The sequence below is a fragment of the Homo sapiens genome, chromosome 11, assembly GCF_000001405.40.
Source record: "Homo sapiens chromosome 11, GRCh38.p14 Primary Assembly".
Lineage (NCBI taxonomy): Eukaryota > Metazoa > Chordata > Mammalia > Primates > Hominidae > Homo > Homo sapiens.
The window spans coordinates 3,671,917-4,239,993 of NC_000011.10; the positions used below are offsets into that span (position 1 = coordinate 3,671,917).

At 43.1% G+C, this 568,077-nt stretch overlaps 7 protein-coding genes, 4 long non-coding RNA genes, 2 other non-coding genes and 7 pseudogenes across 113 annotated transcripts, besides 58 other annotated features; 10 read left to right on the forward strand and 10 right to left on the reverse strand.

Annotated features, from left to right (window-relative positions):
• Positions 1-3,093: 3,093 nt before the first annotated feature.
• On the reverse strand, positions 3,094-125,638 carry NUP98 (nucleoporin 98 and 96 precursor). 12 transcript variants are annotated; one of them, NM_001365125.2, is made up of 34 exons: positions 125,484-125,638; positions 110,126-110,229; positions 107,240-107,341; positions 106,957-107,133; positions 103,966-104,105; positions 101,716-101,823; positions 99,832-100,012; positions 96,665-96,828; positions 90,986-91,123; positions 88,623-88,710; positions 81,400-81,492; positions 72,593-72,733; positions 63,275-63,408; positions 59,475-59,662; positions 53,187-53,303; positions 51,241-51,539; positions 48,796-48,909; positions 47,496-47,634; positions 41,902-42,079; positions 40,648-40,812; positions 34,529-34,711; positions 33,284-33,440; positions 32,830-32,922; positions 30,547-30,976; positions 28,694-28,923; positions 27,166-27,432; positions 23,533-23,690; positions 21,316-21,459; positions 19,431-19,573; positions 14,057-14,278; positions 11,284-11,525; positions 7,638-7,792; positions 4,593-4,704; positions 3,103-4,460 (listed from the first exon to the last, which is right to left on the reverse strand). In NM_001365125.2, the coding sequence occupies exons 2-34, from the start codon at positions 110,199-110,201 to the stop codon at positions 4,243-4,245; spliced, it is 5,496 nt and encodes a 1,831-aa protein (NP_001352054.1). In that variant the 5' UTR covers positions 110,202-110,229; positions 125,484-125,638; the 3' UTR covers positions 3,103-4,242. The 12 variants fall into 12 exon arrangements, 9 of the variants coding, with proteins under 9 accessions (NP_001352054.1, NP_001352057.1, NP_001352056.1 ...); NM_001365128.2 differs by lacking the exon at positions 32,830-32,922 and having other exon boundaries at positions 88,647-88,710; positions 99,859-100,012; NM_001365127.2 differs by lacking the exon at positions 32,830-32,922 and having other exon boundaries at positions 88,647-88,710.
• LOC124902832 (small nucleolar RNA U13) lies at positions 20,127-20,229 on the forward strand. The gene has a single exon (XR_007063017.1). It is a non-coding gene; the product is annotated as a small nucleolar RNA U13 (small nucleolar RNA).
• Positions 24,519-24,739: a silencer, noted in NCBI's record as "fragment chr11:3717665-3717885 (GRCh37/hg19 assembly coordinates)". NCBI's record gives its function as "represses an EF-1alpha promoter that drives an FKBP-Casp9 reporter gene in an ReSE screen in phorbol 12-myristate 13-acetate-treated (for megakaryocytic differentiation) K562 erythroleukemia cells {active_cell/tissue: K562(+PMA)}" and the evidence as "EXISTENCE:reporter gene assay evidence [ECO:0000049][PMID:32094911]".
• Positions 30,165-30,664: an enhancer, noted in NCBI's record as "H3K27ac hESC enhancer chr11:3723311-3723810 (GRCh37/hg19 assembly coordinates)". NCBI's record gives its function as "activates a minimal SCP1, AML or CMV promoter by ChIP-STARR-seq in primed H9 embryonic stem cells {active_cell/tissue: H9 hESC(primed)}" and the evidence as "EXISTENCE:reporter gene assay evidence [ECO:0000049][PMID:30033119]".
• Positions 42,856-42,959, reverse strand: RNU6-1143P (RNA, U6 small nuclear 1143, pseudogene; annotated as a pseudogene).
• Positions 59,771-59,772: a mitotic recombination region, noted in NCBI's record as "NUP98 intron 13 (HHEX) recombination sub-region within the nucleoporin 98kDa recombination region recombines with the NUP98-HHEX recombination region". NCBI's record gives the evidence for it as "EXISTENCE:nucleotide sequencing assay evidence [ECO:0000219][PMID:18388181]".
• Positions 59,771-81,399: a biological region, named in NCBI's record as "nucleoporin 98kDa recombination region". NCBI's record gives its function as "recombination_partner: LOC106865368 | LOC106992256 | LOC107105350 | LOC107126281 | LOC107126288 | LOC107126359 | LOC107133509 | LOC107133517 | LOC107133518 | LOC107195252 | LOC107197952".
• Positions 59,814-61,634: a mitotic recombination region, noted in NCBI's record as "NUP98 intron 13 (TOP1) recombination sub-region within the nucleoporin 98kDa recombination region recombines with the NUP98-TOP1 recombination region". NCBI's record gives the evidence for it as "EXISTENCE:nucleotide sequencing assay evidence [ECO:0000219][PMID:12874791, PMID:10959088, PMID:11979559]".
• Positions 60,616-60,620: a mitotic recombination region, noted in NCBI's record as "NUP98 intron 13 (IQCG) recombination sub-region within the nucleoporin 98kDa recombination region recombines with the NUP98-IQCG recombination region". NCBI's record gives the evidence for it as "EXISTENCE:nucleotide sequencing assay evidence [ECO:0000219][PMID:18084320]".
• Positions 62,077-62,078: a mitotic recombination region, noted in NCBI's record as "NUP98 intron 13 (TOP2B) recombination sub-region within the nucleoporin 98kDa recombination region recombines with the NUP98-TOP2B recombination region". NCBI's record gives the evidence for it as "EXISTENCE:nucleotide sequencing assay evidence [ECO:0000219][PMID:16166424]".
• Positions 63,950-64,150: a silencer, noted in NCBI's record as "peak1178 fragment used in MPRA reporter construct". NCBI's record gives its function as "represses an SCP1 promoter by STARR-seq MPRAs in K562 erythroleukemia cells {active_cell/tissue: K562}" and the evidence as "EXISTENCE:reporter gene assay evidence [ECO:0000049][PMID:32103011]".
• Positions 67,938-72,264: a mitotic recombination region, noted in NCBI's record as "NUP98 intron 12 (HOXC11 exon) recombination sub-region within the nucleoporin 98kDa recombination region recombines with the HOXC11 exon 1 recombination sub-region within the NUP98-HOXC11 recombination region". NCBI's record gives the evidence for it as "EXISTENCE:nucleotide sequencing assay evidence [ECO:0000219][PMID:12183408]".
• Positions 67,938-72,592: a mitotic recombination region, noted in NCBI's record as "NUP98 intron 12 (HOXC11 intron) recombination sub-region within the nucleoporin 98kDa recombination region recombines with the HOXC11 intron 1 recombination sub-region within the NUP98-HOXC11 recombination region". NCBI's record gives the evidence for it as "EXISTENCE:Southern hybridization evidence [ECO:0000078][PMID:12970787]".
• Positions 69,396-71,933: a mitotic recombination region, noted in NCBI's record as "NUP98 intron 12 (HOXA11 intron) recombination sub-region within the nucleoporin 98kDa recombination region recombines with the NUP98-HOXA11 recombination region". NCBI's record gives the evidence for it as "EXISTENCE:Southern hybridization evidence [ECO:0000078][PMID:11830496]".
• Positions 69,732-69,783: a mitotic recombination region, noted in NCBI's record as "NUP98 intron 12 (HOXD13) recombination sub-region within the nucleoporin 98kDa recombination region recombines with the NUP98-HOXD13 recombination region". NCBI's record gives the evidence for it as "EXISTENCE:nucleotide sequencing assay evidence [ECO:0000219][PMID:10995009]".
• Positions 70,505-72,592: a mitotic recombination region, noted in NCBI's record as "NUP98 intron 12 (HOXA9 and DDX10) recombination sub-region within the nucleoporin 98kDa recombination region recombines with the NUP98-HOXA9 and NUP98-DDX10 recombination regions". NCBI's record gives the evidence for it as "EXISTENCE:Southern hybridization evidence [ECO:0000078][PMID:8563753]".
• Positions 71,929-81,399: a mitotic recombination region, noted in NCBI's record as "NUP98 (NSD3) recombination sub-region within the nucleoporin 98kDa recombination region recombines with the NUP98-NSD3 recombination region". NCBI's record gives the evidence for it as "EXISTENCE:nucleotide sequencing assay evidence [ECO:0000219][PMID:11986249]" and "EXISTENCE:Southern hybridization evidence [ECO:0000078][PMID:19380029]".
• Positions 73,330-73,530: a silencer, noted in NCBI's record as "peak1179 fragment used in MPRA reporter construct". NCBI's record gives its function as "represses an SCP1 promoter by STARR-seq MPRAs in K562 erythroleukemia cells {active_cell/tissue: K562}" and the evidence as "EXISTENCE:reporter gene assay evidence [ECO:0000049][PMID:32103011]".
• RNU7-50P (RNA, U7 small nuclear 50 pseudogene) lies at positions 109,480-109,535 on the forward strand (annotated as a pseudogene).
• Positions 118,575-119,494: an enhancer, noted in NCBI's record as "H3K4me1 hESC enhancer chr11:3811721-3812640 (GRCh37/hg19 assembly coordinates)". NCBI's record gives its function as "activates a minimal SCP1, AML or CMV promoter by ChIP-STARR-seq in naive H9 embryonic stem cells {active_cell/tissue: H9 hESC(naive)}" and the evidence as "EXISTENCE:reporter gene assay evidence [ECO:0000049][PMID:30033119]".
• Positions 119,495-120,412: an enhancer, noted in NCBI's record as "H3K4me1 hESC enhancer chr11:3812641-3813558 (GRCh37/hg19 assembly coordinates)". NCBI's record gives its function as "activates a minimal SCP1, AML or CMV promoter by ChIP-STARR-seq in naive H9 embryonic stem cells {active_cell/tissue: H9 hESC(naive)}" and the evidence as "EXISTENCE:reporter gene assay evidence [ECO:0000049][PMID:30033119]".
• Positions 125,315-125,404: a silencer, noted in NCBI's record as "silent region_3082". NCBI's record gives its function as "represses an Ori minimal core promoter by ATAC-STARR-seq in GM12878 lymphoblastoid cells {active_cell/tissue: GM12878}" and the evidence as "EXISTENCE:reporter gene assay evidence [ECO:0000049][PMID:35858748]".
• Positions 125,485-125,654: a silencer, noted in NCBI's record as "silent region_3083". NCBI's record gives its function as "represses an Ori minimal core promoter by ATAC-STARR-seq in GM12878 lymphoblastoid cells {active_cell/tissue: GM12878}" and the evidence as "EXISTENCE:reporter gene assay evidence [ECO:0000049][PMID:35858748]".
• PGAP2 (post-GPI attachment to proteins 2) lies at positions 125,804-154,455 on the forward strand. 65 transcript variants are annotated; one of them, XM_011519992.2, is made up of 9 exons: positions 125,903-126,066; positions 136,378-136,399; positions 139,334-139,508; positions 145,389-145,619; positions 150,993-151,077; positions 151,967-152,219; positions 152,354-152,460; positions 153,104-153,212; positions 153,412-154,455. In XM_011519992.2, the coding sequence occupies exons 1-9, from the start codon at positions 126,064-126,066 to the stop codon at positions 153,540-153,542; spliced, it is 1,116 nt and encodes a 371-aa protein (XP_011518294.1). In that variant the 5' UTR covers positions 125,903-126,063; the 3' UTR covers positions 153,543-154,455. The 65 variants fall into 65 exon arrangements, 50 of the variants coding, with proteins under 50 accessions (NP_001243164.1, XP_011518294.1, XP_047282734.1 ...); XM_047426778.1 differs by having other exon boundaries at positions 152,354-152,448; XM_011519996.2 differs by having other exon boundaries at positions 145,437-145,619.
• Positions 136,565-136,894: a silencer, noted in NCBI's record as "silent region_3084". NCBI's record gives its function as "represses an Ori minimal core promoter by ATAC-STARR-seq in GM12878 lymphoblastoid cells {active_cell/tissue: GM12878}" and the evidence as "EXISTENCE:reporter gene assay evidence [ECO:0000049][PMID:35858748]".
• On the reverse strand, positions 139,249-145,486 carry LOC124902618 (uncharacterized). The gene is made up of 3 exons (XR_007062559.1): positions 145,404-145,486; positions 143,269-143,345; positions 139,249-139,640 (listed from the first exon to the last, which is right to left on the reverse strand). It is a non-coding gene; the product is annotated as an uncharacterized LOC124902618 (long non-coding RNA).
• Positions 148,043-148,234: a silencer, noted in NCBI's record as "fragment chr11:3841189-3841380 (GRCh37/hg19 assembly coordinates)". NCBI's record gives its function as "represses an EF-1alpha promoter that drives an FKBP-Casp9 reporter gene in an ReSE screen in phorbol 12-myristate 13-acetate-treated (for megakaryocytic differentiation) K562 erythroleukemia cells {active_cell/tissue: K562(+PMA)}" and the evidence as "EXISTENCE:reporter gene assay evidence [ECO:0000049][PMID:32094911]".
• On the reverse strand, positions 155,062-169,043 carry RHOG (ras homolog family member G). Of its 2 annotated transcripts, none has more exons than NM_001665.4 (2): positions 168,978-169,043; positions 155,062-156,290 (listed from the first exon to the last, which is right to left on the reverse strand). In NM_001665.4, the coding sequence occupies exon 2, from the start codon at positions 156,220-156,222 to the stop codon at positions 155,647-155,649; it is 576 nt and encodes a 191-aa protein (NP_001656.2). In that variant the 5' UTR covers positions 156,223-156,290; positions 168,978-169,043; the 3' UTR covers positions 155,062-155,646. The 2 variants fall into 2 exon arrangements, with proteins under 2 accessions (NP_001656.2, XP_005252973.1); XM_005252916.3 differs by having other exon boundaries at positions 168,652-169,043.
• On the forward strand, positions 165,361-166,359 carry LOC124902619 (uncharacterized). The gene is made up of 2 exons (XR_007062560.1): positions 165,361-165,776; positions 166,151-166,359. It is a non-coding gene; the product is annotated as an uncharacterized LOC124902619 (long non-coding RNA).
• Positions 167,184-167,383: an enhancer, noted in NCBI's record as "active region_4310". NCBI's record gives its function as "activates an Ori minimal core promoter by ATAC-STARR-seq in GM12878 lymphoblastoid cells {active_cell/tissue: GM12878}" and the evidence as "EXISTENCE:reporter gene assay evidence [ECO:0000049][PMID:35858748]".
• Positions 168,784-169,173: a silencer, noted in NCBI's record as "silent region_3085". NCBI's record gives its function as "represses an Ori minimal core promoter by ATAC-STARR-seq in GM12878 lymphoblastoid cells {active_cell/tissue: GM12878}" and the evidence as "EXISTENCE:reporter gene assay evidence [ECO:0000049][PMID:35858748]".
• Positions 169,224-169,273: a silencer, noted in NCBI's record as "silent region_3086". NCBI's record gives its function as "represses an Ori minimal core promoter by ATAC-STARR-seq in GM12878 lymphoblastoid cells {active_cell/tissue: GM12878}" and the evidence as "EXISTENCE:reporter gene assay evidence [ECO:0000049][PMID:35858748]".
• Positions 169,624-169,893: a silencer, noted in NCBI's record as "silent region_3087". NCBI's record gives its function as "represses an Ori minimal core promoter by ATAC-STARR-seq in GM12878 lymphoblastoid cells {active_cell/tissue: GM12878}" and the evidence as "EXISTENCE:reporter gene assay evidence [ECO:0000049][PMID:35858748]".
• Positions 169,934-169,983: a silencer, noted in NCBI's record as "silent region_3088". NCBI's record gives its function as "represses an Ori minimal core promoter by ATAC-STARR-seq in GM12878 lymphoblastoid cells {active_cell/tissue: GM12878}" and the evidence as "EXISTENCE:reporter gene assay evidence [ECO:0000049][PMID:35858748]".
• On the reverse strand, positions 182,407-183,662 carry STIM1-AS1 (STIM1 antisense RNA 1). The gene is made up of 2 exons (NR_183662.1): positions 183,441-183,662; positions 182,407-182,742 (listed from the first exon to the last, which is right to left on the reverse strand). It is a non-coding gene; the product is annotated as an STIM1 antisense RNA 1 (long non-coding RNA).
• On the forward strand, positions 182,688-421,294 carry STIM1 (stromal interaction molecule 1). 22 transcript variants are annotated; one of them, NM_001382578.1, is made up of 13 exons: positions 182,688-182,820; positions 295,636-295,766; positions 351,957-352,071; positions 383,610-383,721; positions 387,365-387,480; positions 398,110-398,287; positions 402,586-402,763; positions 410,268-410,435; positions 410,966-411,066; positions 411,347-411,582; positions 414,561-414,627; positions 416,786-416,822; positions 419,366-421,292. In NM_001382578.1, the coding sequence occupies exons 2-13, from the start codon at positions 295,719-295,721 to the stop codon at positions 419,408-419,410; spliced, it is 1,401 nt and encodes a 466-aa protein (NP_001369507.1). In that variant the 5' UTR covers positions 182,688-182,820; positions 295,636-295,718; the 3' UTR covers positions 419,411-421,292. The 22 variants fall into 22 exon arrangements, 19 of the variants coding, with proteins under 19 accessions (NP_001369507.1, NP_001369504.1, NP_001369509.1 ...); NM_001382579.1 differs by lacking the exon at positions 182,688-182,820 and adding an exon at positions 183,247-183,500; NM_001382567.1 differs by lacking the exons at positions 182,688-182,820; positions 416,786-416,822 and adding exons at positions 183,748-184,493; positions 412,757-412,849.
• Positions 182,724-182,793: an enhancer, noted in NCBI's record as "active region_4311". NCBI's record gives its function as "activates an Ori minimal core promoter by ATAC-STARR-seq in GM12878 lymphoblastoid cells {active_cell/tissue: GM12878}" and the evidence as "EXISTENCE:reporter gene assay evidence [ECO:0000049][PMID:35858748]".
• Positions 183,003-183,948: an enhancer, noted in NCBI's record as "H3K27ac-H3K4me1 hESC enhancer chr11:3876149-3877094 (GRCh37/hg19 assembly coordinates)". NCBI's record gives its function as "activates a minimal SCP1, AML or CMV promoter by ChIP-STARR-seq in primed H9 embryonic stem cells {active_cell/tissue: H9 hESC(primed)}" and the evidence as "EXISTENCE:reporter gene assay evidence [ECO:0000049][PMID:30033119]".
• Positions 183,134-183,183: a silencer, noted in NCBI's record as "silent region_3089". NCBI's record gives its function as "represses an Ori minimal core promoter by ATAC-STARR-seq in GM12878 lymphoblastoid cells {active_cell/tissue: GM12878}" and the evidence as "EXISTENCE:reporter gene assay evidence [ECO:0000049][PMID:35858748]".
• Positions 183,664-183,723: a silencer, noted in NCBI's record as "silent region_3090". NCBI's record gives its function as "represses an Ori minimal core promoter by ATAC-STARR-seq in GM12878 lymphoblastoid cells {active_cell/tissue: GM12878}" and the evidence as "EXISTENCE:reporter gene assay evidence [ECO:0000049][PMID:35858748]".
• Positions 183,784-183,943: a silencer, noted in NCBI's record as "silent region_3091". NCBI's record gives its function as "represses an Ori minimal core promoter by ATAC-STARR-seq in GM12878 lymphoblastoid cells {active_cell/tissue: GM12878}" and the evidence as "EXISTENCE:reporter gene assay evidence [ECO:0000049][PMID:35858748]".
• Positions 184,146-184,225, forward strand: MIR4687 (microRNA 4687). The gene has a single exon (NR_039835.1). It is a non-coding gene; the product is annotated as a microRNA 4687 (primary transcript).
• Positions 184,164-184,373: an enhancer, noted in NCBI's record as "active region_4312". NCBI's record gives its function as "activates an Ori minimal core promoter by ATAC-STARR-seq in GM12878 lymphoblastoid cells {active_cell/tissue: GM12878}" and the evidence as "EXISTENCE:reporter gene assay evidence [ECO:0000049][PMID:35858748]".
• Positions 184,524-184,603: an enhancer, noted in NCBI's record as "active region_4313". NCBI's record gives its function as "activates an Ori minimal core promoter by ATAC-STARR-seq in GM12878 lymphoblastoid cells {active_cell/tissue: GM12878}" and the evidence as "EXISTENCE:reporter gene assay evidence [ECO:0000049][PMID:35858748]".
• Positions 184,614-184,663: an enhancer, noted in NCBI's record as "active region_4314". NCBI's record gives its function as "activates an Ori minimal core promoter by ATAC-STARR-seq in GM12878 lymphoblastoid cells {active_cell/tissue: GM12878}" and the evidence as "EXISTENCE:reporter gene assay evidence [ECO:0000049][PMID:35858748]".
• Positions 187,450-187,629: an enhancer, noted in NCBI's record as "active region_4315". NCBI's record gives its function as "activates an Ori minimal core promoter by ATAC-STARR-seq in GM12878 lymphoblastoid cells {active_cell/tissue: GM12878}" and the evidence as "EXISTENCE:reporter gene assay evidence [ECO:0000049][PMID:35858748]".
• Positions 187,663-187,957: an enhancer, noted in NCBI's record as "tiled region #4669; HepG2 Activating non-DNase unmatched - State 2:TssF, and K562 Activating DNase matched - State 5:Enh". NCBI's record gives its function as "activates a minimal TATA promoter and a strong SV40 promoter by Sharpr-MPRA in HepG2 and K562 cells {active_cell/tissue: HepG2 | K562}" and the evidence as "EXISTENCE:reporter gene assay evidence [ECO:0000049][PMID:27701403]".
• Positions 187,663-187,969: a biological region, named in NCBI's record as "Sharpr-MPRA regulatory region 4669".
• Positions 187,780-187,969: a silencer, noted in NCBI's record as "silent region_3092". NCBI's record gives its function as "represses an Ori minimal core promoter by ATAC-STARR-seq in GM12878 lymphoblastoid cells {active_cell/tissue: GM12878}" and the evidence as "EXISTENCE:reporter gene assay evidence [ECO:0000049][PMID:35858748]".
• Positions 199,300-199,359: an enhancer, noted in NCBI's record as "active region_4316". NCBI's record gives its function as "activates an Ori minimal core promoter by ATAC-STARR-seq in GM12878 lymphoblastoid cells {active_cell/tissue: GM12878}" and the evidence as "EXISTENCE:reporter gene assay evidence [ECO:0000049][PMID:35858748]".
• Positions 199,580-199,669: a silencer, noted in NCBI's record as "silent region_3093". NCBI's record gives its function as "represses an Ori minimal core promoter by ATAC-STARR-seq in GM12878 lymphoblastoid cells {active_cell/tissue: GM12878}" and the evidence as "EXISTENCE:reporter gene assay evidence [ECO:0000049][PMID:35858748]".
• On the reverse strand, positions 220,450-221,638 carry PPIAP40 (peptidylprolyl isomerase A pseudogene 40). Its single transcript, XM_047428002.1, has 2 exons — positions 221,569-221,638; positions 220,450-221,006 (listed from the first exon to the last, which is right to left on the reverse strand). The coding sequence occupies exons 1-2, from the start codon at positions 221,636-221,638 to the stop codon at positions 220,450-220,452; spliced, it is 627 nt and encodes a 208-aa protein (XP_047283958.1).
• Positions 221,660-221,819: an enhancer, noted in NCBI's record as "active region_4317". NCBI's record gives its function as "activates an Ori minimal core promoter by ATAC-STARR-seq in GM12878 lymphoblastoid cells {active_cell/tissue: GM12878}" and the evidence as "EXISTENCE:reporter gene assay evidence [ECO:0000049][PMID:35858748]".
• Positions 222,066-222,282: a silencer, noted in NCBI's record as "fragment chr11:3915212-3915428 (GRCh37/hg19 assembly coordinates)". NCBI's record gives its function as "represses an EF-1alpha promoter that drives an FKBP-Casp9 reporter gene in an ReSE screen in HepG2 liver carcinoma cells {active_cell/tissue: HepG2}" and the evidence as "EXISTENCE:reporter gene assay evidence [ECO:0000049][PMID:32094911]".
• Positions 222,660-222,899: an enhancer, noted in NCBI's record as "active region_4318". NCBI's record gives its function as "activates an Ori minimal core promoter by ATAC-STARR-seq in GM12878 lymphoblastoid cells {active_cell/tissue: GM12878}" and the evidence as "EXISTENCE:reporter gene assay evidence [ECO:0000049][PMID:35858748]".
• Positions 231,663-231,957: an enhancer, noted in NCBI's record as "tiled region #4967; K562 Activating DNase matched - State 8:EnhW". NCBI's record gives its function as "activates a minimal TATA promoter and a strong SV40 promoter by Sharpr-MPRA in K562 cells {active_cell/tissue: K562}" and the evidence as "EXISTENCE:reporter gene assay evidence [ECO:0000049][PMID:27701403]".
• Positions 231,663-231,957: a silencer, noted in NCBI's record as "tiled region #4967; HepG2 Repressive non-DNase unmatched - State 6:EnhF". NCBI's record gives its function as "represses a minimal TATA promoter and a strong SV40 promoter by Sharpr-MPRA in HepG2 cells {active_cell/tissue: HepG2}" and the evidence as "EXISTENCE:reporter gene assay evidence [ECO:0000049][PMID:27701403]".
• Positions 271,015-271,144: an enhancer, noted in NCBI's record as "active region_4319". NCBI's record gives its function as "activates an Ori minimal core promoter by ATAC-STARR-seq in GM12878 lymphoblastoid cells {active_cell/tissue: GM12878}" and the evidence as "EXISTENCE:reporter gene assay evidence [ECO:0000049][PMID:35858748]".
• Positions 287,063-287,357: a silencer, noted in NCBI's record as "tiled region #12872; HepG2 Repressive non-DNase unmatched - State 8:EnhW, and K562 Repressive DNase matched - State 8:EnhW". NCBI's record gives its function as "represses a minimal TATA promoter and a strong SV40 promoter by Sharpr-MPRA in HepG2 and K562 cells {active_cell/tissue: HepG2 | K562}" and the evidence as "EXISTENCE:reporter gene assay evidence [ECO:0000049][PMID:27701403]".
• HNRNPA1P76 (heterogeneous nuclear ribonucleoprotein A1 pseudogene 76) lies at positions 300,783-302,377 on the reverse strand (annotated as a pseudogene).
• On the reverse strand, positions 316,438-317,687 carry HMGN1P21 (high mobility group nucleosome binding domain 1 pseudogene 21; annotated as a pseudogene).
• On the forward strand, positions 347,032-347,202 carry RPS29P20 (ribosomal protein S29 pseudogene 20; annotated as a pseudogene).
• Positions 400,803-401,097: an enhancer, noted in NCBI's record as "tiled region #1570; HepG2 Activating DNase unmatched - State 12:CtcfO". NCBI's record gives its function as "activates a minimal TATA promoter and a strong SV40 promoter by Sharpr-MPRA in HepG2 cells {active_cell/tissue: HepG2}" and the evidence as "EXISTENCE:reporter gene assay evidence [ECO:0000049][PMID:27701403]".
• Positions 419,543-419,837: a silencer, noted in NCBI's record as "tiled region #9588; K562 Repressive non-DNase unmatched - State 7:EnhWF". NCBI's record gives its function as "represses a minimal TATA promoter and a strong SV40 promoter by Sharpr-MPRA in K562 cells {active_cell/tissue: K562}" and the evidence as "EXISTENCE:reporter gene assay evidence [ECO:0000049][PMID:27701403]".
• Positions 422,513-422,582: an enhancer, noted in NCBI's record as "active region_4320". NCBI's record gives its function as "activates an Ori minimal core promoter by ATAC-STARR-seq in GM12878 lymphoblastoid cells {active_cell/tissue: GM12878}" and the evidence as "EXISTENCE:reporter gene assay evidence [ECO:0000049][PMID:35858748]".
• Positions 422,643-423,112: an enhancer, noted in NCBI's record as "active region_4321". NCBI's record gives its function as "activates an Ori minimal core promoter by ATAC-STARR-seq in GM12878 lymphoblastoid cells {active_cell/tissue: GM12878}" and the evidence as "EXISTENCE:reporter gene assay evidence [ECO:0000049][PMID:35858748]".
• RRM1 (ribonucleotide reductase catalytic subunit M1) lies at positions 422,769-467,016 on the forward strand. Of its 4 annotated transcripts, NM_001033.5 has the most exons (19): positions 422,883-423,115; positions 430,077-430,165; positions 434,130-434,307; positions 435,519-435,619; positions 437,728-437,787; positions 439,685-439,724; positions 439,984-440,146; positions 446,404-446,545; positions 447,929-448,012; positions 449,688-449,849; positions 450,225-450,304; positions 451,267-451,468; positions 454,768-454,917; positions 455,119-455,340; positions 457,158-457,234; positions 460,370-460,505; positions 461,647-461,742; positions 463,166-463,354; positions 466,279-467,016. In NM_001033.5, exons 1-19 carry the CDS (start codon positions 423,097-423,099, stop codon positions 466,465-466,467), a joined length of 2,379 nt encoding a protein of 792 aa, NP_001024.1. In that variant the 5' UTR covers positions 422,883-423,096; the 3' UTR covers positions 466,468-467,016. The 4 variants fall into 4 exon arrangements, with proteins under 4 accessions (NP_001304993.1, NP_001024.1, NP_001304994.1 ...); NM_001318064.1 differs by lacking the exon at positions 434,130-434,307 and having other exon boundaries at positions 422,769-423,115; positions 466,279-467,009; NM_001318065.1 differs by lacking the exons at positions 422,883-423,115; positions 430,077-430,165; positions 434,130-434,307; ... (2 more) ...; positions 439,685-439,724; positions 439,984-440,146 and adding an exon at positions 444,162-444,444 and having other exon boundaries at positions 447,929-448,054; positions 466,279-467,009.
• OR55B1P (olfactory receptor family 55 subfamily B member 1 pseudogene) lies at positions 474,399-475,378 on the reverse strand (annotated as a pseudogene).
• Positions 506,824-507,351: an enhancer, noted in NCBI's record as "H3K4me1 hESC enhancer chr11:4199970-4200497 (GRCh37/hg19 assembly coordinates)". NCBI's record gives its function as "activates a minimal SCP1, AML or CMV promoter by ChIP-STARR-seq in primed H9 embryonic stem cells {active_cell/tissue: H9 hESC(primed)}" and the evidence as "EXISTENCE:reporter gene assay evidence [ECO:0000049][PMID:30033119]".
• Positions 507,352-507,878: an enhancer, noted in NCBI's record as "H3K4me1 hESC enhancer chr11:4200498-4201024 (GRCh37/hg19 assembly coordinates)". NCBI's record gives its function as "activates a minimal SCP1, AML or CMV promoter by ChIP-STARR-seq in primed H9 embryonic stem cells {active_cell/tissue: H9 hESC(primed)}" and the evidence as "EXISTENCE:reporter gene assay evidence [ECO:0000049][PMID:30033119]".
• On the forward strand, positions 515,236-530,737 carry LINC02749 (long intergenic non-protein coding RNA 2749). Its single transcript, NR_047550.1, has 2 exons — positions 515,236-515,288; positions 530,343-530,737. It is a non-coding gene; the product is annotated as a long intergenic non-protein coding RNA 2749 (long non-coding RNA).
• Positions 515,731-515,920: a silencer, noted in NCBI's record as "silent region_3094". NCBI's record gives its function as "represses an Ori minimal core promoter by ATAC-STARR-seq in GM12878 lymphoblastoid cells {active_cell/tissue: GM12878}" and the evidence as "EXISTENCE:reporter gene assay evidence [ECO:0000049][PMID:35858748]".
• Positions 517,548-517,773: a silencer, noted in NCBI's record as "fragment chr11:4210694-4210919 (GRCh37/hg19 assembly coordinates)". NCBI's record gives its function as "represses an EF-1alpha promoter that drives an FKBP-Casp9 reporter gene in an ReSE screen in HepG2 liver carcinoma cells {active_cell/tissue: HepG2}" and the evidence as "EXISTENCE:reporter gene assay evidence [ECO:0000049][PMID:32094911]".
• Positions 521,638-522,138: an enhancer, noted in NCBI's record as "H3K4me1 hESC enhancer chr11:4214784-4215284 (GRCh37/hg19 assembly coordinates)". NCBI's record gives its function as "activates a minimal SCP1, AML or CMV promoter by ChIP-STARR-seq in primed H9 embryonic stem cells {active_cell/tissue: H9 hESC(primed)}" and the evidence as "EXISTENCE:reporter gene assay evidence [ECO:0000049][PMID:30033119]".
• Positions 522,139-522,639: an enhancer, noted in NCBI's record as "H3K4me1 hESC enhancer chr11:4215285-4215785 (GRCh37/hg19 assembly coordinates)". NCBI's record gives its function as "activates a minimal SCP1, AML or CMV promoter by ChIP-STARR-seq in primed H9 embryonic stem cells {active_cell/tissue: H9 hESC(primed)}" and the evidence as "EXISTENCE:reporter gene assay evidence [ECO:0000049][PMID:30033119]".
• Positions 531,927-532,428: an enhancer, noted in NCBI's record as "H3K27ac hESC enhancer chr11:4225073-4225574 (GRCh37/hg19 assembly coordinates)". NCBI's record gives its function as "activates a minimal SCP1, AML or CMV promoter by ChIP-STARR-seq in primed H9 embryonic stem cells {active_cell/tissue: H9 hESC(primed)}" and the evidence as "EXISTENCE:reporter gene assay evidence [ECO:0000049][PMID:30033119]".
• On the reverse strand, positions 538,374-540,385 carry RDXP1 (RDX pseudogene 1; annotated as a pseudogene).
• On the forward strand, positions 561,301-562,371 carry SSU72L5 (SSU72 like 5). Its single transcript, NM_001414002.2, has one exon. It carries the CDS (start codon positions 561,372-561,374, stop codon positions 561,954-561,956), a length of 585 nt encoding a protein of 194 aa, NP_001400931.1. The 5' UTR covers positions 561,301-561,371; the 3' UTR covers positions 561,957-562,371.
• Positions 562,372-568,077: the final 5,706 nt, after the last annotated feature.

The window sequence follows — 568,077 nt, forward strand, 5'->3', positions numbered from 1 at the left end:
AACAGAGCAACGGAAACTGATACCTCGGGCCTCTGGGGCTTGAATTATTCAAACTCTGTAAAGCAGCACACAGACTCAGCTCAGGCCCATCCTCGGGTGTTGGAGAGTACAGGTATGCTGGGTCAGGGTATGTGGAAGACCAGGGCTTAAGAGTGTGAGGGGCCAGGGTCAGTGGATGGATAACTGTCCTCTCATCTTAGCCACCATTGCCTGAATTCTGGAGGTGGAGGTTTGCCTTAGACCTGCAGCTCTCCTTGCAGTGCGGGACTAGACACTCCAGGCTAGGCACTTTGGGTCAAGCAAGCCCTTCCCTCCTGGTGGGAGTAGTGCTGAGCCTCAGGCCACTCCAGATGACCCAGTGGAGCAGAAGATGGAGCCCACATCCTCTCCTCAGACTCCCTGCAGTCATTCCCATCTGAGCCTGTTTTTTCACCTTGCCCAAACACTGTGGGCAGTGTGGGAGAAGAGGGCAAGCATTCAGTCACTTTCGGCCCTGTCTTATGAGCGCTCTCACTTGGGTAAGATATTTAAACTCTCTGGGTTTCTGTTCTCTCAATCTGGTAATGGGATTAACAGTACTCATCTTGAAAACTGCAAGGATTTAAATGAGATAACCTGATAGTGCAAGGCACTGTCTAGCACGGTGCCTAAGGTACAGCAGGTCATCAACAATATTTACACTGTGGTCCCAGTAAGGTAGCCAGGCTATCCTCAGGTCACAGGTATTTATCATGCACAGAGTTTTGATTATTTTTGTTCAAGCTGACCAGTTGCCTGACCAACAGCAGCACATACTTCCCTGGCAATCACATCCATAGCCATGACTTTGGGCATCGTGGATATGCCAGTGATTCCCTGCACTTTCTCCACCCGTCCCCTCTCCCAGGTACTCTGCTTATCTCCAACCACCTTCCTAACACACAAGCGTTTCACATCATTTCAAATTGAAATCCAACATTCACTTATTCAAGCTAGTAGAGGGGAACTGTCCTTAACTTGTTAAAGAACAACTACCAAAATACCCTACAGCCATCCTGCCACCTCAGCCTCCTGAATAGCTGGAACTAAAGGTGCACACCACCCAGCTAATTTTTGTTCATTTTTTAAGAGACAAGGTCTCCCTATGTTGCCTAGGCTGGTCTTAAACTCCTGGGCTCAAGGGATTCTCCCTCCTCAGCCTCCCGAGGTGCTGGGATTACAGGCGTGAGCCATCGTGCCCAACCAATACAAGGTTTAACAAATCCTTAGGAAAGCCTAAGAAATGAACATTTAAAGCAGAAATTAAGATTATACAGAACTCCAGTAAAATTGATTAATACGTCTAAGGACTGGTTATTTGAATAACAAAAAATCTGGAACAATTTTCTGGAAATACAAATTAACAAAACTGAGCTAAAGATGAAACATCTAAAAAGAGCAGATACTCTGCAGGCCTTTGCTTAATTATTCCAATATTTAATTCTCCAGACCTCTGTTAACTTTGGGTTCTGTTGAGAAAATAAGTTATTTGAATGTTGTAGATTCCACAGATCTATCGAATGTTGAGGTAACTGGTTCCTGTTTTATGTTTTTGAGAATTTTTTTTGAAATTAAAACATTTTTTACTATTTCAACGGGATTTTGGGATGTGGAAGAGATTGTTCAGGCCTGGCGCGGTGGCTCACGTCTGTAATCCCAGCACTTTGGGAGGCCAAGGCAGGCTTATCACGAGGTCAGGAGATCGAGACCATCCTGGCTAACACGGTGAAACCCCGTCTCTACTGAAAATACAAAAAAAAATTAGTCGGGCATGGTGGCGGGTGCCTGTGGTCCTAGCTACTTGGGAGGCTGAGGAAGGAGAATGGCATGAACCCGGGAGGTGGAGCTTGCAGATCGTGCCCCACTGCACTCCAGCCTGGGGGACAGAGCGAGACTCTGTCTCAAAAAAAAAAAAAAAAAAGAAGAGATTGTTCATCACCCTTATCTTGAACTGGAAGTTGATATTCTCTTTTATGCACAACATGGCTTCTATGATAAACCTTTGATTGAGAACCTTTTTTTTCTTGCTCTGTTGCCCAGGCTGGAGTGCAGTGGCACAATCATGGCTCGCTGCAGCCTTCAGCTCCTAGGCTCAAGCGATCCTCTTGCTTAGGCCTCTTGAGTAGCTGGGACTATGCACACACACCACCATGCCCAACTAATTTTATTTTTTTTTAGAGACAGAGTCTTGTCATGTAGCCTGGGGTGGTCTTGAACTCCTGGCCTCAAACGATCCTCCCACCTTGGTCTCCCAAAGTGCTGGGATTACAGGTGTGAGCCACCACTCCTGGCCCACAATTCCGAACACTGCTAAGAGCTAACCATTTCTATAGCATACTCACTTTCTGAAACATTCCTCTGGTAAGGAAACCAGGTCAGGTGTTCTTTGCTGGAAGTCCAACTATGTTTTGTGACTCACTCAGGTTCACATAGTGAGTCAGTAGTGGAGGGGATTCCAGCTGAGTAACCCCTATCCTGAGGCATCTAAGTTAAATGGAAGTTCCAGACAACAGAGCTGACCCACTCTGCTTTCTCATCCCTGAATTCCTGAAAGTCTCAGAAGTCTTTGGTCTAATCTTAATTGGAATTTGCTCACATCTTCAGCTTGACAGATCAAAATAAGATCTGGAATAGTACTCATGCTACTCAATTGATTCCTCTTGAAAATAGCCCTGTGTGAAGTAACATCAGCAATCATTATCCCCTTTACAAAAGGGAATCTGATTTAGAAAGGTGAAGCGTCACTCAGGGTTTAAAAACAAAACCACTATAGTAGAAGAGCGAGGAGGCTTTGAATGGTATATTCTATTGGGCAATTTGAGACCCGGGAATCTATGTGCATAAATATATGTACAGCAATCAGTATTAATCAATAATCAACTCCCTTGCCCCTAAATTTCCCCTTATAAATCTAGCCTTTGGGCTAATCTATCTTTCAGTTTAGCACCCAATTGTTCTCTTTAGCCCATGGCCTGTCTCCATTTAGAAGGCAAATTCAAAAACAGGCTAAATCAAACAAGGCCACCATAAAGATCCTCAGGGTAAGAAGGCTCAAAAATACAAAGGGAAAGCCAATACCAGGAATGCTATAAACATTTTATTTATTTTTTAAGAAAGTAGCTTCAGAAAAAGAGGAAAATATCTAGATCATTTATTTATACATATATATATTTTTTAATAAAAACCTTTACATTATCTTCATGCATAAAGACCCAGGTGTGGCCATATTGCCTGAGATAGCCCTAACACCAGCTATCTCATGCCATTACCTGGGGCTCCCTATAGCTGTCAGCAGTGTAGCAAAGGCCCTCTGCCTGCCCCTAACGCCCAACTCCATGCCTGCCTCAGTCATGGTTTGTTTTTGCTTCTGGAAGGGGTAGATGGAGGGTGGGAAATGCTTTGGAGCTAACATGGGATGAACAGGGAGGGTTACCCAACCTGCCATTTTTTATCCAAACTCTGCAGGCAAATCCAGACAGAGTCTCAGCAAGACTGAAAACCAGGGACCAAACCAAACTCTGGGAGCTTCCCACAGACATGTCACATGTGACCAAGGGTTCCTGCACATAGTAGTAGCAAAGGTATGGTGTTCATGGAACTCTAAAGGCAGGAACAAAAACAGCCCTGAAGATCAATCCCTCCGTGACAGGCATTCACTTCTGCCCTAAGTGTGTCAGAAAGATCCCATTTTGTTTCCTAACTCAGGCCAACCCTCCTTTGCCTCCAAAATTCAGTGTTAACTAACCAATTACTTAAGAGACGGATCCCTCTTCCTTCTGTGGATAGTTCATCTGTTAAGGATCCATTATCACCTGTCTCACTCCTCCTAAGGAGTCCTAGTATAAAAGGGCCAGGGTAGGAGTAGGGAAGCTGGTTGGCATGGAGGGTCACAAGATCCAGAATGGCTAGGGATGGAAAAAGAATACCCTGGTTCTTTGGGGGATTCTGCCAAAGGAGCTTTATTGACCATTTTTTTAAAGGAAAAACACTGAATGATCTTGAGGATGGTAAACTGTCTCCTCTTCTGGGTTCCAGAAGCCCTTATGCTACGTTCAGTATTAAGAAAAGCCCTGAACAAGTGGAGGATGCTGCTTCTGGCAGCAGGGAGGGAGGGTAGATGCCACAGCCAACCCAGAGAATGGCAAACAGTGCCAATCCAAACAAGGCAGGGAACCTCTGTGTGGTGTGAATGGGCATGTGACTGTGATGCAAAGTGCCTGGGGCTCACAGGCTCCCAACAGCCAGTTCTCGCAGATAGGACTGGGTAAGGCTGCGCAGTTCGTCCATGGCATAGTCCTCAGGCATGGGAAGCCGGCCAATGTGGGGAGCCAAGAGGCGCAAAGGGACTCGCTGAGGGTCTGGTGTTGAGTCGGAGGTTCTATCAGGAGGATGATGCAGACTCAGCACCACGCGCAGCAGGTTGGCTACACGTTTGGCCATGTCTAGAGAGAAAAACTAGAGTCAAGCACTGAGCATGGGGTCTGGAGAAGGGTGGTAGGCACTGAGGGTGGGGTGTAATAATCATAAAAACAGGAAGCAAGAAGGCAGAAAGAGTGAGGAGGTTAGAGGCTTACCTGACTGAGCCAGGCGATCTTTAGCACTGTAACACTGAATCTGCTCTATCCGACTGCACAGTGAAGTCACTTTGATGTGTAACTGCTCCAGGTCATTACCTGAGCAATCCACCTACAAAGAAGCAGAGAAGCCAATTAATCCAAGGGGAGTTCCTATCACTCCAATCCCACCTATAGACTCTACACAAAACCTTGAAACAACAGTGAGGTGAGGGAGGGGAAAATCCAAGATGATGACACAGGGCCAAGCCACCACCATCTAGTGGAGGACAAGGCACTAATTATGCAGTAATAGCCAAGAGGAAGGTAACACAGTTACCTAGCCTTGGACTAGGAAAAGTCTTGAGATCCCGAACTATACAGCAAGCTTTAATAACACAGCACCAAAAATCAAGATAAATTGGGTTCAGAGAGATGGTATGACTTCTAAAGAGCACACAAGGAAGTAAAAAATGCAGCCAGAACCAACATTTAATTTAGGTCCCCTGACTCCAAGTTTATAGCCTTTTCTAAAACACCAAAAAAGCTGTGTGCAGGGGGCAGGAGGATCAAGAGCAAGACAGGTTATTTGCTCTCATGAAACTGATAGAAAATAAATAAGAAAACACAAAACAGTAATAAATCCTGAAAAATCACAAGCCATGTAGATAATTTAAACAGGTGGATGTGGCAGAGAGAAACTGGATAGCTACTTGAGACTGGAGGACCAAGAGAGGCTTCTTTAAGGAGGTCATATTTAAATTGAGACCTGAATAACAAGGAGAGAGCTCAGCTTTCCAGGCAAAGAGAAGACAGCTAAAACCCCCAAAGGTGGGAATTCAAAGGAGATTTACATGGTGACATGTAGGGTAAGGAGAAGAAGCAGAACAAGATAATACTAGAGAGTTTTTATGTAACATAGGTTTTTTTTTTTTTTTTTTGGGAGAAGGGGGGTCTCGTTATGTTGCTCAGGCTGGTCTCAAGCAATCCTCCTGCCTCAGCCTCCCAAAGTACTAGGATTACAGTCATGCACCACCACATCCAGCTATGTGCTGGCACATTGATAGTACCCTTTGCTTAATCCCTATACTTATCAAGCTATAGTAATTGCTGCTTTACTTGTATGTATCTCCCCCACAAAATCATTATTTTGGTAAGGGCAGAACACATACTGTTTACCTTTATATTCCCCAAACCCACTACAGTGCTTGGCATACAGTGAGTTCTCCATAATAGGTTGTGTGAATGAATTACTCAATATTCAATGAGAAAGTGGTTTCTTCAAGTGATTATTTAGAAATGATGTTCTTGATTCATACTAAAAGTACAGCAAACATTGAATTATGTCTATTATGTGCCAGGCACTGTACTAGGAGTTGGAACTTTGATGAGGATAATAATAGATAACAATTATTAAGCATTTAGTAGAGGCCGAGGTCAGGAGTTTGAGACCAGCCTGGCCAACATGGTGAAACCCCGTCTCTACTAAAATACACACACACACACACAAAGCTGGGTGTGGTGGCACACGCCTGTAATCCCAGCTACTGGGGAGGCTGAGGCAGGAGAATTGTTTGAAGCTGGGAGATGCAGTGAGCTGAGATTGTGCCACTGCCCTCCAGCCTGGGTGACAGAGTAAAACTCTGCCTAAAAAAAAAAAAAAAAAGGCATTTAGTACATGAAAGGTACTATGTAAAACACTTCATGTAGATTTTGTTTAATCTTTGTGAAAATCTGTCAATATGAACTATAATCTGTACTACTGTCTACCCCACCCACCTTTTTCTTTCAGACGAGAGAGGTAGTTAACTTGCTCAAGATTACATAGCCAGTGAATTTGGAAGCCACAAATTGAATCTATAAGTCTGCTTCCAGAACTTGAGCTGTTAACCTCTACACTCTATTGCCTGTAACCGTAAAAGACCTTCCCAAAAGGGGCTTATAGCAACCTGAAAATATGAATAAGTAACTACAATATGGTCTGACAGGTGCACTAGTAGAATAATGTACTAAGTATCTTGGTAGTAAGAAAGTGCAATTAATTATCTCTGGGGAAAAGCAGAGAGAAGTAGGGGTAACAGCAACCTAGATCTTAAAAGGATGAGTTTAAGTGTGCTAGGTAGTGTGGAACATAATATGGTTTGTTAGAAACACCAGAAGTAATTTAGTGTGAGTACAGCAGGCTAGCAAGGCTGGAACGTGGAATAAGAGTGGTAGGAGTAAGGCAGGAAAGGTAAAAGCCTCTAAAAGGACTTGAATCCTATATTTATTATAATGAGTTTGGTTTTTGCACCATAAGCAAGCAGTGGAGACTCATTTTACGACTACAAAGACTGACCTTAAGGCTGCGTGCAGGCGTGCGGTAAGCTCATGCCTGTAATCCCAGCAATTTGGGAGGCCAAGGTGGGCCGATCACTTGAGGCCAGGAATTCAAGACCAGCCTGGCCAATGTGGTGAAACACTATCTCTACTAAAAATACAAAAGTTAGCTGCGTGTGGTGGCACACACCCTATACTCCCAGCTACTTGGGAGGCTGGGGCATGAGACTCACTTAAGACTGGGAGGCAGAGGTTGCAGTGAGCCACGATCACACCACTGCACTCCAGCCTGGATGACAGAGCAAGACTCTGTTCCAAAAAAAAAAAAAAAAAAAAAACTGACCGAAGACATTGACTTTAAAACCCATATTTGCAATTTTAAAACATGCCAAATGATGTGTAAAACAGCTATCCTCACCCTCACCAAATCTCCATTCTTATTTTATCTCTCATCTTTGGGCTTCTCACTCAAACTAGGACTGAACAAGGGGAAGAGACTGTCTATGGACAAGCCTCAGGAATGTCTATTGCACATACTAGTTGGTAATCAACATAAAATAGCATTTTTAAGTTTCGATATAGCTGTCAGAAACGGTTATATCAAATGAGCCTCAGCAAGATGCCTGCTTTGACAGTGCTATCTCTGTCAGTGCATTCTCAAGTGTATACTAAGGCCTTGTGAGGTATCTGAAGATTTAAGGGCCTGAGAAAAGGAAAATCAGGCAGCAGTTTCAGGATCTCAGGTACCTGCTGTATATGGCGGAGCATTTCAATGACTCTAATATAGTCCAGGTAAACAAGCCCAGATGTTTCCCAATCCTGAATTAGGCTGCTGCGCTCTGGAGGTGCCAGGTCTTCCAAGAACCCCTTCAGGTAGTCATAGTTCTCATTAATGATGGCATCTGAAGAAACAAAGTATTGAGCACAATGTCTGCACAAGTGCATAGTTTCCAAAAGTACAGAAGACATGGCAGGAAGACAGAAAGGAAGGAGAAATAATGTTGGCTGGACTTCAGAAGTAAAAGCACATACAGGCATACCTCAAAGATACTGTGGGTTTCATTTCAGACCACCACAATAAAGCAGGTATCACAATAAAATCACAAATTTTTTGGTTTTCCAGTGGATATAAAAGTTATGTTTACACTATACCACTGTCACTTATTAAGTGTGCAACAGCATTATGTCTAAAAAACCAATATACATACCTTAATTTAAAAATATTTTATTGCTAAAAATGTTAATCACTTGAGCCTTCAGCAAGTCATCTTTCTGGTGGTGGAGGGTCTTTCCTTGATGCTGATGGCTGCTGACTGATCAGGGTGTTGCCTGCTGAAGGTTGTGATGGCTATGCTAATTTCTTAAAATAAGATAACTGAAGTCAGTTCTCTCAAACCCAGCTGCTGCTTTATCAACTAAGCTTAAGTAATATTCCATATCCTTTGCTGGCATTTCAACAATGTTCACAGCATCTTCACCAGGAGTAGATTCCATCTCAAGAAACTGCTTTCTTTGCTTGTCTATAAAGCAAACTCCTCATGAGTGACACCAGTTCAGTCACATCTTCAGGCTCCATTTCTAATTCTAGTTATCTTGCTGTTTCCATCACATCTGCAAGTACTTCCCCCACTAAAGTCTTGAACCCTTCAAACTCATCCATGAGGGCTGGATTCAATGCCTTCCATACTCCTGTTATTTAATGTTGATATTTTGACCTCCTTCCATGAATCACAAATGTTTTTTGTGTATTTTTTTGTTGGGGTCTCACTCTCTCACTCAGGCTGGAGCACAGTGGCACGATCTTGGCTCACTGCAACCTCTGCCTCGCAGGCTCAAGTGATCCTCCCTCCAACCTCAGCCTCCCGAATAGCTGCGACCACAGGTGTGTGCCACCAGGCCCGACTAATTTTTTTGTACTTTTGGTACAGATGGGGTTTCACCATGTTGCCCAACCTAATCTCGAACTACTGAGCTCAAGAGATCCACTCATCTTGGCCCCCCAAAGTGCTGGGATTACAGGTGTAAGCCACCATGCCCGGACCCAAATGTTCTTTTTTGTTTTTCTTTTCTTTAAGACAGGATCTCCCTCTGTCACCCAGGCTGGAGTGCAGTGGTGTGATCATGGCTCACTGCAGCCTCAACCTCCTGGGCTCATGCAGTACTCCTGCCTCAGCCTCCTGAGTAGCTGAAATTACAGGAACATAACACCATGCCTGGCCAATCACAAATGTTCCTCTCCCACCATCCGCCCCAGACAGGGTCTCACGGTGTTGCCCAGGAAGGAGTTCACTGGCATGGTCGTGGCTCACTACAGCCTCAACCTCCCTAGGCTCAGGTGATCCGCCAATCTCAGCCTCCCAAATAGCTGGGAATATAGGCACGCACCACCATGCTCAGCTAATTTTTGTATTTTTTGTAGAGATTGGGTTTCACCATGTTGCCCAGGCTGGTCTCGAACTCCTGGGGCTCAAGCAATCTGCCGCTTTGGCCTCCCAAAGTACTGGGATTACAGGTACGAGCCACCGTGCCTGGCCTACAAATACATCTACAATGGTGAATCCTTTCCAGAAGGTTTTCATTTACTTTCCCAGATCCATCAGAGGAATCGCTATCTATATGGCAGCTATAGTCTTATGAAATGTATTTCTTAAATAATAAGGCTTGAAAGCTGAATTACTCCTTTGCCCATGGGTTGCAGAGTAGATGTGTTAGCAGGCATAAAAACATTAACCTCCTTATACGTCTTCATCAGAACTCTTGGCTGACTAGGTGCATCATCAATGAGCAGTAATATTTTGAAAGAAATTTTTTTTTTTTCTGAGCAGGTTTCAACAGTGGGCTTAAAGTATTCAGTAAACTGAGCTATAAACAGATATGCTGTCATCCAGGCTTTGTTTTTCCGTTTACAGAGCACAGGCAGAGTAGATTCAGCATAATTCTTAAGGGCCCTAGGATTTTTAGAATGGTAAATGAGCTTCTGCTTACCATCACCAGCTGAATTAGCCCTAAAGGGAGAGTTAACTTGTCCTTTGCAGCTTTGAAGCCAGGCATTGACTTCTCTTCTCTAGCTATGAAAGTCCTTGGTGGCATCTTCTTTCAATAGAAGGCAGTTTCATCTACACTGAAAATCTGTTGTTTAGTGTAACCATCTTCATCAATGATCTTAGCTAGATCTTCTGGGTAACTTGCTGTACCTTCTCCATCAGCACTTCCTGCTTCACCTTGCACTTTAATGGAATGGAAAGACAGCTTCTTTCCTTAAACTTCATGAAGCAACTTCTGCTAGCTTCAAACGTTTCTTCTGTAGCTTCCTCACCTCTCTCAGCCTTCACAGAACTGAAGGGAGGTTAGGCTTTTGCTTAAGGGAATGTTGTGGCTGGTTTCATCTATCCAGATCACAAAAACTTTCTCCGCATCAGCCAGAAAGCTGTTTCACTTTCATATCATTTATATGTTCACTGGAGTAGCACTTTAAATTTCCTTCAAGAACTTTCCTTTAACACAACTTGGCTGTTTGGCAAAGAGGCTTATCTTTTGTCCTATCTTGGCTTTCAACATGCTTCTCTCTGTACACCTAATCACTTCAAGCTTTTGTTTAAAGTTAGAGTTGTGCTACCCTTCCTTTCACTTGAACATATTTAGAGGCCATTGTAGGGTTATTAACTGGCCTAATTTCGTGATTATTGGGTCTTAGGAAATAGGAAGGCCCAAAGAGAGGGAAAGAGATGGGGATGACCAGTTGATGGAGCAGCCAGAATATGCACATTTATCAACTGACCATCTTATATGGATGCAGTTGGTGGCACCCCAAAACAAAACAGCAACATCAAAGATTGCTACTCACAGATCACCATAACAGATATAGTAATGAAAAAGTCTGAAATAATGTGAGAACCACCAAAATGTGAAACAGAGACAGACATGAAGTAAACATATGTTGGAAAAATGGTGCTAATATACTTGCTCTGTGCAGTTTTCCAAACCTTTAATTTGTAAAAAATGTAGTACCTGCAAAGTACAACAAAATGAGGTATGCCTGTATTCTGAAATTCTCCAATGGAAAATGTGAAGAATTTCTAGTTTCAGGCCTTAAGGAGATTATTTCTGGTGTTGCTGGAGAAAATTCCCATAAGTAAACAAATTAAAATAATAATAATATTAGCACACATCAAGAATATTTCTGGGAAATGATAACAATATTGCTATCTACCCCTGCTCCTCTAGCGCCTCATCCTGGCTAAGCCTCTTCTGCAGAGAGCTTTTGCAAAGTATGATTTGATTCAAGATGGCCATGTCCTACGTTGAGTCTTATTTCCAGTCTGACCCCATCATGGAGGTTCAGAGGTTGGAGGAATTTGGGGTGATTCCAGGAGATGTGGAACCCAGCACTCACCAGAAGCTAAGTGTCGGATGATGAGCTTGTGGCAGCGGTTCCAGTGCTCAGCCTTAAATAAGCAAAGGGCCTCTAAGTGCTTGTCAGATTCCATGTGTGCTCGCACAGCTTTGGCCTCGTGGATCCATTTGGCAGGTACACGGAGCTTCTGGGTAAGGAAAGTCTCTTTAGCCCAAGATTCAGGGGTCTCCAACAGCTGGCAGTGCCGGGTAAGCAGCTCTCGAACAGCCTTCTCACGTATGCTACAGGGAGAGATAAGCTAGAATAAATCCCATCCTCATTCATGGAGAAGGCTGCCCCAGGCAGCTTAGAGTGGCCCTTGGGGCAGTCTCTTAAACTGCAGGTCTTTTTTTTTTTTGATGGAGTTTCACTCTTGTTGCCCAGGCTGGAGTGCAATGGTGTCATCTTGGCTCACGGCAAATTCCACCTCCCAGGTTCAAGTGATTCTCCTGCCTCAGCCTCACAAGTAGCTGGGATTACAGGCATGTGCCACCACACCCCGCTAATTTTGTAATTTTAGTAGAGGCAGGGTTTCTCCATGTTGGTTGGGCTGGTCTGGAACTCCCAACCTCAGGTGATCCACCCGCCTCAGCTTCCCAAAGTGCCAGGATTACAGGCGTGAGCCACCACACCTGGCCTAAACTATGGGTCTTGATCACTTTAAGCTTCACTAAAAAAATCAAAGGTGATCTCACACCGGTATTAATTTTTAAAAATGACAGCACTGGCCAGGCACAGTGCCTCACGCCTGTAATCCCAGCACTTTGGGAGGTCAAGGTGGGTGGATCACATGAGGTCAGGAGTTCAAGACCAGCCTGGCCAACATGGTGAAACCCCGTCTCTGCAAAAAATAATTAAAAAAATTAGCTGGGTGTGGTGGCAGGCGTCTGTAATCCCAGCTACTCAAGAAGCTGAGGCAGGAGAATTGCTTGAACCCGGGAGGCAGAAATTGCAGTGAGCCGAGATCACGCCATTGCACTCCAGCCTGGGCGACAAGACCGAAACTCCATCTCAAAAACAAAACAAAACAAAACAAACACATAGCATTAATTTTTAAAAATAAAATAAAGTATTTTCATGTTCAAAAAGTTGGGGCTTGGCTCGGCGCAGTGGCTCACGCCTGTAATCCCAGCACTTTGGCAGGCCGAGGCGGACAGATCACGAGGTCAAGTCATTTACTTTCAGATCAAAACTATTCTCATTATGGACTCTTTTCTGAATTCCTAAGCTTTTCAATGACTTCCACTGTCATCACAACTGCCTCCTTTTTTATATTCTTTTTCAGGAAACAAGATCTGCTTCTCCATAGTCAACTCCGAAACATTAGCCATCCTATCAAGCCAGTCTTTTACCATGTGAAATCCTTTATGACTGTGTTTAAATAAACTTAAAAAAATAGCCTGGGGTCATTTCATTCCCTGTTAAAGGGGAAGAAGAAAGAGAAACTGCTTAAAGAAAGAGAAATTGCTTAAGTCTTAATAAGACTATGCTAGATGCTTTATACTTTTACTCTTTTTAATTTCACAATCACCTTTAAATAGAAACTAATGTTATGCTTTCACAGGCCAAAAAAAAAAAAAAAAAAAAAAAAAAAAAAAAGGCTTAGGCTTAGAGAGTTAAGAGAGTATCTTTATCCAAAGTCAAAAGTAAGCTTTACCCTAGGTCAAAGTGAGTACGTGGTAGATCTAGAATTTAGACCCTATTTCCTTCCATACCATGCAACACAACAGTGCAGCATAATGATAAGAGCACAGACTCTGGACGAAAGTTGGAAACCTCACTCTGCCATTTACTAGCTGTGTGACCTTGGACAAAAGTTAAGCTCTGTGTCTTGGGTTACTGACCTGTAAAACAGAGATAATAACAGTGTCTATCTCACAGGTCATAATGAACATAAAACAGTTAATATATATGGTATACAATATAAACATGTGTAAAAGCACTTCAAGTACTACATAAATGTTCATTTTGTGTAATTACTGAAATACCATACTGCTATCATTAACAAAAATCTCCGGCCTTATCTTGTTCAAACCGCAGTGAAAAGGCATTTCTCCAGTTCTCTTTAAGGACAGAGAATCAAGACACATATACCTAAGCACAAGGCTGTGTTAATAAATACAATACTATCAAGCTTAAGGAATGGGTCGGTGACAAGGGATGACCAGAGAAAAAGCAAGCCAGTGGACACAGAAAAAGCAGGGACCTTTTTGCTAACCCATTACTTCCCTGCCGTGGAGTCACTGAGGCAGCTCAGACAGCACTATTTCTGTGTAATTCCTAAACATGCCACATTCACCTGAATCTGGGATTCAGAAAAGAGCCCACTATGAGGAGAATAGTTCTGATCTGAAATTAAATGACTAGTTTTTTGGCCCAGGCATAATGCTATTGTCCCATCTGGGCATATTCTCTCATTTCCACTTCATTATTTCCTATTCCAATTTTACAGGTTCTTCGACTCTTACCTCTATGAAGAATTTCTCTGATCAATGCAGTTCACAGAGATCTTTTTTTCTCAGACTGCTGAGAGACTTTGTGATAAATATTATAATTTGGCACTTAATCAAAGGAAGTCTCAGTTTTAACTGGTTTACATGAATACAGAAACAGTCTAGGCTAAGGGTTTAACTATCTTGAGGTTTATCACAACGCTGGATCTAACACACATTCTACACAATTACTTGCTAAACTGAACCCTGAAAGACTGATTCCTTTGGAATTGCCCTGTAGTGCTAGATGTACCCAGTGGGTTCAACGGCTTCTCACTCACCCTGAGTTGTCAATGTGCAGGAGGACAAAGATGGCCCACTCCCAGAGCCCCTCACTTTCAAGCTGGCCAGCGTAACTGGCCTGTAGCACACCTTCACACTGCGCTGAGAGATGGGTGTAGTTAAGAGCCCTCAGCACTTCCCACAAGTGCCAGCTTAGGCGGTAGTCCAAAGGATCTGCTGTTATGCTTCGAGGCTCCAGCAGCTGGTTGAGATCATAATGTCTGCAAAGAACGTGTTGAGAGTCAACATACACAGCCAGGAGACGGCCTGGACTGATATGTCAACTGTTCTGCTTATGTCTAAGACAATAAAAGAACCTGAGAGTGAAAGCATTATAGGCCTTCTCTCCCTCTGAGCCTATGTTTTATCAATCTATCTCTGGGTTCAGCCAGACTTTAGATCCTACAAAGAAACAAGGCACCTTCTCTTCTAAGGTTGTGTGATCTAACAGGTTTGCTGGTAATGGTTTGGCGTATGTATTTTACCATCCTGATACAGGGAGTCTTCACAGTTCTCACCCTTCCATTCCTTCATTATAATGTCATTACTTTTTTCTTTTTTTTGAGACAGAGTCTCGCTCTGTTGCCCATTTCTGGTATTTTGAAGTATCCTTTTCTTTCTTTCTCTGACATATTTAAAACTGCACGTATCTAGAGTACACAATTTTAATGAGCTTTAACATATGTAGACACCTGTAAAACCACCATCACGATCAAGAAAATAAATAGAGCAAGGCGCGGTGGCTCACGCCTGTAATCCCAACACATTGGAAGGCTGAGGTGGGCGGATCACTTGAGGTCAGGAGAGTTTGAGACCAGCCTGGCCAAGATGGTGAAACTCTTGCCTCTACTAAAAATACAAAAATTAGCCAGGTGTGGTAGTGCATGCCTGTATTCCCGGCTACTCAGGAGGCTGTGGCACAAGAACTGCTGGAACCCAGGAGGCGGAGGTTGTGGTGAGGTGAGATCATACCACTGCACTCTGACAGGGTGAGACTCCAACTCAAAATAATAATAATAATGATGACTCAATTGTAACCTCAACCTCCTGGGCTCATGCGATCCTCTCACTTCAGCCTCCTAAGTAGCTGGGACTACAGATGCATGCCACCATGCCCACCCAATTTAAGAAATTTATTTTTGTAGAGATGGGGTCTCATTATATTGCCCAGGTTGGTCTTGAGCTCCTGGGTTCAAGTGATCGTCCCACTTCAGCGTCACAAACTGCTGGGATTATAGGCATGACGCACCATACCTGGCCTGTTTTCTTATTACTGAATTTTCAGAGTTCTTGATGTATTCCTGGATACAAGTTCTCTATCAGATCTACGAATTGCAAGTATTTTCTCCCAATCTATGGTTTACCTTTTCATTCTCTTAACAGTCTTTCTATGAGCAGTAGTTTTGAAATTTTGTTGAAGTCCAATTTACCAATTTTTTTCTCTTATGAATTGTGTTATTTAGTGTCCACCTAAGAAATCTTCTGCCTAACCTACAGTTGCAAAAATTTTCTGCTTTGTTTTCTTCTAGAAGGTTTATAGTTAAGTTGAAATTTAGGTTTGTAATCCATTATGAGCTGGATAAACAATAGACACAACTAATGAGGCCAGAAGGTGGTTCTTTGAAAAGGTCAATATGATTGCTAAACTCTAGGTACACCAACCAAGAAAAAAAGAGGACGCAATTATTGAACACAAATGACCAGTATCAAAAAGAAAGAGACGTTGTTAAAGATCCTACAGATATTTAAAATGGTTAATAAGGAAATGTTATTAATAACTTGATGCTAATAAATTTTGTGACTTTAGGCCGGGTGCGGTGGCTCACGCCTGTAATCCCAGCACTTTGGGAAGCCAAGGCGGGTGGATCACGAGGTCAGGAGATCGAGACTATCTTGGCTAACAAAACAAGGCTGGGTGCAGTGACTCATGCCTGTAATAGACATTTTAGCAAAGATGTACAGATGGTAAATAAGCACATGACAAAGTGCTCAACATCATTAGACATTAGGGAAATGCAAATGAAACAATGAGAATTTCCAGTATGGGAAGATGAAAAAGTTCTGGAGAGGGTGGTGATGATTGTATAGCAATGTGAATGGACTTAATGCCACTGAACAGTATGCTTAAAATGGTTAAAACAGTAAATTTGGCCGGGCACGGTGGCTCACGCCTGTAATCCCAGCACTCTGGGAGGCTGAGGTGAGCGGATCACGAGGTCAGGAGATCCAGACCATCCTGGCTAACATGGTGAAACCATGGTGAAACCCCGTCTCTACTAAAAATTAGCCGGGCGTGGTGGTGGGTGCCTGTAGTCCCAGCTACTCGGGAAGCTGAGGCAGGAGAATGGTGTGAACCCAGGAGGCAGAGCTTGCAGTGAGCCTAGTTCGCGCCACTGCACTCCAGCCTGGGCGACAGAGCGAGACTCCATCTCAAAAAATAATAATAATAATAAAATAAATAAATAAAAACCAGTAAATTTTAGTTACATTTTACTACAATAAAAAGCTACATTCTATATAATTAATATAGTTAAATACTGGCCAGGCACAGTGGCTCACACCTATAATCCCAGCACTTTGGGAGGCCGAGGCAGGAGGATTACTTGAGGTCAGGAGTTCGAGACCAGCCTGGCCAACGTGGCAAAACCCCATTTCTACTAAAAATACAAAAATTAGCTGGGCTTTGTGGCGCATGCCTGTAACCCCAGCTACTCAGGAGGCTGAGGCAGGAGAATCGCTTGAACCTGGAAGGCAGAGGTTGCAGTGAGGCAAGATCACGCCACTGCACTCTAGACTGGGCGACAGAGAGAGACTGTCTCGAAAATATATATATGTATTTAAATATACATATATATATATATATATATATTTATAAGAAATCACCTTGAAGATTTGAAATGAGATGAGCTATTTGTGTGACTAGAGAAAAAAAAAACAAAAACTGTAAGTATTTCTAAGGTAATGTAAGAAGACTTCTCTGCTGCGTGCAGTGGCTGACACCTGTAATCCCAGTACTTTAGGAGGCCAGCGCAAGTGGATCACTTGAGCTCAGGAGCTTGAGAACAGCCTGGGCAATGTGGCAAAATCTTGTCTACAAAAAATACAAGAATTAGCTGAGTATGGTGGTGCACTCCTGCAGCGCTCAGCTACTCAGGAGGCTGAGGTGAAAGGATCGCCTGAACCCGGGTGGTTGAGACTGCAATGAGCCATGATCATTCCACTGCACACCAGCCCGGGTGACAGAGCAAAACCCTGTCTAAAAACAAAACAAGGCTAGGTGCAGTGGCTCGCGCCTGTAATCCCAGCACTTTGGGAGGCTGAGGTGGGCAGATCACGAGGTCAGGAGATCGAGACCATCTTGGCTAACACGGTGAAACCCTGTCTCTACTAAAAATACAAAAAAATTAGCTGGGCGTGGTGGTGGGTGCCTCTAGTCCCAGCTACTTGGGAGGCTGAGGCAGGAGAATGGCGTGAACCTGGAAGGCAGAGCTTGCAGTGAGCTGAGATTGCACCACTGCACTCCAGCCTGGGCAACTGAGCAAGAGAGTCTGTCTCAAAAAAAAAACCAAAAAACAAAACACCAACACTGAGATAGTTCTAATTACATGGTTAGAAATAATAGCATGTGTTAATATATTATTGTTGGACACCTAAACCACTCTGCATTTCTTTCTTTTTTGGAGACAGGGTCTCTCTCACTCCTATTGCCCAGGCTGGAGTACAGTGATGCAATCATGTCTCACTGCAGGCTCGACTTCCCAGGCTCAGGTGATCCTCCACCCTCAGCCTCCTGAGTAGCTGGGACTACACACTACCACACATGGCTAATTTTTTTTTACTTTTAGTAGAAACAGGGTTTTGCCATATTGCCCAGGCTGGCCTCGAACTCCTGGGCTCAAGTGATCTGCTGGCCTTGGCCTTCCAAAGTGTTGGGATTACAGGTGTGAGCCACCATGGCTGGCCTGCATTTTTTTTTTTTTTTTTTTTTTTTTTTGAGACAAAGAGTCTTGTTTCATCACCCAGGCTGGACTGCAGTGGCACAATCTTGGCTCACTGCAACCTCCAACTCCCAGGTTCAAGTGATTCTCCTGCCTCAGTTTCCTAGGTAACTGAGATTACAGGTGCCTACCACAACACCCAGCTAATTTTCGTATTTTTAGTAGAGATGGGGTTTCACCATGTTGGCCAGGCTGGTCTCAAACTCCCTGACATCAAGTGATCCACCCACCTCAGCCTCCCAAAGTGCTGGGATTACAGGTGTGAGCCACCGCGCCTGGCTGTCTGCATTTTTTTTTTTTATTTTTGAGACAGAGTCTTGCTGTGTCGCCCAGGCTGGAGTGCAGTGGCATGATCTCTGCTCACTGCAAGCTCTGCCTCCCGGGTTCACGCCATTCCCCTGCCTCAGCCTCCTGAGTAGCTGGGACTACGGGCGCCCGCCACCACGTCCAGATAATTTTTTTGTATTTTTAGTAGAGACAGGGTTTCACTGTGTTAGCCAGGATGGTCTCGATCTCCTGACCTCGTGATCCGCACACCTTGGCCTCCAAAAATGCTGGGATTACAGGCGTGAGCCACCGCACCCGGCCGCCTGCATTTTTTAATAAACATGTACACACAGATTCACATATACACACACAAACCAAGATACTACATGCCCAATAAAATGGTAAAATTTAAACAACTAATAATACCAAATTTTAAAGAGGATTTGGAGCAACTAGAGATATTACACATTATTGGTGGGAATATAAAAATGATATAATCACTTCTGGATATGTTCATAGCAGATTTATCAATAATGGCCAAAAATAAGAAAACCTAACTGTCCATCAACAAATGAATAGATACATAAACCATGTACCCCCGCTAAAAAAAACCCAAAACTAACTTTTGATACATATAAACATGAAAAAAAATCTCACAATTATTATGCAGAATCAAAAAAGCTAGGCACAAGGAACATACAGTATGATCTCCACATAAAATTCTAGACCAGCAAAACTAACTTATAGTAACAAAAAACTAGTCAATAGGTATCTGACTGATTGCAAAGGGGCACACAGGCATTTTTCAATGGTAGTGGAAATATCAGCTTAGCTGTAATGGTAGTTACAATGCGATAGTTACTATAAAACTTATCACACTGCATACTTTATTATATGTAAACTATACTCATTAAAGTTGATTAAAATAATTTTTAGACTTCTAATTCTAGTTCTAATGCTCTTTCCATTCAACTACTTTAAGTTATATTTGGTAGTTTATATGGACTTACAGCAATCTGGGGACATATAAAAGGGAAAGGACGCAGCAAAGGACTCCCCTGGGGCTCATGGAGCACTCAAGTGACAATAAAGCCTGGCTCTCATTTACCTGTCACTGTAGAGTTTTAGAAGGTGAAAGCAGACATCTCGAAGTGGTGTCTGTGAGTTTTGCTCCTCCGCTATCACACAGCCAGAACCCTCCAGATACGAAGGAAGTGGGGAGCAGGCATATCTGTCACTGTCAGAGGTATTCTGAAGGAATAATTTGATAAAACAATACATTAGCTCCTAATCAGTTTTACTAGATGCCATTATGTTTCTTCTTTTTTTTTTTGAGAGGCAGTCTCACTCTGTCACCCAGGCTGGAGTGCAGTGGGACAATCTCGGCTCACTGCAACCTCCGCTTCCCAGATTCAAACAATTCTCCTGCCTCAGCCTCCCAAGTAGCTGGGATTACAGCTGCACACCACCACACCCGGCTAATTTTTGTATTTTTAGTAGTGACAGTGTTTTGCCATGTTGGCCAGGCTGGTCTTGAACTCCTGACATCAGGTGATACGCCTGCCTTAGCCTCCCAAAGTGCTGGGATTAGAGGTGTGAATGACCGCACCCGGCCTAGATGCCATTATGTTTCAAATTCTTAAGACACCTGTATTAAGAATGAATAGACAGCCATGTGCAGTGGCTTGAGCCTATAATCCCAGCACTTTGAAAGTGGGAGGAGGACTGCTTGAGCCAAGTAGTTCAAGACCTGCCAGGGCAACAAAGCAAGATCCCATCTCTACAAATAAAAAAATAAAATTATATAGTTTGTAGTTCATGAGCATGATGATTGGGTGTTCATGCATGCGTGTGAGATGTGCCACCCTCGAACCTTGTGAAGATATTGGCATATTACCCGTCTGACATAAAAAGATAAGAAAAAAAAATTTTTTTTTTAAATTAGCCAGGCATGGTGGTATGCACCTGTGGTCCCAGCTACTCAGGAGGCTGGGGCCCAGGAGGTCAAGGCTGCAGTGAGCTATAATTGCCCCACTGCATGCCACTCAAGTTTTGGGTGACAGACTGAGACCTGATCTCGATTGAAAAAAAAAAAACAAAAAAAAACACCTGGGCACGGTGGCTCATGCCTGTAATCCTAGCACTTAGGGAGGCCGAGGCAGGCAGATCATGAGGTCAGGAGATCGAGACCATCCTGGCTAACATGGTGAAACCGCGTCTCTACTAAAAATACAAAAAATTAGCCAGGCGTAGTGGCACATGCCTGTAGTCCCAGCTACCCGGGAGGCAGAGGTTGCAGTGAGCCGAGATCGCGCTACTGCACTCCAGCCTGGGCTACACAGCGAGACTCCATCTCAAAAAAAAAAAAAGTAAACAGACAACCCAAAGGATCTATCAGGGATTTTAAACATTTTTTGGTCAATGATGTATTTCATCTGTCTTCAATGGACTGGTAAAGATTTCAGGTAGCTATCACTAACCCCCCATACTTATCTTGCCACAATTCTTAATATACTCAAGTTTCAAGTGTTCTCTTACTCCTGACAAATAATTCTGAGAGAACAATATGAAAGACAAGTATAAAATATGAACAGTAAGATAATTCAAGAACTGATGGCATAAAAGTAACAATACATTAACCTCAAAACTGACAAGGAATATAAAATATTATATTTAGAGGCAAATTTCAGAACTAAGTTTGAAGATAAACCAAATCTGAGGTCAGGCTGTATAACAGGGAATTCCCAAAGAAGTAAGACAGCATTAGAAATGAAGAAGAACCCTCTGATTTAGAGGCAGGAAAACAGCAGTGAGAAAGTCAACTGTGGAATCTCATGATATTTAATAAAATAAAAACAGACACTTGGGGAAGTAGCCTTGTCCAGAGGAAGGAGTAAAGGATAGTTTCCCATCAGATTTCCTGGCTCCGCTTCAATTTGACAATACTTTAACACCCAGCAAGATTTTTGCTTGGCTCTATTGGCCACATATACCTGAAATGCTTCTTCATACATGCTGAGCGCCCTAGAAATGGAGGCTGTTGGTGGAAGCAAATACCAAAGATGGATAGCCAGGGAGCGTTTCCAATCCAACTGGGAGCACACGTTTATTTGCTTCTTTTCTGAGAGCTGCCACACCTGTGCGAAACAAAATCATCACCATGGCTATATTCTACCTTGTTATTACCTGTGTGTGCAATAACACTGAAGTGAATATTCACTTATTCAAGGAACATTTTAAATGATTCAGATATAAAATATACAAATATAATAAAATCTCACAGCTAGTGAGAGGGAATATTATTTACTTGTTTTTATTGACCAACTGATTGATCGATTGATACAGAGTTGCACTGTGTGGCCCAGGCTGGTCTTGAATTCCTGGTGTCAAGCAATCCTCCCTCCTCAGCCTCCCAAAGCATTGTGATTACAGGAATCAGACACTGTGCCTGGTCCCAGGATTTAATCAATCAATCAGTACTCAAATGAGATGAGAGCCATTGAGAGCAGAGAGATCTTCTCACTGTCTATGGTTGTCAATGTATAAAGCTTTAAAATGAGCATAAGTGCTGACCAGCTACATTTTTATTTCTGAAAATACTTTAAGATAATAATATAAGAGGTAGGCAGTGATAAGAGAAATGGCTTAAAATAATTATAACCCAACAGCCATAAAATGGAACATAAGTGGCTATAAAAAAGAATAATGCCAGCCAGGCACTGTGGCTCACACCTGTAATCCCAGCACTTTGGGAGGCCGAGGTGGTCGGATTACCTGAGGTCAGGAGTTCCAGACCAGCCTGGCCAACATGGTGAAACCCCGTTTCTATTAAAAATACAAAAAAAAAAAAAGGCCGGGTGCAGTGGATCATGCCTGTAATACCAGCACTTTGGGAGGCCGAGGTGGGTGGATCACCTGAGGTCGGGAGTTTGGGACTGGCCTGGCCAACATGGGGAAACCCGTCTCTACTAAAAATACAAAAATTAGCCAGGCGTGGTGGCAGGCGCCTGTAATCCCAGCTACTTGGGAGGCTGAGGCAGGAGAATCGCCTGATCCTGGGACACAGAGGTTGCAGTGAGCCAAGATTGTGCCACTCACTCCAGCCTGGACAATAAGAGCGAAACTCTATCTCAAAAAACAACAACAACAACAAAAATAACGCTTCATGACATGAAAAAATATTCACATACAGTAGGTTTAAAAAAAAAAAAGCTGCAGGGGGCCGGGCGCGGTGGCTCACGCTTGTAATCCCAGCACTTCAGGAGGCTGAGGCAGGCAGATCATGAGGTCAGGAGACCGAGACCATCCTGGCTAACATGGTGAAACCCTGTCTCTACTTAAAATACAAAAAATTAGCCCAGCGTGGTGGCAGGTGCCTGTAGTCTCAGCTACTCAGGAGGCTGAGGCAGAAGAATGAGGTGAACTTGGGAGGCGGAGCTTGCAGTAAGCCCAGATCGTGCCACTGCACTCCAACCTGGGCAACAGAGCGAGACTCTGTCTCAAGAGAAAAAAAAAAAAAAATGCTGCAGGGCTGATGCAGTGGCTCATGCCTGTAATCTCAACACTTTGGGAGACCTATAGGTGACAGGATCCCTTTAGGCCAGGAGTTCAAGACAAGCCTAGGCAACATACTGAGACCCTATTGCTATAAATTCTTTTTTAAATGAACAAAATATAAATAAAAAAAATCACAGAACTCCTATGTATAATTTATTTCATTTGTATATACAAACATGTAAATAGGAACAACATATATGTGGATGTAGACTTAAAAACTAGCTGTGTATGGTAGCGTGTGCCTGTAGTCCCAGCTACTTGGGAGGCTCAGGTGAGAGGATCACTTGAACTTAGGAGATGGAGGATGCAGTGAGCCAAGATCACCCCACTGTACTCCTGCCTAGGCAACAGAGCCAGACCCTATCTCAAAAAAATTAATTAACTAAACTAGAATATTTCTGTGAAGATAAAATTATTTATATTGTTTACCACTATATGATATGGGATATGATACATTTTAACATTTTAATTTCTATACAACTAGATTTTTAAAAGTGTGCATGCCTGCCTTTATAATTTGAAAATTGTCCAATGTGTAAAACATTTTGTGTAACTGTGCACAATTTACAAAGATCACTCCTTGCCTCAACCTCAAACCAGCTTCAATTTATGAAAAAACCAATGTGAGATATTATGGTAAAAGTAGAAGATACCGGTTTTCCAGCCAACAGAGCAAAGATGCGCAGTCTCTCATCCTGGATGAAGGAGTCTGCTTGGAGCTGATGCCAGTCCACCAACTGCATGGTGAGCAGCTCCCGGACTGACTGGCTACCCACAAACTGAGATAAAAGAAGAGCAAGACGATGATCCCCTATAAGAGAAATGGAAGTTTTTTGGTTATTACTAAGGGTTTATGGACTTCGTCAAACACTTGGGGGCATTATCTTCATTTCTTCCAGCCTTCAGAAGGGAGGATTTAACATTGTTAACTGCTTTCTGCAGTAGTGCCAAAATATTGATCAAAAACTTACCATTTTCTGCTTGGATAGAAAATTTGCAAAGTAGTTTAACCTAAATTACCTATAGACTGAATAGCATATAGACATCAACAACAGATCTACCACTACTTCTGTGATACTAGGCAAGACACCTCAGCTACAAAATGGAGGAAAACAGCCCGGCATGGTGGCTAATGCCTGTAATCCCAGCACTCTGGCAGGCCAAGGGAGGTGGATTACTTGAAGTCACGAGTTCGAGACCAGCCTGACCAACATGGTGAAACCCCGTCCCTACTAAAAATACAAAAATCACCGGGCGTGCTGGTGCACACCTGTAATTCCAGCTACTTGGAAGGCTAAGGCAGGAAAATCACTTGAACCCATGAGTTGGAGGTTGCAGTGAGCCAAGATCGCACCATTGCACTCCAGCCTGGGCAACAAGAGCGAGACTCTATCTTAAACATAAAAAGGAAAAATGGAGGAAAACACTGGGCACGGTGGCTCACACCTGTAATCCCAGTGCTCTGGGAAGCCAAGGCGGGCAAATCACTTGGGGTCAGGAGTTCGAGACCAACCTCGCCAACATGATGAAACTTTGTCTCTACTAAAAATACAAAAATTAGCCTGGCGTGGTGGCACGTGACTGGAGTCCCAGCTACTCAAGAGGCTGAGACACGAGAACCACTTGAACCCAGAAGGCAGAAGTTGCAGTAAACAGAGATTGCACTACTGCACTCCAGCCTGGGTGACAGACCAAGACTCTGTCTTGGTGCAGGGGGGAGGGAAAAAAAAAGGCCGGAGGCAGTGGTTCACGCCTGTAATCCCAGCACTTTGGAAGGCTGAGGCAGGCGGATCACCTGAGGTCAGGAGTTCGAGACCAGCCTGGCCAACATGACGAAACGGCATCTCTACTAAATATACAAAAGTTAGCCGAGTGTGGTGGCACGTTACCTGTAATCCCAGCTACTCAGGAGGCTGAGGCAGGAGAATCGCTTGAACCCAGGAGGCAAACGTTGTAGTGAGCCAAGATTATGCCACTGCACTCCATCCTGGGGTACAGAGCGAGACTGTCTCGAAAACAAAAACAAAAACAAAACAAAAAACAAAAAAAAAGGGGGGGAGTAGTAAAGCAAAAGCTTTTAGTAACCTAAAAGGCAGTACCTTTACCAGAGGTTTAGCCTTACAGTCAAAATAAACAGGAAGAAAGTGGAGTTTATGAATCAACAGCCCTAAGAATCTGACTCTGGCATGCCTTAAGATCCTCTCCTACTACATGTTGGTGTCCTGGTGAGCATAACCTTTTTTTAATGATTCATAATAAGTTCATACAAGATCAATCCCAAAGATAAATTCTCACTGTACAAATGCACAAAGACCATAAATAGTACCAGACGGAGGCTGGATGTGGTGGCTCACGCCTCTAATCCCAGCACTTTGGGAGGCTGAGGCAGGAGGGCTGCTTGACGCCAGGAGTTTGAGACCAGCCTGGTCAACATACAGACCCCATCTCTATTTAAAAAATAAAAAGAAAAGAAAACAGGAAGCTACCAGGCTAAATGTGTAGTGACAGTGGAATGCAACAAGCCCTTTATATAGCTTACTGATTCTGGCTTTTCCTGTGATTTGTTCCTTATAATCCCAAAAGTGGCAAAACTCTTCAAAATAAATCCAGTCGATGGCTCCAATTAGTTGGCTTTGGATAAATTAGGTTCCAACAATCAAGGTTTGAATAAGGATCTGATCATATTAGATTAAGCTGAACTATGCCATCCTGTATTCTTATCAAGACTTTATGGCCAGGCACGGTGGCTCATGCCTGTAATCCCAGCACTTGGGAGGCCAAAGTGGGTGGATCACTGGAAGTCACGAGTTTGAGACCACCCTGGCCAACATGGCGAAACCCTGTCTCTACTAAAAATAAAAAAAAAGACAACTAGCTGGGCATGGTGGCAGGCACCTGTAATCCCAGCTACTCAGGAGGCTGAGGCAGGAGAATCGCTTGAACCCAGGAAGTAAAGGTTGCAGTGAGCTGAGATCGTTCCACTGCACTCCAGCAGTCTGGTAAACACACAGACAGACTCTGTCTTAAAAAAAAAAAAAAAAAAAAAAAAAGATTTATATCTAGGCAGTCATTAAGTACTTGCTGAATTGCCTCATTAGTGAAAGGGAACTTAAAGAAGTAAATATATGCATATAAATTCCTTTTAAAAAGCCAGTGAGTACCTCAACCCAGAAATTCAACTTCTATATATTTATTTGAATGAATTGATATAGAACATATTTTATAGCAATTCAGAGTACTGTTTATAGTTTTAAAAAAAGTCTCAATGTGAAGGAAGAAATTTACTACTATGGTACATTTATACATAAAAGAATGCTAAGAAGTATTTGATAATTATCTGTATTACAGGGCATTTGTAATGTGCCACATGAAAAGAACAGAATATAATACACAGCAGGATATCACCTTTGAAAAGTTCACAAGCATATGTCACAGTGTCTGGACATATTTGTATGTATTACAAAGTAAAGAATTAAGTACAAATTGCACATTAAAATGTTTGCAGTGAGTAGTAGTCACAGGATTTGGGTGATTTTGATTGATAGCTTATCTATGCTTTCTAGTTTTATTACAAATGTAATATAAAATTTAAATTTTAATCAAGTAAACAATGTTTAAGGTCCTAAAAAAAGAATTAGAAGACATAGTTCGGCTGGGTGCAGTGGCTCACACCTGTAATTCCAGCACTTTGGGAGGCCAAGGTGGGTGGATCACCTGAGGTCAGGAGTTCGAGACCAGCCTGACCAACATGGTGAAACCCTGTCTCTACTAAAATACAAAAATTAGCCAGGTGTGGTAGCAGGCACCTGTAATCTCAGCTACTTGGGAGGCTGAGGCAAGAGAATCGCTTGAACCCAGGAGGAGGAGGTTGCAGTGAGCCGAGATCGCACCATTGTACTCCAGCCTGGGCAACAAGAGTGAAACTGTCTCAAAAAAAAAAAAAAAAAAAAAAAAAAGTCATGGTTCCTATTCTATAGGAATAGGTGGGTGTGATCTACCCACCTTGGCCTCCCACAGTGCTGGAATTACAGGCATGAGCCACTGAGCCCAGCCGCACTATGTCTTCTAATTCTCTGTTTAGGACCTTAAACATTGTTTACTTGATTAAAAGTTAAATTTTATGTTATATTACATATTCCACGGGAACCAGCAATCTTTCTGGGAAGTCCGCAATTAATACTCATAGGCTAGAAGCCAAAGGGAAATGCACAATTAGCGGGGAGCGGTAGGAGGCAGTGAGTAGGAAGGCGACAGAGGCGCAGAGAAGGACCATATGCCTTCCCCACCTGACTGCTGGGCCAGAGAGCAGGCCTCACTGATCCTTTTGCCTGTGAGGTAGCTGAATACAGCCTCCACAGGGCTGTTTTTTTGGGTTAAGGAGACTTCCTCTTCAATCTGAGGTGTGGCAGTACAGGATAGCCAGCGGGAGAAAGCTCTTCTTCGCTCCAGAATTTGAATGTATTCACGGGGTTCATTTAGCTGGCTGTCAAGCTCCTTCAGGTGGCCCCATAGGGCTTCACATAGTGTCCATGTCAGGCTCCAGTGCTTCACAACTAAGGCAGGAAGAGAAAAACAATGTTACGAGACAAAGTCTTACAACAACTTCACAGAGGGCATCCTTCTAACTGTGATGTTAAAAATACATAAATTAATAGACATCTCAAACAACCACTCAAGCTGATTACCCTGAATCTGTCTCTACCTCACTCAACTTCGTCTTACAATTTCCAGAAGTACATAGTATAAATAAATGCTTGCTCATATCATGTTTCTGTGGTACTTACATAACAAATGTAACCGTTAAACAGGTTCCCCAAGCCTAATTATGGCTAGTGTCATCTCAGATGATATCTACTTTGATCAAATTCTGTCTATAAAAATCAATCTACAAAAGTACTGTTTATCATTTAAGCCACTTACAAGTATGCACTGGTAAAATAACTTACACATTTGAAAAGACAATGAGACGATTAAGTAAATACAAAGAACTGAAGGAACATAAACAAATCTCAAAACGTGTGGCATAGGACATTCTAAAACAGCCCATTTTTCAATAAACGTGATTTGCTAAACAAAATGATTTTTCTACTGTTTGAAATATTAATAAATTAGATAACCCCTTTATCAAAGTATTGATTCAGAAAAACATGGTCATGATAGATGAGAAAGGTAATCTTGAAAGAAGCCAGGAAGAGGAATTACAACAAAGCTGTTGAGAAGACCAACAGTACTTGAGCTGGATATGGAAGAATGGATAGGATTTAGAAAAGCAAGAAGGGGCCGGGCTCGATGGCTCACGCCTGTAATCCCAGCACTTTGGAAAGTCGAGGCAGGCAGATCACGAGGTCAAGAGATCGAGACAATCCTGGCCAATATGGTGAAACCCTGTCTCTACTAAGAATACAAAAATTAGCTGGGTGTGGTGGCGCGCGCCTATACTCCCAGCTACAGTGACAGAGTGAGACTCCGTCTCAAAAAAAAAAAAAAAAAAAAAGTAAAGCAAGAAGGAATGTATTTCTCTCCCTATGTTCTCTGGATTAGGTAAGAAATTCAATTTTATAAATCCAAGGATTTGACTTGCTACAGTTCTTTGTGGAAGAATTTGTACATTAATGGGTAAAAGAACAAAGTGACAAGAACATAGTGACAATTTCTTCTTGCTTGGGAATCTGCTTAGTTAAACTCAACCTCAGAAAATGACAAGCACAGGCATTTACCTACTAGACTGGTGCCAGGAAATTCATCCTCCCGTGAACATACGCTACCACCACTATTATTGGGACATCAAACATTAGAAACATAGTGTGTACTCACTTTGTGCTTCTGGTAAGTCTCCTGATGCTTCTTTAACCCAATCTGCATAGTCATGAATGACAGCAACTCCCAGATTGGGGACAATGAGAGGACACAGTTCATCCACATGGACAGTGCTGTGTTTTAATTTGAGCTCCAGAGGTGTCTGATATAATTTCATGTCTTCATCTGGCTTTCTTTGTCTCAAACTGAGTTTTTCTAAGTGAACTTTGAATGGGGACTCAGTTAGGCTACAAGAGCAAATGAGGAATAGAATAGAAAATGAACCTAAGACAGAAGCTAGGATTTTTACTTCAACCAAACCACTGTTTCTTTTTATGATTACAAACGGAATGCAAACATTTCACTGTAGTTTTAAAGAAATTTTGTTTCTTAAACTATACTGAACTTATCTGCTATATACTGGGGAAAAAAAATCATCTGATCAGTGCATTCAGAACACAAAGGCTTCTTAGGCCAGGTTATAACAAGCATGAGAATCCTAACAGATTTAGAACTGGCTAAAACTCAAGGGCCAAAAGCTATTGTGGGATACCTGTTTCTCAAATTATACTTGGGTATCAAAAGTCATGAGGCTAAGCTTCTAGATACTAAAGAACTGATTCTAAATTACAATGAGCATATAGCTAAGCTAGGCTTGTTCCAATTTTTTTTTTTTTTTTTTTTTTGAGATGGAGTTTCACACTGTCGCTGAGGTTGGAATGCAGTAGCGTGATCTTGGCTTACTGCAACCTCTGCCTCCTGGGTTCAAGGGCGATTCTCCTGCCTCAGTCTCCTGAGTAGCTGGGATTACAAACATGCACCACCACCCTGGGCTAATTTTTGTAATTTTAGTAGAGACAGGGTTTTACCATGTTGGCCAGGCTGGTCTCGAACTCCTGACCTCAAGTGATCCTCCCAAAGTGCTGGGATGACAGGTGTGAGCCACCGTACCCGGCCCCTTGATCTAATTTTTAAGATTGATATTAATAACCTTCAAAATTCACAAGATAATGCTTAACCTAGAATAACTAAGTTTAGGATCAGTATTCTTAATTGTGAGGTTCAAGAGACATTGTTGTTTTTTCTTTTTCTTTTCTCTCTTTTTTTTTTTTGAGACTGAGTCTCATTCAGTTGCCCAGGCTAGAGTGCAATGGCGCGATCTCAGCTCACTGCAAGCTCCGCCTCCCGGGTTCACACCATTCTCCTGCCTCAGCCTCCTGACTAGCTGGGTCTACAGGCGCCTGCCACAACGCCCAGCTAATTTTTTTTGTATTTTTAGTAGAGACAGAGTTTCACCGTGTTAGCCAGGATGGTCTCAATCTCCTGACCTCGTGATCCGCCCATCTTGGCCTCCCAAAGTGCTGGGATTACAGGTTGTTTTTTATTTTTTCAAAGTCAACTTTAAAAATGAAGGATAGGCTGGGCAAGGTGGCTCATGACTGTAATCCCAGCACTTTGGGAGGCCAAGGTAGGACAATCACTTGAGCTCAGGAAACATTAGCTGGGTGTGGTGGCGTGTGCATGTAATCCCAGCTTATCAGGAGGCTGAGGCAGGAGAAGAGCCTCAGACTGAGAGGCAGAGGTTGCAGCAAGCTGAGATCGTGCCACCGCACCCCAGCCTGGGAAACAGAGCAAAACTGAGACTCAAAAACACACACACACACACCGGGGAAACAGAGCAAAACTGAGACACACACACACACACACACACACACACACACACTCTCTCTCTCTCTCTCTCTCTCTCTCTCTCTCTCTCTCTCTCTCTCTCTCTCTCTAGAAAGATGACAAAGCAGGGCCCTATCCTCCTGATTAGTTTTTTTCACCTATCATGTTGCCTTTCTCAAAAAGCATCAAGAAATGTGACTCACGGTTTAACAGCTACTGGATTGGGCAGGAATCCAAACTCCATGGAATCGGCAATCTGATGATTTTCTAGTTCATGAGAGCCATTCAGCTGTTCTCCACTATTAGCAAGAGTCCAGTTGGGGCCCCAACCAACACGAAATGAGCGTCCCATGAATAGGGCCATGTCCATCAAGAGTTTTCCCTTGCCATAGGTGACAGACTTTTCACGAGGGACTAGGCCTAGTTGCCTACGTGTACCCACTGTTTTCAACGGAACCTCAGGGGCTGGGCTGGGCATTGTGAACACAGAAGTCAGGGGTGGAGGGACAGACCAAGAGGATGTGGATGGGATATTCATTAAAGATGCTGCTCTGGGAGTACGACATTCTTGCACAGAGACACTTGGTGAAAGAAAAGCTCCACTTGTAAATTTTGATTGTAGTAACCCACCAACTGAAATGAAGCGGGAATGAAGGGGAGAAAGACTATTACAAAACACAAGCTATTGTTTCTTGAACAATAACAAAAATCAGTAAGGCTGAAATCATTCAATGTTTAATCAAACTACTTATATCAGATGTGGATGACCAGAAGCAGGCTAAGTCAGATTTTGCAGAAATTACTCTTTGAACTAGGAAATCAGGACAAGATTCTAATGATGATGATGATATCTACAACAATAATAAAAGCAACAACACTATTAATATTATTTAAAAATATGCAGCAGGCTCTGTATAAGTCATTTGTATATGTTATTTCATTTCACTCTTCAAAAACTTTTTTTTTTTTTTTTTGGAGACAGAGTCTCGCCCTGTAGCCCAGGCTAGAGTGCAGTGGCATGATCTTGGCTCACTGCAACCTCTGCCTCCTGGGTTCAAGCAATTCTCTGCCTCAGCCTCCCGAGTAGCTGGGATTACAGGTGCCCGCCACCATGCCTGGCTAACTTTTCTGTATTTTTAGTAGAGACAGAGTTTCACCATGTTGGCCAGGCTGGTCTTGAACTCCTGACCTCGTGATCCACCTGCCTCAGCCTCCTAGAGTGCTGCAATTACAGGCATGAGCCACTGCACTTGGCCTCAAAAACTTTTAAATGATTAGCATTATTATCATTCCTATTGTATATATGAGAAAACTGAGCTCAGATAAGTGACTTGTCCAAATCTACAAAGTGACAGGACCAGGAGACAAGCCAAGGTTAAGTCTGGCACCACTCCTCATGCCCTTATCAGAATCCTAAAGGTAACGATTTCTTAGCACATATAAAAGTAAGATCAAAACTCAAATTCCTACTCTACTCTAAACAATGCTACAGTCAACGAAATAAAAACACACTAGGTATCTTACAATTGTACATGTGACCTTCTGAAGGACAGTTCTTTAAAAAAAAATTTTTTTAACATTTAAATTTTTATCTAGCTAGCTAGCTATTATAGGGATGGAGTCTTGCTATGTTGCCCAGGCTGCTCTCCAAATCCTAGCCTCAAGCCATCCTCCTTCCTCAGTCTCCTAAAGTGCTATGATTATAGGCATGAGCCACTGTGCCCGGCTGAAGGACAGTTCTTATTACCAGTGCCTGTTTCCCAATTTTACGTGGCTTTTGTCTAAAGCATGGAGTTAAATATTATTGAAGTACCAGATTTTCATGTAGTATCCATTACGGAAAAGGTTATTAAGAATGTTTAACTGATACTTTTTTGGTTAATATATTTTCTTTCTTTCCTCTATACCAAAGGGAAGTTAAAAATATTTTTAAAAAGCAAAGTTGATAATAAGGGAACTCAAAAGAATTGAAAAATATTTAGTTTTTAAAGCAATATAAACAAATGTCTCTCTGCCAGTTCCTCTGGCTTTCAAAATATGTTGAAACTACATCTGCTTAAGTTCTTTGCTGATATTAAAACTTTATTTCCAATCCCACATAGTTACAAGCCCACTAGAAAAGAGAAAACTTTAAAATCAAATATGTAATCACTTCCCTGGGAATTTAAAAAGGTTTAGTGAAAAGTAGAAATCTGATGTGCTCTGTGCATTACGAGAAGCAATACTTGTCCCTAGAAGACAATAAGACAGTGCTGTAAGGACTGCACAAAACAAGTATAGTGCAGGACAACTTGCTGAACTAAGTAATGTTATAAAAATTGGGAAGTCAGAGCTTACTATCTAATCCACATTCATAAGCAAACAAAAACATGAACCTAAACAAAGCACAAATGCTTTTTTTCTCCATACACTTCTGCATCTGCACAAACAGAGGTAATTCTAGTTCTTAAAAACCGGCCACTCCTGCCAGGTGCAATGACGCATACCTGTAATCTCAGCACTTTGGGAAGCTGAGGCAGGATGATCAGTTGAGGCCAGAAGTTCAAGACCAGCCTGGGGCAAGATAGCAAGATCCATCTCTATAAACATTTAAAAAAATAATTAGTTGAGTAGTGGGTATATGCCCATAGTCCTAGCTACTCAGGAGGCTGAGACAGGAGGACTGCTTGAGCCCAAGAGTTCAAGGCTGTAGTAAGTGCGACTGCATAACTGCACTCCAGTCTGTGCAACAGAGAGAGACCCTGTCTCTAAAAACAAAAAACCTGGCTACTCTTAATGAATACTTATAAGTACAATTTCTCTTAGCACCCTTATGTCACAGGTATAGTTGTTTGGCAGATACTTGCTAGAGAAGTCCACTTGGGTTAGAAGAAGAAAAGTGAAAAGCAGGACTTGATGACTGTACAGCTTTCTTGTAAAATAGCATCTTTTATACTGTACCTAGTGAACGAGTTTTCGACGAGTGGGATGCTGAAATGGGGAGTCTGGGAGAACAGATTTCTTGAGAAGTATCTGCTTTGGAAGGCAGGCGACTGAAGCGTTGATCCAGTGCCATATCTACATCTTCTTCATCAGTAAGCAATGATGCTTTCATGATCTAAAAAGGCAATATCTATAGAATGAATGTGCTTCCCAGAATCAAAAGGCCATACCAAAAAAAAATGCAGTTTACAACAACCAAAAATATTGTTCCTCCTCAAGGCTGTGTACAGAGCTAGTATATTTGTGTGATGGATGGACCCCATTACACTGTGTGTGCCTGAAAGGCAGAATTCATATAATACTTCTCTTCTTTGTATCTATAGCGTCTCACCAGAGCCTGGCACACAGCAGTTGCTATGTTTGCTGATAAAATAATTTTAAAGTCAAACATAAGCCAAAGGTTAAACACATAACACACCAAAAGGCACTGGGATAAAGGGAAGTAAAGACATAGCTTAAAGAAACCTGTGCTACTAGGTACTAAAATTTTTAAATTTTGTGGAGCACATACAGAGTCTTAAAAGTACCCTGTGATGTAGACAAAGTAATATTTTATAGAGAAAAATCAGTACTCACAGCTATTATATGACTTGCACAAAGTAATAAAGTTACAAAATTGGGATTGGGGCCGGGCTCAGTGGCTCATGCCTATAATCCTAGCACTCTGGAAGGCCAACGCGGGCAGATCACCTGAGGTCAGGAGTTCGAGACCAGACTGACCAACATGGAGAAACCCCTTTCTCTACTAAAAATACAAAAAAAAAAAAAAAAAAAAGTAGCCAGGTGTGGTGGTGGTACACGCCTGTAATCTCACCTACACAGGAGGTTGGGGCAGGGGAATCACTTGAACCCAGGAGGTGGAGGTTGCAGTGAACCAAGATCACACCACTCCACTCCAGCCTGGGCGACAGAGCAAAGAAACTCTGCCTCAAAAACAAAACACAACAAAATTGGGATTGGAACTAGGACTCTGGATTCTAATGCAGTTAAAACCAGAAACCCTATCTACTAGTTCTCAATATAGCCTTATCTCCTTGAATAAGAGAATGAGGCCCAGACATTGGCCATATTCTTGTATTTTTTTTCCCCATTACAGTGAGCACTCAATGATCTTAATAACCAAGGAAGAGACCTGATCCTATGCAATGGAGATAAAATATTAGTTTGGCTTTCTGTTACAAAAAAGGTGGGTTAGAACTTCACCTGTAAGACATGTGGATTAATTCCCAGTGAAGATGCAATATGTGTTGAGGCAGACACAGGTTCCTGATCCTCAGGCATGCTCTCTTCTAACATGGTATCCAAAACTGGCTCCTGGGTGATATCTACCATGTCACTGTCCAGTTCCACAACCCTCCCTAACTGCTCCACCTCTGGGCTCTGGCTCTGTAGACAGCAGAAAGATCAGGAAAGCAGCATTAAATTATACCAAACAGAAATAGATTCTAAATCAGATTTACTTTATTCAGAATATGATACAACAATTATTAGATTCAGCCCATTCTATGGTGAGGTAAGGTAGCAGATTTGCTAGAGTGATTTAAAATCAATTACCCCAAGATAAACCAGTACTTTGATCCAAATAAGGATTCATGTAGTCATCCCATTCTAATATTACGACCTGGTGTCTGGGACCTAAACCAGCACCCATGGTGAAACAAATGGTGGTCTTCAGAGACAAAGATTATGCTTTACTTGATCTAGCTAGCAACTACAATTTTCTGATTTACACAGGGTCACCTTTTCCTAACACTGCCAGAAGACATTGGAAAAAAAGAACAAAAGGTACAAATATCAAAGTCTCCAGTAACTTTGCTTTTTCTTAAAAACATTTAGAAATAAATTTCTAGTCAACACAATCTTGGGTCTGGAATTTAACTTTTGGGTTACTGAATCCTAAGGTTAGCTGGTCTCTACTTGTGCAGTACCACGTAAGATACGAGCACTATCTACTCTTCCAAAAAACAAAGTAATAATATTAGGAACAATTTTAATCTGGGAAGAATCCCTTTATGTTTAAAAATGTCAAGAGTTATATTTACATTTATTAAGCAGTTTTAAAGACAACTATGACTAACAGTCTATGATTTAAAAGGGTAAACACTCAAAGCTGAAACACACTGTAAATTAATTGGTACAGTACAAATTCAATTACCTATATCCTAAAATGTTAGCAAATGACTAAGCCAATATTTGAAATATTTTCAAACCAAAAAAAATTCTAGACTGGGTTTGATGGCTCAAGCTTGTAATCTCAGCACTTTGGGAGGCCGAGGTGGGCAGATCACTTGAGGTCAGGAGTTCAAGACTAGTCTGGCCAACATGGTGGTGAAACTGTCTCTACTAAAAATATAAAAATTAGCCGATGTAGTGGCATGTGCCTGGGATTACAGGCACATGCCTATAATCCCAGCTACTCGGGAGGCAATGGAGGTTGTAGTGAGCCAAGACTGGGCCACTGCATTCCAGCATGGGCAACAGAATGAGACTCTGTCTCAAAAAAAAAAAAAAAATCCTGAAGGAGGAAAAAGCCCTGGTAATGACACCCAGGGCTCCCACTTAAATTTTAAGAACAGTGGCTGGTCATGGTGGCTCACACCCATAATCCCAGCACTTTGGGAGACTGAGGTGAGTGGATCACCTGAGGTCAGGAGTTCGAGACCAGCCTGGTCAACATGAAGAAACCCTGTCTCTACTAAAAATACAAAAATTAGCCAGGTGTGGTGGCGTGTGCCTGTACTCCCAGTTACTTAGGAGGCTGAGGCAGGAAAATTGCTTGAACCTGAGAGGTGGAGGCTGCAGTGAGCCAAGATTGTGCCACTGCACTCCAGCCTGGGTGAGAGTTAAACTCCCATCTCAAAAAGAAAAATAAATAAAATAGGCCAGGTCGTGAAGGCTTGATAAAATGGTTTATGGCTGTTTTCTGTGTCTAGCACATCACTAAGTTCAACACTTATTTATTTCGTTATTTCTATTACCTAATGCAGTGCTTGACACATGGTAGAGAAAGCAGTAAACTATAAAAAGATAAGGAGAGTGAGTGGGAGGAAAGAAAAAATGGGGAGGGGGAGAGTGGTTCCAATTTACTATACTACTCAACAAAGGAACACTGCTAATAGCAAGAGATGCTTACCTTGAACACTGTTTCAGATAACATGAGAGGATTTCGTTAAATAACCAGATTAGAGACCTAAGGGACTCGTCGTATGTTTACGAAGAATGCTAAGGATCAAGGTTTTATTTATTCTATTCACACAAACAGACTTCAAACCTGTAAGATATCATCTAATAAGTGGACAAGGGGGAAGGGAATTACTATGAAACTATGGTTAAGTGCCTAGAATGCCCTATATGTAAATTTTGTTGAAGTATATCTAAGTAACTGCAACATACTCCCCAAAGCTGTCTGTGTACTTATTTTCCTGGATATCTTGGCAGATCAGGTACCCTTTTTAGGCCAGTCCTGAAAAAAAAGGTGTACTTAAAAAAAAAAAAAAAAAGATGGCTCAGAAGTAACTGAGGAAAGGGAAGAGAAAGCCTACTGGGAGGTCGATGGAAAAGAACGGCACGTATAGGAAGAAGCAGCCAACGAGGACACCATTTTAACTCTCCCTTTCCTACAGTATAATCTCTTGAAGGCAGCATCATATTTATTTCCAAATAATGGCATGGCCCATTACAAATACTAACTACACAGATTATATCTGTAAAATGATTGTCTAAATATATGGAGGGTAACGTTTCACAACTGAAACCTTCAATGACTTGAGATCTCTCAAAAGACTGTTCCTCATTGAAACAAGGCTGCCAATACCTAACGATACAGCATTGCTTAATTCAGTAGGAAAAGTAAGATATATCAAGACACCCTCATTCAACAGAGTGAATGACAAGTCCAAGGTCAAACAGATATTTAAATAATTCATACTGTCCTCTCAGGCAAACAGTTTGATCCAATATAACTACTATTATTGCCTGTCTCAAAAAGAACTAGTTTTCTAACTGTAAAGAATGTTTTTGGCTGGACGTGGTGGCTTATACCTGTAATTCCAGCACTTTGGGAGGCTGAGGCGGATCACTTGAGCCTAGAAGTTCGAGACCAGCATGGGCAACATACTGAGGCCCCATCTCCACAAAAAATAATCACTTTTTTCCTTTAAAAAAGTTTAAAACTTATTTAGGCAGGGCGCTGTGGCTCCTGGCCTATAATCCCAGCACATTGGGAGGCCAAGGCAGGATACTCATTCGGCCAAGAATCTGAGACCAGCCTGGGCAACACAGCAAGATCCTGTCTCTAAAACAATAAATAAATAAATTAGCTGGCATGATGGCATGCACCTGCAGTCCCAGTTACTTGGGAGGTTGAGGTGGGAAGGATTGCTTGGTCCCAAGAGTTCAACCAGCCTGAGGAACATAGGAAAACTTTGCCTCAGAAAAAAAAAAAAAGTCATTAACTTAAATTCACTTAGTGAACAATGCTAAGTTTCTGAGCAAGCCAATTAGCCTGCCTTGATGTTACTGAACACAAGTTACACTTCAGTTATAAGGCTGAGGTACACTCTGGGGACTGTTGTGGGGTGGGGGGAGGGGGGAGGGGGGAGGGTATAGCTTTAGGAGATATACCTAATGCTAAATGACGAGTTAATGGGTGCAGCACAGCAGCATGGCACATGTATACATATGTAACTAACCTGCACACTGTGCACATGTACCCTAAAACTTAAAGTACAATAATAATTTAAAAAAAAAAAGTTTACAAAAAAAAAAAAAAAGGCTGAGGTAAAAACCTACACGTATCTCTACCTGAGTGCCAAAGGCCTGAGGTCTTTCAACATAGTTTTGAAACCTGATTGCACATTTCAACCACCTGGGGAGAAGCATTAAAATATAAATATGCCTGAGCCCCATGCCAAATCTGTGGAATCTAAGTCAAGCTTACCAGGGCATTGATGCAGCCAGCTGGAAATTGGATCCCAGACCAGGATTTTGAAACTAATGTTCTAACCACAGAACAAAATACTCTGCAACTACCTTAATTCATCTCTGTGACTAAGGTTTATCTGCCAACCAACATTTTCTCTAACCTAAAAGGTACAGGAGAGAAGATCACATGAAAATTTAGTTACCTTTATGTTTTCTGGTTGCTTAGATTTACTTGCTTTTTTTAAGAGCAAAAGCGAGGCTTAAGAACCAACTGGAAACAGGGGACTGACGATATTATATAAAAGGTAATGGAACAAATGTGACCATTAAAGAAAAATACACATCTTCCTAAATACCTAAAGAAACAGGCCTCTCTCCCCCAAGAAAAAAAGAAGCTGAAGTTTTGCAATCAACCTCTTTAAGGGGTGAGGTGATGGTATGCAGTCATCTTGACACAGAGATGAGAAGACTGCTATTTCCAGTATACTCAAACGGCACAAGTAGTTTCCCCATGCAAAGTAAAATGTAGGGTCTTTGGTGCTAATAACAAACCACTGGCATTTCCCATCAGCTTCACTTGGGTCAGTGAGCAATAAATATGAAAGAATTCTCTAGAGTCCTACATTTCTGCTCCAACATACCAAGCTCAAGGCCTTAGAAAATAATGCAAGTAAACAAAACCTAAAGTCTGGACATTTAAATACCTCTATCCATTTCTCTCATTTCTGCTCTTCCCAACCAAAAGGTCAAAGACCATTTCCACTTCCTCAGTCAAAGCTACTTGCCCATTTTAGGCTAGCCATGGTGACTCACGCCTGTAGTCCCAGCACTTTGGGAGGCCAAGGTGGGAGGATCACTTGAGGCCAGGAGTTCAAGACAACATGAGTTGAGGCCAACATGGCAAAATCCCCTCTCTACTAAAAATACAAAAAATTAGATGAGTGTGGTGGTATGCCCTGTAGTCCCAGCTGCTTGGGAGGCTGAGGAATGAGGCTGCTTGAACCTGGGAGGCAGAGGCCACAGAGAGCCGAGACTGCACCAGTGCACTACAGCCTGGGCGACAACTCTTTCTCAAGGAAAAAAAAAGCTACTTGCCCATTTTAAATCCTTACTACCTCTTTTTGCTAGAACCTTGATCTGAAATTTTTGGGTGCTCAATTTTTCAAAGAGCTCTCACAAACACAAGTGTCAATATAGGAGTTTATAGTTATTTTTCTACTATTTCTATTCTGGCAATTAAAGAACCTAGAAACTACTGTCAACATTACAAACATTTTCCTGTCTGTCCATAAATGAAGCTTTTCTTTTTCAGCTGGGCCAACTGGAAAGAGGTTATCTTTAAGATCCTACATATTACTTTTGTTACAGAAAATAAGGCCATCTGACTCTTTCCCTCAGAAATACATATATTTATAATAAATATATATATAAGGTTATAAAAAATTAGGAAAGAAGGAGATGATACAAAGCATATGACAGACAAAATGAATATGGATAACTGGAAAACCAAGTCTATAGCATTTCATTTGTCAATGGAGATTTCTTAGGGGCATTCTAAATGCTACCAAGATTATAAACATAAAAGTCAATATATTTCCAGTTTCCCACATTTATCATACCCTCCCCTCCCCTGTACGCGCAAACATGTATATACACACATTCTCCAGAAATGCCTCCTAAGAGATTATTTAATAAATCATAAAAACCACACATTTCAGCAGCCATAAGAATTATAGCATGGAAAATACCAAAGGTCTAGCTTTCAGCAGCTGAGAGGTAGAGGATGCTTTACAAAGAAATCCCGTATCAATGATACAAGTAATTGCGATAAACAATGTAGGCCCTAATCTCCCCAAGCCAAATAATAATTCATTTACATTCCCAAACTATTTTTCATAAAGATTATGTACTATTAAAATACAAATATCAAGGTTACCCGAAGTATAAGCAAACAACTTTAAAAAAATGGAGATTAAAAACCCTTTCAGAAAGCTAATTTAACTTTTAAAAAACCATGGAGGTAAAGAAAAAGATTAAACTGCACATCAGGTAGTCAATAAAGGCAGAATTTACTGTGCATGAACCCACATGAGCAAATCTTAAGTTAATCACTGAGCAGAGAATTCAGCAAGTCCAAATGAGAGAGAACAAAGGGTTTAAAAATGACAATCTGTAGAGGAATAATCCAAACAGCAAGAGAATTCTTTAAATCTCTCCAGTAAAAAGACAGATGCCTGCAAGACCTCACGCCCTCCCTTGCACTTGTTTCAACGTGATTGCCAATGTTTGTACTCTTCAAAGTTCCAAGGGTCATAAAACAGCTTTGTATTAGCTGAATGACTTGCTTTCAACTTCGGTATCACGGATTCCATTCAAATTCACTGTCCTTTTTTCTCTACCTGAGGTGGAGGTGCAGGTTTGCCATTAAGAGCCATCTGCAAGGGCGTAGTCTGGCTTGCAGGAGGCAAAGGAGCAGTCTTCAACTTCTTTGTACTAGTTTTAGACGGATGCTCCTCCTCCTCTTCATCAGAATCCTGAAGGCCATACTTAGAAAAATGGGAGACCTAAGGAAGAGAAGAACCCCACAAAACAACTTAAACATTATGCTTTCCCAATACCTGCCTTTGCAATCTTGCAGCATTACCTTAAGAAAAAAGAAAGAAAAGGGGAGAAATATCTAAGTATTTAAAGCAAAATATATCACCTATCACACTTTTATCTAAGATTTAGAAGACGTTTGATGTATGCTCTAGTTGCTCATACTAGTAAATTAATAAAGATTACATAATATACATTAAAATGTCATTTAAACTGTAATCATTAATATAGGAAACTTAATCCAAAGACTTGTTATTATTTTCACAGACATATATTGCCTGTTATCCTCTATCTACCCAAGGGCCTTTAACAAGTTAAATAATTCAACCAGCCTAGAATGGGAGGAAATCATTGGATTAAACTATTACGGACAGTCAACCTCTTCATCTCCAAAAATCTTTAAAAGTAAGAATGACAATTACATAGGAAGAGTTGATCCAATAGACACCTGCCTGATGAATTACTGAAGTCCCTAATGATGACAAACATTAGAAAAACTACACCTTAGAAATGTATTTATAAATCCTCATAGGAGTTGGGTAGAGGACTTGAATCACGAGCCCACAGTTTGTAAGAACTCATTACTGCTGAATTTTAACTAGGTTTGTAGTTTGGAGTGAATCATAATGTATCTGTACATCTCTCTCCAAATTTCTAAAAATAAAGAGAATTTGGCTGGGTATAGTGGCTTACACCTGTAATCACAGTACTTTTGGGAGGCCAAGGAGGGAAGACTGCTTGATCCCAGGAGTTGGAGACCAGCCTGGTCAACACTGAGAAACTCGATCTTTACAAACATTTTAAAAAGTAGCCAGGCATGGTAGTGCATGCCTATAATCCCAGCTACTTGGGAGGCGGAGGCAGAAGGATTGCTTGAGCCCAGGAATTTGAGGCTGCAGGGAGCTATGATCCCACCATTGTACTCCAGCCTGAGCAACAGAGCAAGAACCCCATCAATCAATCAATAGAATTTAGCAAAGGATCCCTTCCAACATAAACGTTATGTGACTCCAAATATAGTTTATAAAAGTCTGAACTGGGTTAAATGACTATACCTTAAACACCCAAGAACCAGTTTCAGGCCGGTATTCTTTGAATTGAGCTCCCTGTTTCCTTGAAACTGCTTCCAATCTTCCTTCATAGTTGATATCAGCAAGGCGATCTGGGCTCTTTATTAAACAACGAGATGTTTTATCTGTTGGCCAAACTCCATCCAATGTAACTTCAGCCTTCCTGTAAAACATAACCAATTAAAGTAACCAATTAAAGTAAAAGCGCTTCATATATAAGACCAGAAAGCCACCTAACACATAAATAGTGAATAATGGTAACTATGCTGCCTTGGAATTATTCTGCATGTGTCATAAACTTGAGTTTTGCCCCATAAGCTTAAGAGCAAGGAGTCACTCCTACATTGACAACTCAATATCTGGTTCTAGAGTCAGACTGCATTTATTTAAATTACCATGGTACATCAATTATTTCCAATCTCATTTTCACACTTAAGCTAGGAATCACTAACTTATTTAAGTTACAGTCCAGTGGTACGAACCAAGTCTTATGCAGGTCTTAAAGGGCTACCGTACTAAATAATAATAAAAAACAGCTACTACCCATTTACTAAAAACAAATGCTTAGAAAATGAAGTATCAGGAATATCGGTATGAAGATGACTACAAGAGTGGTGGTGTACCACTTCTAATATTAATACCAGAGTTCAAGTGTTGTATCCTATTCATTTTGTATGCCTTACATCTAAACACAGTGACTACTAGGATGTAATAGGTAGATGCTGCTCTCCATTTCCTGCTTCCCGGAGCCCCTGGCAAATACTACTCTACTTTGTTTCTATAAAGTTGACTTATCCCAGATACATCACAATATAGTACTTGTCTTTTTGTGACTGGCTTACTTCACTTAGCATGTCCTCAAGGTTCATCCATGTTATAGCATATATCAGAATTTTCTTCCTGAGGCTGAATAACATATATTTTTTAATTTTTAAAATAAAAAATATGGAATGCTTCATGTATTTGTGTGTTATCCTTGTGAGGGACCATGCTAATCTTCTCTGTAGGCTGAATAGTGTTTTATTGCATGTATATACCACATTTTGTGTACCCATTCACTTATCAATGAACATTTGGGTGACTTTTACCTACTGGCTGTTGTGAATAGTGTTGCTATGAACATGGGTATACAAATGCTTGAGATCCTGCTTTCAATTTTGTATATATACCCAGAAGTGGAGCTGCTGGATCAGACAGTAATTCTATTTTTAACTCTTCCGGGAACCACCATACTGTCTTCCACAGTGGCTGCACTGTTACACATTCCCACCAATGGTGCACAAAGGTTCCAATTTCTCCACATTGGCAGACACATGGCAATTTGTTTCTTATTAGACTGAGTCTCGCTCTGTCACCCAGGCTGGAGTGCAGTGGCACATTCTTAGCTCACTTCACCCTCTGCCTACCGGGTTCAAGTGAGTCTCGAACCTCAGCCTCCCAAGTAGCTGAGAGTACAGGTGCCCGCCACAACACCCAGCTAATTTTTGTACTTTTAGTAGAGACGGGGTTTTGCCATGTTGGTCAGACTGGGCTCAAGCTATCCACCTGCCTCGGCCTCCCAAAGTGTTGGGATTATAGGCGTGAGCCACCACGCCCGGCCATTTTTTTTTTTTCTAGTAACCATCCTAATGGGTATGGTATCTCATTGTAGTTTGATTTGCATTTCTCTAATGATTAGTGATGTTGGGCATCTTTTCATGTACTCCTTGGTCATTTGTATATCTTTGGAGAAATGTCGATTCAAGTCCTTTGCCAATATTTTCTTCTTTTTTGAGAGACAGGGTCTCCCTCTCCCGCTCAGGCAGGAGAGAAGTGGCATGATCACAGCTCACTGTAACCTCTGTTCGAGACCAACCTGGCCAACATGGTGAAACTCCTGAGTTCAGCTGAACCTCCTGCCTCAGCCTCCTGAGCAGCTAGGACTACAGGTGTGTGCAACCATGCTTGACTACTTAAAATTTTTTTTTGTAGATACAGGGTCTTCCTATTTTCTTGAACTCCTGGCCTCAAGCAATCCTCACTTCTCTGCCTCCCAAAGTGCTGGGATTACAGGCATAAGCCACTGCACCCATCTTCTTTGCTCATTTTTTAAATGGGTTATTATTTTTGTTGTTGCTGTTGAATTGCAGGATTCTTTATATTCTGGCTATGAACCCCTTATCAAATATGATTGGCATATATTTTCTCCTATTCTTATAGGTTGCCTTTTCACTTGTCTTTTGCTGTGCAGAAGGTTTTCAGTTTGATATAGTGTCATTTGTCTATTTTTGCTTTTGGTGCTTATACTTTTTGATGTTATATCTGAGAAATCATTGCCAAAACCAATGTTATGAAGCTTTTCCTCTGTGTTTTCTTCTAAGAGTTGTAAATTTTTGGATCTCACACTTAGGTATTTTATCCATTTTGGGTTAATCTTTGTATATGGCATAACTTCACTCTTTTGTATGTGGATATCCAGTTTGCCAGCATCCTTTGTTGAAGAGACTGTCTTCTCCCGATCAAATAATTTTTTTTTTTTTTAGTTTTTTTTATGTGTGCTCCACACCACCCTGCCCCCGAGTAATTTTTATACCTTACTGAAAATCATTTAAGACTGGGCGTGGTGGTTTACACCTATAATCCCAACACTTTGGGAGGCCAAGGCAGGCCAAACACTTCACCTCAGGAGTTTGAGACCGGCTGGGCAGGCAACAAGGCAAAACCTCATCTCTACAAAAAATACAAAAATTAGCCGGGCGTGGTGGTGCATCTCTGTGGTCCCAGCTATTTAGGAGGCTGAGGCAGGAGAATAGCTTGAACCTGGGGGCAGAGGTTGCAGAGAGTCATGATCACACCACTACACTCAAGCCTGGGTGACACAGCAAGACCCTATCTCAAAAATCATTCGACTATATAGATGAAGTTTTATTTCTGGGCTCTCTATTACATTCCATTGGTATTTATGTCTGTATGCCACTACCATACTGTTTTGATTATTATAGATTTATAATAAGTTTTGAAATTTGGACATGTGAGACCTCCAAATTGTTCTTTTTTGAGAGTGTTTGGCTATTTGGAGATTTCTGAAATTCTATATGGATTTTTCTATTTCTACAAATCATGCCGCTGGGATTTTGATAGGGACTGCATTAAATTTATGCTTCACTGTAGGCAGTACTGACATTTTAACAATATTAAGTTTTTTTCTTTGACACGTGGTCTCGCTTTGTCACACAGGCTGGAGTGCAGTGGTGTAATCTGCAACCTCCGCCTCCCAGGTTCAAGCCATTCTCTAGCCTCAGCCTCCGGAGTAGCTGGGATTACAGGTATGCGCCACCACGTCTGGCGAATTTTTGTATTTTTAGTAGAGGTGGGGTTTCACCATGTTGGCCAGGCTCACTTGTCTCAACTCCTGACCTCAAGTGATCTGCCCGCCTAGGCCTCCCGAAGTGCTGGGATTACAGGCACGAGCCACTGCACCTAGCTGAACAATATGAAGTTTTCTAACTCATGAGTATGGTCTGTCTTCCATTTATCTGTGTCTGGTGTACTTTCTTTCAACCATGTTTTGCAGTTTTGTATAAACAAGTCATTTACCTCCCTGGTTAAGTTTATTTGTGTATATTTTATTCTTTTTGATGCTACTATATATATGAAATGTTTTCTTAATTTTTGTTGTTAGTGTATAGCAGTGCAACTGATTTTTCCATGTTGATTCTGTATCCTGTAACTTTGTTGAATTTGTTTATAACTAGTAAGTTTTTTTGTGTGGCATCTTTAGGGATTTCTACACAAGATGTCATCAAAGAACAGAGATAATTTTACTACTTTTCAAAACTGTATTAACTTTTATTTTTCTTGCCTAATTGCTCTGACCAGGACTTGCAGTAGTATATTTGGGAAAAGTGGCAAAAGCAGGCATCCTTGTGTTGCCTTGTCTCACAGGAAAAGCCTTCTGTATTTGAGTGCCTTTATTATGAAAGAGTGTTGGATTTTGGTAAATACTTTTTCTGTATTATGATGATGATGATGATGTGGTATATTCCTTTATCTTGTTAAAGTGGTATGTTTCACTGACTTTTGTATGTTAAGCCATCCATGCATTCCAGAATAAATCTTTTGGCCATGATGTGTAATCCTTTCAATACGCTGTTAAATTCTGCTTCCTAGGGCTCTGTTGATGACTTTTTCATCAATATACTCATCAAGTGGTCTGTAGTTTTCTTTCCTTGCAGTGTCTTTGGTTACTGAATAAGGTAACGCTTGCCTCATAGAATGAGTGTGAAAGTATTCCCTTCTCTTCAATTTTTTGGAAGAGTCTGAGTAGGACTGGTGTTATTTCTTTAAACGCTTAGTAGAATTCACCAATGAGGCCATCTGATTCTAGGTTTTTCTTTTTTGACAAGTTTGTGATTACTGAGTCAATCTCTTTACTAATTATTGGCCCGGCACAGTGGCTCATGCTTGTAATCCCAGCACTTTGGGAGGGCGAAGTGGGCAGATCACCTGAGGTCAGGAGTTCAAGACCAGCCTGGTCAACATGGCAAAACCCTGTCTCTACTAAAAATACAAAAATTAGCTGAGCATGGTGGCGGGCACCTATAATCCCAGCTACTCTGGAGGCTGAGGCAGGAGAATCGCTTGAACCCAGGGGGCAGAGGTTGCAGTAAGCTGAGACTATACCACTGCACTCCAGCTTGGGCAAAGGAGTGAAACTCTGTCTCAAAAGAAGAAAGAAAGAAAAGAAAGAAAGAAGAGAAAGGGAAAAGAAAAGAAGCGGAAGGGGAAAGGAAAGGAAAGGATCGATTGATCTGCTCAGATTTTCTATTTCTTCCTGATTCAGGGTTGGTAGGTTATGAAGATAAATAATTTTCACTACAGCCCTTTCACTTGACTAAGATATTAGAAGCTAGGATCTCACACTAAAATAGAGAGTTAAGTATAGCCACAGCAGAAACAGGAATAAAGCAAAATACTATTAAAAAGAGTTTTTGAAATTAGCAGTTGGACCCAATAAAATCAGGGAGGCTGGGCAGCGTGGCTCACACCTGTAATCCCAGCACTTTGGGAGGCTGAGGTGGGAGGATCACTTGAAATCAGGAGCTCAAGACCAGCCTGGCCAACATGGTGAAACTCTGTCTCTACTAAAAATACAAAAATTAGCCAGGCATGGTGGCGGGCGCCTACAATCCCAGCTACTTGGGAGGCTGAGGCAGGAGAATCGCTTGAACCCGGGAGTCGGAGGTTGCAGTGAACTGACATCATTCCACTGCGCTCCAGCCTGGGCAACAAGAGCAAAACTCCATCTCAAAAAAAAAAAATAATAATAGTAAAATGAAATGAAATGAAATAAAATAGAATAGAATCGAATCCAAGGAATGTAAAAAAATGAATTAAAAAATAAAATCAGGGAAAAGGAGTTCAAAATCACAGTATAGCATTTCTTTGCCATTTATACTTTTAAATCAAAGTAGAGACAATAAATGTACTCTATAGTAAGGAAAGCAAGCTACAGAAGCATACATCTAAACACATTTATGTTTACAGAAAAAAAAATTGTGATTTAGCTGATAATTTTCTGTATGTACATAAACTCTTACCTATTTAGCCCTTCACCCACAGGTGGTTTTTGGTTATCATCTAAGTAGACAACTACTTCTTTCCTCCGGATATGCACAATATCATCCAAATTTAGATTTGTCAAATTCACATCTCCTTCAAAATAGATTGAACCATAACCTATAAATCAGAGCAAATAGTTAAAAATTCATTCTGTATGAAGGCAAATACCTACTTTACAACTATAGTGATTAAACAATCACAAGGAGAAAGCAGTTTTAAGTATTAGTATTTTAAATAATTCAGCAATTCCTAGACTGGTAAGAATGGGGACTTAGGGAGAGTAACTTCAATTACACTGTTATCTGATTTAAAATCTGCATTTTTCTTTTCTTTTCTTTTCTTTTTTTTTTTGGCAAGGTCTTGTTCTGTTGACCAGACTGAAGTGCAGTGGTCCTGTCTCACTGCAGCCTGAACCTCCTAAACTGAAACAATCCTCCCACCTCACCCTCCCAAGTAGCTGAGACTACAAGCACATATCATCAGGCCTGGCTCATTTTCTTTACTTTTGGTAAAGGTGAGGTCTCACTATGTTGCCCAGGCTGGTCTAGAACTCCTGAGCTCAAGTGATCCTCTCACCTCAGCCTCCCAAAGCGCTAGAATTACAGGTGTGAGTCACTGCGACAGGCCTAACATCTGCATTTTTATAAAACTCCCATTAGCCTCAAAACAACCTTCTTAAATCTCTTCCCATTTATCTATAATGACGCTATATAAACAAACCTTCGCACTTGGCCTGGCATATGGGTTAAAATGCCTGAGCTCTTTTTAATACAATATAGCACAGTGGCATTTCCCACAAGAAAATTATCAGTAATAATAACATGAAGTTCATGCTAAGTGTTATACATCTCTTGCCTATTATTCAATTTTCTCAGAAGTTCTTGGTATTTCCAGTATTTTCTTTAATTACAGAAAATTAAAATGACCCAAATAGTTACTAGCACCAAACAGGTATACCTAAGCCCAAAGAATATTATATGGTTCTGTGCTTCTCAGGAGGCTGAGGCAGGAGAAATGCTTGACCCCAGGAGTTGAGATCTGCCAGGCAATGTAGCAAGACCCCATCTCAACAGAAAAAATAAAATAAATAAAAATAAAAAAATTTACATGGTTCCAGTCTTTCTTGTTTTGTTACTTATCAATCAAAGTATTTAAGATTCAGGCCAAGGTGGGCCCAAATGTAGGAAAATGAAGATTCAGCTATCAAAAGCTTCCCCTAATTACAAAAATAAGGTGCAACTCTCTGGCTTAATCACTAAGTGCTAAACTCACACTTACCTTTCCGACCAATAGTGAAATCAGAGACAATGCACTCTCCTTTTTCATTGGTAATTTTAGCAAGGTCATCCATAGATGGAATAGTATAGTAACCAACCTTAGTGAGAATAATACCTGTGACAAAAAAAAAAAAAAAAACAGAAAAAAAAATAACCTGAAATAATCAGCAACTAAATCATCATATAAAGAGAAAATATATCAGAATGAAGAATTTTCCAAACTACTTTTCTACCAAACATGATTCCTAGGAGAAGGGGTGTGTGAGTGTGTGTGTGTGTGTGTGTGTGTGTGTGTGTGAAAAGCTTCATGGTCAAATAGGTTTGAAGAACATACATATGATACATCAAAGAGTCTAAAACTTACAGTAAATAGCCTATTAAACTCTGCTTAACCTCGTGTTTTTCCAGATTTAACCACAGAACATTATTTTCAAAGGACACCCATTAACATCCCGGACTATAAAAGGTATCTCATAAAATACTCTGAGAAAAGCTTAATCAGCTTTTTATTTTATTTTACACACAAGGATACCAAAACCTACAGTGGAAATAACTTGTGTTGGCTTATACTGTAATTTAACAATAGAAGTAGATATAAAACTCCAAACCCAATTCTTCTTGTTTCATTGCCTGTTTTGCATAAACCTCTTTTATTTTTCAAATTTACACTCCCAAATAAAGAGCTAAAAGAAAGATGAAAAATCCAGCCAGGCAAGGTGGCTCATGCCTGTAATCCAAGGACTTTGGGAGGCCGGGGTGAGTAAATCACTTGAGGCCAGGAGTCCAAGACAAGCCTGGCTAACATGGCAAAAATCCATTATCTACCAAAAATACAAAAATTAGCTGGGCATGGTGGCGGGTGCTTGTAATCCCAGCTACTCGGGAGGTTGAGGAAGGAGAATCGCTTGAACCTGGGAGGCAGAGGATGCAGTGAGCTGAGATCACACCACTGCACTCCAGCCTGGGCAACCAAGAGTGAAACTCGGAAGGAAGGGAGGGAGGGAGGAAGGAAGAAAAGAAGAAAGAAAGAATAAATTAAAATAGAAAAAAAAATACCAAAATAAAAAAAGCAGAGCGCTGAAAAACTCAAGGAAAGTAGTGGAACGCTGGTGTGCTTGCTTGCTCTATTCACTCCTTGTCCTACTTGTAGTCAGATATAAGGCTAACTTGCTCTCTGAGAGAAAAGTATTTCAGGCCAACATCAGACCAAACTCCAGCCTCCAGCAACACCCACTTGTATACTTGCTTCTTGGGAAGGGAACTCTAAATTGGGTGGCAGCAAACAAGGTAAATGAAAAAACTAGAATATAAAACTTCCTATTAAAAAGATATATAGTAGCATAATAAATTCATGTAGAGATACATACACAAATACAGATTAAGCACCTGGAATTCTTTTTTTTTTTTTTTTTTTTTTTAGGAGACAGGATCTTGGTCTGTCAACCCAGGCTGGAGTTCAGTGGCATAATCATAGCTCACTGCAACCTTGAATCCTGGGTTCAAGTGATCCTCCCACCTCAGCTTCCGTAGTAGCTGCAACTACAGGTACATGCCACCACACCTGGCTAATTACTTTTAAGTTTATTGTAGATATCAGGTCTTGCTATGTTGCCCAGACTGATTTCAAACTTCTGGGTTCAAACGATCCTCCCACCTAAGCCTGCCAAAGTGCTGAGCCACCACACCCAGGCTACCTGGGATTCTTACTGTCAAAGTATAAACTTCTTTCCTTATGATACTAAGTAACCAAATATATATATATATATAATGGCAATAAGAAAACTAAATATAAATTTTGGAGACACTTCAAGAATACCACAAAACACCCAAAATGGGCTGGGCATGGTGGCTCATGCCTGTAATCCTAGCACTTTGGGAGGCCAAGATAGGAGGATCACTTGAGCCCAGGATTTTGAGACCAGCCCAGGAAACATGGCAAAACAAAAGATGCAAAACTTAACGGGGTGTGGTATCATGTGCCTGTAGTGCCAGCTACTCGGGTGGCTGAGATGAGAGGTCCTGATCCCTGGAGGTTGAGGTTGCAGTGAGCCAAGACTGCGACACTGCACTCCAGCCTGGGCGACAGAGCGACACTGTCTCAAGAAAAAACAAACAAACAAACAAAAAACAATAAGCAATCTATCCGAGTTTACAAAGCCAGGGAAAATATCAGGATAGTCTCTTTGGCTATAAAATTTGGGTTCTTTAGACTACACCAGGATAATTAAAGATGTATCAATTTTCATACTCTAAGGTCCAAAGAGTATGTGAACTCTGAATCAACTAAAGCATAAAACTGTTTAAATATTAAGCTCTCCTATGTGGGATCACATAAAATAATACTTAAAATGCCAAACAGCTGACTTCCATATGTTGAATATCTGCAACAAGCAAGTCATCTCGAATGACTGGTAAGAGATTAAACATGCACCAATCTGAACCTGACCTGCTGGGTGCATATGGTAAGAATTATTTTCTATTTCTTCTCGGTCATCCTGAAGTGACTCATCATGAAAAGACGTTTCTTCACTGCTTCCTTCCAGCCCATTTCGCAAAGCAGCACGCATGTTTAATGCAACAATGGTATCATCCACACTGTTGCTGTTGCTGTGTTTATTTCCAGCACTTTCTGGGGTTTGAGGAATAGGTTTGGCAATAGGGTTAGTATAAAAATGTGAAACAAGGGAATCTTCATCTCCATCCTGCTGGTGATTCTCATCAACAGGTTTGCTTAGGAAACTAAATCTGCAAAGGAAAAGAAATAATACCTTAGCCTCTTGTAGTAGTAATAACAATGATAATAGCTAACTAATACCGAGCCTTTACTAAGTGCCTGGCACTGTTCTGGATAGTTCCATGTATTAAAAATTCACTTAATACTTACTACAGCAGTACTGTGAAACAGATAATTACTATCTCTATTGTATACTCTCCTATATGGAATCAAATAATTGGTTAATTTTAAGATTAAAAACTGAAAAAAATGTTAGATTTTTAAGATTACAATCAACAAAATGTTAAAAAATGCTTTATAAATAATAATAATAATAAAAAACACTAGAATTTTATCCAAAAGAAAAAAAAAACAGGAGTACAAAGGTGTCTATACAAAGGGTTTCTTTTTTTTTTTTTCTTTTTCGTGATACAGCCCTCAGGAGGCCCTGAGAACTTGTGCCAGTATATAAGGATTTTTACTGAAGCACTGTTTTGAGTACAGGAATACCGGATAATCTAAATGTCCACTAACAAGGAACTGGTCAAGTTATCTTACATTCACAATAATGACTTATGCAATCATTAAAAAAGAAAAGACAAATATATTCATACAGATAATGGAAAGGCATTTCTAATAAAATAAATGGAAATAAGCAGGTTACAGAATATATCATTCGTGCATAATCTTTATATAATAAAATATATTTATAAAGAAAGAAATTTCGGCTGGGTGTGGTGGATAACGCTTGTAATCCCAGCACTTTGTGAGGCCGAGGCGGGTGGATCGCTTGAGGTCAGGAGTTCAAGACCAGCTTGACCAACATGGCGAAACCCTGTTTCTACTAAAAATACAAAAAAAATTAGCTGGGCGTGGAGGTGCATGCCTGTAATCCCAGCTACTCAGGAGGCTGAGGCAGGAGAATTGCTTGAACAATTCACATCAGAGGATACAGTGGGCCGAGATCGTGCCACTGCACTCCAGCCTGGGTAATAAGAGCAAAACTCCATCTCAAAAAAAAAAAATAAATAAATAAATTTCTGATATGAAAGAATATATACCTAACTATTAAGAATCACTGTACAAGGCTGGGCACGGTGGCTCACGCATGTAATACCAACGTTTTAGGAGGCCAAGGCGGGCAGATCACTTGAGGTCAGGAGCTCGAGACCATCCTTGGCTAACAAGGTGAAACGCCGTCTCTACTAAAAATACAAAAATTAATCAGGCATGGTGGCGGGTGCCTGTATTCCCAGCTACATGGGAGGGTGAGGCAGGAGAATCGCTTGAGCATGGGAGGCGATCTTGGCTCATGCCACTGCACTCCAGCCTGGGCGACAGAGTGAGACTCTGTCTCAAAAAAAAAAAAGAAAGAAAATCATCACAGACAAAATATCCCTTAAAGGGCTAAAGGGTGTCAAATACATGCTAACCCTGTCCAAAACAAGATACACAAATACCAAAATAGTTCTGAAGCACTAAATCAGAACTCCAATAATTTTAAGGTTTAATGAATTCAAAAGACAAAAATATGATTTGATTTCTAGGCGCTCATAAGCTTGTAATACTTCTATGTAATATTCATCAAACTTCATAAATTTTCATAAATTCCTAAGAATGTCTTAAAAATGAGACTATAACTCTCTACTAAGAAGAACTCAAAACAGAATTCAGTGTACCTCTCTCCATTTTCTGGATATTCAGATGGTGAAGCTAGATTTTCTGAATCACGATTAACAGGAGAAAAGAGATTGCTATTATTAAGGTTCTTCAAAACCAACTTCTTAATGCTCTTCCTATAAACAAGAAACCAAAAGAAGAAGAAAAAAATTACTCAGGCATACAGATATGTCCCAGACATTATCTTAAAAACTGGAGTCCAATGGTGCACTTCTGCTCAACTCTTGTACACCTAAGAATAACCTAACAAGTTTCATTTATAAACGCTTCCTAGGATTGTATAGCCAAAACACAAGGTGTCAAATACATTGTACTATGGTGTTTGGAAGAATAAAGCTGAACACCTTCAAGTCAAAGTGGAAAATCCCCTTGAAAACTGTCCTCCTCCCAGCTCTGAGCACTTTATCCAGACACTTCGTTCACTCATCACACTATGTTTGTATTTCAATCATCTGTATACTCTCCAAATGCTTTCTCTCTCTTTTGGCAGTACAAACGTATGGCTGTCTCACCATAGAACTCATAGTGCTGTCTTGAATGAAAAAGGTAAACAGACATTTGCTGACTAAAAAGTTTTTTCTTTTTACTTTCTTTGGTTTGCCCAAAGAGAGAGAATTTTTTAAAAACATGACAAGAAAGTATTGAAGTAAAAAATCCTGTTATCAAATAATGCAAATGATCGATCACAAATACCTAAAAAGTTCAGGTTTTTCTCTTTTTTCTTTAGACAGAGTCTCACTGTGTCACCCACGCTGGTGTGTAGTGGTACAATCGCTGATCATGGCTCACTACAGCCTTGACTTACCTCCCAGACTCAGGCTATTCTCCCACCTCAGCTTCCCGAGTAGCTGGGACGATAGGCACCCACCACCATGCCTGGCCACTGTTTTGTTGAAACAAGGTTTCGCCAGGTTGCCCAGGCTGGTCTAACTTAGCCTAATGTAAGAGCACTGTACTCATTCACTACAGAGTACACACTCTTTTCAAGTACACATGGAACATTTATAAACTAACAGTATACTGGGCCATTAAAGGAACTCTCAAATTTCTAAGAATTGCTATTGCTATCGCCTTTTACTTTTCATCTAGAAGTTAATAACAAAAACATAAAAAAAAAGAGTTGAACTAAAAGGAAAATTTACATATTTAAATGCATATATTTGAAAGAAGGAAAGCTGAAAATCAAAGGGGAGAGGAGAAAGGAACAAGATAATAATTAAATATTAATAAGATATAATAAATTAAAAACTGATGAAATAGGAAACAATCACAGGAGCGAGAACATCAATAATGCCATAAGTTAGTTCTTTGAAGTTACCAGTAATACTGGGAGATCCCTGGTCAAACAGAAAAAGAGAAGGCACAATAAAAGTCAATGTTGGGAATGAAAAAGTAGGTGTCCCTATAGACGCCACTGACATTAAAAAAAAAAAAAAAGACAAGGGTATTTTTAAACAACTTTATGCCAATAAATTTGAAATTTTAGTTATTGAAATGAATACATATTACAAAAATATAACATCAAAAGTCACTCAAAATATAAAATAAAAAGCTGAATAATCCTCTAACTCTTAAATACTTTTTCCCCCAAACAGTCTTATAAATACTACTTCAGACCCATCTATCATTACCAGTACCAAACATCTGATGTTACCATCAGATTAGATTACCAACTTTTCTTTCTTTTTTTTTTTTTGAGACAGGCTGGAGTACAGTGGTGGTATCATAGCTCACTGCAACCTTGAATTCCTGGGCTCCTGTGATGCTCCCACCTCAGCCTCCCAAATAGCTGGGACTATCGGCATGTGCCATCATGTCTGGCTAATTAAAAAAAAATTTTTTTTTAGAGACAAGGTCTCATTTTGTTGCCAAGGTTGGTCTCACTGGCCTCTCTAGTGATCCTCCTGCTTTGGTCTCTCAAAGTGCTGAGATTACAGATGTGAGCCATTGTACTCAGTTAGAAATTATTACCTTATACAAACTTTTCTAGAAAATAGAAAGAGGAAATACTCTCCAGTTTGTTCATGAGGTCAGCATAATCTTTATACCCAAACTGGGTAGGGACGCTGTAAGAAAAAAACGTTAGCTGAACACAGTTGTGCACACACACCTATAGTCCCACGTACTTGAGAGGCTGAGCAGGATCACTTAAGGCCAGCCCGGGCAACACAGGAAGACCTCATCTCAAAACAAAAACAAAAACAAAAACAAAAAACCCAGGTGAGGGTGGGGGGCAGTGTGTGGAATTTAATTAATGAACACAGAGGGCAGAACTCCTGAACAAAATTTTACAAAGTTAATCCTACAAGCAAGAAAGTTACCAAGCACTACTGAGGCATGTGGAAAGGACTTATGAGCCAATCTGAAAGGGCTCCTTGCTGCCCAAATATGAGACAATTTGAACATCACAGAAAACAATAACTGCATTGGACTGAAACATAGCAACTGGGGTTGGGGGTAGAAAGAGAGAGTAAATAAAGGTGGCATGGTGGGTTTCGCTGTAATTTCAGCACTTCAGGAGGCCAAGGTGGGGGGATTGCTTGAGCCCAGGAGTTCAAGACAAGCCTGAGTAACACAGTGAAACACCATCTCTACTATAAAGTAGGAACACGACTCTACAGAAAATTTTTTAAATATCAGCCAGGGACAATGGCGTGCACTTATAGTCCCAGCTACTTAGGAAACTGAGGTGGCAGGATCACTTGAAGCTAGGAGTTTGAGACCAGCCTGGGCAACACAGCAAGATCCTGTCTCTACAAAATAAAAAAAATTAGCCAGGTGTGGTGGCACGCACCTGTAGTCCCAGCTACTCGGGAGGCCAAGTCAGAATAATCCCGAGCCCAGGAATTCAAGGGTGCAGTGAGCTATGACAGCGCCACCGCACTCCAGCCTGGGTGACAGAGTAAGACCCCGTCTCAAAAACAAAAAAATAAACCAAAAATAGTGTCGCAAGAGTAGTCTTCATTGATGTGACATGTGAGTACAGAGCGTCAGGGTTAACTATATGGATATATGAGGAGAAGTGTTTCAAAGGGAACAATTGGGGCAAAGGCCCAAATAAATAGCATGCCTATCGTGTCCTAACAGGAGCAAGGAACAGTAAGTTTAGAGTGGAGTAAGCAATGGAGAGAATCGTAGATGTGTTCAGAGCAGTAATGGGAAATCCTACCTTTGAGGACTTTATATGCCAATGTAAGCACTTTGGTCCTTACTCTGAGTAAAAAAATGTGAACTACCTTAGGGTTTTGAGGAGAAAAGGGAAATGATCTGACTTATGCTTCAAAATGACCACTGTGATAGCAATGTTTAGAATCAGATGCAAAAGAGTAAGAGTAAAAACAGAAGAGTGGGGCTGGGTGCGGCGGCTCACGCCTGTAATCCCAGCACTTTGGAAGGCCGAGGCAGGCAGATCTTGAGGTCAGGAGATCAAGACCATCCTGGCTAACACAGTGAAACCCTGTCTCTACTAAAAAAAATACAAAAAAATTAGCTGGGCGTGGTGGTGGGCGCCTGTAGTCCCAGCTACTTGGGAGTCTGAAGCAGGAGAGTGGAGTGAACCCAGGAGGCAGAGCTTGCAGTGAGCCGAGATGGGGCCACTGCACTCCAGCCTGGGCAACACAGCAAGACTCCATCTCAAAATAAATAAATAAATAAAAATAAAAACAATAAGAACTGAAGAGTATATTGTGGTAATTCAGGCAAGAGATAGTGGTGGCTTGCACTAGGGTAATAGCAATGAATGTGGTGAGAACTATACAGATTCTAAGTAATTTACAGGGTAGAACCAAGAGGATTTGCTGATAACTTAGATGAGGAATGTGTGACAAAGTCAAGGAAGATTCCAAAATTTCTGACCGGAGCAACTAGAATGATAGTAATGCAATCATCTGAGACAGGTTTTGGGTAGAACAGGTTTGAGAAAGAAAACATGGACATGTTAATTTTAAATCAATTTCTTTTAGACATCGAAGTGAAGATGTAGAGTAGGGTAAGATACAAGAATCTTTAGTTTGGTAAAGAGGTCTGGGTTGGAGATAAAAATTTGGGAATCATCAGACTACAGATGATATTTAAAGCCATGAGAATAAATTGAAGCACTTTGGAAATAAGCATAGATAAAATGTGATCAACAACTGAGCCAAGGGCATTCTAATTTACAGACGGTGGAATGAAGAGGAACCAGTAAAGGGGACTGAGAAGCAGCAACCAGCAAGGCAGGAAGAAAACTAGGAAATTGTGGGGTCCTGGAAGACAATTATGAAAGTGAATCAAGGAGGAGGGACAAGATCAACTGCGTAAAATGCTTCTGTTACATTAAGACGGTTGATAGGTAGCTGGGCGTGGTAGCTCATGCCTGTAATCCTAACACCTTGGGAGGCTGAGGCTTGAGCCCAGGAGTTCGAGACCACCGTGGGCAACACAGAAAGACCCTGTATCTCCAAAAAAAAAAAAAAAAAAAAAAAAATTACTGGGCATGGTGGTGTGGGCCTGTGGTCTCAGCTACTTGGGAACTGAGGTGGGAGGATCACCTGAGCCCAGGGGTCGAAGGTGCAGTGATGTATGATTGCACCACTGCACTCCAGCCTGGGCAATGGCATAAGACTCTTGCCTCAAAAAAAAAAAAAAAAAAAAAAAAAAGGATGACGTTTGACAGCAACACCACAGAAGTGAGGCCAAGGAGGTCAGATGGTATTAACAACAAAATGTATGTCCTCCCACTCTAATCCTTTCTACTTGTATATTTGAAAATCCTAAGCCCTGGTGAAGCTGATCTCGAGCTACTGACCTGATGACTGGACTACTGTAAACCTTTTTACCTACTCTGCGCAAAAACAGTATATAAAATGCTAGGACAAGGCGGGGCACAGTGGCTCACACCAGTAATCCCAGCACTTTGGGAGTCTGAGGCAGGTGAATTATCTGAGGTCAGCAGTTCAAGACCAGCCTGGCCAACATGGCGAAACCCCATCTCTACACAAAAATTAGCCAGGCATGGTGGCACGTGCCTGTAGTCCCAGCTACTTGGGAAGCTGAGGAAGAAGAATCGCTTGAACCTAGGAGATGGAGGTTGCAGTGAGCCGAGATCGTGCCACTGCACTCCAGCCTGGGTAACAGAGCGACTGTATCAAAAAAATAAATAAATAAAATGCTAGGACAGACATAAATAATACACAGTCCCTGTCTTCAAAATAATTTACTGATATTCTAAGAAACACATAAAATTAGACTTTCCATCTTTGGTGAAGCAGTTACATTTTCTTTTTTTTTTTGGAGGCCGAGTCTCACTCTGTCACCCAGGCTGGAGTACAGTGGTGGGATCCCAGCTCACTGCAACCTCTGCCTCCCCAGTTCAAGAGATTCTCCTGCCTCAGCCTCCCAAGCAGCTGGGATTACAGAATTACAGACGCACGCAGCCATGCCCAGCTAATTTTGTATATTCAGTAAAGACGGGGTTTCACCATGTTAGCCAGGCTGATCTCAAACTCCTGACCTCCAGTGATCCACCCACCTCGGCCAGCCAAAGTGCTGGGATTACAGGTGTGAGCCACCATGCCCGGCCGGATTACTGTATTTTTAGGGAAAGAAAGTTGTGTGTAATGTTTTTAACGTATCACTTGAGCTGCGGAGGTTGAGGTTGCAGTGAGCAGTAATTGCACCACTGCATTCCAGCCTGGGTGACAGAGTGAGACCTGAACTTTTAAAAGCAACAACAAAAAAACCTAATTATTCAAAAACAAAACAAAATCATGCATATGTAAAATAAGAGGCATATTTATCAAAATATTTTTATGCTAACTATGAGTTATCCCTGGGAGTGATCGGGTGACTTTTATTCTTCTTTGTGATGTTCTGTATTTTTCAAATTATAAAAAAGTGGACTGGCTGGGCACAGCGGCTCACACCTGTAATCCCAGCACTTTGGGAGGCCAGGCGGCAGATCATATGCAGTCAGGGGTTCAAGACCAGCCTGGCCAACATTGTGAAACCCCATTTCTACTAAAAATACAAAATTAGCTGGGCGTGATGGCACACGCCTGTAATCCCAGCTACTCAGGAGGCTGAAGCAAGAGAATCGTTTGAACCTGGGAGGCAAAGGTTGCAGTGAGCAAAGATCATGCCATTGCACTCCAGCCTGGGTGACAGAGTAAGACTCTGTCTCAAAAACAAAAACAAAAACAAAGTGGACTGTATCACATCTATAATATATTTAAATAATTGTATATTATTTCATATTTAGTTTATATCAGTATTTTACACTTAATTTCTGTTAACAAAAATAAACTCACTTGGGCATGAATGCTCCATTGGCTAGGGATGGTTCATCGTCATCCAGCCCATCAAAGAGATGTGACTTGGCTGTGCCTGTTGTTTGTAAAGCCTTTGGCCGGACTCTAGTGGCAGGGCGGGGTGTCAGTTTATAATGAGTAGGTGTAGTAAGAGCCTTCTGGGCTGCTGGATTTGTTGGTTTCAATCTCTGAAAAACAAAAGCATCAAGGAAATTTTTGGTTTACTTTAAATGTACTGCACTGGCCTTAAAAATCACAAGACCAGATTTCAATCCTCATCTTTGTCATTCACCTGCTAGATACCTGTTGAAGTCTCTGTTCCCATAAAACAAGGATGTTAACACCCAACTTTGTACATGTTGAGTATCCCTCATCCAAAATGCTTGGGTCCAGAAGTATTTTGGATTTTTTTGTATTTTGAAATATTTGCATTATACTTACCAGTTGAGTATCCCAAATGTGAAAATCCAAAATCCAAAATGTCCCAATGAGCATTTCTTTTGAATGTCATGTCAGTGCAAAGTTTTGGATTTTGGAGCATTTTGGATTTTCAATTTTTGGATTTGGGAGGCATTATCTGTGTGTATGTGTGAATACTAACCGAACTGTCTTTATTGTTCTAGAACTGATTTTTACTCATCTTTCCAGCCCCCATTTAAAATTATTTGTCTGACATCTTTTAAAATGTAATCAAGATAATGAATCTGTTAGCTGGACAGTGGAAGCGTGCACCTGTAATCCCAGCTACTGGGGAGGCTAAGGCATGGGAATCGCTTGAACCCAGGAGGCGGAGGTTGCAGTAAGCCGAGATCGCACCACTGCACTCCAGCCTGGGTGACAGAGCGAGACTCTTTCCCCAAAAAAATCCAAAGATGATGAATCTGAAAAAAGTTCTGTAAATTAAAATGTACTAACACAACATATTAATATATCTTGTCCATTCTCTTCATCCTATGAGAGTTTAGCTTGCAATCATTCTGCTTTGAAAAACAGTATTTATGTTCATTTGATGAAAACATGATACCAAAAAAATCCTAAGCCATAGACATTACTTTTCAATTAAACCCAAAATCTTATACTTCAAGAAAAACTGAGATTCTGTCATGAATTAATATTCAACTTCTATGTAATGCAAGTTGCTCTGGGGAAAAAAAAGGCAGATACTAGCTTGTATTTATCCATCTTTTAGTAAACATTAATAATTAAACATTAAGTCAAACTCTGGGTACCAGAAATAAAGTTACTTCCTCTGATTACTGAGAAAACTACAAGTTAGTGGAGGACACACAACTAAATTTCAGGGTGCTTCAGATGGCACCTCTACAACATCCTGAGGATGTTCTATATTTGTTTTCCTAACAGCATAAATGAGATTACATAACCACTTCAAATAACAATGTCTAGCATATCTAGTCTGTCAGAATTTATTCTTCTCTTCCCAGTGCAAGCTGTTTACACTTAACAATGAATCTTTGTTATTCCCAGATTGTTGTGATCTTTCACAATTCTTTGGCTGGAATGCTTGACCTAGACTCGCCAAGCCCTACATATCCATACAAAAAAGTTAAATGTTCCTCTTCTGAAAACAAAGCCTTATCAAATTCATCCAAGCATCTATGATCTTTTCACTAGTATATTTTAAATTTTGTATTAAGATAAACCTCATGTGACATAGAATTCACCGTTTTAACGCATCTACTTCAATAGTTTTTAGTATATTTACAAGGTTGTGCAACCATCACCACTATCTGATTCCTGAAAACTTTGATGACTTCAAAAAGAAACTCAGTTCCTCTCAATTTCTTCCCTCTTCCCTTTGCAACTATGAAGCTGCTTTCTTTCTTATGATTTGCCTATTCTGGGTATATCATACAAATGAAATCATGTGACTTTTTGTGTCTGGCTCCTTTCACTTAACGTTTTCTTTCTTTTTGTTTTGAGACGGAGTTTCGCTCTTGTCATCTGGGCTGGAGTGCAATGGTGCGATCTCAGCTCACTGCAATCTCCACCTCCCAGGTTCAAGTGATTCGCCTGCCTCAGCCTCACGAATAGCTGGGATTATGGGCACGCACCACCATGCCTGGCTAATTTTTTTTTATTTAGTATAGATGGGGTTTCACCATGTTGGTCAGGCTGGTCTTGAACTCCTGAACTCAGGTGATCTCCCCACCTCGGCCTCCCAAAGTGCTGGGATTAAAGGCATGAGCCACCATGCCCACTGTGCCCGGCCTTCACTTATGTTTTCAAGGTTTCATCTATGTTATAGCATGTATCAGTACTTTACTCCTATTTATGGCTAAATGATATTCCATTATAGACTTATAAAACATTTTGTTTATCCATTCGTCATTGATAGACACTCTTCTATTACCACATACACTCTACTGAACCAGTGTAAACTTAAGTGCTTGTATGTCTGATGTTTGTCACTGGATAGCAACCTTAATAAATTCTTGTTTATTTTCATTTTGTATCCTCAGCACTTAACAACACAATGCCTTGCACATATTCAGCTACCTAAAATTAGGCTGCATAAATAATTGTCTAATCATTTACACATCACTTTAAAAGGTACTTTCATATTCATATCTTGCTTCTAGTATCTAGTTTACAGGATTAAATTTAAGAACATAGTAAGATCCCATTTCTCTTTTTTTTTTTTGAGACGAAGTTTCGCTCTTGTTGCCCAGGCTGGAGTGCAATGGCGCAATCTCGGCTCACTGCAACCTCTGCCTCCCAGGTACAAGCAATTCTCCTGCCTCAGCCTCCCAAGTAGCTGTGATTACAGGTGCCCACCACCATGCCCAGCTAATTTTTGTATATTTCATAGAGACGGGGTTTCACCGTGTTGACCAGGCTGGTCGTGAACTGAACTCAGGTGATCCACCCGCCTCGGACTCCCAGAGTGCTAGGATTACAGGCCTGAGCCACTGCGCCGGGCAGATCCCATTTCTTAAAACAACAAAACAAAACAACAAAATAAAAAGCTGAGGGATACATGTAATCACATAAGTGACTGAATAGTAGTTTCTGTATATTGAGCAATTTACTATGATCCTGGTATGCATGATCTCATTTAGCCCTCAACATTGAACACTATTACTCTTCCCATTTTACAGAAGAAACAAATTTAGGGAGGCAAAATGACTTTCTCATTTTCCAATGTCTCACAGATTATAAGCGGTAAAACAAGGATCAAACAGACCAAAGACTACACTTTTAACACCATGTGAGTAAAAGATCATGTTTTTACACTAGAGTTATAAGAGATTAAAGACAAAGCTATGTAAAAATCAAGAGGTTAAGATTTTGGTTATGCCACTTAAGAGCATTATGATTTGAGGAAAGTCAGCCTCTCTAAGCCTTAGTTTGCTTAATTATAAAATGAGAATAGGGCTGGGCATGGTGGCTTACACCTGTAATCCCAGCACGTTGGGAGACCGAGGCGGGAGGATTCCTTCCAGGAGTTCGATACTAGCAAGACATCATCTCAAAAAGAAAAGAAAAAAACTTAAAAAAAGTTGTTTTAATTAAAAATGAGAACATTAATATCTGCCTTATTTCAGGACTGTTGAAAACCCTCAGCATTGATCTTCAGTGTAGTGGTCATTTCACTGTCCCAACACCTTCCAGATACAGCAAAAATAATTTACTCCCGGCTGAGTGAAATAATATCTTAAAAAATTAATTACACCTAGCTTTGCTTAATCCCTTAATATATACAGGCAAAAAATTACATTCTGCACATTCAGTTTCTCTTTCTTTGATATGATATTTTACAGAAGTATCCTTAAATTTACCTCTTCCTTCTTCTTAGGGTCTGACATCGGATTCCGGAAGAGAGGAGAGTCTCCAAAAGGTGAGTATGTTAGACTATTGATGTGCTGCTGGAGAACAGCCTGCTGGGCAGCAGAAGCATTTGGATCTGTCAAAGCTTTTAAAAAAAAAAAAAGAAAACAAAATATATATATATATATAAATGCAAGGATACAATGCATTTGTAACACAGAGCTCGGTATTCTTTTTGAAGAAGTGGTCTTCAAAATGCTCAGATCAATGGTATCATTGGGGCAGAATGTGTGTAGAGCAAACTGTAAAGAAAATCAAGAATCAAATAAGCTAATAGGTCAAATTTAGGAAGAGACATTTCATAAGATACAATACTCATATAAATTCACTTACACAGTGTTCACTGTCACTACTAATCAAAGAAAGGAAAATTTAAACAACCCTGATGAAATATTTTATGCATACCTATCACTGAAATAGCTGCATAAAAAGCCATAGTCTTTGACTTCTAGAAACATTATAGACTGGTTTGTCTAAAGGAAATAATACGACAGTATACAGGGCAAGTAGTGTGTGTGTGTGTGTGTGTGTGTGTGTGTGTGTGTGTGTGTAATTGTCTAAAGGAAATAATATGACAGTATACAGGGCAAATACTGTGTGTGTGTGTGTGCGTGCGTGTATGTAATTGTCCAAAGGAAATAATATGACAATATACAACAGGACAAGTACTGTGTGTTTGTGCGTGTACACACACACACACACACCCAGGCTGGAGTGTAGTGGCATGATCTTGGCTTGCTGCAACCTCTGCCTCCAGGCTCAAGTGATCCTCTAACCTCAGACTCCCAAGTAGCTGGGACTACAGGGGTGAGTCACCACACCAACAACAGCTAATTTTGTGTGTGTGTGTGTGTGTGTGTTTTGTTTTTTTTTTCAGAGATGGGGTTTCGCCATGTTGCCCAGGCTGGTCTTGAACTCCTGAAATTGAACTATCTGCCCACCTTGGCCTCCCAAAATGCCAGGATTACAGGAGTCAGCCACCATGCCTGGCCTCTATTTTTTAACCTCATAATTTTAATCATGAAAATTTAACTCGAACTAGAAAGAAAATAAATTCCTAAGCATTCACTGCATAGTATATATACAGTCAAGATATGGAAACAACCTACGTGTCCAATATTAAGTTAATAGTTGTAGGCGGGGTGCAGTGGCTCATGCCTGTAATCCCAGCACTGGGAGGTCGTGGCGAGCAGATCACTTGAGGTGAGGAGTTTGAGACCAACCTGGCCAATACAGTGAAACCCCACCTCTACTAAAAATACAAAAAATTAGCTGGGCGTGGGGGCGCACACCTATAACCCCAGCTGGAACCCAGGAAGTGGAGGTTTCAGTGAGCCGAGATCGCGCCACTGCACTCCAGCCTGGGTGAAAGAGCGAGACTCTGCCTCAAACAAACAAACAAAAAAGTTGTAAACATCATGACACATCAACATAGGTTATGTAGTTATTAAAAATAATAATTTGTTTCATTGTGGAAATATGAAATTATCTTTAAGTAAAATTTCCAGAATAAAAATATTATGTACATTAAGGCTACAGAGGAAGGCAGCATACAAACAAAAATGTGGTTTTTTCTTTTCCCCCAAATCCAGGTGTCTTCCTGAAGAAAATGCTTAGGCTATCCTTATAAGTTTATTATTTACATTTATTTAACATTCACATAATATAAACTGAAAGAAAAAAGAAATCACTAAGCCTAATTTTTTCTCAAAGTGTAAGAACATCTGTTATCAATTGCAGAGAATTTAGGGAACAGACATAAGTAACAATGAAGACTATTCATGATCTACCATTGTACCAAGTAAAACATTAAGAAAAAAGCAAAACCACTACAGTATACCCTGACTGAAGAAGAAACCTCTTTGCAAGATAAAATCTCTTTCCAAAAATACTGATCAAAACCCAAAACATAATAAAGTCATTTTACAGACAAAAATACTACCTTTTTCCCTTATAAACATTTACAAATAAAGTTACTGCCAAAATATAATACAATAATCCACAGTAAAGGAGTGACATAAAACTTTCTGAAAAGTCTCACAATGTTGTGGGGAGTGGGTGGAGAACAAAAGCAGTAATAACAAAAAAAAAAAAAAAAAAAAGAGGCTGGGCGTGGTGGCTCATGCCTGTAATCCCAGCACTTTGGGAGGCCGAGGCAGGCGGATCACAAGGTCAGGAGATCGAGACTATCCTGGCTAACATGGTGAAACCCTGTCTCTACTAACAAAATAGAAAAAATTAGCCAGGCATGGTGGTGGGCACCTGTAGTCCCAGCTACTCCGGAGGCTGAGGCAGGAGAATGGCGTGAACCCAGGATACAGAGCTGGCAGTGAGCCAAGGTCGTGCCACTTCACTCTAGCCTAGGCGACAGAGCGAGATTCCGTCTCAAAAACAAACAAACAAACAAAAACAGAACAGGCTGCTATAGCTAAATTAATGAAAAAGAAGAGTCAAAGGTTTCTTAAAATCGATGTATTCAATAAATACTAAAACACCGTACATTCATGTTGATATTTAACTAGACAGGACAAGTTTGCTCAGGATCTCAAACCAAGAGATGTCAATTTTAAGAGCACAGAGTAAATCATCTGTATTCAGAAAGTTCCTAAATCCAATTTAAGAGCAAAAAATAAAGAAAAGTTTTTTTTTTTTTGGTACACAGTACTACAGATTAACAGCATACTGCTATTTTGGGGACTATGCAAGGAGACTCAAGAAAAACTTTAGAGAACTCCAAACCTCACTGGTCATTTTGTTACTGGACAGGCAATTACTCATTTAGAAAACTGACCTGTCTTAGTTGATCCCATCGTTTAACAAGTACAAATCATTCTACCTGGGCGTTCTCAAAAAAAAAAAAAAAAAAAACCAAAGACTTCCTTTCACAAATCCAAACACAAGAAAGTGCATGAGCATGATTTTATATCTGTATGAATAAATATAAACTTTGTGTTAACTGTAGTATTTAAAGACACAGGTAAGAGAGTATCTTGATAGATTAGCAAAAACAAGAAAACAAACAAGCACTAGTTAAGCAACTACTGGTATTACATTCAATCTTGGTCAAAATAATTTGAAAACTTTCCAAAGAACAAATTCCAAAGAAATTTCAAAATAAAAGATTCCAAAAAACTAAATCATAACCAAATGATTAAAGGGATAGGGAAAAGTACAAAAACCAAGTCTTCTGATGAAACACAAGAATCTGATGATACTTTATCCAGAAGAAAGTCAGTGGGTTACCACAAATATACTACAGCAAGGCATGGTGGCTCATGCCAGTAATCCCAGCACTTTGGGAAGCTGAGCAAGCAGATTACTTCAGGTCAGGACTTCAAGAATAGCCTGGCCAAAATGGTGAACCTCTATCTCTACTAAAAAATACAAGAATTAGCCGGGCATGGTGACACATACCTGTAGTCCCAGCTACGCAGGAGGCTGAGACAGGAGAATTGTCTGAACCCAGAGGCAGAGGCTGCAGTGAGCCAAGATGGTGCCACAGCACTCCAGCCTGGGTGACAGAGTAAGACTCCTCTCAAAAAAAAAAAAAAAAAAAAAAGGAAAGAAAGAAAAGAAACCATACATACTAGACTGGTTTTGCTTAGCTTTAGGAAATAAAAGTAGAACCACTGGGTGGAAACTCTATGGAGGAAGGATTTGGTTTCCACACAACCAGAACAGAAGAACAGACTGTACTGCCTGTAAGGAAGCCACCATACCTGAGGTTTTTTTAAGACAAGGCACACTCACATAGTTCTAAAGTACCTTCAACTAAGATTCCGTGGTATAAAGATGTACATTCTAAAAGTAAATACAATTACCTTTAAATGGGCAGTAATGTTAAGGCACACAAATTTAATATTAACTAAATTCTTGTGTCAGGAACTTTGGAAAAAGAGATGGATTATTAAAAACCAGTCAAAAAGCTATACAAGTAAAAATGGCATATTACAATAATTTATGCTACCACCTTCTACTAAAACCAATAAAAAATGAGAAAAAAATAAAATTAAAACAATTTTTTTTTTGAGACAGAGTCTTGCTGTGTCACTCAGGCTGGAGCGCAGTAGCGCGATCTCGGCTCACTGCAACCTCTGCCTCCCAGACTAGGCAATCCTCCTGCCTCGGCCTTGCGAGTAGGTGGGATTACAGGTGCCTGCCGCCACGCCCGGCTAATTTTTGTATTTTTAGTAGAGACGGGGTTTCACCATGTTGGCCAGGATGGTCGAACTCCTGACCTCAGGTGATCCACCCGCCTCGGCCTCCCAAAGTGCTGAGATTACAGGCGTGAGGCACCGCACCAGGCCTATTTTTAATGATAAAGCTAAGTATAAAATCCGCACAGAGATCAATGAAAACTCGAATTCACCTCCGCTCTCTCCAAGACCTTATTAAATCTTTGGCTAAAAAATATTAACATTTATATATATAAACCCACAATGACAAACAATGGGAAGGTGGCAAATGAACACATGAGAAAATCTAACAAATTTCTAGGGGAAAGATGTGGACAGAGGACTGATCAAGCAGGATACAGAAAACTATAGCTTAGAGTACACTCAAAAGCAGTTACAGCTGACCTTTGAACAACACAAGTTTGAACTGTGTGGATCCACTTATGTGTGGATTTCCTCCTCTGCCACCCCTGAGAGAGCAAGACCAACACCTTCCTCCACCTTATGATTTTCCTAATAATACATTCTTTTCTTTAGCTTACTTTATAGTAAGAATATAGTACGTACTACATATAATATACGTAATTTGTACTGTTTATGTTGTCAGTAAAGCTTGGGAATCAAAGATTATTTGCAAATTATCAACTGTGTGGGGGTCAGCACCCCTAACCCTCATGTTGTCCAAGGGTCTACTAGTATGATCAAATGACGCGTATCTACCTTGGAGAATCCCAGAAGTCTAGGGACTTCAGAATACCAGGTTTGATGAAGTAGAATTGAAAACAGGAAGAGGAAAGAATTAATGGAAAGTCTAAGCCAGGCGCGGTGGCTCACACCTGTAACCCCAGCACTTTGGGAGGCCGAAGCGAGAGGATTGCTTGAGGTCAGGAGTTCGTGACCAGCCTAGCCAATATGGTGAAACCCAATACCTACTAAAAATACAAAAATTAGCCGGGCGTGGTGACATGGGCCTGCAATCCCAGCTACTCAAGAGGCTGAGGAAAGAGAATCACTTGAACCTGGGAGGCGAAGGTTGCAGTGAGCCAAGATCAAGATCACACCACTACACTCCAGTCTTGGGGAGAGAGCAAGACTCTGTCTCAAAAAAAAAAAAAGAAATGAAGTTTATATAGAAAACTACATATTGCCATTCTCCTAATCACTGATGCTCAATACACAGGTCAAAGTATGCCTTTCTCTAAGTAAACACATAAAAAGGAGAAGGGCAACTACTGTGGTTACTGCAATCATCCCAGAGCTAAGAATCTGACATTCTAACATTTAGAGGACCCTCTGATAATAGCCGGTTTCTAGATTACTTACTCTAAAGTAAAACATACTGGGAAACAAGCCCTACTCACGTACAAAGAGTTGCCAGTGAGCTTTTAAATATAAATATATATATATATATTTTTTTTTTTGGAGACAGAGTCTCGCACTTTCGCCCAGGCTGGAGTGTAGCGGCGTGACGTCGGCTCGGTGCAACTTCCGCCTCCCAGGTTCAAGCGATTCTCCCGCCTCAGCCTCCAGAGTAGCTGGGATTACAGGCATGTGCCACCATACCTGGCTAGTTTTTCTATTTGTGGTAGACATCATGGGGTTTTGCCATGTTGGCCAGGCTGGTCTCGAACGCTTGACCTCAAGCAATCCGCCTGCCTCAGCCTCCCAAAGTGCTGGGATTACAGTCATGAGCCACCATGCCCAGCCTATTTTTAATCTTAAATGGGAATGAAAAGGACCACCAAGCACTAAAGTACTATCAAAACAAAAATCATCCTGAAAATCCAAGGAACAGAAGAACGCTAAAAAAATTTTATCCCAACTGAGTTTTAAGCAAAAAAACTGTATCTAAGAAACAGGTGTTGTGGTTAAAAAAAAACTTTCAGAGAACAAGAATGAATTCTTCCAAATTAAAAACAAAAATCTGGCAGGAGCGGTGGCTCATGCCTGTAATCCCAGCACTTTGGGAGGCTGAGGCAGGTGGATCACCTGAGGTCAGGAGTTCGAGACCAGCCTGGCCAACATGGTGAAACCCCATCTCTACTTAAACTACAAAAATTAGCTGGGCGTGTGGCAGGCACCTGTAATCCCAGCTATTTATGAGACTGAGGAAGGAGAATCGCTTCAATCCAGGAGGCGGATATAGAAGTGAGCCGAGATCGCGCCACTGCACTCCAGCTTGGGTGACAGTGCGAAACTCCGTCTCAAAAAAAAAGGAAATCCAAAAAGACTGAGAAGACAACAAAAAAATCTCCCAGAAAGCAGAAACACAGGTCAAAGACACAACTGTTAAGATAGAAAGGATCTAAGCAAAATGTAGTAAAATGTCAGGACAAAAGGACAATCCTAAATGCTTTTGAGGATAGAGGGCACAGGTCACAAGAAGCACAAGAGCATTAGACCATCAGTAATGGTTACTGCAAGAAGGAAGACAGTCGATGTTCTGAGAATAAATTATTTTCACACAAGTCCCTAATATTAAATTGTGTGGAATGAATGAAGGTATTTTCAGACCTCTAAGTAGTCAAAGGTTAGCCTTCATATTACACTTCACTTGAAGACACATTCCAGAAAATTCAGAAAATAAATAAAGAGAAAAACCCTATATGCAGGACATAGCAGTTCTCACTGAGCAGACTTGACGAGAATATCTTGAAGCAATGCTGAAGGCCTAGAGAATAATCAGAGTCCACACTGCTGCAGGAGGACAGAGGTAGCAGAGAATGAAGTAACTGGGGTAAATGAAATGTTCTGATACCATCCTTCAGAATTTGGAACAGTTCTATGGAAGTCAGTAAGCGGTGGTAATACCAGGGAAAATAGGAATCAGAAACTCCAAGGGGAAAAAATCTGGGCAGCACTACTTTCGTAAGTTGTAACAGAATCATTTGCAACAGTTCATTTGCAACTATTAAATTATTCTTCAAAGAACAGAAGACAGAAGACAGTAACAGTTACAGGACAGAAAATATTATCAATTTTATCAATATAAAAATAAAGATGGGGCCAGGTGCGGTGGCTCACACCTGTAATCTCAGAACTTTGGGAGGCCAAGGTAGATGGATCACCTGAGGTCAGGAGTTCGAGACCAGCCTGGCCAACATGGTAAAACCCCATCTGTACTAAAATTACAAAAATTATATGCGTGGTGGCAGGCACCTGTAATCCCAGCTACTCAGGAAGCTGAGGCAGCAGAATTGCTTGAACCTGGGAGGCAGAGGTTGCAGTGAGCCGAGATTACATCACTGCACTCCAGCCTAGGAGATAGAGCAAGACTCTGTCTCCAAAAAAAAAAAAAAAAAAAAGATGAGAAAAGAAATAAGGGTAATAAAAACATAGGGAAAGGTACTAATATCCTCATCTGACAAAGAAGACTCAAGAAATATTATCACCTTGTTGACAGAATAAGAAAAATATGTAAGTACGCAGCTTAAATTTGCAAAGGTTTCTCAAAACCTGACACATGTATCATGATAGTATGGGAGATTAATTTAGTGGTACAGAAAGATCTGACTATTCATTCTATTTATCTCAGTTACTCTGTTTATGCCAGGTGATAACCCGTTTTTCACTTCCTGTGGAATATAATTTTCTTTTCTTTTACTTTTTTCTTTTTTTTGTTGAGACGGACTCCCACTCTGTCACCCAGGTTGGAATGTAGTGGCGCGATCTCGGCTCACTGTAACCTCCACCTACCGGGTCCAAGCGATTCTCCTGCCTCAGCCTCCTGAGTACCTAGGATTACATGCACATGCCATCATGCCCAGCTAATTTTTGCATTTTTAATAGAGATGGGGTTTCACCGTGTTGGCCAGGCTGGTCTCAAACTCCTGACCTCGTGATCCACCCGCCTCGGCCTCCCAAAGTACTGGGATTATAGGCGTGGGCCACCAGGTCCAGCCCATAATTTTCTTTAAAAAGCTATTTAAATTAAAAAGTAAGTTAATTTCGGCCTGGCGTGGTGGCTCACGCCTCTAATCCCAGCACTTTGGGAGGCCGAGGCGGGCGGATCACGAGGTCAGGAGATCGAGACCATCCTGGCTAACATGGTGAAACCCCGTCTCTACTGAAAATACAAAAAAATTAGCTGGGCATGGTGGCGGGCACCTGTAGTCCCAGCTACTCAAGAGGCTGAGGCGGGAGAATGGCGTGAATCTGGGAGGTAGAGCTTGCAGTAAGCCAAGATCGCACCACTGTACTCCAGCCTGGGCAACAGAGTGAAACTCCATCTCAAAAAAAAAAAAAAAAAAAAGTAAGTTAATTTCCTTAAGTTCAAAATACATAATAAAGTGGTAGGTGGACCCTGGCAAAGTCTGGAAGGTGGTATTCAAATGAATGAAGTATGAAAAACACCTCAGGCTGTGCGTGGTGGCTTACACCTGTAATCCTTGCACTTTGGGAGGCCGAGGTGGGCGGATCACGAGGTCAGGAATTCGAGATCAGCCTGGCGAACATGGTGAAACCCTGTCTCTGCTCAAGATACCAAAAAAAAAAATTAGCTGGGTGTGGTGGCATGCACCTGTAATCCCAGCTACTCAGGAAGCTGAGGCAGAAGAATCACTTGAACCCAGGAGGTGGAGGTTGCAGTGAGCTGAGATCACATCACTGCACTCCAGCTTGGGCAACAGCGCGAGACTCCTTTTCAAAAAAATAAAATAAAGAAAAACACTTCAATAGATAAAACTAAATTTAGGAAATACAGTAAATTTAGTAAACATAATTATATTGGAAGAAGTAAATAAAGTAGAGGTGATACATGAGCTAAATTCTCATCTACCATAACAGGTTACATTTACTTAGATTTAATAAACCAAAACACAGTAATATAAGCACATTTAGCGATATGAACTAAATTATATATCAGATGAATTAAAAATAGTAACAAAAGTGGTTTCTTTGACAGAGGAGGCCTAGGAGCTGGGAAAGCAGAGTAGGCCAGGATCTATTAATAAGCCCTTCTTTACTACCCAATTGTTTAATGACATGCATGTATGCAATGCCTTGGTAGGAATGGGACAGGTGTAGGATGGAAAATCAGGTCAGCAAGTATTAGCAAAAAATTAAGAAAAGCCTTCTAAAGTGACTGACACTTACCTACTGGGGCCTGGGGGGCTCCAAAGCCCAAAGTGGCTGTCGTAGTATTAAATCCAGGGGCCCCAAAGGCTCCTGTACCAAGAGGCCCTCCAATCTTAGGTTGGTTGTTCCCAAACAAAGATGCCTGTCCAGCACCAAGAGCTACGGAGACAAGAGGAAAGAAAAAAGCACCACAGAAGATCCTTTCAATGTTGTGCCAGAGGTCAGTTACTTAAAAATATAATACATTTGGAAACTTCATAGTGACCACTCATTTCAACAAAGGGGTGAATACGGTAAGTGTTACTGCAGGTCAAGTACTGCGCTCAGTACATTATACACATCATAGGTAAAATACTTAAATCTCTCTGTGCTTCAGTTTCCTCAATTATAACATGAAGTAACACATAGCTTAGATAGTAATCCTAAAATTAAAATGGATAAACATTCATAAAGCATTTAGAAGACATCGGGAACATACTACATGCTCATCAAAATGTCTGGTGTAGAAACTATTATTCCCTTTTAACAGAGGAGAAAACTTAGGGTTTAGTAATTAGCACGATGTCACAATGTTATAAATGATAGAAATGGGGTTCAAACCTAGGTGTATTTGACAACCAGGGCTCTTAACTGCCTGCCACCTATAATAAAACAGGTTTCCAAAGAATTTTTAAAAATTAATTATTCTTAAAATTCAATACTTGCAAATCAAAATACTCAACTAACACAATCATGTCATCTTTCTTACAGACAACTATAGGAAAACTAAATCCAACATATCGTCTTTCACTAACACAACACTTTCAATTATACCATCTCATGAAAACTGGTTTATCTAGACAAACTTGTTTTACAAAAAGCTCAACGTCTTCTGGTGAGGTTACTAAACAGACTCAAATTTCAGCACGAACCAGAGTGGTTGGACTAAGAACTCATTTTCACCAGAGGAAAACCCATTGTAGAAACTGGTATTGTTGAATTTTGCTTAGGGACCTTGTTGCCGGTGGTGATTTTAGAAGTGTAAAACGGGGAAGAATATGGTGAATACAAGTTATTGGCATTATTAAAAAAAATTCCATTCAATTTCCCACCATATTTCCCCAAAATTATTGGCAATTGATAAGATTTAAAGTTCCATTAAAAAAAGAGAGAGAGAGACAGGATCTCATTATGTTACCCAGGCTGAGTCCTGGGCGAAAGTAATCCTCCCACCTTAGCCTCTGAGTAGCTGGAACTACAGGCATGCATCACCATGCATGGCTTCTGAAGTTCTTTTTAACATATCAACTGCATCTTGAAACAAATACCGTTTACCAGGAAAATCACTTCAAAGATATAATACTTGCAGGTCAAAAATATTGTATGGGAACTGCTTTGAGATCACAATCAAAAAAGAACAGAAAGTTTATACCAAGACAACCCACACAATATAAATCAGTAAGGATGACTACTGAACAAATTACTGACTGTCCAACCTCATTAAAAATAAGACAACAGGGCCGGGCACGGTGCCTCACGCCTGTAATCCCAGCACTTTGGGAGGTCGAGGCGGGTGGATCACCTAAAGTTAGGAGTTCAAGACCAGCCTGACCAACATGGAGAAACCCTGTCTCTACTAAAAATACAAAAATTAGCTGGGTGTGGTGGCACATGCCTGTAACCCAGCTACTCGGGAGGCTGAGGCAGGAGAATCGCTTGAACCCGGGAGGTGGAGGTTGCGGTGAGCCAAGATCACGCCATTGCACTCCAGCCTGGGCAACAAGAGCAAAACTTTATCTCAAAAAAAAAAAAAAAAAAAAAAAAAGACAGCTTTGGGACAAAGAATAAGACTTCTTTTAAAGTTCTAAACCATTAGTAATTAACGCAAGCTCCAAGAAATACTAAAATTATATTACTTCATCAAAGGAAATAGTTTACAGCACAAACTACAGAATTGTTTATTTTCTGGTAGTCTAATACCTCCTTGCCTCCAAACAAAAACTTAGGTGAAACTCAAATATATAAAATAGATGAAAAATTCTACTCTAAATGTGTATTGCCCTCACCTTTACAGCATCCCTGGACGATGACCCATGAATCATTCTAAAATCACTGTACTGTATTTCAGTAATCCACAGAAGAATTAAAAAAAGGTACTGTGGGCTGGGCGCGGTGGCTCACGCCTGTAATCCTAGCACTGTGGGAAGCCGAGGAGGGCAGATCACCTGAGGTCAGGAGTTCGAGACCAGCCTGACAAACATGGAGAAACCCTGTCTCCACTAAAAATACAAAATTAGCTGGTCGTGGTGGCACATGCCTGTAATCCCAGCTACTCGGGAAGGCTGAAGCAGGAGAATCGCTTGAGCCCGGGAGGCGGAGGTTGCAGTGAGCCGAGATCATGCCATTGCACTCCAGCCTGGGCAAGAAGAGCAAAACGCAGTCTCAAAAAAAAAAAAAAAAAGTACTGTGAGGTTTGAGTTGTCTGTAAAGGGATTATCATAAAATGACTTGACTACTGACTATTGCAATGGAAAAATAGGTATTTTTATCCAGATCTGCCTTGTTTTATGCACAAATGGCTTTTTATGTTTAATGAAAGAAGTAATGGTCCACAATTTGAGAGACATTCTGAGTGTGATGTTGTGTGATACAATAAAGTTCTGGTAATTTGTCAAGATAGGAAAAATGTGCTATATTTATGATTAGCTGTAGCAGTTATAAAGAAGCTATATGGGGGGCAAAATGGTAATAGTGGCCTTAGAAACTCCAAAGAAAATCAAGAAAAAATTGAAAATGGTTATTTTCCTTTTGAGATATTCCAAAATTGTTAGAATTTAAATTTATCTGAGGCATCTATTAGCACCAGAAAGATTTTTCTATGTCTCTCTTAGTATTACAATCAACCTTCCTATATGTAGCCATTACTTCAAGGAAAACCTGTAGAACAAAGGTTTATTATTATTACTAAATAACCAAGGCAGTGGTGTGCAATTGATAGTGCTAATGATGTTAATATCACTATAAAACAAGAAATTGTTATGTCCATGAGTTAATGAATGTTTCTTAGTCTCAACACATGGGGCGGGAGAAAATCACATGCCAAGGGTCAGTATAAAACCTTTTATACTAAGATTGGTTTCTTACATCGAAGCATACAAAAATATCTTATGTATCTGTACATTTAATATTTGTGTAACAACTACTCATTAAGTACCCAAACGCCCACATTACAGGAGGCTTGAGTTTGAATCACCATCACTGAAAATAAGAAGCTGCAGAGAAACACCCACTTAGCTATTGCCTCCCAAAAATACAGCCTGAAGCTATAGTGCTAGTCTACCTGTTAAACCATGAAATGCAGAGTTCAGGAACGTGGGTGTTTATATGCAAGTCTCAGGAAATGTTCCTCCCAAACCCAAGGGCCTGCTTCAGCAGATGTGATCATCAGGGAATTGCAACAGTGTGTGTGCTTGCTGACTCACAATTCTCATTTCCCTACATGATATGCTGCTGCTAAGGTTGGGGGTGTAAAATTCTTAATTGATTGTATTCATCTTTTAGTTTATAGGAGAGGCATGTATAAGGAATATACAACAGCAACACAATGCAGTTTGTTTATTGTGAGAGAGAACTGTTGAAGAAAAACAGAATATATTAAAATAAAATGTTAGGATATTACATTATTGTGGAATGAGAGACAAAAGCATCAGAAAAAGAATTATAGAGTCTTGGAATATGGGGGAAGACATTGCTAATCATAACCTACAAGATCCAGGAGCCAAAGTAATTCTGATCACATAAAAATAAAACTTGTGGCTGGGCGCAGTGGCTCATGCCTGTAATCCCAGTACTTTGGAAGGCCGAGGCAGGAGGATCACGAGGTCAGGAGTTCCAGACTAGCCTGGCCAAAATGGTGAAACCCCATTTCTACTAAAAATACAAAAATTAGGTTGAGGCACAAGAATTGCTTGAGCCTGGGAGGCAGAGGTTGCAGTGAGCCGAGATCACACCACTACACTCCAGCCTGGGCAACAGAGCAAGAGTCCATCTTGGAAAAAAATAAAACTTGTGGCCCAGCACAGTGGCTTATGCCGGGAGGCTGAGGCAGGCAGATCACCTGAGGTCAGTCGTCCAAGACCAGCCTGGCCAACATGGTGAAACCCCATCTCTATTAAAATTACAAAAATTATTAACAACAAAAAAAGAAAAGCCTTCCTTAATTTGAATTTGAGCAAAAGAAAAAAAAGAAAAGAAAAGCCTTCCTTAATTTGCCCGTACCAAAGCTATTTTTTCCTACAGGGTTGGAAGAAACCATTATTTGATTTCAGATGATATATTCTGAATATGTTTAGGGATCACACTGTACAACAAAATGAGAGCTTTTGTTTTTATTTCTTGCAAAATTTATGTGGTAGAAGTTGGATAAGTTGAAAAGCTCAAATGAAATGCTTTCTGGGGTATAATGAGGAATTTTCATTAAAAAAAAAAAAACAATTATATAACCAAAAAGAGTTAATATCCACAATACACAAAGAATCCTTAAAAATAAATTAAGAGGGCCGGGCGCGGTGGCTCACGCCTGTAATCCCAGCACTTTGGGAGGCCGAGGCGGGTGGATCATGAGGTCAGGAGATCGAGACCATCCTGGCTAACAAGGTGAAACCCCGTCTCTACTAAAAATACAAAAAATTAGCCGGGCGCGGTGGCGGGCGCCTATAGTCCCAGCTACTCGGGAGGCTGAGGCAGGAGAATGGCGTGAACCCGGGAAGCGGAGCTTGCAGTGAGCCGAGATTGCACCACTGCAGTCCGCAGTCCGGCCTGGGCGACAGAGCGAGACTCCGTCTCAAAAAAAAAATAAATAAATAAATTAAGAGGCCGGGCACAGAGGCTCACGCCTGTAATCCCAGCACTTTGGGAGGCCGAGGCTGGTGGATCACTTGAGGTCAGGAGTTCGACACCAGCCTGGCCAACATGGTGAAACCCCATCTCTAACTAAAAAAATACAGTTAGCCGGGTGCAGTGGCACATGCCTGCAATCCCAGCTACATGGGAGGCTGAGGCAGGAGAATCACTTGAACCCAGGAGGCGGAGGTTGCCATGAGCTGAGATCACACCATTGTACTCCAGCCTGGCAACGAGAGAAACTCGGTCTCTAAATAAATAAATAAATAAAATATAAATTAACAAGAATCTCAAGTTAGTGGTAGGTGCAGAAAAAAAGAAACAATAATCCAACACTATGAACAGAGAACTGACTTAAATGGCAAATAAAAAAAAAAACAAAGATATTCACCTTTGCCAGTAATCAGTGAGGTGCAAACTGGAATGTACCAATTTCTACTGTCATGTATGAAAAGACAAAAAAGCCCAGTATGGAAAATACAGAAAAATGGGCATTGTATATAATGTGAGCAACACAAACTGGTATTTTTGAAAGGCAAATTAGCAAATTCAACCAAAATCTGAAATATGCGTATATTCCAACACTGCAATTCCAATTTGATGTATCAATCCTACAATAAACTAACACCTGCAAAATTATGTAACAAAAAATGTTCACTGAGGGTTTTGCCAACATCATCAAATAAATGTCCATCAATAGGTGAAATGTTAAATAATGGTATATGTATGATGTGTGTAAATTGTGTGTACTTAATGGAATACTAAATAATTTTTTTTAGGAATGAGACTTTTCTCTGGAGTGCAGCGGAATGATCACCGCTCACTGCAGTCTCAACTTCCAAAGCTCAGGTGATTCTCCCACCTCAGCCTCCCGAGTAGCTTGGACTACAGGCACATGCCACCAAGCCCAGCTAACTTTTTGCATTTTTAGTACAGAGAGGGTCTCCCTACATTGCCCAAGTAATCCGCCCACCTCAGCCTCCCAAAGACCTGGCATTACAGGCATGAGCCACCTCATCCAGCTCTAAATAGCGTTTTTCAAAATGAGATTGATATGTATGTACTGACCAAAAGAAAAACTGGTATTATGTGAAATGAAAATACAAGTCACAGAACACTATGTAAGACAGTGCTTTCAAACATTTTCAACTACAGCACATGCAATGAAAATCACTGAGATCCGAAACACATAAACACAAACACAACTGAGACAAAGTTTCATAAAAGGATACTAACCTTAACATTTTAAATGTTTTTTTTTTGTTTTTTGTTTTAGGACAGCGTCTCATTCTGTTACCCAGGCTGGAGTGCAGTGGTACTATCGTAACCCACTGCAGCATCTACCTCCCAGGCTGAAGCGATCCTCCCACAGCACATCTCATTCAGCTGCTTGAGTAGCTAGGACTACAGGCACATGCCACCATGCATATCTATTTTATTTTATTTTTTTGATAGCATCTTACTATGTTGCTCAAGATGATGTTAAACTCCTGACGTCAAGCAATCCTCCTGCCTAGGCCTCCCAAAGTGCTGGGATTAGAAGCATAACCCATTAGGCCCAGCCTACTGATTTTTAATTCTACTTCATTTTCTTCAAATGCTGATTGCAGGCAACTATATTAATTATAACCAACTAATGCACCTCAGTCTCTGGCTTAAAAGTCACTCATACAGGGTGTAGTTTCCATTTAAAAATATAATCCCAGGCCGGGCACGATGGCTCACACCTGTAATCCCAGCACTTTGGGAGGCCGAGGCGGGCAGATCACCTGAGGTCAGGGGTTTGAGACCAGCCTGACCAACATGGAGAAACCCCGTCTCTCCTAAAAATACAAAATTAGCTGGGCATGTGGGCACATGCCAGTAATCCCAGCTACTCGGGAGGCTGAGGCAGGAGAATAGCTTGAAACCAGGAGGCGGAGGCTGCGGTGAGCCGAGATTGTGCCATTGCACTCCAGCCTGGGTAACAAGAGCAAAACTCCGACTCAAAAAACAAACAAGAATATAATCCTAAACCCTAAATATAAAAGACATGTATGTACAGACGTGTGTGTGTGTAAACATGTCCGAAAAATGCACAGAAACGGGTCTGACAAGATACATGCCAAACAACCCTAATCATTTCACAGCTGAAAAAGACTGGACTTTTCATGAAATTTCTGAATTGTTAAAAACTTTTTACCAGCACTTACATCTTTTATCTTAAGCAGAGAGCACTGACTCATGCCTATATTCCCAGCACTTTAAGAGCTCAAGGCAGGAGGATGGCTTCAGCCCAGGGGTTCGAGACCAGCCTGGGCAAAACAGGTCGACCTCATCTCTCCAAAATATTAAAAAACTAGCCAAGCATGGTGGCTTGCACCTGTTGTCCCAGTTACTAGGGAGGCTGAGGTGGGAGGATGGTTTGAGCCTGGGAGGTAGAGGTTGCAGTGAGCTGTGATCATGCCAATGCACTCCACCCTGGGTAACAGAGCAAGAACCTGTCTCAAAATAAAACACCTTTTATCTTAAAAAGAAGACTGAAGGCTGGGCGCGGTGGCTCATGTCTGTAATCCCAGCACTTAGGGAGGTTGAGGTGGGAGGATCACGACGTCAGGAGTTCGAGACCAGCCTGGCCAACATGGGGAAACCCTGTCTCTACTAAAAATACAAAAATTAGCTGGGTACGGTGGCGTGCGACTGTAGTCCCAGCTACTCGGGAAGTGGAGGTTGCAGTGAGCCGAGATTATGCCACTGCACTCCAGCCTGGGGGACGGAGCAAGACTCCATCTCAAAAAAAAAAAAGGGAAATTGAAAAAAATAAAAATAAAAACCACAAAAGCAGATCATAGTACAAAATGAGGTTCCATTAAGAAGGAAATGACAGCCAGGCACGGTGGCTCACACCTGTAATCCCAGCACTTTGGAGGCCAAGGAGGGAGGATCACCTGAGGTCAGGAGTTCAAGACCAGCCTGACCAACATAGTGACACCCCATCTCTACTAAAAATACAATAATTAGCCAAGGATGGTGATACACACCTGTAATCCCAGCTACTAGGAAGGCTGAGGGAGGAGAATTGCTTCAACCTGGGAGGCAGAGATTGCAGTGAGCTGAGACTGCACCACTGCACTCCAGCCTGAACGACAGAGTGAGACTCCATCTCCAAAATAAATAAATAAATAAATAAATAAATAAAAAAGAAGGAAATGACAGATGAATGCTCAGATGATAGAAGGGGAAAAAAAAAACAGATTAACTGGACAGTGGAAGCAGACTATGGAAATGGTTTGCAACTAAATGACCACACCTGCAGTCAAACGAATTGAAAAAGTAGGCAAAACTCTATGTTTAACTAAACAACCTAGTTTTACTGTACATGCTAAAACACTTATATATTTTATGACCATCATCACGCTCCAGCTGTTTAAAAACAGCTGGGCAGGTAGAAGGGTCAGTATCTTCAAAGGCACTGAAAAATAGTTGTTAACAGTAGGAATCAGGGAAAAGGGGTGACACTGGTCTATATGACAATGGAACTAAATGAAATTCTCCTTGCAAAGGAGAATTACATCAGCATGTGCTCTTATTGCTCTGCCTTTCTATTAGGGCTTACTTTGATGAACAGTTTAAGGTCTCAAATCCCTGTTACAAAAGTAACATGGGGAAACTGAAAGTTAATGTCCTCATGACAATTCTCACATTAAATACTAAAAATCCCAAAAAGACCAGGACTATCAGAGGACATTTTGTAGAAAAGGGAGCATACAGCTTCTAACACAAACATGCCAATATTTTAAAGCCTGGTAAAGCATAACTGCTGGGAATGTCTTATAAACGCAACTGGAAAAACGAAAAGGTAGACTTCTTAATTCCAGTAACATAATCAAACAGATCTCTCAAGTTCCAGAAACTAGAAAGTCAAGCTGTGTCACTTCCTAGATCTCATGGTAGCAGTTTCTTACCTGTTCCAAATCCTGCACCAAGCCCAGTTCCAAGAGTCCCAGGTGCTGGTTTACTTCCAAAAATACTATTCCCACTGGTATTTGTGCCAAAACCTAGGAAGACAAAAGAATGAGTGGATTGTACTTTTAATATAACTCTCAATTTCCTCTATAAGGGAGTTTAACACAAAGCAGTCTGACTTTAAGTTGTGAACCTTTCAGTTAATATTTAGGACTCCTAACTTGTAGGATAACTTAAAAAAAAAATTTCACATATGCAAACAAGTCTTCATATTTACTTAATTACATTTCAGCCTTGAAATATCAATTCAAAGGCCATGCGCGGTGGCTCACGCCTGTAATCCCAGCACTTTGGGAGGCCGAGGCTGACAGATCACCTGAAGTCAGGAGTTCAAAACAAGCCTGGCCAAGATGGTGAAACCCCGTCTCTATAAAAATACAAAAAAAAAAAAAAAAAAAAAAAAAAAAAAAAAAAAGGCCAGGTATGACGGTGCGTGCCTGTAATCCCAGCTACTCGGGAGGCTAAGGTGGGAAAATCGTTTCAACCCAGGAGGCAAAGGTTGCAGTGAGCCTAGATTGCGCCACTGCACTCCAGCCTGGGCAACAGAGCAGGACTCTGTCTCGAAAACAAATAAAAATAAATAAATAAATAAAATAAAATAAAGAAATATCAATTCAATATAGGATAATATCAATATTCAAGCAAAGTGAACACACTTGAGCTTTGGGAACATTGCCTTTGTAAGGCCCAAAGCTTTCAATGCAAGTTTCAAGTTTATTTAGAAGAGAAATTAATTCCCCCTAACTTGTACTAAAAAAAATGAAACAACTGGCCAGGTGTGGTGGCTTACGCCTGTAATCCCAACACTTTGGGAGGCCAAGGTGGGCGGATCATGAGGTCAAGAGTTCGAGAACAGCCTGGGGAACATGGTGAAACTCTGTCTCTACAAAATATACAAAATTAGCCGGGCATGATGGCGCATGCCTATAAACCCAGCTACTTGGGAGGCTGAGGCAGGAGTATCACTTGAACCCGGGAGACGGGGGTTGCAGTGAGCCAAGATCGTGCCACTGCACTCTAGCATGGATAGAGTGAGACTCTGTTTCAAAAAAAATACAAAATAAAATAAAAATAAAACAATCAACAAAGACACTTTAACTGAACCTAAAGGTCCTTGCTAAGAAAAAAATTACTTACAAAACTTTCCACAGTAGCTTTTATTTTGAATAGATGAACCTAGCCAGGATAGTAACGTGTAGCTGATTACACGTGAGAAGTCTTCTTCACTATGACCCACCATTTAAACAAAATCCTATAATTTCCCTTTAAAATCCACAGGTATCAGCCAGGCACGGTGGCTCACAACTGTAATCCCAGCACTCTGGGAGGCCAAGGTGGGCAGGTCACTGGAGTTCACAAGTTCAACGCCAGTCTGGCCAACATGGAGAAACCCCACCTCTACTAAAAATACACAAATTAGCTGGGTGTGGTGGTGCACACCCAGAATCCCAACCACTTGGGAGGCTGAAGCAGGAGAATTGCTTAAACCCGGGAGGCAGAGGCTGCAGTAAGTCGAGATCGCACCACTGCACTCCAGCCTAGACGACATAGCGAGACACTATCTCAAAAAAAAAAAAAAAAAAAAAAATCCATAGGTATCAAACAAAGATCCTATTCTGTACTGCTGCCATTACTTTTCTTTTCTTCATCTATGCCCACAGTTTCATTATTCTTTTTGTAAATAAATATCAACAAAACAATTAATGAATATGTCATTAATTTCTCATGAGAGAAAAGAAATCATTAGCCAGAAAACCCTGTTTGCAGAACATATGAAGTCATTTAAAAGTCATAAAGCACTGGGCATGATGGCTCACGCCTGTAATCCCAACACATTGGGAGGCAGAGGCAGGTGGATCACTTGAGGAAAGGAGTTTAAGACTAGCCTGGCCAACATGTGAAACCTCTTCTCTACTACCACGAAAAAAAAAAAAAAAATTAGCTGGCTGTGGTGGTGCACGCTTGGAATCCCAGCAATTTGGGAGGCTGACGCAGGAAGATCGCTTGAACCAAGGAGGCAGAGGGTTACAGTGAGCTGAGATCACACCACTGCACTCCAGCCTGGGCAACAGAGCAAGACTCCGTCTCCAAAAGAAAAAAAAAATCATGGAGGAAAAAGTAGCCCAAAAAGATAACAAACAGAATAAAGAGACTATTTTAGAACAGATGAAAGTATCACTAATATTATACTTTGTTGTGCCAGTATTTGGATTATTATCTCAATGAAAAAAATCAAGAAGAAAGCTGAAGAATATAAAAGTTTAAAAACAATCGTATTTCATGTCATTTTAAAATTCAAGCAAGCAGGCCGGGCGCAGTGGCTCACGCCTGTAATCCCGCCACTTTGGGAGGCCAAGGCAGGTGGATCACAAGGTCAGGTGTTCAAGACCAGCCTGGCCAAGATGGTGAAACCCCATATCTACCAAAAAATACAAAAATTAGCCGGGTGTGGTGGCAGGCGCCTATAATCCCAACTACTTGGGAGGCTGAGGCAGAGAGCTGCTTGAACCTGGGAGGCGAAGGTTGCAGTGAGCCAAAATCACGCCACTGCACTCCAGCCTGGGTGACAGAGAAAGACTCCATCTCGAAAAAAATAAATACATGAAATAAAATCCAATCAAGTAACCTGACTTAATCGCAATATATTTGACTTAGACATTCATTGAATCTCTTCTTTAATTCTTCTAATAGCTATGCCACAAAAATGGGGTGCTGCCTACTCAAGCATCATCAATTTTCCTTGATGAAAACACAAAAAATGTACTTGGAGATATTCTTTTCCTTTTTGAATAAAAATTTAATCAAAAGGGATCTTACAGTCCCATAAGCAGCAGAAAACAAGACACTCGTGAACTATCTCAAACCCACAGAAGGGAAATAAATCCCAACTTACACTGTTTATACCACACATTTCCTCCGATTCTCACTGACAAGTTTATCGACTTGTAAAATTCAATTTTACAAATTACAATTAAAAAGACAATTCAAATTCGGCACACAAGTTGGTGAGACAACTCAGATAAAGATGACACCTTTCATTTTCATATCACTGAAGATGACTGTAAATATATTCGCACACCAAAAAAAAACCTCTAAGCAAATCAGAAATCTGCAACCATCACTGCAACTTCTGCCTCCTGGGTTCAAGTGATTCTTCTGCCTCAGCCTCCCGAGTAGCTGGGATTACAGGCATGCACCACCATGCCCAGCTAATTTTTGTGTTTTTAGTAGAAATGGGGTTTTACCATGCTGGCCAGTCTATCTCGAACTCCTGACCTCAGGTGATCTGCCAGCCTCGGTCTCCCAAAGTGCTGGGATTACAGGCGTGAATCACCACACTCGGCTTGTTTTTGTTTTTTGGGGAGACATCATATATATCTTAATATACATCACATATAACATCAAATATATCTTTAAAAAAATTTTGTCGGCTGGGCGCAGTGGCTCACGCCTGTAATCCCAACCTTTTGGGAGGCCGAGGTGAGCGGATCACGAGGTCAGGAGATCGAGACCATCCCGGCTAACATGGTGAAACCCCGTCTCTATTAAGAATACAAAAAAATTAGCCAGACGTGGCAGCATGCGCCTACAGTCCCAGCTACTTGGGAGGCTGAGGCAGTAGAATGGTGTGAACCCGGGAAGCGGAGCTTGCAGCAAACCGAGATCGTGCCGCTGCACTCCAGCCCGGGCGACAGAGCGAGACTCCATCTCAAAAAAAAAATATATATATATATCTATATATCTATATCTATATCTATATGTGTATATATATATATTTTATCAAGTGTAGCCTATACAAACACCCTTATAGTGTTCAGATAAAAATAACGGGCTGGGCGCAGTGGCTCATGCCTGTAATCCCAGCACTTTGGGAAGCCAAGACAGGCAGATCACCTGAGCTCAGGAGTTCGAGGCCAGCCTGGGTGACATGGCAAACCCTGTCTCTACAAAAACACAAAAATTAGCCAGGTGTGGTGGTGCATGCCTGTAGTCCCAGCTACTCAGGAGGCTGAGGTGGGAGGATCACTTGAGCCCAGGAGGCGGAGGTTGCAGTGAGCTGAGATCACACCACTACACTCGAGCCTGGGAGACAGAGATCCTGTCTCCCCAAAAAACAAACAAAACAAAACAAAACAAAAATGCCGAGCGTGGTGGTTCACACCTGTAATCCCAGCACTTTGGGAGACCGAGGCTGGCAGATCACCTGAGGTCAGGAGTTCCAGACTAGACTGGCCAACATGGTAAAACCCTGTTTCTACTAAAAATACAAAAATTAGCTGGGCGTGGTGGTGCATGCCTGTAATCCCAGCTACTTGGGAGGCTGAGGCAGAAGAATCGCTTGAACCCAGGAGGCAGAGGTTGCAGTGAGCTGAAATCGCGCCACTGTACTCCAGCCTGGGTGACAAGAGCGAAACTCCGTCTCAAAAAGAAAGAAAAGAAATAATATTTAATTTTGAACATGAAGCATGCTACAAAAAAAAGAGCTTTATTAAAAACACACATTTTCAAAGGGAGTGGAAATTGGTTCTTGAGGGACTAAAATATCACAGATTATGATAGTTTGTGGCCCTCCAGAGAGTCACACAACATAAGCAGATACACAGTATATGCGTGGTATGAAAATCTCAGGGGAAGGGAGATGATGATTAAGAAAAAACAGGCCAGGCGTGGTGGCTCACGCCTGTAATCCCAGCACTTTGGGAGGCCAATGCCGGCAGACCATGAGGTCACAACATCGAGACCATCCTGGCTAACATGGAGAAACCCCGTCTCTACTAAAAATACAAAGAAAAAATTAGCCGGGGGTGGTGGTGGGTGCCCGTAGTCCCAGCTACTCGGGAGGCTGAGGCAGGAGAATGGCGTGAACCCAGGAGGCAGGGCTTGCAGTGAGCCCATATCTGGCCACTGCACTCCCGCCTGGGAGACAGAGCGAGACTCCGTCTCAAAAAAAAAAAAAGAAAGAAAAAAGAAAAAACAGTCCCATTACAGCAGGTACAACTTAAAAATGAAAAAATAGTCTACAAACGGTCCATGGGGAAGGGTAAGTGATAATAGAAAAGGTTGAGAAACGCTAACTGACCCTTAACTATCTTTCCATTTTAATTTTATAGGAAAGAAATAAGTAGGGATGGGTGCAGTGGCTCACGCCTGTAATCCCAGCACTTTGGGAGGCCGAGGAGGGCAGATCGCCTGAGGTCAGGAGTTCAAAACCAGCCTCGCCAACACGGTGAAACCCCATCTCTACTTTAAATACAAAAATTAGCTGGGCATGGTGGCAGGCGCCTGTAATCCCACCTACTCAGGAGGCCGAGACAGGAAAATCACTCCAACCAGGGAGGTGGAGGTTGCAGTGAGCCAAGATTGTGCCATTGCACTCCAGCCTGGGAGGGAGGGGAGAGAGACAGAGAGAGACAGAGAGACAGAGACAGAGACAGAGAGAGACAGACACCAAGTATCTTACCCATGGTAACCAAGTCCACTGCCTCAAAACGGTTGTTTCAAACAGAGTTTATAGGAACTATAATCATTTCTGGCAGTGAATGAGCAAAATGACTAAAAGGGATTATAAAAATCAAACCAAACACATCAATTTAGGAATTGGTACCTATCAATGAACTATCTACCTTCTTCCTGTAGTTGATAAACATATTAATCTTCCAATAGATGTTTAATATGATCTCTTTCTCCAGTACAGGATCGTTCAAAAGCTCATTAAAAAACTGTTAACTGCTGACCTACACCAAATAACCATGTCTTTGTACTCAACTCCTAAAAAGAATCTATCAGTGCCTAGTGATGTATCTGGCACACAAAATCCTCAAGAAATACTTGAACCACTATTTCCCTCGACAAACAGAATAAACTTCCCATATCTGATCTGACAGATGCTGAATTTTGAAAACATAATTAGGTAGTTATAAGATATATTGAAAATATTGACTGGGTGTGGTGGCTCATGCCTATAATCCCAGCACTTTGGGAGGCCGAGGCAGGCAGATCATTTGAGCTCAGGAGTTCAAGACGAGCCTGGCCTACATGGTGAAACCTTGTCTCTACTAAAAACACAAAAATTAGCCAGGCACAGTGGTGCGTGCCTGTATTCCCAGCGACTCGGGAGGCTGAGGCAGGAGAATCGCTTGAACCCGGGAGGCAGAGTTTGCAGTGAGCCAAGATCGAGATCATGCCACTGCACTCCAGCCTGGGTGACAGAGACTACACCTCAAAAATAAATAAATAAATAAATAAAATAATATCATCATGTTCCATAAAACTGGTTTACATTTTTCCCAGTAGGTTAAGGTTTTGAAAATTATTGTTCAATCTTTTCTGTATTTTCCAGATTTTCAACAATGAATATACATACTATGAACATGCATTCAAAATTTTTGAAACCGTAAAAAATAAACTACTGAATAATCCCCCAAATCAGAAAGGTTTCAACTTTCTTCTATTATTTTTCTTATTTTATTATTTTTTTTAGAGACCTACTTTCACTATGTTGCCTAGGCTGGAATGCAGTGGCAATTCACAAGTGTGATCATAGCACACTGCAGCCTTGAACTCCTAAGTGATACTCCTGACTCAGCCTCCATAATGGCTGGGACTACAGGTGCTCACCATGATGCCTGGCATATTTTGACTTTCACTAAGAATAACCAGGCCAGGTGCAATGGCTCACACCTGTAATCTCAGCACTTTGGGAGGCTAAGGCGATATAAAGACCCTGTTCTCCACCAAAAAAAAAAAAAAAAACAAAAACAAAACAACACAACAAACCAACAACGACAAAAATAAGAATAACCAATTATCTTCTGTATGCTACCACAGGTTTGAAACCTGGCCTCATACAATGTGTTACTTAACCAAATGTGTTTCCTTTATGGTTTCTCAGCTATTGCTGAAGTAATCCAAAGTAAATGAAAGGCAATTTACATGCCTACTAATTATCTCAAGCCATATCCAGGACTTTAAACCTTTCCCTCTGGTACTTCACATCAAGCTACCGCTTACCTGAGAACTTTTAAATATTTCCAATCATACGAATCAGGAGAATAACGTGTGGTATAGTCAGTGTAACTTTAAGAGAGCCAAACCTGCTTTTTATATGTACCAAAATTAGAAGTGTTTGTATTGGTTCCTAAAGTCAGGGTTGGTTTGTTACCAAAGAGCCCGCCACTGGTTGTACCAAATGAAGGTGCACTGGTTGTGCTGCTTCCAAATGTAGTAAGCTTGTTATTGCCAAACAGGGTCTAAAAAGAATAGAATACAGGAAAATTTAAAATAATATTAAGACACACACCAAACTAAATACAGGTTACCTCAGGTATACTGGGTTGGGTATGGGGTGGGAGAAAGATGTCCTAACATTCATAAAAAAGGTAGAAAAAAGATGAATAAAGGCTATCAAAAAATAATCTGGGCAAGATTAACTTTATAAACACGGAATGCTTCTGGCCTGAAAAGTTAATGGTAACCCCTAAGGATTACGACTGAAACACAATGAATCCAATGAAACCAGATTTCAGTGAGGCAAAGAAAAAAATAACAAGGCCATCAAATATCTTTTTACCTGTTAAGAGAAATGTAGCAAATACTTGCTTTGCCAGAAGAAATCACTACAAGAAAAACTTTGAACATGCTACATGGATGTTCCTTGAAAATGCTATGCTAAGTGAAAGACATCAATCACAAAAGACCACATATTATGATTCCATTTACATGAAGTGTTCAAAATGGTCAAATCCATAGAGAGAAAGTAGGCTTAAGATGATTACAGGAAAATCAGGAGTGACTGCCAATGACTATGGCATTTCTTTTTGGCATAATGAGTATGTTCTAAAATTAAATATGGTGATAGTTGCACACTTTGTTGATATACTAAAAATCACCTAGCTATACACTTTAAAGAGACAAATTGTATGGCATGTGGACTATACATCAATAAATCTGTCACTAGAAAGTACTAGAAGCCGGGCACAGTAGCTCACGCCTGTAATCCCAGCATTCTGAAAGGCCAAGGCGGAAGGATCCTTGAGGCCAGGAGTTACCAGCCTAGCCAACGTGGCAAAATCCCACCTCTACTAAAAAATACAAAAATTAAGGCCAGGAGTGGTGGCTCACGTCTGTAATCCCAGCACTTTCGGAGTCCAAGGCAGGTGGATCACGAGGTCAGGAGTTCGAGACCAGCCTGGCCACCATGGTGAAACCCCATTCTCTACTAAAAATACAAAAATCAGCTGGGCGCAGTGGCGGGCGCCTGTAATCCCAGCTACTCGGGAGGCTGAGGCAGAGAACTGCTTGAACCCGGGAGGCAGAGGTTGCAGTGAGCCGAGATCGCACGCCACTGTACTCCAGCCTGGGCAACAGGCGAGACTCCGTCTCAAAAAAACAAAACAAAACAAAACAAAAAACAAAACAAAAGCCTGGCATGGTGTCACACGCCTGTAATCCCAGCTACTTGGGAGGCTGAGGCACGAGAATCGCTTGAGCCTGGGAGGGAGAGGTTGCAGTGAGCCGAGATCATGCCACTGCAGTACAGCCTGGACAACAGAACGAGACTCGGTTTCAAAAACAACAACAACAACAACAACAACAACAGAAGTACTAGAATGTCTTGAAGCATTATATAATTTTCTCAATTTCTTACCTCAATTATCTGTCCAAAGTTTAAAAAAAGAAAAGAGAAATTTCAATCTCCATGAAAACAGGACCATATGTTTTAGGGACTTTGTGTTCCTTTTTTATTTTTTAAGACAGAGTTTTGCTCTTGTTGCCCAGGCTAGAGTGCAATAGCGCGATCTCGGGTCACTGCAACCTCCACTTCCTGGGTTCAAGTGATTCTCTTGCCTCAGCATCTCAAGTAGCTGGTATTACAGGCACCCACCACCACACCCAGCTAGTGGTTTTTTTTTTTTTTGTATTTTTAGGAGAGACGGGGTTTCACCATGTTGGCCAGATTGGTCTCGAATTCCTGACCTCAGGTGATCCACCCACCTCGGCCTCCCAGAGTGCTGGGATTACAGGCGTGAGCCACCGCGCCTGGCTCTTTTTTAATTTTTTTAACCTACTCACAATAGCAAGTTCAAAGTTTCTTCCATGAGTACCTCAACAATTTCAACAATTTGATCAACCCCAAAAACATTTCATTCCCAAACATCATACCAATTTATCACCTACAAAAGAGGGAAGAACTAGGAGTTAAAAATTATCTGATTCAAATAAAGCAAAAGAATTTCAATTTAGACTCAACAATTTAACCAATGCTATCAGAAGTATGATGCACATAAGCACTGAGGCAAAGAAATTTTAAAAGGGAAAGAATTTACTAATTGAAAACAAACCTGAAGTTAACCTGAAATTTCATTTTATATCAAATAATTTTTTGTTCTCAGAATCAAATCATATTAGGCTGGTGCAATAATACACCCAATAAAAATACCTGCAAAACAGTCAAATCCTTAGAAGAAAATTCCTTTTAACAAATTTACACACATCTTCAAATTACAGTCAACTGCAGAAACCTACCGAACCAACAGCACCAAATCCAGTATTGGTCTGCCCAAAGAGACCTGTTCCTGTTCCAAATGCTGTCCCAGTGCTGGTGTTTGTAGCTGTCCCAAAAAGACCTCCAGGCTGTGAGGCTTGGGTTACTCCAAATAATCCCTGCAAAGAAGTTTATATAGATTAAAAGATATCCTGTAATAGTTTCCGTAACGAATCTCAGAGTAATAAAAAAAAAGTTACCATTTTTTCAAGCTTATATGACAGATATTAGGCTAAATAACTTATATAGATTATTTCCTTCAAAACAACCCTGAAAAGCAGGGAGTATATTTTTCAAAAAGCTCAGAGCATTTTAAAACTTGCCCAAGGTGCCACAGCTCCTGAATGGTAGGAACAGAAGTTCAAACCTATATTTAAGCCCCTGTTCTTCCCAGGATGATGAACTCCAAGGTCTTAGGCGTCTATTAAATAATAAGACTTTAACTCTTGTGCTCTAAGAGATGTCAGGGTTGCAACACTGAGAAGCAAAATAGTATGTCTAGGTCCTTCATTTTCAACGATTTAGGTGAAAAGAACTAATCAGTATCAAGCTGGGGAGTGAACTTAGAATCAAGTAACCAAAAATAATCAGCGAAAATAAATCAACACGGACCGAGGTACGAGTGTTATGTTAAAGAGCCTTAATTCCTTTTTTTGATACGGAGTTTCGTTCTGTTGCCCAGGCTGAAGTACAGTGGCACAATCTCGGCTCACTGCAGCCTCTGTTCAAGTGATTCTCTCGCCTCAGCCTCCCAAGTAGCTGGGACTACAAGGGCACGCCACCAGGCCTGGCTAATTTTTGCATTTTTAGTAGAGATGGGGTTTCACAATGTGCCCAGGCTGGTCACGAACTCCTGACCTCAGGGGATCCACCTGCCTCAGCCTCCCAAAATGCTGGCGTGAGCCACTGCACCCAGCCAAAAGCCTTAATTCTAAATGAGAAACTATACTCATTTCCAATGAGCAGTCTGCATCATCCTATGTTTAACAATGTATTTTACTTATGCATTAATAAAGGAAAAATATTGTGCTAATAGACTTGCTGAATAGGGAATTCACTTTTTAAAGTTTTATTGAGACACAATTCAAACATCATAAAATTCACTCATTTACAGTGGACTATTCCGTGATGTTCTGCAACCATCCCTACTATCTAAATTCTTACACCCCCCAAAGAAATCCCAGACCCATCAGTGATTACTCCCCATCCCTAGGGAACCATTCATCTTTTTCTATGGATTTTTTTTTTATTCTGAACATTTAATGTGAATGGAGTCATAAAAAATGTGGTCTTTGGTGACGGGCTTCTTTCAGTTAGCACATTTTCAAGGTTCATCTGTGTTGTAGCATATATTAGTACTTCATTCCAATTTATGGTTGAACAATATTCCATTGTATGCATATACCACAATTGGTTACCCATTCATTGTTAATAGATCTTTAGGTTATTTCTACATTTTAGTCATTATGAATAATGCTGTTATGTTCACTTGTGTACAAGTCTATGTCTTATTTTTCTTCGGTAAATCCCAAGATGTGCAATTGCTGGGTCATATCGTAACTCTGTTTAACATTTTGAGGAACCACCAAACTGTTTTCTAAAGGGGCTGTACCAGCAATGTATGAGGGTTCCAACTTCTCCAGGTTCAATACTTACTACTGTATTTTTTTGTTGTTTTTGTTGAGTCTCACACTGTCACCCAGGCTGGAGTGCAGTAGCACAATCTCGGCTCACCACAACCTCCGCCTCCCGGGTTCAAGAGATTCTCCTGCCTCAGCCCCCTGAGTAGCTGGAACTACAGGTGGGCACCACCATGCCCGGCTAATTTTTTGTATTTTTAGTAGAGACGGGGTTTCACCATGTTGTCCAGGCTAATCTCGAACTCCTGACCTCGTGATCTGCCTGCCTCGGCTTCCCAAAGTGCTGGGATTAAAGGCGTGAGCCACCGCGCCCAGCCTGTTAGTCTTTTTTTATTGTATCTTTCAAATAGGTATAAAGTGGTTATCTCATTTTGGTTTTCATTTGCCTTTCCCTGATGACTTATGATGTTAAGCATATTATCACACCACTTACATATCTTCTCTGGAGAAATGTCAATTCAAATCCTTGGCCCTTTTTAAATGAGTTATTGTCTTACTACTGAATTATAAGAGTTATTTATACATCCTGGATACAAGTCCTATATCACATGTATGATTTTCAAGTATTTTCTTCCACTTACAGGTCTTTTCACTTTGATGATATCCCTTTGATATATAAATGTTTTTCTGCCATCTTTGTTTGTTTAGAGATAGGGTCTCATTATGTCGCTCAGGCTAGAGTGCAGTGGCCTATTCATAGCCACGATCATAGTGCACCACAGCTTCTAACTCATGACCTCAATGATTCCCCGACCTCAGCCTCCTGAGTAGCTGGGATGACAAGCATGTACTAAAAGGCCTGGCTAAAAGGTTTTAATTTTGAAAAAGCCCAACTTATCTATTTTTTCTTTTCTGCTTTTGCTTTTGGTGTCCTATCTAAGATATTACTGTCTAACTAGGTTTCTTCTAACAGTTTTATAATTTTAGGTCTTGCACTTAGAAATCTGATCAATTTGTGGCCAGGCATAGTGGCTCACACCTGTAATCCCAGCACTTTGAGAGGCTGAGGCAGTCGGATCATTTGAGGTCAGGTGTTCAAGATCAGCCTGCCTAACATGGTGAAACCCTGTCTCCACTAAAATATAAAAAAATTAGCCGGGCACGGTGGCGCACACCTGTAATCCCAGTTACTCAGGAGACCAAGGCAGGAGAATCGCTTGAACCCAGGAGGCAGAGGTTGCAGTGAGCCAAGATCGTGCCACTGCACTCCAGCCTGGGCAATTAGAACAAGACTCTGTCTCAAAAAAAAAAAAAAAAAAATTGATCAATTTTAACTTTTGCAGTTAAAAAATGCTGTGAAGAATCCAACCTCATTATTTTGCATGTGAATAACCAGTTGTCCCAGCACCATATGTTGAAAAGACTATTCTTTCCTCACTGAATTGTTTTGGTATCCTTGTTGAAAATCAATTGTCTACAAATGTGAGGGTTTATTTCTGGACTCTCACTTCTATTCAATTGGTCTATGTCTCTCCTTGTGCCAGTAACACAATTACTATTGCTTTATAGTAAGTTTTAAAATTGAGAAGTAAAGCCAGGTACAGCTGCTCACACCTGTAATCTCAGCACTTTGGGAGTCCAAGGAGAGCAGATTGTTCGAGCCCAGAAGCTCGAGACCAGCCTGGATAACTCGATGAAAACCCATCTCTACAAAAACTACAAAAATTAGCTGGACATGGTGGTGCACGCCTGTAGTCCCAGCTACTTGGGAGGTGAGGTGAGAGGATCGCTTAGCCCAGGAGGCGGAGGACGCAGTGAACTGAGATCATGCCACTGCACTCCAGCCTGGGTGACTGCAGCGAGGCCTGTCTCAAAAAAATTAATAAAATAAAATTGAGAAACATGAAGGCCAGGCGCAGTGGCTCATGCCTGTAAACCCAGCACTTTGTGAGGCAGAGGTGGGTGGATCACCTGAGGTCAGGAGTTTGAGACCAGCCTGACCAACATAGTGAAACCCCGGCTCTACTAAAAATACAAAATTAGCTGGGTATGGTGGTGCATGCCTGCAATCCCAGCTATGTGGGAGGCTAACGCCGGAGAATCCCTTGAACCCAGGAGGCAGAGGCTGCAGTGAGCTGAGATCGTGCCATTACACTCCAGCCTGGGCGACAACAGTGAAACTCCGTCTCAAAAAAAAAAAAAAAAAAAAAGAGAGAAGCCTGAGGGTCCTCCAACTTGTTGTTTTTCAAGATTGTTTTGGCTATTCCGGGTTCCTTCTTATTCTTTCTTCAGTGTTTTTATCATGAAAAAGTGTCAAATGTTTTTTCTGTATTTACAAAGGTGATCATGTGGTTTTCTGTTGTTTAAATTATATTACCACAGTGTATTACAATGATTAATGATCATATGTTGAACCAACCTTCCTCGGATAAATCCCACTTAGTCATGGATTATGATCCTTTTTTGTTTGTTTGTTTGTTTTGAGACAGAGTCCCGCTCTGTCACCTAGGCTGGAGTGCAGTGGCAAAATCTCGGCTCACCGCAACTTCTGCCTCCTGGGTTTAAGCAATTCTCCTGCCTCAGCCTCCTGCGTAGCTTGGATTAGTCACCCGCCACCCAGCCCAGCTAATTTTTGTATTTTTGGTAGAGACGGGGTTTCACCATGTTTGCCAGGCTGGTCTCGAACTCCTGACCTCATGATCCGCCCACCTCAGCCTCCCAAAGTGCTGGGATTACAGGCAGGAGCCAGCATGCCCGGCTGATCCTTTTCATATGTTACTGAAATCAGTCATCTAGTATTTTGAAGACATGGCGGTACAAGCATACTTTTTTTTTTATTTTTTTTGGGATGAAGTCTCTCTTCGTCGCCCAGGTTGGAGTGCCATGGAGCAATCTCAGCTCACTGCAACCTCTGCCTCCCCCTGGGTTCAAGGCTATTCTTGTGCCTCAGCCTCCCAAGTAGTCAGGATTACAGGCACCAACCACTGTGCCTGGCTAAGTTTTGTATTTTTAGCAGAGACGGGGTTTCACCATGTTGGCCAGGCTAGTCTCAAACTCCTGATCTCACACCTTGGCCTCCCAAAGTGCTGGGATTACAGGCATAAGCTACTGTGCCCAGCCCATACTTGTTTTTTAATCAGTAAAAGTATCTCTAATTTTAAGACGAGGTAAATTCCAAGTCCTGATCAATTACTCATACATCACTTCCTTCTTTAATTTCATACTTCCCTAAAAAATGTCCCTAGAAATAAACTAGTAATGACCATGAGGACCTTTTCTTTGGACACAGTATGGCTCTAAGTCGTAGGTCTCCCTTTAAAAAAAAAAAACAAAAAAACTTCTTTGTATGATTCCCAAGGGAACTAGGTGAACGTTCCCTTAGTTCCTGTTGTTGGCTATATTCTGAAATATAGTCAGTAATGAATAAGTATTTTCTCCTATACCCTATAGAATGGCTGTAGTCAATTTTCCAAGGTATAGCTTTAAGAGGGCCAAGTCCAGCCCACTAAGTAGTTCCTACTTAGTAATGAGAAAAATACTTTCAGAAAGGATAAGTGATCGCCTCAATAGCATCTCAACAAGTAAAGAGTAGAGCCCAGGCTAGAATCTAGGTCTTAATTATTCTAAGACTTTGTTCTTGGCCGGGCACGGTGGCTCATGCCTATAATCCCAGCACTTTGGGAGGCCGAGGTGGGCGGATCACGAGGTCAGGAGATCGAGACCATCCTGGCAAACACGGTGAAACCCCATCTGTACTAAAAACACAAAAAATTAGCTGGACATGGTGGTGGACACCTGTAGTCCCAGCTACTCGGGAGGCTGAGGCAGGAGAATGGCATGAACCTGGGAGGCGGAGCTTGCAGTGAGCTGAGACTGGGCCACTGCACTACAGCCTGGGTGACAGAGCGAGACTCCATCTCAAAAAAAAAAAAAAAAACTTTGTTCTCTTCCCTTCATTAAATACCCTCAACTCTTAAGATTTGCAGTACAGGTAGAATTTGCTAGTTTGACATGATTAGAATCCTCATTACTTAACTCTAAAAATAAGACATGGAGGTAAGTAAGGGTCTGTTTCCTTACCATGGTGTTGGTGCTTGGCTGTCCTATGGTGCTGGTATTACCAAAGGAAAAGCCAGTGTTCTGGGTGGTTGTAGCCTGGCCAAATGGTTTGCTGAAGAGGCTGGTAGTCTGCTGATTCTGTTGGCCAAAGAGACCACCTGGATTTGTTCCAAATCCAGTTGTACCTTTTAGGAAAAAGAAAAAAAAAAGAAAAAAGAAATAATAAAAAAAATGTAAACACCCAAAAATACAAAACCTTCCATTATCCAGTTGTTGTAATAGTCTTTATGTTATCTACTACCCTTCATTCACTACTTGATCATCTTTTCGTTTTCCATCCTTCACTTAACTCTAGATTTAAACTTTAACTTCTGTAATAACATCCTTACCCCAAGAAGCTTAACTAGGCTAAATGATCTTCCCTTGTAAGTCCACAGCTTCCTTCTGTTTTACAAGATAATACACTAGAAGTCAGCATGTGTATTTTAACCTTGCTAGTCTAGGTTAATGAGAACAAAGGCTTCTTCTTTACATGAATATATCCAGCCCAGAGTCTGATATGTAATATTCAATAATGAATATGGGCCAGGCACAGTGGCTCACACCTGTAATAACAACATTTTGGGAGGCCAAGGCAGGAGGATCACTTGAGGACAGGAGTTCCTGAACAGCCTAGGCAACACAATGGGACCCCATCTCTACAAAAAAATTTTAAAAATTAGTCAGGCTAATGGCACTTGCCTGTGGTCTTAGCTACTTGGGAGACCGAGGTGGGTATATGGCTTGAGCCTGGGAGTTTGAGGCAGCGGGGAGCTGTGATGGAGCCACTGCACGACAGCCTGGGTGACAGAGCTAGACAGTGTCCTCCAACCCCCACCAAAAAAACAGAAAAAATTATGAAACATTAGCCAGGCAGAATGGTGGGAATATTACTTGGGCCCAAGAGTTCAAGGCTGCAGTGAGCTATGATTGCTCCACTGCACTCCAGCCTGGTCAACAAAGTGGGATTCTGTCTCAAAAAAAAAAAAAAAAAAAAAAGCATACTAAACTAAATCATGGAATATCAAGATTGAAAAGTACGTTAGGCTGGACATGGTGGTTCACACTGGGAGGCTGAGACGGGTGATCACCTGAGATCAGGAGTTCGAGACCAGCATGGCCAATATGGTGAAACCCCGTCCCTGCTAAAAATTAGGGCTGGACGGCCAGCCATGGTGGCTCATGCCTGTAATCCCAGCACTTTGAGAGGCCGAGGCGGGTGGATCATAAGGTCTGGAGTTCAGATCAGCCTGGCCAAGACGGTAAAACCCCATCTGTACTAAAAATACAAAAAAATCAGCCAGGCATGGTGGTGGGCATCTGTAATCCCAGCTACTTCAGATGCTGAGGCAGAGAATCGCTTGAACCCAGGAGGTGGAGGATGCAGTGAGCCGAGATCACACCACTGCACTCCAGCCTGGGTGACAGAGCGAAACTCCATCTCAAAAAAAAAAAAAACAATTAGGGCTGGCACCATGGCTCACGCCTATAATCCCAGCGCTTTGGGAGGCCGAGGCTGGTTAATCGCCTGAGGTCAGGGGTTCGAGACCAGCCTGGCCAACATGGTGAAACCCCAACTCTATTAAAAATATAAAAAATTGGCCAGGCATGGTGGCGGGTGCCTGTAATCCCAACTCCTTGGGAGGCTGAGGCAGAAGAATCGCTTGAACCTGGGAATTGGAGGTTGCACTGCACTCCAGCTTGGGCAACAGTGAGACTCCGTCTCAAAAAAATAAAATAAAATTAGTCGGGTGTGGTGGCACATGCCTGTAGGGTGGCTGAGGTAGGAGAATCACCTGAGCCCAGGAAATCAGGGCTGTAGTGAGCCCTGATCACATCACTGCACTCCAGCATGAGTGACGGGAGTAAGACCCTAAAACCCTGTCTCAAGAAAAGAAAAGAAAAGAAAAGAAAAAGTAGGTTAAATATAACTTAGATAAATACGTATTTGTGTGTGTGTGTGTGTGTGTGTGTGTATGTACATCTCTTTAGAAGGCTATGAAAAGCTATAATTTTTGCTTTTCTCTACAGAGGCAAACTGGTGGCTGGGGAAAGTGTATAAGGCAAGTATATAACCTCTGGTTATTTAGTTTTCTGTATTTTGTGAACTTTGTATCACATATGTGCATTACTTTTGCAAAAGTAGTATTTTTGTCAAGTAATCATCATCTTTAACTCCTCTTTCACATCCCACATTAAACCAATGCATCGGCAAATTCCATCAGTTCTATAATCAAACTGGGTCCAGAACCTCATCTTTTTTCTTTTCCGTCCTTTTTATTTAGAGATGGAGTCTTGCTGTCACCCAGGCTGGAGTGCAATGGTGTGATCTCAGATCACTGCAACCTCTGCCTCCCAGGTTCAAGCGATTCTCCTGCCTCAGCCTCCCAAGTAGTTGGGATTACAGGTGCTTGTCACCACGCCTGGCTAATTTTCATATTTTTAGTAGAGGCAGGGTTTTACCATGTTGGCCAGGCTAGTCTTGAACTCCTGACCTCAAGCAACCCACCTGCCTTGGCCTCCCAAAGTGCTAGGACTGCAGGCGTGAGCCACCACACTTGGCCTCTTTTCCATCCTTGTCCAAGACACTAACACCTCTTATGTTGATAATAGCTTTCTAAGTAATTTGTTTCTACTCTTACAATCTACTGTCAATATAGGAGACTTCAGAATCATCCTTCACTCACAATCACATGACTTCTCTTTCAAAACAACTTTCAGGATTTCCTAAATCAAATAAAAATTCAAGTCTTGATATTGGCCTACAAAGTCGTATAAAATATGGCCCCTATATCCCCCAGTATTTTCCCTTGCCCTCTCTTCAAATGGCAAAAACTCAGAGTTTTTAGACTCAGTTTCCACTAGCTGGAATGTTCTTCCCCCAGAAATCTGTACAACTTGCTCCTTCATCTTCTTCAGATACGTCACTGCTCAAACATCACCTTCTCCTCTGAAGCATTCCTTAGTCGTCTTCATCTTAAACTGTCTTTCTCCCTTTCCCCACATACATCCAGGCATTCCTCCCTATTCCTATGGTATCCCTGAATTATTATTTTTCTCCATAGCACTTATCCCAAAATGGCAATTATGTTTTAGTTTTAGTTATCTGTCTCTCCTCAGTATAATCTAACATGATATCAAGTGCTTACTAGTTCCAAAGGCAGTTTTGTTCTGACCATATGCAAAGCCTGAATTAGTGGTGGAGGAGCTGAAGAGTCCTGTTGCGCTGGAAGTGGCTGGAGAAGACCCAAACAAGCCAGTTGTGGTACCTGCTCCCACCTGGTTCTGTGGGCCCTTCCTGTTAGCCTGATAATCCTCTAAACGAAGTTCCTGAAGGGAGGGAAAACATATTTCTAATCTTAACATGCAGCTAAAAATAATTATTTAGGAGGCTAAATACTTGAATTTAGTATTCAAGTTCTATGTTCACATAGGAACCATAACTAAAAAAGAGAAAACTAAGGAATGACATTATATCATTACAGAAAAACATTTCCAATAGACACTAAAATCCATACCATAATTATCATAAAACTACAAGCCAAAGAGTCAATATCTTAATCTCAGTTTTCTTTCACAAACAATACACTCTTTTGGTAAAATGTCATAAAATAATCCTAACTCTCCCCAGCCCTAAAATATAAAAATAAAATAAAAATAAAAATTATAGTGAATTAACATATGTAGATTCTGTGGGGCAAAAAATTTAGAAAATAAAGTTTATCAATTTTGTCTCAAGTCCGGATGTTCCTGGCACAGCCCAATAAAGTAAGCATAGTTTGGTATGTAGAAAGAAGCAATCACTATAATCATGAATGACTATCAAAATGTACAACAACCTACTACATAAGCAATAAGAATGAACAAACTAACTTCATGCAACAACATGGATGACTATCTCAATGTTCAAAGACAGCCATTAAAAAGTACATAATGTGCCTGGGTGCTGCAGCTCATGCCTGTAATCCCAGCACTTTGGGAGGCTGAGGTGGACGGATCACAAGGCCAGGGTTCAAGAACAGCCCGGCCAACGTAGCAAAATCCCATCTCTACTAAAAATACAAAAATTAGCTGGGCATAGTGGCGTGCAGCTGCAATCCCAGCTACTCAGGAGGCTGAGGCAGGAGACTGCTTAAATCCAGGAGGCAGAGATTGTAGTGAGCTGAGATCACGCCACTGCACTCCAGCCTAGGCAACAGAGCAAGACTCGTCTCAAAAAAAAAAAAAAAATTAGCTGTGTGTGGTGGCCCACACCTGTAATCCAAGCTACTAGGGAGGCTGAGGCACGAGAATTGCTTGAACCTAGGAGGTGGAGGTTGTAGTGAGCCAAGATGTGCCACTGCACACCAGACTGGGTGACGGAGTGAGATGCTGTCTCAAAAACAAACAAACAAAAAAAACAAAAAAAAACCAACTTTTATTAAGCTGTACTTTGCATAATTTTACTAAAAACACCTTCATATGCATGCATACACATTGCCCAGTGTAACAGAAGCAACATCCAATCAGAACAGATGATTAGACTGGGCTCAGTGGCTCATGCCTGTTATCCCAGCACATTGGGAGGCTGAGGAAGAAAAATCGCTTGAGCTCAGGAGTCTGAGACCGGCCTGAGCAACATAGTGAGACCTCACCTCTACAAAAAAATTTTTAAAAATTAGCTGGGCGTGGGGCACATGCCAGTGGTCCCACCTACTTCGGAGGCTAAGGACATGAAGCCTGGGAAGCTGAGACTGCAGTGAGCTGTGATTGTGTCACTGCATTCCAGCCTGGGCAAAAAAGCCCATCTCAAAAAAAAAAAAAGACCATTAGGGGTGCTAGACCTTCACATACCCCTGAATATTATCCCTGCCTAAACAAGTAGATATCTATAAATAATACTTGATTTTTAAAAATAATTTGGTTAATGTTAATTTTTTACATAAACCCAAACTGAACCACTCTATCCTAAAGAAAATCAAAACCATTTTTAAAAGCTGCATTCCAATAAAATCAAAAGGTTAGACTGACATTCTGTATTGTATTTTACTGACCTCTAGTGACTTGCTTTCATATTCTTTCATAGCAGTAATACACTGGTGCTTGGTACTTATGTTAGTGCTAACTCCAGCTTTGACCATAGTATCTGTACCAGTTGGAGGCTGCAAAGTTAAATAAAGGCAAATTTGTAGGTCCAAGTTTTACATTCCTACTCTCTCAGATACAATTTCTCAACCACTGAACTCTAAAACTAGTCCCCCCAGGTCTTTTATACTGAGATGGTTTCAAGGGTGCTTGATTAAATATACTGCCATTTCTGATCTCTCCCTACATCAAGGTTATCTGAATAAATCGATCTTAGTAACAAAGTAATCACAAACGCAGGGATTAATCCCATAACCCAAGCCATCCAATTACATGGTAAAATACATGTAATATTATGCATAAAGAAAGCTTTACCCAATATATACCTTTAAACCTCTATATCTAAGTTCTCCTTTCTACTCCGCCCTGTAATGCTGCATTAAAAAAATACGGAGGGCCAGGAGCGGTGGCTCACGCCTGTAATCCTAGCACTCTGGGAGGCCGAGGCGGGTGGATCATGAGGTCAGGAGTTCGAGACCAGCCTGGCTAATATGGTGAAACCCCGTCTCTACTAAAAAATAAAAAAATAAAAAATAAAAATGAGCCAGGCGTGGTAGCGTGCACCTGTAGTCCCAGCTACTCAGGAGGCTGAGGCAGGAGAATCGCTTGAATCCGAGAAGCGGAGGTTGCAGTGAGCCAAGACCGTGCCACTGCACTCTGGCCTGGGCGACAGAGTGAGACTCCATCTCAAAAAACAGCAACAACAAAAAAACAGAAACTGGCCAGGCGCAGTGGCTCACACCTGCAGTCCCAGCACTTTGGGAGGCCGAGGCGGGTGGATCACTTGAGGTCAGGAGTTGAAGACCAGCCTGGCCAACATGGTGAAACCCCATCTCTACTAAAAATACAAAAATTAGCTTGGGTGGGTGCCTGTAATCCCAGCTACTTGGGAGGCTGAGGCAGCAGAATCGCTTGAACCAGGAGGCAGAGGTTGCAGTGAGCCAAGATTGCACCACTGCGCTCCCGTCTGGCTGACTCTGTCTCCAAAAAAAAAAAAGAAATATGGAAACCTGTTTTTCCCCGATAACATTACAAGGAAAAAGGCACAATAAGTAAAACTAACGATTCCTGCTGGTATTGCCAGTTTTCTCAACTACTGCACTTTCCAAAGGGCATCACACAGTATTCTTCACTATCATTTTATGTTTTAACTTCAAATTCGGGGTTGTAAATTTAGTACTATGAATTAACCAATTTACCTGACAAATTCTTCATTTTCTGGAGTATATTTTAACAAGTTTTATTTCTGCCAAAGATTTCCATTAGGCTAACTGCACCTCCAGCATACCCTAAGAATCCCCCAAACATTTACATCAAGTGGCATTCCACATGTTTCTGTAAACAAAATCCTCCACTCTAGCCCTCCACCCAATCCCTCTCAAAAAAAGAACACATACACAATAAACTTTACAGCCCCATTTAGCCATTTCATCAACAAAACCTGTATTTTTCAGTGGGTACAGAATGCTGATGAGTTACTCTTATTTGCCCCCTATTCTTTATTCCCATAAAGATTAGTTGACCAGGCCGGGCATGGTGGCTCATGCCTGTAATCCCAACACTTTGGGAGGCAGAGGTGGGCAGATCACCTGAGGTCAGCAGTTCGAGACCAGCCTGGCCACCATGGTGAAACGCCATCTCTACTACAAAAAACTACAAAAAAATTAGCTGGGTATGGTGGTGGACTCTTGTAATCACAGCTACTCAGGAGGCGGAGGCAGGAGAATCACTTGAACCCAGGAGGTAGAGGTTGCAGTGAGCTGAGATTGCACCACCACACTCCAGCCTGGGCAACAAGAGCGAAACTCCATCTTAAAAAAACAAAATAACAAAAAAAAAAAAGAAAATTGAACAGTTGACCATTCAGAAGCAAATTCTTAACACAGTAAATTCAAATTCTACCTTACACCAGATTATAATAAAGTTTTATGAATACAAATTTTATTGGGATGAGCCTAATTCAAATATACATCGTAATCTAGATTTACATTTCACAAGTGTTCCTGTCTACTATACAACTATTTATAGATTTTGTTTTTAACACATCGTTCAGGCAGTGTCAAGCTAAGCTGGAAAGAGAAGCAATTTTACAATTCATCCTGCAAAGAAATATACATGCGGGAAAAAACATTCCACAAAGATTGGAAGAAAATACATACGTTAAATTTAATAGTAGTCCCAGTAGGAGCAGCTGTAAAACTACTTGGCCCAAAGAGGGAGCCAGATGTGCTGCCAAAAGGATTAGAGGTGGTATTTGTGGTTCCAAAGAGTCCTCCACTGCTAGTACTGGTTCCAAAATCTAAAAATAAGAAAGAAAAATGAGACGATAACAGTAAGAAATTTAAGAATGTATAAGATGCATTGGAATTGGGCTATGGCACTAGCATCACAGTACTTCATTTTTTTTTTTTTTTTTTGAGACAGGGTCTTGCTCTGTCTCCTAGGATGGAGTGCAGTGGTGCAATCACAGCTCACTGCAGCCTTGACCTCACAGGCTCAAGCAATACTCCTGCCTCAGCCTCCCAAGTAGCTGGGACCACAGGCATGCGCCACCACACCCAGCTAATTTTTTTTTTAATTTTTGTAGAGACTGCCTTTTGCCATGTTGCTCGGGCTAGTCTCAAACTCCTGGGCTCAAGCAATCCTCCTACCTCGAAATCCTAAAGTGTTGGGATTACAGGTGTGAGCCACTGCACCTGATCTCATATCCTGAAATTTTTCACCTTTCAAGTCTCCCAAGCAAATATATTCAAATAGAAATTTCTTTTTTTTTTTTTTTGAGACGGAGTCTCGCTGTGTAGCCCAGGCTGGAGTGCAGTGGCGTGATCTCAGCTCACTGCAACCTCCACCTCCCAGGTTGACGCCATTTCTCCTGCCTCAGCCTCCTGAGTAGCTGGGACTACAGGTGCCCGCCACCAAACCCGGCTAATTTTTTGTATTTTTTTTTTTTAAGTAGAGATGGGGTTTCACTGTGTTAGCCAGGATGGTCTCGATCTCTTGACCTCATGATCCATCCACCTATGCCTCCCAAAGTGCTGGGATTACAGGTGTGAGCCACAGTGCCCGGCCCAAATAGAAATTCATACAGAAAGATACGTACTTCCAGGCTCACAACTTTCAAGTGAAACAAAGTCTGAATCCTTTGGTCAGCTAAGTGTCCATAAAGCCCTAAGGTCACACTTGGAAGACAACTTAAAAGAAATACTTTGTTTCATCATAAATTTTATCTCATTTCTCCCTTTCTCATTTAACTACATGCTGAATGAACTTGTCTTTCTGAAAACATCTTGTCACAGACTTCAAGAGTGGTCACAGTACATTTTATTTACATACATTATAACATATACCTACACATAACCAAAAACTTTAGAATATACAAGTGGTCCTATTAGAGAAATCAAATATAGGTTAATGTAAAATTTCACCCCCCAAAATTTCAGAAAAATTAGCAGCCACTGTCAATTACTTTACAGAAACTAATAAAGAAATAGCAAATCCTTGGATTACTTTACTTTTCCAAAAAGCTGAGTTTAAAAAAAAATTACACATAAATGAATTTAATTGTTGCTAAGGAATATATTGCTGAAAGTATGAGAGACACTACTTCTAAAGAAGTTATGCCAGGTGCGGTGGCTCACGCCTGTAATCCCAGCACTTTGGGAGGCCAAGGCGGGTGGATCACAAGGTCAGGAGTTCGAGACCAGCCTGGCCAATATGGTGAAACCCCATCTCTACTAAAAATACAAAAATTAGCCAGGCGTGATGGCGGGCGCCTGTAGGCCCAACTACTCGGGAGGCTGAGGCAGGAGACTCGCTTAAACTGGGGAGGCGGAGGTTGCAGTGAGCAGAGATTGCGCCACTGCACTCCAGCCCGGGTAACAGATCAAGACTCCGTCTCAAAAAAAAAAAAAAAAAAAAAGAAGTTATACATATGGTGCCAGAAATGTCACTAAGCAAAGAAATTTATATGCCAATATTTAGAATTAGTAACATCCTAATTACCAGGTTAAAGAGTACTATGATTTATCACTGGCAAACTGCTATTACTTCTTTCTAAAACATGTCTTAATATATAGTTTAAAGCAAACAGGCACATTTCTTTTGAATTAGTACTTCAGACTGCATTATATACTGTTATGGCTAAATATTTCAATGTTATACAAACAACTTTCCCTCTGGAAAATACTGATGGCAGGCCAGGCGCGGTGGCTCACACCTGTAATCCTAGCACTTTGGGAGGCCGAGGCAGATGGAACACGAGGTCAGGAGATCGAGACCATCCTGGCTAACATGGTGAAACCCCGTCTCTACAAAAAATACAAAAAAATTAGCCGGGCATGGTGGCAGGCGCCTGTAGTCCCAGCTACTCGGGAGGCTGAGGCAGGAGAATGGCATGAACCCAGGAGGCACAGCTCGCAATGAGCCGAGATTGCGCCACTACACTCCAGCCTGGGTGACAGAGCGAGACTCCATCTCAAAAAAAAAAAAAAAAAAAAAAGAAAGAAAGAAAATACTGATGGCTGGCTATTCATTCTTCCATACTCTTGTGCCAGGAATGGAATCACTTGATAAAGCATACCTGATGAACTAGCAGTGGTTGGCTCAAAGTACAGTGCTGTGTGGAGAAGTATCCCCAAGTCATGTTTGGACTTAAAGTGAAAAAAGTCATCAACTAAAAACATCTGCCATGGACAAAGAATGGAGGAGTAACCATGTCACGTCCATTATGTCATTCCTGCTCTAGTCTCTTCATACCAAATATAAAACAGAGACAAGAAGAAGGTGCCTCTGCAGCACAATATGGCTGACTGTAACACACTCCTCCTTGAAATTCTCCCATCTTAACATGAACTACACTACTCTGACCTGGCTTTTCATCCTTTCTCTAGCCATTTTGCATCAGGAAGCTCTTCCTCTGCATATCCCTTAAATAACAGTGCTTCAAATTTCTATCCTTATAGAAATGTACATACTCTCTTCCTTTCCAGCCTATTAACCTTTTCAGTACATATTGAAGTTTTCCTCTTCCCTTGTTTTTGCCATTTAGTAGGAAAAGAAGGTAGATGAACACAGAAAAACGGAGAAAAGACAACACATTCAATAAGCAAACCAAATTATTAGATGCAGAACTCCAGTGATGTCCCACTTACTGCCAAAGCCAGTTGGTTTATTTTGTGCAAAGGCATTGTTTTGGGATGAGAAGAGACTGGTCCCTGTGCTTGCAGTTCCAAACAAGGTATTTGCTGTTCCTGTTGACGTACCAAACCCAAAGCCAGTGCTTGTGGAGGTAGCTGGCTGGCTAAATGAACTGGTTCCAAACAATCCTCCTGAGGAGATGGAGAAGGAGGGAAAAAGTTAAGTACATCAGAGCCACTAAGTCAATTCCTATACTAGCTACAAACAAACCAGTTATATCACAAATAAAGCCCCTACCTGGTTTAGTCTGTGAATTTCCAAAGAGGCCTCCAGTATTGTTGCTAGAACCAAATGCAGATGTTCCAAATGCCCCTCCACTAGTAGTGCCAAAGCCAGTATCTGAAAAAGCAAAATCCAGAGTAAATTAGAATTTAGAATAAAATCTACGTAAGATGACCAAATGAAAAGGCATTTTAATATTTCTTAAAATTCTGCATTTGAGGCTGTGCATGGTGGCTCACGCCTGTAATCCCAGCACTTTGGGAGGCCGAGGCGGGCGGATCACCTGAGGTCGGGAGTTCAAGACCAGCCTGACCAACATGGAGAAACCCCGTTTCTACTAAAAATACAAAATTAGAAGGGCGTGGTGGCACATGCCTATAATCCCAGCTACTAGGGAGGCTGAGGCAGGAGAACTGCTTGAATCTGGGAGGCAGAGGTTTCGGTGAGCCAAGATCGTGCCACTGCACTCCAGCCGGGGCAACAAGTGTGAAACGCCGTCTCAAAAAAAAAAAAAAAATTCTGCATTTGAACTACTAGTCTAATTAAAAACATTTTTTCAAAATCCCATCAGAGTATGAATTACAGAGTAAAAACCAAGCCACAGACATTTTATTCATCGCCCCAGGGGAAGTATGAAAATTTAAAGTCAAAAGGAGTGACTTTTCAATAAAAGTTACAGATGTTCATAGGTTAAAAAAAAGTGCTGGCCGGGCACGGTGGCTCACACCTGTAATCCCAGCACTTTGGGAGGCCGAGGTGGGCGAATCATTTGAGGTCAGGAGTTCAAGACCAGCCTAACCAACATGGTGAAATCCCGCCTCTACTAAAAATTCAGAAAAATTAGTGACACTCCGTAGTCACTGAGATAAATGGTCTTTCATTAGCGGAACACATCAGAACAACCTGGGAAGCTTTTTCAAAATATACATGTTCAGGTTTCAACTCCAGAGATTCTAATTCCATAGTTTTTGATGAGAGATACATATTTTGAATAAAAACTTCCAAAGGTGACTGTGATGGGCACTTTTAGTTAAAAACCACAGACATGGACGTAGAATTCTTTAAAAAGGAGATCAGGAGCCACTTAAGAAAACTTCCCTGCCAGGTGCGGGGAAGTTACAGGCTCACGCCTGTAACCCCAGCACTTTGGGAGGCCGAGGCAAGCAGATCATGAGGTCAGGAGATCAAGACCATCCTGGCTAACACGGTGAAACCCTGTCTCCACTTAAAATAAAAAAAAAAAAAAAAAAAATTAGCCGGGCCTGGTGGAGGGTGCCTGTAGTCCCAGCTACCGGGGAGGCTGAGGCAGGAGAATTGCTTAAACCCAGGAGGCGGAAGTCGCCGTGAGCTGAGATCGCACCACCGCACTCCATCCTGGGTGACAGAGCGAGACTCCATCTCAAAAAAAAAAAAAAAAAAAAAGAAAAAGAAAAAGAAAAAGAAAAACTTCCTCTATTATTAATTTTATTAGGTATGATAGAGGTTTGTTAGTCATGCTTCTTAAAGAATCCTTAGCCCAGTGCCGTGGCTTATGCTTGTAATCCCCTCGCTTTGGCAGGCTTAGGTGGGAGAACTGCTTGAGCTCTGGAGATGGAGACTAGCCTGGGCAACACGGCAAGATCTCACCTCTACAAAAAATTTTAAACATGAGCCAGGAGGCCAGGCGCAGTGGCTCACACCTGTAATCCCAGCACTTTGGGAGGCCGAGGCGGGCAGATTGCTTGAGGTCAGGAGTTTGAGACCACCCTGGCCAACATGGTGAAACCCCATCCCTATTAAAAATATAAAAATTAGCCGGGCATGGTGCCATACACCTGTCATCCCAGCTACTCGGGGGGCTGAGGCAGGAGAACTGCTTGAACCCAGGAGGCAGAAGTTACAGCGAGCTGAGAAAAATGAGCCAGGCGTGGTGGTGTGCAACTGTGGTCCTAGCTACTTAGGAGGCTGAGGTATGAGGAGTGCTTGGGTCTGGGAGGTTGAGGCTGTAGTGAACCATAATAGAGCCAATGCACTCCAGCCTCGGTGACAGTGCAGGATCCTATCTCAAAAAAAAAAAAAAAAAAAAAAAATTTTCATCAATTAGAGAAAAGTTTCTGGGATTTAATTTATTCTGTTAAGATGCTCTCCTCCTCCTGGAAAGAAAGAGATAAAAACAAGTCTGGGAAAATGCTGATTGTTAAAGTTGGGATATAAGTACATGAGAGTTCATTATACCATTCTTTCCAGACTTGGATGAGTATAAACATTTTTAACAAAGTGTCACAGCTCTTTTAGAATTTGTCTAGCAGGGTTTCTGGTTTTCACCAGGAAACAAAATTTTTTTTTTGCAGAGGGGGTGGACTTTCTGGTTTTAAAAAAAAAAAAAAAAAAAAAAAAACCCCTCCACAAAAATTTTTAACAAAAAGTTTAAATGTAAATAAGGATTGCTTCAGGCAATTAGTCATACACGATACTGGGTAGGAAGGGAGGTAGATCTCCGGAGGGTTGATGGGAATTAGACACTTCCACATTTTAACATTTCTGTGACATGAATGTCACATCATGTTCACAGGGTAAATTCCAGGGCAGTTATTTCATAACTGCATTTTAGACTTCAACATTAAGAGAATTATTTTCTGGTCTGAAAATTAGTAACAAATTATAACTTTCTGTCAACCAAAATAATATAAATATTTTAAGTATCTTCTACTGACAATCAGAAGAAGGCCATGAAAACTTAGAATTTATTTCTACTTTCTTAAAAACTGTTAAAGAGATCTTATCCTAATTATTTTTTCAAGACGACTTTGTTATAAATATGAAAGTAAAAATAAAATTCCCACCTAAAGCTTATCAGAGTGGATTTGTTCTTAGTAAGGGAGATTAAGGTTTCTCCCTCTTTTGTCCTTTTTAAAAACTTACTCTGTCCAAATGTTGAAGTTGTGCCAAAGCCACCTGTGCCACCCCCAAAGGGTGTTCCAAATGATTTGTTAAACATCTTCAAAATGAGTCTTTGTTTCAGAAAGCTGGGAAAAAGAAAACATTATCACTCTCTTAAAGACCACAAAATGGAATATAATTGTTTTAGAAAATCTATCATTCCACAAACTTAGGCCTATTCGAACTATAGTATATACTCTCATTCAAAATCCTCAAACTGTATGATAAAATAAACCTTGTAAAATGATCTTTATAATCTACAATGTTCCTGAGCTGAACAGTAAGGTTAAACTTCATAATGTGAGGTTAAACTTCAGATCCCAACATTAACCATCCATTTAAAACAATGTTTTCAATCTTTTTTTTTTTTTAACCTAAGTCCCCTTTTTAATCAATAAATATTTCAGGTCTACAAGGCAAGATGTTTATATGATCCTCATAGGAGGTTATGAATCATATCCATCAAAAATTAAAACACAGTCTGCTAACCCAACCACCTAAAAAGCTAACATTTTTTTTTTTTTTTTTTTTTTGAGACAGAAGGACGTGCAGTGGCTCACTGCAACCTCCTCCTCCTTGGTTCAAGTTATTCTCCTGCCTCAGTCTCAAAGTACCTGGGATTACAAGCGTGTGTCACCATGCCTGTCTAATTATTTGTATTTTTAGGAGAGACAGGGTTTCACCATGTTGGCCAGGCTGGTCTTAAAAAAACTCCTGATCGAGTGATCCACCCACCTGGGTGCTGAGATTACACCACCAAAGTGCTGGGATTACAGGCGCAAACCACCGCACCCGGCCAAGGCTTTATTTTCCATAGTTTGCATTATAAAGTTTCTTTCTCCCCTACCTTCGAGGGATATAAAACATGGTAATAGTAAATGTTTTTCAAATTATGCATGCCCCGCCTTCTATCTCTAAATCCCAGAGATTCTGGTGCCCTGACATTCTCTTTGAGATTACGTTTTAAGACTATTCTCTATGGTCCCCTACTTATCTATCTTCTACTTCTAAGATTACAGAAAAACCTTTGATGAAAATCCCTCACCTCTGGCCAGGCACAGTGGGCTCACACCTCTAATCCTGACAGCTTGGGAGGCTGAAGCGGGCTGATTGCTTGAGCCCAGGAGTTCGAGACCAGCCTGGGCAACATGGTGAAACCCTGTCTACAAAAAATCAAAGTTGGACTGGTGTGGTGACACGGGACTGTAGTCCCAGCTACTCTGTTGGCTGAGGTGGGAGGAGCGCTTGAGCCCAGAAGGTGGAGGTTGCTGTGAGCCATTATCATGCCACTTCCCTCCAGCAAAGGTGATAGGGTGAGACAATGTCTCAAAAACAAATAAAAAAAACTGCTCACCTTGGCTGGGCGCGGTGGCTCACGCCTGTAATCCCAGCACTTTGGGAGGCCAAGGCGGGTGGATCACCTGAGCTCAGGAGTTCAAGACCAGCCTGGTCAACATGGTGAAACCCTGTCTCTACTAAAAATACAAAAATTAGCCAGGCGTGGTGGTGCATGCCTGTAATCTCAGCTATTTGGGAGGCTGAGGCAGGAGAACTGCTTGAACCTGGGAGGCAGAGGTTGCAGTGAGCTGAGATCGCACCATTGTACTCCAGCATGGGTGACAAGAATGAAACTCTGTCTCAAAAACAAAAACAAAAACAAAAACGCTCACCTCACATAAATTATTTTACTCCTGTATCCAAACTATGCACCCGGTCATTTAAGGAACTGAACCAAACTGTTCCAAGAACGCCTACACAGAAAAGTTTGGTTCCCCCTGTCTGAATAAGAATAGCTTCATAGTGAAACACCCAAGAATGATCAATTAAAAAAAAATAAATAAAATAAAAATAAAAAATAGCTTCATAGTTTACTCAGAGCTTTCCCCCTCCACAAATTTTCCTTAAATTTAGATGCCTGCTACCTCTTTTCTGCTAGCAGACAATAAATTAATAAGTAAACTACTTTCAGCATAAAAACTCTGAAAACAGTCAATCATGCTCATCTGGATTCTGTGACAGAGATGATGATTTTTCTATTATAGCCACACAATGTATGTAAAGAGTAGTCTTTTCTTCTAGGAAACTCAGGCCGTGTTCATATAATAGAATTAAATATTGCATTTTGAGGTCTTCCCCAAATTCTAGTATCCCACTAACACTTCCAGTCATTCTAATAACCAAACATTTTGTGCAACACTGAAAAAGATAAGGCTGTCCCTTAAATAAATGCTTTACAGAAATATTCTCTCTCCTGAAATTTCCTAGGAAAAAAAATCAAATACTTAAGTTCTTTATCTCAATATCCAAAAACTGAGTAACTCCTTTGATTAAACAAAGCTCACTAAAACCAGTGGTTCTAGAGGGCCACATCAGAATTAGGTGGCAAGCTTTTCAAAATACAAACTCTGGCTGGTTACACTGGCTCACATCTGTAGATCCCAATGCTTTGGGAAGCTGAGGCAGGATGATCTGCTTAAAGCCAGACAAGCTTGGACAACACAGCAAGACTCTGTCTCTATTAAAAACAAAAAAAAAACAAAAAAAAACAAAAAACATGGTGCACACCTGTACGAAGCTCCAGCTACTAGTGAGGTTGAAGCTAGAGAATCACTTTAGCCCAGGAGTTCAGGCCTGCAGCAAGGTACAATGGTGCCACTGCACTCCAGCAAGCAAGCAAACAAACAAAAATACAAACCCCCAGGCTCCATTCTAGAAATATTGAACAAAAATGTCTAGGGCTGGGGTACAGACATTTGCATTCAGAAAAAGTTCAAGTTACTCTAAAGCACACCCTTGGCCGGGCGCGGTGGCTCACACCTGTAATTCCAACACTTTGGGAGGCAGAGGCGGGCAGATCACCTGAGACCAGGAGTTCGAGACCAGCCTGGCCAACATGGTGAAACCCCCGTCTCTACTAAAAATACAAAAATTAGCCAGGTGTGGTGGCAGGCGCCTGCCGTCCCAGCTACTCAGGAGGCTGAGACAGGAGAATTGCTTGAACCCCAGAGGTGGAGCCTGCAGTGAGCTGAGATCGTGCCACTGCACTCCAGCCTGGGCAACACAGCGAGACTCTGTCTCAAAAAATATAAATGAATAAAAAAAAAAAATACAGTTATGGCAAAAACAAACAAAAAAAAACAACCAAAAAACCAACGGATTTTTGGCTTCTCATGAAGAACCTGATAATTAACCAAACCATGACTGTAATCACTTCACGGCAATGACAGGCTGAAGCTTAGTAGCAATTCCCTCTATCTATCTCTCTTCTGTGAGAGCATGCACTCTCCAAAGTGCCACAATACCCACCATCACTCATTTACATCAACTGTCTGGTTCCTGTGGGTTTTCAGTTTGTGACTACTGACATAATCAGAGAAAGAACATGTAACACTTTACTTCCTCTATTAACAATAACAAGGCTGGATGCGGTGGCTCATGCCTGTAATCCCAGCACTTTGGGAGGCCAAGGTGGGCAGATCACTTGAGGCCAAGAGTTTGAGACCAGCTTGGCCAACATGGCAAAACCCCGCCTCTACTAAAAAAACACAAATCAGCTGATAGCGGTGGTGCACACCTGTGATTCCAGCTACTCGGGTGGCTAAGGCAGGAGAATCACTTGAACTCAGGAAGCAGACGTTGCAGTTAGTTGAGATCGTGCCACTGCACTCCAGTCTGGGCAACACAGTGAGACTCTGTCTCAACAAACAAATAACAAAAGATCTAGATAATACAGATATTTGCATTAACTATTTTCCATTCCATTTGGATTTTACTCCAAAAATGTAGTAAAATCCATTAAAAAAAAAAAGTAATCCTAGAGACAGAAATAAACCCATTAAAGTTTAAAGGCATATCACACTTGAGCCTTTATCCTTTCAAATATGTTAAACTGGCCCAAGCTGAAACCCCCACCAAGAATACAAGATAACATTTGAGTTTTTACTATGTCCCAGGCACTGTTCTAATGCTGCTTATGAATTATCTCATGTAAACCTCCCAAGAATCCAACGATGTAGGTATTTTTATCTCTATTTTACAAGGAAGAAATTAAGGCACAAGAATCTATTTGCCCAAGACAAAGCTATCGTTGACCCCAGCGGCCAATGCTTCTAGAGTCTAGAGCCTAGAGCTCCTAGAGAAAGAACATTGCCAATTAAAGGAAAATGACCTTGCATTCACTATAAATGGGGAACCTACAAAACCAACAATTGGTACTACAGATCCAGCACTATCAGGGAAAGACACTTCTCTGGCAAATATGGGAGTTCTAGTCATCAGAAATAATCTCTTTTATGGAGTAAGGATAATTTATAAGGTATACCCATGGCAAAGATGAAATTTACAACAAAGATTAACCTTTCTCCTTTTTTTCTTTATGAATGGACTTATTTATACCCACTGCAGGTTTTTCTTTTTGATATATTTAAAAAGAAAAATGAAATAGTGTTATATAGAAAAGAAACCTTTAACTTTATCCTTAATTTTACTCTGTCCTCTATGCTCAAAAATCTCCTAATTAATAATTCAGATTCTCAGATACAAGAAGTAGCCTTATAATACACCCAGTAGTCCAATCAATGGACAGACATATATTCTGACACTGTCCAAACTGAAGTTCTATACACTGATATACTGTTTTACATATCTTAACTTTTGTGATCTCTGTGAACTCTGGGTACAATGACAAAACTTAGTTTTCTACCCAGAAAAGTAGTGGATATCCTGAAATGTGGTCAAAACGTTTACAACTCCAGGCAACTGTCAACTTTAAGACTATCTGAAAGACTATGCAAGCTTCCCAAGACATTTCCAATTTGCTGCTAACTCCAGACGTAAATGGGAAGTAGTTTTTTCCTTTCCACTTCATTAAACTCCTTTGTATCAAAGCCAGCAAACAGCAAAAACAATAAATATTTGTTAGATGAATGGACTGTATAGTACTTCCTACTTTACAAAGCATTTTTTCATACATCCTCTCATCTAACCTTCACAAAAATACTAGAAGAGCCAGGGATTATCACACACAGTTAAACTGAATGAAAATTTTTGCCCTAGATAAGAAAAGAGGGCTGGGAAACGAGGCTGGGTGGAATTCCAGGAAGAAGAGATTCATTAGCCTAGTGTAACCTAATAACATATCCCAACAAAACTATCTGGAACCTTCTGTTTTACAGTATCCTCCCTAGGATAGATCTTTGATCAAGCCATTCCCTTGGTTAGAACATCATATCCTCTCTAAGGCCGGGCACGGTGGCTCAAGGTCTGTAATCCCGGCACTTTGGAAGGCCAAGGTGGGCAGATCAACTAAGGTCAGGAGTTCGAGACCAGACTGGCCAATAGGGTGAAACCCCCGTCTCTAATAAAAATACAAACATTAGCCAGAAGCGGTGGCGCATGCCTGTAATCCCAGCTACTCGAGAGACTGAGGCAGGAGAGTCGCTCGAACCCGGAAGGCAGAGGTTGCAGTGAGCCAAGATCATTCCAGCCTGGGTAACAGAGCAAGACGCTGTCTCAAACAAAAAAAAAGAACATCATACCCTCTCTAAAAATCGTATCTCCTTTTCTTCCTAAAAATTGTTGCTCAAGCCTCACCTGCTTTCACAAGACTGCCGCACACCCTTAAACTCTTTATTAGTATAAAAACACTTTAAAGGCCGGGCACGGTGGCTCATGTCTGTAATCCCAGCACTCCGGGAAGCAGAGGCGGGCAGATCACGAGGTCAAGAGATCGAGACCATCCTGGCCAACATGGTGAAACCCCGTCTCTACTGAAAATACAAAAATTAGCTGGGCATGGTGGTGTGTGCCTCTAGTCCCAGCTACTTGGGAGGCTGAGGCAGGAGAATCACTTGAATCCAGGAGGCGGAGGTTGCAGTGAGCCGAGATCGGGCCACTGCACTCCAGCCTGGCGACGGAGCCAGAGTCCATCTCAAAAAAAATAAAACACTTTACTTCCCCTCTTCCTTTCCAACCCCGATTACGTAAACTAGTGTCTCTCAGCTGCTTTTAGTTATGCAATATATTTGTTATTATACCTGCCACCTGAGTGTTTTACCTGTCTGCTGCTCTGGGTAAAAAAAATGTCTTGACTTTGCTCACTGGGTGTAAATTAATTTTAAATAGTCCATAGCATCTTACATAAGCTCCTTCCTAATAGCACTGAGCAGCATTTTTTTCATCCCCTTAACATAACCCTAATCATTTTAGAGTGAAGAGTATATTAGCTTTGGTGTGAGACATCTGTATTTAAAACTGTCACTCGGCTAGGCGCGGTGGCTCACACCTGCAATCCCAACACTTTGGGAGGCCAAGGCTGGTGGATCACCTGAGCTCAGGAGTTCGAGCCCAGCCTGGCCTACATGGTGAAACCCCCTGTCTCTACTAATACAAAAATTAGCCTACATGCCTGTAATCCCAGCTACTCAGGAGGCTGAGGCAGGAGAACTGCTTGAACCTGGGAGGTGGAGGTTGCTGTGAGCCCAGATTGCGCCACTGCACTACAGCCTGGGTGACAAGAGTGAAATTCTGTCTCCAAAAATAAATAAATAAATAAATTTCTAAAAGTGAAAGGATATATACCTAACTATTAAGAATCACTGTATAAGGCTGGGCACGGTGGCTCACGCATGTAATCGCACCATTTTGGGAGGCCCAAAGTGGGCGGATCACCTGAGGTCGGGAGTTCAAGACCAGCCTGAGAAGCAAGGAGAAACCCCGTCTCTACTAAAAAATACATAATTAGCCAGTTGTCGTGACGCATGCCTGTCATCCCAGCTATTCGGGAGGCTGAGGCAGGAGAATCGCTTGAACCCAGGAGGCAGAGATTGCAGTGAGCCGAGATCGTGCCACTGCACTCCAGCCTGGATAACAACAGTGAAACTCCATCTCAAAAAAACAACCAAAAAAAAACCTGTCAGTTACCATCATTGACTCTTAAAATCTAAAGTTAATTCAAAATAAAAAGTTAAAAAAATAAAAAATTCCTCTGCCACTTGCTACTGTAAGTCATAATATTCAATCTCTCAGACCTCAATTTCTACATCTGAACAATAGGGATTGTACAGCCTACACCAAAAGACTGGTAGGAGGACAAAGCTGCCTCAAACTAGAGCTCCTCAAAAGCAGCATTTTGTTTATTTTTCAACAGGTATTTTACAGGTATTTATAATTTAAAAAGCATAATAAATGTCCCCTCACTCTAAACTTTGGTTCAATGGCTAGCTAGAATGCCATAATTTCTTATTTCTCAATGCTTAAGTGTCATCCACTGATCACTCAGCACAAGCATAAAGCACCACTGCAAACAAAAACAAATCCCATCCCTGCACAAACACAATATATTGAGATTACTATGATCATTCAACCTCTTCCATCTATCTCACATCTCTGTCTTTATTCCCAACTATCCATCTTTTTAATTTACAAATTCATTTACCTATTTCTTTTTTTTTTTTTTTTTTTTGGTTTTTGTTTTGAGACAAGGTCTCACTCTGTTGCCCAGGCTGGAATGCAGTGGCATGATCATGGCTCACTGCAGCCTGGACCTCCTGGGTTCAACTGATCCTCCCACTTTAGCCTCCCAAAAAGCTGAGACCACAGGCATGTGCCACTATGTTGCCCAGGCTGGTCTCTAACTCCTGGACTCAAGCCATCTTCCTGCTTTGGCCTCCTAAAGTGCAGGGATTATAGGTGAGCCCCTGTGCCAGGCCCATTTACTTATTTTTTATTTATTTATTTTTTTGAGACAGTCTTGCTCTGTTGCCAGGCTGGAGTGCAGTGCAGTGGCATGATCTCAGCTCACTGCAACCTCTGCCTCCTGGGTTCAAGCGATTTCCCTGCCTCAGCCTCTCGAGAAGATGGGACTACAGGCACCCACCACTATACCGGGTTAATTTTTTGTATTTTAGTAGACATGGGGTTTCACCAAGTTGGCCAGGATGGTCTCGATCTTCCGACCTCGTGATCCGCCCACCTCAGCCTCCCAAAGTGCTAGCATTACAGGCGTGAGCCACGGCACACAGCCCCATTTACCTATCAAGAAGGTTGAGTGTGCAAATACTAGTAAGCTCTGTGTCAAACGAAGTAAAATTAAAGATGTGAAGTGATGAGTGACTGTAACATTTACTGAGGATGAACTGTTCCCTTCACGAACAGACCAGCCCTAATTCAGGTGCTCAATTCTTTTCCCCTTGACTAATGATTTTCAAATATTTTTTAGCCATGAAACCCGACATATAAAACAGACATAAGCAGAAGCTGCTCTGGCTGAAGTGAAGAGGGAGTAGGTACAGTAGAACCCCACCAGCTCTGCCCTATGAAGCAGCTTAGGGCTCTATGAACCAATGTGAAATATTGTTCTAGATTAGTGGTTCTCAAAGTGTGACCCAAAGACCCCTAAAAGTCCCCAACACTTCTTCCAGGGGTTCAATGAAATCAAAACCATTTTCACAATAAAACTAAGACACTTTGCCCTTTTTCTTTACTGTTCTGACCTCTGTGCTGATGTGCAAAATCAATGGTGTGCAAAAATGCTGGGAACTCAGCATGAATCAAAGCAACAACCCCAAATGGTGCTGAACTAACACTCACTGAATTCTTCACTGTCACCCATTTACAATATAAAAAATTCCACTTTCACTTAAAAGGGTCCTTAATGAAGCAGCAAAAATTATTAGTTGTATTATTTCTCAACACTACAGCACAATTCTTTTTAATTCAGTATTGGGAAATACTCAAAAACTTCTGCTTACTGAAATACAAAGGATATCAAGGGGCAAACCACCTGTAATTACTTTTGAAAGCTAAATGTAGTTGTTTTTCTCATGGAACACCATTTTAATTTTTTTTTTTTTTTGAGACAGAGTCTGGCTCTGTTGCCCAGGCTGGAGTGAAGTGACGCAATCTCGGCTGACTGCAAGCTCTGCCTCCCAGGTTCACGACATTCTCCTGCGTCAGCCTTCCGAGTAACTGGGATTACAGGCGCCCGCCACCACGCCCAGCTAATTTTTTGTATTTTTAGTAGAGACGGGTTTTCACCGTGTTAGCCAGGATGGTCTCGATCTCCTGACCTTGTGATCCGCCCCCCTCAGCCTCCCAAAGTGCTGGGATTACAGGCGTGAGCCACTGCGCCCCGCCCACCATTTTAATTTCAAAGAATGATTGACAAACTATGGTTATTAAGATTTGGTACTGGCTGGGCATGGTGGCTCACACCTGTAATCCTAGCAGTTTGGGAGGCCGAGGCAGGTGGATCACTTGAAGTCAGCAGTTCAAAACCAGCCTGGCCAACATGGTGAAACCTCATCTCTACTAAAAATACAAAAAATTAGCCAGGCATGGTGGTGGACGCCTGTAATCCCAGCTACTTGGGAGGCGGAGACAGGAGAATCAGTGGAACCCAGAAGGCGGAGGTTGCAGTGAGTTGAGATCCCACCATTGTACTCCAGCCTGGGGGAAAGACCGAGACCTCGTCTCAAAAAAAAAAAAAAAAAAAAAAAAAGAAAGGCTGGGCATGGTGGCTCATGCCTATAATCCCAGCATTTCGGGAGACCGAGGCAGACAGATCACGAGGTCAGGAGTTGAAGACCAGCCTGACCAACATGATGAAACCCTGTCTCTGCTAAAAATACAAAAATTAGCCATGTGTGGTGGCACCTGCCTGTAATCCCAGCTACTCAGGAGGCTGAGGCAGGAGAATTGCTTGAACCCAGGAGGCGAGGTTACAGTGAGCCGAGATCACGACACTGCACTCCAGCCTAGGCGACAGAGTGAGACTACATCTAAAAAAAAAAAAAAAAAAATTTTGATACAAAAATTACAACTACAAAAACATGCATTCGGCTGGGCGCAGCGGCTCATGCCTGTAATCCCAGGACTTTGGGAGGCGGAGGTGAGCGGATCACGAGGTCAGGAGATCGAGACCTTCCTGGCTAACACGGTGAAACCCCATCTCTACTAAAAATACAAAAAATTAGCCGGGCATGGTGGCACGCCCCTGTATTCCCAGCTACTCGGGAGGATGAGGCAGGAGAATGGCGTGAACCCGGGAAGTGGAGCTTGCAATAAGCCGAGATCGTGCCACTGCACTCCAGCCCAGGTGACAGAGTGAAACTCCATCTCAAAAAAAAAAAAAAAAAAAAAAAAAAAAAAACATGTATTCACCACTATCAGGTCATAAGCTTCTCAATTCTTAAAAAGACTTATCTGATGAGATGGGTGGAAACAGAAACAACTGTATAATTAAATTTGTCAACATCTGGAATATCTGGGCCAGGCCTATGGGGCTCATGCCTGTAATGCCAGCTCTTTAGGAGGCCGAGACGGGAAGATCACTTGATGTCAGGAGTTCCAGACCAGCCATGGTCAACATGTTGAAACCCCGTCTCTACAAAAAATACAAAAATTAGCCAGATGTGGTGGTACACACCTGTAGTCCCAGCTACTCAGGAGGCTGAGGCATGAGAATCACCTGAACCCGGAATGCAGAGGTTACAGTGAGCCAAGATTGTGCCACAACACTCCAGCCTGGGTGACAAAGCAAGACTCTGTCTCAAAAACAAAGAAACAAACAAACAAAAAAACAACAAAAAAAGAAGATCTGCATAACTCAGTAAATCAATAATTTCAAAATCAACATGCATCATGTTATAAAATCACAGAAGTGTAAAGGTCTATTCAAAGTACAACACAGACCAATGGTTTTTAATACAACAGAATACAAAAGTTCAATGACACAGTTTCAGATTCCATACTGTAATGAACCTTTAAAAAGGTTTGAGGCCGGGCACGGTGGCTCACGTCTGAAATCCCAGCACTTTGGGAGGCCAAGGCAGGCGGATCACTTGAGGCCAGGAGTTCAAACCCAACATGGCGAAACCCCGTCTCTACTAAAAATACAAAAAATTAGCCCAGCGTGGTGATGTGCACCTGTAGTCCCAGCAACTCAGGAGGCTGAGGCAGGAGAATTGCTTGAACCTGGGAGGCGGAGGTTGGAGTACGCTGAGATAGCGCCACTGCACTCCGACTTGGGCGACAGAGCACGACTCCGTCTCAAAAAAACAAACAAATAAAAAGGTTTGACTGTAGTGTCAAAGAGCAGTTAGAATTATCTGAAAAGGCCATTAAAATACTCCTCTCTTTTCCAACTATGTATCTGTATGAGGCTAGATTTTCTTCACATACTTCAAACAAAACAACATAATATATGTCAGAATGCAAAGACTGGTACATTTAGAGGTCTTCTTTTTATGATATGGAGTCTTGCTCTGTCACCCAGGATGAAGCACAGTGGTGCAATCTGCGCTCACTGCAACCTCTGCCTCCTGGGTTCAAGCGATTCTCTGCCTCAGCCTCCCAGTAGCTGGGACTACAGGTGCGTGTCACTGTGCCCAACTAATTTTTCTATTTTTAGTAGATTCAGGGTTTCACCATATTAGCCAGGATGGTCTCAAACTCCTAACCTTGTGATCCACCCGCTTCAGCCTCCCAAAGTGCTGGATTACAGGTGTGAGCCACCACACCCGGCCAGCTACCACTATATTTTTAAGAATTTTTCTTTCCTTACTAAAAAAAACTGCAAGTATTTCCCATTACACTGAATTAAGTACAAATTCCTCAATGTGGTAATTATGGCTGGGCATGGTGGCTCACGCCTGTAATCCCAGCACTTTGGGAGGCCAAAGCGGGTGGATTGCTTGAGGTCACGAGTTCCAGATCAGCCTGGCCAACATGGTGAAAGCCTGTCTCTACTAAAAATACAAAATTAGCTGGGTGTGGTGGCACGCACCTGTAATCCAGCTACTCGGGAGGCTGAGGCAAGAGAATTGCTTGAACCCACGAGGCGGAGGTTGCGGTGAGCCAAGATCACATCATTGCACTCCAGCCGGGGCAACAAGAGCGAAACTCTGTCTCAAAAAATAAATAAATAAATAAATACATGTGAAATATTTTCACTAAAGTAGTAGTCTCAATCAAGGGCAATTCTGACAATTTCTTCAGACATTCCTGATCGTTACAACCTGCAGAGGATGTGTTATGGGTATCTAATGGGTAGAGGTAGGAATGTTGCTAAATATCCTACAATATACAACAGAGCCCCCACGATAATTATCTGGCCCAAAGTCTCAAAGTTCCAAAGCTGAGAAACCTTTCTCTAGAGCCATACTGTGCCAAATACTTACGGTCAATTTCAAACAAAAAGAATGCACCAAGTTCTCAGGAAATGTTTACCTACCTTGCCTCTAATACATACTGTTTTGTTTTGTTTCTTTTCTTTTTTTCTTGAGTCAGAGTCTCGCTGTCGCCCAGGCTGGAGTGCAGTGGCACAATCTTGGCTCACTGCAACCTCCGCCTCCCGAGTTCAAGCAATTCTCCTCCCTCAGCCTCCCGAGTAGCTGGGGCAATGGGCGCATGCTGCCACGCCCAGCTAATTTTTCATATTTTTTTTTAAGTACAGATGGGGTTTCACCATGTTGCCCAGGCTGGTCTCAAACTCCTGAGCTCAGGCAATCCACCCGCCTCGGCCTCCCAAAGTGCTAGGATTACAGGCGTGAACCACCACACCACGCCTTTGTTTTAAGACAGGGCCTCACGCAGTTTCCCAGGCTGGAAAGCAGTGGTGCAATCACAGCACTGCAGTCTCAATCTTCCAGGCTCTGATGTTTCTTTGATTTCAGCCTCCTAAGTAGCTGGAGTACAGGTGCATGCCACCATACCTGCCTAATTTTTGTATTTTTCGTAGAGACAGGGTTTCCCCATGTTGCCCAGGCTAGTCTTGAACTTCTGGGCTCAGGAAATCCACCTGCCTTGACCTTTGAAGTGCTGGGATTACAGTAGTCAGTCACCATGCTCAGCCAATACTTATCCTTAAATCTCTGAGTTTCTTAGTTCCCTAACCTTTCAACAAATTACATAACTGCATAGTCTCATTATTGGAAATTAAACATTAGTACCATCATTCTTTACTTTCCAGGTTAACTACCACCACATAAATCATATTACAAGAAAATAATATAATTTTTTCAAAGCCGTAAATTTAGTTCCTTAAAAATTCTACTTGCTCTTAGTTATCTAGGACCTAGTAGACATAAAGTCAGGTACTGGCTGGGCACAGTGGCTCATACCTGTAATCCCAGCACTTTGGGAGGCCGAGGTGGGGGATGGCTTGAGCCCAGGAATTCGATACCAGCCTGGGCAACATAGCGAAACCCTGTCTCTACCCAAAATATACAAAAAAATATTAGCTGGGTATGGTGGTGCACACCTGTGGTCTCAGCTACTTGGGAGGCTGAGGTGGGAAGATTGCTTGAGCCCAGGAGGTAGAGGCTACTGTGAACCGAGATTGCGCCACTGCACTCTAGCCTGGGTGATGGAGTGAGACCCTATCTCATAAATAAATAAACAAATAAATGTCAGGGACCAAAGTATCACATAACATATAAACAGCAGGAACTATCTTATCTGGGCCCCATATTTCAGGAGCCTCTCTATTGACTACTGTTAGGTATAACTCCTCCATATTTGTCTATTCATTCAAGTAAACACACTTACTGAGGGCCTACTATGTGGCAAGCAACTGGACAACAAAGATAAGATGAAAATATTTTACCAGCCTAATTAAAAAAACAGCTAAAATAAAAATGATATGTGCTATAAATAGAAATATCAAATAAGTGTTATGGAAGCTTGCAGAGAAGAGAATGCCAAGAAAAGCTTCCCAGAAGAGGGTGATGCCTGAACTGAGAAAATGTCACGGAAAACATACCCTGTTCACGCTTTACTATTTAGACTACGGTTCTCTTCTGCACTACTAGTTCTGAGTTTATGCTTTGTCATCTATACAAGAACAAAGTAACAATCTTACTGATGTGTACAGAACCAAGTGTCAACTAATTCAATTTCATCAAATCTGAAGAGTCAAAAAGAATAATTTTACCCAAGTATTTCCCAGTACCTTTATCCTGTCCAACCTCTAGTTTTGGTTTTTAAATACCCTAACTTCCTCCACCAGGTAAACATACTGTAACCCAGTTAACTCGAGTTTCTTTTCGAATTTGTAAGACCGTCACAGGGAATGATCACTGCTCTCTTTTTGCTCTTTATTCCAGTTAGCTTCTTCCTCCAAAACGGAGTTTTATTTCCTCACCTTATTCTACTATAATACTTCACTTTGAATTCTGTACCTGAAAGGAGCCATGAGTTCCGAGGTACAACTACTACAAACGGACTCCTACCTGGCTTTCTAAGTCTTATCAATATTTCCTGCTTTCTATTCCAGTACTGTTATAAATCCCTAACTGACTCCGAGTCCTCATCAGCTGACACAAGTCAAAAAATTCAGATTTAGAAAGGGAAACAATGGCTTGTAGTTTTACCGATTTGTTTCCGATACATAACAACGCTGACGTTCTTTAACCATCTTCTAAGTTTAGTTCTCAAGCTCTAGGTTAGGGTACCACTAACGAAGCTTCCACCTTACCCGTGAACAGAGCTGGTAGCAACTAAACGGAAAACGCTGTGAAGACTACATCTACGTTTAGCTACCTAATGTCCATGCCGCACCGACCTCCTAAAGGGAATTCTTAATAATGGGAGACTGAAATATCCAGGGAGGGTGAGGTAGTAGAAAACTGTTTAGACTGTCAAAAATCTGGCATTGGCTAATCCTGCCTGTTACTCCGGGCCTCGGTTTCCCCATCTACAAAACTGATGTAAGGTAGGGGGATTGACTTAAACAATTTCTAAAGTCCTTATGGCTATAGTAATCCAGAAACTCAATCTGTCTCCTCATCTGGCTTTACACTGAACACGTGGGAAAATAGAAAAGAACCTTTTGCTCCACCGAACCGACTCCTATTCTCAGATATTATCTTAAAAATCTCCCAAACTTCGGACTCACCCTAATCCTCGGGGTGCCCACTTCCCTTATGGAGAAGCCAAGGCAAATAAAGCCCAGTCCCACATGACGGTCAAGGAAGTGCGGGGCAGACCGTATTCAGGGTTTCAAGGCGCTGACCCCGGAAAGGCCAGCCCACCGTGGGGTCCTTACACCACTGAATGAATGAGTACAACCAGACAGACACCCACTCGCGTGGGCAGCAACTGGAGACCTCCAGGCCTAGACCCCACTGATGTCCATTCTCTCCCAGGGCCTCCAAAGCCGGGCCTCCCGGGCTCCGGGCCCCCGGGTCCTCAGCACCGCCCCTCTCTCAGGCCAGAAGGTGCGCGCAGCGGCGCTAGACTTCGAAGCGGAGAGGCCCTGAGACGCCCCGCGCGTCCGCCCGCCCGGAAGGGGGGAGAAACCTGCCGGTCTCGGCCGCTGCAGCTCGGGCTCCCGACTTACCGCGGTTCGGTGGGGAAGGGGAAGTGTCAGGAGTCCCCTGCTGCCACCCGCCGCTCACAGAGCAGCGCGCGGCCCCCACGAAACCGTCGCCGCCGCCGCTACCACCCCTGCCACCGACCGCCGCTTCGGGCGCAGCGCGCAGAGGGCCCGACTGCGTCACACGCCGCCCGGCGTCAGAGGCTCGTTGCGGACGCTCCGCCCTCGCCGTCCGCGAATTGGTGGACGCGGCCGCCACTCTGGGTCGACCCTGTTATTCATTGGGCAACGCGTCTTTTGAAACCGAACTGAAGGGGGAAGGGGCGAGAGGGAAGAGGAGGGGCAGAAGGAGTTCGGGGAGGCACAGGGTAGGAGCGGTGAGAGGGCCGTGGAGTCCCGCCCCTCGCCGCCGCGGTTGGCGGGAGCGTGTCGTGACGTCACACAGGGCCTCTCGAAGTGGGCTTGTGAATGGCTAGATTGGGAAGCACCGGCGGGGTGTCGGGAAGGGTGGTGACGCAACATAGAGACTCCGCCCCCTTCCTTGGAGCGCCGCGACTCGGGCTGAGGGAGCTCGGGCCAATCAGAGGGACGGCCCCAGAATGGCATGGTAACTATTCGACCCTTTCCTTGCCCCGGTCCGCCGGCGCTGCTGGGAAGGCTTCCTAGTCTCTCTGCCCGCACTTCCCGCCCAGACCACGTGCGGAGCCTGAGGGCCCTCTTGGAAGGTCTGTCTGTCCAAAGAGTTTGCCCGAGGCTTCTTCAGGGCCCTAAATCCTGACCCTATTCTCTCCTGACCCATGCTCGCCCCAGCACTTTCTTTCCCTCCCTGAATTTCTAGGATGGACATTAGGAGCATTAGAGATGCCCTAAGGGACTGGCCCACCAAAGGGCCTGGTACAAATGAGGATTGTTGGAACGTCTTTCCCAGCTGCACGTGGAGAACCCCTAATTCTTTTTTTTTCTTTTTCTTTTGAGATGAAGTCTCGCGTTGTCGCCTAGGGTGGAGTGCATTGGCGCAATCTCGGCTCACTGCAACCTCTGCCTCCCGGGTTCAAGCGATTCTCCCGCCTTAGCCTCCCAAGTAGCTGGGATTACAGGCGTCCGCCACCAGGCCCAGCTAATTTTTGTATTTATAGTAGAGACGGGGATTTCACTGTGTTGGTCAGGCTGGTCTCGAACTCCTGATCTCAAGTGATCCACCCGCCTCGGCCTCCCAAAGTGCTGGGATTACAGACGTGAGCCACCTCGCCCATGAACTAATTTTTTTTTTTTTTTTTGAGATGGAGTCTTGCTCTGTCTCCTCTTTCTCCCAGGCTGGAGTGCAGTGGCACGATCTCGGCTCACTGCAATCTCCGCCTCCCAGGTACAAGAGAGTCTCCTGTCGTAGCCTCCCGAGTAGCTGGGATTACAGGCACTCGCCGCCGCGCCCAGCTGATTTTGTATTTTTAGTAGAGATGGGGTTTCACCATGTTGGCCAGGCTGGTCTCGAACTCCGGAACTCAGGTGATCCGCCCGCCTCGGCCTCCCACAGTGCTGGCCTTACAGGCGTGAGCCACCGCGCCCAGCCGAACCCCTACTTATTCTTAAAGGACGGGTATTTCAAATGTTCCCATCTTCTCAGTGATACATTTGCCAAGCTTTCACAGCGAGTTGAGCTAATGCTTGGGCAGGCCTCTGTTAAAGCCTTGTCACTTTGTATCCTATTATTTACCCTCGGTTTTCTGTGCCTTGGGCTCTTCTTGGAAGTCCTTCTGGGGCCTAGCCCATTAGCAGAAAACTGATATTACAAGAGTGAAAGGTGGGCATTTTCTAGAAACTAGACCTGTTTAGTGACTGAGAGTCTCATAGCAGGAACTGTGCGCAGAAAGCAAAGCGTATACTGGCCGGGCTGGTGGCTCATGCCTGTAATCCCAGCACTTTGGGATGCTGAGGCGGGCAGATTATTTGAGGCCAGGAGTTCGAGACCAGCCTGGCCAACATGATGAAACCCTGTCTCTACTAAGAATACAAAAATTGGTCAAGCATGGTGGTGGGCACCTATAATCCCAGCTGCTTCTCGGTTTGCTGAGGCACGAGAATGGCTTGAACCAGGGAGGCGGAGATTACAGTGAGTGGAGATCCTGCCACTGCGCTCCAGAGTGATCTCAAAAAAAATTTTTAAAAAACCTCCACCACTACTCCTTTGTGAGACATGAATGCAAAATTGAACTGGGCTTTTACCTAAAATGTAAATGAGTTTAAAGCCATCTGGGTTTTCGGTGATGGCAAGGGATTAGAGATAATTGATTTATTTGTTTGTTTAAAAAATGGGAGACTGGGAGTGGTGGCTCACGCCTGTAATCCCAGCACTGGGGAGTTCAAGGTAGGAGGATCACTTGAACCCAGGAGTTCGAGACCAGCTCGGGCAACATAGTGAGTCCCCACCTATACAAAAAATTAACCAAGGCCAGGTGTGGTGGCAAGCGCCTGTGGTCCCAGCTACTAGGGAGGCTGAAGTAGGAGGATCGTTTGAGCCCAAGAGGTTAAAGCTACAGTGAGCTGTGATTACAGTCATGCCACTCCCGCCTGGGCAACAGACGGAGCCTCCGACTGGGGGAAAAAAAAGGTGGTGGGTTGTAAAGATGGAATAAGATAGTGGATGGAAGAAACACGGTACATTGTAGGTGCTCAGTAGATACTTGAAGGAAGAAGAAAATCAATATATGGTTGGCCAAATAGTAAAGTTACTTTAAACAACTGACTGCAGCCATCTTCCCCCAACTCCTCCATCCAAAACACCCCTACTTTACAACCACACTCCCTTGCCTTTGCTGGACTTTAGAAAGTCATTAACTCTCCCTAGATAGTTACAGTAGCTTCATAACTGCCCTCTGGAACATTTGATTTCTTGCCCTTTAATCTCCAAGCCCAATTATTTTTAAGGCTCTCTTCTACTGACTTATTTTGGTGTCCCTAAGGCAGGGCACATAGTAGGTACACATTAGATATTTGATGCACGAATGAGTGAATTATTTTCTTCAGTGGGGGATTAGTAGAGGTGTTGGACTTTGAGTCAGAGAACCCTGGTTTAAATTTGGATGCAGATTTAATTTAATTCAGTTTAAATTTATTTATTAATTTAATTTAATTCAGTTTAATTTAATTAAGAAATTTGGGCCAGGCGGGATGGCTCACGCCTGTAATCCCAGCACTTTGGGAGGCCGAGGTGGGCGGATCACGAGGTCAGGAGATCGAGACCAGCCTGGCTAACAGAAGGAAACCCCATCTCTACTGAAAATACAAAAAAATTAGCCGGGCGTGGTGGCACATACCTGTAGTCCCAGCTACTTGGGAGGCTGAGGCAGGAGAATTGCTTGAACCTGGGAGGCGGAGGTTGCAGTGAGCTGAGATCGAGCCACTGCACTCGATCCTGGGCCACAGAGTGAGACTCCGTCTCAAAAAAAAAAAAAAAAAAAAGAAATTTAGGCAAATTTCCTGCCGGGAATGGTGGCTCACGCCTATAATCCCAGCACTTTTGGAGGCTGAAGCAGGTGGATCACCTGAGGTCAGGAGTTCGAAACCCGCCTGGCCAACATGGTGAAACCCTGTCTCTACTAAATATACAAAAAATTAGCCGGGTGTGGTGGCTCATGCCTGTAATCCCAGCTACTTGGGAGGCTGAGGCAGGAGAATTGCTTGAACCGGGGAGGCAGAGGTTGCAGTGAGCTGAGATGGCACCATTGCACTCCAGCGTGGGCAACAAGAGTGAAAGTCTGTCTTCAAAAAAAAAAGAAAAGAAAGGAAAGAAAAAGAAATTTGGGCAAATTTCCTAATCCCTCTGAACCTCAATTTTCTTTTGTATAAAATGGGGATAACAACCACATTTGCCTTACAGGGTCGTAGTGAGCATTAAAAGAGAGAATACATTTAAAGCACTTAGCATAGTACCTGGCACAGATAAGGCCTCAATAAATGGTATTGTTTGCATTATTTAAAAATGTATCCCAGCCGGGCATGGTGGCTCAAGCCTGTAATCCCAGCACTTTGGGAGGCCGAGGCGGGCGGATCACAAGGTCAGGAGATCGAGACCATCCTGGCTAACATGGTGAAACCCCGTCTGTACTAAAAATACAAAAAATTAGCCGGGCGCGGTGGCAGGCGCCTGTAGTCCCAGCTATTCGGGAGGCTGAGGCAGGAGAATGGTGTGAACCCAGGAGGCGGAGCTTGCAGTGAGCAGAGATCGCGCCACTGCACTCCAGCCTGGGTGACAGAGCAAGACTCCATCTCAAAAAAAAAAAAAAAAAAAGTTTCCGGGCACGGGGGCTCACTCCTGTAATCCCAGCACTTTGGGAGGCTGAGGCGGGCAGATCACCTGAGATCAGGAGTTCAAGACCAGCCTGGCCAACACGGCGAAACCTCATCTCTACTAAAAATAAAAAAATTAGCCAGGCATAGTTGCCCACGCCTGTAATCCCAGCTAGTCGGGAGGCTGAGGCAGGAGAATCACTTGAACCCGGGAGGTGGAGGTTGCAGTGAGCCAAGATTGCACCACCATACTCCAGCCTCAGCCTGTGTGACAGAGGGAGATTCTGTCTCTAAATAAATAAATAAATAAATAAATAAAAATGTTGAGTTCCCATTCTAAATATTCTAAGACATTGATTCTGACACTGAAAGAGGACTCAGAAATGTCTTTTTTTCTTTTATTTCTTTTCCTTTTCCTTTTTTTTTTTTTTGCTATAAAATGGTTCTGAAAGAAATGTCTTGAATGAGTAAGCAAATGAGTACATTCAGTCCAAAGTACAAGTAGATGTGCAGGGAAATAGTGCATACTTGTGGAAAGACTGGAGGAATACGTACTGGATGAGGAATACTCCAAGGAAGAATTTCCTGTGACTTTGGTGATTTCTAAAGATACGTTGTTGGGTACTTTGGTAGGCAAGTAGCCCATGGCTCATCATTCCCAGAATTCCTGGCTGGGGAAGGACATCTTTGTGAAGCCAGGGGTTCCTTCCCACACTCCTACTCTGTCTAAATTCTGATAACACCTCTTTTAGGTATCATCATCTTCCTTCTTCCGTTCTAAAGACAAGGAGTTTGATGCTTACAAACCCTTTTGGAGCCAAGCCCTGTCCTGGACATCAAGAGCCCAGAGATGTCCACAGCTCAACACTATTCTGGCCAAGGAAAGTCCAGCTTTGTCCTAGGAGCCCCAGTATCATACACATGGCTTGAGAACTCACTGTATGCAGCTGTGAAGGATTGGTGGTTAGGGAGGAGACAGATCTGTAAGGACTGCAGAATTGTGGAAGGATGAGACTTCTTTCCAGAGAAGCAGCAGAATTGGAGTCAGAGCTAAGTTCAAGTTGTAGATCTGCTACTTTTTATATCTCGCCTAAGTTATTTAACCCTTCTCTGCCCCAATTCCTTGTCTATGACATGGGCAGAATACTTTGTATTTTGTTTTGTTTCTTTTTTTTTTTTTTTTTTGAGATGGAGACTGGCTCTTTTGCCTAGGCTGGAGTGCAGTGGCACCATCTCGGCTCACTGCAAGCTCCGCCTCCCGGGTTCACGCCATTCTCCTGCCTCAGCCTCCCGAGTAGCTGGGACTACAGGCGCCTGCCACCACACCCGGCTAATTTTTTTTTTTTCTTTTGGAGACAGAGTCTCACTCTGTCACCCAGGCTGGAGTGCAGTGGTGTGATCCCAGCTCACTGCAACCTCCGCCTCCTGGGTTCAAGCGATTCTCCTGCCTCAGCCTCCCGAGTAGCTGGGACTGCAGGCATGCGCCACCATGCCCAGTTAATTTTGTGTATTTAGTAGAGACAGGGTTTCACCATGTTAGCCAGGCTGATCTTGAACTCCTGACCTCAGATGATCCGCCCACCTCGGCCTCCCAAAGTGCTGGGATTACAGGCGTGAGCCACCACACCCGGCCCTGTTTTTTTTTTTTTAGTAGAGACGGGGTTTCACCATGTTAGCCAGGATGGTCTCGATCTCCTGACCTCATGATCCACCTGCCTCGGCCTCCCAAAGTGCTGGGATCACAGGCGTGAGCCACCGCACCCGGCCATTTTTGTTTTGTTTTTTTGAGATGGAGTCTCACTCTGTCACCCAGGCTGGAGTGCAGCGGTGCAGTCTCGGCTCACTGCAACCTCCGCCTCCTGGGTTCAAGCAATTCTCGTTCCTCAGCCTCCCAAGTAGCTGGGATTACAGGCTTCCACCACCACACCAGGCTAATTTTTATATTTTTGGTAGAGATGAGGTTTCACCATGTGGGCCAGGCTGGTCTCAAGCTCCTGACATTAAATGTTCCACCTGCCTTGGCCTCCCAAAGTGTTGGGATTATGGGCCTGAGCCACCGTGCCCAGCCAATACTTTGGCTTTTAACCAGAACATTTAGTCTAATGCATTTAACGAATTTACTGCTATATATATATATATTTTTTTTTTTGAGACACAGTCTCATTGTGTCGCCCAGGCTGGAGTGCAGTGGTGCGATCATGACTCACTGCAGCCTCTGCCTCCCAGGTTCAAGTGATTCTCGTGCCTCAGCCTTCCTAGTAGCTGGGACTTCAGGCGCGTGCCACCACGCCTGGCTAATTTTTGCATTTTTAGTAGAAAGAAGATTTTATCATGTTGGCCAGACTCGACTCAAACTCCAGACCTCAGGCGATCCGCCTGCCTCAGCCTACCAAAGTGCTGGGATTACAGGCATGAGCCACCATGCCCAGCCCATTTTTCCCACTATACTAGTTTGAAAGTTAAATTCTCTTTTCCTATTAGTATTATTTTAGTGATCTCCCTAGAAATTACCACATGCATTCTTAACTTACCAAAGTGTCATGCTCATAAATACCTTTACGGAAGGATAGAGTTTCCTGAGATGGAGGCAGGAAGAGAGAACATTCCAAGCTAGATGAACAGGGAAGCAAGCAGATGAACAGGGGAAGATTTAATTGCTATCTGAGTCAGAGTGAGGCTAGAGCAAGATGAGTGAGCTGGGGGTGGGTGGTTTAAAGCCATCCAGGAAGGATGTCTTGGTCATGAAAAAGATCTTTGAGAAGAACAAGAATAACTCCTCCTCAACCCAGGAAGGACACTGATTTTCCTGAGGCTTCCCAGGAGGCAGTGGCAGAGCTTGGTCTAAAGCTGGATGTCTTTAGCAGTCTATGTCCCTGCCTCTATACCTACCCCAGCCATGCTCACTGTGTCCCCTTTCTAGCAATTCCTCAATCTCTGCTTACCTGTCTAAATACTGCCCATTCTTCAAAACCCAGTTCCATTAAATCAACCCAACAAATATTTTCTTTTTATTTTTGTATTTTGTATTTTTATTTTTAATTTGTATTTATTTATTTTTTTGAGGTGGAGTCTCGCTCTCTCACCCAGGCTGGAGTGCAGTGGCGCAATGTTGGCTCACTGCAACCTCCGCCTCCTGGGTTCAAGCAATTCTCCTGCTTTAGCCTCCCAAGTAGCTGGGATTACAGGCGCCCGCCACCAGGCCTGGCTAATTTTTGTATTTTTAGTAGAGATGTGGTTTTGTCACGTTGGCCAGACTGGTCTCGAACTCGTGACCTCAGGTGATCTGCTCACATCAGCCTTCCAAAGTGCTGGGATTACAGGCGTGAGCCACCGCACCCGGCCCAAGAACTCTTTTTATTTCTTTTATCTTCCCTCACATAAATCAAGGTAGGCGAGGTCTTTCAAACTGATAGTGAAATAAAGAGATTTCAGAAAGGGTCGGTGACAGCCAAGGTCAGACAATACAAAAAAAGTTCAGGACGAGTTCACACTGTGGCTGACATGTCTAATCATAATGACCATCATGTACTGAGTACCTCCCACATGGCTGGCACACTGCTACATTACCTCTAATACAACAACCCTATGATGTGGATATTCTTTTTTTTTTTTTTTTTTTTGAGACTGGGTCTTGCTCTGTCACTCAGGCTGTTGTGGAGTGGTATGATCTCAGTTGACTGCAACCTCTGCCTCCAGGGTTCAAGCAATCCTCCCACCTCAGCCTCCTGAGTAGCTGGGAATACAAGTGTGTGCCACCACACCCAGCTAGTTTTCTGTATTTTTTGGTACAGATGCTGTTGCCATGTTGCCTAGGCTGGTCTTGAACTCCTGGGCTCAAGTGATCCTCCTGCCTTGGCCTCCCAAAGTGCTGGGATTACAGGTGTAAGCCACCACACCCAGTGTGGATATTCCTAAATCAATTTTACAGGCTGGGCACGGTGGCTCATGCCTGTAATCCCAGCACTTTGGGAGGCCAAGGAAGGAGGATCGCTTGAGCCTAGGAGTTCAAGACCAGCCTGGGCAAGACAGTGAGACCTTTTTTTTTTGAGACACGGTCTTGCTCTGTCTTCAGGCTGGAGTGCAGTGGCGCGATCTCGGCTCACTGCAACCTCTGCCTCCCAGGTTCAGGTGATTCTCCTGCCTCAGCCTCCCAAGTAGCTGGGACTACAGGTGCGCGCCATCACGCCTAGCTAATTTTTGTATTTTTAGTAGAGACAGGGTTTCACCATGTTGGCTAGGATTGTCTCGATCTCTTGACCTTGTGATCCGCCCACCTTGGCCTCCCAAAGTGCTGGGATTACAGATGTGAGCCACCACGCCCCCGCGAGACCTTGTTTTAAATAAATAAATAAAACCATTTTATAGACGAGGAAACAGAGGCTCAGGGCTATATGGAGAATTGCCCATATTTCCCAAATCACCAGAGAATTAAAGAATTAATCTAAATTAGAGCACCTCAAGGTTTGGGCATTGGGGGTAGTCTAGAGGCAGGGAGAGGGGACCCAGCCTCAGGGAATGGTACTTAGGGCCAAGAGAACAGACAAGGTGTCAAGATAGGGAACAATAGCCAGGAGCAGACACCCCTGGTTGGAGCTAGACAAAGAGGATGACATGAAGCCCCAAGGCAGAAAACCTGAATCTAGTTGCCAAATTTGGAGAGAGGTAGTTCTTTTTGTAAAGTTTTGCTAGTCCATTTGTCCTGGGACCTTAAAGAACAGGATAGGGGAGAACTCAAAATCAAGAAAAGTAGTTTTTAGAACAAGACACTCTGAGTGCGCACCTTCTCCAGACTTCGGAGCCCCTCAGAGTGCGTCTGAGGTATCTCTGGGTCCTCCACCATTGCTCCACATGAGGCCTGTCAAAGAGAGGGCCTAGACTGGGTGAATGAACAAAAGTGAACACATGAAAAAGAGCTCTGGCAAATTAATCAACAAATGCTAAGTGGCATTAACAGCATATAGTGGATTATGTGAATTATCTCAGGTACCAGACTTGAGTCCTGGTTCTGGCATGTATTAGCTGTGTAAGTAGGTAACTTGGTTTCCCTGTTTTCCATTGTAAAATGAGGATATTAAATAGTATCTACTGGCGGAGGCTCATGCCTGTAATCCCAGCACTTTGGGAGGCCAAGGCAGGTGGATCACCTGAGGTCAGGAATTCGAGACCAGCCTGACCAATATGGCGAAACCCCATCTCTACTAAAAGTACAAAAATTAGCCGGGCATGGTGGTGCCGCCTGTATTCCCAGCTACCCGGGAGGCTGAGATAGGAGAATTGCTTGAACCCGGGAGGTGGAGGTTGCAGTGAGCCGAGATCGTGGCACTGCACTCTAGCCTGGGTGACAGAGTGAGACTCTGTCTCCAAAAAAAAAGAGAGAAAGAAAGAAAAAAAAAAGGCCAGGCGCGGTGGCTTACACCTGTAATCCCAGCTCTTTGGGAAGCCAAGGCGGGGGCAGATCACGAGGTCAGGAGTTTGACACCAGCCTGGCCAAAATGGCAAAACCTCGCCTCTACTAAAAACTACAAAAATTAGCTGGGCGCAGTAGCGGGCGCCTGTTAATTCCAGCTACTCGGGAGGCTGAGGCAGGAGAATCGCTTGAACCCTGGAAGCGGAGGTTGCAGTGAGCCGAGATCGTATCTATTTTCACAGGTTTTTTTTTTTTTTTTTAATGGAGTTTCGCTCTTGTCGCCCATGCTTGAGTGCAGTGGTACGATCTCAGCTCACTGCAACCTCTGCCTCCCGGGTTCAAGCGATTCTCCTGCCTCAGCCTCCCAAGTAGCTGGGATTACGGGCGCCCGCCACCGTGCCCGGCTAATTTTTGTATTTTTAGTAGAGACGGGGTTTCGCCATGTTGGCCAGGCTGGTGTCAAACTCCTGACCTCAGGTGATCCGCCCGCCTCGGCCTCCTAAAGTGCTGGGATTACAGGCGTGAGCTACCGCGCCTGGCCCTCACAGGGTTTTTATGAGGATTAAATAAATGAGATAAGAAGTAAGAGTGCCTGGGATATACTGGGTGTTCAGAATGTGTTATTGCTGTGAGGATTTAAGTGGAAAAGTGCGATGTTAGGTATGGCTAACTTAGAGGTCCTCCACCCGCTGCAGATGCTCTGACTACCCACCAGTGTGCTTGCAGGAGGAATTCTTGGTCCCTTCACCCTCCTTCCCTGTTGGGCTGGGATGGTCTTTGCAAAGGGAGCCAGGGGTCCCCCTCAAGTTCTTTCATGGGTCAGTCATGGTCAGGGTAGGGAGGGAACTCTGGCAGCTGGTTTTGGGGGATCAATCCTCTCATTGTGGGGAGACCCAAGGCTGGTGGCTGGAAATCCTTTCTGCGCTACGTAGGACAGGGCGCCCTCTCCTGAACAAAGGCGGGAACAGCTCTAGGCCAGAGTTTCTGGGATGTGCCTCACCGGGTCTCACTGCCTGCAAAGGTGCTCTTCCCATTGCTGAAATGTCCCCAACCGCCCTGACGAGCAAAGTTTGGGGGAGGGGCGCCAGGGCTGGGAGGAAACTGGCTTAATGTTTCAGAAGGGCGAGGCTGGATAGTTCGGTTAGAATGGAGGTGCGAGGCAGGAGAGACGGGCGGATGAGAAAGAAATCCGGCCCCTGTTGAATTAATTTTGTGTTCTTTCAACAGGTAGATGGAACGCAGCTGAGAGGTAAGGCGACAAGGTGGCTTATCCAACATGCTCAAACTCAGGTATCCAGAGCTCTTCCGGCTGCCCTCACGCAGCCGAAATTAGTGGGGGCAGACCCGGGCTGTAAAGCATGGTTTGAGGACACGCCAGATTGAGGAGGAGAGCCAGGGGTCGGGGTCTCCAGAAGCGGGGAGGAGCCAGCGGAGGATCTGGGCGCAGTTTCCTCTCTAAGTTCCGCCCCGAGAGCGCCGGCCCCGCCCCCGCCGTTCGCGCTCTGACCAGCCCGCAGAGCCAGCCCCCGACCCCGGGCCACCTGGGCCCCCGGGTTCCGCCGGCACTCTCGCCACCACCGCGTGGGTGAGTATGGGCATGGATGTGCTGGGCTGCCGGGCAGCCCCACTCGGGAGCTTGGCCGCGCGGTCTGGCCTCTGCAGGGCCGGGCCCCACGCTGTGGGAGTCCTGGTACCTGCCGTCCTATCGCACACACTCTGTTTCCCAGGAACTGCTGCTCTCTGGACTTGCCGAGCTGGCCCCCTTCTTCTCCCTCCCCAGCGTGGGGCCGGGTGTGCAGGGGTTGAGCTCTCCCTTTATTCCGCGGGGCCTCCTGGTCAGGAGTCCTAGGTGGGGAGGATGGGGCCCCGGGGTTGGAACCCCATAGAGTAGTTTTGAATGGCAGCTGTGCCATTTATTAGCCTTGGCCTTGAGTAAGTGTTTTGAACCTCCCTGAGCCTCAGTTTCCTCATCTGTAAAATGGAAATATACAGGCTGTAGCACCTACCTCATAGAATTATGGTGAGATTAAAAGAGACAATGTATATCAAGTACAGAGCAGGGGGCCTAGTATTCCGTAGGCACTCAGTAAATGTGGGTTCAGACTCGAGGCTGAGGAGATCTCTAGGGACTTTGGAGCTGAGGTAGCTCCAAAGAAAGCAATTTTCAGCTAAGTAGTACCTGTGAGGAATGTAGAACTATCTGCAGGCTGAACAATTGCCCTTCAGCTCCACCCTGAGGTGTGGAGTAGAATGACCAAGTTGGAAGGACCTTAGAGGTAATCTAAACCATGTGATTCCCATGTTGCAGAACTGTGGAAACAGATCTAGAGTGCTTAAGTGGCTTGCCAAAGGTCACACAGCTAAATGGGAGGCCAGGCATACCTCCAAGAATTGGAATGGATTATCCCTTGAACCTCCTCATCAACTCCTGATTTGGGCAGTGCCTCTTCATTCCCTGAAGATCTAGTCTTCAATTTGGGAATCCTAGTGGTTCCTCAGGGATCTAGAGCTGCAGCCTTCAGGGAGGGATACTGGGAGGGAAGACTAGTGCTACTGCAACTGCAGAGTCTAGGTTTGGGCTGGGTGAGGAAAATGTTCCCCATCTAGGGCCCTAAGGGACTTAGAGTCCATTTAGGGATGATCCAGGGAATGTGTTTTTTTTCTGGGAGGGTCACCAGAGCCACTTCCAGCTCCCTGGGATCCCTGATGCTCCTAAAAGGGAGAGAGGAACTTGAGCAATTGGAGCAGGCTGCCTGATCAGGTCTGGCAGCTGGGGGAAAATGGGTGAGAATGTGGAGGCGTAGCCACCTGGCTTGTTCTGGAATGCCAGGATGGCAACCTAACTGAGATCAGGGTTCTTTTTGAGGGTGGGACTAAAGGGAGAGTCTTGTGGGTGGGGTCAGGAAGAGTTGGGACTTGATTTGACAAGGTCTTTGAGCCCAGAAGGGTATATTCTTTATGTGTCTGGAGCCAGCCCTAGCTTGGCAACAACAAGCCAACGTTCCAGGGATGGCTTTCCCTTCAGCTCAGCACAGGGCTTTGAGGAAGAGCCAGCCCTTCTCTCTCTCTGAGTGTCTTGGTTTCTCTATCTTTACAATGGGAATAGGGCTAACTGCCTCATCTATGTAGATTTTGGTTTTTCCTTTTCTTCCTCCTGTGAACAGGTGCCTCTTCTGCCTCTCTCACTCCAGTCCTAACCTGACCTTTCTCAAGTTCAGACACAGAGAGGAAGGGGTCAAGGAAGGCCAGAGTTGCAGTGTGTAACTCTTCGTGGGTCCCACATGTATCTCTTTGTTATGTGATCCTGAGCAGATTCCTGCTCCAACTTTCCCTTCTGTATACTGTGCGGAGCTGGGCTAGGATTGTTGGTATACACTTATTTGTTATAGTTCCTGACCTTAGCTACCCTTATCTAAGGGGGAAATCACAGCCCCCAGGAACCCTCATCTGTTCACAGGAGGGTGATGTGGACAGCCCCCTGGGCACTGGGAAGCCTCCAGAAGCTGACCAAGCAGCTCTCTCCAGCAAACAGCAATCCCAGGCTAGCACCAGGCCTGATTCTGCAAAGCCTTTCACCCTGGGGGCACGTGAGGGAGCAGGCTGGGACAAGCAGGGGGCTTGGGGTTCTGTCAGCTTCCATGGAATCCCTGCCACTGTGGACTGCGGTGCAGGCACACAGAGCCTGGGAAGGGACTGAAGGTGCAGGAGGGCCCTGGGCCAGTGGGGAAGCAAATGAGAGCTGATGAGAGGCCTTGAAGCCTGGAGGCTGGGCCGAGGCTCAAAGGCCTGGGGGAGGAGATGGGCCATGCCATCCACTGGTAGGTTTTAGGGTTGGTTCTTGAAATAAAGAGAGACACTTATTTAAAGCAGCTTCTCTAGTCCTAGGCCTGTCAAGCTAGGCAGAGAGGAGTGAGGAGAAGCTCTCCCAGTCCATTCAAGCTTTATCCTAGCACAGATTTGGTTCATTGTCTTCCCTCTGAAATTGAGGTGGAATGTTGTCTTGGGATTCTGAGTCAGTCTTCCTCATCCAGGGCAAGAGCTATCCAAGTTTAGGTGCCTTCCTCCTCAGACTCCCCACCCCACAGCACACAGCTAATTTTAGGACTGAGCACAAGGGCTGACTTTATCACTGAGTGCCAGCCTGGCTGCCTGGGGCCCTGACAGCATGCCACTCCATCCCCAGGTCTGACAAGATGTACCAGGTCCCACTACCACTGGATCGGGATGGGACCCTGGTACGGCTCCGCTTCACCATGGTGGCCCTGGTCACGGTCTGCTGTCCACTTGTCGCCTTCCTCTTCTGCATCCTCTGGTCCCTGCTCTTCCACTTCAAGGAGACAACGGCCACACACTGTGGGGTAGGGCATGGGGACACTGATACCTCATATTCAGGCCGATCTGGATCTTCTTTAGATCTTGAATATCTTTTAACAAGATTAGCCAGCTCTCCACTGGGGCCCATCAAACATACGGGGCTGCTGGGGGGATGCCTGCAAATTGAAATCTCAAGGGTTAGTCTCCCTCTGCCTTCTGTGAGGTTCTGGAGGCTGGAGTCACTGAAGTGTAATATAGAGTCAGTAAATGAATTACAAGTATAACAGAGTTTGACACATGTCCCACCCCATTTACTTTGATATCCTAGAGAAAGTGGTCTTACATCTTTCTTCCTGGCCCCGCGCCCCATATCCCTGTCCAGAGGGCAGACCTAGAGCCAAATCCTTACTTCATAGAAGAGCAGATTCTGGAACCCCAGGGTTTCTGGGAAGTGGAGAGAGAACAGGATTGGGCTAGAGGGTATTTTGGGCCTCTTAATGTAGCACTATGGGCTTGTGCCTGTCTCTGTAGGAATGTGACTCAGTATATGTGTGTGTGATTGTGAGGGTCATGACTGTATATAATGGGTTTGAGTGGGTCGTGTGTGAGAGAGACTATATCTGTGCCTGTCTGTATGGAGATCTGATTATGTACGTGTGTATGTGTCCTGGGGTGAGTCCCGTGGCCTCTAAGATTCCATAGATGTCTGTGTACCCTCTGGACAGGGATATGGGGTGCGGGGCCAGGAAGAAAGATGTAAGACCACTTTCTCTAGGATATCAAAGTAAGTGGGGTGGGACATATGTCAAACTCTGTTATACTTGTAATTCATTTACTGACTCTATATTACCTGAGACAGAGACCCAGCCTCAGTTTCCTCATGTCTGAAATAGAATTGATTAGCTGGGCATGGGGGTATGCACCTGTAGTCCTAGCTCCTCAGGAGCCTGAGGTGGGAGGATTGCTTGAGCCTAGAAGTCTGAGGCTGGAGTGAGCTATGGTTTTCTCACTGTACTTCAGCCTGATGACATAGTGAGACCCCCATTTCTAAAAAATAAAATAGGGTTGATAATTCCTGTCCTGCTCCTTCCCAGGGCTAGTGTAGAGCTCTAGGTAGAAGAAGGATAGGAAGGTAGTTTAGGGAGGATGATGAAATGTGAGGAGCAGAAGGAGGAGGAGGAAGAGACTGTCAGGTTGGAAGGCAGGGCAGGAAATGAACTTAACCTAGGGGCTTTAGGTGGAGAAGAGGCAGATTCTGCGCATGGACCATTGGGGTCCCTCAGAGTTCTGAAGGCCCCAGCCAGCTGGATCCCCACTTCATGTAAAGAGCATCTGCTTCAGAGAAATGGCTAGGATTAGCAGTGGGGTCTAGCTGTGAGTATGGGGTGGAGCCCCACTTCTTTACTTCATGTGACTGGAGTTTCCTCTCCTCCTGATTTGTCAGTGGGTAGACATGGGTGTTGAGGTATGGACACCCAATCTGATGAGACCTGGGGCTGGGAGCTATTAGAAAGAACTGGACGAAAAGGGCGAACAGGCGATCTGAAGGGAAGGAGTACCCTTTTGTGACCTAGTACATGACCTAGTACCTATTATCTCAGATAATGCATCAGATATTCCTGTTACGCTAGCCACTCCTGATCATCCCGCAAAACCCTGCCCCGCTAGCTCTAAAATGTCTTCCCTATCCTCCTTGGGGCTAATGTAATCACTCCCTCCTCTGGGTGCCCACAGTTCCCTGTGTTATCTATCACATCATATTTGTGTCTGTCTTCCCAACCAGATGGGGATCTCCTTGAAGGCAGGCACTGCATTTGAGTGAGAAAGTATTTGGGTTTTTTTATTTGTTTTAGAGGCAGGGTCTCATTTCCGTCACCCAGGCCAGAGTGTAGTGGCATGATCATAGCTCACTGCAGCCTCAAACTCCTGGGATCAAGCAGTCTTCCTAACCTCAGACTCCTGAGTAGTTAGGACTACAGATGTGAGCCACTACACCCAGCTTAATTAAAAAAAAAATTGTGGAGATGGGGTCTCGCCATGTTGCCTAGGCTGGAGTGCAGTGGCATGATCATAGCTCACTGCAGCCTCAACCACCAGGGCACAAGTAATCCTCCTGCCTCAGCCTCCTGAGTAGCTAGGACAATAGGTATGCACAACCATGCCCAGCTAATTTTTGTGTATGTGTGTGGAGACGGGGTCTCACACTGTTGCCCAGGCTGGTCTTGAACTCCTGACCTCAAGTGATCCTCCCACCTCGACTCCCAAAGCACTGGGATTATAGGCGTGAGCCACTGTGCCTGGCCAGAAAGTGTTGGTTGAATAAATGATTAAGACTCCCTAGCCCAGTGCCCTGGGGAAAGGAAGGCATGGTATAAGTCAATCATAGTCCAAGCAAAATTATAATATTTGTATAGTATATGGAGTTAAACAGACTAGGCTGTTTGCTCTGCCCCTTATGGCTGACCCCAAGGGCTGATGGCATCAATACCCTATTAGCTAGGTTATTGCATACCTTGCATACCTATTACCTGTTCTGGGCATACCAGTTAGGGAATTAAGATATAGATAGTTGCTGGAGTACTTGGTCCCTCTGGAGCAGTACTAGGTCTGTGACCCTGAGGGTATGTTGTCCCCACTGCCTGAGCCTACGGTGTTGGTTCCACCTTGGAATTTTTATATTTGCTCTGAATTTCCCACTCAGAGTATCCCAGAAATGGCCAGCCCTAGGAATAAAAGAAGCAAGCTAGTCCATCATATCTGTAATTGATTACTTTGCCTCTGCTCGCATATCCCCAGTGATGGGGAGCTTCCTTCCTCCCCAGGTAGCCTGTTCTAAGGAAGCTTAATAACTAATAATTAGCCTTTTTCTTTTATTTTCTTTCTTTATTTTTATTTAGATGTAGTCTCACTCTGTCGCCTAGGCTGGAGTGCAGTGTTGTGATCTCAGCTCACTGCAACCTCCGCCTCTTGGGTTCAAGCAATTCTCCTGCCTCAGCCTCCTGAGTAGCTGGGATTACAGGTGCCCGCCACCACACCTGGCTAATTTTTGTATTTTTGGTATTGACGGGGTTTCGTCATGTTGGCCAGGCTCGTCTCGAACTCCTGACCTCAGGTGATCCACCTGCCTTGGCCTCCCAAAGTGCTAGGATTAAAGGCGTGAGCCACCATGCCCAGCCTCTTTTTTTTTTCTTTCTTCTTCTTTTTTTTCTTTTAACAGAGATAGTTTCTCACTATGTTGCCCAGGCTGGTCTTCAACTCCTGAGCTCAAGTGATCCTCCTGCCTCAGCCTTCCAGAGTGCTAGGATTACAGGCTTGAGCCACTGTGCCTAGCCCAAGCTTTTTCTTTCCTTCTTTCCTTCTTTCCTTCTTTTCTTTCTTTCTTTCTTTCTTTCTTTCTTTCTTTCTTTCTTTCTTTCTTTCTTTCTTTCTTTCTCTTTCTTTCTTTTTTTCTTTTTTTCCTTCTTTCTTTCCTTCTTTCTTTCTTTTCTTTCTTTTCTTCCTTTCCTTCCCTTTCCCTTTCCCTTGCCCTTTCCCTTTCCCTTTCCCTTTCCTTTCCTTTCTTTTCTTTTCTTTTTGAGGCAGGGTCTTGCTCTGTTGCCCAGGCTGGAGTGCAGTGGCACAATCTTGGCTCACTGCGACCTCTGCCTCCTGGGTTCAAGCCATTCTTATGCCTCAGCCTCCCGAGTAGCTGAGATTACAGGCATGCACCACCGTGCCTGGCTCATTTTTTGTATTTTTAGGAGAGATGGGGTTTCACTATGCTGGCCAGGCTGAAGCTTTTACTTATAGTGAGTATGTACTTACTTTCCGGTGAGTCTCTGCCTTGGCCCTGGCTCTGCTTTGCCGTAGAACTATTCTCTCCTCGTGGCTTCAGGTCAGCCCTGTAGAGACAAGAAGACAGTAATGAGGGGCCTTGAGTCTGTCTTCTTCTTTTTTTTTTTTTCTTGAGATGGAATCTCGCTTTGTCACCCAGGCTGGAGTGCAATGGCACGATCTCGGCTTACTGCAACCTCCGCCTCCCAGGTTCAAGCGATTCTCCTGTCTCAGCCTCCCGAGTAGCTGGGATTACAGGCACACCGCCACCATGACTGGCTAACTTTTTGTATTTTAGTAGTGACGGGGTTTCACTGTGTTACCCAGGCTGGTCTCGAACTCCTGACCTCAGGCAATCCAGTTCCTTCAGGCAACCTTCCAAGGAAATGGTTTCCAGGCTCTTCCCTATCCTGAATGTACCGTTGAACTTGGCCCAGTTTGTCACTGTTCTCTGCTGGGCCTTGATTTGGGTATAGAACTCCAGGTGGCCTGGGCAGTACAGGCAAAAGCAGGACTATTCATTCTTATTCCTGGCTGTTAGACCTCTGTTGAGGCAGCCTGAGCTGCTATTAGCTGTTTCTGCACAGGTACAGGCTGAACATCGATATCTCATATTCAGGCTTGTTGAGATCTCTTTTGTATCCTGCTTCTGTCATCATAGGATTTAGCCATTTCTCCAGTGAGGCCCAACAAGCCCTCTCAGTCCTGCTCTAACAAAAAACGGCCAGACCCCTTTTTGCTTTCTCTCTTTCCCTTATTGGAAACCTGCCTATGACCCTGGATACAACTCTCAGGAAGGTCCCTGCCCCCATCACTGGCAAAGAAGCTACTGCCAGCTGACCTCAGCCACTATCACTTCTTCCCTTTGCAGAGTGTTCTAGGATTTATGACATATGCTTGTTGATCCTGGGAAGGATGTGTGCCTGGGCAGGCGTGGAGAATTGGGTACTGTGGGCGGGAGGGCAGGCCCTGAGGAGCAGGGGGTGGGATCCTCCAGTCTTAGAATAGTCCCAGTCTGGCTACAACCTTCAACCCAAGACCCGGATTCTTCAGCACCGAGTGTGAGTGTTCCTTCATGAGGCCCCCACCCCATTCCTGGGTCTCCTTAGTGGAGGGAAGTATGAGTGCCGAGGGGAGATTGGGTCCTAGGCCTTTTAATATCAAGCCATCTCTGTCTGCCTCAGCTTGATCCAGAGGGAAGCCCAGCTTGAGGGGTCAAGGTGTTTGGGCAGTGGGGTTGTGAGGGGGAGTTGTCGGCCAGGAGGGAGAAGAGATTGGAAGAAGCTCAGTTCCCTGGGTCTGGGTCTGACCTGGACAGAGATCTCCTGGGTCTGGCCCAGGACAGCAGGCTCAAGCTCAGTGGAGAAGGTTTCCATGACCCTCAGATTCCCCCAAACCTTGGATTGGGTGACATTGCATCTCCTCAGAGAGGGAGGAGATGTAGGTCTGGGCTTCCACAGGGACCTGGTATTTTAGGATCAGGGTACCGCTGGCCTGAGGCTTGGATCATTCAGAGCCTGGGGGTGGAATGGCTGGCAGCCTGTGGCCCCATTGAAATAGGCTCTGGGGCACTCCCTCTGTTCCTAGTTGAACTTGGGTAAGGAACAGGAATGTGGTCAGACAGGGTCAGTGGGAGGGCTTTGGCCATTCTGAGCCAACGGTCCTTTGTTAGTTGGCCTGAAAGAAGCCATGACTTAGAACCTGAAGCTGTCAGGTGGCAAGAGGCCTTAGTCCTGGTGTTTGATCCTGGCATAGTTCTGGGCCTCAGTCTCCCCTTCTGTGAAATGGGAATAATAACCTTTCTACCTCTGACCCTTCTCCTGAGTGGCTATGAGGGTTGTGAGAGTGAGGTGGGCCACCAGAGCTCCCTGTCCAAGCCACCGGGAGCCTCTCTTCTGTAGGCTCTTCAAGAGGTGGACCTAGAGTATCACTGTGCCAGGGGGATTCCTAAGCTCTGACCCTGCCTGTCTCTGCTGCTCCTGCCCCATCTCCCTCTGATCCTTCTCCTCTGCACTGTCTTCCTTTTCCCCTTATGCCTTTTCTACCCTTTCTGCTCTGGCTTTTCCTTATACTCTGAGGAGCCATCTCTGGAAAAGGCCCCACTTTCCCAGACCCAGGTGTCCTACCAGGCCCCAAGTTGTATCCCTCGTGCTGCTTAGGCCACGCCCTGCAGGATGTTCTCTGCGGCCTCCCAGCCTTTGGACCCCGATGGGACCTTGTTCCGGCTTCGCTTCACAGCCATGGTCTGGTGGGCCATCACTTTTCCTGTGTTCGGCTTCTTCTTCTGCATCATCTGGTCCCTGGTGTTCCACTTTGAGTACACGGTGGCCACTGACTGTGGGGTGAGTGCCAGCTCCCCAGCCCCTGGGTCAGGGCCAGGTCAGGAGGTGGCAGTTAGGGTAGAATTAGATAGTGGAGAGGAAGTGGAGGATCAGAGAGAGGGAAAGGGACAAGGGGATGGGGGAAGGGTAGGTAAGTCAGAGTCAGAGATAATTCATGGGGGGAGACTCAGAGAGAATAGAATCACAGTCCTCCCTGAGTTGGAAGATGATGATAGAAATGCAAGGGAGATGACGGGCGCAGTGGCTCATACCTGTAATCTCAGCACCTCGGGAGGGCGAAGCCAGTGGATCACTCGAGTTCAGTTCGAGACCAGCCTGGGCAACATGGTGAAACCCCGTCTGTACAAAAAATGCAAAAAAATTAGCTGGGTGCCCTGGCATGCCCCTGTAGTCCCAGCTACTTGGGAGGCTAAGGCAGGAGAATTGCTTGAGGCTGGGAGGTGGACATTTCAGTGAGCTGAGTTCACACCATTATACTCCAGCCTGGGTGACAGGAGTAAAACCCTGTCTCAAAAACAAAACAAAATAAAAAAAAAAAAACAGCAGGCTGTGCACTGTGGCTCATGCCTGTAATCCCAGCACTTTGAGAGGCCGAGGTGGGAGGATCACCTGAGGTCAGGAGTTTGAGACCAGCCTGGCCAACATGGTAAAACCCTGTCTCTACTAAAAAATACAAAAAAATTAGCTGGGCATGGTGATGTGTGCCTGTAATCCCAGCTACTCAGGAGGCTTGAGGCAAGAGAATTGCTTGAACCCGGGAGGCAGAGGTTGCAGTGAGCCAAGATCGTGCCAAAAAAAAAAAAAAAAACAATAACAGTGCAAGGGAGTTGGGGGTTAGAGGGAGGTGATAGGGGAAGAGAAGGGATTGGAATGGGCAGGAGAGATCATGAGAGGAAGGAGGCAGATTGGAAAGGAAGCCAGGACTGAGGAGGTAAAATGAGGCCAGAAGATGGGAGATGTAACAAGTGGCTTTGGCCCAGACTCGGGGACTGACCTTGGAGGATCCATCCTCAGCTCTGATCTGGATCCTCAAGCTTTGTTTCTCCTACTGGCAGCCCCAGGCCCCACCACCTGTATCCACTCAGGGATCTGCCAGCCAGAAACCTGGATGGACTTCTGTCTCCCACAATCAGTCCACTAGGCCTTTCCTGGGGGCCCAGGGATAAAGGTTCTGTTGTGCTAGGGGCATGGAATTAGATATGGACTTGCCCTTAACATCTCAATGTTACAAGAATCAATCCTTAGACACAGACTGTCACAACACAGTGGTCTGGGGTTCCTATTATGATTAAAAAAAGAGTACAGTGACTGTGGGGCTCAGAGGAGGCACTTCACGCAGCTTGGACATTGGGGATCACTTTCTTCTTGGAGGAGGGGACATTGTTGCTCTGTGGTAAAGAAGGCTCTTTGTGAATGCCAGGCCGGCAACTTTTGATATTATCCAGAGGGCAATTTTTATCAAGAGCTTTGGAAAGATTTTAGGCAGGAAAGGGACATGATCAGATTTGTGCTTTACATATTTATTTATTTAGAGACAGGATCTCACTCTGTCTCCCAGGCGGGAGTACAGTGACCTGATCTTGGCTCATTGCAGCCTTGACCTCCTGGGCTCAGGTGATTCCTCGCCTCAGCCTCAGCCTTGGGTAGCTGGGACTACAGGTGCATGCCACCATGCCTGGCTAATTCTTATATTTTTTTTGTAGAGATGGGGTTTTGCCATGTTGTGTAGGCTGGAGATTTGTGCTTCAGAAGACCACTCTAGCTTCTGAGTGGAGAACAGCTTTAAGGTCAGGGGCAAGAGTAGGGTATAAGGAGGCTGGTGCAGTAGCTCATGCTCCTGGGGGAACCAGAGCCAAGATGCGGACTGTGAGCGTAGAGAGGAGGGATGGAGTCTAGAGAGGTGTAGAAAGTGGGATTGACAGCAAATGGAGTTTTTGTGCAGTTGGCATGGGGCGGGGGACAGTACGGTAGCTAGAGAAGGCATCTATAATGTGGGGGGACTTTTACCTGAGGCCAAAGGAATGAATCTTATGGTGAAATCTGAGGTGCCGTGCAAGGGGATTTTGGGGAACCCTGCTTTATACCATATGAGTTTCTGATCTACTGTCCTATCAGAAAGGGCTTATCCTCCCGTCTCTCAGTACTCTTAGCTCTGGGCACATGGGGAAGTTTGGGGTGAGCTGTGTACCCAGTTTCTCATAGCTCCTGATGTTGCTTGTTGCTGGTGCAGTCGATGAGTGGGGAACTTGTGTGCTGGAATGGGGCTGGCGGTAGGAGTACATGTACCTGATTGTGTGTATGTGTCTGTGTGTATATGTGCGTGTGTGTGTACATGATGGAAGAGACAGTCCCTGCTCTTAGAATCCCACCCCCATCCCTAATCTGAGAGAAGCTCATGAAGACAGGACCAGCAGCCACAATGCCCTAACTCTCTCTTCCTCCTGAGGCCTTCCCCAAACTCTGTATCATTTCTCCCCAGTACCTGTTCCCAACAGTGGTCAGGGTTCAGGGCCCTTGAATCCTTTAGGCTCTCCCAGTCAAGCTTTAGATGGTGGTCCTGTTTTCCTTAAAGTAGCTGAGACTGGGGAGTAGTTTTCAGATTGAATATTCCAGGAAGCAGAGGCAATGCTCTGACTAACTCAACTCAGAGTAACAGCAAGGCAGAAAAATCAAGTAAGGAGACTTGGAGGTTCCTGCGTCTCTCCCATAAGCAGACCTTCCCATGCTCTGTGGCCATGTAGCTCACAGCGTTTTTGCATTCTTTACAGGAAATTTTGTCTTCTGAAAGCCATCACTTATTGTACTTAACTGCATGCCAGATACTGCAGATGTTTTATACACGTTATATTTAGAATTCATATGGCTTGGCATGTTGGCTCACGCCTGTAATCCCAGCACTTTGGCAGGTGAATCACTTAAGGTCAGGAGTTCAAGACCAGCCTGGCCAACATGGTGAAACCCCATCTCTACTAAAAATACAAAAATTAGAGGCCAGGCGTCTGTAATCCCAGCTACTCGGGAGACTGAGGCAGGAGAATTGCTTGAACCTGGGAGGTGGAGTTTGCAATGAGTTGAGACCGCACCATTGCACTCCAGCCTAGGCAACAAGAGTGAAACTCCATCTCAAAAAAAAAAAGAAAAATTAGCTGCGTGTGGTGGCACCTCTAGTCCCAGCTACTCAGCAGGCTGAAGCACGAGAATCACTTGAACCTGGGAGGCGGAGGTTGCAATGAGCCAAGATTATGCCACTGTACTCCAGCCTGGGTGACAGAGCGAGACCCTGTCTCAAATAAATAAATAAATAAAGAGAATTCATAAACACCCTGCAAGGTAGGTGGTGTTATACCCATTTTACCAATGAGGAAATTGGAGCTCAGAGAGGTGAAGTGACTTGCTCAAGGTCACCCAGCTAATAAAGGCAGAGCTGGGATGCAGACTCAGCTTTGTGCAGTTCCTGAGCCTCTATGCTGCCCCTTCACATTACTCAGAGTGCATGTCTGAGCCTGGTCTCAAGCTATGATATCTCAAGCTATGGTATCTCAAGCTATGGCTTTGAGACCAGCATCTTCTCTCCCAGAGCTCTACATTTAGCTTCCTCTGACAGTGCAGAAGGGAATCCATCTCCTTTTTTGTGGAGGCTGTGAAGCCCCATGGCTAGTCTTGCCCCAGGCCTACCTGTGGGCTGCCCTATGAGCCGCCTGCAGCATTGCTCACCTTCTCAGCAGTCTGGCATCTCATTGAAAGAAAGGAATGATGGTCCTTAAGAACTCCACTTCCGAAGACTGTCCCTCCATAGTTAGAGCAAATTCATTCCCTTGCTGGGTTGCTGGGCTCTGGCACTGCGCTGGCCCTCGTTGGAGGTCTGCAGAAGTGCACAGAAAGTGTGGGCAATGGACTGGCCATTTCCACAGTTTTGGAAACTTTTAAAAATCCATATTCTTGCTGGGGGTGGTGGCTCACGCCTGTAATCCCAGCACTTTGGGAGGCCGAGGCAGGCAGATCACCAGAGGTCAGGAGTTCTGAGACGAGCCTGCCCAACATGGTGAAACCCCATCTCTACTAAAAATACAAAATTAGCTGGGCGTGGCAGCAGGCGCCTGTAATCCCAGTTACTTGGGAGGCTGAGGCAGGAGAATTGCTTGACCGCAGGAAGCGGAGGTTGCAGTGAGCCAAAATTGCGCCACTGCACTCCAACCTGAGCAACACAGCGAGACTCCATCTCAAAAAAAAAAAAATGCATATTCTGGCTTGGCGTGGTGGCTTATGCCTGTAATCCCAGCAGTTTGAGAGGCCGAGGGGGGTGGATTGTTTGAGTCCAGGAGTTTTAGACCAGCCTGGGCAACATGGCAAAACCCTGTTGCTACTAAAAAAAAAAAAAAATCCAAAAAATTAGCCAGGCATGGTGGTGGCTACTTGGGAGGCTAAGGTGGGAGAATCACCTGAGCCCAGAAAGTAGAGGCTGCAGTGAGCCGAGATCGGGCTATGGCACTCCAGCCTGGGCAACCGAAGTGAGACCCTGTCTCCAAAAACAAAAGCAAAAACAAAACGGCCGGGCGCAGTGGCTCACGTCTGTAATTCCAGCACTTTGGGAGGCCGAGGTGGGCGGATCACGAGGTCAGGAGATTGAGACCATCCTGGCTAACACGGTGAAACCCCGTCTCTACTAAAAATACAAAAAATTAGCCGGGCGTGGTGACGGGCGCCTGTAGTCCCAGCTACTCGGGAGGCTGAGGCAGGAGAATGGCGTGAACCCGGGAGGCGGAGCTTGCAGTGAGCCAAGATCGCGCCACTGCACTCCAGCCTAGGCGACAGTGTGAGACTCCGTCTCAAAAAGAGAAAAAAAAGCAGATTCTGGCCAAGCGAGGTGGCTCATGCCTGTAGTGCCAGCACTTTGGGAGGCCAAGGCAGATGGATAGCTTAAACCCAGGAGTTTGAGACCAGCATGGGACACATGACGAAACCCTGTCTCTACAAAAATTAGCCTGCTACTCAGGAGGCTGAAGTGAGAGGATCACCTGAGCCCAGGAGGTCAAGGCTGCAGTGAGTCATGATCATGCTATTGCACTCCAGCCTAGGCGACAGAGTGAGACCCTGTCTCAAAAAGGGGGAAAACAAAATTAAAAAATTAAAAAATGCAGATCCTCAGGTTCCAAGCCTTCTGCATTTTCAAACAATTCCCCCAGTGAGTTGTATGGGTAATTAAAGTTTGTGAAGCACTGCTCTAGGCCCTGGAGTCTAAGAGAGCCTCTTCCCATCTTTGGCTTTCCTGTCCCCATCTAAACCCTTGTTCAGTCATCCCCCATCCTTTCACCTCTCAAACAAGCAAGACACCAGTCCCTGCAGCTGTGTATTATCTTCTCCTTTTTCCTTAAGGACTGAAGCTTCAATAGGAGTTCCAGGCATTAAGATGGATGGTGGAGATGCACAAGAACATGGTCATTTCCTTAGACTACCCCAGGTTAGGAGCACCCACTTTCTTTTTTCTTTTCTTTTTTTTTTTTTTTTTTTTTTTTTTTTTTGAGACAGAGTCTCACTCTGTTGCCCAAGCTGGAGTGCAGTGGCACAATCTCGGCTCACTGCAAGCTCCGCTTCCCAGGTTCACACAGTTCTTCTGATCAGCCTCCTGAGTAGCTGGGACTACGGGCGCTGGCCACCACGCCTGGCTAATTTTTTTTTTTTAAGTAGGGACAGAGTTTTGCCATGTTGGCCAGGCTGGTCTTTAACTCCTGACCTCGGGTGATCCACCCACCTCGGCCTCCCAAAGTGCTGGGATTACAGATGTGAGCCATCGTGCCCAGCCCACCCACTTTGTTAATCATGATCAGAGCAGGGGTGCCATTCTACCACCTTGGCACACCTGCCTAGAGGAGTGAGTGGCGCTGGGAGCAGACTGAGGAACATCTTAGCTGAGCAGTGAATCCAGCACTGTTCTAAGGAAGCTCAGATGGTCTGTGACTCATCCCTGTCCTCTGGACTGAATCTGAGGCCTTGGAACTCACCCAGGGTCTTAGTGGAGGCACAGCTCTGAGCTATGGGTGTAGAGCATCTGAACCCATCTACACATTGACCAAACACAGGCAGGTTCCAGTCTGCGGGGGAGATGGAGAAGGTGCCACCATGCTGCTGCACAAATCCCAGGATAGCTGGGGAATGAGAATCCAGCACTTTGGGCCTAGGACCTGGAAGGAGAGGTCTTTTGGGAGAGGTATGGGGACATCTGAAGGAGGACTTCTTGGAAGGGGAGGGGCTGGAGCAGAGGCAAGAGTGATTTTGTCAGATGGAGAGAAGGTTCTCCACATGGGCGGGGCTGGCAGAGGCAGATGCCCAGACAGGTCACAACTCTCTAGGTGCCCAATTACCTGCCCTCGGTGAGCTCAGCCATCGGCGGGGAGGTGCCCCAGCGCTACGTGTGGCGTTTCTGCATCGGCCTGCACTCGGCGCCTCGCTTCTTGGTGGCCTTCGCCTACTGGAACCACTACCTCAGCTGCACCTCCCCGTGTTCCTGCTATCGCCCGCTCTGCCGCCTCAACTTCGGCCTCAATGTCGTGGAGAACCTCGCGTTGCTAGTGCTCACTTATGTCTCCTCCTCCGAGGACTTCAGTGGGTGCCTGGATGAGGGAGGAGTGGGGAAGTGTTCCCTGAGGGGACGGGCCTGCCCCTACCACATTCGGACCTTCCTACTTCGTGGTGTGGGCACTCCCTGCAATGTGGCTCCCAATCCTCTTTCCCTCCAGCCATCCACGAAAATGCTTTCATTGTGTTCATTGCCTCATCCCTCGGGCACATGCTCCTCACCTGCATTCTCTGGCGGTTGACCAAGAAGCACACAGTAAGTCAGGAGGTACGGTCTATCCCTAGCGGGGGCTCCAAGGCAGCCCAGAAGAAAATCAAGGACATCTGTCCTCAGGATTCGGGTAATGGTGAGGTGGGAACTGAGTTCTAATGGGAACCCTGGCAGAGGGGTGCTGGGGTTGGGGCTGGGGCTTGGGAACAAACTGAGGGTGGTTGGTCAGAATCTAGGACTATAGCACTGTGTTTGGGTAGTGTGGGAGACTGGAGAATAGAAGAGATGGAGGCTGCAAATGGGGATAGAATGAGGAGTCGCATCTAGGCGGCAGTGAGTTAGGAACAGTGTCAGAGGACTGGTCTGTCATAATTCCAGCGCCCCACCCATGTACATGGGTTTCTTTTCCCCCACAGTATTTGGAGGTGGGGTTGGTGGGTGACTCCATGTAACTTTCATACTCCATCCCCCTGAAGTGGAAGCGGCAGGAATACCACTGCTCCTCGGCCCATCACTCCCCCAGAGGCAGGGACGTGAACACATAGTCGTCATTCTTGCTGCCCCTGCCTGTGCTCCCTTCCATGACCGCTAGTGGGAGCCAAGGGAGATAAGGCCCAGCCCTTAGGAGTTAGGGCTGAGAGGGGAGCCCACGCTCTCATACCCAGCAAGCTGCAGAGTGATCAGACAGCCCATTCCCTAGGATCGCAAGTCCTACAGCTGGAAACAGCGGCTCTTCATCATCAACTTCATCTCCTTCTTCTCGGCGCTGGCTGTCTACTTTCGGCACAACATGTATTGTGAGGCTGGAGGTGAGGCCAGGATAGGATCCACAGGCGGTCATGAGTGGCTGCGGGGCAGCAATGATGTTTTTGATAATGGGCAATGGTCTTGGGGACTGGCTGCCATTGTGTTCTCTGTGGCAGACCAATGGTGGTGTGATTTATCAAGAGGCCTCTGAGCGGGTAGCTGGAAGTTCACCATGTCCTGTTCCTTGTGTCCTCACAACAGTGTACACCATCTTTGCCATCCTGGAGTACACTGTTGTCTTAACCAACATGGCGTTCCACATGACGGCCTGGTGGGACTTCGGGAACAAGGAGCTGCTCATAACCTCTCAGCCTGAGGAAAAGCGATTCTGAACCCTTCAGTCCTGCTTGGGAGGACGCAGCCCACTGCCCAGAAACAAGAAACACGATACCATTCTGGCCTTCCCCACCCCACATCCTCTCTTGGCCTTACTGAAGATGGGGGAAGGGTAAGAAGGAAGGGTGTAGGCCAAGGCTCACCCCAGTGCTGCTGGCTTCTCCTCTCCACCCCTCATATGGGCGTGGGGTCCTCAAACATCACCTTTACCTGAGAGGCCCCAAGAAGCTGAGCTGGCAGAGAGCTCCACCATTTGGTGCTAAAAAAAAAAACGTCCTGAGGTTCATGACCACCATCCAGTTTCTGGCCTTTACACAGTCACCTTTCACTGAGGTCAGGAGCCCCTGAGCAGTGGCTGCTCCCTGACAACCACAGCCATTTCTCTGCACGGGGGTCATTCATAGGACTAATGTATTTCATGATCTACTGTGCACATCCAGGCCTGTGGCCACAGTCCCCTGCTAAAGTTGCTCAGGTGTTCTAGTCCTGACTTCACCTTTTTGATTTGGTGTGTGCCCTAGGGTATGTACCCTTCCCCATCTGAGCCTCGGTGTGTCCATGTGTCTGGCGGGGGATGGGTGGACTGTATGATTTCCAAGGACTCTACCAGTCAGTGGTTCTGATGTCATCGGGTGGAGGTGGTGTTCTATACCTAAAGGATGACCTGCTCCAGAAACAGCACCAGCACAGCATGTATTTTCTTCTCTTCTGAAAGTTCTGGCTTGTAGACCCCTCCCCTCCTTTGCAAAGGTATGGGATAGAGGGGTCAGATGCAGATCTCTACTGTAAAATGGGCTCCCTGGTATCTCCTGTCTTCCCTACTGCTCCAAACCCTAAATTTTGGTTGTACATTTTATTTGAAAGGAAAATAAATTTTTTTTTTGGGCCAACAGTTGCCTAGGCTTGCTAGTCTTGGGGCTCATCTTGTTTGATAGGAACTGGGAGAGAAACAGGCTCAAGAATGGGGAGGGAGTAAGTCCACGGCAGGGTATGATTCCTAGCAGAACCCCCCAGTCCCCCTTAGGTCTGGAGTCTCCTAAAGCTGGTCTAAGCCTTTATTTTGGTGAGCAGGAGTGAGTGAGCTATCTGTAATGATTCTAGGACTGCAAGCTAGGGTACCTGGAAGTCTTCAGTTGAGACAGAGACCTGGGTTCAAATTCCAACTCTTGTTGTTAAAGCTGTCCTCTTGGGGATGTGAGGTACAGCTGTCACATGCATGACTGTGGGAGCATCTGCCTTTAGACTAATGGCTCTGAACCTCTCCCTTTCTGAGCCCTAAGATCAAGAAGTCTTTCCTCAGGTTTTGTGTCTGAGTCCACTACAGCATCTGTGACTGGGCCCCAGAGCAAGACTGCCCCCTCCAAGGGAGCCTAGAGCTTTGTTAGGGAAATTGAGGGGTGAGGGGACCACAATGAAGCCTATTGTCTACTAGAAGAAACAAAAGGCTCCCAGTCTCTGGGGAGCCCTAGCCCATGCCCACCCGCTAATGCCCAGCACACAGGGAGGAGCCGGGGCCACTGGAGACAGGAGGTTTTATTGATGCTGATGGGGGTAGGAAAGGTCCCCAGAAGCATGGGGGCTGAGTCAGTCAGCAAATGCGTAAGGCCTAGGCACAGAGGAGCAGGTTAGGGCACATTCACCTTCTCAGGATTCTGTGGCTCCCTCATTGGAGAAGGGAGAGAGCATCTTGGGGGCGCAATTCCAAGAGCAGCGAGGGCAGAGGTTAGAGATGGCTGAGAGCCCCTAACCTGAGGCGGCACCACAATAGGCAGCAACAACTGTGTGGAAAGCTGGATGAACTGGTCAGTAGCGGAAAATGGGAGGGGGCACTGGGTTGGCCTCTTGGGGAGGGGTCCAACCTTGGCTTGGATGAGCTCATGAGAATACCCAGTGTTCCCAAGCAGAGGGGGGCAGAGCCCAAAGCCCCTTTCTCTGCAGGCCTCCTTAAGGAGAAAAAGGCACTCAGAGAAAAAGGCATTCAGGGAACCCCCTGGAAAGGGGTGCCAGAATTAGTCCTTAAGGCACAGCTGAGGCGGACAAGGCACCAAGGCACAACTGGTGGGGGGAGGGCAGGGGCAGCCTCCAAGCCAAGTGCCAGGGTCACAAGAGGATGCAGGACCGCCCACGCTTGATCGGCGTGGGGTTGAGCACAGCCCGGACAGCCTCGGCGAACACTTCCTTGACACCATCCTGTTGCAGGGCTGAGCATTCGAGGTAGCGCACAGCGTGGATCTGCTTGGCCAGTGCCTGGCCCTGCTGCGGTGTGATGGGCGCCTGGCCCTGCTCCTTGAGGCGCCGTAGGGTGTCAGGCTGGGCTCTCAGGTCCTTCTTGGTGCCCACCAGCAGGATGGGCACATCAGGGCAGTGGTGGCACACCTCTGGATGCCACTTGTGCCGCACGTTCTCATAGGACGGCGGACTGGCAATGGAGAAACAGATGACGAAAACGTTGGTCTGAGGGTAGGAGAGTGTACGGAGGCGGTCATACTCCTCCTGGCCCGCAGTGTCCCACAGGTTCAGGTTCACTGTGCGCCCGTCAACTGCGCTCTGCGCGCTGTAATTGTCGAACACGGTGGGGATGTACTCTTTGGGGAAAGCGTTAGTTGTGTAGCAGATGAGCAGGCACGTCTTGCCCACAGCCCCATCACCCACCACCACGCACTTGATGCTCTGCATCGTGGGTGCAGTTGCTGTAGTGGAGGCAGTGCCTCCTCTCTCTTCTGGACCCCTCTGGCTGCAGTGACCTGTGGACAGATGAAAGGGGACATTCTTGGTTAGGGAGGCCTCTGCCTATTGGGAAGAAAAGATGGGGGCACACAAAGGGAAACCGGCTCCTGTTCCCTTAACCTGACACTATCCCAAAGTCCCATCAAGACGGTCATCAGAAAGACACACAATGAAAGGCCCTGAGGCCAAGCAAAGAGGCAGTATAATGTGGTAGAAAGCACATAAACTCTGGCGCCAGACAAACTAAGGTCAAATCCTGATTTTGCTATTTCCTAGCTGTGTAACCCTGAAAAAATTGCTTAACCTCTGTATGCCTAAGTTTTCTTACCAGTAAAATGAGGATAAAATAATATCTACCTCACTGGGTCATTGTGAGCATTATATAATACATGTAAAGCATTTAAAACAGTGCCTCGTCCACAAGTATTAGCTATTTTTTTTTTTTTTTTTTTGAGACAGAGTCTCACTCTGTCACCCAGGCTGGAGTGCAGTGGCGTCATCTCGGCTTACTGCAAGCTCCGCCTCCTGGGTTCACGCCATTCTGCCTCAGCCTCTCGAGTAGCTGGGACTACAGGCACCCACCACCACGCCCGGCTAATTTTTTGTATTTTTAGTAGAGATGGGGTTTCACCGTGTTGGCCAGGATGGTCTCGATCTCCTGACCTCGTGATCCGCCCGCCTTGGCCTCCTAAAGTGCTGGGATTACAGGCGTGAGCCACTGCGCCTGGCCAGTATTAGCTATTTTTTTTTTCCAGGCTATACAGACACAAAAGGAGAGTGCACAAATTTAGGGATCTACTAGATCCTCTACTAAATATGGACCCTTTCCACCAGGAGACTGGAAAGTGTTTTGGCACAGGACAGCTGTCCCAGGTCACTCTGTGATGCAGCCATAAGTAGAACCTCTCTCAACTCAGGGCCCACCCTGCCCTCTCCAAACCTGGTATCTTGGCTACTGAGTACAAACCCAAAGGCACAGTTAAGAAACCTGCTGAGTAAGGGGCTCAATTCTTTAGAGAGCTGCCCTATCCCAATCCAGGGTATTCTGGCAATGGGGAAATTTTTTTTTTTTTTTTTTTTTGAGATGGAGTCTCACTCTGTCGTCCAGGCTGGAGTGCAGTGGCGTGATCTCAGCTCACTGCAACCTCCGCCTCCTGGGTTCAAGTGTCTCCTGCCTCAGCCTCCCGAGTGGCTGGGACTACAGGCAGGTGCCACTGCATCCGGCTAATTTTTATATTTTTAGTAGAGATGGAGTTTCGCCGTGTTAGCCATGCTGGTCTCAAGCTCCTGACCTCAGGTGATCTACCTGCCTCAGCCTTCCAAAGTGCTGGGATTACAGGCGTGAACCACCACACCTGGCCACCCCATCATTCTTGTAAGTACTGAAAACCCTATCTGGCCATGTACACTCAGATTGCCAATTCAATGCAGGGGAATACTGGAGATTCAGTTGGACCTGGGATTTGGACTGGGGTCTGGGTATGTTATGATGAATGAGGTAGAGGCTGAGGCTCCCAGACATTAGTATCTTCTCTCAAGGCCCTTGGTGGGGTGGAGCAAATTTTTTTCTTTTTTGAGACGGAGTCTTGCTCTGTCGCCCAGGCTGGAGTGTAGTGGCGCAATCTTGACTCACTGCAACCTCCACCTCCCGGGTTCAAGCGATTCTCCTGCCTCACCCTCCCGAGTGGCTGGGATTACAGGCGCATGCCACCACGTCCAGCTAATTTTTGTATTTTTAGTAGAGACGGGGTTTCACCATGTTAGTCAGGCTAGTCTTGAACTCCTGACCTTGTGATCTGCCCGCCTTGGCCTTCCAAAAAGTGCTGGGATTACAGGCATGAGCCACCATGCCCGGCCTGGAGCAAATCTTTCAGGCCCAACTAGGAAGGATGAAGTCAAGAGTAAGACAAAAACTTGACTTTCCCCTCAATCTTCTGTCCATTTCCTGAGATCCTGGCATGTGCCTCTGAAAGATTTTAGAGACTTCCAGACTCTTGGATAGAAAATACCATCATTAAGAACATAGATGCTAGAGTAAGACTCGCAGGTATTCTAATCACAGCTCCACCAACTAGTTATATGTGATCTTGGCAATATATTTGTTCCCTGAGCCTCAATTTTCTCATCTGTAAAATGGGGATAATCTTGCCTATTGCATTACAATTGCTCAGAATATGAAATGAGGCCAGGCACGGTGACTCATGCCTGTAATCTTAGCACTTTGGGAGAATGAGGCAGGTAGATCGCTTGAGCCCAGGAGTTTGAGACTAGCCTGGGCAACATGGCAAAACCCTGACTCTACAAAAAATGAAAAAATTACCAGGGTGTGGTGGTACACACCTGTAGTCCCAGCTACTCGGGAGGCTGAGGTGGGAGCATCACTTGATCCCAGGGTGGTCAAGGCTGCAGTGGGCTATGATCACACCACTGCACTCCAGCCTGTGCGACAGAGCAAGACCCTGTCTCAAAAAAAAAAAAATAAAAAGTAAGAGTTAATAATGTATAGAAGATGTCCAGCATGAGGTATGGCACATAGCAAGTGCCCAATAAATGGACTGCTGTATTTATGAGTGGGGTAAGTATGAGGAGTCCCAGCTCCAGCCAACATCTGGTTACCTCTGCAGGTCACAGGGCCTCGGGGAGATGAACTGCTTTTCTGAGTTCTGGAACACAGCTTCCAGAAACCCTGTGATTATTTACACTGCTATGGCAAGGATCCTTCTCTCATCAGCTACTTCCTCTTGGCCATGGGGGACTCTTGGTGGTCAATATGTGACTTCCTTTCCCTGACTGTCTCCCACAACCAGGGCCTGCTCCCTGAGAGGGGGCAGCCCTGTTTTAAACACAACCAAATCCCTGAGTATTCCTTATCCCTGGCTCCACCCAAGCACCATCAACACTAGCCCATTTTCTCCATTTCACTTGCTATACTGCAAGGCTGCACCCTGGTCTGGGAACCCCTTACCCCCCCAGCCTGGGCTCTCACCACTGGTTCAGAAGCTTCAAAAATCAATGACAAGTGGGGAAGAAAATCCCCACTGGGAAGTGGAAAAGAAACTTTCGTCATGTGGGGGCTGCAAAGGACCCAGGGCTTGGTCCCACCTCCCTCCCAGGCTACAGTTTGCCTTGGAATCAGCTGGGAGAGGAATGGTTTCACTCTATGAAGTTGTGTCTCTGGTTCACATTAAAAAATATTTCCATCCTATTTGCATGAATGAGAGAGAGTGTGTGTGTGTGTTTGTGCGCGTGCACGTGTGCATGCAACGTCAGGACATTCAGATAGAGACCCTCAGACAGTGGGTCAGGGAAGGGCATAAGGACCCTCTAGGCCAGTGGAGAGTCAAATAGAGACCTCAGACTGGAAGTTGAGAGACCTAAGTTCTAACCCCAGCTCTGCTGACTCACTATAACCAAGCATGAGGCATTTACGCTTGCTGGGCCTCAGTTTTCCTATCCAGGAATTAGAGATTAAAATGGTTGTTACAAGAGCACTAGGTGGATGAACTAAGACTTAAAGCTCCTTGGAGGCAGGGGGCATTATTTGTGCCCAGCGGATTACGTGGGAAGCCTTGACATTCAAAGCAGAACTCCTGGGCCTGTAATCTTCAGTTCCACACAGAGCAGGAGAGTGGGTGTTGACAGTATGACTGAAAAGCCCAGCACTGGGCTGGCCCAGGCAGGAAGGCAAGGAGGGAACTCCGGCTGGCTGTCACAAGGCCCAAGAGACTGGAAGTACAGCTCTCTAAAGAGGTGGTTATCAACTAGCAATCAGTAAATCAGCTCTCAAAGGAGAGGGGAAGGACAGCGTAGCTTCCGGGCTGGGAAGGGAACGAGGACCGACACTGGAAAAGGATGATGAGTATGGTAGTGTCCAGAAACAAGCAGAGCAAAGGCAGTGTGGTATAGGGCCAAGAGTACTGGATACCTGACTCTGATGTCTTGAGTTTATCTGCCGACCTTGACCCTTGATAAAAAAGCCCTCATATGGTATAAGCCTTTATAGGTCACATGTTATTATGTCATTTGACCTTTATAACAACCTGTTAGTACTATGCCTATTCTACAGATGAGGAAACAAATTCAGAACAGTAAAAGTAACTCAACATCACACAGCTAGTTAGTGTGGGAGCCAGAACACAAACCCAGTTTTGTGACCCAAAGTCCTGTGTTTTCCTTGGTGCATCATACAGTCTTCAAGTTACCCCTTACCAGCTAACTGTGTGACCTTGATCAGGTAAGTTACTGCCCTTCCTGGAGCCTCTGTTTCTTTATCTGTACAGTAGAAGTAATAATAGTACCCCTCCCAGCCTCAAGGGCAGCATCAAGGAACCTGACCATGGGAATGAATACACTTTGTAAACTGAAGTGCTGTACACACAGGAGGTGACAGGAGCAAAGCCTTTCATCCCAGAAGGCAGGAAGCACTGAGTATGCCTGTATCTGTGGTAGGGGATCAGCCCAGTCCTCCCTACTCAGGTCTAGTTCAGACCTTTATCCTCTCTCCCAAAACAACTCTTCTTTCTGAAATCCTCTGGCCTGAACTGGGTTGAATAAGTTACCATAGCCCATTTCAGGAGGGCATATAGAGTCTAAACTGTGCCAAACAGGAAGAAGGGATGTCAGTGCTGCAGGACACCAAACCAGGAGTGTGACCTATCTGGAGCGGGGTTCAACAATGACTTATTCACTAAGTGGCTTTTTCAAAAGAATCATTAAGCCCAGCTCAGTGGTGCACCTGCAGTCCCAGCTACTAGGGAGGCTGGGCCCAGGAGTGAAGGGTTGTAGTGTGTACACTAGTCAAGGTTATCGTCCCTGTGAGTAGCCACTGCACTCCAGCCTGAGCAACACAGCAAGACCCCATGTCTCAAAAAAAAAAAAAGTTATTTAGTAAATCAATGGTTGCCAATCTGTTTTGTTTTGTTTTTTCTTTTGGAGCAAGGTCTTGTTCTGTTGCCCAGGCTGAAATGCAGTGGTGCCATCACAGCTCACTGTAGTCTCAACCTCCCAGGCTCAAGGCATCCTACCTCAGCCTCCTGAGTAGCTGGGACTACAGGCAGGCACCACCACACCTGGCTAATTTTTGTATTTTTAATGCATCTTTTTGTTTGTTTGTAGAGACAGGGTCTTGCCATGTTGCCCAGGCTGGTCTTGAACTCCTGGTCTCAAGTGATCCTCCTGACTAGCCCTCCCAAAGTGCTGGGATTATGGGCGTGGGCCACCATGCCTGGCCAGATCTGTATGTTATTAGACAAATTACAATGACTTATTCTGGCTTTTTAGTCCCAATTCAGATCATGCCTGGTCCCTCATACTGGCATTCAGAGTTCTTCACAATTTGATAAGGGATATTAGAGTTACGTAGACTTGGGTTTGAATCCTAGTTCTGCCTCTTACCAGCTGTGTGACCCTGAGCTTCTGATGATTTGCCTCTCTAAGCTTCAATTTCCTTATCTTTCAAATGCAGTGGCAACGTACAGTACCTACCACATAGCACTGTTATAAGGACTAAGTGCATTAATGTATAATATGTGCACAATGTAGGTACTTTGCAAGTGTGAGTTCCCAGCTCCCTGTTCCAGAGGGATTTTCAATGTCCTCTGCAAACAAGCCAGGATCATTCTTGCCTCTGAACTTTTACTCTTTGTTTTTCCCTCTGCTGCCATTCCCTCTCCCTTCTCTAATCTTCCTTACTCCTTAAGGCCTAACTTAAGTCTCACAGTTGCATAAGGTTACTGAATTCTTCTTTGGATATCCATTGCATGGCTACCTGTCGCCCAGGTTAGAGTGCAGTGTCGCGATCTCAGCTCACTGCAATCTCCACCTCCCGGGTTCAAGTGATTCTCCTGCCTCAGCCTCCTGAGTTATTGGGATTACATGCATGTGCCATCATGCCCAGCTAATTTTTGTATTTTTAGTAGAGACAGGATTTCATCATGTTGGCCAGGCTGGTCTTGAACACCTGGCCTCAAGTGATCCACCTGCCTTGGCCTCTGAAAGTGCTGGGATTACAGGAGTAAGCCACTGCACCCATGGCCACCCCTTTTAACCCTGCTTTGGCTCTGTGTGATTCTCCTTTTCCAACAGTCATACGTAAGTTTCCCAGCTGTACATGCCCTTCAGTACTGAAGCCTTGGCTTCTCTGGACTAAATGACAAAAAAAAACCTCTAAGTATAGGGCTAGGCACACAGGACTGTACAACCATTGCCTTTTGATCTGCTTGTACCAGCCCTCATCACTGAGATATGGAGAGACTTCTCTGAAGCCCAGTATCGGACACTCCCTGCCCACCCCCCAACAGACAAGACTGCAATGCTGAATCTCATCGGACAGCAATGACAGGCAAAAGCTATGCCTGAAATAGGCAAAAATCTCTCTTCCCAGTACCAGGCTGACCTGGCTCCGGCAGGAAGTATAGCCCATGGGGGTCTAACCCTATCTGAATGTGGTCCCTGGAGCCCGGCTTGTACCCAGTGGGGCCTGGCCTTGGGGTGTGGCCCAGGCAGGCCCAGAATGGGGGAGGGAAAGGAAGCAGCCTGATTGCCAGATCTCTGTGGCTGTTACAGCAGGGGAAGTGTCCCAACTGGGAGTGGGGGAGGGGAGGAACGGACTCTTAAAAGATAGGCGAGTATGGAGGTGATGGGAACTTACCTCAGCCTTCTATAACCTGCCTCCCTAACATGGGGCTCCCTTTCTGCAGCCCTCCCTGAACCTCATTATAACTACAATCCATCTCTGGCCATTCCAATCCTGATCCTCTACAAAGGGGCCTCCATATTCTCTTCCGTAAAATACACCAAGTAGTAATATGGAACCATGCACCATTGCTGCCTCTTCCAGGAAAGCGTAAATTATCCAAGTCAGAAGTGACTTATCCTATCCAAAGTCTGGTCCCTGTCTCTCTCACAGGCTTGGAGAGGCTGATGTGAATCTTATCTCTTGTTATTAGAATGGGAGTGTCTAGAGGGCAAGGTCCTGGTTGACTGGACCTTGCTGAGCACCCTAAGCTGAGCACACCATGTAGTAGCTGTCAGTAAATGACTGAATGAAGTCGATGCAATCATGTCTTTGCATATGGGAGTTCCTCTTCCTGGAATGCGACTCACCCCCCTTCAGATCCTTCCTGTCCTTCAGGCCCAGTACTGTTCCCCAGCTTCTCCAGGACATCACAGCAACCCCCTCTTCTGCCTTACCTTTCCCAGCATTGACCGTACTTTTCATTGTGCTGAACTAACTGGATGCTTCAGGGGGAGGGTAGTCTGACCTTCTGTTTATTTCCAGAAGCCCAGGGAAGGGCTGAGCAAAAGCTGTAGAATGACATACCCCTCCTCCCCCATCAATCCACAGACTCTGATGCTGGGAACAAGGAAGAACCTCTAGGACCAGAAGACACAAGACATAAGTAACCAACTTCTTTCTCATTCACCCTGAAGAGCCCAAAGTTGGGGTAATAAACACATAAGCTATACTGTCTTGTCTTCAACTGGAAGGGTGAGAGGTGAAGCTGGCAGATCTAGCTCAGAGATGATGAGGAAGATGGGAAGGAAAAGTGGTCCCGACAGGCTACAGACTGGGAATATCCGAGGACCCTTGGTCAAAGACATGGCAAGGGACAGGGGCACTGTTGGAAACACTTCCAAAGCTCTACAAGTTTGTTTGTTTGTTTGTTTTGAAGGGAGGAATAGAGGAGAGGTGATATAAAGAGGCTCAAAGGGGCTGCAGCTGGCTGCAGCTGGGCTGGGAGGAGGAAGCTGGGGGAGACATGAGGTCAGTGTGGGACTGGGACCAGGCCAAGGGCTGAGTCTCTTTCTTCCCTTTCTCCCCATCAGCAGGGAAGAACCCAAGAGAGCCCAGTTCCTAGCCTTAAAAAAAAAAAAAAAATCCCCCGGGTGCCGTGGCTCACGTCTGTAATCCCAGCACTTTGGGAGGCCAAGGCAGGCAGACCACTTGAGATCAGGAGTTCGAAACCAGCCTGGCCAACATGGTGAAACCCCGTCTCTACTAAAAATACAAAAATTAGCTGGGCGTAGTGGTGGGATTACGCCTGTAATCCCAGCTACTCAGGAGGCTGAGGGAGGACAATCACTTGAACCCAGGAGGCAGAGGTTGCAGTGAGCAGAGATCATGCTACTGCATTCCAGCCTGGGCCACAGAGCAAGACTCCATCTCCAAAAAAAAAAAAAAAAGAAAGAAAAAATCCATGCTGGAGGACTCTCCACCTCTTGTCATTCATCCTTCAGCCTTTGGAGAGGATCCTACATTGCAGCAGCAGGTAGGAAAAGAGAAGAGTTGATGCCACCCACTAGGAAACGAGACAGTGGTAGCTGGGAAGGCTGGGGGCAGTCTAGGACCCTTTCACTAAGTCCTAGTTCCCAACCTTCTTCCCTCACTGTCCCAGCACCCTAAGTGTTCCATAAAAGGTGAGCCTCAGCTGGGCATGGTGGCTCACATCTGTAATCCCAGCACTTTGGGAGGCTGAGGCTGGCAGATCACTTGAGGTCAGGAATTCGAGACCAGCCTGGCCAGCATGGTGAAACCCCATCTCTACTAAAAAATACAAAAAAAATTAGCTGGGCCTGGTGGTGCATGCCGGTAGTCCCCGCTACCTGGGAGGCTGACACAGGAGAATGGCTTGAACCCGGGAGGTGGAGGTTGTGGTGAGCTGAGATCGCGCCATTGCACTCCAGCCTGGGTGACAGAGCAAGACTCCATCTCAAAAAAAAAAAAAAAAAAAAAAAAAAAAAGCTGAGCCTCAGGACCAGGACAGCTCTGGCTGGGGGAGCCAAGGAAGCTGCCCCCTCCCCCACGCAGCACAGAGGAAGGGTGCACACTGGCTTCCTCCTCCCCGCCTAGCAGCAGCTCAGCAGTCCCTGGGCCCCACCAAAGGCCTGTGAAGTGGCACTTCCTTTGCCTTTGCTAATTTCACATGAGGCTGTACAGAAGTGCCATCCTGCAAATCCTGGCACCCCCACCTGAAAATACCCACAGAGAGACCCAGGGCTGCCCAGTCCCTTTAGCCCCGCCCGAGGCCTGAGGGGGTTTCCACAAGGGAAAATAACACCAGGGAGGAAACTCCGGCATCTATTTTCCACTGTCAGTGAGGCAGAGCTGGAGTAGGAGACAGGGTACTCCCCCATCTTACTACCCCCTGGCAAAATCCCCAACATTCTCTGCCTTCTTATCTCTCAAGCTCTAACAGTCCTTGTGCTTGGGGAAAGGGCAGTACTATCCCTGGACAGATATGTATGTACAGACTACTCGGACCTGTCAAATTGAGGCTGGTAAGACACAAGGGCCCAGAGTGAGGGGCACTGCTATGAGCAGTCTCTTGGGGGAGGAAGAGTCAGAGCCATGATGTTCACTGTTGCCTTTGGAGGTACTGATATGCAACTCCTTAATGCTAAAATAGAGCCAAGAGAAACCAAGTTGACCAGGTAGCAAATCTACGACAAGGATCCGGATCTTCTAGCCTCCACCCTTATGCTACTTCTACAAAGGAGAGAAGGTGAGGATTCTAACTCTGGCCTGAGAATGGGCCATCTCTTTAACCTCATTCAGGAGAACGCTACCATGGTTTATTCCTTCAGAAAATGGGCCAAAGGGTGGGTTGACTTACATCTGAGCCTTTTTGCTTCCAAGTTCCCAGGCTCTCATGCCTAGCCCATCCTGGTGCATTCATGATTTAGCACTGACATTACTCAATAGCCAGCCACTCTGGCCCTGCCCTAGCTGAGAAGCTCCTCCTCTGGCCTCTAGCTCCTGGAGAGATGCCCTCCCCCCATATGAGATGAGGACAAAAGAGGAAGCTGGACCCTGGACAGGAAAACCAGTCTGATCTGGGGAGGTGGCCCAGGCTTTGTCTTTGGTTTCCCTCCTCAGCTCTTGTCACGGACCCCTACTGACCTCACCACTAATGGGTCTACAGTATATAGAAGGAGTCTTCAGTGTGGGCCTGAGCCCCCTTCTTCATGTCACAACCTTGACCATACCTGTTTAGCCAAGACTTCAGCGGCAGCCTCCTAGGTTGTAGCCACCACCTCCCTTTACCCCCCAATATTTTCCCATTAAAATCTCTCCCGCCCTGGTCACATTTTTTCCAATGATGCCTTTTTTGCAATTAGCTCAAACTTCCAATGGGGCCAGATCTCACCTGGGAGAATCCCTGTCTCACCCATCTTGTCTTTACCATCAGAGCCCTGTGGGTTTGCTCAGTTACGCAGAATACTAAAGTAACTACTGGTTTGCCAGCCTAGGAACTGGGACTCCTGGGGTTTTTATTAAGCTGTGATGCTGGGAAAGTGCCTTGTATGCACATCCTTCTCTAACCTGGGCTCTTATGTAGGTCCCTGGGATTTCTTCCCGGACCCAAACTTCTGTACCTCCAAGAAATGGGAAGAGAGACAAGTGGTTGGAAGGGCAGGACTGGAAGAAGAACAATTCATGGGAGAGGGACGACTGTGACATGGGAAGATGACAGAATGGGGAACAGGGAGAGCCCTTAAATTTAGCTGTAGCACTTACTCCCCTCTACTTCTCTTTTTTTCTAGTGGAGAGAAATGAATACAGATGACTAGAGGAGGTAGACAGGAGCAAGATCCTCAGATGCACCCCAAAAGCTTGAGGATGGAGCTCTAGAGTGGAAACAAGAGCCTCCATAGCCAGGATGGACTGAAGTTAAATTTGGGAGGAATTCCTGAGAAGGAATAGGGTCCTAGGTGAGATGGGGAGTATTAAGGATGCCTGAAGGCAGAGGGGTCAGTAGAACTCCAGAGGGCTTCCTGGTCACTAAGGCCCTGATGCAGATCAGGGCATGCGGGTACCCAGCCTAGGCAGGCCCCAGAAGGTAGCAGGAAAGGAGCAGACACTTTTGCCTCCGCCGCTTCTTAAGTCCGAAGTTAGACCAGCTGCAGTCTTTCCTCCAGAATCCTGCATTTGCCTCCTCCCTTTATTTCCATCACACCCAAGCTGGTCCCATTCTTTCCACCAGGTGATGCTGGAACTAGTAGGTAATGGAGTCAGGGACCTTCAGGCTGTCTTCCGGCTTCTAGGCCTGGCCTCTTGGTCAAGCACCACGGGTTGGGGTGATTTTGATTTCCCACGGCCTCTCTTACAAGTCTTATTCCTGTGTCACCCTACCCTGACTGCTACAAACGGCTTCCTCCTGCCTAACCACAACCTCACTCACTGCAGGTTCCCTTCATTCTGCTGGCTTCCCTTGCTCTGGGCCCTCTCAAGGCTGAGGGCAGTTATTTTGTCTGTAAGAGATAAAGATGTAGTCACACAGACACGCGCGCGCGAACACACACACACACACACACACACACACACACACACACAGGCTTTCCATCTCTTTAATCCATCTCTAAGAGATGAAGATGTAGATACACAGACACGCGCGTGCGAACACACACGCAAACACACACACACACACACACACACACAGGCTTTCCAGCTCTTTAATCCGTCTCTATCACTGGGAGGCTGCAGACTGCCTCTCCAAGCTAGGGAGGTTTGAAAAGACTCTAGAACTCACTAAGTCTTCAACAACTGATTCCAAAGCTGGAGATAAGTGGGTGGGAGGGAAGGATACAGAGAGGGTGACAGGCTGAGGGTTCAAAAGGAATGAGGGGTGATGGAAGAAACCAGGAGGTGCATGTGTGTGGGTGCCAGAGCTGGGAAGGGAAGGGATGGGGCAGGTTGCAGAGGACCAAGACGAACATGGGGCAGGGTAGGTGAAGACAGGTCAAGGCCTAGGTATGACCGTATGTTTGGAGGAAAAGAGACTGGAAGGGATGAGAAGAGAGTGATGGCGGATTTGTGGGTAGAAACTAAAGAAGGTGTGGAGGGAGACGACAGGAGCATGTGTATAATTCAGGGACTAAGAATGAAGAGGAACACTAGGAGATGGTTCTCAATTGTCCCCAAAAGACACAACAAAAACTTGTCAGGGACTATCAGTACCTCTGAATGAGAGTCCTTCCACTTCCAGTTACAGGGCAAGACCAAGTTACTCCCAAAAGAGCAAGGCCAGGCTCTGGTCAGCTAGGAACAGCGTCTGCTCACTAAATACCTACTGCTTGGCTCCAGGTAAGGTCGGGACTCAGGAAAACAGACATACAGACAACGACTGGGGTCGGCGGGGCTCCCCCACCCAACCCGGGTCCTCCTGAGTGCAGAGGGCCTTGGGGCTGCAGACCGAGTGTGGGTCTGTATTAGCATCCATCTGACAGGGAGAGAGCTTTCGGAGGCCCCAGACACCGCCCCTCTCACCCCAAGTGTCACAACTGCCAGAGCAGAGGGAGCGCCTTTTCCAGCCCAGAAGCCCTCTCCCCTCACGCACTTCTCAACACCCCCCCCACCAACTTCTGAGGACACCCCACCTGCGTCCGATCTCCCAGCTCTGAGCTCTTCCACTTCAGAGACACTTATCTTGGAGCCCGGGACCCTCCGACCTCAGGGGTCCCTCTCGGCTCCCTAGAGGCGGTACAGCCGCCGGGAAGCCACCCTCGCCGAGCCTCCGCCGGCTCGCAGTGGCCCCGTTCCCGCCCCGCCCGGCCGGCCGCGCCCGCCCTACTTGGACTGAACCGAGAAGCTCCCGCCCGCGGCCTCCGCCAGCAAACTCATGAGCCGGCGCCCGCGCCGAGTCCTGGGCCGGCCGGGCTCTCCTCCCCCGGACCCCTACCCGCCAGCCCCGGCCGGGCCTCACCTGGTGCCCTCCCCGAGGCGGGGGAGCTGGGGGCGGCGGCAGCGGCTCCGGGCTCGAGAAGGAAGTGAGAGCGGGAGGCCGGAGGAAGTGGGGGGGGCGGGCCGGCGAGGCGGGGCGGGCCGGGGCGGGGCCCGACCAGGAAGTCCGAGGGCCGATCTCCCCCTCTCCAGCCCCGGCCCGCCCCCAGCCTCGCCCCCGGCCCAGTCCCGGGCTTGCCACGTTCCCCTCCCAGTCCGCTGCCCCTGCGGTCAGTAAGTCAGGCCTCCCAAGGTCAAGTCTCTCCGCCTCCTCCTGGCCACCCTACCCCTGGAGGCCCTACCCTGGGCGCTAGGCGTTCGTCCTCTTCCCCCCATCCCGCCCCCACCAGCCTCCGCGGGAAGATGCTGAGAAAGGCGCCCCTGGGCCTGGTCCCTTCAGTCAACCCCAGGGATAGAGTGGTGGCCGAGGCTGGGGCAGTCCCCGCCCCTGCCCTGAGCCCCGGGGGAGTGCGAGGTGGTGGTGATTCAGCAGTGGGAAGGCCCCAGACCCCTGGGGAGGGTGGGGAGACTCGGGGGGAAGAGGAGCTGGCGTCAGCACCCAAGGGAAAGACAAGATCAGCAGAGGCGCAGGCGGAGCCGCGGGCCCCAAAAACAGGATGTCGAGTCGTCATTCAGCACCGTGCAGCCCTGCGAGGCCTGGCTCTGGGGAGGGGGCGGGGCGGACGGAGGACTTGGGGCTTCCCTCGCCCCCTCGCCCCCTGTTCTGCTGGGGCGCGCAGCTGCTTGGGGCTGAAGAGCCGCACCCAGGCCTGAGGTCCAGCTTGGGCCCCGGCGACCCGCGGGTGGGCGGGCTCATGGGCGCCCTCTGGTGCTTCGCTCCCTGGCTTTGCGCTCGGAGCTTTGACTTGAGAATCCATATCCTTCGTTCAGCACAAAGTTTCTGAGCGCCTACCACGTGGAGAGAGCTAAGTGCTAGGTGCTGTGAAGAAACACAGCGTTTAAGACAGGATCCCTGTCTTCCAGAAGCTTTTCAAATAAACGGATTGATTCCAGGAATAAATAGCTTAACCTTTCTGAGCCTCAAATCTGTCTTTGGTAAAATAGAATAATTATATTTCACCCCGTAGTTTTGAAGATAACATGAGAATGGGTGTAAAAGACCTGTTGTCAATGCGTATCTCAAACACTAAACAAATATCTTTTAAAAATATCATACCCTAAGAGTCTGGCGCGGTGGCGTCTGCCTGTAATTACAGAGATGGTGAAACCTTGTCTCTATAAACACAAACACACACATATTTTTTGACAGTCTCACGATGTCACCCAGGCTGGGGTGCAGTGGCACGATCTCGGCTCACTGCAATCTCTGCCTCCCAGGTTCATGCAGTTATCCTGCCTCAGTCTCTCGAGTAGCTGGGGTTACAGGTGCATGTCACCACACCCGGCTAATTTTCGTATTTCTAGTAGGGACGGGGTTTCACCCTGTTGGCCACGCTGGTCTCGAACTACTGATCTCAGTTGATCCACCTGCCTTGGCCTCCCAAAGTGCTGAGATTACAGGCGTCAGCCACCACACCCAGCCTACTTATATTTTTAAAAAAATAAATAGGAACCACGTAAGTAATTTAAAACTGTCTATTAATGACATTTCAAAAAAAGTAAAAAGAAACGAAATGAATTTTAACTATATTTGACTTAGCCATAGCCAAAGTATTATCTTTTTTTTTTTTTTTTTTTTTTTTTTGGAGATGGAGTCTCGCTCTGTCACCAGGCTGGACTGCAGTGGCGCGGTCTCTGCTCACTGCAACCTCCGCCTCCTGGGTTCAAATGATTCTCCTGCCTCAGTCTCCCAAGTAGCTGGGATTACAGGCACGTGCCACCATGCCTGGCTTATATTTGTATTTTTAATGGAGATAGGATTTCACCATGTTGGCCAGGCTGGTCTTGAACTCCTCACCTCGTGATCTGCCCGCCTCAACCTCCCAAAGTGCTGGGATTACAGGCATGAGCCACTGCGCCCGGCCTCAAAATATTATCTTTTAGCATGGTAATCAACATAAAAATTACTGGTTATAAAAATTAACTGGATATTTTGCATTCTTTTCTTGTACCAAGTCTTTGAAATGCGGTGTGTATTTTATACTTACAATTTGTCTCAATTTGGCTGGAAACATTTCAAGTGGTCAATAGCATGTGTAGCTGGTGGCTACTGTATCATCCTCAAAAACAGAGGCTTTATCAGATTCAGGCTGGTGAATGACTGTGTGGATGAAGTCTTTCTCAAAGATCCTTCTCTAGAAGCCTCCCCTGACCTGCCAGGCAGTGTTTGGGTCTCTTGTCTCCTCTTCGGTCTGGTCCCTGTAGCCCTTCAGACAAACTCCTCTTTGTGGAGGACATGAGAGCAGGAGGCACAAGGGGAAATTCTCATTCCCATCCATACACCATTGGGACCACTTGACATTGGGGTGCTTGGTATTTCATGAATAAAGAAAGGATTGTGAGCCCCAGAAATGACAGGGTTCAGAGGAACACCATACGCTAAAGCAGCTTCTATGACGCCATTAAAGATTATGTCCCAGCACAAAAGTTTTTTCTGGTTTGTTTGTTGTTTTTTTTTAGATGGGACTCTCACTATGTTGCCTAGGCTGTCCTGGAACTCCTGGGCTCGAGTCATCCTCCCACCTCAGCCTTTCAAGTAGCTAGGACTACAGGCACACACCACCACATCCAGCTCCAGAAGAAATGTTTCTGATATGTGTTCCTAGAATTCCCTTCCCAGGACTTAAGAACAGGAAAAACAGTGGAGCTATGGACTCTCTCCCCTTCAACCAGAGAAGGTTTGCTTTTTATCTGATTTATTTACTAGTATTCTGCATAGAGAGTTTAATTTTGTTTTTAAGTTTCCTGCAAAAAATATTTGAAAATCAATTTAAGGACATAGTGATAAGAGTAGGGAGCACATTAGGTGCTGCAGATTGAAAGACTGGATTGGCAGCCTGGGATCAGATTGCATTTCCTGAGCCTGTAAGTGTCTTGGGCTTGCCTAGCCCTGGTTTAGGAGGGAGAACCTGATCCAGCCTCAAAGATCTCATGGTCTGATGAAGTATAGGACTTTGCATATGAAGCTATCAGAAGAGGAGGAAAAAGTCCAAGGCTGGGCTTTAGAAAACCTTCAAGTCTGGCCTGGCACAATGGCTCACGCCTGTAATCTTAGCACTTTGGGAGGCTGAGGCAGGCGGATCATGGGGTCAGAAGATCGAGACTATCCTGGCCAACATGGTGAAACCCCGTCTCTACTAAAAATACAAAAATTAGCTGGGTGTGATGGTGCATGGCTGTAACCCCAGCTACTCGGGAGGCTGAGGCAGGAGAATCACTTGAACCTAGGAGGCGGAGGTTGCAGTGAGCCGAAATCGCGCCACTGCACTTCAGCTTGGCGACGGAGCGAGACTCCATCTCAAAAAACAAAAAACAAAAAAAAAAAAACCACAAACAAACTTGAAGTCTGTCTTGGCTCAGACAGACAGATTGAGATTTTAGGCTAGGCCCCACCCTTCTCTGTCTCAAACTCTTCCACTGGAAAACAGAGGTTGAACTAGATGATACCTTTGAGCTCTCATCTTCTATGATACACTCTTCAGAATAATAATTAAGGTTTATGCATATAGCATGTTGCTCATAGTTCTTTAATACCATTTAGGTCATCATGCTTTGTGCTCTAGTAAATTGCATCTGTGCCTAATATCTGTCTCCCCCACTGACTATAAGTCCTTTGAGGTTGCGTCTGATTCATTTCTGTGTCCACCCACTGGGCCTGACAGAGGCAGGCCTGAGCACACATTTGCCTTCACTAAACATCCATAATGTTAAATTGCTTTAATAAAGTACTAATATGTGTAGAACAATCAGACTCCAGGTAACTTGGAAACACTTTTGTGGCACAGGTATGGGAAGGGCCAGAGGAAAGGGAAGCAGGTGGACAGGTGGAGCTGTCCGTAAAGGCTTCTTGAAGGAGGAGAAATGCTGACTTGAAGAGGGTAGGAAGAGGGCACAATCCCAAATGGGCTGTTTCTTTTTTCTACTCTCTCACTAGCTTTCCCTGAATAGGTGAGTTCTTGGTAGGTGGTGTGCATGTATGCTTACAAGCAGCTGAGAGACAAGGACATTGAACCTGGACATTTAGAAGTGAGATAATATGAAAGCACTTGGTGGGGTAGAATAGAGATCACAGACAGGTTTTGGAGACAGATTAGGATGGTTGTAACACAGTATGGCCTTTGATTAGTCATATGAGATCTCCCATATTCATAAATATTCAATGTATATTTATTGAAAATCTTCTTGGTGCCAGACATAGTGTTACATGCCAATCATGAAGTAGAGAAAACTGCCCTGATATAACTGGTAAGGGAGATAGACCTTAAACAGGTAATCATACAAAAGTAGAGTGCTGCTGGGCATGGTGGTGTTTGTCTCCAGTTCTAGTTCCTCAGGGGGATAAGGCAGGAAGATTGCTTGAGCCCAAGAGTTTCAGACCAGCCTGGGCAACATAGCAAGAACATTTCTCCAGAAAAAAAAGTACAGAATACTGTAAGAGCATATAACAGAGCCAACTTCTCAGTCTTAGTTTCATTTTAAAATGGGAATGGCTGGGCGTGGTGGCTCATGCCTCTATTCCTAGCACTTTGAGAGGCCAAGGTGGGACAATCACTTGAGCCCAGGAATTTGTAACCAGCCTAGGCAATCATAGCAAGACCCCATCTGCATACACACACAAAAATTAGCTGGGCATAGTGGCACATGCCTGTAGTCCCAGTTACTTGCTAGGCTGAGGTGGGAGGATCACTTGAGTCTAGGTGTTTGAGGTTGCAGAGAGCTATGATCATGCCACTGCACTACAGTCTGGGTGACAGAGTGAGATCCTGTCTCTAAAAACTAACAAATAAAAAACAATAAAATGGGACTGGCAAGTGCTGCATGAGATTGTGAGTATTAAACGACATAATGCATGTGGAGCCCTCGTAAATTGCCCTAGGGTACAGCAAATAAACATTAGTTAATTTCTCCACACTCCCTTGATGTTTTCAGGTATCCCCCCGCCCTTGGTTAATTCTTCCCTCTCTCTCAATGTCAAAATGCTAAAGCTGACTAGTTTCCCTGAGAGAGGAGGGGACAGAGAGTGAGAGGAGAAAGGCCCTGAACTGATCTCACCAGTGCCCTGAGGATTCCAAAGGGGTCTTCCCAGCCTATTCCTCACTGAACTCCAGCTCCAGGAGCTCACCAGTGATCCACAGGGGTCTTGGCTTAGCCCCAGTCCCAGCCCCTTTAGGTTACCCTTAAATCTGAATTCTCTTTTGCCTCTGCTGTGGCTCCAGGGGACTCAGCCTTCTTGGGGCTCCTCTTGATCCTTTGGTCTTCCCTCTCTCAGCCAGCCTCAGGAGTAGAACACAGTTTCCTCTTCATTATTTCTTTTTTTTTTTTGAGACAGAGTCACCCAGGCTGGAGTGCTGTGGCACGATCTCTGCTCACTGCAACCTCTGCCTCCTAGATTCAAGCAATTCTCCTGCCTCAGCCTCCTGATTAGCTGGAATTACAGGCATGCACCACCACGCCCAGCTAACTTTTTCTATTTTTAGTAGAGACAGGGTTTCACCATGTTGGCCAGGCTGGTCTCGAACTCCCGACCTCAGGTGATCCGCCCACCTGGGCCTCCCAAAGTGCTGGGATTACAGGCGTGAGCCACCGTGCGTGGCCTTTATTTTATTTTTTATTTTTTGAGATGGAATTTTGGCCTGTAGCCCAGGTTGGAGTGCAATGGCACGATCTCAGCTCACTGCAGCCTCCACCTCCCGGGTTCCAACGATCCTCCTACCTCAACCTCCTAAGTAGCTGAGATTACAGTTGCCTGCCACCCGCCTGGCTACTTTTTTGTATTTTTAGTAGAGATGGGGTTTCACCATGTTGGCAAGGCTGGTCTTGAACTCCTAACCTCAAGTGATCCACCTGCTTCGGCCTCCCAAAGTGCTGGGATTACAGGCATGAGCCCCTGTGACTGGCCTCCTTTTCATTACTCCTCTTTATTGCTGCCCCCCAAAACAAGTCCAATATCCCATTTTGTGGGCTTTGATGGGCCAGACAGGAGACAGCAGAAAGAACTAAAAAGAGGTGACAAATTAAACAAAGTTCTAGAGTCACAACCTCTGATCTTTTTTCTTTTTTTATTTTTTTTCTTTTGTTTTGGAGATGGAGTCATGCTCTGTCGCCTAGGCTGGAGTGCAGTGGCGCAGTCTCGACTCACTGCAACCTCCACCTCCCAGGTTCAAGCCATTCTCCTGCCTCAGCCTCCCGAGTAGCTGGGACTACAGACGAGCACCACCACGACGGCTAATTTTTGTATTTTTAGTAGAGATGGGGTTTCACCATGTTGGCCAGGCTGGTCTTGAACTCTTGACCTCAAGTGATCTGCCTGCCTCAGCCTCCCAAAGTGCTGGGATTACAGGCGTGAGCCACCACATCTGGCCAATCTTTTGTTCTTGACTCTCTCAAGGAACTAAATGGATGAAGGGTGTGTGGACAATGGCCATGCCCTATTTTCCAAGAGGGTCCCTTCTCCCAGGCAGGCAGAACAATAGTTGTCCCGTTAGCCTCCAGGACAGCTTTGCATCTTTGACATTTTCTAAGCCCAGTGGTAGTACCCACATCATCTGGCATAATGCCCCTCTGGGAAAGTTCTCCTTCCTCAGTCCTGGTATTCTAAGAGCAACCCAACTATAGCTGCCCAGTTGATTCGGGATTCCCTGGGGAAATTTTCCCCAATTCTCATCTTTGCCATTTACTTGCTGTGTGATCCTGGAGAAGTTGCTGAATAATAATTTAGGAAAACAACTTAGATATGTTTTACATATGCTTTACACGTATTAACTCAATAAATATAACAAGTCTATAAGGCAGGTAATATTATTTCAATTTTACAGATAAGAATACTCACAGATAGGCCAGGTGAGGTGGCTCACGCCTGTAATCCCAGCATTTTGGGAGGCCGAGGTGGGTGGATCACCTGAGGTCAGGAGTTCAAGATCAGCCTGACCAGTATGGTGAAATCTTGTTTCTACTAAAACAAAAAGTACAAAAATTAGCCGGGCATGGTGGTGTGCACCTGTAATTCCAGCTACTCGGAGGCTGAGGCAGGAGAATTACTTGAACCAGGGAGGTGGAGGTTGCAGTGAGCCAAGATCATGCAATTTCACTTCAGCCTGGGTGATAGAGCAAGACTCTGTCAATAGCAAAAGCAAAAACAAAAACAACACAAAACAAAACAAAAAACCTCACAGATAGCAAAATTGAACGTGTCAGTTTTAATTTCCTTTGTAAGATGAATCTAAATTGTGTTACACCTCAGGATTGCTATGGATATTCATTATATGAGATAACATGTAAGCTCCAGGAGGGCAAGAAGTTTTGCTTGTTTTACTTAGTGCTATATTCCTAGTGCCTAGAACAGTGCCTGGTATGAAAATACTTTGCTCAGTAAATATTGGTTGAATGAATGATTGAATGTAGCACGTTTAGCATAATATCTAGCAGACAATAGTATCTTCCAAAACCACAGCTATTATTTAAACTTGATCTGTCTTGCCTGCTCACCTGGTCATCTAATCAATCACCAAATATTTCGCAAATCTGAACACTTTTCTATTCCCGTCATTATTGTCCAAATTAGACTTCAGGTCTTGTCCAAGGTCACACAGCGGTGAGCTGGGTTATCAGTACAGGTCTGTCAGACCATGTCACTTGTTTCCAGCTTCTACCTTTTCCAATACTTTCTCAGCACTATTGCCAGAATAATTTCTGCAAATCACAGTTACCTGATCTTGGTGTAATTCTTTAACGGCTCTGAAATTCCTTGCAGAATAAGAGCCAACATTTTTGAGCACATTACTCTACGCGAAGCACTGTGCCAATTGTTTTACACTTATGAACTCATCTAAGCCTTACAGGATCCTACTTTTTTCAGATGGAGGAATCGGAGGTCAGAGAGATTGAGTAACTGGCCCAGAGTCACACAGCATTGCTTGGATGTGAATCTAGGCAGTCTGATCCTAGAACCCCACTTACTCACCCACACACCCCAATCTGTGAGTCTGCACAGCCTGACTGCTTTAGACTGTTACTTGTCCTTCCTCTGTGCTCCCTCACCTATTCCTGTACCAATCCCTCTCGAGACATATTGACATGTACTAATTATCTCTACACACACACACACACACACACACACACACACACACACACTCACCCCATTTTTTTCCCCGTAAAAATGGACCTCTTTGAGAGTAGGAACTAAGTTGTTACAAATAGGTGCTCAGTAGGTGTTAAATGAATGAATGAACATTGCAAGCAAGATTCTAGAACTCACTCTGAATGAGGAGATGATTCTCTGTGTGAAACTAGCCTAGGAAAAGCTGTTGCTAGAAGCTAAGGTCTCTCCTCACTCTCTACCCACCCAGACCTTGGGCAATTTCTCAGCGATAGCTATACTTTCCATTTTTGGACACCAGGGAGCGCTACTAATAATGCAACCCAAACTAGGGGATTCCTAAATTTTTCTGAGCAGATTTTGGACTCTCAATTATTATTTCTAGCAAAGTCTCCCTCATTTTCTGAATGAAAGCTATTGGTAACCAGAAACTCTGCGGTGTGAAGAAAGGACAGTTATGCTGCTGTACAGAACACACATCATTCATTTATTCACTTAGCGAAACGTTTATTGAGTACCAGCTATGTAATGGGCAACCTAGACTGTGAAAATATAAAGATGGATAAAATGCAGCCCTTGATGAGCTCAGAGGCTAATGTAGAAGATATACGCTTATTAAATAATCATAATTCAGCTGCGCATGGTGGCATGTGCCTGTAGACGCAGCTACTCGGGAGACTGAGGTGGGAGGATCTCTCGAGTCCAGGAATTCAATGCTGCAGTGAACTATAATTGCACCACTGCACTTTAGCCTGGGCAACAGAGTGAGAACCTGTCTCTAAAAATAAATAAATAAATAAATAAATAAAAAAGAATATTCCTATTCAAAAAATAAAACTCACTTAAGTCCAGGAGGTTAAGGCTGTAGTAAGCCATGATCATACTACTGCACTCCAGCCTGAGTAACAGAGAAAGACCCTGTCTCAAAAAAAAAAAAAAAAATCATAATCAAATTACATAAGTACTCTAAGGTATAGAAGAAGACTGAAGAGACAGGGCAAGTCAGGCAAGGTGTTAAAGTGGGGTGGAGCTTTTGAGTTTTGCTAAAAATCATAACCCTTGATTTATGGTAAGGTAACATCACTGGTCAGGGCATGGATGCTTTTATTTCATTTGAGCTGAGACTTGAAGGATGGGGAGGGAATCCCAAAGAAGAAAGCAAGCTTGGCTCTCACCTACCACTTTATCTCCTGAGCCTCAGTTTCTTCATCTTTAAAATGAGTAAAGTAGTCCCCTCTTATCCATGGAGAATGTATTCCAAGACCCCAGTGGATGCGTGAAACTGCATATAGTATCAAACTCTATATATATTGTTTTCCTATACACATACCTATGATAAAGCTTAATTTATAAATTGTACACAGTAAGAGATGAACAAAAATAACTAATAATAAAATAGATCAATTGTGGTCTCTCTCTCTCCTCTCTCTGTCAAAATATCTTATTGTACCATACTCACCCCCCAGGTTTTTTTTTTTTTTTTTTTTGAGATGGCTCGCTCTGTCACCAAGGCTGGAATGCAGTGGTGCAATCTTGGCTCTCTGCAACCTCTGCCTTCTGGGTTCAAGCGATTCTCCTGCCTCAGCCTCCCGAGTAGCTGGGATTACAGGCACGTGCCACCACACCCTGCTGATTTTTATATTTTTAGTAGAGACCAGGTTTCACCATGTTGGCCAGGCTGGTCTTGAACACCTGACCTCAGGTGATCTGCCCTCCTCGGCATCCCAAAGTGCTGGGATTACAGGTGTGAGCCACTGCACCCGAACCCCATAGTCACCTATTTTTGGACAGAAGTTGACCTCAGGTCAACATGGGGACCACCGTGTAGCCCCTGTTTTATCTAGCAGAGCTTCTGTGAGGAAGAGATGAGATAATACATGTGAAAACTCTTGCAAACAGTGGAATAGAGGCATAAGAATTAGTTAATCCAATTTGATTTAGCCAACATCTTCAGAACATCTAAGCAAGGCCCTAAGATTAATGCAAGGGAGATATACTGCATAGGTATAAAAAGAGAGATGGGGAGAAAGCTCTCTGTTTCCTCCTGAAGCTTACAATATGTTGAGGGGGTCCTTTCTTTTTTTTTTTTTTTAAACAGATTTTTGCTCTATCACCTGGGCTGGAGTGCAGTGGCAATCACAGCTCACTGCAGCCTCGACCTCCTGGGCTCAAGCCATCCTCCTGGCTCAGCCCCCTGAGTAGCTGGGACTACGGGGACACACCACCATGCCAAGTTAATGTTTGTATTTTTTTGTAGAGACAGAGTCTCACTATGTTGCCTAGGCTGGTCTCAAACTCCTGGGCTCTAGTGATCCTCCCATCTCAGCCTCCCAAAGTGCTAGGATTTTAGGTGTGAGCCCTAGTACATACCTGGGTTCTTGCAAGGGTCACACTTTTAGAAGGACGAAGCATAGGGGCTTATAGAGATGAGGGTCACAGATTCTGATCAGGTTTCAGAATTTTTTTATTTTGTAGAATATTAAAGCTGCACTGGGTCAATAATCTGGTAGCTGACCAGTTTATAGTTGGGGAGACTGAAATTCAGAGGGGAACTGACTTTTCTAGTGTCACATCGTGATCTTGGAGGCAGAGAAGACACCAGAAGTTTCTTCCTGTTGCCCAGGCTGTGGCTTTGGCTCCCAGGTACCATTTATTTGTTATTTTATTTTATTTTTGAGATGGAGTCTCACTTTGTCACCCACGCTGGAGTCCGGTGGCGTGATCTTGGCTCACTGCAACCTCTGCCTCCCAGATTCAAGTGATTCTCCTGCCTCAGCCTCCTGAGTAACTGGGGTTACAGGCACACGCCACCACGCCCAGCTAATTTTTGTATTCTTAGTAGATACGGGGTTTCATCATGTTGGCCAGGCTGTTTTCAAATCACTGACCTCAAGTGATCTGCCGGCCTTGGCCTCCCAAAGTGTTGGGATTACAGGTGTGAGCCACGGCGCCTGGTCATTTATTTGTATTTTTAATTGTGGTTAAAAAATACATAACATACATTTTGCCAGCTTAATTTTTTTTTTTTTTTTTTTGAGACAGAGTCTTGCTCTGTTGCCCAGGCTGGAGTGCAGTGGCGCGATCTCGGCTCACTGCAAGCTCCACCTTCCAAGTTCATGCCATTCTCCTGCCTCAGCCTCCTGATTAGCTGGGACTACAGGTGCCCGCCACCATGCCCGGCTAATTTTTTGTATTTTTAGTAGAGACAGGATTTCACCGTGTTAGCCAGGATGGTCTCGATCTCCTGACCTCGTGATCTGCCTGCCTTGGCCTCTTAAAGTGCTGGGATTACAGGCGTGAGCCACCGCGCCCGGCCTCATGTTAATCATTTTTAAGTGTACAGTTTAGTCATGTTAGGTACATTCGCATTGTTGTGCAGCCAATCTCCAAAACTTTTTTCATCTTGTAAAATTGAAACTATTCCCAGCTTTCCCCTCTCCCCAGTCTCTGGCAACCACTACTCTACTTTCTGTCTCTATGAATTTGACTGTTTTAGGTACATTCATATAAATGAAATCACAGTGTTTATCCTTTTGTGACTGGCTTATTTCACTTAGCTGGCTGTCTTCAAGGTTCATCCATGTTGTAGCATGGTCAGGATTTCCTTCTTGCTTAAGGCTGTGTACTATTTAATTGTACGTATGTACCATATTTTGTTTATCCATTCATCTATCCATGAACAACTTCGGTTGCTTTCACCTTGTGGCTGTTGTGAATAATGCTGTTATGAACATGGGTGTACAATTTTCAAGACCCTGCTTACATTTTCTGGGTGTACACCCACCATTGAAATTGGTGCATCATAGTAACTATTGTTAGTTCTTAGACACCATTTTAGCGTCACAGGAAATTCGACAGCTTCCAAGAGGTTTAAGGTCTTGGTGTAAATTGGTAACAGACCCTGGCTTCCTGCCTCCAAGATCTGTTTGTTGTACCAAATAGATAAGCACCCATAACCCCGAAGAAATCATATGGTGGTGAAAAGAAATGCTGTAGTCGAGTTTGAAGGAAATTGTGTTAAACATGCTTTACTTTGCTCATTTCTTTCATGTTCTCTTAGGCAAATGAGTGCACAGGCAGGAGAGCTGGCTTAGGTAGAAATGATCAACTGTCAGTCTGAGTGATTAATCTGGGCTGCAGACATGTTTTCTGTGGCCTATATAAGGTTTTATCCTTTTAAACGAATTGCTAATATTTTTTTAAAAAGGATATGTCATATGAAAGTCCAGATTTCCATCTTCTCTCTCTCTCTTTTTTTTTTTTTTTAATTGAGACAGGGTCTTGCTCTGTTGCCCAGGCTGGAGTGCAATGGTGTGATCATGGCTCACTGCAGCCTTGAGCTCCTGGATTTAAGCGATCATCCCCCCTCAGCCTGCTGAGTAGCTGGGACCACAGAAGCCAGATACCACTCATGGCTAATTAAAAAAATTTTTTTTGTAGAGATGGGGGTCCCACTGTGTTTCCCAGGCTGGTCTTGAACTCATGGGCTCAAGTAATCCTCCCACTTTGGCCTCCCAGAGTGCTGGGATTAGAGATATGAGTCACTGCACCCAGCCCCATCTTCTCTTAATGACACTCCAGCAATACTAGGCCCATCTTTCTGCCTGCTCTCCACAGTCCCCACCACTCCGTATTACTCCTACCTACTTTTCTTAATTGAATTACCTACCTGCCCATTTTGCCATTTGAATTTAAGACCCCTGGCTCAGAGAATAGGTCTAGGAGAACCTAGGTAGGGTTTCAACTGTTCTGGTCAATTTTCCAATATTCCGGTATTAGTTTTTAGTATCTGAGTGTTCAAGTGAATTAACTCATGTAATCCAGCTTTTACAGAGAACTTACTATGTGCAGGGTCTATGGCTGGGTCCTAGTGTCACAGAGATGAATAAGGCACAGTCTCTGACCTGAAAAGTGGCAATCACTATCTGTTGGGGGAGGGGCAGACAGATGTAATGGTCCAATTTTGGCCACAGACTGATTTTGAAGGGGTGGGCAGAGTAAAAGTTTCTAAGGAGACACATTGAGCTGTATCTGGAAGAGTAAGAGACCAGCTACATGAGGAACTGGGAGCAGGCGAGAGTGTTTCATGCAGAAGCAACAGCAGATACAAAGGCTGTGAGGTGGCTGAGTTTGACGTGGTTAGGAACTTAACGAAGGCTAGTGTGACAGGAGCTTAACAGAGCCGGGAGAGTGGTAGTAGGTTACATTAGCCATGTATTTTTATATCAACGGCCTAACCCTTAAGCCAGGCAGCTGTTGGGCAAATTCGTGTTCCCAGTCTTCAGGGGCCTTGCTCAGAACAGGTAGCTGGTTTAGCACTGTCAGTCAGAGGAGGGACTGGGCCTGATCCTTTCCCCTGCGTCTGGTGCCAAGGACAGGGTAGGGCACAGAGGTTTCAGTCAAGATCTGCTGACAGCACGCTTGAGAAGAGAACAGGAAGTGCAGGCTTTGTTGAAGGAGGCTCAGGCGTGGCTCTGTCTTCTTTGGCGCACTCATTCTCAAGTCGCTGACACCTCCTCCACCAGAGAGGTAGCTGGGAGAATGAGATGCAGGGAGGAAGCATTTACAGGCCCCACCGAAAAACCTTAAAGGGCTGAGAGCTTGAGGGCAGGTAGGAAAAAGGGCTGTGAGAGCTAAGGGAGGGCATCCCACTTAGCTTGGAGGGGAAGGGAGGCGGGGTCGGGAAAGCAGATGGCACCCTTTAGCCCAGACTCAAGGAATGTGTAGGGGAATTTTAGCTAGAGTGGTTTGGACATTTCATTTTGCTTTCTGGCATCATCATTTCCTCAGAAAACACTCGCAGGCCCCAGTGGCCCTCGTGGGCCTCCCCCGGGGCGGGTCTTAGCTTCACTCGGCAACCCTCTGCAAAAGAGCAGGCCCTCCCAGGAGCGCCGAGTCCTGTCTGCAGTTTGCTGATTTTCCCACCAGGGGCCGCTGCGCATGGGCGACGAAGCGCGCGGGTTCCCAAGCCGCAGAGAGGCGGAAGCCGATTGGTTGTCAGGCGAGGCGCGAGGGCGGAGCCTGGGAACTGGCCGGGAGTTGGGGGCTGGGAGCTCGCCCCCGGGCCGAGCCGGGTCAGGCTGTTGTCGCCTCAGGCAGCTCCTGGGAGGCTAACGTCGTGTCCTGGGCCTCTGTTTAGACAGCTCTAGAACTGAGGCGAGTGGAGCAGCACCAAGGCCCGGAGATCGGGGCAGGGCAGCTGCTGTCGCCGCCGCCGCAGGCCTGAGTTACCTGAGTAACTGCGGGTCAGGGACCCGCCCGACGGCCCGCGGTTGGCGCTGGAGACTCTCGGTGGGGAAAGGGAAGCTGGGACTTGATCCTTTGCGCGGGATCCTGGCAAAGACTAGCGCGGGCCGGGGGTCCGGGAGAGCCCGCTAGGGGCGGGGATTCCGGGGAGCCGTCTTCACCGGTTATTCCGGGATCCAGCTGGGCGCTGGGGCTGGCCCGGGCTTCGCTGGGGACCGGGCGGCGCGGGGCGGGCGCGGAGACGCACGCCCCCGCCCGCCCCGGGCCCGCCCCGCGCCGCCCGCCCGCCTGGAAGCCGCTGTCCTGGGCCTGGCCGGTGTGCGTCCGCCTGCTGGACCTGGGCACCGCCAGCCGCCTGGGCACGGGACTGGGCGGGGGCGCTGACCTCGGCCTAGGAGGCCCAGGATCCCGGAGACGCCCGCGCCCTCAGGACCCTGCGGGTCGCACGCCCTCCCCAGCTTCTGCTGCTCGCCGCTCTTCGGCAGGGCGAGGTCAGGTGCCCCCTTCTCGCCTCTCTTCTCTTCTCTTCTCTTCCTCCTCCACTTCTGTGCCCGCGGAGACTCCGGCCGCCCCCTTCCGCAGGGGTGTAGTAATCTGCGGAGCTGACAGCAGCCCCGCAGCCACCCTGCCCGAAGTCTCCGGAAGCGGCACGAGCTCAGGCCGCCGCAGCCCCGGCGGACCCACTGTTGGACCTGAGGAGCCAGCCCTCCTCCCGCACCCAAACTTGGAGCACTTGACCTTTGGCTGTTGGAGGGGGCAGGCTCGCGGGTGGCTGGACAGCTGCGGAGCCGCGAGGGCATCTTGCCTGGAGACCGTCGGCTGCACTCCCGGGCTCCTGGCTTTGCCTCTGGGATCCCGAGGTGTCCACATCAGACGCATGTTGACTGAGACCTAGAGTCATGGATGTATGCGTCCGTCTTGCCCTGTGGCTCCTCTGGGGACTCCTCCTGCACCAGGGCCAGAGCCTCAGCCATAGTCACAGTGAGAAGGCGACAGGAACCAGCTCGGGGGCCAACTCTGAGGAGTCCACTGCAGCAGGTAAGGCCTTGCTGCGGGCTGGACTGGGCTGGAGGCTTTGGCTCAGGACTGAGTGGCCCGAAGTGGGCAAGTTGAAATCTAGGTTTGTACATGTGAGGTTCATGGAGGATTCACACATGGCACTGCCTGTTCCAAGTAGTTCAAGAAGTTCTTTCTGGTCAGTAGTCATGGCAAATGCCTGTATCTTTCCTGAACAACTTTCCTCATCCCCCGCACTCAGGATTTTTTTTGTTGGCAGTAAGAAGAAGCCTTTGGGGCAACTTGACCTTTTAGATCAGCAAGGAAAGACCCCATCTTAGGCCTACTTGTCTGGAAGAATGGCCTGGTGAGATGATAAGTTCATTGCTCCTATTCGGTTTTAGTACTGAGCAGCATGGGGGAGGTTGGGGCCACTTATGTTGGAAAGGGAAAGTTAAGGCTGGGCCACCTCTGTTGCCTGAAAGCCTGGTGTTCAGGTGTGCCTATTCCAACAACCGTGGGAACCCTAGTCCCACCCTTCCCTTAGGTAGTCTTGTCTCTTTGCTGTGCGCATTTGAAATATCCAGGCGGTTTCTTAGATGGAATCCTATTTACAACTAGGGTGTTAAATGGCCTTTTCTTGACATAGACATGATATAATTCCTGGGACCACTTGTTGACTTATTCTGTTTCTTCTGACTGATGAGGGTGGGAATTCCATGCTACAGGTTTTTTTTTTTGTTTTTTTTTTTTTTTCCCTGAGTCTGCTTGCTAGGGAAACCATGCTACTTTTGATCTGTCATGGTTTTTCCTATGCAGTTGTGAAGGCTTATCAGGCAGCAGGAGCCCTGGTATACTTTTGCAGTAGAAAGGAACACTTTTATGTTTTGTTTTGTTTTTTTGAGACAGGGTCTTGATCTGTCGTCCAAGCTGGAATGCAGTAGTGTGATCACAGCTCACTACAGCCTCAAACTCCTGGGTTCAAGTGATCCTCCTGCCTCAGCCTCCCGGTAGCTGGGACTAAACACAAGAGCCACTGGGCCTGGCTAACTTTTTTTTTCTTTCTATTTTTAATTTTTTGAACAGACACTGTCTCTCTGTGTTGTGCAGGGATCCCTCCCAAAGTGCTGGGATTACAGGTGTGAGCCACTGTACCCATCAAGGAACTCTATTAAAATCCAGTCATTTTACATAAGGCTTACGAGATCAGTTCTCTTTTCCCATTTCTCTCACCCTTTGGCTGTGATCTGCCCAAAGCTGTGACCTGCAGTGTGGGGAGAGTTTATAGATGAGTTGTTTCTGAGCATAAGCAAGTTCAAATGAGGGAATGGCTCAGTGGGCACCTGCTGATACAAGTCAGAAAAGGAAATATAGGTCATGGTGGCTGGGGAGTTTCATGGATGGATCCAGAAGCTGGCTTTGGTGGTAGACCCTTTATTGGGCAATACCCTTTTAAGTTCCAGATGTTCCAAGAGGTCTGGTTTCCAAATGAGGCCAGGGTTGCCCATGTGTAAGTAGGATACCTGGCTGTTGCTTTCTAGATAGATCCTTTTTGCCTATTAATCCTGTCTCTCCATAGAGAGTCTCCTTGACCTTTGAGACCTGGCTGAAAGCTTGGTTCTTATTGGGCTATGAAGGGAAAGACTAGTGGGCAAATGTAGATTGAACTGTGAAGTAGACCTAATTATCATCTCTTCCTGTCCCTGTGACATTCCTATTTATAACTGATAATATGTCTTTTTTCACTCCAAAATATGAGTGCCTGACATAAGATGAATATTTTTTGGAGAGTGGGTGTTCTATATTTTAGACATAAGCTAAAGGGATGAAATTTTGAATGTAGACATTGGCTGGCTATTAGGAAGGTTTTTTTTTTTTTGTTTTTTGTTTTTCGCCTGAAGTAAAAGGCATTCTAGCCTTCCTCAGGACCACCCCATGACTTGAGCTTTTGGAGACAATTCTTCACACAACATATATTTCAGAGGCCTGGCTATGCTGATTATACCACTTAGGCCTACTCATGCTCAGTTTAGAAACTGGTTTCTGTTGTCACAATAATAGTGAATTCCAGGGAGGAAAGTCTCAGAGAGACCCTAGGTGCTGTGAATGCCTAAGGTTTGTGGAAACCTGGAGGTTCTAGCACTATTGTTGTGGTAGGTTTTCCCCTTGGGTCTACCTGGGGTTTTGTCTTTGACTCAGTCAGGGACTTGTTTTTGCAAAGAGGTGGTTCATATAGACTGGGATCTGCAAAAGAGTTTGGAGAGAAACTTTCTATGCAACTAGGAACTCTTGCATCCTTTCCAGCCTCTCTGTATCCCCAGAACACAGGAGGAGCTTTACTTGCTCTTAAAACTACTACTTTTAAAAATCAGATTCAACATACCCAGTCAATTTGTGTGTTCTCTGCAGTTTGTATTTTACAATTACATAGCTGTTTTTCCAACAGAGTCTCACAATAGCCCTGTTACAATGCAGGGCAAGTGGTATTGTCCCCATTTTTATGGGTGAAGAAACCTGGTCCTGTGCTTGGTCTTTCTTATAGGCAGGTCTTCTGATGCTTAAGTCTTGGATTTCTTCCATCTTCTCAGGTCCTGCCCTGTTAAAGGAGTGCTAGGCAGGGCTGGAGAATGTTGCTTTCCTTCTGACAATTAGGCAGGCCTTGGTGACTCTGTAGCTGAGAGCCAAGAAAAGGGCTGTACTTTTTTTCTGCTCTGGAGAGTCTTTTGCAGGGGCCCAGAGAATTTGATTTTTTCTCTTTTGGATGTATATACCCATCTGTCTCTTTTTAGTTAGTTAAAATATTTGATCCTAAGATTGATTTAGTTAAAATGCTTATGGCTTTAGCATGCATACAATAAACACTATGAAAGCCTGATCCTGCAGTGAAGGCAGGTGCTCTACAAGGAGGATCTCTCACTGGGCCGTGGAGAGGCCATTCCTGTCACCCTTTGGCTCTTTAATACCTGTACACCCAGCCATGCTAGGTCACTTTCTCAGTAAAGATCTGTGCCTGCCTGTGCTACTCTGGGGCTTGCGTTTCTGAAGCTGGCCTGATACGGATGCTTGGAACCGTCCTTAGACTCTAGAAAACAACAATGGTTTCTGTAGAATGTGCATGAGGGACCTCAGGTGGAGTCTGGAGTTATGGCTGCCAGTGTTGGAGGTATTGAGGGCCTCTAATCAGGAACTGTGGTTTAGTTCAGTGTAGCTAGGACAGGGCCTTGGAGGATAGGCATCTAGGCAGTGTGCAGAGTGCAGGCTGGCTTCTCAATCAACCTCTGATGGAGTGGCAGGCCAGAACCCTGCCTCCCTCCCCCAGCTAGTTGCTGCTGCCTCCAAGGCTATAAATGGCCTGGCCATCTTGGTAGCTATGCTAATTTTAGCTGAGGGTGGCTCCCGGAACTGGGCTGGGGCCAAGAGCAGGTAGGTGGGGCTTGGCTGAAGCTAATACTGGGGCCTGGGGAGAGGGACACACTAAGCCTGGGGTAGCCAGGATATAATCTGCTCCCAGGCCTCAGCTTTGACAATCACCCTTAGCTAGGTTAATTGATTCAGCAAACATTGAACAATGCCAGCTCATGTGGTATTTATTAAACAAGTATTAATATTTGAGTGCCTTCTCTGGGCTAGGTCATATGTTCCTGTGGGGATTTAAGGATGAACAAAACAGACATGTTCCTTCCCTCATGGAAGTTACAGTCTTGTTGATGAGACAGATAATAAACACATAAATAAATATATTATCTTGTGGAAAATGTCATGGAAGAAATAAACAGGATGCTATCATGGAGAATGAGAGGGGAACAGAGATCTAGTTAAAGCCTGAACCTAATTGTAGGACAGATTAATACAATAACATCAATGATAATAATAGCAACTAACTTTTTTAGAGCTTACTATATGTCAGGCACTATTTAAACATTTTGTTTTATTAAATTCTTATTACCATCCTGTGTTATATTGTCCCCATTTTATAGATGAGAAAATTAAATCATAGAGAGGTTAAATAACTTGCCCATGTTTACACAGATAACAAGGAAGCCAGAGTTTGAATCCAGGCAGTCTGATTCTTCTCTCTACCTCTACTTTAGCCACTCTCAAAACTTTGTGATAAATCTGCAATAGAGGTATTATATATACATGCAGAAAGCTGTGGGAAGCCCAGAGGAGTAAGTGACTAACCCTGCCTGGGAGAGCTGGGGGAGGCCTTACAGTTTCTTTGTAATTTTTCTCAGATCTTGAGATGAAAAGCGGCTGCCTAATTCAAAGGTTACGAGATAGAAACATCAGTTAGTTCATCCCACCTATTTTTACATATGAGGAAACTGGCATCCAGAGAGGCATTAGAGGTTTCATGGTGGGTTATTAGTAGAACTAGACTAGGAAATTTGAGTCAGGGACCTTAACTTAAATCAGTTTTTCATTTTATAAGTGAAAATAATGGGTGCTCACTGCTTGCTTTTCACTGTGGAAGGAACTTAGGGCTACTGAAGAAGTCTACGTTTTGTAGGGCCACATGTATTTAGGGAATATTAAATACAACATAATGTACAGGCTTAATGATGTGCAAAATCAGGCAGTATAGACATTGTAGGCTAAGGGTTAAAAGCGATCTGTGTGGGCTGGGCTAGACTAGGTGGCTGCAGAGGGCTTCCTGGAAAGGAGGGGTTGGGTGGAGGCAGAAGAGAACAGGAGAGAGTAGTCTGACTTGGGGAGGTTGGAGGAAAGGAGGCATTGTAAATATCTGGTTTCACTGTTTGGTAGCTGGATGATCATTAGGCAGAGTTGCTTCATTGTTGGCTAGCTACCTCACATGAGCACCCATAGGTAGGAAGATTGCAGTCATGTGTGATCTAGTAGTGGTTCTATTTTTTTTTTTTTTTTGAGATGGAGTCTTGCTCTGTTGCCCAGGCTGGAGTGCAGTGGCCCGATCTCAGCTCACTGCAAGCTCCACCTCCCAGGTTCATGCCATTCTCCTGCCTCAGCCTCCCAAGTGGCTGGGACTACAGGCATCCGCCACCACGCCTGGCTAATTGTTTTGTATTTTTAGTAGAGACAGGGTTTCACCTTGTTAGCCAGGATGGTCTTGATCTCCTGACTTCGTGATCTGCCTGCCTCGGCCTCCCAAAGTGTGGGATTACAGGCGTGAGCCACCGCGCCTGGCCTCTATTTTTTACCGTAATTTAGAAGTAATGATGAGTGTAAATAATACTTTGAGATATCTGTAGCAATGTAATGTGATATGAAAACATCTGTTGATTTCTATTGATGACAAAATCACAGTTATTGCTAATATTATTGTGGTTGGTTGCTCCATATGTAATTGAAGGAAATGCTAACTTTCAGTAAGAGAATATTGAAAACAAAGATGTAATTTCATTCCCATCCAAATTCACAGGCCTCCTGAATTCTATCTATGGGCCCCTTAGGGATATGGGGCCTTCGTGTTAAGAACAGCTCTTTGGCAAGGAAGTGATGAGATCTTGTGGAGGGGAGTAGTTTCCTAGGTCTCTACAGGACTTGAGTTTCAGACCCAAGGGGCCCCTCTGGTTTCCTGCTGGGTAACCTTTGATATACATTGCTGAGTGGCTTTGTGGGCATGCTGTGGTACATTTCCCTTTGTGGAAAATGATTCTTTGGGAAACTCAGCAGGTTTGGTTGTTGTCAGGCTTTTAGGGAGAAAAAAAGAGACCAAACTGGGCCTCCAGAGCTTTGTTGTTGCTGTTGTTGTTACTGTTGATTAAAAAAATCATGAAATATTAAGATATACAACAAAGTATAAATAATAATAAATTGAATACCCTGAAATGACTTTGAAAAAAATTGTGGACTAAAAGCAGGAAATCATCCCAAGACCTTGTCTTACCCTAAATTCCCCCTAAAAAGTAAGACCTGGGATAGGAACTTGCAGAGAGTTTATTTCGGAGAAGTGACTTCAAGAAATGAGGGGTGGGAGTTGTGAAGAATGAAACAGGGAATGGACAGGTGTACTATGGAGCTAACACCACTGTGAGCATCTGAGGCTCAGTGTCACTTAGAGACCCTCTGAGAAGCCTTGTAGAATGCTCTGTAGAATTGCATTCTACAGGTGATAGAGGAGGGGAGTATTTATCCACCACCTCACCTTCACTCGCCAAGGGTTATCCCAGGAGGTGCTACCTCTTCTGTACTCCAGAGTTGCATATGCATCAGAATGACCGAGCAGGTTCCTTTAAGTACTGCATATTGGCCATCACACCCGGCTAATTTTTTGTATTTTTAGTAGAGGCAGGGTTTCACTGTGTTAGCCAGGATGGTCTCGATCTCCTGACCTCGTGATCTGTCCGCCTTGGCCTCCCAAAGTGTTTGGATTACAGACGTGAGCCACCGTGCCCAGCCAAGTAGTCCCCTCTTATCTGTGGTTTCAGTTACCTGAGGTCAACTGAGGTCTGGGGGTAAAAAAAGTATATATGTGTGTATAAGATACATACTTATACATATATAAGTATATCTGTAAGTACACACACACACACGCACACACACACACACACACATATTTTTTTGAGGTAGAGTTTCGCTCTTGTCACCCAGGCTGGAGTGCAATGGCGCCATCTCGGCTCACTGCAAACTCCACCTCCTGGGTTTAAGCAATTCTTCTGTCTCAGCCTCCCAAGTAGCTGGGATTACAGGTGCCCGCCACCACACCTGGCTAATTTTTGTATTTTTTAGTAGAAACAGGGTTTCACTGTGTTGGCCAGGCTGGTCCTGAACTCCTGACCTCAGATAATCCACCTGTCTCAGCCTCCCAAAGTGTTGGGATTACAGGCGTGAGCCACCACGCCTGGCCACACACGTATATATTTGAGACAATGCATGTGTGTGTGTGTGTGTGTGTGTGTGTGTGTGTGTGTGTGTGTGTGTATGTATTTGAGACAGGGTCTCTCTGTCACCTAGGCTGGATTGCAGTGGTGTGATCATGGCTCACTGTTGCCTCGACCTTCCTGGGCTCAGGTGATCCTCCCACCTCAGCCTCCCAAGTAGCTGGGACTGCAGGCATGTGCCACCATGCCTGGCTACTTTTTCTATTTTTTTGAAGAGACGAGGTTTTTCCGTGTTGCCCAGGCTGGTCTTGAACTGTTGGACTCAAGGGATCTTCCCAGCTTGGCTTCCCAAAGTGCTGGGATTACAGGCATGAGCCACTGTGCCCCAGCCAAATCTGAAAATATTAAGTGGAAAATTCCAGAAATAATTCATAAGTTTTAAATTGCACACCATTTTGAGTAGCATGATGAAATCTCATGCTGTCCTGCTCTGTCCTGCCCAGGATGTTAATCAACCCCTTTGTCCAGCGTATTCGTGTACCATAGGCTACCTGTGCTTTAGTCACTTAGTAGCCATCTTAGGGATCAGATCGACTGTCTTGGTGTCACAGTGCTTGCGTTCAAGTAATCCTTATTTTACTTCATAATGGCCCCAAAGTGCAAGAGTGATTGCTGACATATTGTTACAATTATTCCGCTTTATTAATAGTTATTGTTGTTAACATCTTACTAATTTATGAGTTAAACTGTATCATAGGTACGTATGTGTAGGAAAAAACATAGTGGGTATAGGTTTGGTGCTATCCGCTGGGAGTCTTAGCATGCATCCCCCGAGAATAAAGGAGGGCTGCTGTAGTTTCATTGTCTCACTTCGGCTATACCCAGCCATCATGCGTAACTCTGGTGTGGCCAAACCAGGCTTTTATTCAAGGCTTACTGTGGGCCATGGGGAGACTGTTAATAAAGTCTGGGTGCTAATATTTGACCTCAGCTCCAGCTGTACTCTCTTATTGAGTATAACCACCTCCCTAGCTTCACCTGCAGTCTTGAAATGGCTGAGCAAATGGGCCTGGTCCCCACTGTATTGGTTACTTATTGGTGTATAACAAATTATGCCAAAACAGAGAGGGCTAAAATAATAAGTATTTATTATCTCATAGATTCTGTGCATCGGGAGTCTGGATATAGCTTGACTGGGTACCTCTGGCTCAGAGTCTCTCATGAGATGGCAGTCAAACTGTTGGCTGGGGCTGAAGACTCTATTTGGGGGGAGAGTGTTTGCTTTTAAGCTAATTCACATGGTTGTTGGCAGGCCTTGGTTCCTTGCCATATGGGCCTCTACACTGGGCTATACTGGACATGATGATTGGTTTCCCCTAGAACAAGTGGTCCAAGAGAGCGCAAGAGAGAGTGCCTAAGATAGATACCTCCATCTTTTTATCATCTAATCTTGGAATTGATAGGCCATCACTTCTTCTATATTGTGTTTGTTAGTAAGTCCAGCCCATCCTCAAGGTGAGGGAATTACATAAGGGCATGAACACTAGGAGGGCAAGGACCGCTAGGGATCATCTTAAAGGATGCCTCTGAGATTGCCCAAGGGCCATGCTCTGGGGAACAATCACTTCTAGGTTCTGTGGCCTTTTAGTTTTTCTTTGACTTCCTTTGCTTATGACCTAGAGTCTTGTGGAGTCTTTTTATACTCCCTTTTATGTTGTGTCTCTTGGTTCATGCATTACTTCATTGCTTTGACATGACCTATCCTTTTTTCCTTCTCCCCGGACTCCTGGGCTCCAATTAGAAACTAGCTTTTTATCCTAGGCTGCAGTCCTGCCTACCAACTTTTTTTGTTTCATACCTTCTATTCTGGAGCCCATTGTACAGCCACTGACTTTGGAGCCTTTACTACTCCAACTTGGCTTCTGAGAGTTAGATTTGTAGATGGCATTGAATTGGGACTCACAATGACAGATGAAAAACTTCATTCTGACTTTTTAGGCCATTGGTGTTAGGTGCTAGGACTGAAATCCTAGTATGTGAAAGCTGGAAGGGGTTTTAGAGACCATCTCTCCCAAACTTCTTATTTACATATCAGAAGAACAAACTTACCCAAGGTTTTGGTAAGCCAGGGCTAGAATATAATTTTCTCTGATTCTCATTCATATGTTGTTCTCACTCTGTTGTGGAGCCTGTCTACCCTAATGGAGCCTGTTTGGGTTGTTAGGAGGTCTGGGACCTACACAGAGGAGAACCAGGAAGCAGTTCACAATATTATATTATGTTCACCGAAATTGGTCTGGGTACAATTAGGGATATACAAAGTCAAATGTCAAGTGCTGCTTCTTTGGACCTATCCAGCTAGAAAGCTTTTTTATTAGGCACAGAAAAAGAAGCCCAGCAATATCTGTTTCCTATGGTGCCTAATATATGCACCCTATACCACTCTCTTGACAATATCTGTTCAGAGCAATGAGGAATCTGTTTGCTGGGATGTACAGTATAGGCATCTGAAGGAGACAGGTCAGAGCCTTATGTTGTATGTCTCACCACTGAGCTGTTCAGCTGGCTCCATTATGGATTTGGGGCCTCCACAGGCAGGGTAAATGTATTAAAAACTTTGTGGGGTTACTCGTGGCCACCTGGAAAGTGCCAAGGGGAGGTTCTCTGGGCATTGAGAATTTGACAACTTTGCCTGTGTTGATACAACTTGCTAGAGCAGGCAAGACTTGAAGAGGGATGGCTGTGGTCCTGTCATGTTTATCAGAGTGGAGCAGATTTCTTTTGTGTGAGAAGTCATGCAAGAAAAATCCGGAAATGAGCCAACAGCACTTAAACTTTTGTTTTCTGCTGGGGAGCATGGAATAGAGAAGGTGCAGGTTCTAAAATTTCTGTATGGGTGGTGGTTGCTTTCCTGACACAGAGTTCCAGCCCCAGACCACTTTACTCACTTCATCTCCCTCTGTTCCCCTTGCTGCATTCTTGGCAAGCCAAGCATTTTTCTTTGTTCTGATCTGCAGAACAAACTTTTATTTATACTGCTTCACTTTTGTTTTTACTTATGTCATTTAACTTCCTTCAGAATGTCTTTATTACCTGTCCTTCTTTATTTCTACTTCCAGTCCTCTATGAAGTCTTTCCTGACACTAATTCTAGCTGTGAGATACTGCTGACCTGTGAACAAACTCTGGTAGCACTTACTATCTGCAGTGCTCTCTGTGCACTTCACACCCTGCTTACGCCACAAGAGGCAGCTTGCTATGTCTTTTTTTTTTTTTTTTGTGACAGAGTCTTGCTCTGTCCCCTGGCTGGAGTGCAGTGGCGTAATCTTGGCTCACTGCAACTTCCGCCTCCTGGGTTCCGGTGATTCTCCTGCATCAGCCTCCTGAGTAGCTGGGATTACAGGTGCGTGCCACCATGCCCAGCTAATTTTTGTATATTTAGTAGAGACGGGGTTTCACCATGTTGATCAGGCTGGTCTTGAACTCCTGACCTTGCGATCCGCCTGCCTCGGCCTCTCAAGATATGTCTTTTACAGCAAGCCAGTACCTAAGAGCACTGGGCATTGGTTTGAGTTCTTGGTGACAGTATGACAGTGTGATCCAAACTGTCAAATGACAGTTTCCTCACTTGAAAAATGGAGTTATCAGCACCATAAGAGAGGGTAAAGAAAGAAAGAAAAGAAAAGTAAAAAAGAAATTAAAACTGTGCTTTATTTATTATTATTATTATTTTTGAATATTTCCTTGTCTCTTAAGGGCAAGAGCCATGTCTGGTTTGTTGGCTGTAGTACATATCCTCAGTACCTATGAGAGTGCTGGTCAGAGAGTATGTGCCCAGTAGATATTTGTTGACCAAATGAATAACAATGAATTGATCTTTGGATTGAGTAGGTGGGGAGGGAGAATACCAAGTACTTGACATCAGTTCCTGTAAAACTGTTAGATGAGCATGCCCTGGGATTGGGATAGAATTCACATGGTGAGTTTTCTGAGGAGTTCTGTAGGGATTATTTTTCTGCCTGACCTAGTACTTCATCCCTATTTACTAAGCACCTACTGAAGCTGTGCTCAGTGACAGTTATCAGTCATAATGAGGGATGGTTTGGCTATTGACTTTGGTTGGCAGTTTTTGTTTGCCACAGCAATGACTACCCTGAGCAGGTGGCTGCAGTAGGAGTGGAGAACTGTGCTTGAAGAGGACATGAAACCTGTAGGCAAGGCCTTCTTGGGTCTTCCTGCTCCCTGTCTTTGGTTCCATGGCCCACATGGGTTTACCTCAGGTCAAATTTGAGGCAGCTGAATGAACAGAATGAACTTTCACTACTTTGCTGAGACTAGCTTGTGGAACGGAGGAGGAAACCTTTCATGGTTCCCACTCCTGGGCTTGTTGTGCAGCAGAGAGATAGGATAGTCCTGTGAAGATTGCTGGCTTTTTAAATGTTATCTCTGATGCTGAGAACTCCAGCCTGAGCAGGCATCACATCAGCTTTCCTTCAAGACGCTGGGGAGGGGCCTCTTGGGAGATGTGATGGAGGAGACAAAAGAATAAAAGTAACTGTGCTGTCAGCACGGCCCAGTAAGGGCTTATCTGACCCTTTCCTCGGTTGGCCATATACACAGAGCCCCTGGCTGCCTTGTGTTGATCTCTGGCCTAGGTAATGACCAGAAATCTCACTGGCAGGCAGGCAGGCAGGCAGGCAGGCAAGCAGGCAGGCTTTCAAATCTCATGTGCCTCTAATTTTCTCAGTGTGATTCAGTAGCTCTGCTCCTGTTTGGCCTCTCTGGGTTATCTCAGGCCTCTCAGGAAGCTCTCAGAACTCTCGTCACTACAGTGTATGTTCGAACAAATGTGTCTGTGCTTGCCAAGTTCCCAGAGCTGGCTTCTGAAATACAGCAGCCAGGGGAGATGGGTGGCCTTCAGGTGTAACACACACACACAGGTTAGAAAGCAGTGTGTGTCTGTGTGTGTATTTGTTGCTGGGTGGTCGAATTTGTGGAGGTCTTGTTTCAAGAAACTTTTGCTGACAAGAGCAAAGGTCACTGGAACTCACACTTCATATCTCTGAAGAGATAAATATGTAATTAAGACAACTGAAATAACTTCGATGGTAAGAATGATGATGACAGCTACTATTTATTGAGCACCTTTGTAGGTGTTTTACATCTGCAAAACAACTCTTAAGGGTGGATATAGCTCTCATTTTACTGATGAAGAAATTGTAACTGAGAACTTAAGGTCATTTTCCCAAGGTGGCGGAGCCAGGATTTGAAATTAGCTTTATCTGATCCCAAGACCAAAATTGTTTCTATTTTTGTTTAATAACTTGGTGTGGGGTGGGGTGGCGGGGAAGAAACAGCTATCTGAGTTTAGAATTTAGGTGGAGATAGGCATTTTGATTAAAAATTATACAATTTATAGGACTGTTAAGTGGTGTTAGTTTATTCTATCACCCAAGTGGCCTGGGAAACTAGGATTAGAGGTGGGATGGGAGATGGAAAGAGAGGCTGTATTTTACTTATGAATTCTGAGTAGGTAGTACCTAGCTACAGAGTGGTGTATATTCAGTTTATATTTTCCAAAACTATCACCCTGGTTCAACTGTTCTGAATTTAAGCCTTGGGGTAGGGGCTGTGTCTTTGTAGTTAGTGTTCTTTATCTCTTCAGTCAACATTTAGCATGTTTATTATGTGTTATAAGACAATCCCTGCCCAGTAGAAGGACTCAATATAGCAGGAGAATTAAGATGTATGGTCACATTTTATATTATAATAAGAGCTTCTATTTATTGAGTACCTATTCTTTTCTCTCTCTTTTTTTTTTTGACCGAGTCTCACTCTGTCGCCCAGGCTGGAGTGCAGTGGCGCCATCTTGGCTCATTGCAAGCCCTGCCTCCCGGGTTCATGCCATTCTCCTGCCTCAGCCTCCCGAGTAGCGGGGACTACAGGCGCCAGCCACCATGCTCGGTTAATTTTTTTGTATTTTTAGTAGAGATGGGTTTTCACCGTGTTAGCCAGAATGGTCTTGATCTCCTGACCTCGTGATCCGCCCGCCTCCACTTCCCAAAGTGCTAGGTTTATAGGCGTGAGCCACCGCACCTGGCCTGAGTACTATTCTTTATCAGGACTGGGCTAGGTACTTTCACATGCATTATTTTAGTTAATCCTCACATCGGGTCTCTCACTTTATAGCTTTTTGTACAAGGCAATCTTGGTTCAGTGCCCTGTGATTGATACTGATAGTCTTGTTGGCAGTTGTGATCTTCTCTGCTGAGGGAGATCAGAGAAGCTTTGTAGAGGAGGTAGCAGCTTAGTGGGTCTTCAGATACTTCAGGTAGAAATATAAGGGAATTTGTGGGAAGTATTCCAGTCATAGGAAATGTTATGAGTAAAGGTCTGGAGTGGGAAAAAGTAAAGAGTCTTTGGGGGGCAGTAGTTTAGATTGGCTGGAGAGTGGTAGCTGTGCCAGAGAGTACCATAAAAAGATCAAGGAGGGCCTAAATTGTCAGGCTACTTGATTCCATAGGGAATAAATAGTCCTTGCACGTTTTGACAAGGGGAGAGACCTGACCTGAGTTTTGCTTTAGCAAGGTTAATCTCACAGAATATGCACAGTACATTGGTAAAGGTGAGATTGGAGGCAATGAGCCTAGATAGGAGACTTTGCAACTGTTCATGAGCAGAAGACATCAGGGTCTGCATTGTGGAGGTAAAATCAGTAGGACTCAGAGTTTAAATGTAGGAAGGGAAGGAAAGAAAGAAAAGAGTCAAAGATACACCAGTGTTTTGAGTGTGGGTCATGAAGAGACTGGTGGTGCCATTAGCAGAAAATATATGGCAGTCAGAAGGAGGGTCAGTGCTAGGGGATGATTAGTGGTGGGGTAGCTGAACTTATTTGAAGTGCTGGGCAAGGGGCTACACTCCACAGGACTTCAGGAACCAAATAATTCTTTCTATGCTTATTTCACATTGCTACATTTTACAAATGAGTTTTCTGGGGTCCAAAGAAATGAAATGATTTGCCTAAAGTCATACAGTAACTCCATGGTGGAATCTAAGTCTGAGAACCCAAGTCTCTTTGCTTTTTAGCTATTAAACTTCCTAACAAAGCTGAGCCTTGACTCTAGGAAAATCAGAGACAGTCTTGGAGACAGACAAACCTGACTTCAATTCCAGATCTTGCCAGTTTTCTGTTTGTAAGATCGTAACAAGATTGCTTTTCCTCTCTGAGCCTCATATTCCCTTTTGTCCACATTTGCAAAAAAGGGAATATTAATTTTTACCTCATGGAGGCATTGGAAGTAAATATGCTTTCTATAATACTCTTTTTACTTTTTTTTGGTTTTGTTCTGAGACAGGGTCTCATTCTGTCGCCCACACTGGAGTGCAGTGGCACCATCACAGCCCACTGCAGCCTCCACCTCCCAGGCTCAGGCGATCCTCCCATCTCGGCCCAACAAGTAGCTGGTACTACAGGTGTGTACCACCATGCCTGGCTAGTTTTTATATTTTTTGTAGAGATGGGGGTCTCACCATGTTGCCCAGGCTGGTCTGGAACTCCTGAGCTCAAGCAATCCACCCACCTCAGCCTCCCAAAGTGCTGGGATTATAGGCATCAGCCACTGTGCCTGGCTACATCTCCGATTTTCTAGTGGGATATGGAGTGGCTGACAGAACACCGAGTGACCATATCCTATCAGCTACTCTTTTTTTTTTTTTTTTTTTTTTGAGATGAAGTCTTGCTCTGTCGCCAGGCTGGAGTGCAGTGGTGCGATCTCGGCTCACTGCAACCTCTGCCTCCTGGGTTCAAGCGATTCTCCCACCTCAGCCTCCCAAGTAGCTGGGATTACAGGCGCCTGCCACCACTCCCAACTAATTTTTGTATTTTTAGTAGAGACGGGGTTTCACCATGTTAGCTAGGATGGTATCTCTTGACCTCATGATCTGCTTGCTTCGGCCTCCCAAAGTGTTGGGATTACAGGCGTGAGCCACGACGCCCGGCCTCCTATCAGCTACTCCTGACCAGAGAGAAGATGATTAATATCCCCTTCCCTCAGGGTCTTCTGCCAACCTTCATGTGGGCTCAAAGTGGAGGCAAAGTGATAGCTGAATTTAGGCTATGCTTGGTGAGAACTTCCTCTAGACTAGGGTAAGTCCTGGCTTGGGACAGAGGAACCAGGGTGGACTTGCTGATCAGAGTGCTTGGAGTCCTTATCTGGTCGTCTCTTTGGTTTAGTACACAAGTTCCTAAGTTCTTCTCAGAGGGGAAGTCAGCTGCTCTAGTAGGGGTATTGTTAGGTAGTAGGGCTGTGGTTATGTCAGCTCTGTGTCATGGGGGCAGGCCTGAAACTAGCTGTTTTGTCCAATATCTAGTCACATACTCTGAGTGAGTGGAGGAGGAATACAAGATTTTCTAATTTTAAAAAACAACTGGTTACTATTTTGTAGCTTCTGTCTTAATGCCTTTTCTTTCCATTGTTTTCTTGAAACTTTTTTCATTTTCTTCCCTCTTCCTAGGTTGGTTCTCTTGAGTGTTCACAGCTTTCTTTAGGGAAAATCTGGTTTAATAAAAAGACCATGAGACTAAGAATTAGGTAGGCTTAGTTTAGCCTGGGTTCTGTTACTCTTGACTTTTCTGGGCTTAAATTTCCTCATCCCAGGTATTGTGGGGATAACAGAATCTATCTTACAAGGTTGATGTGTGCAGATCTTATGAAATAATGTGATAGGCATTTATTCATACACAAATTTGAGTAATTTATCATTACTGTATTGGTTTTTCTCCTCTGAATTGTCTGATGATCTGTTCTTTGCAATTCTTTGGTTTATCCCTCTCTCTTTAGTACCCTGTTCTCCTAGGTTCTCACTCTTCCTTATAATCTTGTTTTCTAACTCTCGTTTTTTTTTGAAACAGAGTCTACCTCTGTCGCCCAGGCTGAAGCACAGTGGTGTGATCTCGGCCCATTGCAACCTCCGCCTCCTGGGTTCAAGCGATTCCTGTACCTCAGCCTCCCAAGTAGCTGGGACTATAGGCGTGTGCCACCACGCCCGGCTAAGTTTTGTATTTTTAGTAGAGACAGGGTTTCACCATGTTGGCCAGGCTCATGTTGAACTCCTGACCTCAGGTGATCTGCCCGCCTTGGCCTCCCAAAGTGCTGGGATTACAGACGTGATCCACTGCACCCGGCCTTGTTTTCTAACTCTTAATGACAACAGGAAAAGTGTGGCTACACTGGCATTACACCAGTTGGAAGGGAGTGGGTCTGAGCTCTTGGGGAAATGTAAAAGTTCATTGGCTTTTGAGTACAATATGTTGTCATTAACTTGAACAAGTCTCTTTGCCTCCATTTTCTTTTTTTCTTTTTTTTTTTTTTTTGAGATGGAGTCTCACTCTGTTGCCCAGGCTGGAGTGCAGTGGCGCAATCTCGGCTCACTGCAAGCTCCGGCTCCCGGGTTCATGCCATTCTCCTGCCTCAGCCTCCCGAGTAGCTGGGACTATAGGCGCCCACCACCACGCCCGGCTAATTTTTTGTATTTTTAGTAGAGACAGTGTTTCACTGTGTTAGCCAGGATGGTCTCTATCTCCTGACCTCATGATCCTCCCACCTCAGCCTCTCAAAGTGCTAGGATTACAGGCGTGAGCCACCGTGTCTGGCTCTTTACCTCCATTTTCATATGTGCCATCTGGTTTACCATTATAGCTCAATTCTTTTGATTCTCAAAGTCACTTCCATTTCTGAAAACTCCCCTTTAATGCACAAGTATTACTGTGTTTATGTTACTCCCACTTTTTTTTTTTTTTTGAGACAGAATCTCACTGTGTTGCCCAGGCAGGAGTGCAGTGGCATGATCATAGTTCACTGTAACCTCCAACTCCTGGGCGTAAATGATCCTCCTACCTCAGCCTTCCAAGCTGGGACTATACGCAGGTGCCACCACACTCCACTGATTTTTAAAAATTAAAAAACTTGGCCGGGTGCGGTGGCTCACGTCTGTAATCCCGGCACTTTGGGAGGCCAAGGCGGGTGGATCACCTGAGGTAGGGAGTTCGAGAGCAGCCTGACCAACATGGAGAAACCCCGTCTTTACTAAAAATACAAAAAAATTAGCTGAGCGTGGTGGCGCATGTCTGTAATCCCAGCTACTTGGGAGGCTGAGGCAGGAGAATCGCTTGAACCCGGGAGGCGTAGGTTGCAGTGAGCCGAGATTGCGCCATTGCACTCCAGCCTGGGCAACAAGAGCAAAGCTCCATTTCAAAAAAAAAAAAAAAAAAATTAAAAACTTTTTTTTTTTTGTGGAGATGGATTTGCCCAGGCTGTTCTTGAACTCTTGGCCTGAAGCGATCCTCGCACCTCGGCCTCCCAAAGTGCTAGGATTACAGGTGTGAGCTACTGTGTCTGGCCATGTGTTTACCTCTGAACTGAGGACCAAAACTAGCTTTTTAGTATGGATTAGGTTCAGTATAGCCACTGGGGAATGGATTGCATTCTGGAGTGAGGGGTGGAGCCTGGCAAGAGGGCAGTTCTGTTAGCTCAGTTTACCTACGCAGGAAGGGTGTTAGGGCCTCCAGGCATACTTATGCTGCTTCTGTTATAGCTGACACCTAACTGCTCCTCCTGAGCTGAGCGTATGCTTGTACTCTTAGCCAGAAGTCAGAGCTTGGTGAGGCCTGATTCCCCAAAGAATTCAGTGATAAAAATTAGGGCACTTGAGCATATCTAATTGGCTGAACTGTGTGAAGGGCAGAGGCTTTCCCTGGGGGCTCCTTTTAATCTCTGTGGTTATAGTCTTTTAAGGTTGGACTAATTAAAATGTGTTGACAGTTGGACTCACTACTTTCCTTGCACTAGGTCCTGCTCCGGCCTCCTAGAGTACCAGAAGTTGGCACAGAGCTATTTTTCCTGGGGAGCTGAGGAGTGGGTTTCCATTTCCTAATCTACTAAATCTACAGTGATGTAATGTTTGTCCAAAATGGACTGCCAAACATTTTATGGTGGGGAGAAATTTAGGCTGGGACTTGGATGTGGCCTGGGTTTCTGCACTTCTTAAGGTGTCTTTTCAGGTTGATTGTCTGTTCTAGTAGCCCTCAAATGGCCTTGCTCTGTGAGCTGGCAAGTCATTTCTATTGCCCTGGAGTATCCTTCTCTGGTATGTGTTCCTCTTCTAACCAGAAAAAGGGATAAGGAAAAGATATTTAAGTCCCACCATTTGCCAGATCAGGGCTAGTGTTTTACACACCTATCTTTTGAGGTATGCTTCATAATGCCCATTTTGCAGGTGAAGAAATAGATTCAGAAAAGGAAAATAATTTGCTTGATTGTCATTACAGGCTGTAAGCAACTAAATCAGTATTCAAATCCAGGTCTCTCCCTAGCTTCAGGTTACTTTCCTAAGGTAGCACAAATGATTTCATGTCCTCTTATCCTTTTAAGCCGCTAAGTTCTCATATCCAGAGAGTCTTCTTCGGTTCCTTTAGCCAGAATGACTTCTTGCCCTGCTTTTTCAGACTACTCTGCCTCTCGCTAATCTGTCTGATATTTAAGTCACTGAGGCATGAATCTACCTCCCTCATCTGACTATTCCCGCTCCTGCAAGATTTGGTACTCAGGGTGTATTTGTTAAAGAACAGAATGAAGTTATAGTGCTGGAATTTCAGGTGTTATGATAGACTGGCAAGGGTAAGGGTTTTGGGCAAAGCCTTGGCTAGTTTTTCAAATAAGGCCCCCTGTGTCTTTCTGATTTGCCCAGAATGTGCTGTTATTTTCCTGGACATCTGGCTTTAGAGTTTGTATCTTTTTTTTTTTTTAATTTTTATTTTCTCCTCCTCTTCCTCTTCTTTTATTGTTTGTTTGTTTGTTTGTGTTTTTCTTGTAGTTGGTTTGCAACCTACAGAGCTAGGCTTAATGCTCCCTGGACTGGAGTGATATGACAAACCCTCAGCTTCGTCTTGGTTGCTGGAATATGCCTGTTGACCATGGTGCTTGGATTTTGTTTGTTTGGTTGGTTTTTTGCAAAGAGCATGCCAAGATACTAACCTTGCATTTGGGGCTTATACTTTCTGCAACCTCTGCCTACCAGTGTATGTCACTTCACAGGATAAAGGCTTTCCTGGCAAAGGCAAACACATGTAAAGGCATCCCTATAAGTTGAATTATTTTTCTCACTGACTTGAAAACAATTGAAAAACTATCTCAGACCTTTTTCTGTGCATATAGTGTATACTTCGTGTTTAACATAAAAAGTTAAACTTCAATGGCAAATTGGAACATAACAAAATATAGGCCAGGCACAGTGGCTCATGCTTGTAATCCCAGCACTTTGGGAGGCCGAGGCAGGCAGATCGCTTGAGCTCAGGAGCTTGAGACCAGCCTGGGCAACATGGTGAAACCCTGTCTCTACAAAAAATACAAAAAATTAGCCAGGAGTGGTAGTGTGTGCTTGTAATCCCAGCTACTTGGGGGTAGAGGCAGGAGGATTGCTTGAGCCTGGGAGGCCGAGGCTAAATTGAGCCAAGATCATGCCACTGCACTCCAGCCTGGGTGACAAAGTGAGACCCTGTCTCAAAAAAAAAAAAACCCCTAAAAACAACAACAAAAAAATCAAACCAACAACAAAATATAGTTAAAACGCCTTTAGTGGAAGAACTCATAAAATATTAATAATCAAAATAAATACTGCAATAGGATGAAACATGCATTTTTGCTTTGTATTGTTTTGATAACATAGGCAACCTGAAATAGCTTAGTCAAATATATTGAACTAAATAAGGACGCAACATTCCTTTTGGTTTCTGTGCTATGGAGAATAGATATGAAATGTTCTTAGGAGAAGGGGCAAATAATGCATTCTGGGACTAGGAAGAACTGTGCTGTGGCTCAGTTCCTCTACTCAGTGGTGAAACTAAGCTTTCTGGTTGTCTGTTCCCCTATGTGTTAAAGGGAATAATACCTATCTTGTTTAATTTTATGAGGGTTAAGTAAGATAATGTATGTGAAAGTCTTTTGTAAACTATGAAATACTATTATTGTCATACTTAGTGGGTGGCTGGAGCCAATTTGCTAGCACTGTAAGGAAGCTTTTGGTTTAAGATATGGCTAGACCTAGGTAGGAAGAAGGATGCAAAATTAATGGATAAACAGACCTAGGTAGGAAGAAGGATGCAAAATTAATGGATAAACAGTTGAATGCTGTTTGGGTAGCAGCTGAGAGGAATTCCTGTGAGTTGAGGGAAAGGACTACATTCATTTCTTTTGTTTTTGGGAGACAGGGTCTCACTCTGTTACTCCAGCTAGAGTGCTATGGTATGATCGTGGTTCACTGCAACCTTGAGCTCTTGGGCTCAAGCAATCCTCCTGCTTCAGCCTCCTGATTAGTTGGGACTACAGGCACATGCCACTACACCTGACTGATTTTATTTTTATTTTTTGTAGAGGCAGGGTTTCACTGTGTTGCCCAGGCTGGTCTCGAACTCCTGGGCTCAAGTGATCCTCCTGCCTCCATCTCCCAAAGTGATGGAATTATGGGCCACTGGGTCTGGCCTTCAATACATGTTTATTGAGTCCTGCCTGGTTGAAGATAAAGAAATACTGATATCTACCTACTAAATACATGATGTGGTAAAATATGGAGGCAGTTTGGTTTAGAATGAAAACCCCATAAAGATAGGGTTCTTGTCTGTCTCATGCACTGTTATGTATTCACCAGGAGTAGTGCCTGGCATGTAGTAGGCTCTCAAAAAATATTTGTTGAAAGAAAGTTTACGATTTGGAATCAGACAGACCAGGTTCATATTTGGGTTCTGCCCAGCCCCTTTACTGAGTGCGTTGCTCAGTTTCTTCATTTATAAATAAAATAGGACTAGGATTAGCTGGTTATTGGGAGAGTTGTTTAAAAAAAAGATTAAAACCTTTTCTATAAGGCTTTACAGTAAGCGCTTAAGGAAAGATAGTTTCTTTCATTTCCCCTTGATGGTTTGCAAAGTGTGATGGGAGTGCAGGGGAAAAAGCAGTTAGAGCTACCTGGGGGAGTCTAGACAATGGCTTCACAGGCTTGATCTGTTAGTGTCTTCCTACAGAACAACATTATTATTATTATTATTATTATTTCCTCACAAAAGGAACTCCCTGGGATTAAGCAAGCATCTTGGAATTGGTATGCCTTGCTTCTCTACATTTCCCATGGTCTTCATGGGAGGGCTGGCTCTTGTCTTTCTAGCAAGGTCACATTTACACTGTAGGTTTGTTCAGAGGTTGTTGTTCCAGAAGAAGCAGCTTTCAGTGGAGACTCTGGACTTAGCTGATTTGCATGGGCTTTTGTAGCCAGCCGTCAATCCCCTATCCCCACCCTGCCAAATACCTCAATAATTGTTAGTTATAGCTTTGAAAACGTGTACTCAGCTTGACTTCTGTTCCGGATCAGTTGTAAATTCTCACATAAGGTAGAGCAGAGTGTGTTTGCTTGGGTTAATCAGGTATTTATAAGTTGACCTTTACTAGTGAATACCTAATTTTTCCCTCATGCCTAAGTAACTCTAGCAGGCCGAGGGCCTTGTTCTCAGGCATTCCCAGAACTGTTGGGAGTTGCAGCAGGTTTGCCTGCCCTTGTCATATATGCACAAGGGCCAGTAGGATTTATCTGTCTCCCAGCAAGGGTGCCCAGGACCTCTCCTTTTATCCTATCATTCTAAAGCACTGGGAATACCAGTCTCCTCTCTCTGATCAGCATTTTAGACACTGATGCTTTCTCTTCTAGTTAGTTTCTTGGGAGAATGAGTAAGCAGGGAGGAATTGTTTGGCTTTCAGGTAAAAAGGACTTCTTGCTTGTGAATTGAAGTCACTAGGCGAGAAGTGAGTAAAGAACATGTTCCTGGATAGGAGTGGTCAAGCGTTGGTAAGTTAGACTTGGTTTGGGGTTAAATGGGCCTGGTGCTCTCTAGGAGTGGAATCAGTAAGGGTCCTGGCTGTGTCCTCATTGCCCTCCTTCGGGAGCTGAGCATTGCTGTAGGGGAGATCTCACATATGGTCTGGGGAGAAGGGAAAGGAGGAGGGTTAAGGAACGAAGAGACAGAGGGAAGAAAAGGGAACTTTTGCTGAGCTGTTTCTCTAGGCTAGGTGCTTTACACCAATAATTTTCTTTAATCTTCACAACAACTTTGTGAGGTAGCTATAATTAGTCTTGTTTTACATATGATGAAACTGAGGCCCAGAGAGGTTAAGCAACTTACCCAAGGTCACAAAGCTAGTTAATGATAATAAGTTATTATTTATCATGTGCCTGAAAAGCACATATGAAGTTTCTTTTTTTTTTTGATCCTATGAAAGATAATTATTACTTCTTCAATGCAAATGAGGAAACTGGGAATTAAAGAGCTTTGGTTACTTGTGGAAGGTCACTCATCTGGCAGTGTCAGTGCAGGGATTTGAAACCAGGTCTGTCTCATTACAGAATGTGTTCCCTTGATGTCCATGTTGCTCTGCAAATGGAAGAGCTGGGATTCAAATGCAGAGTCATGAGAGCAGGGCTTATGTCTTACCTATCTTTGTGTCACCATTCCCTATGACAGTGCTTACCATGTTGTTAGTGCCCAATAAATGCTTGCTGTAAAATCTAGCTCTGCCCTCCCCATAGCTCATGTTAGCTGCAGTGGGTTCCTATTGCTAGCTGCGTCCTGCCCCAGCTGCTCGGCTGCCTATCTTCCCCCGACAGTTTGGCCTTATCGTGCCTACCCATTGTGGCCTCCTTGACATCCCAACACACAGCATCTCCTCTAGTACTGTTGCTTTCCTCTTCTTCATACCTCTTTTTTTTTTTGAGACGGAGTCTCGCCCTGTCACCCAGGCTGGAGTGCAGTGGCGTGATCTTGGCTCACTGCAACCTCCGCCTCCCGGGTTCAAGCAATTCTCCTGCCTCAGCCTCCCGAGTAGCTGGGACTACAGGTGCACACCGCCACACCCAGCTAATTTTTGTATTTTTAGTAGAGACGGGGTTTCACCATGTTGGCCAGGCTGGTCTCGAACTCCTGACCTCAGGTGATCCACATGCCTCAGCCTCCCAAAGTGCTGGGATTACAGGAATGAGCCACTGCGTCCAGCGTTTCATACCTCTTTTCCCTAGCTATACATTTTCCTCTGGCTATGGCTTTCCAAAACCCTCCAATCCTGTTCATTCTTTTCTCTGTAGTTTTTCTGACTTATTCCAGGGACTTCCCTTTCTAGATTATAATCTTCTTAGTCTGTACCATATAATTTGTCACCTAATTATCTACTGTTTCACTTTCTGTTGGTTTCGTGGACATTAATCTTCTCCCCAGCCAACTGATGGTAGTCATATTATAATAACTCCCCAGATTGGTTTGTGCTCTGCACTTTACAAATCACTCCACTGTTTAAGACCTGTCTTTTTGCTTATCATGCCCACAGCTGCTCTGTGAGGTGGGACAGGAGGGGATTGTTATCTCCATATTATTGTAAACAAATTCAAAGAAAGCAGGTGACTTCCCAATGTCATATATGTAATTAGGGGCAGAACAGAAACTATATCTCAGGTTTACTAATTTCTGGCTTAGAATTTTATCTGCAGGCTCTTCTACATTTGTTTTTTTCCTTACCATTTCCCCTCTTGCCTTCAAGGGTCACTCAAGGCAGAACATCTACCTTGTGGGTTTTTAGGAGGTTTGGTTGGTGACCCAGTGAATGGTAAAGTAGCCCAGATATCAATCTTAGGTACTTCTCAGTGGCATCAGTGTTCTGGGTTGCTATTGCCGAGAGAATTCTCTTTCTGTGGCTATTAGGATTAATGTTGAACTAAGAAGCATTAGATTATTATGAATGGTCAGAACACACTCTCATGGAGATCCAGGAAGCAGGACAGGATGTGTGGTGCTGGGCACTTTTGTGTTGTGGCAATGGCATGAGTTTGCAAGCAGTCAGGCCAGAGTTTGAAATCTGGCTTTGCTGTTGTTTGCTGGCCTCATGACCCTTAGTAAATCATTAATCTCTCTGAGCCTTAGGGCCACTGAGAGAATGTATTTAAGGGCCACATAATGGCCTGTGAAAACAGTATTTGTTGTTGGTTTTTATTGCCAATACTACTTTAAGTTTAAGGTGCCTGAAGGGCATTAGAAGCCTGCTAGCACCTGTGACCCTTGCAGGTTACTTCTCGTGTCTTGATTTCCAAGCATTAGTGATGACTACCTTGGAAGCTATTGGCTGATAGAGGATGAGCTTGAATGCTGTTCCCAAAGTCTCCCGTCTCCCAAGTTTCCAGTGCCTTCTCAGGGCAATGAAAATAGTTTGTGGACAGCTGGGGGATGGTTTCAGTGTCAAACTTTGGGAGTAAAATCTTTCATGTTTTTCTGAAGAACTTTGGCATTAGAATTGTTGGTTCTGGAAAGTCAAGAACACAGTTGTTATTGAGAGATTTTAGTTATTTCTGAAACCAGATATTGCTCCAAAGCTGTTTGTTAAATACTTCCCTACTCTTCCTAAACCCCTGCCCCTCCCCAAAAGAAAAATAAATCATATTCAGACCATCGTGCGATGGTTATATCTCTGGCCTCCCTGGTCACCCAGCCTCTAGCTCTCTGCTAGCACCACTCCAAATTGCTGCTTCAAAAGAGGTCAGTCAGCCCCTTTCCCTTACTCCTCAACCATGACCTGGTCTGTCTGGAAAGAGGATGAGATACATGGACCAATACATCCTATTTAAAAGGGAGCTTGCTTTCTCACTAGGGACTTTAGACTGCCTGACACACAGGAAATGACTAGAAAATCTGACCAGTGGAGCATAACTCATTGCTAAAATGGCAGGTTTGGACGGCTGCAGGATGGGAGAGCAGGCTTCCTGAAGAGGCAGGAAGGGGCAGCTGGATGGGAAAACAGTGACTTTTGAGTTTTTCCTTTTAGAGTATGGTGACGTAGGCCGTTTATTAAAAAAAAAAAAAAAAAGGAAAATCACATAACATAAAATTAATCATTTTAAAGTGTACAATTCAGTGGGATTTAGTACTATCATAAATGTAGTTCAAAACTATTTCATCAACCCTAAGGAAATCCATACCTGTTAAGCAGTTGTTCCTAATTCCCCCTCTCCCTTTCCCCTGGCAGCCATCAATCTGTGTATCTGTGTTTTGTCTGTATAGATTTACCTATTCTGGATATTTCATATAAATGGAATCATATGATCTATTGATCATATGATTATTTTATTTTATTTATTTATTTTTTCAAGATGGAGTCTCTCTCTGTTGCCCAGGCTGGAGTGCAGTGGCATGATCTCGGCTCACTGCCAGCTCCGCCTCCCGGGTTCATGCCATTCTCCTGCCTGAGCCTCCCGATTAGCTGGGACTACAGGTGCCCGCCACAGCACCCGGCTAATTTTTTTGTATTTTTAGTGGAGATGGGGTTTCACCCTGTTAGCCAGGATGGTCTCCATCTCCTGACCTCATGATCTGCCCATCTCAGCCTCCCAAAGTGCTGGGATTACAGGCGTGAGCCACCGTGCCCGGCCGATTATTTTATTTTTATTTATTTATTTTTTTGAGATGGAATCTCGCTCTGTAGCCCAGGCTGGAGTGCAGTGGTGTGCTTTCTGCTCACTGCAGCCTCCGACTCCTGGGTTGAAGTGATTCTCCTGCCTGTAGCTGGGATTGCAGGCATGTACTACCACACCTGGCTAATTTTTGTATTTTTACTAGAGACGGGGTTCGCCATGTTGGCCAAGCTGGTCTCGAACTCCTGACCTCAGGTGATCCACCTGCCTTAGCCTCCCAAAGTGCTGGGATTACAGATGTGAGCCACGGCGCCCGGCCTTGATCATATGATTATAATGGGATCATATGATGTATTGTGTCTGGCTTCTTTCACTTAGCATAAGGGAAAGTAAGTTTTAGAGGTTCATCTATATTGTAGCATGTATCAGCACTTCATTCCTTTTTTTTTTTTTTTTTTTTTTTTGAGACAGAGTTTCGCTCTTGTTGCCCAGGCTGGAGTGCAATGGTGCGATCTTGGCTCACCGCAACCTCTGTCTCCTGGGTTCAAGCGATTCTCCTACCTCAGCCTCCCGAGTAGCTGGGATTACAGGCGTGCGCCACCACGCCCAGCTAATTTTGCAGTTTTAGTAGAGACGGGGTTTCTCCATGTTGGCCAGGCTGGTCTTGAACTCCCGACCTCAGGTGATTCGCCCACCTCAGCCTCCCAAAGTGCTGGGATTACAGGTGTGAGCCACCATGCCTGGCCACTCCATTCCTTTTTATGGCTGTGTAATATTTCATTGTATGTTTATACAATAATTTGTTTATCTATTCATCCACACGTGGGCAATTTGGGCTGTTTCCACCTTTTGGCTCTTGTGGATAGTGCTGTTAAGAATTTGTGTGCACCGTTTACCTATGTACCAAACCTACACATCCTGCATATGTACCCCGGAACTTAAAATAAAAAGAAAAAAGAATATGTGTGTACATGTACCTGTTTGAGTACCTGTTTCCAGTTCTTTTGGGTACATACCTAGGAGTGGAATTGCTAGGTTATATGGTAATTCTGTTTAGTTTTTGAGGAACCAACAAACTCTTTTTCACAGCAGCTGAACCACTTTTTACTTATACCAGCAATGGACTAAAGTTCTAGTTTCTCTACATCTTCACCAAAGTTTGTTATTTTTTTTATTATAACCATTCTTGTGGATATGAAATAGTGCCTCACTGTGGTTATGAAATAGTACCTCATTGTGGTTTTGACATGCATTTCTCTAATCTCTAATGATATTGATCATCTTTTCATGTACTTGTTGGTTAGTTGTATATCTTCTTTGGAGAAATGTCTAAGTTCTTTGTCTATTTTTTAAAACTAAGTTGTTTGTTTTTTTGTTATTGTAAGAGTTCTTTATATATTCTGGATACTAGACATTTATCTTTTTTAAAAACATTTTGGGGCAAACCTTTCTTGACTTAAAAATCACCCACTAGCCTTTAAATATACCTAGCTCTTTCATGTCTCAGCCTGTGCTCATGCTTTTCTCTTTGTCTAGAATATCCTTCTTTTCTCTGGTGGTTGAAATTATAATTGTTCCTCAAGACTCAGCTCAAATGTCACTTCCTCCGAGAAGCTCTCTTAATTGGTTTCTCCTCCTTCTTCCACTAGTTAGGTGCTCCCTTCTATGAACATCTCTATAATGGGACACCATTTTTTTTGTTTGTTTGTTTTTGTTTTTTGAGACAGAGTTTCACTCTTGTTGCCCAGGCTGGAGTGCAATGGCATGATCTTGGCTCACTGCAACCTCTGCCTTCCGTTCAAGCAGTTCTCCTGCCTCAGCCTCCCGAGTAGCTGGGATTACAGGCATGCGCCACCACGCCCAGCTAATTTTGTATTTTTAGTAGCGATGGGGTTTTACCATGTTGGTCAGGCTGGTCTCGAACTCCTGACCTCAGGTGATCCACCTGCCTCAGCCTCCCAAAGTGTTGGGATTACAGGCATGAGGCACCACACCCAGCCAATGGGACAATTTTTTATTGTCTGCTTCAAACCACTAAGTTATATTTTCTAGAGTCAGGGATTATATTTGATTCATTTCTGTCTTTAGCATTTAGCATATGACCTGACATTTAGTGGATGTTAATAAATGCTAAATGAAACTTGAGTATAGACTGAAGACTTACTTGATAGTAATGACACCAGACACCATCACTGTAGGAGGGATCAGTTGCGGGCTGTACTAGATGTATTCATATAATAAATATTTAAGACCCTACTGTGTGCCAGAAACTCTGCTTGGTATGCAGTAAAGAATAATAGTCCCTATTGTTTTATATTCAGGTAGGAAGATAGGCAATAAACAAGGAGATAAGTAATATAATGCTTGGTAATCATAAGTGCTAAAAAACAAAGTAAGCAGGGCAAAGGATTAGAGAGTGATGGGGGTGCTATTTTAGGTAGAGGGGTGGGGAAGGCCTCTCATTGGATGGCCCTTAAAATCACCTCACAAGGGTCTGGATCAGGAATCAGAAGTCTTGGGTTCTTCTTCTATCTCTGTGCTTTGTTACTTAGCAAAATTACTTAACATTTCAAGGTTGGAGTTTCTTTGTCTATAAAATGGGTACAAGAGTCCCTGCCCTGGTATTGTGGGAGTGTTGTAAGGATTCAGTGAGTTAATGGACATTGAAAGTGCTTTGTTGTATGGTGAACAGCATGATGTTTGGCTTTCCCTTTCCCAAGTTGAGAGGATGAGTGAGCAGTGTGGGAGCCAGCCAGATGTTTCCAGCACTTTGAAGACAAAAGGAACTGGTTTCTGCTGGGAGCTGTCATGCTAGCTTGCCTGGGACACTGACTTATGCAGTCCTGATCCAGGGGCTGAGAGTGAAACCCATGCCCCAAGTGGTTCTCCATGTACACTGGCAAAAGGGAATAGCCTTGGGAACTTGGGGCCTGTTCTGTTTAGCCCTCCAGGAGGTAGACTGTGGAGACCACTCTTTCTCTCAGTTCAGCCTTATTTCTTGCTATGTCTGAACCTAACCCAAGGGAGTAATAATTAGCAGTCCCCAAGAAGCTTGGGAGGTGGAGGTTGTGGTGAGCTGAGATTGCGCCACTGCACTCCACCATGGGTGACAGAGCCAGACCCCATCTCAAAAAAAAAAAAAGGGGTATGTTTGTATAATGGAATCTTATTTAGCCATTAAATGGAGTTAAGTGTTGATAGATGCCACAACATGGATAAACCTTGAAAACATTATGCTAAGTGAAAAGGCTACATATTGTATGATTCCATTTACATGAAATGTCCAGAATAGGCAAATCTATAGAGACAGAAAGTAGATTAGTGGTTGCCAGGGTGTGGGGGGAGAGGGTAATGAGAAGTTACTTCTAATGGATATGGGGTTTCTTTTTGGGGTAATGAAAATATTCTGAAAAATTAGATTGTGGTGATGATGGGACAACCTTATAGATATATTAAAAATCACTGAATTATAAAATCTAAGAGGATTAATTATATGTCATGTGAATTATATTTCAATATAAACATAGATAATTTTTTTTTTTTTGAGACAGTATCTCACTCTGTCATCTAGACTGGAGTGCAGTGGTGCAGTCATGGCTCACTGCAGCCTTGACCTCCCGGGCTCAACCAATCCTTCCACTTCAGCCTCCCAAGTAGCTGGGGCTATAGACGTGTGCTAGCCTGGCCAATTTTTGTATTATTATTATTATTTTTTGTAGAGACAGGGTTTTGCCATGTTGCCTAGGCTGGTCTTGAACCCCTGGGCTCAAGTGATCTGCCTGCCTTGGCCTCCCAAAGTTTGGGATTACAGGCATGACCCATAGTGCTCTGCCAAACATACATAATTTGAGTTTGCTGAGAACTATTGGTTTAACACAATTGTAGATAATTATAATTTTCTTTTCTGATTGGAAGTCTTCTCCCGGTACTTCAGCTCACAAAGGTGGACACATTCCAGTTTTATTTTATTTTATTTTATTTATTTTATCATTTTATTTTTGAGACAGGGACTCGCTCTGTTGTATAGGAGGCTGAAATATGGTGGCACAATCATGGCTCACTGTAGCCTTGACCTCCTTGGCTCAAGTGATTCTCTCACGTCAGCCTGCTGAGTAGCTGGGACTGCAGGCATGAGCAACCACACCTGGCTAATTTCTCTATTTTTTGTGTAGACAAAGTCTTACTGTGTTGCCCACGCTGGTGTCAAACTCCTGGGCTCAAGCAGTCCTCCCGCCTCAGCCTCTGTAAGTGTTGGGATTACAGGCGTGAGCCACTGTGCGTGGCCCCATTCCAGTTTTCGATGTGAGTTTGAGCATGATCGTAGGCAAGGGCCCATCAATGAAGGTGTTGAGGATATAGCATTGTCCTGCTTTGGCTCAAGGGGACTTTTCCTGCCTTTGATTAAGGATTGGCATGGGTGAGTCATTTCCCATAGTCTGAGGGATGTGGGATATAAAGAATGAATTGTTATCTCCGATGATATCTTGAATATCACACATTATAGGCCAAATATAGGTGCTAAACCATTTGGCTTGAATTCTTTATAGAAAATTCACTGGGAACCCAATGATAAAATAGAGAAAGACGGATAACCTAAGAGGGAGGAGCAATCTGGTGAGACATTCTTTTCACCTTTTCACACATGAGCAATTAAAAACTTGAGGGAAGTTGATTTTTTTTTTAACTCTGTAAATAGCTACTGGTATAATTCCTTGAGGCTGGTATTGTATTTTGTGCTATAAGAAGAGAGACTTGGCTGGGCGCGGTGGCTCACGCCTGTCATCCCAGCACTTTGGGAGGCCAAGGCAGGCAGATCACGAGGTCAGGAGATCGAGACCACCCTGGATAACATGGTGAAACCCTGTCTCTACTAAAAATACAAGAAATTAGCCGGGTGTGGTGGCAGGCACCTGTAGTCCCAGCTACTCGGGAGGCTGAGGCAGGAGAATGGCGTGAACCTGGGAAGTGGAGCTTGCAGTGAGCAGACATCACGCCACCTCACTCCAGCCTGGGTGACAGAGCGAGACTCTGTGTCAAAAAAAAAAAAAAAAAAAAAAAAGGTCTTATTTGGCCGGGTGCGGTGGCTCATGCCTGTAATTCCAGCACTTTGGGAGGCCGAGGCGGGCGGATTACGAGGTCAGGAGATCGAGATCATCCTGGATAACATGGTGAAACCCCGTCTTTACTAAAATACAAAAAATTAGCCAGGTGTGGTGGCGGGTGCCTGTAATCCTAGCTACTCAGGAGGCTGAGGCAGTAGAATCACTTTTCACTCAGGAGGCGGAGGTTGCAGTGAGCCGAGATCGCACCACTGCACTCCAGCCTGGCGACAGAGCAAGACTCTGTCTCAAAGAAAAAAAAAAAGAAGAGAGACGGGCCATATACTCAAGGAGTTTCCAAATATATCCAGAGGTGAAACAAACATCTAGGATGAAAAGGGTCCAGGGACTAGTATTGTACACAGTCAGAGGAGGTAGAGGGCTGTGAGTTTGGTAATAAGAGAGGAGGCTTGGGAAACCCAGCCTGAGTCTAGGTCCAGAGGGCAGCATGCACTGGGTGAGGGCCTCTAGGGAGAGTAAAGCAGGATACATTCTTGTCCTTATACTTCCTTCCCTGTTTCTGTACCTGCTCACTTTTGCCCTGCAACAAATAAACCTTTAAGCATCTGTTCTCAGCCTGGCCTTGCACTGGGCAAAACTGGAAACATGGGCATTATGAAACCTGGGCCATACATCTAGAAGTGCTTAATATATTGTGAGAGGTGAACCTGGAAACAATGGACTGTAATGGCATGGGTCAAGGTATGTAATAGACAGAGATGGATTTGATATATCAGAGTGCCGACCTACTGACTCTGTCTTGGGATTAGGTAAACCTACCTTTAAAAAGGCATTGAGACAGGGCCTGGTTAGAGAAACCTGTTAAGGTTATTGCCAGAAGATGAAGCGGAGGTACAGAATGCTACTTTTGGGGTATGGCTGCTTTAGGGCCTTTCATTTCGTTTTCAGATTTGATGAAAGAATAGGGCATCTGTGGCCAGGCGCAATGGCTCACACCAGTAATCCTAGCACTTTGGGAGGCCGAGACGGGCGGATCACGAGGTCAGGAGATTGAGACCATCCTGGCTAACATGGTGAAACCCTGCCTCTACTAAAAATACAAAAAATTAGCCGGACGTGGTGGCATGCACCTGTAGTCCCAGCTACTTGAGAGGCTGAGGCAGGAGAATCGCTTCAACCCGGGAGGCACGGAGGTTGCAATGAGTGGAGATCGCACCACTGCACTCCAGCCTGGGTGACAGAGTGAGACTCTGTCTCAAAAAAAAAAAAAAAAAATAGGACATCTGTGTCCAGGAATCTTTTTATCTCCCCACCACCCCTCAAGCAGTGCTGGGCTGACTGCAGAAGGCTCTTCCCTGTTCTGCACTTGTTCCATTTCTGTTTTTGAAAGATGAAGCCTGGGAGGTGCCAGAGCTATGCCAGCTGCTATGGGGCCAGAAACAGGTGAGGCTTTTAGGTCTGCTTGAGTTAAGGAGTGAGGGGTTTGTCCTCTTCAGCTAGCTTAAGGTCTCTGCTATGAAACTAGATAAGTATTCACATAGCTTGTTTTTCATTTGGGGCTATTTTCAGCCTTGGAGGCCAGCAAGGTGAATGATTGAGATGCTTTTATGGGGTTCAAGCTTTTGCTAGATCCTATTTGCCAGGATAGGTGCTCAGCCATTTTCCAGGACATCAGCTTTTCTGAACAAGCAGCACTGAAAGGAAGAAGCACTTCCCTTTTCTTTCAGGGGGCAGTATAGGAAATGTGAGGGTGGGTGGTCAGTTTAATATTATAACCCAGGTTTTAAGTAGAGAGGCTGTATAGTTTGGAACATTGCCATATAGTCTTTTTTTTTGAATTTTTGAGACAGAGTCTCCCTCTGTTGCCCAGGCTAGTGTGCAGTGGTGTGCTTTCTGCTCACTGCAGCCTCCACCTCCCAGATTCAAGGGATTTTCCTGCCTAAGCCTGGAGATTACAGGTGCACACCACCTGGGATTACAGGTGTGCACCACCATACCCAGCTGACTTTTTGTATTTTTAGTAGAGACGGGGTTTCACCATGTTGGCCAGGCTGGTCTTGAACTCCTGACCTCAAGTGATCCGCCCGTGTCGGCTTCCCAAAGTGCTGGGATTACAGGTGTTAGCCACCATGCCCGGCCGCCGTGTAGTCTTTAATGCAGTTTTGAGGGACTCATCTGAATTGTTCTTGTGTTTTTCTTGTCATCTTGACTGCCAGGCTTTACTATGGGGGTGGAGCTCTGTAAATGTATAGATCTGCTGCTGTCCAGAGACTTGATCTCTTTTGTGCTTGCACACCTCTAGGGCTAACAAAGCAGATGGAGTGGCCTGTACAAAGAGGTGATGCATCAGTGGTCTGTATCCAGGAGTGTTCTTGGGAGTTCCCTGTTTAGTGAGTGCTTACTATGTGCCAGGCAGCTGTGGCAACAGCAGTCATCATACTAGATGCTGAGGTTTTATCAGAGATACCTAAGGCAAGATCATTATCTTATCCCTGAGGCCCAACAAATAAATATTTGTTGTTTAATAAATGTTGATCCAAGGAATAAACTATATTTTAAAGGAACCCAGACACAGGGGGTGTGAGAAGGAAGCTAGCAGTCATTGAATGCCTACTATGTGCCAAGTACTGTGTTAAGTGCTTTCACAGATATTTAATTTTTTTTTTTTTTTTTGAGATAGAGTCTCGCTTTGTCGCCCAGGCTGGAGAGCAATGGCACGATTTTGGCTCACTGCAACCTTCACCTCCTGGGTCCAAGCGATTCTCTTACCTCAGCCTCCAGAGTAGCTGGGATTACAGGCACACGCCACCGCATCTGGCTAATTTTTTTATTTTTATTTTTTAGTAGAGATGGAGTTTCACCGTGGATACTTAATTTTTAATACGGTCTTCTGAGATTGTTAATGTTATTGATATCTTTGAGATGGACAAAATAAGAGGTTAAATTACTTGTTAAAGTCACTTTCTATTAGCCGTATCTAGGCGCTTTTTTGAGGGTCTGGCCTCTAGGTTTGGTAGATGCCTAACAGGGTAACCTTGTTTTTAGTATTGTTGGGTGAGTGGGGCTAGTCTGAGTCTTTTCAAAGTTGCAGGAGATGCAGTTTTCTAGGCTTGGTGCTGAAAATATAGATAAGGATAATATAAGGTACATAAACTGGAAGAATTACTATTGAGTGGGGAGACAGGTAAATAGGCATTACAGGGTAGTAAATATTAAGCAAAGACGGGCCTTTTTACTTTGTGAGAGGTACATTGGGCAGGGACTTTTACTCTGAGACTTCAACTCTTGTCCTTCTTTCCATACCTGTAGCTCCTCATTGGGATCTCCCTTATTCCCTGACCATGTGTTTCGACAGTTTCATGAGTGTTACTTTTTCATCAAGATTGCTTACTCCTTGAGACTAGATATTCTTTTTTTCTTTCTTACTGCCTCTTAGATATCTGACCTAGGCCATCACGCTTACCCTCTCTGGACCTTAGTGGCATTATCTGTAAAACAAGCCTAATGATAGGTGTTTTGCAATCTGAGAGCAGGGGCCAGTCCAAGTGGTGATCTCTGGAGGTTCATCTAGTTTTTCCAAATCTGTGATTTCTGTGATCATCCTCTTTTGGTCCTTATATAGAGCTGGATATCCAAGAGGCTTTAAGTTTGTCACAGAGATTGCTGAAGGTAATTTATGGTACCTCAGAAGTCTTAAGAACTTTTCTGTATCACCCCTGTTAGAGCTACATACCCAGTAGCACTGACAGAGACTCATGGCTTCTCCTGGCCAGTCCCTTGGACTGAACCAGTTTTCTCAGCCTGGTATGGAAGATTTGACTGAAGTTTTAAGCTCAAAAGGATATTGTGGCCGGGCATGGTGGCACACGCCTGTAATCCCAGCTACTCAGGAGGCTGAGGCAGGAGAATCGCTTGAACCTGGGAGGTGGAGGTTGCAGTGAGCCGAGATCACGCCACTGCACTCCAGCCTGGGTGATGGAGCAAGACTCTATTGCAAAAAAAAAGAAAAGCATATTGTATTTAAGTGTATTTTCTAGTATGGCTTATCTCATTATCAGCTAGGTCAACTAGAGGTAGTGCTTTCCTGATTTTGCTTCTAGAAGGCATTCTTTGAGCAGTGGGATAGGACCCCATCCTTAGGACTTTCACCTCTCCAGGTATTGGGCCAGAAGTCTAAAGCTCCATGAAATACTGTTTATGTACAATACCAGCTTGAGCTCTAAACTTGTAAAAGAATCAACTTTGATATGACTTAGGGTCCCATGGGACCTACCAGGAAGTCACAGGAACTCTGAGCCACAGCGAAGTCCACCACTAATTAGACAGTTAATAATAATGCTAATTGTTATGATAAGAAATGTATGTTGAATACTTATATGTCAGGTACAATTACATATTTATTTAATTCTCACAGCAGTCAATGACATAGATATTGTTATTATTCTCATTTTGTAGATGAAGAATCTAAAGTCATGTGTCTAGTAATTGGTGCAAGTAGGACTTAAACCTAATTAGAAATTTCATGTTCTAATTCCAAACTCTATTTTTTTTATTGTTTTAAATAAAAAAAATTTTATTTTTCATGTTTTTTTTTTGAGACAGAGTCTCGCTGTGTTGCCCAGGCTGGAGTGCAGTGGCACGATCTCGGCTCACTGCAACCTCTGCCTCCTGGGTTCAAGTGATTCTCCTGCCTCAGCCTCCTCAGTAACTGGGACTACTACAGGCACATGCCACCATATCCGGCTAATTTTTAGTGGAGACAGGGTTTCAACATGTTGGCCAGGCTGGTCTCAAACTCCTGACTTCAGGCGATCTTCTCACCTCAGCCACCCAAAGTGCTAGGATTACAGGTGTGAGCCACTGTGCAGGCTCACTATTGTATTTTAATTATTTACTTTGATATCCTCCTACCAGATTTTAAATTGCCAGAAGGCAGGGGCTGTTACTCTTCATTTCATTAAAAAAAGAAGTATTGAGTTATGGCTTACATACAATAAAATGAATTAAATGCTTGATGAATTTTTACCAATGTGTTTATCTATGTAACCACCACCTAGATCAAGATACATTTCTGCATCTTTCTAGAGTGTAGCATAGAGATGAGCAAACATTTTCTGTGGAGGGCCAGAGAGTGAATATTTTAGGCTTGATGGGCTATACCGCAAGTTGTAGCAGGAAAACAGCCATAGATAATATTTAAATGGACATGTGTAGCTGTGTCTAAGAAAACTTTGTTTACAAAAACAAGGTGTTTGGGCTAGATTTGGCCTGAGGGCCTCAGTTTGCTGATCCCTTGTCTAGCAGAGTGTCTAAGGACAAAATAGAAATTTGGTAAATGTTTGTTGAATTGTAGACAAAGACCTTGATTTCAGAAATCTCTTCTTGATTTTCTAGCAGTGGGGCAGCTTGTATCTCCATGGTAGGGCTGTACTTTGTTTTTATTTATTTTTTATGTTTTATTTATTTATTTTTGTTATTTAGTGTTTATTTCATAATCATAAACTTAACTCTGCAATCCAGCTAGTCATGGAAGAAAACAGAGAAAACATGGAGCCCAAAGGGAACTGCAGCAAGAGCACAAAGATTCAAGGATACTGCGAGCAAATGGGGTGGAGGGGTGCTCTCCTGACCTACAGAAGGAATGGTCTGGTGGCTAAGATAAAACACAAGTCAAACTTATTAAGAGTTGTCCACAGTCAGCAGTGGTGATCTTCTTGCTGGTCTTGCCATTCCTGGACCCAAAGTGCTCTATGGCCTCCACAATATTCATGCCTTCTTTCGCCTTGCCAAAGACCACATGCTTGCCATCCAACCACTCAGTCTTGGCAGTGCAGATGAAAAACTGGGAACTGTTTGTGTTGGGTCCAGCATTTGCCATGGACAAGATGCCAGGACCTGTATGCTTTAGGATGAAGTTCTCATCATCAAATTTCTCCCCGTAGATGGACTTGCTGCTAGTGCCATTATGGTGTGTGAAGTCACCACCCTGACACATAAACCCTGGAATAATTCTGTGAAAGCAGGAACCCTTATAACCAAATCCTTTCTCTCCAGTGCTCAGAGCACGAAAGTTTTCTGCTGTCTTTGGAACCTTGTCTGCAAATAGCTTGAAGGAGACATGGCCCAAGGGCTCGCTGTTGACAGCAATGTCGAAGAACACGGTGGGGTTAACCACGGCTGATAGTACGGGGCTCCCGGCAGCAGCAGCATCTGCAAAGACTTTTATGTTTTATTTTTAATAGAGATGGGGTTTTGCCATGTTGCCCAGGCTGGTCTTGAACTCCTGAGCTCAAGCAATCCACCCACTTCGTCCTCCCAAAATGCTAGGGCTATAATGTTGAGAGGTTCTTTGTGGAACAGGCTGCCTTTTGATAAGTTGTTTGTGTTCATAAGGGAATAAAAATGTCATCCCTTCCAGTACTCTCCCAATTTTGTTGGTGCAAGGTCTTCAGAATATTTGGGATCCATGAAAACAATATAGAGGGATGTTTGTATGAATCCCCTAAGGCTATTATGTGTTATTTATTTTGTCCTTGGTGCCTAGCCAGCATAGATGGACAGGGATGCTCAGTAAATATTTGTTTTTGAATGAATAAATGAATTTAAATTGCTTTCAGTATTTTAACAAGCCTAATGGAAATTGTACATTTACCTACAATAAAAGTGTCTTTGATTTTGGTTTCAATTATACAAGTTTTGTGTGAACACTAGTTTGCTCATGCCGATTAGTTCTTTGACTGGCAGTTGATGGCATCATAGGACATAAACCTACCCAGTGAGTGAATGACCTTGGACACAAGTACACAGCCAAAATAACCAACTGGTAGCAGAGCCTGGTGCATGAATATCTACATGTTTACTTCCACTTTCTTGCTCATTAGCAATATTATTTGTATATGGTTGATAATTGTATATGGTTGGTTAAAATCTGGGTCAACATTTTTTTTTTTTTTTGAGACAGAGTCTCGCTCTGTAGCCCAGTCACCCAGGCTGGAGTGCAGTGGCGCAATCGCAGCTCACTGCAACCTCTGCCTCCCGGGTTCAAGTGATTCTCCTGCCTCAGCCTCCCAAGTAGCTGGGATTACAGGCATGTGCCACCATGCCTGGCTAATATTTTTATTTTTTGTAGAGATGGGGTCAATATCAATATCCAAATAAGGTCTACATCATGTTGATTGATCTAAACCTTCAGTCTCTTCTGGGACTACAGGCACGTACCACCATGCCTAGCTAACTTTTGTATTTTTTGTAGAGATGGGGTTTTGCCATGTTGCCTAGGATGGTCTTGAACTCCGGAGCTCAAGCGATCTGCCCACCTCCCGAAATGTTGGGACTAGAGGTGTGAGCCACCACGCCAGGCCAATTTGAACTATATTTGAAAAAGAGGGTTCCATTGTTTAAAAATAAGTCTTGGAAACTATAGTATTGTAGCTGTTCTCTAACAGCACCAATTATGACAGGAACCAGGAACTATGAAGTGGGGACAGTGACTGTGACTAACTTGTAATATGTTTTAAACTTTTTTTTACTTCCTCATATTTGTTGTTTTTGGCTTACATTCTTTCTCAACCCAACAGTTAAACTCTTACAACAAAAAGGGCCCCGTATGTTTTCACTTTTGAAGGGAGAGATTGGTGGACTGTCTTACCCTAGAGCCAGGCTTCAGGCTTGGGGGCGGGAGTCCCAAGGGGTGGAGTGGGGGGTTCTGCTTTGATGAGCAAAGGAAGTGGTTAAGTCCCTGGGGCCTGTGCAGCCTGAACAAGAGCCCAAAAGTGACCTTGGGAGCATCTAAGACTAGACGCTCTTAGCAGAGCATGGGTCCCTTTTCCTTACCCCTTATTCCATAGCCTACAGGTTCTCTTTCAGTTGTCCAAAGGGCCTGGCTGGTCAGGCTTTAGTTGAGTCACATCCGACATGTTCCAGACCCAGGGTCCTGGTAGCTGTGTTTAGGGCTGATTCCTAGGAATCATGAGCTGATAACCTCAGGACAAAGAATGAAGGGTATCTTGTTTTTAACCGTGTTCTTTTTTCTTTTCTTTTTTTTGAGACAGGGTCTCGATTTGTTGCCCAGGCTGGAGTACAGTGGCACAGTCTCAGCTCACTGCAACCTCCGCCTTCCGGGTTCAAGCAATTCTCCTGCCTCAGCCTCCCAAGTATCTGGCATTACAGGCATGTGCCACCACGCCTGGCTAATTTTTTTTTTTTTTTTTTTTTTTAGTAGAGACAGGGTTTTGCCATGTTGGCCAGGCTGGTCTCAAACTCCTGACCTCAGGTGATCCACCCGCTTCGGCCTCCCAAAGTGCTGGGATTACAGGCGTGAGCCACCGCGCCCGGCCGACCCTGTTCTAAGGAAGGCCAAGGGCAGGAACCTCTTAGCAATAGCTTTGGCTGATCCTTGGCCAGCAATACATTTGTCACTCTGGCCAAGAGAAGAGCTGCTGTGGAGCACTTGGTGTTCTCTAGCCTTTGTGGAGGTCACAGGCAAACAGGGCAGGGGAGCAAGGCCTTAATTACTTAGGGACTCCTGGAGCAAAGCCACTTGGCAGTGTCTCAGCTTCTTGGTGGGACTGGCTCCTTCTCCTAGTGACAGTGCAAATACTCCTTCCCTTTATAGCTTTTAAACCTCCAAGAGATTGGTCTTCTTCCTTGAGCTTCAAGACATTTCTATGCAGTGTGGTTCAGGGCTGATTTTAAAAGCCGGATAGGTGGAATGACAAAAATTCCTTCCATCTGTGTAGCACTTTTTGGTCACTTACCCACATTTTATTTAGTTTCAAACCAACGGTCCTGTGAGTTGTAAATGAAGAGATTAAAGCCCAGAAAGGAGATGCACTTAACCAAGTTTATATAGCTAATTCGGCTCTGGGTTCCGGGAATAGTGTTCTTTCTTTCTCTCTCTTTCTTTCTTTCTTTCTTTCTTTCTTTCTTTCTTTCTTTCTTTCTTTCTTTCTTTCTTTCTTTCCTTCCTTCCTTCTTTCTTTCTTTCTTTCTTTCTTTCTTTCTTTCTTTCTTTCTTTCTTTCTTTTTCTTTCTTCCTTCCTTCCTTCCTTCCTTCCTTCCTTCCTTCCTTCCTTCCTTCCTTCCTTCCTTCCTTTCTTTCCTTCCTTCTTTCTTTTCTTTCTTTCTTTCTCTTTCTTTCTTTCTCTCTCTCTCTCTTTCTTTTCTTTTCTTTCTTTTCTTTCTTTCTTTCTTTCTTCTTTCTTTTTTTTTGAGATGGAGTCTTGCTCTGTTGCCCAGGCTGGAGTGTAGTGGCGCGATCTCGGCTCACTGCAAGCTCCGCCTCCCGGGTTCACGCCATTCTCCTGCCTCAGCCTCCCGAGTACCTGGGACTACAGGCGCCCACCACCACACCCGGCTAATTTTTTGTATTTTTAGTAGAGACGGGGTTTCACCATGTTAGCCAGGACGGTCTTGATCTCCTGATCTCGTGATCCGCCCACCTCGGCCTTCCAAAGTGCTGGGATTACAGGCGTGAGCCACTGCACCTGGCCGGAATAGTGCTCTCTCTCTACCATTATATGTGGGACAAGGGGAAAGGAGAATGGTAAATACAGTTATTTTATGTACTAGGCAATGGGTAAGGTGCTTAGTTTAGTTTTCTCACATTTTGTGGTAATTTATTTTTTAATCTCTATTTTAATGTTAGGGAAGCTGAGCTTCAGAGTAGTTGACTTACTCACGATCATAGAGCTAAGTGGCTGAGCCTGGATTCAGATCTAAGTCTATTTGACTTCAGAACCCATGTCTTTTCATCATTATACTATATTCCTCGATAGTTGTTTATTCTGAAACATCTTGATTGAGCTGCCGATGCAACACTAGGTAGTGTCACAAGGGATGCAAGGAAGCATAAGATTTAGTAATTTCTTCCCTCATGGAATACGTAATTTGGTGATACTGCTATGGCAGAGACAATGGTGCATAGGGATAGATAGAGACATGGGGCAGTGGGAGTTTAGGGAGCCCCCCAAATAATTGGTGGTGGGGGAAATTGTCAGAGAAGGCTTTCCAGAAAAGTTGGTACCTTAGCTTCTCTAGCGATAAAGAGCATGGGTCCTTGGGGTCAGCTTGCCTGGGTCTCATCACTATAGTACTATATGCTAGCTATAGTGCTTTGGGGAAGTTACTTAATGTCTCTGAGCCTGCTTCCTCATCTATAACATGGAAATTATTATAAAATCAATCTCATAGAGCTGTGCGAAGATTAAGATGAGATAATCTATGTTGAATAATTAGCAGCCAGCTTGACACATAATAAGCTCTCATTAAGTGTTAACCATTATAATTATCACTGTCTAATCTGTTTTTCTCCCATATCCTGCTCAAGTGGGGACAAATGTAGGCTCTCTTAGGGCCTGTTATTGTCAATAAAGTAGAGGTTTTGTCTAGAGTGATTTCAAAATATTTCTTTCAGGCCCAAGATTCTGTCAAAGTAAAAACTACTAAGTTAATTGTTTCCAGGAGGGCAGCTGTCAAGTTACTTTGTATCTTGTGGCAACCAAATCTGGCTTGAGTTCCATAAAGCCAGCTCTGGTGAGTTGCTGGAAATGCTACCTGATAAAGGCTCTTCTTTCCTCTGCTGCCTCTTCATTGGATTGACTGAAAGCTGGCCTCTTGGAATACTGGTCTATTTCTCTTCTCTTCCTCCAAGCTTATTGCGATGGAGAAGATGATGTAATTTTAGTAGTCCAGGTATTCTCTACTACTTTTGGGTCCTGTCTATTCTGGGTAACTGTGGAATAGCAGTACCTTTATATATTTGTACAGTGCTTTTTGTTTGTTTGTTTGTTTTTATTTTTTTATTTTATTATTATTATACTTTAAGTTTTAGGGTACATGTGTACAATGTGCAGGTTAGTTACATATGTATACCTGTGCCATGCTGGTGTGCTGCACCCATTAACTCGTCATTTAGCATTAGGTATATCTCCTAAAGCTATCCCTCCCCCCGCCACGCCCACCCCACAACAGTCCCCAGAGTGTGATGTTCCCCTTCCTGTGTCCATGTGTTCTCATTGTTCAATTCCCACCTATGAGTGAGAATATGTGGTGTTTGGTTTTTTGTTCTTGCGATAGTTTACTGAGAATGATGATTTCCAATTTCATCCATGTCCCTACAAAGGACACGAACTCATCATTTTTTATGGCTGCATAGTATTCCATGGTGTATATGTGCCACATTTTCTTAGTCCAGTCTACCATTGTTGGACATTTGGGTTGGTTCCAAGTCTTTGCTGTTGTGAATAATGCCGCAATAAACATACGTGTGCATGTGTCTTTATAGCAGCATGATTTATAGTCCTTTGGGTTATACCCAGTAATGGGATGGCTGGGTCAAATGGTATTTCTAGTTCTAGATCCTTGAGGAATCGCCACACTGACTTCCACAATGGTTGAACTAGTTTATAGTCCCACCAACAGTGTAAGAGTGTTCCTATTTCTCCACATCCTCTCCAGCACCTGTTGTTTCCTGACTTTTTAATGATTGCCATTCTAACTGGTGTGAGATGGTATCTCATTGTGGTTTTGATTTGCATTTCTCTGATGGCCAGTGATGGTGAGCATTTTTTCATGTGTCTTTTGGCTGCATAAATGTCTTCTTTTGAGAAGTGTCTGTTCATGTCCTTTGCCCACTTTTTGATGGGGGTTGTTTGTTTTTTTCTTGTAAATTTGTTTGAGTTCATTGTAGATTCTGGATATTAGCCCTTTGTCAGATGAGTAGGTTGTGAAAATTTTCTCCCATTTTGTCAGTTGCCTGTTCACTCTGATGGTAGTTTCTTTTGCTGTGCAGAAGCTCTTTAGTTTAATTAGATCCCATTTGTCAATTTTGGCTTTTGTTGCCATTGCTTTTGGTGTTTTAGACATGAAGTCCTTGCCCATGCCTATGTCCTGAATGGTAATGCCTAGGTTTTCTTCTAGGGTTTTTATGATTTTAGGTCTAACGTTTAAGTCTTTAATCCATGTTGAATTAATTTTTGTATAAGGTGTAAGGAAGGGATCCAGTTTCAGCTTTCTACATATGGCTAGCCAGTTTTCCCAGCACCATTTATTAAATAGGGAATCCTTTCCCCATTGCTTGTTTTTCTCAGGTTTGTCAAAGATCAGATAGTTGTAGATATGCGGCGTTATTTCTGAGGGCTCTGTTCTGTTCCATTGATCTATATCTCTGTTTTGGTACCAGTACCATGCTGTTTTGGTTACTGTAGCTTTGTAGTATAGTTTGAAGTCAGGTAGCGTGATGCCTCCAGCTTTGTTCTTTTGGCTTAGGACTGACTTGGCGATGTGGGCTCTTTTTTGGTTCCACATGAACTTTAAAGTAGTTTTTTCCAATTCTGTGAAGAAAGTCATTGGTAGTTTGATGGGGATGGCATTGAATCTATAAATTACCTTGGGCAGCATGGCCATTTTCACGATATTGATTCTTCCTACCCATGAGCATGGAATGTTCTTCCATTTGTTTGTATCCTCTTTTATTTCACTGAGCAGTGGTTTGTAGTTCTCCTTGAAGAGGTCCTTCACATCCCTTGTAAGTTGGATTCCTAGGTATTTTACTCTCTTTGAAGCAATTGTGAATGGGAGTTCACTCATGATTTGGCTCTCTGTTTGTCTGTTATTGGTGTATAAGAATGCTTGTGATTTTTGTACATTGATTTTGTATCCTGAGAGTTTGCTGAAGTTGCTTATCAGCTTAAGGAGATTTTGGGCTGAGACAATGGGGTTTTCTAGATATACAATCATGTCATCTGCAAACAGGGACAATTTGACTTCCTCTTTTCCTAATCGAATACCCTTTATTTCCTTCTCCTGCCTAATTGCCCTGGCCAGAACTTCCAACACTATGTTGAATAGGAGTGGTGAGAGAGGGCATCCCTGTCTTGTGCCAGTTTTCAAAGGGAATGCTTCCAGTTTTTGTCCATTCAGTATGATATTGGCTGTGGGTTTGTCATAGATAGCTCTTATTATTTTGAGATACATCCCATCAATACCTAATTTATTGAGAGTTTTTAGCATGAAGCGTTGTTGAATTTTGTCAAAGGCCTTTTCTGCATCTATTGAGATAATCATGTGGTTTTTGTCTTTGGCTCTGTTTATATGCTGGATTACATTTATTGATTTGTGTATATTGAACCAGCCTTGCATCCCAGGGATGAAGCCCACTTGATCATGGTGGATAAGCTTTTTGATGTGCTACTGGATTCGGTTTGCCAGTATTTTATTGAGGATTTTTGCATCAATGTTCATCAAGGATATTGGTCTAAAATTCTCTTTTTTGGTTGTGTCTCTGCCCAGCTTTGGTATCAGGATGATGCTGGCCTCATAAATTGAGTTAGGGAGGATTCCCTCTTTTTCTATTGATTGGAATAGTTTCAGAAGGAATGGTACCAGTTCCTCCTTGTACCTCTGCCTAAGCAAGCCTGGGCAATGGCAGACGACCCTCCCCCAGCCTCACTGCTGCCTTGCAGTTTGATCTCAGACTGCTGTGCTAGCAATCAGCAAGACTCCCTGGGCGTATGACCCTCCGAGCCAGGTGCGGGATACAATCTCCTGGTGCGCTGTTTTTTAAGCCCGTGGGAAAAGCGCAGTATTGGGGTGGGAGTGACCCGATTTTCCAGGTGCCGTCTGTCGTCCCTTTCTTTGACTAGGAAAGGGAACTCCCTGACCCCTTGCACTTCCCGAGTGAGGCAATGCCTCGCCCTGCTTCGGCTCGTGCACGGTGCGCCGCACCCACTGTCCTGCACCCACTGTCTGGCACTCCCCAGTGAGATGAACCCGGTACCTCACATGGAAATGCAGAAATCACCATCTTCTGCAGCGCTCATGCTGGGAGCTGTAGGCCAGAGCTGTTCCTATTCGGCCATCTTGGCTCCCGACCTGTTTGTTTGTTTTTTGAGACAGAGTCTTTCCCTCTATTGCCCAGGCTAGAGTGCAGGTTTGCGATCACAGCTCACTGCAGCCTTCTGGGCACAAATGATCCTCCCACCTCAGCCTCCCAAGTATCTGGGACTACAGGCACACCCCGCCATGCCTGGCTAATATATTTTTTGTAGAGATGGGTTCTCACTCTGTTGCCTAAGCTGGTCTTGAACTCCTGGACTCAAGCAGTCTTCCCACCTTGGCTTCCCAAAGTGTTGGGATTACAGGCATGAGCCACTGTGGCTGGCCCAATGCATTGTTTTAAGATATAATGAGTGTAGTGGCTAGGCACGGTGGCTCACACCTGTAATCCCAGCACTTTGGGAGGCTGAGGCAGTCGGATCACTTGAGGTCAGGAGTTCAAGACTAGCCTGGCCAACATGGCGAAACCCTGTCTCTATTAAAAATACAAAAATTAGCCGGGCATGGTGGTGTGCGCTTGTAGTCCCATCTGCTCTGGAGGTTGAGGCAGGAGAATTGCTTGAACCCAGGAGGCGGAGGCTGCAGTCACACCACTGCACTCCAGCCTGGGCGACAGAGAGAGACTCAGCCTCAAAAAAATAAATAAAATAAGTGTTCTTCAGAATGTCAGTATCAGGTGAAATGGCATTATTATTATTACTCAGTAAAAGACCTTTGAGATTAAGTTAGGAAAAGCTAGGAGGCTTTAATATGATAAGGAAAGGTATACAGGGTTTTCTATGTTTTTCTGAACATGTAATCTTTTTTTATCCTCAAAAACCACCTATTGACATTTTGTTAGATACCAGTGTTCCACAGAACACCATTAGGTAAATGAACACAGTGTGGTCCCCTGCTTTTCTATTAGTATGACTTGGAGAAGTAGTATGGCCAGCTGTCCTTTAGTTGACAAGGTACCTCCATGGCTCCTTTTCAAAGAGAAAATGAGATACTTAATGACAGCTTATGTGTCAGAAAATCTCCTAAGTGTTTAACATAGATTACATCTTTGTGTTCACAATAGCTCTATGAGATTGCTGATATAGTTTTCTCCATGTTGTTGTTGTAGAAAGGTATAGATCTTGGTTAATCCACCAGTCCCTGGTTATGTCTCAGACTCAGTGGTAGGAGATTTAGCTAACTGAGCTTTTATTGTTTGCCTAAGCCTTCTTCATTTTTTTCTTTTGAGATAGCATCTCGCTCTGTTGCCCAGGCTGGAGTACACTCCAGCAGTGCAGCCACAGCTCACTGCACCCTTGACTTCCTGGGCTCAGGTGATCCTCCTGCCCCAGGCTCCAGTCTCCTGAGTAGCTGAAACTACAGGCACGTGCCACGATGCCCAGCTAATTTTTGTATTTTTTGTAGAGACGGGGTTTTGCCATATTGCCCAGGCTGGTCTCGAACTCGTGAGCTCAAGCAATCTTCCTGCCTTGGTCCCCCAAAGTGCTGGGATTACAGGCATGAGCCAATGTGGCTGGCCCCCAACATTTCTTAAACATTTATTGTTCTTGGGTAATGGAGATGTAGTGATGGAAAACCAGACACTGCCTCATGGAACTTAATCTAATAGAGATGATTAGATATGAGTGTGGAAGTATAAGTTACACATTGGGACTTTAGAGGTTAAGGGAAGGCAGATATTTTTATGAGTTACTGTAGCTTCCTGGGATGGTGTGACTTAACTAATCCCTAAAACTCTGTTTAAGTTTATATACTGCAGAAGCTTGGGAGGCATTTAGATTGGAAAATGACCTGAGTGAAAATAGGAGTGAGCAGAGAGCAGCGATCCCCAATCTTTTTGGCACCAGGGATCGGTTTCATGCAAGATAATTTTTCCACAGACCAGGGTGCGGGGTGGGGATGATTTTGGGATGAAACTGTTTCACTTCAGATCATCAGGCATTAGATTCTCATAAGGAGCACGCAACCTAGATTCCTCGCATGTGCAGTTCACAATAGGCTTTGCACTCCTGTGAGAACCTAATGCTGCCACTGATATGACAGGAGGCGGAGCTCAGGCAGTAATGCTCGCTTGCCTGCCGCTCACCTCCTGCTGTGTGGCCTGGTTCCTAACAAGGCACGGACTGGTACAGTCTGCAGCCTGAGGGTTGGGGACCCTTGGCATAGGGAATAGAATGCTCAGGAGAAGGTGGTATCCTGTACTGCTCTTAGGCATGACACCACCTGTGAGACTGCTGAAGGCGTTAATTTCTGGCCAGCTGAAGGTAGCATTGCCAGAAGGAGGAGCTGGGCAGATTGCAATTGGTGTTGTGGATAGAGGCAAAGGATCATAAATGATCGTCAGAAGGGAGCTGGTGGATTATGGAATGTGAAATGGGACAGGGCAACATTTCATATCTCAGGCTATGAATGACAGAGGGACTTGGAACCTGAACATGTTTATATATAATTTATTAAGTTCTTACCATGTGCCAGGTACTATTCTTTGCATTTTTAATGCTAAGCTTATTTAATTTTTATTAGTAGTTTATTCAGATTAGCTTATTTAATCTTTGTACCAACCCTATGAAAGTAGGTACTATTATTTTACTGTTTTAAAGATGGGAAAACTGAGGCCTAGAGAACTGAAATAATTTGCCCAAACTCACATGGCTAATAAGTGGTAGAGGTGGGATTCGGGCCCAGGTAATATGTTTTCAGTGTGCTTGTTCCTAATCACTCTGGTTTACAGTTTTAAGCAATGAGAAGTCATTATAGATTTCTGCCTAGTGAAGCAACTTGTTTGTAAGTATTGTGATGCAGGGCAATTTCCCAAGCCTTGATGGAAGGCAAGAAGACCAGCCACAGGGTGTTGTAGCAACCATCCCAGTTGCTTTGGAAGATGTATAAAGGTCTTGGAGTTATTTCACAAATTACTTCCTGAGATGGCTCTGTCAGTTGGCAGTCCTACCTGTCAGCTCAGCCCATTTTAGAAATCATTTTCCAAAGAATTTTAACCTTAAGGAAGCTCTCCTCTTTCTATTGAACAGGCTGTACCAGGCATAGGGGCCCCAGGAACCAGGTAGGAAATAGCTCTTGTGGGGTCAGTCCATCTGGAAGCATTTGCAAGAGGGGAAGTTGAAACTATTGAGACTTCCTGTTGTCATTAGAATTTGCTCTCCTGCTATAGGGGGAGTATCCCCTGTTAGGACTGATAGTCTGGTTGCTTATCTTGAGAGGCTGGGCAAGTGGGTTGGGGTGCAGAGATGTGAAAGACATAGTCTGTGTCCATGAACAACCTGCAGGTTACTGAGACACCCATAAACAAGTGCACTCTGTACAGTGTCACAAGTGCTACAATAGAGGTACATAGAAAATGTCCTGGGAAAGGCTGGGCTTGGTGGCTCACGCCTGTAATCCCAGCACTTTGGGAGGCTGAGGCGGGTAGATCACGAGGTCAGCAGTTCGAGACCAGCCTGACCAATATGGTGAAACCCCATCTCTACTAAAAATACAAAAATTAGCTGGGTGTGGTGGTATGTGCCTGTAATCTCAGCTAGACAGGAGGCTGAGGCAGGAGAATTGCTTGAACCCGGGAGGCAGAGGTTGCAGTGAGCCGAGATCGCTCCACTGTACTCCAGCCTGGGTGACAGAGTGAGACTCTGTCTCAAAAAAAAAAAAAAAAAAAAAAAGAAAATATACTGGGAGAGAAAGGAAGGAGGGTCTAAATACTTAGCAATATCAAAGATGCCACCCTGTAAGGATGACCAGGGTTGTGCCAGACAGAGTGCCCTGGAGCATATTCTGGGCAGTGTGACTGTGGAAGTGCATGGCATATTCAGTGAATGACGAGTTGTTCCCTGAACTGGAGTGTTGGACTACTTGGAGGGAGTGGCACGAGATGAAGCTGGGTGTGTGTGAAGGGCCAGATCCCGAATGACCTTGTATTTTATGGTAAAGAGCTTAAATCCTATTGGAGTTAAGCTTTACCGTCGATATTTAAGATGGGTGTGACATGACCAGAGTGTTTTTTTTAGGAAGACCTCTTATATGCCTGTGCTTAGAATGTATAGATTATAACTAGAGGCAGGGAAGGCAGCCAGAAGATTTGCAGTAGCAGATGATGAGGCTGGAACAAGGGTAGTGGTCATGGGGGTTGATTTAAATTGTGTGACGGAAGGATGAAGGAGGCAGTGTTAGGTGACTGGGCATTACTGTGATGCTGTTAACACATGGAATACAAGAGAGAGAGCCGGGGAAGTTAATGCTGCTCTTGAGATGGTTATGGGTGATATCCATGAGAAAATATCTGGTAGTTGGGGGAGAAGACATGAGTTTTGGAGTTCCTGAGAGAGGTAGGAATAGACATGAGAGAATCATGAACTCTAAGAAATAGTAGAGACTGTAGAAGTAGATGAGATCACCTGAGTAAAATTTATAAAATGGGGAAAGAAAGGGGGTTAAGGATAGAGCAGAGAGGAACTCTGATATGTGTGGACAGAAAAGTTAGGGAGGGAGCCTGAGGAGGGGCAATCAGAGAGGCAAGAGAAAGTACTGTCTGGGAAGCCAGGAATGAGAAAAGTTTCTAAAAGAAAGCAATAGTGTCTGTTGCAGCAGAGAACAGGTAGGGTGAGCCTGAAATGAGGCTACTGAGTCATTGGTGACCATGGTGACAGCAGTTTCAGTGGAGGGGTGGGGACAGAAGCTAGACTGCTGTGGCTTAGGGAGTCAGTATGAGGCAAAGATGTAGAACAAAAGACTTTTTTGAGAAATATAGTTGCGAGGGAAGGAAGGAAAGAGGGTGGTATTTTGAAGAGGCAGCAGAGGAGGCAGGTTCAAAGATTTTTTTTTTTTTTTAAAGGTGGAGGGGTGGAGTGGAGACCTGAGCTGGTATAGGTTGTGGGGAGAAGAGATTGAGAAATGTAGCCAGTGAAGGTGCCACATCTCCCTGAATACTTCATACTATTGTGGGAGTCTTAAACTGTGCTGCTCTGCTGAAGCCTGCGGTCACTAGAGCATGGGGCAGACAAGGGAGACCTTGTCATTCATAAGTAATCATTGCACCATTTATTGAGTAACCGCTGCATGCCAGGCATTTTTCTAGATACATTAGACACATCTCTGATGCTCACCACAGTTCCCAGAAGTGAGTATTGTCCCTATTTTCCAAATGCAGAAACAGATGAGTTAAGAAACATTCAGCTAGTTAGTGGTGGAGCCAGTTTCAGCCAGGTTTCTGGAACTGCATGATGTATTCTTTCTGCTTCCCAGTGCTATTTTTTTTCCATTAAATGGAGCTTAATGTTGAAACTCTAAAGAGGGCCCTTGCAGGGGGCAGGGTGGGTGGCCTAGAGGGACAAAGGTAGAGTTCTGGGGCTAGTGCTAGCCTGGAGGGAACATGACTTAATATCTGGGATGAGGGAGGAGGGTCTTGGTCTGGCCTTGCTCTACCTTTTCTTTACTTACCAGTGGCTCTGGTGGTTTCAGGCTTTTACTCTATTTTTCTGCATCTTTCTGTAACTTCTTACCAGGGCCCCTGAGGCCCTAGCTGCTGTGTGCTATGGACTGTTACAGAGGAAAAAAAGAATCAGCTTCCAGGCCCAGAGGGGCTTATCCTTTTTGACAAACTACTCGTGAGGAATTGCTGAGCTGTAGGATGCACTCTCTTTGGCACAGTGGTAGGCTTCTTCCTAAGTATTTTTATTTGAGTTGAATAATTTTGATTCAGTGGAAAGAGCAAAACACTGAGAATTAGAAGACATGATTTCCAGTCTAAGAGATGAACTAGGTTACCTCAGGCGAGTCATTCTCCCTTTGCATATTTACTTGATGTAAGGTAGGGACTGTGTTTTACTCATCCTTGTATCCTGAGCAGCTAGCATATGCCCTGACTGAATAGGTGTCCTGAATAAGTTTATTATGGAGCTAGTTAATCTGCTCTTCTATTAAATGAGAAAATTGGACCTTTTGATTTCCAAAGATTTGCCAATTCTAAAGCGTATTGTTCTGTGAGGGCTTATGATGTTTTAATTATAAAATAATATATACTGTCACTTAGCACCTACTATTTGCTAGGCATTGTGTGAGGTTCTTTACATATTTATTTTATTTAGGTGATTTAAAAAAATTTAAATTTTGTCTAGGTGCTTTAGAAATACTATGGTCCCTTAGGCTATAAGCTCCATGAGGATAGTACCAGTGCCTGTTCACTGCTGTAACCCTAATGCTGAGCACAGTGCTAGGCATGTAATGGATGCTCAGTAAGTTTTTGTTGAATAAAGCAATAAGTAGATGTCTTACCATCGATAAGATAACAATCTTTTAAGATAGGTACTATTAGTACCATCGTATAGATAAGAAAATTGAGGGTAAAAGGTCACAGAACTAGTAAATGGCTGAGAGAGAGAAGATTCAAACCTAAATCCAACTCTAAAATTGGTACCTTTACTACTTAACACCAGCGTGCCTTCACTTATCTGATGTTTTAATTGCAAATTTGAAAAGAAGGACAACAGTAAAGAAGGATACAAGATCAGAAAATCAAATTTTTCTTGAGGGGTGGGGACAGGGTTAGAGGTTGGGCACTGAAGTTTAGAAGTTGGCAATTATCTCCAATACCTTAAGAATAAAAAGGGGTTTATAAGCTTGGGAAGCTGGGGGAAAAAACGAACAAAACGGGGTTATAATGGCAGTTACTATTCACTGGGAGCTTTGTTTATTGAATATCTCATGGCATTAAAAGTCCACTTACATAATTTTAACTATCATCTATTTATTGACAACTCAAATTTGTGTTTCCAGCTTAGATTTCTCCCTGAATTTTAGACTTGCATATCTAACCTCTTAATTAACATTTTAGATATCTAATAGGCATTTTAAATTTAACAAGTTTCACTTACATGGAATCTGTCAGCATATCCTGTCGGTTCTACCTTTAAAACAAATCCAACATTCAGATACTTTTCATTACCTCTGCACCTACCACCCTGATCCACGTTACCATCGTCTCTTGCCTGGTGAGATAATAGCCTAACTGATTGCCCTGCTTTTGCCCTTGCCTGTCTACAGTTTATTCTAAACAGGAAGCCGGAGTGATCCTTTCAAAACGTAAATCCAAATTATATAACTCTTCTGTTCAAAATTGTTCAGTGGCTTTACATATCTCTCAGGGAAAAAGCCAAAGCCCTTAGAGTGGCCCACAAGATCACATATGACTTGGCTCCCAGTTACTGTCTTAGCCTCATTTCCTCTCCACCTGCTCACCCTGCCCCACTGGCTTTCTTACCATTCTTTGAACAATAGAGACAGACATACTCTTGCCTCAGGGCCTTTGCATTGGTTCTTCCTTCTTACTCTAACTTTCTGCATGGCTCATGCCTTATTTCCTTCAGATCTTTTGGTCAAATTTCAACTCAGTGAGGCCTTATCCAATCATTCTATTTAAAAATAGCAATCCCTCCCCCACCACACACTGCAACCCCTTTCTCTATTTTTCATTACAGCATTTATCACCATCTGGCATATTTATTGGTCAGGCCTTTCACCTTGCACCCCCACTCCCTGTTAGTTCCATAAGAGCAGGGGTTTTTGTTAATGGCTAAATCCTCAGTGCTAGAATACTGACTGGTGCATATAGCATATACTTAGTAAATATTTGTTGACTGAATGAACAAATGATTGAATAACCTTTTTGGGCCTGGTATATTTCTTGATGCTTTATATATATTTGTTTACTTTTCTGCACAACAGTCTTGCAGGATACTACTATTATTCCCATTTTATGAATGGGGAAAGTTATTTGCTGGCCAGGCACGGCGGCTCACGCCTGTAATCCCAGCACTTTGGGAGGCCAAGGCAGGTGAATCACGAGGTCAGGAGATTGAGACCATCCTGGCTAACCCGGTGAAACCCTGTCTCTACTAAAAACACAAAAAATTAGCTGGGCGTGGTGGCGGGCGCCTGTAGTCCCAGCTACCTGGGAGGCTGAGACAGGAGAATGGCATGAACCTGGGAGGTGGAGCTTGCAGTAAGCTGAGATCGAGCCACTGCACTCCAGGCTGGGTGACAGAGCGAGACTCCATCTCAAAAAAAAAAAAAGTTATTTGCCAAGATTGCATGGCTAGAAAGTTTAAAGCCTAGGTTTATTCTGCTTAATACATTGTCAAGCTCAAATAAAATGTTATAGAAAGATGGCTTATGGCTTATAAATATTGTTGCTTTGCTGCTGAATGGAGTTTATAAACCACAAGCCTAGAAACCAGAAGAAAGCCGAAGTCTGAATTTCCTGAACTGGACATTGCTCATTCACTCACTTGGGAGCAAGCTGATATTTGTGACTGTGACATACCTGGAAGCCTAAAATACACCTGGAAAAAGGCCTTTGTGTGAGTTCTTCCTGTGCACCATTTGACCCATATTTGGCTTGCATACACAGAAAGTGAGGGGGGTTTTATGATGATTTGGAAGTTTTTCTCCCCTACCACCCCAGAGAAAGACCTTCTTTCCCTAGTTGGGGATAGTACTAGTGTTACTTTGGGCCAGTTGCTTCATGTCACTTTTCTTTCCTGAGTTGAGTGCCAGCCAAGGCCAGAGTGCAAATCATTCCCAAGGTATACTGGGGTATGACTTTCTCTTTGGTATGGTGACTGGGGAGGCCAAGGCCAGAGCTGATCTCAAAGTAAGATGAAACTGGGGTCAGTGATGTCTCCAGGGTAAAATGAGGGTGGGTTCAAGTGCCGTCCTAATAGAGCTTTGTCATTTCAAGGATTCTGTCAGAAAGAAGGTGAGAGAGAATAAGGTCTGGATCCAACTCCCCAGCTGATTGGGGGTATGGGTATAACATATCTCCCTCCTAAGTCCCAGGTACCAGTAACTTTGGGGTGAGGGTCCTGGTGAAGTCCTGGGCTTATGAGAGACCCAGGCAGAGGAAGCAGAAGCAGATATATTCAGTAAGGCTATTCTCAGTAATATGACAGAAGTAGAATAGTAGGAGGTGGAAAAAAAGTCATCTTATGGGGCTGGGCGCAGTGGCTCACGCCTGTAATCCCAGCACTTTGAGAGGCTGAGGCGGGCGGATCACGAGGTCAGGAGATTGAGACCATCCTGGCTAACACGGTGAAACTCCGTCTCTACTAAAAATACAAAAAATTAGCCTGGTGCGGTGGTGGGCGCCTGTGATCCCAGCTACTTGGGAGGCTGAGGCAGGAGAATGGCATGATCCTGGCACTGCACTCCAGCCTGGGTGACAGAGCGAGACTCCATCTCAAAGAAAAAAAAAAAAGAAAAAAAAAGTCATCTTGTGGTATTATATGGTCAATAACATATGTAAAGAAGAGTGAATAATGAGGTATGGATTAGAATGGCACCCAGAGGGAAATGAGACTGGAATCAGAGCCGTTCCGAGGAAATAATGAAAATATGAGAACTTTCCCTAGGGTGAGATAAGTCTGTGGGAAATGTGTATGAGGTGACAAAATCATTCCCAGGGTGAAAGAAAAAAATATGTTTGAGCAGCCATGAGTAGGAAGGGAAGCATAATGAGAGGGAAGAATTTTAGGGCAAGATGTTTAGGAGATAAGGCTAGGGAAACAAGCAGATGCCAGATTATAGAGAGCCTTGTCTATCTGTTAAGGATTTGCGACTATATTCTTTGGGCAATGCAGAACCACTGAAAAATTTAAAATAAGGGATAGACATGGTCAAATTTCCTCCTGGTCATAATGACCTGTGTTCCTAGGGGAGCTGAGGTCAGGAAAGGTTAGAAAAGAGTATGGCAGTTTAGGGACTCTAGGCAGATGTTTATTGAAAGCCAAAAGTATCTGGCGTATCCATCTGAGCAGAGATGCCAGAGGACTGGATGAAACCTGACCTGAGTGAAGTAAGCAGAGGCTTTCCTGGACCTCATCAAAAACTAAGGTCCAGCTGGGCATGGTGGCACCTGCTTGCAGTCCCAGCTACTCAGGAGCTGAGGTGGGAAGATTGCTTGAGTTTAGGAGTTCAAGACCAGCCTAGGCAACATACGACACCCTGTCTCTTAAAACAAAAAAATTTAGAACTAAAAACCTCTGTGGATGCACAACACTATAAATGTACTAAATACCACTGAATTGTTCACTTAAAAATGGTGAATGTTATATGAATTTCACCTCAATAAAAGATTAAAACTAAAAACAGGCCGGGCGAGGTGGCTCATGCCTGTAATGCCAGTACTTTGGGAGGCCGAAGTGGGCGGATTACAAGATCAGGAGTTCGAGACCAGCCTGACCAACATGGTGAAACCCCTGTCTCTACTAAAAAAAAAAAAAAAAAAATATCCGGGCGTGGTGGTGCCTGCCTATAATCCCAGCTACTCAGGAGGCTGAGGCAGGAGAATCGCTTGAATCCAGGAGGCGAAGGTTGCAATGAGCTGAGATCGCACCACCGCACTCCAGCCTGGGCAACAGAGCGAGACAAACAGACAAACAAACAAACAAGAAAACTGAAAACAAACTAACAAATCTACAAGTCTCATCCTGCTGGAGTCTGTGGGATTTGGCCTGGATTTGCCTTCCTTCTGTAAGGGCTTGGTTTATCAGTGGTAGCATTGGGGAGATAAGGATAGGACTAGGCATAGCAGCAAGGATGAGACTCCAAAGCATGTGTCCTTGTCCATCCTTCCAGTTGGCTGCCAGAATCTTCTAACAAGTCAATCTAACTGTGGCCCACCTCTGCTCAGAAGTCTATTGCTTTCCTATTTCTCAGAGATTCTAAAATCCAAGCTTCTCAATCTGGTGTTCCTGGCATTCTATGATCTGGGTTCTGCATATTGTCTTTTCAGCAAACATTTTTCTATGCTATTATTCATGTTTTCCATTTTGCTTGGAATGTCTCCTTACCATCTTTTTAAAATTGTTTTTGTTTTTTTGAGACAGGGTCTCACTCTGTTGCCCAGGCTGCAGAGCTCAACCTCCTGAGCTCAAGTGATCCTCCCACCTAACCCTCTTGAGTAGCTCGGACTACAGGCATATACCACCATGCCCGGCTAACTTTAAAATTTTTTTTGTAGAGACGGGGTCTCCTTCTGTTGCTCAAGCTGCTCTCAAACTCCTGGGTTCAAGTGATCCTCCTGTCTTGGCCTCCCACAGTGTTGGGTGTGAGCCACCACCCCTGGCTTGCTTACTCTTTTCTATCTAGTAAACTCCTCATCTTTTAGTACATAGCTCCAGTGTCACCACTTTTTAAGCTTTCTCTGTCCTCCTTGCCTGTAGGCAGGCAGTCTATTCTACTGTTACTCTCCTATCATACTTTATATGTCTCAGTTATCTTGCTGCATTGTGGTTGCTTTGTATGTGATTGCCACACAAGATTGGAAGTTTTTTAAAGACAGAAACACTGCTTTGCTGTTGTTGTTGTTGTTGTTTTCTATACCACTTGGCCTAGTATTGCACAGAGATAGCACTTACTGATTTTTTAGAGCAACTTTTATTTCCACCATAAATACTGGTCACAGAAGTTAAATAAGTAGGCTTTGTTGGTATTGTTCAGTCTAGTGAGGCTAATAGGGGGCATCTATCCATAACTGTCCTTCCATTCCCTTCTCCTTTCCCTTCTCCCTAACCTTCTCCCCTCCCATCCCCTCTCCTCCCCTCCCTTCTCCCCTCCCCTCTCCTCCTTTCTCCCCTCCCCTCCCTTCTCCCCTACCTTCTCCCCTCCCTTCTCCCCTCCCCTCCCTTATCCCCTCCCTTCTCTCCTTCCCTCCCCTCCCCTCTCTTCCCCTCTCTTCTCTCTTTCTTTTTTTCCAAGCTAGCCATCAGGTTTCACTGAACAATAACTGCAAACTTCAGTATAGCTGGGTTTGGGAATAAATTTTTTTTTTTGAGACGGAGTTTCACTTTGGTGCCCAGGCTGTAGTGCAATGGTGCGATCTCAGCTCACTGCAACCTCCGCCTCCCAGATTCAAGTGATTCTCCTACCTCAGCCTCCCAAGTAGCTGGGATTACAGGTACCCACCATGATGTCCAACTAATTTTTTGTATTTTTAGTAGAGATGGGGTTTCGCCATGTTGGCCAGGCTGTTCTTGAACTCCTGACCTCAAGTGATCCACCCGCCTTGGCCTCCCAAAGTGTTGGGATTACAGGTGTGAGCCACCGTGTGCAGCCAAATCATTTGTTTAATAAGACAAAATATAAAAAAAACTGAGGTAATATGAAAGAGATTCTTAGATGCCTTTGCCAATGTGGGCTCTCTCATTCTTTATTTAATGATAGAACACCTGAGTTTTAGCAGGATGCATAGCTGCTCAGCTTCCTTTGCAACTAAGTGTGGCCACATGTGTCAGTTCTATCTGGGGGGTGAGGATCCAAGTGGAAATCTTATGTGTACCACTTCTATATCATGTACTTAAAAACAGTATGTGGTGCTTCTCTTTCCCTTTTTCCCTTCCTGCTAGCTGGAATATGGTGAGATCTACAGCACCTTTTTTGGTCCCAGAGATGGAAGCCTCATTTTGAGTGAGAATGGCAAAGTCCCACTCTCATTTGAGACTGCTCACTGCTTAACTATTATGAGAGAGAAATAAACTTTTTGTTTAATCCACTGTATTTGAGGGTCTCTTAGTTACAGCAGCTTTATCTGTATCCTGACCAGTACAGTGAGGCATCAAATTGCTGCAGTATCAAGTTGCTTTTTTTTTTCTTTTCTTAGGACAGGGTCTTGCTGTCGCCCAGGCTGCAATGCAGTGGTGTCATCACCACTCACTGCAGCCTTGATCCCTGGGACTCAAGTGATCCTCCTACCTCAGCCTCCTGAGTAGCTGGGACCACAGATGGGCACTACCATGCCTGGCTATTTTTTTTTTTCTTTCTAGAAATGAGGTCTCACGATGTTACCCAGGCCAGTCTTGAACACTTGGGCTCAAGTGATCCTCCCGCTTCAGCCTTCCAAAGTGCTGGAGTTACAGGGATCAACCACTGTGCCCAGTTTAAGTTGCTTCTTGCTGCTGTTCATGGGTATCTCTTAGTCACACTATGCACCGGGTTCCTGACTGTTTCTTGCCATGCCTTGCTTCTAAGCCTTAATTCCTGATGCCTGGATGATTCCCTGAACTCTCTCATATACTTAAAGACATTTTATTGAGGTGAAATTCATAGAACATTAACCATTTCGAATTAAACAATTCAGTAGCATTTAGTACATTCACAATGTTGTACAGCCACCACTTCTATCTAGCACCAAAACATTTCTGTCATTCCAAAGGAAAACCCCTTACCTATTAAGCAGTTTCTCCCTATTTTCCGCTCCCGCTGGCAGCCACCAATAGGATTTACCTATTTTGGATATTTCATATCAATGAAATCATATAATATGTGACCTTTTGTATCTGGCTTCTTAGAATAATATTTTGGAGCTTAATCTACGTTGTAACGTGTCGGTACTTTCTTTTTTTATTATTTTTTTTGGTGGTAAAATATATATAACCAAATTTTGTCATTTTATTCATTGATAAGTATACAATTTAATTACAGTAATTACACTCACAGTATTGTGCAACTTTCACCACTATTTTAAAACATTTTTCATCATCCCAAACAGAAACTTTGTACTTATTAAGCAATAACTCCCCATTCCTCCCTCCTGCTAGCCTTTGTTAACTTCCAGTCTACTTTTTGTCTTCGTGAATTTGCCTATTCTAGATATTTAATTAAGTGGAATCATATAATGTTTGTCTTTTTACGTCTTGCTTATTTCACTTAGCATAATGTTTTCAAGGTCCATCTATGTTGCAACATGCATCAGAAAACTTCATTTTTTTTTTTTACTGGCTGAATTATGTGTATATATACATACCACAATTTGTTTATTCATCTGTTGATGAATATTTAGACTGCTATGCTATGGACATGCTAGTTACATGTACTTGTTCCAGTACCTGTTTTCAATTTTTTTATATTTTTTGAGACGGAGTCTCACTCTGTCGCCAGGCTGGAGTACAGTGGCGCAGTCTCAGCTCACTGCAATCTCTGCCTCTTGGGTTCAAACAATTCTCCTGTCTCAGCCTCCCGAGTAGCTGGAATTACAGGTGTGCACCGCCACGCCCGGCTGATTTTTGTATTTTTAGTGGAGATGGGGTTTCACCATATTGGCCAGGATGGTCTCAATCTCCTGACCTCGTGATCCGCCCGCCTCGGCCTCCCAAAGTGCTGGGACTACAGGCGTGAGCTACCGCCCCTGGCCTGTTTTCAATTTTTGGGAGTGTATCATAGGAGTGGAATTGTAGAATTGTATGGTAGCTTTATGTTTAAGTTTTTGAGGAACCACCAAACTGTTTTCCATAGCAGCTATACCATTTTACATTCCCATCAGCAGTGTATAAGGGGTTCCAATTTTTCCACATCTTTGCCAGTACTTCTTTTTTTTTTCCTTTTTGGTTTTGTTTTTAATTACAACCATCCTAGTGGGTGTGACATGTTATCTCGTTGTGGTTTGATTTGTGTTTCCCTAGTGACTAATGATGTTGATCATCTTCTCATGTGCTTATTGGCCATTTGTATGTCTTCTTTGGAGAATGTGTATTTAAGTCCTTTGTCCATTTAAAATTAGGTTGTTTTTTGTTGTTGAGTTATGAAAATTCCTTATATATTCTGAATACTAGACCCTTAATGAGATGTATGATTTGCAAATATTTTCTCCCATTCTATAGGTTGATTTTTCACTTTCTTGATAATGTCTTTTGATACACTGTAGCTTTAAATTTATTTTTATTTTTTAGAGACGAGATTTTGCTATGTTGCCCAGGTGCATCTCGAATTCCCGGGCTCAAGCAATACACCTGCCTCAGCCTTGCAGAGTGTTGGGATTAATAGGCCTGAGCCACTGTATCCAGTCTAGTTTTTAATTTTTTTTTTTTTTTGAGACGGAGCCTTGCTCTGTCGCCCAGGCTGGAGTGCAGTGGTGCCATCTCGGCTCACTGCAAGCTCCGCCTCCCGGGTTCACGCCATTCTCCTGCCTCAGACTCCCGAGTAGCTGGGACTACAGGCGCCCACCAACACGCCTGGCTAATTTTTTGTATTTTTAGTAGAGACGGGGTTTCACGGTGTTAGCCAGGATGGTCTCGATCTCCTGACCTTGTGATCCACATGCCTCAGCCTCCCAAAGTGCTGGGATTATAGGCATGAGCCACCGTGCCCGGCCTAGTTTTTAATTTTTATAGGTTTTAATTTATCTTTTGTTGTTGTTGTTTGTGCTTTTGTGTTGTATCTAAAAAAGTTTGACCAGCATGGTGGCTCACATGTGTAATCCCAGAACTTTGGGAGGCTGAGGTGGGCAGATCACTTCAGGTCAGGAGTTTGGGACCAGCCTGGCCAACATGGCAAAACTCTGTCTCTACTAAAAATACAAAAAGAATTAGCCAGGTTTCGTGCTGCATGCCTGTAATCCCAGCTACTTGGGAGCTGAGGCAGGAGAGTCACTTTAACCCAGGAAGCAGAGGTTGCAGTGAGCTGAGATTGTGCCACTGCACTCCAGCCTGGGCCCACAGGGTGATACATCTCAAAATAAATAAGTAAATAAATAAGATTAAAAAATAAAAAATCTGTTTTCAAAGCCAAGGTTATGAAGATTTACTCCTCAGTTTTATGGGTTTGCTCCTATGTTTTACCTCAAAGAGTTTTATGGTTTAGCACTTATATTTAGGTCATTGATCCACTTTGAGTTAACTTTTGGGTGTAGTGTGAATTTCTTGAACTTTAAACCCTTGAATGTGTGCCAATCCAGTCAGTAATGTTTTTTTTTTTTTAATTGAGACAGAGTCTCGCTTTGTTGCCCAGGCTGGAGTGCAGTGGCGTGATCTTGGCTCACTGCCAACCTCTGCCACCTGGGTTCAAGCGATTCTCCTGTCTCAGCCTCCTGAGTAGCTAGGACTACAAGCATGTGCCACCACACCCAATTTTTTTTTTTTTTTTTTTGACGAAGTCTCACTCTTGTCCCCCAGGGTGGAGTGTAAATGGGGTGATCTCGGCTCACTGCAACCTCTGCCTCCTGGGTTCAAGTGATTCTCCTGCCTCAGCCTCCCGAGTAGCTGGGATTACAGGTGCCTGCCACCACACCCAGCTAATTTTTGTATTTTTAGTAGAGATGGGGTTTCACTGTGTTGACCAGGCTGGTCTGGAACTCTTGACCTCAGGTGATCTGCCTGCCTCAGCCTCCCAAAGTGCTGGGATTACAGGTGTGAGCCACTGCGCCCGGCCATTTTTTTGTATTTTTAGTAGAGACGGGGTTTCGCCATGTTGGCCAGGCTGTTCTCGAACTCCTGACCTCAGGTGATCTGTCCACCTTGGCCTCCCAAAGTGCTGGGATTACAGGCGTGAGCCACCACTCCCAGCCAGTAATGATTTTTAAATCTTTAAATCCCAATAGCTATGGAAAGGTGGTTTGGCAATGTTTTAGTGGCTGTTGGCTGAAGCTTCTTTCAATAGGGGCATTTTAGAAGACATTTCCTCCTCCTCGGATCTGATCCACTGATGTGCATTTGATAGGTTTAGGGGCAACTTTGAGAGTAAGGCCAGTGACTTTCAGGGATGCCAGTCAGTTGAGTGACACACCCTTATGTACGCGTAGTGAGATGCTCTGCTATTGGCTTGTCTGTATCTCAGCCTGTGAGGAGCAGGGTGAGGCCTAATTGAAACAAGGCACAGCTGGCAGGGGTGAGGGGAACAATGTAGTCAGGTAGCAAGTCTGTACTGAGCCCAGGCAGGTTCCCAGCCCTGGGTATGGCTTCCTGAGAACTGTGCAAAAACAGTAATGATTAGTGAGAAGATCATATGGAGACAGAGGCCTTGATTTCAAGTTGGATGACTTAAGACTCGTCACTTCTCTCTGAACCTTAATGTCTTTGATTACAAAAGGTGAATGCTGACTTCACAGGGTTTCTGTTTTTTTTTTTTTTTTTGAGACAGGGTCTGGCTCTGTCGGCCAGGCTGGAGTGCAGTGACACGATCTTGGTTCACTGCAACCTTTACCTCCTGGGTTCAAACGATCCTCCCACCTCAGCTTCTCAAGTAGCTGGGACTACAGGCGCATGCCACCATGTCTGGATAATTTTTGCATTTTTTGTAGAGACAGGATTTTGCCATGTTGCCCAGGCTGGTGTTGAACTCCTGGACTCAAACGATCACCTGCCTTGGCCTCTCAAAGTGTTGGGACTGCAGGTGTGAGCCACCGTACCCAGCCTTGTTTTGTTTTTGAAGATGAGCTGAGGTTATCAGTGGAAAAGTGATTTGGAAACCATAAAATGAGATTTGGGAATGTAATAGAGAATCAAGGCGAAGACTAAGTTTTCTGGGAGTTTTTAAAAAGATTCTTTCGTGACTGTGATTCTCAGAAAAGGTTTGAGGCTTACTGACTAGATAGTTGATTTTCAATTTTTTATTCAAATAATTTTGCATTTGTTGTGACTCTTTCTTTTGCAGGTGACGGAAATACAATTCAGACAGACTTAACCAAGAGAGGGACTTTATTGACTGAGTAACTAGAAAGCCTAGAAGTAGTTCTACTTTTAGACACAGCTAGACACAGGGAGGTAAATTATGTCATTAGGACTCACTCTCTCCCCCTTTGGCTCTGCTTTTCTTTGTACTGGTGTCATTCTTAGGCAGGCTTTCTCCCATGTAGTGGCAAAGAAAGATATCAGATTTGGGTATGCATCCTAACAGCTTATTGAAAGATACAACAGGCCTGGCATGTTGGTTCAAGCCTATAATTCTAGCATTTTGGGAGGCCAAGGCAGGTGGATCACTTGAGCCCAGGAGTTTGAGACCAGCCTGGGTAACATGAGGAAATCGCATCTCTACAAAAAATACAAAAATTAGCTGGGCGTGGTGGCTTGTACCTGTAGTCCTAGCTACTCAGGAGACTTGTACCTGTAGTCCTAGCTACTCAGGAGACTGAGCTTGAGCCTGGGAGGTCAAGGCTGCAGTGAGCCAAGATCAGACCACTGCACTCCAGCCTGGGAGACAGTCAGACACTGTCTCAAAAAAAAAAAGAAAGAAAGAAAGAAAGAAAGAAAGATACAACATAATACCTCTCTTTCCTGATGGTGCTGGTGGTCCTGGGTATGATTTTGGCTTGGGTCCTATGCCCATCCTAAAGTAATCACTGTGGCCAGGAGAATACTGGCCTTTAATTGGCCAACAGAGTTCCATTCTACTCATGGAACCCAGGGGTCAGGGTCAGCTTCCCTGGAACCATGTGGATCGAGAACAGGAAAGAGGTGGTTCCTTAAGGGAAGAAGATCAAGGTACATTTACAGAAAGGTAGGTTTGGGAGGTAGGGAAATAGTTTTAAGTCAACAAAATTCGTAGATGTTTACTACATAATTAAGCCATTTTTGTTAAAAAAAGTGTGTTTCCAATATTTAAAACTCAACAAAAGTAGAATTCTACTTGAAGTAGATATTGCCAGGAGACTTGGACAGGGGAGGGAAGGAGAGGAGGAGTCTATAGAGCATAATTTGAAAACTGCTAGACAGTTTATCCATTAAATATTTGCTTGAGGTGGGATAGTGCTTGAATCCTTTCTTTGCATCTTTCTGACATTTTATAATAGAGATTGTATTTTCCTTCTAATCAGGGAGAGGGAGGTAAGTAGCAGAGCCAGTCATTGTCTGGGGCTGAAGATGCCAAGGACTTTTCTTAGCCCCAACACCAAACTGTGTTTTTTTGAGATGGAGTTTCGCTCTTACTGCCCAGGCTGGAGTGCAATGGTGCGATCTCGGCTTACTGCAACCTCTGCCTCCCGGGTTCAAGTGATTCTCCTGCCTCAGCCTCCCGAGTAGCTGGGATTACAGGCATGCGCCACCATGTCCAGCTAATTTTGTATTTTTAGTAGAGACGGGGTTTCACCATCTTGGCCAGGCTGGTCTCGAACTCCTGACCTCAGGTGATCCACCTGCCTCTGCCTCCCAAAGTGCTGGGATTACAGGTGTGAGCCACCATGCCCAGCCTGAAACTGAGTTTTTTTTTTAGAAGCCATGAGTCTTTCAAATTTAAATAGTGACTCATAGAGAACAGGAAGAAGTTGCTTTATAATGTGTTGGTTAATGTAAGTGATGAAATATATTCGTATCCTAAGCATTTGGCAGGGGCTCTATATGGTACGGTGTATAAAGCTGTGAGCTGGATGGATTCTGTATTATAAATTGAGTGAGGATGAAAGCTGCCCTCACGTACTATCCAGTTTACCAGGCAGCCAACAACCATTCGATTTTTTAAAAAATTGAAGTAAAAATCACATAACAGTTTGGTGGTGGTACAGGCCTGTAATCCCTGCTACTTGGGATGCTGAAGTGGGAGGATCCCTTTAGTCCAAGGGTTCAAGACCAGCCTGGACAACATAGCAAGAATCAGTCTGCACAAAAAATTAAAAAATTAGTCTGGCATGGTGGCATGCCCCTTTAGCCCTTTCTACTCAGGAGGCTAAGGTGAGAGGATTGCTTGAACCCAGGAGTTTGAGGCTGCAGTAAGCTATGATTGCGCCAGTGTACTCTAGCCTGAGTAGCAGAGCAAGACCCCTGTTTCTTAAAAAAAAAATTCACATTCCATAAAACTTATTATTTTGAAGTGTACAATTTTTTTTTTTTGGTAGAGATGGGGTCTTGCCATATTACCCAGACTGGTTTCAAAGTCCTGCCTTCAAGCAGTCTTTCTGCCTCAGCCTCCTAAAGTGCTGTGATTACAGGCATGAGTCATTGTGCCCCGCCCAATTTGGTGGTTTTCAACAATTTTGTGTAACCGTTACCACTATCTAATTTCAGAACATTTTCATCACCCTAAAAAGAAACACTGCACCCATTAAGCAGTCACACTCCCTATTCTCTATCCTCTGGCAATCATTAGTCTACTTTCTGTCTCCATGAATTTGCCTATTCTGAACATTTCATATAAATGGAATCATGTCTGGTTTCTTTCACTTAGTATGATTTTAATATATATATTTATCTTGTTACTTTTCTGTGATACTTTTTTTGAAGTAGAATTATCCCACAGACCTACCAACTGGTCATTTTCTCTGTCCCCAAGTGTATAATTGGGATTGACAAACTCAGCAGTTAAAGATAGCACCCATACTGGATACTTGACCTGTTGAATAAGAGGTGTCATAGTGGGAAGGCTAAGTGGAAGCCTTGGAAACTACCTTCTGCTCTCCTGGCCAAGATAGTGAACCAAACCCAATAACACCTTCTGGGACAGATGGTGGAGAGTAGTGCTACCCTGAAGTATCTTTTTTTTTTTATTTTTTTTAATTTTTTTTTTGAGATGGAGCCTTGTTCTGTTTCCCAGGCTGGAGTGAAATGGTGCAGTCTTGGCTCACTACAGCCTCCACCTTCTGGGTTCAAGTGATTCTCCTGCCTCAGCCTCCCAAGTAGCTGGCATTATAGGCACCCGCCACTACGCATGGCTAATTTTTGTATTTTTAGTAGAGACGGGGTTTCACCATGTTGACCAGGCTGGTTTTGAACTCCTGACCTCAGGTAATCTGCCCACCTTGGCTTCCCAAAGTGCTGGGATTACAGACGTGAGCCACTGCACCCGACCTACCCTTAAGTATCTTAAGATGCAAGGTGGTGGTCTCTATCCTATCTATATTTAATTCATTAGTCTGCCCCTGTAAAACTGGATTGATCAGAGAATGACTGGACTTCAGTAATTTTGATTTAGCATCCCCAAATGTGGCTGCCATGATGGATTTGATATCTTTGCTAGAGCAGGTTATACTTCGATATTTGGCCATTGATTTGGCAAACGCATTATTTTCTGTTTCAGTCAGAAAAAAGGATTAAAAACTATTTGTATTCATGGGGAACATATCAGTATTCCTTTATAGTTTTGCCTAGGGATATGTAAACACTTCTACTCTTATACTGTTTGTCATAATATAGTCAAAAGATACCTGGACCATCTGGCCATAGAACATCACCATGATATATTACGTTGACAACATCATGCTAACCAGACAGCATTAGCACACTGGAGGCCTTGGTAAGATGTGTGTGCTCCACAGTGGGTACTGTCACATTCTTTGCCAAACTGGATATACTTGGTTTTAAAATATGTCCACAAATTCTTTGATACTCTTTCCATCAAGGGGTGGAGTCTAATTCCTCTCCCCTTGAGCTGGACCTCACTTTCTATTCTAACAAATAGAATAAAGTGAACATGATAGTGTACAACTTCAGAAATCAGGTCATAAAAGGCACTACAGTTTCCTTTTTGCTTTCTCTCTGTCTCTTAAATTATTCACTCTGCGGAAGTCCCATCAATATATTGTGAGGACACTCAAGAAGCATATGGAAAAGGCCATGTGGAGAACTAGTGTTTCCTGACAACAATCAGCATGGACTTGCTGGGAATGTGAGTGAGCCACCATGAAAGCAAATCCTCCAGCCCCAGTCAAACCATCAGATGGCTATTGGCCTTTTAAAACCTAAGAGACCAGAGCCATAGCCACTCAGTTAAGCCACTTCCTTGATTCGTAACCCTCAGAAACTGTATGAAATAATGTTTATTGTTTTAAGCAACTAAATTTTGGGGGTAATTTGTTATGCAATTATAGATATTAATATACATTCCTACAAGCAGAATATGAGAATTCTAGTTGTCTGACCTTCTTTTCAACATCTAGTATTTCCCTTTTTTATTTTAGCCATTCTAGTGAGTGCTAACACCACTGTTATCACATTGTGGTTTAATTTGTTTTTCCCCAGTGACTAATGTATAGAGCATCTTTTGACATATGTATGAATATCTATATAGACATATAGATATGTATATGTGTATTTAATATCTGGATTTATTATTTTGGTGATTATCTGGATTTTATTATTTGTTCAAGCCTTTTTGCCCAGTTTTCCATTGGGCTATCTTTTTCTTACTGATTTGTAGGCGTTCTTTATGTATGCTGGATATAAGTCCTTTGTCTTATATGTGTATTATGAATATCTTTTCTCAGTTTATCAACCTTTTCCTCCATGTGTCCTTATCCCTTTTTGTGCCCTGTAAGAAATCTGGCCTCCTGGGATCCCATCTGGAAAGTGCTTAGTATTCTGCCTGCTTCACAAAGGGAGGGAAAGCAAACGTGGTGAGGCACCCTTTCCATTCCAGCTTGCTCGGTAGCTGGTGATTGGAAGACACTCTGTGACAGCGTTCAGTCCCTGGGCAGGAAAACCTCCTTTAAGGATTCTTCTTCCTTAACTGGGTCTGCTTCTTTCCTAAAGAAAAAAAAAATGAGTAATAAAAAAAAAAATAACTCTTTGCAGGCCAGGTGCGGTGGCTCATGCCTGTATTCCCAGCACTTTGGGAGGCTGAGGCGGGCGGATCACCTGAGGTCAGGAGATCGAGACCATCCTGGTTAACATGGTGAAACCCCATCTCTACTAAAAATACAAAAAATTAGCCAGGCATGGTAGCGGGCGCCTGTGGTCCCAGCTACTCGGGAGGCTGAGGCAGGAGAATGGTGTGAACCCGGGAGGCGGAGCTTGCAGTGAGCAGAGATCGGCGCCACTGCACTCCAGCCTGGGAGACAGAGCGAGACTCCGTCTCAAAAAAAAAAAAAAAACAAACACTCTTTGCCTATTCCAAGTTCATAATGATTTCCCCATAATTTTTTTTATCTAAAAGTTTTATTGTTTCACCTTTCCCGTTAGATCTGCAATCCATCTGAAATTGATATTTTTGTGTATGGTGTGAAGTAATGATTCTAGGTACATTTTTTTCCTTCTGTGTATAACCAATTGATCCAACACCATTTATTGAAAAGATCATTCCTGGGCCGAGCGCAGTGGCTCATGGCTGTAATCCCAGCACTATGGGAGGTTGAAGCAGGTGGATCACTTGAGGCCAGGAGTTTGAGACCAGCCTGGGCAACATGATGAAACTCTGTCTCTACTAAAAATACAAAAATCATCTGTGCATGGTGGTGTACGCCTGTAATCCCAGCTACTTGGGAGGCTGAGGCATGAGAATTGCTTGAAGCTGGGAGGCGGAGGTTGCAGTGGGCTGAGATCGTGCCACTGTACTCCAGCCCAGGCGACAGAGTGAGACCCTATCTCAAAAAAAAAAAAAAAAAGGTCATTCTTTCCTACTGTACCATAAGTGTTACCTTTCTCATAAGGCAGATATTTGTGGGTCTGTTTCCACACTCTCTATTCTAATTGTCATTTTTGTATCCTGCAGTAGTACCACACTGTGCTAATTTTTATTTTAATTATTCTTGATATTTGGAAGTTTAAGTTTATCAGGTTGTTGTTCTTCAGCAGTGCTTGGCTGTCCTTGGTATTTCTATGTGAATTTTAGAACTGGTTTGTCAACTTCTGCTAAGAAAAACCCCTGTTGGGATTTTGATTGGCTTTGCATTAAATCTATAGATTGGGAGAACTGACAAACTATATGTAGTCTTTCAACTCATGAACATGATATGTTCTTCCATTTATTCAGTTTATTTATTTATTTATTTATTTTTTAAATTAGAGTCAGGGTCTCACTATGTTGCCCAGGCTGGTCTTGAACTTCTGGGCTCAAGTGATTTTCCTGCCACAGGCTTGAGCCACCATGCCTGGCCTATTTAGAACTTTAAAATTATTTTTTTTTTTCTGTAAGTCTGTAAGTTGTCTTGTAGTGGTCTTATATATCTTTTTTTTTCTTTTCTTTTTTTTTTTTTGAGATGGAGTCTCCCTCTGTCACCCAGTCTGGAGTGCAGTGGCGCAATCTCGGCTCACTGCAAGCTCTGCCTCCCGGGTTCACACCATTCTCCTGCCTCAGCCTTCCAAGTAGCTGGGACTACAGGCGCCCACCACCACGCCCGGCTAATTTTTTGTATTTTTAGCAGAGGCGGGGTTTCACCATGTTAGCTAGGATGGTCTCGATCTCCTGACCTCGTGATCCACCTGCCTTGGTCTCCCAAAGTGCTGAGATTACAGGCGTGAGCCACTGTGCCTGGCTTTATATATCTTTTATTAGTTTTTTTCCCCCCTAAGTATTTGATGTATTTTTGATGCAATAGTCAATAGTATTACTGTATTTTAAAGGTCTTATTTTTATAAAATAAACAATTTCAATGAAGCCTTGTAGTACTCAACACTTCCAGCTTTAATTTCTTTGCTGTAATAGCTTGCTTATGAACAATTCAGGAAAGAATTTCATGTGCAGTGCTATTTCTTTAATCTTACCCATAATCCTTTTAAAATTCCAGTTGAAGCAGCTACTTTTTCGTGGTTACACTTAAGTATTTTTAAAATAAAACTTTATTTTCTATCATTTTAAAAAAATCTTATTTCAACTAAGAAAGTCTTATGCTATGGAGGATATTTCTTCTCTTGTACATTTTTCCTTTACTGTCCCTTGAAAGACAGTTCCTTTTTTATTTCAGAATTTAACAGAACATAGCAAATACCCTTAACTGGCACATGAAAGAAAACTTGTATCTTACTTTCTAGAAAATACCTCATGCTCCATAATTTATAATAATATTTGTTTTTCAAATCTTAAACAATATTTAATATATATTTTCTAACAGTATTTGCTGACAAAGGAATGCAGTTTTAAAAATATTGCTTTCCAGCTGGCTGCGGTGGCTCACGCCTGTAATCCCAGCACTTTGGGAGGCCGATGCAGGTGGATCACAAGGTCAATAGATCGAAACCATCCTGGCCAACATGGTGACACCCTGTCTCTACAAAAACTATAAAAATTAGCTGGGCATGGTGGCGCACGCCTGTAGTCCCAGCTACTCAGGAGGCTGATGCAGGAGAATCGCTTAAACCTGGGAGGCGGAGGTTTCAGTAAGCCAAGATTGTGCCACTGCACTCCAGCCTGGCGACAGAGTGAGACTCCATCTCAAAACAAACAAACAAACAATACAAACAAAATATTGCTTTCTTTGTACTATTTAATCCACTTTATTACTGCAATAAGAAAGAATAAATGTTTTACCAATAATATGTTCCTGTTTTTCATTATTAAGCAGGACATGTATAAAGAGACTTCTTAGCACTGGATTGAATATCTTTGGACTTTAAACACTACAGAAAAATTATAAAAGTTTATCTTCAGATATAATTTTTAGATGGTTTTTAATCATGATAGCTTTATTTTATCATTATTTAATATAATGGTCAACAAATTATGCCTGCTTGTATAAATAAAGTTTTATTGGAACAAAGCCACATTCATTTGATTAATGTAATCAATAACAATGTAATGTAATTGTGGCTACTTTTAAACTACAGTGGCAGAGTTAATTAGTTATAATAGAGGCTGTAAAATATTAACTGTCTGGCCCTTTACATGAAATGTTTTGCTGACATCTGATTTAATATATCAGGCCCGGTAAAGATTTAGTTTATTGTTAATAATAAATTTAAATCCATACAGTATTCTAAGTATCTTTTGATAATTTTGAATTTTTTTGCCAACTTATTGTTTGAACCAATTAGATTGTTTTCGTCCTGTAATATAGCTCTCAGAGAGCTCATATTAGGTATAGAAGGGTCAGCTTTGTTACTTGCTATTTATTTTTGTTTGTAATTTTAATATTATCTTTAACCTATGGGGGTTGTTTTTCATATTCATTTATTTATTTGCAAACATCCCTTAAGATCATTTGTGTGGTAAAGTTTGATTTAGTTGAGAAAAAAATATAAACCATAATTTATAAGTACCCTGAAAGCAAATGAGTGACTGCAGATACTGATGTTCTTCCTTGCACACTGGGGAGCTCCCATCTCTATTCTCAGGAAAACTCATATGTGGTAAGCGATACCGAAATACATGACATACAGACCCAGAGAGGGCACCATTGTTAGTCAGTACAGTTAACATTGGTAAAGCATAATTCTTATATTTTAAGATTAAAAACAATTATAAAATAAGAGTTTTAATTTTTCTTTTTGTGCTTCACTGGAAAGTCTTATGCATTCCACTTTGGAGACCACTGTCTTAATACATACTGTTTGTGTAAATTCTTTCAAATTCTGAATGTAGGCATAATCCCTGAATATAAATAAAAGTTTGTAGTATCATAATAATTGAGCTTTAAGTCCAGCAAATACTTTGTGTGGATAGTACTGCCAGCAGCTGCAATTAGAGAATCTGTGGGCTAAGCAAAGCCTTACTCAGATGCTTTATCTGTTTTTATCCTGTGTGGACAGTCATCTCTCTTCCAATAGAATTTTGTATCTGCAGCTAATTAAATCAAGAATTTAACCTTAGGATGGAGGATAGAGGACTATGTCTTCCTGCCAATAGGTAACCCACCAGAACCACTCCAGTGAGGAGAGCTACCACCTTAGAGGCCTCAATAGGTAGGGATTTACTTTAGGGAGTTGACAGATGCTTAAGTATGGAGTCATACAGTCTGGGCTCAAATTCTGGGCTCCTCCTATTATAAGCTGTGTATTCCTAGGCAAGTTCATTTAACCACTTTGTGTCTCAGTTTCCTCTTATGTTAAATAGGGAGAATGGCATCTAACTTTTAAGGTTGCTATGAAAAATTAGTTAATCCATATTAAGTGCTTGGCATACTATCTAGCACATATGAAGAGCTCAATGAATGTTAATTTTTAGTTAACTTTCTGGCGGTTCAGATTTGGTCAGTTCACAGTTCACTGAGAATATTTATCTTTGAGCAGACTCATATTAACCTTTATTTATCTTTGAGCAGACTTATATTAAGTTCTTATAAAACTACAATGCCAATTTTTAAGTCTACCTCAGGAAGTAGAACTGTCACATATACTGGATGCCCTATGTTGTTAATGACCTGTACATTTTCTACCTCTGGATGGCACCATGGAACACAAACATCCTAATCACGAAGGTTATATTGAACATAGGGTCTGAATTAGGGACATTCATTAGGTGAATCCAGTGTTTTGTGTATAATGCCAAAGTGGCTGAAGTGAATATTTATTACCCTTTCCTGTGTTTAAGGAATTTCTTTACCTAAAATGCCAGCTACTTACTTGTAACCTTTTTCGCAGTTTGCCCTAGGCTCTTTTGGTCTTAGCCACTCATCATGGACTTTGACTCTGAAGAGCTGTGATGCAAAGAAGCAGGGTGCAGTGATGGTGGTGCAGGTAGCAAATTGAGTTCCTGGGGCAGCAGGGCCGGTTATATTACAGTGGCTAGAGATAGTGGAGGTTGGCAGTGGAAGCAGAGGCATCCTGATCAGATTAGTTCTGCTACTTAGTTTTAGGCGTTGTTCTCGGCATCAATCCCTGGTTTTTCACTTCTCCTTGTAAGTCTGAGTTACTCTTTTGATAAGTTCTTTTTCTCCTCAAACTAGCCAAAATCAGCTGGGTTGCTAAATTTGCAATCTAAGTTGTTCTTGCAACTAAGAACCCTGTGGATATAGCAGCTACAATAGCCTGATGCATTTGTCTTGCAATACAGATAGAAAGGTCATGGGAAAGCAAATGAAGTATTTAAACTTTGTTGGCTTCTTCTCCCCTTGTGGGTGTTAAGATCACCCTATTCCCAGGGCCTAGATTTGTGCCTGAAATAAAGTAAGTGCTTAGTAAACCTTTTGTGGAATGAAAGAATGATGGGTACTGCCAATATGTGTCTGTTACTCTGCTTTTTCTCAGCTTTCATGGTTGACTGATCTCCCTAAGGAAGGACATATTTTTTCTTTCGATATGTTAATACAGATGTAATCCTGCGTAACAGTCCATTTTTTTTTTTTTTTTGAGACAGAGTCTCACTTTGTCGCCCAGGCTGGAGTGCAGTGGTGCAATCTCGGCTCAGTGCAACCTCTGCCACTCAGGTTCACGTGATTCTCCTGCTTCAGCCTCCTGAGTAGCTGGGACTGCAGGTGTGTGCCACCACACCCAGTTAATTTTTTGTATTTTTAGTGGAGACGAAGTTTCACCGTGTTGGCCAGGCTGGTCTTGAACTCCTGACCTCAGGTGATCCACCCACCTCGGCCTCCCAAAGTGCTGGGATTACAGATGTGAGCCACAACGCTCGGCTGCTATTCTGTTTTTTAAACTCACTTGGCGTATCTTTATTCTGTGGATTTTGTAGTTTAGCCCGGGGATGTGTGTGTGTGTGCGCGTGTGTGCATGTGTATGCATCTTATAGAGCCCCAGAATGCTGACAGGAATCCCTTCCTGGTGTCACAAGGCAGTCTAACATCTTTCCTGGGATTCTGGAAGGCATCTCTTGAGTCTTCCTCAAGGGGCTTGTTGATGGAGTAAAGAAAAGACCATACACCCACAGAAAATTTCATACATTCATACACAAATGTAGAACTGTATTTAAACCTTCTATCTGCCACCTAACAACTTTATGATTCTTGTTAAATTTTCTTTTCTTTTTCTTTTTCCTCGAGACAGACTCTCACTCACTCTGTAGCCCAGGCTGGAGCACATTGGAGCAATCTCGGCTCACTGCAGCCTCCGCCTACTGGGTTCAAGCAATTCTCCTGCCTCAGCCTCCCAAAAAGTAGCTGGGATTACAGGTGCGTGCCACAACGCCCAGGACAGGGTTTCACCATGTTGGCCAGGTTGGTCTCGAACTCCTGATCTCAAGTGATCTGCTCGCCTCAGCCTCCCAAAGTGCTGGGATTACAGGCATACATCTGGCCGATGATTCTTGTTAAATTTTCTACAGATGTCCTGCTTTGCTTTTCCTATGATGGTATGCTAAGATTGGGAAAGGCAGGAGATACAGGTCCTTTTTTACTTCCTTTTTATGTTAAAGCAGGTGAACTTCTGCTCTAGATTTGTGTGTTAAGGAGCTGTGGGAACTGGCAGTTAGTACCCCACATTCTGGTTCCATGAAGTCATTTGCTTGCATTTACGGAGCCCCTTGCTGTATGCTATGAGATAATGGCATTCTGAGGCTGGAGGTGCCAGGATTTTGAGAGATTGGAATGGCTTGTTGCCAGTTTATTATTGCCTCTCTCCTGGTGGAGTGGCTGAAGCTAGTGCCAAGGGTAGTACACCTGGGATCCCTGTCTTTTTGTTTCTAGAACACAGTGCTTTAGACTTGGGCTTATAAATCAGAGCTGGGACTTTGAGAAGATTTGTGAGCAAGTTCATCAAGATATTGGGGTCATCTGGCCTAGTCTTCTTGAGTTTCACATGTAGAAACAAGCCTAGAGAATACTGTAACACAAAGTTAGAAGGGTTGAGGAGGGCGAGGGAAGGGTCAACACCTTACCGCTGATCGCTTTGCTTTACTCCTGCATTTTTTGTTCAGAGTGGACCCCGTTCTGCAATCGTTGGTCTGAAATTCAACCCAGTCCTAAATTGCATGTCTCGGGCCACAGGTTACCAAGTTTACAGACAACAGTCCTGTGCCTCTCTGGACACGTGACTGGTCTATTAATAGATCTGAAGTTCTGGGAGAGCCTCAGCTCTTCCCCCACCTTTCTACTTCCAGCAGCCTGCTTGCTGGTAATTTCTTCAGTGCCCGGACAACTGGACAGAGAATGGAAACAGGGCAATCTGCCCATCCCCTTTTAGGAGGTAATGCAGGCCCAGGTGTATATATATGAGTAGCCTCTGGCCTCATGGGTGTCTGTGCTGCATCAGGTCAAGTGGAAATGCTTAGCATTTAGGAGGAAGTAATTCCAGTTTGCCCTGGATGGGATTGAAAAAAAACCCAAACATGTATTTGACCTTCACTATATGTAAGGCACTGTACTAGGCACTTTGCATGTGTTTACCACAATCTTCCCTGAACCTTGTGAGATAGATATTCTCATTTTACAGAGGAGATGACTAAAACTCAGGAAGATTGACTTAGTAACCTAATGTTACACAGCTGGCAAGACTAAAATCCAGGCCTTCTGACTTTGTCTTTCGAAAATGACAGCTTCCCTGTTTATAACTTTCTATAGTAAAATTGGGCTAGGATAATTTAACCATGCTATCTTTGGGGACACTTGTATTATTGAATTATCTCATATAGCTCAGGAAAATGGGGGCAAACATGAAGGGAGGGGAATAAGGCCTATCAGGCTGTGGGCAACAAAGGGAGCTCAGTGTAGCAGGATGGTGCCTACTGTACAGGTCCATGTGACCTTAGTGAACCCAAGTCAGATAGTGGCTGTCCTGCAGGTTAATCAACCATATTTCTTAGCTTGGCGTACAAGGCATTCAGAATTAGGGTTCCTGCTTCATCCCATTTTATCTCTTCCTACTTCCTATCATACAAATTGTTTTTCATTCTATTGTTTGCCAGATCTGCTGTCATCTTCCATGCATGGGCATTTGGAGGCTCTATTAAGGTTCTAGTAAAAAAGTAACTGTGGCTACCTTAGGGCCGAGCAGACAGTTTTGAATCTCCATTTACTCCAGAATCATTTTGGGCTGGAGCTCTGTCATTCATTCATGTATTCAATCATTCTTTTAACATACAGGACACTGCCTCTCTGCCAGGTACTGTACTAGGCCCTGCTAATCAGAATAATGAACAAGATAGATATGGTTCCTGCTCTCCTAGAGCTTGCAGTGTAGTAGGGAAGGCAAAAATGAACAAAATAATCATAATGAAGTCTGATGAATGTCATGAAGTGCAAATAAGGGATGTGATGGGAGGGTGCATATATCAGAGGAACTTAATATTGTTTAGGGTGTTAGGAAAGACCTGACATTAGCTGAGGAGGTGACATTTAAGTTGGATCTGAAAATTGAGAGAAAATAAGTAAGGGTTAAGAAAGGTAATGCTAGGCAGCTGGAAGAGTATGCAAAGGCTTACAGGCCAGGCAATAAGGATAAAGCCATGTCCATGTCAGTTCATTTATTCAGCAATCATTTACAACTGCTGGGTTATATCATGCAGTGTGCTAGGTTCTGGGAACATAAAAAACAATAAGACGTGGTCCTTACCTGCCCTGGATAAACTCAGTAAGGAGTAGTGATGTCACTCCTTGGTAACCAGGGTGCTAAGTTCACCCTAGATCTTGGACTCAGTTTTTTGGGTCCCATGTGATAGGACTTAACACCTTTAGAAAAACTGCCTGCCCTTGAGTGTTTGGTCCATCTGTCAAGCCGACAGGACATGGACCTCAGATGAAAACCTGCAGTGTTCTTATCCCTGGCTTCACACTTACCAGATCCATGATAAATGGGGATCTGCTATAGACTGAATGTTTGTGTCCCTCTACATTTCATACATTAAAATCCTAACCCCTAATGTGATGGTATTAGGAGGTTGTAGGGTAAATGGACCTGAGAGCAATAACAAGCATTCCCTTAGAATGACACTGTATGGCAGACACACCTGAATGCATGTTCCAAGCTAGGGAATCTGGGAGTGGCCAATCCAGAGATTTCGTTCCTTTTCTATAAGTAATATCTGAGCCCTAGCCTACCCTGTGGAACACGGGCCATACAGGGGATTGAGGCCCTGGGTTTTGAGTTGAATGAAGGCTGCCAGATGAGGCCATTAAGAGGAGGGTGTTAAGTGAAAATGCTATGTAAATTGCACGCTGTTTACAAGCGGTTGCGATTTTCCTGCCCGGCCTGTTGCTCCTGGGCTGTGTGGTTTTCCTGTCCAGCCTGCTGCGACTGGACTGTATGTAAGGCAGATACCTTGTTCAGCCCGCCACTACTGGACCATATCTGTACATAAGGCAGTTCTCTTGTCCAGCCCACCACCACTGGACTCTCTTCCGTGTATGTAAGCCCCTAATAAAACCCTGTGTCTTGTTTGCTGGCTCTAGGTCTCTTCTTTGGCCTCTTAAACCTGCTGCCTTCCCTATGGAAGTTAACAGGGTTTGGTACAACAGACACAGGGCCTTTGGTGGGTGATTAGGTCATTAGGACAGAGCCCTCTTGAATGGAATTAGTGCCCTTAGAAAAGAGACCCCAGAGGGCTGGGTGTGGTGGCTCACGCCTGTAATCCCAGCACTTTGGGAGGCTGAGGCGGGTGGATCACGAGGTCAGGAGATCGAGACCATCAGGGTTAACAGAGTGAAGCCCCGTCTCTATTAAAATTACAAAAAATCAGCCGGGCGTGGTGGCGGGCACCTGTAGTCCCAGCTACTTGGGAGTCTGAGGCAGGAGAATGGCATGAATCCAGGAGGTGGAGCTTGCAGTAAGCCGAGATCGCTCCACTGCACTCCAGCCTGGGCAAGAGTGCAAGACTCTGTCTCAAAGGAAAAAAAAAAAAAAAAAAAAGAAAAGAAAAGAGACCCTAGAGATCTCTCTTGCCCCTTCTGCAGTGGGAGGACACAGAAAGGAGACAGCCATCTATGAACCAGTAAGCGGGCCCTCGCCAGACACTGAATCTGCTGGCACCTTGGTCTTGGACTTCCTAGCCTCTAGAATTGTGAAAAATGAGTTTGTTGTTTAAGCTGCCCTGTCTATGGTATTTTTGTCATAGCAGCTTGAATGGACTAAGACAGGCTCCTCTACAGAGTTGAGGTTATTGGGGTCCAGAGATTGGCTTTTGTCCCCAGTAGAAAACATAGAAGGAGCTTTTTGGCTGAGGTGAAGTTGCCTCTGTTTTCAGAGCTTTGTGTCCTTGGTGTCTCATATTTATTACAATTGATCATGTGTTCTCACACCCATCCATTGTCTTGAGTACACCTAAGGTGGTATTTTAGCTGTGTTTTTCTGGATTCTGATACTGCTTATAGACAAAAGTCTTAGCGGCTGGCTATCTTGGACTGTAAATTGCCTAAGTCCTAGGTGTGTTGTTCACATGGGCTGTGTTGTGAATGGGACCACGTTTCCCCAATTGTGCAACAGTGCAACATTGTGGCCCTGGTTAAAGGGAAGGGAAGTTAGGTTATTGAAACATGGACTGTGTGCCTCAGGCTGTGTGATTTGTATTCTTTATTTCATTTAATACTCCCTGTAATGCTCTAAAGTAAGTACTTTTATTCTAATTTACAGATGAGGAGACTGAAGTTTAGTGAACTAAGTAAACAAGTAAGTAGTGGTTTGGGGTTAGAGTTTAGGTCCAACTCTAAAGTCCATGTTTCCCTCTCTCATCCAGCTGTTTCCCAATGTAGTTACAGACTTCAGATCTTGCATGTCATCTTGTTTCCATGGCCTCTTTGGCCTTGTCTACCTTGACTTATTTGCCTTGCCTCCCTGTGTCAGTAATCTAAGGATTCTCAACATGGCTGAGGCTCAGGAATATATCCTGTTTGGTAGATAACCTAGAGTCTCTCTCTCTTCCCCGCCGCCCGCCGTCTACAATGTATTTTTGTGTCTAATGTGAGGCAACATTATAACTATAATTGGAGTCATTTTTAAAGAGTAAGTTAGCTCTAAATTTGGTGGGCTGCTTTTCTTAATCCAGTTCCCACAGCATTCTCAGGAAGACGGAAGATGGGGATGGCTCATTAGAAATGAGTTTGAATGAAAAAGGCATTGGGGCTTGGCTTGAGTGGTGGAAAGAGCCTCCCTCAGCCTTTCTAAATTGCGTGGCTACTGAAGTTGGTTGGATCTTTGTAAGTTAGTACTTAATGTCCCTTTTCCAGGGACCTAAGATTCTCTTTTCTCTCTTTCCCGTAGAAGCCCTGCCTCATCATCTGGAGATTCTGGAGCTACTGACATTAGAGTGGAGAGACTTTTTTCTTTCACAGAGTTGTCAGGGTTGTGTACGGGGTGGGAGAGGGGTCTGTGTATAAGGCAGAATCCAGGGAATGGTGGAAGAGGAAGTGTAACATGTTTTTGTGTCTTCAATAGCTTTTCAGCACTCTTTTTTTTTTTCCTCCTCTTTTCTTCTGGAGACTTTGCAGTCTCATTTGAGAAGTGGGGTCCCAAATAAAACAAGGCTGCTACACTCACCCATCTTGTGTTCCAACTCTGCTTCCTTTTCCTGAAGGCTGACAGGCTTTTTCATATCTTGAGTCTTTGTACCTTCTGTTCCCTCATCCTTGAAGGCCCAGTTTGATCTCTTCTCTCTGGAGGTTGTCATGCCCACTTTGTGCCTCCATAGCACTTTGTACAGCCTTTTATATAGTCTTATTCACTTAGCTGTCTGCTTCACTCTCCACATCTTGAACCTCTTAAGAGCAAGAGGCTGAGTTAGTTTCACCTCTCTTTAGCAAGCACAGGGTATGAGGGAGACTAGAGTCTCAAAAATTGTAGAATTGAACAATTCAATTCATTACATCAGTACCTTGGTACACTGATGCCCAAATCAAAAGTAGATGATTGTGTACAACTATCTTGTGTACTTCCATAAACTAAATAAGTTTCTCTTCCATAATTCACTGTTTTGTGTATCTCCCAGGCCCATAGCCCTTCAAACATGCAGTGCAGTAGCTGACTTTGAGAGAGAACAGAGCACAGATGTTATCTTTGCCTGCTTTGCCCTTCACCTCACAGTGCTCTTCTAAGTCCCTGGGCTTGACCCAAGGAATGAGTAGGGAGGAAATGCCAGAAATGAGCCACCCTTGGCATCCTAACTCCTTGGTTTGCAGGTTTGGCCCTGTGGGGCAGTGCAAGGTGAGCAAATGGAAAAGAACCTGTTCCCTGTAATAGCAGCTGAAAGGGATCTCTACAGATTATTACTGTCATCTTTTCGCAGCTGCAGTTGCAGCAATGAGACACTCCCCTCATTGCATTCTGCATCTAAGACAAAATCAATTCATCTTTTAAATTGGCTCTCTTGGCTTGTCCTGAGATTTCTCATAGGGCTGAGAGCCTGAAACAAGTCATCTTACCCGTGTTTTTCTACCATTGTAAGGCCAAAGACTGTGAGATTGTGTACCCTTAGCCCTTCATTTTATACATGGGGAAACTGAGGCCCACCATGGGCATAGGACTAGTTCAAGGTTGGGTGACTAGTGTCAGGTGAGGCTAGACACTGGTCTTCCAACTCCCTGCAAGGTGCTCTCTTCATTATACCCTGCTGTCTCTGATATCAGTTTATGTTTGTAATGCCTGTAGATTGTGAAGTTGGTGAGGCTGAAGTAACCAGGAAACCTGGTTTCTTTTCTTTCTGTCACCTTCCTAGTTTCTGGACATCAGGGCACAGTAGACATTCTGGGAAGACTTAGTGAAGGAGTAAATAAAAAACAAAGTTGGCCCAGGAAAACTGCATGGTCTAAGCCAGAAGAAGACTAACGAAAGCAGATTCCTCCCAGTTTCACTGGACATCTTTGGCTTTGATGATGATTCCTGTGGTTCGATTTTCCCAGTGTTAAATGCAACCTTGGCTGGAGCGTGGAAGAAGTATGGATTGTAACTATGGTATTTTATCTGGTGAAAACCAGGTCTGTAATTAAATGTCTGTGAAAATACCACACCTGGGCTAACTGAGGATGCCTTTGAGTCTTCAGATGCCTCCCTTATTCCCTAGCAGCAATCACAAGACAGAGATTGTGTGCATCATTGAGAACTAACTACATTATACATAGGTAACATTTATTGAATGCTTACTAAGTTTTCTGGAACTTTTTGAGGTATTTACAATTCTTTTAATCTTCACAATCATCCATGAGTAGTTACTATAATTCTTTTAACTTTTCAAATGGACTTTATTGAGATATAATTTACATATAATATACTCATTTTAAGTGCTCAGTTCGAGTTCTGACAAATGTAGTATATGCCTGCGTAACCTCTCCCCTACAATCAAGATATAGAACATTTTCATCAGTAGGTACTTTTGTTATCCTTATTCTACAAAGAGGAAAACTGAAAGACAGAGAAGTTAAGTGACTTGTGTGGGGCCCCATGGTAATAGAACCAGCATTTGAATCCATGCTGTGTGACTGCAGAGTCCACATTCTTCTGAGCTGTGCTACCTTTCATCTCTCAATTTGTGGTCAAGCCATTGCCTCTCTTGTCCTAGTGGACAAGTGCATTAAGGACTAAGATGACATAGACTTACAATCTAAGCACTAGGAGGGGTGTTGGGGAGCAAGAGGCCCAGAGATAGGCAGTGGGGAGGAATGAGATAGCCATCTCAGTACCCCTACAGTTCCAGGACCCAAAGAAGGCAGAACAACGTGCCTTTTGCTCAGCCTTTGCTTCTCCAGGCCTGCAAAGAATAGGGTAGACTAGAGAGTCTTATAATAAGGTTACCAGTATGATATAGTATCTGAAAAAAGGACGGCTCCTAGGCTCACATAACTGGAATAGAAACATAGAAAATGAGAAGAGATGATAGTCTCATATGTTCTGAGAGTGACCTTAGTAGTGGCTGCAGCCCATTCTGGACTTGGCACTATAGAGGCAACATAGATAGTCTGGAGATGGAGAGTGGCCTTGAAATCCAATCCTTTGAGGAGAGGTTGAAGGAGCCAAGACTGGATGCCCTGAAGTGAAAATGTAATCACTGGCTTCATATCCTTGAAAGGCTGTTCTTTGGCAGAGAAAACCAACTTGTTTTTCTTTGTGGCTTCAGAAGGGGTAATTAGAACCCAATGGGTGGGATGGTGTAGAGTATTTTGGAAAAATTAAAGTACAGTGAATATGACATATCTCATATCTCATTAGCTTGGAGTACAAATAAGATCAGATCTTTTTTCAATATTAAAATTAATCTCTGCAGCTGGGTGCAGTGGACCACGTCTGTAATCCCATCACTTTGGGAGGCCGAGGAGTCCAGGAGTTGAAGACCAGCCTGGGTGACATGGCAAAACCCCATCTCTACAAAAAATACAAAAATTAGCTGGGTGTGATGGCATGCATCTGTAGTCCTAGCTACTTGGAAGGCTGAGGTGGGAGGACCACCTGAGCCTAGGAGGCAGAAGTTGCAGTGAGCCGAGATGACACCACTGCACTCCATTCTGGGCAACAGAGCGAGACTTCATCTCAATAATAATAATAATAATAATAATAATAAAATATCTGGAATGAGTGTGAAATTATCTGGAAATTTAATATGTTTCCCTTGGGGCTGTTCTTCTTCCCTCTTTCTCTTTATGAAGTATTCAAAAACTCTAAGGGCTTATTCAATCCAAAGGGGTCAGGCTTAGTTCCAAGTAGAGAACTAAAGAATCTTATTGGCCTGCTAGCGGGCCCCATTTTTAGCTTCTGTTGGTGTTGCACAGTATGGCTTTTAAAAATGGATCTTTCACAGAATGTGGTTTCTGTATTTACTGTAGCCACAAGAACCTGATTCTCCATAAGTCACAGTGGTTCATTGAGGGAGGATGATGGCAGTCCTTCAATGTCACTCTTAGTCCCAGGGTTCACTCTGCTTGAGCTCTCAAGGTGAATGCTCAAGTTTATATGTATATAAGCTCATCCACTGGAGGAGGAAACCTCCACAATTTTCCATTTGGCTAAGTCTAGAAGTGTTTCTAGCTTCCACCACATTCTAGCTCCAGAACCTTCTCTCATGATCACTTTTGTTATAGAGCTTGGGACATCCCTTCAGCATGAGCTCTTACTGTTGGCTGTTGGTGTCCCCCCCTACCTTTAACTTCACCTAGGATCTTGAGTCTGTTAGAGAAATTCTTTTTTTTTTTTTTTGAGATGGAGTCTTGCTTTGTTGCCCAGGCTGCAATGTAGTGGGGCGATCTTGGCTCACTGCAACCTCCGCCTCCTGGGTTCAAGCGATTCTCTTGCTTCAGCCTCCCGAGTAGCTGGGTTTACAGGTGCCCACCACCACACCCAGCTAATTTATTTTTGTATTTTTAGTAGAGACAGGGTTTTGCCATGTTGGTCAGGCTGGTCTCGAACTACTGACCTCAAGTGATCCACCTGCCTTGGCCCCCCAAAGTGCTGGGATTACAGGCATGAGCCACCGCGCCCGGCCTGTTAGAGAAATTCTAATAGCATTGAACTTCAGAAGTAAGGGGAGTCAAAGTTTCAGTCTCTCCCTAGGAGAGCTTTAGACCCTATGCATATTTGTTTTCATTTTCTTCAGCTTTGCATACCAAGGGGTGTTGAGAACAGTCTTTGCCAAGTCACAAAATATCCTGTTGTATCCTTTTCCCCAAGAGCAATGTGTGCTCATTTGCTTTATGTTTTATCATTAAAACAGGGCTCCTCAAGAGTGAGGGTCTGTCCCAGAATGATTTAATGTTTCTAAACATTAAAAGGGACTGACAGGAGGGACTGACAGTTTTAAAATGACAGTTTAAGGCTGGGCACATGGTTCACACCTGTAATCCCAGCACTTTGGGAGGCTGAGGTGGGCACATCACCTGAGGTCAGGAGTTTGAGACCAGCCTGGCCAACATGGAGAAGCCCTGTCTCTACTAAAAATATAAAAATGAGCCTGGTGTGGTGGCACATACTTGTAATCCCAGCTACTCAGAAGGCCGAGGCAGGAGAATTGCTTGAACCCGGGAGGCAGAGGTTGCAGTGAGCCGAGGTAGCACCACTGCGCTCCAGCCTGGGTGACAGGGCACGACTGTCCCAAAAAAAGACAGTTTAAGACCATCATCCAGAATGAGCAGGGTTATCATTAGAAGATGTGAGAAGGGGCAAGTGGCCATGCAGTCTGAACCAGTATCTTGAAACCCCTTTCTCCTAGGAGGGACTCTTACTAATTTTCTCCACTACTGCCATACTAGCTTCAGCAAGGTACTGTTCTCCCTTTATGTTTGGCCCCAAGTTGGGCAAAGAACTTTTCTGTATGACATATAACTGAGCCCTATATAAAATATTTAGACAAGAATTTTCTAAAAACTAAGGGATAGCAATAGAATTGAGACTAGATAGACTAGCTTATAAAATGCTGCTTGATCTCTGGGGCTATCAGAGGATATACACTTAGACAGTACCATCATGATTATCTGGTTATGATGGAAGAGAGAGGAGAGAGGTGTGACTTCTAAAGATCCTTCTGGCTCTGAGATTCTGTGATTCTTCTAGGCTTTTCCAAACTGAAAATTCTAGAACTGACTTTGTTCTGTGATTCTTGCAAATCTTACAGGCCCAACAGTGGGGTCAGGAAAGTAGGTGACTATGACATAGTTGAGGTTACCACTGATCTCATTTCTGCATTTCTCCCAACCACTGCATTCCACTTAGGCCAGAGAAATACAGATGTAAAATACAGCCTTTTAAATGTATGTTTTACCACAATTAAAAAAATACAGCTTTTTTATTTGTCCACAATGTTAGTCTATCCTTTCTCATTTGACCCTCCCAATACCTTGTGATATAGGCAAGAAAGTACTTATTAAGTCATTTTAGAGATGAAGAAATTGAGATTCAGAGAAGTTAAATAATTTACCTGTCCAGATTACACACTAGATCAACTGGTATCCTCAGTGCTCTTAATAAATATTTGTTAAATAAATGAATGAATCAGAACATAGAACTAGGAACAAGGAAGATTCTTTGTTTCCTTGGCCAGTATTTTTCTTTCCCTATTCTTCTGAGCTGCCTGGGGGCTTTCTCTGAGCACCTTTTGGGTTGGCTGTTTTTGGTTGACCTTCTCTTTGGGATTCCCTTGTTCTGTAGCTGAAGCTGTGTGCACTCGTTAGAGATCATCATTCCAGTTGTGTTCCCTAAGGAGTGGGAAGGGAAAAAACACTCCACCCACTGTAAATCTTTTTTTGTTACTTGTTTTCTGGGATCTTCATATCATTGCTGACAAGAGTGACTCATAGACTTCACTATGTGATTTTCTTGGTTAAGAGACCTTTTTCCTTAACTCCAGAAGAAATTAATTCATGGTTTTGTATGGTTAAAGCACAGCTATTTAGTAGCTTTACCCAGAACACAACAGTTCCGTCTTCTAGTGAGCCCAGACTTACCAATTTGGTTTGGCCAAAACTCTTGAATGCCTAGCTCTGTTAGGTGCTACAGAGGAAGCCGTTGGTGTGAGGGGAGGAGAGGGGCTCACTCAGGGTCCAGTTGGGGAGATAAGACACATACATAAATGGGAAAATAGTTTGAGGCAGTTTAAATAAAATGCAAAATCAAATTGTATACATGTAAATATTTAAATGTGGGGAATAGATCATAAGGGGCTGAGAAGGTATAGCAGAAAGAGTGTATGCTTTAGAACTGTAGGCCATTGGCAAGTTAACATAATTCTCTGAACTACTTTTTCCTTTTCTGTAAAATGGGGATAATAACAGCAGACTCACAGGGTTGTGAGGAATAATGAGGTGATGTGTGTAAAGCACCAACATAGTGGCTGATGCATCATGGTAGGCATCGAACTATTGGGAAGCAGCATACCCCCATGCACTGACTGCCTCCCCTACGACCCTTTCAAGGAGCCATCCTGGAGGACCTAAACTGGAAAGGTTGGTTAGCATTTGGAGAAAGAGAAAAGGGGGGATGGCAAGCCATGAATGAAGGAACAGGTCCCACAGAGAATGTCAATCTAGGGGGAGTGGAGGATACATGGAAGAAGCAGTGGAGTAAAATTAAAGAAACAGAGAAGTTTGGACTTTATTTAAAAGAGATGTTTTTATAGGAAGTGTTTTTATGCCATATGCATATATTTATATTTATAGAAAGGCCTTTCTTGTACTCTTCAGTGTAGTGTAGTAGCTAAGAGCTTGGACTCTAGAGCCAGACTGCCTGTCTCTATATGCCACCACTTAGTTTACTTCTCTGTGCCTCAGTTTCTTGAGCTGAGAAATGGAGATGTTGATAATGATACCTCATAGGGTTGTTGTGAGGATGAATGAGGTAACAAATATAAAGTGCTTAGAATAGTACCTGACACATGTGAGGTGCTATAATTTTTATTGTTATTATTTAAATGAAACAAAACTTTTACAAAAGAGTACATGCCTCTACTAATGAACTCTGATAATTAAACAGAACAAAAATGGTCCACTGACTGAGGGATTGATATCTACAGTTCGAAGACTTCTGCTGTAGGTAATGAAGATCCATGAAAGTGGTAAGCAAGGTGAGGCCTGCATAAAGTGATATTAAACAAAACAGATCTGACTGGGAGGTGCAGGATGAATTAGAGGAAAGAGAGTTGGCAATGGGCTCTTGAGATAGGGTGTGTCCATGTTAAATCACCTAACAGTACAAAACATTTGTTATATTTGAAAGTAATTCTTGGTAGGGTTAAGCAGTAGATGTGTAGGACTTGGGCAGCCTTGTCAAATAACGTGAGTTCTGGTGAAAGGAATGCAGCAGTGTTGTAGCAAATAGTATTGCCATAGAAGAAGCATATATATGTGTGTGTGTGTGTGTGTGTGTGTGTGTATACATATATATATATAGAGAGATAGTGTGTGTGTATACATATATATATATATATATATAGAGAGAGAGAGAGAGAGAGAGAGTGTGTGTGTGTCTCAGTGTCACTGTGTTGCCCAGGCTAGAGTGCAATGGTATGATCATGGCTCACTGCAGTCTTGACCTCCTGGGCTAAAGCAATCCTCCCACCTCAGCCTCCTGAGTACCTGGGACTACAGGTATGAACCATCACACCCAGCTAATTTTTTATTTTTGTAGAGAGAGGGTCTTATGTTGTTGTACAGACTGGTCTTGAACTCCTGGAGTCAAGCAGCCCTCCTGCCTCTGCCTCCGAAAGTTCTGGGATTATAGTCAGGAGCCACCAAGTCCTGTCTGTACATATTTTTGAGTATATAAAATGATCAAAAATAGGCTTTAATTACATCTCAATTAAAAAATGTTCAAATAAAAATAGAGTGATCACTGATGACTGTAAAAGGCAGGAAGATCTCATTAGAGGAGGCAGTACTTGGATTGGGTTTGAAGGTAGGGTAGAATTTGATCATTGGTGAGCACTGCATGGAGGTAAGAATGGATATGGTGTGTGATCGAGTTAGTAGCCAAACCAGGACTTCAACCTGGTCTGTCTACTCCAATGAGCTGTGCAGAGAAGCACTAATGGCCATATAATACCTAGACCACTTATAGCAGGCAGTCTCACTATGCATAGCCTCCATTTCCTGGGCAGAGTGGTCTGAGGTGCCTGGATGACACATTTTCAGCTTCCTTGTAAACTTGTAAGTCCCATAAGGGCCAGGCTGATCTGGCATTTGGGGTAGTGTTGAGGGTGGGAAGGAACCATAGACAGTTGCCCTCTTCCATTTGGATGTGCCTCAGGAGAGTTCCTGAGAACCTACCCTATCCTTCTTTGTAGTGCTGCCTGTGCTGTGGGCCTAGAGTGGGCCTAGCTGGAACATGGGTTTGGTGATGGACCGGTAGGTGGCAGGGACTACTGGATTTTGGATTTCCTCTCAATGAACTGTGGTTTCGTATGGGTTGTTTGCTTTGCTCTCTGTTTATACAGCATTAAAGGACTTTTATCTTTATCTTTGGCCAGCTGAAGGTTAAAACCTCCAAAGTTTGCATTTGAACTGGATCATTTCTCATTTTGGCTGGCTTTAAGTCTCATGTCTTAAGGCCATTTGTGGTACCAGCAGACCTCTTTATGAGGTAATGTGTTCCTGGTTGCTTTGGGGGCTAGTGTGCAAGGCAGGAAGTAAGTGTTTGAGAGCAAGGTAGAGAAACCTCTTGTAGAGTCTCAAGCTAATGCTTAGAGCTTTTTGAGTGCAGAGTAGTTAGGTTCTTTACAGAGTTAGATGGACTTTGCCTGGAACAGACACCCCAGAAGGATGTTATCATTGTTAAAGCAACCAGGGTTATATCATTTCTTTTACCCCAAGGCAACTCTTCTGCTAGGAGCCTGGGACCCTCTAGTCTGCTCTTAGAGAGCTTGCCAGCTGTGTCTGTGCATGCTCAGCCTTCTGCCATCTAGATGTTTTGTATTTCCTAAGGCCAAGCTCTGAGGGCATCTTCTTTGGGAAGCCTTTCCTTGACTCCTAGGAAAGAATTAGTCAACTTGCTTCCACAGAACCTGGTATATCCTGTGATTGTAGATATTTCCTAGTAGAAAATGGGGACTACTCACATGATAAGATTGCCACATGCTATCTAAATATTACATGGCCATTTAAGGAGTGCTTTTCTGCATCGTTAACTGGAATAGAGAAACTGGGTTGAAGTCCTGGTTTGGCTGGTAACTTGATGACACACCATACCTATTCTTACCTCCATGCAATGCCTCTTAATTACCTGTCTTCTTCACCAGACAATAAAGACTGTAAGCTGGTAAACTTTTTTTGTTTTTTCTTCTGGTAAAGCTATTGTGCTTTAATAAAAAAAGATTATTGCTCAATATAGGTTTTTCCAAGAGAGCCACAGTCCAGTTCACAGTTAAAAAAAACATCTTCTAGGTCGGGTGCAGTGGCTCACGCCTGTAACCCCAGCATGTTGGGAGGCCGAGGTGGGAGGATCACTTGAGCCCAGGAGTTTGAGGCTAGCCTGGGCAACAGGAGAGACTCTGTCTCTGCAAAACACAAAAACCAACCAAACAAAAAATTATCCTAGAATAGATGGAAAATCATACTAAGGAACAAAGACAACTTTCCTTTCATTTTTCCTTTGCATATCTTACACAGTCATATCACTATGACTTAAAGAAAACAAATTATCACGTATATACACAGATTCACATAAGTGACAGAAGCAAATGTATTAGTCAAAGGATATCTTCATCTATATTGAAGTACAAGCTAGAAAGTAAACTTCTTGAAGGCAGAGATTTTTTTTTTAAGTTGTGTGGCTCTACCACCTAACATAGGTTATGTACAGAATAGACATCAATAGTGAATGAACAGATGAATTAGTTAATGAGTTAATGATGGATTTTTAGCACATTTTCTCTCTTTTTTAGGAACTTAAGACCCCAACTGAGTTGTTTAGAGGAAGGGGCCTTAGGCTGGGGCCAAATTCTATGTCTTCTATGCAGACGTGAGATAATGTGAAATGTTTTCCTTTTACAGGGTGTTTCCCCTGGCTTTTCAGCATTCTTCTCAATTCTTTAATTGCCATTTAAAGATTTGTATGCTGTGGATGAGCTGATGGAGGGGAATGTTTCCCTGAGGACATGGCTTCTCATGGCAGCCAAGGTTTTGTGCCTGATTAACTCGCTGATTGAATCACTGGCCTCTGGAGGCACCAAGGGAGGGAGCATGAGTATATTTAAGCAGCCAGAACTCTCTGTGCCTGTGTAGTGGGAGTGGAGGGGGAAGTGGGATGGGAGTGATGGTAAGTTGAAAAGAGAATGGTCAGAGAAATCTACAGTTTTTAACTCTTCATCAATACTATGTTTTGGATTTTCCTTTTGTGACAGAGTAGTCTAGTAGAAAGAGCACAATTTAAGTAAGAGACTTTCTTCTGTCACCAACTCACTGTGCCACCTAGGACAAATCACTGCCGCCATGTGGGCCTCATTTGTCAAGTGGGATCAGGAATCTCTGCTCTGCCTGACTCCTTGAATTGTAGTGAGCATCGGTGAGCTGTTGGATGACAGAGCTCTGCACAGTAGAGGTGATGGTACCCTAATCAGAGCAGGAGTGTAGTGACTCTGGTCATCATCCCATCATTTCTTGCTAGGGTTTTCCTATCTCTAGAGGAATCAGCTACTAAAGCCTAGTCCTCAATGCTCAATTTCATCTTTCTGTTCTTTCCTGTCTTTATCTAGTGACTCCTCATTATATAATACGGGTGACCCAGTTGTCCCAGCAAGGCCCCTCCATATTCTCTGACTTCCCTCTATCACAGTACTCACCAGGCTGTCTTACCATTGTTTGTTTGGAGGTAGCTATTAGGAGTATAGGCTTTGGAGTCAAGCTGCCTGGGTTTGAATCCTTACTTTTACAACTTACTGGCTATGTGCTCTTGAGCAAGTTACTTATCTCTCTGTGCCTTAGTTTCCTATCTATAAAATGAAGAGAATAATGGCAACTGCCTCACTGGCAGTTATTGTGAGAATTTAAATAAGGCAGTATATATGGAGAGTGGAGACTAGTGCCTGGCATATGGTAAGCATTCAAAAATGTTGTGTAGGCTGGGCATGGTGGCTCACGCCTGTAATCCCAGCACTTTGGGAGGCTGAGGCGGGTGGATCACCTGCGGTCAAGAGTTTGAGATCAGCCTGGCCAACATGGTGAAACACAATCTTTACTAAAAATAAAAAAATAAAAAAAAAAAGAAAAGAAAATTAGCTGGACATGGTGGTGCACACCTGTAATTCCAGCTACTCGGGAGGCTGAGGTAGGAGAATCACTTGAACCCGGGAGGCGGAGGTTGCAGTGAGCCGAGATTGCACCACTGCACTCCAGCCTGGGCGACACAGTAAGACTCTGTCTCAAAAAAAATAATGTTGTGTATTATTATAATAATCATTATTGCTTAACTTCTTCCCTGATTGAAACTCTGTTAGGCCAGGGACCATGTCTATTTTATTATTATATCTATAGTTCTTAGCACAGGTGTATTAGCCATTCTTGCATTGTTATAAAGAAATACCTGAGGCTGGGTAATTTATAAAGAAAAGAGGTTTAATTGGCTCACAGTTCTGCAGGCTTTACAGGAAGCATGGTGCTGGCAACTGCTTAGCTTCTAGGGAAGCCTCAGAAAGCTTACAGTCATGGTGAAAGGCAAAGATGGAGCAGACACTTAACATGGTAAAAGCAAGAGCAAGATAGAGAGTGGGTGGGGAGAGATGCCATACACTCTAAACCAGATCTTGTGAGAACTATCATGAAGACAGCATCAAGCCAGGAGGGATCCGCCCCCATGACCCACACACCTCCCACCAGGCTCCACCTCCGGCATAGGTGAGTACAATTCAACATGAAATTTGGGTAGGGATGAATATCCCAACTATATCAATGGGGTTGGAACAGCAGGCGCTGGATAGGAATTTCTTGAATAATAGTATACATTTGAATGCTGAATTTTCCTTATACAATACTAATTTTATGATCATGAGCAAGAGACTTGCCCTCTCTACACCCCAGTTTTCATATCTGTTAAATGGGAATCAAAATATTTGTCCTGTAGGCCTGATGTGAGAATTAAATTAATATGAAATGCCAGGAAGTGTGTAAATGTCATTCGTCTCCATACCTGTTGGCTGTGTGCATGTGGAACCCAAGAATCTGCTGGTTCCTATAGTACCCCTATAGTGAGCTAAACCCAGAGATGCTTCTGAGGTGATGTTTTCTGGATATTTGGCCTAGGACAAAGAAAGTAGCATACTTTGAGATTATTCTTAGCATTTCTGGCCTTTTCTATCTGCCTGCCCTGCTTGTTCTTCGTTGGATTCTAGGTTCCTAAAAATAACCAGAATATTTTTCTGCCTCTTAGTTTTCCAAGTGTCTTAAGCAATCAGAAGCATTTTAATTTTGGCTCCTTTAGGCTGGCCCTGTTTGGTTCTGTCATTGTTAGCCATTACCATATCCTGCTTATATTATGTTTCCTGACCTGCTATACTTTTTCCAGGGCCAAAACACTACCCACATCGCTCCAGGTAAATAACTTTATTTGGCTCACTCTAACCAGTTGGGAAGCACAGTGGCCCATGAGGTTAGAAGCCTTGAGTTCCAGTGCTGGCTCTGCCACTGTGTGACTGTGTGACATTGGGCATAGCCCTTTCCCTCTCTGTGTCTCAGGCTGTCATCATTAAAATGAATGATTTGAACCAACTCAGTGCTTTGTAAGAGTCCTTAAGTTCTGTATTTGAGTTTGGACAAATCACTTCTCTTTTGGGGGGGTCTTAGTTTCCTCATCTGTAAAACTAAGTATGTTGGCTTGAATAATTTACAAAGGCATATATAAACCTGAATATTTTCTCCTCATTCTTAGTGTTTTTTTTTTTTTTTCTTTCTGCCTTGTATTACTTTCTGGAACATTTCTGTGACAGTTAACAGCTGTGGACAGGAAACCCTTGAACACTTCTAACTTGGCAAATGTTGCTGCTCCTCTGAACCTCATCCCAGCCCATTTCCTGTGTTTACAGCTTTTGGGTTTTGCACTTAGTGACAGGCCTGACAGGTCATATTGTAGTTTTCTCTTCATAGCCTGGTACAGGGTAGACCAAAGTGAGCACCAATTTGAGTGTCAGAAGACAGAGTTTCAGTCTCTGCTCAGCTGTATGACCTTATGGAAGTGACCTCCCTTCTCAGGGTTCAATTTCCTCCTCTCTGGAGCCAGAAAGTTTTAACGAGGGAGGCTTTCTGGCTCTGATGTTGAATATATGTCTCTTGTTTATTACTGCTGACGGGGGCCCTCTGTTTCACCTGTTTTTTCCACATACTCCATCCTACAAGAGACACAGCAGGCTACCTTTGCATTTCCTATATTGGACAAAATAAGAGGAAGAAAGGAAGCCAAACAGCTCTCCCAGGCTCAGTTGGCAGCAGAGAGGAGTTGAGGTGAGAAGCTGGTGTCACCGAATTGCCCAGTAAATCAGCTGTGTGGTTGGTAACCAGGTAGGCACCTGTATGCATTTATTCTTATCAAGGCTCTGGAGACAGACTGTATCCTACTTCCAGACCTACTTTCACCATATATGTGACCTTGGGGAAGTCACTTATTGTATCTGGGCTTCAGTTTTCTCATTTTTTATTGAGGATAATAAAAGTACTGACTTTACAAAGTTTCAAAGAGACAACGTATGTAGAAGTGATCAACATAGTTCCTGACATGTTCATCCTCCCTTTCTCCCTTAGACAGTTAACAGTATTCTTAATTCTGTTCTTGTGGAGAAAGCAAAAAGACACTCAAGTTCCATTCTAGAGGAGCTAACAGGCCACATGAGAACAGAATACAGTTAGGTTTAGAAGAGCTCTTATGAGGTGGTCCGTTGGCCAGTGTAGGCTCAATACTCTGACCTCAAAATGGGAGACTTATAGGGCGCGGAGTAGTTAAAGAAGGCATCCCAGGGCCTTCCCTGGGCCTTGAAGGTTCAGAAAGTATTAGACATGAAAAGCTAGAGAGAGAATAATTCTAGGTACCTATCTACCCTTTCTCAAGCTCTGGTGCTTTGTTTTGTATAGGTCAGTTTCCCATATATCTCCCTTTCTCTTCTTCTAGGTGGTTATTATCCAAGGGGCTTATCTTTTCTTTTTTTAATATATAAGAGAAAAAAATTAAGGGATGAGGAGAACCTAATATTTATTAAGAACAAGCTAGTTTTACTTGAATCTGTAGGCTATGTAGTTTGCTTGCATAATCTTACTTATTTAGAAAAATACATTATTATGCCGTATTTTACAGATGAAAAAATAGTGCCTCCAAAAGGTTAGACAACTTTTCTAGCTCTACAATAACAAATTATGATGACAAATCAAAGGAGCCCTACGTGAGCCAGTTTAGAAGACATGTATAAGCAGGTGTCAGTTGTGCTTATTCATTCCAAGTTCTCAATCTATAATAGTCTGGTTCTTTTTACACTTATCTTCTAAATACGTCTATCTTATTCCTAGTTCCAACCTGTACTCACCTCCTGCTCTTAGCAGTTATTCCCAATCCTCTAAATCTCCAGTTCTACCATTAATTTAGATTGTACCTTCCTGCCCCAACCTTAGATCCCTTAATTCTCTTCTCAAATATTTACCAAGCATCTACTATATGCCAGGCTAGACACGAATGCAAATACCAATTTCTGCTTAGATATTTCAGTGTACTAGTTAGACAATTACAACAAAAATAACATGGTAATAATTGAACACTTACTATGTGCCATGCTCTATTTGAAGTACTTTATATGTATTAACTCATTTAATTCTCACAACCCTATGAGGTGGATACTGTTTTCTCCTTATTTTACAGATAGAAATGTAGGCATAGAGAATTTAAGTAATTGGTCCAAATTGTGATACAGAGAAGCACAGGGACTATAAGAGCACAGAAGAGGGACTCCTAATCAAACCCCGGGGGTCAGTATAGAGAAGGCTCCTAGAGAAATTAGAAAAAGCCTGAGTAGAATCTTGAAACCTGAGTATGAATTAGTCAGGTGCAGAATGGGGCAAGGATATTGCGGGCAGAGGGAACATCATGTACAAAGCCACAAAGTGAGCCTTGCATATTTATGGAACTGAAAGTAATTTAGTATGGTGGGAGTGTAGGGTATATGTGAGCTGGTGAGTGGCAGGAGATAAGGCTAGAAAATGCTATAGAGACAGCCTCTTGAAAAAGTCTTGCATGCTTTTCTAAATTATATTCATTGCAAAGGCCAAGTATTCCCAGTCTTGGGGATTTGAATCCCTGAAAGGGGTCCTTGAGGGGTGTCTCATGAATCCATATTATTTCCTCAGTCATTTTTCAACCAGTGGTTAGTAAAAGCACACCTATCATTACATGGAGCTCTTTGGAATTCCTCACTGAAAAAAGTTAGGCATCACTGTTAAGGGAGTTTGGGAACCCTGTGAAGGATTTTTTAAATTAAAATTTTTATTGAGATGATTATAGATTTACATGGAGTCCTAAGAAATAATATGGAGAGATCACTGGAAAACTTTGCAGTTTCCTCCATGGTAACATTTTGGACAAGCTGTAGTATATCATGGCCAGGATATTGACATTGACATTGATAAAATCCACCAATCTTGTTCAGATTTCCCAGTTTTACTTGTACTCATCTATGTGTATAAAGTTCTATTCCAACACCACAAAGATCCTTCCTATTCTTTTATAACCACTCCCGTCTCCTTTCAACCCCATTCCTCATTCCTAATCTCTCTCTGCCTTCCATTTCTAGAATTTTATCCTTTCAAAAATGTTACATAAATGGAATCACAGAGTATATAACCTTTTGGAATTGGCTTCTTTCTTTTTTTTCTTTTCTCAGTTCAGTTCCTTGGAAACTCATCCAAGTTGTGTGTATCAATAGGTCATTCATTTTTTTTTTTTTTTTTGAGACAGAGTCTTGCTCTGTTGCCCAGGCTGGAGTGGAGTGGTGCGATCTGGGCTCACTGCAACCTCCACCTCCTGGGTTCAAGCGATTCTCCTGCCTCAGCCTCCTGAGTAGCTGGGATTACAGACATGCACCACCACGCCTGGCTAATTTTTGTATTTTTAGCAGAGACGGGGTTTCACCATGTTGGTCAGGCTGGTCTTGAACTCCTGACCTCAAGATCTGCCCGCCTCGGCCTCCCAAAGTGCTGGGATTATAGGCATGAGCCACTGTGCCTGGCTGGGCATTCCTTTTTATTGCTGAGTCATGTACCATTGTACATAAGTACTGGAGTTTAACCATTCACTTGTTGAAGAATATATGGGCTGCTTCCAGTTTTGGGTATTACAAATAAAGCTTCTGTGAGCATTTATGTACAGGTTTTTGTGTGGGCCTGTGAAGGATTTTATTCAGAGGGCTATCTAGTCAGATTTGAATTTTATTTTATTTTTTTGAGAGAAGGTCTCGCTCTGTCACCTGGGCTGGAGTGCAGTAGTACGATCATAGTTTACTGCAACTTCAAACTGCTGGGCTCAAGGGATCTTCCTGCCTCAGCCTCCTGAGCAGCTGGGACTACAAGTGCATGACACCATACCCAGCTAATTTTTAAATTTTTATTTTGTAGAGACAGGATCTTGCTTTGTTGCCCAGGCTGATCTTGAACTCCTAGCTCAAGTGATCCTCCGCCTCAGTCTCTCAAAGTATTGGGATTACAGGCATGAGCCACTGTGCCTGGCCCAGATTTGAATTTTAGAAAAATTGTACTCACTGCTTGGTAGAGGATGAGTTTGAAAGAAACTAGAACAGAGACAGGGCGAATAGTGAGGAAACTGTTGTAACCCAGGCAAGAGATGTAGAAGCCTGAACTGCTTTGGCATAGAGGTATCGCCCTCAGAAATCAGATCAGGCTTGTGCAGAGGAGGGAGCAGGGCTATGGAGCCTGGGCTGCCAGGAGGCTCAGGTAGACTTCATTCTGGATAGTCTCCTTTCAGGGAGGACACTCTGCTACCCCAGCTGAGAAAGGCATCCTGTAAGGAAGGGCTGCTCTTCAGCTGCAGGAAGAGAGTCAGAACCTGGTTCCTAGAATGATCATCTTGACTGCAACATTGTTTAGTAGATGCTGTTGGTTATCTTCTCCCAAGAAAAGACAAAGAGGGGCCAGTTATCTTTCTTTTATTGTCTGAGTGGAGGGTTATATGGGGCAGAAAGATAATGAGAAGCTCTCTCTTAGTTCATGTCTCTTTTGGAGCCCAGGAATGTGTTCTCTTTTAACCAGCCAGCAAGAGGCCTGGGAGGTTTCAGTCTGTCCTCTTGTTACTATGGAAACTGGAATCCACATTGTTTTTACCCCATGCAGTGGTGTGCCTGGTTCCTCAGTGTTTATATTTTCAAGGCGTTTATCATTGTGCACTTAGAGCCGCTGTGATTGGGACTGATTGTTGGGAACCAGCCTTACTGATTGAACCCAGAAGGGTATAATCTTAGAGGGTCCACTGATAGGTTGGACATGCCCCCTAGGTGTTGTCCTTTATCTGGGTAAGTCCTTGGGTGCCCACTCCAACACTTTCAGCAAACTTTTCCCAGCAGAAAGCCATTTGAGGTGTCTGTAATTATTTTTTTGGCTATCTCAGACCCTGATGAGTGCTGGCTAGGGCACAAGAACGTTTGGGTCAGGCGCCAGTCAGATAATTTGGGGTAGCTTTTGAACAAGTGTGTGTTGGTTTAATTCTTCTGGGGCCGTCTTTCTTCTTGGAAGCTTTAGTATATAAAGACCTGTGGTATGTGGGACTCCAAACCTGGGATAGCAAATCTTCAAAATCAGTATGCACCTTTCAGTTGTCTCTAGACCAGATATTGTGCTGCCCAGCACTGGGCTAGACACAGGGGAATACCAGAAGAATCAAAGACTCTCTTTGCTATTGTTGGGAAGGTAAGACTTCAGGGCCAGGCTCAGTGGCTCATGCCTGTAATCCCAGCACTTTGGGAGGCCGAAGTGGTGGATTGCTTGAGCCCAGGGGTTCAAGACCAGACTGGGCAACATAGTGAAACCTCATCTCTACAAAAAATACAAAAATTAGCCGAGCACAGTGGTGCATGCCTGTGGTCTCAGCTATTTGGGAGGCTGAGCCTGGGAGGTGGAAGCTGCAGTGAGCCATGATCTTGCCACTGCAGTCCAGCCTGGGTGACAGAGTGAGACCCTGTCTCATAAATAAATAAATAAATAAAATAAAGTCTTCCAGGTTAAGCAGAGAGTAGAAAACTGATGGATGAACAACTAACATTTGTATAGAGCTTTACTATTTTTCAAAAGACTTGACTGATTTTTTCAGGTAAGAACATTAATCCTTAGGAGTAGTCAATGTATAGGAAAGTTGGAATTCAAAGACCCATATTTGCTACCTCTGCAATTCAATACATATTTCAATAATTAGGGATTGGGGAAAAAGGGGATCCTGGAGGCCAGAGAAATGTGTGTTATTGTTTGATTTCCCAGTGCCTTTGCCTAGTTCAGCTAGTTCAGTCATCAGCAAAAGCTGCTTGAAAGTGTTAAATAAGTGTTGAAATGGGTATTCCAGCATGTGAACACTGATCTGGGAGTCAGTCAGACACTTTCAATTCAGTCAGGAAGGTCATAGAAACAAAAGGGCAGGCAAATAGGCTGTCTACCAGGAGTCTGAAGCCCTATGGGAAACCAAGGAGTGGGCAAAGGGTATCATAACAGTTGGACAGCTCCTGCATCAGAAGCCCATGTTATTGAGGTCAAGGCCTGCTTGGTGGTGACTAGCTGTAGGGATTAGCCATTTTCTTCTGGAAGGAGGCTTCTTGTGAGATCAAAATTTGAAGAAAAGAATGCTTAGAGGAGGAGGAAGGTAGAAATGGGACACAGAAGGAGTAGCTGAGTGCACCCTGGAGGAGAGATAGCCAGAGACTTCTCTTCTAGAAGATGATTAGGTTTAGCAGAAGCATATTCTTTTTCCCTTTTTGCTCCTCCCAGCATGGTGTACCAGAGACTCAGTTCTTCTCTAGTGATTCTTAAACTTTATATTTAAGTTCTAATGAGAAAGAGGTTTTTGGCTAGTTTGTTTCAGGAGGTTGAACACTAAAGAATTTAAGGCAAAGCAAGGATGTTCTATTTTACCCTGTTTGGGGAATGGTTCAAGCCCAGATGGAGTTTCTTGTATTTGTCATTAATAGACAAAAAACCCCTGATGGAAGCCCTGCTTCCTCACCCCACAGCCCTTGCTTTGTTGCCTTGGAAAGTAAGAGTTAGTAATGCCAGGGAGCCCGGTTGCATAGGCTGATCCAGATCACCCAACTATAGCCTTGCCATAGGACGTGGTATAGGAAGTTAGTGTGGTTTCTAATCTGGTTCTGCCACTTCTTTGCTGGCCAACCTAGGGCAAAACAACCCATTTTATGGCCTCAATTTTCTTCTCCAGGTGTTAAAAGAGCAACGGCCTTTGAGGCCCTCCAAATCCCCTTCAATTCTGCCATTTAGAGTCTGAGTATAATATGTGATCTCAACATCCATTATTCCCATTCTATGCCAGGAGTTTTTGCAAGATCGGTATTGACTTCTTGATCTTCTTCTTTCTTTTTTTTTTTTTTTTGAGACAGGGTCTTGCTCTGTTGCTGAGGCTGGAGTACAGTGACATGCTCACAGCTCACTGCAGTCTTGACCTCCCAGGCCCAAGAAATCCTCTCATCCCAGCCTCCCTAATAGCTGGCACCATAGGTGTGTGCCACTACTCCCAGCTAATTTTTGTATTTTTTACAGAGATGGAGTTTCCCTATATTGCCCAGGCTGGTCTTGAACTCCCAGGCTCAGGTGATCCTTAGCCTCCCAAAGTGCTGGGATTACAGGCATAAGCCACCATGCCTGGCCTGACTTTCTGATCTTTTAATAAGTCAAGTTGTGTGAGATGCTGTGCTCCTTGCCTTTGGGCTTTCTTTGTTTGGGTTGCCCTTCCTTCTTCTCCCATTCTCTTCTACCTGTTTTTCAGTGGTAACTCCTGCTTGTGTGGTCTCTTGCCCCTTGCCATATTTTACTTTGTAATTCATATACTGTGCTCATTCTCCTAGTACTTTTTGTGAGCAAAGGATGGTGTTTATTCATCTCTTTTTGAATTTGTTCATTCAACAAGTTTTTCTGTGCATTTGTTTGTTCGTTCAACAAATGTTCATTGAAGTCTAACCGTTGTCCTAGGGACTAAGCTAGGTGCTAGCAGCCAGGATTCAGCCATGAGCAAGACAGCCATGGTTCCTGCCACTATGGAGCTTTCAATTTAGTGGAGAAGATAGACATTGAGCAAATTATCACAGAAATAATTACTATTGTGAAAAGTGCTGTAAATGAAAAATATAGGTTGTTTTGAGAATGTATAATGTGGGCCTAAACCAGTTTGGGAGGGAGAATGAGTCAGGATCTTTGAAGAAAAGACATTTAAGTGGAGATCAGCAGCATGAGTCAGAATTTGCAGGTTAAGAAAGAAGTAAGAGCCTTCCATACCGAAAGAATTCTGAGTGGTTCTTGACCTGGGCTGCAGTCTAGCGTCACCACGTAAAAGGGAGTATATGGAGCACCTGGACATATCATGCATGACTGGTGGGAGTATAAAGTGATATGCCTACTTTAGAAAACAGTTTGGCAGTTACTTGAAATGTTAAACATACTTTTATTTTGTAAATGCATCAGTTCCACCCTAGATATTTGCTCAAGAAAAATGAAAACATATGTTCATACAAAGACTTGTACATGAATACTCATAATAGCTTTATTTGTAAAATAGCCAAAAACTGATGAGTGGATAAACAAGTGGTGGTATAGCCATTCAATGGAATACTACTCAGCAGCAAAATGGAACAAACTACTGATTCATGTGACAACATGGTTGAATCTCAAATCTTGTTGAGTAACAGAAGCTAGGCACAAAAGAGTACATACTGATGATTCCATTTAATTTGAAATTCTAGAACAGGCAAAACTAGTTTATAGTGATAGAAGTTGGAACAGTGGTTGTGTGGGGAGGGAGAATGAGGGTTGGCAGTGAAGGACCAAGTAGGAATATTCTGGGGTGATGGAAAGGTTCTGCATCTTGATTGGGGTGGTGGTTACACAGGGATGTATGTTTGTCCAACACATTTAACAGTACATTAAAAATGAGGGCATTTTATTATATGTAACTGTACCTTAAAAATATTCATGCCTCATTTTTATAAGGGTCAAAAACAGGTAAAACTCGTCTATGATGATACAAGTCAGAATGTGGTTACTGTGGGGTATGGTTACTCATGGTAGTATTGACTGGAAAGGGGCAAGAAGGGTGGAGCCTTCCTGGAAATGTTCTATATTTTTTATTTCAGTGGTAGTTACATGAACATATAGATTACATAAAAATTGAATGTATATAATGTAAAAATATATATTTTAAATTGTCTATATATTTACTTATGTACTTTACTGTAAGTGTCTCTATTAAAGAAAAAATAAAACCCCAAAAAACCCAGCTTATGCCTGGCCCCACCCAGAGAGATACTGATTTAATTGGTCTGGTGTGGGGCCTGGGCATCAGCAATTTAAGAGCTCCTTAAGTGATTCTGCTATGCAGCCAGGGTTGAGAACTACTGCTCTATGTGGAAAGGCTGAGGAGGGAAGAAATGGTGTGTAAAGAAGGATCATAAAAAGCAGGAGTTTCACTTCTCTTTTATTTTTAAAAATTTTAATTAAAAATTTTTTTATTATTATTTTTTACTGCTCCCTGTGCAGCAGGGCTACCCCATAAGCAGTATGCCCAGAGTAGTCAGGAGTTTCACTTCTAATATGAAGTTATAGAAAAAAAAAAAAAAGCAGGAGTTACTGGAGATGAAATCAGAAAGATGGCAGGTGTCAGATCATTCTGGGCCTTGCAGGCCACATTAAGAAATTTTAACTTTATCTTAAGAATAAGGAGAAATTTTTGAAAGGTTATAAGCAGAGAGTGACTAGGTTGGATATTCAGCTAGTATGCACTAGCACCGCCTATAGCTCGCATTTCTGCTGATTGGTCATTAAGTATTTAGATTATCTCCTCTGGGAGAGGCATGCTGTGTGCAGGATAAGAGTTGGAATAGTTAAGGAATATTGAATTAGGATTGGTGATTGATTAAATGTGGAGAGTGAAGGAGAGTGAGGTGTCAAGGCTTCTGACATAAGCACCTGGAAAAGTAGGAAGGTTAGGGAAAAAATGAATTTAGAATTGGAACTTAACTAGTTCAAGTGCCTGAGAGACATCCATGTGATGTCTACTAGGTAGATAGGTTCTGTGGGTTTCTGTAGGTCCTAAGTGAAACTTGAACCAGAAACATAATTTTAGGACTTGGTAATAGTAATTTCTTTAAATAGTAACTGAAGGTATGAGAAGAGGTAAAATCACTTTAGGAAAGAGTGTAGTAAGAAGACAGCCCAGAATTTAGAAAAAAATTCTGACATTTAGAATTTATGTAGAAGTCTGGGCACAGTGGCTCATGCCTGTAATTCCAACACTATGAGAGGCTAAGGCAGGAGGATTGCTTGAACTCAAAAGGTAGAGGCTGCAGTGAACCATGATCATGCAATTGCACTTCAATCTGGGTGACAGAGCAAGACCCTGTCTCCAAAAAAAAAAAAAAAAAAAAAAAAAAAAGTCAGAGAGGAGAAACCTACCTTGCAAATTAGGGAAAGCGAAGATTTATTCATTCATTCAGCAAATTCTCTATTGAATACCTAGTATGTGTCAGGCACTGTACGAGTCCCTTGGGATACTGCAGTGAGCAAAAAAGCGACTGCTCTCGTGGACCTTACTTTTAGTGGAGGGAGATAGGTGATAAGCAAACCAAGGAATAAATATATCATGTGTCAGGTGGAATCAAATGCTATGAAAAATGAGAATCACAAGCTGTGTCCTCAGATATCTTCAAATAACTATAGTTATAAACTGACTGAGGTAAGGCCATATGAGGTGCAAAGTCAGAATTGCTGTTGGAACTCAGAAGTATATCTCATTGCATTGCTCAACATGGACCTGTATATATAGTTGATGCTGTGGATTATTATTATTATTATTTTTGAGACAGATTCTTGCTCTGTTGCGCAGGCTGGAGTGCAGTGGTGTGGTCTTGGCTCACTGCAGCCTCTGCCTCCTGGTTTCAAGCCGTTCTCCTGCCTCAGCCTCCTGAGTAGTTGGGATTACAGGCGCCCGCCACCACGCCCGGCTAATTTTTTTGTATTTTTAGTAGATATGGGCTTTCACCATGTTGGCCAGGCTGGTCTCAAACTCCTGACCTTGCGATCCACCTGCCTCAGCCTCCCAAAGTGCTGAGATTACTAGGGTGAGCCACTGCGCCTGGCCTATTATTATTATTAATGTTGAGACAGGTTCTTGCTTTGTCATCAAGGCTGGAGTGCAGTGTCATGATCATGGCTGACACAGCCTGAAACTCCTGGACTCGAGCAGTCCTCCATTTCAGCCTCCCAAGTGGCTGGGACTACAGGTGCACACTAGCACACTGGGCTAATTAAAAATTTTTTTTTCTTCCTTTGTAGAGATGAGATCTCACTGTGTGGACCAGGCTGATTTTGAACTCTTGGCCTCATGTGATCTTCCTACCTTGGCCCCCAAAGTGCTGAAATTACAGGCATGAGCCATCAAGCCTGGCCAATGGATTAATTTTTTTTTTTAGACGAAGTCTCACTCTGTCGCCAGGCTGGAGTGCAGTGGCGCAGTCTTGACTCACTGCAACCTCCACCTCCCGGGTTCAAGCGATTCTCCTGCCTCAGCCTTCCAAGTAGCTGGGACTACAGGCGCGTGCCATCATGCCCAGCTAATTTTTGTATTTTTAATAGAGACAGGGTGTCACCATGTTGGCCAGGATGGTCTCAATCTCTTGACCTCATGATCCGCCCATCTCGGCCTCCCAAGATGCTGGAATTACAGGCTTGAGCCACCGCTCCCAGCTGATTAATTTTTGATGAGCGACCTCAGGGAGAGAAGTGAGCTTGGTCAAAATTCAGAGCTTAGAAGCTGAGTGCAGTGGCAAAAGCCTATAATCCTAGCTATTTGGGAGGCTGAGGCAGGAGGATTGCTTGAGCCAGGAGTTTGAAACCAGCCTGGGCAACATAACAAGACCCCCCTCTCAAAAATAAAAAGGAAGTTAGAGCTTAGAATCTGTAGTGATTTGTGTTAGTGTTGCTTGGGCAGCTGAAACCAGTGCCAGTTTTGTCCAGAAGAAAAGATCTTTTGAATTCCTGCCCCCTGCTGAGAAGAGCTGGTCCTCTTCTTGGATATGAGGACGAGTGGTTCTAACAGACGCAGGAATATCTCTCAGATAGGCTGAGTTTTGCCTAGCCTAGGGGTATGACTCCTCTTTCTGTGGCTAGGCCTGCTGTGTGCCTCAGCTGAGATGTTATATTTCACTGGGGACCTTTCTTGGATAACTCCAGGTCTCAAACCTGTTCCTTTTTTAAGACTTCACATTTCCATAGTCAGGCGCAGTGGCTCACACCTGTAATTCCAGCACTTTGGGAGACTGAGGCGGGTGGATCACCTCAGGTCAGGAGTTTGAGACCAGCCTGGCCAACATGGTGAAACCCCGTCTGTACTAAAAATACAAAAATTAGCCAGGCGTGGCAGTGGAGGCTGAGGCAGGAGAATCGCTTGAACCTGGGAGGCAGAGGTTGCAGTGAGTCGAGATCAAGCTATTGCACTCCAGCCTGGGCCTGGGCGACAAGAGCAAAACTCTGTCTAAAAAAAAAAAAAAAAGACTTTACATTTCTGGCCAGAGCGTCCATCCCTTACTCCTCCCTCACCTCATCCCCATTCTAGGCCCCATGCTATTTTATCTCTTGAACTTCATGGTCCTTGACCAAATTTGAAAATCTTCCCAGGGCTAGTACTCTCAAGTCTTAGTCTTTTGATCCCTTTCCAAGAATGAGGGTGGATTCTAATCCCATCAAGAGTAGCTGCAGAATTTGCTAGTCCTGGCTGAGAAATAAGAGGTGAAGTGGGAGAAATTCTTCTTACTGATGGGGCCCCTGCTGGTAAAACTTGGCAATTTCCAATTCGTCCTATAGGGATGAATTACTGTTTAGTGACGAGAAACAGAAAGTGGTTGGGAAAGTCGAAGCATTAGATGGACAGTGGATATTGGTGGTGGGAATTGGTGGGTTGTATTCAAGAATTCCCTTGACTTTTTGGGAGATATGGTTTTTTAATTAATTAATTCACACATTCTTCATTCATTCATTCATTTAGCCAGCACATACTGATTTCATACTTGACAGGGTAGATGGTAGTGGTAATATTATAATGGGCCCTGGGGGATAGAGTGAGTCAAGCTTGGTTCTTACCACTTGGATGTGGTATGTGAACAACTCATAACATGAGAATTAATATAACAGAGCTATGCACAAAGTGCTTTGGAGCATAGAACAGTGAACAGTGAATGATTAGCTCTGCCTGGAGAAAGGTGAGGAGATTTGGGCAGGAGGGAAAGGACTTTGTGTTTTTTTCTGCCAATAGCTATCAAAGTGTAGTCTTTAGACCATGGCGGGTGGCAGCAAGGCCTTTTCAGGACATCCAGAAGATCAAAGCCGTTTCATAATAATATATTATTTGCCTTAAAAAAAACTATGTATACCTTTGTACTGATGTTGCAAAAACAGTGGTAGGTAAAACTGCTGGCACCTTAACACAAATCAAACCAGTGGCACTGAACTACTAGTAATGACTGTATTCCTCACCTCCACACACTGTCAGTTAAAAAAAATAAAAGTTTTCAACAAAGAAGTAGAAATCATTAATTTTATTGAATTGCATCCCATGAGTTCATGCCTTTTAGTATTCTGTGTGATGAAATATAAGTATGCATAAAGCATTTCTGCTGCATGTAGAAGTTTGATGGTTATCTCAAGGAAAGCACTTGTGCAATTGAGTTGTAAGTTGACATACCTCTTTTTTTTCAGGCAGCACTATCATTAGTTGAAAGAATACTTGATAGATAACTATGGTTATTCAGTATTTGGCAGAATTTTCTTGTAAATAAATGAAATGCATCTTCTGCTTTAAGGAAAACAACTGGTAGTATTTGTTGCCAATGATAAAATTCCAGCTTTTAAGTGAAAACTGGATTTTAGAAAACTTGTATCTGTCACTGTGAAATTGACAGTTTTCCTGGATTAAAAGCTTTTCTGATGAAATCAGTGGTGATATTAATAATTGTGGCTATTTTGATATTGTATAAATGAAAGTGTCAACATTTGGAAGCTCTGCACTAACTCCTAACCAATAGTTTCCAAATGACAAGTGCATCATGTTACAAAGTCATGCATGTATTAAAGATCCATTCAAAGTGTAAGATAGACCAATGGATTTTAATGTTAGAGGGTACAAAAAGTTTATTCATATAGTTTGGGATTTCACATTGCAACTAACCTTTAAGAAACCTACCGCTTGTTGAGTTTGGGTATAGTCTCGTATAAGGTATCCACAATAGTCTGACTAGTAAAATATTCCTGTCTTTTCCAACTGCATATCTATGTTTTGATCTTTAGCCAAAACAACACATCACAATAGGTTGAATGTAGCTATAAGATTATGTCTGTCTTCTATTAAGCCAGACATTTAAAAGATTTGCAAAAATGTACAATTCTACCCTTCTCGAGATTTTTTCAGAAAACAATTATTTTCCATAAAAATATTATTTACATTAATATGTAAGAGATTTGTTATTGTTCTAAAATAAATTAAAGAGAGCCTGGAGAGCAGTAGCAGCCTGGCTGTCATCACCATGTCCCTGAAAGGTGATTTTTTTTTTTTGGAGACAGGGTCTCACTGTTGCCCAGGCTGTAGTGCAGTGGTGCAATCACAGCTCATTGCAGCTTCAACATCCTGCACTCAAGTGATCCTCCTACTTCAGCCTTCTGAGTAGCTGGGACTACAGGCATGCACCACCATGCTTGGCTTTTATAGAGATGGGGTCTCACTATGTTGCCCAGACAGATTTTGAACTCCTGGGCTCAAGCAATGCCTCAGCCTCCCAAAGTGCTGGGATTATAGGTAGTGAGCCACTGTACCTGGCCCTGCAGGCTGATTTTGACAGTGTTGCAGAAGATGTGAGGAAGCTGAAAACAAGACCAGATGAGGAAGGACTGAAACAACTCTATGGGCTTTAGAAACAAGCTATAACTGGGGACATTAATATTGAGTGTTCAGGAATGCTAGATTTAAAAGGCAAGGCCAAATGAGAAGCATTGAATTTCCAAAATGGGATATCAAAGGACAATGTGATGAGTATATATATATATACATATATTTTTTTTTTGAGACAGAGTCTTGCTCTGTTGCCCAGGCTGGAGTGCAATGGCACGATCTCCGCTCACTGCAACCTCCACCTCCCGGGTTCAAGCGATTATCCTGCCTCAGTCTCCTGAGTAGCTGGGATTACAGGTGTGCCCCACCACACCTGGCTAATTTTTGTATTTTTTAGTAGAGATGGGGTTTCTCCATGTTGGTCATGCTGGTCTTGAACTCCTGACCTTGTGATCCGCCTGCCTCGGCCTCCTAAGATGCTGGGATTACAGGCGTGAGCCACTGCGCCCGGCCAAATACCTGTATTTCTAAGCAAAGGAGCTGATAGAAAAAGGTTGAATTTAGGATAAAGCATAGGAGAAAATTGTCCTTTGGAAGCCTTCATACTGGTATCATGACCTAACATTTAGTGGGGGAAATGCACTTTTAACTCTATGTATCATCTACATTTTTGCTGTTAGCATGAATTGTAATAATTAGGAGTAAATTGAAACTACCTAGTTAACTAAACTGTGGTTACTTAAACTAGGTGTCTGTAAAAGTTCTTTTAGAAAAGTGTCTTATATTTTATTTTTATAGATTTAGGGGGTACAAATGCAGTTTTGTTACATGGGTATATTGTGTATTGGTGAAGCCTGGGCTTTTAGTGTACCTAGTGTATCCATCACCCAAATAGGGTACATTGTACCCAAAAGGTAGTTTCTTGTCCCTTACCGTCCTCCCCCACTCCTGGCAACTTTTCGAAGTCTCCACTGCCTCCAGGGACTCTCCATGTCCCCCTATACACATTGTTTGGCTTCTACTTGTAGGTGGCAATATGTGATGTTTGATTTTCTGTTTCTCAGTTGTTTCACTTCAGATAGCGGCCTCCAGTTCCATCCACGTTGCTGCAAAAGACATGATTTCATTCTTCTTTTATGGCTGAGTAGTATTGTGTGTGTGTGTGTGTGTGTGTGTGTGTGTATAAAAATAATATTTTCTTTATGCAGTCATCCATTGATGGACACTAAAGTTGATTCTATGTCTTGCTATTGTAAATAGTGCCGCAACAGACATGAGTGGTGGCTATCTCTTTATATAATGATTTCTTATCCTTTCTTATCCTTTGGCTAGCTGCCTAATTTTGGTCCTTTGGGAGATCTCCATACTGTTTTTCATAGAGGTTGTACTGGTGCATTCCCCTAACAGTGTATGAGTATTTCCTTTTCTCTGCATCCTCACCAACATCTGTTGTTTATTGACTTTTTAGAAAAGTCTTGCTCTGGGAGTATGTATACAAAGACTTTAGCAATTGTTTGTTCTTTTGGCTTATCTGTTCTACAGTGAGTTTAGTGTTACTCATTTAGTGTTCATCTGTTTTGATTATTAAGAAGAAATAAAATGAATTAATAACTAAATATAAAAATTTGTGTTTTACTTTCCTTTTTTAATTCAAAATTTTGTGGAAATTTTATTTGAAATGCTCTGATCTATACCTTATGAAACATATTATCAATCTAGAAAAAATCTTACTGAGGCAGTTTGCAAAAGTTTTATGTTGCTAAATATTCATTAACGCAATGTAGGTAATTAAATTTTAACTTTTATTTTGAGTTTAGGGATACAAGTATAGGTTTGCTACATAACTAAGCTTCTGACATGGGGTTTGTTGCACAGATTATTTCATCACCCAGGTATTAATCCTAGTACCCATTAGTTATTTTTCCTCATCCTCTTCCTCCTCCCACCCTCCACCCTCCGAAAGGCCCCAGTGTGTGTTGTTTCCCTCTGTGTATCCATGTGTTCTCATCATTTAGCTCCTACTTAGAAGTGAGAACATGTGGTATTTGGTTTTCTGTTCCTGTGTTCTTTTGCTAAGGATAATGACCTCCATCTCCATTCATGTCCCTGCAAAGGACATGATCTCGTTCTTTTTTTATGGCTGCATCTGTTTTACTTTCTAATATGGTAAATATTAAACAGTTCTTTGTAATTAAAAGATGTTATGCATATAAAAGGGTCCTGAGACCAAAAAGTTTAAAAACATATGCCTATGCTATTTTCTTTGCCTAGAACTCTTCTCTTTTTTCTCTAGAGAAATCCTACACATAGTTGTAGAGTTAATATTTAGGTATTCATTTTAAAAAAACATTTACTGAGCATCTTATCAAGAACCTGGCTTTTTGTTGCTGTTGGGGACATGGTACCAATCCCTTATGGAGATCACAGTCTGGTGGGGAAGACACATTAAACCCAGTATGTTGAATGTTACCAGTGATAGCATATAAATGTTGTGGGAGTACAGGCTGCTGTCAGAGTCTTGCAAAGAGCCACTTTCCCACTCACTTGGAACATATGACTGGTCAGGTTGATTGGATTATACCTCCTATATTTGATTCTTCATAGTCAGACAGGGAAAGTGGCCGAAGTTAAAAGAAGATGGGAACTGTTTACTTGCTGCTCTGGGGGTAAAGAAGGATACTTCAAATGTATTAAATGTCAGCCTACACCAGGCCCTATGCTGGATGTTTTAACAAATGTGATTTTATTTTTAAAAAGTCTGTGCAGCAGATTATTATCCTTATTTTGCAAATGAGAAATTGGAGGCTCAAATAAATTAACTTGTCCAATATCTTATGGTTTGTAATTGGTGAAGATGGGATTTTGATAGTGTTCTGACTCTAAGTCCAGGCTTTTTCACTGTAGTTATGTGTTGCTAAATGCATGGCTCTTTGAAGGTATTTCCAGATGGTTGTGGGAAACCTTGCCAGATTGGAATGCGTAAGAGAAGGTAGGAAAGGTCTCAGGAAGAACAGAGAGACTGCTTAGGACATGCTTGGTTGAAGGAATTATTTGTGAGTTTTGGCTGACATGGTTTTTCTGTACAGGATTCAACGGCCATAGGAGAATCAAGCTTTTGTACTCCCTAACCCTCAATCCCTTTAATCCTTCTCTATGTCATCTGATGCTAGCAGCAAAGGTCACCTGTCTGTCTGATTAGGTTACAAACCAGAGACTGGGTATTTGAAGCCCAAACTTCTTGGATCTTGTAGGTTTTTGGGAAAGGTGCTGGTTAATTGACCTCAGGCCAGTGGTGCAGCCTGGAGGCCCCAAACCCTAGAGCTTGGTAAACTATTTCCATTATTTTAAAAAGCCTATTAGAAGTTTTGCTTTACCTAGGATATGTGTGGATACAGGCTAATGAAAAGATTGGATTTCTATCTTTCTTTAATTCTTTTTTTTTTTTTTTGAGGCAGGGTCTCGCTCTGTTGCCCAGGCTGGAGTTCAGTGGCACAAACATGGATCACTGCAGCCTCAGCCTCGTGGCCTCAAGCGATCCTCCTACCTCAGCCTCCTGAGTAGCTGGGACCACAGGTGTGTGCCATCATGCCTGGCTAATTTTTTAAATTTTTGTAAAGACAGGGTTTCACCATGTTGCCCAGGCTAGTCTTTTAACTCTGGGGCTCAAGGGAACTCCCACTTCAGCCTCCCAAAGTGCTGGGATCACAGGTGTGAGCCACCACAGCCAGCCTTGGATTTCTTTCTTTTAGGTCAATCCAATATGATTTAGGTATGCTACCTATGATATTCTAGAACAGGGTTCAACAAACTATGGCCTGTGGGCCAAATCCAGTTTACTGCCTGCTTTTATAAATAAAGTTTTATTAGAACACATTCAAGTTCATTCACTTATATTTTGTCTACGGATGCTTTTGTGCTACAATGGCAGAGTTAAGTTGTGCAACAGAGACTATATGGCTGACAAATCCTAAGTTGTTTACTATCTGGCCATTTACAGAAAAATTTGCTGATACTTAATTATGATCCTTTCTATCATGGCACTTAGCACATAGTGTTTTAATTGCTTGTCTCTCCCACTTTTGTAATTAGCCTTCTGAGAGAAAAATGAGATATGATTCATGTTTTTATGCCCCATGCTGATCACAGGGCCTGATATATGAAGAACATTCAATAAATGTTTAAATGGGCATATCATGGGCTGATCAAAAAGCTCTAATATGCAATTATATATGTTTTTGTTGGTGAGGTAGTAGAGAAACAATGCCTTAATCTTTGGGTGTATTCTGCTCTCTCCCTAAGTTCCCACTACCCCTTCATCCCACTCCCCAATTTAGCAGAACAAATGTAGAGAGAAATAAGTTTATGCAGAGATATTTCTTTTTGTATGCATACTGTTTATCATACTTTTTTCTTTTATCAAACCATTGCAGGCTGGGCGTGGTGGCCCATGCCTGTAATCCCAGCACTTCGGGAGGCCGAGGTGGGCGGATCACTTGAGGTCAGGACTTCGAGACTGGCCTGGCCAACATGCTGAAACCCCGTCTCTACTAAAAATACAAAAAATTAGCCGGGCGTGGTGGCGCATGCCTGTAATCCCAGCTACTCGGAAGGCTGAGGCAGGAGAATTGCTTGAGCCCAGGGAACGAAGGTTGCAGTGAGCAGAGATCATGCCACTGCACTCAAACCTGGGCAACAGGGTGAGACTCTGTCTCAAAAAACAAACAAACAAACAAACAAAAAACCAAAAAAAACCCCATTTCTTCAATGTTCTTCTTGCCCATATTATCACCTGTGGCTTCTAAAAGATGAAAGCAACACAAGGCCAGCTATCTGGTCACCCTAGCAAAAAGGCAGTGGTGAAAATGGAATTTTGAAGTGCTGGCCTGGGAGTCAGCAGACTTGGGCTCTCACTGTGGCTCTTTAGCTGCCTTTGACTTTGGCACATCACTTAACATTGGTGAGCTTCAATGTTCAACATACTTCTATTGAATCACATCTGGAACACTTTAAAATTTAATATTTATACTCCTCCCTTATTTTGAAAAGGATTTGAATAACTAGCAAGAGGTAGAGAGGTGACCTGTCTAGTCTTATCACTGTCTTTGGCTGTCAGACAAGTAGATGATTAAATGGATTAGGGTATTTTAGGTCTTTGATTAGTGCCTTCTAAAAGGCGTCACAACCACAGCCTCTTCACCCTGTCCTTACTTTCTGTCCTGTGACAGCTTCTTCTATTGCCTAGGAAGTTAAGATCTATCTTCTTTGAGGGTCATCTGAAGAGTATTTTGCCAAGGAAGTAGTTGTCGAGATCCAGGTCAAAAGGAAAGAGGAATTTTAGCATCTAGGAATTGGAAGAAATACTAGAAACTTCAGTCAAAATACCTTTTTCAAATAGTGACCTTGAGGCCTGGAGAAGAGAAATGACCTCCCTAGATCATATGGTAGAGCTAAGCCTAGATTTCAGGCTCTTCCTATTGTGTGCATCATTCAGACTAGGTGTTTTCCAGGCTTGTAAGAGAGGACTAGGTGTCACAGAAAGAGCTAAGGTGGCCTAGGCTCTTGTGCTGGTTTTACTGCTACATGGACATGTAATGGTAGGCAGAAGAAACTGTATCCCAGACCACCTAAGGTGTTGTATCAGATGAGCTCGGGACCTTCAGATATCTAAAAAATATTTGCCTGATATAACTGTCTATGAGAAGGCATGAGATGTGAGAGGTTTCCCCAGTCAATGGCTGACCTTATATGTATCAGCACTGACAAAATGAACAAAAAGGAAAATTACACATCATTTGGGCACTGGGACTAATTGGCTGTTGTTCTGTTTCCAGAAAGATTATGTTGATTTACATTTGTGTATTTGGCTGATTAAAAATAATAGCTCAATTGAATATGTATTTCTTTGATTACTAATGAGGCCAAATTTTTTCCTGTGTTCATTGGCTATTTATGTTTTCTCTCATTTGTGAGTTACTGATTCACATTCTTGTCTAGATCCCAGTATACTCCCAGTCCTATGCAAGACTTCCCTGCCAAGAAACTATTAGGGTGATAAAGCATTGTCCTTGTGGGGGAGCTCAGCATTTTCTTGGGGAGACAGTTACAGTCTAGATGAAACACCTCTGTCACTGTACAAGTAGCCAGTTAAGTGCCTACATGAGGAGTCAGATGCTAGAAGCTAAGGATGCTGACACAGGTGGGTGATAGGTTCTGGGTGGCAGCTCTGAGTAATTTTGTCTCTTGCTTTTCTTACACAGAGTTTTGCCGAATTGACAAGCCCCTGTGTCACAGTGAGGATGAGAAACTCAGCTTCGAGGCAGTCCGTAACATCCACAAACTGATGGACGATGATGCCAATGGTGATGTGGATGTGGAAGAAAGTGATGAGGTGAGCTCTCCCATCCTGCTATGTCTCTCTTTTCTTCCTGTGTGAATTAGTCTTTGAAAGCTACTTAGACAGCCTCTTCCCTGGGGAGAGATGTTCTCTGCTGGCTTGTTCTTTAGGAACTCATCCCTATCAGGGAAGATGGCTCCCAGAAGAGCAGCCCTCTAGGAGTCAGCCTGTCAGAGTGTAGGCTTTATGCTTGTGTCTGTGCCTGGGCTGGCTGCCCCCTGCCTACTGGCTAGTTGTGTAACACTGACTAAGCTGTGTTGTTTGGGAGGGAGAGAGATCCCTGAGGCTGGTCTCTATGGTTTCCTTGCATCCTTCTTGCAATCCTGCTATAGATGGAGGGCATCAGTCTGTTCTCAGCCCTGTGTTGGCATGAGGGATAGAAGATAAGACACCCAGATCCTGCCCTCTGGGAGTTTATACTCTATATGGGAAGAAGAAACAAATTGTTTTAGAAAGATCATTCTGAATTCCAGGCTGAAGTTTTTGGGAGCCAGTTGAGTGGTCTAGATAGTAAGAGTTAAAGGAGTCTCTAAATGGAAAAAAGCTCTATTGTTGTTTCATCTTTTGGCATTATTGTACCTGTGGCTCAGCAGATCCCAGAGAATAAGGTCATTATGTGTGAAAAGATTTAAAAGTTTGTTCATTTAAAGCTCAACATATACCAGTAGTTTGGTGAAGCTACCAAGTTATGCCAAATCTTCAATAGTGATGTAGTTATATCACGATGGGGGAGATATCCCCATTCTCTCTTTCCTGCCAGCCTACCTTTGAGTTTTGAGTTCAATTTTGGATCCCACATTGTCAGATCCAATGTGAGGAACAATGAGGGCCTATACAGAGAGGAGTGACATGAGTGATGAAGAGTTTGGAAAGTATGAAACAAAGAGCATTCAACACAATTATGTTTATTAAGCGTCTATGTACCATGCACTGTGCTAGGCATGGAGATGGGACTGTAAATAAAACAGATACAGTCTGTCTTTATATAACTTAAAGTCTAGTGAAGAGACTTTAGCCTGGAGAAGAGGAGACTCAGGTAATATAATTTCTATCTTTAAATACATAAGAAGTAAATCAATCAGACTTAAGTAATGATGATAGTAAAGTGAAAACCATGATACTAGCTCTCATTGATTGAACTCTTACCTTATGCCAGTCACAGTGTTAAGCTTTTTGCATAGTTACTCTTTTAACTTCAACAGATTTATGAAGTTGGTATTATTACTAGGGTATGGAGCCTTAGAAAGGTTAAGCATTTTCTTCAGGGACACAGTGAATATCAGTGCAGATCTGATTTCAAAGCCCATGCTCTTAAGTACTGCTGTATTGTTTCTCCTATTCTAAGAGCAGAACCAGGTCCAAAGTAAAGTGGGGAAAGTAAAAAGTAGGCATTTTCTTTTAGAATAAAGAATTGACTAATAGTGAGAGCTATCTTGTCATAGAAGAGGCTTCCTTGGTAGACAGTGAACTCCCTATCACTGAAGATGGGCAAGTAGCATACAGAACTCCACTGAATCTGGGTGTGGTGGCTCATGCCTGTAATCCCAGCACTTCGGGAGGCCAAGGCAGGAGGATAGCTTGAGGCCAAGAATTTGAGACTAGCCTGGACAACACAGCGAGACCCTGTCTCTACAAAAAAAAAAAATTGGCTGGGTGTGGTGGCATACACCTGTAGTCTCAGCTACTCTGAGGCTGAGGCTGGAGGATCACTTGAACCTAGGAGGTCGAGGCTGTGGTGCACTATGATCATGCCATTGCACTCCAGCCTGGGCAACAGAGCAAGACCCTGTCTCTAAAACAAAACAAAACACAAAACAAAACACAAAATTCACTGATTGGTCAACAGAGGGGATTTGTCTGTAAGGATGAACCAGATAATGTTTAAGGAATTTAAAGGAAGAGAAAAAATAGACTTCCTGTATAAAAAGTAAAATTTGGATAGAATGGAAAGGGTTGGGCTTACTGAGTAGTGGAGAATCAGTGTGAGCAAAGCTGTAGAGGTAGTAAGAAATATAGTGGGTTGGTTTGGTTAGACAGGGACTGTGGTAGAAAACCACAGAACAAAAAGTTGGAAAGGAAAGTGGGGCCCAGGCTGAGATATGTATACTTGTTGAACCAGGCAACTGTAGGTTCTTGAGCAAAGACAACGACCATGATGTAAGTATCTGAAATTTGGTTACATCCAGAAGTGTCACTGACCTGTAAAGGATCAAAATTTTATTTGTCTAACCTGAGAATACAGCCATGTTCCTGGGGGTGAATGAGGCCTAGTGGCATCCTGATCACTGTCCCAGGGCCTGGCCAGAAAACTGGGGAATGGATGAAGAAGGTGATGTAACCCAAGATCTATAAATTCTTGGATATCTTTGTTATATGCTCCTCATCCTTTTTTTTTTTTTTTTGTTACATCCTGCTGAGTTGCTTTGTCAATGAGGGGAGGAATAAAATGTTCTTTTTAGAGGAATGTTACCACAACAAAAAGCTCATCAGCACAAACTGTTCCGAAATAACACAAAAACTGTTACCCTGCTCTTCTCTGCGCCAGTGGTGAGCTGTTCTTTTTCAGTATAGTTTTTGCCTTGCCTTGGTTTCCACTGCTCTCCCTGCAATCTCAGGCCTCACATGGTTAGAGAGGCCTGCTGGTCTAGGTTTGCATGATCAATCACAAGCTACCTTCCTGAGAGAGAAAGTACCAAAATGTGTGTGCCTAAGTCACTTCAAACATGTATAAGATAGCCTTAGAGTTCAGGATCTAACTAGAAAGTTGGGTAGATATCTCAGGGTTTAGAATGTTGTGTAATGGATGGTGGGGTACCAGAAACCCTGGTTCTTTTGGCCATTGAGGACCTGAAGGGTTTTTTTTTTTTCATTCATAAAACTTTTATTCCACTTACATGAATTTAATACACGTGTTCTTAACAATTATGCTTGGATTATTAATGAAAATTTCATAAGATATTAAACAAAGCTAGCCATCATCTCAAGTTATTTCCTTGTTAACTATTTTTACAGCACATGCATGTTAGGCAAGTATCAAAAAAAATCACAACAGCAAAAAAACTAAAAAAAAAGAAGTTAAATACATGGGTTTTTCTTTTTTTGTTTTACTGCTGTGCTTGATATACGTGAAGTAATGAATATCAAGCAATTCATTTTTACTGCATCTTTACTTTTACATTTGTTTTTAGGTTGCCTAAAACATTTAAATACAAATAAAATGAGTGTAGCAAAAATAATGAAAGCCAACAGCAGGTAACTTTACAAATAATGGAATGTGAACTGTTTCTGCCCTTATCCAGAGTAAAATGGGTCACAACTTTGTCTAAAGGAACACTTCTGCAGCCGTAGTCAAAGGTGTGCACAGTGAGATTGAATATTCCATAGATATACAAGATGTAACATGTGGGCCAGGTGTGGTGGCTGACACCTATAATCCCAGCACTTTGGGAGGCCAAGGCAGGAGGACTGCTTGAGGCCAGGAGTTCAAGACCAGCCTAGTCAACATAGTGAGACCTTGTCTCTATAAAAAAATAAACAAGTATGAAAAAAAAAAAAAAAGGGCCGGGCACGGTGGCTCACGCCTGTAATCCCAGCACTTTGGAAGGCCGAGGCGGGTGGATCACGAGGTCAGGAGATTGAGACCATCCTGGCTAACACGGTGAAACCCCGTCTCTACTAAAAATACAAAAAATTCTCCGGGCGTGGTGGCGGGCGCCTGTAGTCCTAGCTACTCTGGAGGCTGAGGCAGGAGAATGGCGTGAGCCTGGGAGGCGGAGCTTGCAGTGAGCCGAGATCGCAACATTGCACTCCAGCCTGGGTGACAGAGCAAGACTCTGTCTCAAAAACAAAAAAAACAAAAAAACAAAACAAAACAAAAAAGATGTAACGTGATATCCATGGGATATCTGTTTCTACCACAGCCGTTTAAGTGCTCCAAACCTTAAAGTACCCACAGTTACTACACCTGTGACTGGAACCAATGATCCCTTTTACTCCCTGCCAGGACAAACCAATGTGTAGGCAGTTTTCTTTGCTTAGACATGAAGCAGTTTTAACACTGGCCCTTGTGAAGCCACAATGTACCAAAAGTACTATGCCAAACATTTATAACCTTTAGAAAAATTCCACATTTCCATATTGGCCACCTCAAAATGGAAACAGATAACTCCCTAAATGTTAACCGGCCCTGCTCTCCTAATATTAAACATAAAAACCACATGGGAAATATAGATATTCAAGTAGAAGTAGCATAAACCTGTCATAAATCATAAACAAAAACTCTTTGTGGGACAGCATGGATGACAAATGGTCTACTATGTAACTTTTAGAATGAGGCAGACAAAGTTGGAAGGCTGGTTAATTTTCCCCTTGTTCTCCTGCTTCAGCTTCATTTCCTTGGGTTCTGATGAAGGACCTGAGATTTTTATAAGTCATCTTAAAAGCCTTGCTGATTACTCAAGAGCCTTAGTAGAAGTCTGAAGGGGTGCTCTATTGAGGCCTCATGTATTCAGCCTCCTACTGGTAACTTTTCTGCATAACTGGACTGTAACCCCAGTTACAGATCTTTTAAAATTTTTGCCATTTCTGAAGTAAGTCTTTATTCCTACAGATTATTGTGACTAGAGTGTTAACTTTTCGTTGTATGAATCAAAGCATGTCTTCAGGGCCTCTTGCACTATTACCCCAGTACCTAGATTCCTATATACATTCTTATGATTGCCTCTTATAGTTATCTTCTTATAGTTTTATCTCTTCTTTGATTCATTTTCATTTCTTTTTTTTATAGACACATTTATTCAGCATCACGATCAAACTATTACATTTAGCAATCAACAGCATGAGTAAAAAAAATTATCTACACTAAAACTCTTTGTTGGCATGCTTTACATTTTCCACAGAAAAGAAACTAAAATAACCTGTTATACAATTAGTCACAAACACAGTCCTACTTTTTTTTTTGCCTATACACATTAATATTGTCTAAAACATGTCTTCTTTGTAGCAGCTAGGCCCTGCCACCACTGTGCTTGGCTGAGTTCACAAATCTGTTGTAACCTGTAGCTTCTTTGTCACTTCTCTGGCTCTCTTCTGCTAAGTATTTTTCTGGCAGTAATTAAAATCTGCCACTGCCATAGCTACTGACTGGAACCACCATAGCTGCCTTGGTTTTGTGTTTTGGCCAGTATAGAATCCAGAGCTTCTGCCTCCAAAGTTTCCTCCTTTCGTGCATCCAAAATTTGAGGACTGATTGTTATAATTGCCAAAATTATTGTAGCTTCCACCACCTCCAAAATTGCTTTCACTGCCACCAACAAAGCTGCTTCTGCCTCCATCGTTGTTATAGCTGTGAGAGCTGACACTCCTGCTGTAGCCACTGCCCTGATTTCCATAATCCTGCCTCCACTTCCATAGCCTCTGCTTCCTTCAGCGTAACCAGGGCTGCCCCTCTATAACCACTGTTGTTACCAAATCCATTATAGCCATCCCTGTTGCTACCAGATCACCACCAGCATGGCTGCTACCAAAGTCACCACAACCACTGAAGTTTCTCCTCCATGACCAAAGTTGTCATTCCCACCAAAACCACCTCCACGACCATCACCAGAGTTTCCAGAACCATTTCGACCTCTTTGGCTAGATGAAACACTAGCCATCTCTTTCTTCGACAGGGCATCCCTAACTTCATAGTTGTGGCCATTCACAGTATGGTATTTCTTTTTTTTTCTCTCGAGACAAGGTCTTGCTCTGTTGCCCAGGCTGGAGTGCAGTGGTGTGAACACAGCTCACTGCAGCTTGGACCTCCGGGGCTCAAGTGATCCTCCCATCTCAGCCTCCCGAGTAGCTGGGACTACAGGCGCGCACCACTGCACCTAGCTAATTTTTGTATTTTTTGTAGAGATGAGGTCTTGCCATGCTGCCCAGGCTGGTCTTGAACTCCTGGGCAAGTGATCCCCTGCCTCGGCCTCCCAAAGTGCTAGAATTACAGGCATGAGCCACTGCACCCAGCCAGTATTTCTTTTAAAAATATTTGTTTATTTATTTTGAGACAAAGTCTCACACTGTCGGCCAGGCTGGAGTTCAGTGGTGTGCGCATGGCTCACTGTAGCCTTTACCTCCCAGGCTCAAACGATCTTCCTGTCTCAGCCTCTTGAATAGCTGGGACTATAGGCACATGCCACCATACCCAGCTAATTTAAAACAAATTTTTTTAAATTTAAAATGTATCTTTTTTAAAGCCCCCAACAAATATCCTTTTCATAGTTAAGTGGGCATGTGGTCTTTGAGAATCTTCTCTTGATACAGCTCTTCTGTCCACCTTATGTAGCCTTGCATTCACGGCTGCATCCACCTCCTCCACAGTGGCATATGTGACAAACCCAAAGCCCCTGGAGCACTTGGTATTTGGATCTCTCATTACCACAGTCTGTGAGTGCTCCCTGTTGCTCAGAATGGCTCATTGGACCCTCACTGGTCATTTCAAAGCTCAACTCTCTGATGAAGAACTTCTACAGCTGTTGGGACTACTTAAGAGACTCTGTCTTAGACATGATAGCAGTGGGAAGAGAGACTTTAATGATGTTTTCAGCGGCATCCATGGGTAGAAAAAGCCATTCTCGTTTCTAATTGCTGAATATACTCTGCTGTGAAATTAGACTTAGGGCAAACTGAGACTCAGTAGGCATGTTATAGAAAAATATATAATCAGGCCAGTTGTGGTGGCTCACAGCTGTAATCTGAGCACCTTGGGAGGCTGAGGCAGGAGGATTGCTTGAGCCCAGGAGTTCAAGACCAGCCTGGACAACATAGGGAGACTCTATCTCTACCAAAAAAAAAAAAAAAAAGCCAGATATTGGCACAGAGACCCTAAAAGAGACTTTTTAAGAGTCTCTTAAAAGAAAAGAAAAATATATAATCATTTGTGTAGGGGCAGCTAGTTTGGTTAAGTGCCATCTTTGCTTGCTTCTCTTCTGGATAGCAGAGGCTATGTATTGTGGGCCCTTCAGATGTGCAAGATGGCTCTATTGGTGATGGTGCCCTTCTTGCAGAGCTGGCAGGGAGTTCTACCAGGCTGGCAGTATGAGAATTCATGACCTGTGTTCTGTTCAAACTTCTGGTGGGGTTTGCTCCATGGGCAAAAGATTTGTTGCAGTGGGATGGTACTGTTAGGTTGTCCTTAACAGTATGAGTTGGGCAGACAAGGGCCTACCTAAGACCATTGTCCCCTTGACTGGACCAGACTTTTTGAGAGCAGTGCTATTTTCTTTTCTGGAGCCTACATGGCAAATCAGGGCATTTATTCAGTCATTAAACAAATTCTTATTTAATACATATTAAAGCCAGGCACTATTCGAAGGCTAGGGATTCCACAGTGTACAAAACAGATAAGATCCCTGCTTTTAGGGAGCTTGCGTTCTAGTGATCTGTATGTCACAGGTGATTAAGTGATAAGAAAACTTTGAAATTAGGCAGAACTGTGATCAGATTATAGTAGTCTAGTGACTTTGCCTTTGGTTTTCTCAGGGTAAAGTGGTAGTTAATGATTCCTACCATTGCAGCGTTGTTGTCAGGATTAAGTGAGAAAAGTGCTGTTTAAAGTTCCCAACACAAAGAATTCTCAAAACTCGACAATAGAAAATAAGCCAGGCCAGGTGTGGTAGTGGCTCACGCCTGTAATCCCAACACTTTGGGAGGCTGAGGCAGGCAGATCACTTGAGGTCAGGAGTTTGAGACCAGCTTGGCCAACATGGCAAAACCCTCTCTGTACTAAAAATACAAAAAAATTAGCTGGTGTGGTGACACGTGCCTGTAATCCCAGTTACTGGGAAGGCTGAGGCAGGAGAATCGCTTGAAGCCGGGAGGCGGAGGTTGCAGTGAGTGGAGATCGCACCACTGCATTCCAGATTGGGCAACAAAGTGAGACTCTGCCTCAAAAAAAAGAAGAAGAAGAAGGAAGAAGGAAGAAGGAAGAAGAAAATAAGCCACTTAATAAAAAATGGGAAAAGATTTGAACAGAGACTTCAAAGTAGATATATGGATGGCTAATAAGCTATGAAAAGATACTCAATATTATTAACCATTAGGGAAATGCAAATTAAAACCATAATGAGGTATCACCACATGCCTGTTAGAATGGCTAAAAATAAAAAATGGACAATATCAAGTCCTGGACGAGGAGGAAGAGCCACTGGAACTCTTGCTGATGGGAATGCAAGATGATACCGCCAGTCTGGAAAAGTTTCACAGTTTCTTACAAAGTTAAATATATGTCCCAGCAATTCTTCCTCTAGGTATTTACCCTATGAATAAATGAAACTTTATATTCACAGTAGAACCTGTATATGAATGTTTATAGTATCTTTATTTGTGATTGCCAAAAACTGGACATAACCCAAATGTCCTTCAATGTATGAACGGATAAACAGACTATGGAAAACTACTCAGCAATATAAAGGCATGAATTTTTTGGATGAACACCTGTGGGGAAAAGCAAAAACAAAAGGCAAAAACAAAAAGCAAAACAAAGGCATGAACTACTAATATACACAACATATGTGAATCTCAGAGGCATTATCCGAGGGAAAGAAACCAGTCTCAAAATATTACATACTATGTGATTCTATTTATATGACATTCTGAGAAAGGCAAAACTATAGGGATGGAGACTAGGTCAGTGGTTATCAGGGGTTATTAGTGTAGGGGAGGTTTTGACTACAAGGGGAAAGCATGGAGGAAGTTTTTGGGAGTAATGGCCTAACTGTTCTGTGTCCAGATTGCAAGGGCAGTTACATGAATCTATTAATAAATATGTATTAAAACTCATGGAACTATGCGCCAAAAAGTTAAATTTCATCATATGTTAATTTTTTTAAAGTTCCCAGCATAGTACCTGACACGTAATTCAAGCTCAGTGAATACTCGCTACTTTCCCTTTTCTCTTTTCCTCTATATATCCAGGAAATCAACTAGCATCTGACAGTTGTATTTTTCTTAGATAGGGTCTCACTATGTTGCTTAGGCTGGTGTTGAACTCCTGGGCTCAAGAAATCCTCCTGCCTCAGCCTCCCAAAGTTCTGGAATTACATGTGTGAGCCACCACGCCTAGCCTGACAGTTGTTTTTTTTTGGAGATGGAGTCTCACTCTGTCACCCAGAATGGAGTGCAGTGGTACAGTCTTGGCTCACTGCAACCTCTACCTCCTGGGTTCAAGCGATTCTCCTGCATCAGCCTCCCTAGTAGCTGGAACTACAGGCGCGTAGTGCCACACCCAGCTAATTTTTGTATTTTTAGTAGAGATGGGGTTTCGCCATGTTGGTCATGCTGGTCTTGAACTTCTGACCTCAGGTGATCTGCCCGCCTCCAGCTCCGAAAGTGCTGGGATTACAGGCATGAGCCACCACGCCTGGCCCCTGACAGCTGTATTTTAATGTTTGTCTGATGTATTTTGAGCCCCTTTAGGGAAAGAACTGCTCTTATCTGGTTTGTCTCTCTTTTCCCCAGTGCCCAACAAAGTCTGTTATAGAATATGTGCTTAATCACTGTGTTGAATGACTGACCAATATTGCTATAGCAGAATGCTATCATTCTGCTATGGGAGTCTTAGCAAGGGTGTGATCACACATTTTAGGGGATAAGGATGAGTAGGTAGCAGTATGAATCCAGGAAGCTACAAGATCTACTTATGACTTCTGTTAGTGTCTGTGGTGTCTGGTATAGAAGTATAACACAGGGTTATGAGCTTATGCTCTGGAATCATACAGACTCCATTCTGCCTCTTCCAGCTGTGGAAACTTAGAGAAGTTACATAATCCCTTTCCACCTCAGTTTCTTCATTAGAAATTGGAGTAATAATAGTAGTAGGCTTTTCATGAAGATGTTGCAAATATTAAATGAATAATGCATGTAAAGCACTTAATACAATGCCTGGCACATAGAAGAGGCTCAATTAAAGTTTTTACGTTATCATCAGAAAGAACATATATTTTGATGCAAACAAGCCTGTATTCAAAACTTGGCTTTGCCACTTACTGGCTATACAACTTTAGGCAAATAACCTTACCTTTCTGAGCCTTGATTTTTTTTTTAAGCTATTTGAAGAGGGATGTTGTGAGACATTAATGTATGTAAAGCCCCTAGCACAATGCCTGGTACGTGATAGGTGCTAAAGCCATGTTTTTTTCTCCCTCAACATGAGGGTACAATAGTGAGGGCTGGCTTGTATAGCAAAATTCCATATCAGCTCTATCACCATCCCATGGCACCACAGCATTTAGCCATGGGAGCCACTCCCAGCAGTGTGCCTAACTTGACTAGGGCCAGGACACTGTAGGAGGCAGAGGTAGTTCTGTTTTCGCTTAAGTGGTTGATATTAAGAGGGAGGGCATGATAAAGCAGGATCACACATTTATAGGGACTACAACTTTTCTGGCAGCTCACCCAGCCTCCTACATATGCCTGTGTACTTTTTTTTTTTTTTTTTGAGACGGAGTTTCGCTCTTGTTGCCCAGGCTGGAGTGCAATGGCACTATCTCGGCTTACCGCAACCTCCGCCTCCCAGGTTCAAGCGATTCTCCTGCCTCAGCCTCCTGAGTAGCTGGGATTACAGGCATGCACCACCACGCCTGGCTAATTTTGTATTTTTAGTAGAGACGGGGTTTCTCCATGTTGGTCAGGCTGGTTTCAAACTTCTGACCTCAGGTGATCTGCCCGCCTCGGCCTCCCAAAGTGCTGGGATTACAGGTGTGAGCCACCACGCCCGGCGCCTGTGTACTTTTAAAAAGGTCTGGCTTTTGGGCCAGGCACGGTGGCTCATGCCTGTAATCCCAGCATTTTGGGAGGCCGAGGCGGGTGGATCACCTGAGGTCAGGAGTTTGAGACCAGCCTGTCCAACATGGTGAAACCCCGTCTCTACTAAAAATACACAAATTAGCTGGGGTTGGTATCAGGTGCCTATAATCCCAGCTGCTTGGGAGGCTGAGGCATGAGAATCACCTGAACCCCAGGGAGGCGGAGGTTGCAGTGAGCCGGGATTGTGCCACTGTACTCCAGCCTGAGTGACAGAGTAGAAATGTCATGAGACCTGTTTAGAGTTTAGTGGGGGTAGAAATAGACTTGTTTTCTATGTTTTTCATTGTCCCATCCAGAGTAATGCTAGGTCCTGGGAGGCTGTGAGAGTTCGGGAAGCTGGCATCAGGTTCCCGATGCCACCATTTGGCTTCAGCGCTCCCACCATTTGGCTTTAGCTCATGCTACTAGTTCATGTTATGCTGTATTTCCTTAATCTATGCTATAGCCACCCCAAACAGAATCAGAGCTAAGGGAGCTAAACTCTGAGGGGAGCAGTCAGCAGGTTCACTTGCAATATCTAAAGTGCCAGGAGGAACTTGGACTTTATAGGTAGTAGTATATAGGGAGAGAGTAGGAAGCCCAGTGCTGTGGTTAATATGGGCCAAATTAGATGAAGATTAAGTAGCTGGGTTATTTGCAGATGTTATTACCATAATTAATAATAATTATATTCCCTTTTGTGCTCTGGGCCTCACTTTCTTATATTCAGATAGCTGTAGACAACCCTTAAGTGTTCTGCCTCTAGTTTCTCCCGGAAAGCCCATGTTGTACATGCTGCCAGTGATCTTCCTAACCTACATTTGGGTTCTGTGTCTCCTGCATGATTTCCTTTTCCTGTTTCCTTTAACTTCCTGTACCTACCACTCCATCTCTTTAAATCCGATTTTAGCCTTTCTTTTCTTTGTTTTTCATTGAAATATATTTTTAAAAGAGTCAGGGTCTTGCTCTGTCCTCTAGGCTGGAGTGCAGTGGCACAATTATGGCTCACTGTAGCCTTGAGCTCCTGGACTCAAATGATCCTTCTACCTCAGCCTCCCAAGTAGGTAGGACTACAGGTGTGCACCACCACACTAGGCTAACTATTTTTGTAGAGACAGGGTCTTGCTATGTTGCCAAGTCTGGTATTGAACTCCTGGTCTCAAGCAACCCCTCACCTCAGCCTCCCAAGTTGCCGGGGATTACAGGTGAGAGCCACTGCACCTTGGCTACCTTTGTTAATTCTCTGGACATACCTCCTACCGCTTCGGTCTGGCTCCAATCTTCTTTGTCTTATAAACATTTTATGTTTATTTCCAGTCCCCTTTCTTTGCTCAGGTAGTTCTCCTTACCTGGAATTAACCTCTTGTGCCCCTCCCTGCACCCCTAGCCCTGTCTGTATCAATCTTAGTTGTCCTCTAGAATGTGCCAGCTTCATTTTATATGAACCTTCCCTGACTTTCCCATTCCTACTGATCTTCCTCATCTCAATACTAACTCCCATAGTACATAGTCTCTATCGCTCGATTTAGCACTTAATTAGAAATTGCCTTGCTTTGTGCCCTAATGATTTTGATTGTATTGTTTTGTCTATAACTTTGTGTTCCTGCACTAATACTGGCATTATTAAAGCACAACTCATCAGATTACTTCTACCATGTGCCAAGCCAAGCTGATTACATATAAAGTTTTGTTTAATCCTTAACCACTCTGTGAACTAGGTGTTATTAACTCCATTTTAGAGATGATAAAACTATAAATGAGTGGCTTACTTTTGCTTGTTTAATTAATCTAAACTCTGCTCTGTCATTCAATGCTCCCACCATTTGGCTTTAGCTCATGCTGCTAGTTCATGTTATACTGTATTTCCTTACTCTATGCTATAGCCACCCCAGACATGCTCTTCATATCTTATCACTGTGCCCCTGTTCCAGATAAATCCTTATCCTGGCATTTCTCTGCTTCCCACTTTGCCTGTAAAAATCAAGCCAGGTTTGGTGGTTCATGCCTATAATCTCAGCTACTTGGTTGAGACAGGAGGATCGCTTGAGGCCAGGAGTTCTAGACCAGGCTGGGCAACATAACAAGACCCCATCTCTTTAAAAAAAAAAAAAAAAAACCCACACATTTCAGTGCAATGCCTGGAACAAAACAACAACAACAACAACAACAAAAAAAAACAAATAGAAACAAAAGGAAAAAGAAATTTCATTTGTCCACCAAGGCCTAGATCAGGGTTTCGGAACCTCAGCATTATTGATATTTTGGGCCAGATAGTTCTTTGTTGTGGGGAGCTGTCTTGTACATTGTAGGATGTTTAGTAGCATTCCTAGCCTCTACATACTGGATGCCAGTAGCAAACCTTTCCCCTTCCCCCTTCCAGTTTGACAACCAAAAATATTGCCAGTTACTATTGTCAGTTGTCAATTTTCAAACTGCCCCTTGTTGAGAACTACTGGCCTAGATTAAATGTTGCTTCATCCAAGAAATATATATATATTTTTTGGAGACGGAGTCTTGTTCTGTCGCCCAGGCTGGAGTGCAGTGGTGTGATCTCGGCTCACTGCAACCTCTGCCTCCCAGGTTCCGATGATTCTTCTGCCTCAGGCTCTCTTTCATCATGTTGGCCAAGCTGGTCTTGAACTCCTGACCTTGTGATCCATCTGCCTCGGGCTCCCAAAGCGCTGGGATTATAGGCGTGAGCCACCACGCCCAGCCAATCCGAGAAATCTTGTTTGTTCTCCTACAGTGGGAAGTAATCCTTTCTCATGTTCGAGAGTACTTGGCATGAACCTTATGTTTGTCATGTTGCTCTGTTCTGTATTGTAATTGGGTCCATCCTTAACTGTCCTACCAGATTTTGAGTTCCTTTAGGGGTCATGAACTAGGTTTTATTCATTGCTGTTTCTCATAACATTGTGTTTGGTTCAGGACCTTTCTCTTAAGGGTGCTGAGTTGACGTTATTTTTGAATTTTGAATTCGAAAACAAAGATACTATCTTATTGTTTTATGCCCTTTAAATAGTTTCTCTAGTGCAAAGGAGGAGTACAGAGTGGGCTGGTCAATGGTACTGGGGACAGAGTGCTTTGGACTTGTGAGTTCCCTGTCAGGATAAAAGCTGAAGTCAGTGTTGGGTTGTTTTTCTGGAGTTGCTATAGTCTGGGCTCTAGATATGTTAGTATATGACCTATACGTCTGACCTCCTCTGTGACCTTCTTCCCTACCCTTCTGCCCTATGTTATGAATCATGTGCAGAATCTGGATGGAGGTAAGATTACTGTACTTAAAATGATAGGAAAGACTTTAAGAATAACACATACTATAGGAGCACAAGTGAAGAAAAAAAGGAAAACACTGAGAATGCCCAAAGGCTATGTAGTAGAGCAAAAGTATGTACTTATAAAGCAAGAAAGATAGTTTCAGGTATACTTTTGCCAATTATTAGTTGTTTGACTTTGGAAAGTTTCTCTCTCTCTCTGTCTCTTTCTTTTCTTTTTGTTTCTTTTTTCTTTTCTTTTCTTTCTTTTTTGTTTTGAAATAGAGTCTTGCTCTGTCACCCAGCCTGGAGTGCAGTGGCATGCTCATAGCTTACTGCAGCCTCAAACTCCTGGGCTCAAGCAATCTTCCAACTACAGCCTCCTGAGTAGCTGGGACTACAGGTGCACGCCACTATGCCCAGTTAATTTTTGTATTTTTTGTAGAGACGGGGTTTCGCCATGTTACCCAGGCTGGTCTCAAAACTCCTGGGCTCAAGCAATCTCTGCCCACCTCAGCCTCCCAAAATCCTGGGATCGTAAACATGAGCCAACGCACCCAGCCTGGAAAATTTTCTTAAACTCTGTGAACTTTCATTTCCTTACCGTCAAATTAGTCAGTAATTCCTACCTTGAAAGATTATGGCAAAGATGAAATGAAATCATGTATATCAAGTACCCAGCCTATGGTCTAGTTTATAGTAGCAGTATTTCTACTTCTTTAACTCGTACTACCATTGCTATGATGTACTAGGCTTGTGCTGTGTACTCTTGCATATGCTGTCTCATATAATCCTTACAAGAAATCTCTGAGACAGACAGTAATTTTTTTCTGTATAACCCATAAGGAAAGAGACTGAATTAGCTCATTGTTAACCATTTTTGAGGTTATTGTAACTCAGATGTGCCTCAGGCTGATGATAATGTTCTAAAATTAGATTGTGGTGATAGTTGTATACTTCTGTGAATATACTAAAAACTATGGGGTTTTATACTACAATTAGTATGTGAATTAAATCTCAATAAATATGTTTTTTAAAAAAGTGTCACCGCATTGGTTGGAGTGGTGGTCACCTTTCGCTTGCCTTTCTGTAGCCCAGCCCATAACAATCCTTAGGGCCCTGTAGAAAAGCACTTTGAAAGTCATGTTGATTTCTATCTCCATTTTTAATTTTTATTTTTTTTGAGACAGGGTCTTGCTCTGTCACCCAGGCTGGAGTGCAGTGGCGTGATCTCTGCTCACTGCAGCCTCCATCTCCTAGGGTCAAGTGATTCTCATGCCTCAGCCTCCTGAGTAGCTGGGGCTACAGGCATGCACCACCACGCCTGGCTAATGTTTTTGTGTTTTTAGTAGAGAAGGGGTTTCTCTGTGTTGGCCAGGCTGGTCTCCAACTCCTGGTTTCCAGTAATCGGCCTGCCTTGGCCTCCCAAAGTGTTGGGATTACAAGTGTAAGCCACCATGCCCTGCCTCTATCTCCATTTCCCCTGCCTCCAACTTTGATAGAGATGCAGTGGTGCTTTGAAGTCTGAAGTACCATGGTTGCTGGAAGCAGATCCGTGGTTAGCTAACTGACAGCGAGGTTGCCTCAGTTCCTGGGGAGGTATAGATGACTTTTGAGAATGTCAGACTGAAGAGTCCTGGAGCATTCTCTTTTGGAGAATTTCTCCCTCTTTCCCTCTTTTTATTCCTTCCTTTTCCTTTTTTGTAGTTAGTACTGCTTCTGGGGAAGTTAAGATGTCAAAGAATCTGTGGGACAACCCTGGTGGCAATTCCCTCTTACCCATATACCAGGGGCCTGAATCAATTTCTTGACCCCTACTATGTGACATTACATGTGAGGAGTTGTCAAAGACAGCCAGCCAAGTGGCTCTAGTTTTATTTTTCCTTGATTAACCTTGTGCTCAGGGCCTCTCTCTGATTCCCATGGCTGCTATATCACTCCCAGAGGCCATACCGGCACCTGAGAAGCAGAGCTCTCCTTTTGGTCCCTGGACCCAATTCTGAACATAACTTTTCTTTGCATTCCCTGCACACAGCTTTGACAGCCTGGAGCTACTGCTGCTGCTGCTTTTTCTCTTTCTGCTCCTCCTCCTCCTCTTTCTCCTTTCTTTTTTTTTTTTAGATGGAGTTTCCTCTTGTTGCTCAGGCTGGAGTACAGTGGCACAGTCTCGGCTCACTGCAACCTCCGCCTCCTGGATTCAAGCGATTCTCCTGCCTCAGCCTCGCGAGTAGCTGGGATTACAGGCATATGCCAGCATGCCCGGCTAATTTTTGTATTTTGAGTAGAGACGGGGTTTCATATGTTGGTCAGGCTGATCTCGAACTCCTGACCTCAAGTGATCCGCCCGCCTTGGCCTCCTAAAGTACTGGGACTACAGGTGTGAGCAACCGTGTCCAGCCTCTTTCTCCTTTCTTAAAAAAATTTACTATATGCAAATTTACTTCAGCATTGGTTTCTGGTATATATATTTTTTGCTACAGTAATTCTTCTTTGACTTCAGTTTGGAGGCACTGCTCTGCCTTTTTTCTTTCTAGTTCTCTGCCTGTATCCTGGTGCAGTCATCATCTTGTCTCCTACTTCATGGAACATTCTGACCCCCTGCTCTTAATTCAGGCAAAGCATGGATTGAAGTCTGCTCAGGCCCTTTGGACAGAACAGAGATAGCTGACACCATGAATGACATAATTTTTCAAGTGAAACCTGCTCCTTAGGCTAAAGAAATGTCCTGTTCCCATTCTTCCTTGTAAGTACTTATAGGGTGGCTGTAGAATTCACCTACCAGGAGTGGCTCATCAGTTTATAGGCCGCAACTTCCATTGAGTTCAAGTTATTTGGCCCAGCTCATACATTCAGTCCTAACTTTTGTGAGTTTATTAGAATAGCTTTAGAATAAACTATTTGGACTTTGACTTTTTAAAAGTCTAAGCATGAGCTTTGGAGTCCAACCTGGGTTCAAATCCAAACCTTGCAATGTACTAAATATATGGCCAAGTGATTTGGAGACTCACTTTCCTCATCTATAAAGTAATGATGACAATAAGATACTCTTTGCCATGAACAAGCCCTAGGCTAGTGAGAGACACAATTATGTAAACAGGCAGTGACAATAGCACATTTTAAGGGCTGTAATGGTAGTATGCATAGGTCCTGTGGGAGTTTCCAGAGGAATCAGGATGCAGTGATCTTATATGTACTGGTGTAGCAGAAGCCATATTGTCAGCCAGCACGCAGGCAAGGGTACCAGTTCCCAGACAAGCTGAGCTACGTATCAGTGAGAGTAGGCATAGTTTGCAATCTGTCCCAGTACCTTAGCCAGATACAAGATGAGGCAGCAGCTCCCCCAGATGGTACCCCTCATGTTTCCAGGAAAACCCGACGGTGGCTTGCTTTGACAGATAGGGAAATTCTTTCTCACTAAGCAGGCTGTTGTTTTCCTTCCCCCCTCTTTGTTATTGAGTCTGCTTTGTCTTTTCTGGATGGTAATCCTGTCGATGACAGGGATGAGATATATTTGTAAGACTTGTTTGTATAGATGTCTATATATGTGTATATGTCTATATGTGCCTTTGTGTTTGTGTTTTTTTTGTATGTGTGTATACATCATTTTGTGCTTGTGTGGGTATGTGTCTTTCTGCATTTAGATGTGTCTGTGTAAGACAAGAAGTGGAGGGAGAAGAGGAACACTGAGCCAAGGAAGTAGGGGCTGAAAGAAAGCCCATAAATGAGGTTGAGGATCAAGGAGCAGGTTAGGGACAAAGGGTTTGGCCTGAGGTATAGGACACAGGACCTGGAAGTAAAAGCAGAGCCAGAAATGTAATCAGCAGCCCAAAGATGCTGTCAGTCTAGGCAGAATCTGGGCCCCACAGAGTGGTAGGCAGAATGCAGGTATCACCTAGCAGCCAGGAATGGTCAAGCTAGCAGAGAGAGAAAAGCCATGCTTCAGAAATTAAAAACTTCTGACTCTTCCTGTCTAAGGAGGAATTGGCAGCTGGCTCCCAAGGCCCTGCTTCCCTTCAGACCTAACTGGTGTTTGTGTTTGTTTGACTATATATGTATTTTTTCAAGTCCTTCTGTGCATGTCTGTGTCTGCATATGCCTCACATTCAGTGTACTTGTACTTCATAGCATTAAGAAGAATTGTCTGATTCACTTAAGTTCAGTGAGTTTCCTTTCATTTCCTTTCATTCATTCTTGTGTTCTTCTCCTCACTTATAAATACCTCCTTTGAAATCTTTCTTACTTTTTGATGTGCTCCTTGCCTTCTTTCTCTCTTTTTTCTTCAAACATATTTAGTGTGTGCTATGTGCTGGATGCTGGATATGCTTTGCATATTCATTTAAAGACTAATAAGATGAATTTACTACCTAGAAAGGTCTCACATATTACTGAGGCAAAAAAAAATACATATTCAATCCCCATAGATATTGTAACAAGAGATGAGCCCTGCATGCTCTGGAAGTACAGAAAAGAGTTAATCCATCTGAGGATGATAGGAAACACTATCCAGAAAAGGTATTGCCTGAGATGAATTTTTGGAGATGAATAGGGGTTTACATGGGGAGGGGGCTGAGCATGATACATCATGTGGAGTAACAAGTATGATGTCCTTGGGAATCTGTGGTCAGTGGTTCTTTTAACTTGAGCAAATGTAATAGTGGGGCAGGGAGGGAGAGGTTGGGAATAAGATTAGAAAGGCAGGCTGTAGCCAGATTTGTGTGCCATACTGAGGAACTTGGATTTCATCCTAAAGTTGAAAAGCTAGAAGTAAACAGAGCTGGCCCTAATTCTGACTGAAGGTATGTCAGGAGCAGGTTTTGCAGAGGAGGTGAAGTTGGAACTTGGTTTTTAAAGATGAGCAGGAGTTTACTAGATGAAGAAAGGAAGAAGAGCATTCCAGGAAAGGGGAACTTAACGAGTAAAGGCAGGAGGCAAAAAATATGGCAACTCTGGGAGACATCAAGTAGGGAAGTATCTAGAGAATAGTTATTTCATCTATGAGATAGGGACACCAGTAACATATACCTTCAATGGCTGATGTGAGGCTTGAAAAATATCCTTTGTAAACCATAGAGCTGTGTGCAAATTTCTATAGTTGTTGTGTTATCCAGTTTCTTCTAATTTTTTGTCAGTACCCAACATGCATCAGGCCTTCTCAGGTATAGATCCACATAGGCATACACCTCAGCAGTTTGGCACTGGCTTGATGAGAGGCATGCCCTCTTTTATCTAGCCACTTGGTGTCTTGAGGAGGCAGAGGTAAGATTAGAAGTCTCTGGGAAGTCACTGGTAAGATTAGAAGTTGCTGGGTCCCTTGACAAGGGGGCTCATATTCTTTATTCTTGTTTATCCTCAGACACTAGGTTTCTCCTCAGATAAACCAGTATAAATAGTATGAGCCCCCTTGTCAAGGGGACCTAGGTTCAGAATAGTCAAACACATATGAAGCATCTTCTACATACAGGCACTGTAAGGGACTGTGCCTTAAATTATCTCCTTTTCTCCACATTGTAACTGTGAGGTAGTTTGCATTTTACAGGCTCTAGGTGACACAGTGGTAAGTGGCAGAAATGTGATTCAAGACATTATCTGTGAAATTCTTTTTCCTCTGTGACACTTCATAAGCTTTGTGATTTCTCTGGATGTTGACCAAGCTGCGTGATCAGTTAAGAGTGGAAAACTTTGTGCAGTCTCAGGCAGTATGGGGATGGAGGAGTTGGAGAGAAAGTTGCTTGGCTCTGTCTTTGGGATTGAGTGGTAACACTTTCCTCTGCATAGAACAGTGGTTCTTTCCTTCGAGGACCAACTCTCTTCTATATATCTGTCTCACCTAGATGCTTTCAATATGTCTGATTAATCTGTGTGTCCTTGGATCTCAGCACAAGACCTGTCACATAGTAACTACTCAGTAAATATTGGTTAGGCAAATGAAAGAACAAATGGTGCTTAACAAAGCCTTCTGGAACTCCCAATGCCTGCACTATTCTTCTGCCTTCTCTTGTGTAGTACAATACTCTTAATAGGATATTTTGTCCTTAAGGACACACACACACACACACACACACACACACACACACACAGTGTGTATATATATTTTGTATTGCTCATTGATGCATAAGCCTAAATCCCCCCTCTTAGAGTTGATTAGATGCCAGGAGCTTCTTGGGAGAGGCATGAGTTTGTTTTACTCTCTTATATTCTTTGTCCCTAAGCCTCTTCCCATACCACTGCCCAAAGGTGAGTGTCATTTATAAGGAACACGTGATGAGCTCTAATTCTTTTTGCCAAGTCTATTGAAGTGGGTGTTCTATTTTGGAAATGGAGTCCTAGAGGTTTTCCTGCTGTTGAGTGTTTGGCTGGGTTTGTGATCCTCTCAGGGTGTTTGAAAGCCATGTATAGGGATGGTAGCATGAGGGAAAACTGAGCAGTGAATCGAAGTTGCCGTTTGTTCATGGGGATTGTCAGGGAGAGAGATTTCCTCAGCACCTGAAGCCAGAGCAGAGGGTGGATTTATTATATCTAGTCCAGGGATCAGCAAACTGTTTTTTTCGTGTAGCCTGCAAACTAAAAATGATTTTTACATTTTTTTCTTTCATAATTGAGATTTTATTGGTTGAGGATCAGTACAAACATTTCAATTTGTACACAATTCTTAACATACGTACCGAAAATCTAAAAAGCCATGTATTGTAATTCTTTTTTTTTAAAGTTATTCCAGTGACTTTCCAGCTTAAAATTTGGAAGCAAATTGTCCTTAAGAGGCTATCAAGTACCGGTATGTTCACATGTTGATAAGCTGTTACATATGTCCCACCAATTCACAACTGAATAGCATGTATACTACATATTCAAATTTTTAATCTTTCACAGCACAGTAACCAAGTGATTAGGAAAACAGGACTACCACAACCAAAGATGTTACAGAGTACACACAATTCTGACAGGGAGAGCCATGATCAAGGACTGGTTTTCTTTAGGAAACAATTCTACTAAAAAATAACATGGGAATAGAAGTAATTTAAAATGTTCAAGACATTAAATGCAGGGCTGCTGACTCCATATTGTCATTTAATATGCATTGTATTATAGGATATAAAAACTAACCCCCATCTATGGAGTGTTAAGCTGACAGCAAAGACAGTCAAAACCTCCCATAATTCAATAACCCACACTGTTTTCTGGTTGTACCAAAAAATAAACAACCAGCGAATGATTTCACCTCTTAAATAAAGCATTTACACTTAAAAGATGGGATGAGGTGGGATTCCCTCCTTCTTAAAAATGTTTCTAGAGCTACTAAAAAACTTGCATTTACAAAATAGTTGATAAAAATATTCCTCTGGATTGTACAAGAAGGGAGACAGGGACCACTGATAATGTATGATGTGTGGTATTATTCAGACTTGGCTTCCTTCTCTCCTGCCTCATCAGAGGCTGGACTCTCCTCAGTTTTCTTTTCCCTGTTTACTGCAGGTAAATGTTCTTTAGTTTCTTGGTTAGCCACTTCGGCCTGTTTTCCCTTTGCTCCCCTTTTCCCTTTTGTTTGCACTTGTTTGTCTGAAGATTTATCCTTTGCTGCTGCCTTTTTCGGCTTCGCTTCCACTTTTGCAGGAGCAGGTTTAGCAGACAACCGCGCCGATCTCCTCTTGGGCTCTTCCTTGGCGGCCCCTTCCGCGGAGCTGACCTTGCTCTTAGGCATCCTGGCGGCGTGGAGGGTGCGTGCGGGATGTCTGTGAGCCGCGGCGCACCGAGAGCCTTCGCGAAGCTGGGCTGCCTGGTCGCTGCCGCTCCTCCCGCCGCCCGAGCTGCTGAGATCCCCAGAAGGGGCGGTGGGAGAACCCTGATTTTTACATTTTAAAATAGTTTAGGGGGAAAGCTAAAGAAGAATTTCAAGATGTGAAATTTATATGAAATTGAAATTTCAGTGTCTGTAAAGTTTTATTGGCATACAGCCACTCTCGTTCATTTACATATTGTCTATTGCTGCTTTTACACAAGAACAGCAGAGTTGTGTAGTTGCGACAGAGACCATATGGACCACCAGGCCTAAAATATTTACTGTCTGACTCTTTACAGAAAAAGTTTATCTGGCCTCTAGTCTAACCTATCAATTTTAAAAAAACAGCTTTTTGGAGAAAGAATTCACATACCGTGCAATTCACCCATTTATATACAATTCAATGGGTTTTAGTATATTCACAGATATGTGCAACCATCACCTCAGTCAATTAAAAACATTTTTGTCACCTCAAAAAGAAACCACATACGCATTAGCTATTGTTCTCTCTCCACATTTCCCCCAGCCCTAAGCAACCACGAATCTACTTTCTCTTTCTGTAGTTTTGCCTATTACGGACATTTCATGTAAATTCAATCATATAATATGTGGTCTGTTGTAACTAGCTTTTTTCACTTAGCATGTTTTCAAGGTGCATTCATGTTGTATCAGTACTGCCTGTACATGTTCATGTATATATATCTGTACTTTATTTCTTTTCATGGGCAAATAATATTCTATTGCATGGACATACCAGTTTTGTTTAGCATTCATCAATTTATAGACATCTGGTTTGTTTCACTTTTTGGCTATAATGAAAACTGCTGCTATAGACATGTATAAGTTTTTGTGTGGACGTGTGTTTTATGTTTTGTTTGGATGTATACTTTTATTTCTCTTGGGTACATACATATGAATAGAATTGCTGGGTCATATGGTAACTGTGTTTACCTGTTTTAGGAACTGCCAGAGTATTTTCCATATAAAAATGGTTCAAGTGGCTAAACCATTTTTACATTCCTGCCAGCAGTGTATAAGGGATCTGTTCTCTCCACATGCTCATCAACACTTGTTATTGTCTGACTTTTTGATTACAGTCATCCTAGTTGGTATAAAGCAATATCTCATTATGATTTTGATTTACATTTCTCTGATGACTAATGGTATTGAACATCTTTTCATGTGCTTAATGGTTATTTGTATATCTTCTTTAGAGAAATATTTTCTCAGATCCTTTGCTCATTTATTTTATTTTTTATTATTTAAAAAAATTTCCATCTTCATTTTATATTCACGGGGTACATGTGCAGGTTTGTTACAAGAGTATATTGCGTGATGCTGAGGTTTGGGATTCTATTGATTTTCTTATGCAGATAGTGACCGTAGCATCCAATGGGAATTTTTTCAGTCCTTCTCCCTATCCCCACTCCTTTTGGAGATCCCAGTATCTATTGTTCACATCTTTGTGTTTGTGTGTACCCAAGATTTAGCTCCCACTTACAAGTGAGAACATGCAATATCTGGTTTTCTGTGTCTGCATTAATTCACTTAGGATAATGGCATCCAGCTGCATTCATGTTGCTGCAAAATATTTTCATGGTCAATATGTACCACATTTTCTTTCCTTTCTTTTTTTTTTTTTTTTTTTGAGTCAGGGTCTTTCTCTGTCACCCAAACTGGAGTGCAGTGGCATGATTCCAGCTCACTGCAGCCTCAATCTCCTGGGCTCAAGCATTCCTCCCACCTCAGCTTCTGAGTAGCTGGAACTACAGGCATGCACCACTGCCTGGCTAATTTCTTTGTATTGTTTTGTAGATACGGGGTTTTGCCATGTTGCCTGGGCTGGTCTTGAACTCCTGGGCTCAAGCTCTCCTCCCGCCTTGGCCTCCCAAAGTGCTGGTATTACAGGCGTGAATCACCGTGCCTGGCCTGTATCACATTAATTAATGGCATCTAGGTTGATTTCATGCCTTTGCTATTGTGAATAGTGCTGCAGTGAACATATGAGTGCACATGTCTTTTTAGTAGAATAATTTATTTTCCTTTGGGTATGTATACAGTAATGGAATTGCTGGATCGAATGGTAGTTCTATTTTTAGTACTCTTAGAAATCTCCAAACTGCTGTGGCCGGGCGCGGTGGCTCACGCCTGTAATACCAGCACTTTGGGAGGCTGAGGCGGGTGGATCACCTGAGGTCGGGGTTCAAGACCAGCCTGACCAACATGGAGAAACCCCATCTCTACTAAAAATACAAAAAAATTAGCCGGTCATGGTGGCGCATGCCTGTAATCCCAGCTACTTGGAAGGCTGAGGCAGGAGAATCGTGTGAACCTGGGAGGCGGAGGTTGCGGTGAGCCGAGATCGTGCCATTGCACTCCAGCCTGGGCAACAAGAGTGAAACTCCATCTCAAAAAAAAAAAAAAAAAAAAAAGAAAAAAAAAAAAAATCTCCAAACTGCTTTCCACAGTGGCTGGACTAATTTGCATTCCCATCAACTGTGTATAAGTGTTTTCTTTTCTCTGCAGCCTTGCCAACATCTGTTTTTTTGTTTTTTTTTTTTTTTTTTTTTTAGTTTTTAATAATAACTTTGCGTCCTGGTATGGTGGCTCATGCCTGTAATCCCAGCGCTTTGGGTGGCGGGTGGATTGCCTGAAGCCAGGAGTTCGAGACCAGCCAGGGCAATGTGGCAGAACTTGGTCTCTACAAAAAAAAAAACACAAAAATTAGCTAGGCATGGTGATGTGTGCCTATAATTCCAGCTACTCAGAAGGCTGAGACATGAGAATGGCTTGAACCCAGTAGGCAGAGGTTGTAGTGAGCCGAGATTGGGCCACTGCACTTTAGCCTGGGTGACAGAGTGAGACTCTGTCTCAAAAAAAAATTTAAATAAAATAAAAAACCTTTACTTATTTTTAAATTGGGTTGTCTTTTTGGTATTGAGTTGTTAAAGTTCTTTATATATTTTAGGTACAAATCCCTTATGAGATACGTGATTTGAAAATATTTTCTCCCATTCTGTGGGTTGCTTTTTCACTTTCTTGGTTGTATCCTTTGAAGCACAGAAGTTTTAAATTTTGATGAAGTCCAGTTTATTTATTTTTTTGCTGTTGTTTCTGCTCATACTTTTGAGGTCATGTCTGAGAAACCATTGTCAAATCCAAGGTCGTGATGACTTACCCCTGTGTTTTCTTCTAAGAGTTTTAAAGGCATCTGAAGCTTAATGTGCACTAGATGGATTCTAAATATCATCTCATCCAAAACCTGCTATATATACTACCTTCCTCATCTCAGTTGAAGGCAAGTCCATTGTTTCAATTGCCTGGGCAAAAAATATTCTAAATAATTCATAATTTTTCCTCAACTCCACATCTATTGGTAAATCCTGTGGGTTCTCCTTTTAAAACATATCCAAAATAGAATCATTTCTCACTATCATTCCACTGCAGGCACCAAGTCTCAATAGTCTCCTAGCAGATAATCATGTCTACATTTATTCTCAATGTAGCAGCTAGAGAGCTTTTTTGAAAAAAAAAAAAAAATGTAAACCAGATCATTTCACTCTCCTCAAAACTTCATTTTTTTGTTTGGTGTGAAAGCCACAGTCTCCACAAAAGTTAGCAAGGCCCTCTGTGATCTGGTCCCCACTTATTCTGATCTCCTCTCTGACTTATATTCCCCTTGTCACTCACTGTAGCCACACTCTTTGGTGTTCCTTCATACTCTTTTATATTCCTGCTTTAGGGCCTTGGTTCTAGCTTTTGCCGCTGCCTGGACTATTGTTTCCTTAGGTATTTAGTTTATGCCCTCATATTTCCATATAAAATATACTTTGTGGCTGGGCGTGATGGCTCAAGCCTGTAATCCCAGAACTTTGGGAGGCCAAGGTGGGCAGATCACTTGAGGTCAGGAGTTTGAGACCAGCCTGGCCAACATAGTAAAACCCTGTCTCTACTAAAAATACAAAATTAGCCGGGCGTGGTGGCATATGCCTGTAATCTCAGCTACTCGAGAGGCTCAGGCAGGAGAAATGCTTGAACCCAGGAGGTGGAGGTTGTGGTGAGCAGAGATTGTGCCACTGCACTCCAGCCTGGGCGACAGAGGGAGACTCTGTCTCAAAAAAACAAAAAACGAAACAAAAACCCCAAAAATATTCTTTGTCATTTGTCATACTTCATGTTATCAAAGAGACCTTTCCCAGACCACCCTATTTAATAATGAAATCTGCACCTCTACTCCATTCCTGGCACCCAGATCTTCATTATGAATCACTTTTTAAAATAATTTTTAAGAACTTATCATCATCTGGATTTTATTATTTAATCACTTATTGTTTTATTATTTATTGCCTAGAATATAAAGTTCATAAGGGAAAGGGATCTGTTTTGTTCACTGCTATGTCTCCAGTACCTAGAACAGTACCTGGCTCACTGTTGGTACTTTTTTGTATGGATTCAAAGTACTATCTGGGGGGGTCACTTAAAGAGCTTCCTTTAGTATTTTTTTGTAAGGTGTGTCAGTTAGCAATGAATTTTCTCAGTGTTTGTTTATCTGGAAATGTCTTTATTTTCACAAGAGTTTTGCCGGATGTACAATTCTTGGTTGACATCCTCTCACTTCAGTGAGCCCTTTGATCATGTTATCCCATTGTCTTCTGGCATCCATTATTTTTGGTGAGAAGTTAACTGTTAATCTTACTGGGTTCACATGTGTGTGATGAGTCATTTTTCTCTTGCTGCTTTCAAACTTTCTCATTGCCTTTGACTTTTAGCGTTTTACTTAATGTGTCTATTTGTGGATCTCTTTGCATTTATCCTATTTGGAGTTTATTAGATTTTCTTTATGGGTAGATTAATGTTTTTCAAAACTTGGGAGGTTTTTCAGCCATTATTTCTTTGAATATTTTTCCTTCTCCTTTTTCTTTCTTTTTTTTTTTTTTTGAGACATAGTCTCACTCTGTCACCCAGGCTGGAGTACAGTGGCACAATCTCAGCTCACTCCAATCTGACTCCTGGGTTCAAGCGATTCTCATGTCTCAGCCTCCCCAAGTAGCTGGGATCGCAGGCGTACACCACCACACCCGGCTAATTTTTGTATTTTTAGTAGAGATGTGGTTTCGCCATGTTGTCCAGGCTGGTCTTTAACTCCTGGCCCCAAGCAATCCACCCACTTTGGCCTCTCACAGGTGTGAGTCTTTCTGCTCCTTTTTCTTTATCTTCCCCTTCTGGTATTCATATATTGGTGTGATTAATGGTGTTCTACATTTCTCTGAGGCTCTGTTCATTTTTCTTCATTCCTTTTTCTCTATGTTTTTAGGATTGTATAATCTCTATCAGTCTCTCTTGAAGTTTGCTAATTCTTCCTGCTGCCAGTTCAGATCTACTATTTAGCCCCTGTCCTAATTTTCCACTTCAGTTATTGTACTTTTCAACTCCAGAACATCCATTTGGTTCTTTTTTTAAAACAATAATTTGTCTCTTTATTGACATTCTTTATTTGATGCATCATTGACATCATGCATTCCTTTACCTCTTTAAAAATCATGATTTTTTTTTTTTTAATCTTTGGACATATTTATAATGGCTAATTTGTAGTCTTTTTCTGTTAAATCTGACATCTGGTCCCTCTTACTGAGAGTTTCTGTTGCCTACTTTTTTTCTGGTATATGGGTCACACTTTCGTGTTTCTTTGTTTTTTGTTTGTTTGTTTGTTTGAAGCTGAACATTTTTGATAATATATTGTAGCAACTTTGGGTACTTGTCTGATTCCTCTGGGGCTTATTATTATTTGCTTGTTTATTTATTTAATGACTGGCTAGATTGTTTAAGTGGTTGATCCCCCTCCTCCCACAGTGTGAATCCTCTGATGTTGCTCCTCAGAGGACTTTGGTATGCCCACAGTCATATTTGGATGATAATGGTTTGGGCAGAACTTTGACTGTCTCTTTCCCTGGCCACACCCAGCTTTTTAGGTTCACTAATTGCCATCTGGTTGCTCTGCTCTTTTCAGCAATGCCCTGAGGCATAAATTGCTTCCCAGACTAATCCAACTATATTAGGGTTCCTTTGAAGGGATAGTTCCTGAGGTCAGTGTTTGAGATTTGTTCTTTTTTGGTTTGTTTTTGGAGATAGAGTCCCACTGTTTCACCCAGGCTAGAGTGCAGTGGCGTGATCATGGCCCACTGCAGCCTCAACCTCCTGGACTCCAGTGATCCTCCTACCTCAGCCTCCTGAGTAATTGGGACCACAGGTGTGTGCTACTACACCTGGCTTCTTTTTTTTTTTTTTTTTTAAGTTCTGGGATATATGTGCAGGATGTGCAGGTGGCCTGGCTAATTTTTAAATTTTTTGTGAAGATGGGGTCTCCCTATGTTGCCCAGGCTGGTGAAATTTGTTCTTACCCTGAGAGACTCCTCCCAGCTGTCTCTTTCCCTAGTTATCTCCAGCAAATTCTCTAGTCTACAGTTTAGCCTATATCTCCAATGAATCTGCTAATCTTTTCCTTTCACCACAACTTCTACTCTTTTGAGAGTACCCTACCCTTAGTCTTGAAATTCTCTACACTCTGTCACAGATGAGGTCATTTCCCCTGGGAAGAGATTCAGATCTCTTTGTTTTATAGCCTGCTTCCTCGGCCAGGCAAAATCTTTGAGTCACGGTTCTGGAGCTAGGGTGGGGGACAATGACATGCTTCTGAGTGACACCACCACTTTAGGAGCTGAGGACTTGGTGGAGGGGTGGCAGTAGCCTCAGGTCTTTTTGGTTTTCTTCTCCCAGAGTGTAATCACCATCTTATGAGCCAGGGCAATGCCAGTTGTGGCTCCAGTATTCTTAGTGGCACTGCATCCAAGGTAAAGCTCTCGTCCTATGAGTGGGGTTTAAACGGGACAAAAGAGGCCCACCTTTTAGCTGCACTCACTTAGAACTTAGCCTCAGTAACAGGTAGCTGGGGGAAGGATCAGAAATGCTAATATCCTGCTCAGGACATTCCAGGCAGCTAACCCTTTAACAGGGAGCTTGAGAGAGAAGGTCTGTGTTTAGCTGCATCAGTGTGCAGTGGAGTTTCTGTGTCATTGAGTTGGGAGAGGCAAGGTGGAGAACAGGTCTTGGTTTAAATATTGTGGACTCTCGCTGTTCTTAGATTTTCTTGAGCATATGTTTCTTCATTGGCTGTGTGCCTTTAAGACCATTTCCAGAAACTTTAAATGGTTGCTTTTGAAAAATAAGTTTCACTAGTTTTACTGGAGAGTGGGTCTGTGGAGCTTCTCATGCTGTCAAACTAGAAGTCCCTTCTAACCCATCAATTTTGTAACTGTTCTTTCTCATAGTGCATTTTCTCCAGTGCTATGCATTCAGCCTATATAAATGTGGCAGTATTTACCCCAATTAAGAAGATAATCTCTTTCCTCTGGGGAAATATTTTCTAATTAGTGATCTATTTCTGTCCTCCTTTCATAAAACAAAGGTTCCCCAGACAGTATTCTTTGGCTAGCTTGGATACTTTGGTTCTGACAGTTTGTAAGACTGGAGATGTTAGAGTTTCTCTGTCTTTGCCATTCTGGCCAGGTACCTGGCAAGCTGAAACTTTTAATGCTGCCTCTAGGATTTGACCTGTGTCATGTGCCCAGTGTTTTGGTGGGGCATCAACAATGATTCCATGACAAGCACTGAGCGTTCTCATTGACCTCAGAGGGATTCTCTGTATCTATGTATGTGCTAGGTGCTGGAAAAAAAGGAGTAAAAGGAAAGGCAATGTTGCTGCCTTTGAAGAAGTTCCCCTAGTGGTGGAGATAGCCATAAAACAGATAAGGACACTATAATTTATTAAGTGGATACTGTGAGGCACAATGGCGTGCACCTGTAGTACCAGCTACTTGGGAGGCTGAGGTGGGAGAATTGCTTGAGCCCAGAGTTCAAGACCAGCCTTAGCAATATATCGAAACCCTGTCTCTAAAAAAAAAATAAAATTTTAAGAGTGAACACTGTGATAGAGTTGCAGAAGAGGACGCCCTAAGTCAGCCTTTCCCATGTTATAGTCACTGACACATAATCCGGATCTCAACAGATGACTAGGAGTGATAAGGAGAATGTTTTAAGTGAGGGAATAGCATGTACAAAGATATTGTACAGGTGAAAAGCCTGGTACTGTCAGAGAGTTTTAAGTAATTCATTATCATTGGGAATTGGGAATTCATTATCATTGGGAATGAGAGGAAGTGGCAACTGATGCACTGAGGAAGGCCAGCCCATAGAGGAGGGAGGGTCTTGCATAAAGTTGTAAAGTTTTGATTTTAAATGGAGTTAAAGCTTTAAAAGCTTTCAAAGAATCATAGAGTAGAACAAAAAGGACCTTAGAGGTTAGTAGACTACAATGTCTTGTCTTAACTATCTCCATTCCTAACCTCTTGACACATGGACTTTATATAGCAAGCACTTAGAAAATATCCGTTTTCTACCTCCTCTATAGGTCTTCCTTACATATGAGGGATCAGCATCACTGTAATAGTGGGCCCTAGGATTGTACGTTCTTTTAGTATCTTTAATCCTTCTTAAAACATATTACACACACACACAGACAGGAGAGCTTATTTTGTGCCAGGCACTATTCTAAGGTATTTAGTTGAATTTACTCATTTATGCTTCCCTCAACATGAGGGTTGTTAGGTTTTGTGCTACTATCTTCATTTTACAAATGATGCAAGTTATACACTGAAACTAAGTGGTGGAACGAGGATTCAAACCCAGGCAGCCAGGTCTAGAATCAAACTCTAAAGTATCATGTTACATTGAATCCAAGCTAGTGTAACTCTCTGGCTCCTGGCTAAATATCTTTCTTTTAGATAGGCTGACAATTTGGGGACCTTTTTCTTTCTTCTATTCAATAGACAATTATGTCTTGACTAGCTATTGTAAGCTAAGCTCTCTGCTACATGTTATAGGACAAACTCGAGAGACACTCCTTCAGTTATTTAATAACCACACACTCTGCTCTGTGCCGGGCCCTCGGCTTGGAGATGGATTTATGGAGCTAAATTAATTATTCATTTATGTATTCCAGAAAATTTACAAGATGCTGGTGAAGAATAAATGATAAATAAAATATAGTCTCTATTTTTGAGTTGCTTAGGGAGAGTAAGAGGGGGATAATGTATACCCTGAGAACTAAGGGAACAAATAGGATAGGGCAATGAACTCACCTGGGAGAGATCTAGAAAACTTCACAGAAGGCAGTGACTTTTTATTTAATAGACAAAGAGTGGGAGAAAGCATTTTAAATGGAGCACCTTGTGCAAAATCTTGGGGGTATAAAAGATCATGGTTTGGTCAAGGAGCATGAAATGGCTTGATGTGTCTAGAGCAGGCAACTTTTTCTGTAAAGGATTAGATAGTAATTATTTTAGACTTTGATAGCCATAGAGTCTCTGTTACAAATACTCAACTCTGTCTTTGTAGCATGAAAGCAGCCACAGAAAATATACATCAATGCATGAGCCTGGCTATGTTTCAGTAAAACTTTATGAAAACTGGCTGGGCATGGTGGCTTATGCCTGCAATCCCATCACTTTGGGAAGCCAAGGCAGGAGGATTGCTTGAGTCTATGAGTTTGAGACTAGCCTGGACAATATGGTAAGACCCTGTCTCTACAAAAAATGAAGAAAAAATTAGCCCCTGTGCCTGTAGTCCAAGCTACTCGGGAGGCTGAGGCAGGAGGACTGCTTAAGCCCAGGAGGCTGCAGTGAGCCATCTTCACGCCACTGCATTTCAGCATGGGCAATAGAGGGAGACTCAGTCTCAAAACCAACAAACAGCAAACTGGATTTGGCTTATGGCCATAGTTTTCTGACCCAATATCTGGTGTGTAAGGTGTCTGGTAGGGAGGGAGAGTGGCCAGGAAGGTACTTAGGAAGTTAATGTGTCATATTGTAAAAGACCTTGAATGCCAGGCCAAGAAGCTAGGGCTTTATCTTGTAGGTAATGGGGAGCCATGAGATGTTAAGTAAGGGAGTTGGAATAGATATTTACTTTAAGATCATTCTAGAGTGATTGTGGTGGGGGGAGGAGCCAAGATGGCCGAATAGGAAGAGCTCTGGTCTACAGCTCCCAGCGTGAGCGACGCAGTAGACGGGTGATTTCTGCATTTCCATTTGAGGTACCGGGTTCATCTCACTAGGGAGTGCCAGACAGTGGGCACAGGACAGTGGGTGCAGCACACCGTGTGCCAGCCAAAGCAGGGCAAGGCATTGCCTCACTCGGGAAGTGCAAGGGATCAGGGAGTTAGTTCCCTTTCCTGGTCAAGGAAAGGGGTGACAGACGGCACCTGGAAAATCGGGCCACTCCCACCCGAATACTGCACTTTTCCGACGGGCTTAGGAAATGGCGCACCAGGAGATTATATCCTGCACCTGGCTCGGAGGGTCCTACGCCCATGGAGTCTTGCTGATTGCTAGCACAGCAGTCTGAGATCAAACTGCAAGGCGGCAGCGAGGCTGGGGGAGGGGCGCCCGCCATTGCCCAGGCTCGCTTAGGTAAACAAAGCAGCCGGGAAGCTTGAACTGGGTGGAGCCCACCACGGCTCAAGGAGGCCTGCCTGCCTCTGTAGGCTCCACCTCTGGGGGCAGGGCACAGACAAACAAAAAGACAGCAGTAACCTCTGCAGACTTAAATGTGCCTGTCTGACAGCTTTGAAGAGAGCAGTGGTTCTCCCAGCATGCAGCTGCAGATCTGAGAATGGGCAGACTGCCTCCTCAAGTGGGTCCCTGACCCCGACCCCCGAGCAGCCTAACTGGGAGGCACCCCCCAGTAGGGGCAGACTGACAACTCACATGGCCAGGTACTCCTCTGAGACAAAACTTCCAGAGGAACGATCAGACAGCAGCATTCGCGGATCATGAAAATCCGTGGTTCTGCAGACACCGCTGCTGATACCCAGGCAAACAGGGTCTGGAGTGGACCTCTAGCAAACTCCAACAGACCTGCAGCTGAGGGTCCTGTCTGTTAGGAGGAAAACTAACAAACAGAAAGGACATCCACACCAAAAACCCATCTGTACATCACCATCATCAAAGACCAAAAGTAGATAAAACCACAAAGATAGGGAAAAAACAGAGCAGAAAAACTGGAAACTCTAAAAAGCAGAGCGCCTCTCCTCCTCCAAAGGAACGCAGTTCCTCACCAGCAACGGAACAAAGCTGGACGGAGAATGACTTTGATGAGTTGAGAGAAGAAGGCTTCAGACAATCAAACTACTCCAAGCTACAGGAGGAAATTCAAACCAAAGGCAAAGAAGTTGAAAACTTTGAAAAAAATTTAGACGAATGTATAACTAGAATAACCAATACAGAGAAGTGCTTAAAGGAGCTGATGGAGCTGAAAGCCAAGGCTCGAGAACTACGTGAAGAATGCAGAAGCCTCAGGACCCAATGCGATCAACTGGAAGAAAGAGTATCAGTGACGGAAGATGAAATGAATGAAATGAAGCGAGAAGGGAAGTTTAGAGAAAAAAGAATAAAAAGAAACGAACAAAGCCTCCAAGAAATGTGGGACTATATGAAAAGACCAAATCTGCGTCTGATTGGTGTACCTGAAAGTGATGGGGAGAATGGAACCAAGTTGGAAAACACTCTGCAGGATATTATCCAGGAGAACTTCCCCAATCTAGCAAGGCAGGCCAACATTCAGATTCAGGAAATACAGAGAACGCCACAAAGATACTCCTCGAGAAGAGCAACTCCAAGACACATAATTGTCAGATTCACCAAAGTTGAAATGAAGGAAAAAATGTTCAGGGCAGCCAGAGAGAAAGGTCGGGTTACCTTCAAAGGGAAGCCCATCAGACTAACAGCTGATCTCTCGGCAGAAACTCTACAAGCCAGAAGAGAGTGGGGACCAATATTCAACATTCTTAAAGAAAAGAATTTTCAACCCAGAATTTCATATCCAGCCAAACTAAGCTTGACAAGTGCAGGAGAAATAAAATACTTTACAGACAAGCAAATGCTGAGAGATTTTGTCACCACCAGGTCTGCCCTAAAAGAGCTCCTGAAGGAAGCACTAAACATGGAAAGGCACAACCGGTACCAGCCACTGCAAAATCATACCAAAATGTAAAGACCATTGAGATTAGGAAGAAACTGCATCAACTAATGAGCAAAATCACCAGCTAACATCATAATGACAGGATCAAATTCACACATAACAATATTAACTTTAAATGTAAATGGACTAAATGCTCCAATTAAAAGACACAGACTGGCAAATTGGATAAAGAGTCAAGACCCATCCGTGTGCTGTATTCAGGAAACCCATCTCACGTGCAGAGACACACATAGGCTCAAAATAAAAGGATGGAGGAAGATCTACCAAGCAAATGGAAAACAAAAAAAGGCAGGGGTTGCAATCCTAGTCTCTGATAAAACAGACTTTAAACCAACAAAGATCAAAAGAGACAAAGAAGGCCATTACATGATGGTAAAGGGATCAATTCAACAAGAAGAGCTAACTATCCTAAATATATATGCACCCAATACAGGAGCACCCAGATTCATAAAGCAAGTCCTGAGTGACCTACAAAGAGACTTAGACTCCCACACAATAATAATGGGAGACTTTAACACCCCACTGTCAACATTAGACAGATCAACGAGACAGAAAGTTAACAAGGATACCCAGGAATTGAACTCAGCTCTGCACCAAGCGGACCTAATAGACATCTACAGAACTCTCCACCCCAAATCAACAGAATATACATTTTTTTCAGCACCACACCATGCCTATTCCAAAATTGACCACATAGTTGGAAGTAAAGCACTCCTCAGCAAATGTAAAAGATCAGACATTATAACAAACTGTCTCTCAGACCACAGTGCAATCAAACTAGAACTCAGGATTAAGAAACTCACTCAGAACTGCTCAATTACATGGAAACTGAACAACCTGCCCCTGAATGACTACTGGGTACATAACGAAATGAAGGCAGAAATAAAGATGTTCTTTGAAACCAACGAGAACAAAGACACAACATACCAGAATCTCTGGGACACATTCAAAGCAGTGTGTAGAGGGAAATTTATAGCACTAAATGCCCACAAGAGAAAGCAGGAAAGATCCAAAATTGACACCCTAACATCACAATTAAAAGAGCTAGAAAAGCAAGAGCAAACACATTCAAAAGCTAGCAGAAGGCAAGAAATAACTAAAATCAGAGCAGAACTGAAGGAAATAGAGACACAAAAAACCCTTCAAAAAATTAATGAATCCAGGAGCCGGTTTTTTGAAAGGATCAACAAAATTGATAGACCGCTAGCAAGACTAATAAAGAAAAAAAGAGAGAAGAATCAAATAGACGCAATAAAAAATGATAAAGGGGATATCACCACCTATCCCACAGAAATACAAACTACCATCAGAGAATACTACAAACACCTCTATGCAAATATACTAGAAAATCTAGAAGAAATGGATAAATTCCTGGACACATACACTCTCCCAAGACTAAACCAGGAAGAAGTTGAATCTCTGAATAGACCAATAACAGGATCTGAAATTGTGGCAATAATCAATAGCTTACCAACCAAAAAGAGTCCAGGACCAGATGGATTCACAGCCAAATTCTACCAGAGGTACAAGGAGGAACTGGTACCATTCCTTCTGAAACTATTCCAATCAATAGAAAAAGAGGGAATCCTCCCTAACTCATTTTATGAGGCCAGCATCATCCTGATACCAAAGCCGGGCAGAGACACAACCAAAAAAGAGAATTTTAGACCAATATCCTTGATGAACATTGATGCAAAAATCCTCAGTAAAATACTGGCAAACTGAATCCAGCAGCACATCAAAAAGCTTATCCACCATGATCAAGTGGGCTTCATCCCTGGGATGCAAGGCTGGTTCAATATACACAAATCAATAAATGTAATCCAGCATATAAACAGAACCAAAGACAAAAACCACATGATTATCTCAATAGATGCAGAAAAGGCCTTTGACAAAATTCAACAACTCTTCATGCTAAAAACTCTCAATAAATTAGGTATTGATGGGACGTATCTCAAAATAATAAGAGCTATCTATGACAGACCCACAGCCAATATCATACTGAATGGGCAAAAACTGGAAGCATTCCCTTTGAAAACTGGCACAAGACGGGATGCCCTCTCTCACCACTCCTATTCAACATAGTGTTGGAAGTTCTGGCCAGGGCAACTAGGCAGAAGAAAGAAATAAAGGGTATTCGATTAGGAAAAGAGGAAGCCAAATTGTCCCTGTTTGCAGATGACATGATTGTATATCTAGAAAACCCCATTGTCTCAGCCCAAAATCTCCTTAAGCTGATAAGCAACTTCAGCAAAGTCTCAGGATAAAAAAAATCAATGTACAAAAATCACAAGCATTCTTATACACCAATAACAGACAAACAGAGAGCCAAATCATGAGTGAACTCCCATTTGCAATAGCTTCAAAGAGAATAAAATACTTAGGAATCCAACTTAGAAGGGACGTGAATGACCTCTTCAAGGAGAACTACAAACCACTGCTCAATGAAATAAAAGAGGATACAAACAAATGGAAGAACATTCCATGCTCATGGGTAGGAAGAATCAATATCATGAAAATGGCCATGCTGCCCAAGGTAATTTATAGATTCAATGCCATCCCCATCAAACTACCAATGACTTTCTTCACAGAATTGGAAAAAACTAAAGTTCATATGGAACCAAAAAAGAGCCCACATCGCCAAGTCAATCCTAAGCCAAAAGAACAAAGCTGGAGGCATCACGCTACCTGACTTCAAACTATACTACAAGGCTACAGTAACCAAAACAGCATGGTACTGGTACCAAAACAGAGATGTAGATCAATGGAACAGAACAGAGCCCTCAGAAATAACGCCGCATATCTACAACTATCTGATCTTTGACAAACCTGAGAAAAACAAGCAATGGGGAAAGGATTCCCTATTTAATAAATGGTGCTGGGAAAACTGGCTAGCCATATGTAGAAAGCTGAAACTGGATCCCTTCCTTATACCTTATACAAAAATTAATTCAAGATGGATTAAAGACTTAAACGTTAGACCTAAAACCATAAAAACCCTAGAAGAAAACCTAGGCATTACCATTCAGGACATAGGCATGGGCAAGGACTTCATGTCTAAAACACCAAAAGCAATGGCAACAAAAGCCAAAATTGACAAATGGGATCTAATTAAACTAAAGAGCTTCTGCACAGCAAAAGAAACTACCATCAGAGTGAACAGGCAACTGACAAAATGGGAGAAAATTTTCGCAACCTACTCATCTGACAAAGGGCTAATATCCAGAATCTACAATGAACTTAAACAAACTTACAAGAAAAAAACAGCCCCATCAAAAAGTGGGCAAAGGATATGAACAGACACTTCTCAAAAGAAGACATTTATGCAGCCAAAAAACACATGAGAAAATGCTCATCATCACTGGTCATCAGAGAAATGCAAATCAAAGCCACAATGAGATAGCATCTCACACCAGTTAGAATGGCAATCATTAAAAAGTCAGGAAACAACAGGTGCTGGAGAGGATGTGGAATAATAGGAACACTTTTACACTGTTGGTGGGACTGTAAACTAGTTCAACCATTGTGGAAGTCAGTGTGGCGACTCCTCAGGGATCTAGAACTAGAAATACCATTTGACCCAGCCATCCCATTACTAGGTATACACCCAAAGGACTATAAATCATGCTGCTATAAAGACACATGCACGCGTATGTTTATTGTGGCAGTATTCACAATAGCAAAGACTTGGAACCAACCCAAATGTCCAACAATGATAGACTGGATTAAGAAAATGTGGCACATATACACCATGGCATACTATGCAGCCATAAAAGATGAGTTCATCTCCTTTGTAGGGACATGGATGAAATTGGAAATCATCATTCTCAGTAAACTATCGCAAGGACAAAAAACCAAACACCGCATGTTCTCACTCATAGGTGGGAATTGAACAATGAGAACACATGACACAGGAAGGGGAACATCACACTCTGGGGACTGTTGTGGGGTGGGGGGAGGGGGGAGCGATAGCTTTAGGAGATATACCTAATGCTAAATGACGAGTTAATGGGTGCAGCACACCAGCATGGCACATGTATACATATATAACTAACCGGCACATTGTGCACATGTACCCTAAAACTTAAAGTATAATAATAATAATAAAAAAGATTATTCTAGTGTCTAATATGGTAGATAGACTGACAGAAAAGAGACTAGACGTACAAAGATAAGTGAGAAATGACTGCTGTATCCCTGCCTTGAGCAACAGCTTCTGATCTCAGTGGAAACAGATATTTCACTCATGAAACGTACATGTCCTAGAACTCTGTAAATGACATTTAGAGCTATTGTACCTGAAATATGGTATGCTTCCTTGCTAGATGTTCAAGAGGTAAATAAGAGTTGGTAAACTTTTCAGATCTGGAACATGTGACTTATGGGTTTGATATGGCTTGGTTCTGTGTCCCCACCAAATCTCGTGTTGAATTGTAATCCCCAGTGCTGGAGGTGGGGCTGTTAGGAGTGATTGGATTATCGGGGTGATGTTCTCATGAATTGTTTAACACCATCCCCTCTCAGTATTGAATAGTGAGTGAGTTCTCATGAGATCTGGTCATTTAGAAGTGTGGTAGCACCTCCCCCTTTGCTCTTTCTTCCTCCTGCTCTGGCTGTGTATGGTGTGTCTGTTTCCCTTTCACCTTCTGCCTTGATTGTAAGTTTCCCAAGGCCTCCCCAGAAGCAGAAGCTGCTATGCTTCCTGTACAGCCTGCGGAATGGTGAGCCAATTAAACCTCTTTTCTTATAAATTACCCAGTCTCAGGTATTTCTTTTTTTCTTTCTTTTTAAAATTTTCTTTGGCGGAGTCTCATGCTGTTGCCCAGGCTGGAGTGCAGTGGCACAATCTCGGCTCCCTGCAACTTCTGTTTCCTGGGTTCAAGCGATTCTCCTTCCTCACCCTCCCAGGTAGCTGGGATTACAGGCACAAGCCATGATGGCAGCTATTTTTTATATTTTTAGTAGAGACGGGATTTGACCATGTTGGCCAGGCTGGTCTTGAATTCCTGACCTCAAGTGATCTGCCCACCTCTGGTTCCCAAAGTGCTGGGATTACAGGTGTGAGCCACTGTGCCCAGCCACAGGTATTTCTTTATAGCAATGTAATAATGGACTAATGTAGGGTTCTAAATATTGTGGGCTGGATGGGGGTTGGAGAGCAGCAGAGAAAGTGGGAATGGAGGTGGGACAATTTGGTTTGGGAAATATGGAAGGTAAGTAGTAGGGAACAAGGTTGGAAAGGGGAGGGAAGTGTTATTGATTCTAAGGAAGAACCCAGGAAAGCCATCCAGATTGCTGTACCCAAAGGTGTGCTGCTCTTCTTCTGGCTTTATGTCAGTGAATTCTCTTCTCTGGTGGATCAAGCTGGCTGGGCCTATTTTGTAGAAATTATAGAGAGATGTCTCCCCTCTTCTCTGCTCCCACTCTCACTACTTCACTACTGCTTGACACTTGGGATGGGTTTATGCCATGTGCCACCTCCTGGGAGATCATTTTTCTGGGCGCATGGAACTAAATATACTTACTGACAGCTGGTAGCTTGGCTCTTTGTAGAACTATTGAGCTGTATAGTTCTAGCCAATGTTGCATTCCCCATGGTAAGGCAGGACTCTTGGGGAGCCTCCTTAGGTATTCCTGAGAGAAGAGCTGCTTGTTCTAAGTCTGAAATAGTAAATCCCTTTGGTGGGATCCAAAAGCTGCCTGTTTAGCTTTGTTATCACCTTTCGTTACTTTTAAACTTTGTCTTAAATCAGACTTTAGCTATTAGCTGGATGTGGGACAGTGTTCAAAGTAAGATGTGGTAATGCCTACTTCAAGTATATTGAACATCAAAGTTACAGCTCAATATAATATTCTTGGGTGCTAGTACCCAGCTTGTGGCTGGGTAACTGGGAACTTCCGTTGAGGGTATATGGTTTGGCAGGGGAGATAGACATCTAATAAGACTGATAAAGGTATTCATAGGCACTATGGGAGCACAGAAGAAGTCACCTTTGATCAAGAATCTTTTTCTGTTACTTTCCTGTCCTTATCTCACTCTCCTTCCAATAATAATCTCAATTAATATCTGAATTGTGCTTTCAAACTCAGTACTTTAGTGTACAACAGGAATTACAAACTGTGCCCCTGAAGGGTCAGAGGGCATTGTAAGTGAGTAATGTGGGCTGTATAAATGCATGTGCATAAGTCTGTGAGTGGTGAGAGCTGTGGGAAAATGGAGAGCCCACACCTCTTCAGAAGGAGCAGCTCTGGCAGACTGTTGCCATGTAGTCATGTACTCCAAGAGCAGTTCTAAGAGATAGGGGATTGAGACCTCCATAGCTCCTTTAGCACCAACTCCCCAACCTTTAAGATACCCCAAATTGTATAACATATATATATTCATACTCATATATAATATGAATTATACATATTTTATATATAGTCATAGGCCACATAAGGACATTCAGTCAACAGTGGGCCACATATGCAATGTGGTTCCATAAGATTATAATATATTTTACTATATCTTTTTTATGTTTGGATATGTTTAGGTACACAAATACTTACTACTGTGTTACAACTCCCTACAATATTGAGTACAGTAACATGTTGTACAAGTTTGTAGCCTAGGAGCAATAGGCTATTTCATATAACCTAGGTGTGTAGTAGGCTATACACATCTAGCATACTCTATGATGTTGACACATGATGCATTTCTTAGAATGTATCCCCATCATATGTCATAAGTGAATGACATATAATGAAACCAATTTTAACAGAGGCTAATTTGTTATAAACAAGGGTTAAGTTCCTATGGCATATTTCTGGTCACAAAAACATCACCAAACTTACAAATAAAGACCAAAACACTTACAATATGAAACACTGAAATAAATGTGAGCTGTATATACATTTAAGAAAGATTAATAAAAACAAGTAAGATAATTATTTATAATTATTTACCTACTTATTTCAGTTTAGGGTTGAGAGTGTCCAGAGTTTATGCTAGCAGCTCAGGGTGCAAGGTGGGCACCAACTCTGGATAGGACGCCATTTCATTGCATGGCACACTCACACACCCACACTCACTCAGGCTAGGACCATGGAGACATGCCAGTTCACCTAAAATGTACATCTTTGGGATGTGGGAGGAAATCAGAGAATGCACAGAAAACCCATGCACACATGGGGAGAGCATGGAAACTTCACACAGACAGTAGCCCCAGCCAGGAATTGATTTTTTTTTCATTGACGTTATAAAGAAATGACATTGAAAGAAATGGTGTTATTTGAGGAGCTGCTGTATATATTTATTCTTTGATATGGAGAATTGATTTTTTCCTTAAGTTTAAGTAAAAGGTTAATAAAAACATCTTCATAAAAAGTTGCATTTTGGCTGGGTGCGGTGGCTCACGCCTGTAATCCCAGCACTTTGGGAGGCCGAGGCGGGCAGATCACGAGGTCAGGAGATCGAGACCATTCTGGCTAACACAGTGAAACCGCGTCTCTACTAAAAATTAAAAAAAAAAATTAGCCGGGTGTGGTGGCAGGCCCCTGTAGTCCCAGCTACTTGGAAGGCTGAGGCAGGAGAATGGCGTGAACTCAGGAGGCGGAGCTTGCAGTGAGCTGCGATCGCGCCACTGCACTCCAGCCTGTGCAACAGGGAAAGAGTGTCTCAAAAAAAAAAAAAAAGTTGCATTTTAAAATTAATTTGTGGCCGGGTGTGGTGGCTCACGCCTGTAATCCCAGCACTTTGGGAGGCCGAGGCAGGCAGATCACTTGAGATCAGGAGTTCGAGACTAGCCTGGCCAACATGCTGAAACCCTGCCTCCACTAAAAACACAAAAATTAGCATGATGGTGGGCGCCTGTAATCCCAGCTACTCAGGAGGCTGAGGCAGGAGAATTGCTTGAACCCGGCGGGCAGAGGTTGCAGTGAGCTGAGATCATGCCACTGCACTCCAGCTTGGGCAGACAGAGTGAGACTCCATCTCAAAATAATAATAATAATAATAATAATAAATAAAGTAAAATAAAATTAATTTGTAATGAATAATCTTCATAAAAATAGTGTGCTTGCTATGCAAATGCAACCTCATGACAAGTCCCTTAGCTCTCACTCTCCTTTTCCAATTAAATTGTTAGTCCTTAAGCCACTCCTGTATAAAATTCTAAAGTCATTGGAGCTTACTGTGGCTAGATATTTTTATTTTTTTGAGACAGGATCTTGCTCTATTGCCCAGGCTGGAGTACAGTGGTACGATCACGGCTTACCGCAACCTTAACATCTTGGGTTCAAGTAATCCTCTCACCTCAGCCTCCCAAGTAGTTGGGACCACAAGTGCACACCACCACATGTAGCTAATTTTAAAATTTTTTGTGGAGATGGGGTTTCACTATGTTGCCCAGACTAGTCTTGAACTCCTGGGCTCAAGCAATCTCCTTCCACCTCGGCCTCCCAAAGTGCTGGGATTGAAGGCATGAGCCATGGAGCCCAACCTGTTTTGATTTGTTTAAAAGATAGCCTGAGAAGGTGGACTTTTAGTGAAATTTTCTGATTTTTTTTTTTTTTTTGAGACAGAGTCTGGCCTTGTCATCCAGGCTGTAGTGCAGTGGCATGATCTCGACTCACTACAACCTCCGCCTTCCAGGTTTAAGCAATTGTTGTGCCTCAGCCTCCCAAGTAGCTGGGATTGCAGGTGTGTGCCATCCTGCCTAGCTGATTTTTGTATTTTTAGTGGAGGCAGGGTTTCACAGTGTTGGCCTGGCTGGTCTCAAACTCCTGACCTCAGGTGATCCACCTGCTTCAGCCTCCCGATGTGCTGGGATTACAGGCATGAGCCACTGCGCCCGGCCAAAATTTTATGATTTTTAAATTTAGGTTCAACTTTTCAAAATGCTGTGCAGGCCAGTAAAAGACACACACAAAGGCAATTTATGACTTCTGCAAACTTGTCTCATTTAATCCTTACCATACCTGAAATGAGGGACATTATTAACCCTAATTTTGAGAGGAAAATAGGCTCAGAGAGGCAAAGTAGCTTGCCCAAAAGTCACACAGCAAGTAAGTAGCCTGTTTCTATGGGTTCTGCCTTTCTTTCTTTCTTTTTTTTATTATTATATATTTTAAGTTCTAGGGTACATGTGCACAATGTGCAGGTTTGTTACATAGGTATACATATGCCATGTTGGTTTACTGCACCCATCAAGTTGTCATTTACATTAGGTATTTCTTCTAATGCTATCCCTCCCCCAGCCCCCAGCCCCCAACAGGCCCTGGTGTATGATATTCCCCTCCCTCTGTCTGTATGTTCTCATTGTTCAACTCCCACTTATAAGTGAGAACATGTGGTGTTTGGTTTTCTGTCCTTGTGATATTTTGCTGAGAATGATGGTTTCCAGCTTCATTCAAGTCCCTGAAAAGAACATGAACTCATCCTTTTTTATGGCTGCATAGTAGTCCATGGTGTATATATGCCACATTTTCTTTATCCAGTCTGTTATTGATGGACATTTGGGTTGGTTCCAAGTCTTTGCTATTGTGAATAGTGCCGCAATAAACATATGTGTGCATGTGTCTTTATAGTATCATGATTTATAATCCTTTGGGTATATACGCAGTATTGGGATTGCTGGGTCAAATGGTATTTCTAGTTCTAGATCCTTGAGAAATCACCACACTGTCTTCCACAATGGTTGAACTAATTTACACTCCCACCAACAGTGTAAAAGCATTCCTATTTCTCCACATCCTTTCCAGCATCTGTTGTTTCCTGACTTTTTAATGATCTCCATTCTAACTGGCGTGAGATAGTATCTCATTGTGATTTTGATTTTGATTTGCGTTTCTCTGATGGCCAGTGAAGATGAGCATTTTTTCATGTGTCTGTTGGCTGCATAAATGTCTTCTTTTGAGAAGTGTCTGTTCATATTCTTCACCTACTTTTTGATTGGGTTGTTTGTTTTTTTCTTGTAAATTTGTTTAAGTTCTTTGTAGATTCTGGATATTAGCCCTTTGTCAGATGGATAGTGCAAAAATTTTCTCCCATTCTATAGGTTGCCCGTTCGCTCTGCTGATAGTTTCTTTTGCTGTGCAGAAGCTCTGTAGTTTAATTAGATCCCATTTGTCTGTTTTGGCTTTTGTTGCCATTGCTTTTGGTGCTTTAGTCATGAAGTCTTTGCCCATGCCTATGTCCTGAATGGTATTGCCTAGGTTTTCTTCTAGGGTTTTTATGGTTTTAGGTCTTACATTTAAGTCTTTAATCCATCTCTAGTTAATTTTTGTATAAGGTGTAAGGAAGGGATCCAGTTTCAGCTTTTTACATATGGCTAGCCAGTTTTCCCAGCACCATTTATTAAATAGGGAATCCCTTCTCCATTGCTTGTTTTTGACAGGTTTGTCAAATATTAGATGGTTGTAGATGTGTGGTGTTATTTCTGAGGGCTCTGTTCTGTTCCATTGGTCGAGATACCTGTTTTGGTACCAGTACCATGCTGTTTTGGTTACTGTAGCCTTGTAGCATAGTTTGAAGTCAGGTAGTGTGATGCCTCCAGCTTTGTTCTCTTTGCTTAGGATTGTCTTGGCTATGCGGACTCTTTTTTGGTTCCATATGAACTTTAAAGTAGTTTTTTCCAATTCTGTGAAGAAAGTCAGTGGTAGCTTGATGGGGATAGCATTGAATCTATAAATTACCTTGGGCAGTGTGGCCATTTTCATGATATTGATTCTTCCTATCCATGAGCATGGAATGCTCTTCCATTTGTTTGTGTCCTCTTTTATTTCGTTGAGCAGTTGTTTGTAGTTCTCCTTGAAGAGGTCCTTCACATCCCTTGTAAGTTGGATTCCTAGGTATTTTATTTGCTTTGTAGTAATTGTGAATGGGAGTTCACTCATGATTTGGCTCTCTGTTTGTCTGTTCTTGGTGTATAGGAATGCTTGTGATTTTTGCACATTGCTTTTATATCCTGAGACTTTGCTGAAGTTGCTTATCAGTTTAAGGAGATTTTGGGCGGAGACGATGGGGTTTTCTAAATATACAATCATGTCATCTGCAAACAGGGACAATTTGACTTCCTCTTTTCCTAATTGAATACCCTTTATTTCTTTCTCTTGCCTGATTGCCCTGGCCAGAACTTCCAACACTATGTTGAATAGGAGTGGTGAGAGAGGGCATCCTTGTCTTGTGCCAGTTTTCAAAGGGTATGTTTCCAGCTTTTGCCCATTCAGTATTATATTGGCTGTGGGTTTGTCATAAATAGCTCTTATTATTTTGAGATATGTTCCATCAATACCTAGTTTATTGAGAGTGTTTAGCATGAAAGGCTGTTGAATTTTGTCAAAGGCCTTTTCTGCATCTATTGAGATAATCATGTGATTTTTGTGGTTGGTTCTGTTTATGTGATGGATTATGTTTATTGATCTGCATATGTTGAACCAGCCTTGCATCCCAGGATGAAGCCAACTTGATCATGGTGGATAAGCTTTTTGATGTGCTGCTGTATTCGGTGTGCCAGTATTTTATTGAGGATTTTTGCATCGATGTTCATCGGGGACACTGGCCTAAAATTCTTTTATTTGTTGTGTCTCTGCCAGGCTTTGGTATCAGGATGATGCTGGCCTCATAAAATGAGTTAAGGAGGATTCCCTCTTTTTCTATTGATTGGAATAGTTTCAGAAGGAATGGTACCAGCTCCTCTTTGTACCTGTGGTAGAATTTGGCTGTGAATCCATCTGGTCCTGGACTTTTCTTGGTTGGTAGGCTATTAATTATTGCCTCAATTTCAGAACCTGTTATTGGTCTGTTCAAAGATTCAACTTCTTCCTGATTTAGTCTTGGGAGGGTGTATGTGTCGAGGAATTTATCCATTTCTTCTAGATTTTCTAGTTTATTTATTTTATATTTTATATTATTTTATTCTCTTTGTGTAGAGGTGTTTATAGTATTCTCTGATGGTAGTTTGTATTCCTGTGGGATCGGTGGCGATATCCCCTTTATCATTTTTTATTGCATCTGTATGATTCTTCTCTCTTCTTTGTTGATCTTTTCAAAAACCAGCTCCTGGATTCATTGATTTCTTTTTTTTTTTTTTTTTTTTTTTTTTTTTTTTGAGACAGAGTATCCCTTTGTCACCCAGGCTGGAGTGCAGTGGCATGATCTTGGCTCACTGCAAGCTCCTCCTCCCGGTTTCACGCCATTCTCCTGCCTCCGCCTCCCGAGTAGCTGGGACTACAGGCACCCGCCACCATGCCTGGCTAATTTTTTTGTATTTTTTTAGTAGAGACAGGGTTTCACCGTGTTAGCCAGGATGGTCTCGATCTCCTGACCTCGTGATCCGCCCGTGTTGGTTTCCCAAAGTGCTGGGATTACAGGCATCAGCCACCACGCCTGGCTGATTCATTGATTTTTTGAAGGGTTTTTTGTGTCTCTATCTCCTTCAGTTCTGCTGTGATCTTAGTTATTTCTTGTCTTCTGCTAGCTCTTGAATTTGTTTGCCATTTCTTCTCTAGTTCTTTTAATTGTGATGTTAGGGTGTCGATTTTAGATCTTTTTTGCTTTCTCTTGTGGGCATTTGGTGCTATAAATTTCCCTCTACACACTGTTTTAAATGTGTCCCAGAGATTCTGGTATGTTGTGTCTTTGTTCTCATTGGTTTCAAAGAACATCTTTATTTCTGCCTTCATTTCGTTATTTATCCAGTAGTCCTTCAGGAGCAGGTTGTTCAGTTCCCACGTAGTTGTGTGGTTTTGAGTGAACTTCTTAATCCTGAGTTCTAATTTGATTGCACTGTGGTCTGAGAGACAGTTTGTTGTGATTTCTGTTCTTTTACATTTGCTGACGAGTATTTTACTTCCAAGTATGTGGTCAATTTTAGAATAAGTGTGATGTGGTGCTGAGAAGAATGTATAGTCTGTTGATTTGGCGTGGAGAGTTCTGTAGATGTCTATTAGGTCTGCTTGGTCCAGAGCTGAGTTCAAGTCCTGGATATCCTTGTTAATTTTCTGTCTTGTTTATCTGTCTAATATTGACAGTGGGGTGTTAAAGTCTCCCATTATTATTGTGTGGGAGTCTAAGTCTCTTTGTAGGTCACTCAGGACTTGCTTTATGAATCTGGGTGCTCCTGTATTGGGTGCATATATATTTAGGATAGTTAGCTCTTCTTGTTGAATTGATCCCTTTACCATCATGTAATGGCCTTCTTTGTCTCTTTTGATCTTTGTTGGTTTAAAGTCTGTTTTATCAGAGACTAGGTTTGCAACCCCTGCTTTTTATTGCTTTCCATTAGCTTGGTGGATCTTCCTCTATCCCTTTATTTTGAGCCTATGTGTGTCTTTACACGTGAGATGGGTCTCCTGAATACAGCTACTGATGGGTCTTGACTCTTTATCCAATTTACCACTCTGTGTCTTTTAATTGGGGCATTTAGCCCATTTACATTTAAGGTTTATATTGTTAGGTGTGAATTTGATCCTGTCAATATGATGCTAGCTGGTTATTTTGCCCATTAATTGATGCAGTTTCTTCATAGCATCAATGGTCTTTACAATTTGGCATATTTTTGCAGTGGCTGGTACTGGTTGTCCTTTCCATGTTTAGTGCTTCCTTCAGGAGCTCTTGTAAGGCAGGCCTGGTGGTGACAAAATTTCTCAGCATTTGCTTGTCTGTAAAGGATTTTATTTCTCCTTCACTTATGAAGCTTAGTTTGGCTGGATATGAAATTCTGGGTTGAAAATTCTTTAAGAATGTTGAATATTGGCCCCCACTCTCTTCTGGCTTGTAGGGTTTCTGCCAAGAGATCCACTGTTAGTCTGATGGGCTTCCCTTTGTGGGTAACCCGACCTCTCTCTCTGGCTGCCCTTAACATTTTTTCCTTCATTTCCACCTTGGTGAATCTGACAATTATGTGTCTTGGGGTTGCTCTTCTCGAGGAGTATCTTTATGGTGTTCTGTGTATTTCCTGAATTTGAATGTTGGCCTGCCTTGCTAGGTTGGGGAAGTTCTCCTGGATAATATCCTGAAGAGTGTTTTCTAACTTGGTTGCATTCTCCCTGTCACTTTCAGGTACACCAATCAGACGTAGATTTGGTCTTTTCACATAGTCCCATATTTCTTGGAAGCTTTGTTCGTTTCTTTTTACTTTTTTCTCTCATCTTGTCTTCTTGCTTTATTTCATTAATTTGATCTTCAATCACTGATATCTTTTTTTCCGCTTGATCAAATCGGCTATTGAAGCTTGTGTATGCTTCATGAAGTTCTCGTACTGTGGTTTTCAGCTCCATCAGGTCATTTAAGCTCTTCTCTACACTGGTTATTTTAGTTAGCCATTTGTCTAACCTTTTTTCAAGGATTTTAGCTTCCTTGCAATGGGTTAGAACATGCTCCTTTAGGTCGGAGAAGTTTGTTATTACCGACCTTCTGAAGCCTACTTCTGTCAACTCGTTAAACTCATCCTCCCTCCAGTTTTGTTCCCTTGCTGGCGAGGAGTTGTGTTCCTTTGGAGGAGAAGAGGCGTTCCAGTTTTTGGAATTTTCAGCCTTTCTGTTCTGGTTTCTCCCCATCTTTGTGGTTTTATCTACCTTTGTTCTTTGATGTTGGTGACCTACAGATGGGGTTTTGGTGTGGATGTCCTTTTTGTTGATGTTGATGCTATTCCTTTCTGTTTGTTAATTTTCCTTCTAACAGACAGGCCCCTCAGCTGCATGTCTGTTGGAGTTGGCGGGAGGTCCACTCCAGACCCTGTTTGCCTGGGTATCACCAGTGGAGGCTGCAGAACAGCAAATGTTGCTGCCTGATCCTTCCTCTGGAAGCTTTGTCCCAGAGGGTCACCCGCCTGTATGAGGTGTCTGTCAGTCCCTACTGGGAGGTGTCTCCCAGTCAGGCTACACGGGTGTCAGGGACCCACTTGAGGAGGCAGTCTGTCCATTATCGGAGCTCAAACGCTGTGCTGGGACAACCACTGCTCTCTTCAGAGCTGTCAGGCAGGGACGTTTAAGTCTGCAGAAGCTGTCTGCTGCCTTTTGTTCAGATATGCCCTGCCCCCAGAGATGGAATCTAGAGAGGCAGTAGGCCTTGCTGAGGTGCAATGGGCTCCGCCCAGTTTGAGCTCCTTGCCACTTTATTTACACTGTGAGCATAGAACTGCCTACTCAAGCCTCAGCAATGGTGGATGCCCCTCCCCCCACCAAGCTCCAGTGTCCCGGGTCGATCTCAGACTGCTGTGCTAGCAGCAAGGAAGGCTCTGTGTGTGTGGGACCCGCCGAGCCAGGCACAGGAGGGAATCTCCTGGATCTGCCAGTTGCGAAGACCGTGGGAAAAGTGCGGTATTTGGGCAGCAGTGCACTGTTCCACCAGGTAGAGTCACTCACGGCTTCCCTTTGGCTAGGAAAGGGAAATCCCCTGACCCCTTGCACTTGCCAGGTAAGGCAATGCCCCACCCTGCTTTGGCTTGTCCTCCATGGGCTGCACCCACTGTCCAACCAGTCCCAATGAGATGAACCAGGTACCTCAGTTGGGAATGCAGAAATCACCCGTCTTCTGCATTGATCTCACTGGGAGCTGTAGACCGGAGCTGTTCCTATTTGGCCATCTTGGAAGTCCACTGGGTTCTGCCTTTCTGACTCTTAAGGCCTGATTGTTGCAGCTTCATTTCTTTATTTTCTAAAGAGGTCCCATTCAGCATAAGTACCTTCCTTCAGGTAGAGCTTCTATTTGCCAGTTCCTCTTTTGGCATCATCTTCTCTCTGACCTTGTTTTCTGACCCTACTTGTTTTTTGTGTGTTTTGTGGCACCAGTAGGGTCTGTATGTGAGTCCCTATGCAGATCTTCCTTATACTTTCTTTCTGAGTTTCTCTGCTCTCCACTTACCTCGGTGATCAGACTTGACTATAAAAATGAGTCTATTTCTTGTTGATTTCCTATAAGCAGCTGGTATCTCATGTCAGATGGTTTCCTGGAGTTATCTGATAATGGGAGAAAATCCCCTTCCTTGGAGATTTTGGTGTTTCTGCTCCCAAGGCTTGCTTGTGGTAACTGTCTTTCTAGTCTTAGATTAAGAGGTTCTAGGTTGGAGCCTATGAGGACCAAAGAAGGGTATATCTTGAAGAACCTGATTAATCAAACCTAAAAAATCATGAGGATAGCAGATTTGATCTCTAAAATATATCCCAATTCTGACAAATTCTCATCACTTCCACAGCTACCACCTTGTTTCAAACCACCATTAGCTCATGTTATTGCAATACCCACCTGAGTGATTTCTCTGTATCTGCCCTTTCCCTTTTATAGTCTACTTTTTAACACAGTATCCAGAGAAATCGTTTTAAAAATATAAATGTCTTCATGTTATACCTCTGTTCAAATCCCTGTAACAGCTCCCATCTCAGAGTGAAAAATCAAAGTCTTGATAATAGCCTAAAAAGTCAGCTGGGTGCATGGCTCACGCCTATAATCCCAGCACTTTGGGAGGCCGAGACAGGTGGATCACCTGAGGTCTGGAGTTCAAGACCAGCCTGACTAACATGGAGAAACCCCATCTCTATTAAAAAATACAAAATTGGCTGGGCGCGGTGGCTCACGCCTGTAATCCCAGCACTTTGGGAGGCCGAGGCGGGTGGATCATGAGGTCAGGAGATCGAGACCATCCTGGCTAACAAGGTGAAACCCCGTCTCTACTAAAAATACAAAAAAAAATTAGCCGGGCGCGGTGGCGGGCGCCTGTAGTCCCAGCTACTCGGGAGGCTGAGGCAGGATAATGGCGTGAACCCGGGAAGCGGAGCTTGCAGTGAGCCGAGATTGCGCCACTGCAGTCCGCAGTCCGGCCTGGGCGACAGAGCGAGACTCCGTCTCAAAAAAAAAAAAAAAAAAAAAAAAAAAACAAACAAAATTAGCCAGGAGTGGTGGTGCATGCCTGTAATCCCAGCTACTCGGGAGGCTGAGGCAGGAGAATTGCTTGAAACTGGGAGGTGGAGGTTGCGGTGAGCCAGGTTTGTGCCCCTGCACTCCAGCCTGGGCAATAAGAATGAAACTCTGTCTCAAAAAAAAAAAAAAAAAAAGGCATAAAAGGGGGATCTGTGTTCTGGAACCCTGTGGCTTCTTTGAGTTCATCTCCTGCTGGTTACCACCTTACTCATTTCTCTCCAACGATACTGGCCTTCTTGTTATTCCTTGAACATACCAAGTATATTCTCTTGCCTCAGGGACTTTGCTTCTGCCCTTCTCCATTCTTGGGATACTCTTCTCCCAGTTATTCTGCATGCCTTTCTCCCACACCTCTTTTAAATATTTGCTTTGAAGTCACCTTCTTATCTTTTGCCTTGTTGCACTCCTGAAGGCAAAATGGATCACAAGCAGCTCTGCTGGAGCCACCCACAAAAATCTGGCCAGAGTTCTCGCTCTTGTTGCATCTGCTCAAACCAGCATGGTCTGATCTGGAAATATAGCCTCAATATGTGCCTCCAGTGTTGCCATCAGTACGTGAAGGATATAGGTTTCATTAAATTGGACTAAGTGATCTTCCTTGAATGGATTATCCAAGGCATCCACACAATGAAAAATCATATTAGCTGTTTGTACATAAAATAAAAATGAAGAAAATGAAGTCAGCTTCTTAATGACACCTTGATTCCTCTCATTAAAATGACAAATTGTGAATACCACTACTCTTGGCATCTCCTATTCCTCTTCCCTGCTGTTTTTTTCTTTATTTAAATTATATTTTATTTAAAAACATTTTTAAAATTTTATTTTATTTGTAACTGATACATAACAGTTGTACATATTGGCCAGGCATGGTGGCTGACGCCTGTAATCCGAGCACTTTGGGAGGCTGAGGCAGGAGGATTGCTTGAGCTCAGGAGTTTGAGACCAGCTTGGGAAACATAGTGAGACACCGTGTGTACAAAAAATTTAAAAAAATAGCTCGGTACCGTGGTGCACACCCATAGTCCAAGTTACTTGGGAAGCTGAGGCAGGAGGATCACCCAGCCTGGGTGACAGAGCGAGACACTGTCTCAAAAACAACAACAACAAAAAACCCCACCAACCAACCAACCATCCAAAAAAATTGTACATATTTATAGGATACAGTGTGATGTTTTGATACATGTATACAATGTATAATGATCAAATTAGGGGGTAAAATTAGTATATCTGTCATCTCAAACATATATCATTTCTTTGTGGTGAACATTCAAAATCCTTTCTTCTAGCTATTTTGAAATATACACTATATTATTGTTAACTAAAATCACCCTACTGTGCAATGGAACACTAGAACTTATAAACTTACCCTCCCAACTGTAAATTTGTACCCACTGACCAATCTCTCCCCATCTCCCTGTCTACCCTTCCCAGATTCTGGTAACCACTATCCTACGTTCTACTTCTATGAGATCAGCTTTTTAAGATTCCATATATGAGTGAGAACATGTGGTATTTATTTTTTGTGCCTGGCTTATTTCACTTAGCATAATGTCCTCGAGGCACATCCATGTTGCCACAAATGACAGAATTTCATTCTTTTTTTCTTTATGGCTGAATGGTATGCTGTTGTGTAAATATACGACATTTTCTTTAAACATTCATTTGCTGATGGGCCCTGAGGTTGATTCTATATCTTGGCTATTGTGAATAGTGCTGCAATAAACATGGAAGTGAAGATGTCTCTTCAACATGCTGATTTCATTTCCTTTGGATGTGTACCGAATAGTGGGATTTCTGGATCATATGGTAGTTCTATTTTTCATGTTTTGAGGAACCTCCATACTGTTTTATATGGTGACTGTACTAATTTACACTGCCACCAACAGTGTGTAAGGGTTTCCCTTTCTCTATATCCTTGGCAGCATTTGTTATTTGTTATTTTTTTGGTAATAGCCATACTAACTGGGGTGAGATGATATCTCATTGTGGTTTTGATTTCCATTTCCCTGATGATTAGTGATATTGAGCATATTTTTCACATATCTTTTGGACTTTTTTTTTTCTTTTTTCTCTGAGACAAGGTCTCGCTCTGTCACCCAGGCTGGAGTACAGTGGCATGATCACAACTCACTACAACCTTGATCTCCCAGGCTCAAGTGATCCTCTGACCTCAGGCTCTAGCTTCAGCCTATAGCTGGGACCACAGGCATAAACCACCACACCTGGCTAATTTTTTTTTTTTAATTTTTTGCACAGGCGGAGTCTCCCTATGCTGCCCAGGCTGGTCTCAAAATCCTGATCTCAAGTGATCCTCCCACTTTCGCTTCCCAAAGTGCCGTGATTACAGGCATGAACCACTGTGCTCAGTCTTGTTTGTCTTCTTTTGAGAAATGTCTAGTTAGATCTTTCACCCATTTTTTAATCTGATTTTTTTTCTATTGAGTTGTTCGAGTTCCTTATATATTCTAGATGTTAACCGCTTGTCAGATGTATAATTTGCAGATGTTTTCTCCCATTCTGTAGGTTGTCTCTTCACTTTTCATTGTTTCCATTTTATTTTGATTTAATCCCATTTATCTATTTTTGTATTTTGTTGCCTATGGTGGTGGTGGTGGTGGTGGTTGTTGTTGTTGTTTTTTGGCAGTGCAGTGACGTGATATTAGCTCACTGCAGCCTCCACTTCCTGGGTTCAAGTGATTCTCCTGCTTCAGCCTCCCGAGTAACTGGGATTACAGGCATGTGCCACCATGCCCAGCTAATTTTTGTATTTTTAGTAGAGATGGGGTTTCGCCATGCTGGCCAGGCTGGTCTCCAACTCCCAGCTTCAGGCGATCCACCTGCCTTGGCCTCCCAAAGTGCTGGGATTACAGGCATGAGCCACCGTGCCCGGCCCCCAGTACAGTTTATTGAAGAGATTGTCCTTTCCTCAGTGTTTGTTCATGCATTTGTCCAAAATCAATTGGCTATACATATGTGGATTTTATTCCTGTGTTCTGTATTCTTTTCCATGTCTGTTTTTATGCCAGCACCATGCTGTTTCAGTTACTATTGTTTTGGAGAATATTTTAAAGTCAGATGGTGTGATTGCTCTAGCTTTGTTCTTTTTGCTCAAGATGGCTTTGGCTATTCAGGTTTCTTTTTGGTTCCATATGAATTTTAGGATTTTTTTTTCTATTTCTGTCAAGAATGTCACTGAAATTTAGATAGGGATTACATTGAATCCGTAGATTGCTTTGGGTAGTATGAATATTTTAACAATATTAATTCTTCCAACCCATGTACATAGGGTATCTTTCCATTTATTTGTGTCTTCTTCAATTTAGTTCATCAGTATTTTACAGTTTTCATTGTAGAGATCTTTTACCTCCTTGGTTAAATTTATTCTTAGGTATTTTATTATTTTTTGTAGCTATTGTAAATGGGATTTTTTTTAATTTCTTTTTCAGATTTGTTTACTAGCTCTAACAGTTTTTTGGTGGTGTCTGTAGGTTTTTCTAGATTTAATATCATGTTATTGGCTGGGCATGGTGGCTCACACTTGTAATTCCAGCACTTTGGGAAGCAGAGGTGGGTGGATCCCTTGAGATCAGGAGTTTGAGACCAGCCTGGGTAACGTGGTAAAATCCCGTCTCTACCAAAAATACAAAAAATTAGCCAGGTGGGGTGGCGTGCACACCTATAGTCCCAGCTACTTGGGAGGCAGAGATGGAAGGATCTCTTGAGGCCCAGGAGGTGGAGGTTGCAGTCAGCTGAGATCATGCCACTGCACTGCAGCCTGGGTGACAGAATAAGAACCTGTCTCAAAAAAAAAAAAAAAAAAAAAGAGAGAAGATCATGTTGTCTGCATGCAGGGGCAGTTTGACTTCCTTCTTTCCAATTTTGATGCCTTTCTTCTTTCCTTCCTTCCCTTCCTTCCCTTCCTTTCCTTTCTTTCCTCTTGCCTAATTGCTCTGGCTAGGACTTTCATTACTGTGTTGAATAATAGCGGTGAACGAAGGCATCCTTGTCTCGTTCCAGATTTTAGAAGAAAAGCTTTCAACTTTTCCCTGTTCAATATATTAGATGTGGGTTTGTCATATATGGCCTTTATTGTGTTGAGGTATATTCCTTCTATACCTAATTTGATTGCAGAGCTGGGGGCTGGAATCAACTGAAGTCTCAGTCACTCACATACCTGACTCCTGAACTTGAAGACTCAAACAGCTGGGGCTACTCACACATTTCTATCTCTACATAGACTTTCCACATGATATCTCCAGCAGGGTGGCTTCAGCGTAGCCAGGCTTCTTACATTTTGACTCAGGGCCCCTCAGGGCCCAAAAGAGAGAGAGCTAGGTGAAATTTATATTGCTTTTTCTAACCTAGACTTGGGTGTCGTGCAACATCACTGTTGCCACATTCTATTTGTTAGAAGATGAGTCACTAATGTCAGCCTATATTAAAGGGGAGGGAAATCCACCTTTAACGGGAGGATTATCAAACAATTTGTGGACATGTTTTAAAACCATTACAGTCGGCCGGGTATGGTGGCTCACACCTGTAATCCTAGCACTTTCGGAGACCGAGATGGGTGGATTGCCTGAGCTCAAGAGTTTGAGACCAGCCTGGGCAATGGTGAAACCCTATCTTTACTGAAATACAAAGAGTTAGCTGGGTCGGGTGGCACACACCTGTAATCCCAGCTACTCAGGAGGCTGAGACAAGAGAATTGCTTGAACTTCGGAGGTGGAGGTTGCAGTGAGCTGAAATTGCGCCACTGCACTCCAGCCTGGGTGACGAGCGAGACTCTGTCTCAAGACAAACAAACAAACAAACAAACAAACAAACAACCATCACAGTAAATTAACCTGTCTAAACCTAATGTAATTTGGGGCAAATGGCATTATCTTCAAGAGTATCACTGTTCTCATTTATAAAATAAGTGTGATAATTCATTGGTTGTGAAGATTTGATGAGAAAATATTGTGGAAATTCTTAGAATATTGCCTAATTTATAAGCAAGTACTCAAACATTTTAAATTCTTCCTTTTTTCTTTCCTCTTTTAGCTTATTGATTTTCAGTTAACTGTCATGTATTGTCTTTTCATAGTTAAAAAATATGAGGAAAGGATTTCTAATTTATATATATTTTTCAAGTGAGACATGTAACAAAGAGGAAGTGATAGTTTAGTTGGCAACTAAGACATGTGCATAAGGAAGGATACATGAGTGATGTGATACACTTGTATGTTGGGTAGATGGAATGTGTTATGGCTAGCTAGAGGCAGGTGACCTGTGTGGAGATCTTGACGGGCTGACTCCTAGGTATCTCTTGTGACTTGTGTACTTTTCCCTTGCAGTTCCTGAGGGAAGACCTCAATTACCATGACCCAACAGTGAAACACAGCACCTTCCATGGTGAGGATAAGCTCATCAGCGTGGAGGACCTGTGGAAGGCATGGAAGTCATCAGAAGGTAATAGGCAGCCTGGTCATCAATCCTAGTTGTGGGAAGGTTTAGAGAAGAGAGAAGCAGCAACTTGGCCTTAGAAGAACATGTATATAAAATGCTTAGTAAAGGGCAAATTATTGAAGTTATTCTACATATAGTCACTAAAAAAGACTGAATATAGTCACTCTGCTGGGCATGGGGGAAGGTTCTCCAGAGTTGGCGTTTTTCTTCATTAGGATACTTTTTGAATTCTATCCTATTCCTACCCCTTTCGTCACCCACCTAACCCTGGCATAGGAATCTTCCAGGTTCTGCTGCTTTATCTCCAGAGATAGGGAGCTTGCTGGTCTCTTGAGGCAGCCCCTTTCTTCTCTAGCTTCCCACTTAGTCCCAGCTCTGCTGAGTCCTAGACAATTCAAAGATTGGGTGAGGGTACAGACAGACTCTCTCCTCTTCTATACCATCTTGATTGAAAGCTTTTCTATACCATTTTGGTTGAAAGCTCCTGAGTCTTCTTTTTTCCAGGTTAAGTAGCCCTACTTCTTGAAGAAAACATTTTCTCAGCCTCCTTCTTGTCTTGATTTCCTGCCTATAAGCACTTTTGTTAATGTGTTTCTTAGATCCTATAGTTGGCTGCAGACCTCCAAGTGTGATTTTATCATCACGGAGTTGAGCAGGACTGTCACCTTCTTGTTTCTGAATCCTGTGCATCTGTTAGTGCAGTCTGATTAGATTCTGGTGCCTCACTAGTCATACCACTCTACTGACCCATGTTGAGCTTAATGAAAACTTCAGATTTCTGTAAAACTGCTAAACCATGATTACCATTTTTTTTTTCTGGAGCATTTCCTTCAGAGTTCTTAGTGAAAGAGCATGTCTAATTGTGCGAGACTTGACAGGGAAGGGGAAAACAGGGCTTTAGCTTCCTCTCCATTTATATCTGTGGCTAGGGCACAGATAACAATAAGACTAGAAGAAATCTCTCTTCCCAGGGTCTCTTAGGGCAGGTTCTGATGTAACAGGGGTTAAATGTAAGTAACCATCAGGATCCCTGGTTTTTATTTGAGGAACCTTAGGCCTAGATGTATAAAGTTACTTGTCATTATCATGCATTTAGTAGAGCCAGAACTTCAGCTGTAGGCCAATGCTTTTCAATACCCTCTTGGTTGAAAGCATTAGTCTAAGGTAGAGAAGACTAGTTTTGGTAGGAATGAGGCAGTTTCTATTTTTATTTACATTTTAATTTAGGCTTATAGAATTTGAGATCTGAAAGGGATAATCTATATTGTAGATGGGGAGCATTAAATGTGAAGCAGGAAGACCTGGATTCTAATCCTGATTATGGGATGGACAGGCTGATGCTTCCTGTTAACTCTATGTTTTATCAATGTAGAAGAAAAATTAGGCAGCTGTAGGAGAGAGCTTCCTGGATATCTTTGGAAGCTGAGTTCCTTCTGGGGGCTTTTCTTTAATAGCTCTCGAGCAACTCAGGCTATGTACTGATGAAGATTAAGCAGTGACATGAGCTTTGGAACTATACCAGCGGTGCCAGGAAAAAATCTTCCATTAGCATCATTTAGTTTTGGCTTTCTTATTTTTCTCTAATAACATGAGGACAGGGTGGCTGGTTTTTAAGAGTGGGTTTCAAAAGTAGGAACTTAGAATTAAAGATGGCAGGGAGAGCATTCTGGCCTTTTCTGAAAGCTCGCATAGAAGTATCTAGGAAAGGAAAGTGAGAGGGCAGAAACAGAGGGACTAAATCATAATGCTAGAAAACAGCTCCAGGCAGTTTTCTGGCAAGGACTTTATTTTTGGACTTAGCAACTATTTGGAACACTTCCAGTGTATTCTAAATTACAGGAAAATGAAAGACAATGGAGTGAGGTTTTTTGGGGGAGAGTCCTCATTAACCATGAGTGGAGAAAAGCATTTCAATGCAGTGATGTAGTTCACAGCTGAGAAATGATATATATGTACCCTATTAGAATTTGCTCACTGTGTGTTATACCTGGTGATTTGACAGACTAAAAGTGAGAATTTTTATATGTCCTCTTCCTCCCAATAATTTGCTTCATTATTCAGAAAAAGGCCCCTAATCTCTCCGGAGTGATGATTTCCAGAGCTACAAAAAGCATTTAATATTCTGGCACCGGCTCAAACTAGCTGTTCTGAGTTTAGCTAGATGATGTAGATGTCAGCAGTGGTCACTTGTGTTCAGAACATTAGCTGGCTAGTGTCAGTACCATCTGTGTGATTAGCATTGTTAACATTTTTCTGACTAATGTTGGGAGCCAGTCTTTTCTCTGTGTTATATAGATCTTAGCAGAAAAGTTTTCTAATCTCTATCTTAGCCAACTCTGGGCTTTAGGAATAAAAACAGCAGCAGCAACGACAAAAACTGAAAAACTACTTTAACATTTATATAGTATTTAATATGTGCTAGGCACTGTTTCTAAGTGTTTTACATATATTAACTTATTTCTCACAGAAACCATATGAAGTATAGATATTATGATTATACAGAGTTAGCACAGACTTCACAAGTTAAGTTCACAGCCCCCGATAAGATTACTCTCACTTCAGACATCAGCCATAATTTCAAGCTGTTCCCAGGTCACCTGCACTTCTGACCAGCTGACTACAATTCATGCATTACCATGGCCTTCTCAGGTTTGATAATTAACTAGGACTACTCAGAGAATTCAAGAAAGCCCTATACTTATGATTACAATTTTATTATAAAAGTTACAAATCAGGACCAGCCAAAAGAAGAAATTTATAGGGCAAGATATTGGAGGGTCCTGAATATGGCACTTTTGTGTCCTCTCCTTGTGGAATCAGGACACATCTCCATTTCCAGCACATCAGAGTGTTTGCCAGCCAGGAAACTCAACTGAACTTTGGTGTTCAGTGTTTTTCTTAGGGTTTCATTACATAGGCAAGTTTGATTGAATTCTTAGGCACATGATTGAACTTAATATCCAGCTCCCTTTTTCTCCATAAAGGTTGGATTGGTATCACCAGGCTCAGAGCCCCAATGTTCTAGTCACGTGGTTGATTTTTATAGTGACCACCCCCCATCCTGAGTCATCTTATCAGCCTGAACTCATGTGTGATCCAAGGGACCCACCAGGAATAATAAAGACATTCCTATCACTGGGAATATTCCAAAAGTTCAGTGGGTACCTCCCAGTAACCCAGGACAAAGATCTGCCAAATTCTTTATTATACAACATTGAATAATTAAGTATGGAAGAACTGGTAAAGCAGGGTTGAAGAAGGACCAAGAATGAGGGCCACTCCAGGAAATCCAGCAGCAGAGACTAGGGGATTCGCCTTTTCTTTTTTTTCTTTTTTCTTTTTTTTGAGACAGAGTCTCACTCTGTCACCTGGGCTGGAGTGCAGTGGCGCAATCTCAGCTCACTGCCACCTCCGCCTCCCAGGTTCAAGCGATTCTCCTGCCTCAGCCTCCCGAGTAGCTGGGACTACAGGTGTGTGCCAGTGCGCCCAGCTAATTTTTGTATTTTTAGTAGAGACGGGGTTTCACCGTGTTGGTTGGCCAGGATGGTCTCAATCTCTTGACCTCATTATCTGCCCACCTCGGCCTCCCAAAGTGCTGGGATTATAGGTGTGAACCACCGTGCCTGGGGAATTGGCCTTTTCTAATTAGCTACTTTCATATGACCCAGCTTTATTCATTTTTTATTTCTAAGTGTCTTTGCTCAAGAGTCAGATATGACAAGAGAAGAATCAGATTGGCGTAGTGTGGATTACAGATTTAAATAGGGTGTTGATGGTGGGAGTGTGTGTGTAGGGTTTGGAGAGAGCTGCAATTTCCAGCCCCTACAGGATCATATGAGGTTAGAGGAGTGGCAGTTCTTTAAAGGAAGGGTGGCTGGGTAGTTTTGTAGAATCCTTGAGAAATAGAATTACTGCTTGCATATTTGAGCCATTGGAAACAATAACAGTGTCATTTTTGGAGAAGAATGATGGGAGGCACTGACCTAAGGGAATTCTCCTCTAACCATGGCTTTCATTTTTTCTAAGCAAAGTGCATCGTTACTGTTTCTCTTCTCCTTTCCTGGACACTAGATTTTAAATGATGCTATCTGCCAAACAAAGTATATTTCTTCTTTTGAGACAGAGTCTCACTCTGTAGCCCAGGCTGGAGTTCAGTGGCATGATCTTTGCTCACTGCAGCCTCTGCCTCCTGGATTCAAGGCTTCTTTTGCCTCAGCCTCCCGAGTAGCTGGGATTACAAGTGTGCACCATCACGTCCAGCTAATTTTTGTATTTTTAACGGAGATGGGGTTTTACCATGTTGGCTAGGCTGGTCTTGAACTCCTGATCTCAAGTGATCTACCCGCCTCAGCCTCCTAAAATGCTGGGATTACAGGCGTGAGCCACTGTGCCTGGTGAATATTTCTTTTTTTTTCTTTCTTTTTCTTTTCTTTTTTTTTTTCGAGGTGGAGTCTTGCTCTGCTGCCCAGGCTGGAGTGCAGTGGAATGTTCTCGGCTCACTGCAACCTCTGCCTTCCAAGTTCAAGAGATTCTCCTGCGTCAGCCTCCCGAGTAGCTGGGATTACAGGCGTGAACCCCCACGCCCGGCTAATTTTTGTATTTTTAGTAGAGACGGGGTTTCACCATGTTGGACCAGGCTGGTCTCGAACTCCTGACTATAGGTGATCCGCCTGCCTCGGCCTTCCAAAGTTCTAGGATTACAGGCGTGAGCCACCACACTTGGCCAGTATTTCTTAAGTGGTAATTTCTTTCCTCGTTTTTATGAATCAAGACTTTGTACCTATCAATCTTTGATTCTATGAAATATGATTGCAGCTGAAAGCAAAAGAACCTGGTAGTCTAGTGTGCCTGTGGACTTTGCCATAGTAGTTGTTTCCAAAAGTTTTTGTTTCCAAAAGCCTGGTAGAAAATAAACATTACAGACTGGGCGTGGTGGCTCACGCCTGTAATCCCAGCACTTTGGGAGGCTGAGGCAGGCAGATCATGAGGTCAGGAGTTCAAGACCAGCCTGGCCAACATGGTGAAACCCCATCTCTACTAAAAATACAAAAAAATTAGCCAGGTGTGGTGGTGGGCACCTGTAATCCCAGCTGCTCGGGAGATTGAGGCAGGAGAATTGCTTGAAACTGGAAAGCAGAGGTTGCAGTGAGCCGAGATCACGCCATGGCACTCCAGCCTGGGCAACAAAGAGCGAAACTCCGTCTCAAAAAATAAATAAATAAATAAATAAAATAAAGTAAACATTACAGTAAGTAAGTTCACAGATCTCCTTTTCTGTCTGTGCTACTCTTTGGACGATAGAATTTCTCTGCAGGAAGCAGTGGAGTAGTACAGCAGGTTCCTGAATAACGTCACTTCATTCAACCTTGTTTGATTATAATGCTGTTGAAAATTAAAAAATTGCTTCCTTACTGGGACCATTGTCTCTTTGTGGAGTTTGCACATTTTCTCCATGTCTGCACGGGCTTTCTCCAGGTATATCAGTTTCCTCCCACATCCCGAAGATGTGCACTTTAGGTGAATTGGTGTGTCTAAATGGTCCCAATCTGAGTGAGGGAGAGGGAGAGAGAGGAGGGACGGAAGGAGGGTGGGCGGGGTGGGGGTGGGAGAGAGAGACAGAGAGAGACAGAGTGTGCGTGTGTATGTGGTGTGTGCGTATGTGTGCCCTGCAATGGAATGGCATCTGATTCAGGGTTGGTTACCACCTGGCACCCTGAGCTGCCGAGGATAGGCTCCAGCCACTCTCAACCTTGAACTGAAGTAAGCAGGTAAATAATTATCTTACTTGCTTTAATCTTCCTTAAATGTATGTACAGGTCACGTTTATTTCATTGTGTAATATTAGGAGTGTTTTGGTCTTTATTTGTAAGTTTGGTGATGTTTTTGTGACCAGAAATATGCCATAATAACTTCACCCTTGTTTATATCAATTAGCCTCTGGTAAAATTGGTTTTGTTATACATGCTTTTGCTTAAAGTTGCAGTTTCCAACAAACCATTGATGACATTAATTGAGGACTTACTGTACTGGAGAGCTAGGAAGCCTTTAGAAAGAACATCCAGGCCGGGTGCGGTGGCTCACGCCTGTAATCCTAGCACTTTTGAGAGGCTGAGGCGGGTGGATCACTTAAGGTCAGGAGTTCAAGACCTGCCTGGCCAACATGGTGAAACCCTGTCTCTATTAAAAATACAAAAATTAGCCAGGTGTGGTGGTGGGCATCTATAATCCCAGCTACTCGGGAGGCTGAGGCTGGAGAATTGTTTGAACCCAGGGTATGGAGGTTGCAGTAAGCTGAGATCGCAACTTCACTCCAGCCTGGGTGAAAGAGTGAAACTCCATCTCAAAAAAAAAAAAAAAAGAAAGAAAGAAAGAAAGCACCCAGCAGAGCTGCTGACCTCTCTGTTGACACAACACAGGGAGGCCAGGTGGCATCAGACTTCTGTCTAAACCATTTCAAAAGTCAGATCCGTATGAAAGAGCTGGCAGCCCATTTTTGCTTTTACATAAACCTAATGAGAGATATGTTTAGTATTTTCTTTTAGTCATTAAAAAAATTATTTTTCTAAGTTAACCATCAAGTCATTTAGTTAAAAACCTCAGACATTAGTTGTTTGCTGCTGTATTTTTTGGAAGAATCATACAGTTGGCTTTTTCTTTCCCTTACATTCTTTCAGATAATTTTTGTATACTGATAATAAAAACAACTAGCATCCATGTAGTGATTTAACTTTTATCACAGTCATTTTATATTTATTTTAAATAGACACTTGAGGATAAAAAGTTTTACTTGTATTCCCATTTAATAAATAAGAAAACTGAGTATCTCTCACCCGAGGGTTCTACCTGTTTAATATATCTTATGTGCATCTCCGATGATACTACCTTAGCTCAACTTCATTACCTTTTTAAAAAGATATTTATTGAGTTGCAATTGACATACAAAAAGGTGTAAATCTCTAAAGTTTACTATTTTTAAGATTTTGGTACATGTATACAATTGTGAAACCATCACTGCATTAAAGATGGTGAATATATTAATCACCCCTGAAAGTTTTCTCATAGTCCTTTGTAGTCTCTGCTCCCCTAGCAACCACTGGTCTGCTTTCTGCCATAGATTAGTTTGCATTTGCTACAGTTTTATGTAAATGGAGTTATATAATATGTACTTTTAAAAAATAATCTGGCCACTTTCACTCAGTGTAACTATTTTGAGGTTCACTTATGTTTTGCATGTGTAAATAGTTAACTTGTTTTTATTGCTTAGTAGTAGTCCATTGTAGAGACATACCACAATTTATTTACCTATTTAGCTACTGGGAGACATTGAGCTGCTTTTAGTTTTTGGCTATTACAAATAAAGCTGCTATGAACATTCACATGTAAGTCTGTATGGACATATATTTTCTTTTCTCTTAGGTAAATACCTAGGAGTGGAATGACTAGATGATATGGTAGGTATATGTTTTTAAGAAACTGTCAAACTGTTTTCTAAAATAGTTGTATTTTTTATATTCCCACCAGCAGTATATGACATTTTCAGTTCTTCCATATCTTTACAAACACTTGGTATGGTTGGTCTACTTAATTTTAGCCATTCTGATAGTATAATGATCGTGGTTTTATTTTGTATTTGCCTAATGACTAACAATGTTGAGCATCCTTTTATGTACATGTTTCCATTCATATCTCTTTTTTGGTAGAGTATCTGTTAAATCTTTTGTCTGCTTTTTATTGGGTTGTTTTTCTAAATTGAGTTTTGAGAATTCTTTATATATTCTCCATTTAAGTCTTTTATCAAATATATACTTTGCTAAGATTTTCTCCAGATCTGTGGCTTGTCCTATCAGTCTTTTAACAGTGTCTTTTGAAGAGCAGAAAGTTGTAATTTTGACGAAGTCCAGTTTATCAATTTGTTTTTTAACAGATCATGCTTTTGGTATTGTATCTAATAAATCTTTGCCTAACCCAGGATCACACAAAGATTTCTTTCTGTTTCTTTCTAGAAGTTTTGTAGTTTTATGTTTTACATTTAGGTCTATAATTCATTTTGTATTAATTTTTATATGTGGTGTGAAATATGGAACTTACTTCTTTATTGTGCTTACACGTGGTCCCAATTGTTCTAGAACCATTTTTAGAAATGCTGTTCTTTTCTTCATTGCGTTGCCACACCTCTCATCTTTTGTCAAAAATCAGTTGTTTAAGCTGAGTGCAGTAGCATACACTGTAGTCCCAGCTATTCAGGTGGCTGAGGTGGGGTGGGTGGGTGAAAACTGCTTGAGCCCAGGAGTTGGAGTCCAGCCAGGGCAGCATAGCAAGAACCTGTTTCTAAAAAACAAGCAAACAAAAATGCCTCAAGTTGTTTGTATAAGTGTGAGTTTATTTTTGGACTCTATTATGATACGCTGATCTATCTGTCTGTCTTTATGCCAGTACCATGCTATTTTGATTACCATAGAATTATAATAATTCTTTCAATCAGGTAGTGTTAGCCCTCCAACTTTGTTCTTTTTCAAGTTATTTTGGCTGTTTCAGGTCCTTGAATAAACCTGTCAATTTCTACAAAAAAGCCTGGTGGGATTTTGAATAGGATTGCATTGAATCTATAGATGAGTTTGAGAGAACTGACATCTTCAAAATACTGATGTTCTTTCAACCCATAAACAAAGTACATCTCTCCATTTATTTAAGAGATACACTTTCTCTGGGTACTATTTTTTGGTCTTTCACATTTAGAACTTTCACATCTTTTGTCAGATTTATCACTAAGTAGTTCATAGTTTTTTATGCTGTTGTATATGGTATTTTTTAAAATCATGGTAAAATACATATAACAAAATTTACTATGTAAATGGTATTTTAAAATAATTTCTGATTGTTGCTTATATACAGAAATGTAATTGATTTTTATATATTGATTTTATATTCTAGACATGAAGTCCTTGCCCATGCCTATGTCCTGAATGGTAATGCCTAGATTTTCTTCTAGGGTTTTTATGGTTTTAGGTCTAACGTTTAAGTCTTTAATCCATCTTGAATTGATTTTTGTATAAGGTGTAAGGAAGGGATCCAGTTTCGGCTTTCTACATATGGCTAGCCAGTTTTCCCAGCACCATTTATTAAATAGGGAATCCTTTCCCCATTGCTTGTTTTTCTCAGGTTTGTCAAAGATCAGATAGTTGTAGATATGTGGCGTTATTTCTGAGGGCTCTGTTCTGTTCCATTGATCTATATCTCTGTTTTGGTACCAGTACCATGCTATTTTGGTTACTGTAGCCTTGTAGTATAGTTTGAAGTCAGGTAGCGTGATGCCTCCGGCTTTGTTCTTTTGGCTTAGGATTGACTTGGCGATGCGGGCTCTTTTTTGGTTCCATATGAACTTTAAAGTAGTTTAAACTAAAAATGTATATTCTATGAAGTGCTAAACTCATTTAGTAGATTTCATCACATTTTTTTCCATAGACAGTCATGTTTATCTGCCAATAAAGACAGTTTTACTTCATTTCCAATCTGATGCTTTTTTTTTCTTTTTCTTGCCTGATTGCCTTGGATAGTATTTCTAGTACAGTGTTGAAGAGAAATGAGGTGAGCAGATATCCATGTTTCATTTCTAATCTTTTTTTTTTTTTGAGTCGGAGTCTCGCCCTGTCGCCTAGGCTGGAGTGCAGTGGCATGATCTTGGCTCACTGCAAGCTCCGCCTCCTGGGTTCACACCATTCTCCCGCCTCAGCCTCCCGAGTAGCTGGGACTACAGGTGCCCACCACTGCACCCAGCTAATTTTTTATTTTTATTTTTAGTAGAGACGGGGTTTCACCGTGTTAGCCAGGATGGTCTCGATCTCCTGACCTCGTGATCTGCCCGCCTCGGCCTCCCAAAGTGCCAGGATTACAGGCGTGAGCCACTGTGCCTGGCTGTTTCTGATCTTAGAAAACATTCAGTCTTTCACCATAAAATATAATGTTGGGCCAGATGCGGTGGCTTATGCCTGTAATCCCAGCACTTTGGGAGGCTGAGGTGGGTGGATCACGAGGTCAGGAGTTTGAGACCAGCCTGGCCAACATTGTGAAACCTCATCTCTACTAAAAATACAAAAATTAGCTGGTTGTGGTGGCGGGCGCCTGTAATCCCAGCTACTTGGGAGGCTGAGGCAGGAGAATCGCTTGAACCCAGGAGGCGGAGGTTGCAGTGAGCCAAGATTGTGCCACTGCACTCCAGTCTGGGCAACAGAGTGAGACACTGTCTCGGAAAAATAAATAAATAAAATAAAATAACAAAATTATATATATATATAATGTTGGCTGTGGGTTTTTTGTAGTGCCTCTCTACTCCTAGTTTGCTGAGAGCCTTTATCAGGCATAGATACTGGATTTTATCAAAGGAGTTTTCTGTGTCTATTGAGATGATTGCATGGTTTTTCTGTTTGTTTGTTAATTTGATAAATTACAGTGACTGAGTTTTGAGTGTAAAGCTAACCCTGCATTCTTGGGATAAATCCCCTTGGTCATAATGTATTATCCTTTCACTGTATTGTTGGATTAGATTTGCTAAAATTTTGTTTTAAATTTTTATGTCTTTGTTCATGAAGGATACTGGTTTGTAGCTTTCTTAAAATGTCTTTGTTTTTGGTATCAGGATAATGTTTGTCTCATAGGATGAATTATGAAGTATTCCTCAAGTTTTTTTGAAGAGTTCATGTAGAATTGGTATTATTTTTTCTTAAATATTTGATAGAATTCAGCAGTGAAGCTAACTGAGCTTAGAGTTTTCTTTGTGGGAAGGTTTTTAATTATAGTGTCAATTTCTTTAATAGGTATAAGGCTGTTCAGGTTATCTATTTCTTGAGTGAGCTTAGGTACTTTGTGTCTTTCAAGAAATTTGTCTATTTCACCTGTGTTGTCAAATTTACTGGTATATGTTAATAAAATTGCCTTATTTTAATGTCTGTAAAATCAGTAATAATGTCTCATTACTGATCTTAATAATTTGTGTCTTCTTTTCTTTACTGATTGGTCTTATTAGATCTTTGTTAATTTTACAGAACCAGTGTTTGGTTTTATTGATTTTTCTCTGGTTTCTATTTCATTGATTTCCACTTTGATCTGTATTATTTTCTTTCATCTGCTACTTTGGATATCATTTGCTCTTTTATTTTTTAGTTTGGTAAGGTGAAAACTAAGGTCACCAGTATGAGACCTTTCTTCTTTTCTAATACAGAATTTAGTGCTGTAAATCTCCCTTAACTACTGCTTTAGAGGCATGTCCCAAATTCTGGTGTATTGTGTTTTTTTTTTTTTTTCCTCTTTTCCAACTGATTTATTAGTAGCGCAGACGAATAAAAATACCTAGAGTGAAGACACAATTAATGGCAAATGTTCTCCTATTACTTTTTTTCCTGATATAATCTTCAATAACTTAGTATCCCTTAATAATATGTTCTAATTTGAGAGATTCTTTTTGCCCTGGAAATGCATACCTTTAAAATCTGTTTTAGACCTTAGATCCATCCGTTATTGGTTTATCATTATATTGGATGAAATGTTGTGCTTTTTTTTTTGACTTAGCTCAAAATATTTTATATTTCCTTTTTGACATCTTTAGTTCACAAGTTATTTAGAAGCAAGTTATTTAGTTTCCAAACATTTGGAGATTTTTTTTAGACTTTTTTAGTTATTGATCTCTAATTTAATTCCATTGTGATCTGAGATCATACTTTATGTGACTTGAAGCCTTTAAAAAATTTTAAGATTTTTTTCTTTCATGTCCTAGGACATGGTCTATCTTGTTAAATATCCCATGTGCACTTGTATGTGTTCTGTTGGGTGGAGAGTTCTATAAATGTCAATCAGGTCTGTTTTTGTTGTTTTGCTTTTTTTTTTTTTTTTCAACTTTTAAGTTCCAGGGTACATGTGCAGGATGTGCAGGTTTGTTATATAGGTAAATGTGTGCCATGGTGGTTTTCTGCACAGATAACCCGTCACCTAGGTGTTTAGCCCTGCAGCCATTAGCTGTTCTTCCTGATGCTTTCGCTCCTCCCACTCCCCTGACAATGTATGTTGTTCCCCCTGATGTGTCTGTGTGTTCTCATCGTTGAGCTCTCACTTGCAAGTGAGAACATGCACTGTTTGGTTTTCCATTCTTGCGTGAATTTGCTGAGGATAACAGCTTCCAACTCTATTCATGTCCCTGCAAAGGACATGATCTCGTTCCTTTTCATGGGTGCATAGTATTCCATGGTATATATATACCACATTTTCTTTATGCAGTCTTTCATTGATGGGCATTTGGGTTGATTCCATGTCTTTGCTATTGTGAATAGTGCTGCAGTGAACATACATGTGCATTTATCTTTATAATAGAATGGTTTATATTCCTTTGGGTGTATACCCAGTAATGAGATTGCTGGGTCAAATGGTATTTCTGCTTCTAGATCTTTGAGGAATCACCACAGTGTCTTCCACAATGGTGAACTAATTTGCATTCCCACCAACAGTGTAAAAGTGTTCCTTTTTCTCTGCAACCTTGCCAGCATCTGTTGTTTCTTGACTTTTTAGTAATTGCCATTCTGACTGGTATGAGATGGTATCTCATTGTGGTTTTGATTTGCATTTCTCTAATGATCAGTGACGTTGAGCTTTTTTCATATGTTTGTTGGTCGCATGAATATCTTCTTTTGAGAAGTATCTGTTCATGTCTTTTGCCCACTTTTTAATGGGGTTGTTTATTTTTTCTTTGTATATTTGTTTAAGTTCCTTGAGGACTCTGGATATTAGACCTTTGTCAGATGGATAGATTGCAAACATTTTCTCCCATTCTGTACCATTCAGGACATAGGCACAGGCAAAAGTTTCATGATGAAAATGCCAAAAGCAAATGCAACACAAGCAAAAACTGACAAATGGGATCTAATTAAAGAGCCTCTGTATAGCAAAAGTAACTATCATCGGAGTGAACAGGCAACCTACAGAGTGGGAGAAAATCAGGTCATGTTGGTTGATGGTATTGTTCAAGTCTACATATCTTTATCAATTTTCCACCTACTTGTTCTATCTTTTTCCTTTCTTTTCTTTCTTTCTTTCTTTTTTTTTTTTGAGATGGAGTCTCGCTCTGTTGCCCAGGCTAGAGTGCAGTAGCATGATCTCGGCTCACTGCAACCTCCGCCTCCTGGGTTCAGGCAATTCTCCTGCCTCAGCCTCCTGAGTAGCTGGAATTACAGGTGTGTCCCACCATCCCTGGCTAGTTTTTGGATTTTTAGTAGAGACAGGGTTTCACCATGTTGACTGGTCTCGAACTCCTGACCTCAAGTGATCTGCCTTCCTCAACCTCACAAAGTACTGGAATTACAGGCGTGAGCCACTGCATCCAGCCTGCATACTTGTTCTATCAATTGTTAGAGAGGAGTATTTAAGTTTCCAGTTATAACTGTGGATTTGCCTATTTTTCCTTGTAGTTTCTGGTTCACGTATTTTGAAGCTCTGTTACTAGGTGCATAAAGATTTAGGATGATTATTTCTTAGTGATTAACTGACCCCTTCAACATTATGAAATGAACTGCTTTATCCTTCGTGGTAATCTTTGCTCTGAAATCTACTTTGATAAAAATATAGCTGTCTTTTGACTGTTGTTAGTTTGGAATGTCTTTTTCCATCCCTCTACATTTAATCTATTTGTATTTTTATATTTAAAGTACATTTCCTGTAGGTGCATATAGTTGGGTCCTATATATATATATGTATATTTTGCAATGTGACAATATCTGTTAATTGCATTATTTAGACCATTTACGTTTGGTGTGATTATTAATATGATTAATCAAATATGATTGATATGATTATTAATATAAGATAATTTAGGTTAGTCCATTTTCTTGCTATTTGTTTTCCGTTTGTCCCATCTGTTCTTTAATTCCTTTTCCTACCTTTTCTGCTTTCTTTTGGGTTAATTCAGTATTTTTTATAATTCAATTGTATTTTCTTTGTTGGCTTATTAGATATAACTGGTATTTTAGTGGTTGCTTTAGGAGATAAAAGATATGTATCTTTAACTCATCACAGTCTTTTTTTTTTTTTTGAGACAGAGTCTTGCTTTGTAACCCAGGCTGGAGTGCAGTGGTGTGATCTTGGCTTACTGCAACCTCTGTCTCTTGGGTTCAAGAGATTCTCGTGCCCCAGCCTCCTGAGTAGCTGGAATAACAGGTGCATGCCACTACGCCCAGCTAATTTTTGTATTTTTAATAGAGATGGGGTTTTGCCATGTTGGTCAGGCTGGTCTCGAACTCCTGACTTCAGGTGATCCGCCTACCTCGGCTTCCCAAAGTACTGGTGTTACAGATCTGAGCCACTGCACTGGGCCTACTTTCAAGATATATTATAACATGTCACATGTAGTATAAGAAGCTTCCAGTAGCACATATACCCTAAAACTTAAAGTATAATAATAAAAAAAAAAAGAAGCTTCCAGTAGTGTATTTTCATTTCCCTCTCTCAAGCTTAGATTTTAATCCTTGCACTGTGGCTTGGAAATTCAAGGCCATAAGCTGGGGCAATTGTATAACTTCCCTCATTTGTTTCCTATCTCTCAAGAGTCATTGTCCTTTGTAGGCTGATGTCCAGTGTCCTGAAAACCATTATTTCATATATGTTGTCTTTTTTGGGAGGGGTAATTTTAATTCAGGAGGGAGGGTAAATTCCATCTCTGGTACTTCAGCTTACCCTGAAACAGAAGTGTCAGCTGAATCTTCTTTTGCTTGGGCCGTTGTTCTTCATATACCATTATTCTTGGCCCAGCCTAGCTCTACTGCTATGTATCTTTCACTTGGTTCCAGATCTGACGAGGTCTTTGCTTACATTTTTCAGAGTTTTCCCATTTTTCTCTCATACATGAAACAAACAAGTTAGGGCATCAAATTTCTGGGTGTAAGAAATATTCTCAAATGGAAGTTGGAGAAATAAAGATACTGTTAAAAATGTTACAAGTAAATACCTGTATAGCAATAAATAGTAATCATGTTATTTTGAAAGAATAAATACTGGCTTTCCTATTGGTCGGATAACCCTTCAGCTTGTGTAGGAGTAGCGATAAGCTTAGATCACAACTGCTGTCTCATTTGAGACTCAACAGAATAAGATATCCAAAGCTTAGTAATTTTTGATGAAAAAAAATTATAGAAAATGTTGGCTCTGTGTGGTGACTCATGCCTGCAATTCCAGCCCTGTGAGAGGATCACTTGAGCCCCAGAGGTTGAGGCTACAGTGAGCTATGGTCATGCCACTGTACTTCAGCCTGGGTGACAGAATGAAACCCTATCTCTGAAAAAAAGAAAGAAGCTGGGCGTGGTGGCTCATGTCTGTAATCCCATCACTTTGGGAGGCTGAGGCAGGTGGATCACAAGGTCAGGAGTTCAAGATCAGCTTGGCCAACATGGTGCAACCCCGTCTCTACTAAAAATACAAAAATTAGCTGGGCATGGTGGCGGGCACCTGTAATCACGGCTACTCGGGAGGCTGAGGCAGATAATTGCTTGAACCCAGGAGGCAGAGGTTGCAGTGAGCTGAGATCATGCCACTGCACTCCAGCCTGGGCAACAGAGTAAGACTCCATCTCAAAAAAAAAAAAAAAAAAAACGAAAGAAAGAAAATGTCAGTGATTTTTTTTTCATGTTTATCTGTGAGATGTTAGTCAGATGTATTGAAATTAAATGTCCATCTGTAATCTCAAAATGAATTACCTTATCTGGGAGAAAAGAGTAATATGTACACATAAATAAAAATCTGATGATATTTTATTTTATTATATTGTACTTTTTGATGGTGTCTCACTCTGTTGCCCAGGCTGGAGTACAGTGGCGTGATCTTGGCTCACTGCAACCTCTGCCTCCCAGGTTCAAGTGATTCTCCTGCCTCAGCCTCCCAAGTAGCTGGGTTTGCAGGTGCCCACGATGACGCCCAGCTAATTTTTTGTATTTTTAGTAGAGATGGGGTTTCATCATGTTGGCCAGGCTGGTCTTGAACTCCTGACCTCATGTGATCTGCCTGCCTCGGCCTTCCAAAGTGCTGGGATTACAGGTGTAAGCCACCGTGCTCAGCCCTGATGGTATTTTATATCTTGAGAGTTTATTTATATTTTAATGCTGTAGTTCTCTGTTATTCCTTATCTACCTCTGTGGTATTGGCCCTAGAAGGTAGTGTTTTTCTCCTATAATTTATGTAAACATTTCTGTGTTAAAAATTTACTGAGTACCTTCTATATACTAGGCATTGTGCTAGATGAGTTTAGCATACAAGGTCCATGCTTATTTCTCTGATCTACTTGTTTTCCATCATTCCACACCACATCTCCTCTGGAAGTGCACTGCTTTATTGGCAGTTCCTAGGAAATGTTGTTCTTTTTCATCCCATGGTGCTTTCATATATGCTGTTTCCTCTATTCATCTTTCTCATTTGTTGATCTGTTTAAAACTCAATTAATCATTTCTTTAAGTCTTCTTCCCTGAAAACCACAGGCTAAGTTAGGTGTCTTCTTCTGTGTTCCCACAGCCCCTATCTCTTCACAGCCCTTAGCACACTAAATGCAAAGATCTGTTCCACTGCCGGTTTTCCCATCAGACTACTGGAGTGCAGCATTTTATATGATTTTATCTCTTAATACTTAGCACAGGGCCTGGCCCAGAGTAGGAATGCAGCACACAAAAATGTGTCCTTGACTGTTTGATTGTGTGATCTTAGATAAGTTGTTTGGCCTACCCAACATTTCATAGCACCTAGGTTCTCTTACTACTCTGCAGCCATGCTGCCAGACTTCTCTAATCTGTCTCTACTAACCTTGTGGTTTCTCTCTTGGTGGTCTTTAATAGCATGTCCTGTTGGGCCCTGGGAGACCTGGTTTTTGCCTGGTAGCCTAGTGAGCCTATCACATGAGGCCTAGGCCAGATTATTTTTGCAATGATGGTTCAGGGTTTGATAATGACATCAGATTAGAAAATGAAGACCTTTACCTCACTGTAGTCCCAGATGAGAAGCTGCTAGTGGGAACCAGAAGGAAGCTACTTAAAGAGACAATTCACAGTTCCAGGTCACACACTATCTTTAGGAAGGGCCACTTTGGAAGGATTTGATAGCTGCCTTGGAGTGCTGTTATTCAGAGCAGACCAATAAGAAGCTGGGTTTTGTGATGCCTTTTCTGATTCTGTCAGTCACTCCTTTCTCTGTGCTCCCACATCACCTTATATATCCCTGTGACCTAGCATTTATCACACTATATTATATTCATTTGTTTCCTTGTATATTCCCCTCTCTAGAAGAGAGCCCTTGAGGCTGGAGTTCATGCATATTCACCTCTGTGCTGGTTAACTCACCCTTTACCTGCTAGAGTAGAAGCCAATAAAAGCTTAGTGAATGAATGAATAAATGAATGGCGATAATAATTATAGATGATTTTTTTTACACTTATAGTATGCTAGGAGCTTCCCTTTACTACATTTTTATGATGTGAAAACTCTGATTTTCATCATTTTGGTGGTGAAAAAAATGAGGCACAAAATATTAAGTAATTTGCCCATGGTCTTACATCTAGTAAGTGGCAGATTGCAAATTCAAATCAAGACACCTGGTTTCAAAGTTCACATTCTTCTTTTTTTTTTTGAGATGGGATCTTTGCTATCACTCAGGGTGGAGTGGTGCAATCTTGGCTCACTCTAGCCTCAACTCCAGGTGATCCTCCCACCTCAGCCTCCCAAGTAGCTGGGACTACAGGTGCGCGCCATCACACACAGCTAATTTTATTTTTTGTAGAGACGAGGTCTCACTTTGTTGCCCAGGCTGGTCTTGAACTCCTGGCCTCAAGTGATCCTCCTGCCTTGGCATCCCAAAGTATTAGGATTATAGGTGTGAGCCACCGTGCTTGGCCAAAGCTCACATTCTTAACCACTGTGCTATATCTGACTAGCTGACTAAAGGCTAAGTGACCAACTAACTAACAGCTGTGTGAAGGAGGGGCAAAGAAAGTACTGGCAACCTTCCTGCCAGACCTCATTCTCTTGAGATGTGGATTTGAAACCACAAAAGTAGATGAGGGCTTCGTCTGGAGGCACCACAGGTCCATTATGGGAAAGAGATACTGATTCGGGAATCCATTTACTATTATTCCTTCCCTGCCAAGAGAAAAGATTGGCCAAGGCCAAGTGTTTGCCCTGGCACATCCCTGGATGTATTGCTATAGCTCAAGTGCTAGGGAGTATACTGTTCCTTCTGCCTGGTATGCCCTTCCCCCAAATGTCCACATGCCTCATACCTTTTATTTCATTTTCTGCTCAAATATCACTTCATCAGAGAGGCCTTCCCTAATCTGACCTAATACAATATAGGACTATTTTTTATCCCCTTAACCCCTTATGGCTTAATTGTTCTTTATTATACTTATCACCATCTGACATATAATTATTTGTTTATAGTGTTTTATTTTGTCTCCCTCCACCAAAATATAAGCACCATGGGATCTGTGACTGTTTTGTGTATTGTTGTATCTTTACTCCTAGAGTGGTGCCTGGCAAGTAGTAGCTGCTCAATAAATGTTTTTTCCCCCTAATGAATATATTATTTTGGAGTTTGAGACCACTTGTTTTCAAGGACCTTTGTCATTTGGTGTCAGCAATACCTCATTCTCCTTGACCCTATATATAACTCTTGGACTCCAGACAAACTAGAGTCAGTGTTCTCTGAGCATGCTTCACATCTTATAGCTCTTTGTCTTTGTTCACGATTCTTTCTTCTGGCAGATCTGCATCTCTGTCCATCCAGATTCTGACCAGTCCTTAATATCTACCCCTTTTTGAATGAAGGTACATATGAAGAAAAAGTTACTACTGAGTTTGTATTAAATCCTAGGCATCTCAAACACATTAACTCATTTAATTCAACAACTCTGGGAGACAGATATTGCTAAATTGTAAGCTACATGGGAGTAGGGATCTCTCTCTTGATCACCGCTCTATTCCTAGTGCCTGGTCTCAGAATAGAACGAAATAAATGCTTGTTGAATAGCAAAATGAATATTTTACAGAAGGGGAAATTGAGGTTCATAATGGTTAAGTGATTTACGCAAGCTAGTTCATGGCAGATAGGATAGGCAAGGTCTTCCAGCTTCAAATTCAGTGTTTTTTTGTAATATATCCTAAAATAAAAAATCAGTGTTCTAAAATGCCAGGGGTTTGGCAGTCTTTAATAACTTTAGTTTTTGTAGCTACCTCAGAATAAAACAGGAGGTTTTATTGATTTTTACATGAAAATTGTTCTTAATCATAAAAGGTCTGTTCCTTTCTATAAAACATAGTATGGAGACCAGGGTATATCTTTACTACCCAAGATGCTAACTGGACACCAGTTTCTGGGATTCTTTGTGGATATGTGTCATTAGTACTTTTTAATTTTTTTATACCTCCCCCCTTTACCTCCGTAAGTAGTCTGTGGGGGTAAGTGATACTTTTTTGTGAGAAAACATAATATAAATACTGATGGGATGGACAACAAGTGATCCAGGACCCACAGATTGCCATCATTTGTTCATTCGAAGAAGATACTAGAGGTGGTATTTATGTTGTACTTATTTTTATCTCATTGTTTAATTTTTATGTGTGTTTTACAATCTATCTAATGTTAGTAAATGAATCTAATTTATAAACACATATACGTATATTGGCAATGTGTGTACAAAGCTTTTTTTTTACAGGTAGATTATGTCATTAAAAAGATTGGAGATGGCTGGGCGTGGTGGCTCATGCTTGTAATCCCAGCACTTTGGGAGGCCAAAGTGGGCGGATCACGAGGTCAGGAGATTGAGACCATCCTGGCCAACATGGTGAAACCCTGTCTCTACTAAAAATACAAAAATTAGCTGGGCGTGGTGGCACGTGCCTGTAATCCCAGCTACTCGGGAGGCTGAGGCAGGAGAATCGCTTGAACCTGGGAGGCGGAGGTTGCAGTGAGCTGAGATTGTACCATTGCACTCCAGCCTAGCGACATAGTAGACTCCGCCTCAAAAAAAAAGAAAAAAAAGATAGGAGTTAAGTCACCCTGTGTGTCTCTCTTGTGAAGGATGGTTTGTTGTGTAGAACTCCAGGGGTTAGCCTTCTCTGATTCGGTGTAGCATTGTTTGTCATTTTGCCCAGAGGTGTAGTCTTTGATCTGGCTAGGGGCCACATGGACAGGCTCAGGGGATGGGAGACTTATGACATTAGGACATTGACTCTTGCTTGCATGTCCTCCTGGGATTTGGACATATGAGTCATTTGGAGTCTGTATCTGTACTAAGCTCTCCTTGCCAAATTCTGCAGCCTGTCACTGATAGCCACAGCTCTCTGTACTTGCTGTTGCCTTCTTCCTCACTCTGGCCCAGGGATTCTTCCTATCTTCTCTTTGGAATGGAAAACAGAACAAGACTTTTAACTTTTAGGTGCTTGAACCTTGGGGACAGGGAGCCCTGATATATCAGCTGGTCTGTTGAATGAGATCTTCATGCTGGAACTCAGGGTTGCTATCTGAGATACAGATGTTATAGAGGATACAGCTCATCCTGGCTTGTTTTGTTCAGACTATAGTGACTCCAGGTGGACACCATGCTGCCAAACCCTACCTAGATAGGGCATCTGCCTAGGTAACAGAATGATATATGCAGATAAAAACAACAACAACAAACAAACCAAAACAATCTTGAGGTTTGGTCTGACATGCTGAAGCTATTCTCCTTTTCCCCTACAGCTTAGCTATGTAGGAGCGATTATTCTAGAGTCCATCTTCAGTGGAGTGTATTGGCCCCCTTGGCAACCCCGTGCCTCACTTAATGCAGTGTTTAGAGCAGTGGTTCTCAGCTGGGGGCAGTTTTTCCCTTCCATGGGATGTTGAACAATATCTGGAGACATTTTTTAATTGTCATGATTGGCAGCATGTTACTGGCATCTATGTTGTTAAACATCCTGCAATGCACAGGACAGCCTCCACAACGAAGGATTATCTCATCTAAAATGTCATTGGGGCAGAGGCTCAGAAACTCTGGTCTAGAGTGACTTCTGCCTGTCACCACTGTGGTGTAGGGTGCTGATAGAGGAGTTTCTGCATGCCAAGATTCTATGCCCAGACTTGTATCAAGGCATCCTCCCAGTAGACAAAAGGCCCTTGATGTACTGCTGGCCTCAGGCCTTCTAGCAATAAAAAAGTAGCCTTCTTTCCACTACACTCCAAGCAGAAAGGCCCCTTTGTGCTGGATGAGGTCGACTTCCCTTGGCAGCAGTGGCAGGAGTGTGTTGTTCTCTGTACTTTACAGGCTAGCACTTGTCTGTCTGCCTTATATCTGTGTGTCACTCTCTTATGCCTTCATTACCTGACACTCCAGACCATAGTAAATGATAACATCTGCAATGCGTTAGGATATATATTCATTTTCAGGAATAATACGTTCTAGTCCATTTAACTTCCATCAGCATTTTTTTTTTTTTTGAGTCAGGGTCTTGCTCTGTCACCCAGGCTGGAGTACAGTGTTGCAATCTCAGCTCACTGCAACCTCTGCCTTCCAGGCTTACGTGATCCTCCCACCTCAGCCTCCTGAGTAGCTAGGACTATAGGCATGTACTACCACACCTGGCTAATTTTTTAATATTTTTTTGTAGAGATGGGTTTTGTCATATTTCCCAGGTTGGCCTTGAATTTCTGGGCTCAGGCGATCCACCTGTCTCAGCCTCCCTATGTGCTGGGATTATAGTCATGAGCCACCAAGTCCATCCCTCAACACTTCTTTTTTTTTTTTTTTTTTTTTGAGACGAAGTTTTGCTCTGTTGCCCAGGCTGGAGTGCAGTGGTGAGATCTCAGCTCACTGCAGCCCTCCGCCTCCCAGGTTCAAGTGATCCTTCCACCTCAGCCTCCCGAGTAGCTGGGATTACAGGCACGTGACACCATGCCCAGCTAATTTTTGTATTTTTAGTAGAGACAGGGTTTCACCATGTTGGCCAGGGTGGTCTCGAACTCTCCTGACCTCAAAGTGATCCACCCACCTCGGCCTCCCAAAGTGCTGGGATTACAGGCGTGAGCTACCTTTTTTTTTTTTTTTTTTTTTTTTTGAGACAGCCTCAGTCTGTCGCCCAGGCTGGAGTGCAGTGGTGCGATCTCAGCTCACTGCAACCTCTGCCTCCTGGGTTCCAGTGATTCTCATGCCTTAGCCTCCCAAGTAGCTGGGATCACAGGCACGCACCACCCCTCAACACTAATTTAACCCCAGCTCTGTCATCCTTCTTTTCTCAACGGTATCTCTTGGAAATTAATTTATCTTTTTCTTCCAACATATTCTAGTCTGGGAATTAGAAATATAACCAAGCACTGACTAAGCACCCTTCACTTAAGCTTCTAGTATCTTGTCTCCTAGGATGCATTCCTGGACACACTGTGTCTGCCTCATTTCCTTCCCCTGCCACCTTTCCCTTCTCACCTCCCATGCCTCTGCAAATAGTCTAATCTTCCCCCAAAGGCACTCAGCTTCAGAGCTTTCCTTCTGAACTCCAGCATCTTCTTGAGGACATTAAGAGATTGGAGCATTCTTGCCTTCAACTTTATTTTATTCAGGATGTCTCCCTGATTATCTGCTTTGCATCACATCCTGGGCTGAGAGGAATGCCTGATTTTGTTTGTTTTGTTTTCTTTGTTTTTGAGACAGGGTCTCGTTCTGCTGCCCAGGCTGGAGTGCAATGGTGCAGTTATGGCTCACTGCAACCTTGAACTCCTGGGCTCAAGTTATCCTCCCACTTCATCCTCCTAAGTAGCTGGGACTACAGGCATGTGCCATTAGGCCTGGCTAATTTTTTTATTTTTCTTTTGTAGAGTTGGAGTCTGCTGTGTTGCTTAGGTTCGTCTCAAACTCCTGGCCTCAAGTGATCCTCCTGCCTCAGCCTCCCAAAGTGCTGGGATTATAGGCATGAGCCACCATGTCTGGCCAAATGCCTGTTTTTTGACAAGCATTTCAGAAGTTACTTATCCACGTGAGCTGTATGTTTTTCTAAGGAGGTTTTGTTGTTGTTGTTTTGAGGCCCACATCAAATCATTTCTGGAACCCCTCATTTAGAGTAGTTCTTATTGATGCCACTGTATATGAAGCTCTTAGTTCAGAAACAGTGGATGAGCAAAAATGAACAGGACACATTCCGTGCCTTCAATGTTTTCTGCCTATTAAAGGGAAATTAGACCAGGTCTGATGGCTCATGCCTATAATCTTATCACTTTGGGAGGCTGAGGCTGGAGGACTGCCAGAGGCCAGGAGTTCTAGACCAGCCTGGGCAGCATTGGGAGACCCCATCTCTACAACAAGTAAAAGAATTTGACCAGGCACAGTAGCTCACGTCTGTAATCCCAGCACTTTGTGAGGCCAAGGTGGGAGGATCACTTGAGGCCAGGAGTCTGAGACCAACCTGGACAACATGGTGAAACCCCATCTGTACTGAAAATACAGAAATTAACTGGGTGTGGCGGCATGTGTCTGTAATCCCAGCTACTCCAGAGGCTGAGGCAGGAGAATTACATGAACCTGGGAGGCGGAGGCTTCAGTGAGCTGAGATCGTGCCACTGCACCCCAGCCTGGGTGGCAGAGCAAGACCCTTTTTCAAACAAAACAAAACAAAACAAAACAAAGACAAAGACAAAGACAAAAAAAGAGTTAGCCTAGCATGGTAGTAGTACATGCCTGTAGTCTTAGCTACTCAGGAAGCTGAGGCAGGAGGATCTCTTGAGCCCAGGAGTTCAAGGCTGCAGTGAGCTGTGACCATGCCACTGCACTCAAGCCTCGGTGGCAGAGCAAGACCTGTCTCTCTTTTTTTTTTTTTTTTGAGATGGAGTCTCACTCTGTCACCCAGGCTGGAGTGCCATGGCGTGATCTCAGCTCACTGCAACCTCCGCCTCCCAGGTTCGAGTGATTCTTCTGCCTCAGCCTCCCAAGTAGCTGGAACTGAAGGTGCGTGCCACCACGCCCCGCTAATTTTTTTGTATTTTTAGTAGAGACAGGGTTTCAGCATGTTGGCCAGGATGATCTCGATCCCCTGACCTCATGATCTGCCCACCTCAGCCTCCCAAAGTGTTGGGATTACAGGTGTTGAGCCACCGTGCCTGGCCAAGACCTGTGTCTTCAAAGAAAAAAGATATGGATCTTATGAGAGGACAGTGATGAATCTCACCGTATCATTCAACTTCAAAACTTTTTTGGCTTCTTGCTGCTTACAGCAGTGGTTTTCAAACTTGAAGAATGTACAAATTCCTTTTAAGGTAAATAATACATCTTGGACCTGCAGTGCTGACTTAAATTATTTTTATTATAATGTTATTTAAGTATATACAAACATAGAACAAAGTTTAAGTCACTGTGTAAAATTTGTATATAAGTGTAAACAAAAACAGATTTATACTTTAAGTAAAAATAAACTTCAGATCCAATAAAATGATGCTTTTTTGCTGAAAATCAGTTGCTTCCAGGCTCTTTTTAAGTTCAGCATATCTGTATTGCTGGGTACCATGTGATGACTCATTCCTCCCACCATTTTTCTTTATTTAAGCTACCATGAAACTTTGATTCATGATCTCATTTGACCTTCACTGGGCTGGAACTATTCCTTGTGTATTGTGTATTAAGTCTACTTCTATTCCTTCATAATTGACTTTTAACAAAGTATAGAGATAAATTTGCTTTCTGTGTGTTTAAACACAATACAGATATAAAAATTATTATTATTATTATTAATTTTTTTTTTGAGACAGAGTCTCGCTCTGTCGCCCAGGCTGGAGTGCAGTGGCACGATCTCAGCTCGCTGCAACCTCCACCTCCCGAGTTCAAGCAATTCTCCTACCTTAGCCTCCTGAGTAGCTGAGATTATAGGTGCCCGCCACCACGCCCAGTTAATTTTTGTTCTTTTAGTAGAGATGGGGTTTCACCATGTTGGCCAGGCTGGTCTTGAACTCCTGACCTCAGGTGATCTGCCCGCCTCGGCCTCCCAAAGTGCTGGGATTACAGGCGTAAGCCACTGCACCTGGCCTATAAATTATTTTAAAAGGGTACTTTTTATGACTATTCATTAAAAACATCACATTATAATATTGAGGAATCACTAGCTCTAGTGCTCCACGTATGGTGATGATGCAATTTGCCATGTTGCAAATGACCATTCAGTTGTTTCAGTTAGAGTTGGTTCCTGTTATGACAGAAAATCCTTTCAATCTGATATAAGCAAAAGGGAGAATGTACTTCTTGCACAAAACTGAAATATCTATGAATAGGACTTTCTACAGGCATTATCTGACTCAGGGCTTAAATTATATCAGCTGGATTTTTTTTTTTTTTTTTTGAGACAGGCTCTCACTCTGTTGCCCAAGCTGGAGTGCAATGGCATGATCGCGGCTTATTGCAACCTCGACCTCCGAGGCTCAAGCCATCCTCCCACCTCAGCCTCCTGAGTAGCTGGGACCACAGGTTCACATCACCACACCTGGCTAATTTTTTTTTTTATTTTTTGTAGATATGTGGTCTCCCTATGTTGCCCTGACTGATCTCAAACCCCTGAGTTCAAGTGATCCTCCTGCCTCAGTCTCCCAAAGTGCTGGGATTATAGGCGTGAGTCACTGTGCCTGGCCTGTCATCTGGATCTTGACTCAGCTTTTCCTCTGTATGAAGGCTTCCAGCAGCATCAGGGAGGTTGTATACACAACCCCCCTGCCCAAACACACACACACACACACACACACACACACACACACACACACACACACATGCTTAGAACGTGAATGATGGAGCCAGACTGCCTGAGACCAAATCTTGGCTTTCCCAGTTCCTAGCTGGGTAACTTTGGGAAAGTTATATAAGCTTGCTGTGCTTTAGTTTCTTCATCCTTAAAATGGGGATAAAATGGGATATCTACTTCATATGAAAATGATGAAGATTAGTGAGTTAATATATGTGAGGTACTTAGAACAATACTCTCATAGACTAAGCGCTATGTAAGAGATGGCTTCTATTACTATTATTATTATTGTTGTTGTTATTAACATTATAGTTCAGGTTCATTTTATCCCAGACACCAGTATAGTGGAAAAGCAAGCATATCCCCTATGGGCCAAACAAAAATTTTAGAATTCAGTTTCTTCAGCCTTGATTTGGGTTATGTACTCATCCCTGAACTAAGCACTATGGGCAGAAAGATGGAATGTATTGATTGGTTTAGCTTGGGTTACATACTCTACTTTTAAAGGCTGATTTAGCTTTACCTGAAGCATATTAGCTGAGAGCAAGGGAGGAGTGGTTCTGTTCATACAAATTCAGAATACTGTTGCCACCAAAAAGGGAAGTGGATGCTTGGTGGCAAAAGTGAACCATGTTCATTATAGTGCTATCAGATAGATCGTAATAGGTGATCCTGTTATACTACATTAGTCTCTCTGGGGATGCACCAATTGGGACAGTTCTTGTCTGAATTAAACTAAAAGACAGTTTATATCTTTTAGTGGGTAATATTTGTCTTTTTGAATTGCAATTATGAATGTATATTTTGTGTAAAAACATCAGTTTGACCTCTGGGTTCTTTTGTATTAAAATATTTAAATTTGAGATATATTATTGTTATGAAGTACATTATGTCCTAAAATTCCAGGAAAATACAGTTGAGCCTTAACAACACAGGGGTTAGGGGTGCTGACTGTCCCTTTTCCCCCATGTAGTCAGAAATCCACTTGCAACTTTTGACTCCCTCAAAATTGAACTATTAATAGCTTGTTGACCAGAAGACTTACCAATAACATAAACAGCCTATTAACACATATTTTATATGTTATATGTATTATATACTGTATTCTTACAATAAAGTAAGAGAAGAGGAAATGTTATTAAGATAATCATAAGGAAGAGAAAATATATTTACTGTTTATTAAGTGGAAGTGGATCATCATAAAGGTTTTCATCCTCATCTTCACATTGAGTGGGCTGAGGAGGAGGAGGAAGAAGAGAGATTAGTCTTGCTGTCTCAGGGGTGGCAGAGGCAGAAAAGATAGAGAAGGTAGGAAGGGAGGTGGGAGAAGCAGGCACACTCAGTATACCTTTTATTGAAAAAAAAATCCATGTATAAAATTCATGTATAAATGGACCCAGGAAGTTAAAACCTGCATTGTTTAAAGGTGAACGGTGTCACTGTAACTATTTTGCATCAACACACTTATAAACACAAATGCAACATGAGCACTGAAGTTGAGAGCCTGTATTCTTATATATCTAGATGATACAGAATAAACTTTTGCTTTTTACTTTTAGCTTATTTCCAAAATATAAATATAGAATCAAAACACTTTAATGGTAAATTGTCTTTTTTTTTTTTTTGAGATGGAGTATTGCTCTGTCACTCAGGCTGGAGTGCAGTGACGCAATCTCGGCTCACTGCAACCTCTGCTTCCCGAGTTCAAGCGATTTTCCTGCCTCAGCCTCCCGAGTAGCTGGGACTACAGGCATGCACCACCACGCCTGGCTAATTTCTGTGTTTTTAATAGAGACGAGGTTTCACCATGTTGGCCAGGATGGTCTTGAACTCTTGAGGTCAGATGATCCACCTGCCTTCGCCTCCCAAAGTGCTGGGATTACAGTCATGAACCACTGCCTGGCCATAAATTATCTTTTTTTATCTGTTTTGCAACAGTCTCACTCCGTCACTCAGGCTAGAGTGCAGTGGCGTGATCATGGCTCTCTGCAGGCTCAATCTCCCAGGCTCAAGTGATCCTCCCACCTCAGCCTCCTGAGGAGCTGGGACTCTAGGTGTGCACCACCACACCTGGCTAATTGTCCCTGTTTGCAGATGACATGATTGTATGTTTAGAAAACCCCATCGTCTCAGCCCAAAATCTCCTTAAGCTGATAAGCAACTTCAGCAAAGTCTCAGGATACAAAATCAATGTGCAAAAATCATAAGCATTCCTATACATCAAGAACAGACAAACAGAGAGCCAAATCATGAGTGAACTCCCATTCACAATTGCTTCAAAGAGAATAAAATACCTAGGAATCCAACTTACAAGGGATGTGAAGCACCTCTTCAAGGAGAACTACAAACCACTGCTCAATGAGATAAAAGAGGACACAAACAAATGGAAGAACATTCCATGCTCATGGATAGGAAAAATCAATATCGTGAAAATGGCCATATTGCCCAAGGTAATTTATAGATTCAGTGCCATGCCCATCAAGCTACCAATGAATTTTTTCACAGAATTGGAAAAAACTACTTTAAAGTTCATATGGAACCAAAAAAGAGCCTAAGCCAAAAGAACAAAGCTGGAGGCATCATGCTACCTGACTTCAAACTATACTACAAGGCTACAGTAACCAAAACAGCATGGTACCGGTACCAAAACAGAGATCTAGACCAATGGAGCAGAACAGAGCCCTCAGAAATAATACCACACATCTGTAACCATCTGATCTTTGACAAACCTGACAAAAACAAGAAATGGGGAAAGGATTCCCTATTTAATAAATGGTGTTGGGAAAACTGGCTAGCCATATGTAGAAAGCTGAAACTGGATCCCTTCCTTACACCTTATACAAAAATTAATTCAAGATGGATTAAAAACTTACATGTTAGACCTAAAACCATGAAAACCCTAGAAGAAAACCTAGGCAATACCATTCAGGACATAGGCATGGGCAAGGACTTCATGTCTAAAACACCAAAAGCAATGGCAACAAAAGCCAAAATGGACAAATGGAGTCTAATTAAACTAAAGAGCTTCTGCTCAGCAGAAGAAACTACCATCAGAGTGAACAGGCAACCTACAGAATGGGAGAAAAGTTTTGCAATATACTCATCTGACAAAGGGCTAATATCCAGAATCTACAAAGAACTCAAACAAAGTTACAAGAAAAAACCCCATCAAAAAGTAGGCGAAGGATATGAACAGACACTTCTCAAAAGAAGACATTTATGCAGCCAACAGACACATGGAAAAATGCTCATCGTCACTGGCCATCAGAGAAATGCAAATCAAAACCGCAATGAGATACCATCTCACACCAGTTAGAATGGTGATCATTAAAAAGTCAGGAAACAACAGGTGCTGGAGAGGACGTGGAGAAATAGGAACCCTTTTACACTGTTGGTGGGACTGTAAACTAGTTTAACCATTGTGGAAGACAGTGTGGTGATTCCTCAAGGATCTAGAACTAGAAATACCATTTGACCCAGCCATCCCATTACTGGGTATATACCCAAAGGATTATAAATCATGCTGCTATAAAGACACATGCACACGTGTGTTTATTGCAGCACTATTCAAAATAGCAAAGACTTGGAACCAACCCAAATGTCCATCAACGATAGATTGGATTAAGAAGATGTGGCACATATACACCATGGAATACTATGCAGCCATAAAAAAGGATGAATTCATGTCCTTTGTAGGGACATGGATGAAGCTGGAAACCATCATTCTCAGCAAAATATCGCAAGAACAAAAAACCAAACACCGCATGTTCTCACTCATAGGTGGGAATTGAACAGTGAGAACACTTGGACACAGGAAGGGGAACATCACACACTGAGGCCTGTTGTGGGGTGGGGGGAAGGGGGAGAGATAGCATTAGGAGATATACCTAATGTAAATGACAAGTTAATGGGTGCAGCACACCAACATGGCACATGTATAGATATGTAAAAAACCTGCACATTGTGCACATGTACCCTAGAACTTAAAGTATAATAAAATAAAAAAAAGAAAGAAAGAAAAACCAGGCGACCAAATAGAAAAAAAAAAATTTTAATAGAGACAGGGTCTCACTGTATTGCCCAGGCTGGTCTTGAATTCTGGAGTTCAAGCAATCTCCCGCCTTAGCCTCTCAAAGTGCTGGAATTACAGGTGTGAGCTACCATGCCCGGCCTATATTAGATTATCTTGACCAGTGCTGTCTAACAGAACTTTCTACAATGATGGAAATGTTGTATAGTTTATGCTGTCCAATATGGTAGGCACTAGCCACATCTAGCTATTGGGCACTTGAAGTGTGGCTAGTGCCATCGAGCAACTGAATTCTTAATTTATTTAATTTTAATAAATTTAAATTGCCACTGTGGCTACTGGCTACTACTGCTTGGACAGTGCAGCTCTGAATAACATCAAATAAGAGAATGGCTATAAAGTGCCCAGTGTGCTCTATACTAAGCACACAGTAGATGTGAGAGGAGGAGAGGTCTATAGATTCTGTCCTGAAAAGGGTTGGGCCTCACCTAACTGGCCAGAGCAACCTGAGTTAGGCTTATCCCAGGACAATACTAGTAGCTATCTTAGCATGGTAGTCAAGACTCTTTGTGACATGGCTTCAACCTTCTTCTGCCACTACCTGCCATATATTCTATATTCTAGACCAGGGGTCCCCAACCCCTGGGCCACGGACCTGTGTCAGTCCATGGCCCGTTAGGGACTGGGCTGCACAGCAGGAGATGAGTGGTGGGTGAGGGAGTATTACTGCCTGAACTCCACCTTTTGTCAGATCAGCAGTGGCATTAGATCCTCATAGGAGTGCGAACCCTATTATGAACTGCACATGTGAGGGATCTAGGTTACGTGCTTCTTATGAGAATCTCACTGATGCCTGATGATCTAGGTGGAACAGTTTCATGCTGAAACCATCTCCCTGCCCAGGTCCATGGAAAAATCATCTTCCATGAAACCAGTCCCTCATGCCAAAAAGGTTGGGGACTGCTGTTTCACACACATCAAATTTCACATCTTTTCTTTTGCACCTGTCTTCATTCTGTATTGAGTGCCCTCCTCTCCCCACACCCATGAAATATTTGAGATAAGCTTCTACTAATCCTTTATGTTGCAATACATCATCTTCTCTGAGGCTGTCCCTGAAGCCCTAGGCAGTTATTTCCTTTCTTCTCTGTGCCGTATGTATTTTTCTCATCAGAATCTGTGCTTCACTCATGCTGTTTAGCTTTTGATCTCTTCCACTGGATTGGGAACTAACTTCCTCCAGGCTTGGCACTAAGTAGTCCCCTTATGAATGCTCAGTTGAATAGCTGGACGAATGGATGGATGGATAATTGATTCTCAACCCTGGTCACAACAGTTTAAAAATATTCCAAAATCAAATTTATTGAGTTATAATTTACATAAAAGAAGATACACCTATTTTAAATGTACAGTTTGATGCATTTTGACAGATGTTATCATTTGTGTAACCACCACCACATTCAAGATATAGAATATATCCATCACCTTATAATGTTGCATTTGTGATTTTTTCCCAGTCAGTCCCCAGCTCCCTTCCTGGCTCCAGCTAACCATTGATCTGCTTTCTATCACTATAGATTTGTCTTTTCTAGGATTTCATATAAATAGACTCACAGTGTATACTCCTTTCATACTTAGTATTTTATGGGACAGATAGATATTAAACACACAAATGTGGTAAATATTAAGGTCAGCATGACAACAAATGAAAGCAGTGCTTGGCATTCTAGAGTCATGGCTTTGCTTGTCTCTTTTCACAGTATACAATTGGACCGTGGATGAGGTGGTACAGTGGCTGATCACATATGTGGAGCTGCCTCAGTATGAGGAGACCTTCCGGAAGCTGCAGCTCAGTGGCCATGCCATGCCAAGGTCAGGAGGGGACTGGGTTTTTCTCTGTTGAGGGTACGGGGAATGGGCTGGAGTGGGCCTGCCTTCAGATTGCTCTGGCCAGTTAAGTGAGGTTCTGCCTTTTTCAGGGCAGCGTCTATAGATCTTGCCTCTTCTCACATCTGTTGTGCACTTGCTATAAAGTATGATGGGCGCTTTGTATCCACTCTCTTCTTTAATATTCCTGTCAGTCCTGGGAATAGTACTGATAGCTGCCATTTACTGAGTGCTTAGTACATGCCAGGCATTCTACTCAACACTGTATACAGTATCTCATTTAATTCTTACATCAGTCCTGTAAGGTGGGTATTATTGTATATAGATGATGAAACTGGTTAAGTAACTTATCCAAGGTCACAAACATGACTAGTTAGGGGCAAAACTGAGATTTGAATCTTGGTGTACATCAAACCCTGTTGGTGTTTCTTTTTTCTTTTTTTCCTGTGCCCTGAGCAGCTGCCTCTTTTATCACCCGGGAGCCTCAGGGCTCTTTTAGCCTCCCCTGGGTTATCCATATACAGCTTATTTATAATAAAAATGGTACAGAGGAGAGGCTGATTGCCATTGGCCCCAGCCTCATCTCTGGGATGGCTCCAACAGCTGTTGTTTCATAACTCTTTGCCTACTTTACACGCTGAATATGCTAGGGCTTGGGCTGGGAGTGGGAAGGGGATGGAGTACTGCTTGGACTTCTTGTCATGTCAAACTAGTGCCATATGCCATTCAGTCATTAATCCATTTACTTATTCATCCAACAAATATTTACTGGGTACCTGCTCTGTGCCAAGCACTTGTGCTGGGTGCTAGGGATAAAGATGACAACAAGCTGTCCTTGCCCTCAAAGGGCTTACTATCTGGTAAGTGCTGATTATGTATAATCTGTCATCTTATTATGTAGGTGCATCTGGTTTTGAGCTTCAGCAAAGGGGAAAGGGGAAGGTGAAGCTGTTGGAATGCCCACACTTTGCAGTCTCCAGCCACAGAGCTACTGAGCACTGCTGTCCAGGCCTAGCTGAGCTGGCTGTTCCCTCCTCTGCTGCCTGCAGCCTCTTCTTCACAGCTTCTCTCTGCTCTGGAGAGAGTAATAATCTTAATGTTTGTACCTCCCTTTATAGAGTGCTTTCCTACATATTATTTCAGTTGATTCTCACAACTCTGGGAGGAAGAGTATCCCAACCTTTGGGTGAACAAACTGAATCTCAAATATTTTATAATTTATCCAAGCTGGTAAGTGGCAGAGCTGGGATTTGAACCCAGGTCTGTCTTGTTCTAAATGCCCTGCTTTTTTTCACTGCATCTTCCTCTTGTGCCATGTGGTTAAAGATAGGCTTCCTTTCAATATTCAGTTTAGTTCTATTTTACAAAACTTCACTAAGCACCTACCATGTGCCATACTCTCTGGTGGGCCCAGAGGACAAAGAGATGTATTAGACCTGACCCCTGACTTGAGGAACTCCATGTTTAATGGAAAAGTAGATGACTGACCACTAAGATCCAGGATTTAGGTTTCTTTCTTGCTACCCATAGAAATAGCAATATTGCCTTGTGGATCCCTGGACCATTTTCCTCATGGGAAGGATATCTTTGGCTTGGATTAAAACTGCAAAGCATAGGATAAGAAGTCAGTTCTCAGGTCACTGGTTCACTTAGCTTTTTTGTGGCTAGAATTACAGCCAAGACCAGGTCCAGCCAGGCTGGGCACAGGTGTAGGGGATGTCAAGCTGTGGCACCTTAGTGACAGCAGGAAGCATGGGGCCTTCAGTGCTTGGGGTGAAGTGAGGGTGGTTCTAGGCCCATCACTAGCTCACATGGTATAATGAGAATAATCTAGCAGATTTGAGTTCATTCTCTGGCTTTGCCACTTACTTGTGTGTGACTTTGGGCAAGTTACTCAACTCTAAGTCTCCATTTTCTTATCTAGAAAGTCGCACTAGGCCGGGTGCAGTGGCTCACACCTGTAATCCCAGCACTTTGGGAGGCCAAGGTGGGTGGATCACGAGGTCAGGTGATCGAGACTATCCTGGCTAACATGGTGAAACCCCGTCTCTACTAAAAATACAAAAAATTAGCCAGGCGTGGTGGCAGGTGCCTGTAGTCCCAGCTACTCGGGAGGCTGAGGCAGGAGAATGGCGTGAACCCGGGAGGTGGAGCTTGCAGTGAGCTGAGATCGCGCCACTGCACTCCAGCCTAAGCGACAGAGCGAGACTCCGTCTCAAAAAAAAAAAAAAAAAGAAAGTGACACTAATAATGGAACTGAGTTCTTAAGGTTGTTGTGAGGACTGAATGAGGTATTGTATGTAAAGTATCAGAACAGTAGCAGACACACAGTAGTTGCTTAGTCAGTGTTAGCTCCTTTCTCATTTCTTTCATTGCTTACAAGTAGATAGCATTCCAGTTCATAGGTTTCTTTGAGAAATAGACTGTAGAAAAGACGACAATGTTTATTCTCATTAGTCAGACGAACTGCAGCACAAGTGTTTCAAAGAGGAACCCCAAGAACTCCCAGGCTTGTAGGAAGCATCTGATTTTACATAAGTTTGCACAGTAGGAAACTGAGGTCCTCGGGGAGGAACAAAGCAACTTATGATCAGACAAATGAGTCACTAGTAGAGCTGAAATGAGAAGCCAGATCTCCTAACCACTCCCACACCCCATCACAGTGCCTCACTGCGTCTCTTACTGGTGGGCTTGATTGCTTTCCAAGGCCAGAGAAGGAAGTAGCTGTTCCTGTATGCTCAGACAGGAGTATAAATCACACTGTGATGTCAGAAGCTTCTTTTCTAGCTGGAGAAATAAAGCTATGCATCAGAAAAGAGCACCAATCTTATAGAGTAGTATAGAATTAAGTGCTTACTTGTGGGACCTAGACCAGTGGTTTTCAACCTTTCATATCTTTTACCCCCCTCCTCTTATATCCACTGTGTTCCAGCAGAAGAGAAACAAAGTTCCATTTTTCCTAGGTCATTTTCTTGTTCACAGGCTTTCTCTTATTAAAGTTATCACTGACAGTATGGGTGGAGGTCATAAAAAATTACAGTAATTTTATTGGAGGTAACTTGTATTGCAGTGACTCAAATACAAGCTAACAGGACTAATTCCATTTTTGTCATCAGTGGTTAATTAAAATTTTTTTTCCTTTTCTATATTTCATTTCAATAGCACATTAGCAGGTTTATATATAATGACAGTGAGTTTAGATTAGGATAATTCATAAATCCCAGAATCACTGGGTCATATGACATGACAGTTTGACCTGGGCTGCACAGGAAATGCATTTATAAATGGTAGGAGGTGGGGAAAATATGTAGAGGATAAACCCTGGAAGGAGAAGCACAACAGAAAATTTAGTTGGGTGTGGGAATGGTCACAGACAGGTAATCCTTAGAGGATAGGGTGCTTAGAAGTTGGTGGATATGGGGAGAGGGCTGAACAAATTCTTGGTAAATGTTATGTGTCTCTCCATATACCCTGTTGAGACCCAACTGGTATAGACTCTGTGTTCTAGAGTGCAGAGGGGAGCAATCACCAAGAGCTAGAAGTGTTCCTGGGGGAGGCGGGTAATCCTACCAGGATCCTTCCTGGCTTTACTGGGAGGGAACTGATCTGCTACTCTTTGCCTCAACAGGCTGGCTGTCACCAACACCACCATGACAGGGACTGTGCTGAAGATGACAGACCGGAGTCATCGGCAGAAGCTGCAGCTGAAGGCTCTGGATACAGTGCTCTTTGGGCCTCCTCTCTGTGAGTCTTGTGTTGAGAAGGGCTACTGCTGTGCCATGGAAACCAAAGCTGTTGTAGTGGATAGGCTAAGGCTAAGGCTCTGGGTCTCCTAGGCACACCTGCAAGATAGCACCTATACTATTTCCACTGGTATTAAGGTATGAAAGAGTCTTACATTTTAGTCCAGACACGTAGCAACATGCATTCATTAAATACTTTAAGGAAATATCTGCATTGTGCCAATGCTGTGCTGGACCCTGTAGGAAGACCTGGAATGAATCATGTTCTGCCCTGAAGGGACAACATGAGTGTTCTGTAGAGGTACACAGTACTTCTGAGGCCCAGATGAGGGCTAGTGAAGGTATCCTATAGACAAGGTGACATGTTACCTCTGCCTTTAAGGGTGGATAGAGCTTTATTCTATGGAGGTGGCAGAATAGGACATTCTAGGCAGAGTAAACAACCTGAGCAAGAGTACAAAAGCTAAAATATGAAAAGTATGCTCAGGGATAGAAGTAACCCCCTATGGGCTGAAAGCTTTTTACCTGTTACCTACTTCTATATTTCATTTCAATAGCATATCAGCAGGTTTATATATATATAATGACAGTGGGTTATTGTAGACATGTAGAGTGCATGAACTGATTAATGAACATCTTTGTATTATTGAATGACCAAGGAGGACTAAGTGGGTTTTCACTGAAGCAGTAGACACACTCAGGCCTAAGAAAGGGTGGTCTCTTCAGCCAGGGTCTAGTTGAGAGAATTAGGTTGTTCAGTCTCTACAGATCTATGTGGTAGGAACGGCCAGCCTGTAATCCTTTTTCTAATTCTAAGTTAACCAAGGGGGAGCAAAAAGTAGTGAGATTTCTTGGAAAACTATTTTCAACCAAACAGGATCTTAGGGCCCACTTCCTGCCCTTTGGGAATGGCTGGCCTCGATTTAGGGTGCCAGCAGAAGAATGCTATTGAACCAGGAAACAGTCCAGAGAAGCAGCTGGCAGGCAAGGTCAGAGGCCATATAACATTTCCCTGTCTGTGAATATGGCTTGGCTAATGTGCAAGTTGATGTCTCAATACAAGTGGATCCATACTTTTTGAAAGTATGAAACAGAGCAACCTGGGAGAAGACTAATGTTTCCACTTCCTTTGCCACCTTTTTTTTGGGGGAGTGGAGGGTTCTAGGACACATTTTACTCACCTTCATTGGTAGGTTTTGAATAACGACACAGTGAATGGTTCTACTCTTTATGTAAGGCGTAGTCTCTGTATTGAGCAATGGCCTTCCAGTCATTCACTAACCTTTACTGAGCACATTCTATGTACCAGCATAATCGGCAGGGTCCCTGCTCTCCAGTACTTCTATCTAAATGGAGATAGCTATGTCAACAAATATAGTAAAGTGTCAACAAATATAGTAAGTGTTATAGCTATTATGTAAGTCTTTCCAGAGTTCAACTGGGGGCACAAACTAGGGAGGAGTTTCCTATTGGAGTCCAGGGAAACTTTATGGAGAAAGTAATTCTTGAGCTGAGTCTTAAAAGATGAGAAGTGGCCTTATTAAACTCTCCCTATGTTAACAGCTTACACATCTCTTTGTATACACCAACAAGGACACTTATACCCAACTATAAAAGCTAGGCTACTTTTGCAGAGGTTCTCCTCTGTCACCACCATGCAAGGGGAAGCTTTCAGCAGCCTGAAAGTCTTCCTTAGCCTTGTAATATATATTATCAAGCTTTATCTGTATCAAAATCAGATTTATCATGTCTGAAAGGATACAGTAGAAACTGCAGGTTAAAGCAGTCAAGGATTTTATCTGAAAAAATCAGCTAGCATGGGAACCAGAATGCTGGGGACATGGTACTGGGTCCAGGATATCAGAACCAACAAGAGGGGCCCTGGTGGAGCAGGTTGGACTGATACCAGGACAGGGGTATTCTTCTCTTAGGCTTATTGCATGTAGCCCATGTGCTGCATGTGATCTAACTTAAGGAAGGCCAGAGATCAGCAGGAAAACTATCTTCCTGAGATAGGCAGAACACAGGTACTGAAGCTAAGAATATACTTCACACTGACTGGGATACTTATAATAATAATAGTTTTTAAAAATGGAAAACTTGTGTTGGCGAGGGTATAGAGAAATTGAAACCCTGTATATTGCTGGTGAGAAGGTAAAACGGTTCAGCTACTGTGTAAAATAGTCTGGTGGTTTCTCAGAAATTAGACACAGAGTTACCCTAGAACCTAGCAATTCCACACTTAGGTATATATGCAAAGAATTGAAGACAAGTACTCAAACAAGTACATGTACATGCATTTTCATAGCAGCACATGTCACAAGAGCCAAAAAATAAAACAACCCAACTGTCTATTAATAGATGAATAGATAAATACATTGTGGTGCAATGGAATATTATTCACCTATAAATGGAATGAAGTTCTGATACATGCTACAATGTGGATGAACCTGGAAAACATTATGCTAAATGAAAGAAGCCAGACACAAAAGATCACATATTATATGATTCTGTTAATATGAAATGATTAGAATAGATAAATCCACAGAGACAGAATGTAGACTAATGGTTGGCAGGGGTTGGTGGGAGGAGGGAATGGGGAGAAACCGCTTACTGGTAAAAAATTTTACTGTAGAGTGATGGAAATATTTTGGAACTAGATAGAGGTAGTGGTTGCATAACATCATGAATGTGCTATATGCCACTGAATTGCTTACTTTAAAATGGTTACTTTTATATTATGTGAATTTTACCTCAAATTATTTTTTAAAAAGCATATACAACAAAAGAAAGAATAGATAAATTGGACTTCACCAAAATAAAAAAGTTTTATACTTCAAAGAATGTACCAAGAAAGTGAAAAGACAACCCACAAAGTGGAGAAAGTATTGGCAAACATTTTTCTGACAAGGCTCTACTATCCAGAATACATAAAAAATTCTTGCTAGGTACGGTGGCTCATGCCAGTAATCCCAGCACTTTGGGAGGCTGAGGTGGGCAGATCACCTGAGGACAGGAGTTTGAGAACAGCCTGGCCAACATGGCAAAACCCTGTCTCTACTAAAAAAATACAAAAATTAGCCGGGTGTGGTGGCACATGACTGTAATCCTAGCTACTCAGGAGGTTGAGGCATAAGAATTGCTGAAACCTGGGAGGCAGAGGTTGCAGTGAGCCAAGATCGTGCCACTGCACTCCAGCCTGGGTGACAGGGTGAGACCCTCTCTCAAAACAAACAAACAAACAAAAAATGGACAAAGGATTTGAACATATTATTTGTATAGTCCACAGTTCAATGGCCAATATACACCTGAAACAATGCTCAACATCATTATCAGGGCAATGCAAATCAAAACTACAATGAGGTAACACTTTTTACCCACTAGGATATAATAAAAAAGACAGTAACAAGTGTTGGTGAGGATGTGTTGAAATTAGAATAATAGCCAAAAAGTGGAAACAACTCAAGTGTCTGTCAGTTGATGAATGGAAAAAAAATGGTATATACATACAATAGAATATTAATCAGTCACTAAAAGGAATGAAGTACTGATATATGCTACAATGCGGATGAACCTTGAAAACATGCCAAGTAAAAGAAGCCAGTCACAACAGGCCACATATTATATAATTTTGTGAGTTCACTTATATAAAATGCCCAGAACACACAAATCCATAGAGACAGAAAATAGATTAGTGGTTTCTGGGGCTGGGGGTGGGGGCAGTGGGAAATAGGAAGTGACTGCTAATAGATATGGCATTTCTTTTTGGGGTAATGATAATATTCTAACATTAATTTTGCCAGTGGTTGCACAACCTTGTGAATATAGTACAATCATTGAATTGCCCATTTTAAGAGAGAGACTTAGAATTTTAGGGTCTGTGAATTATATCTTAATAATAAATATATACATGCATACCTTGTTTTATTGTGCTTTGCCTTACTGCACTTGGCAGATAATTGCATTTTTTACAAGTTGAAGGTTTGTGGCAATCCTGTGTTGATCAAGCTGTTGGTACCATATTTCCAAAAGCATGTGCTCACTTTTGAGTCTCTGTGTCGGAATTTTTAAGCAATAAGTTATTTTTAAATTAAGGCACGCACACTGTATTTTTAGACATAATGCTATTATACACTTAATAGACTACAGTATAGTGTAAACATAACTTTTATCACTGGGAAACTAAAAAATTTTTGTGACTCACTTTATTGCTATATTAGCTTTATTGCAGTGGCCTCAAACTGAACTTGCAGTGTATCCGAGGTATGCCTGAACAGCTTTTTTTGTAGCTCCTGGATTTTTATTCAGACAACTTGTTTGAAGTTTGGGGAAGAACCCTGTATTGGCAGGTGACCTTGGTCCCTTTTCAAAATTGCCACTCACTGTGTGACCTTGGGTAGTCACTTTTCTCAGGTGTGTTTTATGATTTGTATCAGGAGATTCCTCCCTACAGTTCCTTTCAGCTGTGACATTTTATGATTTTTGGGAGGAACTTCTTCCTCAATAAGGGTTCTGTGTAAAAGACAGGAGGTCTGTTCCTTCCTGGTGTCTGCATCCTGTATTTTTAGGACTTCTGTGCTTGGTCCTTGCCTTATTAAGTGAGCTTTGGCAATTCAGTTCTGCCTAGATTTGGGTTTCCTTATCTGTAAAATGGGTTTGTTCATTAAAGGTTCTTACTGGTTCTCTCATTCAAGGATTCTGATAGAGCTGGGTATACTCTTGGAAGCTAAGGTTTTAGAAATCAGCAGCTGTCCTGATGGCAAATATTGTTTTTATATTTTTCTACTGATGCTTGTCAAAGGAAATATTTGAAAATCGCCGGCTGGAATCTGAGGAAAATACTAAGGAGCTCTTTGCCAGGAGACTTCTGAAAGGGGTAGGGACATGCCTGCTGGGTGTTTACAAAAAGTCCCTTGATCTGTGCCCCTCTAGACTTTATTTCCCCTCTGAGCATGGACTAAAAATCCCTATTTCAGTTCTATTCTTTAATACCCATTTAGGAGGCCTGTACTGGCTCTGACCTGTATTCTGAACTTAGGATGAGTTCTTAAGGCTGAGTGAGCAGACACTTAGACCTCATCATCAGTCATTTAGCACACAAACACCCCAGAGAACCTAGACTTGTTACAGCTGTGAGCTATGGCCACCTTACTGAGCTATAATAAAAATTCTGTTATTGGTCTGAGGCTTGACATATCTTCAATTAAAGGTTTGTCATGCAGTAGCCAAGAGGGTCTGCTGAGGGAACAGGTGCCATCTGTCCACAGCAGCCTCAGAACTTGGGAAGAGGGAAGAGGGAAGAGGGATCAGACTGGCTCAGCAGAGGGCCACCTCAAGGTCCATTTTCTGACAGTAGATGGCATGCTTAATCCTCCCCATGTGACCACAGAGTAGCACACTGCCCTTTAGGATCTTTTTCACTCTACAGAGTTGGCTCTGGGTTTACAGGCCCATCTAGGGCTCGCCAAACAGTACCAGTTTGCAGATGTTAGGTGTGTTTGGAGATGTTAGGAGATGTTATCCATCTTCTACTTCCATTAGAGGAAACAAGATATAATAAAGAGTTCCAGCTTTGAAATCAAGCTGACCAGCTCTATCACTCAGTAGCTTTGTGACCTTGGACACATTTCTAAGGTTCTCTGTGCCCCAATTTGCTCTAAATAAATGGTAGCTACTATTTTTAATTTTTAATGTGTGCCTACAGTGTGCTTAGTCCTGGGCTAGGGGCTAGCATGCCCTTTGTGCTTTCAGCAGGAATATTGAGAAAAGTGCAGGGAGGCCTACAGAATAATTGTTGCGGGTCAGGGGCAGTTGGAGATAGGAAAAGAAAAGACTATGCCTCATCTTCCTTCTTCATTGGCTCAGAAAATAGGGGAAAGTCCCCAGTGAGCAGGAGTGGTTGCTTTTCTGGCAAAGCTCACTCTGATCTCTGTACCTGCATCCTTACCCTCTCTCTCTTTTCTGTTATGGTCCAATTTGCCCTTCAAGCTTTCTCCAGGATGTTTTTCCATCCTTTTACAGGCATGCTCAACTCTTTCCTCTTATTCTCCTGTAGGAACCCACAGCCCTTTGTACTTTTTTTTTTTTTTTGATAACAATATGTCTCTCTGCCTTTTATCCTTTAAACTGGGAACTCCTTGATGAAAGAATTTTGTTCATCTGTCATCAGCACCCAGCTTAAGATCTAGCCAGAATTAAGTGCTGGGAGATGTGTGCTAGAAGTTATATGGAAGGAGGCTGGGCCTCTCCAGACTACAGAAGTGAGGGGATTTGGGAGAAGAATCTGGCCCAGCTTGGTTTTGGGGAGAAATGCTATCTATGGAGTACCTGAATAGCTGAGGCATTTAAAGCATTTGTTGGGCTATAACTAGAAGGGAGGGGGGCCCATGAGTAGCTCTTACACGTTAAACAGACATCCCAGCACAGAAGGCTGTGTAAATGACAAAAGAAATTCCTACTACATATTTTGGCAGTGAGGGATGAATATCTATATCTGCCAGGGTATTGTGTGAAGTGGACAGGGTGGAGAGAATAGATTGGGAGAAGGGATTCCAGAAGGTGATAATGATTGGATGCTCACTTTCTCAGTGCTAACTTGTACCCTGAAAATTCTTATTATTACCCCTGACTTTGTTAACATCTCAGTATCTCATTTTTTTACAACCACTTCCCTTGTCTCAGGCCTGATGGTGTTAATAGTTGACCTCATTTTGCTAAAATCTAATTGCAGCACACAGACTGGGAATTCTGCCATCCTCTGGTTCCCCCAGTCCCAGCCAGCTTCCCTGGGTTAGCTCTGTTCACCTAGCCAGCCACATCTGTTCTCCTGAAACCTCCATGGTTACTCTGCCCTGGCTATGGTTACTGAGTGCAAGGTAGATTCTGAGAGCTGAGTTTGTGTAGGGGTTGTGCGATGCAGCTGGCCATGCTCTTTTTGTCTCCAGGAGCTGGCATTTGCCCTCTATATGCACTTTGTATTGTAGCTCCCTTTCCACCTAAAACCTCCCTGCATTCTCCCCTTTTCTCCCTTTTCTGCCTTTGCTAAATACCTGTTCTGGTCAGACCCTGTGCTAAGAGTATGGGGCTACAGAGATATAAATAAACCTTGTGCCCTGGCCCTGAGGAACTCACAGACTACCAGATGGTGACTGACATGGAAGTTGAAAAATAGGCTGGGCGCAGTGACTCTCTCCTGTAATTCCACTTTGGGAGGCTGAGGTAGGAGGATCTCTTGAGGCTAGGAACTCAAGACTAGCCTGGGCAACATAGCAAGACCTCCATCTCTAAAAAAGAAAAAAAAAGTTGAAAAACACACAAGACAGTCCCTGAGAAATAAAGAGATAACCTATGTTTACCTGTCCAAAGAATGGGTTGATCGTAGCTCACAGGAGATGGAATGGAAGGCTTTGTGGGCAATGGTAGGGAGAAGACAGTAGGAATTGAAGAATGGGAATGGGATTATAATGGGAAGAAGCAGATTATTAGTAAGGCATAGATTAGACTCTTGATTTGCCTATTCTCTCCTCTTTTTCTACACAATGATTCATAGACTCACTTAGTGGTGTGGGGTACAGCCTAGGGCTCTGCGGGAGGGACCCGACAATTCTTACATCTACTGCTTCAGCTACTTCTTCTTTCTCAAACTCCACATCTATATTCTTAATTATCTCCTGGCATGTCCATCTGAGTATCTCCAAGACACCTCAAAGTGCTGTCATTTACACCTACACGTTCGATCTCGTTAGTAACCACACATTCTATCTCTGTAGTAACTCTAATGCATTTTACAGCTGAGGAAGCTGAGGTCTAGATAGGGGAAGTGAATTATATAACAAATTGGGGCAGAGGCAAACATAGAACCAGGCTTCCCAACACATAGTGTGGGATGCCTCCCTTGGTAGCACAAGAATTTCTCTACACGGACCCTTGTGTTTAATCTTAAGGCCTGGTTATTTGGCCTTGGGGTATTCACTGCCCTGATGGCAATGCCACTATCAGCTTCCAGGATATTGTGTGGGGGAAAACTCAGGCCTTGGAACTCTTAGAGTCAAGAGTTCCAAGAGTCTAGCTTGAGCTAGATCAGGGCCATATTAGACATCTCCATTGTAAGAGATGTTTGCCTGTAACAAAACAGAAACAATATTTGCTGCGTGAATATGAAAGCTGTAGTGAGAAAGTGTGGTGTAGCAGAAAGACAATGTAGTTGGGCAAATCTGGATTTAAACCCAGCTCTAGCAAGTTAGTGTCCCTTACAGAGCCTCAGTTTCTTGGTCTACAGAATGGGAATACCAATAACCTATCTTATGTAGTAGTTGTGAGGATAAGAGACGATGAATATAAATGCCTGATATGTTTTATATTTTCTCTATTTCCCTTCCTTTCTTATACGGATTAAGGGAAGGGAGATATTATCATACTTGAAGCTTATCAGTAAAGAATCAATCCTTCCAAGATTTATTGAGTGACTTCTGTATGCTGGTTGATGTTATGCTGTGCACTGGCATATATAGGCAAGTGATGATCACTAGGAACCTTAAAGAGTAAATCAACCGTGTTAGAATCATCTTCTTTTATCAAGCTTGGTAGCTCATGGATGTGGCAGGTAGTATTTCCGGACTTTATCTATACATTTGACAAGGCAGAGGGTTGGATAGGATGGATATTTGTATATTTAAGTGGAGTCAAAACTAGTTGAAGGAATCCAGTGGTACTGATAGGTGGAACAGTATTACCTTAGAGGGAGGGAGTGACTGTTAGATCTTATCCTTGGCCTTGGTTATTCAGTATTCTTATTCATGACTTGGATGAGAATATGAAGCTGGGCAAAATAATAGATCTGGTTCCAAATTGAACTGGATAAGGTAGAATAAGAAACCAAATGAAATAACTAGGCTCAATCTGCATACCCACCTTAAGTATTTGAGGTACTGGAAGTGCTCGTTGCATGGAGTCTTGTTTGAATAAGGATACCTTTGACTTTTGGTAAGAATATAAAGGGGATATTGAAGTTGAGAAACCCTAGGAAACCAAGATTAAAAGTCATTAACAAACAGGGGAGACAAAGAATACCCCAGGCTCTGGTAGTGGCTCTGGAGGAGGCAGGTGTGTTCCAGGAAGTAAGGCAACTCACTGTGCTGCAGAAATAGCTCCCCTTGGAACCTGAAAGACAGGAGAGTGATGGCTTACGTATGGCTAGACTTGTAGCCTGCCTGGAGGCTAGGGGATGGCCGCTAGAGGACCCTCAATTTTCTTTCAGAGAGCCTGGAATAAACATATGAAGGACATGGCCACCACCCTGACCTAGTGACCCCCCTCCCTTGGGTGGAAATAGGATGTGTTAATCTGTCTTTGATCCCATCTCATCCCCATGTTCTGCTGCTCAGCCTTTCTGTGAGGAGCTATGATGGTAACTCTTCTTGTCAAACTATAGGCATCAGTATCATATGGTTTCTTTTTCTGGTGTCTTGACCTTCCCTTAACTTGGTGGCTCTACCTGGGTCCTTTTGGATTTCCACCAGCCCCATGTCCTTACTATGTCCAAGGATCATGCCAGTCCTACCTCCTTCTCTGCTGTTTAAGGGCAACTTGCTGTGCACAGAGGGTCATTAGCCCTGGCATAACTCCCTTTTTTCCCTCTTTCTCTGACTCCCACATCCAGGGCTCCTCTGAGCCCACAGCAAAACCTAGACAGAGGATGCAGGAGTAGCTGTCTCCTTCTTATAGTGCCCCTTTCAAGTCTTTTGTGCTGTGGCACAGAGCCCAGATCTGGTATACCAGGAACAATGTTAGTTCCAGAAATGCCTCTCTCCTGATTGGCTAAGTTTTTAGGATGTGGCTTTTGCTTTTTATCTTGTGGTGTCATTTCTTGTTTAACATTTAAATTTTGCTCTGGACAATGGGCATTCTTTGAACCCCAGCTGGTGGCTGGGGCCCTCGTGGTTCACTGAATTGCTACCAGGTGTTCTCTGAAAATAGCTCTGCCCCTCAATTTCTGGTAGGTATAATGTCTCATCCATATGAATGTATTCATGCTATCCTGTTCTAGAGTCTCTGGATTTCACAGTAGCCTAGAAATGTTCTCCATAGATTGAGACTTCTGGACCTTTCCCTGATCTGTGCCAAGAATGGCCTGGTAGTCCAGGATACCTAGTTCCTACAGTGACTTCAGTCCTACAGCCAGAACTGAGGCTTCTGGTGACATTGCTTTATATCCTTTATACCAGTCATCTCCATTTACCTACTGTGGAACTTTAGAATTGCTTACCCTGTATGACAGAAGCCACTACATCTTGGCATATGGGCTCATCCAGCCCAGAGATGGCTGGGGCATATTGAGAAGGCACTAGTTCTCTCCTCTTCACTGCATCTTAAGAAAGTGTGATTTAATAAGCATCCTGTATTGCTGTAAGGCCTCTCATTTCAAAACAAAGCCTTGGCTAGCAGAGAGATAGACATAGAGCTTACTGTAATAGTGTATGGCAAGTGTGTATCTAAGAAGAGAAACTAATTCCTTCTCAGTGGGAGAGTGTGTCTGTTATGGAAGGCTTCATAGAGGAGGGATGCAGTGGAGTCTGCAAGGCTAAGTGTGCAGTGGGCACCCTAACTCATCATGCCCTCCCCTCTCTGGCAGTGACTCGCCATAATCACCTCAAGGACTTCATGCTGGTGGTGTCTATCGTTATTGGTGTGGGCGGCTGCTGGTTTGCCTATATCCAGAACCGTTACTCCAAGGAGCACATGAAGAAGATGATGAAGGACTTGGAGGGGTTACACCGAGCTGAGCAGAGTCTGCATGACCTTCAGGAAAGGTAAGGCCTGCCCCTTCAGGAAAGGTGAGGCCCTGCCAGTTCTTGGGAACCTCCTATTTCCACCTGGGTGTGAGCCACTTGGCCCCTGAGACCTTGTCAGCATGGCAGCCCAGGCTGCATCATCCTTCCAAAACTGCATTGCAAGTTTAGGTTGCTGATATTCCAATTGCTATTGGGCAGTTATTCCTCCTGGGGAGAAACTTGTTTCTATCTTTTTTGCCTCTTAGCTTCAGAGGGAGAAATGTGTAGCTGCCAGAGGTCTTGAGCTTCCCATTGCTTGTTATGGGGTCATTCTTCCTTCTGCCTGTCTCTGGACTGCTTCTCCTAGCATATAAATAGATGTAATGAACTGTTCTTTACTGTTCCCCAAAGAAACCTCAAAACCTTCCTTCTTACTGTCCTTAGTTCTTTCTTATAAGGAGTCTAAATCTCATAAACACTAACTTGCTATATAACTTTGGATAAATTTCTTTCCCTCCCAGGATTTATTTCCTCATTGGTAATATGAAGGGATTGACCTTGGAGAATGCTAAACTCTCCTAGGAGAACACTTCCAACTCAGATGGTCTGGGATTCTGTTAAAATAAAATGTGACTTCAAAACTATGGCAGAAGATTTAACTGTGAAAAGAGAGTGCCCGTCAGTCAGTCAGTCAGTCCTGACGTCTAGGAACCAGTTCTGTGATGGCAGTTATGAGAAATTCACTGGTCCTGAGAAAAAAAACTTACACACCCACAAGAAGCAGCAGTGAGAGCACACTTAATGCAGACTTAGTTCCAGACTCAGCTTATAGGATAAGAATGCTAATGTCTAGAAAGACAAAGAGGTGGATGAGTGGATGTGGGACTCTGAGGAGGTAGCCTTTAAAGATGGGTAGCGAGGTCCTAGGTGTTAAGGTTGAGTGTATAGGGTGGGGTCAGATCCCTGGAACCTTAAGATGCATGTGGGGAAGTTAGTAGGATGCAGAAGGCAATAGAGAGTCAAATCAGGTTTTTTTGGTTGTTTTGTTTTCGAGAAGAGGAGAGGTCTATTCAAGACTGTCTTTTAGAAAATGATTCTGGAAGCCTAGGGACTCTAGTTGGGAAGTCTTTGCAGGAATTCATGTAAAAGGAAATGAAGTCTTGTCTTTTCATTTATTTCTATTTATTATTATTATTATTATTTTGACTCTGGGTCTTGCTCTGTTGCCCAGGCTGAAGTTCAATAGCATGAACATGGCTCACTGCAGCCTCCACCCCCTGGGCTCAAGAGATCCTCCTGCTTCAGCCTCCTGTGTAGCTGGGTGCATGCCACCATGCCTGGCTAATTTTTTTATTTTTTGTAGAGACAGGGGTCTTGCTGTGTTGCCCAGGCTTTTCCTGAACTCCTGGACTCAAGAGGTCTACCTCAGCCTCCCAAAGTGCTGGGATTACAGGCCTGAGCCACTGTGCCCAGCCATTGTGTTATTTTTAAATGGTAAACACTATTTAATTTGGAGGGGTAGGGACAAGACTTCTTGTGAGCCAGGTATTGTTAAATACTTAAATGCATTATTACTTTTAATCACTATGGCCCTTTGAAGTAGGTACTATTAGAGTTGGGGAAATGAAGGCTCAGAGAGGGTAAGTGCTTTGTTCAGGGTCATATATCAGTAAGTAGTGAACTAGGAATTTTGACACTCCAGGGTGCTGCCTCTACTGAGGTAGCAGACTTATTGGATTTATTTCCATGGGCTGGGCTTCTAGGGAGCAAGAGGGGTCTGATCTCTAAGCTGATTCCTGGCTACTTTGCTGGGCCCCTTGTTCTTGGGCCCTTTGCCAGTTAGGAGCTAACTGCTGCTGTCTGAGCAGTCCCCATACCTCATTTGTTTGAAAAACATGTACTGTTTCCATTCCAAAGGCAAAAGAATCTAGGCAGGAGACATTCCAAGTTTGGGGATAAAACTAAGCTCCCAGCACTCCCTGCTCCCTAAAGCTTCCAGAGCTAAATGACCACTGTGGCACTTAGAAAGAGACAAAGACACCCCTCCCCTTTTCCCCCTAGAGATAGGCTTGCACACATGCACACATATATCCTCCTCTGAGTGTCCAGAGCCCACATGCCACCTGGTTCCTCCTTGTATTAACAGACCTGCAATGCCAGCTTTCACAGAGCTTTATTACAGAGTTCCTGATAATTTATGTGAATAAATATAATTCTACATATACAGTCCAGTTAGGATTTCATTGAGTTTCAAGATAATTATTTGAGGCAGGCAGGAATTTTGATTCCCAAAACAGGCAAAACTTGCTCATAGTCACACAACTGCTTAGAGCCAGGACTAATTGCAATGCTAATTGTTGTTGCCTTGGAGTGGGGCAGTGCTTAATTGTATACTTATTTGCTCATTTCTACACCCAACAATGATTATTGTTCTCCATCTCTAACAGACCTTATTGGAACTATGAAAGGGTGTCAGTCTTGATTCTACTTTAAAGGAGCTCGCTATTATTATAAAGGACAGACATATCATAGTATTGGCTTTTCTCAAGAGGCTGCTTTCATAAAAGGACAGTATTTCAGTGAAGAAGTGAATCCTTAATGGTGTAACTTTATATAGTTGGGTCATGGAAGAGTACAGTAAAGGAGGATATTCAGCAAGGGAAGGAGATGGCAGGAAATGGCGCCTCTGATTTGTCTTTGCCTATGCATATATCGCCATCTGGTGTTCATTTTCAGGGGGTTCAACTCCCTTTCTCTTCAGGGACAAATTAGGCAGATCACAATTTGCGGGAAGCTTGCAGCCTAACATTTCCTCTTCTTACCTCCTTGCTTGTTCCATGATGTCTTTTGAAGTCTCCGCCACTGATAGCTCTGGACTTAGAGGTTTTTTTTTTTTTTTTTTTTTTACAGATTGAGTTCTGTTTGTTTCATCTACTTAATTATCTCAGTGGTCAGTGTTCTCTAGGGGTCCTTCTTGTTCTGTAGTCTATCCTTTCTTTTCTATACCTCAAGTCTAAGCTATATATCTTATCTCTTCTTCACCATCCTTTCTCCTTCCTAATCTGGTCCCCTGGTAACCTGGTGGTTTTTACTTAGAAAGGAAGACCAGACAGTAAAGTCCGTTTTCTCTTCCAAAGGGATTAGCAAACTCTCAGTCTTTGTTCTGGGTGTAGCCCAAGTCTCTCTTTCTTTCCCTGACTCCTTTCAGGCAGAGCTGATGACTCCATCTTTTGGGAAGACCCAAGACCTTATATATCTATATCTATCTCTTTCTATTATAGAATTTGTCACACTGAATACAGTTATCTGTCTACTTGTCTTTGTTGGAGTAAATCATGAGCTCCTCAGTGGCAGGGAGAGCTTTCTGATTTATCGCCACGTATTTAGGGCTTAGCACAGGGCTTGGCACTTAGTAGGCACTTGAAAGAACTCGGTGAATGAATAGATGAATGAATGAGTGTATTAACATAGATAGCCGTGTGGAGGAAAGAAGTGAAGAAGCGGGAAGGCTTGTTTAGCTGGATGGAAGGTTTTGTCGGTGAACTGAGGGAATGTGTGTGACGGTGCAAGGGTAGACTTACATTATAACTCATGCCCTTGAGATCTTATCCACTAAGGAAGATACTTAGGAAAGGAACTCAGGGCCTGGGGGCAGCAGGGGACTCTCCTGAGTCCTTTGGCATAAATTTAATTTGTTTTGTGCTTCTGGGAACAGAAGCTCAGGAGTCCAAGAGGACTCCTAGCTCAATAGTTCCTCCTCATCTTCCCTAATCCACCCCTCTGCTACCACCCCAGTCATTTCTCAGCCATTAGGTTTTCCCTGGATCTTTTTGTCAAGCTTGCAGGGTATTCTACATTCATTGAACTTTCTAGATACCACTACATAAGAGGAATAATTGTGGCATTTGAAGTCACACAGATTGGAATTCTAGCCTCAGTTCTTCCTACAAGTTGCAAGACTCTGTATCTGCCTGTCCCAGGCTGATAATGATACCAATATATCATTATCTGCTGGGAGGACAAATGGGAAATACCTTGTAAACTGGTACTTGTTATGATTTTAGTATGAGATAGTTTCGAGGAGGGATTCAGATGCCTGAGAGCCTGGCTTCATAGCCTTGATTACTGGCAGCAAAATGATGGTCAGTGTGTGAATTAGGTAATGACTGTGGTTTCTATGGGCCTTGAGCTAGCTCAGAGCCAGACACACAGCAGAGCAGGGAGAATATATGCTGAGAGTTGGAGCTGTCATTTTCCTCTTTGATGCCATGACTCATGGCATGTTGGCTGGCACCCCCTTGCCTGGCCTCCTCCAGCTCCCTGCATTGCCCCCCCAGGCTGCACAAGGCCCAGGAGGAGCACCGCACAGTGGAGGTGGAGAAGGTCCATCTGGAAAAGAAGCTGCGCGATGAGATCAACCTTGCTAAGCAGGAAGCCCAGCGGCTGAAGGAGCTGCGGGAGGGTACTGAGAATGAGCGGAGCCGCCAAAAATATGCTGAGGAGGAGTTGGAGCAGGTAGGAGAGTCCACAAATTCCTGGACACCTTGACGGGTGGGTAAAGGGCAGGGGCCCAGGGTCTGGCTAGAAAGTTACATGTGTGAGGAATTTGAAATATGATCCAAAGACTATGTTCTAGAGTCACTGGACTCTTACCAACAATAAGAGTTCAAGTTGTAAAAAATAGTCACTATGGGCCAGGCACAGTGGTTCATGCCTGTAATTCTAGCACTTTGGGAGGCCAAGGCAGGTGGATCACCTGAGGTTAGGAGATCAAGATCAGCCTGGCCAACATGGTGAAAGCCCATCTCTATTAAAAATACAAAAAAATTAGCCGGGTGTGGCGGCGGGCACCTGTAATCCCAGCTACTTGGGAGGCTGAGGCAGGAGAATTGCCTGAACCCCGGAGGTGGAGGTTGCAGTGAGTGGAGATTGTGCCATTGCACTCCAGCCTGGGTGACAAGAGTGAATCTCTGTCTCAAAAAAAACAAAAAAAGAAAGAAAGAAAAAAAGAAAATTATAAAAATAGTCACTATGATTTTCAAAGAACAGTGGATAATAGGTGATAACAGTTATTTTGTTCCTTTTTTGAGGTATTTACATAAAGTGTACAAGTCATAAGTATACAGCTGGCAAGCTTTTGCATATGCATGTACCTGTGTTACTACCACCCAGATCAAGATACAGAACCTTCTCAGCACCCCAGGAAACTCACTTTTGCTACCCCAATTAATATTTCATCCAAAAGTTAACTACTGTCACAACTTGTAAACCAGATTAGTTTTGTCTAATTTTGAACTTCATATAAATGGCATTATACAGTATATACTCTTTTGTGTTTTGTTTCTTTCACTCAACATTATGTCTATGAGAGTCATCAAAGTTGCATGTAGTGATAGTTGGTTTATTTCCATTGCTGAGTAATAATCTATTGTATGAGTATACTTTAATTTATCCACTCTTCTGTTGATAAACATTTGGGTTGTCTGCAGTTTTGTTGACTTTTATGAATAATATTGCTATGAACCTTCTTGCATATGTCTCTTGGTGGGCATAAGCCCTCATTTCTGTTGGACATATAATATTCATGTATTTAGCTTTATTAGAAACTGTCAAACAATTTTCCAAAATGATTGTACCAATCTATACTGCCACAACAATGTAAGAGAATTCTAGTTGATCCATGACCTCAGTATTTTTAGGCATTTTAATTTTAAACATTCTGGTAAATATATAGTAGTATCTTGTGATTTTAATTTTCATTTCCCTAATATTATTAAACACCTTTTTATAAATTTATTGGCCATTTGATTTGGGAATCTCTTCTCATTTTAAAAATTGGATTGTCTGTCTTTTTCTTATTGATTTGTAAGCATTATTTATATATTTTGGATATTAGTCTTTTGTCAATATAAATACACATATATATAGAAAATATTTTCTCTCAGTCTTGACTTTTTTTTGCTTTATTGTCTTTTGATAAACAGAAGCCCTTGATTTTAATGAAGTGTAATTTAATCAGTTTTTTAAAATGATTGATGCAGTCAGGCGCCGTGGCTCATGACTGTAATCGCAGCAGTTTGGGTGGCTGAGGTGGGCAGATTACTTGAGGTCAGAAGTTCGAGACCAGCCTGGTCAACATGGCAAAAGCCCGTCTGTACTAAAAATACAAAAATTAACTGGGTGTGGTGGCACATATCTGTAGTCCCAGCTCCTTGGGAGGCTGAGGCAGGAGGATTGCTTGAGCTTGGGAGGTGGAGGTTGCAGTGAGCCAAGATAGTGCCACTGCACTCCAGCCTGGGTGACAGAGTGAGACTCCATCTCAAAAAAAAAAAAAAAAAAAAAAAAAAAAAAAATTGATGCTTTTTGCTTTTTGTTTCTTGTTCAAGAAATCCTTCCCTATCCCCAAGATATTTCCCTAAATTTTCTTCTGAACCTTTATTGTTTGTCTTTTCACATTTAGGGATATTATTTCAAATTAACTTTTGTATGTGATATGAGGTAGGCTGTCAAGGATCTTTGTTTTTTTTCCCCCAAGTAAGGTGATCATTCAGGAATCTCTTTTTTTTTTTTTTATTTTTCAGGTCAAAAAGTTTTCTAATTTTTATTGTGGTTCCTTTTTTGGGACATGGTTATCTAGTATATTGCTTGATTTTCAAACATGTGAGGACTTTTTAAGTTATTTTTCTTTTGCTGATTTCTAGTTTAATTTCACTAAGATCAGAGAACATATGCTGTGTGGGTGTAGTCCTTTGAAACTTGTTGAGACTTGGTTTGTATAAAAAAACAACTAAGCAATTCAGTTAAAAGGCAAAGATTGTCAGATTGGATTAATGCCAAAACTCAATTATATGCTGTTCGTAAGAGACACATTTTAAATATAAGAACACAAAAAAAGGTTAAAGGAAAAGGATATGAGAAAAGATATATGTTACAAAATAAAGCAGCAAAATTAAGCAGGAGTAGCTATATATTGATATAATATTTATATTAATATAAAATAGGATTTAGGTCATGAAGTATTGACCTAAAGCAGTTGCTAAGTGAAATAAAGCAAGGGTAGCTATATATTAATATAAATGTAATATTTACATTAATATAAAGTAAACTTTAGGTCAAGAAGTATTACTGGACTCCAAAAATAGATATTTCATAATTATAAGTGGATGAATTCAATTTAATATATAACAGCCCTTAATTTGGATACATCTAATGATGTAGTCTAAAATATGTAAAGCAAATATTGACTGAACTAAAATGATACTAGACAAATTTTATAATCAAAGTTAGAGATTTTAATATGCTTCTCTCAATAAGCCACCAACAGCATCCATAAGGATATAAAAAATTTAAAAACATGGTTAATAAATTTGAATTCCTTGACACATATAGAACACTTTGCCTAACTCTAGAATATACATTCTTTTTAGCACTTATATATCTCTTAAAATATACTTCTGCTCCATTCTCTCCTCTCCTTCTGAGAATCTAATATTTATGTTAGATCTTTTAACTGTATTCCACATGTCTCTTATGCTCAGTTCTGTTCTTTTTTCTCTCTGTGCTTTGGTTTGGTTATTTTCTATTGATCTATCTTTTAAGTTCTTTAATTCTGCATTCTACTGTAAGCATTCTGGTGTTTAACCCATCCAGTGGGTTCCTACTCTCAGACAATGTATTTTTCAATTCTAGAATATCCACTTTACTCTTTTATAGGTTCTAGTTCCCTGTCCAGAATTTCTATCTTTTATCTATTGTATCCATCTTTTCCTGTATTTCTCTTAACATAGCAATCATAATTATTTTGAAGTCCTTGTCTTATAATTCTTACATCTGGATCATTTATGGGACTGCTTATTTTTCCTCTTGATTATTAGTCATATTTTTTGCCATTTATGTCTAATAATTTATTTTTATTACATGCTGGACAGTGTGTATAAAAAAACAATAGAGGCTCCAGATGATTTTCTCTTCCATCAGGTAGTTTTCCCCCTTTCTTTTGTGAAGTATATTAAGGAACTGATCACCTCAAGCCAATCAGAGATCAAGCTGCATTTGAACTAGGTTGTAGTTTTAGTAAAACTTGGTGTAGCTTTCATTTGTCCCAGTTTCTCAGGTATGTCCCTCCCTGACTTTTAAATGGAAAGCTGTTAAATTTCTTTCTCTTCAGCCCTGAAAGACTGTGAGAGATGCAGTTCTGCCACTTCGTAGGCTGTTTTCTTTGTGCCCCAGTGGAGATCTTCTACATGGGTCCAGCCCAATTTTCGGCTGTCACCTAAAATCATCAATGTCTCCCAGGAAGAAAATGACTGGCAATTGACAAATCATCTTAGAAAGGCTTTTTTTCTCTCTGACTTTTGGTTTATCTAGTCTAGTGGTTTTCACACTTTTTGTTCTTAGGACTCTACTTTTTTTTTTTTTTTAAGATGGAGTCTCGCTCTTGTCGCCCAGGCTGGAGTGCAATGGCACAATCTCGGCTCACTGCAACCTCCGCCTCCCAGGTTCAAGCAATTCTCCTCCTGCCTCAGCCTCCCGAAAAGCTGGGATTACAGGTGCCTGCCACCACACCTGGCTAATTTTTGTATTTTTAGTAGAGAAGGGGTTTCACCATGTTGGTCAGGCTGGTCTCGAACTCCTGACCTCAGGTGAGCCACCCACCTCAGCCTCCCAAAGTGCTGGGATTACAGGCGTGAGCCACCACACTTAGCGAGGACCCTTTACTCTTAAAAACTATTTAGGACCTCAAAGAACATTTTGATAGGGGGTAATACTGTTGATATTTAACCTATTAGAAATTAAAACTGAGAACATTAAAAAATATTTATTAATTCATTTAAAATAACTATATAGCCAGGTGCAGTGGCTCACGCCTGTAATCCCAGCACTTTGGGAGGCCAAAGCGGGCGGATCATGAAGTCAGGAGATCGAGATCATCCTGGCTAACACGGTGACACCCTGTCTCTACTAAAAATACAAAAAATTAGCCGGGCGTGGTGGCGGGTGTCTGTAATCCCAGCTACTTGGGAGGCTGAGGCAGGAGAATGGCCTGAACCTGGGAGGCGGAGCTTGCAGTGAGCTGAGAGATCGCGCCACTGCACTCCAGCCTGGGTGACAGAGCAAGACTCCGGCTGGGCACGGTGGCTCATGTCTGTAAGTAATCCCAGCACTTTGGGAGGCCGAGGTGTGCAGATCACCTGAGGTCAGGAGTTCGAGACCAGGCTGGCCAACGTAGTGAAACCCCGTCTCTACTAAAAATACAAGAATTAGCCAGGTGTGGTGGCAGGCACCTGTAATCACAGCTATTCGGGAGGCTCAGGCAGGAGAATCGCTTGAACCTGGGAGGCAGAAGTTGCAGTGAGCCGAGATCACATCACTGCACTCCAGCCTGGGTGACAGAGCAAGACTCCATCTCAAAAAAAAAATAAAATAAAAATAACTATATCAAACCCCTTAGATGTTAACACAACATATTTTCTAAATTTTTCAAAATAAAAACAATTTTGAAAACACAATTTTCATAAAATGCATACAGCTTTCTCCAGATGTTGTGTTGGATCAGAATTGTTTTTCTCCCATGACCTACCATATCCTACTGGGAAGTGGAAGTCAGGTGATAACACTTTATTTAAAACATATAGATAAGTGTTTATTAACTTTGGCTGCATATTAGAATGACTTGGAGAGCCTATTTTAATGCCCAGGCAAACCCCCCCAGATAAATGAAATCACTGTCTCTAGGTTGGGACCCAGGTATCTGTGTTTTTTTAAGTTCCTGGCCAGGCATGGTAGCTCACGCCTATAATCCTTACACTTTGGGAGGCAAAGGGCAGGCAGATCGCTTGAGCCCAGGAGTTTGAAACCAGCCTGGGCAACATGGCAAAACCCTGTCTCTACCAAGAAATAAATAAATAAATAAATAAATAAATACAAAAATTAGCTGGGCATGGTGGTGCACACCTGTGGTCCCAAAGCTACTCGGGAGGCTGAGGAGGGAGGATCACTTGAGCCCGGGAGGCAGAGGTTGCAGTGAGCTGAGACTGCACCACTGCACTCCAGCCTGGGCGACACAATGAGACCCTGTCTCAAAATAAAACAAAGTAAAAAAGTTCCCCATGTGTTTACAGTATGTGACAAGGTTGAGAACCACAGCCATAAAATAAAAGGACAAGAACTCTGACTTGCCCATCTCTTGTCTTCCCATCAGACATTTATTACTGTGCATGGCATGATATGTCTCTTTCTGTCTGTCTGTCTTCCATCTTCCCTATTCCTTATTTTGTAGTTATTTCTCTCTTTAACCAAACAGTTTTTTTTTTTTTTTTTGAGACAGTGTCTCACTCTATTGCCCAGGCTGGAGTGTGGTAGCACGATCTTGGCTCACTGCAGTCTTGACCTCCTGGACTCAAGCGATCCTCCCACCTCAGCCTCCTGAGTAGCTGGGACCACAGGTGCACACCATCCCACCAGGCTAGTTTTACAATTTTTTGTAAGATGAGGTCTCGCTGTGTTGCTCAGGCTGCTCTCGAACTCCTGGGCTCAAGTGATCCTCCTGCTTTGGCCTTCCAAACTACTGGGATTACAGGCGTGAGCCACTGTGCCTAGCTCCCAACAGTTTTTGAGCCTTGTAGGCCTGCCCCTTTGTATGCCTCCCTGACTATCATGCTTCTATTTGCTCTCTTTTTTTCTCTTCTTCATCCATTCTTCCCTTCTTAGCTTATCCCATTCCTTAAACTGCTTTTAATATAGAACTTGATCATAAATTTTCAGACTTGGTATATTAGTCTCTAAGGTATCTAGTCTTCATTTAGAGCTATAAAACCAGGAATGGGCTATTTTTAGGTTTTTTTTTTCAGGGAACAGAAACCAAGTGAAGATTGGCACTCTCATTGCCTCTTAAAGGAATAAAGGTGTTCTGTCCCTAGCTGAGGCCCTCCTGGCCTATCTTAGCTGTGGAGAGGACCTCAGGCTTGCTATGGGATGTTTACCTCATTGGCTGAAGCTGGGGATAATAAGACTGCTTTCAATGCATCTTCTCTGGGATTCTGTTCAGGTAGGAGAATTGGAGATCACTTATGCTGGTAGCTTGGATGAGACAGCAAGAAACTCAGTGTACATAATGTCTGTATGTACTTTCAAGTCTTTTACACTTTAGTGCTTTGTGACTGCCTCATTGTGTGCTCCCTGCAGAGAAGTCGGTTATTTCTACTTATACATTGGTCCTCTCATGTCTTGGCTTCTGTTGGCAATGCCTGTGTTAGGTGTGGGCATGCTCATTATCTTCCCACCTTTTACAGAGTTCTTTTCAAAGCCCACTTGCTCTACTCCCTGAGAGAATCATAGACGCAGTCTCTGGGCTAGAGAAGACTTTGGAGAGCATTCAGGACAATGCCCTTCTGAAGTACCAATCATTTTTCAGTTCTCTCTGACATGAGCTCTTCACATAACTCCCATGACAGGGAACTCATTCTCTCCTGAGATCACCCCTTCACTGATAGTTTGGATTTGCATGGGAGAAAGTCCTTCCTCACACTGAATTAAGAGCCGGTTTAGGAAGCACAGGGTCACACAACCAGTTAAGCGACAGACCAGGGACCAGAACTAGATTTTCAGATTCCTGACCAGTGCTTTTTCTGTCACACTGTGATGTCTTGAAGTCTAAGCACAGACCCTGACTCTTGGTAAGATGATTCACTAGCTGACCTGTTCCTGAAGAGATCAGGGAAGACTGCTGGAACTTGCTGCATGACCAGGAAAGTAAGCTGATGTGATAGAAAAGAATGCCTTTGTCTGGGAACAGAAACATCTCAATTTGGGTTCTGGTTGACACTGTTGACCTTGAGTAGGTTAATTTTCTTCGCTGAGCTTGCTTTCTTCTATATAAAATACGGAAAATAATCCTTACCTTTTCTCCTTCCTGGGAGAGTTGTAAAGCAGATAAGAAGTCTGAGTTCTGAAGCATCATACAGAGATGTTGGAGAGTCTTAGTAGCAGTAAATGAACTCACATCCTTTTGGCTGCCTAGGTTCGGGAGGCCTTGAGGAAAGCAGAGAAGGAGCTAGAATCTCACAGCTCATGGTATGCTCCAGAGGCCCTTCAGAAGTGGCTGCAGCTGACACATGAGGTGGAGGTGCAATATTACAACATCAAGAAGCAAAATGCTGAGAAGCAGCTGCTGGTGGCCAAGGAGGGGGTGAGAACAGCCCTTCTATTGTCCTCTTTTCTCCTTTTTGCCCTTCTCCTTTTTACCTGCATATCTTCCTCTTCTCTCCCTCTCCCTGTTCCTCCCATTGGGTGAAGAGATATCCTGGTGGTGGGTTCTGTTTCTTTCCTAATGTTCAGCTCCTGACAGTGTCCTCAGGCTTCTGGAGGAGGGAATGAGGGTGTAGGGGCATTCCTGCCTGTCTTCTGGGAAAGATGAAACAAGTGGAGGCAGGCAGAGGGAAAGCTCTGCCAGCCCCAGGCTGCCATGGGGACAGAGGTCCTCCTGGGGCAAAAGGGCTATCAAGGACCCCTTTGCTTCTCCCCTCGCTTTCTCTATTTTGTCCCCCTCCTTTTTCTTCTACCTTGCCTGCCTTTCTCTTTTTCCTCTTTCTCTTCCCTTTCCTTGTACAGCCTCAGTTGTGCTAGGAGGAGTGGGCCCCAGCCATAGGGGAAGGCCTTTCTCATTTATTCCATTCTCGAATCCCTGCTCTTTTTGAGCTGGGGGCCTCATCTTTGCAGGCTGAGAAGATAAAAAAGAAGAGAAACACACTCTTTGGCACCTTCCACGTGGCCCACAGCTCTTCCCTGGATGATGTAGATCATAAAATTCTAACAGCTAAGTAAGTAACACCAGTTATCTACTCTGGCAATGTCCATATCATCCTCAGAATTTGAGGGCATACAGGGCCTCCAACACCAATTCCATTTCCTCATTGGTGGAGGGACAGCTCTGGTCTCCTGCCTCAGCCTTTATTTATCTCCTGCCTTGCTCTTAAGTTTGAGTTTATTGTGTGTTTTATTCACACATATTCTCAAAACTTGTTCCTCTGAGAAGAGGCTTCATTCCTATTGGGGCTCACACCAAGTCCATGCCTGCAGTTCTCTTTCCTCTGTCTTCAGGCAAGCACTGAGCGAGGTGACAGCAGCATTGCGGGAGCGCCTGCACCGCTGGCAACAGATCGAGATCCTCTGTGGCTTCCAGATTGTCAACAACCCTGGCATCCACTCACTGGTGGCTGCCCTCAACATAGACCCCAGCTGGATGGGCAGTACACGCCCCAACCCTGCTCACTTCATCATGACTGACGACGTGGATGACATGGATGAGGAGATTGTGTCTCCCTTGTCCATGCAGTGTAGGTGACCTCTTTGCGGGGATGAAGGAAGGAGCCTTTGATGTACAGGTTGAGAAGTCTGTGGCCTCTGTTGTGCTTAAACAGCAGATGGGGCAGATACCCAGGAAGATAGTTCAACTCATGACCTTGGTCAATAAAGCACAATTTACTCAGGTTATTTCTTTATAGTTGTCCTTTTGGTGTTCTTTCCTTGTTGTATGCTCTGTGTGCCCCTTTGGGTCTATTGTGCTAAGTGTGTCTCCCTTCATTCTTTTTCACTTTATTGTCCCTAACTACCACTCTATCTACCTTTATAAAAAATATGTCCTTTAGTGAATTTCAATGTAAAAATGGCATTTATTCTATTTATTGAACTTATTTATTTTGATTTTTGTTCCTTATTCTTATTGCTAAAGTAGATGAATGGAATGATGTTTCTTTTTGTGTTTTTGTGAGAGGCCCTATAAAGAAATAGTCCCTTAAAGTGATATAGTCCTAAATCCTCTAAGCTGGAAAGGCATTCTTGCCCAGGAGGGATCTCCTGCACAAGCATGTCTGGCTTTCCACCTGGACTCTTGGATCCTACCCGCTCTTCCTCTGTCCTGGATCTTCCCTCTCCCTTTTCTCCCCTGCAAGTGATGAGAGTTGAGTAGAGCAGAGCCAAAAGGAACAACACTGGAATTCTTCAGTGAATGAAGGGAGTTTTCCCTTACTGGCCCACAATTGAATTTTTCTTTGGATCAGATGCTATTTTAAGTAAGTAGAATAGCCCTTATGGTAAAGCTATTGTCCTAGGCCCATATTCTGCCAGTTCAGCGGGAGGGCAGAAGGCCGGGGCTGGGTTAGGGGCTTACTTTCAGATTCTTTAATCAGGCTGGATTCCCACTCGAGACAGAATTTATTTGTAATTTTATCAATAATACTTTGCCCCTGGCCAAGCCTCTTTGTTCTTCTAATCTGATAACTCGTTAGGCCTTTAATCAAAGGCTTAACAAGGACAGGATCACTGACAGGCAGAGCTTGATCCTGACTTGCTGATCTGAAGGCTTCTGTGTTCTCCAGGCTGGGAGGGACCTTAATTAGCTCTGAGCTACCCAATCCCTGCCCCCAGCCCTTCCTTTATTACATTGATGGCAGGCCGAAGCCCTCCATAAATCAGATTCTCTTCTCCTTTTGGCCTGGCTGTTGACCCTAGATGCTGCCTGGCTGATGGGGCGTAGGTTCAGTGACCGCTCTCTCTGCTCTACATCCGCCGGCTCGGATGATCAGTCCCTCTGGAAATACCCCGGTTTGAGGAGCCCCTTTGGGGCATTTTGTTTTTCTGACTTTCGGGACTAAATCAACACTCTTACCCCATGGGTCCCTTCTCCTGCCTGCTTCACGCCCCTGCCTGCTCCCTCTATCCCCTCAGCACTGTCCCTACTAACTACAGGGAGGGGTTCGGGGGTGAGAAGAATCAGCTTGCTTGGCAAGAGCTGGACAGAGAACACCCATGGTAATGGAAGGCTTAGGCTTCTCCCTTTAGCGCAGCTGTGCAGGTAACCTGGTAGCCCTTCTTCCATCTGGGCTGGGAGGGAAAGAGGGAAGGACAAATGACCCCTTTCTTTTCTCTTTTTCATGTTTCTCCCTTTTCTTCCCAGTTTCCCCCTTCTTTCTCCCCCTTCCCCCCCCTATTCCAGACTTCCTCATCCTCTTCAGCCTCTCTTTCGTACCTTGAAAGCTACCAGCATAGAAGCCCTACCTCCTGAACTCTCCATCACTATGGAATTATGCTGTCTCCCTGGTGGTCCTTCCAAGGCTTCGCTCACCCTTGTAACCTGGCCCTTTCTCTCATCTTTAGGTAGAATGCAGGGAAGCTTATCTATCAGGCTAGAGGAGAAAGAATAAAGGTCTGCACTCTCTTTTAGCTGGGAGTGAGCCCAAAGGGGGATGCACTAGCATATTCCTAAGTTACTTGGTGCCCATGTATCCCTTCACTGGGCATAGTGGCCATTATCTCCAGGACCCCGATTTGCAGCCTGATCCAAGAGCTGGTTCTTTGTTGTTTATGTGCTTATTGGAAAGCGAAAAAGAGTGAACATTAGCATAAAAAGCATCCATAGTCCCACCATATTTGAGCACCTTCTCTATCACTCTTTTCTGTGAAATTTTTTATGTGGTTAAGATAATGATAGCCACTGCCACTTATTGAGTGCCATGACCTGTTTCAGGTGCCTTAAAGACATTATTGTGAAGTCTCAGAAGAACCCTGCAGGATTTTAGAAATTAGGAATTAAAATGGGGAAGTCAGCTGCTCAAGGTCACAGCTAGAAGTGAAAGTCCTGGTTTCAACCTCTAGTGTTTGGTATTCCAAAGCTCAAGGCTAGTACCTATAATTCTGTATCCTTTTTCCCCTCTGAACATTTTAATAGGCATTTTTCCATTTTCTTCAAGTCTTTTTATAAGCATCATTTTTAATAGCTCTATAGTCTCCCAGAAACTGGATATGTTATCATTTTCCCATTGTTCATTATTTATGTTTACTTTCATACAACTATTAATAAAAAGTAAACAATTATGTTTACTTCTCATTTAATTATTAATAATGATGAACATGTTTATGTATAAGTCCTTGTCTATGCTGTGAATTATTTCCTGAGGTTGGCTTTCTGAAAAGGCTGGTTCTTAGTGCTCTCCCGGACCTTATCCCAAGCCCCTATCCTACCCTTCCTTGCTTGTGTCTACCCACTAACTGCCTTGCCACTTCCCTTTATAGTGATATTGCCCATAGGTCTCCTTCTATTGGAATTGCCACTAAAACTGACCTGGGCACTTCATCTTCAATTTCCCATCCTTTTAGGACCCCTGGTGGGAGGTTTCTGGGAGGAGGTGCCCCATTCTCCAGATTGGCATTAGAGGCCCAGGGTGGTCTCCAGCAAGCATTTATTCATGGGCACCTCCTTACCTGCCAGCCCAAAGTGGGCTGGCCCCTCCTGACACTTTCTTTATTCTCCTTGCAGCCCCTAGCCTGCAGAGCAGTGTTCGGCAGCGCCTGACGGAGCCACAGCATGGCCTGGGATCTCAGAGGTTGGTAGAGGGCGAGGCTGGCCACTTCTTGACAAGCCGGGTATCTCTGCGGCGAATGCGCAGCCTTTCATCTGGACAGTCTTTCAGTTCTGAAGGCTACGGGACCAGCTCTCCATCTGCCTCTGCTGCTGCTTCTTGCTCCTCTTCCATCACCACCATCACCACTACCACCACCACCACCACCACCTTCACCACCGTCCATGTCCACCCTGTTTATTACCACCACAGCACTTCCTATTTCCTCCAGATGGAGCCCTACCCTGACACACCCCCTTCTGACAGCACCGCTGTGATGCCTGGGCATTCAGAGAGCTTGGGGTATCAGCTGTCTCTCTTTTCTTTCTTCCCTTCCTTCCCTTTCTGCTGCTTTTACCTTGGTTTCTGCCTGCCAGCTGCTGCTTGATCAACTCTGGGGGTGTGTGCAGTGGGGAATCTTCTTATCCTGTTTGTTCCCAGCTCTGGGATTCCTTTTTAAGGTCAGCCTACTTTCTCCCCTTCTGTGTTTGGGGTTTGCTGACTCTAAAAATGAGTAACGACTTTCTTCCCTCATGACCCTATAGCACTTTTGCCTAAACTATGCACTTTCACATTAGTTATCTCACTTGGGCCCTCACTTCCTTTACTCCTTCAACAAACATTTACTAATGCCTACTCTGTGCCAGGCTCTGCTGGGCATAGGGGTTCACTGGTGATAAGATACAATCCCAGCCATCAAGAACTACAATCTTGTCTGAGAGAGATACATAAATAATTATGGAAAAATTTATTAAGTGCTATGGGGGTGTTGAGGAAGGAGTGACTAACAGTGTGTACCTGGGTGGAATGCTTCACCAAAGAGATGAATTTGTGCTAACATCCTGTGTGAAGGGAAAGGAGAAAGAGTATTCTAGGCAGAGGAAACACTGTATGCAGAGACATGGAGATTCCAGAGAATACAATATATTTGTGGTTAGAACACTGGATATGTGTTGGTGGGAAGGAGAAACAGGTGAGGCTAGAATGACGAAGGCTCCGAAAGGGAAGGGTTTTGGCCTCTACCCGTTAGGAGATGGAGAACTACAAAAGGGTTTCTAAGAGAAAGTGAATCAGTCACATTTGCATTTTAGAAATAACATTTTAGTGGCTGTGTGAAGGAAGGAAGTGGAAGACTACAGGAATTTGGAAAACATTCCAGTAGACCACTAGGGGAGGTAATGAGGACTTGGGATAAAAAGACATGATAAATTTGGTAACTGGCTACAGTGGTGAAGGAAAGGGAGGATCTAGTATGACACTCAGGTTTATAGCTTGAGTGACTGAGTGGACATAACGTCCTTCATGGAATTCGGGAACCAAGATAGCGGACATAGGTTTTGGGGTTTTGGACAAGAAGAGTTTATAGGTGGGGCAGGAATTAAAATACACATTTTAAGAACAGTAAGTTAAGGTTCTAAAAGGGTAAGTAATTCCCTCCAGGTCTCATAGCTAGTTGAGAGCAGAGCACAGATTAGAACTTGGCTTTCCATTCCAGAATACTCCGTTGGATATTTTTGTCTTTTCACAAGGTCTCAAAAAGTGTACTGGAAAATAATTGGTGAAAGGTTTTTCTTCCACAGCTTTGTCTGGCAGCTGCAGAGACTATTCTTGCTAATACCCAAGATGGTAGACTAGAATCAGAGATAGTAGCCTTGACCTTGCCTGGAACAAGCTTAGGAGACCTTCAGAAAGTCCTTCCCCTCTGGAAGTACTTCTCATCTCTGAAATGGTGACCACAGCCCAGTCCTGGCCTCTGGGCTGCAGTCTGCTTACTCTGTTGCTTTTTTTTAGTTCTATCTCACTCTGGATACCCATTTATTCAGCTCTGCCCCTTAAACCTCTGGATAGTTATGCTTGAGGGCTGTTCCTTTCTCTTGCACAAAGGGATTGCCCTTACTAGGATTATTACTCAGCAGAGCCACTCATATCCATTCTCATTCTCATTTTCATCCAAAAGCCTAGGAAGGGAGACTGCTCCTTCCAGTACAGATGGAGAGGATCAAATTGGGTTGGGGACACTAAGGGATGCTGTGAATTCCATGCTCCAAGGTTTAAGCTGAGGGCAGTGGGGAGGAAGGGCGGAGAGGTACCTGTATCCACCTGGCCTGTTCACTACTTAATTTTCTTTTGCACCACGCACCAGAGGATCATCTCTAAAGGCAAACAGGCTCTCTAGTAAGGTCAGTAGCTTGGGATGGGAGTCCGAGGCAGCCCAGCCTTTGGGGAGGGACCTCTGGCCTGATTGTTCTCAGTGATTCAGGGAGGGAAGGTGAGCCTGCCTCACTGGGCCTTTTCCCTCCTATATCTCCCTAGGCTTCCTCCCAGGTTCTTATCTTGCTTTGGCAGTCCCAACTTTTAGCTGATGAGAGAGGCATAGAAGGACAGGAATCAGGCTGGGTGCAGTGGCTCACACCTGTAATCCTAGCACTTTGGGAGGCCGAGAGCGGAGGACTGCTTAAGCCCAGGAGTTTGAGACCAGCCTGGGAAACAAAGTGAGACCCTGTCTCTACAAAAAAAAAATCAAAAATTTAGTTGGGCATGGTGGCACATGCCTGTGGTCCCAGCTACATAGGAGGATCACTTGAGCCTGGGAGGTCAAGGCTGCAGTGAGCCGAGATCGCGCCATTGCACTCCAGCCTGGGCAACAGAGCAAGACCCTGTCAATAAATAAATAAATAAAAAGATGGATAGGAATCAAGATGAAATAGGGGTCTGGTCCAGGAGAAGTGAGGCTGGGAGGGCCCTAACCTCCTGATTTCTCCTCCTTGGTGTTAGAGAGGGTAGGATCCCAGAATCTTCACTTCCTCAGCTTAGAGGACCCTTTTTCTCAGTGTGATTGCTTCCCAGAACTTCCTTGGCACCTTGCTCATTGGTTTATAATAGTGTTTGGAGAAGGCAAGATATGGAGAGGATCATCTTGGGGCTTAGAGAAACAAGGACAAGTTTAGAAGCAAGGACAGTGTCAGATATATGAAACCAAATATGAGACTGAATATTTGTAAATACTAGAATATGTGGCTAAAACAGTATTTGTAGAATGGAAGCTGAGTTGGAATTGTTCTCTGCTGCCTGCTGAGTCCAGGAAGGTACTGGCCCATGGGGTGGCTACTTAGTTATTTGCTTCCAACTGAGAATTAAATCTACAATAGCTATGAGCCAACCCCCTGCTTTTGCCTGTTTCAGGGGCCTGGTACCCTTCCTAACTTCTGACCCTCAGCCTCTTTCTTTCTAGGTCCTATGGTGGTCTCCTTTTCCATTCATGACTCTTCCCCTTTGGCTAGCAGACGTTTAAACATTTCCCTTAGGTCTCTCCTCTGCTTTTGCTGAGGTTCTCAGGCCTCTAGGAAGGCAGAAGGAGGATTCAGGATTGGCAGAGAGAGCACCTCCATATCTACCTTTTTGTCTGTAGAGCAGGAGGAGTGGCATCTGGAATTGATTCATGGTCTTAGCAACCACCAGCTCCTTAAAGGGTCTCAAGTTCCTAGACTAGCCTGTGTGTGTGCATGTCCAGTGTGCGGTGGCATGTCTCCATAACTCAGCCTTGCAAAGAAGCCTCTTGCGACCGGCCCGTACATAGGCCTTTCAGCTTGGCAGGCCTCATCATCTTCATTCCCACAATAATTTCTACATTTCCAAGTGCTTTGCCAGCATATTTGATCCTCCAAACAGTCTTGTAAGATAAATTGAATTGGTATTATCTTCATTAGGCCAAAGTTAAGGACTAGCAAGTTTAGATGACTTGACTTGTCCAAGATCACACAGGAGTCCAGACCTCTTCTGAACCACTGCTCTTTAAAGGCCAACATCCTGTCTTTCTATGCCTCCCTACATTCTCCGTCAGCAGAGTTCTGAAAGAGACCCCACCCTTCCTGCCGCACCACAGACTTTGGTTTGAACTCTGCAATACCTATCTATGACCTCCTTTGAATCCTATGAGATGGTTAGAAGAGGCAGCATCCTGGCCTTTTGGGGTGGGTGAAGGATTATTTGCAAGGCTGTTCTAACCTTCTCATCTCCAGCCTGGGTCAGGTCCACTGACTGCATGTGCCCTGTTCCTTGGGGCCTGGCCCAGACTGGATAATATCCTAAGGTGTGACAGGAGTAAGTGGGGAAGGAAGGCATGGAAAATGGTGACTCGGAGCAGGCTGTAGGTTCTGTGTTAGCTTGAGTCCCAGGAAATACAGCCAGCTATGAGAAGGCAGAGATTTTATTGAGGATGCCGCCTGTGGAATTTAAGCCTATGGCTGCACCAGTTCAGAGCCAGAGCATTCACCACTGGTGGGGCCCAGGTATTGGAAAACCATTTGCCAGACAGATGATGGTATGATGACATTTGTTTTTGTTTCTTATCTGTTTCTTCCCTCCCTATCACTTTTCCCTTTCTTGTCTTTCTCTCTTGGCCCTTCTTTCTACCTGCTTATCCTTTTGCTTTTCTTCCTCTACAATTCTACTCTCCTTTTCCTGTCTCTTTTCCAATCTATCCTCATTCCCTCCTCCTGCCTCCTCTCTTATCCTATACTTATGGCTGCTCAACTTCTGTCTATTCCTCTTTCCTCTCTCCTTCCCACCTGCCTGTTCATCCTATTTCTCTCTCCTGCCGCTCTATCCCCATTTTCCTACCCTGTCCTTGTCTTCTCGTGTTGTCCCTCTCTCCTCTTCGCCTTTCCCCTATCACCTCATCCAATATATGTCCCTTTCTTCCTCTCTGCCCCATGTCTTGCAGGGATTTGACCCATTCCGATTCGGAGTCCTCCCTCCACATGAGTGACCGCCAGCGTGTGGCCCCCAAACCTCCTCAGATGAGCCGTGCTGCAGACGAGGCTCTCAATGCCATGACTTCCAATGGCAGCCACCGGCTGATCGAGGGGGTCCACCCAGGGTCTCTGGTGGAGAAACTGCCTGACAGCCCTGCCCTGGCCAAGAAGGCATTACTGGCGCTGAACCATGGGCTGGACAAGGCCCACAGCCTGATGGAGCTGAGCCCCTCAGCCCCACCTGGTGGCTCTCCACATTTGGATTCTTCCCGTTCTCACAGCCCCAGCTCCCCAGACCCAGACACACCATCTCCAGTTGGGGACAGCCGAGCCCTGCAAGCCAGCCGAAACACACGCATTCCCCACCTGGCTGGCAAGAAGGCTGTGGCTGAGGAGGATAATGGCTCTATTGGCGAGGAAACAGACTCCAGCCCAGGCCGGAAGAAGTTTCCCCTCAAAATCTTTAAGAAGCCTCTTAAGAAGTAGGCAGGATGGGGTGGCAGTAAAGGGACAGCTTGTCCTTCCCTGGGTGTTCTGTCTCTCCTTCCCTCCCTTCCTTCAAGATAACTGGCCCCAAGAGTGGGGCATGGGAAGGGCTGGTCCAGGGGTCTGGGCACTGTACATACCTGCCCCCTCATCCTTGGGTCCTTCATTATTATTTATTAACTGACCACCATGGCCTGCCTGCCCTGCCTCCGTCCCAACCATGGGCTGCTGCTGTCACTCCCTCTCCACTTCAGTGCATGTCTTAGTTGCTGTTCCCTCAGCTCCCAGCTCCACCTCTGGGGTTCAGCTTCTGTCTCTGCTGTCCCAGTTTTGAGGTTTGGTTTCTTGTTTCTGTCTCTTGCTTTCGGGCTCCTCCCTCCCACCACTCCCCAACTTCCCCTAGCAGTTGCAGGGAAGATAGGACGAGTAGCTTCTGACATGTGTGCCTCAGATCTGTTCCACCCCACTCACAGTGGTTCTGTTTGCTCCAGACTGGGGCTAGGGCCTAATCTTTGAAGTTTGTTCTTTGGTATTGATGTGGGTCAGAAGGAGCCTCATCCTAATCTCACTCAGGCCTCCAGGGATCCATGGGGGAGTGAAACCAATTCTCAGAGAACAACCCACCAGAGACTTTTAAAGAGAGGCCAGGCTTGGGAATGGGTTGGGAGAGGCATCTGTTCATTGGAGCATGAGTGGATGCCAGAACTGTAGGTTATAAGGCAGTCACTTTTTCTCTCTACTCCCACCCACACCTGCCTCCCTCTTACCCCTGCTCCCCCACACTGCAGGAGGATTTGTCTCTAAGAGGTGCTGCCCCAAAGCTCCCCAAGCATCAATACTCCTAGGGCTCAGGACAAGTGGCTCCCCTGGCCAGGAGAGCCACAGCCATGATACAGGGCTCTTATGGAGCCCTGGAGTTGTTGGGCAAGGATGCTGTCATTTTTTGAACCAAAAGACAAACAGGTTAAAAGGAAAAAAAGTAATCTGAATTTCCCAAGTGCCTACGCTGCATATTCCCCTTGTTAGATCCCATTTTCATGTTACTTTGTAGCCTTGGCCAGAGGCTCAAAAAGGACACAACCAGTTTGGGGAAGGGGTGGCTAAGGAAGATGGTATAGGTGAAGGCGGCTGTGTGACCACTTTCCCCCACCCTTCCCACCCTCTAGACAACTCTCTCCCTTACCTGTTTTTGCTATGGCTGTAAAGGTATTTTTCCTCTGCCCCACTCCCTGCCATACCTTTATCCTGGGATCCTATTTTGGGCCTGGGGTGGGTATACCTGGGGCTGGTCTTAGGAGGGTGCTAGGCTGCAGACTGCCTTGTACTCCCTGGACACCCTCAAATGGGGTTTTCTGTGTTATTTCATAAAATTCTTTGAAGTCCAATAAAGCATGTAGGAGATTTTAACCACTGCTGGCTTTGACTCTCATTGTGTTCTCTGTGCTGTGGCATGATGGGATAAAGAGACAATCTTTCCTTTGCCCAGGGAAAATGAAACTTGAATGCACATGCCCAGAAGCTCTGTGGGCAGGGTTACCAGATAAATGCAGGATGACCAGTTAAATGTGAATTTCAGATAAACAGTTTTTAAAGTATAATTTTCTCTCATGCAGTATCTGGGACACATTTTTATTTGCTAAATTGGGAAACCCTATGTCTGGGTAAACTTGACCCTATCTATCCTATAACTTCACTTACGACTTTTAAAAAACATATCTATTTAATTTTTCTTTCTTTTTTTTTGTTTTTTTTGAGACGGCGTCTCACTCTCTTGCCTAGGCTAGGGTGCAATGGCGCGATCTTGGCTCACTGCAACCTCTGCCTCCAGCGTTCAAGCGATTCTTCTGCCTCAGCCTCCTGAGTAGCTGGGATTACAGGCGCGTGCTACCATGCCTGGCTACTTTTTGTATTTTTAGCAGCGGGGGGGTTTCACCACGTTGGTTAGGCTGGTCTCGAACTCCTGACCTCGTGATCTGCCCGCCTTGGCCTCCCATAGTGCTGGGATTACAGGAGTGAAGCACCGCGCTGGCCTACTTTTTCTATTTTTTGTAGAAATGGGGTCTCACTATGTTGCCCAGGCTTATCTCAACACCTGGCCTCACATGATGCTCCCGCCTTAGCCTCCCAAAATGCTGCAATTACAGGCTCACTTACGACTTTCCATGATTTTTGAAATTACTTCACAGGGAGCCTGGGCAGCTTCTGGAGGGCAGTGAGAAACCAACGAAAAGGCTTTAGGGAAAAGATGCCACAGATGAAATTTCATAAAGATCGCTTTGGGTAGCCCAAATCAGAAGCTTCTACACCAGCCTTACATATTACGGTTCTCATCTATTCTTATTCTCCACTCTAAGTCACCAAGTCCATCCTACCTCCACAAGGCAAATACCCTGTCTCTGCCACCATCCACTGAAGAACCCTAAAAGCAAATGGGTACTGACCCTGCCCTGCTTAAAATTCTCTCAGGGCTCTGATTTGCGTCAGGATAAAATCCAAACGCCATCGGCCTTGCGCGGTTTTCTTCCAGTTCCAGAGTGTCAGTCCTCTGGCCGATCTAAAAGCCCTGGGGCTCCAAGCTGCCCACGGCTGTGGAGCCTGGGCTGGAGCCCACAGCGGACGGCAGTGTTAGTATTATTATAATAAATGTCAGAGCAAGAAAAACGTTCCCGCCGGTTAGGTTTTGTTATTTCAAAAATAAATTAACCGCCTTTCCTCCGGCGGAGACGCGCAGGTGAGAGGGCGGCGCCTGACCCAGCGGGCTCTAGGTGCTACGCCAGGGCCCCGAGGGTCCCGAACTCGGCTTGCCCACACAAAACATGGTAGCAGGAGAGCAGCATTTCCGCCGGGCATGTCCATATCCAATGGGGCCCATGGGAGAGGCGTAGTCTTCTGGGTCTTGCCCAGACTCAACATGGCGGCTACACGTCGCCTGTCAGTCTGTGAAGCCTACCCCGGGCGTGGGCCGCAGCGTCGAGTAACGTCATTCGAACCCCGTCGCGCCCCTTTGTGCGTCACGGGTGGCGGGCGCGGGAAGGGGATTTGGATTGTTGCGCCTCTGCTCTGAAGAAAGTGCTGTCTGGCTCCAACTCCAGTTCTTTCCCCTGAGCAGCGCCTGGAACCTAACCCTTCCCACTCTGTCACCTTCTCGATCCCGCCGGCGCTTTAGAGCCGCAGTCCAGTCTTGGATCCTTCAGAGCCTCAGCCACTAGCTGCGATGCATGTGATCAAGCGAGGTGAGGGGGGGACGAGGTGGGCGAGAAGGAAGGTGAGGGGATGCGGGCTGCCGCCGCCGGAGCTGATGCCCAGACCGCCCGCCCGCCTTCGCTGCTTCCCGCCTTTCCCGCATTTCCCGCCGCGGCCTTCCGCCCTGTCAGCCCGCTCGGCCTTCTGTCTTCAGTCAGCCTGCCCCGAACCTCCTTCGGGCCTTCAGGCTGCGCCCCCTCGGCTTTGTCATCCTGCCGCCTTTCAAAAGGATAACACTTACCCCGTATCGAGTAGTGACTGCGTACGCCGAGCACTTGCCAGGCACTATTTTATTCCTCCCTGCAAGCCTCTGAGAGATGATTAGCTTATTACAGATGAGGAAACTGACGCTCAGAGCGAGGTGTCGCCGACTGACCCAAAGTCACCCATAGGTGACAATACGGTTTGATTTGAAAACCGTGGGGTTGGTGAGCTGTCTTAGGCACAGGGTCGGGGGGCAGCTAGGAAAGAAGGAGGGGGCCTCTCTACCCTCCGTAGGCACTTGTCAGTTTACTGATCTCTTTTGTGGGGTGAGGATAGGAGTGTGGCGTGGAAAAAACAGATCCCAGACAGACAGCACCCTCGAGTTCCTTTCCCTTCATGGGAAGAGATGCTGAATCAGAGAAGGGTGGCTGAGACATCTTCTGACAAGATGGGGACTGGGAAGAGTCAGGAACTCGTATTCTTTCTCAACAGTTCTTTTTCATTAGACTTGCCAAGTGCCCGCTTTGTGCCCAGCCCTTTGCTTGGCTTTGTGAGATTGTAGGAGGAGACAGTCCCTGCCTTGGGAACAGGCTTCATCGGGTTGGAAAAACAAGAGCAACATACTTTTAACAACCGCATGAGATACGTATGAACAAGTTTTGAGTTGAACCTACTTGCCTTTGTTAAAGCAATACAATGATTTCAAAATTGTAGGCACTTAGTAAATACTGGTTAATCGACTGGTTGTTTCTATTTTGTCCTCTAGGCTGTGAACATTTCAAAGATGGAGACTTGTTTGAGACAGAGTCTTGCTCTGTCACCCAGGATGGAATGCAGTGGTGTAATCATAGCTTACTGTAACCTTGAAGTCCTGGGCTCAAGCGATGCTCTTGCCTCAGCCTCTCAAGTAGCTGGGACTATAGGCATGCACCACCATGAGTGGCTAATTTTTAAAAATTTCTGGTAGTAAAGGAGTCTTGCTGTGTTTCCCAGTCTGGCCTTGAATTCCTGGCCTCAAACCATCCTCCCTTCCTTGGCTTCCCAAAGTGCTGGGAATACAAGCAAGATGGAGACTTTTCTGTTCACGTTTAGCACAGGACCTGACATGAACAGATTCTTAAAGAATGAATGAAAATAGTTGTATCAAAATGTAGGACACGATGAATGCTGTGAATAAGCAGGTAGTTGATTTGGTTTAACTACAGCCAATGTCCAGATTGGTTTAACTACAGACAAGAGTTGGAAAGGTGGACAGTAGTGGCCTTTCTTGTTTTTGGTATCTTGAGAACATCATTCTGTGAATTTTCCTAGCTCACATTTTAGCTGACCAAAGAGCAAAATAACATAGTGCACTTTTATTGATCCATTCATAAGAGTGAGAGCTGAGCATCTATTTTTGTATTTTTATTTTTTTACATTATTATTTATTTGTATTTTTTTAGAGAAGGAGTCTCGCTATGTTGCCCAGGCTTGTCTTGAACTCCTGGGCTCAAGCATTCTTCCCACTTCAGCCTCCCAAAGTGCTTGGATTACAGTGCTGGGAGCCACCGCACCTGGCTTGAGCATCTATTTTTTAAATCTTTAGATATGGGAGAGATGTTTAGGATGGTCTATGATAAGTCAGTAACAAAGATGAATTGAAAATGTATGGACTTAGATGACCAGAATGGGTAAAATTCAACCCTGTGTTGAATTTTGAACTTTTAGAGTCTACTTCTAAATACTTTCGTTTAAAAAGTGCTACCTTGGCCTGGCGTGGCAGGGCATGGTGGCTCACGCCTGTAATCCCAGCACTTTGGGAGGCTGAGGTGGGTGGATCATTTGAGGTGTGGAGTTTGAGACCAGCTGGGCCAACATGGTGGAACCCCGTCTCTACTAAAAACACAAAAGTTAGCCGGACGGTAGTGGTTTGCACCTGTAATCCCAGCTACTCAGGAGGCTGAGGCAGGAGAATCGCTTGAGCCTGGGAGGCAGAGGTTGCTGAAATCGTGCCATTGCACTCCAGTCTAGGCGACAGAGTGACACTCTGTCTCAAAAAAAAAAAAAAAAAAAAAAACCACAAAGTGCTAGCTATAACTAGCTCTAAAAAGCAGAGCTTATTTTCTCATTCCTTCATAGAGCACAATTTGATCCAGATGGTTCATGCTGTAGATTCTGCCATTGTAGCATTCAGCAAGACTTAATATACAACATGTACTTAGATTTGTTTGTTTCTTTTTTTTTTTATATTTCTATGTTTCTATATTTTAATGTTTTTTAATATGCATAGGGTTTTTGGTTTTCTGGACTTTTTTTGTACCCCCTTATTTTTGGCATGTCAGTGGAATAGCAGACTAACTCCTACAGTTTTTGTTAATTTTCTTTGAGATGGGGTCTTGCTCTGTCATCCAGGCTGGAGTGCAGTGGTGTGATCTCAGCTCACTGCAGTGTCTGCCTCCTGGGTTCAAGAGATTCTCCTGCCTCAGCCTCCTCAGTAGCTGGGACTACAGATGTGTGCCACCACGCCTGGCTAGTTTTTGTTATTTTTAATAACAAGGGCAACTGGAAGTTGACTTTGAAGTACCTACTGAATATGCTAATGTCTTGCTAAACACTGTGAGGGCAGTAATGGAGAAGGCAGCTCTATCTTCAAAGAACTTAAAATTGTTAGGGATTTAGGAACAATCCATATGAAAATTATTAGATAGAAGAGAATAGTAGATGAGTTTTTTTCATCTGCTATCTTGAGCTATTTTTCCTAATGGGAGAGTATCATTCCTCAAGGAGATTATGGTTAAAAAAATAAACATTGAGAACCATTGCAGTAAATGACAAAGTAGCTAACTGAGTTGTAAACTGTTTTGGAATTTAGTGTAGTATTTTCAAAACTTTGGATTGTAACTCACAGTAAAAAACAAAACATTTTACAGACATGTGTATATATGTGGATACACATAAAATGATACAAAAGTTTACGAAATAATGTCTTTGAAAGCATCCATTTGCACTCTAATCTTTCTTTTATTCCAGATTCTTTCCCTATCCCTGCCTCCCTCCCTCCCTTCCTTCCTCCCTTTCTTCCTCCCTCCCTTCCTTCCCTCCCTCCTTGCTTCCTTCCTTCCTTTCTCCCTCCCTTCTTTCCTGCCCTCCTCCCTCCCTCCCCTCCCTCTCCCCCTCCCTCCGTCCCTTCCTCCTTCCTTCCTTCCTTCCTTCCTATTCCATTCACAGCCTGCTAATATTATTTTACAACTCTGTGGATACCGTGCTGTTCACCGGGATTGCAGTGATGAGTAGGCAGACATGGTTCCAGCTTCCAAAGATCCTACAATCAATTGAGAAAGATAGACAAATAAAGAAGTAATATGATAAAATATGATAAATACTCTGATAGGTAAAGTATAGGCAGTAGAGGCCATTCATTCAGTTATTCATAAAGCATTTATTCAGCACCTCTTTGTGCTAGGAACCGTTGTAGGCATTAGAGATTCTGCAGTGAACAAAGCTAAATTACATTTCTCATTGAGTTGACTTCTTGGTGTGGGTGGGAGTGGTAAGTGTATATAAGAAATAAGAAGTAAACATAATAATCAGTTAATTTCAGATACTGATTAATGAGATGATAGTAAAACAGGATCATGTGATAAAGATGAATGAGAAAATAACCTTGGATTGGGTAGCCAGGAAAGGCTTCTCTGAGAAGCCAACATTTGAGCTGAACCCTAAATAGTATTAAGAGCTAGTAATGTGAGATCTGTGGCCTGAACATTCTCGGCAGAGGGAATTAGAAAGTTTGTATCCTGTGGAAAAGGCACGCATCCTTGGTCTTACAGGATTAGGGAAGTCTTCCTGAAGAGAGAAGAATGAAAGACAGTTTATAGCCAAGAGGAAATCACACTAGTATGCTAGAGGATTTTTTAATTTTATTTTTTATTTTTTGAGACGGAGTCTTGCTCTGTTGCCCAGGCTGGAGTGCAGTGGTGTGATCTTGGCTTACTGCAACCTCTGCTTCCCAGGTTCAGGCAATTCTGCCTCAGCCTCCCGAGTAGCTGGGATTACAGCATACCCAGCTAATTTTTTTTTTTTTTTTTTTGTATTTTTAGTAGAGATGGGGTTTCACCATATTGGCTAGACTGGTCTCGAACTCCTGACCTCAGGTGATCCGCCTGCTTTGGCCTCCCAAAGTGCTAGGAATACAGGCTGAGCCACCATGCCCTGCTGGCTAGAGGATTTTAAAAGAGGAAAAGGTCAGTGTGAGTTAAAAGTGGTTGAGGCAGGTTTTATGGAGGTGTGAGATTTGGAGGGTGAGTAGGAGTTAGATGTATGGAAAGGTGGAAGAGGAACCTTTAGGCAGAGTAAGGTATAAGCAATGATGTGGATATGGGAATGGGAAGCCCTCTTGGGACTTATATTTCACAGGGAACAGTTGAAGAGATCTGGGGCCAAACTAAGAAAGGCTTTGCTTGAGAGAAGAGGATAATGTAGGCAGTGAGAAGCAGGGATTAGTGATGTGATAAAATCAACATCTGGCTTGAAAAACTAACCAAGTGGAATGACAGAATAGAGAACTGTGTGTCATTGGACCTTTAGATCTTTAGTCTGCCTCCTATTTTCAAGTGTGAGTTAAGATAATTACCAATGCACTTTTTTTTTTTTGTCAGTTTCCTGATTGACTTCAGAACTTCTGGCAGTTGTAGAATTTTCTTTTTGCTAAGTTGCTTTCCCCCCCCACTGCATGTATAATTGCAGAACGCTAATGTTGCTTTGCAGTTACCTGCCTGCTTAGTTATCCAATTGCTAGAGCACTGAGGTTTCAGTCCCAGTGCCAGCCAGTTAATTTACCCCATTTCAGAGTTAAATGCTGCAGATGTGAGCCTGATGAGAAAATTATCACAATGGTGATCAGAAAGAGAGGGGCTAACATATCAGTGTAGAAGAAAAAGCAACTTGTTCTAGTGATAATGGGTTAATAGTGATGTCTTATTGTTCATTTATTCTTCATCAAATGTTTGAGAACTTGCCTTGTTCTAGGCACTAAATTTGAGAATACAGATGTGAATCAGAGGGCCAAATAAATGTAAACATATTTAGCATGTTTCTTATTGGTTACTTCAGGTTGAGTATCCCTTATTCAAAATGCTTGGGCCCAGAAGTGTTTCGGATTTTGGATTTGTTTCAGATTTTGGAATATTCGCATTATACTTACTGGTTGGGCATCCCTAATCAGAAAATCCAAAATCTGAAATGGTCCAAGGAACATTTTCTTTGAACATTGTGTTGGCATTGAAAAAGTTTTGGATTTTGGAGTGTTTTGGATTTTGGAATTTTGGATTAAGGATACTCAGCCTATAGTTACAATGGATTGTAGGTGCACAAAAGAGACAAAAACTAAATCAGTGTGAGACACTAACATTTATTGAGTGCCTATTGTGTATCACATACTGTGATTTTTTTTTCCCCCATAGGAGCAGCTTTATTTTATAACGAGGTATAGTTGTAACTATGCCAAAGTTGTTACAACAAAAGCACTTTTTACCTTATCTAATTTTATTGTCACAGTAAACTGATTAGGCAAGTAAAATAGATATAATAATTAACCCCTTTCTACAAATGAAGATCTGTGAAATGACTGATTGTGTTTTGTGGCTTGTCTAAGGTTAAGGCTGTTTGGTGGTTGGATATATTCACTATTCCTGGTAAGAATAAATAAAGGTCGGATGAGCTACTATTTGAGGTTAAACTAAGAGTAGTAAGACTTTTTTGTCTAGAAGGACAAAGATATAATCTAAGTCCAAAATCATGAAAAATATTAGGTAAAATATATAGTATGTCAGATGGGGTAAGTGCAATGGAGAAAAAGCACAGAAGGGGAAGGGGGATAAGAAGAGCAAGGGTCCTATTTGGGGCATTGCAATTTAAAATGGAATCATCAGGGAAAGCCACATTGAGAAGGTGATGACATTGAGCAAAAGACCTAAAGGAGATATATAGCAAGAAGGCCAAGTTGTCAAGGTACAATAGGAAGGAAGGTGGGAGAGTTGGAGGTGAAATTGGGAAGTGGGTGCACAGGACAAGTGGTATAGGATTCTGTGGATTTTTTTTTTTTTTTAGTTGGAGTTTCATTCTTGTTGTCCAGGCTGGAATGCAATGGCGTGATCTCAGCTCACTGCAACCTCCGCCTCCTGGGTTCAAACAATTCTCCTGCCTTAGCCTCCCGAATAGCTGGGATTATAGGCCCCTGCCACCATGCCCAGCTAATTTTTTGTATTTTTAGTAGAGACGGGGTTTCACCATATTGATCAGGCTGATCTCGAACTCCTGACCTCCAGTGATCCACACCCCCCCCCGCTCCCTTGGCCTCCCAAAGTGCTGGGATTACAGGTGTGAGCCACTAGGCCTGGCCTGTGGATTGTTATAACAATTTTGACTTTTATTCTGGAGATCATAAGCCACTATTAGGAGTTTTGAAGGAGGTAATGATATGATTCTGAGTTTAACTTTTAAAGGGTAATTTTGGCTGCCATGTGGGATGGGGGAAAAATTTAGGAAATTATCCGTAAACGTCTGTCTGTATAGAATTCATACTCTTTGAAGGTGACATCAGAGAAGACAATCTCTTCATGAATCTTTTGAGGGGGCCTCAATCTTTTCTGTGAAATAGCACTTCATGTTGGTCAATTTACATGTTAATTACATTTGATTCTTTGACATTGTAGTCTTAATAATTGCTAACATGAATTTAATAATTGCTAACATGATTTGATTCTTTAGATGGCCGCCAAGAACGAGTCATGTTTGACAAAATTACATCTCGAATCCAGAAGCTTTGTTATGGACTCAATATGGATTTTGTTGATCCTGTAAGTAAATATGGTTTTTATCTTGGGTTCCTTCTTTCATGTGTTTCTTTCCATTTGTCTCTTATCCCTGGACCTTCATTCACCTGATATACTTTGGTATTCTGGCTATGCCCTTCGATATAAAATTTGAATTCATTGCTTAAAACATTTTTTTTTCCTTAATTTTGGTTCTGTCCTGTGAGTTCTCACTTTTCAGAGAACTATGAATGTGAGTAAAGAGGAAAATTTGATATTAACATTTAATATCAGATATTTCCTTGAGTAAATTGTTTTATTCATTAGTGGAAAAGCCTAGGCCAGGCGCCGTGGCTCACGCCTGTAATCCCAGCACTTTGGGAGGCTGAGGTGGGCAGATCACCTGAGGTCAGGAGTTCAAGACCAGCCTGGCCAACATGGTGAAACCCCGTCTCTACTAAAAATGCAAAAATTAGCCGGGCCTGGTGGTGGGCGCCTGTAATCCCAGCTACTTGGGAGGCAGGAGAATCACTTGAACCTGGGAGGCAGAGGTTGCAGTGAGCCGAGATCGTGCCACTGCACTCCAGCCTGGGCGACAGAGCGAGACTCCCTCTCAAAAAAAAAAAAAAAAGGGAAGCCTAGAGTAAAGCTTGTTTTGGAATTGTGGTTATTTAGGTAGGGACTGGTTTAAAATTTGTTTTTTGTTATTTATGTAAAAAGATTTAAGTAATATAAAGTAGATTTCATGGACAATATTTAAGTCAAGAACAAACTATTCATAAACCAGTTGCTCTGCTTTTCTCCTTATCCTTTATAACTTCTGTATTCTAGACTCTCATCATCAGTTATCTGGACTGTTTTCTGTGGTCTCTGCAGTGTCCTGGACTTCCTCTAATCTTACCCTCTTCAAACTCGTCTTCCACCTGACTTCTAAAATGATCTTCCTTAAATGAGAATCTCTAAGAACTCTTTTTTTCAAATCCACCCATATTTCCGTCTCCTTATTTAGGTATCTTATCCGCACTGCTAAGGTATCTTAGGTATCTTATCCGTAAAACCTGTGCTCATCTCATAGCTTTAATCATATAGTATGGAAATTAATTATGGATCTTTGTCCTCCCCTAGAATTGAGGATGGGCTGTGTATCTTATTCTTGTGATATCCTCAGTGCTTGACATGTATCTAATTAGCCACTTGACCAAAGTAAGTTTGGTCAAGAGAAAATGATTTTATGTATCTTGAAAATATGTTTATTGTAAATTCTCTTTTATATTGAGGACTTAGGCAATAATTAGAATAGTAGAATGTTAGAGTTGGAATGAACTTAAGAGTCCATCCCATTTCATCTTTGGTTTATAGATAAGAAAGTTCCAAAGAGAGAGGGGAGTGACTTAAGTTAGTGGGAGTGTAGGGAGAAGCACCTAGGTCTCTTGACTCCTACATGTTCTATTGCCTCATGCAGTAGTACATTTTAGAGCGCAAGAATGTTGCAGCATCCTCAAACTTCCTAGGGTAGATTCTGTTGAAAAACTGTCGGTGCACATCTGTAATCCCAGCACTTTGGGAGACTGAGGTAGGCAGATTGCTTGGGCTCAGGAGTTTGAGACCAGCCTGGGCAACATGGTGAAACTGCCCAGGTGCAGTGGCTCAATCTTGGCCCACTGCAGCCTCCACCCCTGGGGATCAAATGATTCTTGTGCCTCAGCCTCCCTCAGCTGGGATTACAGGCATGTGCCACCACGCTATTTTTTTTTTTTTTTTTTTGTATTTTTAGTAGAGACAGGGTTTTGCTATGTTGGCCAGGCTCGTCTTGAACTCCTGACCTCAAGTTATCTGTCCGCCTTGGCCTCCCAAAGTGCTGGGATTACAGGTGTGAGCCACACTGTGCCTGCCCTCAACCCTGTTTCTACAAAAAAAAAAAAAAAAAAAAAATTGGTTGGGTGTGGTGGCGCATACCAGTAGTCCCAGCTACTTGGTGGTGGGAGGATCGCTTGAGCCCTGGAGGTTGAGGTTGCTGTGAGCTGAGATTGTGCCACTGTACTCCAGCACAGGCCACAGAATGAGACCCTGTCTCAAAAAGAAAAAAAGAAAAACTGTGTGCTGTTAGATCTGGCACAGTTAGCACACAGATGGTATTTTATTCTGAGTTCTAATTGTTTGCCTTATTGCTCTAGAAACTATTTAGAAGACTTCACTGCTCTTATACTGAACACACCTTATCTGCTGGATCTGGGAAGAAAGTGATCAGGAGCAACTTGGGCTTAGCTATATTATAATTAGAATAGATTGCAGACTGTTAAAATAGTTACACACGTATGTGTCTTTTTTTGAGGGGAGTATGCATTGTTCAGCTGGGAAACACATTTATTTTCTGTTGGATTAAGCGGTTTCTTAAAGATTCAATAAATAAACCACTCACAACTTAGAATTTGTTTTTCTTAAAAATGTATGCTAATACCCTGTGCATTACCTGTCTTAAAAACTGGAACTTATAATGTGGCCTTGAAAACAGTGAAATGCAGTGAGGTTTAATGGGATTGGGGCCAGAAGACTTGTATAATAATATAACCTTGGGCAAGTCTCAGTAACCTGAGCCTCAGGTTCTTCATGTAAAATAGGTATAGTAATAATCATCTCACAAAGTGATTGTGAAATGTCAGAGATTATCAAAGTTGATAATTACTTATCAACTTTGGTTGAGAATCATTTGAACCTCGGGGGCGGAGGTTGCACTTTGTAATTTGTGAAGTGCTAAAGAAAGTTGTCATTAAATTATCATAATTCAGCCCCAGACCTAATTTATACTTCTGTCTCCTTTAATTGGCCTGATTAAAGTTTGATTCATTTGCTTTTCTGTACTTACCTTATGTGGAATTTGGGAAAAGTAAGTATGGAGCTGGAGCCCTGATCACTTAGGGAGAATCTGAATGAAAAATGGGGAAACCCTTATATAGAATCAGTCTGTTGGGAGAATTTGAATGAAAAATAGGGAAATATAGAATCATTAGTATGTTTTCAGCTATTTCCCTGTGAGACTAATCGATTTAAAGGCTATACTTAGATTTTTTTTAATGACACTTTCATTTTATATGTAGTATACATTTTCTGATAGTTCTGCTGGATTATGCATTCTCATTACTAAGTTTCCCACTGCCCACCATTCTGAAAGATAAATTTTCAGAGAAGTAAGTTGTCTTGTTCTTTGTTTGAGACAGGGTCTCATTGTGTCGCCCAGGCTGGAGTGCAGTGCCATGATCATAGATAGCTCAGTGCAGTCTTGACTTCCTCAGCACAAGCAATCCTCCCACCTCAGCTTACCCTGTAGCTGCAACCACAGTCACTTACCACCATGACTGGCTAATTTTTTTATTTTTAGTAGGGATGGGGTCTCATTATATTGCTCAGGTTTGTCCCAAACTCCTGGGCTCAAGCGAGCCTCCTACCTTGGCGTCCCAAAGTGTTGGGATTACAGGTGTGAGCCACTGTGCCCAACCTGTCGTTTTTATTGTGATGTGAATTTGATTGTTTTCTTTTTTCTTTCCTTTTTTTTTTTTTTTTTTTTGAGACAGGGTCTCACTCTGCCACCCAGGCTGGAGTGCAGTGGCATAATCACAGCTCATTGCAGCCTCAGCTTCCCGAGTAGCTGGGATCACAGGTGTGTACCACCACACCCAGCTAATTTTTTTTATTATCTGTGGAGATTGGGGGCGGGGCAGGGTGGTCTTCCTAGCTTGCCCAGGCTGGTCTCGAACTCCTGGACTCAAGCCATTCTCCCACATTGGCTTCCCAAAGTGCTGTGATTATGGGTGTGAGCCACAACGCCTGGCTTTTTTTTTTAATAGTGTCGTGAACTGCTAAGCTTAAGTGATCTCCTCACCTCAGCCACTGAGTAGCTGGGACTATAGGCATGTACTACCACACCTGGCCATGATGGTTTTCTTAATTACTCTTTTAAGGAAGCTATTGTTTCTTGGGAAAGCTCAAGTAATTCTTGGTTTTATTTTTGTAGGCTCAGATCACCATGAAAGTAATCCAAGGCTTGTACAGTGGGGTCACCACAGTGGAACTAGATACTTTGGCTGCTGAAACAGCTGCAACCTTGACTACTAAGCACCCTGACTATGCTATCCTGGCAGCCAGGATCGCTGTCTCTAACTTGCACAAAGAAACAAAGAAAGTGTTCAGTGGTAAGTCTGGGGTGAAAAAGTAAAAATTTAGTACTCTCAGAAAAGTAATAAGGGTACTAGAAATAAATCTTGACTGTTTAAAGAAGCAAATATGGCTAGATGGGGTGGCTTACACCTCGAATCCCAGCAATTTGGGAGGCCAAGGCAGGCAAATCGCTTGAGTCCAGGAGTTTGAGACCAGCCTGGGCAATGTGGCGAAACCCCATCTCTACGTTTTAAGAAAAATCTAAAATTATAAAATAGACTAGGTGCAGTGGCTCACGCCTGTAATCCCAGTGCTTTGGGAGGCTGAGGCAGGTGGATCGCTGAGGTCAGGAGTTTGAGACCAGCCTGGCCAACATGGCGAAACCCTTTCTCTACTAAAAATACAAAAAATTAGCTGGGCGTGGTGGTGGGGGCCTGTAATCCCAGCTACTGGGGAGGCTGAGGCAGGAGAATTGCTTGAACCCGGGAGGCGGAGGTTGCAGTGAGCTGAGACTGTGCCACTGCACTCCTGCCTGGGCAACAGAGTGAGACTCCGTCTCATAAATAAATAAATAAATAAATAAATAGCAAATATGTAAATTAGTGGGAAAGAGCAGACTACAATTTCGTATTTCTCCATGCTGCCTATCTGCTGCATAAAAAGGTTGATGGATCTTTGTTCTTTTTTTCATTTTCTCTTTTTAAAATTTTTTTATTTTTTTTGAGATAAAGTTTTGCTCTTATCGCCTAGGCTGGAGTGCAATGGTGTGATTTCGGCTCACTGCAACCTCCGCCTCCCGGGTTCAAGTGATTCTCCTGCCTCAGCCTCCCGAGTAGTTGGGACTACAGGCTCCCATCACCACGCCCGGCTAATTTTTTGTATTTTTAGTAGAGACGGGTTTCACCGTGTTAGCCAGGATGGTCTCAATCTCCTGACCTCGTGATCCACCCGCCTCGGCCTCCCAAAGTCCTGGGATTACAGGCGTGAGCCACCGCGCCCGGCCCAGGAATCTATTTTAAACTACAAGAACTTATAATCACTTTAACTCTAGAAGATTGTTTCCTTAAATGAGGCATTACATATTTCTTCAACATATATGTGTTTATTGAGCACTTTATATGCTAGGCATTGAGGTGGGTTGAGATGACAAAAAGGGTTGAGAACCACTGTTTTCAACTATTACCTAAAGATTGAATTAGCTGTTAAGTGGTCTTGATATATTTTCATTTTTTGTTGTATTTTTTAGATGTGATGGAAGACCTCTATAACTACATAAATCCACATAATGGCAAACACTCTCCCATGGTGGCCAAGTCAACATTGGATATTGTTCTGGCCAATAAAGATGTATGTATAACACTTATCTGGTGGAAATTTTTTGAGAGTCTTTTTTAATAATGCACACATTTTAGAAAATTTAAACACTGCAAAAGATACAGGTAAATACTAATTCTGTTTCCTACCCTGATTCCTGATTTTCCTCTCTAGAAACAACTTTATCATTTTAAAATGTATTTTTCCAGAGCTATTTTGTACATACGTGTGTGCATACATGTGTATGTGTGTACATACATATTTTTCTTCTCAGTGGTACTGTACTGTGCATACAGTTTTCATTGATACTTTCTTCACTTGTAAGTATATCTTGTTTGTTCTATATCAGCCTTTATGAATTTACCCTTTTTTATAACAGTTGTATAACGTTCCATTTTGTAGATATATTGTCATTGTATGTATGTGTAAGAATTCCTTTAGTGATCAATATTTGTTTTTCATCTTTTCACTGCAGTGAATATTCTTGTATGGTAGGTGTTTTGCTCATAGATGAATATATCTGTAAGATAAATCCCTTCAGTAGAATTGCTGAGCCAATGTGTATATGAATTCAAAATTTTGATAGGCATTGCCAAACTGACTCCCAAAAAGGTTGCTCAGGTAAAATTTTACAAGCTCATGCTCAGCAACTTAAAAATTATCCACTTGTGTTTGAACCTGTTTCTTAACTAGATGCCAGAGGACAGAAGGGAAAAGATGTAGCCTAGCCAGCCCTTTTACACACAGGATTTATTTACCGTGTATATCTGGACAGATTAGAGACCAGTTTTAACTTTAGGTAATATAATGATTAGGCCGGGCGCGGTAGCTCACGCCTGTAATCCCAGCACTTTGAGAGGCTGAGGCGGGTGGATCACGGGGTCAGGAGATCCAGACCATCCTGGCTAACACGGTGAAACCCCGTCTCTACTAAAAATACAAAAAATTAGCCAGGTGTGGGAGCTGGTGCCTGTAGTCCCAGCTACTCAGGAGGCTGAGGCTAGAGAATGGCGTGAACCCGGGAGGCGGAGCTTGCAGTGAGCCGAGATTGGGCCACTGCACTCCAGCCTGGGCAACAGAGTGAGACTCAGTCTCAAAAAAAAAAAAAAAAAAAAAGAATGATTAATTGACTATCTCTCTAAACATGTATCTGATGTTAAAGAGACTAGGAGAAAACTGAGTTGTTTGTGTGTTGTTAATTTGTGTAATCTCGAAGACAAGTTGAAGACAAAAATACAGCAGCAGCAACAGCAAAACCTGTGTCTAAAAATATACCTATTGATAGTCAAGTATTTCAGTTCTCTAATATTCACACTGGGCCCATACCTGCCTTTGGCAACAAAGATGACCTTAAAATTTTAAGAGAAAAGGAAAGCAAGCTTTCGTATAGGTTTTTCTAGTCCTTAGATATGGATCATTATGTAGAAACACTGTCAGTATTTTGAAAACCTGGCTCCTTTTTTTTCTCTCCAAAATGATTATTTGTACGTTATTGCTTTTATTTTCCTCTGAATGACTTTGTAGCCTACAAAAACTCTGTAACAAGGACCAGTTATGCTCTAAAATCTTACTGTTACAATAGTTCTTTGTTGGAAACTTGTTAAAGGACTATAGATTTTGAAGAGCCTCAGAATTAACATAAGCCTGCTTCCTGTCATTGTTTATTATATATACTGTTATATACAGTTTGAAGTAGGCTAGCTTTTAAAATAAATATATATATATATTAGTAAATATGTGGTACCAATACTTTTGGATTAATAGCCAATCTAAAAACATGTTTAAGGATGATAATATAGTCCCATTTATGCTCATGTTTTTTCCCTCTTTCAAAACATACTATAAACATAATAGTAAAAGTTTGGAAAATCACATTTAATCTCACAACATATATTTATGTATTATCTTCTAGTGTTTTCATATACATGTTTTTAAACCTAATTAGGATACTTAATTTATATGTATTGTTTCTTTTTTTTAGAATGTTAGATGGACTTCTATTCTACAGTAATAATGCTTAGTGTTATCTCATTGTATCCTGTGTTGATTTTAGTTCTGGAGTCAGGGCCGAGAGATAAGAGATTTTGTGAAAATAAGTAATTATTTTAATTTAATTATGGGTTCTTTTTCACCCCTATCAGCGCCTGAATTCTGCTATTATCTATGACCGAGATTTCTCTTACAATTACTTCGGCTTTAAGGTAAATAATGGGTTTCAAGTATGTGGGAATTTATACTTAAATCATGAAATAAAGGATTTTGTTTATGTTTTGGTGACAGTTATCAAGGCCATAAGTTGTTTGGAGTTGAGATGGACCTGGGGAATTAGTGGGGTTAAGGTAGCAGTGGTGGTTTGAATTAAGGCAAAGGTAGCTTATCTATTTGCAGTTTTTGAATTTTCCACATATTACTTCTGGATTACCTGAGGAGTTATGCAGATAAATTACCATAAGTATTTCATAACATTCTAAGTATTTTTGCGTTGATAGGCAGTATAGTATAGTGTAGTGACTGAGAACATGAATGTCAGTGTCCACCTGAATTCCAGTCTCTGCTCTATTTCTTATTAGCAAGTTATTTAATCTCTCTGTGCTTGTTTCCTCCATTTTAGAATGGGGAGAATATAAAATTTCAACAACAAATTTAATTAAAAAAAAATTTTTTTTTTGAGTCTGTGTCTCACTGTGTTGACTAGGCTGGAGTGCAGTGGCGCGATCTTGGCTCACTTCAACCTCTGTCTCCTGAGTATAAGCAGTTCTCCTGCCTCAGCCTCCTGAGTGACTGGGACTACAGGCACACACCACCATGCCCAGCTAATGTTTGTATTTTTAGTAGAGACGGAGTTTCACCATGTTGGCCAGTCTGGTCTTGAACTCCTGACCTCAGGTGATCCACCCACCTTGGCCTCCCAAAGTCCTGGGATTACAGGCATGAGCCACTGCGGCCAATTTAGTTTAAATTTCAATTTAAAGTGCCTATAACAGGCTGGGCATGGTGGCTTACGCCTGTAATCCCAGCACTTTAGGAAGCCGAGGCGGGCTGATCACTCGAGGTCAGGAGTTCGAGACCAGCCTGGGCCACGTGGCGAAATGCCTTCTCTACTAAAAAATACAAAAATTAGCTGGGCATGGTGGTGCATGCCTGTAATTCCAGCTACTTGGGGGGCTGAGGCAGGAGAACTGCTTATACTCAGGAGACGGAGGTTGCAGTGAGCCAAGATCGTGGCACTGCACTCCAGCCTGGGTGACAGAGTGAGACTCTGTCTCAAAAAAAAAAAAAAAAAAAAGTGCCTGTAACAGACCAGGCACTGCTCTAAACAACATATACACTCATTTAATCCGCTGAGGAATCCCTGATGTATATGTTGCTCATTTAATCCCCATGAGGAGTCTTCAGGGGATTAAATGAGTGTAACGAGTGTATATGTTGCTTAGATCCGTGCCTAGTCTGTTACAGGCGCTTTTTAAGTGTTAGCTGTTGTGAAGTTGATGATGATGATGAATACTACAACTTCTGTTAATGTGTGTAGAGCTGGCTTTTTCCAGAAATTTTCATGCAGTCTCTGCCGAAACAAAAGTGCCAGTGAGGAGGCTGAGATGGGAGGATTCCTTGAGCTTAGGAGTTTGACACCAGCCTGGGCAACACAGGGAGACCATGTCTCTACAAAACGTTTTAAAAAGTTTTTTTTAAAAAAAGTGCCAATGATAATTCTGGCTAACATGACGAAACCCTGTCTCTACTAAAAATAGAAAAAAAAAATTAGCTGGGCCTGGTGGTGGGCGCCTGTAGTCCCAGCTACTCGGTAGCCTGAGGCAGGAGAATGGCATGAACCCGGGAGGCAGAGCTTGCAGTGAGCTGAGATTGCGCCACTGCACCCCAGCCTGGGCGACAGAGCGAGACTCTGTCTCAAAAAAAAAAAAAAAAGTGCCAATGATAATGTTCCAGATGAAGCTAGGAAGAGTAAATGTGCTATTCTTTTCATTTGAAATTTTATAGAAACGGCGAAGATTTAAAGAGATTGCCTTATTGTGGATGATATATCCACTGCGTCTTTAAAAACGGTGCTCTGAAAATTTTTTGTTGTTTCTCTCTTTCTAGACGCTAGAGCGGTCTTATTTGTTGAAGATCAATGGAAAAGGTGAGAAATGAACATGTTTGTCTGTTACATTTTCTACTCATTATATTGAATGTATAGCTTTGAGCTATAAGTCTTAATATTCTTGCTTAGACTCTAGATAACATTTTGGACTTTAGGTTTAGTTTGTGGATAATTGTCCTGTTTATTAGTATAAAGTTTTTCTAGTTTCCTTTTGGTGTCCTTTTCTGAAATTCAAATACGTATCTCAACCTACTTTTTCTGACGTCTCATCATGTGAAAACTCCTCTTTTGTCTATAGTGGCTGAAAGACCACAACATATGTTGATGAGAGTATCTGTTGGGATCCACAAAGAAGACATTGATGCAGCAATTGAAACATATAATCTTCTTTCTGAGAGGTGGTTTACTCATGCTTCGCCCACTCTCTTCAATGCTGGTACCAACCGCCCACAACTTTCTAGGTAGGTGTTTTGAGTAGGGAAATACGCCTTGACCTGAAGAAACTGGGCAGTTAGTTCATCACATAAAAAATAATTTAATGACCTTTTAGTAGCTGCCTGCTCTGATTAAATGAGATTTAGATTCTGGAAAGATCTCTGACTGTAATGTGGTAAATGAATTGGAGAAAAGGCAAATGCTTATAACAAAAATGTTCTAAAATTGATTGGATTGTGGTGATGGTTACACAAGTCTATGAGTATATTAAAAGCCATTGAGTAGTACACTTTAAATGGGGAATTATATTATTTGTGAATTATATTCCTTTTTTTTTTTGTTGTTGAGACAAAGTCTCACTCTGTCACCCAGGCTGGAGCGCAGTGTTGCGATCTTGGCTCACTGCAACCTGTGCCTCCTTGGTACAAGCAATTCTCTTGCCTCAGCCTCCTGAGTAGCTGGGATTACAGGTGCCCGCCACCACACCCAGCCAATTTTTGTATTTTTAGTAGAGATGGGGTTTCACCATGTTGGTCAGGCTGGTCTTAAACTCCTGACCTCAGGTGATCCACCCGCCTTGGCCTCCCAAAGTGCTGGGATTGTAGGCATGAGCCACCACGCTTGGTGTGAATTATATTTCAATAAGGTTGTTTTAAAAAGAAGGTAAGTGCCAAGAACTAGTTAGGGGACTCTTATAGCAGTTTATATAAGAAATTGTGGTAGTCTAGATTAGGGAGGTGAAAGTAGAAATTGACAGAAGCAGATAGATCAAAAGATATTTAGGGCCAGGCATGGTGGCTCACATCTGTAATTCCAACACTTTGGAAGGCTGAGGTGGGAAGATCACTTGAGGTCAGAAGTTCAAGGCTGCCGTGAGCCATGATTATGCCACTGCACTGTAGCCTGGGCAACACAGTGATACCTTGATTAAGATAAAAATATATATAAAAGATATTTAGGCTGTCAAATTGACAGAATATGGGTCAAGAATGGTTCTTGCATTTATGGATACAGTAAGTAACAGGATTAATGATGATGCCATTTGTTGAGAAAAGGAACACTAACGGTCTGGTAATACATTAAAAAAAAAAATATGCCATTATCAAGTTGGTTTGTTTCAGGAATTCAAGAACATGGTAACATCAAAAAATACATTAATGTAATTCATTGCATTAACATTTTATGCAGTTTAATGCTCTTTCATAATAAACACTTTAGCAAAATTGATATAGAAAATAACTTCCTTAATTTGGCAAAAGATACCCAATAAAAACCTAGATGTATCGTCTCTTTTTTCAGCATGGTAGTGGAGGCCTGAGCCAGCATTGTAAAATAAGAAAAAGAAAAGATTGGAAATCAGGGAACAAAACTGTAATGATTTGAAGAAATGATTTTTACATAGGAAACTCAAGAGCATCTGCAGACACATTATTAGAAATAAAAGATTTCAGCAAAATATCTGGATATAGGTTCAATATACATCAATCAGTTATGTTTCTGTACTTTAGCTGTTAGAAAATTAAGTCTTAACCTACAGCCATGCATTACTTAACGATGGGGATATATTCTGAGAAATGTGTTGTAAGGTGATTTCCTTGTGCAAACATTATACAGTATACTTAGGTAAGCCTAGATTGTATAGCCTACTACACACATAGGATATATGGCATGGCCTGTTGCTGCTCATAGGTTACAAACCTGTGTAGCATGTTACTGTACTGAATACTGTAGGCCTTTGTATTACCATGGTAAGTATTTGTGTATCCAAACATATCACAGTAAAAGTACCCTATAAAAGATAAAAAATGGGCCAGGCGTGGTGGCTCACGCCTGTAATCCTAGCATGTTGGGAGGCCGAGGCGGGCGGATTGCCTGAGCTCAGGAGTTCGAAACCAGCCTGGGCAACATGGTGAAACCCTGTCTGTACTAAAAATATAGATATAAAAAAACTAGCCAGGCATAGCAGTGTGCACCTGTAGTCCCAGCGACTCAGGAGGCTGAGACAGGAGAATTGCTTGAACCTGGGAGGCAGAGGTTGCAGTGAGCCAAGATCGCGCCACTGCACTCCAGCCTGGGCAACAGAGCGAGACTCCGTCTCCAAAAAAGAAAGAAAAGATAAAAAAAAAGATACAAAATGATACATCTGTATAGGACAGTTATCATGAATAGAGCTTGTAGGACTGAAAATTGCTATGGGTGAGTTAGTGAGTGAGTGGTGAATGAATATGAAGGCCTGGCTGGGCGTGGTGGGTCATGCCTGTAATCTCAGCACTTTGGGAGGCTGAGGCAGGTGGATCACGAGGTCAGGAGTTCAAGACCAACAGGGCCAACATGGTGAAACCCTGTCTCTACTAAAAATACAAAAATTAGCTGGGTATGGTGGCAGGCGCCTGTAATCCACTACTTGGGAGGCTGAGGCAGGAGAATTGCTTGAACCTGGAAGGCGGAGGTTGCAGTGAGCCAACATCGCACCACTACACTCCAGCCTGGGCAACAGGAGCGAAACTCTATCTTAAAAAAAAAAAAAAAAGGAATATGAAGGCCTAGTACATTACTGACGACTGTAGACTGTACAAACATTGTGCACACTAAATTTATTTTAAAAATATTTTCTTCAATAATAAATTAACCTTCGATTACTGGATGACCACTGTCGTATGTGTAGTCCATCGTTGACTTTTTTTGTTTGTTTTTAAGACAGAGTCTCACTCTTTTGCCCAGGCTGGAGTGCAGTGGCATGATCTTGGCTTACTGCAGCCTGCACCTCCCAGGTCCAAGTGATTCTCCTGCCTCAGCTTTACAAATAGTTGGGATTACAGGCGTGCACCACCACACCCAGCTAATTTTTGTATTTTTAATACAGACGGGGTTTCACCATGTTGGCCAGGCTGATCTCAAACTCCTGACCTTGAGTGATCCGTCTTCCTTGGCCTCCCGAAGTGCTGGGATTACAGGCATGAGCTACCATGCCCGGTTTTTTAAGTTTTTTAGAAATTTCTCTAAAACATGATTAAAGGACATTAAATAATAAATAAATGGAATAGATTCAATTTTATAAAAATGTCAGTTTTTCCCAAGTTAAAATATAGATTCAAAGTAATTCTAGGCAAAATCTCAACATACTGATTCTAAAATTCATGTGAAAGAGCAAAAGACTGCCCAAAAATGTCAGGTCGAAATTCCTGGAACCTGTAAATGTTACCTGATAAGGAAAGTGGTCTTTGTAGAGATGATAAGGATTTTGACATGGAGAGATTATCTTGAATTATGTGGGTGGGCCCTTAATCCAATCAAAAGTATCCTTGTAAGAGAGAGGCTGAGGGAGATAACGACTCACAGAAGGGGAGAAAGTGATGTAAAGATGGAGGGAGAAATTGGAGTCATGTGGCCACAAAGGAGAGCAATTAGCCACTAAAAGCTGGACAAAGCAAGGAACAGATTCTCCCTCAAAACCTCTGGAGGGAGCACTCCAAAAAAAAAAAAAAAAGTGAGTTGCAGACATTGTGACTCTTGATACCTCCACTTACCTTTTTTTTTGAGATGGAGTTTCGCTCTTGTCACTGAGGCTGGAGTGCAGTGGCACGATTTTGGCTTACTGCAACCTCTGCCTCCCGGGTTCAAGCAATTCTCCTGCCTCAGCCTCCTGAGTAGCTGGGATTACAGGCACGCGCCACCACACCCAGCTAATTTTTGTATTTTTAGTACAGATGGGGTTTGTCCATGTTGGCCAGGCTGGTCTCGAACTCCTGACCTCAGGTGATCCACCTGCCTGGGCCTCCCAAAGTGCTGGGATTAGAGGTGTGAGCCACTGCGCCTGGCCCTACTTCCACTTATATCTCGATAGGAGAATATATAATATGACCTCAGAGCAAAACACCATAGAGCAAAACATTGGAAAAATTGACTACAATTAAAAACTTCTGTGTGAAAGGCAATGGAAGGGCACCGTGGATCAATAAGGCCGAGAGGCGAGACAAAGAGGGCAAAAATCTTCTTTATTGAGCTCTCGGGCGAGGTTCACTGGTCCGCAGGGGGAGGGCCAGGGAAGTCTCGCTGTGCCAAAGGTGCAGCGTGCTTTTATGGATGCTGGGTGAGGAGTGGTCAGGGTAGGGGCAGGGTCGGTTGAGTTTCACGCTTCTGAGTGTGACACGCCCTAGTGGGCATGTGCGTTAGTCGGGGTGGCAGGAACAGGAAAGGTGAACCCGGAAATGCTGAGTCAGGGTGTCCGAGGTGGCGATCGCCATCTTGGAGTCTTCACCGGAGTCCAATCACTGTGAACCAAAAACGAAGTCAAATAACAAGTTTCACACTTTGGGAGGCCAAGGTGGGTGGATTACCTGAGGTCAGGAGTTCGAGACCAGCCTGGCCAACATGGCGAAACCCTGTCTTTACTAAAAATACAACTATTAGCCAGGCGTGGTGGCGTATGCCCATAATCCCAGCTACTCAGGAAGCTGAGGCATGAGAATCATTTGAACCTGGGAGACGGAGCTTGCAGTGAGCCAAGATCATGCCACTGTACTGCAGCCTGGGCAAAAGAGTGAGACTCTGTCTCAAAAACAACAACAACAAAAACACCCAAAAAAACAAGTTTCAGACTGGGAGAAGATATTTGCAACATGTTAACTATTGAGAGATTATAAGAAAAACAAGGCCAGGTGCAGTGGCTTCTGCCTGTAATTCCAACACTCTGGGAGGCCAAAGCAAAGGCTGGCTTGAGGGCAGAATTTGAAACCAGCCTGGGCAACATAATGAGAGCCTGTCTCTACAAAAGTAGAAAATTAGCCAGGCGTGGTGGTGCACACCTGTAGATTTAGCTACTTGAAAGGCTGAGGTGGGAGGATCGCTCGAGCCCAGGAGGTCAAAGCTGCTGTGAGCTATGATCATGCCACTGCACTCCAGCCTGGGTAACAGAGTTAAACCCTGTCTCAAAAAAAAAGAAAAGAAAAGAAAAGAAAAACAGAAAGCCAAATAGAAACATGGGCAAGGGCTATAAACAAATAATGCATGGAAGAAGAAACTTGATTGGCTAATAAACGTCTGAGATGTTAAACTGTGCAATAGGAAAATGAAAATTATGTATATATATATTTGATAAAAATGAAAAGGCTGACAATTCCAAGCACTGATAAGAATGTGGAGCACAAGGAAATCTCATACATTGCTAGAAATAGATTTGTCCATCCACTTTGGAGAATCTTTAGTAAAGTGAAACGTGTATATCTTTTGACCCAGCAGTTCCTCTCCTAGGTTCATATTCTACAGAAATGCTTAGAGATAAACACAAGGTGTTGTGTTCAAGAATTTTTATAGCAGCATTGTTTGGAATTGCAAATGAATTGGAAATAATCCAGATGTTCATCAACAGGCACATGGGACAAATGTTTTGGTATATTTATACAATAGAATACCTTATAGCAATGAAAATAAAGTTTGTTTACATATATCAAAAGGATTAATTTCTGTAAAGCAATATTGAATTAAAACAAGTTGCAGAATGATAAACAGATATGCAACCAGAAAAATTCTAAGTGTATAACATGTAAAAATGTCATAAAGGAAATGCTTGAAAATGTTAGAGGATTGCAATGAGGGTATATTTGTGGTGTCTAATTTTTTGAGGTAGGTGGCAAGTACAGAGTATTTGTTACATCATTCTCTATATTTTTCTGAATGTCTGAATATTTATATAAACACCTAGTCAATAGATAGAATCCATTTGCATGATTGAATATTCAAGGCAGTGAAGAGATTATTGATAGAGTAAGGTTCCTGAGGTGGGGAGCAGGATGAGATCCAAAGTGAGGTAAAGGGGTTGTCTTTAAAAAGACTGTAAAGGAGCTATGATTTTGGTAGACGTATCAAAGAATTGGTTGACAATTGGAGAGATTATTTTCATAAATGTTTGTTTTTCTTGGCTTACTAACAACCTGAAAAGACGGTGATGTATGTTTATGAATATGCATGAGAAAATGTGAAAATAGCACGTTTGCAGTCTGGTGAAAATGTAAGCCAATATTTTAGACTTATCTATAAGACTTCCTACTAGGCTTATTTACTTACTATCTAGGGGAGGCAGCAAGATGATTTTAAAATGATATTTCGATATGTTTTATTGTGTCATGTACAGTAAAGTGGGTTTTCTTCTTTGAAAATCATTTAGGAACTTTCTAAACTTCAACTCTTTTTTTTTTTTTTGCCTTAGTGTCTTTGTGTTGAGTAATCATTTTTGTGACTCTGCTTCATTTCCTTGCTCTAAGTTGAGACATTTTTTCCCCCGTAGCTGTTTTCTTCTGAGTATGAAAGATGACAGCATTGAAGGCATTTATGACACTCTAAAGCAATGTGCATTGATTTCTAAGTCTGCTGGAGGAATTGGTGTTGCTGTGAGTTGTATTCGGGCTACTGGCAGCTACATTGCTGGGGTAGGTTTCTGCCATTTGACTTTTAAAGGGGGATTCAAGTCTAAAAGCAAACAGATTCATGGTTGAGAGGGCATATGCTATTTTTTGGGAGTCCTGGGTCTCTGTTAAATTACTAAATGGCTATGTGACTTGGAGTGAGTCATTTTACTTCTGGCTTCATTTTCATCTATGATATTAGATATTTAGATTTGACTAGATAATCTCTAGAATCCTTTTTAGCTCAGGTTTTAGAATTCTGGCTTATTTTAGCAGTAATAAGAGCAGTTATCATTGATTGATTGCTTACTGTATGTTAAGTTTGTTATAAATGTTTTACATGAGGTACTCATTTGACCCTTACTACAACGCTATGAGGTAACTATGATTATAGACTCATGCCAGGAATTTTATTCCTTAAAATAACCTTGTGAATAAAGGTACCATTGTCTAATTTTACAAGTGAGGAAATTGAGACTTAGAAAGTTGTTACTTTCTGAGATCAATCACTTAATATGTGGTAGAGCCAGGATTCAAGATTTATGCATTGACACTTTATGATGTAAACTTTAGCCCTTTGTTAGTTTACTGTTCAATGGGAGTCAAGATAATAGTTTTGGATTTAAATCCTAGCTCCACTACTTAACTAGTAATGTGGCCTAGAGTTAGTTATTTTGTGTCTGAGTTTGTTTCCTTTTCTGTAAGGTGAAGAAAATATCTAACTCTGTAGAATAAAGTTCCAGAAGGAAATTATTCCATTATGTTGTGTTTTGGAGGTGCTGTGATATATACAGCACTTTACACAGTGGTAGAGTGAGCTATTGCTCACTTATCTTTCTAGACTGTTTAAAGGCTTGTGTTGGGATCAGAAGGGTTAAAGAATTTGATGAAGTATCTTCTAGTCGTAGGAGTCTCTATTTTCTTAACATCATTCTAGAGTCCACTTATTGCTGAGAATCTCCTTTTACCTTATTTATTGCCCTGATATAGCTATCGCATATAATTCTTATTGTAAATTGCCTTGATTTCTTTTGGGAAAAAGGCATTGTAGTAGTGTTTATATTCTTTTTTACTCTACCCAAAGTGTATCTTTATATAACGACCTTTAGAAGATGTAGAGTTTAAATTTAGCTACCTTGATTTTGGATCCCTTTGGCCTGTAATTGTTACATCTCATTATAAATTAGAAATGCCATGAGGTAACTTAGTACATAATTGTAATTTATTCAACATTTTGTTGATTTTATTTGGGCATTTTTCCAAAGCAGAAGTAGAGATGGAGAGCAGGTAAAACTTCATAGATTGCTACCTAGAAATTAGGCATCTTTTTTGATAAAAGAATGGGGCCATTTTTTTCTTTTCTTTGCTGAGTGCCCTCTGTCATTTCTATCATGGTCTCTCTTTTAGACTAATGGCAATTCCAATGGCCTTGTACCGATGCTGAGAGTATATAACAACACAGCTCGATATGTGGATCAAGGTGGGAACAAGGTATGCTCCATGAATTGAAAGTACTGGAAATCAGAACTAAAGGTGATTTAGTCATATACACTTAAGATGGTTCATTTATGTGTAGTTTCTAATTACCTTTTTTTTACTTGTAAAATCAATTTGAGGAGGTATAATTATTTTAATATGCATATACTTTAAATGTACAGTTTGATGGGTTTTGACAAATGTATACACTTGTGTAATCACCACATTGATAAAGAGGTAGAACATTTCCATTACCCCAAAATCTTTTCTCCCTCATATACCTTTACATTCAGTCACCCCTGTCACCCCTACCCACACATACTTTATCCCTGGCTCTAGACAGCCACTGATCTATTCAGCTTTCTTACATGATAGTTCGTTTGCAAAGAATTTCTCAAGTTGTAATTCATATAAATTTGTTACTTGAAATGGGGTTGTAACATGTGCTCTAGGTTTTTCTTTCGTTTTTTTTTTTATCTCTCTCTTATCACCCAGGCTGGAGTGCAATGGTGCGATCTTGGCTCACCGTAGCCTTGACCTCCTGGACTTAAGTGATTCTTCTGCCTCAGCCCTCCCATGTAGCTCAGACTATAGGCCTGTGCCACCACACCCAGCTAATTTTTATATTTTTTGTAGAGGCGGGGGTCTCACTTTCTTGCCTAGGCTGATCTCAAACTCCTAGGCTCAAGCAATCTACCTGCCTTGGCCTCCCAAAGTGTTGGGATTATGGGTGTTAGCCACTGCACCTCGCCTAGGTTGTTCTTAAAACAAAAACAAAAACTACCTGGAATAACAAAACTCTCCCTAATTGGCTGGATGCAGTGGCTCCTGCCAGTAATCCCAGCACTTTGGGAGGCTGAGGTGGGCTGATCGTGTAAGCTCACAAGTTCAAGACCACGAGTTCAAGCTCACGAGTTCAACATGACGCAACCCCATCTCCACAAAAAATACAAAAATTAACCGGGTGTGGTGGCGAACGCCTGTAGTTTCAGCTTCTCTGGAGGCTGAGGTGGGAGGATGGCTTGAGCCCGGTAGGCAGGAGGTTGCAGTGAGCCGAGATTATACCACTGCACTCCAGCCTGGGCGGTAGAGCTAGAACTTGTCTCAAACAAAACAGAACAAACAAACAAAAACTCTCCCTAATTGATAGAAGAAACAGTAAAGTTGAGAGAATTGGGTTGTTTACCTTATTTTATCAACAGGATGGTTTACAACTAGAGTCTGCCTTTTGTGACTGTAGGCACACTAATCGCTTGTTGGTTTATGAATTTCTCTCTGATGGACTTTGGGGACCTTGATAAGACAGATCAACTTTTTGACCTACAATAAGAGCATGGCTTATACTGTCAAAGCAACTTCCTTTGGGCTTTATGTACATGTCATGTGGTGTAAAGAGAGCTGGGCTGTTGCTGAAGAGGAGGCTCCATCTGTAGTTCATCATGTCACTTTAGAAAAGTTAATCTTGTTTCACATTTTGTTTATATCATTCGTTCGTTTTTACTCATAGAATTGTAAAATATTACTTTTACAATTATATATGGAAAACTTACACTTTTATAATACTTTTATTTATGTTATTTAATTCATTGTAGTGAAAATCAAAGGAGATACTATAAAAGTGCTTTGGGAGACATGATGTTTCTTTGTTTCATTTTTATTCTGAAGAGAATTATGATTTATTTACCACTAGCGTCCTGGGGCATTTGCTATTTACCTGGAGCCTTGGCATTTAGACATCTTTGAATTCCTTGATTTAAAGAAGAACACAGGAAAGGAAGAGCAGCGTGCCAGAGATCTTTTCTTTGCTCTTTGGATTCCGGATCTCTTCATGAAACGAGTGGAGACTAATCAGGTGAGAGATAGGTACTTGTTGGTAATAGCAACTTGATTCACATGAGCTTTCTCTTTTTTAGTCATCTTAAGTCATGCTTAGGAAGAGCCCATATGTGTGTGATGCCACAGAAGGCATTCTGAACAAGTTAAGAGATGCCGTGCTTGTCTTCTTATATTTCTATTCTCTAAAGTAGATGCTTTGTGACCTAAATGCTTAAAAGGTCATGTATAAACAGGCAGACCTAGATGTTTGGGCCTGAACCTGAAAATGATTATTTCTACAGCAAATTTCCAAGAGAGCTTGTAAAAGTCACCTTATGCTTGCAGTGTTTCTAATGGATTATGGTTGGCTATTTGAAGTTTCTTATGAGTGATTTTGTCCTTTCCTTTTTAGGACTGGTCTTTGATGTGTCCAAATGAGTGTCCTGGTCTGGATGAGGTTTGGGGAGAGGAATTTGAGAAACTATATGCAAGGTATGGGAAAAATATGAAAGAAAACAATAATGTTTTAATCATGGTTTCTCTTATTTCAGGGGTCCAAATATCAAAAGTACTTGTCAAGAATCTTTTGAAGCATCTAAGAGAAAAAGTGACTAATAATTTTGGTCAGATTTGCTTCCTGACTCTTCACCAAAATTGAGTTGTGTCTTCTTCTTTCTTAAAACTTTGGAATGTATAAATAGGTTCTTGGGATTTTTAATTGATCCTTTTAAAATTTAAGATGACTAGTAGGGTTATTATTTTGCTCTGTCATATAGTACTTTTGATAAGCTATGCTTTATGTTGCATAAAGGAATCATGAGTGACTAGGACACATATGTCAGTAGTTTATTAAAATTAAATAGGTCAGGTGCAGTGGCTCACATCTGTAGTCTCAGCACTTTGGGAAGATGAGGCAGGTGGATCATTTGAGGTCAGGAGTTCAAGACCAGCCTGGCCAACATGGTGAAACCCTGTCTCTAGTAAAAATACAAAAATTAGCTGGGCGTGGTGGTGCACACCTGTAGTCCCAGCTACTTGGGAGGCTGAGGTAGGAGAATTGCTTGAACCTGGGAGGTGGAGGTTGCAGTGAGCTGAGATTGTGCCACTGCACTCCAGCCTGGGTGATAGAACGAAACTCCGTCTCAAAAAAAAAAAAAGGAAAAAAATTTAGCACAGTCTTAAGAGATTTGGCTTCCTTAGTTTTTACTCCTTTTTATTATGAAAGATATTATTGGTTTAGTGGGATTGCGATCATCTGAAGGCACCTAAAACTGCCTCATTTTCCCCTATGGCTTTAGCTAGAGTAAAATAAATATCATATTCCTTTTTTTCTTTAGCAAAACTTAGAGAAAATTTAAGAGTTTTCATAACTTTATATTTTAATGTCTTCAAGTTGTCTACAATAAAGTTTTTTTAGGGAATATATATTAAATAATATTATCTGTGCCTTTCAGTTATGAGAAACAAGGTCGTGTCCGCAAAGTTGTAAAAGCTCAGCAGCTTTGGTATGCCATCATTGAGTCTCAGACGGAAACAGGCACCCCGTATATGCTCTACAAAGATTCCTGTAATCGAAAGAGCAACCAGCAGAACCTGGGAACCATCAAATGCAGCAACCTGTGCACAGAAATAGTGGAGTACACCAGCAAAGATGAGGTAGGTAGAAAAAATTCTTCCTAGAGTACTAAGAAGAGAACCTTAGGCAGTTATTATTTGTGAATTCCTCACTTGATTTCACTTGAGATAAGTGAAGGGAGTTTGCATAGTTGTAAGCAGAAGAACACTGTTAAAGGCAGAGAGCAAAGGAAGGAAAGGGTATGATCTGTGCCTATAAATGTTTTTTAGTCTAAGCCGTGTGGGAAAGACACAGTTTTTTCTTATACACACATCACTGTAATAACATTTACTCAAGAAAAATAGAAATATACAGTTATGTTAGTTTAGGACACACACAAAAATGTGTTAGGATGTACATTCAATTTAAACTATGTAAGCCTTGAGCCTGGAAAGTGGAGGCTGCAGTGGGCTGAGATTGTGCCACTGTACTCCATCCTGGGCGACAAAGTGAGACCCTGTCTCAAAACAAACAAACAAAAAACCAAAAACAACAACAACAAAAGTATGTAAGCTTATAAAGAGAGTCCTTTCAGTGAATGGTGAGATCAAATTCTAATCTCAAGTCTGTAAAGAGACTTCACAGAAGAATCAAGGCTAGAAATGGGACATGGATTTGGTGTTTTAAAAAAAAGTTTGAGAGAGGAGCTTTCCATTTGGAAAGAGTGGTCTGTATGATACACCAGAGACAGGGCTGGGTTTTATGCAGTGTGGCAAGTAAGTCTGTTTTGATGGTGCAAGTAGATTAATTATTGGAATATGGAGAGATGGCTATGGCTGGGGGAAGGGAGATAGAAGGTAGAAGCTGACACGTCACGGATAGGTAGCCCTTGTAGGTTTCTGAGAGGAAAATAGCATCAAAATGTTAAGATGAAAAGGAAGGTTCTTGCTTCTGGTTACAGAGTGTCTTGCTGTGAGAAGGGATTAGAGGTTAGCCTAGGGAGATTGTTGTACTAGTTGGATGACAGGCTGCTTTGATCTTGGATGTAAACTATGGAAACGAGGAAGGAGTAGATCCTCAATTCTAGGACCTTAAAAAAAAAGACAAATGAAAAGTCAGGAAGTAAATGGAAAGTGAGTTAAATATACTGCTAAGGTTACAGTTTAATTCAAAATTTATTGTGCAGTAGCTATATGTAAAACACAATGTTAAGTGCTCTGAGAATATAAATAAATATGCTGCCCTCTGGAAACTTCTAATTTAGTTGGAAGACATCGACATATATTGAGGTAACTATTATGCAAGACAGATTATATTATAGAGGCTAGAGTGACATTTTTAAAATAAAAATCAGATAATGTCATTTGTCTGCACAAAACTACTCTTTGGCTTGCTAACCCATGCAGAATTCCTTTTTTTTCGGGGGGCGTCAAGATTTCACTCTGTTGCCCAAGCTGGGCTGTGGCTCACTGCAACCTCAACAGAGTTCTTTCTTTTTGCAAATTGAGCTATAATTCACTCTTTTTAAAATGTACAATTCAGTGTTTTTTTTCTTTTCTTTTCTTTTCTTTTTTTTAGTATATCTGCAAGTCTGTGCAACCATTACCACTATCTAATTGTAGTATTTATTTATTTTATTTTTTTTTTTTTGAGACAGAGTCTTGCTCTGTCACCAGGCTGGAGTGTAGTGGCTCGATCTCGGCTCACTGCAACCTCCGCCTCCTGGATTCAAGCGATTCTCCTGCCTCAGCCTCCCGAGTAGCTGGGACTACAGGCGCGTGCCACCACACCCAGCTAATTTTTGTATTTTTAGTAGGGACGAGGTTTCACTATGTTGGCCAGGATGGTCTCAATCTCTTGACCTCGTGATCCGCCCACCTCAGCCTCCCAAAGTGTTGGGATTACAGGCGTGAGCCACCGTGACCGGCCTGTAGTACATTTTTATCACTGTAGATAATGAAACCCTTTATCCATTAGCAGTCACTCCCTGTTCCCTTCTTCCCTCAGCCCTTGACAACCACTAATATATTTTCTGTCTCTAGATTTGTGGACATTGTGGACATTCCATAGGAATGGAGTCATATAATATGTGGCCTTTTGTGTCAGGCTTCTTTCACTTAACATGTTCTTTTATTCATGTTGTAGCATGTATCAGTACTTCATTCCTTTCCATCCAGAGTTCTTACAGTGCCCTACAAGGTCCTACACAACTGGATAACCCACCTCATCTGCGGTTACTTTCCCCTTTGTTCACTTTGCTCCAACCCTATTAATTTTCTTGCTTTTTCTCAAACATGTCAACCATGCTCCTACCTCAGGATTTTTGCTCCTTCTTCCCTCTTGAATGTTAAAATGCACCCCCTCTTCCCATAGCCACATGATTTGCTTTCTAACCTGTTCAGTTCTTTGTTCATATGTAACATTTTCAATGAGGTCCTTCTTGACAATTCTGTTTAAAAATTATACCCCCTTCATCTTTATCCCCAGTACTCTCTGTCTTCTTTTCCTGCCTATTTTTCTTCCTGGCATTTATTAGACTTCTGTGATTCAAGCTATATTTAAAAAAATGGGTATTTGGCAACATGTGTAGAATGGAGTAGATGTGAAGGGCATCAAGAGTTCAACTGGGAAACTTTCAGTAGTCCATGTGAGAGAAGTTAAGACTTTGGCTTGGGATAGTCATAATCAAAATGGAAAAGAAAGTGTATTCATTCAACATTATCAAGACTTACTGTGTGCCAGATGTGTTGCTAGTGCTAAACATATAAATATAAATAAGATGATCCTTGTGTGAAGAAGCTCACTGCCTCGTGTAGTGGAGAAATCACTGGAAGAGCTTTTTCAGAAATCACAAATTGAGATCCATTGTTGCTAAGGGCTTGTCAGAATATCAGTGAAGGTGAGGTGGACGTGTGTGTTTTGAAGAACTCTGCAGTGATGGAAATGTTCTGTATCTGATGGCTATTGAGCACTTGAAATATGACTAGTGCAACTGAGAAACTCAAATTTTATTTCATTTTAAATAGATATATGTAGCCAGTGGCTACCATATTGCAGGGCACTCATCTACTGAATAATGAGATAGGTATATGTAAAAAGCTAATTATAACATAGTGTGATATATGTCTGGTAATAGAGCTGTGTACTGTGGAACATAGGGTTCTCTCTCTCTCTTACCTATTTTGCTGATGCATGTTATAACTAACACATATGACTAGGTATTGAAGAAATAGAATCAGTGGGATTTAGAAATGGACTGATGAATGATGAAGAGGGAGAAGTCAAATATAAAAATTTAAAATTTTAATGTCTGAGTATTAGAGGCTCACATGGTGGTGTAATTGACACAGGAAGTAGAAATAAAAATTGTGTGATTCTTGACCTGTTTTTTGCATTCCAGGTTGCTGTTTGTAATTTGGCTTCCCTGGCCCTGAATATGTATGTCACATCAGAACACACATACGACTTTAAGAAGTTGGCTGAAGTCACTAAAGTCGTTGTCCGAAACTTGAATAAAATTATTGATATAAACTACTATCCTGTACCAGAGGTATGAATAGATTTCTCTGCTTATTGGTAATTATTGAAATCCAAATTGAAAGGAATCAATCATGATCTTCAAGTCATCATTTAAATGGTTATCAATAAAATGGTTTGAGAAAAAGAGGTAGTCTGTCTCATTTGGTACAGAATGTTGCTTTTCCTGTTCAGTAATGTTTTCTCCTTTTCTTTAAAATCTGTTGACACAAAGGCATGCCTATCAAATAAACGCCATCGCCCCATTGGAATTGGGGTACAAGGTCTGGCAGATGCTTTTATCCTGATGAGATACCCTTTTGAGAGTGCAGAAGCCCAGTTACTGAATAAGCAGATCTTTGAAACTATTTATTATGGTGCTCTGGAAGCCAGCTGTGACCTTGCCAAGGAGCAGGGCCCATACGAAACCTATGAGGGCTCTCCAGTTAGCAAAGGAGTAAGTATATGGATGGAATTGTTTTTGCCTGTGAGTACCTGTAGTGGGCTGAATGGTGACCCCACAAAAGGATATGTCCACATCCTAATTCCTGGAACCTGTGAATTTAATTTCATTTGGTTCAAAAAAAGGTATTTTGCAGATGTAATTAAGAACCTTGAGATAAGGAGATTTACCTGGATTATCCAGGTGAGCCCTAAATCTAATGACAGTTGTCCTGCAAGAGGCACAGAAGGGGAAGCAACGTGACTATGGAGGCAGAAATTGGAGTGTTACAACCACAAGCCTTGGAATGCTGATAACCACTAGAAGTTATAAGAGGCAAGGAACAGAATCTCTTCTAGTGCCTCTGGAGGGAGTGTGGCCCTCCCAACATGTTGATTTTGGGCTTCTGGTCTTCAGAACTATGAGAGAATAAATTTTTGTTAAGTTACCAAGTTTTTAGTAATTTGTTGCACCAGCCATAGGAAACTTAAATACCTTTGTCCTCTGGAGTAAAAAGGATACTCTGTTTTAATCTCTTATTTAGAACTAGTCATTGCTAAAATAATGTAAGAGGGATGCTGCCAATGTTAGTTTTCTGTGGGTTAAAACATGGCATTCGTTATCTCACAGTTTCCACAGGTCAGGAGTCCAGACTTAGCTTAGCTGGGCCTTCTTTTCTGGGTCTGTGTTCAAGATGTTGGTAAGGGCTGTGATCTCGTCTGAGACACAGAGTTCTCTTCCAAGCTTACCTGGTTGTTGGCAGAATATATTTCAAGGACTCATGGCATCTTGCTTCTTTAAGGCCAGTGGGAGAGACCATCTCTCGTTTCAAAAGGGGCACAGTCTAGTCTCTTTTGAGGGTTTTCACCTGATAAGTTAGGTCCACATAGGATAATGTCCTCACCACCCCCCTGTCCCGCTTTTTTTTTTTTTTTTTTGAGACAGAGTCTCACTTTGTTACCCAGGCTGGAGTGTGTGGTGTGATCTTAGATCACTGCAACCTCTGCTTCTCAGGTTGAAGCAGTTCTGCTGCCTCAAGTCTCCCGAGTTAGTAGAGATGGGGTTTTGCCATGTTGGCCAGGCTGGTCTTGAACTTGTGACCTCAAGTGATCCGCCTGCCTTGGCCTCCCAAAGTGCTGGGATTACAGGCATGAATCACTGCACCTGGCGTAATCTTCCTTTTATTTAACTCAGAATCGGCTGATTTGCAACCTTAATTACATCTGCAGAAACCTTTCACCTTTGCCATAATCGCTGGAGTGACATGCATCCTATTCTCAAGTCATGTCCATACTCAAGTGGAGATTATAAATAGCCTGTGCACCAAGGTGTGGGAATCTGGGAAGCTGTCTTAGAATTCTGCCTTTCCCACTGCCTTTATTATCAGTACTATGATTCTTTACTATATAAAATGTTAATTTCATTTCTGACATTCCTGCTGATATTAGAAAATCTAATGTGTGGTTATTAGAAAATAGGTGTTTTTAGCTAAGTAAACAGATCAAGGGACAGATGAAGGCACTGAAGAAAGTAACATTTTTAGTGTTAAAAAAAGAGAATGTGTCAGCCACACCCTTTTATGAATGTTAGAGTTTTCTGGTTTGTAGATATGACATGGGATAATCAGTTTTCTTAGCCTGCTTCTGATCAATATGACTACATGGAATTTTGTCCAGGAAAATCTCTGGAGCTTGTATTCCTCATAGAGGTTGATTAGAAGACAGCATTTGTTGGGATGTGGGGACATGGCAGCTAGTCATTTGTGGGTTTTTTTTTTTTTTGGTCATAGTTTTAACTTGCTGTAGAATAAATTTGAGTTGTGTATTCCTTAGATTCTTCAGTATGATATGTGGAATGTTACTCCTACAGACCTATGGGACTGGAAGGTTCTCAAGGAGAAGATTGCAAAGTAAGTGAAAAGATGTAAAGTAGCTTTGAAGGCAGAAGGGTTTAGGTTCACCTTCTGGATCTTCAGAAGTTAGATATGTCATTTTAACTTCTTAAACTCATTTATTACAAATGGGGCTAAAATGGCCTATCTCACAAAACTATTTTGGGAAAAAACTTCGTAAGATAATATATATAGTAACCTGGAAGTTGCTTGGCACAATGAAAGCATTTCAGTACCTGGTAGGAATTACTATTATTAGTTGATCTTATTTTAGGGACTTAACACACCTAGATTAGGTAATTTTCTTTCTCATTAAGGCTTTTTTCCAACTATGATTTTTTTTTTTAAATGTTTTTCATTCTTATTTATTTCCCAATTTAGTTACATCGGGCATATAAATGGCTTTTGTTTGAATTGATTGTCATAGGAATAATGGATTTTGGAAGAGTTTTTGGAGGGTAATGTGTTTAGACTATATGAAAAAAAAATTTTTAAATTGAGTTTTTGTAGGCCTTTCAAACTAATAAGCATAAGGGATTCGAAGGCAGACAGAATGTTTTGCAGAGTGAATAACAAAGCAAATTGTTTTTGTTTTCTATCGTGATGACTTTGTCATTTATGGGTTAATGCATATGCAAAGTGATTAATATTTGGAGAATGAAGCAGTAGCTTTAAAATGCTCTTTAAAAAAAATAACCGTTTGCCTTAAAATTGTTAAATTAAAATTGTTTTCCTACTCAAATAATACATGTTAGAAAATTTAGGAAAACATAGATTTGGAAAGAGAAAATGAAAATTATACTAATACTGCCTCCCCCAGAAAACCTGTGTGCATCTTAGTGTCTGTCATCCTTTAGGTTTTCTTCCAAGAGTACACATACATGTGTATTTACATGGAAATTCAACTTTTAAGAAAATGGACCTGTACTGTATTTATATATATATATATATATATTTTTTTTTTTTTTTTTTCCCCTCAAAATACTATGGCTTAGTTTTTTATATACATGACTTTTTTTCTAATTTCAAAATTAGTATATGAACACAAATTTATTATTAATAAAGCTCAAATACAGAAATAAAATAGAAAGTAAAAGCCCTTCTTCATACTTCTGCCAACCATTTGTCTCAGAAAACAAACCAAAAAAGTAACTTATTCTTTTTCCCAGAGATAAGACTTGTTAATGGTGTGTATTTTTCTAGATCTTTTTCAGTACATTTGCAGATAGGTACACATACACGGTTTTGTCATATAAATGTGATCAAACTTGATGTATTCTGGGCTGGGCACCATGACTCACGTCTGTAATCCCAGCACTTTGAGAGGCTGAGGTGGGTGGATCACTTGAGGTCAGGAGTTCAAGACCAGCTTGGGCAACATGGCGAAACTTAGTCTCTACTAAAAATACAAAAATTAGCTGGGCGTGGTGGTGCATGCCTGTAATCCCAGCTACTTGGGAGGCTGAGACATGAGAATCACTTGAACCTAGGAGGTGGAGATTACAGGGAGCCGAGATCATGCCACTGTACTCCAGCCTAGGTAACTGTGACTCTGTCTCAAAAAAAAGACTTGATGTATTCTGAGACTTGTTATTTAGTGATTTATTTTGGAGCTCTTTCTCTTTTAGTACCTGTAGGTCTACCTAATGTTTTTAATTATTATAGACAATTCCATAGTTTGAATATATCATATATGTAGGACTTTTCACAACATTTACCTGTCTGTAGACAGATGATGTTGCTATTTTACAGATGAGGAAGTAAAGACATGAAGATAGTTGGTGGTTTGCTTGATACCTCACTACAAAGTGACAGAGTAAGGTGGAGAACCACCCCCCAAAAAAAGTAAATAAAAAAATAATAATAACTAAAAAGTAGAGAACCCAGTTGTATTAGTCGATTCTCACACAGTTATAAAGAACTGCCTGAGACTGGGTAATTTAAAAAGGAAAGAGGTTTAATTGACTCACAGTTCCGCAGGGTTGGGGAGGCCTCAGGAAACTTACAATCATAGCAGAAGGGGAGGCAAACAGGTCCTTCTTTAATACGGCGGCAAGCAAAGTGCTGAGTAAAGGGAGAAAAGCCCCTTATAAAACCAGATCTTGTGAGAACTCACTATCTCATGAGAACAGCATGAGGGTAACCTCCTCTGTGATTAAATTACCTCCCGCCAGGTCCCTCCCGTAACGTGGGGATTATGGGAACTACAGTTCAAGATGAGATTTGGGTGGGGACACAGCCAAACTATATCCAGTTGTACAGACTCCGTCAGGATATGAGGCTGTATGCTAAGCACTGTATGAATCCATAGGTATAGAATGTAGGAAAGACAGGCTCTTTGTGTTTTAAAAACTTGAGACTAAGAAAACAAGTAGTTAAGGTATACGGAAAGGTACAGGTCAGAGAAAATGTTTGCAGAGTAGATATTTGTATTTGACATTTGTATTTGTGCCTGCCTGATGAGGAAAGATGTTTTAAAATTGCTATCAATTAGGCTGAGCTTTGAAGGTGAGCCAGGGGCAGTTGGGAGATTTCTCAGTGTGTCAGATAGTGTATTTTCTCTTATTAGTCAAAAGATGTTAACCTTCTTGCAGGAACTTATAATTGAAGAATATACTTTGAGCATAATTTCTTCCTCTTTACAGGATAATGGAGAATTGTGGTGATATTTCTCTGATTCTGAACACTTTCTCATCATTATTTTTCCAGAAGGGGCCTAGCACAATGATTTTATAGGCACTTGGAAAAGAGTGAGGGTTGGATGAGTGTAACCTAATACAGGTGGGGAGCGCTTCAACAGTGATTTGAATATTTCCCTACGCAAGATAGTGTATCAAGTGTTATGATTCCTGAGTGCCACAGTCCAAGTGGCATAAATCATGGTATGATAAGGATAGCCAACAATAAAAATTGTACTAATTCAGTTTAGGAGTCAGGCATTTAAGAGGAGAGTGGGCTATAATAGCACCCATACTGTGGAATTGCCTCCCTGTAGGAGTTTAATTTGAAAGTCAACGTGTGAGTTCAATGCATGTACGATGTTACATTTACATTTACTACATTTATCTACATTTACTACAGTGACTTAAAGTAGCTGCTTTCCTGGCAGATTGTAGCTTTGGGACTAGTACCTGATAATCTCCTTTTCTTTAGGTATGGTATAAGAAACAGTTTACTTATTGCCCCGATGCCTACAGCTTCCACTGCTCAGATCCTGGGGAATAATGAGTCCATTGAACCTTACACCAGCAACATCTATACTCGCAGAGTCTTGTCAGGAGAATTTCAGGTGAGCAGTTCACAACCAGCCTTACAGGGAGATCTTTCAAAAGCCTGATGTTGGGAGTAAATGCTCACTCATGTTTAATTTGCCCATTTTCTTAGTTTGGGTGCAAACTTTGATAAAGACAGTCATCTTCATCTCTAATATTATTATTTGTTATTAATATTTCAGCACAATAGGCATTTAATAAATAATCTGTTGAAAGAATGAGTGAATGAGGGTCGAGTATGAAAGTAAGTTGTTGATAGTTAAACATGATGTTTAACCATTATGTAATCATAGTGATATATTCTATAACTTCTCCCAGATGCTTAAGTTAGGATACTCAAAATGTATAAAGAAGTATCATTTAAGGCAGTGGTTCTCAGACTTGGTTACCAATTAGAATTTATGGTGGGTGAGACCAGTGGTTTTTTCTTTGTTTTTAAGGTTCCCAGGTAATTCTTATGTGTAGCTAGGGTTGAGAACCTCAATTTAAAAGACTATTTGTGAATTTCCAGATATCTTGAAGTAAAGTTCTGTAAAGTTCGAGAAGGATACGTTTCCAATTTTTTTAACCTAAGTATTTATAGATTTACCCATCTTAGGCGCTATTCTTTTCACTTTTGCAAACGCCATATGTTTCTTTTTTAATGAAAATATTTTTTCAGCTTTATTAAGGTATAATTGACAATAAAAATTGTGTATAAAACCAAGGTATACAGTGTAATGATTAGATATGTGTATATATTATATAACGATTACCACACCACAATGTTTTTGTTGTCGATACTGTTTTTGAGAAAATGTCTCACTTTGTCACCCAGGCTGGAGTGCAGTGGCATGATCTTGGCTCACTGCAGCCTCTGCCTCCTGGGTTCAAGCAATTCTCATGCCTCAGCCTCCTGAGTAGCTGGGATTACAGGCATGCTGCGCCACCATGCCTGGCTAATTATATTGTTTCTTGAATAACAGATGTCAAGATCTTAAAGGAATATAGCTTTCGTGTGGTGGCATTGATGTCTCGTCTTTATAAAAGATAGAATTTACCAAGCAATCTAGCATTAAATAACTCTTAAGTGATTTTAGTTTAAGCTTCAAAGCTGTAGTCTTTTCTAAGCAGTCACTGTTATTTATTTCTTCATACATTTTCTGCTTTTCCATTCAGATTGTAAATCCTCACTTATTGAAAGATCTTACCGAGCGGGGCCTATGGCATGAAGAGATGAAAAACCAGATTATTGCATGCAATGGCTCTATTCAGGTATAGAATGAAAATGAAGTGTGCTCTGCAGGGGCTGAGTTGGACATTGTGGTACCTCCTCACTCATGCTAGACAATGGAGAGAATGACTTCATTGTGTTCATCTAGGTTTTGCTTGTGTAGCTCTGTTCACCTCTGCATTGTTGTGCTAGGATTGTACACATCTTTACATAACCCTTACCATCTTGTTTTTATGCAATAATATAAAAAAGTAGTTCTCAATTTTTCTGCATCTTAGAATCAACTGGGGAGCTTTTAAAATCCTGAAGCTTAGGTTGCATTCCTTACCAATTAAATGTCTAGGAACAGGAACCAGACATCAATTTTTTTTTTTTTTTTTTTTTTTTGAGACGAAGTCTCTGTCGCCCAGGCTGGAGTGCAGTGGTGGAATCATGGCTCACTGCAACCTCTGCCTCCTAGGTTCAAGCGATTCTCCTGCCTCAGCCTCCCAAGTAGCTGGGATTACAGGTGCCTGCCACCACGCCCGGCTGTTTTTTGTATTTTTAGTAGAGACAGGGTTTCACCATATTGGCCAGGCTCCTGACCTCAGGTGATCCGCCTGCCTTGGCCTCCCAGGGTGCTAGGATTACATGCATGAGCCACCGTGCCTGGCCTCAGACATCAATAATTTTTAAAGATTCTTTTGGTGATTCCAAAGTATATCAAAATTTGGGGGATCATAGATAGAAAGACTGAAATTAAGAGAGTCAAGCTTAATTAAAAATCATGGTTGACGACTGATAGTCCAAAAGACAGAGTCACAAATCGTGTAAATATTTGCAACTAAGAGTCAAGAGGCATTTATTTGCAGATAGAGGTGTCTGGCTAAATGTTGGTCTGCTTAGCAACACAGATGAAGAGTCCTATAACAGTTCCATATTTAATGACAGAAACTGTAGCATTAGCCAGTCTGTGTGTTTTAATGAAAGTTAACCCTAGGCCTAAGAAAACCTGATTTTGGATTCCAAAGGGAGTTTGAAATCCTAGCTTATTTAAAGGGTTTTATCTCATTGCTTCCCTTGGTCCCTGTGAATTACAGCCCTTATTTTTTGTGTTTTCTGCAAAACTCAAGGGTCATTTATTGCTGCTTAGCTCTGACTTTTCCTTTCTTTAAGTGCCTCTAGAAGAATGAATGTTTGGGTCATAAATCAATTAAAAAATTAAAAAATTGGTTTATGACCAACAAAAAAGGGATGCTGAAATTACTATCACCAGATTGATATTTGGTTGGTTAGATGGGGGTTTTGTTCAACTTTCTAAATAGTCTTGGTAAACTTGATAAGGATCATATCATATGATACTGAATGGTAAGGTCAGATCTGGCAGGAAGTAAAATGAAGATCAAAGCTTGTGTCACTATTCTATTAATCATACACTGCTTTCTTTAACTGGAGTAAAGTAAACATTGGGTTTTCCTTCTTTAGAGCATACCAGAAATTCCTGATGACCTGAAGCAACTTTATAAAACTGTGTGGGAAATCTCTCAGAAAACTGTTCTCAAGATGGCAGCTGAGAGAGGTGCTTTCATTGATCAAAGCCAATCTTTGAACATCCACATTGCTGAGCCTAACTATGGCAAACTCACTAGTATGCACTTCTACGGCTGGAAGCAGGTTGGTAGAGAATATCAAGGAGTACTTAATTGCCAGCTTGAGATATTTTGGCATTGGAATGATTTTATGTTTTAGCCACCTATTAAATATTATCACCTAGAAGTTCTTTAAGTTCAAATCCAGAACGTTAAAACCAACCCATGGTTTTTGTACCAGAACAGGGTCTTGCCTTGGATTTTCTTGTTTCTGTTAGGTTTATTTCCTTCTTAGGTTTGAAACCTTGTAGTTACCTGTGATGCTTTCCTTCCTTTACTGTCCGTACAATTACCAAGTTGTGTTGATTGTTCCTTTGTATTATTTCTTAAATATCTTCCTTCCTTTTCTGCTGCTGTTATTCTAAACTGACCTTATTGCTTCTAGGATCTCTGCTCCCAGCCATTTTGTGTGCATTACCACCATTCCTCAGATAAAACTTTGCACACGTCAACCCGCTATTCAAAAACATCCATTGTTTTCTCACTTTATAAAGTGAAAGCCAGCTTACTTAGCTAGTCGTTGCCAGCTGTAAAGTCTGGTGATTTTGGATTATGTTCTTATTCCCTGATAATGTATTGGGTATTTAAGTAGAATTATAAATTTGTTTTTTAATTTAACATTTATTGAACATCTAGTATGTGCCAGGACTGAGGATACTGAATAGAAGATGATGATCTTTATCTTTGAAGTCTTATAGTCTGTTGTTACACAGAGACACAGTCTAGCTCTCTAAACAGTTATAACCTAAGGCAGACATATTGTCTTGGGCAAACCTGGAAGTCATATGCATAAAAACAAAGACAAAAGAATAAAAATGTTTGACCTTTCCAAAGAGATAAGCCTGTTTTAGGAGTGAAAAGAACAGGATATTTCTGTCTGACTCACAAAGCATTTTTGAGAGTACTCCTAGAGGAGATAGAATTCCAAGTTTAAAAAAAGTTTGATCTGGTTCATGGGAATGTATTTTATTTTATGTATGTATGTATGTATTTTGAGACAGAGACTCACTCTGTTGCCCCGGCTGGAGTACAGCGGCATGATCTTGGCTCACTGCAACCTCTGTCCTGGGTTCAAGTGATTCTCATGTCTTAGCCTCCTGAGTAGCTAGGATCACAGGTGTGTGCCAACACACCTGGCTAATTTTTGTATTTTTATTAGAGATGGGGTTTTGCCATGTTGGCCAGGCTGGTCTCAAACTCCTGGCCTCAAGCAATTCACCTGCCTCGGCCTCCCAAAGTGCTCGAATTACAGGTGTGAGCCACTGTGCCTGGCCAGGAATGTATTTTATTTTATTTTAATATTATTGTTTTATTTTATTTTATACTTTTTTAGACGGAGTCTCGCTCTGTTGCCCAGGCTGGAGTGCAATGATACAGTCTTGGCTCACTGCAACCTCAGCCTCCTGAGTAGCTGAAATTTATAGGCATGTACTACCCCTCTTGGGGGATTACAGGCATGAGCCACAGCGCCCAGCCAGGAATGTATTTTTTTGTTTGTTTGTTTGTTTGTTTTTTCTTTTTATTTATTTATTTATTTATTTTTATTGATCATTCTTGGGTGTTTCTCACAGAGGGGGATTTGGCAGGGTCATAGGACAATAGTAGAGGGAGGGTCAGCAGATAAACAAGTGAACAAAGGTCTCTGGTTTTCCTAGGCAGAGGACCCTGCGGCCTTCCGCAGTGTTTGTGTCCCTGGGTACTTGAGATTAGGGAGTGGTGATGACTCTTAACGAGCATGCTGCCTTCAAGCATCTGTTTAACAAAGCACATCTTGCACCGCCCTTAATCCATTTAACCCTGAGTGGACACAGCACATGTTTCAGAGAGCACAGGGTTGGGGGTAAGGTCACTGATCAACAGGCTCACAAGGCAGAAGAATTTTTCTTAGTACAGAACAAAATGAAAAGTCTCCCGTGTCTACTTCTTTCTACACAGACACGGCAACCATCCGATTTCTCAATCTTTTCCCCACCTTTCCCGCCCTTCTATTCCACAAAGCCGCCATTGTCATCTTGGCCCGTTCTCAATGAGCTGTTGGGCACACCTCCCAGACGGGGTGGTGGCCAGGCAGAGGTGCTCCTCACATCCCAGACGGGGCGGCGGGGCAGAGGCGCCCCTCACCTCCCAGACGGGGCGGCTGGCCAGGCGGGGGGCTGACCCCCCACCTCCCTCCCGGACGGGGCGGCTGGCCGGGCGGGGGGCTCACACCCCCACCTCCCTCCCGGACGGGGCGGCTGGCCGGGCCGGGGGCTGAACCCCCCACCTCCCTCCCGGACGGGGCGGCTGGCCGGGCAGAGGGGCTCCTCACTTCCCAGTAGGGGCGGCCGGGCAGAGGGGCCCCTCACCTCCCGGACGGGGCGGCTGGCCGGGCTGGGGGCTGACTCCCCCCACCTCCCTCCCGGACGGGGCGGCTGGCCGGGCGGGGGGCTGACCCCCCCACCTCCCTCCCGGACGGGGCGGCTGGCCGGGCAGAGGGGCTCCTCACTTCCCAGTAGGGGCGGCCGGGCAGAGGCGCCCCTCACCTCCCGGACGGGGCGGCTGGCCGGGCTGGGGGCTGACTCCCCAACCTCCCTCCCGGACGGGGCGGCTGGCCGGGCTGGGGGCTGACTCCCCAACCTCCCTCCCGGACGGGGCGGCTGGCCGGGCGGGGGGCTCACACCCCCACCTCCCTCCCGGATGGGGCAGCTGGCCGGGCGGGGGGCTGACCCCCCCACCTCCTTCCCAGATGGGGCGGCTGGCCGGGCAGAGGACCTCCTCACTTCCCAGTAGGGGCGGCCGGGCAGAGGCGCCCCTCACCTCCCGGACGGGGTGGCTGGCCGGGCGGGGGCTGACCCCCCCACCTCCCTCCTGGACGGGGCGGCTGGACAGGAATGTATTTTAAATATTGGTGTGGAATGTCTAGTATTCTCACAGAGTTTCTCCTAATAATTGTCTTTACTTTCCTTGTAGGGTTTGAAGACTGGGATGTATTATTTAAGGACAAGACCAGCGGCTAATCCAATCCAGTTCACTCTAAATAAGGAGAAGCTAAAAGATAAAGAAAAGGTATCAAAAGAGGAAGAAGAGAAGGAGAGGAACACAGCAGCCATGGTGTGCTCTTTGGAGAATAGAGATGAATGTCTGATGTGTGGATCCTGAGGAAAGACTTGGAAGAGACCAGCATGTCTTCAGTAGCCAAACTACTTCTTGAGCATAGATAGGTATAGTGGGTTTGCTTGAGGTGGTAAGGCTTTGCTGGACCCTGTTGCAGGCAAAAGGAGTAATTGATTTAAAGTACTGTTAATGATGATAATGATTTTTTTTTTAAACTCATATATTGGGATTTTCACCAAAATAATGCTTTTGAAAAAAAGAAAAAAAAAACGGATATATTGAGAATCAAAGTAGAAGTTTTAGGAATGCAAAATAAGTCATCTTGCATACAGGGAGTGGTTAAGTAAGGTTTCATCACCCCTTTAGCACTGCTTTTCTGAAGACTTCAGTTTTGTTAAGGAGATTTAGTTTTACTGCTTTGACTGGTGGGTCTCTAGAAGCAAAACTGAGTGATAACTCATGAGAAGTACTGATAGGACCTTTATCTGGATATGGTCCTATAGGTTATTCTGAAATAAAGATAAACATTTCTAAGTGATTGTATGAGATTAATTTTGTCATTTACTTTCATATAAAAGTCAAATTTGAAAAACACATTTTCTGTTCTTTGAGAATTCAGGGAGGAAATTATATGCCTTTTTCTTTTCTTTTCCTTTCTGTAGTAAAATATACCTAATATACAATTTACCATTTTACCCATGTTTAAACATAAAATTCAGTGGCTTAAGCACATTCATAGTGTTATACTACCATCACCACTATTTGTTTCCAGAACTTCATCATCCCAAACAGAAACTCTGTATCAATAAGAACATTAACTCCCCCTTTCCCCTCCAAGTCCCTGGTAACCTCTATTCTACTTTCTGTCTCTATGAATATGCCTCTTCTAGGTACCTCGTATAAATGGAATACATGTCTGGCTTATTTCATTTAGCATAATGTTTTCACAGTTTATCCATGTTATAGCATGTATCCAAATTTCATTCTTTATGTATACCACACTTTTTTTTTTTTTTTTTTGAGACAGAGTCTTGCTCTGTCACCCAGGCTGTACGATCTTGGCTTGGCTCACCACAACGTCTACCTCCTGGGTTCAAGTGATAAGTGATTCTTGTGTCTCAGCTTTCCAAGTAGCTGGGACTATAGGTGCGCGCCACCATGCCTGGCTAATTTTTGTATTTTTGGTAGAGACCAGATTTCACCATGTTGGCCAGGCTGGTCTCAAACTTGTGGCCTCAAGGGATCTGTTTGCCTCGGCCTCCTAAAGTGCTGGGATTAAATGCCTGAGCCTCCACACCTGGACTACCACACTTTGTTAATCCACTTATCTTTTGATGGACATTTGGGTTCTTTCCTCCTTTTAAGGAATTTTGACTAATGCTCTTGTGAACATTGGCTTAAAAGTATCTATTGAGTTCCTGCTTTCAATTTGTTTGGGTATGTATACAGGGGTGAAGTTGCTGGAAATTATGGTGATTCTATCTTTAACTTTTTGAGGAACTACCAAACTTTTCCACAGCAGCTACATTATTTTACATTTCCACCAGCAATACAATAGGGTACCATTTTCTCCACATCTTCATCAACACTTATTTTTCATATTTTTGTTTTGTTTTGTTTTTTGAGAGACGGTCTTGCTCTGTTGCCCAGGCTGGAGTGCAATGGTACCATCATAGCTCACTGCAGCCTTGATCTCCTGGGCTCAAACAATCCTCCCATCTCAGCCTCTCAAAGTCTTGGGGTTACAGGTGTAAGCCACCACACCCAGCTCATATTTTTTATAATAGCCATCTTAATGACTTGACAATTTCATTATAATGTGTCTTGGTGTGGGTCTCTGAGTTTATCCTACTTGGGACTTCCTGGGCTTATTGGATTTGTAGATTCACATCTTTTGTTAAATTTGGGTTGTTTTTGGCCATTATTTAGATAATTTTTCTTCCCCTTTCTCTTTCCTTATAGGGACTTCCATAGTGCATCTATTGGTTGACTTGACGGTGTTCCATAGGTCTGTTAGGCGTTGTTTACTTTTCTTTATTTTTTCTTTCTATTCCAAGACTTGATAATTTCAGTGTCCTATCTTCCAGTTTTCTGATTCTCTCTTCTTCCTGCTCAAATCTATTGTTGTGCTCCTCTAGTGAATTTTTCATTTCAGTTATTCTTTTCAACTCCAGAATTTTTATTCTTCTTTGTAATTTTTGTCTCTGTTGATATTCTGATTTTGTTAATCATTGTTTTTCTGATTTCCTTTACTTATTTGTTCATCTTTTCCTTTAGCTCTTTGAGTATATTTAATACAGTTGTTTTAATGTCTTTGTTGAGTAAATCCAATGTCTTGGCTTTCTCAGGGATGGTGTCTATCATTTTTTCTTGATACTTTGAATGGGCCATGTTTTCTTTCTTTCCTTTTTTTTTTTTTTTTGTATGCCTTGTAATTTTTGTTGTTGAAAAATGGGCATTTGACTGTTATAATGAGGTAACTCCAGTAATCAGATTCTCCTACTCCAGAGCTTACTGTTTTTTGTTTCATTGCTATGTTGAAGACTGTAGTACTCCATTTGAGACATTTCCAAACTTTTTTTTTTTTTAAGACAGTGTCTCGCTGTGTCACCCCAGGCCAGAATGCAGTGGTGTGATCTTGGCTCACCGCATGCTCTGCCTCTGGATTCAGGCAATTCTCATGCCTTAGCCCCCTGAGTAGCTGAGATTACAGGTGTGTGCCACCATGCCTGGCTATATTTTGTGGTGTTAGTAGAAATGTGGTTTTGCCATGTTGGCCAGGCTGGTGTTGAACTCCTGGCCTCAACTGATCCACCCACCTCAGCCCCCCAAAGTGCTGGCATTACAAGTGTGAACCACCACGTCCAGCCCAAACTAATTTTTCAGACTATTCTTTGTCACGTATGATTGCCAAAGTCTTTGTTCCTTTAGTGCATGTTCAGTTATTGTTTTGACAGAGATATATGATACCTTCAAACTTTTTGTCACACTAATAAGATTGGCTGGTTGCTTTTAATTGCACTGGACAAATTGGAGAAAGAAAAGGATGACTTTAGTGATTTGAATTCTCAACTTAAGTACTAGACCTGAACATTTCTGTTTCTGCTTTGAAAGAAACTTTACGTTCTGTAGCTGCAGAGTTGAGATTTCTGAAACCAAACCCAGAATCTCATTTTGCAAGTGCCTGAGTTACAATGCAAATTGAATTCTGAGCCTTGCAGTGTGCCTTTGCTATTAAAGTGAGGATATTGACTAGGAATGAATGGGATCCTGAAAATTGGAATGGTGACATATGGGAAGATCCTGTTGAAGCTGGTAATATTGAATCTCTAAATTCTGATGAGTCTTCATTGCCAGTAGAAGCAGAGTTAACTGATTTACCCAAACTGATTATACCTAATTGACATTAACTGCTTTCCCTGAGGAAACTGATGTCTTCCTCTGAGATAATTGCCTTGCAGGACACTGCTGATTGTCCTCAGGACCCACCCTGACCACCCCTCTTTGGTTCTAAACCTATAACTAGATTCAAGTCCCAGCAGGCCCCAAAGGTGAGGTACAAAGTGAGATCTATGAGGAGGTGTGCTACACTCAAAAAGAACTACATGATTCTTCCCATTTGAGAATATGTGTGGAAATGGATATTAAGGATATGTGATAATGGTGGAAGGAACATAAAGTTGGATCAGGCTCAGTTTATTGATAGGGGCCCACAAAGCAGAGGTTTTGGATTTAATATTGCAGCATGGGGGATCGAAAAGTGCCTGCTCTAGCTGGTTGGTTGGTTGGTTGAAACATGGACCAAAATTTGCCCTAAGTGAAGTTGAAATGCCAGTCCTGCCTTGGTATACTATAGAGGAAGTAGTTCAAAGGCTTAGGGAGATCGAAATGTTAGAGTGGATTTATCATTTAAAAGACCAGCTCTCCCACCCTGAGGGAAGTCTGGAGGACACTTCACCATGACTGTGAGAAGTAAATTTGTGAGGGAAGCCTCAGCATCCTTAAAGACCTCTGTGATTGCTCTTTTCTGTAGGTCTGAAATTACACTGCCACTGAATTGGGAAACCTAAATTCAGTGGGAGTAATTGGATCCCATAGTGCCAGGTAGAGACACTTAATTGCCAAAGGCAGGGTGGGAATAGTTACTATAATGGACAGCAGAGTTAAAGCAGCAATCAGAATCGTCTGACTTGGCCAGATGCAGTGGCTCACACCTGTAATCCCAGCACTTTGGGAGGCCGAGGCAGGCAGATCACTTGAGGTCAGGAGTTTGAAATCAGCCTGGCCAACATGGTGAAAGCCTGTCTCTACCAAAAATACAAAAATTAACCTGGTGTTGTGGCGTGCATCTGTAATCCCAGCTACTTGGGAGGCTGAGGCAGGAGAATTGCTTGAACCCAGGCGGCAGAGGCTGCAGTGAGCTGAGATTGTGCCACTGCACTCTAGCCTAGGTGACAGAGCGAGACTCTGTCTCAAAAAAAAAAAAAAGTCTGACTCACAGAGATACGGTTTGGCTAGATGATCATGGAGTTCCTCGAGGTGAAATACATGGGGAATCTATTAAATTCTAACTTGATCTATATAAGCAGAAGAGTTTCCGGTTAAGTGAACAAGTCTAATTTGAATAATAAAACCAGAATTATGGCCCCTCAATCAATTCCCAGATTTGAACTAGTTTACAGACCCAGAACCCCTCAAATGAAAGGGAGACCAAGTCCCCTTGAGGAAGGATCCCACTGCACTATCAAAGATATATACTGTTAAATCTTTCTCCCAGCCTTTCCCAGAAGGATCTATGGCCTTTTACTAGTAACTACATTGGGAAAAAGAGATAATCAAACCTTTTGAGGATTACTGGACACAGACTCTAAACTGACACTAGTTCCAGGAAACTAAAACGTCACTGTGATCTTCCAGCTGGAGTAGGAGCTTATGGAGGTCAGGTAATCAATGGAGTTTTACCTCCAGTCTGTCTCACAGTGGCTCCAGGGATCCCTGAAACCATCCTGTGGTTATTTCACTATGCAGTTCGGGAATGCGTAATTGGAATAGATACACTCAGCAACTGACACAGAGAACCAACCATATTGGTTCTCTGACTTGAGTGAGGGCTATTATAGTGGGAAAGTTCAAGTGGAAGCCACTAGAACTGCCTCTACCTAGGAAAATGATAAACCAAAATCAATATTGCATTCCTGGAAGGATGCCAGAAATTAGTGCCACCATCAAGGTCTTAAAGTATGCAGAAATAATTTCCACCCCATCCCCATTCAACTCACCTGTTTGGCCTTTGCAGAAAATACGAATTTTGGAGAAAGACAATGGATTATCATAAGCTTAACTGGGTGATTACTCCAACCAGAGGCAGTTCTATTGCTTGAGCAAGTTAACACATATCCTCATACCTGGTATGCAGCTATTGATCTGGCAAATGCTTTTTTCTCCATACCCCTTAGTAAGGACCACCAGAAACAAGTTTGTTTTCAGCCGGCAAGGCCAGCAATACACCTTCACCATCCTGCCTCATGAGTATATAAACTCTCCAACCATATATCATAGTTTAGTTTACAGGATTTTGATCAGCTTTCTGTTCCACAAGATACCACTCTGGTCCAATACGTTGGTGACATTATATCGATTGGACCTATGAGCAAGAAGTAGTGACTTCTCTAGACTCATTGGTAGAATACTGGCATGTCAGAAGGTGGGAAATCTCACTAAAATTCAGGGCCACCTTCTACACAGGACAATTTCTAGGCATCTAGTGTGAGGCATGTCGAGATACCCTTTCTAAGGTTAAGGATAAATTGTTGCATCTGACGACTCCTACAAGCAAGAAAGAGGCATGATACTTAGTGTACCTCTTTGAGTCTTGGAGGTAAAAAATCATGGTAACCATTTCCAGCTTGGTTATGGCAACTGAGTGCCTCCACGTGCCACTCTGAAATCTAATTACTCCCATTGAATTTAGGTTTCATTTGGAGCAGCACACTGGGGCATGCTACTCCATCCTGTTTACCAAAAGCTGCTAGTTCTGGGGCCCAGAACTACACAAGGCACTGCCACAGGTCCAGGCTGCCAGGGAAGTTTCTCTGCTACTTGGGCCATCTGATCCATCAGATCCAGTGGTGCTTGAAGTGGCAGTGGCAGATAGAGATGCTCATTGGAGGCTTTGGCAGACCCCTGTAAGTGAATCACAGGACAGGCCCTTAGGATTTTGGACCGAAGCCCTGCCATCATCCCCTGTGGGTAACTACTCTCCTTTTGAGAAATAGCTTTTGGTTTGCCTTAGTAGAGACTGAACACTTAACCATGGGCCACCAAATTACCATGTGACTTGAGTTGGCTGTTGTCCGACTCAACTTGCCATAAAATTGAGCATGCACAGTAGCAGTCCATCATCAAATGGAAGTGATATATACAAAATCAGGCTCAAGCAAACCCTGAAGGCACAAGTGACCATGAAGAAGTGACCCAAAATCCCGAGGTCTCCAGTTCTGCTACACTGCCTTTTCTTCCCCAGCCTGCACCTATGGCCTCATGGGGAGTTCCCTATGATCAACTGACAGGAAGAAAAAACTCAGGCTTGTTTAGTAGATAATTCTGTGCAGTGTGCAGGCACCGCACCCCCTTTCTGGGACATTACCTGAACACTTTTCCCTTCTGTAGATGATAAGGAGCTGTGGACGTTTTTTTTGTTTTGTTTGTTTTTGTTTTTGTTTTTGTTTTAATTTTGAGACAGAGTTTCACTCTGTTGCCCAGGCTGGAGTGCAGTGGCTCGATCTTGGCTCACTGCAGCCTCTGCCTCCTGGGTTCAAGCGATTCTCCTGCCTCAACCTTCCAAGTAGCTGGGACTACAGGCGCACGCCACCACACCGGGTTAATTTTTGTATTTTTGGTAGAGACGGGCTTTCGCCATGTTGGCCAGGCTGGTCTCAAACTCCTAGCCTCAAGTGATCTGCCTGCCTCGGCCTCCCAAAGTGCTGGGATTACAGGTGTGAGCCACTGCCCAGCCAGAGCTGTGGAAGTCTTTTAAGCAGGGGTTAGCTTTTAGGTAGATCACATTGGCTGTCATAGGAAGAATGGCCTGACTATGGGTTTGGTTCCGACTTTGATCTGGATCCCAGATCAGGGCTTAGTCTGGTTTTTGGGTCAGACTTGGGCTCCAGTGCAGGACCCTGTCTGTGTGCCTGAGGTCAGCACGGTGGCCTCAAAATGTGACCTGTGTGTTTGGCTGAGTTTGGGTTTCCCAGGGTAGGGTCTACTGTGGTCTTTGGGTCAGACTGGGACCCCGAAGAAGACCTGGTCTGGGTGTGTGTCAGACTGGGGACCCTTGGGCAGGAGCTGACCTGTTTGTGTGGGCTAGACTGGACATCGCAGGGTAAACCTGACCTATGTGCCTGTACAGCTTGGGGATCTCAGGAAAGGACCTCACTTGTGTTTGGGACTGACTGGACTCTAGAACCCAGCCTGCTACCTGGATTAGACTGGAAGCCTCAAGGATGACCTGTGTATTAGGTCTGAATAAACTTCATGTCAAGCTTAGGCTATGTTTGGGAGAGACTGGGCTTCAGGGAAGTGCCCGCCTGTTTATTTGTTTCAGACTGGGTGTTGTTCAGACAGGGCAGGTTGTGGTCTGTATGACTTGCTCTATAAGACTACCTTAGTGAAGCCCCATACATCCAGATATTAGTTGGGACTTCCTCAGGAGTTGGGAGGAGGACAGAGAAAATAAACCAAGAAGGATAAATAGGTAAATGCAATTTTATTACTGGGGGTGAAAACAAAGAGCATTCTAAGAATTTAACAAGCAACAGTTGACCAACAGGGAACCTGCTGTTGAGCCCGTAATCTGCTGAGGAAATTTGAGCCTGTCCCTGAGTACTGCCTGCTTATCTCTTCTCAGAGATCATAGCCCCAACTTTCGAAGGTAGTAAAGTCCCTCACCCTGGCGGTTTCCAGTCTCATGTTCTGCAGCCTCTTTGGCTTCTCCCCAGCCTTCTGGGCTGTTTCCTTTTCACAGAGCATCTTTTCTACATGTTGCTGGATCTCCCTAGTCCTCACCCCATAAATGACAGGATTCAAGGCTCCTGGAAGCAGCAAGTATATGGCACTGAGTAGATTCTGGACATTCTGGGACACAGTCTTGGCTACTCAGAAGGTGATGGAAGTGGAAAGACCAGAGACGTAGATGGAGAGGATGACCAGTAGGTGGGAGCCACACGTGTGTAAGGCCTTGGCTTGGGCTCCCCAAGAAGAGATCCGGAAGGCAGCATAGATGATGTGGGTGTAGGAGGTCCCCAGCAGGGCCATATCAGAGATTACAGTGACCAAACACATAGCCAGCCCCAGCCAGTTGTTGAAGGTCAGGTCTCCACAAGCTATGCTCAGCAGTGCAATGCACTCACAGGTGAAGTGTCGAATCACTGCTGTCCGGCAGAATCGGGCTTTTGCAGTTAGTACTACCAAGGGCACTGTCACTCCCAGGCTCTGTGTCAAGGCAAGAATGGCCAGCAGTCCCAGCAGCTGGGAGGTCATCAGGTCAGAATAGCAGAGTGGGTGGCAGATGGCTACGTAGCAGTCCAGGGCCATGGCCAGAGGAAGTTGTAGTCCAGGAGGAGGGTGAAGTAGATAAAGAACACCTAGGCCAGGCGGCCATGCAGCGATATGGGGTTAGCATAATATACAAAGCCCTCCAGCATTTTAGGCATCACGGCTGTGGCAGCACGAATATTGACAGCCAGGAGCACAGTGATGAGCATACACGTAGGCTGATGCAGATTTTGCCGGGCAACCACTGTGTGGATGACCAGGGCATTGGCAGAGATGATGGTCACAAAGAGGAAGACAAGAGGCAGGACCAGAAGGGGCCACCACTCTCGAAGTCCAGGGAAACCCACCAGGAAGAACTTGGTGCAGGAGATGTTGAAGGTGCTTGTATTTCCATCCTCACCCATTAGCTTTGGCCCTGGGCCGGCACCAAGAGTGGGGATCAGAGACTGTTAGAACAAAATGGTCAATTTTAAAAAGACTTTTTCTGTTGTAGACACTGAGGAATTTGTGATAAAAGCCTACTTCTTCATGTATGTATTCCTTTGGGGCACAGATAAGTACTAAGCCGGGTGTTGTAGGAACTACACAGTTACCTACAATCTTTGTAGGTAACAATCTTTGTCCTCAGGGAGCTCTTGGCCTCATGTGTGTGAAATGTAAATGTAAACTTACAAGATACTTGTTTACTTGTAATGTTCCAGATATTTGCTCAGTAAAAGATTAGGAGGAGAAGTAGGTGTAGTATACACAGGGGAAAAAGAGTGACAGCCAGAGACAAAACAAGAAAGGTTAAAAGAAGACTCTTGATTCAGAGGAAGAGAAAGTATTAGAAGAATCTTTGATCCAAGGAGTCTGGGAAGGCCCAAGTGGGGCTTAACAGGGAGAGAAGAACCAGCCGGGAATGATGGCATCACTTGTGTGCTTGGGACACACTGTGGCAAGGAGAGATGGAAGTTGCTGAGGAAGAATTCTGGTCTTCCTGGATCACAAGAAACAGGCTGCAGAGACTGCTTCCTTCCTAAGTCCTCGTAGATTGGCTGTGGTGCCTGCTGCCTGGCCTTGTCCTCAGTGTCATGGATGATGAGTTTGCTTTCCTTTCAGAATGTAGGTTCCAGGAGGGCAGGGATAATAGCATGCTTCTGGTGGGCTCACTGGAGCTCCAAGCACAGAGTCACCATAGAGGCGCAGGACAGGCTTGAGAATTGCTTGTTGAGTAGGTGCATGAGGAACAGGAAGAAGACAATAGGAGGCTGAACATTTAATTGGGATCTTACAGCAGTTGTTTCAAAGCTTTGGCCAGGGGCCAGGACTGTTCTACATACCTGATACTCCACAAACTAGGCAGCATTCAACAGTCTTCAAGCTTTTTTTTTTTTTTTTTTTAAGAGGTAGGGTCTTGCTATTTTGCCCAGGCTGTTTTTGAACTCCTGGACTCAAGCAGCCCTCTTGCCTCAGCCTCCCAGGCATGAGCCACTGCGCCTGGTCACTTCAAGCATTCTGAATCTCAGCAGCAATATGAAGAGTTAGCATTTATTCAGTACTTGCTACCTGCCAGACATGGTTCCAAGTGTTTTCCATGTGATATCTCTTTAATACTTGCAGAAATCCTAAGAGACAACTTTAGCTGTCCCTTTGTATCTGCGGGAGATTAGTTCCAGGACCTGCTGTGGATATCAAAATCTGCAGATGCTCAAGTCCCTTATATAAAATGGTGCTGGGAAAACTGGATATCCATATGCAGAAGAATGAAACTAGATGCCCTACCTCTCATCCTATACAAAAATCAAGTCAAGATAGATTAAAGACCTAAATGTAGGACCCAAAACTATAAAACTACTGGAAAAAATATAGATCAGGGAAATGATTTAGACATTGGTCTGGGAAAAGACTTTATGAATAACCTCAAAAGCACAGGAAACAAAAGAAAAATAAGCAAATGGGATTATATCAAATTAAAAAGCTTCTGTACAGCAAAGGAAATAATCAACAGCGTGAAAAGACAACCTACAGAATGGGAGAAAATATTTGCTAGCTATTTATCTGACAGAGGATTAATATCCAGAATATATAAGGAACTCAAATATTTCAATAGCAACCCCCCCAAAAAACAATTGATTAAAAATGAGCAAATGATCTGAACAGAAATTTCTCAAAAGAAGAGATAAAAGGGCAATAAATATATGAAAAAATGCTCACCATCCCTAATCATTAGGGAAATACAAATCAAAACCACAATGAGGTAGGCTCTCACCCCAGTTAGGATGGCTATTATCAGAAAGACAAAAAAAAAAATGCTGCAGAGGATGCAAAGAAAAGGGAACTCACATATACTGTTGTTGGGACTGTAAACTATTAATAATACAATAAGCTATTAATAAGCCACTATGGAGAACAGTATGGAAGTTCCTCAGAAAACTACAAATATAGCTAGGTGCAGTGACTTATGCCTGTAACCCCAGGCACTTTGGGAGGCTGCGGTGGGAGGATCACTTGAATCCGGGAGTTCGAGACCAGCTTGGGCAACATAGCAAGACCCCATCTCTACAAAAAGTAAAAAAATTATCTGGACCTGGTGGTGTGCACCTGTCATCCTGACTACTCAGGAGGCTGAGGCAGGAAGATTGCTTGAGCCCAGGAGGTCGAGGCTACAGTGAGCTATGATCATGCCACTGCTCTCCAGCCTTGGGTGACAGAGTGAGATCCTATCTCTAAAAACAAGCAAAAAACAAACCCAAAAAACTACAACTAGAGCTACTATATGATCCAGTAATCCACTACTGAGCGTTTATCTAAAGGAAACAAAATCAATATATTGAAGAGACATCTATTTTACCATGTTTATTGCAGCACTATTCACAATAGCCAAAATATGGAATCAACCTAGGTGTCTAACAACAGATGAATGGCACATGTACACAATGGAATATTATTCAGCCATAAAAAGGAATGCAGTCTTGTCATTCACAGCAATATAAGTGGAAGTGGAGGACATGTTAAGTAAAATAAGCCAAGAACAGGAAGTTAAATACTGCATGTTCTCACTCCTATGCACAAGCTAAAAAATTGTTGGTCTTGGTCTTGTAGAAGTAAAAGTAGCACAGAGGACTTGAGGCTGGGGAAGGTAGGGGGAAAGGAAGGATAGGGAGGGATTTATTAAATATACAACATGACAGCAAGATAGTAGGAATAAGTTCTAGTGTTCTATACACTGTAGGATGACTACAGTTAACAATACATGGTTTCAAATAGCTAGGATAGTAAATGTTCTCAGGACAAAGAAATGATGTATTTGAGATGATGGATATTCTAATTACTCTTATCTAATCACTCTCCATTGTATGTATCAAAACATCACCATGTACCCCACAAATATGTACAATTATCTGTGTCACTAAAAAAGTTTAAAAATTACATAGAGTTTACATATAATCTATGCACATCCTCCCATATACTTTAAATTGTTTCCAGATTACTTGTAACACCTAGTACAATGTAAATGCTATGTAAATAGTTGTTATACCATTTTTTTTTTTTTTTTGAGACGGAGTCTCACTCTGTCGCCCAGGCTGGAGTGCAGTGGTGCAATCTCGGCTCACTGCAACCTCCGCCTCCTGGGTTCTTGCCATTCTCCTGCCTCAGCCTCCCGAGTAGCTGGGACTACAGGCGCCTGCCAGCACGCCCAGCTAATTTTTTGTATTTTTAGTAGAGACGGGTTTTCACTGTGTTAGCCAGGATGGTCTCCATCTCCTGACCTTGTGATCCGCCCACCTCGGCCTCCCAAAGTGCTGGGATTACAGGCGTGAGCCACCGCACCCAGCTCTTATACTGTATTTTAAATTTTGTATTTTTTTATTGTTGTATTCTTGATTTTTAAATTTCTTTTCGACTATTTTTGATCTGCAGTTGGTTGAACCTACAGATGTCAGACCCATGGATATAGAGGGCTGCATGCATAATACTATTTATTAACCCAGGTTATAGCTGAAGACACTGAGATTTAGAGAGGTTAACTAATGTTCTTAAAGTATCATAGGTATACCTTTAAATGATAGGGCTGGGATATGACTTAGTGACTTAGGTATGTCAATGGTAAAAGGTGGAGTTCAGCTCCAATCTCAGGTTTACCTCTCTCCAAATCCCCCATAAATTTATTGTTGCCTCACCGTGGCAGCCTGCAGTAGTCTCCAGTTGGGTTGCAGCCTGCTGTGTCTTTGGTTTCGCCTCTGAAGAGCTAAGGCTGGAGGTCAGGTCAGTGCCCAACTCCAAGGCACTATGAGGCTGATTTATGAGGGATGGAAAATTAGACCTGTGGCTCCAGGGGAGAAGCCTGAGGAGATTCCCAGAGGGTAGTCATTCCAAAGGGCACTCAAAAGGAGGAAACAAGGAGAAACCCAGAAGAACCCATCTGTCCCTCAGAGAGGACCCCAGGAGAGGGCTGGGTGGAGGTGACAGTATCCAAATTTTTTTTTTTTTTTTTTTTTTTTTGAGACAGAGTCTCACTCTGTTGCCTAGGCTGGAGTGCAGTGGTGCAATCTTGATCTCGGCTCACTGCAACCTCCACCTCTTGGGTTCAAGCAATTCTCCTGCCTCAGCCTCCCGAGTGGCTGGGATTACAGGTGCCTGCCACCATGCCCAGCTAATTTTTGTATTTTTAGTAAAGACAGGGTTTCATCATGTTGGCCAGGCTGGTCTTGAACTCCTGACCTGAAGTGATCCACCTGCCTCAGCCTCCCAAAGTGCTGGGATTACAGGTGTGAGCCACTGTGCCAGGCCCTGTACTAACATTTTTTTCTCTATGGCTCTTGGCATTTTTCACAGAGCAATCACTTCTGCTAAGGGATTTCCCCTCTTTTACAGATGAGCCATTAGAGGCTCAGGAAGAGCAAGTGAGGTTTCAGAACAAGTCCCATCCCAGGGGCATAAACAGGCATAATCTGTATATCACTGACTAGGATGACCTGGGGCTAAGCTGAGGGAAGGGGCTCTTGCAATTTGAAGGTTAAATGGACACTTAGGGGGTACCCAAAGTCAGGAAAGAGCTCTGGGGTGACAATAGGAGAGCCCAGTGGTCAAGACATGGATCTGATTTAGGGTCTGTGTGTGTGTGTGTGTGTATGTGCATGCAAGCTGCGGTTGGTGAGGAATTTACTTCTGGGTGGTTCAGAAATTAGGGCAGAGAGTGCAGTGTGTACTCAGCTGTGAAAAACTGGGAACCACAGAGGCAGGGGCTGGCTCCTCCAGGGAGGCATCCAGTTTGTCCTCTGGAATTTGGAAATAGGACTAAAAAAGCTCCTCTTTTTCTCTTTTTTTATACCTTCTTTGGATCTTCTTTTTGTGATTTCATTTACTCTCCTTTGTTGGTTTATTAGTTGTTCCTCTTTGTTGTCTTATTTCCTCTTGGTTGCTTTAGGGTTTATAGTACATATCTTTAACTTACCACAGTCTATCTACAAGTACTATTAAGTCTTTCACAAATAGTGTGAGATTTTTACAACACAACGTAGCTCTTGTGTCCATTTTGCTTTCTCATTTTTATACAGTTACTCATTCCTTTATTTTTTTCTTCACATCTTTACTGAGCACTTACTTTGTGCTAGGCCATATGCTGGATGCATGGATACAACAATAAGTAACATTTGTGTTCCCTGAGTGAGTCTGCATTCTACTGAGTAGGCTAGTAATGACAATCAATGGTCAAAATACAGCATGTAACAGTATACTCAACAAATGCATCCCAAAATACTATCTGCTTTTAACATCTACCAAGTCCAGGAAGGACCAATGCCAGGTCAGTTGAGGTCATGTCTACTCTTGAGCTATTCTCCATTCCTGTGACTTGGTGAGGTGAAAAGCCATCAGTTATAAACTAGGGAGAGAAAGAAAAGATAGGGAAAAGATTAAGGGACAAATCTGACTAACTCCCATTTCCCACCCTGGGCGTCCAATTTGAAGGAGGCACAGGTGGTGGGGGTGGTGTTGGGGCAACCTCTAATTTCAATGTTTGGGGCTTTTATAGTTAGGTGGGTGTGGCTATTTGAATGGTTAATATGAGGTGGTCTTTGAAATTAAAAGTGACCCAAGGACTTTTTAATATTTTTTAAGGAATTAACAAAGTCATATTAGAAACTTCTTGAGATTTTGTCCAAGGAGCAGCACAGATCATACCTGAATGGAGAACAGGCAGAAAAAGTAAGCTGTTCTGGTGCTCCTTTTGGAGCATCGCTTTTCCAAAGCAATGGTGTAAGAAGAGCTACAGGGCCAGGCACAGTGACTCTCGTCTGTAATTCTAGCACTTTGGTAATCTGAGGTGGTAGGATTGCTTGAGATCCAGGAGTTTGAAAGTAACCTGGACAATATAATGGGACACTGTCTCTATAGAAAATAATAAAGAAAATTAGCTGGGTGTCGTGGTGCACACTTACAGTCCCAGCTTCTCAGGAAGCTGAGGTGGGAGGATTGCTTGAGCCCAGGAGATTGTGGCTGCAGTGAGCCATGAACAAGAGATTCAGGAGCATGGTGGATGAAGATCTGACTGTGCCTGGTGTAGGTTGGGAGAGGAATGAGAGAATGATGTATTAGGGAAAATCAAGCCCAGTAATGCTTTACTGAGTTCAAGTATGTTAGGTTCTTCCAGTTTTAGCAAGTGCATAAAAATGGAACTGATATGTAGATATCTAGAGATATTTGAAAGGAACCAACTTCAAGTTGAACAATCTGTAATCGACATTAGCCTTTTTCCCTTTCCTTTTTTCAGTCTTCAGATTTTTCCAAAGATTTCTTATGAATGTACTGCAGAGAAATCCCAAACCCATGTTCAAATTCTTCCAGTAAGTGTAAGTACTTTGTCTAGGCAAGAGATTTGAATTTTACTGGCATTGCCAGATGCTCTCTTATAATCTCTTACCATGATAGGGAAGGGGCTTTAGTTCTTTCAGACATCCTTGTTATGCCTTTTCTGGTTTTAAGCTATTTTCTCATGATATGGGGATACAAATAAAGTGGGAGATGAGCAATTTCTTTGTTCTTTCTTAATATTACTCACCTGCCCAAGATCTAGAGAGCCCTTCTGTTTTCTTTCCCCTTTCCTTCATTCCAATAACTTATTGAAAACCCCATTCTGGCCCACTCAGACTGCAGCCCTCCCCACAGCCCTTCTGAGGCTGTCTTGGAGGTGCAAGGTCAGAGTATGAAGTGGGGACCCTGTACCCAAAGCTTAGGCAGACACCCTAGTCTAGGGCTTGGGCTTTCACAGGCAAGTATAGAGTCAAAAAGAAATGAGAAACGGCCTAGATCTCAATAAATGTTTGGTGGTGGACAATCACAGGGATAAAAAGCCTTTGTTCTTCCCTGGTCCCCACCTGGGATCATAAGATCAGAGAACCAAGAACTCAGAGACTCAAGAATGAGAGAATCTAAGAATCATTTAGAAGAAAACTTTACAAAGCAAACCTGCCAGCATTGGATATGGGAAGGAAACGAGAGGAGAAGGCAAAGATTCCTTCTCCCCACCTATAATGCCATACAAAGCACTTTTCTAGTTTTAAGCTGCTATGTGAAGTAGCTTACTGTGTATGATTACTAAGAGAATTTACAGGTACTGAAAACATTTTGGGGAGCCTTCAAACCCTGTGCCCACCTTTGCCCCTACATTACTAAGGTGAAAGCCTCCCCCAAGCCTTCTGCTTGACCAAGCATTAACTTCATTACTCACCAGGACTTACACAGACTGAGAGTAGTAGGACCAGTCTGCTCCAGGCCTGGGTTTCTTGAATGCAGTTAAATCCATCCCATTCCTCCCTGTGGGAAGTTGCCAGAGCTTTCTCCCAGGCTCTGGCTTAGCTCAGCAGGGTCCCAGGGGTAGCCAGAATGTGAACACATCCCCTCAGGCCCTTGTGGGCTGGAGGAACAGCATGAGCAGGAGCAGGGCCTTGAGATGGGCATATTAGGGGGCCAGTGATGAGGGGTCCTGTTTGGGGGAATAGAAAGATTTTTATCTAGCATTTCTCTGTAATTCTTTGCTCCTTCACCCTACATTCTTCTGGGTGACTTCACTCTCTTCATGGCTCCCATCTTTACCTGGGCACCTGTGACTCACATGTTTCTACCTACAGGCCAGATGTTGCCCCTGCATCTCAGAGCCATGTATCCAATAGCCTGTCAGTCAGGGGAACCTCATGCCTCAGGGGAACCTCAAACATACATGCCCCAAGCTGAATTCATGTCTTCACAATGGCATGTTTTCTCCCTGTTTTCTTTTTTTCGAAGTAGTGTTTATTTTTATTTTTTAAATAACAGCTTTATTGAGATAGAGCCCATGTACCATAAAATTTACCCTTTTAAAGTGCTTTTTAGTATACTCACATGGTTTTACAACCTTCACAATTACCTTATTTTAGAACATTTTCATCACCCCCAAAAGAAACTGTAACCCATTAGCAGTCATTCCTCAGCCTCCCCTTCTCCAAAACCTCAGAAACCACCAATTCACTTTCTGTCTCCACAGGTTTGCTTATTCTGGACATTCATATAAACAGAATCGTACAACAGAATGGAATCATTTAGCATGATGTTTTCAAGGTCCATTCATGTAACATGTATCAGTATTTTATTCCTTGTCACAGATGAATAATATTCTATCATATGGATATACCACATACTATTTATCCATTCATCATTTGATGGACATTTGGGTTGTTTCCACTTTTTTACTGTTATGAATAATGCTGCCATGAACATTCATATACAAGTTTTTATGTGGACATGTTTTCTTTCTCTAAAAATTTTTAAATCTATGTTTTAAATCGAGAAGTAAAAGATGTATATATTTATGGATATATGTTTTCAATTATTTGGGTATATACCTAGGAGTGACATTTCTAGGTCACATGGTAACTCTATGTTTAACATTCTGAAAAACTGCCAAACTGTTTTCCAACGTGGCTGCAGCATTTTATATACCCACCAGAAGCGTATGAGAGTTCTCATTTCTGCACATCCTTACCAACATTTGTTATTGTCTCTTTTTAATTTTAGCCATCGTGGTGAAGTGATATCTCATTATAATTTTAATTTGCATTTCTCTGATGGCTACCGATGTTGAGCATCCTTTCATATGCTTTCTGGCCATTTAGCTTCTTTAGAGAAACTATTCAAATCCTTTGGCCATTTTTCAATTGGGTTATTTGTCCTTTTATTGTTAAGGTGTAAGTGTTGTTATATTTTCTGGATAGTAGACCCTTATTGGATATAGGATTTGCAAATGTTTTATGCCATTCTGTGCATTATCTTTTCATTTTCTTGCTGGTGTCCTTTGCAGTACTAAAATTTTTACTTTTGATGAAGTCCAGTTTATCTATTTTTTTCTTTTTCTTTTGTGCTTTTGCTGTCACATATAAAAAACTATTGGCTAATTTGAGGTCACAAAAATTTACTTCCATGTTTTCTTCTAAAAGTTTTATAGTTTTAGCTCTTACGTCTACAACCTATTTTGAGTTAGTTTTTGTATATGATGTGAGGAAGGGGTCCAGCTTTATTCTTCTGCGTGTGGATATACAGTTGTCCAGCGTCCGTTTGTTGAACAGGCTATTCTTTCCCCATCAAGCTGTTTTGGTACCCTCATCATTCCCTGTATTCTTTACCTTAGTGATCTTCTATGCTTTATCTTAGGGATGCTGTTACTATCTCTTAGTGGGGAAATCTGCATTCTGCAGAGATTTGTCTCCTCCCTTTGCTAGGTCTTTTCTAGGCTAAACTAGAAAGTTTGCTTATATGGTCCTGGAGATGGAGGGATGAGATGCTTGATTTCTCATGCCTTCTGTCCTGTCTGGCCAATATTTCTGTGGATGCCTTTTTCTCTCCAACCTCACTGTTACTGCCCTGTTCTGGGTCACATCTTTTCTAGCCTGGCTGGCTTAGTGCCTCTTAGTCCATCTGTTCCCTCTCCTCTCCTCATTCCCAACCCAAACTCAGCTCAAACTGAGAGAAGACCTATTGAACATTACTTTTCAAAGTATCTGCTAACTAGTTGGATGAAACATGGTATTTTATTACATATCTAAAACTGGTTATAATTAATGTTGGCCATTGTTACCATATGTGTCTGGTGGGTCCTTTTTCTTTCTTTTTAAAAATTAGCAGACTGCTTATCTTTTATCTACTTATTAGAAGGCAGCATTGTATATTCTGGCTTAAATCTCCTCTTTGGAATTCTGCTGATTCCAAAATAAAGGCCGACTACTTAGCAGAGAATAGACAGTCCTCTTAGCTCTGGTTTATGCCTGGCTCTCTAGCATCATTTCCTATATATTAGCAGGCAAGATAGAGATGGAAAGGGAGTGGGAGGGGGCCTGGGCCAGACATGCTAATTTCAGAGAGTGGCTCGGGTCCTGGAAAGGAAGGTGGAATACTTGGGGGTCTTGGATTCAGTAACCACACATAGTGAAGAAGGGAGTCTCAGTGGGTCCTGAGTCCTGTGTGTGGGGCCTATATCATGAGGCTGTGGAGGGGAGGGCTGCTTCCATGGTACTTAGGGCTTGGTCAAGGCACAGTGGATGTGGAACCCGGCTTGTAGGACCTCACAGGAACCCAAGCCTGACTGGGAGTGACACAGTTCTTGACCTGCTTCAGGGTGGGCCAGGGGCTTCCCAGTCTGCACTTAGTGGACACAGCTGGACAAGGTGAAGCAGTGGGTATAGAGAGAGGCTGACTGCATCAGCGTCCCAGGACCCTCTGCCACATCAGCTTTCTTTAGGAGCCCTAGAAGAGCCCACCCTTTCTGATCTCCAAAAATGTGCTTTATATTCCACTTCCTTAAATCTTCATGTTACTAGTCAGAGAAGTTGTAACTTCTATTTATTTATTTTTATTGCGGTAAAAAATAACATGAGATTGGGTCGTGCGCGGTGGCTCATGCCCACCGCGTTATCCCAAAGGTGGGATTACGCCTGTAATCCCAGCACTTTGGGAGGTAGAGGCAGGCAGATCACGAGGTCAAGAGATAGAGACCATCCTGGCCAACATGGTGAAACCCCGTCTCTACTAAAAATACAAAAAAATTAGCTGGGCATGGTGGCATGCACCTGTAGTCCCAGCTACTCAGGAGGCTGAGGCAGGAGAATCACTTGAACTCAGGTGGCAGAGGTTGCAGTGAGCCGAGATTATGCCACTGCACTCCAGCCTGGTGACAGAGCGAGACTCCATCTCCAAAAAAAAAAAAAAGAGATTAACCCTCTTAATTAAGTGTACAGTAAAGTATTGTTTACTAAAAGTACAATATTTTGTAGCATATCTCTAGAACCTTTTCATCTTGCATAACTAAAACTTTATACCCAACTGAAAAGCAACTCCCCATTTTCCCCTCTCCCTAGTCCCTGGCAACTACCATTCTACCATCTGTTTCTATGAGTCTGACTAAAAGATACTTCATGTAAGTGGAATCATGCAGCATTTATTTTTCTGTGACTGGCTTATTTCACTCAGCATAGTGTCCTCAAGTGTCATCTATGTTGTAGCATATGACAGGATTTTCTTTTTTAATGACTGAATATTCTATTTCTATTTCTTTTTCTTTTTTTTGGGGATGGAGTCTTGCTCTATCACCCAGGCTGGAGTGCACTGGTGCGATCTTGGCTTACTGCAACCTCCACCTCACAGGTTCAAGAGATTCTCTTGCTTCAGCCTCCCGAGTAGCTGGGACTATAGGTGTGTGCACCATGTCTGGCTAATTTCTGTATTTTTAGTAGAGACAGGGTTTTACCATTTTGGGCTGGCTGGTCTTGAACTCTTGACTTCAGGTGATCCACCCACCTTGGCCTCCCAAAGTGTTGGGATTATAGGTGTGAGCTACTGTACCTGGCCTGAATATTCTACTTCTTGATAGAAAAAAACAGACTCTGTAAAATATTTGAAGAGGGTTATCCTGAGAACATGTGCCCAAGGTGGTTGGGTTGAGCTTGGTTTTATACATTTTAGGGAGACAGATGTTATTGGTGGGGGGAGCAGTTGTGTGGGGGTTGCCAGGTCATAGGTGGATTCAAAGATTTCCTGATTGGCAATTGGTTGAAAAGGTTAAGCTTTGCCTAAAGAGTTGAAGTCAGCAGAAAGAAATGCTTGAATTAAGGGGGGTTGTGGAAGCCAAGGTTCTTGTTATGTAGATAAAGCTTCTAAGTAACAGGCCTCAGAGAGGATAGATGGAGCTTCTGAACAGCAAAAGAAACTACCATCAGAGTGAACAGGCAATCTACAAAATGGGAGAAAATTTTCGCAACCTACTCATCTGACAAAGGGCTAATATCCAGAATCTACAATGAACTCAAACAAATTTACAAGAAAAAAACAACCCCATCAAAAAGTGGGCAAAGGATATGAACAGACACTTCTCAAAAGAAGACATTTATGCAGCCAAAAGACACATGAAAAAATGCTCATCATCACTGGCCATCAGAGAAATGCAAATCAAAACCACAATGAGATACCATCTCACACCAGTTAGAATGGCAATCATTAAAAAGTCATGAAACAACAGGTGCTGGAGAGGATGTGGAGAAGTAGGAACACTTTTACACTGTTGGTGGGACTGTAAACTAGTTCAACCATTGTGGAAGTCAGTGTGGCGATTCCTCAGGGATCTAGAACTAAAAATGCCATTTGACCCAGCCATCCCATTACTGGGTATATACCCAAAGGACTATAAATCATGCTGCTATAAAGACACATGCACACGTATGTTTATTGTGGCACTATTCACAATAGCAAAGACTTGGAACCAACCCAAATGTCCAATAATGATAGACTGGATGAAGAAAATGTGGCACATATACACCATGGAATACTATGCAGCCATAAAAAATGATGAGTTCATCTCCTTTGTAGGGACATGGATGAAATTGGAAATCATCATTCTCAGTAAACTATCGCAAGGACAAAAAACCAAACACCACATGTTCTCACTCGTAGAAGGGAATTGAACAATGAGAACACATGGACACAGGAAGGGGGCCATCACACTCTGGGGACTGTTGTGGGGTGGGGGGAGGGGGGAGGGATAGCATTAGGAGATATACCTAATGCTAAATGACGAGTTAATGGGTGCAGCACACCAGCATGGCACATGTATACATATGTAACTAACCTGCACATTGTGCACATGTACCCTAAAACTTAAAGTTTAATAATAATAAAAAAAGAAAAATAAAAAAAATCAAAGAAAATCTAAAAAAAAAACAAAAAAAACCCCAAAAAACAAAAAAACAAACAAAATACATCTCTTATTGGCCTTTAAAAGGTGTCAGGCTCTCTGGAAAATACCTAGTAAAGGGAAGAGATGACTCTCTACAGAACGGAGATTTCCCCACTAAGAGACAGCTTTGCAAGGTCACTTCAAAATACGTCAAAGGAAATATATTTTGGGGTAAAATACTTTGATTTCCTTCAGGGCCTACCATCTGTCAAGTGATGCTATACCAGAGTCTGGAGTTGGATCTACAAAGAGTAGAGTCTATTTGCTACAAAGAGTCTATTTTTTCAGTCTTATGATCTCTATTTTAATGTGAATGCTGGTCAGTTGTACCTAAACTCTAAAGGGAGAAGGGTATAACCAGGCATGTCTGATCCCCACTTCTCATCATGGCCTGAACTAGCTTTTCAGGTTTCTTTGGGATCCCCTTGGTCAAGAGAGGGCTCCATTCAGTGAGTTGGGGGCTTAGATTTTTATTTTTGGGTTTACACATTGCACATACATCATATTTTCTTTATCTGTTCATTTATTCATGGACATTTAGGTTCTTTCCACCTCTTGCTATTGTGAATAATGCTGCAATAAACATGAGAGTGCAGATATCTCTCTAATATCTTGATTTCAATTCTTTTGGGTAAATACCCAGATGTAGGACTGTTGGATGATATGGTAGCTCTATATTAAATTTGAGGCTTCGTAACTTTTAATGTTTCCTGCTGTGCCATGTATTTTTCCTTTGTCCCTCCAGATCTACTTGCTATCTTTTCCATTCTGCTGTCTGCCTGTTTCAGGAAGACTGCATCAGCACATTACCTTGCCTGCTGGCTTTCAGTGGCTTCAGCCAAATTTCACTCCCCACTAGAGTAGGAGGTTGGGAGAACACTGAGGTCAGGGAGTTGGTTCCCCTGGCTCCCTCTCTGCCAGGTCACAGATTCCTTGCTGAAGACCACATCCCTGGTTGGGTGACGTTTTTCTATCACTACTTTTTGGGTTTCTGTGTCTACTCTCTCCATTTGACCCTCAGATCATGGGGTGGTCCTGGCTCTTTGCTGTGCAAATTCAAGGGTGCTGCCCTGTCCCTCATTGGCTTACTTAATCCCATCTGTGTTTATAAATAGTCCCTCATTATACTCTCCCCAATTATCCTCTTTGAGTGTCCCGTCTCTGTCCTTCTGGGCCCTGACAATCAGAGATGGTGGACATATCCTAAACCCAATGAATGGTTATACCTTTTCTGGCTCAAGTCGCTATTTTCTGTCCATCCTTGGTGCTTGGTGACACTTCTCCAATCCTTGAAGCAGAGGTCTTCTCTGATCTTATCATAGTGGTCTTTACTTATCAGCAAACATCAGAGGTAAACAATCAGCCTCATGGGAAGAGGGAGGTTGTTTCTTCCCAGGGTAGCCTGTGGCCTCTGCTGTTTCAGTTGTGGTAGTTCTTGAAGCCTGTTATCTGAAGTCACCAGCATTTACTTTAAATAAAACACAAACTCTCTAGCTTAGCTCCAAGGCCTTTCAAAATGTGATGCCAGACCATCTCTTCAATACTTGTGTCTTTCTCTACATCTGTTCTACTGTGTTTTACCCAAACTTATCTATTATTCATGTAGCAGGCAGAATAATGACCCACTTCCCCTAAAGATGCCCATGTTCTACTTCCCTGGGAATATGAAGAAAGCGGAGGTCAGAGTCATGTGCTTGCTGGCACTGAAGATGAAGAAAGATGGGGGAAGAGGACACCAGACAAGGAATCTGGGCAGCCTCTGGAAGCAGCTAAAGGCAAGGAAACAGGTTCTCCCCTAAGTCCTCCAGAAAGGAATGCAAATCCTGCCGACACCTTGGTTTTAGCCCAGTGAAACTTACTTTGGACTTTTGACCTTCAGAACTGTATGATAATAAATTTGTGTTGTTTTAAGCTACCAAGCTGGTAATAATTTGTTACAGTAACAACAGGAAACTAATATATTCCCTAAATGCTCATCCCATTCTCAATATAAGCCAGTGGTTCTCAATCTTGGTTTACATTAGAATCACCTAGGAAGCCTTAAAAAAATACCAGGACCTGGACCCTGTCTCCAAAGATTCTGATTTCCTTAATGTCTGAACATTAGTGTTTTTAAAAAAGCTACCCAGGAAACTCTAATATAATTGGAAACCATTGATCTAGACCTTTACTCAATGCTGTCTCCTCTACAGGAAATGATTTTCTTTCTAGCTTGAAGATTTCAACTTGGGATGCCCAGTAGAAACTCTAGAGGAGTTTTTAAACAGCACCATTGTACTGCCAGGACTCCATTCCTAGAAAGTCTGGTTAAATTGGTCTGAAGTGGGGCCAATAATTGATTATTTTTTTAACTCTTATTTTAGTTTCAGGGTTACATGTGCAGGTTTGTTATATAGGTAAATTGTGTGTCATGGGGGTTTGGCATACAGAGTATTTTGTCACCCAGGGAATAAGCATAGTACTCGATAGGTAGTTTTTCAGTTCTCGTTCTCCTCCCACCCTCCACCCTCAAGTAGGACCTGCTGTCTACTGTTGCCATCTTTGTGTACAGGAGTACCTGATGTTTAGCTCCTACTTATAAGTGATTACATGTGGTATTTAGTTTTCTGTTCCTGTGTTACTTTGGTTAGGATAATGGTCTGTAGCTGCATCCATGTTTCTGGAAAGGACATTATTTCATTCTTTTTTTATGGCTGCATAGTATTCCATGGTATATATGTACCACATTTTCTTTATCTAGTATAATGTTGACGGGCATCTAGGTTGATTCTATGTCTTTACTATTGTGAATAGTGCTGCAATGAACATATGTATGTATGTGTCTTTATGGTAGAACAAATTTTTATTCCTTTGGGTATATACCCAATAATGGGGTTGCTGTACTAAATGGTAGTTATAAGTTCTTTGAGAAATCTCCAAACTGCTTTCCACAGTGGCTGAACTAATTTACATTCCCACCAGCAGTGTATAAGTGTTCCCTTTTCTGCAGAAGCTTGCCAGCATCTGTTATTTTTTAAATTTTATTTTATTATTTTTTGAGACAAGGTCTTGGTCTGTCACCCAGGCTAGATTGCAGCCTCAATCTCCTGGGCTCAATAGAGCCTCCCACCTCAGCCTCCTGAGGTGCTGGGACTACAGGTGCACACCACACTCCCTGGTAATTTTTGTATTTTTTGTAGAGAGGAGGTTTTGCCATGTTGCCCAGGCTGGTCTCAAACTCCTGGGCTCAAGCAATCCACCCACTTTGGCCTCCCAAAGTGCTGGGATTATAGGTGTGAGCCACTGTGCCTGGCCTCTTTTGGAACTATCGTTATGAAGTTTTGGAATAGCAGTTATGCTAGTTTCATAATGAATTCACTCAATTTCCTAATTAAATATCATGTTCTAGGATAGTTTTTTATAGCACAGGAATTTTTCATCTTTTGAAAGTTTGGGAAGAACTTACTCATAAAACCTGGGTCCAGGTGTCTTTCAGGTAATAATTATTTATTAATGCTTTTTGATTTCTTTCTTGGTAATTAATCTACTCAGGTTTTTAATCTTTTCTTAAGTAAATTTGAAAAATTATATCCTTCTGGAGATTTGTCTATTTCATAAAGAATTATAAATTTATCAGCATAGACTCCTACAGGGTGATTTGCATTTCAACCAGGCAATTAAATACCTTAACCCAAATAATAAATCTGTAATGCTGGTAATATTTTGAGTCATGCTCCACCTAGCTCATCTCAAATCACTCTGTGGTGTAAAAGGCATTTCTTTACAGTATGTATGAAAATACCATATACACACTCACTAAAATACTCAAGAGACACACACTCCATAAACACACCATCTTCTGGAGAAGTGGTTCTACCACAGACTGAATCCCATAACAAAAATATTGCTTCTGTCCTCACTGCTCAGACCCCACTCTTGCTAGTCATTTGCCTCACTGACTTATCAAAAACTCAGATGATGAAGGGTTAGGATCTCAGAAACATAGGCCATCAGAGGAAGAAGATTTTATTTTTGTCTGCACACAAGGAATTTAAGGAAGAGAGGAACTGCAAATCTGCTGGTAGCTGAAGGTGGTGGTAGCCACGATCCCTACATGCTCAGCACTAGGGCAGATGGGCTCCTCTTCCCATCCTTTTTGGGGCCTCTAGGACAATGTAGAACATCCAGAATCACGAATTCACAGGAACCAAGAACAGCAACATATTCACAGCCATATACAGCAGAGGTCTGTAGAGGTCACCTTGCTCGGCTCCTGCCTGGATATGAGCTCCCTCAACTTGCATGTCTCTAGAGATGAGTTGCTCACTACTGTGTGTTGAGGCCGTCAGTTTTGTGAGTGGGTGGCTTTACCCAGATGTCTTTCCTTACTGAGGGCTGAATCTCTCTTCGTGTGGTGTCATCTCCTTGGTTCTAGGTCTGTCCCCAAGAGCTTCTTGGGGTTGTTTTAATAGGAAGGAGCAGAGGAGAATTAACATATTTTTGAGGGCCTACCATTTCTTGGCCCTGTGAAGTACTTTCACCGCTACAATTTCCCCCTCATTCAGCAGCCCCAACCCCTCTATTATTAGACAGGCATTAGAACTGAGCATCAGGCACATGAGGTCATCTTTTACCCTTCCATTTATTTGTTCATTCACCATCGTTTTTGACATTTGTTATGTACCAGGCAGTCTGCCAGGCACTGAGGCTTAATGGGCTCACTAGATGTGGTTTCTGTGCCCAAGTTACTTAGAGTCCAATGGAGAAGAACCAGAGTGCTGTGGGAGCCCAGAGGAGGTCTCTAATTCAGCCTCCAGAGACAAGCCAGTCTTTTAAGAGGAAAGGATCTCTAATCTGAGAATCAACATTCAAGTCAGCCAGGGCAAGTGCAGTACAAAGAGCTCAATGACATCAAGCTGAGAATTGGTGGGGATAGGATTAGAACTCCAAAGCCAAGTGCCCTTTCACTGTCACCTCACCTCAAGGGAGGTATCTGGGCTTGGGTAAGTCCCATAAACAAATTATAGAAAGAAACAAGATGGGAGAGTGAAAGTGAGAGGATGAACTCACATTCCTGCTCATTTTTCACTGTGGATGACTCGGGTTCAAAAAGGAGGGCTAGAGGTTAGGCTTAGGAAAAGATTTTCTCCCGAGAAGACCAGGAGCTGGGGAGGAAGGGACCCTGGTGTGGACTGGGGGTAGTGGTGGGATTGTCCAGAGAGAGAGGCTAACCAGCTTGCGGTGTGAGTCACCCTCTTTCCTTGGGCTTTCCCTGCATATCCCCTACTCCTGCCATCACCTGCCTAGTAAGAGCCTCCACCCTAGTGGCCCTCACTGCTCTCCTGGGCTGACCTCCAGAGCTGATACTCACCCTAGCAACATCAAGCAGGAACACAGAGAACCAGTGGGGCTCCCTAAGTGTGGTTAAATGCACCCCTACTTTTCCCCAGGGGAGCACAGGCTCTGCCTCAGCCAATGGGCAATGACCTTGAGCAAGAGCTGGCTGCCTAACTCAGTCTCCTAGGAAGTGAACAGGACCAGCCTGGAGTCTGGTCTCCTGACAGCCAGGCCAGGCCCTTCCTACTGGTCTGTGTTGCCTAAGGTATCTGCTCTGGAGCTGAAGATTCAACAAAGACAGAGAATTCACACCTCATACCCTAAACCTGCAGCCCACCCCAGGGGCAGCTCTGCCCAAAGCAGGATCAGGGAGTGGACTGTGGGATCTCAGTCAATCCAGCAGGTGGGTTCTAAATATCGGAAATGAGGAGCCAAGAGTTCCAAGGAAGTGCAACTTTGACTGAGCACTTACTATGTGAGGATTTTTGAAGGATCAGTGGTACTTCTATGATGTTTGTGGGAGAAGGCGGGGAGCTGGAAGAAGGAGAATGAGGCTTTGAGAGAGCCTGTTGAAGTGAGGATGTTATCATCCCATTTTAGAAGTAGGCATCGAGGGTTAGAGAATTTGGGTGACTTGTTCAAGGTCACTCAGCATATCTGTGGCAATGCTGGGATGGTCATCTGATCCAAATCTGGCTTTCTCTACTCACACCTCTGTCTCACCCCTGCTCTAGGCCCTGGGGAGGAACAGATAGGATTCAATGATGGCTTCATGGAGGAGAGGACATTTGGGCCAGGCCTGGAAGGTCTGGAAGCAGACACCCAAGCAGAAAGGAGGAGGGCCTGGATGGCTGAGGCTGAGCTCAACATGTGGGATACGGACTGTGATGCCGGCAGGTGTGGGGCTGGTGAGGTTTGTCCTGAAGTCTTGGAAGTTGGGGAGGGCAGGAGCCAAATAAGAGTGTGAAGTCTGGATCCCTGGAGATCCTCCAAGGGCACCGGATGGGTATGCTTCAGCTTTGTGGCTGAGGTGGCAGCAGGGTGGTCAGAGCGGTCCAGCAGGCAACCAGGGATGGAGGCCCCGGAAGAATGTGGAGCACCCCAGGGACTGCTCACCCCTGGGCCCAGCTGTGAGGTTTGCCAAGAGGAGGGATCCCTCATGCTGGGTGAGGCCTCAGGTGACCCTCTGTGACTCCACTCTCTCCTCTTCCCTGGGCCTGGCCTGTGCCTTTCTCACTGGGCTCTGTGGTCCCCTCCAGTTCTCCCATGATCCTCCGGTCAGTAGGGGCCTGGCCAGGGCACAGACACCCATGCAAAGGTGGCTTCTCACCTCTTGGCCCTGGCATGGACCCCACTGCTGCCCCAGAATGGTGGTGGCTTTCACTGGACACACCACTTGGTCACCTCACACCAAGGCCAACTCAGACCTCCAAGAATTGTTTGCCTTCTCTTCTTAAGGCTCTGTATTAGTTTCCTAGGGCTGCCATCACAAATTGTCACAAAGTGGGTGCTTAAATCAACAGAAATGTCTTATCCCATGGTTCTGGTGGCTGGAAGTCCAACATTAAGGTGTTTTCAGGGCCACACTCCCTCCGGAGGCTCTAGAGGAGAATCCGCGCCTGGCTGCTCCCAGGTTCTGGTGCCTCTGGCATTCCTTGGATTGCATCCAGTCTCCACCTGCATCTTCCCATGGCCTCTTTTCCATCTCTCATAGGGACATTTGCCATTGGATTTAGCGTTCATCTAGGTAATCTAGGGTGATCTCATCTGAAGATCCTTAATTACATCTGCAAAGACCTTTTTCTAAGATAGGGCATGTTCACAGTCTCCAAGGGATGGGACATGGACATATCTTTGTGAGAGCCACCCCTCTGCCTACCACAGCCTCCAAATGTGGATTGTGAAGGAATGAGAGAGAGAGGGAAAGGGGCAGTGAGGGTGGCCTTGGCCTTGGCAGGTTGGTGTGCAGAGGGCCGTAGTAGGGGTGGGTGTGTGACAATCACAATGCGGGAAGCAAGGGTGCTGCTATCAGGAAGCCTGTCTGGTCTGGTCATAGCATCCTTGACTCCAATGGTTCAGCTCAGAAGGGTGGGAACTCAGCTCTGCCTGTGGGGCTGGGCTAAGCCAGAAAGGCTCCCTGGGGTAGATGAGCTTCAAGTCTTTCCTGAGGAAAGACCAGCTGAGGGGTGCAGAGAGAGCGTACAGGCTGAAGAGATGCTACTCAGGCCTTTTTTCATGCTAGGAGATCCCAGCTGTGCCTCTTGTCAGGTCTAGGGCTTTTCAGGGCAGGGATGGGCCTCCCCCCTCAACTGGGGAGACCCTTTCACAGAGGCAACGTCTGGGGCCAGGGTAAGGTTGTGGCTGCGGAGCACAGAGGGGAGGCCCCAAAGGTCCTCACCAGGACTCCATGGCAGGGACAGCCAGGGAAGGGAGACATGAGGCAGGCACACATGTCTCAAGGGCAATGTGGCCGCCACTAGCCCTGCTCCCACTGTCCCATGCCTCGTCAACTCCTCTTTTCCATCTCCTGTCAAGTGAGTCCACCCCACGTACCAAGGCAGGTTCCAGGACACGACCCTGCTCGCCCCTCTCCCTCACACCCTCATCTTGTTGGACACCAACCCTGCCCATCCCACTGCCAAGCTCCTCTCTTGTCTAGCTCCTAAGGCCTTTGTCTCAGGTCATCTCCAGGCCTCATGCTGGGCCAGGACCCACCACTCCCTCCAGCCCCTGTCTAACTCTGCCTCCAGAAGGATCTTTCAAGAAAGCAAACCTGACCTTGTCACCCTATTAAGACCCTGCAGAAGCTCCCCACTGCCCACCAGATAAAGTGCAGGCTCTCTCACTGGGCATTCAAGTCTCTCATCCGCCACCCCTCCCAGGGGTGCCTCTCCAGCAAGGCCAAACTGCTTGTACTCTGCTGCCCATCCTTCTGTTTGACCTGTCTTTCCTCTCTTAGCTTCACATGATACTGCTTGTGCTTGCTCTAGGACCTCAGATGCCACCAACTCCAGGAAGGCCTCCCTGAGTGCTCTTGCCCGCTCCAAGTAGCTGCAGCATGAGGAGTATCTTGAGTTTGGGACTCACACTGCATCCCACTGTGGAGGACACTCTGGGCAGCCCAGCTGGCCTGCAACTGCCTTAGCAGTCCCTACCCCCAGCCCAGCACTATGGGGCAGACCACTTGTCTACTGTCTCTCCTTCCCTTCTCCTTCCTGGCCCCCATGGCATCCCTGCCCTAACTTCTCCTCCTCAGATTTTTCTTTCTGTATCAAGATGGTCAGGGGCCTCATATTCTCTGTCCCTTCTTTATGTCAGAACCTGCTCTCCAGTGGGATCTGAAGCTCCTTCACACTTATGCACAAAAGCCTGATAATGGCTGTAGTTGACTCCTGGAGGAACAGTGGTGGTTATTTTGGCACATGGAGTGGGTGGGGAGGTTTTTTGGGCACAGGAATCTTCTTATCTTCTTGAAGTCCCTGAAATCTGTCTTGGGTGCATCATCTATTCTTTATTTTTTAATTAAAAATTTTTAATTGAAGGCTGGGTGTGGTGGCTCATGCCTGTAATCCCAACACTGTGGGAGGCTGAGGCGGGCAGATCACCTAAGGTCAGGAGTTCAAGATCAGCCTGGCCGACATGGCGAAACAGCGTCTCTACTAAAAATACAAAAATTAGCTGGATGTGGTGGCGCACATCTGTAATTCCAGATACTCAGGAGGATGAGGCAGGAGAATTGCTTGAACTTTGGAGGCAGAGGTTTCAGTGAGCCAAGATCGCACCACTGCACTCCAGCCTGGGTGACAGAATGAGTCTTCGTCTCAAAAAACAATTTTTTTAATTGATACATAATATTTGCATATATTTATGGGGTACACATGGTATTTTGTTACATGCATAGAATGTGTAACGATCAAGTCAGGGTATTTGGGGTATCCATTATCTTGAGAATTTATAATTTTCATATGTTGGAAACATTTCAAGTCCTTTTTTCTAGTAATTTTGATATATACAATACATTGTTGCCAACTATAATCACTCTTGTTTGCTATGGAACTAATTTCTTCTGTCTAACTGTATGTTTATACCCAATAACCACCCTCTCTTTATCTCACTGCCCTGCACTTACCAGCCTCTGGTAACTGTCATTCTACTCTCTACTTTCATGAGATTAACTTTTTTAGCTGTCATGTATGAGTGAGAACATATGATATTTGCCTTTCTATGCCTGGCTTATTTTACTTAACTTAATGACCTTCAGTTCCATCCATGTTGCCACAAAAGACATGATCTCATTCTTTTTTATGGCTGAATACTATTCTGCTGTGTATATATACACACCACATTTTCTTTATCCAATCATTCATTGATGGACACTTAGGTTGAATCTATAGTTTTCCTTCTGTGAATAGTGCTGCAATAAACATGCAAGGGCAGGTATCTTTTTTGATGTGACTTCTTTTCCTTTGGGTAGATACTCAGTAGTGTGACAGATAGACTAAATGGTGTTCTTATTTTTAGTTCTTTGAGAAATCTCCATACTGTTTTCCATAGAGGTTGTACTAACTTACATCCTCACCAACAGTGTATGAGTTCTCTTTCCTCCACATTCTCACCAACATCTGTTTTTTTAAAAATCTTTTTTATGATAGCCATTCTGAGTGGTGTAACATGATCTCTTGTGGCTTTAATTTGCATTTCTTGGATGATTAGCGATGTTGAGGATTTTTTCATATGTCTATTGGCCATTTGTATTTCTTTTTTTTTTTAAAATGTTTACTGATGTTCTTTGCCCACTTTTTAAAAAAATTATTATACTTTAAGTTTTAGGGTACATGTGCACATTGTGCAGGTTAGTTACATATGTATACATGTGCCATGCTGGTGCGCTGCACCCACTAACTCGTCATCTAGCATTAGGTATATCTCCCAATGCTATCCCTCCCCTCTCCCCCCACCCCACAACAGTCCCCAGAGTGTGATATTCCCCTTCCTGTGTCCATGTGCTCTCATTGTTCAATTCCTACCTATGAGTGAGAATATGTGGTGTTTGGTTTTTTGTTCTTGTGATAGTTTACTGAGAATGATGATTTCCAATTTCATCCATGTCCCTGCAAAGGACATGAGCTCATCATTTTTTATGGCTGCATAGTATTCCATGGTGTATATGTGCCACATTTTCTTAATCCAGTCTATCATTGTTGGACATTTGGGTTGGTTCCAAGTCTTTGCTATCGTGAATAATGCCACAATAAACATACGTGTGCATGTGTCTTTATAGCAGCATGATTTATAGTCCTTTGGGTTATACCCAGTAATGGGATGGCTGGGTCAAATGGTATTTCCAGTTCTAGATCCCTGAGGAATCGCCACACTGACTTCCACAATGGTTGAACTAGTTTACAGTCCCACCAACAGTGTAAAAGTGTTCCTATTTCTCCACATCCTCTCCAGCACCTGTTGTTTCCTGACTTTTTAATGATTGCCATTCTAACTGGTGTGAGATGGTATCTCATTGTGGTTTTGATTTGCATTTCTCTGCTGGCCAGTGATGATGAGCATTTTTTCATGTGTTTTTTGGCTGCATAAATGTCTTCTTTTGAGAAGTGTCTGTTCATGTCCTTTGCCCACTTTTTGATGGGGTTGTTTGTTTTTTTCTTGTAAATTTGTTTGAGTTCATTGTAGATTCTGGATATTAGCCCTTTGTCAGATGAGCAGGTTGCGAAAATTTTCTCCCATTTTGTAGGTTGCCTGTTCACTCTGATGGTAGTTTCTTTTGCTGTGCAGAAGCTCTTTAGTTTAATTAGATCCCATTTGTCTATTTTGGCTTTTGTTGCCATTGCTTTTGGTGTTTTAGACATGAAGTCCTTGCCCATGCCTATGTCCTGAATGATAATGCCTAGGTTTTCTTCTAGGGTTTTTATGGTTTTAGGTCTAATGTTTAAGTCTTTAATCCATCTTGAATTGATTTTTGTATAAGGTGTAAGGAAGGGATCCAGTTTCAGCTTTCTACATATGGCTAGCCAGTTTTCCCAGCACCATTTATTAAATAGGGAATCCTTTCCCCATTGCTTGTTTTTCTCAGGTTTGTCAAAGATCAGATAGTTGTAGATATGTGGCGTTATTTCTGAGGGCTCTGTTCTGTTCCATTGATCTATATCTCTGTTTTGGTACCAGTACCATGCTGTTTTGGTTACTGTAGCCTTGTAGTATAGTTTGAAGTCAGGTAGTGTGATGCCTCCAGCTTTGTTCTTTTGGCTTAGGATTGACTTGGTGATGCAGGCTCTTTTTTGATTCCATATGAACTTTAAAGTAGTTTTTTTCCAATTCTGTGAAGAAAGTCATTGGTAGCTTGATGGGGATGGCATTGAATCTGTAAATTACCTTGGGCAGTATGGCCATTTTCACGATATTGATTCTTCCTACCCACGAGCATGGAATGTTCTTCCATTTGTTTGTGTCCTCTTTTATTTCCTTGAGCAGTGGTTTGTAGTTCTCCTTGAAGAGGTCCTTCACATCCCTTGTAAGTTGGATTCCTAGGTATTTTATTCTCTTTGAAGCTATTGTGAATGGGAGTTCACTCATGATTTGGCTCTCTGTTTGTCTGTTGTTGGTGTATAAGAATGCTTGTGATTTTTGTACATTGATTTTGTATCCTGAGACTTTGCTGAAGTTGCTTATCAGCTTAAGGAGATTTTGGGCTGAGACAATGGGGTTTTCTAGATATACAATCATGTCGTCTGCAAACAGGGACAATTTGACTTCCTCTTTTCCTAATTGAATACCCTTTATTTCCTTCTCCTGCCTAATTGCCCTGGCCAGAACTTCCAACACTATGTTGAATAGGAGTGGTGAGAGAGGGCATCCCTGTCTTGTGCCAGTTTTCAAAGGGAATGCTTCCAGTTTTTGCCCATTCAGTATGATATTGGCTGTGCGTTTGTCATAGATAGCTCTTATTATTTTGAAATACGTCCCATCAATACCTAATTTATTGAGAGTTTTTAGCATGAAGTGTTGTTGAATTTTGTCAAAGGCTTTTTCTGCATCTATTGAGATAATCATGTGGTTTTTGTCTTTGGCTCTGTTTATATGCTGGATTACATTTATTGATTTGTGTATATTGAACCAGCCTTGCATCCCAGGGATGAAGCCCACTTGATCATGGTGGATAAGCTTTTTGATGTGCTGCTGGATTCGTTTTGCCAGTATTTTATTGAGGATTTTTGTATCAATGTTCATCAAGGATATTGGTCTGAAATTCTCTTTTTCTGTTGTGTCTCTGCCTGGCTTTGGTATCAGAATGATGCTGGCCTCATAAAATGAGTTAGGGAGGATTCCCTCTTTTTCTATTGATTGGAATAGTTTCAGAAGGAATGGTACCAGTTCCTCCTTGTACCTGTGGTAGAATTCGGCTGTGAATCCATCTGGTCCTGGACTCTTTTTGGTTGGTAAGCTATTGATTATTGCCACAATTTCAGCTCCTGTTATTGGTCTATTCAGAGATTCAACTTCTTCCTGGTTTAGTCTTGGGAGAGTGTATATGTCGAGGAATTTATCCATTTCTTCTAGATTTTCTAGTTGATTTGCGTAGAGGTGTTTGTAGTATTCTCTGATGGTAGTTTGTATTTCTGTGGGATCGGTGGTGATATCCCCTTTATCATTTTTTATTGCGTCTATTTGATTCTTCTCTTTTTTTCTTTATTAGTCTTGCTAGCGGTCTATCAATTTTGTTGATCCTTTCAAAAAACCAGCTCCTGGATTCATTAATTTTTTGAAGAGTTTTTTGTGTCTCTATTTCCTTCAGTTCTGCTCTGATTTTAGTTATTTCTTGACTTCTGCTAGCTTTTGAATGTGTTTGCTCTTGCTTTCCTAGTTCCTTTAATTGTGATGTTAGGGTGTCAATTTTGGATCTTTCCTGCTTTCTCTTGTGGGCATTTAGTGCTATAAATTTCCCTTTACACACTGCTTTGAATGCGTCCCAGAGATTCTGGTATGTTGGGTCTTTGTTCTCGTTGGTTTCAAAGAACATCTTTATTTCTGCCTTCATTTCATTATGTACCCAGTAGTCATTCAGGAGCAGGTTGTTCAGTTTCCATGTAGTTGAGCGGTTTTGAGTGAGATTCTTAATCCTGAGTTCTAGTTTGATTGCACTGTGGTCTGAGAGACAGTTTGTTATAATTTCTGTTCTTTTACATTTGCTGAGGAGAGCTTTACTTCCAAGTATGTGGTCAATTTTGGAATAGGTGTGGTGTGGTGCTGAAAAAAATGTATATTCTGTTGATTTGGGGTGGAGAGTTCTGTAGATGTCTATTAGGTCCACTTGGTGCAGAGCTGAGTTCAATTCCTGGGTATCCTTGTTGACTTTCTGTCTTGTTGATCTGTCTAATGTTGACAGTGGGGTGTTAAAGTCTCCCGTTATTAATGTGTGGGAGTCTAAGTCTCTTTGTAGGTCACTCAGGACTTGCTTTATGAATCTGGGTGCTCCTGTATTAGGTGCATATATATTTAGGATAGTTAGCTCTTCTTGTTGAATTGATCCCTTTACCATTATGTAATGGCCTTCTTTGTCTCTTTTGATCTTTGTTGGTTTAAAGTCTGTTTTATCAGAGACTAGGATTGCAACCCATGCCTTTTTTTGTTTTCCATTTGCTTGGTAGATCTTCCTCCATCCTTTTATTTTGAGCCTATGTGTGTCTCTGCACTTGAGATGGGTTTCCTGAATACAGCACACTGATGGGTCTTGACTCTTTATCCAATTTGCCAGTCTGTGTCTTTTAATTGGAGCATTTAGTCCATTTACATTTAAAGTTAATATTGTTATGTGTGAATTTGATCCTGTCATTATGATGTTAGCTGGTTATTTTGCTCATTAGTTGATGCAGTTTCTTCCTAGTCTCGATGGTCTTTACATTTTGGCATGATTTTGCAGCAGCTGGTACTGGTTGTTCCTTTCCATATTTAGTGCTTCCTTCAGGAGCTCTTGTAGGGCAGGCCTGGTGGTGACAAAATCTCTCAGCATTTGCTTGTCTGTAAAGTATTTTATTTCTCCTTCGCTTATGAAGCTTAGTTTGGCTGGATATGAAATTCTGGGTTGAAAATTCTTTTCTTTAAGAATGTTGAATATTGGCCCCCACTCTCTTCTGGCTTGTAGGGTTTCTGCCGAGAGATCCGCTGTTAGTCTGATGGGCTTCCCTTTGAGGGTAACCCGACCTTTCTCTCTGGCTGCCCTTAACATTTTTTCCTTCATTTCAACTTTGGTGAATCTGACAATTATGTGTCTTGGAGTTGCTCTTCTCGAGGAGTATCTTTGTGGCGTTCTCTGTATTTCCTGAATCTGAACGTTGGCCTGCCTTGCTAGATTGGGGAAGTTCTCCTGGATAATATCCTGCAGAGTGTTTTCCAAGTTGGTTCCATTCTCCCCATCACTTTCAGGTACACCAATCAGACGTAGATTTGGTCTTTTCACATCGTCCCATATTTCTTGGAGGCTTTGCTCATTTCTTTTTATTCTTTTTTCTCTAAACTTCCCTTCTCGCTTCATTTCATTCATTTCATCTTCCATCGCTGATACCCTTTCTTCCAGTTGATTGCATCGGCTCCTGAGGCTTCTGCAGTCTTCACGTAGTTCTCGAGCCTTGGTTTTCAGCTCCATCAGCTCCTTTAAGCACTTCTCTGTATTGGTTATTCTAGTTATACATTCTTCTAAATTTTTTTCAAAGTTTTCAACTTCTTTGCCTTTGGTTTGAATGTCCTCCCGTAGCTCAGAGTAATTTGATCGTCTGAAGCCTTCTTCTCTCAGCTCATCAAAGTCATTCTCCATCCAGCTTTGTTCCGTTGCTGGTGAGGAACTGCGTTCCTTTGGAGGAGGAGAGGTGCTCTGCTTTTCAGAGTTTCCAGTTTTTCTGTTCTGTTTTTTCCCCATCTTTGTGGTTTTATCTACTTTTGGTCTTTGATGATGGTGATGTACAGATGGGTTTTTGCTGTGGATGTCCTTTCTGTTTGTTAGTTTTCCTTCTAACAGACAGGACCCTCAGCTGCAGGTCTGTTGGAATACCCTGCCGTGTGAGGTGTCAGTGTGCCCCTGCTGGGGGGTGCCTCCCAGTTAGGCTGCTCGGGAGTCAGGGGTCAGGGACCCACTTGAGGAGGCAGTCTGCCCGTTCTCAGATCTCCAGCTGCGTGCTGGGAGAACCACTGCTCTCTTCAAAGCTGTCAGACAGGAACATTTAAGTCTGCAGAAGTAACTGCTGTCTTTTTGTTTGTCTGTGCCCTGCCCCCAGAGGTGGAGCCTACAGAGGCAGGCAGGCCTCCTTGAGCTATGGTGGGCTCCACCCAGTTCCAGCTTCCAGGCTGCTTTGTTTACCTAATCAAGCCTGGGTAATGGCAGGCGCCCCGCCCCCAGCCTCGCTGCCGCCTTGCAGTTTGATCTCAGACTGCTGTGCTAGCAATCAGCGAGACTCCGTGGGTGTAGGACCCTCCGAGCCAGGTGTGGGATATAATCTGGTGGTGCGCCGTTTTTTAAGCCCGTCGGAAAAACGGAGTATTCGGGTGGGAGTGACCCGATTTTCCAGGTGCTGTCCGTCACCCCTTTCTTTGACTGGGAAAGGGAACTAACTCCCTGACCCCTTGCGCTTCCCAAGTGAGGCAATGCCTCACCCTGCTTCGGCTCGCGCACGGTGCGCGCACCCACTGACCTGCGCCCACTGTCTGGCACTCCCTAGTGAGATGAACCCGGTACCTCAGATGGAAATGCGGAAATCACCCGTCTTCTGCGTCGCTCACGCTGGGAGCTGTAGACGGGAGCTGTTCCTATTCGGCCATCTTGGCTCCTCCCCACTTTGCCCACTTTTAAATGAGGTTATTTGTTTTCTTACTGCTGAGCTGTTTGAATTCCTTGGATATTCTCGGGATATTAGTTCTTTGTTGGATGAATAATTTGTAAATATTTTATCCCAATCAGGAGGTCGTCTCTTCACTTTATTGATTGTTTCCTTCGCTGCACAGAAACTTTTTAGTTTAATATAGTCCCATTTGTCTAGTTTTGTTTTTGTTGCCTATGCTTTTGATGTCTTAGCCATAAAATCTTTGCCTACACCAAAGTCCTAAAGTGTTTCCCTGTGCTTTATGCTTTCTTCTATTGGTTTTATAATTTTGGGTGTTACGTTTAAGTCTTTAATCCATCCTGAGTTGATTTTTTGTATAGTGAGAAATAGGGTCTAGTTTCATTCTTTCACATATGGATATCCAACTTTCCCAGCACTGTTTATTCAAGAGACTGTCCTTCAATGTATATTCTTGGCACTTTTGTTGGAAATCATTGGCTGTAAACACATGCATGTATTTCTGGATTCTCTATTCTGTTTTATTGTTCTATGTGTCTGTTTTTATTCCAATAGCATGCTGCTTTGGTTAATATAGCTTTGTGATATATTCTGAAGTCAGCTAGTGTGAAACTTTCGGCTTTGTTGTTTTTGCTCAGGATTGCTTTGGCTATTTAGGCTCCTTTTTGGTTCCAGAATAGTTTTAGTGTTGTTTTTTCTATTTCTGTCAAAACTGACATTGGTATTTTGATAGTGATTGCCTTGAATCTGTGGTTTTTTTGGGCAGTGTGGTCATCTTTTTTTTTTTTTTTTTTTTTTTTTTTTAGATGGAGTCTCACTCCCGTTGCTCAGGCTGGAGTGCAGTGGCACAATCTTGGCTCACTGCAACCTCCACCTCTCAGGTTCAAGCGATTCTCCTTCCTCAGCCTCCTGAGTAGCTGGGATTACAGGTGTGTGCCACCATGCCTGGCTAACTTTGTATTTTTAATAGAGATGGGGTTTCACCATGTTGGCCAGGCTGGTCTTGAACTCCTGACCTCAGGTGATCCACCTGCCTCGGCTTCCCAAAGTGTTAGGATTACAGGTGTGAGCCACCGTGCCCGGCCAGTATAGTCATCTTAAGGACATCAATTATTTTGATTTAAGAACATAGGCTCTCTTTCCATTTGTTTGTGTCCTCTTTAATTTATTTCATCAGTGTTTTGTAGTTTTCCTTGTTTTTTGCCTCACGATTAAATTTATTCCTAGGTATTTTATTTTATTTTTAAAAGCTTGTTTTCTTTTTTAATTGGCATATAATAATAGTACATATTTATGGAATCCCAAGTTATGTTTTGATACATACAGTGTAGACTTTTTCTTCCACTAATTTTGGTTTTGGTTTTCTCTTGCTTTTCTCATTCCTTGAGGTGCATTGTTAGATTATTTGAATTCTTTCCACTTTTTTGATGTAGGCATTTATTGCTATAAACTACCATTTAGCACTGCTTTTGCTGTATCCCATAGATTTTGGTATGTTGTGTTTTGATTTTCATTTGTTTCAAGAAATTTTTTGATTTCCTTTTAAATTTCTTTTTTGATCCAATGGCCATTCAGGGACATGTTGTTTAATTTCCATATATTTGTGCAGTTTCCAACATTCCTCTTGTTATTAACTTCTGGTTTTATTTTATTGTGGTCTGAGAAGGTACTTCATATGATTTTGATATTTAAAAATTTGTGGAGACTTGTTTTGTGTGCTAACATATGGTTTATCCTGGAGCATGTTCCATATGCTGATGAGAAGAATGTGTGTTTTGTAGCTGTTGGATGAAATGTCCTGTAAATTTTTGTTAGGTATATTTGGTATAATGTGCAGTTTTAATTCAATGTTTCTTTGTTAATTTTCTGTCTAGATCAGGGGTGTCCAATTTCTTGGCTTCCCTAAGGCACATTGGAAAAAGAATTGTCTTGAGCCACACATAAAATACAGTAACACTAACGAATAGCTGATGAGCTTAAAATAAATTGCAAAAGCTCTCATTATGTTTTAAGAAAGTTTATGAATTTGTGTTGAGCTGCATTCAAAGCCATCCTGGGCTGCATGTGGCCTGCAGGCCATAGGTTGAACAAGCTTGGTCTAGATAATCTGTTTAATGCTGAGAGTGGGGTGTTGAAGTTCACAACTCTTATTGTACTGGAGTCTACTTCTTTCTTTACATCTAATAATATTTGCTTTATATATCTGGGTGCTCTGATGTTGGGTGCATATATGTTTAGAATTGTTATATTCTTTTGCCAAATTGATCCCTTTATCATTATATAATGATTGTCTTTATCTCTTTTTATTGTTTTTGACTTAAAGTCTGTCTTATCTCTTATATGTACAGCTATTCCTGCTTGCCTTTGGTTTTCATTTGCATGGACTTTTTTCATCCCTTTAGTTTAAATCTATATGTGTCTTTATACATAAGGTGAGTTTCTTTTAGGAAGCATATAGTTGGGTCATGTTTTTTAATTCATTTAGCCAGTCTTTGTCTTTTATTTGGAAAGTTTAATCTGTTTGTATTCAAGGTTATTATTGATACATGATTTTATTAAATAATTTCTGGTGGCTGCATTGGGCTTGGGAGGCCAGTCCCTAGGCACATAGTGCGTACGTATGTGTGGGTGTCAGCTGTGGTGGTAGAGGCAGGTTGGGTGGGCCTGATCTCAGGCCCTGGGAAAGTGTTTGGGTGCCAAAGGTGATGAACTGGGTTGGGTGATTCCCATACCCAAAGATGACATGCTTAGGCACTGGGAAGGAGGAGTGGAGCCAGGCCTGGCTCCTTAGGCCCCTTAGTAGTGTGTGTAGGCACTGGCTGTGTTAGGCAGAGGCAGGTGATCCCTAGGCTCCTGGTGGTATGTTGGGGTGGAGGTGTCACTGCCACCCTGCTACTGGGGAGCACAGGGTTGCTTTCAGTGGCAGCAGCAGTAGGCAGGGAGCTGGGGAGCATGCACTTTGCTTGTGCTTTGGCAGCAGTAGGCAGGGAGCTGGGGAGCATGCACTTTGCTTGTGCTTTGGCAGCAGTAGGCAGGGAGCTGGGGAGCATGCACTTTGCTTGTGCTTTGGCAGCAGTAGGCAGGGAGCTGGGGAGCATGCACTTTGCTTGTGCTTTGGCAGTGGCAGTGGCTGTGGGGCAGGGGAGTCTGTCCTCAGGGCTTGTGAAATGCATAGTAACTGCTGCTGGGGGCACTGGAATCCGTGCCAATGGCTTCTGTTTTGACCCTGGGATCATCCAGCAGCTGCAGAGGCTGTAGGTTGGGTAGCCTTTCCTCAGGCCATATGAAATGTACTGTCACCCCTCTGTTGGGGGTGGGGGGTGGAGTTGCAAGCTGATGCTCTCAGTCAACCCCTTCCTCTGCTAACCATTGGTTTGCAGGCTGCATAATCCACTCTAACTTTGGGCAGGACTTCTAAGAGCTTCTAATCTGTAACTCCTTTTTGTACACCAACCCCAACCACCCAGCCTTGGGAAACTGAGTGTACAAGGCCTCAGCCTGGGTACACCGAAAGGAAGCAGAGAGGAGAAGCGAGTCAAGAAGCTTGAGATCTGACACAGGTTCTGGCAAGTGCCCTTGGGCCAGGGACTCTTATTTCCTCTTCCATAGAAGGTAGATGTTGGACTGGTGGCTTCTCATGGCCTTTCCCTTCCTGCATCAAACTTGTGATGTTTCTAGTGAATTTTGTATGATTGTAGTTTGGGAAGCTCTTTCATGTTCCCCAATTGACTTGATTTTTCGAACACTTGGGAGGTAGGTGGTACCAACCCACTTTACAGATGAGGGAACTGAGCTTTGGAGTGAGCAATCTCATAGCCAGTTGGTAACAGAACCAGGTCTGGAGTTGGCCCCCTGACTCCTATCTCCTGAGTTCACCCTGATTGCTGGGAGCTGGAGGAGCTTTTGGCACTGGGGGCAGATTGTTTTCTCCAAATGAGGCAGGCATGGGACCAGGACAAGCCAGGTCTCCTCTCCTCTTGCCCACCCTACTCACTCAGGCTAATACCTCCTATCCTGCTGTATCTAGTCTTAAAAATGGGTCTCTGTCCCCTCAGGGGGATCCTCTGGCCTCTCCAACCTTAGCTGCTCTTCTAGGAAAGTGGGCCAAAGAAAATTTCTGGTTTGGTTTGCATGTGTCCCCCAAAGTTCATGTATTGGCAACTTAATCTCCAATGAAACAATGTTGAGAGGTGGGACCTTTAAGAGGTGATTATGTAATGAATGGATTACTCTGCCCTCATGAATGGATTAATGCCATTATCACAGGAATGGATTCCTGATACAATGATGAGTTTGGTCCCCTTTCCCTTCCTCTCTCATGCTCTCTTGTCCCTCCACTTCTGCTGCAGGATGACACAGCAAGAAGGCCCTCACCAGATGCTGAGCAGATGCCGGCACCATGCCTGTGGACTTCCCAGCCTCCAGAACTGTGAGCCAAATAAATTTCTTTATACATTTCCCAGTCTCAGGTATTCTGTTAGCGGCACAAAACAGTAAATACCTTCCATGAGGCGGCAGGCAAGTAGGCCCCTGGCCCAGATGAGGAGGCTTCCTTTTCTCAGTGGGGTAGCTCTCAAATCTCCCATGCAGGGTGGGGGCGAATTCCTCCAGACAAGCTTCAGGGCCTTGGCCTTGCCTCAGTTAGGGGAAGGGGCCTGATTAGAGGTCTTTCAGTGAGAGGTGATGAGCGGAGCCAGGCTGGCCCCTGACCCCTGCCTGTAGCCAGGTTGCCTCCCTGCACCAGGCACCTTCTCCTCCTTAGCAGACTCACCTGGGGATCCATTCTTTAAGCCCCAAAGGAGAAAAGTCAGGGCCCTGAGGAAGAGGGGCACCAACTGCCTGATTCTGAAGAGTCTGCCCTGATCTGCCTGAGCCTGGGGTCTGACTTTGGGAAGTTTGGGCATCAGGTCCCTGTTATGAGTTGTGGCTGGAGGGCTTCAGCCTCCTCTAGTCTCCTTCAGTTGGCCCCACCTCTGGCAGGCCAGGGGCTACAGGGAAGGAAGAGCCCATTTAATCAGCTCCTGCCCTGGCCAGGTCCCTCATTTGGGGTGTTATATGCCATATCTTGTTTAAACCTCGCAACCCCTTGCAAGGTAGCGAATATCAAGCCCATGTTACAGATGAAGAAACTGAGGCTCAGAGAGGTCGTCCTTAGTCAAGGCTCAGTACTAGTAAGTGGCAGGTTTGGGACTTGAAATAAAGCGTGGTTCTGTTCCCTACACTTTTTTTTCCTGTAAGATGCTTGGCCTGGGCACAGGTGGGTGGTAGTCCCTTGACCCCTGCAGGACTGTGACATGGGAAGGGACACTCTATTCTGAGTCCATGGGGGCAGGGATCATCAGGTTGAATGAATGCGTGACTGAATTAAAGCACTTGCTGTGCTGTTTAATTTTAAGAGAGAAGGGGCCTTACTGAGAATCCACTGGCCTGACAGTCTGAAGGCCTTGGCGTGGAGCCCACCCTCCATGGCCTTGCTGTGTGATCTTGGTCAGGGCCTGCCTCTTTATGGGTCTAATGTACAGGAAGGAGAGGTGGAAACTATTTGCTAGATGGGCCTTCAGGCTGGGCATCCTAGCCTTAAGAAACTAGGCTGCAGACCCAATGACCTCAGGCTGTAGGCAGTGGGAAATCTGGCAAGAGGCATGATACGGCTCCTGCGTGTGTGTTGTGTGGGAGGGGCAGACGAGAGGCCCTCAGGGTTCGGCGCCCCAGAAAGCCAGGAGGCCTCAGGCCCCTGGTGGACACAGAAGCAACCCAGCTGTATAACCCTAGCCCCTCTCCCACCCATACACAAATTATTGGGTTCCAGGGGCTTTTTGGTCTTTGAATGAAGCTTTTGGAGAAGTCTGTCCTTCTCTATCCATGACTAGGCTGGGGCCCTGCACAGGATCTGTGGACTGGTGGCTCTCTGGCCTCTCCTGGTTATGGGACTGGCCCAGCAGCTTCAGGCTGCTTGGTCTGGCCAGGTTCAGCCTGCACTGCCCAGAGCCACAAGGTGGCACCCAAGCACCACATGTGTCCAAGGCCACCCGGGCTCATGTCTTGCTGGAGGGACTGTGCCTGAGGAAGGTGCAGCCTGTGCCTGTGGGTAGGTAGTTTGAGGTACCTCATCCTCAGACATCACTGGTGCACCCCTCTGCCCCAGCCATAGGACTGTCTGTGGGGCCATGCTGGTGTCAGGGCCTGAGGCAGGAGACCTGGGATCTGGTTCTGGCCCTGTGTGGTCCTGGCAAGTTGCTTCCTGTCTTTGAGCCTCAGAGTGCTCTTCTGAAAAATGGGCATAAAAATAGCACTGACATCTTCGTTCATTGATTCACTCAGTCAGCACATGTTTATTGAGCACTTACTAGGCTAGGGTGTAACATACAGCTCCAAACAAGTGAAGCCTCGCAGCGGTGTTCAGAGGATTAGATGAAGTGATACCTATAATTTATTTAGCACAATTACTAACATACATTATGGACTCTATATAAATATTAGCTAAAACCTTATGTCTAATTTTTGTGGTTAGTCCTATGATTATCCCTATTTTAGGGAAGAGGAAACAGGGAAAGGTATTGCCCATGGCCACACAGCCAGGAAGTAGCAGAGCTGGGATTGAATCTGGGCTGCCTGACTCTAAACCCCACTCTGCTGGTTCCCACATTTAATCTGGGGCTGTGTGTGGCTCCTCTGAGCTCCCTTTAATATTCTCCAGAGGACCTTGGATCAACTTGGGTCACTTCCTCAGGCCTTCCCCATCTGAATGCTCAGCCTCCTCCTCCCCCAGAGTCCCCGACTCCTGCAGGTTTGGTCCTGGCAGGGACTGGCTGGGAAAGTCAGTGGTCATCAAGAAGCCAACAGTGATTCAGGGCCGTAAGAAGGTCCCAGGCCCAGCTCCCTCCTGCTACCACCTGGGGTTGAGACCCGCTAGGAAATGGAGGCCAGAGCCACCTGGCCCTGGTCCCATCCCGAATGTCCATCACACTTAGCTGGGACCACTGAGCTCAGGCCTTTCCTAAGGGTCTGTGAGGGGGAGAGGGGGGAGCATTCGAGGATTTCTCTCTCAGAGAGAATGTGGGCCCCCATCTGATTGAAAGGGAGTTGTGGGACGCATCTTGAAGTTGAGTTTCCATAGCAAGCTCTCTGTTTCTGCTGAGGCACAACTGGGCTCCTCAGAGCCTCAACGATGCTCTCAACCTGTCAGGGGGTGCCCTAGCCGTATCCTCCACTCCTCCCAGCCCATCCTGGGACACTAGGTGGGACTTAGTCACAGCCGGGGCCGAAAACTATATGCCTGAAGACGGGCTCAGGTGGGTGAATGGCCTCTGTGAACTGCAGTGGGACTGGGGGCCCATCATCATATTGACAACCAGACATCTCTGCACCTTCAGGCATGCAGTGCTCGGCCCTGGCTGTGACTAAGTCCCACCTAGTGTCCCAGGATGGGCTGGGAGGAGTAGAGGATAGGGCTAGGGCACCCCCTGCCAGGTTGAGAGCATCGTCGAGGCTCTGGGGAGCCCAGTTGTGCCTCAGACCGCCAGGCTGCAGCTGAGGGTTGTACCAGCCCCAGCGGTGACAGCAGCGTATCCATGGTGTGCCTGGGCAACCTGGAGAAAGCTCTGTGCCCCCCAAGGGCTGGAAAAGTTTCGGCCACCGTGGAGAAAGCTGTGGGCCGCATGGGAAAAAGTTGTAGCTCCTCAAACTTTTCTCACTGTGAGCTTATGGCTCTCTGTCCCTGAGGTCAGCTGAGTGATTTGCCAACAATTAGGCCATAATGAGCTGGACCTCAGTGGCCTGGGAGTCTCCCAGGGGTACTTGGGCTCAACAGGACACCTGGGGCCCAGTTACAGCAGCCTGAGCTGATGCCAGGTCCAGCTGCGACCTGAGCCCCAAGGATATGGGCCTGCCCCATGTGACCACTTTGCTTGCATGGCCAAACTTTTAATGAGTGAAAATGGCTACTTCTCTTACTTGCTGGTAGCCCAGGCATGCCACCTGGGTCCTGCCTGCTCACTCCTTAAAGAACCAGCAATTTCTAAAATATGACTTGCTGCAGTTTAAGTGATCAGCTAATCAACAGGTTATGTGGGGTCTAGACGCTGCCCCACTGTGTGACCCTGGACTGAGCCCCAGGCCTCTCTCAGTCTTAGTTTTCAGCGATAATAATCACAGGCTTGGCGTGAGGCCCAGATGAAAATAACACAAACTGTAAAGTGATGGTTCCTTTCAAATGATCATTATTGTCCTTAATTATTGCATCATATTAGCCTGGCCAGGACCTTGACTCTGACCCTCACTCCTGGTGAATGAGAGCCAGCTCTGACCTGGGTGCTCAGAGGCAGCTGCGTGGCCCCTCCTGGCTCTGCTGGCCACTGGCCTGCCCTCTGCTCCAGGCTGGGCTGGCCTAGCAACCACACTGTTTATAGGTCTCTCTTGGCTCAACTATCTTTTTTTTCTCCTGCTCTGTTAACACCCTAGGCCTGCAGACGGGCACCACTGAGAGTGTTAAGAGCCCTGATATTATCAAGTCCAGTCCTTACTGCATAGATGGGAAACAAAAGCCCAGGGAGAAGCAGGGTCTGAGCTGGAACTCCTTCCTTTCCCGGGGCTTAGTCACAAGAAGGCTTCATGCGTATGCAGTACTTTAGTGTCGTCTGGCCTTCTCGGCAGCCCTGTGAGGGTAGGTAGGCTGGCACCCATCTGTCCACTCACTTACTAAGCTTGCAGATTCTAAAGCCAGACTGACTGGGTGGACATTCTGTCTCCACTATTTACTAGGCATGTCTCTGTGCCTCAGTTTCCTCAAATGGGAAAACACTAGTAATTACATCATATGATTGTTGTGTTAAATGAGTTAGAATCTATATGAAATGTATAGAACATGGCCTAGTGCAGGCTCTCAATAATTAATATCAGCTATCCTTCTGGTTATGATTCAGTCATTCAGTCAGCAAACATTTATTGAGCTCCTACTGTGTGCTGAGCTTGGTAGTGCTAGAACCTGGGGATATAGCAGTGAAGAAGACTGATTTTTGGAACTCAGTTTTGTGAAGGTGAGGGAGACAGACACATGAAGCCATAATTTCAAGACCAAGGATTTGGCAGGCTGAGGTGGGGTATAAGCAGGGGAATACAGTGGAGGGGCCTTGATCCCTTCTAGGGGGAGGGAGGCACAGTCAGGGAAGTCTTCTCAGAGGAGGCAGAAGCAGAAGTAGGCATTGGGCCCTGTGCAAAGTGCTTTATATCCAGGATGTTAGTCTATCCTCACACAAACCTGTGAGGTAGATGAGGCGCTCTTTTTACTGAAGAGGAAACTGATGGTTATTTGTCTAAGGTCACTCAGCCAGTAAATTATTAGGTCAGGGTCCAATCCAGGGTTGTCTAACCCCAAATTTTGTCCCTTTTCTTTTTCTATGAGGGTGTTTGTGGCGGTGGTTATGATGGACAGATGGGGGAGGAGGTCCTACGCAGACAGGAGGCACTCACAGGAAATTCTGGCTTTGCTGATGAGGGTGCAAACCTGGGGTTTCCTTTCCGTGGCTGGTACAGAGGCAGGATACCACAGTGGGTACCAGGACAGGCCCTGCCCCTGGCTGCCTGGGTTCCAACTCACTTACTATTAGTGTGGTCTAGAGCAAGTCACTTAACTGCTCTGTGCCTCAGTTTCCTCCTCTGTGCAATGGGGATAATGATAATGGCAAGCACTTGCGTAGCACTTGTAAGGGCTTTCTTTTAAGGATTTTACATCTATTACTCATAGGATCCTCAGATTCTGTGTCTTTTTTCCTCAGATGGCCATAATACCTGGGTAGCTTTAAGGAATAAATTAGTTAATATACGGAAGGCACTTAGAACAGTGCTTGGCACATAGGCAACGCTCAGTAAATGTTAGTTATTCTTATTCAGCACCACAGAGTGGAGTCCCAGGAGGCTACAGACAGAATTCCTAAAAATAATGAAGATGATTATGATAACACTAGCAACAATAAAACATGCCCTCATAGTTTTACAGCACTTTTTAGGATACAAAGACTCCCACAGCTATTGTTTCATCTGAGACTGAGGAGACAAGTGTGTCTAAAAGTGTACACAGAAAACACTTTTTAAAAAGACATTCTTATTAGCATCCTGTGGGATGTCTTTTTTAAAAGTGTTCTCTGTTCAAATAAGTTTGGAAAACACTGAATCAAACCAAGTTAAACACTTTTCTTCTTGGAGAGACTCAAGCTCACTAAACGTTGTCAGACCCCACAAAAGCAGAGGGAAGTACAACATGCAGTGTTTCCCCAAATTATTGGGCCATGAAATCCTTTGTTCTGAGGAGTTGTGACTCCTGGAAGACACTTTCTCAAACACTGGGGTAGGCCGGGCGTGGTGGCTCATGCCTATAATTCTAGTGCTTTGGGAGGCTAAGTGGGAGGATCACTTGAGACCAGGACTTTGAGACCAGCCTGGGCAACATAGAGAGACCCTGTCTGTACCAAAAATAATTAAAAAAGAGAAAACACTGGGGTAAAGAGCTTTGGCTTTGTCACTGGCTGTGTGCCTTCAGGTCAAGTCATATGAATCTAGGCCTCAGTTTTCCCATATGTAAAATGGGAATAAACGTACACTCATGATGGGGCCATCAGTGTTGTAAGAACTAAATGAGGTCACTGGAGTAACGTACACAGCCTAATTCCTGGCAAATGGACAATAAACGTTAGATTATTATCGCCGTGACACCCCTATGAAATAACACCATTATTTTCCCCACCCAGATGGGGAGCTCAGTAGGTAGCTCCGGGGCCCTTCACTTTAGTGTGTCAGTGGAGCACCCTCACATCCCAGGCTGGGCGCCAGAGGGCGACTGGCTCTTTCCCTTCCCTCCCCATTCCCTTTTAAAGATGGATGAGGCCTCGGTTCAATGAGGGCCCCAGGCAGGGGACGGCCACACCCAGGTTTTTGGAGGGGCCGGGGAGGGCGCGTTCGGGGATGGCACTGGGAGTGGGCAGGGCTGACGCCCCTTTGCCCCCAGCCCGGTCTTCCTCTACGGCGACTTCGCCGCGGGGCAGTGCGGGGAGGCGCTCAGTGTAGAGCTCGTGGGGGCCTCCGCTGACAGCGGGGCAGGGACTGGGAGAAGGGCGGCGGCGGAGCAGGTCGCGGGCTGGTGCGGGGCCTGGGGGCACTGCCGAGCCTACACTGCGGCGGCCGCGGCGGCGGCGGCAGCGCGACAAGTTGCCATGGCCCGGCTGCCGCAGCTGCCCTCCCAAGGGTCTCGTTAGCTCTGCTTGGCCGGCCACCGCCGACTCGGCCCTAGGGACCCCGGCGACCTAGCAAACAGCCGATCCGCCGGGCGCTGACGAGGCTCGGGGGAAGAGGGCGGCAGTCCAGATGGCGCGCAAGTGAGTGCCAGGCCGCGAGGATTTGCCGCCGGGACCCAGGGCGCACTAGCTAGGTGCGCCGCCCACCCGCGGCCTCACGGGGGCGCCCGAGTCCACTGAATGAGCCCGGCGGGGCCGACAGCAGCAGTCGAGCGCGGGTGCGCCACTCTGACCGCCGCTCGCTGGTCTCATTGCCGGGGCCTGAGCGGGGGCTGGGGTGGGTGCCAACGAGGAAAGCACAGTTGATCTGCAAGTTAGTGGGCGGGGAGCCAGTAGGGAGGGACTGCGGAGCCGCGCTGGTCCTGATTCTTCCTCACTCAGCTATTTTAATAGCAATGAAATCTTGAAGGAGTGCTCTGAGGCTGATAGAGCTGTAGGAAAAGGTCTTGGGCGTTCAGATTTTTGGATGCTTCGTATTTTTCAACTTTATTATCTGGCAACAGTCTTTAAAACTCAATGACCAATTCCAGTTCTAGCCTTAAACCCAATTAATCCTTAACTATGAAAGCAGCATCCTAAAGTCTACTTTCACTTGTTAGCGGCATCTGTGGAAGTAGCCGAGGGTCTCAGGCAGTGCAGTAGCTCTCTGAATAGCCTCTCTTTCCTGAGAAAGGGAGCCTCAGCTGCTGTGCCCACCAGGCCTGGTGGGAGCGTGCGCTCACTGCGTAATAGAGCAGGGCTGTGCTTGTGAGGTCCCTTTGGCCCAAACTGTGCAGGATCTGCTGCCTGCCTTTCCTTTTTGTTGTATCGTTATTGCTTTGGCCCAGAAAGCTCTGATGCTACCTGCCTGCAAATAGCTCATCTTTACTCAATACCCGGGTCCTCACCCCTTTATACTGTGCCCCCTCTGGACTGTGATGCCTGATGCTTGTGTGGTCAGATTGCATTGACAAGAGATCTCTTCCTTGTCTTATAAGGGCACTAATCCCATCAGGAGGGTCCCACCCTCTTGACCTAGTCTAAACCTAATTACCTCCCAAAGGCCCCACCTCCTAATACCTCATTGGGGGTTCTGGCTTCAGCATAGGAATTTGGGGGGGCACAGAAGACTTTAATCCACAAGAGATGGGTTCCTGACAGTAGTAACCACTCCCCATCCACCCCTGAGTGCTGGTAGTCAGGGTCACGTTAGACTGGAGTGGTATAGAGAAGACTTCACCACTCTGTAGAAAAAGGCAAGAAGTCTTAACTGAAAGGGAAGTTTCTGGTCCCTTTTTCAAAATTACCTCCCTGGCTCTTTAAAATGCTGTATTTTATAAAATGTTTTCGATTTCCCTTTCAGATGTGCAGGCCAACCTCAAGGTGTGGGTTGCTTAGATTACAAAGGAACTTGAATTCTTTCATGTTTTTGTTTAAAGTATCACTATCATCATCTAAAGCCAAGATTGGCTGCTTTGAGGACCTTTTCTGAACCGTGTACTAGGATAATAACTCTGAAGGAGACTGTTCTTGGAAAAGGCTGATGTTGGGACCTTGCTAGCCATTTTGGAATTAGGGAATGAGGTGTATTGGCATGAGCAGCAGCACTTTTGTGGCTGTCAGGCAGAGATTTTCTTTTCTTTTTTCCTTTATAAGTCACCCAACCCAAATTGTTATCAGGCAGATATTTTTATAGGGGTAGTGGGAGGCAGTTCCCAAGTCCCCTGTCCCTCTCTGCACCTAGTCTACCCTCTAAGATTGCAACCATCATAGCATCTTCTTACACATTACAATGCAGTAAACTTGGGCACATTGAGCACCAGTCATGGCCGCTGTGTTCCTGAAGGTACAGAAGTGGCACTGGGGCCAGGCTGCTGTCTGGAAAATGTTAGCCACTTTGGTGGTACTGCCCTTCCGACACCGCCTCCTCACCTCCCCCACCCCTACACACAAAAAACAAGACAAGTAGAGCAAACAAACCACTTCTCCAGGTAGACAGACCTGCAGGTCTGCTCATGGTGACCCTCTCTTTAGCCTGCATTGTTTCCAAGGCCTTCAGCTGGCCTATTGTTTGCTAAGGGCCCACACCTTGGCAGGAGCTGAAAAGAGAGGATTTCCTTTTGCTCAGGGGAGGAGGGTCTGTCCTGGGTTTGCAGAGATAGGCTTCTTGTCTATGCTGCTGAAGAAAACAAACTAGACAGGAGTCAGATGTGGGCTCTACCTTCTTGCTCAGTCTCTAATTCACTGTGGCCTTGGGCAGATCAGTTCTCCATCCTTATTAGTATCTTGGGTGGAATACTCCTTAAGGAATCTTTCAAGTATTGAGTGCCCCCATGCCCCCACCACCTTCCACAACCAGGCCTAGGTGAGGCAGGAAGGAAGAAAAGAAAGTCTGGGTGCAGAGTGTGTAGTATGCCTCACAGTACAGCCTGCAGGAAGGCCTTGGATAAGAAAGGCTGAGTGATATTCCAGGGGGTGGGACAGAACAGAGTGTGGTTTGGGTGGGAAGATGACCTGGTGAACCTCAGGTTCTCTCAAGGCTTTACAGAGGTGGGAGCAGGGCCATGGGTAGGCTGGCTACAGTATCCCTGCTGAAAGGGAATACTTGTTGGTACAAACTCAGCTCTTGGGGCAAGGATCATATGAACTTGCGGTCATGAAAGTGTAAGTAGGGTAGAAATATGAGGAAGGGAGAGGCACTTGGTCATGGCCAAGGCTGGAGTGTCATTAATGTGTGGGGGTTGAGGAAGCAGGTCACAGGATTGTTGGATGGCTCATTCTACAGTCTTGTGCCCTGGGAGCCCCTCATGTGGGAGACAGGTGGTGGATGTCAGGAAGAGCTAGAGGTGGGAAGGGTAGGCTTGATATTTAGACTATGTGTCAAGTAGGGCAGGGCCAGTTACTGAAATACCGAAACACTAGTTGTCATTTGGAAATGGCTGAGGCCCCAGGCTCCCTGAGGCCCCCAGCCACCTTGTCCTTGGAACCTTGCTGGTGCTCACTGGCCCATACACTGTCTGCCCAGTGTATTCCCTGGGCTCTGACCCCAGTCCCTATGTGTCCTCTTGACCAGGGTATGCACCTGGACGTCAGTGGGAATTCACTTCCCCAGGGGAAGTGCTGGAATCCCCATATACACTTCTGGCTCCTGAGGCTGTGTCTGCTGGATGGTGCCTCCCCAGTGTCACTGTCCCGTGGTGGCTTGTGGGAACCCTGCCTGCACTGTGAACGGTATCGGTCGTTATGTATGCTGACAATCACCCCTGGTAAAGGAAGGGGACAGTAGGGTGAAGAATTCTGTTTTGGGTGCCTGGCCGCTTTGCAGCGGGGACAGAGGGCAAGACCTGGCAGGCCTGCAGTCTTCCTCGGCTATCGTGAAGAGGGTTGTGAGTGCCAAATCCATCCCATAGGGAGATCCCAGAGGAGACTCTGGCACCCCCTCTGCCAGAGGGCAGGCCCATGAGTGCGGCCCTGCAGACCAACAGTTTCTTACCCTCCTTCCTTCGCGAGACCTGGCACAGCTGCCTGCCTCACTCCTGGGAGCCGAGTCCTACTGGGAGCTCGTTCCTGCCAAGGCTGGGATCCAGTCCCCCTCTCCCCTCTGTGGGCACTTGGCAGGCCGAGGTCCCTGCTTCCCTCTGCCAGTTCCTGCCAAAGCTAATCTCCCTGCGGCCTGTTCCTGGCAGTGGTTGCACGTGGGTATCTCTGCTGGGCAGGCCTGCTTCCATCACTGGCACGGACCCCATTTCCCAAGAATCCTTTTTGGGTGGCACAATCCCAGGCAGAATTCTCCCAGGAGGTTCCTGAGTGCCTCCCTTGCTGGTTCAGCACCTGATCACGTTCCTGGATTCCCCCTGAACTCCTCCAGTGTCTGCAGGATGCTTTTCAGTTCACAAAGCACTTTCATATTATATCTCATTAGATGCTCAGCAGCCCCTCAAACAGCAAGTGGTGCCCTTGAGCCTGCAGGGCCCTGGAGTGGGCAGATTTCCTGAACCATCTGCTCTGACTCTGCCTTTGGGCCAGTGGAGAGGCCTTTGTGAGACCAAATCTTCAGGTTCTCGGTGGGGCAGGTGGCAGTTCAGTAGGAGGTGGCCTCGGGCCTCCTCTTCTGGGGAAGGTGTCAGAGAGGGGTCAGGAGACTATGTAGCCTCTTGTGGCCCCAGTCCCCTGATCAAAAACCAATAGGAAAAGTCTCTTAGAAGAGAAACAGCTTTTGGGTTAATCTGTAGGGGCAGTGAGAAAGGGTTGGGGAGGTTGGGGCCCAGCTGGGCCACGTGGATTCGATCTTGGCTTAGAGTGGGCACAGGAAGCTATGTGATGAAGGGGAGCCCCTAGGGAGGAATCTGGGTACAGGGGATGGGGCTGGAATCAGCTACCTGGTCCGTAAGTTGTGTTGTTAAATTTGGAGAAAAACTGTTTTCCAAAAATGGAGGTAAATTGAAGTTTGTAAGAGCTGGTGAATAAGCCATGCCTCCTTGGTGGTTTGGAGCAAGACGTTTTCCACGCAGGCCATTTCATCAAGACTCAGTGGTAATTTGGGATTGCCTCAGCTCTCCCAGCTCGGCTGCCTGTTGCTGTCAGTGGGTCTGGGGGGCCTCAGGGCTGCAGAGGCTTGGTGGTGTGGGAGTCCTTCACCTGAGGGCTGACGTGCCTTTTGGGGGTCTGGAGCATACTTCCAGGAGACAACCTCTCTTCCTCCTGTCACCTCTGCTCCTCCCTCAGCCTCCCTGTGTTCCTTTAAGCAGGGGGCATGGGAAGAATTTCTTCTGAAGCAACTGATGTTCTAAATTTGAGAGAGGGGAATACCATCATGTGGCCTGAAGTTAGCAGCCCAGAGGCTGAGGGCTGTGGCTCTGGCAGGTGCTGGTGTCCAGGGTGCAAGGAAGACTCCAATGTCCAGAGGACTCTCATGAAGGTGACTGGGAGCAGACTGTGGTGGAGGTGACAGCTCAGGGAGGAAGATGGGATTGTCAGGACTCAGTTCTTTGCTGGAAGAGACTTCTCTTCCATGGGGTGGTGAGTCCAAGTGAGACCTTGGTTCCTCTTCCTGGGTAGAATCCTCCCTTCCATTGGAATTATCCTAAAGGTCCACCCCACTGACTCCTAGCGGCCTCTTTCCTGGTAAGGAAGTCTGATTGGCTTTTGGCTTGGCTAACCTGAGTCACTTCTTCCAGAGCTGTCCTCATGCTGCAGCCACTGCTGTCCCACAGCAGCTGTGGGTCATCCTTCAGCTACAGATCCTCCCATTTTCCTTGTCCCCCCATCAGTGTGCGTGCACACTTCTGTGTATGCAGGTTTGGGGTAGGCTTGGTCTGCAACTGCGGGGGCCATGCGCAGTTGAGTTCAGTCTGGTCATGCCACAGAATTATTTACACTGAAACCCTAAAACCCTCTAGCGAAAGGTTAGATCTTTAAGTCAGACTTGTTTGGCAGGTCAGTGAGATGACAGGGAGGTTTAAGACCTGAATTGGGGGATGGGGCACAAAGGAGTCGTGGCTGTTTCTGGATCTAAGGCCTCTGTAGGGAGGTGAGATCCAGACTGGGTAGAGGCTGGTGATTCTTCTGGAGCCAACTCTGTGCCAGGCCCTATTGTGGCTGTGGAGGAGCATAGTTAAAACTCTGTGCTTTCCAGGACTTGAAGTCTGTGCACTGCCCTTACTACGATAAACAAAGGAATGAAAGTTCCTCTCCCAGGTCCATGATTCAGAGGGCTCTTAGGGGTATGTGTGTAGGAGGCGGTTTGCTGCTCATGCAGACATTTGGAGAAACTCTGGTTCCATCTCGTCACCCCCACACCAGCATCCAGGAAGACATATGGGCAGACTGGTGCGGGCCAGCAGGTGTGGGGATGCTTCTTTGCTGTGAGCTTCTGCCAGGTGTTAGAGAGGGAAATCGAAGTGTCCAGCTGCCCCAGAGCTGGGAGTCCTTCAGATTTACCAGAACTTTCTGATTACAAAGACTTCCTGCTTATTGTTTTGATTCTTAGGATTATAATCTTACTTTTGCTTTCCATGCTCACATCCCCAGTCTGAATCTGGGGCTGCTTCTCACCACTGCCAGCCTCAAGGCAGAGAAGGCAGGCTCCTCTCCCATTTGTGTTCCCTCTAAATGGTTGCATAGGTACTCGCTTGCAGAACCATTACTACCAATAGTGGAAAAATGAGATGGGGAGGGCAATATACTTTTATTCTTATTTTATTTGAGACAGGTTCTCATTATGTCACCCACACCCATGCTGGAGTGCATTGGTGTGATCACAGCTCCTGGGCTCAGGTGTTCCTCTTGCCTCAGGCAATTTTTAAAAAATTTCACACTTGATTGGCCAAGAACCTCCCCTCCGACCCCCACAACAACCTACCCAGCATTTACTCCTCAGTCTGAGGACACGTCCCTCACATCAGCCCCTCTGCTGTCTTGAAAGGCTCACCTCCTGGAAGCTGGCTCCTCCCTGATTCAGGGCCCAGCACAGCGTCGGAAAAATGGAGCAGTGCTGCCCACTGTGTTCGAAGGCCTCCCTCCTCTGTTTTATTCTGGGCCCCTTGGGCAGGGCTTACATCAGAGCCAGTCCTCCTTGGCTGATTCAAAGGGACAAACTCCTGGGTCAGTCCTGAGGACAAGGAATAGTGAGTGGGTGAGGGAGGGGCTGGCAACAACTGGAGTGTGTCTGGCCACAAGCTAGACTGTGGCTGCAGCTGATGGCCATCATCAAGCTGGCGCCAAAGCTGCCCTCCTGCCCAGGTTTCCAGAGATTCTCTAGCTAGTTCTCTTCTCTGTTCTTTGGAAGATTTACTGCCTTATTCCACCGCTTTAGTGGTTATCCTACAATTTCCTACATTTTTCTTTGACTTAAATAAGTAAAATCTTTACTCCTTTTCCTGAGCCATTCAAGGAACTTGGGTTATTTTAACTTTACTTTCCTCCTGCCTTACATGATTTTCTTTTAAAAACTTAATTTTATTTATAATTCCAGAGTTATAGAAAATTTGTAACAGTTGGTGTACAGTATTTCCATATATCCCCTCTCAAGTTCCATATATATTAATATTTAACTACATATACCTTATAATTCTTTCCCTCCCCAACATCATTTTTTTCTGAACTATTTGATACTGATCTACATATATGTGCTGTGTTACCCCTAAATATATCCTTGTGTATTTCCCAAGATATAAAAATATTCTCATAAAATTATCACACAGTTATCAAAAGCAGGTAATTAAGAAGACACAATGCTATACTCTAATTTACAAACCTTATTCAAATTTCACCGAATGTCTTAGTTATGTCTTTATAGCCAGAGAAGGAAAAAAATACATATTTTTCTTGTCTAGGATTTAGTCTAGAATCATGTTACATTTAGTCATTTCTAGTCTTCTTTAAGCCGATTTCTCTTGGTCTTTCTTTCACTTTTCTTTTTTGAGGGGTACAGGACAATTATTTTGTAGAATGACCTTATTTGGGTTTGTCTGATGTTTCCTCATGATTAGATTCCAGTTATGTATTTCTGGCAGAAATGCCACAGAAGTGATATTGTGTCCTTCTCAGTGCATTGTTATCAGGAGGCACATGATGTTGGTTTTTGTCCCACTGCTGGAGATAATAACTTTGGTCACTTGGATAAGGTGGTGTCTGCCAGGCTTTGTCTGCCATTGCAAAGTTAATATTTTCATTTGGTAATTAAGCTTTGGGAAATACTTTGAGATGATATAAATATTCTGTTTCTCATCAGACTTTACCCACTAAATTTTAGCATCCTTTGATGATTAGTGTTTGAGGTATAATGGTTGTAAAATGGTGAATTTTCTGCTTCCATTATTTCTCATACATTTATTAGTTGTTACTCTACTGTAAGGAAGAGTTTACCTCCCTCCCTCCCAATCCATCCATCCATCCATCCATCCATCCATCCATCCATCCATCCACCCGCCCATCCATCCATCTACCTACCCACCCATCTTCCATTCAGTCAGTCTGGATTCATAGATATTTATTTTATTTAATTAGTTATGCTTTGTTACTAGCATTGGTGATTTTGATGATCAAAATTATCCCAGATTAGTCCTGTGAGAGCTCCTCCAAGTTGATTCTTGTGTCTTTTTGACACACTGCTATTACTTTTTGAGCACTTCCTTACTTTCTGTTACTACAAGATATTCCAGGCTCATCTTGTACTTTCCCGGCTCAAACTCTGTAATCTGGTATTTTTCTAAGAAACCCTGATTCCTTTTAGCAGAGAATTGTGTATAAAAACAAACCAAGACCTGGAATAGGTCTGTTCATTGCCAGAGTGTTGTTATTTTTAGGCCCTGTCATACATATACACACATGTGTGTGTAGTATATATATTATGTAAATATGCACACACACACATGCAAATCCATTCATCTATCTACCTACCTACTTACCTACCTATCTTTCTTAAAAACCATGAGTTCATACTGATATGACCAGTTCCAATCCAACACTCTAGAGTTCATTTTAACCTTCTCTCTTTCCATATATGTAATTTCCTTCTCCAACCGTGAAAAACCTGGTTTCAGTTACCCACAGTATATTTACTTATTTGCTTAATCCTAGAATACACAGAATGTAGTTTCAGAATTGTTAACTCATGCTGGTGTGGGAAACAAATCTATTAAACAGAGTTCAATATTTGCTACTGTCTTTTTGCCCTAGCCTGAGAATACAGAGGCAAAGTACTGCTTCAAAACTTCTGTTATCACCCCCTACCCGTACTGTGTTTTGTCATTCACTTAACCTACAGTTCGGTACACTTGCTTCCATATGTATTCAATGCTAATGTTTCCTCCTTTTATCCTTGTTGATTGTATTTACTGAAAAACTGAGTACATGAAACATTAACATGGTTGTAAAAGTCAGAACAGATCTGTACAAAAACATGAACTCAGAGAAGTGTCACTGCCCTCCATCTTCTCTACCTTGCTCCCACCATCTTATTCTTTTCACCCATCAGGCTAAAAAAAGACATCAGAGAAAAATATATCCTAATATGTTGAGTTTATTCGGGAGTAAGCAAAAGGATTATAATCTGGGAAGCACAGCTGTAGCAAGCCATAGGTACAGGTACATCAAGCCAAAGGTAAAGGGAAATTTTTACTGGCAAGGAGAAGCTATGTAAGCTGCTTGGAGACAGAGTTCATTGGTTCTGGAGGCTCAAAGCTAGAATTAGCATCAGTTCATTGGTGGAGATGCCACTGCTAGGCATCGGCCTAGCATCTTATCAGAATTGCTACAGTCCTAAAGAATGTATAGTGATAAACCTGGTCATAGAAATATGTGCATGCATGTAAAATGTAAAATGCATGTAAAATGTAGATCATGAAAAGCATGAGATGTATAAAAGATGAAGGAATTTCTCGTGGAGTTATTTTAGAAAGTCCTTGAAATAGTCCTTATCTCAGATGTGCAAGCATGAGCTGTGCTCCTTTGTGTGTTCTGGCTCCAGTTTGCTCGGGTCTGACAAAAGTGACTTATTTTGCTATCTGCAACTTTAGTCACTCCATTTCCACCCACTCCTGTATGGAACCAATCTCATTAGTTTCTGGGTTTCCTTTCCTAAGTTTCTTTTTGTATAGTTGTGCAGACAAATATATATTTTCTTATTCCCCTTTCTTTCTTGCACAAAACGTGGCATACCATAAACACTTTCTCACACTTTGCTTTTTAAATTTAACAGCATATCTTGGGAGCCATTCTATATCAGTTTATAGATGTCATCCTCATTCATTTTTATAGCTGCAGACTATTCCATTCGATGATGTACCATAGTTCATTCAACCATTTTCCTATGTAAAGTCATTTTGGTTGTTTCTAATATTTTTCAATTATAAACAATGCTACAATGAAAATCCTTAAACATATGTATTTTTGTATATATTTGAATATGTATTACCAGGATAAATTATAAAAAGGGGGAAAAGCATGTGCCATTTTGTTTGATATCATCAAATTCTCCCCCATTAAGGTTGTACTAATTTCCATTCCCATCAGAAATGCTTGAGCATCTACTTTCTTCAAGCCTTGCCAACAGAACGTGTTAGTGTATGTTTACATTTTTGCCAATCTGCTAGGTGAGAGATAATATCTCAGTGTTATTTTAATTTGCATTTCTCTTATTATAGTTGAGGCTGAATGTTTTTTCACATGTTTACGGGACATTTTAATTCTTTTTTCAGTCAATGGTCTGTTTATGTCTTTGACTATTTGACCATTTTTATATCAGGTTTTTGAAACTTCTATCGAGTAGAAAAAGTTATTTATATATTAGCGATATTACATATGTATCTGTGTTATATATTACCGATCTTTTCTCTCAGTGTTTAATTTATTTTGGGATTTTTTTTTTTTTTTCTGCGACAGAGTCTTGCTCTGTTGCCCAGGCTAGAGGGTAGTGGTACAGGCTCGGCTCACTGCAACCTCCCCCTCCCAGGTTCAAGCGATTCTCCTGCCTCAGTCTTCTGAGTAGCTGGGATTACAGGTGCCCGCCACCACGCCCGGCTAATTTTTGAATTTTTAGTAGAGACGGGGTTTCACCACGTTGGCCAGGCTGGTCTTAAACTCCTGACTTCAGGTGATCTGCCTACCTTGGCCTCCCAATGTGCTGGGATTACAGGCGTGAGCCACAGCACCCGGCCAGGACTTTTCTTTTTTCTTTTTTTTTTTGAATAAAATAATTTTATTTTTGTATAATAAAATAATTTTATTTTTGTATAATAAAATAATTTTATTTTTATATAATACAATTTATCAGTCTTTTATTGTTTTGGATGAGTTCACTTCCATTAAATCCAGGGAAGTGAAATTATATATGTGACCTTAATATGAGTTTTAATAATCTACTTTTCAATTTTTCAGTATTTTAAATATTTCTTTAATGTTCTGGAAAAAATAGCCACTAGCAAATACAGAAATACGTGTACACAGGGGCACACATTTTTCCTTTTGTCTCTGTCTCCAGTACGTCTCAGGGCAGCACTGAGCAGAGGCCTATGGGCCATCTCAGTCTTTCATTAGAGCCAGTAGCCAAAACATATCTGTCCAAGAGCTATGACAACAGCAGCAAAGCTTGTGGAAGCCTCAGCCAACTTAGTCCTAGAGTTTCCACCAAACTGAATGGTTCCCCATAGTGAACACTGTTTTACTGAGAGAAAACAGTCAGCGCTTCTTGGTTATCCACCTCCCTAAGAGTTATAATAGCGATAGAAAAATATGAGAAAACTTCAACTTCAGTAGATTTAGTTCTGACGCCTCCGCTAAACTTAGTGGTTCCCCATGCTCTGCGGACGCTTATATTCACAGAATATCCTCACCACTTTTTGCTAGTTGCCTACCCTCTGTGACATATCGTTGCCTCCCCCTTCGCATATCACTGTCCAGTGTGGCAATACTCTACACACAGCCACCTCCTTCTTTTAAAGGAGGTGGCTTTACCTCTGTTAAGGGACTATCATGCTCTTTCAGATCTTTTTTTAAATTTTTATTTTTTAACCTTTTAAAAATTTCAATAGTTTTTGGGGAACAGGTGATTTTTGGTTACATGGATAAGTTCTTCAGTGATAATTACTGAGATGCAGCCATCACCTGAGCAGTGTACATTGTACCCAATGTGTAGTCTTTTATCCCTCGTCCCCCTCCCAACTTCCCCCTTGTCTCCACCGTCCCTTTTATCATTCTTACACTTTTGCGTCCTTGTAGCTTAGCTCTCACTTATAAATGAGAACTACAATATTTGGTTTTCCATTCCTGAATTTCTTCACTTAGAATAATGGTCTCCAATTCCATACAAGTTGCTGCAAATGCCATTATTTTGTTCCTTTTAATGGTTGAGTAGTATTTCACTATATATATATATATATATCTCACATATATATCACATATATATGTGTATATAAATGTGATATATATATGTATACACACACTACATTTTTAAAATCCACTTTTTGGTTGATGGGCATTTAGGCTGGCCCCATATTTTTGCAATTGCAAATTGTTTTGCTATAAACATATGTGCAAGTGTCTTTTTCATATAATGAACTCTTTTCCTCTGGGTAGATACTCAATAGTGGGATTGCTGGATCAAATGGTAGTTGTACTGTTAGTTCTTTGAGGAATCTCCATACTGTTTTCCATACTGGTTGTACTAGTTTACATTCCCACCAGCAGTGTAGAAGTGTTCCCTGTTCACTGTATCCACACTAACATCTACGGTTTTTTTGATTTTTTTATTATGGCCATTCTTGCAGGAGTAAGGGGGTATCTCATTGTGGTTTTAATTTGCAGTTCCCTGATGATTAGTGATGTTGAGCAGTTTTCATATGTTTGTTGGCCATTTGTACATCTTCTTTTGAGAATTGTCTATTCATGTCCTTTGCCCACTTTTTGATGGGATTATTTTTTTTTTCTTGCTGATTTGTTTGAATTCCTTGTCGATTCTGGATATTAGTCCTTTGTATGATGCATAGTTTGCAAATACTTTCTCCCGTCCTGTGGGTTGTCTGTTTACTCTGCTGATTATTTCTTTTGCTGTGCAGAAGCTTTTTAGTTTAATTAGGTCCCATCTATTTTTGTTTTTATTGCACTTGCTTTTGGGTTCTTGTTCATGAACTCTTTGCCTAAGCCAATGTCTAGAAGAGTTTTACTGATGTTATCTTTTATAATTTTTATAGTTCCAAGTCTTAGATTTAAGTCTCTGATCCATCTTGAGTTGATTTTTGTATAAGGTGAGAGATGAGGATCCAGTTTCTTTCTTCTAGATGGTGTCCTTTTCCCACTTTATGTTTTTGTTTACTTTGTCAAGGATCAGTTGGCTTTAAGTATTTGAGTTTATTTCTGCGTTCTCTATTCTGTTCCATTGGTCTACATGCCAATTTTTATACCAGTGCCATGCTGTTTTGGTAACTATAGCTTTATAGTAGAATTTGAAGTTGGGTAATATGCCTGCAGATTTATTCTTTTTGCTTAGTCTTGCTTTGGCTATGTGGTGTCTTTTTTTGTTCCATATTAATTTTAGGATTATTTTTTCTAGTTCTGTGAAGAATGATGATGGTACTTTGATGGGAATTGCATTGAATCTGTAGATCCCTTTTGGCAGTATGGTCATTTTCACTATATTGATTCCACCCACCCATGATCTTGGGATGTGTTTCCATTTGTTTGTGTTGTCAATGATTTCTTTCAGCAGTGTTTTGTAGTTTTCCTTTTAGAGATTTTTCACCTCCTTGGTTAGGTATATTCCCAAGTATTTTATTTTTTGGACACCCCTCATTTAATTGTTTGTAGATGGTTCATACCTAAAAAGAAAAACTACAAGTTGCCAATTATGTTATACTATCACAGACTTGAATTTACCTTTAAGCTTCTCAAAGAAATGAAATCTGTTCAGATGGCTAAATTGCCTTTGTCCAGACATGCCAGCCAACAAAAGATAAAAAACAAATACTTGTCCTGATGGTGGGTATGATTTTGGGTTGGCCCATGATTTTGAAATGCTTTAAAAAAAAAGGACATTTTCTGACTGTTACAGGAATCCTTATAAAATGGATAGCAAATTAAGGAACCCTGAGAAGTTTTCCATTACCTAAAGAAATGGCCATGATAAATGTAGAATTTAGCAAAAGTGCTTCATGATATTACCCATAATACAAGAGATAAATCTGCCATGATTTTTATTTTATTTTTTATTTTTTGACTTTTATTTTAAGTTCAGGGGTATATGTATAGGTTTGCTACATAGGTCAACTCATGCCACAGGGGTTGTTGTACAGATTATTTTGTCACCCAGGTATTAAGCCTGGTATCCATTAGTTATTTTGTCTTATCCTCACCCTCCTCCCACCCTGCACTTTCTGGCGGGCCTCAGTGTCTGTTGTTCCCCTCTCTGTGTCCATGTGTTCTTATAATTTAGCTCCCATTTACAAGTGAGAACATGTGGTATTTGGTTTTCTGTTCCTGTGTTAGTTTGCTAAGGATAATGGCCTCCAGCTCCATCCGTGTTCCTGCAAAGGACATGACCTTGTTCTTTTTTATTTGTCATGATATTGAACCAACATTGATGGGGGTAATTTTAGGAGGTTTCATAGACATTTCCAAAATATGTCCAACCTGACAATGACACAATCCTGGCAAGATTTTAAGGATAGGTCATGGACAGGAACCGAAGTCTCACTGCCCCTTTGAACGTCTCCAAATGTGCTGAGTGCATTCTGATTATTGTTGTTTATTCTTAGGGTTAGTTGATGTTTTACCTTACTGGAGAGTGGTAGCTATAGTGGTAGGAACAAATTTGCTTAATTTTGTTGTATTTCTGACTTGGAAAATCCCAACTTATTTTGCAGTTAAGAGGAACACACATATCACTGGTACTGTTGTTACTGAACCCTGCAATGCTTTACTTTTTACTCAGAATCTCTACTGACCTTTATCATCCACAAAATTCAGGGAAAAGATAGAACTAAAATTCTAAAAGTATAATTATCAGAGCTCTCAAAACCCTCACACTCCTAAGGCTTGAGGAGTGCTATTGGTGTTGATGGAAGTAAGACCAATTTTCAGGACCTACAGGTGGCCACCTTTGGAATTCATAACAGGCTTCCTCACTACTTGCAATCCTAGATTCTACATTATGAGTACAAGCTGATATGATTCATTGCTGAAGGGTACTCACAATAACTCCAGCTTTATCACCAACAGGTAAACGCTGCATTTCTACAACAGCCACCTGTGCAGGCCCTGCATGCTCTGTAACCTGGGGATTTGGTCTTCTGAAAAGGGCACCAGAGAAAAACTGCTCTTAAGCCTCTGTTAACTGACACAGCAGTAGAACTCCAAGGTGTTGATCCTTGGATTCATGTTTCTCAACTTCAGAGACACACATCACTCCTTCCTGACCACTGGGCATCCATCCCACCAGGAGCTCCTAATCTGAGAGCTGTTAGAAATCCTCCAAAAGTGCTGACTGCAGAAGTTGGTAGCTTCTGCTCAAGATGACAGAACAAGATTAACTTTTGTATTCTTCAGCACCTTTTTTATTTTCCATTATCACACTTTGATACCCTCTAAAACATTAAAACACCTTCTAGAATGCTTATGTGATCAACTTGATCTTTGTCTTATTAATTTTGACCTCTGTCATCTCCTTCTACCACTTAAGAAAAAACCAAAACTCCCTTGTGCATCTTTTTCAAACCACAGCTACTGCCCTGAATTTAACTAATTACTGACAAAATCTAGTAAGTATCACTTCAGACACTTCAGAAGGAAGTACAGGCCCTTTCTAGTACTTAAGTTTGCCTTACACCACAAATCCCAACCTTCAGTCCTGTAAAAACTGGAGCTTGATGTCACATCAATGGAATGCTTCTGACAATGTCATCACAATCCTTTCAGCACAACCTGGGTGTCATGAGTGAGCACTGACATAGGACTATCCTTGCTACAGCTACCACTCTGTTCTCTTCAGAGACACTCTGGCTTGCTTCTCAAAAACTGTTTAACTCTACTCAAGAACAGCCCACAAAAAATCCTGACCCATAGCTGTTGTGCTAAAATGAACTTTCTGTTTCCATACAATCTGTGCCCCACTAAGATGCTACCAAAGCAGACATCAGGCTTACACTGCCTGCTGTAATATAGGAAGTAGATGTTTCCACATCAATAAATATTCCTTTCATACGCTGCTAATGTATTCATGCAGCCCATTAGATAGATGTACTAAAACGAAGTTAGCCAGTTTTAAATATAATTTTGTATTTATGTGCTCTTTTAATTTATTCATATTAAAACAGACATGATCATTATCTTTTAATATACATTTTACAACTTGTATGGTTATTTTTTGAGAATAAGCTGACAGATTTGGATTGATGGGTAAAATGTAAGCATATACGTTAAAGGGTTTAAAAAAATCTGTAATGCTAAACTATTATCCAGTGAGGTTTTATTGGTCTATAATCCCAACAACAGCCTACCCATTGTCAGCTTGCTCACACCCATGCCAGCACTGGAATTAGCTAGCCTTTTCATCTTCGCTGGAGCGGGAGGTGATCCAGTAGAAAAAAATGGCACCATTTTTTCCCTAGTTAGAAATTCTTGGGTTACTGGTAAAGGTGAACTTTCCTTCTGTTGTTCGGCTGGACTCTAGACAGGAGCTGGTGTGAGGCAATTTAAAATGCTGCTTTCCAGAGAGGCCTGGAGAGACTGTTCTCTGTGCTGTAGAGGGAGCTGTTCATGAGAAGAGGGAGCCTGAAAGGGCGTTGTCATTGTTGTTCTCTCCTGCTACCCCATGCCTCACAGAAAGGTCCACAGGCCAGGAACAGGGAAAGGGGTTCCTGTGTTTATGCCACTTGTAGACGGCACAATACAAACCTGGCTGCAGAAAGAGAAAAAGAGAAGGTTATCATCAGACACAGTGAATAATGGGAAATAATTTCAGAGAATCAGAAAACTGTTAACTAGAAAGTGAGGCTGAGGAAGTGACCTACGAGAAATGGACAAGGACTCGATTTACACAGTAACGAGAGGGACAGAGAGAGAAACCCAGAGAACAGGCAGTGGCTGGCACAGAGGCGGCAGGGCTGAGAGGAATGGAGTGAGTGTCTCCCAGACAGTGAGCTCTGAGCTGCACTATCCAGAGCACAGGGGAACGCCAGAGCGAAGAGCCCCACCTCCTCAAGGAGGCAGAGGCTTTCCACATTTTCTCTAAACTCTCCTTCCCTCCCAAATAAAATGGCCCTGTCTGTCCCATGGCCTCTGCCTCAACTACAAAAATATCTGTCCCCCTGGGGGTGGGGAAGGAGAGATGTGTCAATACCAGGGAATGGCTCCAGTGAGGGCAAGGAGGCCTCGCTGGGCAGGCGGGGGACTACCAGCATCCATCTGAGCAGCCCCACTCTCAGCATCCAGGACGACACAGAGGAAACACAAAAGCTTATGTCCCAGAATCCTGGAGGGATGTGGGCAGGAGACTGGCCCTGGGACCAACTCAGACGCTCTGTTTCCACTTTCTCTCCAACATCTCAGGCTGATTCCTCAGGTTCCCCATTTCAAGGTATGACATAATTACAGAATCTTACTTCAGTCTATCAGGCTACACGAGTGGTGTCCAAAGGCCTCACACAGATGCCTCACTCCATCCTCTCTGAGGAGATGATACCTCATTAAACTTTTCCAGAAACTAACGGTTCTTAAGAGTAAAGATTCTGACAACAGGCATCAACATTTTTCAAACTGTAAGAGAGTCATGAAGTGGAAAATATTTTTGGACATCACTGCCTTTGTAGAAGAGAGAAACTAACTTCACATTTAAGTTAAAATAAAAACTAAACAAAACTCTCTGTGTGTGTGTGTACTGTTTGCAAATGATTCTGGAAGGATACCCTCCACACGGGTAGAAGTGGACTCCATTGCGAAGGGGAGTGAGAGTAATGGAAGAGGATGAAATGGGCCTTTCATGATTTATTCTGTATACCCCTGTACCTCTGGTTTAAAAAAATAAGCATGCAGGCTGGACGCGGTGGTGCACACCTGTAATCCCAGTGCTTTGGGAGGTCGAGGCGGGCAGATCACCTGAGGTCAGGAGATCAAGACCATCCTGGCTAACATGATGAAACTCCATCTCTACTGAAAATACAAAAAATTAGCTGAGCATGGTGGCGGGTGCCTGTAGTCCCAGCTACTCGGGAGGCTGAGGCAGGAGAATGGCGTGAACCCGGGAGGCGGAGCTTGCAGCAAGCTGAGATCACTCCAGCCTTGGAGACAGAGCAAGACTCCGTCTCAAAAAAAAAAGCATGCGTTTACACAGTACCTTTGTAATGACCAGTTAATAAAGAACATGGAATATGAAAGAATTAGAAGGCCTGCCACTGAGTTGTTCAAGAAATGTAATTTTATGAATGCGTAAATGAATACCTGTGATGACTGAATCAGATAACTTACATGCACCATTCATATCCTCCTGGCCTCACCCTTCTCAGCACCTCTCCTCCAGCCTGTACTGCAAACCTCTTGCCTCCCATCCTGGGGTTTGAGACCAGCCTGGCCAACATGGTGAAACCCCGTCTCTACTAAAAATAAAAAATTAGCTGGGTGTGGTGGTGGGTGCTGTAATCCCAGCTACTTGGGAGGCTGAGGCAGGAGAATCGCTTGATCCTGGGAGGCAGAGGTTGCAGTGAGCTGAGATCACACCATTGCACTCCAGCCTGGGCAAAAAGAGCAAAACTCCATCCAAAAAAAAAAAAAAAAAAAAGGCTGTTTCTCCTGAAGCAACATTTTTAGATTTATTTTATTTTCCTACTGTTGTCATGGATACCTGGTAGCTCAGAGTTCAATATTATGTATAATCACAGAAGACAACTTTTCTGTTACAGAACAATTATTTGTGCAATTCCAGCCTTCCCATGTGTGGTACCAGATTTGTATTTTACTTTTTTGTCCTATACATCCTATTATTTTTGGCTATTGCCTTAAACACCTTTCAGAAGTAGGATATGTTTGAGTTATAACAAAAAATTACATTGCTCTCCATAAGAGATAACCTACTCCTGGTGATGTTGAACCTTTTCCTGCTGGAAAGAATGGAGTATTCAAAAGGTGACAATCTGACCAGAGATAAGAACATGAGCTTTCAACACAGACTGGGGATGAAGTCCTGGCTTTGCCCCCATGTTTTGGGGGTAATTTAACTCACTTTGGTAAGCCTCAATCTCTAGTTCTACAAAATGTGATAATAGAACTAAGATATCATTGCAATGTTGAGAGAGTGAAATGAGAACTATGTAAGGCACTGTTCCTATTCGGTTCAATAAACATCACTTCTTAGAAACAATGTCCGTATCATGTGGTCAAAGGACCTCCCCCCTCCGCCCCTGGCCCAATTCCTTGTAAGGCCACCCAGATAGTACAAATTTCAGCTCTGGGCTCTTTCCATATTGCAGTGCTTTCTCTAAACTGACTGTGAAGATCATCAGATTTAGAGATGAAAGGGCTTTGTAGGTTGCAAAGAGAGATAAGGACAAACATAGGCCATCTCCAGCTAACTGGAGCAGAAATAGGGTGCTCATTTTCACCTTCTGCTTGTGCCCCTGCCTATAACCTCTGCAACCTCCACGACGACCCATGGGATGACCTGTCCTCAAGCAGTCCTCCAGCATCAGAATGGTGGCAGTAACAGAGCATTATCTTCAAGGGGATATTTATGAGAACACCTTGAAGGAGCAGAGGGGCTGTTCAGAACAGGCTGTCAGGTAGAACTCTACTGCTGGCCTCTCTTGCTCCAGGGCCATGGCTGTGACGGTCAGCACCTCACCAAAGCACAGGCACCTGCTGCATGTGCAGCCTTTCCCAATGTCTGAGGGGCTCACATTCATTTGAGGGGCCACGGTGGGAGATGGACACATACCATCCCCCATTTTCATTCCTCTTGAGCTTCCCCCTATCAAGGTACCAACCAGATGCTGCAAAATGTATAAGCCCCAAACACTTTAATACATACTTGGTTAAAACTTTAGTTGAAAACACAGCATGCAGCCGGGCATGCTGGCTCACGCCTGTAATCTCAGCACTTTGGGAGGATTTGGGAGGCTTTGGGAGGCCAAGGCGGTTGGATCACCTGAGGCCAGGAGTTCAAGATCAGCCTGGCCAACATGGTGAAACCCCGTCTCTACTAAAAATACAGAAATTAGCCGGGCATGGTGGCGGGCGCCTGTAATCCCAGCTACTCGGGAGGCTGAGGCAGGAGAATCGCTTGAACCAGGGAAGCAGAGGTTGCAGTGAGCCAAGATCGTGACACTGCACTCCAGCCTAGGCAACAGAGCGAGACTCTGTCTCAAAACAAAAAACAAACAAACAAAAAAGAAAACAGCATACAAAATAAGATAATGAAAAACTTAAAAAGGAGTAGTCAACATAAGCAGCTTTGAAATGCAGTCTTCTGGGCTAACATTATCCTTTGTTGTGACAACAAGGAAGTTACAGATTAATTAAAAAATTGTAACAATGACTACAACATTCCTGAGGTGGGGCAAAGACCCTATTTATATTAGATATATGCATATTCTCATTTTTGTTAGCATAAAATTTATTCCTAGATTAATTTTTCTGTAAGAAGTTTTCTGAAATATTTCACTAAATTTAAAAATAATTGTTGTGAAACGTAACACTTCATCTCAGGATTCACAGCTTGTATGTACGTTTGTAGTAGTAAACTACATTTACTAAGAAGGTATGTTAGAGAAAACAGACTGTCCTAGAAAACACACCTTGCTCATCAGTCTTACATATTTTTTGCTTTGATTAATTTGATCTTGTTAAAAACAATCCAGCTAGCCTGTAAGTTCTGGATATAAGGTGGTTTTTTTTTTTTTCTTTTTTTTTTAGCTTTTGTCACTTTATTGTTAACCAATGAATATTAGAATATTATCCAAAATTAGAGATATAATTGTAACTTAATTGTACAGCACAAAATTATGCTAATGGTAAAAGCCTACTGGGATTTACCAAATACTCATTAGTGTATTTTTACATTGACTATATGAACATGTGCTTGTGACTGCTAATGATGAGTTATAATTGGTTTAATCTCTATGAAAATCCATATTTTAAATGGTTCTTGTTTAGAAAAATTCACACAGCCTTAAAAATGAATTAAATCCATTTTAATCCTAATCTACAAATAGATCATAAACAGCAAAATATAACTGATAATTTTTCAATACTGTATCAAGCTGATATAGCTATGGTAGTGCACATAATTCAAAATGAGGAAAATTAACAAAAATCCAATGAAAGTTCAGGTTTTTATCTGTTATGGCAATTGCTTTAAAGTGAACATTTATGTTTCAAAACATGAATAGCAGGGTCCACCATCCATTCCTTTGATGTACTGCAAGTAGGAACATTCTCTTCCATAGGATTCTGAAGCATGTGCACAACCATGGTACAACAGTCACTTCAAGGTTAACCAGCTATGTTTTGTCCTACAAAGTTAAAAAAATATATTAAACACAACCTTTCCTTTTCATAATGTCTGCCCAGATTAATCCTTTTAAAGTCAGCAAAATCAAAAAAGCAAAAGAGATATTTTCAGACACAACTTGAATCTACTGTGCATGAAAATGTTTAATAAAAGGCAATTTTAATAGATAAATGTAAATTTGAGTAATTCCAAATGGAAAGTAGCTGAACCACACGGAGAAAACAAGGCTTTACATATCTCCAAATTTAGCGGTTTTACAATAAACAAAGTATTAGAACATGTGACTATTAGAACCTCCTCCTAACTGGAAAGATTTCTTCAGTAACATATAAATGAAGTTAATATAAACTAAAATTATAATTTCTAAAATAGAATTAACAAACCAAATTTTAAGCATTTTTAGTTAGAGATTAAAAAAATAAGCACAGTGATCTAGAAACCAAATATACTGATTATGTAACTATCATATCAAAGTACAGACATTCTTCATATGCTACAAGGTTAGCATCTCTCTCACACACACACACACACACACACACAGACACACACACACAGAGTCTCTCTCTCTCTCATTCTCTCTCTCACTCTTCCTCAGCCATACAACACCCCTCCAGGATGATAGTACACCAGTGAGGAGCTTACAAGTTTAATACAGATCAGAATCCCACAGTTTGACTCAACAAAAAGGCAGTTAAAAATTTAGCACTCTAGATATTCTAAGGGAAAATAAAAACTTCAAAAGTATTTCTTCATGATTGAGGCTATCATTATGAATTATAAAACATATAGCTTACACACTCCATTGTGTTTGAACAACCAGTCATTGCAGGTGTAGTAGTGAGGTAGTATTGTCGTCCCCTCCTTGGGACTGATGTTTTTATATGCTGCCCTTCCAGAAAGGTCCAGGTTTAAAAATCAGTTACCAACAAATGCATATATTCTTTTTATTAATTATCTGTTTTTCTAAATCAGTCTATAAAAGAACAAAACTTTTAAAATCTTGCAGAGGCTGTCTCATCAATAAACTCTCCTAGGGAACTACTACTGCTGTCTAAACCTCTGTGAAATGGTAGGCAAAAAAAACCCATCAAAGGATTACAGGAGATAAAACACCAATCAACGTAGCTGTTAAAGATGACTGTGATTAAATAATCAAATATCAAATATCCAGTAAGGTAATTAAATTTGGATTAAAAAAACTAACCATCAGCTGTACATACATTATTAAATGTTCTAATCTCTTTCCTGGTTCATAGCCATACTCAACATAATGATCAAAGACTGTCCACTGTGCTACTACTATCATTTTAAACACTGCCTGATTTGTATGATGGTGGAATTATGGCTATGGGCTTGGCAGGTAAGAGAAGGGCACACTGAGAAAATGTGAGTGAGAGGGAATGTGGAAATATACACAGGTTAAGTATGGAAGGGGCAAGGGAAACCCTTTAAAATGTTCACCATTATCCTTTAAAATGTGCATGAAACTGAAACCACAGATACACATTTGTCAGACATGATAATTAGTGTTAATCTTCAATAGAAAAAAAAAGGAAAAAGAAAAATATGTGAAAAAAGGCAATGGAACACCATTCTCCATTCCTGGACCAAAAGAAAAAGAAAACCAAGTATGATATCAGACTGCCTTAATGTTGAAGAGCTCCCCTTAAATATGTCTTTTAGCTAGCACAGTCAAACTGGTGTAAGTGCTTTTGCAAGGTGGGATGCATTCCATCCTATCTGCAAAGGCCTGCTTTTCTCTGTTGGCAGTTCAGCTTATGAAGAATACATATGCAAAATAACAGCTCTCACATTGCTTCAAACTCATTGATACGCTGCTTTGTGTTGCCTTGTCGAATCGGTCACAGAGTCTTGTACTTACCATGGCCTGTTTTAACATTCTTAGCCTGAAGAACATCCTTTTGTGTTTCCTTGCTTTCATCTCTGGCTTGGGCTAATTCTGAACTTAAGGCCTGAAGTAGCTTCTTAACACGCTCATTTTTCTGTGTTTCTGTTACATGTTCTTCTTTGCTTCTATGGTTCATTACCCCTTCATTTGATAATTCAGCACCAGCCTTAGCATTAATCTCATCATGTTCATCATGTTCGTTTTCTGTCGAAGGAATGACTGGTGTTGGTGGTGGTGGAGGTGGAGGGGGGGGCAGACATCACAGTTTTTAACTCTTCTTTGGTCTTTTCCAAGTCTTCTGGGCTGCAAAAGCTTTGTGTTGCCACTCAGTAGCTTCCTCTTCCTTTTTCTTCTTGGCTTCTTCTAGAAGTACAATCTTGGCAGTGAATTGAGCAAGTTTTGCTGCTAGCTGCTCCTGATTCTTCTGGTCGGCAGCTTGTTTTGCTATGGCAGACTTCGCCTCTTCAGCAGCTCGACGCTCCTTTTCAAGCCACTCTGCTGCTTCTTTTGCTTGTTTTCATTCTTGATCCAGTTCTAGAGCTTTTTGCGTCTGTTCTTCTAGTTATTTCTGGGCTTTAATCGTCTGTTCTTCTATTTGTTTTAGACGTTCCATTAGCTCTTCCTTTTCACATTCTATTCTTTCCTTTTCTGCTATTTCTCTTTTCTTCTTTTTATTCTCTAATTGTGCCCTCTCCAACTGCTTCTGATGTTTCTCCTCCCTAGCCTGAGCCCTCATCTGTCATACTTCAATAGTATCAGGCTTCCTTCTTCGCATGTATAGTTCGTGGTTTCCCATACATAAGGCCAAAATCTGCTTATTGACTCTCAGGTGAGGGGCATAAAAACCAAAATCAGGTGGCTTTTTATTGATTGGCTTTATAACAAATTTTTTGTCATTAAATGAAACATTTCTGATTTCACTCCACGGAAAACCAGTTTTAGGTGTTAACTTGTCATCATGCTCATAAATATTCAGACCCAAAGCATCAACACCTAGGCACAATTCAGTTTCCTTTTTTTTATTTCAAAATACTTGACTCCATACATTTCTAGATCTTGTGCAATCTTCAGGTAGTCCATCATAGAACCCTCCCTTTGTATTCCTCTATGTTTTTCATGCCAGTTCTGTATTCTTTCTTCCCACTGTTCTTGTTAGTTTGTGTTGTTCCAATACGTTGGGGTAGGAGTCTATCATTAGCCAGGTAGCCTGGGTTATGAATTTCTTTGTTATAATCTCCATACTTGGCTTGAACAGCATAGGAAGCCAGAAGAACTGCAGTTTCTGTCGGACAATATATCTCATCCTTTAAGATGGCTTCTTTAACTTGCAAGAAGAAGAGTCTCTGGGTTATTTCTTGAATTAATTCCTCAGAAACATCTTCAGGAAAGAATTTAGCTCTAAACTTGAACTGTAAAGGATCCTTCTCTTTTTTAACATCTTGCTGCGTCACCTTTTTATTTAGTTGAAGCCATGTAGAATAACCTCTGCTGTCTACATACTGCAGCCCCAAAAACCAGACCTCGCGCAAACCAACTATTTTCACCACATGGTCAAAAAGTTGTTTGCCAGTTGTTTTGGGCTGAATGGCAAATTTCCAGCTCAGCATCCATTGTAGTTACTGTTACGTTGATTGGTTCCGGCATTTTCTTTCTCTTTTTGTTATCTTCTTAAGAAATTCTTCACTTCGATGAATTCTGTTGTCACTTTCCGGAGAGCGAGCGGCTCCTGCCCGACGGCGTGTGTCTGGGGCGCTGCTGGGCTGCGGGGCTGCGGCAGGGAGGGAGAGGCGGTGCTGCGGGCTCCGGGCCGCGGGAGACCAGAGGCGCCGCCGCCACCGCAGACAGCTCCGCGATGGACATAAGGTTTTCAGTGAGAAGAGTTTTTAAAAAAAATTTAGCGTTTCCTCCTTGGAAGAATTTTACAAATAAGACATCAAGTTGGTCACAGAGAAGGATCTTGACGTTGTAACCAGTCCTGCATCCCAGTCAGGGCTCTCTCTGGTAGATGAGGATTCTGTGTATCACCACAGAAACCCCAGCTTGCTGGAGTAATAAAACTGTTTCTGTAGTGGGTGTTTTTCTCTCCCTTCCAAAAAAAATCCCTAGTAAGACTTAAAGCTTAGTGGAGAGATGGTTAAATAGATCAAAGCCATTGTATTTATATTTTCGAATTATGTATAAGAATAATACGTATTTGTTACTTTATGATCTTGTAATATTTAGATAATTTGGCATATTATAGTACCTACCAGATATAGTGCTTAACAGATTTCAACTTTTATTTATGTATTTTTAAAAATAGAGTTGGGGGTCTCACTGTTGCCCAGCCTAATCAAGAACTCCTGGGCTCAAGTGATCTTGCCTCGGCCTTCCAACGTGCTAGGATTATAGGAGTGAGCCACCATGCCTGACGTCAACTTTTAAATGTGCATATAAATAATTACCAAGAAGTAATTTTAAATTGAAATGTGTAATAATATTTCAGCAAGTTATGTTAACAACATGTATGAGAACCTCACATCCACTATAATTCTAAATTTATTTTATTAGATTATAAGAACTAGTTAGAAACTTATTAAAACATTTTTAAAATGAAAATCAATCTCTATATTTAAGGAAATCAAAACTGTAATTATTTATAAACACTTTGAATTTTTTATGAAGACTTATTAACTAGGTTGTAATGGCTACTTAAAAATGACCGGTAACATTTTTTAGAAAGTTTTAAAAACTGAACTTAAAATATAAGAAATAATAAGATTTTTAAGTATATTTTATTTCTGAGTCAACTGTTGACTTTAAAAAGGGCCGACAACCGTGCAGTGCAGCTTTCTGTAAGAACCTCAATGAACACACATGAGAAAATGTAGCTTAAAAAAAGGTTCACTTTTTAAAGGACATTACTGATGTCCTAAAATATACTAGGTATATATTGTTGCTTGGGTGTTTGAAGTTGTTTGGATGAAATAAACTTGGGTTCAGTCACAGAATACAAGATTGTCTACTGATTTCAGATGATAATGTGTCTGGAGAAGATGAGCCTTCTCAAAGGCAATTGCAGAAAGACAAGATAATTTTGAGGGCAACATTTTTTTTTTCTAGGATGGACGAAAACGGAAAAAAAGTAGTAACAATGAAAAAGATGTTTATAACATTTAAAAAACCCTCAAAACTGACTATAAAGGAAAACCATTTTAACAAAAGCTAAAACTACATGCATTTCAAACTTATGCAGTGTATTTAAGTCACACTGGCCCCTTAGATGTCCCTACAAGCGCTGCAGACGTCGGGGAGGCCTGTGGAGTGACCGGTCCTCACCTCCTCCGGCTCTCAGTGCCCCATCTGCCAGCTGTCACAGTGCTGGTACACTCTAACAAGACCTCCCTGGGGCTCAGGGATAAACAGAGAGAAACACAGTAATACTATGATACTAGAAATACTGGCTTTTAAAGTATGGTACTGTTTATTATCTTACGACAGGAAGTCCTGTCGTATCTGAGATATGGCTCTGAAAGAATTCTTGGTCTAGGTATTTCCCATCTCTAGAGGGCGGTGATATATTTGAAGCAATCACTTAATTACAAGAGCTCTCTCCTCCTGTACCCTGCCACATTTATTGTCAATAACTCAGAATTTCCTAAGTGATAAGGGATGGCTCTCTGTGTCTTCTGACCCCTCAGAGAGCTCACAGTGGTGTCTTTGGATGCCTGCATCCTGTCCTGCCTCCTCCCCGCCTTACCGTGGGGCTCACACAGTCAATGGCCATAGAAGAGCCACTGCAGTCCCACCTGGATTCATAGCACCAGGAAAGGAGCAGGCCTCTTTCAGCCAGCCAAAGAAACACTTACCCCTTATTAGGGAAGCTGCACAACAGACTAAAACCGGATCCAGGAAACAGTGGACAGGGGACTCAGGTGGGTGTGGAGTGTGCGCCTCACTCCCCAGGAAAGCAGCGCTAGGGCCCTTTCCCTCAGAACTCTGTGGCGTGCATTGCTTCTGGCCAAGGAGGGGAAAGTTCTTTCTGGCTCTCCTCAAAGTCTTATTACAGACCTTCCTGGAATTGCTTATACATCTTCTTGGCCCCTTTCAGCTTCACTCTGGTGATACCAGTAGGTCACTGACCCAGAACATGGCCCCTGAACTCTGGTCTTGAGGTGGTGGTGGTGGCGATGGGCTTTTTGGGGTCAACTGACTTTTACTTCCTTCCAGGCAAGGTCACTGAACATGTGAAAATATGCTGGCTTTCCACCTAGTGAGGAGCTACATTATCTCTGAGTGAGAGCAGGACATTTCACCTTTGAAATGGCAAGTGGAAAGAACAGGTGGAGGTAATCAAGGACACACACACACACACACACACACACACACACACACACACACACAGGCTAATGAGGAACAGGAGGAAAAGGGATGGTGGGCAAACAGTGGAGGGAAGTGAAGGGGTGGGTGATGAGGAGGTGAAAGGAAAAAAAGGATCTAAAGGGAAAACTAGAACTGAAAGAAGGCAGGATGCAAAGGGAGAACAGCAGAGGGTGGTTGCCGCAAACACAAATCCTTCCCACACTTACCACACACACAGGCCTTTCTCTGCATTTGCTTCCCCAAGCTCTTCATGGTCATCTTCTTCCTGTGGCTGAGGGCCTTGTCCCAGGTCTTCATCACCTCGCCCCAGGGTATCTGGGAGGACCTCTCCATGGATGGGTCCTTCAGGAGGAACCTGAGTTTCTTCTCTATGTCAGCTCCTCCAGATTCTGTAGCAGTGGCTCACACAGGTGCTTTGGCCATGCCTTTCCAAGGTTGGCCATAGGCACTAGAGTCTAGAGGGAACAGAAGAAACAGCAGAATGATTTAGTAGAGAAGTCACCCTCTCTCTAGTCAGAGAAAGGGCTTCTGGAATCAGCTGTGTGACTTCCTTCTCTCCATGCCCTCTGCCATTTTCCTGACCCCACCTGGGTTACCAAACAGGCTCCTGACTGGTCTCCCCAATCCCCATTCTTGCCCTCGTAACGAATTCTTTATATTGTGGCTATACTAAGCTTTCTAAAATGCACATCTAGTTATTTCATTTCACTTCTTAAAATCCTCAGCACCTCAGGATAAAATCACAATTTCTCAGCAAAATTTACTAGGCTCTGATAGCTTCACCTCAGGTGACCCATCCAACCTCAGTGCCATTACTTCCCTTCAATGTTTCACCTTCCCTTAAGCACCTAAGAATAGGCCCTTCTTTCTCTTCCTGTCTGAAATTTCCATAAGCTGTTCTTCCATTTCTCTGAAAGTCTTTCTCCTTCATTTAGTAAACCCCTATTCACACTTCAGCCCCCAGGTTAGGGTTAGACATTACCTCCTCCAGAAAGCCTTTTCTGATCCCCAGAGATTAGGATGGTTGCTCCTTGTAAGTTCTGCCATCCCAAGATGACCCCATGTTAGTATTTACCACTGTGTTGATTAGATTGTGAACAGCTTGAGGGGACAGAATGTCTTATACCTAAGTAGGCCCAACATTGAGAATACTATGGAGTACACATAAGGTGCTCAAAAAATGTTGCGTGAACGAACCATTAATCGACAAGTGACTCGTGGTGTCTCCATCCCACTGCTTCCTCTCTCTCACCACCATCTTCACTGATAATGTCATGTCCTTCAACATTGATCAACATTGATAATGTCGTGTCCTTCCTCCCACCCCACGGGTGCTTCTCACTTAGCAGCATCTTCATCATTCATATTGTTCATCTCTTCCTTTCTGAGGTGATTCTCTCATCAAGCCCTCTATTCAAATGGTAGCCAACATTGTACCAATGACATCAAAATTGGAGGGTATCAGGTATGCCCTCCTCAACATCCCACCACCCCACCTTCCAACTTGGACTCATCAACACCTATATTCTCCACAGAGGCAGTGAGACCTACTGGCTAAGGGCTCAGGACATTTTTTTGATATGGAGTCTCACTCTGTCACCCAGGCTGGAGTGCAGTGGCCCGATCTCGGCTCACTGCAACCTCTGCCTCCTGGGTTCAAGCAATTCTCCCACCTCAGCTTCCCAAGTAGCTAGGATTACAGGCGTGCACCACCACTCCCAGCTAAGTTTTGTATTTTTAGTAGAGACGGGGTTTCACCATGTTGGCCAGGCTGGTCTCTAACTCCTGACCTCAGGTGATACACCCACCTTGGCCTCCCAAAGTGCTGGGATTACAGGTGTGAGCCACCGCGCCCGGCCAGGCTCAGGACTTTTAAATCAGACAGATTGGGTTCTGAGTGGTAATGACCTTAGGCAATATCTTCATTTCTTAGTCCGTTAGTGGGTAATTCCACGTATTTCCTGGTGTTGCTCCTAAAGGAGACAAAATACCTGAAGTCTTATTACACATACTAGCTAAGAGTGCCAACTCAGTAAACTAATTATTACTTTATTCTTGGCTACTGAATAAAGTGTTCCTGTTTTTCAAGATCACCCGCTACTCCCCTTCAAACCGTTTCATCCCATCTAGGGCCTTGCTACATAAAATATCCTTCATAATTTATATCATCTAAGTCTCCTCAAGATGAAAAACACACTAAATACGTCCTGTCTTCAAAACAACCAGCACAACATTCTACATGTGTCAGGCCCTGCCTCAAGTCCAAATCTCATCTACCCTCCCCCGACAAGCCTATTTTCTGAAGGAGCATTATCTCTACTTGTTCTGTAGCCCAGGGCTATCTCACTTATATCTGAGCACTAGAAAGAAACTGTTCTGGTAAACAAAACTCCTAATTCTTCACATGCTGGAACTCTCTACTGAATTCAAGTTTTGATCAATCTCTGCTTCTTGAAGAAAACTTTTTGGATCCTTTGCTTCAGTGAAACCAACATTTGAGTTCTCTTGTTTATGGGAGAGTCCCTCTTCATTACTTACCCTAAATTTAGAGTCTATTAGGCAAATATTCTGACTTTTAATTCTCTTTCTACATGTTCTCCTGCTGACTCAAATCTGATTTTGAAATGAGGTGGGTTATAAACATATAAGGAGTAGATGCAAGCTTTTTCTCCCACTCATCTGATGGCTTCATCGTGCACCTGTAGGTACCGATGCCACTGAAATCTAAACTTCTATCCAAGGCTTCTTCTCCAAGCCTCAGAGTTGAATATATAAACAGCATTAGGAAACTTTTCTTTTGTATATCTCAAGTTGAATTTGGCAAAAGTAGAACTTCCTACTTTGCCTCAATTATCTATTTTGGTTAGTTGCAAGACTTAAGGTGCAATCACCCTATTTAGAAACCAGGGAATCATCATGGACCTGGACCTTCCTTCATCCAATTGATCATGAAGTTTTAACAAGATTATTTCCTAAATGTTTCTGAGACCTATTCTCTTTTCCATCACTAGGTCATGGTAGACTCTAACTTCTAGTTCAAGTCCAAGGAACCCCTCTCATCACTCCATTTGCAGAGGAAAAACAATTCAAATATGAGCTGTCCAAGGATGCACAGCAATCGGCTTGTAGTTATAGGGGTAGGGCTTATTGAAAGAGGCTAAGCAAAAATACACTGAGAATAAATGCTGTTTTTTTTTTCCTTTGTCCACTTTTGTATGGGGTAATCATTTCTTTCTTTTTAGAATGGTAAGCTCTAGAGGATAAATATTTGGATGAAGGCCATAGGAAAAGGGGCCACAGAGGCCTGTTTAATAGAGACTTCAGGTCTGAGATACAAATGAGTCCTCCCAGCTCACAGTTGGTAGCTCAGTTCATGACATTACCTAGAGTTTGCACCAACATTCAGCTAGTATTAAAAACTTTGCTCACAACTATTGCAAGGACAGAAAACCAAACACCACATGTTCTCACTCATAGGTGGGAATTGAACAATGAGAACACTTGGACACAGGGTGGGGAACATCACACACCGGGGCCTGTCTTGGGGTGGGGAGATGGGGGAGGGATAGCATTAGGAGAAATACCTAATGTAAATGATGAGTTAATGGGTGCAGCAAACAAACACGGCACAGGTATACATATGTAACAAACCTGCACGTTGTGCGCATGTGCCCTGGAACTTAATGTAAGAAAAAAAAATAATTCTGCTCAGGAGGAACATCTCTGTGTATCTTCTTGCTGAGCCTGTGGTGGTAATAGGTAACAGGCAGCTACTTGAGCTCCTGGAGTTCTTAGATGCGGGCATCTCTTTTTCAGAAGATGCAACCAATATTTTCTAACAGGACCTGGAGAATCATTTTATTTTAAAATCCCTCATAGTTCCAATGTTTAGATCACCTGTGGTTCTGTCGCTATTTTTTTCCACATTTTTTTTTAGTTATTTGGTAGTTTCTTGGCATGCTTGGTGTGTGAGTGTGAATGGATAGTGATTTTATATGAAAAAATTAGAGACTGTTCTCTGAAACTGTTACGTTTCTCTAGAAAGAATTCAGGCAGATAAGTGTACTGGCAGATCTTGATCCATCTAAGAGGACGCTTAACTTTTGCTAGTGCTAGCGTTGATCTTTTTCTGGGTTGTCCTTACTCCTAGAGTACAGCCCTTCTAGTGTTTCAAAGCTTCCTAGTGTTTCAGTGTTTATTTACAAGGGTTGCTCTACCTCCTCAGGCCCTGACCTCCAGCCTCTGACTCCCCAGCACCATCAGACTGCTAGTCTTTGCATAACTGTTTAGCTTCACAGCTGCTGCTTTCAATTCAGGTGCTGAGAATCTTGCCCTGAACATGCACAGCTTAGGAATTGGCAAACTCCTCAAGGGGAATCGGGACGCTGAACTTTGGCCCAGTTTTCTCTAAGGCTGCCTCTTCTATCTCAGGTCTCAGACTCCATGGTATCCCTGAACTGCAACTTCTTTATTCCTAGCCTGCTGGGTTTCACTCGCGTCCATGTGAAGAGACCACCAAACAGGCTTTGCGTGAGCAGCAAGGCTGTTTATTTCACCTGGGTGCAGGCGGGCTGAGTCCGAAAGAGAGTCAGCGAAGGGAGATAGGGGTGGGGCTGTTTTGTAAGATTTGGGTAGGTAAAGGAAAAAGGGGGTTGTTCTCTGGTGGGCAGGAGTGGGGGGTCACAAGACTCTCAGTGGGGGAGTTTTTGAGCCAGGATGAAGCAGGAGAAGGAATTTCACAAAGTAATGTCATCAGTTAAGGTGAGGACCAGCCATTTTCACTTCTGTTATGGTGGAATGTCATCAGTTAAGGCAGGAACAGGCCATTTAAATATCACTTCTTTTGTGATTCTTCAGTTGCTTCAGGCCATCTGGATGTATACATGCAGGTCACAGGGGATATGATGGCTTAGCCTGGGCTCGGAGGCCTGACATTCCTGTCTTCTTATATTAATAAGAAAAATAAAACATAATAGTGTTGAAGTGTTTGAGCAGTGAAAATTTTGGGGGGTGGTATGGATAGATAATGGGCGATGTTTCTCAGGGCTGCTTTGATTAGGGGCAGCGTGGGAACCTCGAGTGGGAGAGATGAAGCTGAAGGAAGATTTTGTGGTAAGGGGTGATATTGTGGGGTTGTTAGAAGAAACATTTGTCGTATAGAATTATTGGTGATGGCCTGGATATGGCTTTGTATGAATTGAAAAAAGAGCAGAATAAGACAAGGAGAACAACAGGTATTAAAGGACTAAGAATTGGGAGGACCCAGGACATTTAACTAGAGAGTGCCTAAGGAGGTTCAGCATAGCCCTGCCAGCAAAGATTATTTACTTTAGGAGGGAGTTAAGAGTGGCAGTTTGGGGATAGCACCATGAGATATCAGCTGTGATGGCTTGGAGAGACAGTGTAAACCGGCAGTGTAAACAAGAGCAGGGCATTTATGAGTAGTTGAGAATGGTGAATAGGAGTATGACTAGACAGAAGATAGTAGGGATGACAAGTTTTTTTTTTTTTTTTTTTCGGAGGGGGTCGCAGTCCAAGTTGGTCTGGTGTCTGGAATGAGACTGGGGCCTAATAAAAAGGAGCGTCTATAGAGGAGTTCAAATGGGCTGTACCCTGTAGCATTCCGAGGACAGGCCTGAATTCTGAGAAGGGCAAGTGGTAAAAGTATTGCCCATTCCTTTTTAAGTTGGTGACTGAGCTTGGTGAGGTGAGTTTTTAAAAGACCATTAGTTCACTGAATACTAAGAGCCTGAGAAACTGCTTGGGTGATTTGACTAACAAAGGCCGGTCCGTTATCGGACTGTATAGAGGTGGGAAGCCCAAACTGAGGAATTATGTCTGACAGAAGGGAAGAAATGACTGTGGTGGCCTTCTTAGACCCTGTGAGAAAGGCCTCTACCTATCCAGTGAAAGTATCTACCTAGACCAAGAGGTATTTGAGTTTCCTGACTCGGGGCATGTTGAGTAAAGCCAATTTGCCAGTCCTGGGCGGGGGCAAATCCCCGAGCTTGATGTGTAGGGAAGGGAGGGGGCCTGAATGATCCCTGAGGAGTAGTAGAATAGCAGATGGAACCCTGAGAAGTGATTTCCTTGATGATAGATTTCCACGATGGAAAGGAAATGAGAGGTTCTAAGAGGCGGGCTGGTGGCTTGTTGTATAGCATAGCTTGCCTTTGCTGGTGTGTGGCGATTAGGCCTGGTGGAACTGCCATCAATAAATCAAGCGTGATCAGGGTGAGGAACAGGAAAGAAGGAAATATGGGGAAATGGGGTGAATGTCAGGTGGATCAGAGAGATACAGTCATGAAGGTCAGGTGTGGTATCCGGAATAATGCGGGAGGCCGGATTGAAGTCTGGGCCAGGAACAACGGTAATTGTGGGAGACTCAACAAAGAGTGAGTATAGCTGAAGGAGCCGGGAAGCAGAAAGTATATGCATCAGGTGTGAGGAAGAAAATAGGTTTTGGAAGTTTTAAGAACTATAGAGAGTGAGTTGAGCATAGTTTGTGATTTTGAGGGCCTCTAAAATTATTAAAGCAGTGGCAGCCACTGCACGCAGACATGAGGGCTAGGCAAAACAGTAAGGTCAAGTTGTTTGGACAGAAAGGCTACAGGGTGCGGTCCTGGCTCTTGTGTAAGAATTCTGACTGCACTAACCATGCCCAGGAAGGAAAGGAGTTGTTGTTTTGTAGAAGGGATTGAGGTTTGGGAGATTAGTTGGACATGATCAGCAGGGAGAGCACGTGTGTTTTTATGAGAATTATGCCGAGATAGGTAACAGATGAGGATGAAATTTGGGCTTGACTGAAGCAATGGGAGCTGTCTGTGAAGGCTTGTGGCAGTACAGCCTAGGTAATTTGCTGAGCCTGATTGGTGTCAGGGTAAGTCTAAGTGATGAAGGGTGCAAAGGGATAGTAAAGAAAGCATGTTTGAGATCAGACAGAATAATGGGTTGTGGAGGGAGGTATTGAGGTTAGGAGAGTATATGGGTTTGGCACCATGGGGTGGAGAGGCAAAACAATTTGGTTGATAAGGCACAGATCCTGAACTAACCTGTAAGAAAGACTTGTCTGGTTCTAGGACAGGTGAAATGGGGGAACTTTAAGGGGAGTTTATAGGCTTTAAAAGTCCATGCTGTAGCAGGTGAGTGATAACAGGCTTTAATCCTTTTAAAGCGTGCTGTGGGATAGAATATTGGCATTGAGGGGGGTAAGGGTGATTAGGTTTTAATAGGATGGTAATGGTCATGTGATCGGTTGCCAGGAAGGGAGTAGAGATGTCTTATACTTGTGGGTTAAGGTGGGGGGATACGAGAGGAAGATGCAAAGGAGGCTTTGGGTTGGGAAGAAGGGCGGCAATGAGATGTAGCCCAGGAATAGACAGGGAAGCAGATAATTTAATTAAAATGTCTCGGCCTAATAAGGGAGCTGGGCAGGTGGGGATAGTGAAAAAGGAGTGCTTAAAAGACTATTGTCTAAGTTGGCACCAGAGTTGGGGAGTTTTAAGAGGTTTAGAGGCCTGGCCGTCAATACCTGCAACAGTTATGGAGGCAAGGGAGACAGGCTCTTGAAAAGAAGGTAATGTGGAGTGGGTAGCCTCCTTATTGATTAAGAAGGGGATGGACTTACCTTCCATTGTGAGAGTTACCCAGAGCATCTGTGATGGTCCTGTAGGCTTCCGAGGTGATCGGGCAATGTCAGTCTTCAGCTGCTAAGCCGAGAAGATCTGGGAAGGAGTCAGAGAGTCTTGGGCCAGAGTTCCAGGGGTTCTGGAAGTGGCTGCCAGGTGAGTTGAACAGTCTGGTTTTCAGTGGGGTCTCGCACAGATGGGACACGGCTTAGGAGGAATCCTGGGCTGTGGGCATTCCTCGGCCTAGTGGCCAGATTTCCAGCACTTGTAGCAAGCTCCTGGGGGAGGAGGTTCTGGAGGAACCCCTGGCAGCAGCAGTTCAGGCATTTGGAGTTCTTGTGTGCTGGAGATGTGGCTGGGGTTTCTCTCACAGTGGAGGCAAGGAATTGGACTCAGAAATATGTTGCTACTTGGCTGCCTCTACTCTATTATTGTACACCTGGAAGGCGAGGTTAATTAGATCCTGTTGTGGGGTTTGAGGGCCGGAATTTAATTTTTGAAGTTTTTTCCTAATGTTGGGAGTGGACTGGGTGATAAAATGCATATTAAGAATAAGGCAGCCCTCTGGCCCTTCTGGGTCTAGGGCAGTAAAGCGTCTAAGGGTCACTGCTAAGCGGGCCATGTACTGGGCTGGGTTTTCATCTTTACCTTGGGTAGTTTCTTTCAGCTTGTCATAATTAACAGCTTTGTAAGCTGCCTTTTAAAGCCCTTCAATTAGGCGGGAAATCATGTAATCTCGCCTAGCTATACCTGGGGAATCTGCCTGATAGTTCCATTGGGGATCCTCTCGAGGAACTGCTCTAATGCCTTCCTGGAGGTCTGGCTCATGAAGCCGGTGGTTATCAGCATGAGATTGGGCTAGAGAAAAAACTCATTCTCGTTCACCTGGGGAGAGGGTAGAAGTCAGGATGACATTTAAGTCACTCCAGGTTAAATTGTAGGACAGAGTAAGATATTGGAATTCCTGTATGTATTTAGTGGGGTCTGATGAGAAAGAGCCTAAACGCTGACTGATCTGAGAGAGGTCTGATAGAGAAAAAGGTACATGTACCCTGACTATGCCTTCAGCTGCAGCCACTTCTCTAAGAGGAAATTGTTGGGCAGGTGGGGAAGAGCTAGTCACGGAACTAAACTGTAAGCTGGACTGGGTGTGAAGAGGGGAGGTGATAGAAGGATTACAGGGTGGAGGAGTGGAGGCTGAGGAAGAATGGGGACCTGGCTTGGCCTGGCGAGGAGCAGCCTGGGGAGGAGGGGAGAAGTCAGATGGGTCTGTAGAAAAGGAAGATTAGAAAGACTCAACTATGCTTGGGATTGGGACTGAGAGGACAGGAGGGAGGGAAAGAAGGAGGATTTGGGATGAGTCACACTGGGAACAGAGACTAGGGAGGGAACAATGTGTAAAAGAATGCCTGGACGTCAGGCACCTCAGATCATTTGCCTATTTTACAGTAAGAATTATCTAGATCTTGTAGGATGGAAAAATCGAAAGTGCTGTTTTCTGGCTATTTGGAAACACTGTTGAGTTTGTACAGGGGTCAGGCGGCATTGTAGAATAAAATAAGGCATTTAGGTTTAGGTCAGGTGTGAGTTGAAGGGGCTTTAAGTTTTTGAGAACACAGGCTAAGGGAGAAGAAGGAGGAATGGAGGGTGAAAGGCTGCCCATAGTGAAGGAGGCAAGCCCAGAGAAAAGAGAGAGTAGAGACATGGAGAGAAGGGGTGGGGGGTGCTTGCACCCAGGAAAGTGGAGAAGGGGTAGAGACACGGAGAGAAGGTGTTGGGGGGTTCTTGCCCCCCAGAAAAGCAGAGAAGGGGTAGAGACACAGAGAGAAGGGGTGGGGGGTTCTTGCCCTCCAGAAAAGCGGAGAAGGGGTAGAGACACGGAGAGAAGGGGTGGGGGCTTCTTGCCCTACAGAAAAGCGGAGAAAGGGTAGAGACACGGAAAGAAGGGGTGGGGGGTTCTTGCCCCCCAGAAAAGTGGTACTTGCCACTAAGGGTGAAAGACCAAGGCAGGCATCCCTGTGTGGTCAGACACCTCTGAAACGTGGATGAATAATCAGGTGTCCCCATGTGATTAAACACCAAGGGAAGACTGTCTTCCCGAGTCCGTGACCGGTGCTGAAGTTTTGGGTCCACGGATAAAACTCGTCTCCTGTCTCTACGAGAAAAGTAAAGAAACTGAAATTAAGAGAAGGGAGAGATTGAAGTGTGGTGCCAAGATTGAAAGGAGCAAGAGGTTGAGGGATAGTGAGAGAGGTTGGAGAAGAGAATAAAAAGAGGCCACTTACCTGATTGAAAATTGGTGTGATGTTCCTTGGGCTAGTTGGTCTGAGGACTTGAGGTGGTAGGTGGATCTTTCTCACAGAGCGAAGAGCAGGAGGATAGGGGATTGATCTCCCAAGGGAGGTCCCCTGATCCGAGTCATGGCACCAAAATTTCATTCACGTCCATGTGAAGAGACCACCAAACAGGCTTTGCGTGAGCAACAAGGCTGGTTATTTCACCTGGGTGCAGGCAGGCTGAGTCCGAAAAGAGTGTCAGCGAAGGGAGATAGGGGTGGGGCCGTTTTATAAGATTTGGGTAGGTAAAGGAAAAAGGGGGTTGTTCTCTGGTGGGCAGGAGTGGGGGCTCACAAGGTGCTCAGTGGGGGAGTTTTTGAGCCAGGATGAGCCAGGAGAAGGAATTTCACAAAGTAATGTCATCAGTTAAGGCAAGGACAGGCCATTTTGTTTTCTTTTGTGGTGGAATGTCCTCAGTTAAGGCAGGAACAGGCCATTTAAATATCACTTCTTTTGTGATTCTTCAGTTGCTTCAGGCCCTCTGGATGTATACATGCAGGTCACAGGGGATATGATGGCTTAGCTTGGGCTCAGAGGCCTGACACTGAGAATGCTACAAGCTCCCACTACCTTTCAACTTGGTCTTTGTTGCACATGCCAGGACTAAGCAAATGCTCTGAGGGCAAAAGCAGAGGCAAATGTGGGGCTTGCATAGCTGCACTAGTGTACATTCTTTCCAGCAATCTTCCCTTCAAGTCCCACTTGGATTGTTTTTTTCTTTAACAACTTTGGTTGCTTTAAGTATTTTACCTAGCTTCTATGTTTACTATTGATTGGAAGGTTAGTACAAGCTCCTCCATTGTGCTCAGATGTTGGAGATGTAGCTTCTGCTTATCCACAAGTGTCCCAAAGCCCCAAGGGACTGGTTTAGGATTTATCCTCTGTCACCTGGATGATCACACCAGACTTCTAACTGGTCTCTGCTTATAGGCTTACCCTTTCCAATCCATGCTAACTCAGGAAAATGATACATCTGTTGTATTTTTCCAAAATTTCTTATAGTATACATTTCTCAGATAATAAACTATGGCTTCTGGCTTCCCCTCTCTACCTACAGTGCTGCAGACTTGGTTCAAAAATTAGGAATTGGCAAGCCATGCTTTGGGAGGCCCAAGTGGGAGGATTGTCTGAGGTTAGGAGCTCGAGACCTGCCTGGCCAACATAGTGAGACCCCATCTCTAGAAAAAAAAATGAGCTTGGCATGGTGGTGCACTCATATAGTTCTAGCTACTTAGGAGGCTGAGGATCACTGGATTCCAGGAGTTCAAGGCTGCAGTGAGCTTTGATTGTGCCACTGTACTCCAGCGTAGGTGACAGAGCAAGACCTTGTGTCTAAAAAACAAACAAAACACAATTAAGAACTGAATTTCTAAAGTATCCAGGTACTGTATGAGCAGTGAGCCAAGATGAATATGCACAGTTCTGGTCATTGAGTCTAGTATAATGAGGATGATAGAACTATGAAAGATAACGTCAAAGTTGTAATTTTTATGATGTAATCATGCCCCTGACACTACAGGAGCCTAGATAATGGCATGGGCCTAGTTAGTACAATCCCCTTGCTGGGCTAGAGTCAGCAATGAGCTGTAATAGGAAGTCATTGTCTGTCAATACTGACACAAGGAACATTTACCGAGCATTTACTATGTTCTAGGAACTGTTCTGGCTGATCTGGAAGGGCAGATAAAGAAGTCTACCCTTTGCCCTCAAGGGGTTTGCAGTCTATTAGGAGACAACCCTGCCAAACAGTAACATACCAGGTTGTTTGAAACACATCAACAACAAAACAACAACGCCAAACAAAACAGAAACAGGAGCAAATCTATTTTTTTAAAGAGTTGAGAAGAATAGCACAAATACATAAAATGAAAAAGAAGAACAATCTTCAAAATAGAAAATGGATTTTATTATGAATTTTTATAAATAAACTTCACAAAACAAGGTGTACAAATGGACCATAAACACATGAGGTGATGCTCAGCATCTTTAGTCATCAGGGAAGTGCAAACTAAAATCCCAAAATTCCACTCAGAAACACTAAATGGCTAAAATAGAAAAGGTGAGAAAGAATGAATGTTGGTGAAGTTGTGGAACAATGGGGACGCTGATGCTGGGAATGTAAACTGATTCAACCACTTTGGAAAAAAATATTTGGCAATTCTTAGGAAGTTCAACATATATTTATCCTATAGCCCAGACATTTCAGTCTTAGGTACTCACCCAAGAGAAATTGGTTGCTTGAGGGCCTGAAGGGAGAACTGGTAGGGGGTGCTTTATGAGTGTTGTCAGTTAGGCCCTGGGCTTGCGATCCGAGGAGGGAAGAGGAGAGAGGCTGATTTTGGTATCCTGAGATTCTTCATGGACCCAAGAAGCCAAAGTGAAATCCTGAAGTGGGTTGAAGGGGACCAGGAAACTCGAAGGCTTTCTTTAGGTGCATCTGAAGAGATCTGCTGCTTGCTTTGTTCTTTACTACCAGACTTGGGCCAACAGAGACCACTTTGTCTTCTAGCATCTCTGGGACTGCTCCTGTTAGGGGAAGAAGGTATCTGAGTTACCTAAGGTGAATCCGTACGGGTCTGCAGCAACCTCAGTTCTTATCTCTTCAGAGCAGCAAGAATTCGACTAAGAGGCATAAGGCAAAAAAAGTCCGAGGTAAGTCTCAGAGCAGGAGTGGAAGCTTATTAAACAGCTTTAGAGCAGAAAGTAAAGTACACTTGGAAGAGACTCCAGTGGGTGACTTGAAGGACAAGTGCCCTGCTTAACCTTGATCCTGGGACTTTATATTGTGGCCCATTTTTGGCATATTGCACCCCTTTCCCATGATTCTTCCCTTAGGGTAGGCTGCCCACCTGCTAACACCCTCCTTATGCTTGGGAAGTGAGCATGCGCAGTGTGTTTAGGAAATTGTACTCATGTCCATCTGAGGCTTTCTTCCCTTTTCTGGTGGAATGCCTCCGGAAGGTCATACTCTGCCATTTTCTCTTAAGGCACATGCCTGGACTCACTTGCCCAAATCCTGAGATTGTACGGGAAGCTGATTACCAATCTCCAGTGTTTTTATCTGTTTGGGAAGTTGCCTCTCCCTGGTGCCCGAGTTCAATGAACACTTTAGTGTGGCAGCTATGGACCCTCAGGAGATTGTCTTTCCTCACTGGCTGCCAAGTTCTCATTTTTAGAGAGGCAGTGTGGTAACTGCCCAACCATCACTTGCTGGTCGCCTGACCTTCCTGGGGGATTGGGGGTAGAGCCCTCTCCTGCCTGGTTCATGTCTGTCTAACTACCTGTAACACTCCCATTTGGAGTCCAGGAGCAACTTGAGCGTCAGTGATAAAGATTCTGTGTTAGCAGGCCCAGCAGTCAGCAATGATCAGTCAGAAGAAACTGAACACTTACCAGTGACATGCAGAGGGGAGGGGAGAAAGATGACAACTTGGACGAAAAGTAAATTCTATTAAAAAAAATGTGAGGGGCCAACACTTTCTGAGACCAAAACACGATTTCTCTTATCAACAATTTAGTGAGTGAATTGAGATCCAAATTTGATTTGACTAATACTTCAAAACAAAAAGCAGAAATATAAGAAACCACGAGGAAAAAGAAGGGACGTGGCAGATAAATCAAGAATAACAAAATGTAAATTACTAGAATTTCACAAGGAGTAAAAGGTATTCGTGGAAGTAAGACAATAATTAAAGAATAGTAGATTATTTCTTGAATGTAATAAAAGGCTCACTGTTTCAGGTTAAACCATGCTTTCTCAACAGGAGTGATAATGTCCCTAATGGGGCAGAATCTGGTTCTCGGGGGAGTGAACAGAAATCTCACTCCCTTTATGTACAGAGCACAGATGCCGTACATAAACAAATACACACTATATCTATGCTATTAAAATTTTATGGGGAAGCGATTAGGGAAAAATGTCTGAGAAGTCTCCTTAAGTGGGGGTTGATTAAAACAATGGAGAAATACTGGACTAGAGTGATGAGGAAAAAGAAACACCGAGGCATCTGTCAGTACAAATGTTGAACTCTAAAGAGAAAGAGAAAAATCTGACAAACAAACATACCGTTAAAAAGAACATATTATCTACAGAAGAAGAATGATGCTGGAATTAGACTTTTTATCTCCAACGCTGGAACGGACAGTGGCATAGCAGTTAAGGACTACTGAGAGAAAGGACTACAGCCCAACAATCCTGGACCCAGCTGAGATGTGGCCCCTCTGTTAGGTTGAAGGAAAGATACACAGCAATTCAGACAGTTTATCTCCTGTGTTCCCCAACAGAGAAACCTATTTGAGAGAAGACTTTCCAAACATTATCACTTATGTGAACCTGAACAACAATTGGTGGGAATGTGAAGAAAAGAAAGGAAATGGAGGCATGTACTGAGGCTGGGACTAAATATTTCAATAATTTCTTATGTGTATAACAGAAAAAGAAGTTTAGACTTCAGGTAAAGTTCAGTTGTAAATAAGGACTCAGAAATTGAAGGAACTATCTGTGAGATACATTTGACTAAGACTATTGAACTAAAATTAACAAAATATCCTGGCAAAACTTGGAAGTTAGGAATAGGGGATCAGTCAAAAGTGAAAAAGAATTAAGAGCATTGCAAAACTCTTGTTTTCAAATAAGTACTAGAGAAACGTGTTCTGATCAGGAAGGCAGAGAAAGCGCAGGTAACCATTTAATGGGGTGGGTAATCCAAGTAGAATTTCAAGTTAGGTACAAAATGGAGTATATAACAACTTGATAAAAACCAAGGGCAGAAATAACAATATAAAATAAAGAAGATGCGAGGAATGTACAGTAAAAAAGTCATTACACCAAATGTGTATAGACTAAATTCTAGCATTAAATAAATTTTGAAATGTGGGTGGGTGAAGGGATCACAGGAATAAGAAATAAAATCAGGATGAACATAATCCATGCCCAGAGATTTTGATTCATTTGATCTGGGGTAGGTCCCAGACATTGGCATCTTATAAAAGTTTGGTAGAAAGGTCTTGAAATATCCAGCCACAGTTAACAATCACTGAACTGGAAAATCACTCTTAGCAGATTCCAGAACTGGAACTGTTATTGATGCCTGTGTCTCGAGGTGCCTAGAAGCCAGAATACCTTTGCCATGTTCTCCCTCAGAATCTTGAGATTTATTCATTTCTCTTCAGGTCCTGTATAACTTGTGATATCGCAATAGCAGCGGAAACATTTTTCTCTGTCTCATCACGTTGTTTTTCTAATACACTTCTCCAGGTTTTGTCTTGTGTGTGTTCCCCTATACTTGGACTTATGTAATCAAGAAGTCTGGTGCTTTGAAAAGCAATTAGTGTTTAAATAAATTATGTCTACTTTTATGTCTCTGAGTTGGTACTCTACCATCAGCTCAACATCTAATCCAATTAACCACATACTGTTTCCCTGGATTTTTTTCTTTGTCTCACTTTGTGCCTTCACTTGGAGGCAGAACATAGTGAATGCCCTTGTCATTTCCCCTGAGGACATAGGCAGTACCCGTAGTACTACCTCTAAGAAGTGTTTCAAGTAGAAATTCACTTATATGATACATTTAGTATTTCATACTGATCCTCCCGGTATTATCCTTTTATTTCTGTTGAAATTATATGCAACCACTTTGTGTATCAGTCTTCAAGGTTTGGTTTAACACTGTTTCTCAATTCTTTCAAAACACACAAAACATCTTCCTTTTCAGTAACACTTATAGCTGGTCTCTGAGATTTTTCTTCTTTTCATTTGTTAGATTTCTTTAGGTCTCAGTCATTGAGTCTGATAAGACATTTCACAACATATTTAAGATCTGACTAGCTTTTCATTTATGTTGAATGTTTCCTCTCATTTGGTTTTTCAAGAAAATCCTGTTCATTCTCTATGCCCGAAGCAGTGCATTTAACAATTCTTCAGGTGCTTCTAATGTATAGTCAAGTTTCAAAAATCTCTAGGGAAGTTCTTCTAAAACTTTGGGTTTTGGAATTATTAGGAAGACTTTGAAAAACACAGATCTCTGGGCTTCACCACTAGAGTTTCTGATTCAGTGGTTTGAGGTCCAAATTTGCATTTTTTTACAAGTTCCCAATTGAGGCTAATGCTGAGCACACACTTTGAGAAACTTGAAGGTGTTTACTGATTTGAAAAATACAGTAAGCACTCACTAACTGTGGTCAATAGGTTCTTCAAAACAATGACTTCAAGCGAAATGAGGTATAATAAAATCAATTTTATCATAGGTTAATTGATATGAACAAGAGTCACAAAAACATCACTAAATTTCTAAATAAAGATTCAACACACTTTGAGTATTAAACCTTGAAATAAATGTGAGTTATACACACATTTAAGAAAGCTTAATAAAACCAAGTAAGATTATTATTTACCCAATTTTCGGTGAATCAGTGAGTGACAGCGGTTGTAGTTGTCGTAAGTTAAATCAAGGAATAAATGTTTGCAAAGAAAAAATTATAAGGAGCTCTTCCTACTACTACACAGTTAAAAACCAACAATGACAGACACGGCAGGCTGATCTATTTTGTACTCTGATCATTATTGTCTTGCATTTGTATGATTACCACATATTTTATGAATTTTTATTTGTCAATAATTTGTATTCATTCATTCATTTTCCAATCCGCTGATTCCTCTTTGGAGTGGCAGGTGGCTGGAGCCTATCTCGGCAGCTCAAGGTGTGAGGAAGGAACCAACGCTGGACAGGACCCCATCTGGGGTTCAGGGCACACCCTCACACTAGGACCATAGAGATGTCACTTCACCTAATGTGCCCACCTTTGGGATGTGGGAGGAAACAAGAATATCCAGAGACAACCCACACAGACATAGGGAGAATACGCAAACTCCACACAGACAGTGGCCCCGGCAGAAGTCAAATTCTTTTCTCATTAATGTTATAATAAAATGATGTTAGGTGAGGCTGGGCACTGTGGCTCATGCCTGTAATCCCAGCACTTTGGGAGGCTGAAGCGGGTGGATCACTTGAGCCCCTGGGCTTTTGAGACCAGCCTGGGTAACATGGTAAAATTCCATCCTCTACAAAAAATACAGAAGTTATTCAGGCATGGTGGTACACACCTGTAGTCCAAGCTACTCAGGAGGTTGAGATGAGAGGAATGATTGAGCCCAGGAGTTTGAGGTTGCAGTGAGCCATGATGGCACCACTGCATTACAACCGGGGTGACAGAGTGAGACCCTGTCTCAAAATGAAAAAAGAAAAAAAAGGATGTTATTTGAGAACCTGCTGTATTTGCAATGTAAGAATCACCTTAAGAAGGACATAGAAAAATACAATATATTGCTTTATAGATACATTTTGTCACTGCGCCAGGGACAAAAGTGATGTCGCTGATCTGATTTACATTGAAATAAATGTGAGCCATACATACAATTAAGAAAAATTAATAAAAACAAGCAAGGTTAATATTTACTCAATTTTTCGTGAATCAGTGAGTGACAGCAAACAGAGGTCACCTATAAATGAATCCCAACTGGGTGGGGCCCCCTTTGTGGAGAGTTGCAGCTTTAGGAATTTAATCATCTTGATGATTATTGCGATTAGTTAGGAGCCCATTATCATAATGTAATCAACCATAAGGTGATTGATTATAAAGTGACATGATTATCCTTATTGTTTGGAACCCCTTTCATAATTTAAAAATCTCTTCATTTTCTTAATAAATTTTACAAACTTTTAAAGAAAAATAATTCTAAACATTGTATTTCAGTACCGAAAACTAAGACACAACTGTACCTGAAGACATAATAAAGTAGGCAGAGGCTTGCAGCAATTGCTGCCTTCTCTGGAGAATCATTATGATTTCAGTAATATCAAATGCAGAAAATGTTGTGTTGAATAACTCTTAAAATACCATAAGCAGATATGTTGTTGAGAATGGGATTTTTTTTGTATTGGTGAAAAATTTTGTGAATTTCTGGACAAAACTATATACAATGGTCCTGTGATTTATGCAATTGCATTTCTCGAACACTATGAAAATTAAAACAAGCAACATCACTTGTAATTTATAATTAAATGGGGTGCAGCCTTGGACATTGTCAATATGTTTATCATCCAATTTAATGTCTGAAGGTCACTGGAGAGTCCTATGACATGCTTGCAGGTAGCTTAATTGTCTTGGCCATTGTCAATAGCAGCCCCCATTCACTAGGAGAACCACCAGAGCAAACTCCAGATTTTAAATGAATCCAGATAGGGTGGTGCCACCTTTGTAGAGAGTTACTGCTTTAGGTAGTTTAATCATCTTGATTGTTCTTGTGATGAGTTAGGAGACGATTATCACAACCTAATCAATCCAGAAGTCATGAAGTCTCCACCCACTAATTAAGGTGACTCAATATAAACCTGCCTCCTGTGCCTCCACATTAGCTCGTTTGGAAGACCTGGGTATAGGTGGTCGTCTCCTCGGCTCCGAGACCCTGCAGCAGCTGAGGTGCCTGTGTCTCTCTGGTTCCCAGTGGCCGCCATCATGCTCTCCTCCACACTCAGGGTGGCTGTGGTGTGCGTGAGCAATGTCAACAGGAGCATGGAGGCCCACAGCATCCTCAGGAGAAAAGGGCTAAGTGTCCGGTCTTTTGGAACTGAATCTCATGTGAGGCTACCAGGACCAAGACCCAATCGTCCTGTAGTTTATGATTTTGCAACAACATATAAGGAGATGTACAATGACCTCCTCAGGAAAGATAGAGAACGCTACACCCGCAACGGAATCTTACACATCTTGGGAAGAAATGAGAGAATCAAGCCCGGTCCAGAAAGATTTCAGGAGTGCACTGATTCCTTTGATGTCATCTTCACCTGTGAGGAGAGTGTCTATGACACAGTGGTGGAAGATCTGTGTTCCAGAGAACAGCAGACCTTTCAGCCTGTGCACGTGATCAACATGGAAATCCAAGATACCCTGGAAGATGCCACCCTGGGAGCTTTCCTCATCTGTGAGATTTGCCAGTGCCTGCAGCAGTCAGACGACATGGAAGACAATCTGGAGGAGCTGCTCTTGCAAATGGAGGAGAAGGCAGGAAAAAGCTTTCTTCACACCGTCTGCTTCTACTGAACATCTGGGCTGGCTTTGTCCCCTTCCTCAGTAAGAACTTAGGCATGGGACTTTAGTCCGGATTTATTGTGAGAAGCATCTACAAAGACCTTCCACTGAGTACTGTTTGTGTTACTTTTGTACACATCACCTGAAAAGAGACTATTACCAAGAAAATATTTTATGGGAAATGAGAAGGACTAACATTTTTAAAAGCACTGAAAAATGCTTGGCATTGTGCTAGGTGCATTACATGGCATAACTAATTTCATGCTTATATCATTCTACAAGGAAGCTAGCCCACCATGACGCCATTTTCCAGATGAGCAAACCGAGCTGATAATGGACTGCTGGAAAAATGATTTGTTTAAGGGTATTCAGCAGATAAATAACATTGTATAGATAAGCACCTTTTAAATAAAATTCCTTTTCTCAATTTGAGTGGTTTTTTTTTTAAATTTTTTAATTTTTTAAGTTAGTTGAGACCAATGGAGTGTGGTATGTTAACTTAAATGTTGTTCTTCTTTAATAAGAGTACAATATTACATGTTTGAACAGATAAATGTTTTTACATATAGATTATATCTTTTTTACTAATGCTCACTTTAATAGGTAAAATCCAAGTTGGATAATGAACTACATATGATTGTAAAATTTGGAATTATCTGCTGAAATCATGTCATCAAATTAAATGAAATAAAAAATGTAAATAAAAACTATATTCTTATTTCTGTTTGGGGGATGCATTTCAAGCCACTAAGCGACATGCTTTTGTTTAAACCTTATGAATTACACTGAAAAAAAGGGATCTTTCATAGTGAAAATTTTATTAGGTTTAAAATGTTCATTGGTATGAACATTGAGAACATCAGGTGATAAACCTAATGATGTTTTCAAGGAGAAACAATTGAAACTCTTTTTCATAATCCTTGGTAGTGGCACTAAACCATGTTTACTAATAGGAGAAAAATAGATCAGAAGTAGTTGTTCATAGTTATATTAATTGACATGTTATCTATTGAACTAGACTTATTACGGCAACTTAAAATAACAGCAGAGATTAGCTCTCAAAATGAGTTTATTTGAATGAAGGTCTGGAATCAGGAATACACCGGGTATAACAAGTGACAGGTGTATCCTGAGAGGTTAGGGTAAGGGGAAACTTTTAAGGCAAAAAGAAGTCCACAGAAGCTGCTTTGAAATAAATTTATTGGTCACAGAATCTCATTGCAGGAGTCGGCATTAGCTTCTTGGTGGAGACAGCCATTGCTAGGCATGTGTTCTTGTGAGAACATTTTATGTGGAATGCTGCAGTCTTGAAGATAATGCAGTTATAGAAATATGTGTGGCCATGCAGAATGAGCAAAGTGTGTAAGACCTGCTGATGGTGTAAGGCATGTAGGATGTGCCATAATCTCTCGTGGGTTTTAGAGAGTCCTTGTGATTGTTTTTATCTCAAATACACAAGCATGGGCTCCCCTCCTTCATGACCTTCCAGCTCCACTTCATCAGCCTTCTCCACTGTGAATTTATCCTTTTTCCCATTTTCCATGCTGGACTGTTTAGAAAAAGTCCCTATGTGCAGCCCACATTTAAGGAGTGGGGACTTGTGCCCTACTTCCTTGTGGGTGGATTATCCATGTAAATTATATGGACTTACTCCTCACAGATGTGTCTATTCTCCCCCTCATTAATGAATTTATTCAATTATTTCTTCATAGCAGTATGGAATCTTGGACATTTATTTTTCTATGTGGGATTACAATTCGATCCTGCTTTGTTTTGTTGCTCAAACTTTCTGTTTTGGCCATCGCAAGCACTTTCAGTTGCCTCCTGGGCCCTTTCATGTGCCCCATCGTGGTGTTTGTTTGGTTTTACTTCATTTTTCGTGGAAAAGGAAACACTCTGGCATTATGAGATGCCCCAGGTTCATCTTATATATTTCCAGCCTCAGAATCAACAATTTCTCCAAATAATCCTGTTTGTATTACTGGAGGACGATGAGAGTAATCAAACTCAAGTGTGCTTGATGCTACTAAGGTACCAGTGTTTTCTGTCCTGCCTCCTTCAGCTACATTTAAATTTTTTCCCTTTGTCTTAATTTTCAGTTTGATTGTGAGGCATCTACATACAACTTTCTTTGTTTTTAAGCCTCCTTGAAGTTCTGTGAGCTTTTTCAATCTGTAATATTTTAGCTTTTTCCCTAATTTGAATAATTTCACAATTATTGCCTCAAAAACAAAAATCAGTCCCATTCTTTCTCTCATTTCATTTTGAGACCCAAACTACACATCTGTTAGACCTTTTGATATTGTTCCTCCAGTACCTGAGGATCTCTTTCTTTTCTTTTTGTTCTTTTTTTCTCACTTCTTCAGTTGGATAATTCTGCTGATAGACCTTATGGTTAATTTTTAGAAGTAGGATTACTGTGGTCAAAGAGACGTATAGGCCAGAAGCAGCAGCTCATGCCTATAATCCCAGCACCTTGAGAGGCTGAGGCAGGAGAATCGCCTTGAGGCCAGGAGTTCAAGACCAGCCTGAGCAACATAGTGAAGCCCTATCTCTACAAAACAATAAAAAATAGAAATTAGCGAAGTGTGGTGGCACACACCTGAGTCCTAGCTACTTATAAGGCTACTTGGAAGACAGAGTAAACATGTTTTTAAATTTATTAGATATTCAAGATGCCCTCCATAGAGCTTGTAACAATTTTCATTACGACGGGCAAACATGCCTTTTCCCTCACAAACTTGCCAGCAGGGTATAGTGTCAAGCTTTTGAAGATTTGTCAATCTGATAGTTTATCAGGTGTGGTTGCACATCTGTTAACATAGCTGCCAGCCATTCTCTCTGCTGAACACGCGTGCCATTCCATAATGATGTGCAGTCTATTACCCATCCCCTTCTATCCAGGGACATTGCCTTACGACTCGCTTCAACCAACAGACTGAGCTTGAAGTATTACATTCTCTGCTTCATGGATTAGACTTGTGTAAAACCACAAACAAGCCACATGGTGATTACACAATCCAGGTCAGACCTTGGGGTAGATCGGATATGGCGCCGGGAGCTGTGGCTCACACCAGTAATCCAAAATACAAAAATTAACCAAGTGTGGTGCTGTGCACCTGTACTCCCAGCTACTTGGGAGGCTGAGGCAGGAGAATTGCTTGAACATGGGAGGCGGATGTTGCAGTGAGTGAGCCAAGATCGCACCACTGCACTCCAGCCTGGGCAACAGAGCGAGACTCTGTCTCAAAAAAGAAGAAGAAGAAGGAGGCTCTCCCTCTCCCTCTCCCTCTCCCTATCCCTCTCCCTCTCCCTCTCCACGGTCTCCCTCTCCCTCTCCCTGGTCTCCCTCTGCTGCCAAGCTGAGGCTGGACTGTACTGCCGCCATCTCGGCTCACTGCAAACTCCCTGCCTGATTCTCCTGCCTCAGCCTGCTGAGTGCCTGGGATTGCAGGCTCGCGCCGCCACGCCTGACTGGTTTTTGTATTTTTTGGTGGAGAAGGGGTTTCGCCGTGTTGGCCGGGCTGGTCTCCAGCTCCTGACCGCGAGTGATCTGCCCGCCTCGGCCTCCCAAGGTGCCGGGATTGCGGATGGAGTCTCGCTCACTCAGTGCTCAATGTTGCCCAGGCTGGAGTGCAGTAGCGTGATCTCGGCTCGCTACAACCTGCACCTCCCAGCCGCCTGCCTTGGCCTCCCAAAGTGCCGAGATTGCAGCCTCCGCCCGGCCACCACCCCGTCTGGGAAGTGAGGAGCGTCTCTGCCTGGCCGCCCATCGTCTGGGATGTGAGGAGCCCCTCTGCACAGCCGCCCAATCTGAGATGTGAATAGCGCTTCTGCCCGGCCGCTACCCCGTCTGGAAACTGAGGAGTGTCTCTGCCCGGCCGCCGAGTCTGGGAAGTGAGGAGCGCCTCTTCCTGGCAGCCATCCGGTCTGGGAAGTGAGGAGCGTCTCTGCCCGGCCGCCCATCGTCTGAGATACGCGGAGCCCCTCTGCCAGGCCGTGACCTCGTGTGGGAACTGAGGAGTGTCTCTGCCCCCCCGCCCCATCTGAGAAGTAAGGAGCCCCTCCACCCAGCAGCCGCCCTGCCTGGGAGGGAGGTGGGGGGCAGCCCCCGCCCGGCAGCCTCCCTGTCCGGGAAGTTGGGGGCGCCTCTGCCCGGCTGCCCCGTCTGGGAAGTGAGGAGCCCCTCTGCCAGGCCACCACCACGTCTGGGAGGTGTGCTCAACAGCTCATTGGGAATGGGCCATGATGACGATGGCGGTTTTGTCGAATAGAAAGGGGGGAAATGTGAGGAAAAGAAAGACAAATCAGATTGTTGCGGTGTCTGTGTAGAAAGAAGTAGACATAGGAAACTCCATTTTGTTCTGTACTAAGAAAAATTCTTCTCCCTTGGGATGATGTTAATCTATAACCTTACCCCCAACCCCGTGCTCTCTGAAACATGTGCTGTGTCCACTCAGGGTTAAATGGATTAAGGGCGGTGCAAGATGTGCTTTGTTAAACAGATGCTTGAAGTCAGCATGGTCGTTAAGAGTCATCACCACTCCCTAATCTCAAGTACCCAGGGACACAAACACTGTGGAAGGCCACAGGGTCCTCTGCCTAGGAAAACCAGAGACCCTTGTTCACATGTTTATCTGCTGACCTTCCCTCCACTATTGTCCTATGACCCTGCCAAATCCCCCTCTCTGAGAAACACCCAAGAATGATCAATAAATACAAAAAAAAAAAAAAAAAGAAGAAGAAGGAGAATGAGAAGATTGGATGTGGGAAGTGAGGAGGGAGAGGAAGTAAAAGAGAGGAAATAAAACAATTACAAATAAAGCTATTAACATACTTATAATATTAAGTTTTTTTATGAAACAAAGTATTTCCCTCATTTTTTGAGTGTTTTGTTAGTCTTCTTATGGTAATTTTAAAACGGAAGAAAAAACACACATACACAAATACAGAAAACCAAACAAAAATAAAGGAGTTGCTTAAGAAATTATTATAAGGCATACATCATGTAATCAAGAAATAGAAATTTGTCAGACACACCTAAAGCAATGTTCATTTGACTGGTCCTTATCACAATATCCTTCTTTCTGGCACAACTCACTTTTATAGTTCAGATTCATCTTCAAATCTTCCTGAAATTTGTATCCAAATGTCATTTTTCATCTTCAATAACCATGTGAACACCCATTTGCCTCTTTCTCTGGCTACTTCCTCAAGAAATCATTGTATTTCCATTACAGTAAATCTAAGTCTTTATTTCCCACTCTACATAGTATATAGTCAGATACGCGAGGTCACCATTACGACTTCCAATCAGAGCTCCCCTCCCTCTACCCAATAAACCAATACTAGAGGTGTTCAACAACCTAGAAAGTCTTCTTACCATATCTGCCCAACATATCATCGTGCCCCATACTTCCCACACCCTGGATTTTTAGTGATTATATAAGCTCTCACTTCTCATGCTTCCTCACAACCAACTACTGCCACAGTTCTTAGGAATTCCAGCATCCACACAGATTATCCACCCAGCACCCTCAAGACTCTCACTTCTTCTCCAATTGCACTTGTCTACTCCCCACCAGAGATACCCATGGTCAGAGTCACCAAGAACCTCACCACTAGATCAAAATCTGAAACAGTCATGCCCCAACTATAAGACCACATCTTTCCATTCACTTTTGCTTCTTTATTTAAACTATAAGGGCTGTTTGACCATGCATTGTGCCACAACCCATGGATTCCAGCCCAATCCCTATGTATTTACCCTTTCTGGTCCAAAACCAGGTTTCATGGTTTATCACTATAATTACACCCTTTCAAACTCCCGAAGCTTTTCTGCACCTTGCTCTTCTGTCACATTTGCATTGTCCATGTCCAAACAGACAGAAAAGAGAAACTCAACCACCTTGTCATGTTTTTCCAAATTGATTGACTGGAAAAATTAGTATCTATGGGACAGTCTCACTTTTATCTTCAGAAGAGCTCTCACAAAAAACTACACTCAGGTTTGTATTCCCATATTTTAAAACAATTATCTATGCCAAATATCCTCACCCCATCCCCAATCATGATCCTGACTGCCCACTGCCAGCTGATGGCCTTATCTTAAGCCACATTGACAGAATAGAGA

Bases quoted from the DNA above. Each gene is read 5' to 3' on its own strand.
- RHOG (NM_001665.4), bottom strand. From the start codon at position 156,222: ATGCAGAGCATCAAGTGCGTGGTGGTGGGTGATGGGGCTGTGGGCAAG.
- RRM1 (NM_001033.5), top strand. The intron at 435,620-437,727 runs GTATGTATAACA...CACCCCTATCAG, and splicing joins TTGTTCTGGCCAATAAAGAT to CGCCTGAATTCTGCTATTAT. The intron at 448,013-449,687 runs GTATGCTCCATG...ATTTACCACTAG, and splicing joins TGGATCAAGGTGGGAACAAG to CGTCCTGGGGCATTTGCTAT.
- NUP98 (NM_001365125.2), bottom strand. From the start codon at position 110,201: ATGTTTAACAAATCATTTGGAACACCCTTTGGGGGTGGCACAGGTGGC. The intron at 81,493-88,622 runs GTAACAAACCAA...TTGTCTTCCTAG, and splicing joins AACCAGTGGCGGGCTCTTTG to GTTTTGGCACAAATACCAGT. The intron at 72,734-81,399 runs GTAAGAAACTGC...TTGTCTCCGTAG, and splicing joins TGGTGCAGGATTTGGAACAG to CTCTTGGTGCTGGACAGGCA.
- STIM1 (NM_001277961.3), top strand. From the start codon at position 184,355: ATGGATGTATGCGTCCGTCTTGCCCTGTGGCTCCTCTGGGGACTCCTC. The intron at 410,436-410,965 runs GTGAGAACAGCC...TCATCTTTGCAG, and splicing joins TGCTGGTGGCCAAGGAGGGG to GCTGAGAAGATAAAAAAGAA. The intron at 411,583-414,560 runs GTAGGTGACCTC...TTCTCCTTGCAG, and splicing joins GTCTCCCTTGTCCATGCAGT to CCCCTAGCCTGCAGAGCAGT.
- PPIAP40 (XM_047428002.1), bottom strand. From the start codon at position 221,638: ATGCACCAGGCTCTGCTACCAGTTGGTTATTTTGGCTGTGTACTTGTG. The intron at 221,007-221,568 runs GTAGGTTTATGT...AAGTCTTTGCAG, and splicing joins CAAGGTCATTCACTCACTGG to ATGCTGCTGCTGCCGGGAGC.
- PGAP2 (XM_011519992.2), top strand. The intron at 139,509-145,388 runs GTAGGGCATGGG...CCACTTTCCCAG, and splicing joins CAACGGCCACACACTGTGGG to ACCCAGGTGTCCTACCAGGC. The intron at 152,461-153,103 runs GTACGGTCTATC...CCCATTCCCTAG, and splicing joins AGCACACAGTAAGTCAGGAG to GATCGCAAGTCCTACAGCTG.
- SSU72L5 (NM_001414002.2), top strand. From the start codon at position 561,372: ATGCTCTCCTCCACACTCAGGGTGGCTGTGGTGTGCGTGAGCAATGTC.